At 45.8% G+C, this 536,817-nt stretch overlaps 26 protein-coding genes, 1 long non-coding RNA gene, 1 other non-coding gene and 1 pseudogene across 85 annotated transcripts; 15 read left to right on the top strand and 14 right to left on the bottom strand.

Annotated features, from left to right (window-relative positions):
* Positions 1-9,573: 9,573 nt before the first annotated feature.
* On the bottom strand, positions 9,574-85,553 carry LOC101315752 (olfactory receptor 13C7-like; annotated as a pseudogene).
* On the bottom strand, positions 29,255-29,360 carry LOC117312879 (U6 spliceosomal RNA). The gene has a single exon (XR_004527283.1). It is a non-coding gene; the product is annotated as a U6 spliceosomal RNA (small nuclear RNA).
* Positions 33,458-34,828, top strand: LOC101317768 (olfactory receptor 13C7-like). The gene is given in 3 exon segments (XM_033859271.2): positions 33,458-34,042; positions 34,045-34,424; positions 34,426-34,828. Coding segments are annotated over 3 exon segments (957 nt in total). The 5' UTR covers positions 33,458-33,615; the 3' UTR covers positions 34,576-34,828.
* Positions 48,349-49,381, top strand: LOC117312804 (olfactory receptor 2S2-like). The gene is given in 2 exon segments (XM_033859319.1): positions 48,349-48,969; positions 48,971-49,381. Coding segments are annotated over 2 exon segments (1,032 nt in total).
* Positions 83,272-85,553, bottom strand: SPAAR (small regulatory polypeptide of amino acid response). Its single transcript, XM_073806282.1, has 2 exons — positions 85,415-85,553; positions 83,272-84,918 (listed from the first exon to the last, which is right to left on the bottom strand). Exon 2 carries the CDS (start codon positions 84,578-84,580, stop codon positions 84,353-84,355), a length of 228 nt encoding a protein of 75 aa, XP_073662383.1. The 5' UTR covers positions 84,581-84,918; positions 85,415-85,553; the 3' UTR covers positions 83,272-84,352.
* A 3,128-nt stretch (positions 85,554-88,681) lies between these two features.
* On the bottom strand, positions 88,682-90,814 carry HRCT1 (histidine rich carboxyl terminus 1). The gene has a single exon (XM_073806281.1). The coding sequence runs from the start codon at positions 89,462-89,464 to the stop codon at positions 89,147-89,149; it is 318 nt and encodes a 105-aa protein (XP_073662382.1). The 5' UTR covers positions 89,465-90,814; the 3' UTR covers positions 88,682-89,146.
* On the bottom strand, positions 89,467-156,950 carry TMEM8B (transmembrane protein 8B). Of its 14 annotated transcripts, none has more exons than XR_012332581.1 (13): positions 156,068-156,810; positions 151,421-151,610; positions 150,838-151,045; positions 144,760-144,893; positions 144,199-144,467; positions 143,293-143,618; positions 140,231-140,324; positions 139,950-140,073; positions 139,729-139,871; positions 139,337-139,515; positions 119,472-119,655; positions 92,166-92,340; positions 89,467-89,575 (listed from the first exon to the last, which is right to left on the bottom strand). XR_012332581.1 is itself a non-coding variant. In XM_073806273.1 (13 exons), exons 1-12 carry the CDS (start codon positions 156,591-156,593, stop codon positions 121,762-121,764), a joined length of 2,517 nt encoding a protein of 838 aa, XP_073662374.1. In that variant the 5' UTR covers positions 156,594-156,811; the 3' UTR covers positions 92,177-92,301; positions 121,754-121,761. The 14 variants fall into 14 exon arrangements, 10 of the variants coding, with proteins under 10 accessions (XP_073662374.1, XP_073662373.1, XP_073662372.1 ...); XM_073806273.1 differs by lacking the exons at positions 89,467-89,575; positions 119,472-119,655 and adding exons at positions 121,754-121,855; positions 122,339-122,568 and having other exon boundaries at positions 92,177-92,301; positions 156,068-156,811; XM_073806272.1 differs by lacking the exons at positions 89,467-89,575; positions 119,472-119,655 and adding exons at positions 121,754-121,855; positions 122,339-122,568 and having other exon boundaries at positions 92,206-92,340; positions 156,068-156,811.
* Positions 115,878-118,469, top strand: LOC109552396 (olfactory receptor 13J1-like). Its single transcript, XM_073806279.1, is given in 3 exon segments — positions 115,878-116,903; positions 116,906-117,076; positions 117,079-118,469. Coding segments are annotated over 3 exon segments (927 nt in total). The 5' UTR covers positions 115,878-116,686; the 3' UTR covers positions 117,618-118,469.
* LOC109552384 (olfactory receptor 13C7-like) lies at positions 125,961-126,812 on the top strand. Its single transcript, XM_033858265.1, has one exon. It carries the CDS (start codon positions 125,961-125,963, stop codon positions 126,810-126,812), a length of 852 nt encoding a protein of 283 aa, XP_033714156.1.
* Positions 156,951-157,431: 481 nt separating the features above from the next.
* On the top strand, positions 157,432-166,378 carry FAM221B (family with sequence similarity 221 member B). The gene is made up of 6 exons (XM_073806278.1): positions 157,432-157,854; positions 159,647-160,298; positions 160,447-160,590; positions 162,885-162,995; positions 163,164-163,361; positions 163,553-166,378. Exons 2-6 carry the CDS (start codon positions 159,647-159,649, stop codon positions 163,714-163,716), a joined length of 1,269 nt encoding a protein of 422 aa, XP_073662379.1. The 5' UTR covers positions 157,432-157,854; the 3' UTR covers positions 163,717-166,378.
* Positions 166,379-167,331: 953 nt separating this feature from the next.
* HINT2 (histidine triad nucleotide binding protein 2) lies at positions 167,332-169,511 on the top strand. Of its 4 annotated transcripts, none has more exons than XM_019949065.3 (5): positions 167,332-167,487; positions 168,711-168,851; positions 168,949-169,053; positions 169,158-169,230; positions 169,314-169,511. In XM_019949065.3, the coding sequence occupies exons 1-5, from the start codon at positions 167,401-167,403 to the stop codon at positions 169,325-169,327; spliced, it is 420 nt and encodes a 139-aa protein (XP_019804624.1). In that variant the 5' UTR covers positions 167,332-167,400; the 3' UTR covers positions 169,328-169,511. The 4 variants fall into 4 exon arrangements, with proteins under 4 accessions (XP_019804624.1, XP_004312919.1, XP_019804623.1 ...); XM_004312871.3 differs by having other exon boundaries at positions 167,333-167,487; positions 169,325-169,511; XM_019949064.2 differs by having other exon boundaries at positions 167,366-167,779; positions 169,325-169,511.
* Positions 169,512-169,639: 128 nt separating this feature from the next.
* On the top strand, positions 169,640-172,480 carry SPAG8 (sperm associated antigen 8). The gene is given in 8 exon segments (XM_004312878.4): positions 169,640-170,337; positions 170,440-171,187; positions 171,290-171,464; positions 171,641-171,686; positions 171,771-171,885; positions 172,008-172,070; positions 172,169-172,322; positions 172,325-172,480. Coding segments are annotated over 8 exon segments (1,380 nt in total). The 5' UTR covers positions 169,640-170,299; the 3' UTR covers positions 172,366-172,480.
* A 101-nt stretch (positions 172,481-172,581) lies between these two features.
* Positions 172,582-190,465, bottom strand: NPR2 (natriuretic peptide receptor 2). Of its 7 annotated transcripts, none has more exons than XM_033858257.2 (22): positions 188,994-190,465; positions 187,963-188,168; positions 182,146-182,259; positions 181,707-181,842; positions 181,369-181,463; positions 181,009-181,141; positions 180,697-180,781; positions 180,336-180,465; positions 180,099-180,173; positions 179,812-179,889; positions 179,472-179,576; positions 179,283-179,354; positions 177,139-177,298; positions 176,804-176,959; positions 176,558-176,726; positions 176,252-176,398; positions 175,630-175,753; positions 175,343-175,411; positions 173,581-173,755; positions 173,411-173,509; positions 173,052-173,143; positions 172,582-172,918 (listed from the first exon to the last, which is right to left on the bottom strand). In XM_033858257.2, the coding sequence occupies exons 1-22, from the start codon at positions 189,658-189,660 to the stop codon at positions 172,853-172,855; spliced, it is 3,153 nt and encodes a 1,050-aa protein (XP_033714148.1). In that variant the 5' UTR covers positions 189,661-190,465; the 3' UTR covers positions 172,582-172,852. The 7 variants fall into 7 exon arrangements, with proteins under 7 accessions (XP_033714148.1, XP_033714149.1, XP_033714152.2 ...); XM_033858258.2 differs by having other exon boundaries at positions 180,336-180,456; XM_033858261.2 differs by having other exon boundaries at positions 189,213-190,465.
* Positions 190,466-222,010: 31,545 nt separating this feature from the next.
* On the bottom strand, positions 222,011-228,023 carry RGP1 (RGP1 homolog, RAB6A GEF complex partner 1). 4 transcript variants are annotated; one of them, XM_033858249.2, is made up of 9 exons: positions 227,743-228,023; positions 227,047-227,181; positions 226,533-226,669; positions 226,160-226,243; positions 225,909-226,058; positions 225,488-225,634; positions 225,149-225,276; positions 224,752-224,941; positions 222,011-224,245 (listed from the first exon to the last, which is right to left on the bottom strand). In XM_033858249.2, the coding sequence occupies exons 2-9, from the start codon at positions 227,160-227,162 to the stop codon at positions 224,022-224,024; spliced, it is 1,176 nt and encodes a 391-aa protein (XP_033714140.1). In that variant the 5' UTR covers positions 227,163-227,181; positions 227,743-228,023; the 3' UTR covers positions 222,011-224,021. The 4 variants fall into 4 exon arrangements, with proteins under 4 accessions (XP_033714140.1, XP_033714142.1, XP_033714139.1 ...); XM_033858251.2 differs by lacking the exon at positions 227,743-228,023 and adding an exon at positions 227,529-227,667; XM_033858248.2 differs by lacking the exon at positions 227,743-228,023 and adding an exon at positions 227,427-227,558.
* MSMP (microseminoprotein, prostate associated) lies at positions 222,820-223,797 on the top strand. The gene is made up of 3 exons (XM_033858253.2): positions 222,820-222,949; positions 223,135-223,243; positions 223,617-223,797. Exons 1-3 carry the CDS (start codon positions 222,820-222,822, stop codon positions 223,795-223,797), a joined length of 420 nt encoding a protein of 139 aa, XP_033714144.1.
* A 179-nt stretch (positions 228,024-228,202) lies between the features above and the next one.
* Positions 228,203-238,822, top strand: GBA2 (glucosylceramidase beta 2). Of its 2 annotated transcripts, XM_033858246.2 has the most exons (17): positions 228,203-228,589; positions 231,682-231,773; positions 232,070-232,185; positions 234,033-234,251; positions 234,558-234,797; positions 235,023-235,125; positions 235,284-235,437; positions 235,528-235,653; positions 235,853-236,025; positions 236,263-236,367; positions 236,577-236,684; positions 236,785-236,936; positions 237,059-237,165; positions 237,312-237,454; positions 237,534-237,649; positions 237,749-237,940; positions 238,236-238,822. In XM_033858246.2, exons 1-17 carry the CDS (start codon positions 228,255-228,257, stop codon positions 238,521-238,523), a joined length of 2,769 nt encoding a protein of 922 aa, XP_033714137.1. In that variant the 5' UTR covers positions 228,203-228,254; the 3' UTR covers positions 238,524-238,822. The 2 variants fall into 2 exon arrangements, with proteins under 2 accessions (XP_033714137.1, XP_033714138.1); XM_033858247.2 differs by lacking the exons at positions 228,203-228,589; positions 232,070-232,185.
* On the bottom strand, positions 238,686-242,856 carry CREB3 (cAMP responsive element binding protein 3). 4 transcript variants are annotated; one of them, XM_019949060.3, is made up of 10 exons: positions 242,715-242,856; positions 242,365-242,502; positions 242,112-242,259; positions 241,968-242,035; positions 241,761-241,859; positions 240,445-240,551; positions 240,266-240,334; positions 239,535-239,619; positions 239,353-239,437; positions 238,686-239,274 (listed from the first exon to the last, which is right to left on the bottom strand). In XM_019949060.3, the coding sequence occupies exons 2-10, from the start codon at positions 242,500-242,502 to the stop codon at positions 238,958-238,960; spliced, it is 1,116 nt and encodes a 371-aa protein (XP_019804619.1). In that variant the 5' UTR covers positions 242,715-242,856; the 3' UTR covers positions 238,686-238,957. The 4 variants fall into 4 exon arrangements, with proteins under 4 accessions (XP_019804619.1, XP_019804620.1, XP_019804618.1 ...); XM_019949061.3 differs by having other exon boundaries at positions 242,711-242,851; XM_019949059.3 differs by lacking the exon at positions 242,715-242,856 and adding an exon at positions 242,598-242,712.
* A 156-nt stretch (positions 242,857-243,012) lies between these two features.
* Positions 243,013-274,911, top strand: TLN1 (talin 1). Of its 3 annotated transcripts, none has more exons than XM_033858244.2 (58): positions 243,013-243,160; positions 249,215-249,382; positions 249,626-249,723; positions 249,988-250,117; positions 250,219-250,371; positions 250,636-250,778; positions 250,888-251,015; positions 251,741-251,801; positions 252,451-252,555; positions 252,883-253,038; positions 253,802-253,903; positions 254,074-254,150; positions 254,360-254,540; positions 254,715-254,828; positions 254,930-255,038; positions 255,214-255,422; positions 255,587-255,685; positions 256,090-256,140; positions 256,693-256,860; positions 257,051-257,345; positions 257,908-258,074; positions 258,916-259,044; positions 259,207-259,323; positions 259,426-259,539; positions 259,745-259,879; positions 260,045-260,173; positions 260,349-260,451; positions 260,589-260,797; positions 261,142-261,261; positions 261,467-261,664; positions 261,856-261,995; positions 262,173-262,266; positions 262,369-262,458; positions 262,573-262,695; positions 263,988-264,131; positions 264,620-264,781; positions 265,038-265,178; positions 265,272-265,453; positions 265,654-265,786; positions 266,004-266,105; positions 266,191-266,361; positions 266,447-266,596; positions 266,704-266,805; positions 266,885-267,004; positions 267,768-267,914; positions 268,085-268,251; positions 268,360-268,543; positions 268,634-268,759; positions 268,864-268,980; positions 271,842-272,027; positions 272,156-272,263; positions 272,789-272,894; positions 273,094-273,218; positions 273,320-273,445; positions 273,579-273,641; positions 273,752-273,934; positions 274,083-274,211; positions 274,341-274,911. In XM_033858244.2, exons 2-58 carry the CDS (start codon positions 249,253-249,255, stop codon positions 274,464-274,466), a joined length of 7,677 nt encoding a protein of 2,558 aa, XP_033714135.1. In that variant the 5' UTR covers positions 243,013-243,160; positions 249,215-249,252; the 3' UTR covers positions 274,467-274,911. The 3 variants fall into 3 exon arrangements, with proteins under 3 accessions (XP_033714135.1, XP_033714134.1, XP_033714136.1); XM_033858243.2 differs by having other exon boundaries at positions 243,058-243,202; XM_033858245.2 differs by lacking the exon at positions 256,090-256,140 and having other exon boundaries at positions 243,058-243,202.
* A 5,450-nt stretch (positions 274,912-280,361) lies between these two features.
* Positions 280,362-288,019, top strand: TPM2 (tropomyosin 2). Of its 4 annotated transcripts, none has more exons than XM_033858242.2 (9): positions 280,362-280,617; positions 281,055-281,180; positions 284,268-284,401; positions 284,500-284,617; positions 284,715-284,785; positions 285,245-285,320; positions 285,501-285,563; positions 285,722-285,791; positions 286,761-287,094. In XM_033858242.2, exons 1-9 carry the CDS (start codon positions 280,504-280,506, stop codon positions 286,841-286,843), a joined length of 855 nt encoding a protein of 284 aa, XP_033714133.1. In that variant the 5' UTR covers positions 280,362-280,503; the 3' UTR covers positions 286,844-287,094. The 4 variants fall into 4 exon arrangements, with proteins under 4 accessions (XP_033714133.1, XP_033714132.1, XP_033714130.1 ...); XM_033858241.2 differs by lacking the exon at positions 286,761-287,094 and adding an exon at positions 287,876-288,019 and having other exon boundaries at positions 280,373-280,617; XM_033858239.2 differs by lacking the exon at positions 285,245-285,320 and adding an exon at positions 284,925-285,000 and having other exon boundaries at positions 280,379-280,617.
* An 887-nt stretch (positions 288,020-288,906) lies between these two features.
* CA9 (carbonic anhydrase 9) lies at positions 288,907-295,815 on the bottom strand. Of its 9 annotated transcripts, XM_004312858.4 has the most exons (11): positions 294,237-295,785; positions 293,362-293,391; positions 292,938-293,108; positions 292,662-292,804; positions 292,488-292,580; positions 291,355-291,421; positions 290,355-290,512; positions 290,003-290,147; positions 289,846-289,872; positions 289,318-289,399; positions 288,957-289,186 (listed from the first exon to the last, which is right to left on the bottom strand). In XM_004312858.4, exons 1-11 carry the CDS (start codon positions 294,847-294,849, stop codon positions 289,120-289,122), a joined length of 1,596 nt encoding a protein of 531 aa, XP_004312906.3. In that variant the 5' UTR covers positions 294,850-295,785; the 3' UTR covers positions 288,957-289,119. The 9 variants fall into 9 exon arrangements, 8 of the variants coding, with proteins under 8 accessions (XP_073662363.1, XP_073662362.1, XP_019804691.2 ...); XM_019949132.3 differs by having other exon boundaries at positions 288,934-289,399; positions 294,237-295,792; XM_073806260.1 differs by having other exon boundaries at positions 288,956-289,186; positions 292,488-292,804; positions 294,237-295,788.
* Positions 295,816-300,090: 4,275 nt separating this feature from the next.
* Positions 300,091-306,902, top strand: ARHGEF39 (Rho guanine nucleotide exchange factor 39). Of its 3 annotated transcripts, none has more exons than XM_033858236.2 (9): positions 300,091-303,566; positions 303,778-303,872; positions 304,139-304,259; positions 304,521-304,639; positions 305,239-305,309; positions 305,561-305,689; positions 305,852-306,081; positions 306,335-306,423; positions 306,610-306,902. In XM_033858236.2, exons 1-9 carry the CDS (start codon positions 303,429-303,431, stop codon positions 306,620-306,622), a joined length of 1,005 nt encoding a protein of 334 aa, XP_033714127.1. In that variant the 5' UTR covers positions 300,091-303,428; the 3' UTR covers positions 306,623-306,902. The 3 variants fall into 3 exon arrangements, with proteins under 3 accessions (XP_033714127.1, XP_004312905.1, XP_033714128.1); XM_004312857.4 differs by having other exon boundaries at positions 306,607-306,902; XM_033858237.2 differs by having other exon boundaries at positions 303,452-303,566; positions 303,685-303,872; positions 306,607-306,902.
* A 253-nt stretch (positions 306,903-307,155) lies between these two features.
* On the bottom strand, positions 307,156-310,193 carry CCDC107 (coiled-coil domain containing 107). Of its 2 annotated transcripts, none has more exons than XM_019949066.3 (6): positions 309,916-310,193; positions 309,667-309,827; positions 307,880-307,940; positions 307,701-307,791; positions 307,492-307,604; positions 307,156-307,408 (listed from the first exon to the last, which is right to left on the bottom strand). In XM_019949066.3, exons 1-6 carry the CDS (start codon positions 310,019-310,021, stop codon positions 307,161-307,163), a joined length of 780 nt encoding a protein of 259 aa, XP_019804625.1. In that variant the 5' UTR covers positions 310,022-310,193; the 3' UTR covers positions 307,156-307,160. The 2 variants fall into 2 exon arrangements, with proteins under 2 accessions (XP_019804625.1, XP_004312903.1); XM_004312855.4 differs by having other exon boundaries at positions 307,880-307,943; positions 309,916-310,191.
* Positions 310,194-314,604: 4,411 nt separating this feature from the next.
* Positions 314,605-316,256, top strand: SIT1 (signaling threshold regulating transmembrane adaptor 1). 2 transcript variants are annotated; one of them, XM_004312877.4, is made up of 5 exons: positions 314,605-314,787; positions 314,915-315,050; positions 315,137-315,195; positions 315,283-315,344; positions 315,436-316,256. In XM_004312877.4, the coding sequence occupies exons 1-5, from the start codon at positions 314,715-314,717 to the stop codon at positions 315,667-315,669; spliced, it is 564 nt and encodes a 187-aa protein (XP_004312925.1). In that variant the 5' UTR covers positions 314,605-314,714; the 3' UTR covers positions 315,670-316,256. The 2 variants fall into 2 exon arrangements, with proteins under 2 accessions (XP_004312925.1, XP_073662366.1); XM_073806265.1 differs by having other exon boundaries at positions 314,638-315,050.
* An 8,297-nt stretch (positions 316,257-324,553) lies between these two features.
* Positions 324,554-333,528, bottom strand: LOC141278987 (uncharacterized). Its single transcript, XR_012332579.1, has 3 exons — positions 333,435-333,528; positions 326,931-327,096; positions 324,554-326,046 (listed from the first exon to the last, which is right to left on the bottom strand). It is a non-coding gene; the product is annotated as an uncharacterized lncRNA (long non-coding RNA).
* CD72 (CD72 molecule) lies at positions 332,391-339,688 on the top strand. Of its 2 annotated transcripts, none has more exons than XM_033858234.2 (9): positions 332,391-332,652; positions 332,762-332,869; positions 333,464-333,535; positions 334,146-334,235; positions 334,573-334,908; positions 337,436-337,584; positions 338,242-338,357; positions 339,061-339,210; positions 339,596-339,688. In XM_033858234.2, the coding sequence occupies exons 1-8, from the start codon at positions 332,571-332,573 to the stop codon at positions 339,203-339,205; spliced, it is 1,098 nt and encodes a 365-aa protein (XP_033714125.1). In that variant the 5' UTR covers positions 332,391-332,570; the 3' UTR covers positions 339,206-339,210; positions 339,596-339,688. The 2 variants fall into 2 exon arrangements, with proteins under 2 accessions (XP_033714125.1, XP_019804631.1); XM_019949072.3 differs by having other exon boundaries at positions 332,396-332,652; positions 339,472-339,612.
* Positions 339,689-339,753: 65 nt separating this feature from the next.
* On the bottom strand, positions 339,754-345,478 carry TESK1 (testis associated actin remodelling kinase 1). The gene is made up of 10 exons (XM_019949070.3): positions 343,856-345,478; positions 343,610-343,731; positions 343,431-343,479; positions 342,750-342,896; positions 342,331-342,413; positions 342,074-342,164; positions 341,743-341,826; positions 341,502-341,591; positions 341,254-341,368; positions 339,754-340,918 (listed from the first exon to the last, which is right to left on the bottom strand). Exons 1-10 carry the CDS (start codon positions 344,072-344,074, stop codon positions 340,032-340,034), a joined length of 1,887 nt encoding a protein of 628 aa, XP_019804629.1. The 5' UTR covers positions 344,075-345,478; the 3' UTR covers positions 339,754-340,031.
* Positions 345,479-359,072: 13,594 nt separating this feature from the next.
* CIMIP2B (ciliary microtubule inner protein 2B) lies at positions 359,073-362,421 on the top strand. 5 transcript variants are annotated; one of them, XM_073806255.1, is made up of 6 exons: positions 359,073-360,369; positions 360,773-360,996; positions 361,085-361,302; positions 361,512-361,563; positions 361,785-361,837; positions 362,165-362,421. In XM_073806255.1, the coding sequence occupies exons 1-6, from the start codon at positions 359,981-359,983 to the stop codon at positions 362,402-362,404; spliced, it is 1,176 nt and encodes a 391-aa protein (XP_073662356.1). In that variant the 5' UTR covers positions 359,073-359,980; the 3' UTR covers positions 362,405-362,421. The 5 variants fall into 5 exon arrangements, with proteins under 5 accessions (XP_073662356.1, XP_073662358.1, XP_073662355.1 ...); XM_073806257.1 differs by having other exon boundaries at positions 361,640-361,837; XM_073806254.1 differs by having other exon boundaries at positions 361,509-361,563.
* RUSC2 (RUN and SH3 domain containing 2) lies at positions 362,361-419,714 on the bottom strand. 5 transcript variants are annotated; one of them, XM_033858227.2, is made up of 13 exons: positions 383,680-384,164; positions 377,023-377,155; positions 373,142-375,238; positions 367,897-368,526; positions 367,497-367,682; positions 367,187-367,327; positions 365,944-366,020; positions 365,558-365,732; positions 365,362-365,467; positions 364,641-364,687; positions 363,377-364,187; positions 363,146-363,283; positions 362,361-363,061 (listed from the first exon to the last, which is right to left on the bottom strand). In XM_033858227.2, exons 3-13 carry the CDS (start codon positions 375,168-375,170, stop codon positions 362,860-362,862), a joined length of 4,542 nt encoding a protein of 1,513 aa, XP_033714118.1. In that variant the 5' UTR covers positions 375,171-375,238; positions 377,023-377,155; positions 383,680-384,164; the 3' UTR covers positions 362,361-362,859. The 5 variants fall into 5 exon arrangements, with proteins under 5 accessions (XP_033714118.1, XP_033714120.1, XP_033714117.1 ...); XM_033858229.2 differs by having other exon boundaries at positions 377,023-377,080; XM_033858226.2 differs by lacking the exons at positions 377,023-377,155; positions 383,680-384,164 and adding an exon at positions 419,482-419,714.
* Positions 419,715-426,644: 6,930 nt separating this feature from the next.
* On the bottom strand, positions 426,645-520,192 carry LOC101330367 (phospholipid-transporting ATPase FetA-like). Of its 3 annotated transcripts, XM_019949043.3 has the most exons (29): positions 520,151-520,192; positions 498,951-499,062; positions 497,512-497,589; positions 484,009-484,067; positions 479,924-480,037; positions 478,993-479,091; positions 477,313-477,374; positions 474,432-474,504; positions 474,004-474,074; positions 472,923-473,005; positions 472,030-472,188; positions 470,375-470,463; positions 458,312-458,508; positions 455,915-456,123; positions 453,970-454,013; positions 446,922-447,087; positions 444,909-445,097; positions 444,074-444,189; positions 438,552-438,716; positions 436,306-436,417; positions 434,918-435,023; positions 434,420-434,567; positions 433,701-433,884; positions 432,000-432,223; positions 430,608-430,691; positions 429,030-429,275; positions 428,720-428,858; positions 427,747-427,877; positions 426,645-427,649 (listed from the first exon to the last, which is right to left on the bottom strand). In XM_019949043.3, the coding sequence occupies exons 1-29, from the start codon at positions 520,175-520,177 to the stop codon at positions 427,458-427,460; spliced, it is 3,678 nt and encodes a 1,225-aa protein (XP_019804602.3). In that variant the 5' UTR covers positions 520,178-520,192; the 3' UTR covers positions 426,645-427,457. The 3 variants fall into 3 exon arrangements, with proteins under 3 accessions (XP_019804602.3, XP_073662354.1, XP_033714122.1); XM_073806253.1 differs by lacking the exons at positions 478,993-479,091; positions 479,924-480,037; XM_033858231.1 differs by lacking the exons at positions 474,432-474,504; positions 484,009-484,067; positions 497,512-497,589; positions 498,951-499,062; positions 520,151-520,192.
* Positions 520,193-536,817: the final 16,625 nt, after the last annotated feature.

The following is a 536,817-nucleotide window of genomic DNA, read 5'->3' as shown; positions in this document are numbered from 1 at the left end:
CTCCCGAAATTGGAGGGAATCTGCCGCGGACACGGTCCCCTGACAAGGGCCCGAGGCCCGAATTCGCCACCAAAGCTCTTTGGCACGTGTAGCCTCAATGTGTCTTTGATGTTCTAGGTACCTATTCCTATCAGGAAAATGTGGGGAGAGAAATGCTTGTGTATCTAAATATGGAGAGCCTTGAATGTCAGGTTGGGTTTCGACTTTTAAAAGACAATTTGGAGGTGGGTCCCCACTCCACCCCTTACCCCCACAGCTCCTGTGGGGTATGTTTGAGAGGATTCACTTGCTATCAAATCGTTTTCCACCCTGGTCCCTCTCTCCCTCCTCCTCTCCCTCTCTTTTCCGTTTGTGAATTATGTTAATACCTTTTTCCATTCCCCTTCCTTTTAAAAAAAACATAACCACAGTTACATTTTAAAATACCTAATGTTAAATATCCAGTAAGTTTACATTTTCGTTATTGTCTCATAATTTCCTTTTACAGTTTTTCAAGTTCCACCCAATGTCCATATACTGAAATTGGTTTGTATGTCTTTTAGGTATCTATTCCCTCTCTTTTAGGTTTACAAAAGGAAAACATGAATAAGTTACAATAATCTTTCTAAAACATTTGCTGTGGCAACAATTCTCTTGCTCCTCTGAGAGGCCGCCTCTTTACTTACAAGATAGAATGATGTACAGTTATTCGACGTGGTGTCAGAGGTTCTCAGCATTTAGACCCAGTCACCTTTACCACTTCATCCCACCTTACTCCCCACTCCTCCCCAGGAGAGAAGAGTCAAAAATCCTAGAGTTGCACTAATATGGTAGCCACTAGCCACATGTGGCTGTTGAGTACTTAAGATGTGGCAAGTCCAAGTTGACATGTGCTGGAACCAGATTTGGAAGACTTAGTATGAAAACAATAATGTAAAATGTTACTAACATTAATTTCACCTTTTTTTTAAACTTGTTTTTGTTTTACATAGGCTTTATTTTTTAGAGCAGATTTAGGTTCACAGAAAAACTAAGCAGAAGGTACAGAGATTTCCCATACACCCCCTTTCTCAGCATAACAACATATGCACAGACTCCTCCACTATCAACATCCCACACCACAGTGGTACGTTTGTTGCAACTGATCAACCTGCATTGACACATCATTATCACCCAAGGTCCATAATTTACCTTAGGGTTCATTCTTGGTGTTAACACATTCTGTGGGTTTGGACAAACGTATAACAACATGTAGCCACCATTATTCTTTTTACTTTTTTAATGTGCCTTTTAGAAAACTTACAATTACATATGTGGTTCACTCTGGCGTTTACATAGTTCTGTTGTACAGTGCTGGTGTAATTATCTTTCATTCTAAACAAAGGTTAATGCTTAGAGGTCATCTTTAAAATGGAACTTTAAAAAAATGTTACTGGCCAATGATTTTGTCCTGAGCTCAAGAACATCTTTCAGTATTTTAGATAAATAAACCCCATCAAATCTTTTGATTCATCTTTGTGTAATATAATTTCCCCATCATTTTACTTTTGTTTTATATTTAAAGTAAGTTTCCTGTAGAAATCATATAGTTGGTTGCTTTTTTCTTTTTAATTTAATCTGACAATTTGTCTTTTAATTGGAATTTTTAGATCCTTTTGATTTAATACAACTATTGATATGGGTGAGTTAAATCTATCTTGCAATTTGTTTTCTATTTTCTCCATTTGTTCCTTTTTTCCACTTTTCCTACCTTCTTTTAGAATAATAAAGTGTGTGGAGTGTTGTTTTTATGATTTCATTTTATCTCCTCTATTGGCTTATCAGCTCTACTTCTTTGCTTTATTTTTCAGTAGGTGCGCTGGGGTTTATAGTATACAGTTTAACTTATTACACTCCACCTTCAAATAATAATCACTGGGCTTCCCTGGTGGCGCAGTGGTTGGGAGTCCGCCTGCCGATGCAGGAGACGCGGGTTCGTGCCCCGGTCTGGGAAGATCCCACATGCCACAGAGCGGCTAGGCCCGTGAGCCATGGCCGGTGAGCCTGCGCGTCCGGAGCCTGTGCTCCGCAACGGGAGAGGCCACAACGGTGAGAGGCTCACGTACCGGAAAAATAATAATAATAATAAAAAAAATAATAATAATAATACTACTTCATGTCAAATGTAAGAACGTGACACCAGTATACTTCCATTTTCCCCTCCCATCTTTTGTGCTAATGTTGTCATACATTTTGCTTCCACACAGTTATTATTTTGCTTTAAGTAGTCAATTATTTAAATAAGAGATTATAAAATGAGAAACAATGTGTTTTAAATTTATTTATTTATTGGTTGTGTTGGGTCTTTGTTGCTGCGCGCGAGCTCTCTCTAGTTGTGGCGAGCGGGGGCTACTCTTCGTTGTGGTGCATGGGCTTCTCATTGCAGTGGCTTCTCTTGTTGCGGAGCACAGGCTCTAGGCACGCGGGTTTCAGTAGTTGCAGCACGTGGGCTCAGTAGTTGTGACTCTTGGGCTTAGTTGCTCCCACAGCATGTGGGATCTTCCCAGACCAGGGCTCAAACCCATGTCCCCTGCATTGGCAGGTGGATTCTTAACCACTGCACCACCAGGGAAGTCCCAACAATGTGTTTTATATTTACCCACATGTTAAGCATTTCTAATGCTCTTCATTCCTTTATGTAGCTCAAAATTTCTCTCTAGTATCTAGAGGAAGAGAAACATTTTTATTAAGAACATGGCAAGTTTTGCTGATTTTAATTAACTAGGACCCCATACATTGGTTTTGGAAATTTATGCATAGTAAATTCCTGAAGTTAATCTTTAATGGAAATAATTTTTCTGGGTTTATTTAGCCTAAACACATTTTCTTATCACAAATTGACCTATCTTGATAAGGGATAGGTCCATTTTGAATTCTTTAAGACTTTATAAAGTCATATATATATATATATATACACACACGTATATATGTATACACACACATATATATGTATACACACATATATGTATACACACACGTATATATGTATACACATACATATATGTAACCACACACACACACACACACACACATATATATATATGGTGCCAATATTTTGAAATATTAATATATTTTAAGTATATTCCCAGTAATTTCTTTACTAAAACTAGACATGAGAGCAAGGCATTCATTTCCTCAGGGATGATTATTAGAGTAGAGAAGTAGACAAAGATAATTCCTAGCTTTTTGGTTTTAAAAACAAGACATCTGAAATTCCCAGAGACAGTGGTTTTAAGAGTAAAAGCTTTTGAGATATCAGAACCTAGCCCAAAAGGCTGAGGGTGTAAAATATTTTTCTGAACAATGGACTTGTGAGAATACCGTGGTCAGTCAATACAATCCCTCCACCCCCATCATTCCCCAACAACTTGACTCCCTCTGATGGGGGAGGAGGAGAGCCACTGGAGAAGGGAGGCTACTGTGGGCTGGGACACAGAACCCCAGAAAGGCTTGAGAATGTGAGATAAGAGGGGATCTGAGCCTCGTTTCCCATGGAGCTCAGGGAAGTGACACACCTCATAAAGTTCCACTGCGCTGAGCATGATGGGAGTGTAGAGGAGAAATGGCTGCAGGTATGTACTGTTCCTCGCTCCCCACCTAAAGTGACACAGAAGAGGAGCTGAATGTATTCTATGCCCTCTGAGAGGGGCAAGGCAGGAGCTGAGAGCCTGAAGACGCCTCAAGATCAGAATGAGGAGGCTGTAGCTGGTATTTGCATGGTCTATACACTGGACACCAGGTGAGAATGCAGGTGTCAACAGGGATTGATGATGACAACTGAGGACCAGATGTCCTGCCTTCTTCCTCAGTCCCAGTTGGTGGGTTTGATTCTGTATTTTCCTCTCAAAACTCGGGAGGGGGTTGGGGAGAGGCCTTGACTAAGCTGAGATCCTACTGAATTGACTGAGATTAAGTTTTAGTCATTCAGCAGGAAGGGGACTCACAGAGACAAGTAGCTGTCCATCAAAGATTTGTGCAGCCCTTCTAGAAATTGTTGCTTGGAAGCAACTGCCCAGCCAGAGCAAACATTTTCTAAGTGCCATCGTGTTCTCTGTTGATTTACTAACTGTGAATATGGCCTTGGAAAACAAAGGATCCCATGACCTGGAGCAGAATCGGTGTATCTGAAAGCCCCGTTGACCCCTATATTGAGATCTCACAGGAGGGAGAGAAGCCCTAATGCCAAGGCATCCAACACCAACACGTTATACAATTTAGCATTGTGATCTTAGTCTGTGATACTGGTACAATATCCTGCCAGCCTCCAGTGAGCCCTCTGAAGATATGAGCTTGTGAGTATGAAATTGTCCCCATTCTCTACTTTTCTTGCCTGCTTATTTCATTAATTTTCAAACTTAAAAAATATTATTTTTATTTTTTAGCAGTGGAATCCTTTTTCCAACAAAATCTTAAGAGTCCTGCCATACAAAATAGAAAAAAGCTGTGTTTTAGTGCTACATTTATTTTCTAAGTTCAAATTTATAATAATTAATAATAATTAACTGGTTCCAAGATAATAAATCAGAATTCAAAGATAATAAATGAGACTTTGATGAACACAAAAACTTAAAATCTGGAATTATGTATGATAATTGCAGTCACAGTTTGGGCTTCCATTTCTGTATTTTGTTTTGGTTGCCTGCTGTAAGAGAAAATCCTGATTGATACAGATGAGTAGTTTGCAAAGGGTCATGGTTTTTGAACTAGCCCACCTTGCAATCTCAGACTACTCTTTGTTCAAATTAAGATGGTACCTTGAAAATGAAGTACTGAGAGATTTTAATTTCAATATTGACTAATGAACACTCATGTCCATACCAAAACCTGCACACAGATATTTATAACAGCTTTGTTCATAACTGCCAAAACTTGGAAGCAACCAAGATGTCCTTTAATAGGTAAGTGGTTAAATAAACTGTGGTACATCCATACAATGGAAGATTATTCAGCAATAAAAAGAAATGAGCTATTAAGCTACAAAAAGACATGGAGGAAACTTAAAAGCATGTTACTAAGTGAAAGAAGCCAATCTGAAAAGGCTACATACTAAATGATTCCAACTCTGTGACATTCTGGAAAAGGCAAAATTATGGAGACAGTAAAAAGATTAGGGGTTGCCAGGGGTTAGAGGGGGAGGGAGGGATGAAGAGGCAGAGCACAGAGAATTTTCAGAGCAGTTAAAGCATTCTGTACAAAACTATAATGCTGGATACATGTCATTACACATTTGTCCAAATCCACAGAATGTACACTGAGTGAACTCTAAACTATGAACTCTGGGTGATGATGTGTCAATGTAGATTCACTGATTGTAACAAAGATACCTTTCTGCTGCTGGATGTTGATAGTCGGAGAGGTTGTGTGTGTGTGGGGACTGGGTATATGGGAACTCTCTGTACTTCCTGATCAGTTTTGCTGTGAACCTAAAACTGCTCTAAAAAACAAACTGTATTGATTTTTTAAATGCCCGTTAGACATTAAAAATAAGAAAAAATATTGATTTACTAATAAGTTTGGATAACTGCTCAAATTCCTTATCATAAATGTAGTCAGAAGTAACACCCCAAATGTATGGTTAATCCCAATACTATTTATAATGTGACATTATTACTGTGTGACCAGTTACATGTTCCCTTGTTATTGTGCAATTGGCTATGACACCATGATGAGAACATGTACCAAGCAGATGATTCTGAGCCTTGCCCAAGACTTAATTGGGAACAGTACACATCTGTACTCCCTGGTACAATTATAAATGAGCAGTTGAGCATAGGCTTGGATTAGGGAAAAGATCAGTGCAGAATTACATTTTTTCTAATTGACACATTTAAAGAAGATAAAATAAATATGAAGAGATGGCAGGAAAAGATTTATTCTGAGGTCTATGCAAAGGAGTCAACTCAACAATACACATGCTATTGTGGTAGTGGCCTCTTGTGTGCCAAAACTCAAAACGTAAGTTTGCATGTGTCCATGGTCTTACTACATATTAAAAGTCATTTAGAATATATATACATATATATAAAAGAAACTCAAATACTTGCAGAACCCAACAAACCTCCATGTGGGAGAAGTTTGATTCTTGTTTGATCAGACCATATTATTCAAGAGTTTTGTGCGATGTATGTTCGAATATGTCTCTTTTAATTCTGATAACCCTCTTTCTCTTCCAGAATAGTGAATCATGCCCTCTTCCCCAGCTGGAATAAATATGTCATGCTGTTCTCTTTTTGTTTTGTGTAATCATGATGGTGTCTTATGTTTAATTCTAATCCATCCTAAGTTTATGGTAGCGTGTGGTGTGATGTATGGATCAAAGGCAAACCTTCATTCGATTGAATGTTGCTGCTGTCCCACTATTTATTAAAAAGTGCTTCCTTCTTCATGCTATTAATTTTGACCTGACATATGTATTAGATTCTTATAGTTGGAATTAATTTTCTGGTATCTCTGATAACCACTGATTTTACAAAACTTTTAAAAATAGCCACTTTTGGGCTTCCCTGGTGGCGCAGCGGTTGAGAGTCCGCCTGCCGATGCAGGGGACACGGGTTCGTGCCCCGGTCCGGGAGGATCCCACATGCCGCGGAGCGGCTGGGCCCGTGGGCCGTTGCCGCTGGGCCTGCGCGTCCGGAGCCTGTGCTCCGCAGCGGGAGAGGCCACAACAGTGAGAGGCCCGCGTACCGCAAAAAAAAAAAAAAAAAAATAGCCACTTTTAAAAACATTCAGTAATTGTTACTTTGTAATAAGTTCAAATCTGGCAGGAAGACTCTAACATCATTATTTTCAAAATTATTTTTGGCTGCATTGGGTCTTCGTTGCTGCACGCGGTCTTTCTAGTTGCGGTGAGCAGGGGCTACTCTCCGTTGCGGTGCACAGGCTTCTCATTGCAGTGACTTCTCTTGTTGTGGAGCACAGGCTCTAGGCACGCAGGCTTCAGTAGTTGTGGCTCGCAGGCTCTAGAGTGCAGGCTCAGTAGTTGTGGCGCATGGGCTTAGTTGCTCCATGGCATGTGGGATCTTCCCAGACCAGGGCTCGAACCCGAGTCCCCTGCATTGGCAGGCAGGTTCTTAACCACTGCACCACCAGGGAAGTCCCGTTCAATTATTCTTCACTAGCAATTTATGTAGTTGAGTACAGTCTTCTGGGGAATTTATTTATTGTTTGTTTGTTTGTTTATTTTGGCTGTGCCGGGTCTTAGTTTCAGCATGTGTGATCATCGTTGCGGCACTTGGGATCTTTAGTTGCAGCATGTGGACTTTTTAGTTGTGGCATGCATGCGGGACCTAGTTCCCCTAACCAAACCCAGGCCCCCTGCGTTGCAGCACGGAGTCTTACCCACTGGACCACCAAGGAAGTCCTGGCTTCTGGGGAATTTAAAACACTAAATAACTTTGTTTCTAAGCCCAGGTTTCCTATTGGCCTTACCGCAGACACAGTGAAATTTGAATCATTATGGTGGAGGGTAGAGACCAGGAATATGCATATGAAAGAAGTTCTATTTGTTACAAGTTGAGAGCTTCCCCCTTAGAAATTAAGGCCATTGTTTTGTATTTATACTCTCAAGCCCCTGGTCAGTCACTCCGCCTTCCTTTATACTCCAACGACATGCATCATTTTTTCCTTGACACAGTCTGTCATGTCTGGAATTATGTTTTTTCCCAATCATTCGGTACTCGTTACTCCTGCAAATAGGATATTATTTCTGTTTTGTTTTTTTGTTCTATACTGATGGTATGTAGGAACGCAATTGATTTTTGAGAAGTTATTTCTGTCTCCTTAACTTTTCTGAACTCATATTACTGATAATATTTTTCTGGTTAATCTTTAGAAATACAATTTTGTTTTCCGCAAAATTTTACATCCGTTTCTTTCTCTGTTATATTTATGCCTCTAATTTTGCACTTAACACTGTTGTATCTATTTGCACTTGCACTTGACCGCACTTTTAGAGCTATTTGAAGTGGGAACGGCTGGTTTCTGGTCTAGCATGGAAGAAGCTTGGAAGACACCACTCTGTACTAACAAGTGAAAAGCTGAACAAACTGATAAACCAAAAATTCTTCTTAGACCTGTAAGAGAAGAGAGGTCGCAGGGCAAACTGCTGCCCCCAGAGTGGAGAGAGCAGCCTCGGTTGCCGATGCTGGAGGACCTGGCACACGCCGGAGTTGCTTCCCTGCCTCTCCCTTCAGACCCTTGGCCCTAGTCGCACATCTTGCAGAGCCTGCTACTCAAAGTGTGGTCCGAAGGGCAGCAGCATAGATGGCATCACCTGGGAACTTGTCAGAGACGCAGAATCTCCAACCTCACCTCAGACTCAATGAATCCGAATTGGCATTTTCACAACATTCCCAGGTGAATCAGGAGCACGTTAAAGTTCCAGAAGCACTGATCTCAGGAGTTTGCAGAAATGTCCACCAGATGGCGGGTTTGCAGCAGGCACAGGTATCCAGAGCCACAATCAGCCCACCCAAGTCTCCTTCAAATAGTGCCCTAAGTGGCCTTAGAAATTTGGAGCCATTGCTCATGATCTGTGAAGGATGGGGAGAGAACACAGAGGAGATCCCTAATCAATGAGCGGCAGTTTGTGGGGTGTGAGCCATGAACTACTCCTCTCTGGGCTTTCCCCAAGGTGTTTTTACACTCATTGTCTAGTGAGAGGGATGGGCCATAAGCTCTTATTTTACAGACAAAGGAATTAAGGTCCAGAGAGGGAAAGAAACTTAGCCAAGCTCTCAGCAGTGGCAAATGGTGTTGGAGGTGGAATTGGAAGGCAGGTTTCTGGCTGCCTGGCCTGGGCTGAGAGCACCTCTAGATGGACAGGGCAGGATGGTTCAGCCCCAGTCTATGCTGACCTGGCTGATCCTTCCCTGTCCTCTCCCACCCAGTTGCTCTTTGAACAGCTCTCTTGTTTTCTCTGGGAGTGATAGAAGCAGCTGTTGTAATAATACAATAATTTGGAATGTTAATGGGCTTTTCCCAATACTGAGGGTTCTGGACTTAACCCCCAGGGGAACAAAGCATCAGACTTAATTGGGAACAAACAGGACAAGCCATGGTCCCCAGACGGTCACCCTGGGAATCTTGATGGTCCCTGAGTCTATGGCCAGGACCAGCTATGAGCCACTGACTCTTAAATGAACTTTCATCCCAACCCATTTAGTTTTGTTTTTTTAGTTATAAGAACAAAGAGTCAGCTTCTGGTTGCAGAGGATCTTAGATTTCATTGGCATAAAGTAGCTATGATGTGACGTCACCGTGGTTATGCACAAAGCCAACAACTAGCCAGCGTTTCTAGAAATGCAAAGCTCTTTCCTTCTAGATTCTTAGATAGAAGATTCCATTGCCTATGTAACAAGGGGAGGAGGGCCAGTTTACTTTTTAGTCTTACTCACATGGTCCACAACATGAATCTTGGGAGACTCCCTTCTCTACACTGGGTTCCCACTTCCCCAGGAGGACTGAGGAGTTTGGAGATCATGTGTTCTGGCAGCGTGGAATTCCATGACAGTCACTCAGATAGGTGTTTCTTTTTTTTTTTTTAATTTAAATTTCTTTAAAAAAATTAATTTTTATTGGAGTATAGTTGCTTTACAATGTTGTGTTAGTTTCTTCTGTACAGCAAAGTGAATCAGCTATACATATACATATATCCACTCTTTTTTGGGTTTCTTTCCCATTTAGGTCACCGCAGAACACTGAATAGAGTTCCCTGTGCTATACAGTAGGTTCTCATTAGTTATCTATTTTATACATGGTATCAATAGTGTATATATATCAATCTCAATCACCCAATTCAGCCCACCTTCCCCCCTTTCCCCCTTGGTATCCATACGTTTGTTCTCTACATCTGTGTCTCTATTTCTGCTTTGCAAATAAGATCATCTATACTATTTTTCTAGATATACAAGGCAACATTACTCAGGTGTTTCTGACATCCAAAGGTCTTCACAGAAGCCTTTACATCTTTGTTCCTTAGGCTGTAGATGATGGGGTTGAGCATGGCAGTCACCACCCCATAGAAGAGGCAGATGAGCTTGCCTGAAAGGTCCTGTTTATCTGTCCCCAGTGGGTCCTTAGACTTGGGCTTGGCATACATAAAGACAATGGTCCCATAGAATATGATCACAACTGTGAGGTGGGCAGAGCAGGTGGAGACGGTCTTTTTCCTCGCCTCTGCTGAGGGGATCCTTAGGATGGTAGTAATGACGAACACACAGGAGAAAAAGATGAACAGAACTGGGACGCCCAGGAAGATCACATTGGCCACAACCATGCTGATCACATTGATGGAGATGTCAGCACAGGCCAACTTCAGGACAGCCAGGATCTCACAGGTGAAGTGGTTGATGACATTGTCCCCACAGAAGGGCAACTTCACAGCCTGGGATGTCTGAACTACAGAGTTGGTGATACCAGCTGCCCAGGAGCCAGCAGCCATGGGCACGTAGGCAGCCTTGCTCATGATCACAGAGTACCTCAGGGGGTTGCAGATGGCCACGGAGCGATCAAACGCCATCATGCCCAGAAGCACACACTCTGTGGCCCCCATGGCAAAGGAGAGGAACATTTGCCCAAAACATGCTGAGTAAGAGACGGTTTTCCTGGGGTCAGGAAGCTGTCAAGGATGAGGGGGACTGAGGAGGTTGTGTAGCAGATGTCCAGGAAGGAGAGGTTCCTCAGGAAGAAGTACATGGGCTTGTGTAGGTGGGAGTCCAGGATGGTCACCAGGATGAGGACCCCGTTGCCCAGCAGGGTCACCAGGTACATGAGCAGGATGAGCACAAAGAACATTTTCTCCAGCCTTGGGTGGGCTGAGAGGCCCAGGAGAATGAACCCTACCACGGGGGAGGTCTGACTGGACCTGTCCATGGTGCCTCCGATCTATCACCTGAAGGAAGTCTCTGAGGTCAATCTCAGCACTCTCTGACTCCAAAAGTGCCTGGGCAGCAGCAAAAATCTTCACCCTGCTGAGCAACTGGAGAAGAGCTCTGACAATTCTGTCATGTCTAAGGGGTTCTAGAAAAAATATAGTAGAGATCAGTATTTAACTTGTTTTCAGTAAGAATGAAGAGTTAATGTGGATTAACTCATCTGCAGGTGACAATTTTTAAAACTGGGCAAATGATTTTTTTAAAATAAATTTATTTATTTTAATTTTTTTTGGCTGCCTTGGGTCTTCGTTGCTGCACGCAGGCTTCCTCTGGTTGCGGCGAGTGGGGGTTACTCTTTGTTGTGGTGCGCGGGCTTCTCATTGCGGTGGCTCCTCTTGTTGCGAAGCATGGGCTTTAGGTGCTTGGGCTTCAGTAGTTGTGGCACACGGGCTCAGCAGTTGTGGCTCGCAGGCTCTAGAGCACAGAAAACTGGGCAAATGATTTAAAATATCTGTGTAAAGCACTGGCAAGGTAAATAATACAACAAAGAATCATAGGGTCATAACTCTGGGGGAAAAAAGGAATTCAAGGAAGTATATCCAGCATTTGAGGTTATGTTTCAACTAGGGCATTTGCAGCTTCTGGAGGTGGCCACTGAGAGGCCAAGAAGCACTACGCATAGCCTCGTGGAGGTGGGAACAGGTTTTGAAGTGCAAGGCCCACTGTGAAGGGCTCCTAACTAAACCTCCTCCCTTTGGTAGGGAACCCAAAGGGCAGCACCACAGGAATGAGTGAATCAGAAAGAAACATGCATTTACAAGTGCTATAGCTCAGCTTCAAATCAAGCCCTGAAATTGGATTGAGGTGGTCCCAAATTTTTGATGCTCCCAAATACCTAACAGAAGCAAACATAAATCTACCTTGAAGGAAGGCACAGTGGTTGAGAGTCCACCTGCCAATGCAGGGGACGCGGGTTCGTGCCCCGGTCCGGGAAGATCCCACGTGACGCGGAGCGGCTGGGCCCGTGAGCCATGGCCGCTGAGCCTGCGCGTCCGGAGCCTGTGCTCCGCAACGGGAGAGGCCACGACAGTGAGAAACCCGTGTACGGAAAAAACAAAAACAAAAAACAAAACAAAACATAAATCTACCTTGAAGGAAGGCAATATCACCCAGTCTCTAAATCATGTCTACAAGTAATTTTGCAAATACAACATCCGGCACACATTGAAAAAGAATAAGGCACACAGGAGACAAGATGACATAAATGAAAACCAAGAGGAAAAAAAAGAAAATCAAGCCTCTTCTCTTAGGGGGAGGTGGGAGCCTGCAGTTCCTCTTCCCTGGTGTTGCCTGTTGAGAGAATTAACCCAGACACAGCGCCAAGGTCTTAACCTCCGGTTGATCCTTTTGTACATTTGGGGTTCAAGTGAGCCTCTTGTGCACTGTGGCCAAGTTGAAGGAGAGTTTGACTGAATGTCCCTTCTTTTCTGCATTCTCCATCTGCCTCACCAGAGGCACTGGGTTCTCCCTAAGACTGTTCACAGAGCCCTGAGTCCTGCTCGGTCAGGCCTTCTTTCTGGGAAGCTTGAATCTCTCCTCAGACTTCTAAGAGCTCCCCAAACTAGGATTTACTCTGGACCAGTGAAAAACTGTAGGTGACACTGAGGATGTTGGGCATTTGGTTTTATTTGCTCTGTATCGAAAATATTCATGAACTTCCCAGATCTCCATCTGTTCAACTGCTCTCAGTCATCCAGCCCCTGCCTCAATTATACGGGGGCACTTCCTGCCTGGGGAGCTCTGAGACACTCCTCTGGCGGTGCTCAGCACTGTAGTTGTGACCAAGTCAGTGCCACAATAATTCAATTCAGGTGGACATATTTACTGAGCATCTGTGCTGAGCCAGGCATAATTCTAGGTGCTGGGATCACAGCAAAGACAGTCACAGCCCGTAACCTCAAAGAGCTCAAAATCTAGTAGAGGAAATAGTCATGCAAATAGTCACACACACAAGTGATTATATCATCCTCATCCTTATCAACCCAAACGATCGCTCTGATGCTACTGACAGCAGGCCTCAGGATCTATTTCACAATCTGCTCTCTTTCCAATGTGGAAAGCCCCTTGCTGCATTCCTCACAGTCCTCTGGCCTGCATTTGGTTCCCTGAATGACGTGGGGTGCTGTACTTCCTGGCAAGGCTCACTGCACTTTGAAGTAGTTCCCCTTTGATACTGAGCCAAAATCTGCTCCTTTGCAACATTAATCCCTCTTCCACAGACAGCCCTCCAAGTGTCTAGAAATAGCTTGGCTTCAGCATGAAGATAAACAGGAGTCCATCTCCCTTTTTCTCCCAGGGCCTTAAAACAGATATATCTCTCACACGGGCAAATGTGCCAGCCAGGAACTGACTACAAAGGCTGGTCAGCACTGACAACGGCCCCCAGCTTGAGGATGGCTCACGTGCCGCCCCGCTAGGTGGATGTGTGTGCTGGGGCGGTAAATGAGTCCCAGGCTGGGGTTTCACTCTACGTCAGCCAGCCCTCCAACCTCTCCCCAAAACCTGGATCCTGTGAAGAAGATATTCCCGCCATGTCATCACCACGAGATCCAGAATCGTGGCTCATTATTGTCGCTGGACTTTGGATTCTTAACCACAAAACAAGAAACAGCACCACCCACACACCAGTCTCAATCAAGAAGAGACAACTGTGTGAGGAGAAGGTTAGGACTGCGGGGTCCCAGGCAAGACCTTTCCCCTCGGCACAAAGTGGGGTGAGGGCAGAGGACCTCAGAGACATTTGAGGTTTGATGGGTCTATCTGACTCTGTGAGAATAACATCATATCAGTGAAAGGGCTTTCCACCTCCCCTTTTCAACTCCATTCCATTACAATCAAGTCTGGCGGCCAAAATGCAGCCGCATGAACGAAACTTTTGGTGTGATCAAATCCTGTGCTTACCTTTACAAGAGACATGGTGAGCAAGAAGGATCTCCTTCCTAAGAGTTGGGAAGAGGTCACATGTCAGAAATAGCGATACCAAGTGGGAAACATCAGGGTGAGGGCTCGGAATGTGTGACAGGTGAAGGGTCCAGCCAGTCCTCTGCCCTCCACCTGTCTCCTGTGTTCAGGGTGCAATCTCCAAAGAACTGGCCATCACCCTTAGAAGATCATTTAAATTCCAGTCTGTTCTTCGGGACCATTTTAGTCCTTGAAGTCATTTAAACTTTGGAAAGTGAGTTGACTCAGTTTAGAAACTTTGTATCCTTCTGGGATTGCATCTCCAAGATCCAATTGTGTTGAAGGCACTGGAGGAAGTTTACTGCCTGCTTCCTTTCTCCCTCCCTCCTTTTCTCCCTCCCTCCCTTCCTTCTCTCTGAACATCATAATCCCATTAACAGAGTCCAGCAGCCTGCTGGTCAGAACATGACTCACTCAGACGTCAAGTCTTTTCTCCTGTGCTGTAGTCAAGCCTCATTACCCCAAGTCTGTGTTTACGCAGTGGTTTTAGGGGTCTATATTCTCCTCTGGATTTTCAACTTGTTGGATTAGGGCCCTTGAAATAACCTGCCGTGTTCTTCCTGAATCCTCACTTGGCATCCATCTAAGTCACTGTCCTTTCAGCAACCTATCATCTGCACACGTGCTCCCAGACCTTACGGTAGTCACGGACAGAATGTGACCCAGAACAGGGATGGGTCCAGAAAATGGGTACCCTCCTTTATCCAGCAAACGATTATTAAGTGTGTACTACGTAGAAGGCAGAAATGTGCCGAGAACCACGATCTAGAGACAGGAATGTGAAAAGAAAGCTACCAAACAAGGAAGGAAGTGCAGGCCAGGGAGAATGCCCACGCTGATGTGGCAGCCCAGAGGAGGCAGGGGCCAGACCTCCTGGAGGAGGTGAGCCAAGGTCCGTGGTGTGCTGGCGCTGGCTCGCAATTGTGCACATCTCTTCCCAACTCCGATTCAGTGACTTTATTGGTAGCTTGAAATGGGCCATCCTGCCATCATCAAAAAATCTAGAAACAATAAATGCTGGAGAGGGTGTGGAGAAAAGGAACACTCTTGCACTGCTGGTGGGAATGTGAATTGGTTCAGCCACTATGGAGAACAGTATGGAGGTTCCTTAAAAAACTACAAATAGAAATACCATACGACCCAGCAATCCCACTACTGGGCATATACCCTGAGAAAACCATAATTCAAAAAGAGTCATGTACCAAAATGTTCATTGCACCTCTATTTACAATAGCCTGGAGATGGAAACAACCTAAGTGCCCATCATCAGATGAATGGATAAAGAAGATGTGGCACATATATACAATGGAATATTACTCAGCCATAAAAAGAAACAAAATTGAGCTATTTGTAATGAGGTGGATAGACCTAGAGTCTGTCATACAGAGTGAAGTAAGTCAGAAAGAAAAAGACAAATATCGTATGCTAACACATATATATGGAATTTAAGAAAAAAAATGTCATGAAGAACCTAGGGGTAAGACAGGAATAAAGACACAGACCTCCTGGAGAACGGACTTGAGGATATGGGGAGGGGGAAGGGTGAGCTGTGACAGGGCAAGAGAGTGGCATGGACATATATACACTACCAAACGTAAGGTAGATAGCTAGTGGGAAGCAGCCGCATGGCACAGGGATATCGGCTCGGTGCTTTGTGACCACCCGGAGGGGTGGGATAGGGAGGGTGGGAGGGAGGGAGACGCAAGAGGGAAGAGATATGGGAACATATGTATATGTATAACTGATTCACTTTGTTATAAAGCAGAAACTAACACACCATTGTAAAGCAATTATACCCCAATAAAGATGTTAAAAAAAAAAAAAGAAATGGGCCATCCTGGGAGTGTTTATATCACAGAAATCATCAAATGCTCCAGATCAGGGCTTTTTTGACTTGGAGATGGCAGTCGTTAAATATTCACCAGTACACCACTGGAATGGAGGAATGTCAATCTGCCCAATGAAGGGGAGTGGGTAATCATCCCAGGCAGAGGGGGCTGCATAACCAAAGACACAGAAATGAGAAAGAGCCCCAGGAGTGAGGAGTGACCAGCAGTGCAGTGTTGCTGGAGCACAAAGGGGCTGCTGATGGGGAGGAAGGCAGGGCTGGACCCAAGTTGATCTTTTGGGACATCCTGAGGAGTTAGGACTTTCTTCTGTAGGGGATGAGAAGGCACTTAGAAATTTTAAGTAAAGGTCCGACACGATGAAATTTGCATCTTAGGTTGATCCTTCTGGGCACAATGTCGAGGCAAGACTGGGGGCAGGAGGACAAGGTCTAAAGAGACAGGGAAGCACTTCAGGCAAACAAAGATAAGAACATTGACTGGGGAGTGACTGCGTGGTGAAGATGGGGAGATTCAAGAAAGGTTTGGTAAGTACAAAATATAATAGTAGATTTTGGTTGGATATAGCAGGGGGGAAAGAGGATAGAATCAATATTTCTAGCTCAAGTGATGGCTGGGTGATGGTGACACGACCAAAGTGGAGAATATCAACCAAGTTTTTGGTTTTTGGGGAGAAGATGAATTCATTTTGGAGTACAGTGTGTTTGAGGAACTTCCAGCTAGAGATGGGGGAGATGTCTGAGCTGGAGACTCATCAACTTATCCATCACTTAGGGAGAGTGGCTGGAACCCTGGAGATGCTAGCACTGCTCTGCTGTCTGTAGATACAAGTCTAACTGTACTGCCACGGAAGATTGTTGGGGGCCCCCTGAAATGCAAATTCATAACATCTACATAGTTTCCTTGACCTCTGGGCCACTAGGGACCCATCCACTCTGTCATGAGAACCCTCTGAGCAAGTGGATTCTGAGGATAGGAACAAGGTTCGCTGCTTGCAGAGGACAGAGTAAGGCCACAGAGACCAGTGACCCAGAGGAGGTCAGCAGGGGTGTGGACAGTCAAGGGTCAAAAGTCAAGAGTTAGGGGAAAGCAAGGACTGGAAGAGCAGTTGTCTCCAGAGCAGAGGAATTACAGGCAGCTGTTCTGATCCTGCATAAAAAAACACCCTCCTTCCTCCTGGATTCCTTAGAAGGAATAACTGGGACCCCAATCCTAGGAAAAGTCTAGATAGACCAGTGCTTCTCAGACAGTAGCATGCATCAGAATCACCTAGAGGAATTGTTAAAACACAGACTGGAAACACATAGGCACACACGCACACACATATAGGTGCATGTGCAGGCTGCTGGGCCCCATCCACAGAGATTGATTTAGTAGGTCCCGGGAAAGGCCCAGGAATCTGCATTAACAAGTTCCCAGGTGATGCCGATGCTGCCCTCTGTCACACTGAGTAGCCCAGGGTTAGGCTTCTTACTAACTCAGTGTGTAGGGTCTCAGGGCATTGAAATTTGAGGTATTGCAGAAGATGTTTCTCCTCATTATTCCTCATTGTCTAGGGAAGGCTCGGACAGACCAGCCAAGGGAATACTGGGTTTTAACCGGCCAAGAGAAAGCTTTGTGTGTCAGAAATCTCCTTTCTACGAGTGTGTTTGTGTGTATGTGTGTAAATGTGAGTTTGCCATAGATAACTGGACCAAAGGGGTAGTCTGAACTCCACCAACCCCAGCATTTCCTGGGAGGCATCTGTTTATTGTGGCTTTCTAAGGACAAATGTGGACGTGACACCCCACGAGATTCATAAGGTCTGTAACCAGATCCCTGATCAAAACACTTTGAGATTCTGTTGGGAGTCATGAGTAACAGCACATTCTCTGTAAAGGTGGAAAAGAACCACCACCATTTTGAGATAATACCAGGGCTGGAATCAGGTGCTATAAAGGTCAGAGAGACAGAACTTCCCTGAAGAGGGAGAAGGGAAGGGGAGGAAGGGAGAGGGACCAAAGCACTGCCCCTTCACGGAGGGGAGCCCACTCATGCAGCAAGCACTCAGGGGAGAGGTAAGTGTATAATTTCTCATGTCTGAACGCTGGATCGTCTAGACAGTATTTGCCTGATTCGCTGCTTCATTCCAGGAAGCACCACAGTCTCTTTCTGAGGTCCCTTACATTGTTTCCATGCTCTGTACCAGGAGGTGCCCTGGCCACAGGACTCACCTGACTGACCAGTGGACCCCTGTCCCAGGGGCAGTCAGCATATGGGCTGTCTGGTGGCTGATACTGGATGATGAGTAACCAAACCCCTTAGTTCTGTCTCTTACAAGCTTGAACTCAAAACACCAGGACAGAGTCAGCAGCTGGTGTAAGGAAGGAAGAACAGGAAGGAGAAACCAGAGTAACACAAAGAAAGTGGGTAGTGAGGAGAGGCCTGGCCTGTGGGAGCTGAAGCTGAGTCACAGGGACAGTCCCTGTGACACACCCGGGGCAGTCCCCCCTGGAGTTGGGGGACAGAGAGTTCTGCCACAGAGGGACCAGCAGGAGCCACTCAGATCCTGATTGACAGTCCAGTGCCTGTTCAACCATGAGGCCCGACTGTGCCACTGTCCCCCATGAACCCCAAGACATCCCCTAACCCTTGAGGAAGCCCAAGCGTGAAGGAGGGGGAGGCTCCTGGCATTTAGAGAGCAGAGGTCAAAGATGCTAGACATCCCAAATACGAGTCACTGCAGCCCAGCGAAGGAGGGTCCTTCCACCCGCTTACATCCAAGTATCCCTCGTACCTACTTCATGGGGCTTGGGGAGCATTAGATAAGATTAAGAAAACAGTTGTAAATTAATGGCAACCCATATTAATATTAATACCTCACCATTATCTCAAATACAACAAATCAAACTGGCCATAAACTCCCTCAATCACAGAAACTATCTCTTAGTCATATCTCTATTTCTAGTAACCAGCCTGGAGCTGGGCACAAAGATGTAGAGAAACTGTACACAGAAATGTCAGAGACAACGCTGTAGCCACCCTACCTCCACCAGCCCAGACAGGCTCTCCTCCTAACTTCCTCCAGGTCTTTCTTCCCGTTCACAAGATCTGGGAATTTACCCATTGTTCATTTTCCTCTCTTCTGCATGCCCCACCCCAGATCTATCTCTAAATCCTATCATTTCTTCCTCCTAAACGTCTCCCAGGGCCACTCTCTCCTCCATCCCTGTTATTGTCACCCTGGGCTAGTTCCGCCTGCTCCTCCCGTGACCAGCCCCCTGGACAGCTTTGTGACATTCTCAGTCTTGCCTCAGTCTCTGGATGTTCCCACTCTGCTGGACATTCTCTGAAGGCAAAGACTCGCTTCTGGCCATCATGTCGCCCACTCACCCCTACCCTTTGGTACCTGGCACAAGGCCTGGCACACATGACATGTTTGTAGCATAGGGATTGTTCAGAGTGGAGGGCAGGCTGTTGGGGGAGAGAGAGGGTGAGGGAGGCGGGGGGAAGAAAGAGAGAGAAAGAGAGAGAGAGCGAGAGAGAGAGAGAGAGAGAGAGAGCGCGCACCCTGGGTCACCCAGTGGAGGGGAGGAGATGCCTAGGTGGCCAGGAATCTGTCCAAAGTTCCCAGGAATGTTTGAATTCACTGAGGCCCAGCTCTTTTTCCCTTCGAGGCTCTTTTTAGGGCCAATGACAGAGCCAACTGTTGGCTCCTGGACCAATTGTGATCAAAGCCCGGGAGAACTCTGATTACCTGGCTAGAGAACATTCTAAGCTGAGGTTTCCATTCCTAGTGAGAGGGGAGTTTTGGGTAGACTTCACAACATTGTCTAATTGGATCTATGAGGTGAAGTCTAAATTCCGAGCCTCTCACCAAACTTTAAATTGCTTCTGGGATAGGGCCTGGCCCCAAAGCAACCCAGCTCTAAACTCCTGAGAGAGTCATCGTGGGACCCTCTGGAGAGCAGTACGGAGCACAGAGAAGGGGGTACTGGCCCAGGGCTTGGGCAAGGCTTGCCCGCCCACCCTGCAGCGCCATCTCCTCTGGGCTGGGGTACCGGGCTGAGTCTCAGCCTTGAGAGTCAGCCCTCGTCTCCTTGTCTCATTGAGCCCCAAGGGCAGGCAAGGACACTGTGAGTAGCTGTAGCTTCTGTGCACTGCAAGCTGTGGCTGCACTTTGGAGCCCTCTACACCCAGAAGACAGTCACTTCTCCTGGCCCCTGGTAAACTGGCAAGCAAGAGACCCAGCCTACATGGGACCCTGGGTACTGCCGGGTGACCTCTACAGCTAGCTCTTCACCAGCTGGGAGGAAAAAAGAGTCTGATGCAAAGAGGGCTGAGCATAGAGGAGGCAGGGAGGAGGGGTGAGGGAACAAGGCAACTGTTTCCAAAAGCTCTGAAGGTTGCTGTTGTAGCAAGGGAGCAGATGTGTTTTGCATGAGCCCAGGAGGCTGACTTAGGACCAGTGGAGGAAGGGATAAGTTAGAAAAGGGCACATATCAGGTCCCTGAAGAACTCTAATTAACAGCCCAGACTTCCCGACAACAACACTGGAGGCCGTGAGCACTCCCACCATTATTCAAAATGTTCAAACAGAAGCCAAGAAATCACCTCCTGAAGACAGGACCCCTGTAACAACAGGTGGGTTAGAGAAGAGGACCTGATGGGTTTAATATCTGAAGATTCTGCCAAGCTTTAAATTCTGTACTCCCTGACAGTAAAGCAGCCTTTCTCTAAAATTGATTCTGCGTCCCTTAATTCCTGACATCCTGAGATAACCTCTTTTGGACACTGTATCATTACCAAGTAGAAAACACGCACCCCTTCTTCAGGTCCACATGCAATTCACAAACCTCTCTTGGCCTCAGTTTCTCTACCTTTAAACCAGAGATGGTTTAATGGCGTCAGTGATTCCCAAGACTGGTGTACATCAGAGGTACATGGAGAGCATTTATTTAAAAGAGAAAACCAAAACACTGATCTTTAAGACCATCTACAAAGGTAGGACCCAGCAATCTGAACTTTTTTTCATTTTCTTACACTATATTTTCAATTTTTTTGGTTTACAATTTCTTCCTCTAATTCTTTTTCTCTTTTTTCTTTTTACTGAACTATAGTAGATTTACAATATTGTGTTAGTTTCAGGTGTATAGAAAAGTGATTCAGATATATATATATGTATGTATATATATGTCTATGAATATATATGTGTGTGTGTATATATATATTCTTTTTCAGATTCTTTACTGTTATAGATTATTACAAGATACTGAATATAGTTCCCTGTGCTATACAGTAAATCCTTGTTATTTATCTGTTTTATATATAGTAGTATATATCTGTTAATCTCATATTCCTAATCTATCGCTCCCCCTCCCCCACTTTTCCCCTTTGGTAACCATAAGTTTGTTTTCTATGTCTGTGAGTCTGTTTCTGTTTTGTAAATAAGTTCATTTGCATTATTTTTAGATTCCACATATAAGTGATATCATATAATATTTGTTTTTCTCTGTCTGACATACTTCACTTAGTATGAAAATCTCTAGGTCCATCCATGTTGTTGCAAATGGCAATACTTCCTTCTTTTTTATGGCTGAGTAATATTCCATTCTATATATGTACCACATCTTCTTTACCCATTCATCTGTTGATGAACACCTGGGTTGCTTCCATGTCTTGGCTATTGTAAATAATGCTCCTATGAACACTGGGGTGCATGAATCTTTTCAAATTACAGTTTTCATGTTTTCCAGATTTATGCCCAGGAGTGGGATTGCTGGATCATATAGCAACTCTATTTGTAGTTTTTAAAGGAATCTCCATACTGTTCTCCATAGTGGCTGTACCAAGTTACATTCCCACCAACAGTGTAGGAGGGTTCCCTTTCCTCCACACCCTCTCTGGCATTTATTATTTGTAGACTTTTTGATCATGGCCATTCTGACTGGTATGAGGAGATACCTCATTGTAGTTGTGATTTGCATTTCTCTAATGATTAGTGATGTTGAGCATCCTTTCACGTGTTTGTTGGCAACCTGTATATCTTCTTTGGAGAAATGTCTGTTTAGGTCTTCTGCCCATTTTTGGATTGGGTTGTTTGTTTTTCTGATATTGAGCTGCACAAGCTGCTTGTAAATTCTGGAGATTAATCCTTTGTCAGTTGCTTCATTTGCAAATATTTTCTCTCATTCTGATGGTTGTCTTTTCGGCTTGTTTATGGTTTCCTTTGCTGTGCAAAAGCTTTTAAGTTTCATTAGGTCCCATTTGTTTATTTTGTTTTTATCTCCATTTCTCTAGGAGGTGGGTCAAAAAGGATCTTGCTGTGATTTATGTCATACAGTGTTCTGCCCATGTTTTCCTCTAAGAGTTTTATAGTATATGGCCTTACATTTAGGTTTTTAATCCATTTTGAGTTTATTTTTGTGTATGGTGTTAGGGAGTGTTCTAATTTCATTCTTTTACATGTAGCTGTCCAGTTTTCCCAGCACCACTTATTGAAGAAGCTGTCTTTTCTCCATTGTATATTCTTGCCTCCTTCATCAAAAATAAGGTGACCATATGTGCATGGGTTTATCTCTGGGCTTTCTATCCTGTTCCGTTGATCTGTATTTCTGTCTTTGTGCCAGTACCATACTGTCTTGATTACTGTAGCTTTGTAGTTTAGTCTGAAGCCCAGGAGCCTGATTCCTCCAACTCTGTTTCTCTTTCTCAAGATTGCTTTGGCTATTCGGGGTCTTTTGTGTTTCCATACAAATTGTGAAATTTTTTGTTCTAGTTAAGTGAAAAATGCCATTGGTAGTTTGATAGAGATTGCACTGAATCTGTAGATTGCTTTGGGGAGCACAGTCATTTTCACAATGTTGATTCTTCCAATCCAAGAACATGGAATCTCTCCATCTGTTTGTATCATCTTTAATTTCTTTCATCAGTGTCTTATAGCTTTCTGCATACAGGTCTTTTGTCTCCTTAGGTAGGTTTATTCCTAGGTATTTTATTATTTTTGTTACAATGGTAAATGGCAGTTTCCTTAATTTCTCTTTCAGATTTTTAATCATTAATGTATAGGAATGCAAGAGATTCCTGTGCATTAATTTTGTATCCTGCTGCTCTACCAAATTCATTGATTAGCTCTAGTAGTTTTCAGGTAGCATCTTTAGGATTCTCTATGTATAGTATCATGTCATCTGCAAACAGTGACAGTTTTACTTCTTCTTTTCTGATCTGGATTCCTTTTATTTCTTTTTCTTCTCTGATTGCTGTGGCTAAAACTTCCAAAACTATGTTGAATAACAGTGGTGAGAGTGGACAACCTTGTCTTGTTCCTAATCTTAGAGGAAATGGTTTCAGTTTTTCACTATTGAGAACGATGTTGGCTGTGGGTTTGTCATATCTGGCCTTTATTATGTTGAGGTAAGTTCCCTCTATGCCTACCTTCTGGAGAGTTTTTATCATAAATGGCTGTTGAATTCTGTCAAAGGCTTTTTCTGCATCTATTGAGATTATCATATGGTTTTTCTCCTTCAGTTTGTTAATATGGTGTATCACATTGATTGATTTTTGTATATTGAAGAATCCTTGCATTCCTGGGATAAACCCCACTTGATCATGGTGTATGATCCTTTTAATGTGCTGTTGGATTCTGTTTGCTAGTATTCTGTTGAGGACTTTTGCATCTATGTTCATCAGTGATACTGGCCGGTAGATTTCTTTCTTTGTGACATCTTTGCTTTTGGTATCAGAGTGATGGTGGCCTCGTAGAATGAGTTTGGGAGTGTTCCTCCCTCTGCTATATTTTGGAAGAGTTTGAGAAGGATAGGTGTTAGCTCTTCTCTAAATGTTTGACAGAATTCACCTGTGAAGCCATCTGGTCCTGGGCTTTTGTTTGTTGGAAGATTTTTAATCACAGTTTGAATTTCACTGCTTGTGATTGGTCTGTTAATATTTTCTATTTCTTCCTGGTTCAGTCTCAGAAGGTTGTGCTTTTCTAAGAATTTGTCCATTTCTTCCAGGTTGTGCATTTTATTGGCATATAGTTGCTTGTAATAATCTCTCATGATCCTTTGTATTTCTGCAGTATCAGTTTTTACTTCTCCTTTTTCATTTCTAATTCTGTTGGTTTGAGTCTTCTCCCTTTTTTTCTTGATGAGTCTGGCTAATGGTTTATCAATTTTGTTTATCTTCTCAAAGAACGAGCTTTTAGTTTTATCGATCTTTGTTATTGTTTCCTTCATTTCTTATTCATTTATTTCTGATCTGATCTTTATGATTCTTTCCTTCTGCTAACTTTGGTTTTTTTTTGTTCTTCTTTCTCTAATTGCTTTAGGTGTAAGGTTAGGTTGTTTATTTGAGATTTTTCTTGTTTCTTGATGTAGGATTGTATTGCTATAAACTTCCCTCTTAGAACTGTTTTTGTTGCATCCCATAGGTTTGGGTCATCGTGTTTTCATTGTCATTTGTTTCTAGGTATTTTTTGATTTCCTCTTTGATTTCTTCAGTGATCTCTTCATTATTTAGTAGCGTATTCTTTAGCCTCCATGTATTTCTATTTTTTACAGTTTTTTTTCCTTTGATTGTTATCTAGTCTCATAGCGTAGTGATCAGAAAAGATACTTGATACAATTTCAATTTTCTTAAATTTACCAAGGCTTGATTTGTGACCCAAGATATGATCTATCCTAGAGAATGTTCCATGAGCACTTGAGAAGTGTATTCTGTTGGTTTTGGATGGAATGTCTTATAAATATCAATTAAGTCCATCTTGTTTAAACCGTCATTTAAAGCTTGTGTTTCCTTATTTATTTTCATTTTGGATGATCTGTCCATTGGTGAAAGTGGGGTGTTAAATTCCCCTAGTATTATTGTGTAACTGTCGATTTCCCCTTTTATGGCTGTTAGCATTTGCCTTATGTATTGAGGTGCTCCTATGTTGTGTGCATAAATATTTTCAATTGTTATATCTTCTTCTTGGATTGACCCCTTGATCATTATGTAGTGTCCTTCTTTGTCTCTTGTAATAGTCTTTATTTTAAAGTCTATTTTGTCTGATATTAGAATTGCTACTCCAACTTTCTTTTGATTTCCAATTGAATGGAGTATCTTTTTCCATCCTATCACTTTCAGTCTGTAGGTGTCTCTAGGTCTGAGGTGGGTCTCTTGTAGACAGCACATATACGGGTCTTGTTTTTGTAGCCATATAGCCAGTCTATGTTTTTTGGTTGGAGCATTTAATCCATTTACATTTAAGGTAATTATCAATATGTATGTTCCTATTACCATTTTCTTAATTGTTTTGGGTTTGTTATTGTACGTCTTTTCCTTCTCTTGTGTTTCCTGCCTGGAGAAGTTCCTTTAGCATTTGTTGTAAAGCTGGTTTGGTGGTGCTGAATTCTCTTAGCTTTTGTTTGTCTGTAAAGGTTTTAATTCTTCTGTCGAATCTGAATGAGATCCTTGCTGGGTAGAGTAATCTTGGTTGTAGGTTTTTCCTTTTCATCACTTTAAGTATATCCTGCTACTTCCTTCTGGCTTGCAGAGTTTCTGCTGAGAGATCAGTTGTTAACCTTATGGGGATTCCCTTGTATGTTATTTGTTGCTTTTCCCTTGCTGTTTTTAATATTTTTTCTTTGTATTTAATTTTTGATATTTTGATTAATATGTGTCTTGGCATGTTTCTCCTTGGATTTATCCTGTATAGGACTCTCTGTGCTTCCTGGACTTGATTGACTATTTCCTTTCCCATATTAGGGAAGTTTTCAACTATAATCTCTTCAAATATTTTCTCAGACCCTTTCTTTTTCTCTTCTTCTGGCACCCCTATAATTTGAATGTTGGTGTGTTTAATGTTGTCCCAGAGGTCTCTGAGACTGTCCTCAACTCTTTTCATTCTTTTTTCTTTATTCTGCTCTGTGGTAGTTATTTCCACTATTTTATCTTCTAGGTCACTTATCTGTTCTTCTGCCTCAGTTATTCTGCTATTGATTCCTTCTAGAGAATTTTTAATTTCATTTATTGTGTTGTTCATTATTGTTTGCTCTTTAGTTCTTCTAGGTCCTTGTTAAACGTTTCTTGTATTTTCTCCATTCTATTTCCAAGATTTTGGATCTTTACTATCATTACTCTGAATTCTTTTTCAGGTAGACTGCCTATTTCCTCTTCACTTGTTTGGCCTGGTGGTTTTTTACCTTGCTCCTTCATCTACTGTGTATTTCTCTGTCTTCTCATTTTGCTTAACTTACTGTGTTTGGGGTCTCCTTTTCGCAGGCTGCAGGTTCGTAGTTCCCGTTGTTTTTGGTGTCTCCCCCCAGTGGGTAAGGTTGGTTCTGTGGGTTGTGTAGGCCTTCTGGTGGAGGGGACTGGTGCCTGTGTTCTGGTGGATGAGGCTGGATCTTGTCCTTATGGTGGGCAGGACCATGCCTGGTGGTGTGTTTTGGGGTGTGTGTGAACTTATTATGATTTTAGGCAGCCTCTCTGCTAATGGGTGGGGTTGTGTTCCTGTCTTGCTAGTTGTTTGGCATGGGGTGTCCAGCACTGGAGCTTGCTGGTCGTTGAGTGGAGCTGGGTCTTAGCATTGAGATGGAGATCTCTGGGAGTGCTTTTGCCAACTGAGAGCTCTATTACATGGGGCTGGGAGGTCTCTGGTGGTCGAATGTCCTGAACTTGGCTCTCCCACCTCAGAGGCTCAGGTCTGACACCCAGCTGGAGCACCAAGACCCTGACAGCCACACAGCTTTTGGGAAGTCTGAGGTCTTCTGCCAGTGTTGAGTAGGTGTTCTGTAGGAGTTGTTCCACACGTAGATGTATTTTTGATGTATTTGTGGGGAGGAAGGTGATCTCCACGTATTACTCCTCCACCATCTTGAAGGTCCTCTTGGCATGCTTTTGAGGTTCACTGGTTGTAAAATGTATCAGTAGTTTGCTTCTTTTTATTATAGAATAGTATTCCATTGTATAGTTGTACCACATTGTGCTTATCTATTCACCCATTGATCAACATTTGGATTGTTCCCAGTTTTCGGCTATTACGAGTAATGCTGCTATTTAACATTTATATACACAACTTTGTGTGGAATTGGTGGGTTATATGATACAGGTGTGTTTAACTCTAAGAAACTGCTAAACTGTTTTTCCAAAGTGATTGTAACATTTTAAATACCCATGAAGCAATATATGACAGTTCCAATTTCTCCACATCATCACCAACACTTGGTGTTATTAGTCTTTCCAATACAGCTCTTCTAGTGGTTGTGCAATAGTATGTCATTGTAGTTTTAATTTGCATTTCCCTGATGGCTACTGATATTGAGCATCTTTTCATGTGCTTTTTAGCCACTGACATACCTTTTGGTGAAGATATTTTAATTGGGTTGTTTGTCTTTTTATTATGTCATATGTAAGAGTTCTTTTATGTAGCCTAGATATAAGACCTTTATCATATATATAATTTGCAGTCCTTTTATTTGTCTTTTTATTTGTCAGTCCTTTTTATTTGTCTTCATTTTTTATGGTGTCATTTAAAAAGCAAAAGTTTTAAATTTTGTAGTATATTTTAAAATTTGGTGTCTTATTTAAGAAATCTTTACTTAACCCAAGGTCACAAATATTTTCTCCTATGTTTTCTTCTAGAAGATGTATGATTTTAGGTTTTACATTTAGGTCTGTGATCCATTCTGAGTTAATTTTTTGTATGGTGTGAGGCAAGGATCGCATTAATTTTTTACTTATGAATATCCAACTGTTTCAGCACCATCTGTTGAAAAGACTATCTTTTCCCCCATTGGATTGCTTTGGTAACTTTTTTTTTTTTTTTTTTGCAGTACGCGGGCCTCTCACTGTTGTGGTCTCTCCCGTTGCGGAGCACAGGCTCCGGACGTGCAGGCTCAGCGGCCATGGCTCACGGGCCCAGCCGCTCCGCGGCATGTGGGACCTTCCCAGACCGGGGCACGAACCCGTGTCCCCTGCATCGGCAGGCGGACTCTCAGCCACTGCGCCACCAGGGAAGCCCCCTTTGGTAACTTTCTTAAAAGTAAACAGATCATAGATATAAGGACTAAATTCTGGACTTCTTTTTTTTTTTGTCATCTTAAAAACATGGAATGTGCACTTTCCCAGACTTCAAGATTTAAAGTCATATCAGCAGCTCCCCAGCACTGGGCAGCAGGAAGCTTATCCTGCCTACTGATGAAGCAACAAAAGTTTCAGGCTTCCTAACTGACATTTACAGGGTGCCTTCAAGTAGTGAGTGTCGTGTGAGGATCTAGAAAGCATGATGAACAAAACAAACACAAAACCAGAGACTTTCTGAAATCGACTAGAGAAAATGGCACTATTTTGTAGCTAAGGCTCTAGAGCCCACAAGCCACAACTACTGAGCCCACGTGCCACAGCTACTGAAGCCCGCATGCCTAGAGCCTGTGCTCTGCAACAAGAGAAGCCACGACAATGAGAAAGCCCATGCACAGCAACAAAGACCCAACACAGCCAAAAAATAAATAAATTTATTTTTTTTAAAAAGAGTATTTCTCAAGTGCAGGGAGGATTCTTTATATGAAGTGTATGTGCGTACAGTCTGCAAGTTAGGAAAGTTTCTTAAACGCTATGCTTCATTTCTCCATTTGTAAACTGCAGCTACTAATAGGGTTATTAAAAATTACATGGGTTAATACATAATAAGTGCTTAGAAGATGATCTGGGACATAATGATTGCTCGAATAAATAACAGCTATTATTATTAAGCATGCACTTTCATGTACATGATGGTGAGCTTTCTACTGAGAAACTTGGCTTAAAACAGCAGCATAAGGGAAATAGTAATGAGACACTGGAATAGATAGTCAAAGAAACTGAGAACATTGCTCTAAATCTACTTTAAAAAAAAAAAAGTAAGGCCTTCTGTGGTGGCGCAGTGGTTAAGAATCCGCCTGCCAATGCAGGGGACACGGGTTCGAGCCCTGGCTCGGGAAGATCCCACATGCCGCAGAGCAACTAAGCCCGTGCACCACAACTACTGAGCCTGCCCTCTAGAGCCTGTGAGCCACAACTACTGAGCCCTTGTGCCACAAGTACTGAAGCCCACACGCCTAGAGCCCATGCTCCGCAACAAGAGAAGCTACCCCAATGAGAAGTCCATGCACCGCAATGAAGAGTAGTCCCTGCTTGCTGCAACCAGAGAAAGCCTGTGCGCAGCAACAAAGACCCAACGTAGCCAAAAATAAATAAATTATATATACATATATTACTTAAAAAAAAGAAAACAAGTAAGAAAGATCCCTCTCTGTCTGAGGGAAGGATGGAATAAATGCTTCTTTAAGTGAAAAAAGTAATATGTATTCATTGTAAAATGAACAAACAAACAAATCAAACACTACAAAGATGTAGAAACTCCCAGTACTCTTACCCAATTTGGCATTTACCATTTAAGACTTTTTCCCATTTATATATTATGCGTTTTCCCACCTGTGTGGTGGTTTTGTTTTGTTTTTTTTAACAAAAATGGGATCATACCATCCAAAAAAAAAAAAAAACATGGAATGCTTCATGAATTTGTGTGTCATCCTTGCACGGGGCCATGCTAATCTTCTCTGTATAGTTCCAATTTTTGTATATGTGCTGCTGAAGTGAGCACTGGACTTTCTATTCTGTTATATCTGCTAACTTTAAACTATGGCTATCCCCAGTCATGTTGGACTTTTATGTCAAGAGACCAGCAGGCAAGGAAAGGAGTCACTATCCTAGTGGCATATAACTGATCCTGCTCATGAGGAGGAGATAGGGCTGCTTTTACACCAGGAGGGCTATTATGGGCTGAATTTTTGTGTCCCACCAAAATTCATATGCTGAATCCCTTAGAGTCTATTACCTAGGAAACCCAAACAATGACCACTGTTTTTAACAATAGGACCATATCACAGAGCTTCAGAAGCAGGTTGTCTGATTTTCAAGAGAGCCACCATTTCAGCCCAGAAGTTATTCCATTTCAAGAAGAACACAGCTGTGGAGGTAGAAAGACGACAGCATTTCACACACACACACACACACACAAGAATGTGGCATTGCATGGAGAAAAGGCACTGTGCATTTTCCACTTTGAGGGGGCTAGGTGTGAGTATCAGGTTTCAGAATAATGCAGGAAGCCAAGAATTTGTACAAACTAATAGTACAACAAAAGGCAGCTGTGGGATTGTGGTTGGTTTAGAAGTAGTGCTCACAACTGTGGAGCAAACAAAACTACCCAAGTTGACCCAAGAAGAGCATGGTGTGGTGAATTCCAAGACGTGATGGACACTGCAAAGTTGGGATTCTAATGTGTCTAAAATTTGCTCTGTATAGTTCTAGAATTTCAATTAATTATTGAAAACTACTTCTCAAACTTTAACATGCATATAAATCGCCTGAGAATTTTGTGAAAATGCAGATTACAGTTCAGTAAATCTGGAATGGGACTGGAGATTCTGCAGTTCTAACAAGATTTCAAGTGATGTTGCTGGTGTTAGATCACACTTTGAGTAGCAAGTACCTAGGATATTCTGGTAGAATTAGTCTGGCACTGGGGCTGATTCATTCATTTGCCTAATTGATATCTGTATCCTTGTTTGAGCAAGAATTTTGAGACAGCTAAAATATTCAGATGTACATAGTAATACCTAGAGCAACCACTAGAAAAATAAGGCAAAGAGCTACAGCTAAAAAGCCAATACATAAATTAAAATGGAATTAGTTCTAAGAATTATTCAATTAACCTAAGAGACTGGAGGAAAATAGGAACAGATGAACAAAAAGTAGATGTGATAAATAGAAAACAACAACAAATAGTAAACTAAACCCAACTATTCAGTGATTACATTAAATAGAAATGGATCAAACTTACTAATTAAAATACAGAGACTGTCAGACTGGGTAAAAAAGCAAGTCTCAACTGTATTCTGTCTAAAAGAAGCATTTAAAAAATAAAGACACATACAGGTTGAAGGTAAAAGGATGGAAAAATATATCAAGCAAACAGCTGGAGAGTTATATTAGTATCAGATAAAGTAGATTTGAAGACAAAGCATATTACCAGAATAAAGAGGGACATTTCATAAGGATAAGGTGTCAAATAATCAGGAAGACATAAAATCATGAATGTATATTCACCTATTAACCAAGCCTCAAAATAATATGAATGAAAAACAGACATATTTAAAGGGAGAAATAGAGCCACGGTCAGAATGGAGATTTTCATATCCTTTTCTCAGTAATTGATAGAACTAGACAAAAAAAAGTCAAAAATTAATTTGCTATGGACCATAGACCTAAACATAAAAGTTGAAAGAAACTATAAAGCTTTTATTATAAAACATAGAAAAACATCTTTGTGATTGGGGGGTAGGCAAAATTTTCTTAGAGAGGATATGGAAAGTAATAACCAAAAAAAATATTTTAATGGTAGAGTTCATCAAAATTTAAAACATCTGCTCAGCAGAAGACACTATTAAGAAAATGAACATGCAAGGCACAAACTGGTAGAATATTCACAGTACACATATCTGACAAAGGACTTGTATCTAAAATATATAAGAACTTCCTACAACTCAATATTTTTTAAAAAAACAACAGAAAACTATAATAATGGACAAAATGTTTCAACAGATAATTCACAAAGAAAGATACAGGAATGATCAATGATCACATGAAAAAGTGCTCAAGGTTACTTGTTATCAGGAAAATGATGCAGATGAAAACCACAACTACACATCACCAGAGTGGGTAAAACTTTAGACTGACAACGCCAAACGCTGGCAAGAACGTGATATGAGAACTCCTGTGGTTTTTTTTTTTTTTTTTTTTTGCGATACCCGGGCCTCTCACCATTGTGGCCTCTCCCGTTGCGGAGCACAGGCTCCTGACGTGCAGGCTCAGCGGCCATGGCTCACGGGCCCAGCCGCTCTGCGGCATGTGGGATCTTCCTGGACCGGGGCACGAACCCATGGTCCCCTGCAACGGCAGGCGGACTCTCAACTACTGCGCCACTAGGGAAGCCCTCTTGTGCTTTTTTTTTTTTTTTAATTAGGGTATAATTGCTTTACAATGGTGTGTTAGTTTCTGCTTTATAACAAAGTGAATCAGTTATACATATACATATGTTCCCATATCTCTTCCCTCTTGCGTCTCCCTCCCTCCCACCCTCCCTATCCCACCCCTCCAGGCGGTCACAAAGCACCGAGCTGATATCCCTGTGCTATGCGGCTGCTTCCCACTAGCTATCTACCTTACGTTTGGTAGTGTATATATGTCCATGCCTCTCTCTCGTGAAAAAGAATTTTCTAATACTCTAGAGCTCTGCAAATATGGAGTAGGTCATTTGGGAATGTAGTGGGCTCTTCATCATTAGAGGAAATCAAGCTGAAACTGAAAAGCCATGCATCACTGTGGTGCAGAAAAAGATCTACAATGGGAGACAGAGTTGGACTAGATTATTTGGGGAAGCATGATCATGATATAATTCTGTGTAACATACCTAGAAGCTTAGCCAAAATGTTCAAGGACTATTAATGTCCACTGATTCCTGTGTGGACATTCACCAAGAGGGAATGATAACAAAAATATAAAATAACATAACATAAAATAGATGTTGTTTAAGAGTACAAACTTGTGACAAGTAGTAAATAACCCAGTGATCTAATGCACAGTTCAGTGAATATAGACAGCAATATTGTATCATAATTATGTAATAAATATCACAACAGCAATCATATTACAATATGTAAATGTATCAAAGTAACACATTGTACACCTTAAATTTACATGTTTTATGTCAAATATATTCAAGACCGAAAAAAAAGAAAAAAGCACTGCTTTTAGTTATCTAAGAGAACTAGATTTCCAGAAGCTGTGACCCACTGTGGATTTTTGGAGACAGTCCTCTGTCTATCTTCATAAAACATCAGATTCAAACTATTAGGAACATATCAGCATTTCCAGATCACAAAATTACCTTGGAGACCTCCCCAAGGTATCTCTCCATGTCCAGTGTCCTTTTGTCCTTAAAAGCCCAGCTAGATTCTACATCACTTAAGAAGCATTTCATGACCCCTGTTCTATCAACATGCATGTCCTTTTAGATGTTCTGGCCTCTCCTGAATCCTTCTGCTTCCCCTCCCTGACAGGTTGTGTGCCCATTTAAGCCTGGGCCATGGGTCACCCCTGTTCCTCATGGGAATTCTCACACCCATATACTGGGTGATCAACAAGTGTTTTGATGGATGGATGGATGGATATTCAGACACAGACAAATAGATTGATGGAGGGATGGAGGGATAGAGGGATAGAGGGATGGAGGGATGGAGGGATGGAGGGATGGATGCACAAACGGACAAGACAGGTGGCTGGACAGACAGATGAATGGAAAGCCCTGGAGCTAGCACTGCTCATGAGAAAAGAGATCTTGGGAACAACAGGAGTATGTTTTCTGTGAAAATGATCTGGAGAAACAGAGAGAGTATTCACAACTAATGATTTCCCTAGTACCTAGCACAAAGTGGGAGAACACAGAGCAAACTTAAAGTCACTTTTCTGGCCAAGTTTAATGAGATGAACTGCCATATAGGACACAGAACCACTAAAATGAATATGTTATGTATCTTGTCTCTGATTGAATGCATTAAATAATCAGAATCTTCACTTTAAACATTGTAAATTTGATATTCTATGACCCCAAAGTAATTTCTAATTTTATTTCTCCTTTTTCTTGGAAACAAATAGAGACTGTGGACTTTCACAATGGTTTTTCAATCACTCAGCCAGACTGGAACTCCAGACCAGATGCCCTGGACCTACATGACACAAAGGATGTTGAGTTTGGATCACTGAGTATTTTATTTAGTTGAAAGACGAGACAGACCATGGAAAGTGCCAACCAGACAGCCTCTGTGACAGAGTTCATTCTCCTGGGCCTCTCAGCCCATCAAAGGCTGGAGAAAACGTTCTTTGTGCTCATCCTGTCCATGTACCTGGTGACCCTGCTGGGCAACGGGGTCCTCATCCTGGTGACTATCCTGGACTCCTGCCTACACAAGCCCATGTACTTCTTCCTGAGGAACCTCTCCTTCCTGGACATCTGCTACACAACCTCCTCAGTCCCCCTCATCCTTGACAACTTCCTGACCCCCAGGAAAACCATCCCCTTCTCAGCATGTGCTGTGCAGATGTTCCTCTCCTTTGCCATGGGGGCCACAGAGTGTGTGCTTCTGGGCATGATGGCGTTTGATCGCCATATGGCCATCTGCAACCCCCTGAGGTACCCTGAGGTCATGAGCAAGGCTGCCTATGCACCATGGCTGCCAGCTCCTGGGCAGCTGGAAGCACCACTGTCATGATGCAGACATCCCTAGCAATGCAACTACCCTTCTGTGGGGACACTGTCATCAACAACTTCACCTGTGAGATCCTGGCTGTCCTGAAGTTGGCCTGTGCTGACATCACCATCAATATAATCAGTATGGTGGTGGCCAATGTGATCTTCCTGGGCATCCCAGTTCTGTTCATCTTTTTCTCCTACGTGTTCATCATCGCTACCATTTTGAAGATCCCCTCAGCTGAGAGGAGGAAAAAGACCTTCTGCACCTGCTCTGCCCACCAAACAGCTGTAGTCGTCTTCTATAGGACCATCCTCTTCATGTATGGGAAGCCTAAATCCAAGGACGCCCTGGGAGGCAGACAAACAGGACCTTGCAGACAAGCTCACCTCCCTCTTCTATGGAGTGGTGACCCCCTTGCTCAACCCCATCATCTACAGCCTGAGGAATAAGGAGGCGAAGGCCGCTGTGAGGAACCTGGTAACTTGGAAACGCTTCACCCAGTGATGCTGGAGGGGTCCTGATGGTTCCTGTTCCCTGGTTTCTCTTACCTGAGGGTCTCGGAGGATAAGATGAAGGGCTAACTTCATGCAAGATAACGTAGGTAAATCTAATTACACGGAATCTCATTACACCCAAGAGCTTTGTGTGAACAGAAAGCATTTAATATGAATTTTCCCCTCATTCAATAGGCGATTCTACAAAAGTATATTTCTGTTGATCAAGCCTTACAGTTCTCTATATCTGTGATGCATAGTAAACAAACTGATAACAAGGAAAAGTAACCCTTCAAGATTTATTGTTTAACTCATGAAAAGCTCAAGTCTGTAGGGCCATAATTCAATTACTCCTTGGCTCACCCTTTGAACATATTTTAAAGGGTTCTTATTTTTATGTCACCTATGTCAACTCTTCCTACTCCATTATTAAATAACAGTAATATTTTTATCCTTATCCTCATTGCCTCTTTCTCCTTATTGTCATTTAAATTATTAAAACTGTTTCTTGAATCATTCTCTTCCTGTGTCTTCAAAATTAACCTCTTTCTCTTGTCCTTAACCAAGTCCCCCACCAGAAAATCATTTATATCTTTGGAGCAGAGAGGAGAGCAAGGTGTGGCGAAACTGATGCAAAGGTCAAAGGTTCAGGCCTTTTTTCTTTTCCCTTTTTTGAAAATGTTATTCATCCCTGGGTTCTTTCCCTAGATATCCATGGCCTCCAAGGGTCATCAGAGTAATGTCAAAACTGAGAGGTACCGAGGAGAATCAAATGAATTCTATTAACCACCTGACCTGGCTTGACCGAGTGTGCAGCCAAGGGGTGACCATCGCTTGCTTTTCTACCTAAGAAACCCCAAAGCCACACGGTAGTCAGAGGGAGAGGAGGTGATGCTCAGAGGGAGGAGGAGACATCTAAGAATCACCTACATGACTGGTGAGGAATTCCAAGGCAGCTCCCTAGAGTAATTAATCTAGACATCTAGTTAAAGAATGAGTAGAATAGAAAACCTCTGACAGTTGATATCAATTTTTAATCCAATAGAGAGGAAACTAACAATCGAAACAATCAGCCTTTGCTGAAAAAGAGTCATTGCAGGTAGATGGTGAAAGCATTAAAGAAAATTCTCAGTGGTTTTCTCAGCAGAATTCAAGAGAGTAGTGAATCAATAAAACAAGAGAAGTCTATAAAAAAAGAAGCTAGGAGAAAAGATAACTGGGAAATAAGAACTTTTTCTTAGGGGAAAGATTCCACTTACTGGGTCAAATAAAATTCAGTAGAAAGTATTTAAAAGTAGATGGCACAATTTTTTAAAATGAACTTTAAAATGAAAAGTAACTTAAATTCCTCTCCTAGACTTCAGAGAGAAAAACAAAGAGATTTAAGTTATTTGAGAAAAGATGAGAGGCATGGGAGATAGACCAGGGGAATCCATCATGAAAACATGAAGAGAAAACAGAGCAGACAAAAGACAAATAATAACTAAAGAGAAAAAAACACATTTCACTGAATAGAAGTTTTAGATATTTTGTTCATAAAATGTTCATCAATCACCAGATAAGAATCGTAGCAAAAGACACACCTACCTAGGATAACTATTCAAGGATAACTTTTGATGCCTATATATACCAAAATAGTTCTATAGACCTTTACACAGAAGAAAAGCATATTTCCTAAGAAGGAATGAGAATCTGACTGCCATTGGCCAGCTGTTCTGCAGCCCTAAATGTAGACATCAGTGGAACAAGGTTTACTAAGTTGTGAGGGAAATGGGCTGTGAGTCCCGAGTTCTACATACCCCTCATCATTGCACAGATACGAGGGTTAAAAAGACACTTGCTGTCATGTGTAAACACAGAAAGCACATACCCCTGCAATCCCTTCCTGAAAAAAATTTATTTAGAACATTCTCCCAACAAACAGTTAAAAATAAATAAATGAAAGGATGTGATGGATATGCCATAGAAGAGACAGTGGAGAATGATGAAATGCATAAGACCAATGAAGTTTAGTCAATTCTTATACCAAATTTGCAAAGACAAATCTATGAAGGAATTAGTAGCAATCATGTCGAGGTAAACAGTAACAAGAAAGCAATGATGGAGCTCCAGTTACAATTCTAGATGACTTCATCAAGCTGGGAAATGGAGAAAGAGAAGCAAAGGCCACTGAAGGCTTCATCTTACAAAGGATATGGTGGGAAGGGATTCTTATAAATACAATCCATTGCATTGATACTGAAATGCAACAAAAGTCTTAACATGCTTGTTGAAAATTTACGAGTCAATACCAGTAGACAAGTATTAGAATTCTTTCTTTGAAAGAATCCGAGGATTATGAAAGAACAAAGAAAGTTCATCAAATGAAAAAACTCATTTATTGAACCTAAGTAGATTTAAATCATTGTACAGTAAACAAATAATACACATTACCCAGTGGGTTTTTTTTTTAGGAATTTCAAGGTTTCTAACATTAGGAACATTAGGAGATCAATTACTGCAACCATTTTGTTAACAGATTAAATAAGAAAAAGTAATCCCATCCACAAATGTTGAGAAGTCATTTGGTAAAATCTAGCATCTATTTCTGACTTTTTAAAGTAGTGGACTTGAATAGAAGAAACCATCCTTCGTGAAGAACAACAGCAAACAGCATACTTGACGGCAGAATACCAACGACATGCCTACGATGCATGTCTGGATTAGGACCTCTGCTCTCGATGTCTGCATCATTCTAGCTAATTAAACCAGATCAGAAAAACAAATAAGGAACAAAATATAGAAAAGAAGGAAACTGGGCTTCCCTGGTGGCGCAGTGGTTGAGAGTCCGCCTGCCGATGCAGGGGACACGGGTTCGTGCCCCAGTCCGGGAAGACCCCACATGCCGCGGAGCGGCTGGGCCCGTGAGCCATGGCCGCTGAGCCTGCGCGTCCGGAGCCTGTGCTCCGCAGCGGGAGAGGCCACAGCAGTGAGAGGCCCGCGTACCGCAAAAAATAAATAAATAAATAAATATTTATAAAAAAAAAAAAAAAGAAAAGAAGAAAACTATTCAGTAAGTAAACAGATGTTGTTTACTGAGGAAAAAAGTTTAATCAAGTGCAAAACTACTACAACTAGTAAGAAAGTACAGTAGGGGGGTTGTATATAATTCACACCAGTCACAACTTTAAAACACCTAGGGAAAATACATAAAGAAGTTTGAGTACATCATATATTTACAATGGTCATGCATTAACAGAAGATATTTTAAAAAGATGTTTCGGGCTTCCCTGGTGGTGCAGTGGTTGAGAGTCCGCCTGCCGATACAGGGGGCACAGGTTCGTGCCCCGGTCCGGGAGGATCCCACATGCCGCGGAGCGGCTGGGCCCGTTAGCCATGGCCGCTGGGCCTGCTCATCCGGAGCCTGTGCTCCACGGCGGGAGAGGCCACAACAGTGAGAGGCCCGCGTACCGCAAAAAAAAAAAAAAAAAAAAAAAAAAAGATGTTTTCATTTTGGAGGGAGGAAAAGCCCTGAATGTAAACTTCAGGGCTGTCTAGAGTATCCTCCAAGTACCCTCATTCAAAGCCTTTTTCCCCCTTTCTAACAGGTTGGGATGACCCATGCTCCATCCATTTTCCCATCCCTAGAGCAGGTCCATCCTATTTGTTCGGAAAAGGTCCAAGCCCTGGGCTTGGAGGCAAACACAAAGGCTCACTCATCAAAGGTTCTCAGAAGCAAAGAAAACCAGTCTCTACTCCAGCCCTTGTTTTGAAGATAACCAAAGAGTTTAAACCAGACCACTGACAAATGGAGTCTTTCAGAGCTCTGCGTACGTGCAAATTAATTTCTACCTGATTACTACTGGTGACCATTTCTCTCAATTTAGGATGATCCTTAAAATCTTCAAGAGAGTATAGTATCTAATGAAGGTTATCACAAAATATGACCTAATCAAACATCACAGATGATCACAGACAACGTGTCTAGAACATAATCACCCAAACTGCATTTAAGGAATCAGAGCATTTAAGGAATCAGAGCATTTCAGATGCCGGACGGGGAACGGGTCCCCTGTGGACACGACCAGGTGGGAAAGGACCAGGACCAGGTCCTGGTGGAAGGACCAGGTGGGAAAGCAGGAGCTAACTGCCTCTTCCTCCTCAGCTCCAGCCGACTGCTGCCAGGCAGGAATGCAGAAAGGGGTTGGGGAGGGAATGCAAAGAGCTGCTCCCTTTGCTGCAGGCTCCACATTTATCTCTGGTGTTTGCAGAGTTGAGTGCTTCCCATAATTCTTCAACAGTATAAGTATTATGAGGACCAAACAAAATTTGTTCCTCAACCATTTTTGGCTATGGGTTGCAATTTACGACCTCTGCTAGAAGCACATGTAAGTCACAGTATTGTTGGAGTTCCTACGGATGCCGTCACAGAGGTCACTTACATCTTCACTGTGCATCTATTGTTTGGGGAGGAAACTGCCCTCTCACTCTTATCATGTGATTCTAGTGGGGCTGCCAATTGTACTACACCAACGCTTGGCCACAGCAATCAGTCTAAGGGAAAGCATATGACCTAGGTCAAACTAATCAGAACCATTCCCCAGCATATTTCAACTGGAGCAAGAAGAAAGGGGTCCTGTATTAGCTTTCTATGCTGCATAGCAGATCACCACTTAGTAGCTTCAGACAATACACATTTATAATCCTGCCATTTCTGTGAGTTAGGAATTCAAGCAAGTCCTCTGCAAGGCTGCAGTCTAAGGTGTTGGCCAGGGCTCAGTTCTCATCTGGAGACTCAAATAGAAAAATGTGGATTAGGCTGCTGACAGCCCTCTTCCCTAGCACGTGAGAAAGTCTGCTAAAAATGAAGCCAGGAAAAGACAAGTAGAGATAAGAACCATATGAAGAGACAGAGAGTCCTAATGACATGGTGAGTCCCTAATTCCAGCTGTGCCTGAGACTGAATCCACCCTTGAACTTCTCAGTTGTATGAGCATTAAAGTTTGTATTGGGATTATGCTGGTTGGAGTAAGTTTTCTATCTAGAAACTTACAAAGTCCTGACAATTACAAAACCCAAAGCAAAAGCATCTTTACAAAGTCACCCTCTCTTGCTGACCACTGCATACTCCAACTGCAATCCTATATTTATCTTACATGGTAGATAATTCCCAATTGAGATACAAAAAACTGCAAACTAGTCTTGGTCAAATTCCAGGCTCTTTTTCAAATAAAACAGAAGGAATAAACTCTTTTCAGGCCTGCACTCCCCCTGAACATTGATGCCAAAATGCTAAAATACAAAAAATCAATAAAACAAATATAGTAATATACTTAGAAGATAATACACTGTGAGAAAGTTGCATTCATCCCAAAAAAGCATGGATAGGGTGAACATTAAAATTTTACCACATTAATAAATTAAAGAAGAAAAACCAAATGATCATCTCAATAGATGTAGAAAGTGTTTGATAAAACTCCATGTCCTGGGACTTCCCTGGTGGCTCAGTGGTTAAGAATCCGCCTGCCAATGCAGGGGACACGGGTTCGAGGCCTGGTCCGGGAAGATCCCACATGCCTCAGAGCAACTAAGCCCGTGCACCACAACTACTGAGCCCACGCACCACAACTACTGAAGCCCTCGCGCCTACAGCCCGTGCACCGCAACAAAGAGTAGCCCCTGCTCGCCACTCGCCGCAACTAGAGAAAGCCCACGCGCAGCAACCAAGACCTAACACAGCCAAAAATTAATTAATTTAAAAAAATTCAATGTCTTGACAATAACCACTCTACTCCAGCCAGACACCTCAGGAAAAAAAAAAACAACACCCTTACCCCACCAGCAAAGGTTGAGCAGACAGCCTAGACTTCCATTCTTACCAGGCTATGACAAGGCAACCCAACCACTACCCTGTCAATGTGGTATCAGAGGAGGCTGGATAGGGAGGTGAGATGTTTGTATCTGCTGGGCAGCAACAAGTCCCCACCCCAACCCACAGTGTCAGTGGAGACCACATGGGAAGCTCCTTCTCCTTCCCACTTGGGTGGTATCAGAGGGGGCCTAAAGAAGGGTCAGGACTTGTGCCTGTGCTAATGAGGCCACCCCTTCCCACAGTGTCAGTGGAGGTCGTGGGAGTAGTACTAGGCACTCCTGCCTCTGCCAGGCAGAAGGGAATCAGCAGAGCCCTAGTAGGGAGCTGAAATTCCCACTCCCCACCCAGCAGTAAGGAGGATCCCCTCCTCCCAGGAATACAAGGCTGGTTCAATATTCAAAGATCAGTCAATGCATCTACCATATTTACAGGCTAAATAGGAATAAAATCACATGATTATACCAAGTGAAACAGAAGAAGCTTTTGAAAAAACAACACTCATTCATGATAAAAACTTTCAGCACTGAACTGGAAGCCCCAGCCAGTGAGGCAGGACAAGAAAAAAAGACTACAAGTCTAACGTTTTTGAAGGAAGAAAAAGAAACTGTCATCATTCACAGATATTATTACCTACTATATAGGAAATCTAAAATAATTTAGAGATATAAGTATTTAAAAGAGAGTTTAGCAAGATTCCTAGACAAAATCAATGTTAAAAAAAACCCAGTTGCATTTCTATATTCCAGCAGCAGATTATGAAATATTTTTAAAGATATCGAGAAATATAAATATAGATATTTATATATTAAGATATAAATACCACCATACAGGGGTAAATCTAGTAAAACAGCTCCAAGACTTTTATGCATACAATTATAAATTATAAAATGTTTTGAATGATATTAAAGAGAGAAATACTTCTCATTCATGGGTAGGAAAATTCAGTATTATAGAGATGTTAATTCTCCCCAAATTTATCTCTATATATTCAGTGTAATTCCAAATTTTTAATCCCCAGAATTTAAGAAGCTGGTTCAATAATTTATATGAAAGAACAAAAGACCAAGAACAGCCATGAGGTATTAGAAGTACTAGAGGGGGGGAATAAAGGGGTTTACCCTACAAGAAATCAAAACATACAATAAAGCAATATTTATTAGGGCGGTGCAGCATTGACACAGGAATAGATGAACCAATGGAAAAGAGTAGAGATCCCAGAAGCAGATCCATTTAAGTTGGGAGACTTGATATATGACAGAGATGGTACTGCAGACTGGTGGAGAAAGGATGGGCTATAAACACAACTAGGACAATTGGGAAGACATATGTGTACCAGGAGAAAAGTATAAAATATTTATAGCAGCATTCAGTTGGGAAGCAACCCAATTATCCATCAAAATAGGACGTATAAATAAGCTGTGCTACGGTCATAGAATGGAATGTAGCAATACAAAGTAATGAATTTATCTACACTTATAAATATGAATGAATCTCGCAAACATAATATTGAATGAAGAAACAAGTCAAAAAGAACACCTACAAGTGATTTGATTTTTAGAGTTCAGAAAGAGGAAAACCTAAACTACACTGTTTAAAGATGCATCCATGGGTGATAAAATTCAAGAAAAGCAAGGAAATGATTATAACAAAAGTAAGGAGTGTGATTATCTCTGGGAGGAGAGAGAGAGAGAGGGGGCTGGGAGTGGGAAGGAATACCCAGAAAGATTTCAAGGTGCTGGCAATGTGGCAATGTTCTACTCCTTAAATTAGGTGGCAATTGCTTTATTATTCTTTAAATTTAAAATATGTGTTTTATATACTTTCATATGCATTTACATATATGTGCTATATTTCACATTTTTAATTATTTTAAATACCAAAAGTTTTAAATACTGCAATGAGATGTCACTTCTCAACTATCAGTTTGGCAAAGACCAAAAAGTCTCAAGACCAACATATTATGTTGACAGCGTATGAGAAAACAGACATTCTCATATAATGATAAGGCCTTGTAAATTTGGCAATATCCATAAAAATTACAAATGTACATAAAACATATATTTTTACCACATGTGCTAAATTATAAATATGCAAGGATGTTTGTTGTAGCACTGATTGTAATAGCATAAAACTGGAAAGGACTGAAAAATGTAAATGTCCTTCAATATCAGACTGGTTAATTAAATGATTATCTATATTTACAATGGAATATATGCAGACATTTAAAAGAATGAAGCAGTACTACATATGTTTTCTTCAAGGTATATATCTCCAAGGTATATGCTAAGTGAGGAAAAGCAAGACAGTATGTATTTGTGCTAACTTTATTTTGGAGACAAATTTAGCACAAATACACAATGTCTTACTATCTTGCCTTTCTTACTTAACAATATGCATAGAACACCACTGAAGAAAAAGCATACAAGAAATTGCTATATTGTTTGCCTCGAGGGAGAAGAACTGGGTGACTGGAGACAGAGGCTTAATTTTATTATACCTCCTATACCTTATAAATTTTGTTCCAAGCACAAGTAATACCTACTAAATAACAGTGATGATAATCATGATGATGATGATGATGATGGTGATATCAATAATCATAAAGAGAATTAGATGTACTGAGATTGAAATCCCAGCTCTGCTGTTCACAAGATGTGGTCTTTGGTAAATCGCTTAACTTCTTAAAGTCTGTTCCCTCAAATAAAAAAATAGGGCAATAATAAATACAACCTCCCAGGGAAGACTGGAAGTAGATACTTAACATACATGCATTGCTGGATTTTACTGAATTTACATAATGTGTGTAAAATGTTTGTCACAGTGATGGGCACATGGGGGAGCTCAATGAACGTAGTTAATTCTGCAGTCACTGCTACTGTTAGATATCTGTCTGCCTCCCCATCCTGGGTGTCTAGGCCTTCACCTTGTGGACAAGGTGCTTGGCCCCTAAAGCGAGCACTGGCTTCTCTGAGACCCTGGGGAAGGCTCAGGAGGAAGCTGGCATCTGCTGTGCCCGCCTCTCCATCTCCAGTTGGCCATATCCCAGTCACTGCCTCTAACTGCAACGGACGGCGGGGATGTGGAGCCCCTGAGTACGCTGGAGCCCCCAAGTATGCTGAGCCCCAGCACCCTGTGCACACTCGACATTCCAAAGTTTAAATTGCTTCTGGGACTAGCAGTGTCCTTGTAGGAGTCTACGGCTACAGCTTCAGGACTCCCTTCACTGCTGGGGAAAATGGACCCTTGGGATTCCTCAGCCTCAGACAAGGATGACAGGTCCTGTACAGGAAGAGTCTGTAACTGAAATACCCAGGGCTCAGCCAACACAGCTGGGAGGAAGGACGTGAGAGAAACACCCACCAGAGCCTAAAGTTCCCACAAGGATTCAGGCGGAGAAAGAAGAAAGAGGGTCTCAGAGGTAAAGGAAGTCAGGCAGGGGAGTGTCTGGGTCTTTCCATGGCATCTAGGGTCTGGTCCTGGGGTGCAGTGAGGAGTTGAGAATTGTGTCTGGGATCAGGAGACTCAGAGAGGCGGCCACAAGCAGGACACAGGTGGGGAGAGCTGGGCTGTGATGGGGACAGAGGTGGTTGGCCATGCCTTCTGCAGAGCATTTCCCAAATATGTACTTTCCACTCCCCTGCCTCTGCTCGGAGAAACCTTCCCGCAGCTGATGCTGGAGCAGGGAGGAGCAGCTGAGAGGCAGTGCTAGGCAGTCCATCCTGCTCTCCAGGGCTCACCACTTTCCAAGCCCCTGCCCTGCCCTTGCTGCTCCCTCCTCACAGGAACCCAGGGAGGGAGGCCCATAGGATTCCTGTCATCCCCCTCCTGCAGAGATTTCTCAGAAGAATGGTCTTCCTCAGGGTCAGAGGGTCAGCAGACCCAAGCCTGGTCCAACTGGTTTCCAGTCTATGGCTAGTTCTTTCTGTTTTTCTCACTTTCCTTTCATAATTGCTAAGATTTTTTCCCCCTGAATACCAAGTAACTTGTGCCCATTGTATTAATAGAAAATGGGGTAATACTGAAGAGGTACAAAGAGGAATCCCTCCCCTACTGATTTTGCTATAATTTCCTTCCAGTAACTTTAATCCACACATATCATTTACCTAATTGAGATCATAGCAGTGTGTAAAATTTTGTATTCTCCCTTTTCATTTACCATTATAGTGGAATAATATTCTGGTGTAAAAAATCACAAATATAACTTTAATTATATATTAAATATATATATATATACACATAAATTATGTTCCATTATATGAAGTGGCATAATTTACTTAGGCATTTCTTTTTTTTTTTTTTTTTTGCAGTACGCGGGCCTCTCACTGTTGTGGCCTCTCCCGTTGCGGAGCACGGGCTCCGGACGCGTAGGCTCAGCGGCCATGGCTCACGGGCCCAGCCGCTCCGCGGCATGTGGGATCTTCCCAGACCGGGGCACGAACCCATGTCCCCTGCATCGGCAGGCGGACTCTCAACCACTGCGCCACCGGGGAAGCCCTACTTAGGCATTTCTTGATGGACAGTTATTTTGTTTCCTATTTTCACTTGCAAATATTGCTACGTAAAAGCCTTTACTGTGAGACATTGGCCCTCTGCTCTCATTGATTCTGTAGAATTATTTCCCAGAGGTGGAATTGCTAAGGTGATGGGTATGCAGGTTTTTCAGGTTTTTACTTTTTCTAGGCAAACAGCTCCTCAGAAAGGCTGTATGAATATGTAAGGGGCTTTTTGACTACACTGAGCTACCTCCACTCCTCAGCTACCTGCTGGCTCCAGAGACAGGTAGAGGTGGGACCACTAGCCAGGCCAGGTCCTCGGGACAAGCCAAGGAACCACACCTGCACGTACAGCCCCACAAAGGTGAAAGCTTCCATTCCTCTCCCTGCTCTCCCGGCTGGCCTCCTCTCCCTCCTCTCACTGGGCTGTATGAGTCAGAGCTCTTTCTTTTCTTCCATCCTGAGTCCCCTCCAAAGCCTGACACAGCCCTACTTTATCTCCCCTACACACATACACAAACACACACACACACACACACACACACACACACACACGCACACACCACACCCAAAGGAGTGGCCAGCCACCTTTACCAAAGACTGCTCCCAGCATGGGATAGTCCACAACAGAGTTGGGATGCCCAGGGAAGCACCTGATTCAGCCTTCTCTGGATGCACATGGGGAAACTGAGACCTCAGGAGGAGAAGGGACTTGCTCAAGCCACAGAGAATACCCATGTCATGGGCAGGGGCGGGTCCCACAGCTTCAGTCTTGGTGTGCAAGGTCTTCCTAGCTGTTCAGTTCATCCCGATTGAATCAACTTTTACTCAGCATCTCCCATGTGACAGGCACTAAGATTTCCATGGATGCAGCTCTCACGAAGGTCAAATCCTGTGTATCACTCACGGCCACACCGCATTGTTCATGGGCAGGACTTTCTGTGTGCACAGATTTGTCTGCTGGGAGTGGACACGACGGCTTCTCTCACAGAAGCCACTTTCCTTGGCTTCTGCCAGCACAGCATGTCCTTGTCACTATCAAATTTTGTTTGTGACACTGACCATAATGTTTACTTTTCATTTCCTGGAAGAGCTGGGAGAGACACTGGGAGGAATGTGGGATACGTTGGGGCAGAAGTTCATGGCGGGGCACACAGAGTGGACCTGCCTCGAGCAAACAGAAACATCCTCATGTGCTGAGGGACTCGGGGGGAGGGTAATAGGCTTGCACAGGAAATACAATGAAACCCGTGATTGCATAATGGGGGAGCATCTCCTGGATTAGGTCAATGGCTCTCTGCCGGTGCAACTCTGCACACCCCTCTCCTCCCAGAAACATTTAGCAATGTCTGGAGACATTTTTAGCTGTTACAACTCAGGGAGTAGGTGCTACTAGCAACTGGTGGGTGGAAGCCAGGGATGCTACTGCTAAACATCCTACAATGCACAGGACAGCCCCTCACAACAAAGAATTATCCAGCCCCAAATGTCAATAGTGCTGAGGTTGAGAAACACTGGATTCAATTCAGGGCAGGAGCTGAACCGCCTGACAACATATCTGACATAAACTCTTCCACCATGAGTGAAGCAAAGGCATGCTGAACAAAGAGAGGGATCAGAGAATATATAGAGCTGGTATTGGAGAGACAGGAGCTTTCAAAAATCTGTGCACTAAGACATCAAGGCAACTATTTGGTGGAAAGAACTCAGAATTGGAGCCTGCAATCCAACCCCAGAGCGAAAATCATTCAACCCCAATCTGTCATTCAACCCCAGAGAGAAAATCTTCCACTCCTCTGAGCTTTGGTTACTTCATCTATAAACCTTGAATGACAGTATCTTCTTCTTGGGGTGTTTCAAACAGTGTGGCACAGAGTAGATGCTCCTTAATGTTTACCACTCATCTTCCACCACGCCCCCACTCCTACACACACACCCGCTGCAATTAAGAAGGAGCTAGAGGGCTTCCCTGGTGGCGCAGTGGTTGAGAATCTGCCTGCTAATTCAGGGGACACGGGTTCGAGCCCTGATCTGGGAGGATCCCACATGCCGCTGAGCAACTAGGCCCGTGAGCCACAACTACTGAGCCTGCGTGTCTGGAGCCTGTGCTCCGCAACAAGAGAGGCCGCGATAGTGAGAGGCCCGCACACCGCAATGAAGAGTGGCCCCCACTTGCCACAACTAGAGAAAGCCCTTGCACAGAAACGAAGACGCAACACGGCAAAAATAAATAAATTAATTAATAAACCCCTACCCCCAACATCTTCTTTAAAAAAAAAAAAAGGAGCTAGAGAAATATTATCAATGAGGATTCTGAATTTAGAGTCTGAGCTATTGCAACTAAGAGACTAGAAATCCTCTACACAAAGGCATATAGGTCTCCCTATAAGCTAGTTGCTTGTACGGAACCCAAGGATGGGGTCAGAAAGCCAGAATATTACACAAGAATAAAATATAGCATAAAAGGACAAAGGAAAATCATTTCTTAGTTAACTCTGGCTAAGAAGTTCACCAATATTCCAGGGAGATGAGTTTAGAAATTAATGCTGTACAGCCTACTATCTGGTACGTGTAGTCTATATGGTTATTGATCACTGAGTTAACTGGTTAGTAAGCTGCACAGTTGTCAGCCCAGAGTGTGTGTTCAATCACTCCAATCAATCCTTGTGTTGACTTCATAAAGTTCCTCCCCATATAGGAAGCTCCTCATATATTGCTATCAATCTGTATTAAACTAGGCAGATTCCAATGCTGACAACGTCAAGTTTGTGTCATTTATGGTAGGCAGACTGGAGAAGTCATCCTCCGTGTGGTTGAGTCTTTACCTGGGCTTGTCTCTGTCTGGAAGTGGATTGACATTTTATACAAGTTTTGTAGTCAAAATTTAAAGAGGCTTTAAAATTCACTGGTTCTAAGAATTGGATCAGCTTGGGGATTTTCCTCCCTGAGAATCTAAGAAAACTCAGATTAAATGAAATGTCTATACATTTACATTAAAGAGAAATCATTCATAGGATTTTCCAGCCACTAGTCATAATGTGGAGGAAAATCTCTCCTTGACTGGGGATCAGGTCCGCTGGGGTCAAATCCTGTCTCTGTCACCAACTTAGAAGGCTCAGACAGGTCACTTCCCTCTCGAGGTCTCAGTTGCTTTTATGGACAATGAGAGGATGTAGCAACTTCGGAAACACCCCTCACACACCTAGACTACTTGAGGCCCTCGCCCAATGCTGGCCCGTTGTAAGCTCTGCTCCAACTCTGACCTTCTCTCATGTAAGAGCTGAGGACACCCTGCTGTCTCTTTCAGTGGTTTTTCTCTAACACACATATGCTCTCCTATTACACAGCAGGAATGACCGCATACCAGATGCCTGGGACTCTTTTCAAGAAAGCCTGATATGCTACTTTTGTAATTTGCTGATGACAGAGGGGACATCACATGGAAAAAGCTAATCAGACCTCCCCCCTGGTGGGGTTCATTCTCCTGGGCCTCTCAGCCCACCCAAGGCTGGAGGAAACATTCTTTGTGCTCATCCTGCTCATGTACCTGGTGACCCTGCTGGGCAACGAGGTCCTCATCCTGGTGACCATCCTGGACTCCTGCCTACACAAGCCCATGTACTTCTTCCTGAGGAACCTCTCCTTCCTGGACATCTGCTACACAACCTCCTCAGTCTCTCTGGTCCTGGATGGCTTCCTGGCCCCCCAGGAAACCATCTCTTTCTCCACCTGTGCCGTGCAGATGTTCCTCTCCTTTGCCATGGCAGGGACAGAGTGTGTGCTCCTGAGCATGATGGCGTTTGATCGCTACGTGGCCATATGCAACCCCCTTAGATACCCTGGGGTCATGAGCAAGGCTGCCTACGTGCCCATGGCTGCCAGCTTCTGGGCTATTGGTGGTGTTGCTTCTCTGGTACACACATCCTCGGCAATTCAGTTGGCCCTCTGTGGGGACATCATCAACCACTTCACCTGTGAGATCTTGGCTGTCCTGAAGTTGGCCTGTGCCGACATCTCCATCAATGTGATCGGTATAGGGGTGACCAATGTGATCTTCCTGGGGCGTCCCAGTTCTGTTCATCTCTGCCTCTTATGTCTTCATCATTGCTACCATCCTGAGGATCCCCTCAGCTGAGGGGAGGAAAAAGGCCTTCTCCACCTGCTCTGCCCACCTCACTGTGGTGATAATATTCTATGGGACCTTATTTTTCATGTACGGGAAGCCCAAGTCTAAGGACCCCCTCCTGGGGGTAGACAAAGAGGATCTTTCAGACAAGCTCATCTCCCTCTTCTATGGGGTGGTGACCCCCATGCTCAACCCCATCATCTACAGCCTGAGGAACAAGGATGTGAAGGCCGCTGTGAGGAAACTGGTGAGTCAGAAATCCTTCAGTCAGTGTTGTAGGAGGAGTCTTCTGTGGTTCTCACCCCCATGGAAGAAAGGACTTCAATCATTACAGCTGCCATTCTAAAGCCAGGTCAACTTAACCGGAATGACCTCTTGCCCTTAAGTCCATTTTCAGGGAATGTTTAACTTTTCAGAGTGTATTTCCTGAGTTTTGGACACATGTCTGACATTCAACAGATGTCAGACAATAAATCCTCTAATTGAATGATGAAGACATTCTGAAAACATGTTAAAACCAAGGAGACAGGGACCATTAGAGCAAGCCTAATGGCCCGTGTTGTGCCTAAACTGCAGAGTTAGTTCAGAGAGGTAAGATGGCTCTCACAGCAGCTTTGCCACCCCTGTTGGAATCACAGGGAGAGTCAGAGGAACAAGGAGGAAGTGGACATTTTCATCTTGGACTTCTGTATATTAGATTGAGTATGCCTGAAATGCTCAGAAGAGACAAAATTTGCCACATTGAAAGACTTTGGGTGAGAATAACCTATTTTGATTAAATAAATTTCTTTTTTATCTATGAGAAAATTGAGGCTATATTTTTCTTGATGCACTGCACATTTTGAAACACTGCTAGTCAATCAAATTAAATTGAAGAAGGAGTAGAGGGTTTGAATTTGACATTTATCACTTAACAGCAATTCCCAATAGAAAAGTTAGTATTCTGTTACATAATAACTCACATTCTGAAAAAAAAAAAAAAAGATGACAGGTAGAGAGATAAAGAAAGAAATAGATAGTGGCTAAATATGTTTGAAGACTTTGGGGTGGGGGGGTTAAAGTTGCCAGGAATTCTCAGAGCCTTTAATATACTAATGTACACTGCAAATGTCCAAGAGACATAAAGTCTGTAGCATTTCCTGAGCCTCCATAGTTTAGCACAATAAAACTGGGAAGCATTTTCTTACTTATGACCTTGGGCAGGTTGCTTAACATCTCTCAGCTTATTTCTTCATATTTTAAAAACCTAACCACTTTATTTTATGTGGATTAGATAAGACACTATAAATAAGTCCTCTGTAAATAGTAAGCAACATAGAAATGTAAGATATTGCTAGAAGTATTATTATGAGTGCTGCACAGTGCTAATGTGCCATGTGGAAGAGAGCAAGATATAGTTCCTATCTAGAACAATAGATACAAAAGATGGATGAGACATTTGAGATGGCAGTGGATGAATAGAAGCGGTTTTATGGCAAGTTATATTAAATTCTGAGAATACTGGAAAACTAAAAGAATTTAGAAAAGGAATCCAATTTTGAGAATATAGTAGATCTTGGAAACTTTTGCTTCAAGTGATATTTACGTTTTCTTATATTTATTAAAAATGAATTGTATAAGACAGGGATGCACATTTTGTTAATAAAATTTCACTGTCTTATGTTAATCAGTCATGTTTCTGATTTCTACTTTGCAACAGCAAAAAAAAAAAAAAGTACTTCCCTGGTGGTGCAGTGGTTAAGAATCTGCCTGCCAATGCAGGGGACACGGGTTCAAGCCCTGGTCCGGGAAGATCCCACATGCCATGGAGCAACTAAGACCGTGCACCACAACTACTGAGCCTGTGCTCCAGAGCCTGCGAGCCACAACTACTGAGCCCGCATGCCACAACTACTGAAGCCAGTGCGCCTAGAGCCTACGCTTGCAACAAGAGAAGCCACTGCAATGAGAAGCCCGCACACTGCAACAAAGAGTAACCCCAGCTTGCCGCAACTAGAGAAAGTCCGCAGCTTTGAAGACCCAATGCAGCAATGAAGAGCAGCAATGAAGACCCAATGCAGCCAAAAATAAATAAATAAATAATAAACCTATTAAAAAGAAAAAATCTTGCTATTGCAAACATACAAGAGTGACATCTAGTGGCCAATTAGGCAAACTTCAGACACTTGTGGAGCCGTGCAACGTCATCCTTAGATGAGGCTTCAGAGGTCTTCTTGTTCAACCAGAGCTACAGGATGCATGGAGTTCCTCTCCAATATCCCTGACGCCAGTCATCCAGCATCTGCTTGGACACTTCCAGTGACGAAGAATTCAATCCTTCCAGATTCTAGCTGTTTCATTCAGCCCTACTAGCAAATTCTTCCTTGAATTATACGAAAATATATCCTCCTGTAGCCTCTACCTTCCCATCCTAATTCAGCTTTGTGTCTCCACATGAAATGCACCTAATCCCTTTCCCTCTGACATATGAAGATAGTTCTTCCCGAGGATATTCCCCTCCAGCCCAAACAGCCCCAGCTCTTCCTCCTGTGCCAAAATCACCCAACATTACCCAACTGGAGGTACCAAACTGTGTCTACAGCATCATCTCGTTTATTCCGGCAATTGAAAGGATGTGATATTTCTGAAAATACCTTGGGAATAATAACACTGCTAAGCTAACTCTATTTCCCCAGGGTAACTGAGATCAGACTGACGTTGAGAAACACCGAGAACAAGTCTACCTTCTTAGTAGGCTGTCCGCTACTTTCTTTTCCTCTAATGGCAGCTGTATCCTTTTATATTACAAACTACATGATCCTGATGTAATTATTAAATTAGAAATCACATAAATTGTTTTCTCTAGCAACAATGTCTAACCCTACTCCAACTTCACATTTCTTGCCTTTCAATGTCAGTCACCTTTCTTCTAGCCGACGCTTTCAAAAAGAACAAGATGCATTAACAGAACAAGAAGAGACAACCAAACTGAGGAAATTTTTCACTGACTTAGGTCATCAGTCTTTCTGAAAAAGTATTGATATGATATCATACAATATAGGAACTCATTCCTAAAATCCCCCAAATGAAAATGACTAGAATGGATAAATTCTTTGGGGGGACAGGAATACTATCACATTATTATACTTATTCAAACAAATGTATTATTTCAACTTTACAGTTCTGGATCTGTGCTTTTTCAGGCTTTTATTTTAGTGACCAAATCCCCAATGAAATCTTTAAGCTGAAACTTCAAATATAAAGTGGATCTGCTTTGGCGGAACCAGGGCAGGGCTGGGGGCAGAATGGAGGTGAGAGACAGTGGAGGGAGGCGGGTTCCACCTGTTCAGCCTGCCCTTCATCTCCACCCCCCAGGGGTCCCCCAATCCGGATGGACCACCCAACTCAATTATGATGCATGCCACTGTAGGCAAGAAAATTAAACACTGTAAAAGCATATTTTTGCTCTACTCTCGGAAATAAATGCGAGAATCTGGGGAAAAATTATATTCTAAGAAAATATAAATTACCCAATTAACCATTTAAGATTTAGACAATCTTAAAACACCAACTATCTAAGTAGAAATTGAGAAATTGTCAAAGATTGACCACCTGAACATGTTCTAGGCCCAGGGAGTTTCACAGGTGAATGCTATTAAATAAAAGGTTTTAATACTGTTTAAATTATTTCAGAGCATACAGTGAGAAAGATATCTTCCAGATTCCTTTAACCAAGCCAGCATAACAATGATACTGAAACATGAAAAACATGACAAAGAAAGTACAACTGAGAAAACCAGAGACCCATCTCACAAATGTATGTGTCTGTGTATATACATATATTATAGGTATTATACATATATAATAGAATTCAGCAATACATTAAAATAATGTCCAAGTGGATAAACCAATGTCCAAGTGGATTTACTTTTAAAATGTAAAGGTGGAAAAATTTAAGGATACCTACTGGGATAATTCATCACATTCACAGGTCAAAGGAGGAAAAAATAACCATTTCAATAGTTCCCCTGAAGTTATTTTTTAAAGTTTAACAAATTTAATTCTGAGTTTTATAAAACTTCTAATAAAATAGGAACAGGTGTGTTCTTTAACAAAATTAAAATGTCTCTAATTTTAAAAGTCTGCAACATGCTTAATGATGAATCAGTAGATCAAACCCATTACACTTTAACACTGTTCTGGAAATACCAACCATTGAATTAGAGAACAGAAAGAAATATAGAGTGAAAATAGAAGAAAGTGGGAAATAATTTTATTATTATTGATAACTTATATACTAATAATTTTATACCTCGATGAAACAGGAAAATCGATTGAAAAGCAATTTTTCTAAAATAGGAGAATTCAGGACTTCCCTGGTGGCGCAGTGGTTGAGAATCCGCCTGCCAGTGCAGGGGACACGGGTTTGAGCCCTGGTTCGGGAAGATCCCATGTGCCGCAGAGCAACTAAGCTGGTGCGCCACAACTGCTGAGCCTGCGCTCTACAGCCCACGAGCCACAACTACTGAAGCCTGTGCACCTTGAGCCTGTGCTCTGCAACAACAGAAGCCACCGTAATGAGAAGTCCACGCACCCCAAGAAAGAGTAACCCCCACTCATCGCAACTAGAGAAAACCTGTGCACAGCAACGAAGACCCAAAGCAGCCAAAAATTTTTTAAATGTAAATAAATTAATTTTTTTTAAAAATAGGAGAGGGCTTCCCTGGTGGCGCAGTGGTTGAGAGTCCGCCTGCCAATGCAGGGGACGCGGGTTCGTGCCCCGGTCCGGGAAGATCCCACATGCCACAGAGTGGCTGGGCCCATGAGCCATGGCCACTGGGCCTGCGCGTCCGGAGCCTGTGCTCCGCAACGGGAGAGGCCACAACAGTGAGAGGCCCGCGTGCTGCAAAAAAAAAGAATTCAATGAAGAAGTTGGTTATGAAATTAACAAGCAAAAATCAAGTTTTTCATACAAACAGTATGCAGGAGGAAATATTATGGGGGAAAAAGAATTCATCTATATTAGCAATGAATTGGAGGGGGGGAATACCTAAGAATAAAGTTAAGAATCCACAATACTTACATGAAGAAAAGCATAATACTCTATTGAAAGAATTCAAAGGAATATTGAATAAATTGAAAAATATAACTCAGATAAGAAATCTTGCTAGTGTAAACTTCTCAAGTTCCCGAAATTAATACAGAAATTCAATGCAATCCCAGTCACTAACAAGCTAACTCTAATTCACACAGAAATAAATTATACATTATATATAATACATATAGAAAAACATGTCAGAACAGCCAGAAGTATTTGGAAAAAAACCAACAAGGGGAAATTAGTCCTACTAGAAATCAAAATGTATGTAAAAGTAATTTTTCTTTTCAGTTTGGTACTAGTGGAGAAATAAATAGATCACTGGAACAGAATAGAGTCTAGAAATAGACCCAAATATATATGGTCATGTAATATGTGATAAAGTCAATGTGCTAATTATTAAGCTATTGTCTCTCAGCTCCAAAGCTATCCTTCTATACTATTCAGTTTTATGTTGCTGGGCTGGGATTCCAAACCACATTTCTGCTTTGCCAGCTGGCTCCCTATAGGTGCTGCCCATAGGGGGCGCTAGAGGGAGAGTGGAAGGCTGGAAAAGGAAAAAGGGACTTGCTCCTTCTGCTTTGCTCCCTACTCCCGACTTTGTGGCCCCACAATGCCTTTGAGCAGCAGCAGTTGCTTCTTACATCAGTTGGTTCCAATGTCCTGCTTCTTTCCACATTCTCGGAATCGGGCTCATTATTCTGGGTCTCAGTTCCATAAGACCCCTCCCCAAACACCAAGATAAATTCCAGAGGAATCAAAGATTAAAATAAAAAAAATTAAATCCTAAAAGATTCTACTAGAGAATCCTCTGAGGATTCTGGGAAGACAGCAGTTTGCTCTGTAGAATCCATAATGCGTCACAACCCAACCCCAATCCAGCTACTCTACTTTCCTAGAACAGGCAGCTGCTGAGACTCAGAGCCGTGGGCAATGCCGAGGCTATGTGAGAGTCCTAAAAGATGGAAGTGGTGCAGGAATTTTACTCCTCTGTACAAGGAGATCCTGGAGACAAGCATCACATGTTGGGGCAAGAAGGAGAGGAAACGCTGTGGTATCTAAGAGAGTCTGCTTGGGCGATTTCTGGACCACAGAGGGGCAGGGCTGTTGCTTCCATGTCAGGTTCGCTGGAGGAGCCCAGGGGTCTGTCTCTCTGGCCCAGAGTAGAGAATTATGCAAGTTTTACTCGCCTTGGCAGCTTGGGGCCTATTAAAGGACTCACAAGCGGCCAGTGTCTCACACCCTAACACACACGGGCAGACTACAGTGCCTGGCCCACTCCCAGGATGCGGCTGCCTAAAGAGCGCCAGCAGCAGAGCACCCAGCAGCCAGACAGAGGAGTAAACAGAACCTAGAGAAACAAGTCTCCTGATGCGAGTGAACCGCCAGAGGAACAAAAACATGCCAAGAGCACTCCAGGAGAGTCGAGTCCAGCACAAAAACTCTTTCTGATAAGACGGCAGATTGAACACATGTAACAGTGAAGTTAGAGAAGAAAAAACTTGATACAATGCAACTTGAGGAAAAAGCAAGGTCAGAGGAAGGTCTGGGGGAAAAGAGGGAGGAGGTGAATAAGAAAGACTTAAAAGTGTTCAGAGAAGGAAATGCCAGGATTTGAATCCAACTTCGTCTGACTCCACAGCCCATGCCTTTTGGCTCCAGCAGCACTTACCGAGGTTTACGCTGGGGCTCAGAGCCGGAAAAGAGCGAGCACAGACCCAGCCGGCGTTCAAGAGATTTCAGGAAAATGGGGAGGCGAGCGAACAGGTACAGGTGAACTATCCCGTTCTTTCTCCCAGACGGGGGAACACACACCCTGCATCCCTCAAGTCTGGCTGAAAGAAAACACAGGAACGATTTTAGGCCCAGGGCCCTGGCAAAAAGGTTAGATGTGGCAGTTTTGCCTGCAGTTTGGCGTTCTTACCACACCTCTTAGGACTTAGCTCACTGTTACCAAGTGTAAGACCCCTGTAAAGAGATTCGAGTTGCTGCCTCTTCCTGACCCCTCCTCTCCAGCCATACACATACCCCACATAATGACCAGTCAGTAATGACTTGCTGCCAGTATGGCTTTGAAGGTTATTCTACTTTTCAGACAGTGACTCCTTTAATTTTTTTTTTGCGGTACACGGGCCTCTCACTGTTGTGGCCTCTCCTGTTTCGGAGCACAGGCTCTTGGACGTGCAGGCTCAGCGGCCATGGCTCACGGGCCCAGCCACTCCGCGGCATGTGGGATTCTCCCGGACCGGGGCACAAATCCACGTCCCCTGCATCGGCAGGCGGACTCTCAACCACTGCGCTACCAGGGAAGCCCGACTCCTTTAATTTTAAAAAAAATTTTTTTTTTCAGAATAACAATGTTTTCACCCAATGACATATACTACAAGAATATTTTGATTTTTGGTTTCAGGCAAAGACACACTCACCAACTTATTACTCAGCACAGCAGTTTCTAGCTGGAGAATATCATATGGAACAAACAAGAGCTGTTTGCCACATAGGGATGAGCCCAAATGTATTGCCAGGCGAGACAAATGAAGAGGCAGTACCTCCTGCGACTCTTCAGTGGGCTGTGCACATGCACTATTTTTTACATGTTTTGAAGCATTCGTGTATTTATTTTTATTTTGCCCTAGAAATATTTTCTGTGATATGATTTTATTTATAGTGCAGTTTGAATGCAAGATTACCACGAACCCCGAAAATGCTGAAATATTGTTGAAGAAAATAGGGCAGAAAGAAGACTCCACTTTCCAAAGAATCCCTTCTCCCCCAGCCCCACCCACTATCAAGTCCTTCTTCCTCCCTTGGAAAGTACTGTAAACTTCATTATATTACATTTTACATATAAACTCTATTTATTTACTTTCTAACTGCTGTTTATTACATAAACTTGTTTTCATTGTTCAATTAATATATTCTTCTGTGAATATTGTTTAGGGTATCTTGGATCAGTATCCTAATTTTTCGTATTAAAATCATTAGAAAATTTTTTCCATCTATTGACTTTTTTCCCTTAGCAGAAAGGTTTTCATGATGAATCGACATCCTTAAGCAAAGGATAGGTATACGTTTTGCATTAGCAATGCTCTCTGAAGAGTATAAATGTAGTCACATTGCCTCATAGAGCTCGTGGCTATTATCTTCAGAACCAACTGAAGCAGCTGGAAAATTTAAGTCCTTGAGATTCATTGGACCTGTCCCTATTCGTAACATGTTGAGTTTGTTATCCTAAGGACCAAGGTTTGGCCTCTTACCACTGACAGGAAATGGCTAGAGACCCATTGACTAAGGCCCATGAAGAATCAAGTAAACATAAAGATAAGGTTTTGTATCAGTGAAGATTAGGTTTAATCAAATATAGCAGAGCCTCACATTAGTAATGCTTACACAAGATAGCAGCTCATTTCTGTGTCTTGTATAAACATCTGCAGGGTAGGTAATCCAGGGATACTGTGGAATCTCTGTTCCTCAAAGACTCCACTTCCTTCTAGTTTACTGCTTTCTTATTACAATGGTGTAGTCCTTATTCTCACAGTCCAAGAAGGCAGCTAGAGCTCCAGCTCTCATGCCGCATTACAAGTGGTAGGATGGAAAGAATGACAAAGAAGAAGGGGAGGGTGCTGGTTTATGTGTCAACTTGACTGACCGTGGAATGCTCAGATTAAACATTGTTTCTAGATGTGTCTGTGAGAGCGTTTCCCAATGAGACTGGCACTTTAATTTGTGAACTTGATAAAGTTTACTGCCCTTCCCAATGAGGGTGGGCATCATTCAATATGTTGAGGGCCTAAATAGAACCGAAGGTGGAGGGCGGAGGAATTCAGTGGGATATCCCATCTCATCGTGCCTCAGACTGGGATTTACACCATCAGCTCCCCTGGTTCTCAGGGCTTTGGACTCAGACTGAGTCTGCAGGATCTGCAAACAGCAGATTGTGGGACTTCCCAGGCTCCATAATTGTGTGAGCCAATTCCTCATAATAAACAAATAAATATCTCCCGTTGGTTCTGTTTCTCTGGAGAATCCTGAATAATACAGGGAGCACAGGGCATATGCCAGCCGTCCTATAAGATAGGTTTCTAGAAGCTGTCATGCTACAATTCTATTTGCAATCCATTCGCCTTAGTCACGTGGCTGTAGTTAATTGCAGGAGATGCTGAGAAATATAGCCTTAATTCTGTGCAAACATGTGACCTAGTTAAAAATTGGGGATTCTTTGATTCTGAAAGAAGAGGTGACCAGATATTGTGGAACAATAAACAGTTTCTACCAAAAAATCCTCCATAATTCTAATTCTGCATTATATTGTTTTTAATGTAAGAGCTGCCACTCACTCCCAGAAAGCCCCTTGTCTACAGAAACTTACTCAGCTACATTGGGAAAAAAATAAGAGTTGACAAAATAGTTTCTTAGAAATTTTATCTCCATATGTATCTGTTTCCCAGCCGGTCGCACAATTGCCAGGACAATGCTAGCTCATGATAAAAATAGCTATCATAAGACTTTGAACTATGGGCAATACACATCAAGTTTAGCTAATGTGGCATTATGAATTTCTTCATCAAGTGATCAACACACTCTTCACCTTTAATTCTCATTCAGGTTCATCAGAGATGGACATGGGCAGCATAATTGTGATTTGGATTATGGATACTGGTTTGTCGTGTACATCTAAAATAATAAGTAATATGTTTGGATGTGGAATCAGGTTCTTTGACTGGATTCAGAAAATTAAAATGTCTTTCATCTTTTGGGACATGTTCCCAGCAAGTATGACAGTAAAGCTTCACTTTGTGTTTCTCAGAGAAGATGAAATGTATTGATAATAGTTATCACAATTCCCTATCCTATTATCTAGGCTGCCTAAGATCTCACCACGTGTTGTACTACATCAAACACACAGCCAGATGATCCACACAGTCCTATAACAAAGGCAGTATGCTCGCTTCATGCCCCCTTCTGTAAGCTAGGGATCAACAGCCATGACATACATGTATATGTTTATGTTTCAATTTGGGTCCAAAAGCATCATCATGAAATTCCCATATTATTAATTCCCCAAAGAAATTCCAGCGAGAAAAATCATGCAGGTACCAATGGAAGGACACTGGCTGCTATGATACAGAGAGGGACACACGACGAACGTAGTACTATAGCTGAAATCATAAGGCTTCTCAGAAAAACCCACATACAACTAAGAATTGCCTTTCCTCATAACTCTGTCAGCCCTTTTCAAGCACAAACTGCCTTCCTTGGCGCCAATGAACTTACCCCAAAACAAAGATCACCTGCAGATTTTGTTTTTATAAACTTCACCTTCATCTCTGTCCAAGGAGACAATCTACGCAAAGTTTGTCTTCTCCATATACTGTGCTCTAACTAAATGTCTCTGAGTACCCTCTGATTCTCTAATAATGTTCCTAGTGTAAGAGCATAAAGACGACTTTGGAGTGGAATTGACTCCCCCTCTAATGAAACACTTCACTGTTCGACTTCACCAACTCTTGTAAACAGTCCTCAAAGTGCACAACTGAATGTTCTGGCAGAAAATTCCAAGTCTCAAGAGGCAGCTGGGCCTAATGATATAATTAAACCAATTTCACCAAACTCAAGGGCATACAAGGAGGCAGCAGGAACCACAAAGAGGTGTCTGAAGCTGGTTCACCATCCATTTGAAAATATTGAGAATTGATAACATTTTGACTCATCCACAGATGTTAAATGTCTATAGTTATGACCTACAGGTCTTGCTAAAGGCTTCTACTCTACCCAGATTTAGTTTTAATAGTCCATAACTCTAAAGTATCTCATTGGTCTCTCACAAATGCTCACCTCTAAGGGAACAGAAAGACTTCTCACCAGAAGTCTTGGGTGACTTCACCTTCCTAGACTGCAAGAGGGCTACTTGGGGGCCAACTTCTTTTTCTGCTGGTTAATCACAGGCTTCAGCATCTGAGTGACAAGGACTTGGAAAGTACTGAGCCCTTCAAAACCCCTCTGTGGTTGGCCACACCTTGAGATCTGACCTGTGGGACAGGAGGACACTGCATCATGACTGTAGGTGTAAGGAAACAGCCCTTGGCCTACATGCATCCGGACTGGATGACCATGAGACTTCACTGGCACTTCTGTCATGCTGCTCTACAAGGTGATCCAGGGACCCACTTCTTTCTTTTTGCTCCACTCTCCCCTATGTTGTTGTCCTCATCCAACTGATCAAAGCTGGTTTACCACTTTAATTCAAACATTCCAGCCGAAAGAAAGGGGGACAGAGAAGGCGTGGACAGTTCTCAAGGACATGACCTGGAAATTGAAAACATCATTTCCACTCAATCCCATTGGCCAGACCCAACTGATCAAAGCTGGTTTATCATCCAACTGATCAAAGCTGGTTTGATCATCCAACTGATCAAAGCTGGTTTACCACTTTAATTAAAACATTCCAGCCGAAAGAAAGGGGGACAGAGAAGGCATGGACAGTTCTCAAGGACATGACCTGGAAATTGAAAACATCATTTCCACTCAATCCCATTGGCCAGATTTAGTCACGTGGACACGCCCAGATGCAAAGGATGGTGGGAAATATAGTGTCTAGCCAGGAAGCAGGATGCTTAGTTAAAATTTAGAGGTTTCTATTAGTGAAAGGGGAAATGAAAAATGGATATTGAAAGATTATCAGTCCCTGCCACAATGACATTTATTTAATGGATGATTGCTAGATCATGGCTAGTGGTTGACTAGATGATAGGGAATGCTTGGGGGAAGGGATTTGATCACTTTGAGGGGAACTGATTATTTTGGGGGGATTAATTAGCTTTAGGTCTGATTAGGTTTAAGGAAAGGAAGACCACTGAGTATGTCTGGATTGACAGTGATTGTATTTGGTGAGTCTGAATTAGTTGATTAGATAAGAATTTTGATAAGCTATATAACTCCCAGCTTAATATCAAAATGCAAAGAAAGGGTTCAGTTATGTTTGGTCATTTTGAGAAGTAACCTTTTTGGTTTGCCAAATATTAAAACTTTGAAGTGGAAGTTGGTTATACTTAATTATTCAAAAAATAAAAGTATTCAATTCTTTCTTCTGCTTCTCCTTGTGCATTGTACATTAGTGTCAATATTCATTCCCTTCGAGGTCCATTTGGTCTCTTAAAAGCTAGCCACAAGTAGCTCTCAATAGCTCCTCTGGGCAGGCACCAAAGAAGTAAACCTGATCCTAAGTAAAATCTAGTAGCTTGCCAATATTTTCACCAGTTAGGAATTATAGGAATTTAGCCATAGAATTTGAAAATAAATTGAAGTCTCTTTTTAGCCATTTTTTGTTTTTAGTAGAGACCAAGATCCCATTCATTGCAAAATGTTTTCCTAGACATGAATGCTTGTGTTTGATCCAGGAATAATAAATGATTGACTGTTACCCAGCAGCAGGGTGGGGTGGGATTCCTGGCACTTTCTTTTTTTTTTTTTTTTTTAAGCAAAGGAAAAAACAACTGAGCAGAATTTGTTCTTTCAAGAGCTTTTTGTGGAAATGTAGACTAAAGAGACGACGGGACCTTTTAAATCACTTATGGCAATAATTACAAATATGGTTACACAAAGCTAGTGAGAATGCTGTTTTAAATCACTATAACTTATCTGACCTAGATGTTGCCATTAGTGGCATTAACTAACAAGGCATCTTCAGCTTGTTAACTTTTTTATCTTAACGAGTTCTAAGTTCAAATGTTTTCTTTTTCAATATAAATATTTGATTTTGCTAAAGCTAATTTGAAATTCTTGAGTGTTGCCTTGAGTATGCACAGAAAAGATCAGTTTTGTTGGAAGTAGCTGGAAAATCCACTGCTGGAATTTAAAAACAGCTAATGTGTTGTAAGTCATTACATTTCATTGTAAAATTCTTTACAATATAGAATAAAATTTAAAATTCTTTTTAACCAAAACCTTGATGCTAGGCGTCACAAAAGAAAAATTCGTCTCATTTAAGAAGTGCTCTAAACCTGCAATTCTCAAACATTTGTCCAGAAAATTAGCAGAAATTAAAAGACCAACGATAGGGCTTCCCTGGTGGCGCAGTGGTTGAGAGTCCGCCTGCTGATTCAGAAGAGGCGGGTTCGTGCCCTGGTCCGGGAAGATCCCACATGCCGCGGAGCGACTGGGCCCGTGAGCCATGGCCGCTGGGCCTGTGCGTCCAGAGCTTGCGCGTCCGGAGCCTGTGCTCCGCAATGGGAGAGGCCGCAACAGTGAGAGGCCTGCGTACCGCAAAAAAAAAAAAAAAAAAGACCAACAATAGCTTTAGATGTTGATGAGAATAGAGAAAAATAAATACTCATATTGTTGGTGCTAATGTAAACTACGTCAATTTTTTAATATAAAGCTATGACATGGGCTTCCCTGGTGGCGCAGTGGTTGAGAGTCCGCCTGCCGATGCAGGGGACGCGGGTTCGTGCCCTGGTCCGGGAAGATTCCACATCGCGGAGCGGCTGGGCCCGTGAGCCATGGCCGCTGAGCCTGCGCGTCCGGAGCCTGTGCTCCGCAACGGGAGAGGCCACACAGTGAGAGGCCCGCGTACCGCAAAAATAAATAAATAAAAAAAGCTATGACATTAGGTAGAACATGCAGGACAAGGAGACTAAATAAAGAAACGAAAATTCAACCATCAACCATACTCTAAGAAAGAAAACTAAGAGGCCTAAAGGTCAAAGGCCCTGTTTCACAGGTGGAGTCCCTACGCATTGACGGCCGAGTTACCAGATTTACCAAATAAAAATACAGAATGGCCAATTCAATTTGAATTTCAAATAAGCAACGAATACTTTTTTTAGTATCAAGATGTCAACTTACCCAGGACGTGTCAGGTATTTTCGCCAGAAGCATCTTTGCCGGAGGCATCTTTGCCGCCGCAAGCGTTTTCCCGCAGCACTAATTGGCCGTAAGGCAATTTTGCCGTAAAAGCTAAGAACGAAAAATAAAAGGGGAACGAACATTAAAAAGGACGTAATGAAGCATGAGAAATGAATAACAAAATTAAACAGAATTTATTGCAAAATACAAAACATTTGAATACATTTAAAATGTGTATAGATTCATGGCAATAATGCACAAATAACTGACTTTATTTGTGCATTGTACCTAAGCACTTGTACCTAAGCACGGATTCTCTCGTTCATAGTATTTTATACGCCCTCTCTCCGCCCTTTTTTTTTTTTCTTTGTTGATTCCTCTCCTTGTTCAGCGTCACACTTTTTCTTTTTTGCTAAAATTTGTTCCCTTGTTAAGAGAGCTGTCGGGAATTCCCTGGCGGTCCAGCTGTTAGGTCTCCATGCTCTCACTGCCGAGGGCCGGGGGTTCAATCCCTGGTCAGGGAACTAGGATCCCACAAGAGGTGCAGCAGGCCAAAAAGAGAGGTGTCAGTTCCCAGAAACAGACTCACAGATAGAGAACAGACTTGTGGTTGCCAAGGGGATGGGTTGCAGGGAGGGTTGGATTGGGAGTTTGGGGTTAGCAGACGCAAACTATTATATACAGAATGGATAAATAACAAGGTCCTACTGTATAGCACAGGGAACTATATTCAATATTCTGTAATAAACCATAATGGAAAGGAAAATATATATATATATATACATATATATCTGAATCACTTTGCTGTACACCAGAAACTAACACAACATTGTAAATCAACTGTACTTCAATAAAAATAAAAATAAACTTAAAAGAGAGGTGTTAGTTCCCAATAACTAGAGTGCACGTTTGTGACCGAGGTTTGTATTGCATAATGAAAGCTTCTACACAGTTGTTTGTTCTTGGCACATTGTCACATGTCTGTTGATAGACGTTCCAAAGTTCTGTGGAAGTGTGGGTTCAACGGTATGCCTTCAAGACACTCCGAGGTCTCTTTCTCTTCCACCCTAGCGTGTTTCAAAATTGGAAGCCAACTCTGGGGGTCAGATCATCCCATCCTCATCTGTCAGCTCGATAAAGCCATCAATAATGTCGCCAACTGGAAGAAATGCTAACACATTTCAACCAGTTAACCAACCTGTCAAACCCAAAACTGTCAACCCGTTATTTTCTCTTTCACGGCAAAATTGCCTTACGGCCAATTAGTGATGCGGCAAAAAGATTGCGGTGAAAATGCCTGCGGCAAAGATATCTACAGCAAAAATGCTTACGGCAAAAGTACCCAGGACACTTCGGGACATACTTATAATACTTTAGATAGTATTCACTGTTTATCTGAAATGGAAGCTTTACCAGCAACCTATGTTTTATCTGGCAGCCCTAATTTAATATAAAACAATAAGAAGAAGGAGAAGAAGAAGAAAGTTGTACCTTGGATTGTTGCTAAAAATCCTGCCTTGAGTCTCCTCTCTCATGTTGTCCCTTCCCCCAGGGAATACTACTGCCAATCATTTATAACAGGAATTGCTCAGCTAGTCCCTTTATTTTACCCTTATCCTTGAGTCTGTCTTACAATATCCTCCAATATCCGTCATTCATTTCCTTTTTCTTTTTCATTCATAAGCCTTTTCAATTTCAAGTTGCAGTTAACAGCACCAGGTATATTCCAGAGTCCATCCTCTTACCTATCTCGAAACTATAAACTACTAAATTTCCCTAGGGAAGGGCATAAGAGGCCAAATCCAAATCAGAGAGCACAAATAATTAAAAGGCTAAATCTTTGGGGGTGCTCAACTGCAAAGACACAATTGCTTCACTACTCTCAGAGCTTGTAGAAGAAAGCAAACATCCTTTGGAACAGACAAGCCAGGAAAAGATTCTTTCAAGTACCTGTACATGAAGTTTACCTGGAGCCTGATTAGTTCAAATCTCATTTACCTTGATTTAGAACTAACCCCCTTCTACTACCACCAGATCTTTAGAGGCTTGAAATGGCCAGTTACAAATATGAGAAAATACAATCAACTAAAACATTTAAAATTATATAGAAATTTGGATAATGACTTGATATTTGATGATATTAGGGAATCATTGTTCAGTGTTTCAGGGTGTTGTGGTTACATTTTTAATAAAAGTTCTTATCTTTTAAATACATCCTGGAATGTTTGCAGATTAAGTGACAGTTCTGGAATTAGCTTCCAAAGGTAGGATGTGGACTGGGTGGAAGTATAAATGGAATAAACAATCTTCTGTTGGAATAATGGGTACCTAGGAGCACAATATACTATTCTTTGTGCTTTTATGTATGTTTGAAGTTTGCCATAATAGAATTTTTAAAATAAAAATTATCCATTCAACAGAATATTATTCTTAAAAAGGAAGAAATTCTGACACGTGCTACAACATGGATGACACCTGAAGACATTCTAAGTGAAATAAACCAGTCAAAAAAGGCAAATAGTGTATGATTTCACTTATATGAGGTACTTAGAGTATTAAAATTCATAGAGACAGAAAGTAGAATGGTGTGCTGAGGATGGGAGGAATGGGAAGATAGTGTTTAACTGGTACAGAGCTACAGTTCGGGAGGAGGCAAACAGTTCTGGGGATGGATGGAGGTGATGGTTGCCCAACAATGTGAAGGTACTTAACGCTACTGACCTGTACACTTTAAAATCATAAATATTATGTTGTGTATACTTTACCCCAGTAAAAAATGATATCAATTTAGTTTCATAAGTAAAGAGTGTGACTTTCATAATGGATAGCAAAAATGAAAACGGAAAATAGCAATAAAATATAAGTAAGGGAATTAGAAACTAACTGTTATTCTCTTTTAAAAAAATTATTCATTTATTTATTTATTTATCTATTTTTGGCTGTGTTGGGTCTTTGTTTCTGTGCGTGGGCTTTCTCTAGTTGTGGCAAGCGGGGGCCACTCTTCATCGCGGTGCGCAGGCCTCTCACTATCGTTGCCTCTCTTGTTGCGGAGCACAAGCTCCAGATACGCAGGCTCAGTAGTTGTGGCTCACAGGCCTAGTTGCTCCGCGGCATGTGGGATCCTCCCAGACCAGGGCTCGAACCCGTGTCCCCTGCATTGGTAGGCAGATTCTCAACCACTGAGCCACCAGGGAAGCCCCTAACTTTTATTCTTGAAGAATAAACACACATTCTTTTCAAGATGGAAAAAAAATCTATCCTCTTAGTCTCCCCAGATAACAAATTTAAACTTCTTTTTATCTTTGAATGTACAAAATAAAAAGAAATAATAAATAAAAATTATCATAGAAGGCAAGCCTTGCCATGAGATGGCTTTTACCCAGACAGTAAGTATGACAATTCCCATAAGCCCCTATGTCCTCACTTTCCCTAAGAACCAGACCACAAACATCAGGTGAGAGCCGTTCCATACAGCTGAAATCCCTGTGCTGGTCACCCACCACCCACACCCGGCTGCTCTTCCATAGTCATCTTGAATCCTAGGGGTCATTACCTGTAATTCCAATCCCTTTGGCCAAATACCAGGAGCTTTACCACAAAAAACAAAAGCAGAAAGCAGATAAAATGATAAAGCAGCAATTTTTTAGCAATTCTAAGAAAATCCCATTACTATCTAGGATCCACGTGGCAGGTTTGCTCACAAGATTAAATGTCTCCTGCTTTTGCATTCACTGCTTTTCATTTTCTCTTGCCCTGAAAGATAACTGACAATATTCGGTTACCTCTAAAATGTCAAAGCCCATGGAAATAATCTAATTCTTGCAGTGTTCCCTAAGTACCCATCCCACCACATGTGTCTCTAATCCAAAGCAAGCACCACGGGCTTAGGGCTGAGGACTCTACGGGTCCTCTGACTGGGGCCTTCCAGGATGCCAACCCTCCAGGGGACTCATCCTCATGTAGTGACCTGGTCGTGCCTAGGGTCTACCTCCTCCACATCAGGCAAACAGCCCGAGTGACAAGCAGCACAGCAGTGAATGTAGCAAGGAAGACCCTGCTTCCATGGAGCTAGAGCCAAGAGGAGGAAATGAACGTTGAAGGAGTTCTAAGTGCGGAGAGTGCCATTGTTACCAAACCCAGGTCTGGCTGCTCGCTGCTCAAAAGCCAATTCTCGAGAGACAAGTGTTGGTAGGAAAGGACAGGTTGCTTTATTTTTGAGACTGGCCACCGGAGGGGAGGGCGTACGCCTGTCCAAAGGCCGACTCCCCCCTTGACAATCAGGGGGCAAGAGCTTTTATAGATAGAGGGAGGGGGCTACACGCTGCAGAAACCATACAGTCAGCTCTCACAGTCATCTTGAAATTGGTCATCAGTGGTCTGACCAGCGTCATCTCGATTGTTTTAGGTACAGTTAATCTTCAGTTCAACGGTCAGTTTGTTTCCATTTCTCTGAGGCCAGTTCTTGGAATTGTGGCAGCTTATGTCATGGCTACAGCCTGGTCATCATATAGTTAACTTCTTCCTCCTGATGGGGGCTTCAGTATCTACAAGACAGCTCCCAGAATATGGTTCAGAATATTATCTATAGCCCTTAAGGAGGAACTAAAAGTCCTTGGCTATGCTTAATGACTAAACTGTTATTATTTGGTCTCCTTTGACTGTTTTCCTCTGTTTCTGCATTCTCTGATTAAACTCTCTGTTTCACTTCTCTGATTAAAGTGAAACTCTCTGTTTCACTTCTCTGATTAAACTTATTCTTTGGCTAAATTTTTTCCACGGACAAAAGTCAGGCTGAGGATGTGGCGGGCAGGTGCGGGGAGTATCATAGGGTCCTGCTCCGTTTCACCATGAAGGAGTACAGAACCCTTTGGAAACCCAGGACGGGCTGCCTAACCTAGCCTAGTGTGGCAGTGGTCAGGGAAGGCTTCTCTGGCATGAGACAGGAAGAGAGGATCGAAGTTACAGCTCATCCTGGAAAAAAACCTTCCAATGGGATGCCCTGACTCAGGAGGTATTGAGAGGGCAGAGCTTGAGTAGAGGATGCTGGGGAGAACAGCTTCCACCCTGGATGGGCTACAAACAGGTGAAGTAGCACAGTCATAAAGAGCACAGGCTGTAGAGAAAACAGTCCTGGGTTCCCTTCCCAGCTCCATCACTTAATAACCGTGGAAATGTAGGCAAGTTGCTTGACTACCATATAAGTTGATATACCCTTAATATATCGTGTGTGTATTATTATGCCACAAAAGTCTCTGTCTCTTTCTGTGCTTTGACTTGTGTTACAAAAAGGTGAACTCCTGTTATCCCAGCTTGGTGTGGTGTGTCTCACTCATGCCAAAAGGGAGATGGTGTGTGACGGGCCCTAATAAAGGAGTAAGGAGTGGGGAAATCCTGCCACATAAAAATGGAGTTAACACAAACTGCACAGGTAGGACACATAGAATGTGCACAGTAAATATTTGTTGGCTAGAACTGATGAACAAAATTAGTAAAAGGCACCAAGCACAGTGCCTGACACACTGGGAATTTTCAATAACTGCAACTATAAAATTAGTATTATTATCAGATGCTTGCTGAGATCTCTCCTATTTAACCACCAAATCTCTAAGGCATGAATGAGTCAGGATCAGGCTCACATCTAGTGGACACTGAAGACCTTCTTCCTTGGGGCCCAGAACAGGGTACCCAGAGGAGCCACTGTGTTTGTGAACCTTCTCCCCCTTCAGTTACCTTCTCCTACTAACTCTGCACTCGTGGGAAGGCAGGACATAGTCCCTAGAGCCTTGGAGAGCACACCTCACATTTCAGACTTTGAATTACCTCTGGGATCAGCGCCTTTGCTGGCATCTTTGCTAGATCTTCACATCTACTCCAGGAGAGAGACAGGCTGGATTCCTATCCACATTCTGCAGGTGAGAAACCTGAGGCTCAGAGAAAGAAGGGAGTCTGCCCTGCTCAGAGGGTGAGCCAGGACTCTGGACACAAATCCTTAGCTCCTGATCCCCAGGCCAAAGCTAGTTCTTTCCATTTTCCTTATTTTTTCATTATTTTCAATCCAAAGGATGATGTTTTTTCAGAGCACAAAATAACACATGCCCATTGTAGGAAGTTTGGACAAAACCAAAGCAGTATAAGAGGGAATTTGATCTCCTAGAGTTAACTGCTCTAAAAAGTTTGAAATAAGTTCCCTCTGTTAATTTTTAAAAAAATTTTTTACAGTTTTATTGTGGTATAGTTAATGTATTACAATTTTTTAATTGTTCATTTTTATACACATTTTTATGTGATTGAGAATATTATTGTATGTGCACGTTTATATCTTATGATTCACCTAATTTTATATCATAACCAGCCCTACTATGTTACTAAAAACACTTTGTTAACATCTTTTGATGTATGAATCATTTTCCATTTCCATTATTACACCACAGTTACTGAGTATGCAACTTACTGGTGGACACTTTGTTTACAATGTTTCTCTTGTAAATGACGATGAGATGAACGTTTTTGTTGAGAAAACTTGATTCATTTTTTTTAATGCTTTCCTTAGGACTGAGTTCTAGAAGGGGATTGCTGATTCAACAGGTATCATCTGATCCCTGATGCTCTCACCAGCAGGAGGTGCTCAAAGGAAAGCCCTCTCCAGTTGGTACAACTGTCATTCAGAAGCAAAGTAACTTCTAAATTAGTTAAGTAAATTTAATAGAAAAGTGTAATCTTTAACTTTTCAAAATATGCTTTGTATTTTTTTTTTTTTTTTTTTGGCTATGTTGTGTCTTCGTTGCTGCACGCGGGCTTTCTCTAGTAGCGGTGAGCGGGGGCTACTCTTTGTTGCAGTGCATGGGCTTCTCATTGCGGTGGTTTCTCTTGTTTCGGAGCACGGGCGTCAGCAGTTGTGGCACGCAGGCTCAGTAGTTGTGGCTCGCAGGCTCTAGAGAGCAGGCTCAGTAGTTGTGGTGCACGGGCTTAGTTGCTCCGTGGCATGTGGGATCTTCCCAGACCAGAGCTTGAACCCATGTCCCCTACATTGGCAGGAGGATTCTTAACCACTGTGCCACCAGGGAAGCCCACTTTGTATGTTTTGAAACATATTGGTCTTATGTCTGACAGCTTCAGTAGGTGTAAAACTTACTAAGTATTCCAGTTGAAATTCAGTGAAGATATCATGGGATCGTGCTAAATTCCCAGGTGCCATTAGAATAAGTTAAATAGCTCCTATTGTACCTAAGTTGCCCAGGTAGCAGAGGTCCACAAGAATAGATCTCAGAGCAACTTTGCCAGCCCCAACCCATCCTCCAAAGTCCAGACTAGAATAATACCTGCCTGCTCAACATCTCTACTTGGATGTACAGTAGAATCCTCAAATTTAATAAGTCCAGAATAGAACTCTCAGTTTCTCAATGCCCCTCTTCCAACTTGCTCCTTCCCCAGTTTTTCCCATATAATTAAATGGGCATCACCACCCACCTGGTTGCTCAGGCTGAAAACCTATGGATATTCCTCGACTCTTCTTTCCCTCACCCTCTCCATCCAGTGTATCAGGGAGTCCTGTCTGCCTCCTTCAAAATATATACAAATTGAGCCTACTCAGTAGGTGCACATGCTTCCCATTCTTCATGTTTCAGAGCATGTTCCTCCCCAGCTCAAAACCCACCCATGGCATCCTGTCACACTGGGAAAATAAATCCCAATTCCCACACAATCCATGTCCGGTCCATCTCTGCAGCCTTATCTCCCACCACTCGCCCCTCCTTCCCTTCCCTCCAGCCACACTGACGTCCTCCCAAGCTCCTTACTTGACACCAAACTCCCAAGCTCCTTTCTGCCACAAAATCTGAAATGTGCTTTGTCCAGATGGCCAAACTTCGCTCTCCGTCACATCACTCAGGCATCTGCATGAAGCACACCTTCTCACCTACCTAAGATGGACACCCTGCCATTGCTTTCCCTCCCCCTACTACTTTATTCTTCCCCATAACACTCATTACCACCTGACAAGTAATCTCTTCATTTGTTAATGACTGTCTCCCCATGTGAATGTCCACTCCATGGGGGAAGGGGCTTCATCTGCTGTGTTTATCACTAACACATGGTGCCCAGCACAGGGCACAGTATAGGGCTTAACACATAGCAGTGCTCAATAAATGTTTGTTGAATGAATGAATGAGTGAGTAAGGAAGAAAGCTTTCATTGTGAAGAATGGGCATTAGATTCACTTTGGCTTATAACAAAGAAGAACAAAGAAAAGGTCATTCTCTGCAACTTGAACTACCATTGAGAAGGAATAAACTATAAGGGCTTGGTAAAGTGTAAACCACCAGACAAATGGAGATTATTATCATTACATTAATATGAGATCGTGCTAGATGCTGTGTGCTCTGTAAAATGGACAGGACATAGACCCTGCTCTCGTGAATAAAGTCATCAGCCAGTTGAGATGCTCACAGAAGGCTCTTGATCAAGGGAAACAGTTTATTGTAGGTACACTACATTTCTGAGACTATTGGAGACTTTTATTCAAAGAAAGCGTTTAAGAAAGTTAATCATTTCAATTTTAAGAATTGAACTTTGAAAATTAATTTTGCTTTCAAACACTAATAAAAATCAGTGTTTATTAAAAAGTAGCTATTATGGAAAAAAATGAATACTTTGTTAATAAAGTTTAATTTACTGTAAAGCAAGTAGATCCCATTTCTGGCTTCTCTAGTTGCACCATGAAATTATCTAGCTGCTGTAACTAAACAAGAGTGGCATCTAGTGGCCACTAGCATAAACTACAGCTCCTTGAAAGGTGAAGTCAGAGAGAGTCTGGGTGTCATTTCATTCACCTTGCGGGTTACCAGATTTCCAGATTTCACAGAGATATAATTTATTTTTAATGGAGACTTACGTGGAGTTGTTGAGATTTTATTTTGTTGAGTTAGGATGTTAAACAACAACAATAACAAATACCATCTACTATCTAAAAAAAACTAGAACATAATCTCAGAACAAAGGAAATGTACTTCAAATATCAAATATTTAGCTTTATAAAAAATGTTCCACATTGTCTTTTCTTTCTTCAATAGGAAAATGAGACCTGGAGATCTTTATGGACAGGTACCAACGTATAGCCTGGTAATTGGGAACTGGTGCTCAATTGATACGTTCTTTCTACAATAGAGTGTCCTCGGCTTAAGTACTCCCAGCAGTGGAGAGGTGCCCCCCTCCGCTACCTCCTTCCAGCTCTGCTAGATAGGTTTCTCTTTAACTAAGGGTAAAATTGGCAGCCTCCACCCATGGGTCCTGATTTTGGCCTGGGGGGGTCTCCATGAAGAAGCCTAAACTCTTTTTTATTTTAACGTGTGAAAGTGGCTCTCAGATCCCCAGCGCTCACCTCTCATGATCTCTTCCCTAGGCTGAATCCCCTTGTTCCTTCAACCAGTACTTATACTCTCAGCTGGCGGAGCAATAAAGTACATTCTATGCCTTCCAGGAGTCTGGTTGCTACAAAGTTAAGATTACAGACATTCCTGAAAAGATCCCGTGAAGGATTAGAAATCTGAAAACGTCTTTCCCCAGGCTAACCAACTCAGCGCAGTAAATAGTTGGCTGGTAGGAAGCAGCAGCATAGCACAGGGAGATCAGCTCCGTGCTCTGCGATGACCTAGAAGGGTGGGATAGGGAGGGTGGAAGAGGGAGGGGACATGTGTGTGCATATGGCTGATTCGCTTTGTTGTGCAACAGTAACTAACACGTATTTTTTGTGAAGCAATTATACTCCAGTAAAAATCTATTAAAAATAATTTTTACTTACTCGTCAACGTTGGCAGACAGGCAGCAGGCACCCAGGGGGCTACAGTCTCTTACATTACAAATTATATAATTTGCACGTCTAGGTCAAATCTCCTCCCCCAGGCCTCCCGAGTCATTAAATAATGCTGAGTTCTTCCATCGATCACACTCCATTACTGACCTTTCTAAGTTTCTTGCTAGTGGTCTGTGCTTTACATAGGAACAGGTGGGTTAGTCTGCCATTTAATTCATTTTAGCTGTGAGTGATTAAAAGAAAAGAATAGTACGCCCTCCCTATTTAAGGACGTTTCCCAGACATTGCACGCCACTTTGTTGGCCACTCCTAGCTCCAAGGGAGGTTGTGTTGTTTTTGTGCTAAGAATAAGAATGAAGGGGAGGGATTTCCCTGGTGGTCCAGTGGCTAAGACTCCACGCTCCCAATGCAGGCGGCCCGGATTCTATCCCTGGTCAGGGAACTAGATCCCACATGACGCAACTAAGCGTCCACATGCCACAACTAAAAAAGGATCCCGTGTGCCGCAGCAAAGATCCTGCAAGCCACAGCGAAGATCCCCACATGCCACAATAAAGACCGACCGCAGCCAAATTAATGAATAAATATTAAAAAAAAAAAAAGAATGAAGGAGAAAACAGGTTGGAGACAACCAGCTATGTTGCCGACTAACTTGTGCCACGTGTACAAGATCAGACAGAGGTCAAGTGGTCACTAATCAATCCTGGTGGTCAGCCTCTCTGGAAAATCACTAAACTTAACAGCAAACTGTATAGGACTCCACACCTAAAATGCCCTAAAATAAGATGCATGACAATGACCAGTGGGCAAAATTGGGACCAATGAAAACATACCCAGTAGAATCATGAACATTCAAACAAATGGGATGTTTTCACCCCGGTTTTCTGGATTAGTGTTTCTCTGCAGGAATTCCTTCCCAGCATTTCTCAGAAATGTAATGTTTTTCCAAAGCCCAAATCCTAATAAAAATAAGTTGAGGAATCTAGAAACCTGAGAAAGCTGTTCCCCTGTGAGAATTAAAACTTAATGATCAACATAGAGATCTCACTAGTTCAAAGGAATCCACTAATACCAAAACGAAAGCAAGAGTAGAAAATGCAAAAGCATGTATTGGAAAATTAAGGTCGACAGTTCCAGAATGGAATGGGAGCAGGAAGGAGAGATGTTGTCACAATCTAATCAGTCTTGCCTGTGGTGGGGTAGAGCTGGCACACAAAGGAGAGAGAGCCGGCCAGTTGTGAGCATCTCTTTCTGACTCTCGGTGACATCACATCGGTAGCTTGAAATTGACCCTAGTGGGAATATTTACACCTCCCCTCAGAAATTGGCAAAAGCTACATATTATGACTTTTCTCCCCCCCAGGGAGTCAGTTTACCAGCACACACTGGTTATAAGTGTGTGCTTGTAGCCTGGTCTGTTTCTAACAGCAACTCATTTCTACAAATAAAATAAATACTAGTAAGTTCATACACATAGGATATTTATACAAATCCTATGAGTGGTGTCAGAAAAAAATAAACTTTGGAAGCAAAATAAGTCCTTATATTGGCAATTTCAAGAAGTGATTCTGTGTAGTGCTATTAACGTTGCTAGCGGGTCTGAACATTAATACTATATGAAAACTTTCCAATAATGTAGCTGGCATTTCCAAATATTTGAGTATTCACCATAGGCTACAGTTCTTTGTAAATACTTAACAGAAGAGATGCAAAAGATGTGATTGTTGTTGTAGAACACTCCAACATGAAATCAGAAACTGCTCTAAAATCTGAATTGGCAAGAGCAATTTTTTTTTTAAATCCAAGCACTGGATTTATTTGCTCACTATTCATTTTCACATCCCACCCTCTCCACAACTTTCAGTAAAGTAAGGACTACAAAACAGGGGTCTCCAATCAGGTCCAGGCAGTAGCCACCAGCAAGGGCAATATTAAATTCAATGGCAAAATCAAGACTGAGGCAAGCAGACCAAAAAAAAAAATTATAATTAAAAAAGGAAATGAGCTTCTATGAAGCAACATGCACCCTAACACTCAACTTGAAGATGTTTGGGACACACTCTTAATTCAACCAACATCAATGCAAAATGAAAGTTTTCTATGTCTGGAATACCTGTCACAAAGCAAAGATCAAGATTATCTTTAATTCTTGTCTTTTAAAGTTGGAGCAATTAATTCTTTGTCTTTTTAAAGTTCATTTTTCAAATGATAACTTTTAAATATCAAATATTTGTGGTATTCTCTTTCAATTTTAAGTGATTTTGTTTGGCATTTATTTGGGGTTAATGTTTCCTTCCTTTTAACGTTTTCTATATCCAATGTCTGTATTAGGTAGAGATCATTTTTCCATGTTATTGAAATAATCTTGTCATAATATATTGATCCATCATAATAACAAACTATAAAACTATGTTATTTACTGAAAACTTCTGAAACTTTTAACATCATTCTATCACAGAAAATTATTCATTGTTTATTATTATGGTCACTCATTATTTAAAAGCATGTAAATAAGTGTTATGAATAGTGCATAATAATTTATGATTTCAGAAATTCTCAAGAATTCCTGGAAATTCCAATTTGTCATTCCTGACTGCTGAACATTAGTATCAGTTGGGAATTTGGAAACATCATTCTGGATCATTGACTTTCAAACTTTCTGAAGCAGCAGACCTTTTTTTAATCAAACAAAATCTACCTTGGAAATAGAAGATATAAAGGAGATAAAAATGAAACTCTGGTTGAAGGAGATGGGAGAATAAGGAGATGTGACTCTGTCCTAAACTTTGAGACCAAATTGCTGAATGGCTTGGGGTTCATCACTTTAGTGTCTCAAGGTCTTAGTTTTCTCATCTGTAAACTACGGTCGATACCGCTCCCCTGGGTCCCCGTGCATATCGCAGGAGACGATTGTGATGATGCTGCAGAAGAGCTTTGCAAACCTGGGACACCTTGTAGAGTTTCAGGGGCTGGACAGACAGAGAACTTCCACACACCTGATCCAGCCCTTGTGCTGTGAGCCTGATGGAAGAGCAAGGACCCCAGACTCCACGCCCCACCCTGGCTACTTTCCTAGGACTCTCTCTCTGCCAGTGTCCCTTCCTTTTAAGACCTGGGGTTTCAAGACATAAACAAGACCTCAGATTTAAAGTGGGATCAGGCAGCAAAACACAGACATTTTTAGTCCTCACATGAAAATTATGAATTATGAAAAGGGGGTTTGAATTTTGAGGAAGTTCCAAGTTCACTGAAACGGGGGCCAGAAAGTTGTATTTCAGTCTGGGACTGCCATACAGTCTAGAGCAATGTCAGGTCCCTCGCAGAATGTCAGGTCACATATCTGTAAAAGGCCAGGCAGGCTAGGATGACTCCACTTTTCCACTCACAGGATTCATGTTACCTCGTTCCCCAGCTAAGCTCACACAGGAAAAGGAATCAATTTTGTTCATCTGTGTCCAGAGTGTTCCTGCTAAGTGGAGCTCTGGCATTCCTCCGCCCAGAGAGCTCCTTTTGCAAATAACAACAGTAATAGTAAAGTTTACTCTTTTTAACCTTTGTACCGTCTTTTTAAAAAATAATGTTACATGGACTAAAAAGCAACAAATTCTTGTTAAAATATATTCGAACGATGCAGAAGAATATAAAGAAAACAGTGTTTCCTTCTCCCTCCGAGCCTATCCCTAGTGGTAATCATATCCTTCCAGACTTTTCTCTATGTTTATACAAACACATACACATAAGTGTAATTTAGGAGTTTTTTGGTTCTTTTTTTTTCCTTAGGAAGAAAGGATATTTATTTATTTGCTCCCCCTTTCTTCTTATAAGACCATTCTGTCACTTACTTTTCTTTCTCTATTTTTAGTAGGCAGTTTCCAAGTCAGTACATTTCTGTAATGACTATTATTCCATTTTGTGGCTGTACCACAATTTGTTTATATATTTCTCTGCTGATGGTACTTGGATCTTTATAATATTTTGCTATCAAAAATAAAACTGCAAGAACACCCTTGCGTGCCTGTATGGCTGTTTCCACAGGATAGGACTGGGATTGTTGGAGATACACGTCGCATAACACCTAGCACAGCCTGGCAGTCACCGTGTTGTTACTCTCACCCTACTCATCTGAGAAGTTTGATTTCTATCTTCCCATCTTTTTCTCTAAAGTAGTCCAGCCCATCTATCGCCTGAGCCCAACCGCCTTCTTCAACTCTAATACTTGCATCCCCTCAGATGCTACCTTACATGTTCGACATCCCAGAAAAGGGATTCCTGATGGGCAAATTCCAACCTTGGTGAGCACTAATGGTGGAGCCAAGGATACTCTGCTGCTGTAACAAATTACCGCCAACTTAGTGGCTTAAAACAATACAAAGGTACAATCTTACAGTTCTGGAGCCAGAGTCCAAGATGGGACTCACCGGGATTCGTGTCAGAGGGCTGAGTTCCTATCTGGGGACGCTACGTCTGTTTCCTTGTCTTTTCCTTTCCAGCTTCTAGAGGCTGCCCTCATTTATTAGCTGCTGTCCTTCATATCACTCTGACCTGACTTTCATGCTTCCCTCTTTCACATTTAAGGACCCTTTTGATTACATTGGACCCATCTGGATAATCCAGACTAATCTTTTTATTGATTGATTTATTTTTGGCTGCTTTGGGTCTTCATTGCTGCGCGCGGGCTTTCTCTAGTTGCAGCGAGTGGGGGCTACTCTTCGTTGTGGTGCGCAGCCTTCTCATTGTGGCGGCTTCTCTTGTTGCAGAACATGGGCTCTCGGCACGCAGGCTCAGCAGTCGTGGCACGTGGGCTCAGTAGTTGTGGCTCACGGGCTCTAGAGTGCAGTCTCAGTAGCTGTGGCGCACGGGCTCAGTTGTTCCGCGGCATGTGGGATCTTCCCGGACCAGGACTTGAACCCGTGTCCCCTGCATTGGCAGGCGGATTCTTAACCACTGTGCCACCAGGGAAGCCCCAATCCAGAATAATCTTATTTTAAGGTCAATTGATGAGCCAGTGGAATTCCATCAGCGACTGTAATTCCCTTTGCCATGTAATATGAGTGGTGGCAGGGCAGCCCCTACCAGCAGTGGGCCCTGCTATCTCCCTCCACAACAGTGTGGGGCGGAGGCAGGAGGCGGCAGAGGCAGGAGATGCCCTGGCAGGTTTCTCAGCCTTGCCTGAACTGAGGACCGGGGATAAGGATCCGTACGCTCTCTCAGGAGGCAGAAGGTAGGTGCGTGTCTAGCTAAGCCTCTCCCTCAGGCTAGGCTGAGTCCCAGGACACTCCTTCTACCCTCCCCAACCCACCCAGACACACCCCTCAGGCCCTGAAGTCCCCGCAGTCACCCTCACATCCAGATCCCAGCGTTTCCCAGCGTTTCCTAGAAACTTAGCAACCATTCCCCGACTCCTCAGCCATTTCTACCTCAACCCTGTGAATTACGCAGAATATGTGTGTGTGTGTCTGTCTGTCGGTCCTGAGAATTTCTCACCATTTGGGTTTTTATATCTCTTCCTCAGATTGGAGTTGGTTCATTTTATAGCTTAGAAAAATTAATTTTGTTCTTTTCCTTTGTTAGTTTCTTGCTTTCTCTTATCCAAAAGCAAACCATTTATTACAAGAAATACAGATAAACAAAAAGGGAAAACATGAAACACACAAACACCCCGCCCACCTGGAGACAGTCACTACTTAACACCTGGGCGTGTAGCTCTCCACACCCTCTTCTATGCATCTAAGTGTATTTTAACAGAAATAGGATTTTACCACAGGGCACGTTTATAGTTCTCCAATTCCCTCTACTTTTTACTCACTGATATATGATAAATGCTCTTTCATGGTAATGAGTTTAAATTTACCTCATTGTTTTTACACCTGCCTAGTGTCATGTTGTGTCTCTGCTAGGATTTGCCCGGCCCCCCTCTGATTGGTGTTTAGTCTGCTCCTTTCACTCTTACAAATGCACTGGATGAATGCATCTGTGTGTGTGTGTGTGTGTGTGTGTGTGTGTGTGTGTGTGTGTGTGTGTGTGTGTGTGTGTGTGTGTGTGTAGCAGTGTGTGTCTTTTCAAGTGTCCTGTCCTGAGGGGAGCGGGGACTGGCAGAGCACAATGGCCCTTTTCAACTCCTTGGAACAAGTGGTTTCCTTTAAGGAAGGTACTTTTCCGGAAAACATGTTATTTCAGGGTCTCCTGATTCCAGAATCCAGCCTGTCCCAGAGAGAAACACCAAGCTGCTTGCAGGGTCAGGAGTGTGGAGGAAGGGCAGGCGGAGGGGCAGGGGCTCCTGACAGATGGGTTTCCAGGCTCTTCCCTCCCTCACATGGCCTCTAGACAAGGGGGCAGGATTCTCACCTCCTCTGCACCAGGCTGAGGCCCAGCCAGGGAGTGGCGGGGGCAGCGCTGGGACAGAGCTGGGCAGAGTGGAGCAGGGTTCTCCCTCCCCTTTGTCCTGGGGTGGACCTGGGCGTGGAGAGGCACAGTCCCTACCTCTGCAGGGAGGCCTTGGCTGGGCAGCCCAGGGCTGAGGTCTGTTAACCCAGCAGTCCAACCCTTGGCAGAGTTATCTGGGGTGAGGTTTCCTGGGCTGCCTGTTCGAACTGTGTATGGCAAAGACCTCTTCCTTCTTCAAAGACAGATCCAGGTGGGTCACGTGTGAGCAAGGCTCTTGTACAGGGAAACCCGGGGCAAATCAGATCCCTGGTGCTCCAGCCTCTCCTTCATCCTGAAGATATGAAATGGGTCGGCTGAGACTTGCAGCCCCCATTTACAGAGGAAAAGGGCAGGTTCACTTTGTGTCTGCAGGTTCTAGCAGCGCTAGGACGCATCAGCCCAGAGCAACCCACAGCGGGGGCTCAGGTCCCTCGGCTGTAAAATGGAGATGAGGGAGTCACTGTGAGCAAAGACAAGATGAAACGCAGAAAGCATAGTGCCTAGCACACAGTAGGAGTCCAATAAATAAGAACTAATATTAGCAGAATGAACAGAGAATGCTGCATTTGGGGACTGAGAGATTGGGGGTTCGAGTGCAGCTCCACCCAGACTTCCAGGTGACCTTGAGCAGCCTCTTCCCTCAGCGCCACCAAGTAAACACTCCCGGCTTTGCCAGCCTCCTGGTGCCAGCCTTAGCCTGTCTTACACTGCCACCTCCTCCCTTGGGGATAGAGGGGCTCCGTGCTGGCCTGTGAGAGAACCCCTCCCTCTTCTTACACAATGGGCTGCACTGGGAGGAATGGCAGGAGCACTTCAGGCCAACACACACCACTGCATACTCACACGCACGCCTGACGACATACACACTCACACCATACAACGCACACACACAAATGCCACACGCACGCACCGCACCCAGACCACACACATTCTCGCCCCCACACACTCCACACACGTAAGAAAAGCAGGACTGTAGGAGCTGCTCCTCCCTTCTCTGGGGCATCATTCCAGGCTCTCCTTGACCCCAGCTCCCCTAGACCCATCTCTGAGCAGATGCTCCTGCTTCACCAAGAAAACAGACTATCTGGCATGATGCCCTCATCTCCCTCCTTCCCCACGCGCCCCCCACACAACATGAGCATCTACCCATATCCTCAAGCATCTTTCCCAGCAGCGTTGCCTGGCCCCCCACCTGCCATCCAGACCTGACCCCTCGGATCCCCTCCTTGTGCTCCAGCTCCCAGCCCCACCCTTCCATGGGTCCCTTCCTCGCTGGCGGCTGTCAGTGTCTCCCTCGGCAATCCTTCTCCTTCGGGCCTTCCATATGCTCAACCTCCCTCCCCTTCTTAAAAAGACCAGTAGTAGGGGCTTGCCTGGTGGCGCAGTGGTTGAGAGTCTGCCTGCCGATGCAGGGGACACGGGTTCGTGCCCCGGTCCGGGAGGATCCCACATGCCGTGGAGCAGCTGGGCCCGTGAGCCATGGCCGCTGAGCCTGCGCGTCCGGAGCCTGTGCTCCGCAATGGGAGAGGCCACAACAGTAAGAGACCCGCGTACCAAAAAAAAAAAAAAAAAAAGGCCACCATACATCACCCTGCTTCCCTTCAGATTATCTTCAGCTGTGATCTCCTGCTGACTCAGCTCCCACTGCCTCCACCGCCCCTGCGCACGCACGCGCCCGCGCACACGCACACCGCCGTGGGGCTGCTCCCTTCACTCCTTTCAAACCGTTCTCGCCAAGGTCATCGTCAACTGTCACGTTGCCTAACCCAAGGCCTGGGTGCTCACCTTCGCTGGCCCCCCTGATGCTTTCAACCAACTGACCCGCCCTCTCTGAGAGCCACTCCCTCCCTCGTAGGGTTGTCTGATAAAATACCAGACACCCAGTTCGATTTGAACCTCAGATAGACAACGAGTAATGTTTTAGTATAAGTGTGTCCCCAATACTGCATGGGACCTATGTATACCAAAAATTATTTGTTGTCTACCTGAAATTAGAATTAACTGGATGTCCTGTATTTTTATTTGCTAGATCGGGTAACCCTACTCCCCACTTCTTGCCCCCCTCGCTCCCCACCTTCCTGCCCCTTCTCTAGCTGCTCCTCCTTGGCGCCTCCTTTTTGTCAGCCTGCTCCAGGGTGCTGGCCTTGACTGCCTGCCCTTCTCAAACTCCCTGCTTCCCTGGAACAGCCTCTCCCTCACCCTCGGCTCCACCTCCACTGTGGGCCGGCCACCCCCTGAGTCTCCAAGAACCTTTTCTCCAGCCCCTGCTGCAGGGGCCACCTCTCCCCTGTGGCAACAGCAGGTTGCAACGCTGGTGTGTGTGTATGCGTGCGTGTGTGTGCGTGTGTGTGTGCGCTAGGGAAGACTGCTCCTACCCAGCCTGACAAGGGAGGCTGCCTCTTTGTTGCCTTCATTTTCTGTTGCCCGGAAACATGCTGGCCAGAAGTGGTTCCCTCAGGAGCTGGCTGTGGCCCAGCCTCGTCCCCTCACGCCCACTCACGCTGAACTGCTTACTCCCTGCCCGCACGTTCTCTGAACCTCCATTCATGCCGCCGCTCCCTCTGTCTGGACACCCTCCCCCAAACTCTGCTTGCTGAAGTGGCAACTTTTCTTCAAGTCCAACTCGAGAGCCACCTCCTCCCAGGTTTCCCTGGGTCTCCCAGCTCTCCCTCCCTTGAGCACCTGTGTTATTTGCACCCTTGTCCAGGTGACTATATTGGGAGTTCATCGAATGCTGGGACCAGGTCTGGTTGACTCCCACATTCCCTAGGCAGGGCCTGGTACACAGTCGGTGCTCAGCCAGTGTTTATTGAATGGAGGAGTGAATGACAATGAGTGATGAGATGAATGAATGAATGCATGAGTAGATGAGGAAGTAAGGCTGAGTAGATGGAGTGGGTGGATGGATGGGTGGATGTATGGGTGGATGGGTGGGTGCATGGATGGGTGGATGGATGGGTGCATGGATGGGTGGATGGATGGGTGCATGATGGATGGGTGGATGGATGGGTGGGTGGATGGGTGGGTGGATGAGTGGGTGGATGAGCGAATGAGCAAATAAGGAGACCTCAGGGCTTGACAGACTGCCCGCCTGCACAGTGAGGCTGCCCCCCACATTGCTTGTTTTCAGAGCTGTGTGAGTCCAGCCTACAGACCTTCCCTCCACGGACCCAGGGAAGGATGTGACCACACGATACAGAGGCAAAGCCCTGGGCCTGGGGTCCTGATACTTGGGTCCAGCTGAAGATGCCCGACCTAGAACAGAGCTAACTCTGCTTGAGATGAGAGAGAGGCTGAGGCCCACTCTTCTCTCCCCTCCCAGGTCTCGCACTGCCGTCTCTGCCCACCTGGAGCTCCCGTGCCCGTTATTTCTTTGTCCCTGGACATGCTCAGCCACCTCTGACTGGTCGGTGCACCTCTGAGAACAGGCCGCAGCTGAGCTCCTGTGGAGATGCACCACCCAGGACCCCTTCAAGGAAGGACTTCAGGGCCAGCCTCAGCTGCAGTGCTGCTTTGCCTGAGGTCAAACTTGGGAGGCTGTGGGGGAGCATTCAGAGACAGCAAAGGTGGGGGGATATTAAGGGCCTGCATCATTATTTGTCTCCTTCCTCTGTCTAATCCTGCTTCCTCCTCCTGCCCTCACACATGCTGATCCCTATAAACATCTGGCACCCCAAACTCTGTCTGGGCTTCACTTTCAGAGAACATGACCTGAACAGTTCACTCCACTCAACTGAGGACCTCCAGGTCCTCCCTGCAGCCGGTACCCACCACATGCTCTATGAAGGCCCTGCTTGCGGGCTCTAGGGTCCAGAGTGACCAAGACGCGGTCGCCAGGAGCTCCTGTCCCTGGGCTGTGCCTCTTCCCTCCCCATGCTCACCCCACACCACCCGCCTCCACACCTCTCCACCAGCCTGACTCTCTCCCTGTCCCCTTACCCTTCTGCACCTCTGCAGCCCTAAGCCTCTCTCTCTGAGAGTCCTTCCGTGGCCAGAGTGGCCCATCCGGGCACCCTCAGAGGCCAGACCTCCTCGCAAGGTCAGTCCTGCCCCCTTCAACAGGCAGGTCCTGGGAGAGTCATTCCTTCAGGGCTGGCTGGAGACATGAGTCAGGAGACTCAGAATTCTGCAGCCTCCAAACCATATGCTAAATATGGCCCGGCATTTATTTCATGGGTACAGAGAAAACAGATTTTCTATAAATAAAAACTGAACATCTATTTATTTGTGATGCAAACAAGAGCTTTGTTACATACTGTCAATATAACATAACATTTTAACTTATTCAAAATTAACTTTCAGTTCTGTCATTTGGAGTTCTATCATTTTTCTATCATTCCTGAGTGACACAGGTCACTTAGTCTCTAAGAATAGAAGTGACCTATAAGAATATAGTAATAAAGTCTCATTCAAAATATGTTTCAAAGTCTTCTTTCTGGCTTTCCTGTTAATAAAACATCTTGTACTTTCTGTGACTCTATTTTTCTCTTCTGTTTCCTTTTGTGATTCCCCAACCCCGATTCTTGGGAGACCCATAAAAGGATATGCATTTTCAATTATAAAATACATTGCCAGTTCCCAGGAAGCATCACTTTGGTTTCAGAATTTCAGGGCTGATTTCAGGTAACGGGTAGGAGGCAGATCTCAGGGGTGGGCTCTGCAGGATGTGCACAGGCAAGTAGCAAAATGACTCAATTAGAGGAACAGATAAGTTTGTAAAACTGTCCACTGAGGGCGCTGCTTCCTCTGGTGGCAATAGAACCAGTTTCATAGGCATCCTGGGATAACTTGAGTTAACCAACACTCTGTTCACTATAAAGTCCAGTGATATTTCAGTTCACCGTGAAGCTCAGAAGAGCTGGCCCACCATACCACCCAGCTCTGCCCGGTCACTCAAGCTCCGGACCTCTCCTAAGCCCCATCCTGTGGGTTGGTCCAGCTGAGCTCTCAGGGGTCAGAGCTGACTCCCACCTGGCCCCATCACCATGGATCTCCCAGACTGGAGGCCATGGCAAGCTGGGATGGGATGGGACAGGGAGTTTTCTGGATACAGGCAGGGAAGGACAGGAATGCCAGGCTTGAAGGAGTGGGTCAACAGAGAAGGCTTGCCGGGGGGGTAGATGAGTCTGACCACCAGCAGAGCAAATCCTGGGGGCTGGTAGGTCTCACATGAAAGTCCAGAAGTCCCGGACACCCGCCACTGGCTGGACATGGTGACCTGGCCCCGTGGAGAGAGAAGCCTCCTGGCGAAACGTGGCCACCGTGAAGCTGGGGTGTGGGCCCCCCTGAGAATCCTGGGTCCTTGAGTCACAGCTGAAACAGCAGAGGATGCAGGTGATGGCCACGGTGACCACGAATAGCACGGCCACAATTCCAATCACTGCCGTTTCCATGGCCCCGTTTGGCCACTGACCCACTGAGCAACCCGGGATGCGTCTCAGACCTTAGCTCCCCATCCGAAGCGAGGGGCTCTTGGTGATAGCAGGTACCCTTGCTCCTCCAGCTGCTCTCCCGATGGTCTTCTAAGAAGATATCGGTCTGAGGCCCTGGCTGGTGCCCCCTCTGGGCCGTTGGGTGCCCCACATGGCTCTACTCCGATCTCAGGGGGTCTCTGTCACTGTTTTCTAAGCCTCGGGCCAGGTTTCTAAGAGCCATGGGCAACTCCCCTGGCAGCTCTGGAAGAAGCACTGTCCTGAAAGATGTGAGCTCAAGACTCCCTGGATGCAGGGGGCTGGAAGGAGAAGGCAGAAGACTTTGCTCAGAGGGAGCCTCACTAACCCGGCCCTCTAATGACGCATATGGAGTTCATGAGTGTTTGTACACTCAGACAAAAGACAAAATACTCCCCCCGTCCTGTGGATCCGAGATGAGCCCAGGCTCCTCCCCTGGAGGAACCTTGGGCCAGTCCTTGAATCAGCCTATCTGCTGCCTCTCAAACCCCTGGCCCTGTACTGGGGGCAGGGACAAAAGTGGGGAGGAGGCAATGGCAGCTCTGGGCCAGATGCAGGGAGTGCTGCTTGGAAACAAGTGCCCTTTCATTCGGCCTCCTTTTCTGCACGGGCCGGGAGAGTGCTGTTGAGATAAGGCAGGTCATGCTCCGGGAGGGATATCTGAGCCCTTCAGTAACTACTGTGGGCTCCTTAGTCCCCCTCACCGGTCTTCTGCTCCAGCCTCCCCTCTGCTCCAGGCAGCCCTCCTCGCTACCTGCTCGTGCTGTGAAAACTTACCCTGGGCTCCGCGAGGGACAGCTCTGGCTGTACGCAGTGCCGTGGGCTCCTGGCCCGGTGGCCACCCCAGGGGCCAGGCCATGGCACACTCATTCCCAGGGTACTGCAGCCTTGGTCCTGCCTGGGACGAGGCTCTGAGATATCTGAGCGGCTGTGAGCACTTCCTGCATTCCTTCCTCCAATTGTGAGTGAGGGCCCAGGACCCGCACAGCTGCTGGCCCCCTTGGTGACTGCACTCACCCCACCTCACCCCCCATGCACACCCATGCCACTCCAGCCCTGCTCCCTGCCAGGGTGTCCACTTCATCGACTCAGGGGAGGGGGTGAGCCAGGCCCAGGCCATAAGTAAGTCTGCCAGAAGGGGCTCCATCCTGACTGTCACTCGGTCACAGCCCTTCCACAGCCAACACCTCCTGAGACCACCACCACTTCCGGAAAGTAGACCGGGTTATTAGCCTCACTTTACCCAACCTTGGAGAAAAGGTATGTGAGAAACAATAATTCCAGGTACTAGATACCGTCAGGCACTGTCTAGTAACATTGCGAAGTGATGTTATCTCCATTTCAGAGGTAACAGTGCCCATAGTCACAGAGGTTAAATGCCCTGCCCAAGGCCTACTGCTAGTTAGTAGTGATAACTAGAGTACCAAATAGTCTAGGAGGGGCTTCCTCCCTTTCCTCTTAGTTCGATGCTCTCTCTAGGTACCACCAGTCCACAGAGCAGTTGCCTCCTTCTACAGTTTTACTGACCAGAGTGCAAAGGCCCAGGGAGGGCCAAGGCCTAGCCCAGGGATACACAGCCTGGGTCCTTGTCAATTTCTCCAAGGCCCAGTGAACTTTCTTTGGTACTAGTTGTAGGAAACTGCCTACACACAGAATGGGAGAGTGACAATTCCTAGTAAATGATACCCTGCTAAATTCTCTCTCTTCCCTTTTCTAAGATGACCGGACACCGACACAGAGGAGGAGCCTGGAGCCAGTGGGGGCTGTGACAGGAAGCTGGACACTTTGAATTATTTGTATTAGCTGGGGCGACCAGAAGCAGGAGACAGGAAACATGATGAGCCAATCTGTGGGGCCTGTGGTTTCAGACTGAATTACCAAAATCAATTAGTCAGTTTGGGAGATGGAGGGCACCAGGGGAACTGCTTGTCCTAAGGGTTTATTCCAGGTATTTTCTCTTCTTGTGACTTTTGTAATCCTATGATAGACAGTCCCTGCCTATAAGCCCCAGATGCAGTGGGGCTCCCAAAGATGTCTACCACTTAGACACACATCTGTCCTCCCAGCATCCATCACTGTCTACTGGTCAGAAGAAAGACCACGCCCCATACATTCCATATACATATATTTTTATTTTCTTTTGGCCTTACCACGTGGCATGTGGGATATTAATTCCCCCACTAGTGATCGAACCTGCACCCCTTACAGTGGAAGCTCAGAGTCTTAACCACTGGACCACCAGGGAAGTCTCCCATACATCCCACTTATATTAAAAAGGGAAAAGGTGATGGCAGGCATCCTGGTTCTCCCAGAGGATGCTCGAAGCCACACTTAGGAAAGACAGGCCAGCCAAGGCTGACATGGGGCTCCGCAGAGGGATGGGGGGCATGGTCCAAGCCAGCAGGCTACAGACCTCCACACACCCCCAACACTGGGGAGATAGGGTAGGAACACAAGCTCCCTCAACAAGGCCCCAGGAGCTCAACGGCCTAATCCTTGCAGGGTCCTACTGTTATACCTGGTGTCCCTGAAGCCCCAAGCTTCTGGCAGTGGTTATTCCAAGCACATTTACTTTTCTAGAGAGCGTGAAGCTCTGGGAATCTTTCCTGACCATCTGTTGTGTGGACTGGTCCCACCCTGGGCAGTGGGGAGCCCTCAAAGAGTTCTCAGTCCTATGAAGGCAGGGGCCTTTGAATCTTGCCGTAAATCTCTAGGGAAAGAGAGTGTGTTCAGTGTGCCAAGAGAAATAATGATAACAACAACGACAATAATAATAATAAATTGGAAACCCATAGGAGTGAGTAACAAATTCGTCTTGGGCAAAGACACAGAGAAGGGAAGGTGCAGGGTTTTCTGAGTCTGAGGACTGGAGCAGTGCGGATAGGACAAAAGGAACACAAGTAGGCACAAAACAGACCAGGGGGCCTTGAATGGCCAACCAGAAGGCCAACAATGTCCTTAGACTTTGTTCTAAGGACAGTGAGGAGGCTACAGTGTGGGGACGCTTCACAAAGGGGCAGGGCTGGAGGTAGGCAGCCCAGAGGGCCTGCAGCAGGAGTCCAAGCTGGGGATGAGCTCAGGGCAGCCGTAGGGGGAGGCGAGGGGAGGCGGGTTCAAAAGGCACCATAGACCCTGATCCACTTTCCCAAGCCTGCAGTCTAGTCCAGCTCTCAGTGTGAATTTGCCTCCCTCTCCCCCTTCCACCCCTTCCCATCCCAGCCCTCACAGAGAATCCACCAGGAAATAGAAAAGAAACAGGACATTCTGTTCCAGTGAGTCAGTCACCAGGCCCCGGGACTTTCTGGCCTGTTCTCCAGCCCCTCCCCACCACCTGGCCTGGCCCCCAAGCCTCTCCCCTCCACTTCCCACCCTGGCTCACAGGACTTCCTTCCTCAGGGAAGGCCTCAGAACAAGATTTCCTTCCTCACTTTGGAATCCCGTCAGCTGTTCTGGGGTATTTGGGAACAGGCCTCCAGGCTTTGGCAAGATGTTTCTGTCATCTATCCCATTTTAGGGAAGAGGAAACTGAGACTCCCTTGAGGTGAGCACTCTCCCAAGGCCACCCAGCACCACACCCTCCCTCCCAGACACAGCGCCAGCCACACCCAAGCACGGGAGGGGTCAGGCTGGCTGGAGACTCAAGGCCTGGATAAGAAACCCTGACCCAGTTACCAAAGAAACATTAATTCAGCACAGCCCATGGAAGGGGGTTTCTGCAGTTCCAGAGCGCAGTCTGCCCTAGAGATGGACTGAAGAGAGCCCTGGAGGTAGAGCCCAGGGGCCAGCCTGGACGGCCTCTTCCCCCTCTCTCTGTCTGGGCAGGGCTGCCTGCAAACCCTAACCTCCCCCTCATCAGAGCTCAGGCCCCAGGCCTTCTCACCTACTGTCCTCAGAGCCCTGCAGAGCCGCCCAATCTCCCCCGCTGCAGGGCCCGCACCAGGCACTCGGTCCCACCGGAGAGGAAGGTCCTGGGCGAGGCAGACAAAGGGCTGGCCACTCCCTCCCTCCCACTTGAGTTACAATCAAGAGCCTCTTCACAAAAGCTTCTTAGTGGTTTTTATTTTCTTGTATTAAGGCACCATTGACTTGATTGTGCAGCCTCAAGCTACGTTCTGCAAATGAAAGGGCGTTACCAGGGCACCTCCCAGCTACCGCCCTGGCCAGAGGCCTGGTTGTTTGGAGAGAGCAGGGTACACCTTCTGTGCATCCCCACACCCCTGTGCACCTGCACCAGACTGGCCGTCACTTCTGGTGCCCGTTGGGACTTACAGTCACAAGGTGGTGTCCGCCCCCGAAGGACCACCACCACCCCTGCTCTCAGCCCCGTCAGGGCCACCCCTGGAGCTCTTCAGTCCTCCGCCTCCGTAGCACACGGGGCACAGTAGGCGAATGAAGCCCAGGCAGGTCCCGACGTTCACCGCCGAGAGGTGCCCTTCTGCACGGGAACCTCGGGGTCCCCGCATCCTGGTGATGGTGGGGCAGGCTGCCATCCAGGCATCAGCGGCGGCCTCACTGGGCCTGGTGGGCGTGGTGGGCATGGTGGTGGGCGAGGTGATGGTGGTGATGGAGGGTCGCATGGGGCATGTGAGGCACACGGCCAGAATAACGGATATGGTGCAAGCGTCCCAGGTGGCCCCGGCCTGAGGAGATCGGAGGCTGGGCCCACCGGACTCGGTTTCTCCTTGCAGCAGGGTGGTTCCTCTCCACGTCAGTCTCCTCCTGTCTGCAGTACAAGCAGGCGGCCAGCAGCAGCAGCAGCAACAGCAGAGCCACAGCAGCGCCTATGATCAAGCCCACGAGGGTCGTGCTCCCCAGGAGGCCCAGCATCTGGGAGTTGACAGCGGCCTCCGCTCGGTGGCTCCTCGCTGCTTCCTCCCCTTCGGCAGCCTCTGCTCAGCCCTCACAGTCACTGGACTTTGTTTTCTCAGCTCCTGTGGGCTGGAGAGCAGCCAGGGAATGTGGGTGCAGCCTCTTTGGGCTGGAGCTGCCAGCCAAGGGGAGGCCTGGCCACTGTTAGCTCTGGGGAGGCCCACAGCGAGGCTTGGTCGGGACAGAGGAGCTGAAAGGAGGGGCTGCGGGGTGGGGAGGGGCCAGAGGCTGGAGATAAAGAGTCTAGGCCCCCAATCCTGCTGTTTGGCCAAGTGACTGGGCCAGCTCTGTCCCCTCCCTGGGCTCCCTCCTCTCTTACTGAGAGCACAGCACATGGGTTCTCGAACCACATGACTCACTTGCCCTGTGATTGTGCACAAGTTTCCTAAACTCTCTGTGCCTCAGTTTCCTCATCTGTAAAATGGCTCATTAGAGCATATTTCCACATAGGGTTTTCTGAGGATTCAAGGAGTTAAGATTTATAAGGCACTTAAACCAGGTCCTGACACATTTGCCACTGATATTAAGGCAGCAGAGTTTGCACCAGTCGACTTGGGAGACCTCGTGCCATCTGAGAGTCTGCGGCTCCCTGTCCTGCAGCCTACAGAGGCCTCCTGGACTAGTCAGGTTCTATCGTGCAATTGTCCCACACTTCAGGAGCTCAGGCAGGCCCCGCAGGCAGGGTTTTATCATCCAGGGAAGATGAAAAATTGTCTCTGCATCCTCGGTCCTACTGGATCTGGGAGCTAAGAGGGTCTGGGTGTTAGCCCAGGGCTGCAGGAGGCAGGAAGGAGGCTGCTGAGGTCAGAGAGGCCCCAGTGCCAGCCTCCTGGCTTCCAACCAACAGGCTCAACTGGCCATAAACGGCAGGCCCTCGCGCCACCCCAGCCCAGCAGTTGTGACACGCCATTCCTGCCTGGGGGAGAATTTACAGAGAGGGCAGGACCTGAGCAGTTTCGCATCCCTCTCCCCCTCCTGGTCCTGAATCCTCTGTTCATCTAGACAAGCACTTACCCATCCCACCCACATGTCCAGGGATGGGCGTCCACTATCTCCCTGGGCAGCCCCTTCTGCTGTGGGCTTGTCGGACTGTTCTCACAGCTCTTCCTCACACGTGGCAGGGCCTCCCCGAAGCCCCAGCTCTGCATCTCCATCCCGAGACCATGGATGCCCGGGGGCCCTCCACAGTGAGCCCACCTCTGTGGGACCTTGGACAAGTCCCTCCCCTGCAGCCTGTTTCCTCCTCTGGAAAAGTGCCAGGGCAAGAGGTGACCTCTGGGGACCTTCCCTCTCTGACCTCAATCTGAGATGAGCTCTCTCAGGGAAGCCCCAAACCCTTAAGGCAAAGCTCCTCTGGATGGAAAAGCCAAGCATTCCCTTCAACCAAATTGGGCTCTGGGGGCAGTGGGTCTAATGAGTCCTGGGGCTTTCACCCTGGGGTGGGGGGCGTGGAGGGAGGAAGCCACTTGAACTTTTAATGATGCTCAAGTGAGAACTCCCTCCTGTGGCTTCTAGAGGCCTGCGAGCCCAGCTGCCTTCCCTGGGGGCCTGTTAAGGAGGGAAGTGTGCTGGAAGGAGGAGGAGGAAGCCAAACAGAACTTTCTCCTTCTTGGGAGCTTCTCCAAGGAGACTCCCACCCAACACCAGCCACGGGAGGGGGGCAGGGCCCTGCGACTGGCAGAACGCCAGTCAGCACTAAGGGCCTCTTGGAGTCACACAGACCCAGCCCTCACTGAGAGCCAGAGAAACTGAGGGAGGGGAATTGCCTAAGGTACCCCAGCTTTGTGGGCTATTCTAGACCGCAAATAATCAAGACAGCACGATTCCCGGAGTGAAGGGGGCTCCAGAGTGAGAGCTGAGATCAGCTGAGGACCGTCCACAGAGATAACAGGGAAAGGGTGTGTGGATTTGGATGACTTTGGGTGGGGGCAGGGAATTGGGGGAGCTCCCCCATCCTACACACACATACACACACATTTATTTTCTTAAGTGCAGGGTCACTCCCCATCTGGACAGAAGATACAATCCCAAGGTGGGCATTTGATTTGAAGCTTTGGGCACTCGGGAAGGTGTTGAGACCACGGTCCTCCACGACGTCACAAGTGACTGAGACCCCCTTGGAGGGCTTGCAGGACTGATGACCTTAGAGGATGTGTGGCTGTGTCTAGGGATTCCCTGCCTCAGAAAAGCTGTCCTGTGGCGTCGCTGTATTTCTCCCTTAGGGTCAGGGTTTCTGCACGCTCTACAAACAGCCTTCCAAGATAAGGGGCCAGAGTTCCAGACAATACATACGGCTGATGGGTCAGGACTTTTGGAGTTCATATCATTAGCTTCATGCCCATGCTCTCCAGGGTGCACAGACCTCTGCATGGACTTGCACACATGCACACATGTGTACACTTGTAAACCAACATTGCACTGAGAGCAAACTCATGCACCAAGAGTTGTGTGTGCACACGCTTATACACAAGTGCACAAGGGCACACAAGTTCCCTACAAGCTCACAAACTTGTGCTTGTACTGGCTGCAAGTGGTTTTCGGTTGTCCCATGACAGCAACCATTGTTTTCACTAATTGGTGGCACCACCTAGCGGTGACACTGTAAATAAATCAGTTTTGTATTCGGACCTGTCAAAAGTTATAGTTGTCTGGGGCTTACCTGGTGGCGCAGTGGTTGAGAGTCCGCCTGCCGATGCAGGAGATACAGGTTCAGTGTCCTGGTGGGGGAAGAATACCACGTGCCGTGGAGCGGCTCGGCCTGTGAGCCACGGCCGCTGAGCCTACGCGTCCGGAGCCTGTGCTCCGCAACGGGAAAGACCACAACAGTGAGAGGCCTGCGTACCGCAAAAAAAAAAAAAAAAAGGAACATTTTTGTTATGTTTAAGTAGAGAATCGCATGCAGAAATACAATCAAGGAGGGTTTTTTCGTGGGGGGCGGAGTCAACATGGCGGACTAGGAGGACGTGGAATTCGCGTCTCCTCGCAACTAGGGCACCTACCAGGCACTGGTGGGGGACCACTGACACCTAAGGGAATGGGAGGAACCCCCAGCAACCGGGTAGGACCTGGGCGTTGGGGGGAGTGAGGGGGTAGAAGTGGAGGCGGGATGGGACCGGGGCCCCTGAGGGACGGCTGGGGTAGGGGAAGGGATCCCATGCCCAGGGGGGAAAGGAAGGGACCACTGGGAGCACAAAGGATCAAAAGGGAGCATGGCCAGCGTTTCCCATGCCCACTTGGGCCCCTGGGAGCCTGCTGAGATCCCAGGCCTGATCCTCTGCCCACCGAGGCCCCCTCCAGCCACGCGGGTCCTGAGGGAGTGGGAGGGAGAGAAGGCGGAGCAAAAGTAAAGGCCGGACCTACGGGACAGGCACCCCTGAGAGGTGGCTGGGGGAGGGGAGGAGTTCCTACACCCAGCGGGACCCACCCACGGTTAGGGGTCCAGCGGAGACAGGGGAGACCCTGGTTGGGGGGCAGAGGAACGGAAGGGAACACAGCCAACACGTTCCCTGTCCACTTAGGCACCGGGGAGCCTGTTGGGCTCCCAGGCCTAATCCTCTGCCCTCGGAGCCTCCCTCCTGCTGTGCCTCTACACCCCACCCAGGGCCCTACCTCTACACTCAGAGGTAGCCCCTCTGAGACCCCCTCCAACCATGCTGGGCCTAAACCCCACCCACACACCCTCACCCAGGGCCTTACCTCTAACTCCGGAAATCCACACTCCATAAGCCCCCTTTTGTATGTGCTTCCTCTTCCCTTCCGGGCAGGTCCTAAGCAGAGGCCCCACCCCACGCTTGAAAGTCACCCCACCCACCCCACCCCCCACCTAGGCCCCACCCATCCTAAACCCTGCCCCTACCTAAGTTCCACCCCACCCCCCTGTCAAAACTCCGCCGCCCATAGCCAAGGCTTTTTTTTTTTTTTTTGCGGTACGCTGGCCTCTCACTGCTGTGGCTCACGGGCCCAGCCGCTCCGCGGCACGTGGGATCTTCCCGGACCGGGGCACGAACCCGTGTCCCCTGCATCGACAGGCGGACTCTCAACCACTGCGCCACCAGGGAAGCCCAACGCTTTTTTTTTTTTCTACTTTTAGGTTGGGGTTCTGTTTTACCTTGTTGCTGTTGTTGTTTGTATTTTTATTTTTTCTAATAAATCTTTTATTTTTCTAATTTTATTCTTTATATTTTGTTATTGTTCTGCTCCTTTTGGCTTGTTCCCCCGTTTTTTTTTTCTTTTTTCTGTTGTGGTTTTATTTTACTTTGTTGAAGTTGTTTCAATTATATTTTTATTTCTCCTAATATATTTATTATCTAATTTTACTTTTTTTTTTTTATTCTTTGTTATTGTACTGCTCCTTTTTTCCTTTTTCTTTTCCTTTTGTTTTTTTGCCACGCCATGCAGCTTGCGGGATCTTGGTTCCCAGGCCAGAGGTCAGGCCTGAGCTCCTGTGGTGGGAAAGCCAAGCCCAAACCGCTGGACGGATAGAGAACCTCAAACCCCAGGGAATATTAATCAGAGTGAGGCCTCCTGGAGGTCCTCATCTCGGCACCAAAACCCAGCTCTACCCAACGGCCTACAAACTCCAGTGCTGGATGGCTCAGGCCAAACAAGCAGACAGGAATACAGTCCCACCATCAAAAAAAAAAAAGTGAAATGACAAAAAAATATGTTACAGACGAAGGAGCAAGGTAAAAACCTGCAAGACCAAATAAATGCGGACAAAATAGGCAACCTACCTGAAAAAGAATTCAGAGTAATGATAGTAAAGCTGATCCAAAATCTCGGAAACAGAATGGAGAAACTACAAGAAATGTTAAATAAGGATCTAGAAGAACTAAAGAACAAACAAACAGTGATGAAAAACACAATTACTGAAATTAAAAATACTCTAGAAGGAATCAGTAACAGAATAACTGAGGCAGAAGAATGGATAAGTGAGCTGGAGGATAAAATGGTGGAAATAACTGCTGGGGAGCAGAGTAAAGAAAAAAGAATGAAAAGAATTAAGGACAGTATCAGAGACCTCTGGGACAACATTAAACGCACCAACATTCGAATTATAGGGTTCCCAGAAGCAGAAGAGAAAAATAAAGGGGCTGAGAAAATATTTGAAGAGACTATAGTCGAAAACTTCCCTAATATGGGAAAGGAAATAGTCAATCAAGTCCAGGAAGCACAGAGAGTCCTATACAGGATAAATCCAAGGAGAAACATGCCAAGACACATATTAATCAAACTATCAAAAATTAAATACAAAGAAAGAATATTAAAAGCAGCAAGGGAAAACCAACAAATAACATACAAGGGAATCCCCATAAGGTTAACAGCTGATCTTTCAGCAGAAACTCTGCAAGCCAGAAGGAACTGGCAGGACATATTTAAAGTGATGAAAGGGGAAAACCTACAACCAAGATTACTCTACCCGTCAAGGATCTCATTCAGATTTGACAGAGAAATTAAAACGTTTACAGACAAGCAAAAGCTGAGAGAGTTCAGCACCACCAAACCAGCTTTACAACAACTGCTAAAGGAAATTCTCTAGGCAAGAAACACAAAAGAAGGAAAAGACCTACAATAACGTACCGAAAACAATTAAGAAAATGGGAATGGGAACATACATATCGATAATTACCTTAAATGTAAATGGACTAAATGCTCCCACCAAAAGACACAGATTGGCTGAATGGATACAAAAACAAGATGCATATATTTGCTGTCTACAAGAGACCCACTTCAGACCTAGAGACACATACAGACTGAGAGTAAGGGGATGGAAAAAGGTATTTCATGCAAATGGAAACCAAAAGAAAGCTGGAGTAGCAATTCTCACATCAGACAAAATAGACTTTAAAATAAAGACTATTACAAGAGACAAAGAAGGACACTACATAATGATCAAGGGATCGATCCAAGAAGAAGATATAACAATTGTAAATATTTATGCACCCAACATAGGAGCACCTCAATACATAAGGCAAATACTAACAGCCATAAAAGGGGAAATCGACAGTAACACATTCATAGTAGGCAACTTTAACACCCCACTTTCACCAATGGACAGATCATCCAAAATGAAAATAAATAAGGAAACACAAGCTTTAAATGACAGATTAAACAAGATGGACTTAATTGATATTTATAAGACATTCCATCCAAAAACAACAGAATACACATTTTTCTCAAGTGCTCATGGAACATTCTCCAGGATAGATCATATCTTGGGTCACAAATCAAGCCTTGGTAAATTTAAGAAAATTGAAATTGTATCAAGTATCTTTTCCGACCACAACGCTATGAGACTAGATATCAATTACAGGAAAAGATCTGTAAAAAATACAAACACATGGAGGCTAAACAATACACTACTTAATAACGAAGTGATCACTGAAGAAATCAAAGAGGAAATCAAAAAATACCTAGAAACAAATGACAATGAAAACACGACGACTCAAAATCTATGGGATACAGCAAAAGCAGTTCTAAGAGGGAAGTTTATAGCAATACAATCCTACCTTAAGAAACAGGAAACATCTCGAATAAACAACCTAACCTTGCACCTAAAGCAATTAGAGAAAGAAGAACAAAAAAACCCTGAAGTTAGCAGAAGGAAAGAAATCATAAAAATCAGATCAGAAATAAATGAAAAAGAAATGAAGGAAACGATAGCAAAGCTCAATAAAACTAAAAGCTGGTTCTTTGAAAGGATAAACAAAATTGATAAACCATTAGCCAGACTCATCAAGAAAAAAAGGGAGAAGACTCAAATCAATAGAATTAGAAATGAAAAAGGAGAAGTAACAACTGACACTGCAGAAATACAAAAGATCATGAGAGATTACTACAAGCAACTCTATGCCAATAAAATGGACAACCTGGAAGAAATGGACAAATTCTTAGAAAGGCACAACCTGCCAAGACTGAATCAGGAAGAAATAGAAAATATGAACAGACCAATCACAAGCACTGAAATTGAAACTGTGATTAAAAATCTTCCAACAAACAAAAGCCCAGGACCAGATGGCTTCACAGGCGAATTCTATCAAACATTTAGAGAAGAGCTATCACCTATCCTTCTCAAACTGTTCCAAAATATAGCAGAGGGAGGAACACTCCCCAACTCATTCTACGAGGCCACCATCACCCTGATACCAAAACCAGACAAGGACGTCACAAAGAAAGAAAACTACAGGCCAATATCACTGATGAACATAGATGCAAAAATCCTCAACAAAATACTAGCAAACAGAATCCAACAGCACATTAAACGGATCATACACCATGATCAAGTGGGGTTTATTCCAGGAATGCAAGGATTCTTCAATATATGCAAATCAATCAACGTGATACACCATATTAACAAATTGAAGGAGAAAAACCATATGATCATCTCAATAGATGCAGAGAAAGCTTTTGACAAAATTCAACACCCATTTATGATAAAAACCCTGCAGAAAGTAGGCATAGAGGGAACTTTCCTCAACATAATAAAGGCCATATATGACAAACCCACAGCCAACATCGTCCTCAATGGTGAAAAACTGAAAGCATTTCCACTAAGATCAGGAACAAGACAAGGTTGCCCACTCTCACCACTCTTATTCAACATAGTTTTGGAAGTTTTAGCCACAGTAATCAGAGAAGAAAAGGAAATAAAAGGAATCCAAATTGGAAAAGAAGAAGTAAAGCTGTCACTCTTTGCAGATGATGTGATACTATACATAGAGAATCCTAAAGATGCTACCAGAAAACTACTAGAGCTAATCAATGAGTTTGGTAAAGTAGCAGGATACAAAATTAATGCACAGAAATCTCTGGCATTCCTATACACTAAGGATGAAAAATCTGAAAGTGAAATCAAGAAAACACTCCCATTTACCATTGCAACAAAAAGAATAAAATATCTAGGAATAAACCTACCTAAGGAGACAAAAGACCTGTATGCAGAAAATTATAAGACACTGATGAAAGAAATTAAAGATGATACAAATAGATGGAGAGATATACCATGTTCTTGGATTGGAAGAATCAACATTGTGAAAATGACTCTACTACCCAAAGCAAACTACAGATTCAATGCAATCCCTATCAAACTACCACTGGCATTTTTCACAGAACTAGAACAAAAAATTTCACAATTTGTATGGAAACACAAAAGACCCCGAATAGCCAAAGCAATCTTGAGAACGAAAAACGGAGCTGGAGGAATCAGGCTTCTTGACTTCAGATTATACTACAAAGCTACAGTAATCAAGACAGTATGGTACTGGCACAAAAACAGAAATATAGATCAATGGAACAGGATAGAAAGCCCAGAGATAAACCCACGCACATATGGTCACCTTATCTTTGATAAAGGAGGCAGGAATGTACAGTGGTGAAAGGACAGCCTCTTCAATAAGTGGTGCTGGGAAAACTGGAGAGCTACATGTAAAAGTATGAGATTAGATCACTCCCTAACACCATACACAAGAATAAGCTCAAAATGGATTAAAGACCTAAATGTAAGGCCAGAAACTATCAAACTCTTAGAGGAAAACATAGGCAGGACACTCTATGACATAAATCACAGCAAGATCCTTTTTGACCCACCTCCTAGAGAAATGGAAATAAAAACAAAAATAAACAAATGGGACCTAATGAAACTTAAAAGCTTTTGCACAGCAAAGGAAACCATAAACAAGACCAAAAGACAACCCTCAGAATGGGAGAAAATATTTGCAAATGAAGCAACTGACAAAGGATTAATCTCCAAAATTTATAAGCAGCTCATGCAGCTTAATAACAAAAAAACAACCCAATCCAAAAATGGGCAGAAGACCTAAATAGACATTTCTCCAAAGAAGATATACAGACTGCCAACAAACACGTGAAAGAATGCTCAACATCACTAATCATTAGAGAAATGCAAATCAAAACTACAATGAGATATCATCTCACACCAGTCAGAATGGCCATCATCAAAAAATCTAGAAACAATAAATGCTGGAGAGGGTGTGGAGAAATGGGAACCCTCTTACACTGTTGGTGAGAATGTAAATTGATACAGCCACTGTGGAGAACAGTATGGGGGTTCCTTAAAAAACTACAAATAGAACTACCATATGACCCAGCAATCCCACTACTGGGCATATACCCTGAGAAAACCATAATTCAAAAAGAGTCATGTACCAAAATGTTCATTGCAGCTCTATTTACAATAGCCCAGAGATGGAAACAACCTAAGTGTCCATCATCGGATGAATGGATAAAGAAGATGTGGCACATATATACAATGGAATATTACTCAGCCATAAAAAGAAACGAAATTGAGTTATTTGTAATGAGGTGGATAGACCTAGAGTCTGTCATACAGAGTGAAGTAAGTCAGAAAGAGAGAGACAAATACCGTATGCTAACACATATATATGGAATTTAAGAAAAAAAAATGTCATGAAAAACCTAGGGGTGAAACAGGAATAAAGACACAGACTTACTAGAGAATGGACTTGAGGCTATGGGGAGGGGGAAGGGTAAACTGTGACAAAGGCGAGAGAGAGGCATGGACATGTATACACTACCAAACGTAAGGTAGATAGCTAGTGGGAAGCAGCCGCATAGCACAGAGAGATCAGCTCGGTGCTTTGTGACCGCCTGGAGGGGTGGGATAGGGAGGGTGGGAGGGAGGGAGACGCAAGCAGGAAGAGATATGGGAACATATGTATATATATAACTGATTCATTTTGTTGTGAAGCTGAAGCTAACATACCATTGTAAAGCAATTATACTCCAATAAAGATGTTAAAATGAAAAAAAAAAGAAAAAGAAATAAAAGGCATCCAAACTGAAAAGGAAGAAGTAAAATTATCTCTCTTTGCAGATGATATGATCTTATATGTAGAAAACCCTAAAGACTCCACACACAAAAAAAACTGTTTGAATTAATAAATGAACTCAGGAAAGTACCAGGATACAAAGTCAAAACACAAAAATCTGTTGCATATCTATACATGAACAGTGAACAATCTGAAAGGAAATTACAAAAGCAATTCCATTTACAATAGCATCAAAAAATAAAATAAAATACTTAGGAATTAACCAAGGAGGTGAAAGATTTGTACAACAAAAACTAAAAAACATTGCTGACAGAAACTAAAGAAGACATAAATAAATGGAAACACTTCCCATGTTCATGGATTGGAAGACTTAATAGAGTATAAATGTCAATACTACCCAAAGCAATCTACAGATTCAATGCAATTCATACCAAAATCCCAATGACTTTTTTTGCAGAAATAGAAAAACTCATCCTAAAATTCATATGGAATCTCAAGGAACCCTGAATAGCCAAAACAATCTTGAAAAAGAACAAAACTGGGGGACTCACACTTCCTGATTTAAAAACTTACTACAAAGTTACAGTGATCAAAACAGTGTGGTATTGGCATTAAGACAGATATATGTACCAATGGAATAGAATAGAGAGCCCCGAAATAAACCCTCACATATATGGTCAAATGATTTTTGACAAGAGTGCCAAGACGGTTCAATGGGGAAAGGATGGCCTTTTCAACAAATGGTACTGGGAAAACTGGATATCCACATGCAAAAGAATGAAGTTGGACCCTTACTTAACACCATATATAAAAATTAACTCAAAATGGATCAAGGACCTAAATGTAAGACCTAAAACAATAAAAATTTTAGGAGAAAACATAGGACAAAAGCTTCAGGACATTGAATTTGGCAATGATTTCTTACATATGACCCCAAGGGCACAGGTAACAAAAGAAAAATAGACAAATTAGACTTCACAAAAAGTTTTAACTTTTGTGCATCAAAGACACTATCCATATAAAAAGGCAACCCACAGAATGTGATAAAATATTTGCAGATTATATATATATGATAAGGGATTAATATCCAGAATATACAGAGAACTTCTAAAACTCAACAACAAACCCACAACCTGATCCAAAAAGGGACAAAGTACTTAAATAGACATTTCTCCAAAGAAGATACACAAATGGCCAATAAGCACATAAAAAGATGCTCAATATTACTAATCATTAGGGAAATGCAAATCCAAACTACAATGAGATACCACCTCGCACACATTAGGATGGCTACTATCAAAAAAAAAGAAGTGTTGGTGAGGATGTAGAAAATTAGAACCTTTGTGCACTATTGGTGGGTATATAAAAAGGTACAGCCACTGTGGAAAATAGTGTAATTTTTTTAAAAATTTAAAAGAATTACCATACAATCTAGCATTCCATTTCTAGGGTATAGCCCCCAAAAATGAAAGCAAGATCTCAAAGAGATATCTGTACACCATGTTCATAGCAGCAGTATTCACAACAGCTAAAACGAGGAAACAACCCAAGAGTCCATTAAGCAAAGAATGGATACATAAAATGTGGTACATACATACAATGGAATATTATTCAGCCTTAATAAGGAAATTCCACATTATGTTACAGCATGGATGAACCTTGAGGGCATTATGCTAAGTGAAATAAGCCAGTCACAAAAAGACAAATACCATATAATTCCACATGGTAGGTTCATCTTCTTATTTAAGATTCCCTATTGGCCTGTCTGTGGATTCAGTTTCCATTTACCATCTCCAGGAATCATGATGTAGGGGCTGGAGGTGTTACTGAGATGATATCGTCTGGGCTTGGTGGCTCCCCCATTCCTCCAGGAACTTCTCTTAGTCTCCCGTCCAAGAATTAACAATTACTGACTCAGTCTGAGGGCAACTATCTCTGATGCCCACTACCTGGACCTGCCCACTTGCTGCTAATTAGAGTCCCTACCAGTCATCTGGATGCTGGTCTCAGACCCTTCCTCCTGCTCCTTGTAACTGCTGCCTCTGAGCTGAGCTTGCCCCCCAGACCACTCCCTTTATTGCAGTAATCCCTTTCTTACTTTGTTTAGCTGTGGTTTCCTCTAGCAATCTAACCTCATTTGCTTACCATTTTTCAGAAATTCCTCCACATTTCTGGTCTGCTGGTGGCACTCTTGATAGGGATAGAGTAGGATAATTAGTCAGTTTAGAAATCCCACTAGGGGACTTCCCTGATGGCTCAGTGGTTAAGAATCTGCCTGCCAATTCAGGGGACACGGGTTCGATCCCTGGTCTGGGAAGATCTAAGCCCGTGCGCCACAACTACTGAGCCTGCGTGCCACAACTACTGAAGCCCGTGTGCCTAGAACCCGTGCTCCACAACAAGAGAAGCCACCGCAATGAGAAGCCCGCGCACCGCAGTGAAGAGTAGCCCCCCGCTCACCACAACTAGAGAAAGCCTGCGCACAGCAAAGAAGATGCAACGCAGCCAAAAAATAAGTTAAGAAAATAAAAAAAGAAAAGAAATCCCACTAATTAAAGACAGAAAGAGAATTTTAGGGAGTTTGGGAGACTGTTGTAAGCTAATGACCACTCAAGAAAAAACACCCAGTAACCTAGCAACAATCTATACTACCTTGAAAGAAGACCAGGTGCATACAAGCGCCAGACACACTCAAGCCACAAACCCTGATAGTTAAAACACAAGACAATAGGGAATTCCCTGGCAGTCCAGTGGTTAGGGCTCCACGCTTCCATTGCAGGGGGCACAGGTTCAATACCTGGTCAGGGAACTAAGATCCCGCATGCCACGGGGGTGGGGGGTGGGAGATGACTGGGGGGACCACAAGACCGTAGATATGGGCTTCCCTGGTGGCGCAGTGGTTGAGAGTGCGCCTGCCGATGCAGGGGACACAGGTTCGTGCCCCGGTCCGGGAAGATCCCACATGCCGCGGAGCGGCTGGGCCCGTGAGCCATGGCAGCTGAGCCTGCGCGTCTGGAGCCTGTGCTCCGCAATGGGAGAGGCCACAACAGAGAGAGGCCCGCGTACTGGAAAAACAAAACAAAAAACAAAACAAACAAACAAGCAAAGACCATAGATATGGGGTCTGAATCTTGTTACATGAAGTCAGGGAGTTAATAGTCCTTGAAGAGTAGCATTTCTACATGTAGTCAAGACAGAAATATAGGTGAAAGGGGACATTATACTGAAACCTGAGATGAATTATCATATTTTAGTATATGTTACCACCCTTTTACTAATACACATATGATTTAAATAGTGCCCTGACAGTCTCGGTTTAACCGTATAGGACAAAGGAGGAACTAACGATGTAAGCCTTGATATTTGCCCATAAATAAGAAAGAAGGTGGTCTTCTTCCCCTTCCCACTTTTCCTTTGTTTATAAAAATAAAGCCCTCTCAGTCCTCAGGGCAGAGCCTTCTTGTCTACCCGTTTGCATTTCTCAAAAGCATCCTATGCTAATAAACTCACTCTTTGCCTGCCACTTTGCCTCTGGCGGAATTCTTTCTCCACTGAGATAAAAAGACCTGAGCTTCAGTAAGTCCTGACATCAGGTGAGAGGTTTCAATTAAAAGACAGTGGGTTTGAGTCCCCTCCTAAGTCAGGGATTGTGGGTTCAAGCCCCAATCTGAGGCGCGGGTGGTTTCAAGTCAAAGCCCATGGGTTTGAGTCCCAGTCTCAGTTTTGGCTGGCTTCGAGTCCCACCCAAGAGGGAGTGTGGTTTCACTTTCACTGAATTTTCACTGCTGTTAAGAATTTATTTTCATTTAAACATACACAAGTTCTATTTTCGACAACTCTCAGTGAGATCTCTAAACAACTTCTGTGCTCCAAACTAGGCTGGTGCCCAAGACTCAAGAGCTTACTTTCCGGACCAAAGTCGGGACGTAGCTTTCTGATTTGTAAGTCTATTGGTATGAAAAGCCATCCAGATTCATAAAAATAAAATTGTATTTGAGGGTTTACCCTCATCGAAAACGGCATAAAGATAAATATAAAGCTTAGAGAAAGGACATGTCAGTGAACAGACTGCTGGATTCTGAGAGAATATAGACTGTTTTAATACACATTTGGTCTCTTCTCTCAGGGTCTCTGAGCAGTAAGAAACTAGTAGAGCCTCAGGTGGCAGGATAGAAAGCCACATAGCAGGGGCACACGGATTGTATGTCTACCAGATTCCTAGATCTATCATCCTGCTGCCATAGGGATCTGCCTAGGCCTGAGCCCTGGAATTCAGGGCCTCACAGCTATTTCAACACCCATCCCCAAAAGTCCTGAAGAATGGCCTAGTACCCACCAGGTGGAGCCCAGGAGCTGGAGCCCTTCAGATCACCCCAAATCAATCCTGCACCGACAAGAATGAAACACCATGAGGAAGAAGGGTTTATCCCAGAAATACAAAGAGAGTTCAACATATATATCGATTCATATATCGATGAAAAGCACTTCATTAACATGTTAGGAGAGAGCTATGTGATCAGGACATAGTAAAAGACCTGGATTAATGGAAAGACAATGTTCCTGAATGGGAAAACTTGATTTTACGAAAATGTCAATTCTGCCCCCAAATTAGTTGATAAATTAAAGGCAAAATCTCAGAAGAATTTTTATGAAATTTGACAAGCTGATTGCAAAATTTTTCTGGAAAAGAAAATTTGCAATAGCCAAGATGGGCTTCCCTGGTGGCCCAGTGGTTAAGAATCCACCTGCCAATGCAGGGGACACAGGTTCAAGCCCTGGTCCAGGAAGATCCCACATGCCATAGAGCAACTAAGCCCGTGCGCCACAACTACTGAGCCCGCGCTCTAGAGCCCGCAAGCCACAACAACTGAAGCCCGTGTGCCTAGAGCCCGTGCTCCGCAACAAGAGAAGCCACCACAATGACAAGCCTGTGCACTGCAACGAAGAGTAGCCCCCGCTCACCGCAACTAGAGAAAGCCTGCGCACAGCAATGAAGACCCAACGCAGCCAAAAATAAATAAATAGATAAATAAATAAATAAAAGAATAGCCAAGATATTATTGAAAAGGCTAGTAAGAGGGAATTTGCCCTAGTGGATATCAATACACTCTACAAATCTACAGTAACTAAATAAAATAGTGTGTATGAGGACAGTAAAAGACAGTAAAAATTTCTTTAGAACATAACAGTGAGTCTAGAAAGAGACTCATAAATATGAGAAATTAGTATTGATAAAGATGGCTTTTTTTTTTTTTTCTCGGTATATGGGCCTCTCACTGTTGTGGCCTCTCCCGTTGCAGAGCACAGGCTTCAGACGCGCAGGCTCAGCAGCCATCGCTCACGGGCCTAGCCACTCCGGGGCATGTGGGATCTTCCCGGACTGGAGCACGAACCTGTGTCCCCTGCATCGGCAGGCGGACTCTCAACCACTGCGCCACCAGGGAAGCCCAAGATGGCATTTTTAAATACTGAGAAAAGGGTTACCATTACAATAAATTCTGCTGAGGCAAGTAAATAAACTTACCCTATCTTGCTAATAAATAAATAGATAAATAAATAAATCCAGATAAAATAAGAGTGAAATTAAAAAACAAAACTTTTAAAAAGTACTAGAATAAAGTACCAAAGGAAAATATATTTAAAACTTTGGAGAAATGAAGGAGAGAGAAATTTAATTACCCAAAATCATTAAACTTCTATGTAACAAAAGGCACCCTAAACAAACTTCTATGTAACAAAAAGGCACCTTTTTGTAAAAGGCCAAATGACAGGAAATCTTTGCCACACATATAATAGGCAAAGGAATATCATAGAGAATACATAAGGGACTCTTAGAAAATCAGTATTCTTCAAAATTAGAAGAATGGGCATAAAATATCAAGACAATTAACAAAAGGAAAAAATTTAACAGCAAAAATTGAAGCATGAAATTATACCTAACCTTATTAGTAATCAGATAAAGGCAAAATAAAACAATATGGTATCCGTTTTCATCCATCATAACAGAAAATATAAAAGGCTGATAACACACAGCATCTGTCAGGGTATTGAGAAATTAGTACTGTTGCACACTTGGATATTTAAATTAAGACAGCATGTCTTCCAAAAACGGGCAGAAGACCTAAATAGACATTTCTCCAAAGAAGATATACAGATTGCCAACAAACACATGAAAGAATGCTCAACATCATTAACCAGTAGAGAAATGCAAATCAAAACTACAATGAGATATCATCTCACACTGGTCAGAATGGTCATCGTCCAAAAATCTACAAACAATAAATGCTGGAGAGGGTTTGGAGAAAAGGAACCCTCTTGCACTGTTGGTGGGAATGTAAATTTATACAGCCACTATGGAGAACAGTATGGAGGTTCCTTAAAAAACTAAAAATAGAACTACCATACGACCCAGCAATCCCACTACTGGGCATATACCCTGAGAAAACCATAATTCAAAAAGAGACATGTACCACAATGTTCATTGCAGCTCTATTTACAATAGCCAGGACATGGAAGCAACCTAAGTGTCCATCAACAGGTGAATGGGTAAACAAGATGTGGCACGTATATACAATGGAATATTACTTGGCCATAAAAGGAAACAAAATCGAGTTATTTGTAGTGGGTGGATGGACATAGAGTCTGCCATACAGAGTGAAGTAAGTCAGAAAGAGAAAAAGAAATACTGTATGCTAACACATATATATAGAATCTAAAAAAAAAAAAATGGTCATGAAGAACCTAGGGGCAAGACGGGAGTAAAGACGCAGACCTACTAGAGAATGGACTTGAGGATACAGGGAGGGGAAAGGGTAAGCTGGGACAAAGTGAGAGAGAGGCATGGACATATATACACTACCAAACGTAAAATAGATAGCTAGTGGGAAGCAACCGTATAGCACAGGGAGATCAGCTCGGTGCTTTGTGACCACCTAGAGGGACGGGATAGGGAGGGTGGGAGGGAGGGAGATGCAAGAGGAAAGAGATATGGGGGTATATGTATATGTATACCTGATTCACTTTGTTATAAAGCAGAAACTAACACACCACTGTAAAACAATTATATTCCAATAAAGATGTTAAAAAAAAAGAAAGACAGCATTTCTGAGGGCAATTTGATTGCATCTTTCAAAAATTTAAGTAATTACACTTTTGATCCAATAATTCCCTATCAAGACAGCTATCCTAGAGAAATATCTGTGTGTGTATCAAAGAGCTGCATAAAATCATATTCTTTGCAGATTGTTTCTATGGCAAAAGAAAAACACATTAGGATATAACCTAATTGTTTAAAACAGGAAATGGTCAAATAAGCTTTAGTATATTTATACAGTAGACTATTAAGTACCATCTTAAGAGAAACAAGTATATTGAAATATCTGCACTGTAAATGTCTATATTGTAATTTATTTAAAAGCAAGCTTCACACATTAAGGAAAGACAGAATTTTTTTTTAAAGACCCGAATAGAACTTTTAAAGATGAAAAATACAACTTCTGAGATTAAAAAATACATTGGATGACTAAGTGCAACAGGTACCCTTGATTGGCCCCAGAAAGAGAAAAATGGGAAAATTGGTAAAATTTGAATAAAGCCTTAGTTTAATTAATAGTGTTGTAAAAATACTAATTTCTTAGTTTTCATAGATGCACTACATTTATATAAGGTGTTTACATTAGAGAAAGCTTGGTGAAGGGTATACAGGAAATCTATGTACTATCTTGGAATTCTCCTGCCAACCTAAAACATTTTAAAGGTTTTTTTTAAAACAAAAATACATTGGATGGGATTAATGGCAGACCAGAGCTTGCAGAAGAAAATATTGGTAAACTTGATGACAGAGCAATAGAAACAATCTAGAATGAAACATAGAGGGGAAAAAAATGAAAAAGAAAAGAAAGAACTGGGAATTCCCTGGTGGTCCAGTGGTTAGGACTTAGCGATCTCACTGCCAAAGGCCAGGGTTCAATCCCTGGTTGGGGAACTAAGATCCCACAAGCTGTGTGGTGCGACCGAAAAAAAAAAGAAAAAAGAAAAAGAAAGGAAAGAGCAGAGCATCAGTGAGCTTTGGGAAAACTTCAAGTGCCCTAATGTAAGTACAATTGGAATCCCAAGAAAAGGAATGGTGGACAGAAAAAATAACGTGAGAAAACAATGGTTGAAAAATTTTCAAATATGATGAAAACTACAAATCCACAGATCCAAAAATCTCAGCAAGCCTCAAGCAGAAGAAACATGAAAACAACTACACCAAGGCATATCATAATCAAATTGCTTAAAACCAATGATAAAGAAAAATATTAAAAGCAGCCAAAGAAAAAGACATATTATGCAGAGGAACAAACATAAGAATGGAGGTAGATTTCTTGTTAGAAATAATGCAAGCCAGACAGTAGTGCAACATCTTTAAAATACGGAGGAGGGTGGGGGGAATACTGTCAGAATCATATACTAAGTGAGACTACCTCTCAAAAATGAAGGCAAAATAAAAATGTTTTCAGACGTACAGAAGCTGAGAGACTTTATCACCAGTAGACCATATCTACAAGAATGTTAAAAGAATTCCTTCAGGTAAAAGAAAAGTGATACCAGAAAGAAATCTAGATCTACACAAAGCAATTAAGAGTTCTGGAAGTGTAAAATATGTGAATAAATATAAAAGACTTTCTCCTCTAAATTTTAAACTTCTTTTAAAAATAGTTCACTATTTGAAGCAAAAGTAATAAGGTATTACAGGATATATAACATAAGTGGAATGAAAATATAGGACAACAATAGCTCAAAGCCCAAGAGGGGGGAAATAAAAGTGTACTGTTAAAAGGTTTATACTCTGTTGGTGAAGAGGTACAATATTAATTAAAGGTAAACTGATAGGTTATACTTAAAGCAACCACTAAAAATAAATAACTAGTGTGCCAATACAGGTGATAAAATGAAATCATAACGAATACTCAATTAATCCAAAAGAATACAGAACAAAATTAAAAATGGAAAAAAATAACAGGTGGGGCAGTAGAAAATAAACAGCAAGATGGAAGATTTAAACCCAACCATATTCATAGTCATTTTATTTTTTTTTAACTGGAGTATAGATGTTTTGCAATGTTGTGTTAGTTTCTACTGTACAGTGGAGTTCCCTGTGCTATACAGCATGTTCTCATTAGTTATCTATTTTATACATATTAGTGTATGTATGTCAATCCCAATCTCCCAATTCATCCCAACCCCTCTTTTCCCCCTTGGTATCCATGCGTTTGTTTGTTGTCTACATCTTCCATAGTCATTTTAAATGAAAATGGTGTAAACATCCCAATTAAAAGGCAGAGGTTGTCAGATTAAATTTTTAAAGACCCAAATCTATAGTAATAGCAGCATATGAAGTAGATTTTAAAGAATATTAACAGTGATAAAGAGGATCATTTGAAAATGACAAAGGGGTCAATTCATCAAGAAGATGTAACAACAGTAAAAGTTCCTGTATCTAATGACAGAGCTTCAAACTACATGAAGCAAAAACTGACAGAAGAGAAGAAATAGACAAATCTCTAACTGCAGCCATAGATTTCATCACCTCTCCGTCAATAATTGAAAAAACAAGTAGAGAGAAAATGAGTAAAAATACAGAAGATCTGAACAACACTCTCAACCAAATTGACATAACTGATATTTATAGAACACTTCACCCAATAACAGCAGGATACACATTTTTTCAAAATGCATAGAAAACATTTATCATGGGGCAGGCAGGCCGCCAGTATTTCTCATCCCCTCCAACTCTGAGTCACAGAGGCTAAATTTATGGTTAGTGCAGCTGAGAAATTGGGGGCTCCCTTCCTCCCCTGAGTCTCCACTCATAGGGTGGAGGCTCTACCCCAGATGCAGCAGCCAGAGAATACTTGCTCCAATCTCACCCACCCCAGCTTTGAGGGCACTGGGAGAGACAAGTTGAGAAGACCAGAGGTTACTACCCTTCACCCAGCAGTGGCTCAGAGACTTACTTCAGGGGAAGAGGCAGTCTATAAGAAGAGAAAATTTCAAAGCTCTCCCTCAACAGAACTGACTCTATTTGAAACACTGAGAAGTTAATCCTAAACGTGCTCTTGAAAACAGTGGACAATAATGCAAAGACAAATAACCCAATTTTAAAATGAGCAAAGGATCTGAATAACCATTTCTCCAAAAAAGATATATAAATGGCCAATAAGCACATGAAAAATGCTCAGCATCACTTGTCATCAAGAAAATGCAAACCACCATGAGATCACATCCACTAGGATGGCTATAATCAAAAAGGCAGATAATAACGAGTGTTGGTGAGGTTTTGGAGAAATTGGAACCCTCATATATTGCTGATGGAATGTGAAATGGTGCAGCCATTTTGGAAAACAGTCTGGTAATTCCTCAAAAGGTTAAGCATAGAGTTATCATATGACCCAGCAATTCCACTCTTAGGTATGTACCCAAGGGAAATGAAAACATATGTCCACACAAAAACTGGTACATGAACGTTCATAGCAGTATTATCCATAACAGTCAAAAAGTGGAAACTCAAATGTCCATCAAATGATGAATGCATAAATTAAAATATCCATTGCCATAGACAATGTTTGTGTCCCCCAAATATTCATGTGTTGAAATCCTAATCCCTAATGTGATATTAGGAGGTGGGGCCTTTGGGAGATGATTAAATCATAATGGTTGAGCCCTCATGAATGGGATTAGTGCCCTTATAAAATAGACCCCAGAAATGTAAACTGGTGCAGCCACTATGGAAAACAGTTTCCTCAAAAACTAAAAACAGAGCTGCCATATGATCCTGCAATCCCACTCCTGGGCATGTATCTGGAAAAAACTATAATTCAAAAAGATTCCAATGTTCATTGCAGCACAATTTACAAGAGCCAAGATATGGAAATAACCCAAATGTCCACTGACAGATGAATGGATAAAGAAGATATGGTACATATATGTAATGGAATACTACTCAGCCATAAAAAAGAATGAAATAATACCATTTGCAGCAACATGGATGGACCTAGAGACTATCATACTAAGAGAAGTAAGCCAGAAAGACAAATACCATATAATATCACTTATACATGGAATCTAAAATATGACACAAATGAACTTATCTTCAAAACAGAAACAGACTCACAGACATAGAGAACAGACTTGTGATTGCAAAGAGAGGGAGCGGTAGGGATGGAGTGGGAGCTTGGGATTAGCAGATGCAAACTATTATATATATGTATAACTGAATCACTTTGCTGTACACCAGACACTAACAGAACTTTGCTATACAGTAGAAATTAACACATTGTAAATCAACTATACTTCAAATAAAGTTTTAAAAAAAGAACACCAAGAAAATAAGAGAATGCCAAAAAATAAAATTTAACTTAATTTAAATTAAATTAAATTAAATAGACCCCAGAGAGCTCCCTCACCCCTTCTGTCATGTGAGGATACAGCTAGAACACGGTAGTCCAAGAACCAGGAAGTGGGCTCTCACCAGACACCAAATCTACCTGAGCCTTGATTTTAAACCTCCCAGCCTCTAAAATTATGAAAAATAAATTTCTGTTCTTTATTAAGCTGCCCAGTCTATGGTATTCTGTTACAGCAGCCCAAATGGAAAAAGACATACATACCGTGGAATTTTATCTAGCAATTAAGAGAAATTCAGTACTGATACATGCTACAATATAGCTCAACCTTAAAAACATGCTATGTGAAAGAAACCAGTCACAAAGGGACACATATCATATGATTCCATTTATATAAAATGACCAGAATAGAATTATATATAGAGAAAGTAGATTAGTGGTTGCCTAGGGCCAGAGGAAGCTTGAGGGGAAACGGAGAGTCACTGTTAACGGGTACAGAGTTTCTCTTGGAAGTGCTAAAAATGTGCTAAAACTGATTGTGATGGTGGTTGCACAACTCTGTAAACATAATAAAAACTATTGAATTGTACACTTTAAATGGGGAAGTGGTATGACATTTGAATTATAGCTCAATAAAGATGTTATTTTAGAAAAGAGCTATTGATACACACAACATGAATGACCCTCAAAATAATTGCACTGAGTAAAGGAAGCCATATATTTTTTAAAGGAAGCCATATTTTTTTAAAGGAAGCCATATTTTAAAAGAGTACATTCTGTATAATCCCATGTATGTAAAATGCTAGAAAATGCAAATGATCTATATTTACAGAAAGCAGGTCAGTGATGGCCTGCTTGGGGGAGGGAGGAATGGATTACCAAGGGGCGTGAGGAAACTTTGCTGATGACAGATAAACTCACAATCTTGTTTGTGGTGATGGTTTCATGACTGTATACATATGTTAAAATTTATCAAATTATATGATTTAAATGTGTGCAGTTGTATATCACTTATCTTCAGTAAGACGGCAACAAAAGAGCCTGCTAAAAAGCCAACCTTACACATGATCACAAAATCTATTTCAATGTGTAGATATGCAGATATAAAAGACCAGAAAAGTACCTGATAGACACACATAAAACTAATAACACTGGTCACCTTTGGGGAGTAGGGAGGAGGGGACATGAAAACAGAGTGTCACTTTAACACTATATACTTCTGCATTCTTTGTATTTTTTACGAGAATGTTCTATATGTACAATTTGTACAAATAAATAAAAAGCTAATAAAATTACTGTTAATTTTAAAATAGTTAAAAATCCAACAGCAATGACAATACCCAGTTTCAAAATAAAAATTACCCTATTTGATAAAGATGTCCTTAAGCCCACAGAGGCGTGGAGTCAGAAAACTAGAAGGAACCTCAAGGAGAAACCACCACGATGACTGTTCTGAGGGCTGGGAAGAGGGGTGGGTGGAGGTGAGAGGCACCCGATCACTAACTGACCCGGGGTGACCTGCTTTGCATTGACTGGGACAAACGATTCAAGTACAGACAAATCCAGGGCCATGTCTCTGCCTCATTAGGTAACCTGAGCCAGCTGCTTCACTCTAGGGCAGTTTTCCTGTCCATACAGTGAGGGTTGGTCAGGATGGCCTGTGAGGACGCCCCTGCTCTGTTCTTCTGTAATTCTCTTTGTCTCTCCCTCCAGTTCCCTCCCCTGTTACACTCTTTCCAGATTTTGCATTTTCTTAAGATCCCTATGAGAGTTGAGCCAAAACCTCTAACCCTCCTGGAAAGCAACCCTGCCTATCATTTGTTCACTCACTCATTCCTTTCTCTTTAAATGTATTCACCGAGAATTGCTTATGCATTGATTTAATTGTGTATCCAACCATTCATTCATTTATTGATCCTGTAAACATTCTCGGCCTGCGCTGGCTGGGGACTGACCTGTGAGGGTGGATCCCTGCCCCTGAGCCACCTTCTCCAACTTTTCCACACCAATTAAGATTTCTAAGTAGACTCTGTGTAATTGGGTCTTTGGGACATCATCCCTGAAGCATCCCAAAGTTTCTAAGCTGTGCACATTTCCTCTTCTCCCTCTAAATTGCCTTGGGGATGGTGCAGTCCCTTGGTGCAGGGAGCTTTGAAAGGTGCCTGCTTCCCAGGAGGCTGTCAGCTGGCATGGAGCTGGGAGCTGCCCAGGTCGGGCGGTCCCTGGCTGCCCATAGTAAACTATCGGGCACCCTGTTCAGCCTTGAGCCCACCAGAATTTCCTAATTCTACCAAACCTGACACATTTTCAAAGAACTTCGCTGAATTCTAAGTACTTTGTCTACTCCCACCAAATTCTAAAAGCTCCACGTTAGTCTATCAAGTTGCAAGCACTTCGCTGAATTCTACAAAAGCCTAGGCATGTCTTCTTAGTTTGGAGAGCTGAGTCAGTGTGAAACTCCGGGTCCTGCCCACTGGGGTTCCCTGGATACAGGAGGCTCAGACCTGCTTCTTTGACCTGTTTTCTCCTAGTTCCAGCCAGAGAAGGTTCCTGGTCTCTGCAACTTTTTCCAGGGAACAAGGGACATGGATCTGGAAGAACCTGAAGGTAAGTGAAAAAATGGGGAAATGTGGGCAGAGGAAGGGGCTGGGAGCCAGGAGCCCCAGGGGAATTCCTGGAGCCTTGGCTTCCCCCTCTAACTCACTGTGCAGTGCTGAGCAAGTCTCTTTCCCTCTCCGAGCTTCACTTCCCCCATCTCTAACAAGGTAGTGGCTTTGCTGATCTGCAAGACCCCTCCCAGCTGGGCCATGTGTCATCCAGGCTAGGAACAGCTCGTATCTGGCAGCCAGTTGCTCACTCCCAAGTTGTCTTAGCCCCAGGAAGTGGCAGCAAGGCAGGAAGAAGTTGTCTGTGGCCAGGCTGGGGCCTTCAACTTGGCCTTCAGAATCTGGGTGAAGAAGGTAGGGGGTGGCACCCCTGTGGGCTGGCTGGGGTAGGCAACAGGCAGGAAGTGGGTGAGAGAGGTGAGGGCCATTCTGGAAGTGCAAACACAGGGCCGTGATGCACAAAGGACAGAGGGGTCAGGTGGCCTGGGAGAGGATAAAGGAAGGCTCCCCGGGAGAGGTAGCGTTTGAACTGGTTTTCAGATAGCATTTGGCCAGAAGAGATCTGAAGGCAGGAAGGACACCGTGGGCTCTGCAGACGAAGCTTCCTGGCCCTGCTTTGGGAACTAGAGTCTGTCCCACAGCCTGCAGCCACATCCCTCCTCCTCCCCGCTTCCTGCAACTTCCCCCCACCCCGCACTCCCCCCATCCCCACTGCCCCACCCCGCACCCTGCAAGCTCCAGCCCCAGGAGAGAAGGCACAGCAGGAGGCTCAGATTCTCAGATTTTCAGCACTCAGGGGAAGGCAGACAAGGCACTGAGCAGGTCTGGTGACCATGTCCCTGCTCTGAGCTTTCTTTGTCCTCCTGGTTCATCCCCCGGCAGAGTTTGCTCCCCACCCTCCGGGCTGCTGCTTCTCTAGTGATGCCTCCACAGCCCCTGCCTGGTCTCCATACACCTCTTCCCAGGGGAAGTTGTCCTGCCTGGTCCTCTGAAGCCCTGGCCACAGGTCTGAGGGTCTGCAGTAACGGGGTGGGTGGGTGGGTGGGTGGGTGGGTGGGTGTGTGTGTGTGTGTGTGTGTGTGTGTGTGTGTGTGTGTAAGAGAGAGCAAGAGTGAGTGCCTGCTGCACAGGTACATACACTCGAGCCTGGTGTGGCGTATATACTCACAAGAAAATGTGTGTGCCTGGCTTTCGGGCGGGCGTTTGTACACACAGACAGGTGGGTACGTTTGTGGTAACCTGCGTGGGTGTATATATACTCGGACAGGTAGACAATCACTGCAGATGTTTGCCAGTGACTTTAGGGGATAAATTATGTGGTACATGGAACTGTGCAAAGAGGAGGCTCTGGCCTGCCCCAGCCCTGGCACAGCATCTGCTGCTACCGATCCTCTGTCCAGGGAGGGTGCCTCTCCAGGAAGCCAGCCTCAGAGTTTCCCAGCCGAAACTTGAAGGGAGCTCACAGCTCACGCTCCCTGACCCCACGACGTCTCTAGACACAGTCAAAGTGAGGCAAGACCTCCTATCTGTGGACCTGGGGCAAGGTCGGAGCTCTCCTTGCTGCAGAAAAGGCCCCTCAGCCCCTGAGGTACGGCCCAAAGCTCGGGACCCTGCACTTGTATGTGTGAGAGGAGCGTCCACAGGGGCCCCCGAGCCTGGGCCTCGCTGGGTGGTGGAAGCCCAGGGATACCCGGAGAGACTCCGTATCAGGAAGCATTTTGTGACCCTTTGACTGGCCTGAAGGCACAATGAAAAGAAGAAAAGTTATGTCTAAGGGAGTAATGCGCTTCCTGTCACTAGAGGCACGCAAACAGAAGCAGGATGAGGCTCGGGTGGGAACTGGAGAGGAGGTCTGCCTGGGGACGTTTGGGATCCAGTGGCCTGGGGGCACACGTGTTCTCATTTGTTCCCCTAATGCCTAGCACAATGCCTGGCATGTGGTAGGAACTCAATCACTTCTTGATTCTGAAAAATGGGAGGACTAAGAGAAGGAAATCATCTGCTACAAGGGAGGCGTTGACAGGAACTGGAGCTTAACCCAGACCCAGGCTTGGGCGGTGCATCCCAGGGTTTAGCGACATAGTGCCAAGTGCCCGAAACACCAAGGAAGGGTTAAGTCATGCTCCTTAGTGGGTGAGAAGATTAGGGGCAGGGTGGGGACTTGGGAGAAAGACGTCCATCCAGCGTGGTAAAAGACCAACCAAGATTTGGGGTTTAACAGAGGCAAACATCTGCTCTGAGCATGGTGTAGCTGTCATGTTGTTGGGAGGACTGGATTCTAGACTCGCCTTGCCAGGGATCTGCTGTGTGGCCTCAGTTTCCCTACCTGCACAATGGGAGCTCCAACGAGTTGACCTCTCAGGGCATATCCCACGCTGATGCCTAGGAGTTCATGAAGTCAAAGCAGCCCTGGCTCAGGTTCAGAGAAAATAGGAGTTTTGGGGCAGGGCCAAAAGATCTATCAATTTTTCATTCAAAAACACACGATGGAGGCAGATTCTGAAGGTCAATCCACACACAGTAGCTGATGAAGCAGGCCCTATGGGGGGACAGGTGGACAAGCGCTCTGGTAGGCTCAGAAGCCAGGACCCTCTCCAAGGCGAGGCACAATGTGTGCTTCATGCATGGAGACCAGAGCTGACCTGCAGAGACAAGTCAGATTTCTGCAGGCTGAGGGAGAAAGAAGGGCATCCCCAACAGTGGGAATGGTGTAAAGTAGCTCAGAGGCTTCCTGAAAGCCAGGAGGACCCTCAGAGACCACCTAGCCCAGTGATTCTCAAAGTGTGGTCCCTTGGCCAACAGCAGCAGCATCACTCAGACCTAATGAGTTAGAAACTCTGGGGATAGAGCCCAGAAATCTGTGTTTTAACAAACTTTCCAAGTGATTCTAAGATTTGAGGACCTTTGATCCAGCCCATTGCTTCCCAGACTATGCTGGTAGAATACTTATTTGCAGGAGGTTAATGGGTGCTCTGTAAAAGGAGGATCTATGGTCAAATAAGTTTGGGAATTACATACTCTACACTGCTTTCAGAAAGTCCCAAATCACAGTGGGGCATTAAAGGCTCTGAGAAGTCCTGCAGTATATTATTTACTTTTGATTAACCCAATGTTGTTTCAAATTGATTTTTCAGATTGCCTACTAACATTTCCATTAAGACTCTTAGGGAAATTCTGATCCACATCGATCCTCATTTTTCACATGGATAAATCGCAGCCTAGAAGAATGGGGACTGCCCAAAGTCAAAGAGAGAGAGTGTGTCAGAGCTGGAAAAGACCCTAGCAATATACCTCATCCCTAAAGAGACTCTGTGGGCTCCCCGCCACCCTGCACCCTCTTTCCCTGCCTCCCAGCTGTGCCCTCCAGGGCCCTGCAGTATGGAGCTGGTCAACAGGACAGAGGTCTCTGAGTTCTTTCTGAAAGGATTTTCGGGCTACCCAGCCTTGGAGCACCTGCTCTTCCCTCTGTGCTCAGCCACGTACCTGGTGACCCTGCTGGGGAATACAGCCATCGTGGCAGTGAGCGTGCTGGACGTCCACCTGCACACACCCATGTACTTCTTCCTGGGCAACCTCTCCATCCTGGATATCTGCTACAGCCCACCTTTGTGCCCCTGATGCTGGTCCACCTCCTGTCGGCCCAGAAGACCATCTCCTTTCTTGGCTGCGCGATGCAGATGTGTCTGAGCCTGTCCACGGGCTCCACAGAGTGTCTGCTGCTCGCCATCATGGCCTATGATCGCTACCTGGCCAACTGCCGGCCACTCAGGTGCTGATGAGCCACCGGCTCTGCTTGCTGCTGGCGGGAGCCGCCTGGGTACTCTGCTTCTTCAAGTCAGTGACTGAGACAGTCATCGCCATGAGGCTGCCCTTCTGTGGCCACCGTGTGGTCAGTCACTTCACCTGCGAAATCCTGGCAGTGCTGAAGCCGGCGTGCGGTGATACGTCAGTCAACGAGGTCTTCCTGTGGGTGCGTGCCATCCTGCTGCTGCCCGTGCCCCTGGCGTTCATCTGCCTGTCCTGCATGCTTATCCTGGCCACCATCCTGAGGGTGCCCTCAACCGCTGGACGCCACAAAGCCTTCTCCACCTGCTCGGCGCACCTGGCTGTGGTGCTGCTTTTCTATGGCACCATCATCTTCACGTACATGAAACCCAGGAGCAAGGAGGCCCGCATCTCTGATGAGGCCTCCACAGTCCTCTATGCTGTGGTCACGCCCATGCTGAACCCCGTCATCTACAGCCTGAGGAACGAGGAAGTGATGGAGGCCGCCAGGAAGGTGTGGGACAGGAGATGGACCTCCAGGTGAGGGAGGCCGGGGCTCTGCAGGCTAGCAGGCCAGGCCTTCATTAGCCTACAGTGAGGGCTGTGGATGTGGAATTTCCAGCCCAGAAACGCAGCACCAAGTCCCACTGATCCTGCCACAGAGGAGCTCACAATCACCCCTCTGCTCCTCCCCCCGGCAGACCCATGGGGCGCTCTCAGCATCACTGCCTGCATCTTTACACCAGCCTCCTGTCTGGCCTTAGGATTTCAGTCTTGTTCCTCCCAGTCTCTCCTCCAAGGGGCATGCAGAGGGATCTTTTGAAAAGTACATGTGATCCTGTCACTCTCCTGACTGAAACCCCTGGATGGCTCCCCAGAGCTCTCAGGATGAACTGTGAGGTCTTCAGTGGGGCATTCGAGGACCCCACAAGCTGGCCCTGACTAAACTCCCTCCCCGTCCTGTGCCCCACAGCCTCCCCCCTGTCAGCTGCACACGCCAGCCAGCTGTGAGCCTCAGTGTTGCCCAGCACTGCCCAGCTCTGTGCCCTTGCTGGTTCTTTCCACAAGGCAGCCTCCACCCAGCAGGCAGTTCCACTCGTAAAAGGACTGCCTGACCCTCAAGGCCCATCTTTTATTTTTTAAATATAGTCCCATGTGATATACAGGAGGTTCTTGTTTTTCTGTTTTATATATAGTAATGTGTATCTGTTAATTCCACGCTCCTAACTTATCCCTGCCCCCATCTCAAGGCCCATCTTGAATGCCACCTCCGCCAGGAAGCCCCTCCCACTCTGCATCTCTCACTGTGCTCTTCCTGCTTTATTTTCAGTGTTACTGTTAAGAGCAGGTAGTATCGGATTCCACTCTGTCCCAAGGTCCAGCCCGGCCCAACCCCAGGCCCTTAAAAATAAATAAATAAATAAATAGACTTCTTAAATAAATAGAAAACATATCGATGTAGGGGTGACAATGGCAGAGCCTGGGGTCCTTCCCAAATCTGAGCAGAGCTGAGATGGAGCTCACAGATGACAGGCATGACCTAGTGCCTTGGGAGGTGACAGTAGAGGCAGTGACGAGCCCTAGCACCCAAGATTTCCAGACCTGCCCAGCCACCGGGATACCAATCACTCCAAGCAGCTTAGGGCCTGGATTCTCCTGTCTCCCTTTTAGCAGCAGTAGCTTCCGGGGCCTCCCTGCCCGGCATCCAGGCCTCACGTGGCCTTGGGGAGACTCTGCTCTACCTGTCTTCAGCCCACCCCCTAGGACCCTGCCATAGCTACCTCTTCCTGGTGCTCAGCCTTTTCCCAGCTTTCCTCTCTGAGAGCTCAGTGAACACACAGAGGAAATGGACTCAGATTCAGAGAGCATCTCCATTCCCTGCCCGCTCTGGTCTCAGTGTCACCGTCCATGTGATGGGAGAGCTGAGCTTGGTCGCAAGCAGCGGGCCAGCTCTCCTGCCGCCTGGCTGCAGGTAAGCACATTCCTTGCTTGGGCCCTCAGTTCCCCTCCAGTCCCTCTTCCTATTCCTCGGTTGGTCAGAACAGAGGCACAGAGGAGGGAAGCACAGCCCCGCAGCTCACAGCCTGACCAAGCCAGGGTGACCGCTGCCACTAAGACCTTCTGCTAGGCCTTTGATGCCACGACAGGGGTTAGGACTTTATCCTGTGGGCATTTGGGTTTACAATCATTACTTATAGATACTTTTAGAAAGGTCACTGATTAGATACCTTTCTTCACCCATGAAATTGTCAAAGAATTGTTTTTAATGTCTATTGTTAACTACGGTGCAGTGAAGTAGGTAATGTCATACACTGCTGGTGGGGGTGGGAATAAGTTAATATGACCTTCCTGCCAAGTAAGCGGTGGGTATGAATCAAGAAACTTAAAAACTTCAGACCTTGGGCTTCCCTGGTGGCGCAGTGGTTGAGAGTCCGCCTGCCGATGCAGGGGACACGGGTTCGTGCCCCGGTCCGGGAAGATCCCACATGCCGCGGAGCGGCTGGGCCCGTGAGCCATGGCCGCTGAGCCTGCGCGTCCGAAGCCTGTGCACCGCAACGGGAGAGGCCACAACAATGACAGGCCTGCGTACCGCAAAAAAAAAAAAACAAAAAAAAACTTCAGACCTTCTGACGCAACACCTCTACTTCTAGGAATTAGTCTGAGAAAATTATTAGAGGTGCAAAGATTTATGTATAAGTATATATATATATATATATATATATATATATATATATACATATATGGATATTAATCACAGCGTTATTTATGGTAACAAAAATTTGTAAGTATCTTAATGTCCAAGCATAGCAGAATATTTAAATAAATCCTGGTGGAGCCCAATGATAGACTGTGACACAGCCATTAGAAATCCTATTTTTTGAAGGATATTTGATGATGGGAAATTCTCACACTGTAATTAATAGAAAAAGGCAGAACATATAACATTGTACTCAGTATAATCCCAATTCTTTAAAGGTATTTTTCTTATGGATATATGAATAAGTATGTATGTAGAAAATTCTGGAAAATTAAGACAAAATGTGAACTAACAGTCGTTTCCTTTGGCTGATGGGATTACAGATAAATATTGTTTCCTTACTTATTCTTTCCAATATTGTCCAATACTTCTAAAATGAACATCACTTTGAACTTAAAAATAATATTATTTTTGAGACATGGAAGATCATGTGGCTCCAGAGTAGAGCACAGACGAGAAGGGCCCTGGGCTGAGGGCAGCAAGTGTGGAAGCTGGTGCCGTAACCCAGGCACCCACGGGGCCTGAGCCAGGTGGGCAGTCAGGCAGAGAGGGCGGGGCTGAGAAACCTTGGGGACATTCAGCTGATCGCAGAGGTGGCTGAGGGAGAGGGGGACTGTGCGCTGGTGCCCGAGCTTCTGGCTTATTTGGGTGGATAGTGCTCCACCGTGAAAGAAACACTGAGTTATGGGGAAGATGAGAGAATCAGGTTGGAGCGGGTGGGATGGGAGGGTGGTGATGAGCTTGTTTGGATGCATTTGTGGGTAACCATGGGGTGGCAAGACAGCCCTGTTCCTAAGCAGCTGGAAAATAAGTGGGGACAATCTTCCAATATTTATTTTGACCTGTGTCCTTGAAAAAAAAATTCCAAGAGACAAATCATAGTATAATGGGAAAATCTGCAACTGCTGCTGCATTATTTAAGGCTGTTTTTTAGTCCCTAAACTGTGTCAAGTTGTCATTCTTTATTGTGAAGGAAAGAGAAGGACATGGAAAGGGAAATGGAAAAGGGAACCTGCAGAAACTCACGCACCTGGCTCAACCCCTGACTTCATGGTCCCTCACAAGGGCTCGGAGTCTCACCCTGTACAGCAATTCGCTTTCCTTAACCTTTCATGAGTGCAGGTCCCCACAGCTCTCCTGGAAGGAGACACCCCATTTCACAGCCCAGGACGCCGAGGCCAAGGGCAGGGGTCGTAGCACCCCAGCCTCAGGTCCAAGGGGCAGGGCTGCAATGAGACCTTCAGATTCTCTGTCCAGTGTCTCTCCTGTGCCCTCCTCACCCAGCCAGGGCCTCCTGGAGCAGCACAGGGAACCTGGGGTCTCTGAAGCCCCATAGCTGGCAAATGTGCAAACTTGTATAGTTGCAGAGCTTGAACTTTAAATTGGGCAGGGACTGAGAGGTGCCCAAGGGCAAGGAGCACACGACGTGTCTGCATGGCAAGGGACCAGGAGGCTGGGCCTCAGGGCCTCCCCCCGGCCCACCCCAGCACAGTGTGTCTGCTGGTAATGAACTCAGTACTCCCTTGCTCTGCTCTCCCAGGCCTCAGGTCACCTCACCAGGCAGCTGCTTCAGCCACCTGCCTGCACTAATGCCACTGGGCCAATAGGTAGGAGGTAAGGAGAACCCATCTAGCATGTTGACTCTTCTCATGGACTTTTTTTTAAACATGCAAAAAACCAGAATATCTGCTTGGGGAAGGGAACATAATGGTAGTAATAATATCAGCTACCACTGACTGAATACTTACCATGTGCCAAGCTCTGTGCTAAGAGCTTTCACTGGATCCTCAAAATCACCCCATGAGGAAATACTATTCTTATTTCCACAGGTAAGGAAGCTGAGGCTGAGAAAACAATTAGCAAGTGGCAGGTCTGGGACATGGGCCCTGGTTGCTCTGACTCACCTCAAAGCCCACACTCACCTGCTTTGCTAACACAGCGAGGAATGTGAAGCAGGAATCCCAGATCCAGGCATTTCCGGGAAATTGTAACAGGAGCTTCTTCTTGTTATGCCCCTCACCTTCCTTTTAAAATAATATGTAAAGCCTAAAATAAGTATTAAATGGTTCAAACTAGATTTACCAGCCAATGAAATTGACATGATATTTACCATGCAAAGTGACCCTGGGTCTGTCAGACCTCAGGGTTGGAAGTTGCTAGAAAGATGTGAGGGGGGAATGTTTTGACGGTTGCACAGAGTACCAGAGACAAGCTAACTGAATGGCTCCATTTCACTCAAGGAGAAACTGGACCAAGGTCATATAGCAGAATCGGAACAAAGGCAAGAATCCAATCTGGGCCCCTCACCCCAGTCGAGGGCTCCTTCCATGGCATCTCCCTGCCTCTCAGGAGGGGTAAAACTGGGGAGTGGATTAGACAATGATTCTCAGAGACACTCAATTTCCTATCACTCTGGGTATCTGACTTTCCAGGACATGACAGGGTGAGAGGCCTGGCAGACAGATGCTAGAGTGATTTTCTGAGTGTATTGCGAAACACCATCGTACCCAAGCACTCTGCAACGTTTCTGGTCCTCTTCCAGCTGAGCATGTGGTAGGACTACACAGGCCAGTGCATTGTGGGCATTTGGGATACAAGTCACTTCTGGGTCGGAGCACTTAACTTCTGGTGTGAGATGCTCTGGTGTGTTCTTCCCCAGCCGTAACAACTGGTGATGTCCCAGGTGGTGGAGCCAGGGTCTCTGAGGATGATGACCTGGAACAGAGCCCCTGAAAACCTGCAATGGACATGTAGCGTGAGAACTAAACCTCTGTCGTGGTAAGCCACTAAAATTATGAGGTTGTATGTTATTGCAGCAAAACCCAGCTCATCTTAACTGATGGAGCAAGGGAACTGCAGCTGCTCCCTCATGTCCCAGCCTGGGCCCACGCTGCAGTCAAAGCTGTTGGTAACCTGGCAGCATGGTATTTTCTAGACACAGCCTTATTTCTTTGAGGTCATAAGCCCATGGCCTAGTGGGCTGTTCCTAACTTCCATGAATGTGTTATGATCAGACTCTTAAACTGTAAGCAACCCCTATCACTCTCCTGATTTAGCTCTCCAGAGAGAGCAGCTATCCCTGCAGGGAGGAGACTGGCCCCACTAAAGCTCTCCTCCCAGCAATCACACGGCTACATCGTTGTTCTGCTGGTGTGTGCTCTGGAGGAAGGCGAGAGAGGGTGATCTCAAGGTAAGAAATCTGGGATCAGGATTTTGGCAGAAGAAAAGCACTGGATCTCAAATGGCACCTCCTCCGTGTAGGCACTGCAGGGTGTTAGGGATGAACTGGACACAGCCCTTTGATTTCCACAGCTCACAGTCTATTGTGTGAGAGAGAATGACACACTAACTGCTAGTGGCTGTGTGAGCGTCATGTTTTCGGGATGGTCAGTTCTGTGGACTGGGAAGGCGGGCCCCGCAGAGGAGGTGCGTGTGAGCTGAGCCTTGGAGGATGAGTGGAAGAGAAAGGCCGCTCCGGCTGAGGAAAGTATGAGAAGAGAGACGAGACAGGAGTGTGTGGGATTTGTCCATCAATGGGGAGTGGTCTGAGGCTGAGCAGGGGTGGATGAAGGTACAGGAGTTGAGGTAGGAGGGCAGACCAGAGCCTGGTGACAAAAGCCCTCAATTGCCTGTGCCATTCCCACTTGATTTTTTTGTTGGAGACAAGGGTGGGGAAGAGAAATGCAGAGTCAGGCTATTTCCCACCTTTTACCTGCCTGAAAACACCCTCCACACCTATGTCCAGTGTCAAAATTTGAGGTTAAAAGGTCTTTTTTGGGCAACACACCCAAAAAAGACCAAGGCCTTATAATTGAATCTGAAATTAAGCTTTGGGCTTAATCCAGCCACTTGAAGTCACAACCCAGGAAAGATGCTTCCTTTTAACTTCTTCTTTCCAGACCTCAGGTTTTACTTTACATCCCAGACTCAAAGAGAATCTCAGAGGTTTCTAAAGCTGAGAGAGGAAGGGATGTGACCAAGGTCACCAGAGAGCAAGGAAATGAGTGTAAACTGTTAGGCCAGAAGCTGCATCTGCCTCTGCTGTATTCCCAGCACCCAGCACATAGCAGGTGCTCAATAACAATTTGATGAATGAGGGAACGAATGAACCATCACAATCAGGCAATTCTTTACCTGTCAAACTTCAGCAAAAAAATCGCTACCTTTAAATGTTTACATGGATAAGATTTACGGTCATTGGCTGACCCAGATTTATCAACTACCCCTGTATGTTCCAGAAACGCCCCTAACAATCGCCTTGATTTAGGCTGGAGGAGGGAAAACCAGCACAGGCTCTGGGGAGAGAGGGGTCATGATAGATGCTGGAGCTCTTGTGCGGGGAGGTGATGAGCACAGATCCAGCAGGTGCCTGCGGCTGAGGACACAGTCTTTGATCTGGAGTCTTGCTGCTGGGTGGCTCACCAGCACTTTTCTGTGTGTCTCATCTGGCTACACAAAATTCCCGTTTTTCAGAAGGCAACTGAGTCTCAAAGGCCAAGCGACTTGGTCAACATCACACAGCTAGTTAGAGCTGGAGCTGGGATGCAACGCTGGGTTTTCAGAATCCTGCGCTGAATATCTGTTGAGTGACTGTCCTTGGCAGCACCCGCTGTACAAGGTGCCGAGAGGAAGGAGACAGTCCCGCTCTCGAGGGTGGTAGAGGAGACAGGTGCACAACACGAGAGCACAGAGGATGGTCAGGGGCTGTGGGAGCACAAGAAGGGGGCAGGTGACTCTGCAGGGTGCAGGAGGGAGAGGAGGAGAGATGAGCTGGACTCTGAAGGAGCAGGAATGCCCCCACTGGGGAAGAGAGGGAGGACTGCCTATAAAAGGGAACTTCTTGGGCCAAGATGTAGTGCTGGGAAAATACATGGTTTATTCAGGAGAGGGTGAGCCCATTGGCCCCTACAAATGATAGATGCAACTAGGCAGGAGGAATGAGGGGGAAGATCCAGTCCTGGAGGACGGACAGGGTTCCAATGCTGTCACAGGACATAGGCCTCACAGTAAAGCTAGGCGTGAAGGGAGTGAGGGAAGGGGTAGTTATATATCTTCTGAAAGGTTAAAGTTCACCCTCAGCTCCTATTTCTCCCTTACACCAGGGATCACTGGGGCTACAAGACAGCTTTCCCATCTAACACTTGACACTTCACTCCCTCGTGACACTGGCATTTCCCAAAGAGGCTGAGACCAGCTCAGAAGAGCAACGGAAGCTACCTGGGCGAAGACCGCAACCTTTCCCACCCTCCCTGTATAAAGCTAGTCAATGACTGATGACGCCTCTACCACATGAGACCTGGTTTCCCTCTTTGTGTGAGATTACTGCTGATATTATTCATCCTAAAAAGCAATATGGAGGCCAAGAAGAGAGTCACTTGGTTTTCAGGACCAGGGTTAAATGCTGTGACCAGTGGCTCTATTGGGATATGTATGTTCTTGTACGTTCTTTTAAAAATCAATGGATGGTCTGTGATTCCTTAAGGAGGAATGGCCAGAATAAGGCTTACACATCCTATGGAGTGGAAATGTTCAATCTTTGTGCCCAAAGGAACGCTAAGTGAGCATCACTCATCACCCACCTCCCTCCCCGAGCTCATCTCTGAAGAAAGAGGGGCAGCACTTGTGACAGGTGCGGCATCTTTTTATCCACTTATTTTTCATACAACTATAGCCCCAGCACCTAAACAATACCTAGCACAGAGGAGGCATTCAACAAATATTCAGTGAGTGAATGAATCTGAAACACTATGGGCATAATTCAGCCGTATGAAGTCATAACCTAGAAATGATGCTTCCTCTTAACAGGCAAGAACGCTTTAGATTCCAAAGGAGCACCTGAAACATGAACCCTACTCTATCATCTCCCCTGAGCCCACCCTGGGGAGAAGACAGATGAGCCTAGGGGATTAGAATGGGTCCCGCCTCCCCTAAGTTACACCAGAACTGCAGAGCTGAGAGGGCTGGCTTGCAGACCTGAAGTCCACTCTCTTATTATACAGATGGTGAGACTAAATTCCAGAGGCAGGGCTGACCCGCTCCAGGTCATACATCCAGGTTGCTTGGCTCCCAGGCCAGCTGGTGCTTTTTCCAACACCCGTGTGGTCCAGATGGGAAAGGAGGGAGAATGAGATGGATGGGGCCAACCAGACGGCCGTGACAGAGTATGTCCTGCTGGGGCTACACGAGCACCACAACCTAGAGATGGTGCTGTTTGTACTCTGCCTGGGCATCTACTCTGTGATAGTGCTGGGGAACGCCCTCCTCATCGGGCTGAATATGCTGGACCCCCGCCTGCAAAGCCCCGTGTACTTCTTCCTCAGCAACCTCTCCCTCATGGATATCTGTGGCACATCCTCCTTTGTGCCTCTCATGCTGGTCAATTCCCTGGAAACCCAAAGCACCATCTCCGTCCCTGGCTGCACCCTGCAGATGTTCCTGACCCTGGCACTGGGCTCCACGGAGTGCCCGATCCTGGCCATGATGGCGTGTGACCGTCACGTGGCCATCTGCCAGCCGCTTCAGTACTCAGAGCTCATGAGCAGGCAGACGTGCGTGTGGATGGCGGCACTGAGCTGGAGGACAGGCTTTGCCAACTCCCTGCTGCAATCCACGCTCACCTGGAGCCTCCCCTTCTGTGGCCACAACGTCATCAACCACTTCTGTGAGATCTTGGCAGTGCTGAAACTAGCCTGTGGGGACATCTCTCTAAACGCGCTGCTAACAATGGTGGCCACTACTGTCGTGACGCTGGCCCCGTTGCGGCTCATCTGCCTGTCCTACATTTTCATCCTTGCTGCCATCCTGAGGGTGCCCTCTGCTGCCGGCTGGAAGAAAGCCTTCTCTACCTGCTCTGCCCACCTCACAGTGGTGGTGGTTTTCTATGGGACCACCTCCTTCATGTACTTCAAGCCCAAGGCCAAGGACCCCAACTTGGCTAAGATTATCGCATTGTTCTATGGGGTTGTGACACACCCTCGCTGAACCCCATCATCTACAGCCTGAGGAATACAGAGGTGAAAGCTGCCGCCATAGCTCTGCTGAGGGGAGACCTGCTCTCCAGGGAAATGTCCCGTTTTTCCTGTTGCTCTCTATCAGGCAGGACAGGCTAGGGTACACTCTGGTCATGATTTCAAAATTTCAGTGGCTTAAAACCACAAAGGTTTTTTCTCACTTACGCTACAGGTCCATCAGAGGTTGGCTGGGGGATGTGCTCTGCACCATCGCCTTCATCCCTCTGGGACTCAGGATGATAAAGCAGCCACCATCTGGCACATTGCTGGTCCAAGTGGCAAAAGGCAAAGAGAAAATGACAAAGCCTGCGCTGATTCTTAAAGCTTCCGCTCAGAAGTGACCTGTTACTTCCACTTCCACCTCACTGGCCAAGGCAAGGCGCACACCAGGGCTGACACCGAGGGGGAGGGAACACCCACCTACCACGCATCTGGAAGGAGGGGGAGGACTGAAGAATTTGTGAAGAGCCTAGTGACAACCACCCACCCTACAGTCAACCCAGGGGCTACTGGAGATTTCTAGAGCTTCCTTTTCTTGGACCAACTGTCCTTCACCGGCTGCTGCCAGGTTCATCATCCCAGGAGAGTGCTGGTTAGCTCTCTTGTGGTGGCTTTGGACTGGGTCGAGCTAACTAGGGTGGAACCGGGCCTCCCCGAGTTTCCTTCCCTGTAAGGTTCTGGGATCGGGTGGACCACGAGAGAAATCCGCATGAGATGGGAGGCGAAGGCGAAGCAGCACCGTCGTGGTGGGAGCCCTCACTTGCTGTCACCGGCCTGGGGCTCACCTTGCTGTCAGCACAGCTGCTCCAGCTCCTGCCACGCCGCCTGCAGCTGCTCGGAGGCCCGTGCCAAGTGTAGCGCCACGCCAGAGAGTGCCAGCTCCTCCTGCAGGTCACCAGTGTCACTGAGCCTGAAGGCAGCGAGGCCCAGACACGGGCTCCGGTCTGTCCTCACCTCCCCCTTCACGCCCCCCGAGAGCAGCTTCAGGCCCGACACCAGGTGCAGAGGCCCAGCTTTGCACAGGCTTCTCCAACTGCTCCCACAATCGACAGCTCTGTTCTCTACAACAGACCCCTTATATCACTCACGCTTGCCCTACTTTGGCCAGACCCTGGCTGATGCCTCACTCAAGAGCCTACAATGGCTCCCCTTAACCACAGAATGAAGCCCTAACTCTTCAGTTGAGTTCAAGCCCTCCAGAACCCAGCCCCCCACTTCTCCAGCCCGATGTTCCACTAACCCCCTTCACACGGTGACCCCCTCGCTACAGTGTCTGTACTGCCTGCACCTTGGTGTCTCGCTCATGCTCATCTCTGGCGAGACCTGGGACTATTTTTCCAAGCCACCTTAGACACCAGCTCTCTCACACAGCCTTTCCTGGTGCACTTTGAATAGTCTCTCTTTCCTTTACGTCCCACAGCACTTTGTTGGTATCTTTCACTCGGTATCCATCCCATTCTGCTTTGCATCCATGGTATTTCACCACCACGTGGGCTCCTTGATGGTGGGATTCAACCAGGTCTGGCTTGTCTCTGCAGCTCCCACAGAGCTTTCCCGATAGAGGGTTACTGAACTGAACTGTCCCTCAGAAGCCCTCACAATGTCACATCTGGGGATTGGATCCTGTGCTGCTGGGTGTGCCCCAGGCAGCTGTGGACAGTCCAGGGTTTAGTCCAAATGTGTGGACAGACATGAGCAGAGAGCAGCAGTATCTGGTGGCCACGGCCATGTATTCCAGGAAGTCACTTGAACAAGTCAGGAGACAACAAAGGACCCCTGCTTTGGGACCCAGGAGGCCAAGGTTCCAGACCTGGTTCAGCTGCTCTGCCTGTCACGGTCTTCTTGCTGGCCCTCTCCCTCCAGGAATCCCACAGGCACCTCAAACTCAAACTATCCACAACTGAACTCATCATTCTGCCCCACAAAGGTGTGTCATCATCTCAGGGAATGGCACCAACACCCGCCCCAAGTCACCAAGCCAGAAACGTGGCAGTCACCATAGGCTTTCTTTCATCCCTCACCACCCCACACATCCAAGCAGTCACCATGTCCTAGAGAATCCACCTCATAACGGCTCTCGGATCAGTCCCCTCCTTCCCACTGACACCGCCTTCACCATCTCTCTCTCAAATAGTGCAACATCGGTTTTGCTGCACTTTCAGCCTCCAAATCCTCTCCAAAATCCATCCTCTGCACCAGCCGTCAAAACACCTATCTGAAAAGACAAAATAACGCAAACAAAACAAAACAATCTGATCCGCTACTCTCCTGCTTAAATCCCTCCAATGAGGCCATTGCTCATTTCCCTAGGATAAAAGCCAGACCCCATGTACCTGCCCAGCCTCATCACTGGCTGCTTGCCTCCGCCCTAACTCCACACACACACACCCTGCAGGTCCAGAGGCCCTGAACTAGTCCCAGTTCCCCAGTAAAGATCAGTCTTTCCTGCTCCTGTGTCTCCCCCTTGCTGTTGCCTCCCATGTCCAAACACCTGACCTTTAGCTAACATACATTGGAGACTTACCACATAGCAGGCTAGGCACTATACTAAGTGTTCTAAGTGCTTTCCTGCTTGGGGACCAGATGGGATGATGGAAATTTCAGGGGAGGAATGTGATATGGACACTGGTGACCAGAGTGAACACTCTGCCAACATCCTGGCATTATGGAAACTCATTCAATCCTCACTCAATGCCCTCCACTCCATCCGGCTTCCAGAAAACCCCTTCTGATCCCTCCTAGCTGGGTGGGGTCTGTCTCAGCTCTGTCTCCCTCTTCAGTGCCTTCTGTACTCTACTGTGTCCTGAATCCCAGCTATTTGGGCTCATGTGTCCTAGTGATCTGTGTGGCATAATATTTCTGATACAGGAACAGACACCTAGCCCACACCTCTCCTTCCTTCTCACCATTCAATTGGTGAATGTGATGTGAGATGTGACCTTCTCACATCACTCTGCTCAGTGCCCGAAGGAAGAGATGTGATTGCAAAAAGCAGAGAACAAAGAGACGTTTTCCTGGCATCTGAGTTTCAAAAGCCTAGGCTCTAAAGGGAACATAAAAGACTTAAGGCATAAACAAAAGATTTGGGAGAAAAATGTAAGGAAAAATAGGTGTCCCCACCTCCAGATTAATAAAAGATTCCCTAAGTTAGGGAGAGGAAAAAGCAAGGAGGAGGGGATGTAGTGAGAGCATTGGCATAGGAGGGCCCCAAAAGGGAGGGGCCCTGAGCCCCACTCCCCAGACCAAGCCCCTGGACAGGTTTGCAGGTGTGAAAGCTGGAGCAACTCATGCATTGTTGGTCAAGTAAAATGCAGAGCAGGACCCCAGGGTAGAAATGGCTTCAAGGTGTTTCTGGGTAGCCAAGGTCTCACAAGTCTTTGCATGTGGCACAGAAGTGGTGGAGAGCCTCAGGACTGAAAGGGTTACACAGATGGGGACAAGAAACCACTCTGGGAAGGCCTGCTTGTACCACTAACTGGGGACCAGGTGGGATGATGGAAATCTCAGGGGCGCCACATGGACCCTGGTGACCAGGGAAAACACCCTCGCAGTATCTCAGCATTATATAAGACCCTCGGGACTCAGCTGTGACCTTTGTGGAAAGAGAAGAAATCCCCAAATGACAAAAGATTATGTTTCTGGCACTCGGGCAAAATGGAGACTCAAAACAGAAGTTACATTCTTGTGATATTTCTTGCACATCTGAGATTTGTACCTGCTAGTCCAATTTCCTGAGCCCTTAGCCTCCTTCCCTATTGGGTGTGGGCACCACAAGGGAGGTCTCACTGACTGAAATCATCTCAGCAAGTACACACACACACACTCACACAACTCCCTACTCCCGGCTGCTGCAGCCTGACACAATGGGGCAAAAGCCTCAGACAGTAGCTCCAGCAGCTCATGCCAGCTAGGCTCCATCACCCCTGTTGATTGTCTCAGGGTCCCTCTTTCCCTCCCCTCCCCACACCGTTTCCCTCAGGAAAAAAAAAAGGCAGCACAGAACCAGCAAATACTTCATTGGAGACACACCAGACTCCACCTGCATCAACTCAGGATACCAGCCACCGCAGCCCCAGTCCCAGCCCCATCTGTCCTGCATCCCCCTCCCAGCACAGCCCAGCCCAGATCCTGCCTCTGGGAAGGAAGCCCGAGCCCAGAGTTGCTGAGCTGCTGGGAAGATCTGGAGACTCAGCTTCCCCAGGATGGACTCCGTTTCCTTAGGAACGACACCATGTCCTGAGAGGGCCTGGTCTCCCAGGGAAGGAATCCATGTCCTCAGGAGGGTTCCATACCCTGGGAAGGGCTCCACACCCCTGGGAGGGACTCCTTGGTCCTGAGGGGGCTCTGTGGCCCTGCACGAGCTCCAGTCCTGAAGATGCAGGAGGACTCCAGGCCCTCGGGAAGTGTGCCAGGCCCCTGAAAGAGTTCCGTGTCCTTAAGAAAGACTCCATGTCCTCAAGAAATACAACTTGTCTCTTATCCCTGGGAGGACTCCATGCTCCCAGGAAGAACCCAAGGAAGGGCTCTCTGCCCCGGGGAAGAGTTCACGTTCCCCAAGGGCAGCCCAAAGCCCCTCTCAGCTGGCACAGATGCTGCTGACAGTGGCCCCTCCCGGGCCCACAAGGCCCAGCTCCTCCTGCTCATTGATGCACAGCTGGTAACCGCAGCCCCGGGCCCGGGTTCCAGATGGGACCTGGTGGTCAGTCTTGGCACGAGGGGGCAGCAAGAAGCCCACACTGCCAGCGATGAGCATATGCCAAATGCTGTGAATGTAGAAGTAGTTGTCTCGAGTCTCCACAAAAGCATAGAGCAGGATGGCACTGCCCGCGATAAGGCTGCCTGGGCACAGGTAGAAAAGCCAGCGGCGCCACGTGGGCGGGTAGCAGTGCCGGCGGCGGACGCTGCGTACTGTCTGGGGGAGGCAGAGAAGTGGGGCTCAGGAACGCGAGGCCTTGGAACCCAAGCCACTGCTGGTCACTCTCAGGCTTCCCCTGAGCCCTGGTGGTGACCTGAAGGCATCTGCCAAGACTGGAGTGCAGCGCTGTGAGCAGCACAGTGATGACGACAGGGTCCCAACCCACCTTAAACTGGGAACCAGATACCCAAGTCCCTGCACCCAAGTCCTGCTGGGACCTCCCCGCCCCCAGCCCTCCCAACCTTACCCAGGCTGTGGCCAAGATCCCCAGGGCAAAGAGACTGGGTCCAAGCAGGTTCCAGAGTCCATGCCGGTCAAGCTGCAGAGCCATGGACAGCAGCATAGCCCCCAGCAAGTACAGCACCTAGAGAAAGAGGTCTCCAGGGGCTGGGCCGGGATGGAGAGGCACTTGGCAATGCCCCCAGGAGAGATCGGGAAGTGGATTTCAAGTAGACTGTGGCTATGGTTGTCCCCCAGGGCCCACTCTGTACTGACCTGCTTGACCACAGGCTGTAAGCGAGCCATGGCAATGACAGTGACCCACACGGACATTAAAGAGCCCAGGAAGTCACAGAACTGCAGCACGTCGTAGTCCATGATGCAGAAAACCACAATGCCTGGCTGGTCACAGGCATGGTAGAACTGGAGGAAGAGAGGACAGGCATTGAGAGAACTTGCGGCAAAGGTCCAGGTCTACAAAACTGGAGAAAGAGGCCATAGGGGTGGCGTGCTGCTGTCAGAAAAGCGGAAGTCAGAGGGCACAGACTGAGCAGAACTGGGAAATGCCCAACTCCCCACCCCTGAGAAGAATGTGGTAGGGAGGCCCGGTCTGTGTCTTAGGCTGTACGTATCTGGCAGCCCTGAGCCTCGTCCTCACCTTCCTAATCTTCCTGCTTCTGGAATGTGCTGTGAGAGCACCAAGCCAAGGGATCCAGGTCTCTCAAGCTGAGGCCAATCCTTGCCTGTATCCCCTTGTGCTCGTGTGGGTCCCACCTGTAATCCTGGCCCAAGCTCTGAGGCTGGAATCTGGCCTCTTGGCCAATCCAGACCCCAAGCCCTGTCTGTTAGCTCAGACTCTGAGTCATGCTTCACCTTCAGACCTTGCACTAATTGGTCCTCTGCATCCTCTCCCACCCAATGCCATGGGGGAAGCGGGGGGGACGGTGAGAAAAAAGGCAGAGTCCCTAAAGCCAGGGAAAAGAGCATGGCACTTTACACCACGGGAAGAACACAGGAAAGGGACAGTGCTCACCTACCCTACACCGTGGGGAACACAGCAAAGAATAGGGTATTGAGCTTAAAGGTGGGGTGCAGGGGACACAGTGGAACTGGAACAAGCTATACTGGGCACCCCAATTAAGGAACCAAGCTCTGCCATCAGCCCTTGGGTCTGTGGTCGCAATCCCTGTGCCCCGCTGGATAATGCTATCAGGACCTCTGGCAGCCTGCATTCCCTTATTGTGAAAACAGTGACCCAGGGATAACCTGAGTTCAAGTTTATTTTGTCTTGGAACATTTGCTGTCACCTTTCTTTGAACTTCTGTGTAGAATTTAGGTAATTTGAGTACTTACTGATGCTAAACACTAAGGCCATGGATGGTTTCAAGAATATCTGGTGCAGAGATGCAGGAACACGCTTCCTTCTATATCATGTGCCTTACGAGTCCACCCAAAGAAAATAGACTGGGCAAGGTCTCTGAAGACAAACAGCTCTGACCGAGAACAACCATCACAGTGGCATGCTCACTTCTCCCATCTCCCAGTATCACCCCTGCTCCGTGTCAGGAAGAATGGGTTATTATGGTAATGAAAGCAGGGTTAAGAAAAATTACGAAGCTATAATGGGAAAGAAAAAGGTTTTGACCTATGTAAACTTGACCAAAATCTACTCATTGGAGCTGAGTTTGAGACACGCCAGCAGATTTTAGGGGATCAAAAAAGTCTCTTAAGATTCTGTGAATCAATCTGTTTGACCTCTGTCCCCTGTACTTTACCCCAGGTCCTCAGAGAGCCATGGCTACTGAGAGCACCTCTTGAGAGGAGAAACAACTCAGTGTAGTTGCCAGGATTGGGCTGAAATGCATCAGGCTGAACCGAAGCTGGGGCAGGAAGGCTGTGCTATACCATCCAAAGGCAGCCTTTGAAGTGGCTGGATCACTGACTGGAGGGATCCTTTAGGCACTACTTTCAGCCCACATCAGTTTCTTCATCATTCCATCAAAAGGCAACCCTAAGTCACAAGGGCTCTGAGCCCAAAAGAGAGACAGCCTTACAGACCTTAGTGAGACAGGTATCCAGGCCTCCAGAGGCACGGCTCTGGGTGTGGGTAGGGAGAGGGCAGGGATATCCAGCCCACAGCTGAGGAGATAGATAGCAGAGCAATATCACAGTTTCACTCACTGGCAGCAGTGGGGTCTCAGCAACTTCTGGGGAAAATGAAAATGGGAGAACCTAGTCTCCTGTTTGAATGAGTCAGAGCTGAGAACGAGAAGGTGGAGGCGAGGTCAGGAAGAAGAGTTCAGGGAAAAGGAGCACTATATCCCGAACTCATAGCACAAACCATGACACCCCAACCTCACTGAAACAGCAGCGACCTTAGGGAAAGCAGGTGGGAAACTGAAGCAGGTCTGCTGTGAAAGCTGACAGAAGCCAGCCCAGATGCAGAGCTGCCACCAACAGGATGGGAAAACAGACTCAAAAGTTTAGTCTTGAGAGACAAAGGATGAGAAAGAAATTGCTAATGTTTCTTTTGAACCTGTTGAAGATTTCATCCAGTCATTCAAATTGCAAAATGTGTAACTTCAACCAACAGAGGGGAAAGGGTGAATAACATAAGGGCAGGGACAAGCTAGGAGTTTAGAAAAAGAAAAATAAATGAAAAAGAAAACTCAGGGATATTAATTGACATTGGGAAACCTTGGGTTCGATTCCTTCGCATTTTAAACTGCCAAGTCTTAAACTTGTGTACCTATCCTCTTTCTTTCCCTTCACTTTGGAGGTAAAGAATGTTGTCCCTTCAGGAAGAGACTGCTCTGGAATTATCATGTTTTTTTGTTTTGTTTTGTTTTGTTTTGTTTGCGGTACGCGGGCCTCTCCCTGTTGTGGCCTCTCCCGTTGCAGAGCACAGGCTCCGGACGCGCAGGCTCAGTGGCCGTGGCTCACAGGCCCAGCCGCTCCACGGCATGTGGGATCTTCCCGGACCGGGGCACGAACCCGCGTCCCCTGCATCAGCAGGCGCACTCTCAACCACTGCGCCACCAGGGAAGCCCTATCATGTTTTAAGTGAGTATCCCAGGCTTTTCAGAGGGTTCATAAGTTTGGGGACATAAATCCCTCTTTTATATTATTAAATAGAGAAAATGAGTTCTTACTGGGAAACTTGGAGACACTTTTCATGTGGGTCCATTTAATGTTTGAATATGCCTCAAAGGTTTATTTTTTAATTCTTTCTCTTATATGTGATTAATTGGGAACTAATTTGGTTCCTAAACAAATCAATATTTTGGCCTTTTTCTATTTCTCTACCTCCAAGACCGGATATACATACTACTGCTCACTAAATTACCCAATACTGTTTTATGATTTGGATTTTATTTTAAAGCATTAATTTTACCTTTCACACTTCACCAAGCACTTGTTTCATATGCCTGACTTTCAGGTATATAGAAGGAAACGCCCAAACACTTCTAGAAGAGGGACTTGTAATAAATCTTTCAATCTCAGATAAGAGAGGATAAATACCAGCAGAAAAAAAGCAAAGCTGAATCACCTAACATTGAAGACACATCTAAGAAAATAATTAATTGAAGGTTTATTTCCTCCTAGGAATTTCTACATTGTTAAAAAGAGCGGGGAATAATGGAGAGATCGTCTCTGGAGTGGAGAGGTTTTGGGGAATATCATCTCTCTAATCTTCTATGACTGATTATTCTACAAGTATACTAGAAGGTCAAAGAGATTAAGGTTGTAGAAAACCCTTAGGGGTAGAGTTAAATTAAAACTGCAGTGTGGGGACTTTCCTGGTGGTCCAGTGGGTAAGACTCCGTGCTCCCAATGCAGGGGACCTGGGTTCCATCCCTGGTCAGGCAAGTAGATCCCACATACATGCCGCAACTAAGAAGTCCGCACGCTGCAACAAAGATCCCACGTGCCACAACTAAGGCCCGGTGCAGCCAAAATAAATCAATAAATATTAAAAAAATAAAAATAAATAAAACTGCAGTGTGAGGTGACCAACACGATCTACATTTCACCAATCCTATCTGGCTACTGTCACTGCTGAATGTCCAAAAATGCCATCAGTAAAGTCCATCATCGACTCCCTCCCGGGGCACACTGTGCTAGGGAAACCCGCCAACAACCTGTGGCAGCTTGCTTCATTGAAACTCCTCAACCCGGAGGAGACAGCATCTTGTCATCATATATTCTAGGCATATGTTTGTCTCTTCTGCCTGCAGTGCTTCAGCCAGCTTTACTATTCATGGAGCAGGAGCCATTATCGATTGCCATGGCACCCATTCAGCACCATCCTTAACCAGGACGCACAATTCATAGTAAATGAGGCAAAGCAAATTGCTCACCACCATAGATTTCACTGGTGTAACCATTTACCCATCACCTAGAAACAACTGGCTCAACCGAAAGCTGGAGTGGGCTACTGAAGGCTGAGTTATAGTGGCACCTGGGAAACTCTACCCTGAAAGTCTGGAATACTCTCCTATATGTTTGGCACACAGTATGTGCCCAGTAAATTTTAGTCACCTTACAGTCATCTCATACTTTATGCCATGTATATTCATGGGAGAATATCCCCACACTAATAAACTTTCCCTTATGCAAAAAAAAAAAAAAATATATATATATATATATATATATATTGCACTATTGTCTCACTGAAAATTGTGGACTAATTTTTACATTAGTATTCCTTTTGTCATCAGCAATAAAAAGAAGTGGTAGAAATAACACAAAAAGATTGGGAGATTTAAGAAAAGAAATTCAGACTACTAACTAGTTTCTATTAGTATAATCTAATTTGACACCTTCCTCAGCTTTGGATTTCTTTACTTACAAGGTAATTTTGGAAAATTATACTAAGTTGTTTTTCTCTGTGGAATTTTATACTTTTATAACATAACTATACAGTTTGTCTAACGCTCCAAAACAGAGTATCCTGGCACTAGAGAATTTAAAATTGAAGATGCAAATATATTCAATCCATACAAAGATTAGGATATTTGTACTCGGGACAGAATGAAACTTCCTGCTGTTCTCTTATTTTCTGCTTCCGTTTCCTCTTGGAAACAGTCATGGGATTTTGCCAAGGGCCACCAAGAATTACTTGTGCTGGTGTGAGGAACAGAGAGGTAATGAGGAGGTGGGCTTGCAGCCAGGATCTCAGCAATCGACAAGGAAGGCTGCAGGGGCCCCAGGATGTCAGCTCTGTCTGGGTCTTTGGGGATCCAATTATGAGGACTCCTCTAGCACTGTGAAGGACATGTGGCTTGAACTGTATGAGTCAGAGGTGCACAACCGCAATGTCTGATATATTTTCCCTGTGATTTCCTGTATTTGGTTTGGTTATATTTCCTGACCTTTTGATTGGCTCTTTTTATCTTTTAAGAATTTGAGAACTACTAAAGTGAGGTCGTTAGTATTTCCACGTACTCCAGGACTTCTGAGAAACTGAAGTCAGGTTAGAAATGTATCCATGCACGCTCACTGCCCTATGCAAGGGGAACACTACAGCTCAGTGATTACATGAGAGGGATCTGGAGGCAGGCTGAGTGCGAAGTTTGGTTCTACCACTCACCTCAGGCCTTAGGCAAAGTATGTAAACTTTTCTCATCTGCAAAAAAGGGATAATAATAATAGCAATACCTATTATTACAGTGCTATGGGGAGGATTCGATGAGCACTGTCTGACACACAGCATGTATTCAGTAGACGTTGTTTTTCTGTTATAGTTATCTGAACTGTCGGCTACATACAAAATCAAGTGCTGGGTTTGTGGCTTGCTTTGTTTTGCTTTTTCTACTTATTTACATTTTGCATTTTAAACTCCTGAAGAACAAAGCTACTGTCTGCTCCCAGGCCCTGGGTAGGAACTGACACACTACTCCCAGGTGTAGACTGTCCTGGATTTGAAGACAAGGAAGAAGACTGTCGCCTACCATGCTGGTGCTGATACCTGCAATATGAAAGATGGGTCCTTAAATGGAGACTGCTGAGGAATGAAATAAGTCTAAACAAAATAAAGAACAGGAAAGAGTGACAACAGGAAACCTGCCTGTGAAAAATGAATCACAAGTAGCTCTACACTTTGGCACGTGTGGAAAAAGAACAGGAGTTAGAGCACGACTTTAGGCAACACCTCAGAGCCAGTATCTTTTCCTTGATCATTTGCTTACTGCCTTATTTAAGAAAGTGGAAGCACTGTATGTGGTGCCAGGCACTTTCGACTCCCCCAGTGTTCCTACTAGGGGAAGGTCTTGTCTTTTCAGGATGATATGCCATCAAATCCAGAAGATAAGAAGTCATCTGACACTGAATACCCTGAAGCCAATGCCCAGGATGCTTTGTGAAGTGCAGGAGAATGGATACGCTCTCCTCACACGCTCCAGGCTCCTGACACACTTAGGTGTTCTTACTAATTGTGAACCACATTAGATCTGCACATAACCAAGAGTGCGCTGGTGAAAGAGCTGTTGCTAGGGAATTTGGTGAGCAACAATATAAAAAGGATCTTGAAACTAAAAAAAAGAGAGCGAGAGAAACAATGTTGAATATAAAAAGAGTGGGGCATTGTCAGAGCAGGTCTAAAAAGGGGACCAGTCAAACAAAACTGAGGTGTGCTGTTCTCATGCAGCTTAAGTGGCCAAGGTCCTGCTACATGGCTCGGTTACAGCCCACTGTTCCTCACCTGTGGAGAAATAACCAGGGCCCTAGAACATGACTCAGTTTCAGGACATTTGCCCCTCACTTTCTCCTAGATGATAAGTAGGATTTTTGTAATTTGGATATATGTCTGATCTATTAATACTGGACAACAGAGAGGCATGTATTGGTTTTTGTGATATCCTTGTTGCTAAGACATGTGGAAAAGTCTGAATCCATCTAAGATGTTTGCAGTGCTCATAGGCAGGCACTGTACATCACAAGATACCAAGAGCCCAGGGATGAGATGAAAAGATCCCTAGATGTAGCATCTCAGGGGATTTGTGTAGACACAATTCCAAATTGTAAGTCAGAGTTTCTCAGCCAGTGTGTTGAGGTAAAGGTCCCCTCAGCTCTTAGAGTGGACAGGCAGGGTGCGGGTCGCTGGAGACCCCACACTGTCTCCAGTGACTGTTATCTTAAGTCGCAAACAGCCTTGCTCATATATCCCAATGTGCCTTATAAAAATTATCACGTTCGCATGCCATGATACGAAGCGGTCAGGAAGCACTGCTGTACAGTGAAGAGGAGACATTCTCATACCATGAAGGTGTAGACATCCCCAAACCCCGTGGTGGAAATGTACACTCTAACCCACCACCACGGATAAGGACTCGGTGAAAGACACAGACGCCACCGCATACCGTGGAGAAGAACATGGTGAAGGTGTAGACAGCCGCTTCCAGCACATATCGGCTCCGAATGGCCAGGACCACGGGGGGCAAAAACATGAGGTTGCTCAGGCAGAGCAGTAACGTGGACAGAAGCTGGAATCCGTAGGTGAGCGCATCCGCACTGTCGGTGCAGCCCCATCCCCGCCATCCTGCGGATGGGAGGGGCACAGGGTGGAAGAGGTGAGAAGGCAGCCCGCGCTTCAGCAGATACTTCCGCTGGTGGTCTCTGCTCAAGCCCGACGCCAAGGCCAGAGGAGGCTGGTCCCACCCTGACCCCGCCCCCCCTCCAACCCGGCTACTGAGGGGGCCGCCTCCCTTCCGACCGCCCCGGGTGGGGTCCCTCGCCAGCCCAGCCGGCTCACCGGCCTTGCACTCGCAGGCCGCGTACAGGTAGTTATGCGTGCGCAGCAGCTTGCACTGGCCGTAGGGCCCGCAGTCGTCCACGCACGGGGACAGGAAAGTGCGCAACCGCACCTCGGCCGTCGCGTTCCGGCACCTCACGAACCTGCGCACAAACTGCCAATCAACCGGGCCCGGGCGCAGCCGCGCCCCGCCCCGCCCCGCCGCGCCCCGCCCCGCTCACCGAGGCCCCACCCCACAGAGGGAGCGCAGGGTCAGGAACCAGGTCCCCGTCTGCGGGAACGGGATTCGCAGCCTGGCCACTCGGGAGGTGGCACTGACCGTGAGGAGGAAGCCGGCCAGGGACTCTGAGGGGAGAAGGGAGGAGTCAGTGTGGGGTCAGGACCTAAAGAACCCTCACCCGCCTGCCCCCAGTTCCCAGACGCCCTAGCCCATCCTTCCTCCATACCCACCCCCCTGCCCCCGACTTCCAGCCCCCACTCCTTCCCCGGTTCCTCACTCCACCTTTGGAACAAGTCATTGCTGCATCCCCCAGGCTCAAGGGCACCTCGTGAGTCAGGCATCCGAACACTGTCACATTTTCCTGGCGCAGGGAGCTCTGGGCAGGGCGGGTATAAAGATGAGGCGGCCACACCCTCTAAGTCCTCCCACCAGCACCCCCGCCAGACTCCTCCACCTCTTAACCCCTCCCCAGAAACCCCTCCAGGCCCTCACTGGACATCCCATTCCTGCAGGTGCTCTCCACACGGAAGCACCCTCCCCACCCCTCACCTCCTCGTTCTTACAACAAAAAAAACGGAAACACCAGATCTTCCACAGCAGAGATCTTTCAAAGACTGATGAGAAGGCAAGGCCACTTCTGAGTCCTTTCTTTGGGAAGAATTGTTTAAATTCTGTCTAGGCAAGAGACAACACCCACTTTTTCAGTCCTATCTAGCTTGATGGGGGGAAGGGGAAGAGCACTGTTGCTGGATGTAGACACTAGTTGTAAACAAAGGTGATTGTAAGGTTTGTCAGTCATCTTCACATCTTCACCTTGGCCTTGAAGGTGGGAGGCATGTAAAGAAATGCACTCTTCCTCAGGTGAAATAATTCTAGGTACTGAGCAGTGGTAATAGAACGCCTATGGGATTAAATGTAGCAAGCTGGCTGGGATTAAAAGAAACTGGATATCCATAGGAGTAAAGGGAAAGGGTTGTCTACAAGAATAAAGGTAACAGGATGCCATAAGCTCACCTCATTCAAGAAGGATTTGAGGCAGCTTATTAAATACATATAACAGGATAAAATAAATACATGAGGGAAATTTACAAATCTGTCCCTAGATGTGGGCCATATATTTGCTGACTTCCAAGCAACCAAAGCAAGGAAGGAAACGTGAGTTACCACATTTGTGAGTCCACAAGATAAAAGTTAGAGTCTCAGGAGAAGCACTGCACCCAAAAGGGTGGTTCTCAGTTAAATTCACATCAAAGAAGCACTGTGTGCTGCCCCACCTCCTATCCTTAGCTGCAAGAGTGAATTTCATACAACTTGTTCATAACTTCCCTCAATGCAAGCCCAGGGCTATATGCCAAAGTATTTTTCAGCAAAAGCCATTCTGGTGGGAGCCAAAGAAAAAATGTTTTCTAGGTATGCAGTTCTCTGAGCCAAGTGTCCAGTTTTGACCCAAGGGAAAACATCAAAATACTTGAGGAAAAGATCAGAGTAGGTGTGCCAATATACCTTTCAGAATAAATAGAACAGGCTGTCTGAGGTGTGCAGCAGTGTCATAGCAGGCAGATGGCTGGAATGTAAGCAGATGCCTTTTAGAGAAAATAGACAAGAATGCAGAGAAAGACAGGGCAAAGCAGCAGGGGAGGTGGGCCTCTCCTCTCAGGATACTAAGGAAGAGTCAGTATGGGTGGGGCTGGTCTCTGACATAGGCTCTATAGTTTCAAGGTCAAATCAAGACTTCACTGTCATTGCCCAAAGGCATGGCGATAAGCAAACACAAAACATATACAGTCTTAGCCAGAACACAGAGAATTTGAGTATGAAAATAAGGAACATCTTGGGGTTGAAGAGTCAGCTCTGTCCTGACCAGGAGGATCACTAGAAAGTTCTGCGCCATGTCCCATAAAATACCACCTCAAGACAGACCAGGTCTCAGGTGGGTGATAGGAAAATGATCCCTGCCCCAGAGCTGAGGGATAGTAAAGTTAAAAGGATTTTTGGCTGAGGGAACAGTAGATAAATAATTAGATCAACGCCAACCCAAGACAGTTGCCAATGGCCTGACACAGGGTTCTGCCCTCGGCCCAGTCTTGTTCAGTGCTGAAAATAATGACTAAGAGGTTTAGAAGGCCAGCTTTTCAAGTGTGTGAATTACACAAAGCAGTGAAGATGCAAGGTCCAAACCAGTGTTAGGCAATGTCTCAAAGATAGACATAAATTCTTCCATTCAGGTTAAAAAGTGTGCTGCAAAAATATAAGATAGGTATTGGCAGCGGTTCACATGAACCAAGCTCAGGGCATGAAAATGTGCATGGTCCTTGGTTACAACTAGATAAACACATCAGTTAATGTGGATAAGGACTAGGAGGACATATACCAAAAAGCTAAGCAGTTGTGTTATGGAGGTGTCTTCCTCTATTTTCCGAAGCCTTTATATGTGATCCTATTATTTTTATAATAAAAAAGTATACAATTGTTTTGAAGCAAAAAAAGGAAGAAAAGGAAAAAGATCCAGAGGTCTTAGTCCACCACAAGCCTCAGGTGATCCCACAGTGTGAGGCAGCAGCTGAAAGAGGTAACTTGATCTCAGGCTGCACAAATGCTGCCTGCCACCCAGGTCAGACCACCTTGGATCACTTAGTTCAGAGGCATGATGACCAGAAGTATGACCAGAGGAGACAGCAGAGGATGAGAAGTCTAAGATGCTGAGGCTGTTCAGCTTTGGCAAGGCTGAGAGGCATCCAAAGGGCTGTTAAAATTGGATAGGGATGCAACAAATGTACCACACCAATGCAAGACGTGAGTAATAGAGGACACTGTGTGGGGAAAGAGGGGAACTCTCTGTACTTTCCTCAATTTTCTGTAAGCCTAAAACTGCTCTGAAAAATGTCTATTAAAAAAAAAAAAAGGACGGGGTAGACTACTGGATATAGCTTCTGGGGCAAAACAAAGGTCAGTGGGTAAAAATCCATGGAGGCAGACTTTGATGGAATGCCAAGAATGCCTCTAGCAATCAGAGTGGCCTCAAGAGGTGGTGAGCTCCCCATCACAGGAGATATGCGAGAAAAAGTAAACACCTGCCATAGAGAGAGGCCCTTAGTGAGTGGCAAGTAAGCCTATACAACTGGGAAAATCCAGACCGCTCAGCTGCCCTGACTGACCCAGCCCATGTGTAGTAAATACTCAGGGCATGTTTGTTGACCAGAATTGGGCTGAGGCATGGTCTCTAACCATGAAAGGTGAAAGCAACCTAGACAGGCTTTCTGGAGGAGGTAAGGGCCCCTTCACCCCGACACCTTCCCCTTCGGGTTCCCCCAAAGGGCGACCTCCCCGCTCTCCACAAATAGTACCACGTTGAGCTGGAGCTCCAGGCTGAGGACGCCTCCGCTGTCCAGCACTGGCAGCAGCCTCAGGGCAAACACAGCTGGGCGTTCAGGGGGGAGGGCCACGCTGGGGCCAAAGAAGACGTAGAAGTGGACGGAGAAGGTGTCCAGCTCATTGCGCAGCGTCGGGCGCACTGGCCAGCAGTGCTCAGGTGGGGATGTGGCCCCGGGCCCCTCAGCAGGGGCCCCGAGGGATGACAGCTCTGGGGGCAGTGGCTGGTTGCCCAGTGACTGGGGCATGTTCATGGCAGCTCCGGGGACCAGGGCACGGGACAGGCTGGGCTGTGGGCACTCTGTGGGGCAGAGGAAATCAGAGCTGGGGCCTGCCGCCCTCACAGCCCTGCAGCCCCACCACATAACAAAGGGTGGGGAGGCTAAGAACTGGAATCGAACATCCCTTTGGCGTCTGGCATCTAAGGCCACAGGACAGGGTCCAGGGGCTCCCTAGTGGTCACAGCTAATGGAATGTCATGTTGGAGGGACTCAAGGTCATCTCTCCCACCCCACGGGCAGTGAGGACACTGCTGAAACAGGTGATGGACCCTCTCACTGACTTGCAAGGGCTTTGGCAAGGACCATGTCCCAGAAGTCCTAGCTGTCCCCTGCCTACTCCAGGACACTGAGATTAAATCAAGGAGAGTAATGAGGTCCCTTAGTGAGCCCCAAGTCAGGTACCAAGAAAAGATCTGATGGTCTTCCAATGACTTGAAGCTCCAAGTGGGAGGGCTTTGGCGAGTAAAGAAGCCTGGGCTGGGCCGGGGAGGTCGTAGGCACGTGGCCGAGGACCAGTGAACACAGCCACTGTGCCTGCCTCCTCCCAGCCACAGAAGTCGGCACAAGCTGGGTGGCTGGCGCAGGTGTGGGGCTTCTGACCTTGCAACCGCACACACAGCTGGAAGCAGACGGTCCTGCCAGGGCCCCGGGATGGTGTCTCCACACGCACGTAGACCCAGTGCCCCCACGGGGGCAGTGCCAGCTCCAGCTGGCATACCGAGGCACCTCCACAGGCCACAGAGCTTGAGTTGTGCAGGGGTGGGGCCTTGGGACGTAGGCGCAGCGTCAGGGGGCAGGCGGATGCCCCGCGGCCCCCCACGCACACCAGCTGTGCTGAAACCCTGTAAGTGAAGCTGGGCACAAAGACCCTGGGCAGAGGGGAGGTTGGAGGTGAGAAAAGACAGGGTACAGAGAAGTGAGAGGGACACAGGATGAGGGAGACACTGGGAAGAAGGGAGGAGTAGGGGACAGAAAAACCGGAGGCCTTTTCGGGTCTTCCCCTCTGTGCTGGGAGAGGGGGAGGCAGGGGGTGGGAGTCACCCTGGGGCTCTGGGTAGCTCAGCAGTCCAGGCTGGCCAGAGGGAGAGGAAGATCAGCAGGTAGGCTAAGGCCGGGGAAGGAACATGGGAAGGGCCCGGTGTGGGGCAGTATTTGACTTACTTGTACAGGGCTGAGCGATTGTGGAGGGAGAGGGTCTGCTCAGAGGGTCGCCCAGGCACCAGCACAGCCACGTCCAACAAACGCCGGACGATCAGCTGCGGCTGAAGGAGGTACTGACACTCATCCTGGAGACCCTGGGACACAAGCAGGGGTGGCGGGAGGGGAGACAGCGAGGTGCTACTAAATGGCGGCGAACAGCCTGCTGAAGCGGAGGACAAACCTCCTCTGGCCCTCCTGCTTCTGGGGCTGTGACCGCAGTCCTCTAAGCTCTGGGTCCCTCCTAGGTCTGCAGGATCTGCTGGGATCCTCAGCATTGGCTGAGGTTTAGGGACTCAAAACTGGGCCCCTCCTGACAGTCAGGCCTTCCCTTCCCCACCTCCAGTAACCCCAACTCCTGAGCATTCCTGGACAGCCCCTCAAGGTATTTCAAACCACCTCATTCCCCCACCAAGCCCTCAGGAACGTAGAACACTAGCACTCCAAGGGCACTAGAAAGTCCCTTAAAGGCTTCCAGTCCAAACCTCCCCGCTTCCCCCAACCGAATCTTTAATTTCCTTTATTCTCCACCTGCCCCTCCCAAGTGCTTGTCCAGCCTCTGCTTTAATACCCCCAGGGAAGAGCCACTCTGCCTCCCAAGGGACCTCCAGACTACAGGTAACTTGAGAAAAGGAACCTGGTCTTATTTTGTTCCCCCAGACACAGAGCCTAAAGTAAAGTGCACCCCTCACAGATGAATGTTTGCTGAATAAATGAATGAATAAGTGAATCAACCCAGCTGGGGGCAGCTCTGACCTGTACAAAGCCAAAGCCTATCTTCTGTCCCCCGACCACCGCTCTGCCTCAGGGGCCCACAGATACATCTGCTCCTTTTGCCTCAGTCTGGGTTTCCTCTGCCACTGGAGGAGAACCGCCACATCTCCCCGAGCTACTCTTCTGGATAAAATCCCTAACACTTCTCTACTTGGGAGGACACCACTCTGGCCCTGCAGCATCTCCAGTGAGGATGGGCCCATTAATTCCGGCTCCTCTTCTGTGGCATTTGCAGCTCTCTGGGCCCTCGATCCTAGCAGTTCAGGGGAGGGGGGCTCCTGATTAGGCTTCTCTCATCTTCTGGACAAACGGTCTTATGCTGGCCCAATAAACTAGAGGCCACTGTTCACTTATGTGGTTGTTCTGACCGAGACATACAATTAGCCTTGACCTGGGACAAGAATTCCAGGCTTTGACATCCCACTGAGTTCCATGCCACGGAAAAAGCCAGCCAAGGCTTGTTTGCTGACTTTTGTTTTGTTTTGTTTTGTCTGTTTGTTTGTTTGCTGACTTCTAGCAAAGCTCCACAAGGTTGGAAGGGGGCCTTGATGGATGCCAGGCTGGAATATCTCCTTACCCTCTGCCTGGAATTTTCCTGTACCTTTTGCATCACTGCACCCCCAATACCTAGCACACCACCTGGCACACACTAGGTGCTAGAAAATATCTGTTGAGTTAAAGAACAGGTGTCAAAAAGAGGTCCCTTCAGAGAGCTCCTGAACCCACCTCGTTGCACAGAGACCTCCATCTCTGATTTCCAAAGCAGATGTCCCTCATCTTTTGTGTCAAGCCCTAAGGACCAGAAATACTCTCCCAAGTTATTTCATCAACCCCACCTCCTAACGTAGGAATCACCACCACAATAATCTTGTGGTGAATAAGCCCTAAGGGTGGGGACTCACACTCGGGAGACAGCCCCCGTCCTTACTATACAGTCCAGAGGGAAGAAACACTTTTTTCCACATTTTGCTTGCTGTTGCCCTAACTAAAAGATCAGTGGACATGACCTCTCTATTTAAGATGTGCTCCTTCCTTAAACTGTATAATGTGCATGTCTAACACCTTCCTATTGTGCACGGGAGCATTCAGTCAGTGGAGACCAGGGAAGGTGCAGCAGGGACCTTCATCCCGTAATGGAACCACAGGAAGGGCAGCAGAAGTCAGGTCCTCAAGAGCTGCCAAGGCAGAAGCCAAGTGAGAAAATCCAAACTCAGTCAACGTCCGCGCTCTTGGAAGCAACAGAACCAAAGCAAGGGACCAGGGGACCAGGAGGGCCAAAAGTGAGAAGTGGAGTGAGAAGCGGTCTGAAAGAAGCTGGAGTGGAAGGCCTTAGATTGATTCCTAGACTGTCCTAGTATAGGTGGGCTGAGTTTCTTTAGTAAGGCCTGAGCCTCTGGGTGAGGCCTGTAGACTGAAGATGCCCAAAGATCTTGGCCTTCTCTGTGGGAATACTCCAGCACTCGGCACAGCTCCGGCCCACAGTTAGCTAGCACCAATCAACATGGAAGTAGGTGAGCACTGGAGAGATGGCAGGGGGCAAGAGTGGAAGCAGGGAGACCACTTAGGAGATTACTGTTTTGGCCCAGCAGACGACCAAGGGAAGGTGTGCTAAGAGTGGAAACAGACGTAGATGCATCCAGGGCATCCTTTAGAAGTAGAGTCAACAATACTTTTTCTTTATGGATTAGTTGTGGGGAAATAAGGGAAAAAGAAGAATCAAGTATGACACCTAAATTTGGGGCTTGAGCAACTGGTGAATGGCAGTGCCATTTACTGAGAAGAAGATTAGAGAACAAAGAGGCTTAGACTGGGAGAAGTGAAATAGGAATTAAAGAGATTTCGACTTGAGGCTTTGTTTGGATATGTACTTGCTAAGTTTGAGACTGGTCTTAGACATCCAATCAGAGATGTCAAGGAAGCCACTGGATATAAAGTCTGAGATTCAAAGAAATTTGAACTCACTTAATACACCTGGAAGACATGAACTTATAGGTGGTATTTAAAACTGTTGTGCTGGAGACACCTAGCAAGAGAATGAAGAAATAAAAAGGAGTTGTCCCAGGACCAAGCTTTGGGGTACCACATGTGAAGAGATCAAGCAGAGGAGAAGCCAGGAAAGGAGACAGAGGAGTGGGCGGTGGGCAGGAGGAAAACTGGACAGTTCTGTAAAGTCACAAAGGACAAGTGGAGAAAATGTTTCAAGGAGGAAAGAGTAATATAAGGAACTAGGTAACAGCTAGTTACTAGTCAGCTCTGGAGAGGAAACGTGGGGACTGAAAGGGGACAAAGGGAAGAGGAAGACTTACTTTTCACTGTATGCCTTTTGTACCTTTCGAATGTTGTACCGGGTGCATATATTACCTATTTGAAATACAAATAAAATAATTTAGAAGGAGGAAGAAGAACAGAAGGAAGACTGTTAGCAGATCTGAACCACTTCAGTTGAGATACTGAGCCACTCTTGGTCCTAGCGGGTAGATTCAACTGAATCCTTTCTTCTGTACAATCTGCTCCTTTTCTTTCCTTATTGTTGTTTTCATTCTTTTATCTGCTTTCACTTGCTTTCAAATCTTGGAGCTGGGGAGAGGAAGCTGGGGAGTTCAAGGAGAACTGTGCCCCAGATATTTGGAGAACTTCCCCTAATAAGCCATTTGGGTGCCAGATGTTACCCACAAGCCAAAGGGCAGCCCTTCAGGGCAGACTGGCAGCTGGACACCACAGGAGGAACACATGCACCACACAGGAAAGGTAAGGAGATAGAGGGCACAGGTCAAGACAGAAGTGGCTGACAGAAAGAAGGAGAAAAGGAAAGGAGGAGAAATGAGATCAGCTTTGGAAACACGAGTTTGAGAAGATGGCAGAAGGGCAACAAAAATTTGCCCAGCCCCCACCATGTGCCAGGCTCTGTGCTGGGCGCTAGGAATACAGTAGTGAATAATACAGAGGCCAGCAGAAGTGTGGGACCACAGCCCAGGAGAGTGGCCTGGACCAGATTAGTCACTTCCCTTTTACAACCTCTTAAGGCTCCCTATCACTCTCAGGATAAAGTTCAAACTTCTAGGCCCTTCCTGATCTGGCCTCTGTTAACCCCTCCAGCTCCCTCACTCACCCCAACGCCTGCCCCACACTGAACCACTTCAGTTCTCCCTTCTAAGCTTTAGCCCATGCTACTCCCACCACCTAGAATGCCCTTCCCTGCTTCCTCAACAGCAGGTCTCACTTCCTAACAGTTTCCTAAAACCAACTCCCCACCACACTACCAAGCTGAGTTATCCACCTCTCCTTTGTCCTCTTAAAACCTCCTGTATCTCACTAGTATACATCTTATTTATCTGTGTCCCTAGCACCCAACCCAAGGCCTGGGACAAAGCAGGTGCTCAAAGACTAAGGTCTAAAGGGAGGCCTGAACTCGTCCCCAAAGCTGAGGAACAGTGCTGCCTTCTTACGCTGGGACCATTCAGTCCCCAGCCAAGGATATCCCTGAACCCACAATAACTTCCGGTGTTGGCCAAGCCTTATGGGAAGTCAGGACGATGGGACGAGGACGAAGCAAGCAGAGAAGACGGAGCCCTAGAGGAATGCTCTGGACAACCCAGCCATAGGCTTGATTCTAGGGAATTAACCAGAGAACTTAAGAAGCCCTACAGGCCCATGTAAGATTCCAGAAGATAACCAAATTCTTAGAGGAAACACAAAGAAGGTCTTACCCCCCAACCTCTAGAACAGGCCTGACTGGAGAGCTCCGTCTCTCGTGGGGTCCACACACAGCTGCCAGTCACAGGGTAACTGCACCCTCTTCTCTCTAATCTCACCACACCCCAGGGATCTCTACGGGGTAGGGCTCCAGCTTGAAGTGCCAAGTTCCCCAGGCCCCACTCGCTATATCTAGATGCAAACGGGCACGTCAAGCCTGGTTCTGACCTCTCCTAACCAGGCTTCAGCTCCCATAATCCCAGCCCAGGCCTAGGCGCCAGATTCCTCCTGCTCAGTCAGAAAGGTTGTTGGATAACTACAGCAGGGCTTCAGAAAGATTTTCTCTTCTCACAAAGAGAGTCAAGAATCAGAGCTGGGACCAGGAACAGGCTCTTTGGGATTTGGCCAAAGACCTAAGAAGACATTCCTCCTAATAGAAGAACACTTGGTTCGGATGGGAGTCAAGAACCTAGAACCCAGAGCCACTTCCGGGCAAGTTCGCAACATGCTCTCACCCAGAGGGCTCCCAGGCCTGCAGAGGAGGTTCTCCCGTACATCACTCTCAGGAAAAACTGGCCTATCACTGAGGCCTCGAGATGCTCCCTCAGCCTGAGTTCCCATCTCTGACAACAGCAGTGCCCATACACTTGTCCCTGTGTAATTCTCAGCTCATTCAAAAGCATTATAACACCTCTGAACGCTGGGCCCCAGCAGGAGGAGGAGAGGGGAGTCTGACACAGTCCGGGGCCCCTGCCCTCAAGGAACTCACCCTGGAGAGAGATGGCCAGGTCAAATCCTCACCTGACTGGCCTCTCAAATCCTCACCTGACTGCCTCTCCCAATTCTCAGTGGCCAAACCCTACTCACTTTCTTGTTCTTCATGTCCTGTTCTTTAAATCCTGCTCAGCTCACGCTTGGCCCTTTGCCGTTACCACTGACCCCACACCCGTGGCCATCCCACTCTGACATGGCCACCACATCCCACCCCCCTTCCCACCAGTGGACAGGAGCAAGAAACCTTCAGGTCCTCTCATAGTAATGAAGAGGTCTAGCCTGCCCAGTGCCTGGGAGTGGCAGGAAAACTCTGCAGCATTTCCTTCCCCTCCAAACCAGAATGGAGAAGCAGCCTGACCTCAACCCTACAACACTGGAGACTTTAACAAACTCTGCTCTATGAAATCACTGCCGATGTTTGGGGGAAAGAGCGTCAACAATCAGGTTGGACGCCAGGCGCCCAAAGCCGCTTCTTAACAGGAAGGGGCTTCCCTGCCCCCGAGTATTCTCTTAACATCTTCCATAAGGTGTCAGGAGCTAAAATTATGATAGAAGAGGAACGTATACTCCCAAATGGACTAACGACTGGGCTAAAGCCTACAAGAGTCTGCGGGGCTATCACCAACCAAGACGTAGAACAAGACTAGTCTTGACCCACCAGGTGACCGGCTGACCTCTAGCTATGCCCCACGCCAGCCACCCTTATGCTGTTGCCCACCCTGGCACAAGGCTGGTGTGCCAGGTAGCCCAGAGATGGAGAAGCAGCTCTGGCCCCTCCTACCCTGGACAGTATCAACCCACCTTGACAGAGATGTGGCCGTGGGTCCGGGGCAGGTGGGCAGCCAAGAACCAGTCCCCAGGTAAGGGGCTGCTGACGTTAAAGATGCCAGAGGTGCGGTTGGGCAGTGTCCAGCTGAGAGTCAGTGAGAAAACCCCAGGCACAGCCGTATCCCCTGGGAAGTGTGTGTGCAGGGGATTGATGACAGGGGGTGCCCCAGAACGGAAATACCTGGGGGACCAGAATGAAGAGAAGAGGAAAGCAGGCAATGGGGTGGGACATGGAAAATGGGGGAAAGAAAGGAGAACTGTCATTTATCACCAGTAAAACAAGTGGATTCCCTATACCGACCCACACAACAAAGTGGTTCCAGGTCAGGGGTCAGAACATAAGGGGCAAAAGATCAGCTCGGGCGCTCAAACAGTCATACAGTAGCCAGGAATGGTCAGGAGACAGAGGTCTTGGCCCTCAGCGAGTCACACTTCAATCCGGACAAGGGTCAGGGGTCAGGGTCAGGAGGTCAGCTGACCTCCTGAACTCGCATTTTCATTTGGAAAGTGGCCTGGGGTTGGAAGCAGGGGTCAGGAGGTTAACTCAGACGCTCACACAGTCACACTTTGGTCTGGGCAGTGGTCCCCAAAGGTTCCCCCCTGCTCTTTGAAGATGATGAGGTTCCACACGGCCAGGAATGTGTCTTCGGGAACATGGAAGTGGAAGAGCTCGGTGCTGGCGAAGGAGCGGAAGGGACTCAGCTTGCGGGGTGAGCAGGTGGAGTAGTCAGTCAGGAAGAGGCCTCCTGGGGAGCAGGCGGAAGAGAAAGGAGCAAAGTAGGACAGGCCATTCCCAGCAAGCCCCAGGCACACCAAGCTGCCTCACCCACAGCACCGACTCAGCAAAGGTTCTCCTCTGCCCGGGAACTGGGTCTCATGCTGCCCTTGCCATCATTTGCTTTCAACCTTACAGTGATCTTGGGAAAAATGACCTCTCTTTACAGATAAGGAAACTGAGGCTTAACGCTAGACCAAACTGAGGATTCAAACCTTGATCTGTCTAAATGCAAAACCAGAACCCTCTTGAGGACCCCACAGCTGCCCCTCACTTAGGAGCCATTGTTCTCCTCGTACCAAGCCTAACAAAACAGCTGTGGATGGTGCACACGCGTGCGTGCGTGTACGCGCGTTTGTGTGCGTGTGCGTGCGTGTGTGTGTGTGTGTGTGTGTGTGTGTGTGTGTGTGTGTGTGTGTGCTGGCATGGACTCTTAGGCTACTGAGCAGCCTGGAACTCCACCTGTGGGCTTGGGAGTCAGCAGGGAACTGTGAAACTGCCTTGTTTATTTTCTTCCCCTTTCTGTTCCCCTGTGGTCAGGAGCAATAAAAACTCTCAGAAGCTTCACAAGAGCTGTCTGTATACTGGCTCAGGGCGGCAGAGGGGAGGGGAAAATGTGGTGAGGCTGCAAGGGGCCTGCTTGGGTGGCAGAGGCAAGGACAGGAGCTGGCAGGCCACCACAAGAGCCCCAGGGAGAGGAGGAAAGGAGAGCCAGCAGGGCCTCTGGGATTCAGAAGGAGGGGCTGGGGGCGCTTCCTGGAGGGAGGCCCAGTGAGGCAGTCAACTGGTAAGCCAGTGGAATCTCAAACTACCTGGGAATATTCATATCCAGACGAGGCTGGGGTGGGAAGTGGGGAGAAAGTGGCCCTCTGTAGCCGAAATGCCAAGATACCTGATCATGGCTGTTAGGAGCAGAGCCCAGTGAGCAGGAAAGTCTGGTGTAAGCAGCTACCAAGCAAACACATAGGGACCAGGACTGCTGTAACAATGCAAAGAACCCAGCGGCTCAGCTGGATAGAAGAGGGCCTCAAATGACAGGCAAAGCTCTGGGGAATCTGACTGTTTTGGAGACTTAAGACCAGCCCCAGCGAAGCCCAGAAGGATGGCCCCAGGACAGATGAGAAGGTTGGGAACTCAAGCAGCTTCAGGACAAGAGTAGGGGCAGTGGGTAGGGGAGACCTTGAAGCAGAGTTTTTAGCCCAGTAGGAAATACCCACAGGCCTTGCCTATTCTGACAGTTTCCCCCTCTGGAGATGGGAGATGTAACTCCAAAAATGAGGCATTTGAAATAACAGAGAAAGAAGCATCTGGAAAAGGAGGCTGCTGAAGGAGGGAACACAGATCAAGGTTGGCCCTACTGAACTTCAGCAACCTTGAGTCACCCTGCAGAGAGCCGTCCTATATAGGTGGAGGTCACTAGCCCTAGACTGGCCTGTGCTCTTCAAAAGCCACGGTTATACCCAAGGACTAGTCTGTGCAGTTCAGGCCACATGGTCACTCTCAACAAGGAAGACCTGCCACCTTGCAAGCTGAGCACTGCTCAGGAACCAGAGAAGCTCACAGAGCAGCACTCACAGGGCAGTGGTGATGTATCAGAGAGGGATGAAGGGAAATGAACCAAGAGATGGGGAAGAAAGGTTTCCTAGGAGCCCTTGCTGTGACAACTGGGAGGCAGAAAGCTAAGAGCTGAATGGCCTGGATACTATTGTTACAGGGAAGCAGAGCACTGGAGCACCCCCTGCTGGAATTAGGGAAGGGCTCCTCTTCCTCAAAGCTGGTACCAGGTATGGGTCATCAGATCGGTCATTGCTACTGTTAGAAGAAATGCTGGCCAGGCCCCCGGTGCAGATTCTCAGAGAGCTGGTGATGAAAGCAGCTACTGACCTTTAGGAAACAATAGACAGACGCGCATAAAGAGCCCTGTGATTAAAGGAACATGGCATGGCCGGGAGAACTGGGGGACTAGTTAAGCCACCCTGAAGTGGCTAGGGGCTACAGAGGTCATAGAATAGCCTGGTGGGAAAAGGGAGTAAAAAGAAGCTGGGGATGCTGGGAGGAGCCTAGAGGGCAGATGTTTGAGAAAGCGTCCACAGCCCCATTCACTCCAAGCTTTGGTTTTGGGTTTCACCAGGACCTACAGAGCTGTGTCCCAGAGGAAGCACAAGTAAGGCCCTAACCAAGCTCAGACGAACCTGCCTTGGATGCGCCAGTGCTTCCAGATGAGGCTAGATTCTCCATCACCACCTGAAACACACACACACACACACACACACACGCACGCACGCACGCATGCATACACACGGGCTGAGGCTGGCCCTTCTAGTGACAGCACTCAGTAGAACAAAAGGCTATTTCCTATAATGGCAAGGCATGCCTGGGTTATGCAACTGCAGTCGGAAAAGACCCAAGGATTTGTTGAGACCGACTGTGCCATCGTGGTCCTGTGACAGTGCTAGTCTCTCCTCAGGCGAAACGTCTCATCACCACCAGGTCACAGAGCACCCCTGCAGGCCAGTGACTAGTAACAGCACTCAGGGCAGCCCTGCCTGCTGTGGGACCTAGTCAGTGCTCATTTCCACCTTCATTATAATCCTCCCAAAGCACCTGAAACTGCTTCTGGGCAATCATGCTTTAATCCACATCTTTCAGCTTTCTACAGCTCTGTGGCTGTCAATCACCCTCCTCTCTTAGTCATCCCAGTGTCTGCTCAATGGGCTCATGAACAAAGATGCTGGGGTGGCAGGGATAGAAGCTATGAATTGGGCTTGACAGAATAGACTCCCCCTCACCTAAACTGAAAAACTGACCTGCCTTCTGCCTCTGTTGAGTGCCCGATCTGCCAGCAGCAGTAATCAACACTGAGCAGTAACCAACGCCGAGCCCCTCAAGGAATCTGGCTGGGGGCAGATGGATTACTCATGTATGTTGTGGGAGGCATCCAACACTGCCTCCAACCGGGAACTATCCACTTGGAGGTGACACTTCAGTGATCTGTCTGCAGGAGGGGCAAGAAGAGCTAAAGAGGAACATGCATGGGCCACATGTACCTCCCCCTCACACAGTAACATAGGCACTAAGGACACACAGGCTTACATGCACACAACAGACACGCACCTACACTTACCAACACACAAGCATATACACACTGCATATGCCCAGCATTCTCACAGATCCCTCAGGTACACACACAGACGCATAAGTGCCCAGATACCAGTGTGCATCCACATAGAGCTTGCACATCTCTGCAGGAGCAGTGACCTTTGGCGTGCATTGATTTCCTCAAGCTTGTACACTGAACCAGGGCCCCAGAGCTCACTGAAACGCAGCCCCTCCACCCCCAGCTGCTCTGCTACTTGTTATTGCCAAAGACTTCCTCAGGCACATCCCCATCACCTCTAGAGTGCCACCCGCCAGAGATGGCTGGGGGTTGGGGCCATGATGACTCTTTATTATGGGGCCATCTTTACAGCACATATCCTATGGCCAGGACCCCCTCATCCTCCCACATTCCACCCATTAGGAAGTTGGGTATCTCCCTCTCCTGTCCGAGTCACTTCCTCACTGGATGGTGGCCCTGGGCTGACAACTGACAAGTAAGGAGGGTTTGTGGATGAAGCCCCCTTGTGGGAAGACAGGGGAGAGGACAGGTTGTGCTTTGAGCCTTTCTGCACTTGGATCTGTTTTCCTATTGGGCATATATTGCAATGAAAAAAAAAACAGAAACAAAAACAAAAAACACCAGTATAGGATAGGAATGAGGAAATCTTTTTCTAGCCCCACACTGCCACTGACAAGCTGTATGATCTTGGGCAAATTGATCTCTTGCTGAGCCTCAGTTTCCCCAACTGTAAAATAGTCTCTGAGTTTCAACCCTGCTTTAAAAGTGTCAGGAATTATTCCTCAGCAAATCAAGCTTATTTGGAATGAAACTCGTTATAAGAAGAAAACTCATTATAATGGCACCTAACCCATGTCCATGTTTTTTTGTTATTTGCTACATGTTATTTTCAAAACTGCTTTCTTAACCCTGTTTTAAGGCATGCCCAGTTCCTCAAAGGTTTAGGCCAGATCTTCCCACACTGGACTAGAGGCTCTCTGCTGGGGGACTATGTCTCCCCCACCAGACTTCATGAGCAGGTGCAAATCACTCAAGACTTTCTTAGAAAAGCAAGAGTCAGAGTGGAGTCCGGATGGACCCCAAGAAAGGAAACCTTGCAGTCTCTGTCAGCCACCTGCTGAGCCTCAAGCCCACAGCTACCACTCTTCTAACCCTTCCAATTCCTCCCAATTATGCAAGACTTCTTATTTCTCTCCACGTCTTCCCCAGTGATCTAGTTGCCCAGGTCCCACCTCTCCTGAATCCCTCCAGTCCACCCCTCCCTGCCAGAACCCCATCCCTGCCTCGGTCTTTCCTGCTTCTGCACTCACCAGCCCCTGGGCCAAGGACAGACAACAGCAACAGTAGCAGTAAGGCTGACGGCAGCTGGAGCCCAGACCTGAGTCGAGGCTGGGAGAGGGGCAGGGTATGAAAGAGAGGGCTGGGTAGTGGGAGAGACCTGGGTAAACACAGAGATGAGGGCAAAGACTGGGATAAAGAGTTGGGCTGGGCTGGGCACTGGGACTTATGCAAGGGTAGGGGATGTGATGGAAGAAGAGACTGTGATGGGGACCGGAGGAGGGGCAGGGGTTGGGCCCCGGGCTTAAGCAAATTTTGAGAATGGGTCTGGGACAAGGGCTGGGCTGGGATTTGGGAAAGGAGGTGAAACAGGGGCAGGCGCTGGGATGGGGGCCAGGCCAGGGACTGGAGTGGCGGCCTGAACTGGGACCCGGATCTGGGCATGCGCTGGGACCCAGGCCGTAGCTGGAACCTATGTGGAAAGCGGGGCGAGGGCGGGGTCGGGGGCCAAGGCCCGAATCTGGATAGGAAAATGGGCCGGGACAAGGACTGGGCCATGGCCCGGGGCAGGGGCGGGGCCGGACAGGCCAGCGCGGGCGCTCGCAGAGCTGACCCGCGGCTCCGCTCCCACCCCCGGGGGGTGACCTCCGGTGTCCTCGCGGGCCCGGGGCCGGGGTCGAGCCTGCTGGGGCCAGGCCGGGGACCTGGGTAGGAGTTCAGGTCTGGGCGACTCCGGGCTGCGCTGGACGGACGATAACCAGGCCCCGCGGCGGCGGCCTCAGCCTGACGTCGTATGACGCTCCGCCCCCCGATTAGCTCGATTGGTCCTTCTCGCTAAAGCCCGCCCCCGGCCCTATTCTATTGGTCTCTAACTTGGCCCTGCTGGGCTCAACGACAGACTCCGCCCCAGCTCCAGCTACCAGAGTCCCCGCCTTTCTCTCCCCAACCGCGGAGCCCAGATGCGCCCATCAGATTCTCACAGCCCCCACTGACCACCCCACAGACATCTCATAGGAACCCTACAGAGACCTTCATAAGCCCAGACACCCACGGCCGTCCTCTCAGATATCTGCAGACCCTACCCAGAGACCCTCACAGAGTCTTACAAAGATCCCGCAAAACCGCTCACAGAGATCCGGCAAAACCCCATTAAAAGAAGTGACCCGGGCTTCCCTGGTGGCGCAGCGGTTGAGAGTCCGCCTGCTGATGCAGGGGACGCGGGTTCGTGCCCCGGTCTGGGAAGATCCCACATGCCGCGGAGTGGCTAGGCCCGTGAGCCATGGCTGCTGAGCCTGCGCGTCCGGAGCCTGTACTCCGCAACGGGAGAGGCCACAACAGTGAGAGGCCCGCGTACCGCAAAAAAAAAAAAAAAAAAAAAAAAGGTGACCCTCTAGGTTTGTCCCCTCCGGGTCAAATGCAGACCCCTCAGGAGACCTCACTCACCGAGGAGGTGACCAGACTGCTGTTGCCACGGAGACTACTAGGCGTTCCGGTTGCCCTGGTGACGGATCCTCCACTCCCGGCCAGGGTTCCAGAAGCTTCAGTCAAGGCCCTTCCTCATCGGCCCTGGATCCTCTCGTCCCTCCCCCTCCCACCCTTCTTCAGAACTGGCCAGAGCTCCTTTGCGATTTTCTGCAGGTGTCCAAGTCCCCTCCTCAAGTTGTGACTTGCAGGCAAGGCCTCTCAGCACACAGCGCCTGCAGCCAGGGCTCGTCCACAACCACAAGCGCCTTCTCTCCCTCGGGGCCAATACTTCCCTTCCCCGCTTAAGACAAGATCCTGACCTAAGGACTTGTAACAGCCGAGACAAAGCCCAGAGGTATGTAGTCTCTCAAAAGGCCCCTCTTCCAAATCCTCGTTCCATTCCCTCCTAACACCTTCCTGTCCCTTCCCACCTCAGTCCAACCCCCTCCCATTCTCTACTTTTCATCCTTATCTTCTCCCTCCCCTATGTTTCTCCACTCAGTTCCCTCCTCCTCTTTTCCCTTTCCTCTCCTCCCATCCTCTGGTTCTTCACCCTCAGGCCCCTTTATCCACTTGCTGAATGTCTGGCCATCTTCCTCCCCATCATCCTACTCTCCCTCTGCTTTCTGACACAAACTTCCCCTTTGGAAAGGCCCTGATGAGTTTAAGAAACGATAAATATAGTATTTCTGGAGCATGGACAAAGGTAGAGACCAGGGGAAGGTAAGGCTGGAAATCCTTAGGCAGTGTTGCAAATGATGACAGGCCTTGAATGTCAGGGCCAAGAAATTTGGACCTAATTCTTAGGCTGAGTCACTGAGTGTTAATTCTTAAGCAAGGGAATGCCGTTGTTGGGTTTGCATTTTAGAAGTCTCGCCTGGGTCATTAAGGTGGACTGACCCCTTTTGGACATCCTTCCAAGATAAATTTGGCACACTCCACTCCCCACAGCATCCTGGGCTTACCCCAGCACAACACCAACTCGTTGGTATTGTCATTTTGGTTAACCTGTCTTCTTCCCAGATTCTTTCAACTGAGTCCAGTACCTGAGTAAAAGTGTTAAGATTAGGCTCTTTGTAGGAGTTACCTAAATCAATGAAAGAATGGGAAAGTGGATTAATATGCTGGGGAAGGCAGCAGAGGGGCAAAGTTATTACATAATCCAGGTAGAAAATGATGAGAACTTGAACAAAATTGGAGAGAAAGGAGAGGAGAGAATGGATTTGAGGGATATTTAGAAGTTAGGAAATATAGTCCTTGGTGCCCATTTTAAGATGTAGGCTGGGCTTCCCTGGTGGCGCAGTGGTTGAGAGTCCGCCTGCCGATGCAGGGGACACGGGTTCGTGCCCCGGTCCGGGAAGATCCCACATGCCGCGGAGCGGCTGGGCCCGTGAGCCATGGCCGCTGAGCCTGCGCGTCCGGAGCCTGTGCTCCGCAGCGGGAGAGGCCACAACAGTGAGAGGCCTGTGTACCGCAAAAAAAAAAAAAAAAAAAAAGATGTAGGCTGAGGGGAAAGGAGAATTCTAGGATAATTCTCAGAGTTCAGTTTTGATGCCCTGTGGGACATCCATTTAGCAACGTCCAGCAGACAGTTGGGTATGACTGTGAAGTACAGGGGTTTAAAAAGGTCTGAGCTGGAACTATGGATTTAGGAGTCATCAGGTGTCATCAGCATACAGCTGGAAGTAGCTGAAGCCTTGAACATGAATGACATCACCAAGGGGTGGGGGAGGGGTCCCTAGACAAAACTAGACTGTGGTCATGGCATCCTCCTGCACTCTTGGGAGCAAACCCCCACTTTGGCTTGGTCTTCCCAGCCTCTAGAACTCCACAGCCTGACCTCCATGGTCCTAAGTTATGCCCAGAACCCTGCTCTTGGACCAGCCAAGATGCTATGTTAGGACCCCTCCTCTGCTACCATCTACTGATGGGATTCTGACTGCTTCAGCCTTTCAGTATACGGTATGGGGTCTAGGCACATGGGTGAAGCTCCTAGCACCATACCCTGGCCCAGAGCTCATCTGGCTTCCCCCTTATATCTCAGGTACACTGAAAACTTTATCCTAATTCCATAGCCCCCTGTGAATCCTGACTTGCAGACCCTCCAATCCCAACCTAATGAAACGTGTACCCTATTCTACCACTAGATGGAAGCAGACAAGGTCACAGAAGAGCCTCATACCACCATGGATGCGGAAGAGAGCCTTTCTTCAAAGGACCCCTCTGCTGAGGACTCACAGAAGCCCCCTATCCCTGAAATCCCCTTAGAGCCTGCCCTCTCTGAAACCCTTTTAGAGCCCCTTGCCTCTGAATCTCATATGGTGCCATCCATTTCCCAGATCTCTTTAGAGACCCACACCGCTGAAACCCCTTTGGAGGCTTCCATCTCTGAGATTCCTTTAGAACCCTCTGCCTCTAAGGTCCCTTTGGAGACCCCTACCCCTGAGACCCAGTTGGAGACTCACATCTCCAAGGTCCCAGAGAAACACCTTACTTTTCAGACCTCATCATTAAGCTGTGTCTCTGTGTCTTCCTCTGATTATCTGAAGGAAGCCTTCTCTGAGTCTTCCTCCAGTGAGGGCTCATGGACAAGGAGGTCTATCCAGACCTCTGAATCTGAGAGCGTTCCAAAGCACTCCCTTTCGGGCTTTCCAGCCCAGGTCCACCTGGACACATCTGCAAAAGATGGGGAAGAGGAAGAAGAGGGAGAGAAAGGGGTGGATGCCACTGACAGCACCACGCACGCAGCTCAGCCTGAACACCAGCTGGGCAAGAAGAAGGGGAAGAAAGAAGCCAGCCGTAATTGCTCCTGCCCTTTCCCCCTTTCTCATCACTGTCTTTGACCTGCCCCAGGAGGAGGAGATTGAGTTACTCTCTGACCTGGCCCCTTCTCTTAGTTTTAGGGCCTCCTCACTTCCCCTTAATTACTCAGCCCCTTCCTCCCCAGGTTACACCGTCTACCCAGTGGTCCCTGCTGAGCAGGCAGACCTGGTGGAAGTGACTAAGGCAATGCACAAAGGGAAGTTTGGTGCTCAGGGGAATTATCTTTTCCAGTGGGAGAAGGAGGCAGCCCTGAATGCCATCCAAACAGGTGAGCCCAGGCAGCCTTTCAGGGGCTGGTGACAGGCCCATGGACATCCTTCCATCCAACAGGATCTAGGAACCTGCCCGTTCAATGAATAGCCCTTGTGGAAATGGCAATGCCACCTGCCTGGAATCTGGGAGGAGAGCAGGCAGGTAGGCCAAGGTAGATGAGGGTGGATGCAGACAAAAGTGGGGATATTCATATAAAACCAGGCAGGAACAGGTGGTTGAACGAAGGCTCAGATACCCTGCACCAAACAGATCCTAAGGCAGAGATGGCCCAGGACCCTGGACAGTTTCCAGGTGACTTGTTGCTCTGATATGGCAAAAGGCCTTAGTCCCCTTGGTGGAACTCCATTAAAAGGCTGTCATGGGGAATTCCCTGGTGGTCCAGTGGTTAAGACTCCACACTTCCACTGCAGGGGGCACGGGTTCAATCCCTGGTCAGGGAACTAAGATCCCGCATGCTGCATGGTGTGGCCAAAAGTTTAAAAAAAAAAAAAAGGCTGTCATCACTGCAGCCCCTCAAGTAGTGTCTGAGGTATAATTGCCATTCCCCTGGTTCAAACTGCAGTCCTCTTCATCTGAAAGGTGGGCAATGACTCCCACACCAGTGCTTGAATTTGACTCTCCCAGGCCCTCAGGCTAGGCCTTGATCTATGGGCACTAACACTTGTTCACCTCTGCACCTCACCCGATCCTGCACTGTTGAACAGAGATCAGAATTCCTCTAGTGGAATCCTGGTCCCTGCCCACCCGCATTGTGACTCAGCCTAAAATCTGCCCTTTCAACCAAGCTTCCCTGTTGTAATGGGGCACTAATACCACAGGCTGGCAGTATCAAGTCAGAAGCATCAAAACCAAAAGCCACATCTGGACAGGCTTAAGATCCTAAGAGACCAGGGGAAAGACAAGAAAATCTAGTTTGACAGGCACAGAATTGTGGATTGTTGTCCTGGCCAGAGTCAAAGACCAGAGGACACTAACTCTCATTCTCCTTATGGAATTTCAGGGCTTTGCCTGGAATATGGAGTCTCTCTTCCCCTCCTAAAGGAATTTGCTCACTCACTTATTCAGTCAAGCATCTATATTCTCTGAGCACCTATTCTGTGCCAGGTCCTGTGTTAGGACATCGATGAAAAGACTGACCCTTCCTTGGAGGAACTCACGGTCTAACGAGAATACAAGTGAACAGTCCATTATAATGCATTGTACTGTGATAGGAGTAGAATGAGAGCCACAGAAGGCAAGAGGAAGGGCCCCTAGACAGACAGGGGAAGTCAGGGACAACTTTCTGGTAGAGGTGACAGTTCACTGGAAACTTTAAATGAGAATAAGAGTCCTAGAGCTAAAGGCCCCACTCCTTGGGAACTCAGGATTCCTGGCTCGAAGTTGCGGTACTCTCAGCTCCACAGAGGATGAGAAACTCTGAGTGGGAAATGCTCTGGTTCTCCTCCCACATTTACTCAGCACCACCCTTGCCTTGTGGTGAGACTGACCGTGAAGCCAGACAGTTTCAGATCTCAAGGGTGGTGGCCTCTTGCTGGTGCCTGCTCTCAGGGATATGTCTTGGCCTCACCTTCCTTTCCATGCCTCCTTTCTCAGCCTCATAAGCTTATATTTTTGCTTTTCACCACTCATGACTTCTGGCCTCCCCCTTTCTCCTGACCCTTGGAGAGCCACAGGCAGCCCTTCTCAAGTTCACAGAGGGTATTAGTTCAGCAATACCAGGAACGCAGAAGGGAAGTATGAAGGTGCCAACCTGGAGAAGTGACAGAAGCCCTCCTCCTACCTCCTGGCACCAGGGCTGCCCAACCTCCTCCTCCTCTTCAGGTCCCTTCAATACTACACTCCTTAGGAGCCAGTCCCCACCACCTACTCTGCACCTGGCCCATCATCTTCCCTTTCCCTCACCTTAGACACTTAAAGGAAACAGAACAAAGGTGGACTCTAATGTTGGGAGGGGAGGAGATGAGAATCCACAGTCAGAGAGAACTCAGCGAGATACACGTTCATCGTCAAACAAAATTTCACATATAATCTTCCTGCTCGGCATTGAAGACCGTCTTCAGTTCCCTCTGACGGGCTGACACAGATGGAATGGATCCTAGGGTGGAGAGGGATCTGAAGACACTTGTGGGGCGATGAGCAAACCTTGAAGAAAAAAGTCTAAAGGGGTAGGGATGAGGACTCATGGGTAGAGATAGATACACACGAGGGGAGAGGTGAGAACACCTTGGGGGGAGCTTAGGCTATTTTTTCTTCTTACTTTTCCTTATTACTCAATCCCTCCACACCCAGGTCTCTATATTGGCTGGCGCTGCCCCCATCATCTATGGGACTGTTTCCGGATTGAGGATGAGTCCAAGTGCTTTTGTGGACACTTGTTGAGAGAGCACCAGATCATCTCAGGTGTGGAGTGATAACTGTCCTCTGTCACGTGTTGGGATATATGAGAGCAAGTGTGTGTGTGTGTGTGTGTGTGTGTGTGTGTGTTGGTTTGGGGGAGGGGGTTGACATGGGAAAGCCAGGCCCTGTCAGGTGCTGGTCTAACCCTATCATCCATCCCCCTCGTCACAGACATATCCGTGCCCTGCAATGTGGGCCAGTGCCGTTGCCTCATGTTCTGCTTTATCCCATCACGCCCAGAGGAGGTGGGTGAGCTCTGGGTCAAGAGGTGGGCCACCTTTAGCCCCAGGGCTTGGAGAGCCCAATGTCGCTGCAAACACAGCCTTGAGGACCACGCAGCTACCAGGTCCCATTCCTGCAGGGTCAAAGGTACCTTCCAAAGCAAGGGGAGTGCAGGGGTGGGCATGGGTCGGGATAGGTTGCAAATAGTTTGGGGATGCAGATGGGGAGCTGGGAGGAGAGACTTGGGCTTGCGGTTGGTGAGGAAGAGATGAGAATGCAGTTAGCCCCTGGGGAAGCCCCAGTACCCTATACTTTTCTTGGCTGCCCCCTTGCCCCAGGCTGTTGGTGCAACTGCTTTGAGCCTAATTTCCTCTGTGCGGCCTGTGACTGGTGCTGGGAAGAACATGAGACTTTCTTTGAGACTGAGGAGACCCGGCAGCGAGGAGGGAGGCCTCACGGTGAGGGGGCAACCTGGGGTAGGGGCCCACTCCAGGGTCTGTAATCAGAAGGCCAGGCAGGAAGGCACTCCTGCCCTCCACCATCCCATCCAGGACTATTTCATCCCTCCCTCCTGCATCCCATACCCGCACTGGTTTCCACCCCCAGGAGCAGATTATGTGCCTTTAGCGGAGATGCCTACCCTCCGAGAAGCCATCATCAACAACTCTGACTTCGAGGCCCTCCAGAAGAAGGGGCCCTCTGGCCGTCCCAGCTCCCACCCTAGTCCCCCTGGGCTCCCTAGCCCATGCAGTGTCCAGCCTGGCCCCATATCTGACCCCTGTACCTGACCCTTTCACCTCTGCTTCCCTCCCCCAGGGACAGACACTGTCAACACCTGGTGCAGGCCTCTGTGAGCCTGGCCCAGATCAGCAATAAAGGGAAAGCCACTGGAATCTGGCTGGCTCTGTATGAGGCAGATAGAGCCCGGCCCGGGGTAGACACCCTAGGACCTTGGGGTTGGCACCTACAGGGGGTGAGAGAGAGCACCAGGCAGGAGAGAGGCTGGATCCAGCCATCTGCCTCCACTGCACCCACGTTCAAACTGCTAGCTCTGGCATCAGGAGGAGAGAGTCGCTTCAAGGAAGCCAAGGAGGGAGGGGATTTCAAGAAGGAGCAGTGATGTTAGACACAGGTAGGGGCTCCAGTAAGACAAAGACTGAAGAGTGTCCATCGGATTTCGCGATCAGAAGGTCTTTGGTGACTTCAGAGGGTGCAGCTTCAGTGGTGCAGTGGACCAAACAGCAGTGAGTGTGAAGGAATTTCTTTAAGAAACTTAGAAAAGAGCAGGGAAGAAGTCAGACAATATCTACAGGGGGGTGTGGGGTCAAGGAAGCATTTTGTATTTAGGAAAAAGGGAGGGGCCAGTAGAGAAAAAGACCTTGAAGGGTACAGAAGAGAAAGAGAGATGCCTGGTGAAGCTACATCCCAAAGATGGAAGGAGAGGATGGGGTCAAGGCGGAAGTGAAGGGATTCGCTCTGGATAGGAGAAACACCACTTCTTGAGACCAGGAGGAGGAAGGAGGACAGAAGAAAGGATGGAAGGAAGGATGGGGCCTTCACTGAGGCGCAGGGAGTAGGATCTGGTGGAAGTTGCCCTGTGAAGTAGGAGACAAGGTCAGCTGCTGGTGGGGGAGGAGAGGGATAAGAGTGGGAGGTAGGAGACAGGAAGAAAGGTGAAGGTTTGGGAAGGCTAATGAGGGAAACTGGAGAAAAACCTGATCGGTGGGCAATTAGGGATTCAGGTATAGCTGGAAGCAGGAACCTAGTTAGAGAAGCAGAGAAGCAAAATATTTAGATTAATGGGTGGTGACGGGAAGGGTATCAGGGAGGGTGATCAGGAAAATAATGCAAAAGAAGGCTTGAGGATGTGGAGGGAGCTGACCATACAAATAGGAAAGTGAAGCCAGGAAGCAATTGACAGATTAAAAAAGGGAACAGTCAAAGGAACAGAAGTCTCATGAGGTCCAGTAGCAGATGTAGTGGTAGGGATCAAAGTACAGGAGACAGTGGCCAGGACACGCAGAGCACTGCAGCTCTCAGATGAGAGCAGCTGCAAGTGATCACAAGAGCCTAGAGTGGAGAAGACTGTGGGCTAGGGGCCAGAGTCAGTGAGTGTTGGGGAGTGACTAGGAAGCCCATTGCTGATTCTTATGGGGAATAGGAGTTTCTGACACTAATGAGCTCTGTGATCTTAGACAAGTCACGTTCCCTCTCGGGGCCTCTGTTTCTGGATCTATAAAATACGATAACCTCTGTGCTACCTGCCTCTATGAGAATCCAAAGAAATAACCAGTTTCAAAGTGTTCTGTACTCACCTACCGCTCCTGGCTGGTTTCCTCTTCCCAGCACCTTTTATCTCTGGCCCTTCTCCAGAGCAGCTCTAGGGGCTGCTGCTGTCCCAGAGGCACACGGACAATGGCAGCCTCCAGGGCACTGAAAAGGCCAGTGTACATCTCCTCACGTTTAGGGAGGCCCTCTATTATTCCAAGGAAAGGTATGCGACTTTGACTGCTAGAACTCCTGGGGGAAATAACAGGGTCAAATGTCTGTCCTTTGGAGGAGAAAGGACTCTCTAACAATAATATGGCTATTCAAAAGAAATCATTACCATCTCCAGAAGTAGAATTCCCCATTACTGGTTATTAGGCAATTAGCACCATGATGACCACTCACTAAAACCAACTCAGCTAATAGTCAACAATAAAGGAATGGTTACTGTGATAAACTCATTCAAGAAAGTATTATGCAGCCATTACAAAGTATATTTACATAGACTATGTAATAATATGGGAAACTGACTGTAAATGGAAGAATAAGAATATAATATGTAATACATATGTATTATATATTATGGAAAAGGAAGTGAAAAAAAACACCAAATGTTATTCATTCCACAAATAATTATTGGGCACCTATATATGTCAGGCCATGTGCTAAAAAAAAAACAAAACTAACGATACGGTGGTGACTTTTCTCCTGTGTTAAACCTCAGACTAAAACTTTCCTGGTGTGAGTACATTAGCATTTTGTGACCCCATGTTTCTGATGTCAAAAAATATATATTCCAGCAGAACGAAATATACTTCTAACCTAGCCGTAATACATTTCCCTTGTCCTTCAAACTCGCCCGGCTCACTGAAAATGCCAGGCACGGAGCTAACCGTATCCCATACTTTTTCTGATTAGGAAATAACATTGGATACGTATTCCTTTGCTTATTAGTCGTGCAGCAAAGACAGGACACTCCTGGCCCCGCCCATTAAAAAAAAAAAAAAGGAAAAGAAAAATGCAAAAACCGCCCCGAAAACAAACTGCAGAATCTTTAGTCTTGGAATATTTTAACAAGCACATAAACTAAGGAGGAACTGCCCTCAGATGAGTAAGTTAACATCTTTGAAATGGTCAAGGGGCTGAAACTGTCCTTTTGGGGAAAATGCTGGGTATCTATCCCACCAGTTACAAAAAAAAAAACCCGTGCCCGTTCACCTTCAGGCCAACCGCCCGGCGACCTCCACCCGCCTCTTTCTTCCGGGACTCCTATCTGCCTGGAATTCCAGGGGTAGTGGTGGTTCCTGGGGCCAATAAGCGCGGAACGGCCCCTCTCCGAACCCCGCCCTCCTCCTGGCCAAGGCGATGAAAGGGTCCACGGCCTCTGAGCCTCTGCGCGGCAGGTGACGGAGCACCGCCCCCTTCCTCCCAGCCCACCAGTAGGGGCCCAACCCGAATAGAAGGGGCCAATACGATAAAAGCCCCACTACCCCCCACCCCCCCGAGCCGCAACCTAAGCTGGGCCGGCCTTGTCTTGTGAGCCAATTGGAGGAAAATCCCACCTCCAGGTCTCTCAATCCTTCCAATGGATGAGAAACTATCTCACAGCGCAACTAGCGAGGGGATCCAATCGTAAAGGAACTTTCAGTCTGACTAGAAGACGAAGCCAAAGGAGTAGAAAATTCGCCCTCTAGTTGGCACAAGAAGCCAATGGGATGAAAAGATCCCGCCTCTACCGTGGCGGCGGAGCCAGTGGCGTGCCGGGCCCAGGAGCGTGACCCAATGGGATGATGGGGTTCGCTCCCGGCCGCGGGCGGAGCCAATGGCCGCCGCTCGCCGGCTCCCCGCCTCCCCACCTCGGCTGGCCACAGAGCCCGAGCGCTAGCCGGGGTGGGAGGTTCCCGCGGCCGAGGGGAAGATGGCGGTAGCCACGCTGCTGGCCGCCAGGCTCTGCGTTGCGCGCCGGGCGGTGGCGGTAGCGGTAGCGGGGCCGCGGGGGGCACAGGTGAGAGGTGGCCGTGGGGCGAGGAAGGGGTCCCGCGGGCTCTGACGCCCTCCAGGGCCGGGGGGCGCGTTCCTCCCCGGCTACCCCCGGCTTGCGCAGCCCTGCGGCCTCGCGGGGCCGGAGCCCGAGCTCCCGGCCGGGAACCTTGCCCCTCCCGAAGTGCAGGCTCCAGGGCTGTGCGGTGAGGTCGGACTGGTGGTCACAGCAGCATCTATTAAAGCCTCGCCGCGAGAGAAACGAACCGGCGATGAACGACGCCCTGCACAGGCCCGGGCACCGAGGTCGACACAGGGTCAGTGCAGCGTCTGCTGCCATCTCCCAGCCGACCGAACGCCTACTCTGGGCAGCTCCTCAGTGCCCCCTGCGGGACGTGAGCTTTTTCTCCTGGGAGCCAGTCTTCTGCCCCGTCAGACTCCTGGCTTTCTACTGAGCACTAATGCTAACTCCCCTTCTTCTTCCTGTTTGCCAGAGCGACTCAAGGGGTCAGATTCATTCCGTCCCTTTTCCCCACAATGTGACATCTCTGACTTCAGCCTTCTCTCAGTCCCTGGGAAACTGGGCCTTCCCTACCCTCAATCCCCAGGGGCTGGGGTTGTGTTCACTCAACTGAACTCCTCCCTCCACCGATTCAGGGGACTGGAGTGAAAATTCACAGTAAGAGGTCAGATGTGATACCCAGACACCTTTGTGTCAAACAGGGCAATTGTATTAAAACCTGGATAAGATAGTTAACACGGCTTAAAGATCAGAAAACAAGTAATGGAAGTAAATGGAAACATTAACAAGGTGAGAGTAAACGGAAAGAGCTCCAAGTAGTTTTAAGAGATGATGCAAACCACTCCCTTTATATTTGAAGCCGAGAGAAGGGATTTATCTAAGGTAATTCAATAGTAAAATAGGAACTTGGACCTAGGCCTCCAGGTTCTCATTCTGGATCCTTTCCCCTGAACAGTGCTAGAGTTCCTCAACCCTTTAGGAGCAGGAATCAATTGCACTGCTGAATCCTGCGGTGAAATCTGCCTGTTATCTAACCAGGCCCAGCACTATCTGGCCCTACTCTCTGCTGCTGATGCTCTGAAAGTGAGGAACTTTCCCTTTGAGTGGGAACCACTAACAGGTTCTTAGAAGGGTGAAGTTAATGGCCAGCCTCTGCCAGCCCCAACTAAGTACATGAGACAGGTATTGCCAGCTTCCTCCCTTGGGTGTGTCTGACTCACCTTCAGGTCCGAGGAGCTGCAGCTGTGACTGATGGGAATGAAGTGGCCAAGGCCCAGCAGGCAGCTCCTGGGGGGGCAGCCCCAACCATCTTCTCCCGGATCCTGGATCGAAGCCTCCCAGCTGACATTCTGTATGAGGACCAGCAGGTGGGGTGCCATTAGGACTCATCCCCTTAGGAATTTCATAAATACCATCCAGCCTGTTGAAATAACATGGTGGCCTCTGGCCTGTCATTGCTCCCAGTGTCTTGTATTCCGTGATGTGGCCCCTCAGGCTCCTGTGCACTTTCTGGTCATTCCTAAGAAGCCCATTCCTCGCATTAGCCAGGCTGAAGAAGAAGACCAGCAGGTGGGAAGAAAAGGGCCAGGGTTTGGCTGGGGGAGCCCTGTACTCAGCTAGAAATTTTGCTCCCGGTAAATGAAGCCACATGTCTCCTTCCCCTTTCCCTGTAGCTTCTAGGACACCTTCTCCTTGTGGCCAAGAAGACAGCAAAGGCTGAGGGGCTGGGAGATGGATACCGACTTGGTGAGTGACGTTTGGCCCTTGAGCCTCTCACCTATGAATTCTCATACCTACCCCTCGGTATGATCTTCATTCTTTGACCCAAGCTCCATTTCAGTGATCAACGATGGGAAGCTGGGTGCACAGTCTGTGTATCACCTGCACATTCACGTACTTGGGGGCCGACAGCTCCAGTGGCCTCCAGGTTGAACCTACCAAATGACCAAGGACCTCAGACTTGGATGCTTGGATGGGGGTGGGGAAAAACGGCACCCTGTAATGCTAATAAACTTGCTCTCCCTCAATTCTGGAGCCCTGTCTTAAATATATAAAGATTTATACCACAAATAGGAAAGAAAACTGATTCAAGACTATGATCCCCCTTGACTATGGTCTGAGACACTAAGGAGGCCCATCCTGTAGCTAAAGGAGCATTTGCCTATATATCTGTGAGCTCAGGACTCATGGTCCACCTGGGTCAGGCCTCTACAAAAGTAGCAGTAGGAATAAGCCTGAATGAGTAGGAAGGGACTGAATCCCAAGACTTGCTCAATTCAGATGCCAAGCCCTGTTGTAAGGGGGGCTGGAAGGAGGATTGTCAATGTGAAAGCCTTTTATTGAAAGAGAAGTAATCACACCAAAAAAGTCGCTACCCTTTGACTAATTCCCATGTCTCACCATTTTGCTTTTAAGCTGTTGTCTGATGTCTTTCCATCCTTAAAATTTTTGAAAAGATGCCCCCACTTTTGAGAATGAACTACTGTTGCCCCTCCATAAACATACCAAGTAGGCTTTCATCTGATATAACAGCTCTGTGCCTGTTCAACGCAAAGAACCACCTTAGAAAGCCTCAGTAAGTCCTGCTTAGGTATGGAGGGCGAGGCCTTAGGCCAGCGGAACCGTAAAAGCCGGGCTGAGGCGGAAGGGAGGCCAGACGGAAGGCAGACTTCCCAAACTACGCCAGGTGCAAGACTTCCGCCCCGCAGAGACCTTGCCTCCACCCCCACCCTCGCCGTCAGCCCAGCTCTGGTTCCGCGCAGTCTCCTGGAATGATTTGCCGTCTCTATGGCAACCCAGTAGCTGGCGTCTGAAGATGGAGACCACTGAGTCTACCGAGGGATCACAGTCACGGTGAGAGGCACAGCTCTGGCTGCAGGCTTAAGGGGACAAGGAAGGTTAATAGACTCGCTTTGCTGCGCTTCTGACAACTTTGCCGCTTTCACTTTTTTTCAGATGTTTAGATGTACAGCCCAGCTGCGAAGGACTAGGGTCTATTTCGGATCCCTTTCCTTCTTGGGATGGCCGTCATAGGTCAGCCCTGGAAGCTGCAACCGCAGAAGCTTCAGCAGCTGCTGCAGCCACTGCAGCCGCCTCCACTATCAAAGCAGCTGCATTATCTACAAAGACCCCAGCGCCCTGCTCTGAACGGAGCCTTCTCATGGAGCCCTCCTCTGAAAGTCTTCTTGGGGAGCGCTACACTGGACCCAGATTTACCCACAAGATAGGCCACGGGAGACTTGGCTTTGAGCCTATCTCTGTTTCCCATATTGCTTCGAATCCCTATACTGCAAATGACCTTAGCTCTAGCCCTGGTCTTGGCTTCAGCTCTGGCCCTGGTCCTGGCTCCATTTCTGGTCCTGGCAGTGGCTCTGGTCAAGGTCCTGGCAACGGCTCTGGTCGAGGCACGGGTCCTGGTCCTGCCGCTGATTCTAGGCATAGGCCAGGCTCTGGCCAGGGCCCTGGTTTCAGCTCCTCTGCTCCTTCAGGCTTCATAAAACCCAGGGCAGATCTGCTCCCTAATTATGCCTCCTGGAGTCACCACAGCCACTGGGAGCCTCAGAAACAACCCTGGAAATTTTTGAAAGTCTCAGAACCTGGTGCCCGAGGGCTGTGGAAGCCCCCTGAGGTTGAAGGGACAAGTAAGGTTCTCAATGAAACACTGCCACGGGGCCAGTGCCTTCTCTACAACTGGGAGGAGGAGGTATTAAGGTTTTTACCTGCTCCCTTTTCTTGAAGGCTGCCCCCAGTCGATGAGGGTGGGTACCAGAAAGGATATCATGGTCACTCAACTTGGGGCCCACAGAGAGCCACCAACCACCTGGATCAAGTCCCAAGCATGCAGGATGGCTCTGAGAGTTTCTTTTTCCGACATGGACACCGGGGACTGCTGACCCTGGAGCCACAGTCACCCATGTGCTCCAGCACCACCCAGAAAGATTCATACCAGCCCCCAGGAAACCACTCTCAGCCAATTCGAGGTATGAAACATGAGAGAATGAGCCAGAGTGAGTCTAGCAGAGAAGAAAGAGAGAGGAATGTCTGATGAGTGTAAAACGCAAAGCTCAGTTTTTCTTCCTTTTCCCCAATTTTTTTTCTTCTGGGCCTGTTTCTTAACCAGACTCCCCCACTCTGTCCATTCCCTGACCTCCCGCAGGGAAACGTGAAGCCATGCTGGAGATGTTCTTGCACCACCAGATCTGGTGAGAGGCTGGGTGCAGGGGAAAGGGGAGGGGGAGGACAAAAATCAGGGGAGAATGGCCTTGATGCCCCCCAGGCCAATGTAGTAAAGAGGTGCAGGCAGAGCAGGAACCCACAAGGAAGGACTCTGAGGTCGAGTCTGTGACACACCACGACTATGGAAAGGAGCTGGTGCAGTCAGGGCCTCCTGCCCCAACAAAGGTAAGAACCCATCCCACCCCACTTGTACAGCTGGGCCCTGACAGGCTGTGGGAAAGCAGCAGGCCCAGAGGTTGAGAGAGGGAGCTTCAGGCCAAGAGTTATTCAGTATCTCTCCCTCACAGCCTCACGACTACCCTAAGGAACAGCCTGAAACCTTCTGGCTACAGAGGGCACCACAGCTACCGGTGTGTGAGGGTGACCAGGTGTTGGGAGTGGGGGAAGAGGCTGTTCTGTCCCGGCTTGGAGGAGAGAGGGCTCTGTCCTCATTCTGGCACTCCTCCAGGGTGTCAGTAACATCAGGACTCTGGACACGCCATTCCGGAAGAACTGCAGCTTCTCAACACCAGTGCCTTTGTCTCTAGGGCAGCCCTTGCCCTATGAACCCGAGAATTATTCCCACCAATTGGGAAAAATATCTTCCCTTGGCTGTCAGGGAGGAGGGCAGGTGGTGGAGGGAGGGGTAGAACTACTCCTGTCTAAGGGTCGAGGAGGGAAGTAGATGTGGAATATGGAATCTCCTTCTGTCTGTACTGAAGAGATGGGGAGGAAGTGTACTTGGTGAAGGGGCTCTTTACATAAAAAGGGTTCTCTCTCATCCTGAGACTGCTCATTCAGTGATTCTGTGAGTTACCGTGTCCATACCCCATAACCTTTCCTTGGAGTTGCCCCTAACACAGATTATGTCACCATGACTGGTTTTGTTTGTTTTATATTTGGCCAAAATATTCTGGTTTAGATACAGATATTTACAGAAGGTAGGGAGGAAAGGAACCAGGCCAGAGAGGAACAGGTATATGTACAAGGCTGGGCTGCAAAGGGCAGCAACTTCCATATAAGTTGGGGGTTTTGTGCATGTTGGTTTCCATCTCATGTGACAATGTCCACTTCTGCTATGTGGAGAGATGATGGCCACTGCCCACCCGGGTACCAGCAGCAGGGGATTGTCTGACTTGGGAAGAAGTGGGGTTTACAGGAGCCCAGCAGGTCCTTTCTGCTCTCCTAGGAGCCAGTAAGTTCGCATCTTGCCTTTTCCCTGGAAGCGGAGAAGTAGAGATAATTCAGATTGTTCTATGTTATTTCTCATATCTCCCTCCCTTCCCCCCACAAACCCCGTGATTGTGTTCATCCTCCCATTCCATGACTCCCTCCCCATGGCCTGCCATCACCTTCATCTCCACATCCCCTCGAAGCTCTAGCTGGAAGCATCCTAGCTCATCCAGGGCATCCTTGGTGGTAGAGGAGACATGAATCTTAAGGGCTGGGGTGGGATAGGGGAAATGATGGAAAGAAGAATCAAAGAAAAGGCAACCGAAGAACTGGCAGGATCGGAGAGAGCTTTACCCAACCACCATCCCTCAGGAGGGTCTCAGTCTTCCCAGGGCACATGCACTAGAACCAAAATATGTCCAAGGATGGGGCAATCAGGAACTGTGGTCTCTCAGAATGAGATTTGGAGGAACTCTGAAAAGAAGAAAAGGCCAACACAGGTTGAGGCTGATGCTGGGGTTGAGGGCTAATGTCTCACCTTGACCATTAGACTCCATTCGGGAAGCAGTGTTCACTGTGTCTCCAAAAAGACAGTAGCGGGGCATCTTCAGGCCAACGACCCCAGCACAGACGGGCCCTGTGAGAAGAAATAGGTTGGGAGAGCCTGGGAAAAGTCGATATGAGGACAGGAGTGAGAGTCAGCCTTACCCGTGTGGACCCCTATGCGTAGCCTCAGCTGGTCATGGGGTCGGTGGCGGATGCGGAAGGAAGAAACCGCATCCAGTAATGCCAGGGCCATACGAGCAATTTCCGGGGCATGGCGCTGACCATTTCTGCCTGGGAGACCAGATACCACCATGTAGGCATCTCCAATCGTCTCTACCTGATTGAGAGGGGGATGAAAAGGTCACCTCTTATCTGTATCAGTGGGGATGGGGAAGGGCAGAAGGAGACAAGCTGGGTACCACTATGAGTCATCCTGACAGCCTGGGGGCCAGAACATTGACTAGAAAGTAAGTGCCATGGTCCTGAGAATCTGGGAGAAGGGGAGTCAAGGGAATCGGTAAATCCTCCTGCCCATCCCAGCACCTGGCGAATACTCTACAAATGTCTGCTGAATGGACACCCTGTCTGCAACAGGACATGGTCAAATAGGCTCTGCTGTCAGGAAATGGGAAGCAAGACAACAGGGCTGCCCTGAAGAGCACAGAAGCTGGTGGGGAGGTCAGCGAGGCCCCGTGAAATGAGCCTCAGACAGCCTGAAGTGTCAAAGGTAAGAAAGCAGGCACTTGGCTTCGTTAATTGTACTGAAGCTGTGTAAGAGAAGGTCCTTGTTTTTAGGAACTACACACTGACCTGTTTAGGGATGAAGGGGCACTGTGGGGCTTCCCTGGTGGCCTAGTGGTTAAGAATCTGCCTACCAATGCAGGGGACATGGGTTCGAACCCTGGTGCGGGAAGATCCCACATGCCGGGAAGCAACTAAACCCGTGCGCCACAACTACTGAGCCTGTGCTCTAGAGCCCGCGAGCCACAACTACTGAAGCCCGCGTGCCTAGAGCCTGTGCTCCGCAGCAAGAGAAGCCACTGCAACGTGCACCACAACAAAGAGCAGCCCCCGCTCCCCACAACTAGAGAAAGCCCGCGTGCAACAGAGACCCAACGCAGCTAAAAATAAAATAAATAAATTTATTTCTTTTAAAAAGGGGGCACTGTGTCTGAAACTTACTTGCAAAAGGTTCAGAAAATAATATATGGAGACATAGATTTTTTTTAAATAAAGCAAATGGGGGAAAATATAAACAATTGGTGAATGCAAGTAAAGGGTTTATGGGAGTTCTTTGTTACAGTAATAACAGAGATGGCAGAGTAAGTCCAAAGGGAAGGGACAGGAGTGGGTAATAAATATTATCTGTACAATATTAGGCATTTTCCACAATAAATTTATTATTCCCATCATACAGATAAAATATCTGAGGCTCAGGGAGCTTCTGTTACTTGCCTAAGGCCACACGGTTGGTCACAAAGCCCGATCATTTTTACTCCCAAGCACAATAAAGCCTACCCTGTGCCAACTCAATGACTTCAACAAAAAGCTTCCACTCCATAGCTTGTCCCTCACCCCAATAAATCATTCTATACCCACATCCTGTATGATTCCTCCATGTCTGGAGTGGATGAAGAGAAGAGAAAAGATGACTAGGCTATGCCTATACCCCCAGGCAAAAAGTGGCAGACAGGGGCTAGATCTTGTGATGGTTCCGATTAGGCAAGCCTTAAGGATTCACAAGAGATTAGACGGGAATGTACAGTTACAGTGCCAGAGCCTCATTTGTCTACAAAGGGTACGCTAGCACTAGGATGCTGGAGACCCAGGCAGGAAAACTGACCCTGGAGCAGGTAAGGCATGTGGGATTCGGGCAGACTGGGTTTTAAAAGAGTGTCAGTGTAAGGGCAGCCCCAGCTCTCACCTTGTAGACGTCAAAGTTGTCAATTATGGCATCAAAGCAGGTATACAGATCATTAAGAAGTGTCACCACCTAACAGGGATGGGAAAGTAGAGGCCTTAAGACTTTCCAACCTTCTAAGACTGTCCAACTAAGACTGTCCAACTTTCTAAGAATTCTTAACACACAAGCCATAACAAGATATGGAAACTACAGACCAAGCTAATCTTCCCTATTATCAAGGATCTCTATGCCCCAGTGAAGCTCCCGCAGGTCTCTACCCCACCCTCTGCCCCTCACCTGGCTCTCACCTGCATGGGGGTGCTCTCTGCTGACAAAGCTGTGAAGCCAACGATGTCACTGAAGTAGATGGTAACGCTGTCAAAGGCCTCGGCCTGTACGGTCTCTCCCCGTTTTAACTGCTCTGCCACTGAACTAGGAAGCAAAGGTACAGGTTGAGCCAAACTCAGAGAAAGAGGGTGGGAGGGCGAGAGAGAGGAAAGGAGTGTATGGCTGGAGCAGAGATGAGTTCTAACATGAAAGCTGAGCCTGGTGGAGGAGAAGGAAGGTGGCTGGGAAGACATTACAGTCCAGGGCAAGGTAAGGTGTACAGGTGGTGTGGGGTTGGAAGGGGATCCCTGGGGATGTGGGCTAAACGTCTCAAGTTGGGATTGTTCTACATACACTTGCTGGAGCAAAGGTCTGGTAGAGCAGCGTCCTAAGAAGAAGGGATGGGAAGCCAGGAAGAAGGCAGCACAACTCATTTGGAGACAGAATGAAAACACACGGTCTAGAGCCAGAATGGGCTCATGGTAGCGAGATGTAACAAAGCAGCATTCTAAGGTTGGGAAGTGAGTTCTCAGGAGCTTGATTAGGCAGAAACCAACAGAAGAATACCACAGGAAAATTCAGGAAGGGGAACAGAAGTCTCACTGGGGTAGAATTTGGTAGAGCAGAGCCTCAGCCTTGCGTTTCTCCTCCAGGTAGGCCTGTGTGCGTTCCTCCACCAGCTTCTCCAGGTTGTTGGCGTACTGCTCCATGCGCAATAGGAGGTTATCCAGTATGCTGGTGCCACCCTCCCTGGAAGGAGGCCAGGATAGGGTACCTGCTCCAAGATGCTCAAGACCCCCAGGGCTTTCTACCCAACCCACCCTCTCGGCCCCACCAACCCCACCTCACCCACTAAGAGTGATGAGGCTTCTAGCCCCGGGGAGCTCCTGCACCATAGTGCCCTCTCACTTGTTAAAGCGGCGAATGAAGCCCTTAATCTGTCCAAAGTCTGGTCGCTCAGCTGCGTCCTGGGCCCAACACCGCTCCATCAGCAAAACCAGCTCTTCGTTCAGTTGGGTCCGGTCGATGCTCGGCCGGAAATAAGGCCGCTGACCATTTCGGACCTTCTGGACAATCTCTGAGGGTGATAAAGGGTTTGGATGAAGAACAGGTCCCCCAAGTAGAGGAGGCTCTGGGTCGTAGATTGACTCTCACCTTTGGGGCTGAGGTCCAGGCCCTCCAAGTAGAAAGGACCACTGCGAAGGGCTATCTCCTGTAAGATGATCCCAAAGCTATAGACATCGGCCTTCTGCATGCCTGTGGTTGGCAAGGGGTTCCCACTGAGCAGTTCTGGGGCAGTCCACAGCTTCTCTGAAAAGAGGGAACAGGTGGCCAGGTCCTCAAAAAGGAAATCCCCAAGCCCACCTGGCCTCATTCCTATAATGCTCGCCGTATTACTGTCACTCCGTCTCCCTCTCCCACCCTCCGTAGGTGGAAATGATCAGGGCCGGGGGAGCAATGTAAAAGCAGGTTGTGGGGGAAGGCCTCACTGGCATAGAGGGCGTGGTTGTCATCAGGTTCAGCAGTTGATCGGAAGCTGGCCAGGCCATAGTCTGTGATTTTGAGCACAAAACGACTATCCACCACACAGTTGGAGGACTTGAGACTCCCATGGGATGCAATAATGCTGTTATGGAGAAAGGCCATGCCCTGCAGGATACAGATCAAGTCATGGGATTGGATCATATCTGGCTTGGGATACCCCCTCTCCGTGAGATGGACATTAGCTAGCTGTCTAAAGATCTTGGGACCATGGGCTTCCCTGGTGGCGCAGTGGTTGGGAGTCCGCCTGCCGATGCGGGGGACACGGGTTCGTGCCCCGGTCCGGGGAGATCCCGCATGCCGTGGAGCGGCTGGGCCCGTGAGCCATGGCCGCTGAGCCTGCTTGTCCGGAGCCTGTGCTCCGCAACAGGAGAGGCCACAACAGTGAGAGGCCCGCGTACCGCAAAAAAAAAAAAAAAAAGATCTCGGGACCATAAAAACAATAAGCTAATTTCGGAATGCATCCTTTGTACAGTTTCCACCCCAGGAAGCAGGCAAAATAGGAGAGTCGTCTCTTCCTGGTACCTTAAGCAGTATATCAGCACCCAAGCACCAGGGATAGGAGACATGCTTAAGAGGAAGGACAAGGGGAGCTATCAGTTATCACCCTGGAGAGGGCGGTCTGTCTTCTGAGTAATGAAGGGATCAGAACTCTGAGGGTGAACTCCAAGAATACAACACCCATGGTGGCCTCAAATGCTTGGCCACTACGCAGGAAGACATGGCTTGAGATCCAGGTATCAAGAGTACCTGGATGCACCAAGGAAGACTAGCCAGTTGTAAACTTTAACATACAACCATGTATAGGCAGGCAAGTCGAGATAGAGGAGGAAAGCCATCTACTACAGGGGATGTCGGGCCAGAGAGAAAGTGCAGAAAATAGTAAATTAGAAAAACCTGGGAAATGGACACAGGTAGGAGGTAGCTACCAAGCCAACGTAGAAGCCTGAAACTTCTGGCCCCCCTGGGGCCAGAGAGGAGAGAAAGGTTGCCTGTAAGGGACTCTAAGGCAGGTCCTAAGAAGGCAGAGTGGTGCTTCCCCTGGGAAGTCAGTTCAGGTGGAACCGAAAAAGGATACGGTGTCCTGTATGCTAACCTCCTTTAAATGTTTAGCTCTGGGCTTAAACAACTCAAAACTCTAGTCTCTGTGAACTCTTCCTTTCTATTCGTTTCATCTTGATATCAACAAACCTTTGGGACTCTCCAAACTCGTGAATACAGATGTTAGGCTTCTGGCTTTGTTCTAAATCACCTTTCCATCAAATCACTGTTCTCTCAAGAGTCATGTTTTTCTTACATTTATCATCACACCTCCAGCTGAGCACCACATCAACTTTACCTAATATTTTATCTCTGACTTGATGGCAAACTTTAACACACACACACACAAAATTTTTTAAATAACCTCTTGAAAACTATGCAGAGAAACCGAAGCCAGCTCCAGGTGTGGTACAGGTGATCCACTAGGCTAGCTCACTGGCTAGGGGACTTGCTTCTAAACACCTGTCCAACCTGTGCAAGATTCAAATTTATGCCTTCACAAACCCATAGACCTCTGGGTCACTTGAAAATAGCTGAAACCTAGTATATTAGAAGATACCAAACATTTAGTATAATTTTCCTTGGCTTCTCTTAGTTTTACTAATAAATGTTCATTTCGAATTTCAGTTTTTCTGAACAAAAGAGCAGATACGTGAAATATTGGTTAGAGAGTAAATGATGAGGAAAAAAAATAGAAGATAAATGTTTGGAGACCCCATTAATTTTTCCCTGCTAAGAGACTTTAATATAAACTCTTGGAGGAAAAAGAAAAGATGATGGAGAGAGATTTGAGATATTTGAGATCTGAGATTTGAGCTAGGGCAGGAAGACAAAAGTTCTCTACAAGTACAGGACTCTTTGTGGCAGATAAAACTCATTCCCCCCAATTAAAAGCCCCAAATCCATTGTTTACCCATTATTACCCAACCTTAAGAATAAGGGGAAATGGAGAGATGGAATTTTTAGACTAGGAAGAGAAATCATAAGCAAAGATAGAAAGAGGGAGGCATTTTAAAGTGGATGAACTCAAGGAGGAGTGGGGAAGACTCACCTTAACAAGGTCATTAATGAGCGAGTAACGAAACATCCAATCCAAGTTGATGCTATCATTTTCCAGAATATCCTGGTAAGTGACATGGAATAGATTATGTGACTTTCCTAGCCCCACTATTACCTGCACAGTCAGTGTAACTTTGGGCCTATCTCCCCCGCCCCTATAATCCCCACCTATATCCCTCACCTGTAAACTCCCACGAGGACAATACTCGGTGACGATGCAAATGTTGGGAGGGTCTATGCAGGCGCCAATGAAGCGAGTGAGATGGTTGAACTGAACATCTCTCATCTAGGAAAAAAAAAAAAGGAAGAAAAAGAGAACTGAAAGAGCTAAAAATTAGATACAGAAATCTACCACTACATGAGAGGACCTTTCTCTTAATTGTCCTTTTACAACTTGAAATCATTTATAAATAAACCCATTGCCCTCCTAGCCAATTTTACTGTTCCCTAGTCCTCCCCTTCCCCTTCCCCTTCCCCATTCTTATTTACCCCTGGCCCTCAACCCATACACCACGACTTACATGTTTGAGTTCAAACAGAACCTGCCGGGTCAGCTCAATGCGCTTCTTATTCACATGTTTGATGGCAACAACATTTCCCTGATGGTGGGAGTGAAAGGGGAAGAGGGACATTAATATCAGAATGGGTCTCTGGGTGCTGGGAAAGACTGGAGAACTGTGGGAGCATCCAGGAGATCAGCTGGACAGAGAGGAGGGTTATGAGGAGCAGAGGGTCACGGGAAGAGGTGACAGATGTGGATGAGACAGAATGAAATGGTGGGGACCAGAACAAGTGGATGACTGTTCACCTTGAAGTGACCGGTGTTGGCAAAGATCTGGTATTTCCCATGGGCTGTCATGAGCGAGCCGTAACTGGATCCCCGCTGGGGCCAAGGGCAACATGGAGGCGGAAGGATGAAAGGAACATTAGATGGTGGTGGTAGCGCAGGTGCTATCATTACAGGCTGATGTGCTGGGAAAGGTCCAGGGTACGAAAGGACAGGCACTCAGAGGGAAGCAGAGGGACAGCTGAGACGAGGGCTCACCAGCGACAGTGTGAGGCGACTGCCTGCACCTTTATGGTATCGCTCTGAATTGCCAAATTGCAGCTCCTCCCAGCGAATGCGCCACAACATGCTAGCCAGCTCTTTCTCCAGCATCAGTTTTCTGTAAGGACTGCACACCTCAGTTGACTGGCAAGCCCAATCCTACCACCCCAGAAGCCAACAGCGGGATTGCAGAGACTTCCCGGCAGCTCCTGAAGCTGCGGTTGTCACGCCCCAGACACAGGACTGAGAGAGAGGGATGCATTCCCTCCCCCGTGTTCTAGGGGCCTCCTGGCCTCAGCCAGAAGGCTGTGTGGAAATGGGAGGGAGGGAGTAGGTCAGCGGAAAGCCCAGAACTCACCGGAAAATGAGGAAGCTGGAAACGCCAAACATGATGAAGGTGATTCCTGTGCCCAGCGCCACGATTGCCAGAGTGGAAAGTGGGGCTGAAGGGAGAGGGGGCCCTGAGAAAGACTGTGTGTGGTGCTGTGAACGGGGAGGGGGGATGCTCTTAGGTGCAGGGAGCAGACAGATCTTGAGAGGTAAAGAAGCAGGCAGGGGGCATGGGAGAACAGGTGATATAGAGCTAAGGGTGGGGGAGCCCGTGAGGAGGAGGTAAAAGAATGCAAAGTCAAGGGAGGAAGGATTGCTCCCAGTCCCTGCACACACCCACTTTTATCACAGGATGGGTCGTCCAAGTCAAAGGCACAGGGGGGATTGTCCAAGGGGGGGGCCCCCTTCACCCAGGGGATGGGCCGTCCTGTCCACCAAATCTGCTTTTCGGCTCCCGAGTAGTGGGCTGCAGGCTGTGAGGAAGGAGAAAACAGGGCCCACAGGCCTGCTCCCACCAGCCTCCTCCCCCCAAACCCAGCTACTTGGGTGCTTTTCTCCCCATCCTACCGCCCACCCACCAAGCAGCTCCAGCAGAGGAAATAAGTCCCTGCCTCTAGAACCTGTGATTCTGCCCCCGTTGACCCCCTGAAAGCTGGGTTTGCAGGCCCCCCACTCTCCTCCCTGCCTCATCCCCCATCACCTGAAAGTCCCCAGAATCCAGGTCTCCCATGGCCCACAGGACAAAATCAGTCTCCCGGTCATTGTTCTTGTCCATAACAACCAGTCCAGTTACACCTAAGACAGAAAGGAGTACCCCTTACTTTGAGATCTACCCTAGGCCCCTCTCCTATCCTCCCAATCCCTCCAGTCACCTCACAGTCTGTCCCTGCCCCCATTCTTAATATGTGTCCACCTCTGCCATGTTCTCTGACCCCTACTAACTCTCCCTCCTGCCCCTGGTGTCTGTGTTTTCTTCTGCCCACTCCACTCCTGAGCGTGACAGCGGCACTCTGGCCTCCAACTGACCCTCTCCATTACCATGGTATCTTCTTCCTTGCATCTTCTCGACAATTCGAAGTCCATCTTCCCGGGTGCCTCCTTCCTGTATCGTCTCATTCAGGACTTCAGCATATAGCAGGATCCCATCGTAGAAGCAGCCAGCAATGAGGTTCATCTGGGGGTGGTAACTTCAGCAGTGCTCTCCAAAGGTCCTGCCAGGCCCCTTCCCCAGCCCCCTTTTCCATCTCTGGGGTCTCCTTCTACCTCTCCTCGCTCTGGTTTGCTTTCTTCCCTCCTCTCATTCCTAAGGTGCCATCCCTACCTCACTGAACACTAAGGCAGAAGAGAAAATCCTGAATGGAAGTGGACAGCCCCCAAAGTAGGGCTGGCTCCATGGCCAAGGCTTGATTCTGAGTTAGGGAGAAGAGGCTTTCCTCAAAGCCTGGCCTGATTCTCGGGGAAAGAGAGATCTACTTACGAGGGAAGGGGCCAGCTCCACACCAAAATCTTCCCGAGCTCTTATCAGAAGACGATTCTGGAATTCCTGATACTCAGGATTCGGGGGTTCTCGGTATGTGATGACCAATACCATCTGTACGAACAGCACATGGGAGAGTGGAAATGATTCAAGATGGGCATTAGGGGAAGAGAGGAAGCAGGACAGGGAAACTTGCTGAAATATACATGATATAAAATGTACATGGGTGACTCTGAAGGCTGAGAGGATACTAAACTCGTGTGTGTGTGTGTGTGTGTGTGTGTGTGTGTGTGTGTGTGTGTGTGTGTATATGTTTAATACTCTGGGGACAGCACATGGCACACCTCCATACAAGATAGATAGATAGGATGGTTCTGGGAAGGTGGAGACTGGGAAATACATGAAGTCAACTCCATCCCCCAAACTGGGCTCCTCATCGTCCTGAAGCCCCTACTACCGCCCAGGCCTCCCAGCAGGGCTGCCATAACACTCACAGCTCCTCTGTCCCATCCTTTCTGGGTACCTGTTTACTGGCAAGGACAACACTGAGCAACAGCTCCTCTCCCTGGTGTTAATTACTGCTAATGTTCTCAGTAAAATGTTTACATTTTCATTTGGGCCACTTGAGCACAGTGCCTCCACCCAGTGAATTAGAGATTTCAGGTCCTATGACAACTGGGGGAAATCCTTTGAGAGAGTGATTCCATCTGTAAAAAGCCATGAGCCGGCTCCTTTAATGTGCATGGAACACCCACCATATGCAGTCCTGCATACTGGCATAGTCCCACACATCATGAGTCACAAGGAAAACACACAGTCACACGCCCACACACATCTCATAGATAAGCCAGTGGCACACATGGTCTCAGTCATGCACACTTCTCATTGGCCACAGTCAGCATGTCTCTGTCTTTCACTGGGATGCCTGCCTGGCTCCCACTGGCCCACTGGCCTCACACACTTCCCGCTTCTTGGCCTCTGCCTCCACCTCAGGCCTCCACAATCACTGAGACCAGCCTCTGCCTTCGTCAGGGAACTGGCACTGCAACTTTGGGGAAAGACTTCAGATCAATATATTTTGTGAAACGTGACTTTGTGAAATGAGAGATTAAAACTAGTCATTTTGGGACTTCCCTGGTGGTGCAGTGGTTAGGAATCCACCTGCCAAGGCGGATCCACCTGCCAGGTTCGATCCCTGGTCGGGGAAGATCCTACGTGCCGCAGAGCAACTAAGCCTGTGTGCCACAACTACTGAGCCTGTGCTCTAGATCCCGCGAGCCACAACTACTGAGCCCGTGTGCCACAACTACTGAAGCCCATGCGCCTAGAGCCCATGCTTCACAACAAGAGAAGCCACCACAATGAGAAACCTGCGCACCGCAACGAGGAGTAGCGCCCCCTCGCCACAACTACAGAAAGCTCATGTGCAGCAACGAAGGCCCAACGCAACCAAAAAATAAATATAATAAATAAAATTGATTCTTTAAAAAATAAAACTAGCCGTTTCTACCAGTTGTGTTAATTCCTGTCATAGAAAGTACCATAGAGATACTAGATATATCACTTACGACCTATTATAGATCAATTCATTCCAGGTAGGAAATAATGAAGTCAGTTTCTAATACACATTGATTATATTAGACTGGAGTCTACTTCATGATGTAATTATTCTTACTGGAGCGTTTGGATGCTTGATCACACACTGCTAATACTCTCCCACTGTCAGGCAGAATTAAAAAGGAGAGGGAGACTGAGGGTGGGGCTGGAAGGGTTCGTTCAGTAATACCTATTCAAAGAATAAAAGAAAAATAGAAGGGTAGGATACGGTTGACAAAAAATGTAAAAAGTTAGTTAAAAAACTTGAAAAGATCAGGCTTCACACAATGTCTATTTCATTATAAAGGTTGATAATAGGTTTTCAATGCTTTTTAAAAAGTAATTGCCTAGGTTTTTTCTTTGCTAGACTAGCAGTTCTCAATCTTTTTGCTCTCATGACACCTTTACGCTACTAGAAATTATTGAGGACCCCAAGGAGCTTTTGTTTGTTTGGATTACATCTATCAATATTTACCATATTAGAAATTAAAACTGACAAAGTTTTAAAACACAAGAATACACAAGCACACCTCCTATAGCTGCCAGAATGATGACATCATCACACGTCACATAACCTCTGGAAAACTCCACTGTACAATCATGGAAGAATGAGAGTGACGGAGGCAAATAACACCTTAGTATTATTTTTAAACTAGTTTTGCCCTCATTGTCCCCCTAAAAAAGGATTCCAGGGGCCCCCAGGATCCCAAGGCCACACTTTGAGAACTGCTATGCTCGACTCTGTTTTGCTGTGGTTACCAGCTACTAAAAAAAAGAGAGAGAAGCAGAAGAACTTCCAAAGAATTTCTGTTCTTGCTCAGGGGCTAGAGAGAAGGTAAAGGTAGGTAACTGTGTCCCGTTGCACAGGGGACCCCAGGCGGAAAAAAAAAAAAAAAAAAAAGCAAAGGCTGCCAAAATGGGTACAGCGGTGGGTGGAAGCCAGGAGGGTACCCGGGAAATGTGCAAGGACAGCAGATGCCTGGCTCTGCCTGTGGGCCCACCCACACCCAGACCCACTCTGGCTGCCGCAGGAGGCGCTGTTAACAGTGGCCTAAATTAACAGAATGGTCTCCACAAGAGATGCTGCCTTCCACGGCCCTTGGTTTACTGCTTACTTCCATTCTAGCCGCTGGTGTCCCCCATCTGTACCCCAGTCTCATGCTGGTCACCTAGTTTGTGGCTTCTCCCTGGGTTTCTGACCCTGTAGAATGTCCTCAAATGTCCAGACAGAGCCTCTGGATCCTTAGAGCCTAGTCATTTGGTTAGTTCCACCGTATCTACGTATCCTTCCCTTTCCTGGTTGATCATCTTGGTTTACAGTACCTGCCGGCTCTACTCCTGTCTAAATGAATTCCTAACCCCATCCCCCCTCTTCCCAACACACACGTTGATTCAATTCAACAAACGTGCTAGGCACACGGAATACAAAGACAAGCATGGTCCCCGCCCTCAAGCGGCTACGGTTCAATGAGGGAGAAAAATCATAGCAACATATTTAATTTGAGAGTCCTCTCCCCCAGTAGCTAGTATCCAGCATGAGCTGGGACCCCTTCCTTGGGCATGACACCCTCCTGGAAAGGCTGTGGGCATCTGTATCAGGGACTCCTCACCTCTGCCGCCACCTTTTCCAGGCTGGCCTGCTCTGGGACCCCAGCGGGCCAGGTATCTCTGGGGTGTGGGCTCTCTGCTCTTTCACCCTTGTCTGGAGCTGACCACACCACTTCCCTTTGATTTTCCCCTCAGCATATTCTTGACTGCCCCTTCTCTTATATCGTAGCAAAACCTCCCTCTTTGTTTTTCTGTCTGAATAATGCCTACAGTGAGTGGGAGAGCTGAGAATTAATTTACAGTTCACCCTGGAAAAACTTGGGTTTGAACTGCACAGGTCCACTGATATGCAGATTTTTTTCAATAAACGCAGACCATGGTACTACATGATCTATACTTGGTTGAATCCACAGATGTGGATGGAACCTCCAAGAGGGAAGCCTGACTGTAAAGTTATACTCAGATTTTCGATTGCATGGAGGGTGGGTGCCCCTAACCCCCACAGTGTTCAAGAGTCAACTGTATGTAACTAATTGTTAGCAGACTAGATCCCTCCTCCTCCTACCCTAAGTGCTGGGGCCCCTTGGCTGGTAGGAATTCTCCCACAAGAAGAGAGGTGTTCCCTCCACAAAGAGAGTATGGCCCAGAAGCCTGTGGAGTCTTCCCATCTGGGAGGGTTAGAGAGACCCTCCTTGACCACACTAGCTAAAGCACAACCCCCCTGATACTCTCCTCTCATACCACGCTATGCTTTTTTTCTCTTTTTAAGTAACACATCACAGTTTGTTCTATGTTTGTATCTATTGCTTGTTTATGTCTGTCTGTTCTACTGAATGTAGGCTCCAAAAGGCAGGGACATCTGTTATGTTCTCTGCTGTATACTAGCACCTCGCACAGTGACTAGGACATAACAGGTGCTAGCTAAGTAAACACTAACAGAATGAGTCAGTCTTCAGATGAATCAGACATTGACTGAATAATGTTGTAAGTTCTAGAGGAGTTAGAGATAGGCACAAGAGTGGGAAATTCAGTCCAACCTGAGGATTCAGGGATTGTTTCCTAGAAGGGAAAATAACTGATTTGAGTATTATAGAATACACAAGCATTATCCAGACACACAAAGGTGAGAAGGTCGTTTTAGGCAAAAGTTCAGCAGCAACAAAACCTGTCCTGCCACTGCCCGTGTTCAAGTGTGACGGTCACAGACTTATACTCAGGCATGCAAACAGATATGTCATTCACAGTCAGACACTACCAAATATATAATCACAGCCACATAAAACCTTACTCATTGCAGAAGGTGGCCACCCAAGTCCAGCCCTTATACACATCTACTTAGAGTCAAAGAATCTCAGGGTTGAAAAGACCTGAAGGTTATCCTATACGCCACCTCAAATTCTTTTTGGGATAAGAAGGGGGTATGCATAAATAAGTTTTAAAAAGTACTTATATACATAAGTAAGTGAAAAATTTGTGGGAGAATCGGGGAGCAATTCATGGGTATGATTTTGAGAGGGAGAGATTTGGGGTTAGGGGAGGAAGACCACTGTGGACAAAAGCAGCAAAGAGCCCAAAGGCAGCGGGGCAGGGAGGCCCGAGGTAGCAGGTCTGAGCGAGGTCTAGCCGGCTGGAGTACTCAGCAGTACTGGGAGGTAAGATTTTAAAAGTGGGTTGAGGACTGTATAAAATCTTAAATGTCATGATAAGGAGTCAGGACTTTATTCTGTAGGAAATAAGTCATTGAAAGTTTTGAGCAGAGAAGTGAAGTGAAGACAGTCATGTCAATTTTCCCTACAAACTGCTTCTCATATCCATCTCTTTTCATTCCTGCTATCATCACCATAGTTCAAGCCCATACCTCCATACCGCATTCTAACCTATTGCAGGTGGCCTCACTGTCTCCTCCTCTTCTAATCCAACCTGAGTTCTGTCAGTATATTTCTCATCACAGAAAAACCTCAAAGACCCCACCATTCAAGTCCAAACGCCTCAGTCTTAGGTTCAGAGCTCTCCTTAATCTGAATCTACCTCTGCAGCATTATTTCCTATAATGTGCTCCAAGTGAACCATTCTTTCTTGTCAGGTCAGTATCTTCTTGGATCCCCAAACATGTCCATTCCCATCTTTTTTTCTTTGCTCCAGCTGCCTGCATCCTCTCTCCCACTCTGACTAGGAATATGACATCTATCTTTAAAGTCACCATAGAGTCTTGCTTCCTTTATAACAGCTTCCCCTAAACCCAGCCCACAGTGACTCTCTCCTCTGAACCACTCAAGTTCTTAGTGTCTGTTCCAGGACACATCATCACATCCTTTCTTGTACTTGTATCTAACTGCACCACAATCATGCCTCGCCTCTCTAGAAAGGGTGGAAGCCCTCCCAGGGGCGGGGTCTAGATCTTTTCCTGAACTTCCCCGCCCCCCACCCCACGGTATATGTACCATTGGTACTTAGGAAAAGTCAGTGTTCCAGGATCTTGGGAGGTAGCCTTGGAAGACACACTAAGAAAGAGCCACAAAGGTGAGACTAGACTTGGAAAGCCTCCGTCCATTTAATCCCTGTGGTTCACAATTCTTGCCCTGTTGCTAGGGTTTCTGTGGGGTCTTGTGACAGACAGAGAATTCCCAAAAAAGCTCCTCTCCCTGCTCCCTTCAAGTTTGGCTCAAATGATACCTGAAAAGCTTCTCTGAGGGCCTCGGCCTGTTCCCAGGTGCGATTGTCCTGCCAGGGCCGGCCTGTGGAGCGCGTGGGGCCCGCACGGAGACTCTCCCCAAAGACATCCAGGTAAAAGAAGACATAATCTCCGTTGGTCAGGTTCTCCCTCTGGGCCTGAAGCAGGATCTCATGCAGCATCTCCAGAGGGCCGCAGATATACACAACTGGGAGCAGGTACGTGACAGAGGGGCACTCTGAGAAAGCATCCAGGACCCTAGACAGCCCCCTCTCTGACCATCTGCATTCCCATCTTTAGCGAGGAAGAGAGGCCCTAATCTATCAACCACCCAGCAGATGTTCCCCATCCCTCCCCCCTTGGAGTCTATGTCATAAGTACCCTGGGACCGTATGGACCATCTGGCAGAAGTCAGAGCCTGACTCCAGACCCCAGAGGAAGGGAGCTATCCTTCAAGCCCCTCCTCTTCCCAGAGCCCTGCCTGCTGCTCCCCGCCAGCCCTCCTCACTCCCCCACTCTGCCCTGTCTTTCCCTAAGCTCAAAGGCACTGACTGCTCAGAACTTCTCTCAGTGGGAGCTTTACCTGTCTTTCCCAACCTAATCAGCTGCACCGCAAAGCCCATTTATGGAGTCTTCACGCTTTTTATGCCACCAAGGGGTACTGGCGGCCCAGTCTGAGAAGTCTCTGCTCACAGACAGGCACACATTTTGGAGTGACCATCAACCACACTCACTACTCCAGGGAACTCACACTGCTCCCCAAATTCAACTTCCCCCAATCCCACACTCTTCCCGACACAAGCTTCTCCCCTCAGGCCATCTTACTCCTTGTTCACATCTGTCTGTGACATCCACAAGCCCCCCAACATAACGCCTTAGCCCCTCCCAGGGGCTCCATCCACACGTGTTTCTTGATCCCAACCACCACATTCGGCTCCTCCACGGCTATCTCCATCTACAGCTTCCCAGTGCTCAGCTCCAGGGACACAGCGACCCTCCTCCCCTGACCCTAAGTAGCCCGGGCCACACTCACTGCGCCCGTTGGCCCGGATGAAGTGGGTGGCCTGCTCAGGGCCCCCCGGCTCACGGGCATACACCTGGTGCTGCACACTGAGGTTGCTGCCCTGCAGGGCCTCAAAGACGCCCTCGATGGTGAAGTAGTGAGGCCGGTCATCTGTGCGAGCATCCAGATACAGCAAGGCAGCACGGGCAGTCCAATTGAAGTGCCCATGTAGCGTCACTACAAACTCACCCAGCTTGGGAGCAGAGGGACCAGTGCGCACCAGGGTACGATAATGCTCATTCTTAGCCGCAAAACCAGAGGCCACAGCACCCGCAGTCAGCAGGGGAAGGCGCCAATGTGAGGCAAAGCGGGCCACAGAGGCAGCGGGGTACACGCAACCGGGGCCCAACAGAAGGTCGGGATCGTGGTAGAGCTTGAGGTCCACAGCGCGCAGCGGGGCCAGGTACTCAGAGCAGGCGCCATCTAGTTCAGAGCTGACGAACCGTAGGTCCACGGGCAGCGCCCGGCCCAGCGCCTCCACAGCGAGTGCCACAGCGGGACCCACCCGTGGCCAGGCCCAGGCATAGCTCAGGTTGTGTTCTGGCAGCACCACCGCCAGCGTCAGGTTCCGCGCCCCTGGGGGACGCACCCCACCTGCCAGGGCCGCCACCACCAGCAGGAGTGATGGCAGTGCCATGGGGAGAAAGCAGCGGCCCCACCCCCCCCAGAACCTGGGGCCACTCTGGCCTACGGGGGAGCCACAAGCACCGCCCAGCCTGGAACCTGGGGAAGGCCGCCAGGGAGAGAAGTGAGGATAAGCTAGGTAGGCTGGGATACAGAAAGTGGCAGGAATCGGGGAGGAGGAGATGGGAGGAAGCCCCGGGGAGTGGGTCCACCAGCCTAGGGCAGGGACGGAGGAGGGCCAAGAGTAGGGTGGCAGGAGGAGGCAGGGACCAAGGGGGCCTGTGACTGGGATGGGGAGAGCGAGAGGTGAATTCGTCTGATGAATCTAAAGCTGAGAAGGAAAAGGGGATCCGAGACTGGGATGGGGTGGAGCGGGGGGGTTGGCTGGTACAAAGAGAAGGCCTGGGGGGACCTCACCGCTGAAAGGGCTAGGAGGGCAGAGAGCGGCGAAAAGAAGGACCAAGGGGATAAGGTGGGAGGGGGCCGGCGCGGCGGAAGGACTGGGACCATGGGCAGGCGGGCAGCGAAGCGAGGCCTGGGCCGGAGGAGAAGGAAAGGCAGGGGTAAATCTCCCTGTGAAGGCTTCTCCCGAAGCTCCTGCTTGGACTAACGGGCCCAGGGCGCTGGTTCCATCCGGAGCTGCGGCGGCCCCGCCCGTGTCCCCGCTCCTCTCTGCTCCGCTTCTCCTGGGTCCGGGCGGCCGGCGCTGCCCCGCGCTTCCTCCCGCCCCCCGCCTGGGCCCCCGGGCGCGCCGCTCGTCCAGGTCAGGTTGCCGCGGCCCGGCCGTCTCCGCTCGCTGCGCCGGCGGCTGCAGAGTGTGACTCCCCGGGCAGGCCGCCCGCCCCCGCCCCCGCCCCGCGCCTTCCCCGCCCCCTCCCCGCGGCCCCTCCTCCTCCCCCGCCCGGCCCCACCCTCCGGCGCCTGCTGTCTTCCCCCCTCCCGACTCCCCACTCCCACCCGGGCGCCCGGGGACCTCCCAGGTCTCCAACCCACCCGGCGACAGCCCGGGGGCTCCGCGCAAGGGCCTCTCAGGCCGGCGAGGTCCCGGGCGTCCCCTCACTTTAAGGCCTACCCCGTCTCCCCCAGGCCCCTGGGCCACCCCGCCGCGCGCTCTCCATCTCACACACTCCCACGAGCCCAGGGCCTCCCTACCCACCCCTCGCGTATCCCGCTCTTCTTAGGGTCTCCTTTCTTAACTCCCCTGATTCCCTCAAACACTCCAGCCTCCAGGAAACAGTCAGGGATCCCCACATATTCGGTATCCTCACTTGTCCTCCACCTAGTAAACGATAGCACCCCTCTCATTGACGGGAACCTCTCCCTCCTTCACCAGTAAGACATGCCTGCTCCCTGGAAGACAAGCCCCTCCGGGACCAAGGCACTCCGGTGACCGATTTTTCCTGAGTCCTTACGAAGTCCATGAGTCTCCTTCTTCCTTAGGACTCAACCCTCCAATCTCCCTCTTCCTGTCCCCACGACCCCAATGTGCCCTCCCGTGTCCTCAGAGGCCACCATAGCCCACTGGGCTCCCGCCACACCATCTGCTCCAGGGTGGGAGCCCAGAGCAGCCTCTTCTCTCTTTTGTCTTCCTGCACAGCCTGGGCTCGCACCTGATAAAGGCTCAGAGACTGATTACGCAAAACGTTTCCCCAGTAGTGGAAGCCCATTGTGCCCCCCTTGGGTTCCACCCCACTCCCAAGCTTCCATCCTAGAAGGTTCACCCCAGACACCCCATATCTGGAGTGCTGATCTGATCCCGAGGAACAGCTTGTGAGGGATGATATCATGGTTGCTGGGAGGGGCTGCATGGGACCTTAGGGAGTTTTCCTCAAATTGTCATAAAGGAGATGCACATAAACCCATGCTCCTCCCCCTGCCAAGAGCCACAGTTTGTCTCCTGCTTCAAGCCACTTCTCCAGAAATCAGAGTGCCAAGAAGCTGAGAAAGCTGGAGTAGAGGGAGGAGGGTGGGCGGGCAGGGAGTGGAGGGGCGTAATTTCCCTGAGATGAAGGCGACACCTAGTGGTTTTGGGGGAAATTAAGGACAATGCCATTTTATTCTTAGGTACGATACTTTATTGAACACTGGCTGCCTTGCACAAGCTATGGGGGTGAATACAAAAAGCTGAATGATAGACTTACCTTTGAGGAGCATACAATTGGAATCCCTGGGCACAGAGGCCAAAGGCAAGCCCCCCAACAACGTCTCTTGCCCTCAACCTGGTAGAAATGAAAACCTTAGGGCAGCTCTTTCTTTAACACAGATGGATTAACTCCAGTTCCAGCTCCTGACACTGTTAGTGTAAAGAAATTTCGTCCTATCTGAGCAAGGAAAAGAAGGATATAGACCAGTCAAAAGGGTGATGGGACAACCTGAAAAAGACATGGCTCTAACTTCAGACCCAATCCACCAAATAATACTTTTCAAGCAACTACACACAGTTTAATGAGAGAAGCAAATCCAAATGACACAATCTCTGCCAGAATTACAGAATTTCAGGGCTAGGAGGAATCTTATAAGTAATATTGTTCACTCCCCTCATTTAAAGATAATTGAAAACTGAGTCTCAGAGAGGGAAGTCCCATAGCTTCCTACCCCGCCCCTCTCCCCCAATCCTACATGGCTTTTTAATAGCAGAGCAGAGACGAGAATCCAGGTTTCCTAGTCTCTAAGGTGGGGCTCTGTACAGATATTCTGCTGACTCAAGGAATTTACCATGTGAGGCTGTGCTTAGAGTGTAATGGCCACTAAAGACCCAGAAGAGTCTCTCTGGAACACCTGCAGACCCAAGTAAGGACCAGACACCACTGTTGCCCAGACTCCCCAGACAAGTTTAAATGCATGACATGTCATTTCAAGCATCTTGCCCCTTCCCTCTTCCTTCCAACTGGCCACTAAGACTAGAAAGTGGGAAAGGTCAGGGAAATAAAAGTTAATCACTTAATGCTGTTTCTTATTAACATCCAATGAAAGTTTTTTGTTTTTTGGTTTATTTGTAGGGAGAGGCTGAAAATATTAGATAAATGAGATCAATTATCTATTTACTCCAACTATCTAATTATGTCCTCACTGATACGGACAATAAGATTTTGTCTGTATTTGGTGGCCCTACTGCTACCCATACAAAGCCTGGGAAACCTAAAGGTCCTGCTGGCCTGAGCAGCACCCAGCTAGGAGCCAACTTTATCTCTGTAGAGTTGGTAATGCCTCTCACTACTTCACAGACACCATCTATAATTTCTTCTGGGACAGGGCCAGCCCAAACACCTCATATCTGATCCAGAACTAAACTGTGGAGCATCAATTAGCTAGCTGCTAGAAGCTATGGTAGTTTCCAAGTTGCCCTCTTCCTTAGTGCAAAGAAGTCCTGAGGCCTGTCACACTCAGGCCAAAGGATCCTCAAGACTCTTGCTGAGTTCTGAGACTGACATGGGATTCAGGCTCATGCCAATCTCCATGTCAAGCCCTGATGCCCCAAACAAACTCCCAGTTCAGTACTGAACTTGGAACCTCCCTGATTTCACAGCTAACTCTGGACCCTCCGGTTTGCTCTACACCAAGACTGTGCCTCCAAGCCTATAGGATTCCAGAGAAACAAAACACCTTACAGTCTTCTCTCTGCTTAACCAACCTGACCTGCAGAAAAAGGTTTTGACTTACATGTGATTGTCTCCTGCACACAAGACAGGTCCAAGAGAACTTGCCAACAGAGGGCAGAGAGCAGCCGCGGAAAGTAAGATAAAATAAGGCAGAAAAGATACATTTTCAAATACAGCATTTCAGTAAGGGAGAGGGAGAGGCAGCATAAAAAAGAAACACAGTGGGAATTCCTTGGCGGTCCAGTGGTTAGGACTCCTCACTTTCACTGCGGAGGGCGCAGGTTCAATCCCTGGTGAGGAAACTAAGATCCCACAAGATCCCACAGCCACACGGCTGCAGCCAAAAAAAAATTTAAAAACAAAAACAAAAAACCAACATATTGAAACATATTAAAGGTAAAAAAAAGACCTTACTAAAATTCTGCATTATTTCTTTTAGCCCTAGTGAGGGAAAGAGAGACTCCTGGAAACAGGTCAAATCCCCATTATTGCTCATGTGGCCCACTCCCCTCCCCCTCCCGACTCCCCTCACCTTCCACACAGCAGCACAGAGCATGGTTCTAGACCTTGGGTTCACCTTCTCATCATGTTCAATATCCCCAAAGAGCTGCTATTATTGTTTACAGGGTCAAGGGTTTTTCACTTTGAATTCACACACAGTTTTCTTGTATAAGTTAAAAAAGTTTTAAAATTTAAAATATTTTCAAATCAAATCCCAGCTTCTAACTTACCTGTCTGGATATGTATTCTGAAAGTTGAAATGATACATACTGTGAGGGCCACAGATAGCAGTTTTGTGAAAAGACGGTCCAGAAGAGCAGTTTTTTCCATGGAAAATGCTTCCTGGAGAGCCAATGATGCCTAGGAAGCAATTTAAGAACTGTCAGGAGAAGCCACCGTACACATTTATCTCCATGATGATTCAAGCTCCAGGTGAACCCATTTTTTCATCCATCTGCTCCCTCCAAGCCTGGACCAGCACCTCTGTGAGTGTCCAAGAAGGTCCCAGTGGTTCCCATTGCTCTTCCACACTTGGCCTGTTCTCCCAGGTTTATATACCGTTTCCCTATGTTCCTGTTCCCACCCTTCACCATTGTTAACATCCCCAGTAATGACTTACCACCCCTTGGGAGCATCTGATGCCATAAAGTCTTAAATATAATATTCTCGGTTATATTTCCTTCTCTACTCTACTTAAAATTATACTTTCTTCGCAAAATCTTTCACTGAGAAAAAGTGGCAGGTGTTCCCTCACCTTTTAAGTCCTGCTCAATTTACAAATATCTCACATAAAAAGAAGCAAAGGAAACATAATCTTCTAGATCTAAACAACAGCTTCTAGAGAATGGAAATGTATTAATCCCTATTTTAATCTTCTGCTCTGCTTAGAATTTTCTAGAGAAGCCAAAGACTGGGACAGGAGGAGAAATCTGAAGCAAGATTTAACAAAACTATACTCATTTTACATGGTTGAATTACGTCATAGAAAACAAAAAGAGTAGCTACAGTGGCAAGGTAGGATTGGTTGGCAGACAGACTGAAAGCAAGAAGATAAGTTAAGAGGCTCCTGGAGAAATCTAAGCTTGAAATGCTAATCACCTGGTCTAAGATGATGGAATAGTAATAGAGAGAGAGAAACAAATACAAGATGATTTGAAGGAAGAAACAACAGGACTTGGTGGCAGACTGGATCCACAGGTGAAGAGGAAAGAGTCAAAGATTCCTCTAAGGCTGGGGTCACAAAGGCACAGGCCCTCCAGGGCCATGCAGGAAGTGTAAATGTGAGAGGCAGCTGGATGGGGATTCACAAACCACGAAGGCCCTGCTCCATCTAAAGTGGATGCTGCCACTCTGGGATGGAGCCCAGAGTCTCCAGTTCTTACAGTTTTTCCTTTGGACTGTTTCAATGCCTCTGCGACAGGTCTCTGGACCTCCAGTCTCACCTCTCTCTAATCCATCCTCTGCGATGACAGGTTCAGATGCCAGAATGACCCTTTTGAAACAAAAACCTAATGATGTCACTTCTCTGCTTGAACTTCTTCAATGGTTCCCCATGGAAGCTGTGCTTTTCAAAGTGATATTTTTAGCAGCAAAACCCTTCCTTCAAACAAAAGTTTAAATGTAAAACAGAAAAGAAGCCCAGGTGCTCCAGGAGAAGTAGTAGAAGTGAGCCCAGAAATCCACAACCCCTGCCCTTCATGCCCTCTCAGAGAGAGCTTCTGAGCCCTGAACCTCTGGGCGGTAGCCTTCAAGCAAGGGGAGTACAGAAAGATTTTCCAAGGGCTATGTATATACAGATCGTTTCAAGGGAATCCATTTCCAGGCCCTAGTCTTCCATATGTGCTCTTTCCTAAAATTCATCTTCTGGAGAATGAACTTGGGCTCACATAGTCCTTCCCCCGCTTTACAAAAGAAAGGCATGTCCCTTGCCGCCAAACCTTACTATGATGAATTGTTCTAGAGTGTAAATACTGGGGCACCCAACAAAGGGATATATAAATGAAGATATTGGTTAGGGAAATGTTTAAAGATTAATCAAGGGGCCTTAAACTAATGGGGCTTCCTGCCTTCCTTACCATATACATATTTCTGTTAAGGGTAAAACGTGGCATTGGAAATGGGGTGTTTAGCCCATGCTGAGATTCTCTACAATTGGCACAGCCAAAGGAAAATACATTAGTGACATACTTTCTTTTAAAAGTAACTGGAGTACACATTTGAATTTTACCATATATAAATTATACCTCAATAACCTGACTTTTAAAAAAATGTAATTGGAAAGTCTTACGGGCCATGAAAAAATTCAGATACACTGAAAAAAACCCATGGATAAAAAATTCAGTAACTTATTTCGTATTTGGCGTGCTCTATTCAATAAGACAGTTCAAAGTCTACTTTGTCAAATCATCATGAAATATTTTTTATGATTATAGTCAATCCTCAGCTTATTTCAACTTATAAAATGATTAGTATTTTCTATCTCCTGTTAACAATACATAAATGTAAACTTGGGTAATAAATGTTAGGTTTCAACTTAAAACGGTGTGAGGGGGTTATTGTTATTTTAGGGAGCTCATGAGCAAAACATCTGAGCTCTGTGGCTCCAAACAACACTTTGGAAACCAATGGCTACACAGTGGCTCTCGGTCCTATCAGACCTAAGTCTCCATTATTCTAATAAATATTTTAAATAACAGCACCTTTACTAACCTAAAATGAAATTCATAGATAATACAAGCTATCTATACACATAATTTCAAAACACCAATAAAATGTCCTAAATCTAATATAAAAGAGAAATAAAAAACAATAACTTATAATAAAATAATAGGTATTTCAATACATAAATGATTGGACATGACCATCATAGAAGACTTACTGAAGCACTCAGATTCTTGCACCTAATTGTAGGAATGAGTAAGTTAGGGTTTAAGAGAAGTAAGATCAGAAGCCGTTCCTTTAAAAAAAAAAAAAACAGATTAAACACCAGTGTTAGGATAAGTAACAACAGACCAGATTTATTTATATATGACACCCTATACAAATGTTTAGTGGAACATTCAAAAATCATGCAGAACTCAAGTCATTTGACATCCAAAATGTATTGCCAGTGTTGAAGTACAAAGATTAGCAAGATAAAAAGTCCTTCTCAGACTTCCCTTCGTGGTCCAGTGGTTAAGACTCTGCACTTCCACTGCAGGGGGCACGGGTTCAATATCTGGTCAGGGAACTGAGATCCTGCGTGCAGTGCAGTGCAGCCAAAAAAAAAAAAAAGTTCCTTCTCTCATAAAATACATGACCTAGTGGGGTAGGCAGGTATCTTCTTAAAGACAATATATTCTTTTTTGTTTTAATTTATTTTATTTATTTATCTTTGGCTGTGTTGGGTCTTTGTTTCTGCACGGGCTTTCTCTAGTTGCAGAGAGCGGGGACTACTCTTCACTGCGGTGCGCGGGAGTCTCATTGCGGTGGCTTCTCTTGTTGCAGAGCAGGGCTCTAGGTGCGCGGGCTTCAGTAGTTGTGGTGCGTGGGCTCAGTAGTTGTGGCTCGCGGGCTCTAGAGCTTAGTTGCTCCGCAGCATGTGGGATCTTCCCAGACCAGGGCTCGAACCTGTGTCCCCTGCATTGGCAGGCAGATTCTTAACCACTGCGCCACCAGGGAAGCCCTAAGATGTTGTTTTTAAAGCAGGTAGTTACTTTCTACCCTACCCGGCTAGTTTGTGTATTCTACAAGGGAAAAATTTCTTTCATGTTTAATCTTTGTACCTCAACAGGGGCAATACATTTAAGATGTCAAATAAATGTTTTCTCAACGAACAAACAAGTGTACAGATGGAGGGATTCACTTCACAGAAAAAGAAACATATCCTCTTAGACTGCAGGGGAAGATGGAACAATGAATTCAGGGATGGATTTAGTGAGAGATAAATGTAACTATTTGTTGAGCATTGAACTCAGCTAGGTATAAACATTGCCACCCACCCCATCACAGTCTTCATCTGTGCCTTGACATGTCTCCTTCCCACTCCTCACAATAGCACAGACAGGTTCCACAGCTCTCCGCTCCTTTTTAGTTATGTGACAATTCAGTCCAATCCAATTGATTTAAACTCCAGTCTCAGGTCCAACACAGAACTCGTGTCCTTCCCTTTTCCAGCCCAAGCCTGAGCCATGGCTGAAGGAACCTGAAGTGGGGAGGAGAGCATGCTCCCTCCTGTGGCTTCTCCTCCTCTTCTACTTCTCTAGAAGGTTCTCTACAAGGGGTCTAGCTCTACAGGGGTTGGGAACCAGGAGGAGAGCAGAGAGGGAAGAGATAACTGTCTCCTCACTTAATAAGGTATCTGTCATCACAAACCACTGTGGGCTGTGGATGACAGGCCACCCGAGCCTGTTGTTTGACAGATGTCAAAATGCCAGCTCTCTTATAGGGCACTTGTGAGGCCTCTCCACTGAGCTGTGCCCTAATGGAAACAATCCCGCTCCAGGTCACCTCCTTTAACCCTCCTAGCTTCTGTCCAGCAGGCAGCCTCTTGCATAGACTACCAGCAAGATGGCTCAAGCCCAGCTATCTTGCTCAGTATTCCTGGAACCACGAGAAACTCACATGTCCTTGCTAAGCCAAACAGAAGGAATACAGGCTATTCTACCGCTAAGCCCCTGTCTTTCACGCCTAATTGCCTTTCTTCTTCTCAGATAAATGCAGAGCTAAACAAGTCCACTGTCTAAACACAGAGTCTAGCCAGGGAATGAGAAATCAGCCTCTCTTTCCTGTAGACTCTCTTTGATATCCTCCTGCTTGGTTTGGGGGGCAAAAGGAGGGGGAGGTACTCCTTGGTAGGCTCATGACTCCCTCCCTTGAGTCCTCTTACACCTCACACAGACTGGGAACAAGGTGAGGTGATGAGGGATGGGTGGGGTTAGTGGTTAGAGGTACCAGGGCCAGTTCTGCTATCTCTTTGTAAGCCCTCGAGAGGGTGACTGACCCCAGCCATTAGCTGCTCTCTCCAGAATGTGTGGTGCTTAGTGTTTCTTTGTCCCCGTTTTTAGACCCTAGTCACCAATTCCAGGGCAACAGGAAAAATTCGACTCAATATCTTCTATAATATGACAAGTTCTGTGAAATAAGGGGCTCCACTGCATGCCTTAATGAAGATGCAAAATCATCTTCTGAGTGAGGGAAAGAACTAGGAGTTGAAGGTTCAGGCAGAATAAAGAAAGAAGACAGAGACAGGCTGGGGGTAGAACATTGAATGAAAGCCATGGACACGTTCTCTCCCTACCCCCCACCCCCAAAAGGCACATATATATATTACACACAAAAGTTTGCATATCGTTTTGGGGACACATGGACCCAGGATCTTCTGAGACCCTTGAAGGCCTAAGGACCCCAGATTAACAAGTCTTAGTCTAAGAGAAAGGAAGCAGGAGGTGAGAGTCCAGTGTTCTCTATGTAGGAGGAAGGAGTGGTATTTATGCAGATAAGGCAAATCCTGAAAGGTCAGACATTTAGGGACGTGCATACACCCAGAAGCAGTCCACACCAGATGCCAGTTTTCTAAATGACATGTTTTGTCCAAACTATTCTGATTGGTTAACACGGTTCAACTTATTTTTCCATATCATGCCATGATACCCACTTACACACAGATTTTTTTTTTCGATTAAATAGGTACTACAGTACTACATGGTTGGTTGACTCCGCAGATGAGGAACCACGTATGGAGAGCCACCTCTACAATTATACATGAATTTTAAACTGCCTGGAGGGCTGGTGCCCCTAAACCCCATATTACTCAAGGGCCAACTGTACATATATACATATTTGGATGAGAATAGGGCTCTAAAAACAACAGGTGTGCTACATATGACTGCAAAGACCCCATGTCAGTAGATGAGATGGTCACTGTCTTCAAACACCTGCTAGGTCCCTGAGAGAGAAAAATGGAGCAGTAATGTGATGCCAGTCTCTGCCAACAAACGGCAGCTGAGAACATGTCCATCAGCTACTGAAAGTAACTAAACTATCTAACAAAAAGGGCCGAGAAGATTGCCCACTATCTGCGATTCAGAAGAGAAGAACCCTGATGTTTTTCTTTCAAATCTAAGCTTTACGCTAGTCTGACAGAGGACAAAGAAACGAATTCCAGGATCCCCTACTTATGATGAAAATGAATGTAAAAGTACTTTGTAAGTTGTAAGGCATTATATAAATGTTAATTATTATGGTAATTATTACAGATATTTCCTACCCAAAAAGGGACTAGACCCCACCATCAGCAGTTTGAGGTCACAGTCTGGAAAGGTGAAATGTTTGAAGACAATGAGTCTGCTTGTTTTCATAGCAACTGTGCAAAGGTCTTCAAAATTTTCATCTCCTCCCTGAAAAGTCTAAGAAGAGGAGCCAGTCAGTGATACATGCCCAAAAGAGAGTTTAGGAATTCGGTTAAATTCGGTTCAATATAACAAATATTTATTGAGAGGACTTCAGAGGACACAAAAATAAGTCAGAATATAGTTGCCTGCCTCACCCACCCTGAAGAAGTGTACTAACTAGGAAGGGACAAAAGCCAGTTTATGTGGCAAAGTGGTGACGGGCTCCTTCCTGCGCCCACTGGCCCAACCCACCCATTCAGTCCTTGGCCTGTTTCTTATCAGATCCACGCTGTTCCCTCTCCAGCGAGGCTGACATTCACAGACTGAGCCCCTGGCTCCCGGATCCCTGCTGAATGCTGTCAGCGAGGGGCACTGACAGAAGAATGTCAGAAGGAAGCCAGAGCCAGTGTTTCCTCCCCTTCTCCCTCTGCCTTGGCCAGCACCTCCCACAGAAGCTGTGTGTCCCCTGTGGCTGCAGCCGCCCTCAGGCAGGCGCTCCCCAGTTCCAGCTTCTAACTCATCCTTGTTCCTTCAGCCCAGGGATGATAAGATGATTCCTGCTGTTGCTAATCTCTGGGTTGCCTCGCCTTCCCTTGAATGGCTTCCCAGCTCTTCCTTCACTTTTATTGCTAATTTTCTGGATGAAATTCCCTCTGATTTAAATACTTAGAGTGATTTCTGTTTTCCTGGCTGGACCTCGAAATGTGGCAGCTAAGCCAAAAATGAACTGACTGCTATTGAGAGCAAAGACCCCGATTCCAACATTGCTAAATTCAAAGCTCACTGCTATTGGTGTGAGTTCAGACTGAGTTATACAGAGGAATGAAGAGACAGAATTGATTTTCCTCTTCTTCCAAAAGAACACAGGAAATCAGGAGAGAAAAAGAGTTGGGGAAAAGAGAGAGAAAGGAGCATTATGGACTCCCTACTTCCCTGTCGTCAGGATAATTTGGGGAAGGGGCCGCTGACAAGGGCAAGGACAATCCCGCCCCTTAAAATTTGGAGGAGTCAAAGAGGAGACTAGACCTGCACAGGGCCAAATTAGGGTCTTTAGAAACCCCAAACACTGAAAGATTATGGTATTCCACCCGCCAAAAAAATTAATAAAAATAAAATCAGTCCTTCACACTTACAATATAATACAATGTAAATATAAAGAAGTACAATAAATTTGATTTTTTTCCCACAGTAACTACTTTCACATTTAAAAAAATATATCAAAATCTTTTCCTCCAAATCTATTTTGTGGCCCTGCTTTGCCGGTGCCCTAAGCATACATCTAGTCTACCCTTTGGATCATCCAGTGATGGACCTGGGCAGCCTGCCTTGTCCAGAGCGCCAGTGGCCAGCCTCTCAGGGATGGTGCATGTACTATTATGGGTGGTGCGGGATGCTGGAAGGCTGAGTCTCCTAAGGACCCGGGAGTGTAGAGAAGGGATTCTTAAATTCATATGGGCCCAGAGGGAACTGTAGGCTTTAGAAGGGAAAGTGAGCTGGAGTGCCAACCCTAAGAGTCTCTGAAAGAGCAAGAGGATGTGCAGGGTTCACCTGCTGGTGGTGAGGCAGACAGTGGACGCGTCTCTAAGGAGTTATCTATGCACCATCCATCAAAACCACCACTGGCCATCATCTTCTTAGAACAAGCTATTGGTACTCAGCCATAAAAAAGAACGAAATAACGCCCTTTGCAGCAACATGGATGGACCTAGAGATTTTCATACTGAGTGAAGGAAGTCATACAGAGCAAGACAAATACCATATGATATCACTTATGTGTGGAATCTAAAAAAATGGTACAAATGAACTTATTTGCAAAACAGAAATAGAGTCACAGATGTAGAAAACAAACTTATGGTCACCGGGGGGGAAAAAGGGAAGAGGGATAAATTGGGAGACTGGGATTGACATATGCACACACTACTGTATATAAAATAGATAACTAATAGGGACCTACTGTATAGCACAGGGAACTCTTCTCAATACTCTGTAATGACCTGTATGAGAAAAGAATCTAAAAAAGAGTGGATATATGTATAACTGATCCACTTTGCTGTATACCTGAAACTAACACAATATTGTAAATCAACTAGACTCCAATAAAAATTTTAAAAAGGACCAGCTATGGGGAGAGGAGAATGTGACAAGCTGTTGCAGAGGGAGGAAATGACCAAGATGAGACTCGTGACAAGGATACAAGCCTCCCTACAAGTGGCTGGCCTGCATCCTTGAATTAAAATTCTGAAGGATAGAACTAAACTGGTAGAATGCCCAGAGATATATACCTGAAATGTACAAGAGTAAGCTTTCCTCTCTCAGTGGAGAGGGGGATACCAGTCCTAAAAACAAAAGTTAAAATCTCTACACCTCCAAGTCTGTGACTTGTGCAATTAATACCAATTACACATTTATCCACTTCCACGATTTTAGCTAGTGCCAGAGGTTGATAACACCCAGATTTCTATGTCCAGCTTTACTTGCCTTCATGCTCAGGTGATTCCTTCTGCCAAGAAAACCCTCCCCATTCCCATCCCATATTTCACAAATTCAAATCCTAACCCTTCTTCAAGGTCTGGTTCAAATATTGCTGCCATCTGTTAGAGAACTGTCCCTCACCTGAACCCTCACGGTGCTCTATCTGACCTCTTCTGCGAGGCTTTCGCTTTCTGTCTCATATTAGAGTAATGAGGGTACATCTCATCCCTCCTGTGAGGCAGTAAGCTACTTGAAAACAGAAGACATGTTTTATTCGTTTTTGGATCCTCTCAGCACCTACGGTATTTGTTGATGGAAAGAACCGTATCCTTCGGAGTCTAGATGATCACTCCCAAGATGATGCCTTTAAAAAACTGTTTCTGAAACTTCACTTTTGATGCTGCCTTCAGCCGGTTTGAGACCACACGAGAAAATCAGGCTCATCAATGACTACTGCTAATATTTATTCTGTGCCGTATGCCAACTACTGGGCCATGCGTTTTGCATCTAGTTGTCTCATTTAATCTGCCTAACAACTCCCTAAGACAGGTACTATTATAGTGCTCATTTGGTAAAAACTCTGAGGCCTAGAGGCATTAACCAATTGCCCAAGACTATCCAGTTAGTAAGTGACAGAACTGGGATATGGCCACTTCAGGGTCACATCTACATTCAGTCAAAAACTGTACTACCAAGATGGACCATTCACCTTGTTAAAACACTTCTGTTTTCATAAAATTTATCTTCGAAGAGTAAGTATTTGCCACCAACGAATATATATATGCACACACACACACATATAAAATGGCTATAAAACTGAAATAACAATGAAGGACTATTTTTTCACCTATAAAAAAGGTTTTTTGAAATAATAATACCTGACGCTAGCAAGTGGGTAGGAAAATGGTACTCTCACATACTACTAGTAAGAGTACAATCTGGAACAACTTTAGAGAGCAACTTGGTGATTTCCATCAAAAACCTTTAAAATATTTTTACCATTAACCCACCAATTCCACTTCAAGAATTTTAGCTAAAGAAAACAATCATAGATTTAGCTTCAAAGATACTCAATACAGCACTGTTTGTAATAAAGAAAAATTAGGAAAGATCTTAAGTTTCTAATAATAGGACATTGTATAATTAAATTATGTTACACTCATACATTAAAATCCAAGCAGCCCACTAAACATTGTTTCAGAGATGTGTAATATCAAAGATTGTTCATGATATATCATTAAGTGAAAACAGAAAGTTGAAAAATGTATGGAATGAGCCCAGTTTCATTAAACACACACATACACACATATAAATACACAGTAGACACCTGGGATGATATAAATCAAAATGTTAAGAATCACTATCTTTTGGGGATGAGTCAGAATTTTACATATAACTGTATTTTCAATGATTATGTATCACTTTTATAATAAGAAAAAATTATATGAGGATTAAAAAAAAAAGGTATCACAGGGATGAAAGGATACCAAAAGATGTTTCTTCAAATGTCACTGAAATAGGTCTGTAGTTTCCATTTAACAAATATACCATTCCAAACTGATGGAGCTTTTATATACAAATTAACCAGTATATTTATTTAAAAAGACATATTACTTTAAAACACTTTCTACCTCTTTTATACAACCCCACCACAGTTAGTATGCAGCTCAGTAAATACTGTTTTGTTTTGTTTTTTTTGCGGTACGCGGGCCTCTTACTGTTGCGGCCTCTCCCGTTGCGGAGCACAGGCTCCGGACGCGCAGGCTCAGCGGCCATGGCTCACGGGCCCAGCCGCTCCGCGGCACGTGGGATCTTCCCGGACTGGGGCACGAATCCGTGTCCCCTGCATCGGCAGGCGGACTCTCAACCACTGCGCCACCAGGGAAGCCCTCAGTAAATACTTGTTGAATAGAATTGAATAGTCTAGTGTAAAATTTTTATAAATAATCGAGATGAGGAAGAACCCAGTGAAGTTCCTACTTTACAGGGGACAGTAAGTTCCTCCACTATACTTCGAACACATTTGACACTGTCAGCCAACACCTTCTTCTTAAATCTCTTACCATGGCTTCCACCACAGCTCATCCTCCTAGTCATCCTTCCATCTCAGTGTCCACTGATCGCTCACTGTGGTGTAGATCCTCTTCCTCCTCTGAACTGTGGCCATCCACCCCCACCCCCATCTCCTCACCAACGCTCTGGTCCTCCGCTTTTGGCATTCTTCTTCCCATAGTCATTTCCTCGGAGAGTTCGTCCACGATCATGGCATGATCTATCACCTCAAAGGAGATAATTTCAGGTGGAACATGACCTTGTTTCCCTGGGTGTGGGCATGTGTGCTGTCATTGCTACATATATAAGGCATTTTGATATTGCACAACAGTAATGATTAGAATTTTACAGTATAACTTACCAAGGAAAAGATTGCTTGGAGGAACTGAGGAAGAGTTGCTGGCGTCGATGGCAGTCCCATAAAGTAAACCAAATAAAAATACACAAATAGGGACTTCCCTGGTGGTTCAGTGGGTAAGACTCCACGCTCCCAATGCAGGGAGTCTGGATTCAATCCCTGGTTGGGGAACTAGATCCCTCATGCATGCCGCAACTATGAGCCCGCATGCCACAACTAAGACCTGGTGCAGCCTAAATAAATATATTTTAAAAATACAAACAGAAAAAGTCAGCAAAGCATGTGTTTAAAATTCTCAGGTTAACGGTATCATACTTTGTTTGGGGAAGGAAGAAACTAAGTAAATGAAATAATTAGCCTACAAAATATTTTTAAAGGTCCTAGATTCTATATTTATAAAACTCACTTATATGAACAAAGTACATATTTTTATTAAGCATATCTTTGTTTTTTATTTTTCTGGTGATCAGTCCTAGTCAGCTGGTCACATTACTCTTTGGACTCAGCATCAAGATGAATCTTCTAACCGCCTCCTTCTCCTTCCAATCAGATTTCTGCCCTTAAGCTTCTGTATAGAAATTACAAGCCACCACTGGGCTTACAGATTCATTATTTAGACCCAGGGTATGTTAATCATGGGTCCTGAAATAAGCTAAGGGCTACAGTCATCCCTCAGACCCAATACAAGGAACATAAAGGTTACAGACTTTTGGAATAGGAGGGTAGCAATTTGGGGCTAATTTTTGACTAATCCTGGCAGGAAAGAAAGCACATGGTAGAAAGCTCCACAGAATGTTACTCCACAGGAAAAGCCATCAAAAGCCTTAAGGCCATGAACAAGACTGGGCCCAGATACTAGCCCAGAATAATAGATATAAAAGCCAAGTTTCTACTGAAAGGTAGAACCACCTTAAAATCTAGCTAATAAATATGCTTCAGCCAAGCAAAACAGAAGAGAAGGAGATGACTGAGAACTGAACTTCCAAGGCTCAGAGCAACTAACACCTCTAGAGGGGTAAAGGAAGCACCTACACTTATTTAGGCCTATAAAACTGGGCTGTGCTCGGTGGTGACTGCTTATTACAAGCACAAGGAGGCAGCTTCCAGGGCCTGTCAGTCAAGCAGAGGGGTTATTAGAAGTGTGTATATATGTACACACTGCTGCATTTAAAATAGATAACCAATACTGTATAGCCAGGGAACTCTGCTCAATATTCTTTAATAACCTAAATGGGAAAAGAACTTGAAAAAGAATAGATACATGGGGGGCTTCCCTGGTGGCGCAATGGTTAAGAGTCTGCCTGCCAGTGCAGGGGACATGGGTTCGAGCCCCGGTCCAGGGAAGATCCCACATGCCGTGGAGCAACTAAGCCTGTGTGCCACAGCTACTGAGCCTGCGCTCTACAGCCTGCAAGCCACAACTACTGAGCCCGTGTGCCACAAATACTGAAGCCCGTGCACCACAACTACTGAAGCCCGTGCACCTAGAGCCCATGCTCTGCAACAAGAGAAGCCACTGCAATGAGAAGCCTGCGCACCACAACGAAGGGTAGCCCCCGCTCACCCCGCAACTAGAGAAAGCCCACACGCAGCAACGAAGACCCAATGCAGCCAAAAATAAAATAAATTTTTTAACAATTAAAAAAAATACTTAAAAAAAAGAATAGAATACAAGTGTATGTATAACTGAATCACTTTGCTGTACACCTGAAACTAACACATTGTTAATCAACTATACTCCAATATAAAATTAAAATTAAAAAAAAAGAAGTATGTATATATGAAAGCTACTCCTCAGAAAGGGAGAGCAAGCCAAACTAAATCAAAGATCAAGAACCAAGGGGAACCAACTGGGCAGCAGAATCAGAGTGGCAAAGACAGAAAAAGAAAAAAAAAAGATGAGGATACACTTATACACTTCTAAGAAGTGATAAGAATGCAACCAAATCTGTGGGAGGGCTCAGGTCCATAGACTGGGATTCACTCTGATCATTCCAAACCTCACCAGGTTAAAGGCAGAGGCTTGATGGTAATACACCTGTGTGAGAACCATTTCCTTCCTCTGAGCCCCTGCTACCTCCTGGAGTCCAGGTTTCTTCAGATTCGACAGGCAGAAGGCTGCTTGGTTGTTAAGGTAGGTGGGGAGCTCCAGGTGTGCTCCTCTGGTCCTCTGTAGCCCACCCACCCCATCAAACATTATAGGTAACTTCAGCACCATCAGGAGTCCAGCCAAACGCTCTGACACATCTCTAGAGCAAACTGTAGTGGCACACCTTCGGTGACACCACACTGCCGGTTCCTTCCAACCAGTTCTCTCTGTCTCTGACCGACTCTTCCTTCTCTACCTGTCCCTTGGGTTGACTGGTGTTCCTTGAGGCTCTAGATTTTCTCCACCCAACTCTCTTGTCTACAATTATATCTATACGCATAACTCCAATGACCATTTCTATAGGCCAAGAATGAATCACCAGTCCATTTCTGTCAGCTCTAAACTAATATATCCAATTGCCTACTGGATCTCTTCACTTGATGGCCTTGCAAGCACTTCGAACTCCTGTGTCCAAAACCTGACACGTGATTTTCCCCCTAAATATCTTCCCACCCCATTGTTCTCTTACTCAGTAAATGACCCACCATGCACCCGCATGCTCAAGCCAAAAACCTGAGTCATCCTCGAATTCTCCATCTCCCTTACTCTCCACATCCATGTCTTGCTGGATATACCTCCAAAATGTGCCCTCAAGGCCATCCACTTCTCCATTGCCTCTACCCTATGGAGTCCAAACCACCATCGTCTTTCACCTGGACCAATGCAACAGCCCCTTAAGTGGTCTCCCAGCATCTAGTGTTGATCTTCTCCAGTCTTCTGTCTATAGAACAGCCATAATGCAGTGCTGGCAACGTCATTCCTCTGCATAGAAACACTTGAATGGCCTCCATAGTAGGATGAACTACCTTATTATGGATTTCATGGTGCTCAATGATTTGGTCGCTGCCTATCTCTTCAGCCTCCTCTCACATCACATCCCTCCCCTCCCCCTCTAGGCTCCAGATACACTGAACTTCTTTCATTCCTTTCATATCTGTCACCTTTGCACATACTGTTCCCTCTGCCTGAAACATTCTTCCCACCTTTCACCTGATCACCTCAAAATCATTCTAAACGTCACAGCGTAAACATCACTACTTCCTTTGTAGACGAGGTCCCCCCAAAATGTGTATTCCAATAATGTTCTGTACTTTCTTAGTAATATTTTTCAAACTTAATATTGCTCAAACTTCATTATAGTTATTTGTGTTTATTTCCTTACCGCTACAAAATACTGTATCCTCAGTGCCTAGCACAGTGTGTGGCATAACAGACTCAATGAATATTAGAATAAATGAGAAAATGAGTAAATGACAAAATCCAAGAAATTTGGATGTCTCCCCAAAACATGGTCTCCTCAGGATGAGTGAGGTCAGATAAAAGGTAGATGCCAATGGAAACAGCAGATCACAGGAATGTCCTCACAGGTTTGACCAGGCCAGGTGTAGTGGATGTGTTCCAGTCACATGGTTCTTCCTTGGCCATGGGTCCAGCCAGTGATGGGACATTGGTGCTACTGAGGCAGGTACACATGGGTAAGCAGTCCCCCTGAATCTGAGTGCTCTGAGCATCCATCCTAACCTACCTCAGATGGGCCCAATTAGCCCCTCTTGGAAACATGTGCACAGGCCTGCATCATTCCTCATTCACTCCTGCCTTACCTCGTCAAAGGTGGTAGATGAGCTGACTGACACCTTCTACTCACATAAAGGTTTTGTACATCTTCACAGTTGCTGACACCACATCCTTCAGAAGTCCCTGAACCAGTCTAATGTAGTCAGGTCTGATCATTTCAACAGTCTTTAAGGTACTGCTCAGACTCTCTTGAATAAAACTTGCTCAGTCTCTCACATAGCCACCTCTCCCCTGCTTCTCTAGCTGGAGATGGATCTGGATGTACAAGGGGAAGGGGACTTTGTAGCAGCAGGAGAAAGTTGAAGTCCTTGAGCTGGTGGTCCTCTGGCTTCCTAGATCTCCAGAGCAATGTTCCTTTGCCCCTGTTTGCTGCTTATTCTGCTGGCTGGTAAAACTCTAGGGTCTCTCCCAGCCTAGAAACAGCCTGAATGGCCCCCTCCAGCAAACTAAATTGCACTGTCTTCCCCGGCACCATCTTTCTTCTTCTTCTTATTTATTTTTTTGGCTGTGTCAGGTCTTAGTTGCCGCACATGGGATCTTTCATTGCAGCGCGCAGGCTTCTCTACTTGCGCTCGGGCTCCAGAGCGCGCGGGCTCAGAAGTTGCAGCACGTGAGCTCTCTAGTTGTGGCACGCGAGCTCCAGAGTGCATGGGCTCAGTAGTTGTGGCGCACGGGCTTAGTTGCCCCACGGCATGTGGGAATCTTAGTTCCCCGACCAGGTATCGAACCCACGTACTCTGCATTGAAAGGCAGGTTCTTAACCACCAGAACACCAGGGAAGTCCCCTGGCACTATCTTTCTGAGGCTGGTTGTGATGCCTATCACACCCCTCAGATGCTTGTATTTTCAGCACAGATGCAACAGAAACCCTTCACAGTCTCTGTACCAAGGGCTTCCCGGTTGCACATGGGAGATGCCCCACATCTTAACCTCCAGGGTCAGACATTTTCACTGATACCTCTTTCAAAATATCTCTCCATTTAATGTCTACATTTTTTTTTCCTATTATCTAGTTCTAGTCTTACTGGGCTGTGTCCAGGCTCAGTAAGAATGAGTGCCACGATGGACTAATGACATTTGCTATGGCTAGATGATAGGGGAGTTATACCATGAATGGTGTATGTGCTGGTCCTTAATCTCTTTTTCCTCAAATCCATTAATCCAAATTAATCCACCCTCCTTATTTAATCCACCCTCTTTATTATCAACCAAAATCCTACTTAACTTTCAGGACTAGTTCAAGCTTTATTTCTTCTTTAAAGGTCAAGTGGGCCACAGTGATCGCATTCTACTCTGAATTAACACCACTTATTATCTGGTTATCTAATATTAGTACTAGTTTATAAATGTTAATAGTAAATGGCACTTATACTTGAGGTGGCTTGAACAATGGTGGTATATTTAACACAAATAAATTATGACTGGTTTTAAAGAACATACGAATGGTTAGTTATAGAAGATATCTGGCATTCTGGCTATCAGGAAAGAGATCGAAGAGTTCTCTGAAGATACCATCAGTGAACTCTTTTTGGCAAAAAGACATCAAAAACAGGATTAGAGACAAAAACAAAACGCTTAGCTTAAACCAAGGAAGAGAGCATTAAGTCCAGTCACTATACCTCAGCAGTAACAGGAGCATGAGACCATTTACTACCATTTTCCATCCTGTACTGCTACACCACTTCCCTTACTGCATTATAGCGGGCTGTATGCAGTCCAAGATTCCCTTTTCTCTACAGAATAGTGACCCTTTGTGGAAGGAGGTTCCTGCTCTATCATACAATAAGATTAAGTAGATTGCAAGGATCTGAAATACTTCCTTCAATTGAGGAATCACAGATAGAGGCAATGACATCTTCTTGACTTTGCCATGCATACAATGGATGCTCACTAAAACCCAACCTCTCCCATCAACATGTAAACTCCACAGAGCAAGGACAGTGTCTAGTGTGTTCATTGCTGTATCTCCAGTGCCTGACTCACAGTAGCTGATGATACATATTTTACTAATGAATAGTTAATGCATAGTATTAGATGAAGACAACAATATACAGAAGAAAAGTTTAATATTTTGTTCTACAATATATCTGCTTTTGAGAGAGGTAATCATCTTTATTTTAGATTCCCCCTTTCCTACTGCATCTGTTGTGCAGTGAGGACAAAGTTAAGGAAGTGACCAAAATGGATCATAAACATAAATAGACCTAAACGTGAAAGTCAAAACTATAAAACTTCTGGATATAGAGGAAAACATAAGAGAAAATCTTTGTGACTTTGATTTCTTATGCAGGGCACAAAAAGGACTAACTAGACAAGAAAAAAGTAAGAAATTACACTTCACCAAAATTTAATACTTCTGCTCTTCCAAAGACACCGTAGAGAAAAAAAAAGGCAAGCCACTGAATGTGAGGATATATTTTCAATTCATATACTCACAAAGGACTTGTATCCAGAATATTGTAAAACCTTTATAATAACAAGAATATATAAAGAACTCTTACAATGCAATAACAAGAAGCCAAACATTCTAATTCTTTAAATGTGCAAAAGATTTAAAAAGACTTCACCAGATATAAGATACAGGTGGCAACTATGCACATGAAAAGATGTTCAGTATCATTAGTCTTTGAGAAAATGCAAACTAAAACCACAATGAGATATCACTACACAGCTACTAGAATGATTTTTTTTTTAAACTGATGATACCAAGTACTGATGGAGATGCAGAACACTGGAATTTTCATACAATGCTGGTAAATGTAAAATTGAACAGCCACTTTGCAAAAGTTTGGCAGTTTTTTCTTTATCAAGTTAAAAACATTCAATTAACACAGGACCTAAGATTTCACTCCAAGGTATTTATCCAAGAAACATGTGTACATATCCTCAAAGACTTGTATGTGAACATTCACAGCTCGAAGTGGAAAATAACTTAAATGCCCATCACCAGGTGAATGGATAAACTAATTGTGGTATATCCAACAATGAAATACTACTCAGCAATAAAGGGATGAACTACTGGTATACACAAAACCATGGATGGATAGAAAAAACATAATGCTGAATTAAAGAAGCCATACACAGGATACATACCGTATGATTCCATTTACACGAAGCTCTACAGTAGGCAAAACATCTACGGTGAAATCTGATCAGTGGATGTCTGAGGTGGGCTGGGGAGAGACTGACTGCAATGGGCAACAGGAGAATTTGGGGAGGGTGAGAGAAATGTTCTACATATTGACTGCAGAGATGATTACATGGGTGTAAAAATCTGTCAAAACTCAGTGATTACACATTTAAAATGTGTGCATTGGACTTCCCTGGTGGCGCAGTGGTTGAGAATCCGCCTGCCAATGCAGGAGACACAGGTTCGAGCCCTGGTCCAGGAAGATCCCACATGCCTCAGAGCAACTAAGCCCGTGCGCCCCAACTACTGAGCCTGTACTCTAGAGCCCGTGAGCTACAACTATTGAGCCTATGTGTCACAACTACTGAAGCCCATGCACCTAGAGCCCGTGCTTCACAACAAAAGAAGCCACTGCAATGAGAAGCCCGCGCACCACAACAAAGAGTAGCCCCTGCTCGCCACAACAAGAGAAAGCCCACGTGCAGCAACGGAGACCCAACGCAGCCAAAAATAAAATAAAATTTTAAAAAAATTTTAAAAAATAAATAAAATGTGTGCATCATCTTGTCATTTCAATAAAGTTGAAAAAATAATTATTCTGCAACAGTTAAGGAGCTATTTAAGTCTTTTTTTGTTATTAATGGTAGCTGGCCAATAAGTCTTTACAGAGGTTAATCAGTCCATTGTGGTATAAGATTATCCCTGGTCCATCAGCCTTCTGAAACATACCAGAGGAATGGATTCTCTAACCAGCAGAAATAGAGTTAGGTCAGGGAATTTGCTTTCCAGTTCACAGAAGTTAGAGTGTACATTTGCACACCCTCTTGTGATTAACTCAAGTTAATTTTCAAAAAGTCAGGCCTAAGCTATGTTAAGAGGTGAAGAAAGGTATTTTTTTATCAGAAGGTTAATGCTTCAAAAGTGAAGAATCCCCCCTGTGAGAAAACAAAATACTTTTGGCACATACTCTGATTGGGGTCTGGACCTTCCAAATACGGCAGACAGTCATCTGGTGTGTGTGCTGGCAGGGACACATACACGGGAGAGGGACAGAAATGCCACCCTGGCCACAGTCTACATGACACAGGGGAAGAACGGCTCCTCCATCAGAGGAGCAGGTTGTTAGAACAGCCAGAGGGATAAGGTTTTTATTTGTAACTGGACTCACAAATGTTTATTATGATCATTTTTTTAACTGTCAGTCACTGAAAAGGCTTTCTGTGCAAGCACAGGAAAGGGAGAAAGCAAAGTAAAACCTGCTAACTGCCCTCTCTACCTGCCCTACCTTACCCTTCTCCTCTGCCCCATCCCCTTAACTCACTGCCCCTCATTCTCTAGTAAAGGTTAAAACCACACCAGAGGGACTTCCCTAGCGGTCCAGAAGTTAAGACTTCCACAGCGGGGGGGCATGGGTTCGATCACTGGTCGGGGAACTAAGATCCCACATGCTGTGCGGCGTGGCCAAAAAATCTTCAATACATAATTGAGAAGTAAACGCTTCCATCTTAAAAAAAAAACTAACAAAAAAACAAACCACACCAGAGGGCTTGGTTGAGCCAAAAGAAAAGGCAGGCCTAGGATCCAGATGCAGATAGGTCGGGGAGGGGTGATGAAGTCAGTGGGCATTTGTCATTTCCAGCCCCCAGCATCCTAAGACTACTCTGATGTCCTTTCAGGCTACTGACTCTCCAGCTCTGTGTACAGCCTTGTTGGGAGAGTAAAATCAAATGTTTGCCCTCCCTCGACAGAAACCAAGGAGCTTCCCTAGGGGGTCCTTCCCCCAGATCCTTTCTCTCTATATCCTGATAGGGCCACAGATGGGCCATGACTTAAGCTTGACCAATCAAATAATCTCATGCGACTTTTATTTCTTTCAAAGAGTGACGCCAAGAGGCAAAGAAATGGCTTGCAGTGGAGCCAGGCAAGACAACTAAGCAGTTCTTTCTCTTGTCAGTTCCAAGCCTGGTTCCTTAGGTTTCCCTTCCACTCTGTGAGGCTTTCCTCAGTGGAGAAATACATATTTTAAGTTCCCACCTTCCTCCCTTACTTCCCAACTTTTCTTAATCCCCCTCATCAGAGTTAATGTCTGTCACCAGTTTGGTGTGTTTTTTTCCAGTTTCTATATATCTCATTTTTGTTTTTAAAAAATGCATGTGTCATATAAATTGGATTATATTATACATATTGTTATACAACTTGCTTTTTATTAGCTGTGATCTTCTATTTCTTTTGTATCTTATCGTCATCCCTGATTAAAAATGTACAAAAAAATTCTACCAAAGTTGGAGTCTAGCGGTAGGGTGGGACTTGGTTAATCCCACTATTACACAGCCCATAAGAGAATGCGCTCAAGTTCAGCTGGCTGAACAAGAATCCTAAGGAATGCTAGCTATGTGCCAGGCTGTAAAGTTCTCACAGGCGACATAAAGGTTCTTGAGCAGGGAAATCTCATGATGAAGACAATGTTTCATGAAGAGTAACTTGGCAACAGTGAAGATAATATAGACAAGAAGTAGAGATTGGACAGCAGGGAGACTAGTTCAGTGGCTAACAGAGAAGAGTAGATCTGAAGAAATAAAATTCTGGATTACTGCGGTGGTCAGAAAAATGGAGAGAAACTTTTCCTGAATTATAAGGTAGACTAGTAGAGTGGAAGAAACAAATGATTGGAATTAGAAGAGTTAGATTTGAATTGCAGCTCTGAAATTTATTAGCTGTGTGACATTTGGTAAGACACGTCCCTGCTCCATATCTTTTCCCCTGTCAATAAGATGAAGAAACTGGAATATCAGGGCCTTTAAGCGTTGGGGTTTTTTTCCAGCAGAACCCCCGCTCCCTGCACAGGTAAAGGGCTCAGAGCCCCAGCTCTCCTTCATTACACCTCTCAGCCACCTCTGAGGCATTCCTGAGGAATCAACAGAGGACTAGTGCACAGCATTAGAGAAGTCTCTAAACACTCTACTACCAAATCTAATATTCAGTGACTCAGGTGGGTAAACTTGGCAGAAGTGTCTAGAAAAATCGTACTGACCACAATAGGTGGCACAGAATCATATTAGAAAGGGTGAATTGACTTCTGATAAATCTGCCTGTTTCTCTTTACAGGTCAAATCCAATTAAATGTCCAAAATCTCATCCAATGCTTCTGCAAATGGTAATCTGACCTCTATATAAACAATACAGTCACAAATAATTCATTGCCTAACAATTCAGCTCATTCCAATTTGAGGTCCTCTAACTATTCAACTGTTCTTCCTTATTAAGTCAAAATTTGTCCGCCATCACTGCCATCTGAAATAAAGGTCCTTATTCCACCTTGTGAAGGTAAACCAAGTAAATCTAACCCCTCTTCCACAAGACAGTCCTGCAACTGTTTGAGAAGAGCTCTCAGGTCTACCTTATCCCCCCTTATTCTCTCTTGCTCTGGCCTACCAGGAATGGTCCACAGAAGTGGCCTGCTCCAGTTTTGGATCAATTCAACATTCTCTGAGCATCTAAGTACAAGTAGATCTGCACTTATTCACAGCTTTAAAGACTTAATCAAATCAGATGGTCTTCCTTGAAACAAATGACTAGCTTTATAATAAAGTGTAAATAGAACCTAAATTCATTATCTGGTAACCATTATTTTCTTACTAAACATTAACTGGTGCCAGTGTATCAGAAGTAGATTGCTAAATCTTTTAACCCAAAGCAAATTGTGAAAACATCTACTCAGGGATCCAAAAAGATCCAAGACTCAAGGTGCAATGTAGCAAGTATAAATAACATAAATAAAGCTTATACTCTCATCAGCTCTCAGGGGAATGTAATTCTCACTGGTACAAAAGTTAATTATCACCAAGGTGACTTGGAATATCAGTGTTAGTAAGAAAGCTTCATTCACCATTCCTCATCCCACCCACTCCACATTCCACCACCAGGTCTGCAAAATCAGGGGTCTGTGGCTTAGGCCTGGGTATCCTCCAGTCTGGGTAATTTGGGGATGGGGATTAGGAGGTGTGACTGAGTCCCTAAGGAGAAAGCGAGCTGGCACAGCCAGTCTGTGATGCCTGTGGGAGTGCTGAGCCTCTACGGTTTCCTGTGCCCTGGTTGTCCTAGTAACCTGAGGCCTCCCTATTTGTGTTGGCATCGTGGGGTCAAGAGCGGAAGCAAAGCTGAAGCACCAGGAAGACTTGCAGGGAAAAAATGCGGGTAATGCAGCAGTTATGCCACAGGAAGGTCAAGCCTAGGGCATAAGAATTACCTCTCCCTAAGGGGAGCTGGAGGACGAGGAGCACACCCAAGAACCCTTCTCCAAGGAGCAGGGGTCAGAGGTGTGCTCAAAGAGCATGGACGAGGAAGGCTCAAGGAAGAGGGGAAAAGACGTTTCTGAGAAGGAAGGGAAGAGAAGCGAGAGGGACTTTAGGGACTCTCAGGGAGAGAGATTAAATGAGGGATTTTTTTTAAGTGTTGCTTTTGAGATATGGGAGATGAGATATAGCCTTCATCTTCTACCCCTTCTAAGAAACTTCCAACAAAAACTGACATTACTCAACAGGGCTTTGGGGGCTGGATTTGTGTTTTCTTCTAGTTGTGACAACATGTAAGACTGGCCTCCAGACAGATCAAGAGCCCAGTTACATATGTTTTTACCAGGTCTGAGGTGACCATAAGATTACTGGAGCAGCCAAAAGACAGCCATGTGACAGTGTACTAACTCCTAGAGTTTACAGCTATGCTAACACAAGACTCACTCACCTCCTCCAACTATTTAAATTTAAATTAACTAAAATTTAAAATTCCATTCCTCAGTCACACTAGCCACATTTCAAGCGCTCAATAGTCACATGTGGCTAGTGGCTACTGTTTAGACAGGACAGGTAGAGAACACTTCCATCATCATAGTAGGTTCTATTAAACAGTGTTGGAGTAAAGAAAAAAGCTTAGATAAATAGCTAACAAAATACAAACCCTTTCAAATCTTTAAAGAGCTGCCACATTGAAAAACAAGTAGACTTTTCCCATATGCTTCAAGGAGCAGAACTACGGGGAAAAAAATGAGATGCTATAGCAAGGCAGATTTAGCTGAACAACCTCTAGTACCTAAAGCTAGATGACAATAGAATGGGCCACCTTCACCACAGGTGGCAGTAACCCATTGCATTCAGTAGAGACAGTTAAGCAAAGACCTCCTTGGTCATATTTCAGAGATAATAAAGAACTAGATGCCTTCTCAGTATCTAGTTTTGAGTCTGCAATTTTAAGAAAAGAGCAATTTACAAATGAGATAAAAGTGAGAGTCATAAACGGCATTTTAAAAGTCACTACTACCACAAGTAGACTGTGGGGCAGGCAGGCAAAATTAAAGCATATAAGTAGATAAGTAACTTAGTCAAAATTAATGATGGTTAGCCGGGGGTTAATTATTAGTGGTGGGGCTATCATTTATGTACCGATTTATAAGCAGAAAAAAATTAAAAAGAAAAAATTGGTAAGAATGGTTCTAATGGTGCAGAGACAAGGCCGGAAAACTTCAATACAGGTTATCAAGAGAAACTTGACTATAGTTGAAACCAGTACCACAACCCAAGAATCTTTTATATTCTCTAGCCAGCGAGAATATGAGCTGTTTGGGTACAGCAACTGTCTGTTCTTGGGACTCTGCCCCCTTCATCCCATCCTCCTGCCATTCACCACAGCCTTACAAGTCATCTCTCTCAACTCCTGAAACTCAGCCACCTTCAAACAGTCTCTTGATCTCCACAGGCAAGACTCTCTCCTCTCCTTCTCGTCTGAATACAGAATGCCAAAGGATACTGTCTCTTAACCTTCTATCCTAGCTATGAATTTACTCATCCTCATTTTCCACCCCAAAATGTATTTGGCTTGATTATAATGTAATATACTGAATATACATATTCATAGTCATTTACTGACTTATGGTTCTATTATCTGTGTACTTTGGTGTGTATACATATGTGAGAGCATTCATGCACACACATGTGATAACATCCATTATTGGTAAGCATTTAGGAATCTGGCACCAGGATTATGAAATGCACCATTACAGTGCCTAGCACGACACCAAGCTTAAGTGGTCACTCAATGGACTTTACAATAGCCATGTCATGACTCTGGATGCAAAATGTTGGAAGACGAGACTGAAGTAGATGTGAATTTGACGACTTTTTTTTCTTGTAGGAAACAGAATGGAAGCATAAGCATCTTGTGCTGTATATAGAGGAAGAATGTTTAATCACAAGGAGAAGGTTGAAGCCTTGCTGAAAGAAAGCATAATAGAGTGTACAAAGAGTCCAGAATAAGAAAAAAGTGATAGAAGAGGAAGGAAGACAGAAGTGGATCATGCAGAATAAATAAAGCCTAGCCTTTTAAAAATCCGAGGTCTTACCAAAGAGAAAGGAAGAAAAAGAGATTTCAACATAAGAGAGTTTAAGATGGAAAAGAGCCAGAAAGGGCTGTAGGCTTAAAAGAAACAAAATCAATGAAGAAGCAGTGGTGTATGTTGGCAAAGAGAAGTGTAGAGTTGAGGGGAGGGAGAGAATTTATGGTAGAGGAAATTGGTGTGAAGTTTTCCTCTAAAGATGCCCAGCAGAGCAAAGAAGGAATGAAGGCAAAGGCCACTAGGAATAAGGTAGGGCTGGGGCTGAAACAGCACAGGAGAAAACAACAGGGCCCAGAGTGGGAAACTATATTCTTTCTAAAAAATTAACTGACCCAGATTTTCTTGCTTGGGGCCAAAGGTAACTGAAATTTAAGGATCTTGAAAATAAATTATAACAATCCTAATCTTTGCAATTGCCTTTGGCCCAAGATAACATCAATTTAAAAGATCACGATAGAATTAGTGTCAGTTTCTGACACTGTAGAGTTGATTTTAGAAGATAAATAAGACTAATAAATTGCTCTGTTTATAGAAATACTATCCTGAATAACAACTTTAGCTGTATCTCTCTATCAGCCACAGGGTAAATATAGAAACTTTATAGTTACATACATGCCCACAGACGATAATAAGTAACCTAACATATATGGTAAAGCTGGGTTACTTATCTTTCTATACTATAGCCCAATGAAATGTTTTACTGGATTTAGGATACATAGTGCAAGTTAAAGGGCTGCACAGACAAAGGTTAACGTTAAAAGTAAAGACCGTAAGATGAGGGAGAGGAAAACTAGAACTGCTATGCTACTGACATAGAACTGAAGCATTAACAACACAAGAACTCCCACGCATCAGTGAGGGGAAAATGGCACAAAAGCAAGACAAAGGAAAAGACTCGATGCCATGTAACTAATCTTGGTAGCCTCACTTTTGGGTTTTAAATCAAATACTGAATCAGATTCTTCAACGTTTCTCTTTTTAAAAATTCAACGAAATTACTTAACTCGTTTGATAAATGTAGTCATGCAATTTTAAATGACTATAAAAATTAGAGGATCAATGCCTAATCCTTTGGCAAAGACTGAAGGCGGCAGTAGTGCTAGACACAGATAACCTTGCGTTTAAGCTCCTCACTACTGCTTAGAGACCATCGATTCTGCCTGCGAGGCCAATCCGAATTCCTCATCTCGGCATTCAAAGCCTTTAGTGACCTCGCCACAACTGTACCCAAAGAGCCCTAACTCCCACTACTCCCTAACCTACCTCTCACTCTCGGCGCGCACGGCCTCTGGACAGACCTGATCTCTGGGGGGGAGGGGGGGTGGCCATTTCCCCTTTCCCGCCTGGGTGGAAGTCTCCTTCCATCTCAGGCTCTGGCTGGCCCAGGCCTATCCAGCACTCCAGCCAACCGCGCTGTCGCTCCGCAGCCACGCACTTCTCCCGGCCCTTTCCGGGTCTCTCCTCCCCGACTCTCTCGGTGTTGCCCCGGGGCCCCTCTCCCTCAGCTCCAGTGTTCCCCCGGGGACTCGCCCGTCTCCCCGGTCAGTCACAAGCTCTGCGGGTCGATGGTTGTCTGTTAGGTGCTTCGAGCCTGGGCGAAACCCAGACCCGGACCCCTCGGGGCCCTCCCCCCAACTCTTTCGGGCGCTTCTACGATCCTCCCCCGGCTCCCCACGCCACCCTAGCTGCCCCTCGGGGCTCCGGCCCCCAGACCTCCCCGCCGCCGCTGCCAGTCCTTCCTATCCTATCCGGCGGGGGTCGGCGGTGACTCACCGAAGGGCCAGCGGCTGGGGGGTCGGAATGCGCTCACTTCCTCCCGCGCGCACCTGCCCGGAGCTGTTGGAGCGCCGCCCAGCCGAGCCTCCGGCGGATGTTTTTCTGTCCCCGCGTGGTCAGCGCTCGCCAGCCGCCCCCTCCCGGCCCGAGAGCCAGCCGTCGCGCCCCCCCCGGCACCAACTGGCATCGCGGAGTTGAGCCCTGACCACAGAACCCCCAGCCGCCAACACACGCGGCAACCACAAGCGTGGCCTCTGGCCCCGAGAAGCTAGGCAGATGCACACGCGAGCGCGCACACCCGCAGGCGTGCAAGAAACGGGTTCAACCAACACCTCCCCGCCGCCCTCTCCCCCACCCAACTTCTGGGAAAGGGCTCCTGGCTCCGCCCCAGCCTTTCTTTCCAGAAGACCCCTACTCCTGCCCCTATATGCCTACCTCATCTTCATTACAGGCGGTTAACTCTCACCTCTCCTGTCCCATGACTTCACACACACCAATCCCCATTGGGCCCCCCCCTGCCTACAGCATGACCACCACCACCACCTTCAAGCTCCCTAGCTCCCCCCTAGTGTCCGCCCCCTACTGGTTTGGCTCCAGGATACAGGAGCAGAAGGTAGTCTATGGTCCAAACATCAAGGGTGTCGGCTGGTGCCCCACAAAGGCACCAGCAGAGCTACTGACCACTGACAAGACTTCTGGGCCCTTCTATTAGTCAGGCCTTCTAATCCACCTGCTCCAGCCCTGAGCAGTCCAAGGCCATGCCTCCCACATGCCAGCCTATATCCGGGCACCTTGCTCCTCTGTGAGTTTTCTTTTCTTCTCTTGGTGCTCCTCTGAAATGGAAAGGATATCAGACCTGACTAGGGGGAAGGTGCGGTGCAGTCCGCACCTCCAGCCACTTAAACTGTCTTCTTGGAAGAAAACAGGGAGTTTGGGGCGGACTGGCGAAGTTGTTTCTGAATGGTGAGGAGGTGAGAGGAAGGGTAACCCTCTGGAAAAGTCAGCCAGAAGTAGTTGGATCTGAACCACTGGGTGGCAGGGAGTGGGAGTCTTGGGGTAAATGGAACTAGAGACTTACAAGGAAAAATAGAATAAATGCCAAAGTGATTGGCCCTGTGGGTAGGAGAATAGCTGGAACAGGGGTCTTTGAAGTGTGAAAAAGGGAAAGAAATCCAGCTTGATTGGGGCAATTAGTACCAATGAGATGGCCAGCATTAGACTGGTCAGAAAGGAGAACTTGAGAGTTCACTTGAGTGAGGATGGGAAGAAGTAGATCAGAATCCTTACCAGAAAAAGCAGGAGTCCTAAAGTTAGCTAGAAGGATGGAAAAAGGATACCTCTTCCCAGGGTAGAAGTGAGGGTACTGACCCAGGAAAAGTAGGCTCATTAGCAACACTGTTTCTCAAAGCAGACATTCAGAATTTCAAGCATACACCGACCAAAAGCAAAATGTTGCTGGAGGCAGGTTTTGAAGGCGGTAGGGATGACAAGAAGCTTAAGTGTGAAAGGGGCAGAATTCTGTGCCAGGAGATAGCAGCCCCAGCAGAAGCTCTCAGCTGTGCACACAGAGCTGCTCACCATCATTCAAAGAAAGGGACGTCTAGCACCAGCCACAGCAGTCACTCTTTTCGGAGGGCTACGTGCCAGGGACAGTACCAGGAGCATTACACGCATTATCTCATTTCATCCTCTTGACAACTCTGTGAGTTAAGGAAACAGGTTTAGAGAGGTGAACTAACCTGCCCAATGTCACACAGCTCTTAAGTAGAATCAGGATCTATATCCAGAGTCTGACTCTATAACCTATACTCTTAATCACCCATCTTTAGGTTCTCCAGAACCTGCAGGAAACCCAAAAAAGGATGTCAGAGGATAAGTTCCTAAATTCTCATTCCATAATGTACAGGAGATAAGGGCGGTATCTCTGTGAAACTGGAGCGATCCATACCATTAGGGCATTTAGAGATGTTCTTCTTTGAAAGAACCATCCCCAGACATGAGGAGAACCTTTATTTGCAGTATGTTTAGGGGTGATGAACAATGGATAATCTCTGGGATGCCTGTAAAAAAGAGACACCTGCCCCCCAGCCCTAATCTCTGAGGGGCAGCCATATCTCTAGGATACTGCAAGGAGACCCTGCCCTAGGGTCTGAGAGAAACATTCTCCACTCCAGGTGCCTGTTCGCTCTCCTGGAGCCTCTGGCTGTCGCACCCTACTGCATCTCCTCGGTTTGGCTGGGGCACAGGATTAGCCATCCCCAGGAAATGCCTCCCTCCGGTCCAGGCAGGGATCCCAGCGTACACACCCCTGAAGTGTGTGTGTGTGCGCGCGCGCGCGCGTGTGTGTGTGTGTGTGTGTTACAGGGCGGGGGGAGATGGTGGAATGCTTCCTCTCCAGGCCAGGGAGGAGTTCTGGGGACCACCTGGGGGCCCCCACCCGTCCCACCTCCTTGCTGGGGAAGTGCCCAGTCCAGTGCCCCTTCCATGGCCACCTCCCTCCCCCTAGCTGTGTGGGGCATGAATCAGCTCTCACAGCTTGTTAAAGCTAGACCTCTTGTTTTCATGCCCTCACCTCAGGAAACAGAGTTACAGCTTTTCCAGCTCTACTCAGCAGGGGGCCAGGGTCCTCACTTTATAAACATCCCCAAGCCTGTGAGAGGGCACGGAGATGGTGTGAGACAGGAGCCCAGGGGAGAAAGACAGAAACTAAGACTCGAGGAGAGAAACAAAGAAAAGCCAAGGAGACAAGACCAGAGTAGCCTGAACAGAAGCCAGGAACGGTCCGAAAGGGCCGTACTGCGGGAATGGCCTTATGGATGCTCTGGGCTGGACAGGCTAAGGGGACCCTGGGCGGCTGGGGGATCATCTGCTTGGTGATATCTCTGCTCCTCCAGCACCCAGGAGTCCACAGCAAGTGCTACTTCCAAGCTCAAGGTAAAGCTGGGTGAGGCGTTAGGGAAGGACAGGAGCAGAGGGCACTGGGAGGAAGGGGGCTCAGGGGTGATCCTGTGTCAGAAGACCCAGACCCCCCGAGCTGGGAAACAGGAGAGGGTAAACGCGGGGGCGGCAGCACTTACTCCCTGCGCTCCAGCACACTAACATTTCCTGCTCTTCCCTAGCGCCCTGCCACCATGAAGGGAAATATTTCACCCTGGGCGAGTCTTGGCTCCGCAAGGACTGTTTCCACTGCACCTGCCTGCATCCCGTCGGTGTGGGCTGCTGTGACACGTGAGTGACCACTGAGGGCCAGAGAGAATGGCTCTGATGTGAGTGACTGAGAGATGGCCAGGTCATGACTAGATTGCTGTGGTGTGAGAATGAACAAAGTAGCAGTATGAAGCTGGCCGAACCTGAAGGTACCAACAAAAATGTGAGAGAGAAAGCTTCAGGCTACAAAGTAAGGGGAGTTGGGGTGGATCTGGAGGGAAAATATTCCTGCTATGAAACGAAAAATATCCATATATGGCAGGCAAGAGCTCGGTTAGGGGGGACAGGGGCACTGGGGGAAGATATGGGAGGAATGCTGGGAGGGGGGATGCGAGGCAGGGATAAAGGTGGACCTTCACTGTCCTGACTCCTTCCCCGTCCTTTGGTTCCCCAGGTCCCAACATCCTATCGACTTCCCCGCTGGGTGTGAGGTACGTCGGGAGGCAGGAACGTGCCAGTTCTCCCTGGTGCAAAAATCTGACCCCCGGCTGCCCTGCAAAGAGGGAGGGCCCAACCCAGAGTGGGGCTCAGCTAACACCCCTATTCCTGCGGCTCCTGCTCCCCACTCCAGCTAAACTCAACCGACCGCCCTTTTGCTGACTGCCCACTGCTGCTGCCACTTCCAGGGAAACCACTAGAAGCTGCCGATTTATTCTGAATAAATAAATTAATGCTACAGCTGAAAGCCTGCCTCTCATTATCTGTGCCACTGGACCCCAGGTGGAAAAAATGGGCCCTACTAGAGTCCAGGTGCTGAGTTCTCAGGATCCTGAAGAAAGTAGTGCCACGTGGGCCAGTTTCAGATGGTTATGGTGCTGGTGCTGGGGCCTGGGGCCGCATATGAGGCCAGGGTAGGGCTTGTAGGCAGCACCTTGATGGGGAGGTCCCAGCTGAAGGTGTCCACGGGCACTTGCTCAGGCCCTGTCCAGGTGACAGGCTCGGGCTGTTCCATGGGAGGTAGGAGCACCAAACCTGGTTCTCGGGATGTTACAAATTCAAAATGCAAACGCCACTTCAGGGATACTGTGGGAAAAAAGATAAAGGTAGAAGCATTAGAAGCCAGGAGTAAAACCCAATGACAGGATGTGGTTAGCAAATGAGAAAAAAAAAACAAACTTGTATTCAGGAAGAGCGGGGAGGTGTGGGTCAGGGAGCTAGGATCGAGAGTTTGGCTGAAGAAATCTAGTGTGTAAACTGGAACCGTGACAGTAAGGATGATGGCATCAACTACCTAATAACCCAAGTGTGAGACAGTCAAGACTTCGTAGCTTGAAGTAAATGCAATGGCGAGTCAGAGATCAGTGCATCACAGGGTCCCAGTGGGTAGGGGGAGTGAAGATGTGCAAAGCTGTTAAGAATTTAGGGGTCAGTGCACCCAGGAAACAGGCTGAAGGTCTGAGAAAGTGTTAAGGGTCACAGACTGGATATGGGTATGTCTGGGAGTGTGTTAGGAATCAGAATTCATTATACGCTACCTAAACGCAGCATCTTACCGTGCCCCCCACCCCCGGTAATAGTCAGCGTCTCACCAACGGCTGTGCAGAAGCCTGGTGTGGAGCTGAGAGGGATGGGGAGGGAGAAGCTCGTTCTGGTTGTATGTAGGCAGGACTCCTGGTGCCGGGCATGAGTGACATGAGACACAGAGGGGGCACCCCCTGCCCCGCGGCGCCGCTGGTACTCAGGCTGCACACGCTCCTCCGTCTGTAAGCTCACTGAAAACTGGGAGCAAGAAGAGAAGTGCGTGCTGGCAGGCGCTGGGATGCGCTGACTCCGGGTGGGAGGGCAGCCCAACCTCACACTGTTTTACCAGAGGGATCCTGGGTGACCTCACTGCCCATTTCTACCTGCCACCCCTCTTTATGCAGACCCTCTCTTTCCACCCAGACCTTCAGACCCAGTTCCCCCAAAGTCCCTCTCCTTTCTCACCTGCAAACAAGCTACAGTTCCTTCCCCTAAGTTTAAGGTCCCCACCACGTCCTCGCCAAGTCTGTATACAGATTTGAAGATGCCAAATGTCCCAACTTTTCCTCGGCCATCACTGATGTTGTACAGATCTGGGGAGAATGGGACACAGTAAGCCTGGGGTCCGCACTGGGGAATGTCTAGGGCTGGAAGCCAGAGGCCAAAAGGTGGGGCTTTTCCTTTAGAATCTGGGGTGAGGTATCACTGGATCCTCAGGAGAATGTGGCAGCTAGGAGACTCAATCTCTGAGACAGGAATACTATGAGGGGAGGATGGGGTGGGACAATGTGAAGGGCTTCTCACGGAGGCTGCGGCAGGATGTGGCAGCCATGAGGCGCTCCCCAGCCAGCTCAGCGAGCCATGAGTCCTTCTTGCCACATTCATCCTCTTCCAAGAATGGACTGGATGGGGCAACTGCCTCCTCCTGGGGAAAGCGGACATCTTGAAGGCCTGGAGAGAAAATGAGTGGAGAGGTGGTGGGAGAGAACAGAGAGAAGAGTAGTGGGTAGGGTTTTAGACTCCAACCTGAGAGGGCTGTAGGTAAGGGGCGCCACGGCTGAGGCACGCATCTCACCTATGCTCCAGAACCTTCTCTCCCCAACCCCCTCACACCTTCACTAAGACCAGGAAGCTTCCCTCCAGCCCCTCTCACAAACCCTCTAAGGATCATTTCTGCTTTGGTGAGGCTCTTCTCCAGCCCTTCCCTCCAGGAACCCTTACTTACCAGTCAGCACAAGAACCCTCAGAGGGACCCTGAGTAAAGTGATGGGTGAGTTGACACGCTGGCAGCCAATGGTCAGTTTGTAGACATACTTGACTGACTGACCCCGAAAGGAGGGTGGTCCTTCTATAGGCAGCACTTCACTGTAGGAGTCTGGTTGGGAGGTAGTAGTCAGGGCAGCCAGAAGCAGCCAGAGAGGTCCTCCCTCCAGGAGCCTTAGAAGGCAATCGAGGGGTCAGGGGGCAGTCACTCACATGACTTCGACTCTCCAGGGTCTAGCCGCAGGTCACAGAATAGGATTTTTGGTGGAGTGGAAAGGATACACTGACCCCTCTCACCTAGAAAAGATAAGACTGCAACTTAATAATCCCATTGTCTAGTACTGGAGAAGGCTAGCACAGCAAGTGGGGGCAGTAAGCACTGCCAACAAAGGGCAACCCAAACCAAGCCACTCCTCTTTTCTCGTTGTGAAATAGGAACAGTTTTACGCCGCCAAAGCAATAACTACACTCTTCCACATCCCCAGTGCAACAGAGACTATAATGACCCACCAGAACAATCTGACAATTTCACCCTTGGGTAACAATGATTCCATCCCCCTCCAAAGGCAAATGCCCCATCTCTAACCTCGGTGTGGTAGAAAGACAGTCTGGCTCTCAGGCTGGACATCTGGCTGACTGGAGTCAGGGGGAGGCAGTGCTACTCGACTCTCACTGGCATGGAACTGGCAGTGGATTTGGGCACTGGCCCATGCCAGAGCCTCACTATGGGAGGAGGAAAAGAGGACATCAGAGGGCAGTTCCTGACCTCACAAATGCTCCCCCAAACTCCCTACCACACTGAGAAGACCAACACAGTGAGGCGGCTGTCCTCTGGATCAGAGAATCCAGAACCCCAAAGAGAAACCATTAAACAAAGAGAAGTATACTGGGTAAAAGGGGGAGTGGGGGAGGAGAGAGGAGAGGAGAGTGGTGGGCTATGTCACCCACATCTTAAATGTTAAATAGCCTTTCCTACAATGAGAGCACAATGAGCAAGAAGGTGGTGCTGTAGTCACAGGACAACCTGAGCTCTGGCTCAGCACTATAGATACCAGGCTTCCTCCCAGAAGGACCAGCTTCTTCAGTACCGGCACCCCCACCTGGATGCAGAAGTGGCCGTGGGGGGCAGGGGGTTGGTGACGGTCACCACACACTCCAGCGTCTCCCCTGCCAGAAACACAGGACCTCTGCTGAGCTCTGCTACCACTTCAATCATGGCAGCTCCGGAATCGGATCTAGAAGGAAACAAGGGGTATCAGAGGTCAGTACCACGGCCCGGAGTGGTGTCTCAGGTGAGCCTGGGGGTGAGGACCCGGGGAATGGACGTTCAGCACCAGGGTGTCAGAGGGAAGCGCCCAGATTTGGGATGCGGGAAGGCGGAAGGGAGGTATGGCGGCAGCTGACTCGGCACTGCGGAGAGAGAGGGAGTCGCTCTGGATCCCAGCCCCCAGCCCCGCTCAGCGCCGAATATTCCCCCTACCCCGCCGGGACCCCCAGGCTGCCTCCGCCCCCTTCCCTCGAGGTTCCACGTCCCAGCCCAGGGCCACGGCCGCCCGGCAGCTCGCGCCCCTAGCCCGGACACCTCGCACGGTCGAAACTGGGGGCTCGGTGCACCGAGGCCCTCGATCGCCCGCCCCACCGGGCCGGGACCTAGTGCGTGGCTGCGGCCGCGGCAGAGGCGGGACTTCCCTCGGCCCCCGCCCCCCCACCTCTTCCCCCTCGGAGCCCCTTCCGGCCGGAAGCGCCCGGCCGGCAGGGCCGGAAGGGGCTCGAGTGGTCCCGCTACCCTGGGTCACCTTCCCACGGGCTGGCACCCGGGTGCGATCGCCGTCCCGGATACCGGCCGGCGGGACCCGGCGCCCACCCCTCGGGGGGGTCTGGTGCCACGGCCCAGTGACTGAGCCGGTGCTGCCGCGAGCTCCCAGGCCGGCCCCGGGGGCGGTGCCTGGCGGGCTGGTCCCGAGGGCTCCTCCCCTCTCCGCGGGCCCAGTCGCCCTTTGGCAGGGCCAGCTAATCACCGCGGCCCAATGACGTCGAGGCCCTATCCTTCCCGCCCAGGACCCAGAGAGAGGACCGAGGGGGAGACCGTGGCGGCTTTATTGCTGTCGCCGCCACCGCAGCAGCGGCAACAGCTCCCCGGCTCCACGGAGACACCAGCTCACCTCAGCTTTCCCCAGAGGCCGGCCCTCCGAGAGAACACCTAACAACAATCCGCGCCCACATCTGGGCTTGGCTGGCCAGATACTTTGTACCAGAAAGCTCGGGAACCGAGACCACCGAGGTCGTGGGGACCCAGAATCCAGGGAATATGAGAACCGGAGTCCCAGCCTCGGAAGAGACCAGCTGTGCCAAAGGGGATCCACAGGCTTATTGCCCTGAAAATACTGGAGGCACTGAGGCTGTGCAGGTTACAGACTGCCAGAACCCTGAAGACAGTCAACCCCAGAATGAGCAGGGCTACAGCAATCCGCAGGACTTTGGGCCGCTGATGGCTTCCTATGAGGGTAAAGCCAAGGGCTACCAGGTGCCTCCCTTTGGCTGGCGCATCTGCCTGGCTCACGAGTTTGCAGAGAAGAGGAAACCCTTTAATGCCAACAATGTCTCGCTAAGCAACCTAATGAAGCATTTGGGCATGGGCTTGAGGTGAGTAGATCCCATTGCCTAGACTACCTTATTATACCTCACTTTGTTCCAGCAGCGGCAGGAAAGGGTGAGAAATAGGTGGATACCTTGTCCTAGTCAGGTGGCCCCCATTCCCAACGTAATTCTTAAGCCCATGGTTTTGGAGGGTGAGACCAGGTCACATCTCTTTGCAACCCCCTTCCTTCCAGTAACTTGTCTTTTTAGCAAGAAGGAGCAGGAGCATTTGGGCCTTGTAGTCATTTAGGCTCCCTCTCACATACATGCTCTTTTCCAGAGATTGCTCTTTGGGATTAGCTGTACTTTGTGACAAGGTAGGAAGGGATACTCTGGCAGCTGTGGTACTGATACAATGTTGTTTTCTGGGGAGGGGGTGGGATTCTCAGCCCCAGATTCTCCTGAGCAGCTGGAGTATTCATTGAACCTTTTTTAGGCACAGCATTTAATAGTCCCAACACCCATCAGCTTCTTTCCTCAAGCTTTGGCTCCAGGGAAAGGGTGAGAGCCTTCCTGCTCTCAACTATAAGGAGAGAGCGATAAGAGGTGCTATTCACTCTATTCCGGAATAGATGGCCCGTTATATAAAAAGCAAAGACCTTTGACCAGAGAGGCACTGCCTTAGGTGTCCCCAGAGCTTAGTAATAATCTTCCAGAGCATTTCCTGGTCTCCCCCTACACAAGGGTGGCAGACACTCCAAGAGCTTATCCTGGGCTGTAGAACTCCTCCAGATTCCTCTAGATCCCCACTGAGTTCAAAGACTAGTGATGGGGCCAAGACCTATTAACAGGAGCAGGTGGATGTGAGAACAGAAAGCATCACCCAGAGGTCACCCTGAGTCAGTCCACACAGTAAACACAGAGCTGGGGAGGGAGGCTTAAAGTTCAGGAAACCCAGGCCTGGCAACCTCTTAAATAGGGGCTCCTTCTCTTCCACAGTCAGTGCTCTGGGGCTGGGGTGGGGAGCCCGTGTACCTAGCCCAAGCCCTAGGCAGTGGGAAGGGCCTGTGGCTGCCTGGGTATCTGACTTCTTTGCCAGCTCCCCTGGGTGGCCTGTACCAGACAAAAATAATCCCTCCAGGCTGCTTCTGAAATTGACCCGGCCTAGTTTTGACCCCAAAAGGCTTTGGGTCAAAATAGGATCTAGGGCTGGGGTACTGAGAGCAGCACATTGGGGTGCATGTGGTGGGGACGTGGAGGTCAAGAACCCATCTGTAGGCATCCTACCCCCCAGTCCCTAAGTATGAGCCGAATCACAGAGGCCTGAAGCTGTGTTCAGCCCCCTGGACTTGGCTCTGCATCCCAGGACAGGGTGGGGATCACTGACACAGGGGTTTTGGAATGAGATGAGGTCCTGCAATGAGGAGAAAGCAGGGGTGAGACAAGCAAGAATTCTGAATGATTATTCTTAAGTGGGGGCTGAAATTATGGAAAAGGCCAAATAGGTCAGGAATGGCCAGCAGCTAAGTGGAGTGAGAGAAAGGTGGGCTCTGAGAGGGAGCTGAACTGGGGGTAGGTACTGTGATTAGGAGCTCCAGCAAGACAGAGTTCTCTTGGCCTTGGAGCGGTAAGAACTCAATTTTGGTTGCTCTCCCTTTCAGCCAGAATCCATTCATTCAGTAAATATGTATTGAGTGCTTGTTCTGCGCCTGATACTCCTTTGTTCTGCCTATCTTCATATCTTGCATTTCTCCCTCACTGCCCTAATCCGCGCTGTGCCCTCCCTCCCTTCACCAATCCTTTGTGGCCTCCAGTTTCAAAGTCCAGTTTCCTCTAAGCTGGCAAAGAAGATCTGCCTTCCAATCATCCCATCCTTCATCTTCCCTCCCTCTCCTCTCACCCCCAGAATGTACCCTCCCTGTTCTTTAGTCAGATTTTCCCTCCCCTTGCTCCTGTCCCTGTTCATTTCTCTTATGCTCCATTGTCTGTACATACGTTCTTTGTAAATTCAGCAAATAGTTACTGACTGCAGACCATGTGCCCTGCCCTGTGCTTGAAGCTGTGGGTAATAATCAACTAGTCTTTGTCACTGTCCCTTTCCCCAAGAAACTTAAAAGTATGTCAGACTCACATGAGGAACACTAAAATAACAGGACAGTGTCTTACTGGGAGTTGAGACAGTGTATGCACAGATATTCCACTTTGTGGCTTTCCTATCTACTGTGCCATTTGCCCTTCCAACCATTCCTTGAGGTAGGAAGGGCAATAGGTATCCCCATTTTGTAGATGAGGAAACTAAGCCTCAGCGGGGTTACCCAATTACATGGTTACAAGTGGTGTGCTTGAACAATGTGTATAAACTAGCTGGTGAGGGAGAAGAGTGGAATTGGAAGAGAGTTTGGCAGGGCAGGGGTTGCTTAATGAGGACCCACTCTGAATGGGAATTTGTAGGAAGGAAGATTAGAAAATAGACTTGAGAGAGATGTCAAAGCCTTGAATCCCAAACAGAATCTTTTGCCTATTGGATACAGAGCTGTGATAAGACCAGGAAAATGTTGGGGTTTTTAGAACGCTTTACTGGGATATTATGAGAGAGCAAAATTAGAAAGCTTATAGTTTAAATGCTGAACTTAAAAGAAAAAGAAAAAAAAAAAGAAAAAGACTTAAAAGGAAATGCCCCCAAATGTAAACACTGGTTGTATATAGGTGGGATTTTTTTCACCTTCCACCTAGTGCATTCTCCAAATTTTCACCTTTCATAATCAGGAAGAAAAATCATCATTTTAAAAAGAAGAAAGTTATCGCAGCAGCCTATGCCTGTATGTGGGGTGGGAGTGATTATAGATCAGGAAACCATAACTGGAAAGTTCCTGGAGTAAATTAAAGCAGTGGTGGTGGAGTTAGTGGTGTGAAAAGATCAGAAAGTTCCTTCTAAGGAGAGTAGAGAGGAGAAACAAAGACAGTCACATACTGTGACCTGGGGTGACTGGGAAGATGAGAGGACCTTGAATTGTAGAGATGTTGAGAGTAGGAGAGGTTTGGAAGTGAAGGCGATGGGTCCTCGGGACATTTAATGGGAAGTCACAGCTGGGTGTCCAAAGAGAGGCCGGTGACTGCCGCCCGCCGCCCCTCCACTCACACTGCCCCTTGCTCCTTAGGTACTTGCAGTGGTGGTACCGGAAGACCCAGGTGGAGAAGAAGACACCTTTCATCGACCTCATCAACTCTGTGCCCCTGAGACAGATCTATGGTGAGCCTCACTCCAGCTCTCCCCAGTCACAGAGGGCCCAGCGTCCAGGCCTACTGCAGAGCTAGGCAAAGAGGCTTTCAGCTTATTTAAGTTGCTCTGACCCATCCCCTAGGGTTTTTTCCCCAGCTTTATTGAGATATAACTGACATATAACATTGTGTAAGTTTAAAATGTACAATGTGTCGATTTGATATCCCCATGGTGTTTAGAGGAATCCATCTTTATAGTCTAGAAAGTGAGAAATGGGCTCGTTTTCCTCTCCCATGCCCCACTAACCATCCTGATTCTTTCTCTAGGTTGTCCCTTGGGTGGCATTGGGGGAGGCACTATCACCCGAGGCTGGAGAGGCCAGTTCTGTCGTTGGCAGCTTAATCCTGGAATGTACCAGCACCAAACAGTCATTGCTGATCAAGTAAGAGCCAGGAGGTGGAGGAGAGGTCCAGGCAGTACTTCCCAGGCCAGGAAGGGTCTCTTTGCTAGTGTAGGATGTGGCAATTAGAGATGTACATGATTCAGTCCAGTAAGTACTTTCAGGGTGCTTTCTGTGTGCCCAGCCCTGTGCTAGGATGTACTATAGGAACGAGACACTCAGAGCACACATTTCCTGAAAGAAAAAAGGTACCCCTGTGCCCTTCATTTTTCTAGTAAATGCCTCCTACCTACTTTGCTGTCCCAGTTCCACTAGCTGAGCCAGTACCCAGCCACAGAGAGTCAGAGAATTCCAGGATCACTTAACCTGGTTGAAAGATCAGAAGGGAAAACAAACCAACAGTCTACAAATGCACAGGAGGACAGGATGCAGAGCGCCCACTGCTCGCCCTGATTTGCCAGGCTTCAGCCAGAGGCCAGCTTCTCTGCTGGTGGTCACTCCTCTGGAGGTCTCTCTGGCTGGGGGCCTGGGAAGCCCCTCTCCCAGGCATAGATCTCCAGACTTCTTCCCTTTTCTGAAGCTTCACTTCTTTTCGCTGTGTTCCTTCATCAAGGAGTGATGAAGGCCTTTGATTGCCAGAGGCATGTGGTCCACCTTTCATCATATCTCTCTAGTGCCCTCCCATGTTGAGTTGTCCACCAAGTTCCTATTTCCTGTCTGAGGGAGGCCTCCAGCTTTCAGCTTATCTTCAAAGGAGAAATGACTAGCAGACCTTGAGTCCTGTTAATGATAATGCCCTTCCTAGTTCAGGTTTACCAGCCTTGCCCAATGGCCCAGGCTTCCTCTGTGGCTCATCCCTGAGGTATCCCGGGGGAATGTCTTCCAGCCTTGTGACTCTTTTGTATAATATTTAATATTTAAAGACAGTCCTACAAGGGAAGTACCATTATTAGGCCCATTTTACACATGAGGAAACTAAGATTCAAAGAGATTTAGTAACGTGCCCAAGGTTACATGGTTAGTAAATGGAAGCACAGGGATTCAGAACCAGTTTTCTCTGCGGTTAAAAGCCTGTGGTCTTAACCATTACCTACTATTCCAACAACATAAAAAAATTATTTGATATATACATTAAATATAACAGGCATATATACATTAAAGATATCAGGCATACTTTGAACCAAGGAAGAGATATTAATCCCTCATAGCCCTCCTTCCAGAGGAGTCAGGGAGTCAGAATGTGAGCACATTATAACATGCTAGACTAGAGGGGTAGGGGGACACACAGCAGAATGACTCACTGCTTGAGGAGAGGAGATGGCATTTGACCTAGGCCTTGAAGGATGAGGGGTTTTACCAAATGGAGCATGAACATGAGCAAAAGCGTGGAGGAGGAAATGTAGTGCTCTCAGGGAACAGTATTTGATATGAGCAGAATATAAGGGCTCGAACAGGTAATGAGTCTGATGGGCGGGGAGAGGCCACATCAAGAAGGACCCTGAAAGCCAGGTAGATGAGTTTAGACTTTAGCCTGAGGGCCACGGGGAGTCACTGAAACATTATAAACACAGACTAACATATCTTGATTTCTCTGTAAGAAAGGTCAGTCTGAAATCCAAATTTCAGAAGAGGCAGAAGAGTAAAAGCAGAGATGGTGAGGGCCTGGCTTAGGGCACTAAGACCACATTAGTGAAGGGAGATAGATGGGGGAGGCACGACTCGGTGGTCACTCCGAGCCTGGGGGGGAAGGCCTGGGGGATGAGTGAGGCTGTGGTGCGTTGGTCGCCACTGCGGGCTCTGGCAGGGCAGGAGCTACTCTGAGGAGAGGGAGACTTGTTTGAGGTACCTGTGGGTTACCCCGTTCCAGCCCATGTACCTTCTTGGTTTAGTTCACAGTGTGTTTGCGCCGGAAAGGGCAGACTGTGTACCAGCAAGTCCTGTCTGTGGAGCGCCCGAGTGTCCTGCAGAGCTGGAACTGGGGCCTGTGTGGGTACTTTGCATTCTACCACGCCCTGTATCCCCGAGCCTGGACTGTCTATCAGCTTCCTGGCCAAAATGTCACCCTCACCTGCCGCCAGATCACACCCATCTTGCCCCATGACTACCAGGTGAGGCTCCCCTTCTGTGTTTCCTCCATTGCTCTCCCTTCCCCAGGATCTGTCTCTCCTGGAAGTTCCATGACCTATGCAAGAGGGGGTGGAGAGTGAACATCATGCTGGTTTCCCAGGACCACCGCCCAATTGGTCTTCTGTCTCCTGGCAGACAGCCTGCCAGGCAATATGGGGAGATGCAAGTGGAAGATAGAGTATATTGCCGGGTATTTGAGTCAGATCATCGGTGCCAAGGACTGATCCTGGGGAGTGGGGCCAGAAGGGATATGCTGGGACCATCTGAGTCTGATCTTCTGCTCCCAGGACAGCAGCCTGCCTGTAGGAGTCTTTGTGTGGGATGTGGAAAATGAAGGGGATGAAGCCCTGGACGTGTCCATCATGTTCTCCATGCGGAATGGACTGGGGGGTGAAGACGATGCCCCGGGGGGGTTGTGGAATGAGCCCTTCTGTCTGGAGCGTGATGGGGAGACTGTACAGGGGCTGCTTCTGCATCATCCAACCCCTCCAAATCCCTACACGATGGCTGTGGCTGCACGACTCACGGTATGGAGGAGGCTGCCCCATACCATAGCCTCTGAACCCCTACTCTCAGCCTGGCCCTAGCCCAGCCCCCATGCCACCATGGTCTCTTCACTTCCTCACCTCCTGAGTCCCACCCTCACCACCCTAGCCTCTGGAACTTGGAGGCGGGAATATATTCAGGGGAGTTAGTCAGGAGCCAGCGTACCTGTGGAGTTTCTCCTCACAGAGTCTTTGGCCCCTTAACAGGCAGATACCATGGTAACCCACCTCACAGCCTTTGACCCTGACAGCACTGGGCAGCAGGTGTGGCAGGATCTACTTCAGGATGGACAGCTGGACTCCCTCGCTGGTAATGGGGGGTCTGACAGGGAGGTGGTGGGAAGAGAGGTTGTCCCTGTCTTGGGAGCAGGGGTGGGAGGCCTGGTAATAAGCAGGCTTTAGTCCCATGTTAGGGACCCCTGCGGCTGAAGGGGGTGCCTGTGCTGATTCATCTTGCGCTTCTCTCAGGCCAAAGCCTCCCCTCGCAGAAAGGAGTAGGCATCGCTGGGGCAGTGTGTGTTATGGGCAAGCTGCCACCTCGAGGCCAGTGCCGCTTGGAGTTCTCACTGGCTTGGGACATGCCCAGAATCATGTTTGGAGCAAAGGGCCAGGTCTACTACAGGTGATGGGAATGAGAGCGCACAGGGTCCGTGGTGCTGGGGCTCTGAGCTGGAGCCCACATTCTCATCCCTCCCCTTTCTCTCCACCCCAGGCGGTACACAAGGTTTTTTGGCCCAGATGGTGATGCAGCACCCACCCTTAGCCACTATGCACTGTGCAGATATGCAGACTGGGAAGAGAGGATCTCGGCTTGGCAGAGCCCGGTATTGGATGACAGGTGCCAACGGGGCCCATCTCTTGCCTTTCTCCCAGGCACTCACACCTCAACTGGGACTCCTTGATTCAGTCTCCACCCACCAAAGTCAGCAGAGTTGGGCTGGGATTCACTTGGGACCCCTACTCTGCTGAACCCCAGAATCCGTCCTTTCCTGGGAGGTCCACACTCACTGGACTGTTCCCTCCTCCTGACTCCCCAGATCCTTGCCTGCCTGGTACAAATCTGCGCTGTTCAATGAACTATACTTCCTGGCTGATGGGGGCACAGTATGGCTGGAAGTTCCTGAGGACTGCCTACGAGAGGAGCCGGTGGGGAGCATGTGTCAGCTCCGCCCCCTCCTACAAGAGTATGGTCGATTCGGCTACCTTGAAGGTATGGGCCGTTGGTGTACGCAGTATGGCAGGCCATATCCATGAGGCCAGTTGGTGCCCTGCCCCCAGGCGGGATGATGGATTTTGCCTATCCCAGGGTACTGGTTGGGATGAGGGGTAAGTGTCAGGTATGGAGTGTGACAGTGCCCCACCCCCAATGCTAGAGGAGCAGCTAGGCAGGGCAGTATGAAGGATCAGCAGGAATCCTGGCAACAGTGTGTCTCCTTCATTTCTCCAGGCCAGGAATATCGCATGTACAACACATATGATGTCCACTTTTACGCTTCCTTTGCCCTCGTCATGCTCTGGCCCAAACTCGAGCTCAGCCTGCAGTATGACATGGGTGAGGGTCCCTTTTGTGCCTCTTCTGCCCTCTTAGCTCCCCACGCCCCTGAACCTTTGTGGTCCCTCACACTGCCTCTTCCACCCAAACATAATGTGGATCCTGCGTATTGGTTCCCCTCTGGAGTCATACACACACAGTTCTGTGCCCTACCCCAAGCCTACCCACTCCCTGCCCCGCGCCCCCCGCTTGTGTATCTGCTCCCCCAGCTCTGGCCACTCTCAGGGAGGATCTGGCACAGCAACAGTACCTGATGAGTGGGATAATAGCACCTGTGAAAAGGAGGAACGTCGTGCCTCATGATGTTGGGGATCCAGGTAAAAGTCCCTCCACCACAAGTGAGCTTCTCTTCCTCGATTTTTGCACCCTCTACCCTACCCTGCAGTGCAGATGAAACAGGTTTTCTCCCCTCCCCAGATGATGAGCCATGGCTCCGGGTCAATGCATATGTGGTCCATGATACTGCGGACTGGAAGGACCTGAACCTGAAGTTTGTGCTGCAGGTTTATCGGGACTATTACCTGACGGGTGACCACTGCTTCCTGAGGGACATGTGGCCTGTGTGTCTGGTAAGGGATGCATGTGCAGTGCTCATGCCAGGGGCATGCTGCCTGGTGTTTGGGGAGATCCCGGCTGGCTACTGTTGTCTTTTCTTAGCATCTAGGTCTTCAGTATCTTGGTCCCTCTCTAGGCCGTGATGGAGTCTGAAATGAAGTTTGACAAGGACCAAGATGGACTCATTGAGAATGGAGGCTATGCAGACCAAACCTATGATGGATGGGTCACCACAGGCCCCAGGTTGGGGGGTAGGGATTTCCAGGGGCCTGAGGTGGGGAACTGAGCATCAAGGGATTGTGGGCTTAAGGACGAGTGACTGCCTATTATTTCTACATGGGAGTGGCTAGAGCTGCCAGGCTAATCCCTGAACCTGTGTCTCTGATCAGTGCTTACTGTGGAGGACTGTGGCTGGCAGCTGTGGCTGTGATGGTCAAGATGGCTGCTCTGTGTGGGGCACAGGAGGTCCAGGATAAATTTTCTTCCATCCTTAGCCGGGGCCAAGAAGCCTATGAGAGACTGCTGTGGAATGGTGAGTTGGGGGATCCTAAAGAATCTTAAGGCAGCTCTGGGGAGGCAAGGAGCCCTACTTTGTCCTTCCCCTTCTCCAGGCCGCTATTACAACTATGACTGCAGCTCTCAGCCTCAGTCCTATAGCATCATGTCTGACCAGTGTGCTGGCCAGTGGTTCCTGAGGGCCAGTGGCCTAGGAGAAGGAGACAGTGAGGTGAGAGACTAGGAGGAGGAACCGGAGAGAAAGGTAAGGGTTTTTCCTGGAGGTGGGAACCAAGTTTAAGAGACTGTGTTTCTTCCCTTGCCCCATTAGGTATTTCCTACCCCACATGTGGTCCGTGCTCTCCAAACTATCTTTGAATTCAATGTCCAGGGCTTTGCAGGAGGGGCCATGGGGGCTGTGAATGGAATGCAGCCCCATGGTGTTCCTGATAGATCCAGTGTCCAGTCTGATGAAGTCTGGGTGGGTGTGGTCTACGGGCTGGCAGCCACCATGATCCAAGAGGTAATTCACTCCCTTCCCCAACTCTCTGCAATCTGTACCTTGGCCTAGCAAACTTCCTCAGCCATCAAACTTATGTACAGCCTGATTCAATGTCATCTTATCCATCCAGAGAGCCTCCCCCTTTTCCCTGGCATGCATTCTATCTCCTGCCTTCAGGCTTCTGCCTGTGAGTCAAGCTTATCTCCCCCACTGGCTGGGAACTCCCTGAGGGCACAGACCCTATTCTCTCCATCTGTCCAGCTGAAATAGCTACTCAGAGGTTGCCAAGTAATATGACTGCCATCTCTCCCGACAGGGCCTGACTTGGGAGGGCTTCCGGACAGCTGAAGGCTGCTACCGTACTGTGTGGGAACGCCTGGGCCTGGCCTTCCAGACGCCTGAGGCGTACTGCCAGCAGCAGGTGTTCCGCTCGCTGGCCTACATGCGGCCGCTGAGCATCTGGGCCATGCAGCTGGCCCTGCAGCAGCAGCAGCATAAAAAGGCCCCTGGGCCAATCGCCAAACAGGACACGGGACTGAGCACCAGGCCCAAACTTGGACCAAAGGAAGCCGTGGCAAACCCAAGCCCAGAGTGCGCCTCGTGAACTGTGGAAGGAGGCGCTAACAGCCCAGCCTTCAGCCTGGCCCTTCCTCCTCCTCCACACCCACCCCCACTCTCCTGCAGCCCTGAGCCACCAGGACAATCATGCCCTCCCTTCTCCCCACCCAACCGCGCCAGTAAAGAGGGGTTGAGGGTGACCCATGCGTCAGAATCACTTATTTATTTCTTTCTTCACCCCATCCCCTCACTGCATGAAGTGTTCAAGGAGGTCAGTTGATTCCCCCAGGCCCATTCATGGGGTGACAGACATACATGGGTACAAATAAAAGACCCAGAAAGCCAGTAAGTGTGGTGTGTTTGAGTCCTCAGGCTTCCTGACAGGGCACCAGGACCTGAGGCGAGCCCCCTCCCGTCCCTTTTCCTCTGAACACAGACTGGGGGCTGCAGACCATGACTGAGGCCCCCACATCCTCACACCTAGCCTGAATATCTGCCCGGCAAGATAACAGACGTGGAGCTGTGGGTAGAGAGCCATCCTCCCTCACTTGTGAGATTTGCATGCAGGGGAGAGATGGGACCTGGGCAGGAGGACGCTGAGAAACTGTCAGGCAGTGTTAACTTCAGGGGAGGCTCTGTGCTAGGAGCTTGAGGCATGTGATAGAAGAGGCAGCAAGAATTGCTAGGAGCCTGGAGCTCATGGTCCAAGCTGTCTTTTGGTACCTCTGACTGCAGGGCAGGCAGCTCCAGCTGGGGAGGGTCCTCGCTGGGGAGGGCACGAAGCTGGCGGGACAACACTGAGGAGACAAATGCCCTTCAGGGCAGGCTGGGCTTCTCCCCTAGCCCTTCCTTAATGGTATCCTCAAGGATCTCACCTCCACGCTCAGCTGGCAGACTCCCCCTTGTGTCCGACGAGTACATCACAGGTACGAAAAGGAGACAGAAAGAGAACAGCAGGACCTAGAGCGCAGGAGAAACGAGATGAAGAAGGGCTTTGCATTGCACCCCTATCCGTGCCACCTGAGAAGAGAATCTCTCCTTCCATCACCATCCTCACCAAGACACAGGTGCTGCCGCTGCTGGCTTTGTTTGCTGTCTGAATCATCATGGCCTGGAGTCTCCTCAACTGATCCAAAAGGGACCTAGAGGAAGAGAGGGGACAGACAGCAGGCCCTGGCCTGGCACCCTGACATACAACAAAACCCTCCTGTTAAGTTCATCCCCTCCACCTGTGCACTGGATCCTCTCTTACTTTTGGACCTATTTTTGCAAGTGATCTCTTCCTCTCTGTGAACAAAATGCCTGACCTCACTAAAACAAACACACACGTCTCTGCCCTGATTTAAACTCCTTCTGCAAACCCCTTCAGTGGTTCTACACTGCCTGATCGGCTCTGCACACAATCCTCACTAGGGATTATACGTTCTCTACCTTCCAGCCCAACTCACCCTTGTTAGGGTTCCAGCCAGACTGGACTATGCTGTGTTCTCTCTGCCTAGAATGCTCCCCACACCTCCACCCCAGAATCCTATCTACTATCAAATGCCATCCGCCACATGAGGTCTTTCTTATTCCCTCCTTTCTCCTTCTTGATACTTATCCACAGTTACTTGCAAATTTATTCCCTGCTACTATGAGCTTCTTAGAATCAGAGACCCACTAAAGGCCAAGCACCAGACCTTACACGTGGGAGCTGCCTAATTAGAAATCAAGTGTGGAGCAAGAGAAAGACTGAGACAGTATTAAATGGGAGGGATGAGAAAGGACTGATGTCGAAGAGTTGCTTACAGATTCTCCTCCTCCAGGAGCTGTACTTTGTTCTGTAGCTCCAGATTCTGGGCTGTGTATTTCAGAACCCTGGAGGAATAACAGGGATGTGGGGGCATGGCCTGTATCCACCCTTAAAAAACCTAACACTTCCAATTACCTCTGTTCTCTCCACCCCCGAGTTCCGCTCCCTTTTATACCTGCTCTCTAAACGCCCCACATACACCTTCTTCTTTCTGCGGCTCTCTTGAGCAGACTTTTTGTTTCGAATCTTCCTCCGCACTCGTTTCAGAACTTGTTCCTCCATCTGAGAGAAGACAGGAAAAGGGGTATCATCCGAGGAACATTAGACCAAAGAGTTTGAAGGCAACTGAGTTCGATCTTCCCAATGTGGAAATTCCTTCTACAGCTTCCCTGACCAACAGGCACTCTGCTTCTGTCTGAGTGCCTCTGAGGACCAGTTGTTAATGCCCTCACAAGCCAAGCCACTGTAACAATTTTATTAACTAAAAAAAAACTTCCTTATTGTGAGCCAACATCTGCCTCTATTATTTCTACCTATTAGACTTACCTAGCACCTGATCTCTGGGGCTGTAATAGAACAAAGGTCTTTAACTATTTAAAAGCACTTGACATTTATTCAGAGTTTAAAAAAAACTGGGCAAAAAACAACTCATCATCTTATCTACTCTTCGCAGGATGGACTGCATCCTCTTAATATCTGTAAAAGATCGGGGCTCAAAACTGGACACTAAGATGCTTTCTGGCCAGTAAAAAGGAGAGCAAGATGGTTACTGCCCTTCTAGCAGCAACACTGTTAGTTTACTGGTATCCAACGATACAGCTTCCAAACTCCATTCACTTTGTTAGTAGCCATATCACACTGTTGACTCAACCTGTACTTTTCTTTTTTCACAGCTTGTGGAATCTTAGTTCCCTGACCAGGGATTGAACCCTGGCCCTCAGCAGTGAAAGCACAGAGTCCTAACCACTGGACTGCCAAGGAATTCCCTCAACTTGTACTTTTAAGAACTTAAAATTCTTTTAACCTTTCTGTTAATGAACATTGATTTCATCACAGTATCACAATGCTGTGCATGTGAAGCCACCACTCACTGCTTGAAAATCGGGATTTTACACTTATTCTTGTTATACTACTCAATCCAGCCTTGATGAACCTTAATACTTAATTCTACTATTCAGCTATAGGTAGATTAGTGCTAAACCAGTGAAATATAAGTGTCAGGGACCCATGCTTGCACAGTACTTTCCAAATCCCTTTACTAATATTACCCTGATAATTCTGAATTTTTACTTAAAAAGCACACCAAACTTTGTACAAGCCCTGCAAAACCACCATCTGCCCTTGCACCCAGCACACTAACTACATGCTCCAGCTTCCTAGTAACAACAAATGTGCTAATCTCTCACCTCAGTTCTTTTTCAAGTTACTGATATAAAATTAACAGAACTGGCCTACTTGGGACTCACAACCCTCCTCCAATGGGAGTCTTACCTTAGTAAGAGGAAGCGTCCCAGGCAGGGTAAGCCCCTCCTTCTCCAAGAGCCTCTTCTCCTCCTCAGTCAGTATTAGCCTAGCAATCTCCTGGGGTTCCTGAGAGGTGGGCAGCAGAGTTGCAAAGGGATGTCAGAAACGAATGGGGAATCCTGCCCCAACCCGTGCAATGCGGGGAATAATCCTCCTGTAAATCAAGTCAAGTACCTGCTCTGCCGGCTCCTCCACATGCAATGGAGTCATCTGAGCCCCCTCTTCTCCATATCTCTCAGTATCTGAAAAAGGGAAAGTATGAATAGCCAGGCCCGTGAGTCCTCTCCTCCCCCAAAACTTCACTTATTACAGACTTACCTAGATCTATGGAGACATGCTCCCGTGAGAGAGAATAGGTGTGATCATGGTGGACAAGACAGGGGTTAGAATTGCTGAAAACGGTCAACGATGCTGGGGGACTCGGCAGGCAGCTCAGGAAATCCTCTACGTCCCAATTGCTCAGAGCCTGCATAGGGTTCAGATTAACAGGCTTTAACCTATCACCTCCCACTGCCTCAGGGACACACCCCACAACCGGCCCCGGGCCTCCCCGACTCAGACCCCTACCCACCTCAAAAAGTGGCAGCTCCCAACCCAGCGGAGCCTCCAAGGCCTCATCGGGCGCCGCCACCAAACCTCCGCTTTCCTCTAGCAAAAAGCCCAGCAGGTCATGGTCACCCGGGTCCAACGCCAGCTCCATATGAGACATCTACGGAAAGGATGTGCAGAAACGCAGGAGTTCACCCCTCCACCCGGCCCCAATCCCCAACCCTACGCGCGACCCGGACCGTCAGTCGACCCCACCTATAGGCTCCTCAGCGGGGTTTTTCCTCTTAGCTGCTAGCAGGGTCTCTGAAAACGGACCCGCCTCCCAGACTCGATTCCCCGCAACTTCCAACACAACACAAGTGACGCACCTACCCGAGAGGCATTCCGGGACTTGGAGTTCCCCCCGACGCGGAAGCGGCGTCGGTGCGCGCCACGTCCCGGGCGCTATGCAAATAGAGGGTACGTGCCTGCCGCCCCCTCACTCCCTGGGGGCGGGCATTCTGGGGAACCGACCCCGCCTTCTCCCCGGGCTAGAAGAAGGAAGGATTAGAGCCTAAAAGGGAACTCCGGCGCAGTTCGGGCGCCTTCTCTGGCTGCGCCGCACCCTCGCTTCCTGCCGGGGAGGGGCTGCCGGTAGTCGGCGGGCTCCCGAGCATCGAGAGCTGGAGCCAGAGCAGCTTCCTGCAGCCCCCGCGACCATAGAGCGCGGGCCCAGGGCGCCGCCCGCGGGTGGGGGACGTTCCCGGGACGGAAGTGGCCGAGAGAGTGTCGAAGAGAGGGCGAGGCCGGAGCCTGAGAGCCACCCGGAGAACGAGAGGGTTAGCGGACCAGCGGGCGGGGCACAGAGCCGGGCAGCGCAGGTAGGGAGGACCGGGCGAGCTGGGGCTTCAGGGTGGGGCTGCAAGGCCAGGTCCGGGAGGCGGGTGGGCGGGCGGGGCCGCTGACTCTTCTGCGTCTGTTTCGGGTCCTGTTGGAGAGATCAGCGTCCAGTGTATCTCCGTGCTCGGAGTTAAATAGGCCGTTTTTCAGGAGCCAGGCCCTTCCTGGGAGCAGATGAGTTTGGGGGAGGGCGAGGAGTGGATGGCAGTGTGGCGCAGGGCGGGGATCGGCTTTGAGGTTAGTTGATAGCGGGTGAGTAGGAACACATTGGGTGAGTTGCGGATTAGGTGGAGTTGGGTTTAGGAGTTAAGGTTAGCTTTTGGAGTTATAAAACCGGGGTTAAAATTTAGATTTATTAGTGTGAGTCAGGTGTGTTTTGTGTAGGTGAAGTTTGGATTAAGAGCATTATTTTGTTTTCTAGGATGGCCAACATAAGTCAAAGTTAGAGTTCAGGGTCAGGTTAAGGGTCACCAACAGGAACTAGGTTAGAAGTCCAGTTTTAGGGATTAGAGAAGGTTGGCATAGTCAGTATTAGGGATAAACGGAAGGGGTGAATCAGGAATCAAGTGACAAATGAGCTTTAGGTTTAGGGGTCAAGATTTAGGGTTAAGGTCGGGATTTGGTGCTAAAGGTAAAAATTAGATCAAAATTAGGGATCAGGGATTGGATTCAGGTGTGTGCTAAGAAAGAGATGAGTGTCAAAGCCAGTACTGGGAATCAGGAGACAAATTAGGGTCAGGGTTAATGTTAGGAATCTCGGGCAGTTCTCGGTGTTGTAGTTGAGGTCAGGGTGGTTGACCTCGGGCAGGTAAATTTAAGAGATTGGCGGTAAGTAGATGCCCTTGTTTTGCGGGGAGGGCTCTTATGCCTCTGTAGTCACAGGGGCTTCTTTGGCCCAGAGAAATGACAAACTAATTTCAGGCAAGGGTTCTGGGCTTCAGCTAGAATTGCAAGCATCTGGGATTCCAGCTTCATTCTACTGTCTAAGCCTAGGGCTCTTGCTGTGACCACCACAGTTGAGGGGCAGGGGTTCCTGGACCATGCTGTTTAAAAGATAGGAGGTGGGAAAGGGTTAGAGACTCAGGAGGTGTACAAGGCTTAGTAACAAGTGGGGGACTGCCTAGGGGAGACGGGATGGTGATTAAGGAGGAAGCAGACCAAGGAAACTGCTCCCATGGGAGAAGGGGATGGCTTAATCCTCTGAAAGTTCAGCCCTACTGCCTCCGTCTTCCCTCATTCCCTGGATATTAAACCTTCCCCTCCAACTCTCCTCCCTGGCCCTGCATTTCACACCCTTCAGGCCTACCCACTTACAGGATACTTCCCTTGCCTTTAATGCTCCCGTGTTGTTCACCTTACCATCCGTTCTCAGTGTCAATTCTGCCTCCCTTCCCACCCCTGAATCCGCACATCCTTCTCTCGTGCAAATCTGAGCTTTCCCATCATTTTAAAGCACTCTCCCACCATTTTCACCCACTCATTCAAGTGCATACCTCCAGGTCATCTGCTGAATACCCCACCACCAGTCCAACACTACTGCCAGGTCTTTACGGTCCCTGCTATGTGCCATTCCCTGATTCTAAGCCTCCTTAATTTCTTGGTCTAGTTATAGATCCCCTTCCCCCACTGCCCCAAGAGAAAAGAGGAAATGAGACCCAAAGAGGAAACTGGATCTTGCTGATCCCACGCCCAGCCAGGCCACTGACCACACCCCCATTTCACTCTCAGCCTGACCCTGCCACTGACCACAACACTATCCCCTACCCAGCCTGACCCGGCCACTGGCTGCATCCCATTCCCCTCAACTCCATCTTTACTTAGACACTGCCAACGTCCCTTCACTCTCCCCCCCATCCCACTAATGTAGCCTAATTTAGCCACTTACCACATCTCTTCTCAACCTCTTGCAGCCTGACTTGGCCTCTGACCTCACTCCATCATTCCCTGTCTTAGCCACCATCCACATATTCTTCCTCTTCCCCCAGCCTGATCCAGTGACTAACTATAGACTATTTTTCCTACTGTTATCTTCCCAGTCTTTCTTTACACTTTGTCTTCCCCATTTCCAGCCTGATAGAGTCACTAACCCCATCCCTTCTGCCCCTACCTGGCTGCTAACCACATCCCCTAACTGCAGCCTCATCTTCACATTCTCAGCTCCATCTGCTCCTTTCATTCCCCCTTTCCCAGTTCCTTGCCTAAACTCAAGCTCTCCCAGCCACTCTGAGTGCCTACTGATGACGCGAAGCAATGGGACCCCAGCCTGACTTTGGGCCTTGGTTCCTGAGGACAGACTGTCATCAGCTCCTGTCAGTTCTACCTCTTAAAATTTGTAATGAGTGATGTCCTCCTCTCCACCATTCTAACTCTGGCTTCATTACCTCCCACTTGTGCTAATGCAGTGTCTTTACAACCAATCTCCAAGGTAGATGCCAGAGTTATTTTCGTAAAGTTTAGTTCTGATTATGCCCCTTCTCTGATCAAAGCCTCCCTTTGCCTCCTGTTGCCCTCCGGTAGGTGAAATTCCACATACTCCTGCCGAGTTCTCCCCTGCCTTTCCACCCTAACCTTGACTTCCCCATCACTGCTCACTTGCAGGTACGCTGTGCTTCAACCAGCCTGCCTCCTCACTTCCCTGAATGCCCCTCCGTGATTTTCTGCTTCTCCACCTTTGCTTATGCTATTCTCTCTGCCTGGAATGCCACCCCTGACTCATCTCCGGCTGGCTGGAATAGTGGAGAGAGCTTGGGCTTCGGAGTCAGAGACCTGGGTTTGGATCCTGGCTTCACAACTTATTCGTTTGTGTGACTTATTAGCTGTGTGACTTGTTCAAGTTAAACACTTGAACAAGTGCTTAACTTCTTTGAGCCTCAGTTTCCTAATCTGTAACAATGGAAATACCGACACCTACCTTGCAGGGTTGCTGTAAGGATTAAATGAAATTATGTACACAAAGAAATTGACATATAGTCAATAAAAGATAGATCATTGTTATTTTTTATTATCTTTATTTTTTTAAATCCTAACTTCAAATGACACTTTTCGTGAAGACATTTTAGTCCCCCTTCCCTGACCTAAAGGGATCTCTCCCGTGAGCACATACCACCTGGTTCTTACCACATCCTGCCTTCTGTAACTTTGTATGTAGCTCATCCACTCTGCTGACCAGGAGCCCATTGAGGGCAGAGGCTAGGGCTTACCCGCCACTGAGAGTTTGGCCCAAGGCCTTCCCATAACACGCCCTCGAAAATGCTCACTGGATGGATGGAAGGAGAATGTCTGTATAATGAGAGGAGAGGTGTTGGGGCCGAGTGCTGTGTGCTTGCCGATAGAGGTGTATTTGTACGTCCCAGCTGTGTGCGTGGGGTAGAGTCCATGGGAAGATGACGTGGTTGTGATGGATCTGTGTAGGGCTGTGTGTTTGAGATAATGTGTAGGTAGAGACTGTGTAAGTAGCTTTGTGGGAAAGAGCTCTCTGCATAGGCTGGGGTACATCTAGGGAGAATGAATATGCATGGATCTGGATGTAGGTGGGGAAGGGTCGTGCTGGGGGAAGTCAGGTCCAGCCCTTCAGCTGCCCAGTCCAGCCCTAAATGAGCCTCCAGCAGCCTGAGGCCGGATATGTCAGTCTCACCCACAACCCTCCCCTCCCTCTCAGCGGTTACAGACTCAGAGGCCAAATTTGGTAACAGAATGAGTGTTACTCCCCCAGCCCTCTTACATTCTGACTCTGTCTTCAGCTTTCTCTCTCCCTTTGTCCCTCTCTGTAACTCCCTGTCTTTCTGCAGCTCCCTTTGTGGGTACCTGCTCTGACTGTATTCTCTATGTACCCCAAATTCCTTACCCCCAGTACATTTACATTCCATTCCTTGCTGGGATTTGACCTCCTGTCCTCTATTCCCCCCCCACCACAATTGCCCAACTCCTCTGGAATGTATCTCAGGAATGTCTTGAGGGAGGAGGAGTTCTCTGGGAGGGGGACACGGGGGGGGGGGGGGCATTGTTGCTGTTCCATAAAACATGATAGAAAGGGGAGCAAAGTTCTCAGGCCGGAACAAGAATTGGATAGCTTCTCCCCATACTTCCAGGGGCCTGGTTCTGTGTTATCATCGCCCCCAACTCGCTCAGTTCCCTTTCCTCCCTCACCCTCTTGTAGCCATGTGGATGTCCACTGAGGACCAGCCTGAAAGTGAGGGTAGCCATGACTCAACTCCCTTATCGGGGTCTCACCAGAGGTTTCCGTGCTTGAGGAAGAAGGGGGTGTCCATATGTCCGGAGGAAATGGGGGGAGACATGCAATTTCAGCTTAGGGTCTAAGGTCTTTTCAGTGTGCCCTCAGCTTCGCAGACCTTCCAGCGACCCAACAGCCAGGTCTGTCCAGCTATGGGGAGAGGTGCTCCAGGAATGGGGAGGGGAGTAGAAACCTAGTAGTGGGGAGACTGGGAGAGTCCGCTCTTGGGAGTAACGATAGAGGACGAGCTGTGGCTGTTGCTTTTTTGAGACTCTGTACTATTTATAAGGCTAGAAATTGTCTATCATATCCCTGGTCCAGACCTTTCCCACATCTGCCTCCTGCCTCCTGTTTCTACCTAGATTTTCAATCCCTCCTAATCTCTTCACCCTCCAAAAACATACCCCTTGCCAAGTTCCCTGATCCTCAGCTGCTGTTTCCTAACACCCCCACCTCTGCTTCCAGCCTTCTGTCTAGTCTGCTTTCTCCCCTTTGGGGCTAGCAGTTTGTAGGGAGGGCAATGGGCAGCCTAGATTTGCTCACTCTCTTAGGTAAGAGGCACCAATCTCTGTGCGGAGCTGGGTCACATCATCAGCTGCTAGGCAGACGTGTGGTCTGGTACACTCTACACTGCCTGCCGCCTCCACTGAGAGGTGGTGCCGGGAGGGCTCGGTGAGACTGGTGTCCCCGGCCGCAATGAAAATACTGTCAGGAGAGGCAGCTGAGATGGAGGGCAGAGTTTCAGAAGGACTAACTGAAGATGAGAGAGCATAGGAGGAGTTACCGTGAGAACTGAGTAGTAACTTGGTGACTTAGAAGGAGCAAGGACTGAGTTAGAAGGACTGGGCTCTTTCTCTGACCTGCTTTGAAACACACACACACAGAGACACACACACAGACACACACACACAGACAGACACACACAGACACACACAGACACACACACACACACACACACACACACACACACACACACACACACACACACACACACGGTCTGATTCCCCTTCAGCAAAATTAAAGAGTTGATTAGATCACTTCTGAGATCCCTTTGGGTTAGAAAATCATGATTCTAGCTTGACTGCTGGGAAACCAAACATGGGCCAAGCTCCTCTGGGAGGCCCCCAGCATGTCAGGTTAGAGGAAAGCTGAGACAAGTGGGCCTGGATGGATTGAACAGCAAGTGTTTGGCCTCCCTGCCGAACTAGCTAGAGACAGTGTTTGCAGGTCTCAAGAGCCCTTGGGGATTATCTAATATAACGTCTTCATTCTGCAGAGGAGGAGGCTAAAGCTGTGAGAGGGAAGATCATATGATGAGTCAGGGCAGAGCTCTGAAAATTCCAGACAGGAAGAAGCCAGCAGGGTATAGTAAGAGACAAAGAGGGAAGAAGACTGAACCAGGAAGGATGAAAACAGGGCAGAGGCGGGGCTGGGAAAGGAGGTGAGCAGGGACAAGGGTGAGAGACAAACACTTGGAAGAAAAAAGGGAGGCACAGATTCCAGTGCTGGGGGCGGGGCAGTGTCCTCGGGTAACACTGCGTTTCAGACCTGCTTTTGTACCTTGCAGATCAGCCTCTCCTTCAGATGTCTTAGACACCTTAGGCACCCATCTGATACAACTCATCTTTCATTCTTTAAAATTATTAAATAAAACAAAACCAACTTCACCGCTATCTGCTTTGGTGACTCCCTTTCCTGGGCCTCCATCTGGGGGGCCTCCTCTCCTCCAACAAGGGTGTATTCTAATGCCCTGATGCCACAGGTCAGGTATAGCCAGGCTGGAGAGGAGAAGCCGCCACCATGGTTGCACTTTCGCTGAAGATCAGCATTGGGAATGTGGTAAAGACGATGCAGTTCGAGCCGTCTACCATGGTGTATGACGCCTGTCGCATCATCCGTGAGCGGATCCCAGAGGCCCTGTCTGGCCCTCGTGAGTCTGACGACCCAGATGGCTGGGGCGGGAGTCCTCGGTCCCTTCTCATTCCCAGGCTCTTGGCCTTGGGGGATGACTTTCTTGTCCCCCAAGGCTTTTCATCTCTCAGGTCTGTGCTCCTTGGTTCCCTCCCTCCCCTTTAGGCCCCAGATCACTGAGAAAATAATAAGGGGCAGTGGTGCAGCCATTCAGCCACATTGGGGTCCTTATAAGTCTGAGGTGATCCATCCTCTCTTTTAGCCAGCGACTTTGGGCTATTTCTGTCAGACGATGACCCCAAAAAGGGTATATGGCTGGAGGCCGGGAAAGCTTTGGATTACTACATGCTCCGAAATGGGGTGAGTATGACTTCATCAAGGACCACCAATATCCTCTTCCATCACTTCCCTCCTTCCACTTCCTATTTTCAGCACCCGCATCTGTTGTCTCTGACCTCCCCCATGCCTTCTTTCTATTACAGGCAGTCATAATACCCTGCTTTCGAGCGAGCCACCATAGTCTTCCTTTTAGTAATCTACTTTCCTTCCGCCTCTGGCTGCCTGAAAAGGAAGTAATACCTTTAGCTTAAAGTGGGCCCTTGCCTCCTATTCCTGCCCCAATAGGACACCATGGAGTACAGGAAGAAACAGAGGCCCTTGAAGATCCGTATGCTGGATGGCACTGTGAAGACTGTCATGGTGGATGACTCTAAGACCGTCACTGACATGCTCATGACCATCTGTGCCCGCATTGGTAAGGGGCTAGTGGGGCCGGAGGTGCAGGGGGAGGCCCCAGCTCTGCCGGAAGACCTGGCTGCAGTGCCTGGGATGCTGCCAACCCACCCCCTCCCCCAGGCATCACCAACCATGATGAATATTCACTGGTTCGAGAGCTCATGGAAGAGAAGAAGGAGGAGGTGACAGGGACCTTACGAAAGGACAAGACGCTGCTGCGAGATGAAAAGAAGATGGAGAAACTAAAGCAGAAATTGCACACAGATGACGAGCGTAAGCAGAAAGGGACAGAAGAGGGCATTCTAAACAAGCAGGGTGGCAGGGGCAGCCGTTTCTGTGTTATTTACTGAATACTTGCTTTTGCAAGGCACTGTTTAAACACTGGGGATGCATCTGTAGTAAAACAAAGTCCTACACTCACGGAACTTAACATATTAGTGAGAGAGGGTAGGAAATGAAGAAACAAACAAAAAGCCAGAGATTAGATGGCATAGGGGCTCTAGGGGCTAGACATTGAGGGGACCCTCTGTGTCCCAGTGAACTGGCTGGACCATGGCCGGACGCTGAGGGAACAGGGAGTGGAGGAGCACGAGACGCTTCTGCTCCGGAGGAAGTTCTTCTACTCAGACCAGAATGTGGACTCCCGGGACCCTGTCCAGCTGAACCTTCTCTATGTGCAGGTAGGGAAAGGACTTGCCTGGCATGGGGTGGTAGGGAGAGAGGCAGAAGCGCAGTGGGGGTATCTCTGTACCCCAGACAACATTCGCCTCCTTTCGCTGTGCTCTGCAGGCACGAGATGACATCCTGAATGGCTCCCACCCTGTCTCCTTCGACAAGGCCTGTGAGTTCGCTGGCTTCCAATGCCAGATCCAGTTTGGGCCCCACAATGAGCAGAAGCACAAGGCTGGTTTCCTCGAGTGAGTGACCCTCATCCCATACCCTGGCAGGGCCCAGGACTCCCTGCCACTGTGGCCCCAGCACAACGGGCCTGTCTCCATCCCAGTCCTTCTCCCCTGTTTCCTCTTCTCAGGTCCCAGGGTCTGACCCATGTGGGTACCTTTTCAGCGTCCATCGTCCATTTGTCTCCTCCCTGGCCTCATGTGGAATATAAATGTAGTCCAGAATCCCTGCCCCTGCCCCCTACCTCTGAAGTGAGCATGTAAATTTCCTGAGATGCTCTGAAGAATTGTACTGCAATAGCCAGAGGGAAAGTACATTTTCGTCACAGGGAACATCAGATTTCCAAAGTCTCACAGGTCTCATCCACTGGTGTTTCTCAGAATATCTACAGTTTGGTGTGGCTTTCTCAGCTTCCTACAAGCATGGTGATCCTTCTCGTGAGCTCCTTCTGCCCTTGGTCCCCTAAAATTGTGCTCTCGACCCTCTTTTCCTGAAGGAATGAGCCTCCGACTCAAGTTCCCTTAGTCTCTTTCCCTGTAAGGAGGGACACAGGCTGTATTCAAGAGTTAGTACGAAGTCATCTCGATTTCAGGGACAATCCAGACTCTAGTCCCTTGAGTCTTCTTTCTCCCCAAAGATAATACTCTCCTAGACATCTCCTTACAACCCTAGGCCCACAGTCCATGGCCCACATAGCCCTGATGCTGTCCACTACATGCTGACCCTCCCTTTTCTGGTGTAGCCTGAAGGACTTCCTGCCCAAGGAGTATGTGAAGCAGAAGGGAGAGCGTAAGATCTTCCAGGTGAATGGGGATGGGGAAAGTGTTTGGGATGACCCGGGAGCTTTGCTGCTTAATCCTACTGACTAAATGGACCCCCGCCCCCTCCTTATCACCCCTACCTTGCTTCCACCCTCCAAGCTGTTCTCCCACCCCTCCTGCACCGAGAAAGCAGAAGACCTGGGCTTCTGGTCTCCACCTGCACACTGCATCTGCTGTGGAACTCAGTTCAGTAATCTTGTTTTCTTTTCCTCTAACATGGGATAACTATCTTCCCTGAGTAGGATTGATAGGGGAATCAAACGAGGTAGTATGCCTAAATTACTGTGAAGAGTATATATCTTCGTACAGACGGAAGGTGTTATCCCCACTCTTTGAATCCTCAGCCCAAAAGGCCTTGTATTTGACCTTCTACTTCCTAACCATCCATTCACGTCTACAGAATGTCTGCAAGTTCCTTAACTGTATCCCTCGCTTCTTGAATAATTGCTTCTGCATATGCTTTATCAGCCCCATCCCCTCACCTTCTCATTTTTTATAGTCTGCATCCCCCTAACTTTTCCTCTGTTCCCATCATGCTCTCCCATCATAGTTCACATCCCAACTTAACTCCTCATCTGCGATATCATCCTCCCCACATTTTGCTAAATGTTTCCCCATTTCATACTCGAAGGCACACAAGAACTGTGGACAGATGAGTGAGATCGAGGCCAAGGTACGCTATGTGAAGCTAGCCCGTTCCCTCAAGACGTACGGCGTCTCCTTCTTCCTGGTCAAGGTGGGTTACAGATACTTCTCTCTGCCCGCCCTTACTTCCACTCTTACCCTTTCCTCTCTGAGCCTCTAACCCTGCCCCCAGTCACATTTCCCGTTGTTCCCCAAGAATCTCATTCTCTTCCGTGTGAAAACTTGCCCCTTTGTCAGTTCTCCACCATCACTTCCCTCCTTACCCTGCATTTTCCTTCCCTTTCCCTTTATCCTAACATAGCCTTGTCCCAGGTCCATCCATAGACACCCTGGTTCACCCCTGCCCACCTCGGCACCCCACTGTGGTCTGGATCTCATCCCCTGACCAATAACACCAATGACAACCTCTGCCCTACAGGAAAAGATGAAAGGAAAAAACAAGTTGGTGCCCAGGCTTCTGGGCATCACTAAGGAGTGTGTGATGCGAGTGGACGAGAAGACCAAAGAGGTGATCCAGGAGTGGAACCTCACCAACATCAAACGCTGGGCTGCCTCTCCCAAGAGCTTCACCCTGGTGAGCTGGGGTCTCGGGGGAGAAAGGGCTTTGGAGTTTTCAGAGAAGGGGCAGCCACAGAGGTCTCCCCCGCACCCCTGCTCAGGGGTAGGTGCACTGAATGCAACTCCAGAAAAGAGGAAAACTTTGGAACTATTGCAGGAACGTGGAGATTAGAATAGAGGGGAAACTCTCCTGGAGAATGAGGAAAGCTTAAATGAAACATTTTTTTTTAAATCAACGGAACAAAACTGTAACCAGCAAGCTGAGATCACAGGAAACTTGGGAAGAGGGAAGAAAAAGGTGACAGAAAGAAAAATAAGCCTCCCCTCTTTCAGCAACAGCTATTTACAGTAGTTTCCTCCTCTAGCTTTATGTTTTGGCATTATGAATTGAAAACTGATCCCACCTTGAGGAAGTGCTCCACTGAGAAGGGAAATTAGTAAAGGTGGTTTTTCCATTTTGGGTACTAGTACTAATCCTTAACTATGGTCATTTAATGATAAATGATAAATGTGTCCTCCCAATTCAGGGTGAGAGAAGAGGGATTTCCTAAATGCCACGCATTTGAAACTGTAGCATAAAGAGCACTCCTCGGAAATAAAATATTTCCCTCCAAGGAGAATAAAGAAATAGGAGATTAAAGAAAGGCTGTTGTCCTAGAGGCTCTTGGCACGGGGCGGGGAAGCGCCCCTCATCAGCTCAACCTTGGGCTCCCGCCCCACCCTTTCCCATCCTGGGTGGATTCAGGCTTTCCCACTGAGTCCCCACCTTGTCCCCCTAGGATTTCGGGGACTACCAAGATGGCTACTACTCGGTGCAGACAACCGAGGGGGAGCAGATCGCACAGCTCATTGCTGGCTACATCGATATCATCCTTAAGAAGGTGAGCACTGCCTGACCCCGACCTTCTTCTCCTTCTCCTCCCTTACCTTGTCCCCAAGCCGGTCCTTTAGAAAGGGGAACCCAAGTTCCGGAATGGCTGACTGCGGAATGAAAAGGCTGCCTTTCCCACTTCCCTCTTCTTTAACTCTTGTTCTTTTTTTCTCCCTACAGAAAAAAAGCAAGGATCACTTTGGACTGGAAGGAGACGAGGAGTCTACTATGCTGGAGGACTCAGTGTCCCCCAAGAAGTACGAGGGGAACTGGGCAGGGAAGGCAAGGCAGGACCCCCAAGGACTGTGGGAGGTGGGGAGTCCTTAGGATGCCTCTAACCAGCCGCAGGCTGTGGTGAGACCTCACGCACCGCCCAGACCACAGGACGTGCGGAGGCTGTAGAGCGGGGTGGGAAGGGATGAGAGGAGGAGGTCCTCGGAGTGCTCCCCGTACGTCCCCTCTCTAGGTCAACAGTCCTTCAGCAGCAGTGTAACCGGGTGGGGAAGGTGGAGCATGGCTCCGTGGCCCTGCCAGCCATCATGCGCTCCGGAGCCTCTGGTCCTGAAAATTTCCAGGTGGGCAGCATGCCACCTGCCCAGCAGCAGATTACCAGTGGCCAGATGCACCGAGGACACATGCCTCCTTTGGTAAGAGTGCCCCCACTGCCGCCATGATTCCGGGCCTAGCCTCCCTTGGCTGGGCCTAGCCAGGAGTTCGGCAGTCTTTCCCGTGTCCTTATTTGTCTCCTTCTCGGCCTCAGGCTCTCTTTTGCCTTCTCTCTCCTCTAAATGTTCCCTGTTACTTCTCTCTTTGACTCATAGACGTCAGCCCAGCAGGCACTCACTGGAACCATCAACTCCAGCATGCAAGCTGTGCAGGCTGCCCAGGCCACTCTGGATGACTTTGACACTCTGCCCCCTCTGGGCCAGGATGCTGTGAGTATGGGACGGAGGTGCTGAAGCTGGGACTCCAAGGAGCAGGGTTGGGGTTAACTGCAGCAGAGCAGGTCCTGAGGTTTGTTCCTCTTATCTCTCAGGCCTCGAAGGCCTGGCGTAAGAACAAGATGGATGAATCAAAGCATGAAATCCACTCCCAGGTAGACGCCATCACAGCCGGTACTGCCTCCGTGGTGAACCTGACAGCAGGTAGGCCGGATGCCCAGCCCTCTGTGTGCGGTGGCGGAGGGGAGGGCGAGCATGTGCAAGCGTGAGTGTGACTGCACCTTGACTCACGGAAGGGACTTCGTGTGTACGTCTCTCTCAGGACGTGTGTGTGACTAACTGCCTGTGACTGGCCTCCTCTTCTTCCTTCTCCCCCCAGGGGACCCTGCCGAGACAGACTACACCGCAGTGGGCTGTGCAGTCACCACAATCTCCTCCAACCTGACGGAGATGTCCCGTGGCGTGAAGCTGCTGGCTGCCCTGCTGGAGGACGAAGGTGGCAGCGGCCGGCCCCTGCTGCAGGCAGCGAAGGGCCTGGCGGGGGCGGTGTCAGAACTGCTGCGCAGTGCCCAGCCGGCCAGTGCCGAGGTCAGGGGCCAGGGGTTGGCACTAGGGAGAGGGGAGGGTTTGAGCCCAAGGAGAAGGGGGCGGTCCATGTTGCGGGATGGAAGGGTGAGACCCATGGGCGTGTAGGACCCGTGGACATGTGGGCAGGGATTAGGCAGCTTCTGACCGGTGTTCACTCTCCACAGCCCCGTCAGAACCTGCTGCAAGCAGCTGGGAACGTGGGCCAGGCCAGTGGGGAGCTGTTGCAGCAAATTGGGGAAAGTGATACTGACCCCCACTTCCAGGTTGGTGACTTACCCGACCCCCAGACCCCAGCTTCTAGGAGGTAACCTCTGATCCTGAATCCAGCTGCTGTCCTGCTACTGTAAATTGACCCCTCAGAGCCAACCTGAACCTCTGTTTCCAGGGATGACACTGGGAACCCCCAGTCCCTTTTTTGGGGATAAGAATTCAGAACCCCTGAATCCAAACTTAACCTGTTAGTTCACCCTTGGCCCTTATTGGTGATACGTTTTTGGCTGCCTGTCATCTTTCCCGTATGTAGCCCTCACCCCAACTTGAGGGCGTCTTGAACCCCCGCTTCCAGTCCTGTGGACCACACACCCAGAGGACGCTGTTCCTCTCGCTCCCCCTTCCCGCCCCATGCCCGTCTCCTCAGCTGACTTGTCATCCTGGATTTCCCATGCAGATCTGTGCGCCCAGAGGGGCTGGGGTGCCATCTCCCCCCGATCCCCCCACGGTAACGGCCTCTGGCCTGGGCCTTCCCAGCTTTGTCCTCTCTGAGCCGCATACACTCGCTCTGCCCCCTCCCCTGGCCTCCTGGGGGAGCAGAACATGACGGGAGCTGGGGAGGCACGGCCCAGGCAGGACTTGAGAAAATGGGGTCCGAAGGGTAGTACAGGGACTTGTTCCCAAGACTCCAGGGTGACTGCTTCCAACCAAGATTGAGAAGAAATGGAGAAAAGACGCTGGGGGTGGGAGGGACCCCTCCCTCCATCCCATTGTAACAGCGCTGCCCACCCTCCCTCCCCATTGCCGTCCGAGTGTATCCGCCTCATGCGTTTCTCCCTTTGGTGTAGACACTGTTTCTCTCGGTGTGGGTTTGTTCCTTGGTGGGGGTTCTGTCCCACTTGGTGCTTGAGGCAGGGGCTTGGGGTAGGTTCTGGTTGCTTCTGCGCACACTGTTCTGTGATTGGAGTCGGTGGGACTAATGAAACAGCTTATGCCTCTGAGAAGGGTCCGTGGATCCCAAGCTGGATCTCAGGCCATGCTGACTGCTGTTTTCTCACAGGAGGTGCTCATGCAGCTAGCCAAGGCCGTGGCAAGTGCTGCAGCTGCCTTGGTCCTCAAGGCCAAGAGTGTGGCCCAGCGAACAGAGGACTCAGGGCTTCAGACCCAGGTTATTGCTGCAGCAACACAGTGTGCCCTGTCCACCTCCCAGCTGGTGGCCTGTACCAAGGTGAGCCCCAAAGGTTGCTGCAGCCTGTGCCTAGGAGTGATGCTACCACACACACAAGAGCCTCTCATTTTATCTCTTTGGCCCCCAAGGCCTCACTACCCAACCTAATAACTATTGTGAACACCACAGACACCCCTACCTCACGACTCCTTTCCCTCGCCTACATCTCTGACACTCACTTTGCCCACAGGTGGTGGCTCCTACTATCAGCTCCCCTGTCTGCCAAGAGCAGCTGGTGGAGGCCGGACGACTAGTGGCCAAAGCCGTGGAGGGCTGTGTGTCCGCCTCCCAGGCTGCCACAGAGGATGGGCAGCTATTGCGGGGAGTAGGAGCAGCGGCTACAGCTGTCACCCAGGCCCTGAATGAGCTGCTGCAGCACGTGAGGGCCCACGCCACAGGGGCTGGGCCTGCTGGCCGCTATGACCAGGCCACTGACACCATCCTCACTGTCACCGAGAACATCTTCAGCTCCATGGGTGATGCTGGTAAGGACAGCCCCCCTGGGAAGACAGAGAATCCCAGTGAGGTTCCCCGAGTCCACTGGAAATTCCCTTGCAGACCCATCACCCCCCCACCAAGCACTCAGCACAGTGGGCTGGGTGTTTAATCTCTGAAATCTCCAGTTCCCCATCTGTAAAGCAGGAATATGATATCCACTCTGCCTTCCTTGGTGTATTTAAAGAACATACCAAAGTGTACACAAAAATAGATGGAAAATGATATTATTAAGAGATAGCCATCCCCATTCTACTCCCTAACCCCCAAAATCCTTCACAAAGAGTCTCATCCTCTCAAAGACTACTTACGGAGAATACCCCTTGGAGACTGCCCCCGGCCCCTCCTCCCATCAGAACGCACCAGGAAATCTGTTCCTTTCCAAGATCCTAAACCCAGGAAACAGTAACTCCAGGGAAATCACTTCAAGAACTTCTGTGTCTCCTTACTGTCCCTAAAAGCCCTACCCACCTTGCCTGTACCACTTTCCTCCACCCCCAACACCCTCTCAGTGTCTCTGGCTCCCCTCGCTGACTGTGCCTACGCTCTCAGGTGAGATGGTGCGACAGGCCCGCATCCTAGCCCAAGCCACCTCTGACTTGGTCAATGCCATCAAGGCTGATGCCGAGGGGGAGAGTGATCTGGAGAATTCCCGCAAGCTCTTAAGCGCCGCTAAGATCCTGGCCGATGCCACAGCCAAGATGGTGGAGGCTGCCAAGGTAGAGAGCCTTCTGTGCACACCCCCAGACTGGGCCCTGTAGGGAGGTAGAAGGGTCCAGATAGTCACCCTCACTTATGGGAGGTGAAAAGCAGAAGATACAAGAGAACAAATACAGGAGCACTGAGGAAATAAATGCGCCCCTAGGCGGTGAGTGGATGGCGCCAGGCTTCCAGCCAGTGTGACTCCCAGAGTCCTTGCTGACTGATAGGAAACTGTACCCTTTTTCTTCCTCTAAGACCAAGGCCTGCGGTTCCTACTTTGCCCTACTTTGCTGCCACCACCTGTCTGCTTCCTGGTCTCCTGTGAATGCACGCGGGCATTCAGTCCCAGGGGATCCGCTGCTAGCAGCACAGAGAAAGACAAGGCGGTGGGACACAGGGACACAAGGGTGCAGCGGACTGTCAGGAAGAAGCCAGTAGATTCCCAGGCTCCCTGGGCTCTGGGGCTCTTCAGGCTGCAGGAGTAACCAGGGCCCCTGCTTTGGTATCCCTGAGATCCCTGCTCTAAACCGCATCCTTGTCCCAGAGAGCCCTGCTCACCCCCATTTGCTAGTGGTGTTTTGTGGGGAGGGGGGAAGAAATACGGCTGCTTCCCCAGAGAGGGGAAGCAGAAACAGTTCTACCCAAGAAAGGGATTTCAGCATCCCAGACGGAAGCCAGAGCCCTGTAGGCTCCCCTTTTGCCTGCCTGAGGTAGCTCGTCTCAACTATGATTACCTTTCAGTGGGGGTAGTTAGAAATGACTTCCGGAAAATACCTCTGAGTTTGGAGGGGTCAGGGAAGAGCTTATTTAGGGTCCACAGGGACGCAGGGTGGTAACTGTCCCCTCGCCACCTCTCAGGGAGCAGCCGCCCACCCTGACAGTGAGGAGCAGCAGCAGCGACTGCGGGAGGCAGCTGAGGGTCTCCGCATGGCGACCAACGCAGCTGCACAGAATGCCATCAAGAAGAAGCTGGTGCAGCGCCTGGAGGTGAGGCCGGGAACCAAGCCAGTGTAGGTGCTCTAGGAGGAATGAAACTGGGAGGGATGTGCGGGGACGCTGATGTTTACTTGGGGGATAGCACGGGCAGGGTAAGCCAGGGACAGGGTATAGGAATGTCTGGGCCTCGTCCTCACTATTCTGTCCTTAAAGCACGCAGCCAAGCAGGCTGCAGCCTCAGCTACACAGACCATCGCTGCGGCCCAACATGCAGCCTCCACCCCCAAGGCCTCTGCCGGCCCCCAGCCACAGCTGATGCAGAGCTGCAAGGTGAGACGCCAGGAAGCGCGTGGGGGCGGGAGGAGGCATGGAAGATGGGGGACTTTCCCCCAGCCTGCGGAGAGGTGGCCCTGATGACATTTTCACCTACAGGCTGTGGCAGAGCAGATTCCACTGCTGGTGCAGGGCGTCCGAGGGAGCCAAGCCCAGCCTGACAGTCCCAGTGCGCAGCTAGCCCTCATTGCTGCCAGCCAGAGCTTCCTGCAGGCAAGGCATCTTCCGCTCACCACTCAGACCAGACCCCTCCCACTCTTCTATGAGACCTTTAGATTTAATCAGTTTAAATCTCTGCCAATAGCCTCTCTCCCAGTACTGAGCCCCAGTGCTCACCACATCCTGACCGTCATCAGTCCCTGTACCCAAGCCCAGAGGGCGTATGGTACACTTCATCTGCCTACCTGTTCCCCAACAGCCAGGTGGGAAGATGGTGGCAGCCGCGAAGGCCTCAGTGCCAACAGTTCAGGACCAGGCATCGGCCATGCAGCTGAGTCAGTGTGCTAAAAACCTTGGCACCGCGCTGGCTGAACTCCGCACCGCTGCCCAGAAGGTATAGGAGCTGGCTACCTTTTTGGAAGATGAGGGGGGAGTCCTAGGATGATGGAGAATCTGTTCAGAATATCCTAAAATGGGTAATTGTGTAACCTGAGGCGTGAATGAGACACAGTGTACCTCCTACACCTCAACCCCCCCCCCGCCCCCCATATCTTTGTAGGCTCAGGAAGCATGTGGGCCTTTGGAGATGGATTCTGCTCTGAGTGTGGTTCAGAATCTAGAGAGAGATCTGCAGGAAGTGAAGGCAGCGGCTCGAGATGGCAAGCTTAAGCCCTTACCTGGGGAGACGGTAGGTATTCGAAAGACCTCATTCTTTCTCAAACCCTGAGGTCTTCCTTCTCACCCGTGCCCCAGAGCTGCCCAGAACCTTCACTCAAACTGCCAGCTGTCCCTGAATAGCTGCTCAGGTTCCCTCTTCCCAGTTCCTCCTGCACCTGATCCCGAGTCTCCTCCTTCATCCCTAGATGGAGAAGTGTGCCCAGGACCTGGGCAACAGCACCAAAGCAGTGAGCTCCGCCATCGCCCAGCTGCTGGGGGAGGTTGCCCAGGGCAATGAGAATTACGCAGGTACGTGGACAGGGCTGGGAATGGGGCATGTAGTGAGGAGGATGGGGGAATGGGAGCTGTACGGAGGAAGCCACCGGCATCAGGGCCTGGCAGTGACGGTGCCTTTTCCCCTCCTTCCTCTCTCCTTGTTTCCCCAGGTATCGCAGCTCGGGATGTGGCAGGTGGGCTGCGGTCACTGGCCCAAGCCGCCAGGGGCGTAGCTGCCCTGACATCAGATCCTGCGGTGCAAGCCATTGTGCTTGACACAGCCAGTGATGTACTGGATAAGGCCAGCAGCCTCATCGAGGAGGCGAAGAAGGCAGCTGGCCATCCAGGGGACCCTGAGAGCCAGCAGCGGCTTGCGCAGGTCAGGTATTGGGACAGGGCCGCTCCCTGCCTCTCCCCCAGATCCCATCAGAAGGCCCACCCTGACGGGGGAAGAGTCTCATCGACACCGCAGCTCCTCTCTGGATTCCGCCCTTCCTTCTCAGTCTTAGTAGAAGTGTCTTAGCTAGACTGAGGCAGGGGCCTAGCTGAAAGCCACATTTGGGGAAGTTTGGTCACCATCGCTTGATACCCTAACGTGATACCCTGGCCTATTCAGCTAAAACACCCCTTTTCTGCTTTCACTTTCAGAGTCTCCCATGGGTGGAGGAGGGGATCTCCCAGTTGTTTCCATTTTGGCAACCCCTGTCTCCTTTCCCACCTCAGGTGGCCAAAGCAGTGACCCAGGCCCTGAACCGCTGTGTCAGCTGCCTGCCTGGTCAGCGAGATGTGGACAATGCCCTGAGAGCAGTGGGAGATGCCAGCAAGCGACTCCTGAGTGACTCGGTAGGAGGACAGGGGTGTGGGGGGAACACAGGGAGGATGAAGGACTCCAAGCTTCTACCTCTGGACCTCTCCTTGACCCTGACTCCCCAGATGTATCCCCTTTCATTGCCCCCAGGCTCTGTGCCCACCTCTCAGCGCTCCTCTACCAGACTCTCCCTCACGTCATTTCCCATTCTTGCACCTGACTTTGTCTCTGACCCTGCAGCTTCCCCCCAGCACCGGGACTTTTCAAGAAGCTCAGAGCCGCCTGAATGAAGCCGCTGCTGGGCTAAATCAGGCAGCCACAGAACTGGTGCAGGCCTCTCGGGGAACCCCTCAGGACCTGGCTCGAGCCTCAGGTCGATTCGGACAGGACTTCAGCACCTTCCTGGAAGCTGGTGTGGAGATGGCAGGCCAGGCTCCGGTACGAAGAGGCACTGGGTCCTGTTCGAGGGTTAGATCAGAGGCATCTCTGTGACCACAGAGTCCTCACCTGCTCCTGGCTCACTCCCCTCCCCAGTCTCTAGCAGTACTTGAGTGTCTGGGACAGAAGATTCCTTTTAGAGACAGATAAGAAAGGACTGGACAATGTGTTGACCTTGTTTCCTTCAACAGAGCCAGGAGGACCGCGCCCAGGTTGTGTCCAACTTGAAGGGCATCTCCATGTCTTCAAGCAAACTTCTCCTGGCCGCCAAAGCCCTGTCCACAGACCCTGCAGCCCCCAACCTCAAGAGTCAGCTGGCTGCAGCTGCCCGGTACGTGGGAGCTGGGAAGCCCAGCCCTAGAATGTTGAAGAGACTGGGGAGGGGACATCTCATGAGAAGTCCCTGGCTTAGGAGTTGTTCCAGGCAAAAGAGAAATGGCTAGACTTCCTACACGTACAGGATGCAGAAATGATGACCTTTGCGCTCATTCACTTGACTTCCTCCCAGGGCAGTGACTGACAGCATCAACCAGCTCATCACCATGTGCACCCAGCAGGCGCCCGGGCAGAAAGAGTGTGACAATGCCCTGCGGGAGTTGGAGGTGGGCCCTGTCAGGCTAAATGGGGTTGAGGTTGAGGAAAGGGTTCTTGGTTGGAGGGTGAGGGGGGTGTCTTGGATCTCACTTCACCCTCCCCCTCTACAGACGGTCCGGGAACTCCTAGAGAACCCAGTCCAGCCCATCAATGACATGTCCTACTTTGGCTGCCTGGACAGTGTCATGGAAAACTCAAAGGTAAGTGCACCCAGGAACCCAGGAGGGCAGAGGACAGGAAGATGGAACTAACCGGGGGCTGCTCTGTCCCTCTGAGGACAGGCTCTGACTCTCTTGACACACTGTGTTCCTCAGGTACTGGGTGAGGCCATGACTGGCATCTCCCAAAATGCCAAGAACGGAAACCTGCCAGAGTTTGGGGAGGCCATTGCCACAGCCTCCAAGGCCCTCTGCGGCTTCACCGAGGCAGCTGCACAGGTTATGCTCCTGAGATGGTCCCTGGAATGCCCCTGCTTCCCCTCCCCCACCTCCTCGCAGCCTGACACATGCAGAAAACTCAAAAAGTTATGCTTGCAAAGCCAACTGTATGGAAACCGGGGGTCTTTCCCCCTCCTAAAGTAGAGATATTTGTCAGCAATCATAGAACACCAGCAATTCTGATCACTGTCACCCCTGAGCCCTGGTGCTTTGAGGTATGGTTACACTGTCCAATCATTGGGCTGTTTCCAGACCCAGTTTTCTTGGTATATGCTGATTAGCATATGCAAATTATTTTCACATAATTATTACTTGCGGGGGCGGGGCAGGGGGGTGTGCTGCAAGGCATGTGGGATCTTAGTTCCCTGACCAGGGATTGAACCTGGGCTCCCTGCAGTGGAAGTCTTAACCACTGGACCACCTGGGAAGTCCCCACATAATTGTTACTTTATTAGGATAGTACCAGGGACTAAATTTCCAGTTACTTGCGTCACCACTTAACTTTGCCTTTTTCTACATTATGAAGTGTAAAACGACCTATTAGCTCAGAGTATTCTGCTTTCGTATATGAATCCTTAAAACAAACTGGCTTGAGAGCTCATCATCTCAGACTGTGTCCCTGAAGGCCTATCATCCTGCTCCTTCAGTCGCCCTACCTCCCCGTGTCCTGTTCTGTTGGGTGGCCTGCGGTATATGGTTTAACTTATTTCTGGAATAGCATGAAGAGGAAAAAGCAAAGCTACCATGTGTTGGGTGAAGTAAGAATCAAACCTTATGATGGTCTTCCAAGCAAAAACAGATTTTGGCAACCATTATACCCATCCCTTCCCCCTTTCCAAATCTCTGAAGCTTGGAGGTATCGTAAGTGTTAATTAGCCTAACACCCTCTATAGTTTTACAACTATCTCTAAAAGGGGTTTTGTGTGTGTGTGTATGGGGCTTTCAAACTTTTTTTTACTGCCACTTACAGTAAGCAGTACTTTTCACCTTAAGACTCAGCATATAAACACATACATATAGAATTTTAATAAAAACCTTATTTTGTGTCTTTCCTTTTTTTTTTTTTTTTTTTTTTACTTTTTTAATCTTCTGAAATGTTTGAACAAATTTAACAAAACAGGAGAGGTTTTTTTCCCTCTTATAGTGTAACTATAGCTAGCTAATATACCTCCACTCACATAGAACCCTGGCCACTAAACTTAGCCCTGCTCCCCTTTGTCCCCACTATCGCTATTCGAGTCCCACCTAAGGAATATTCCTTATTCCTCACCCCACCTCTTCTCTCTCCCCAGGCTGCATATCTGGTTGGCGTCTCTGACCCCAATAGCCAAGCTGGACAGCAAGGGCTGGTGGAGCCCACGCAGTTTGCCCGAGCAAACCAGGCAATTCAGATGGCCTGTCAGAGTTTGGGAGAGCCTGGCTGCACCCAGGCCCAGGTAACTCAAAGGGACAGGCACCATGGACAAGCCTGGGAAAGGCTGCTGAGCCAGGACAGACCAGCCCTGTGAGGGGGAGAGGGAGATGCAGGACATGTGGGGAAGGAGAGGTTGGGGCCCCAGCTCTGACCCCCCTACCCACAGCATCTCTGGGTCATTGTCTTCTCCTGCCGTGCTTCTCATTGTTCCTTCACTTACTGCCAAGTTCACCACCTCTTTATGGATGTTTGAGCTCACTCTCCTACAGAGCCTGTTATTATTTCTCCATCAGTGTGTCGGCTTTTCATCTTTCTTTCCCCCGCACCCTGCTCATGCTCATCTTTGGGTATCTCTCTCTCCCAGATCTTGACTTTTCAGGTGACTTTGTCTTTCCTAATTAGACTTCCAAGGGTATTGCTATACATCCCCCAAGCGAAAGGGGCTGCTCCCTGGAGTGGACACTTCCCTCCTGCCCTCACTGTGGCTCTTCCACGTTTCTGTCTCCTCAGGTGCTCTCTGCAGCCACCATTGTGGCCAAACACACGTCTGCACTGTGTAACAGTTGCCGCCTGGCTTCTGCCCGGACTGCCAATCCTACAGCCAAGCGCCAGTTCGTACAATCGGCCAAGGAGGTGGCCAACAGCACGGCCAATCTTGTCAAGACCATCAAGGTTCCCGGTGTTTGAATTCTCAGCCTCTCCCTGACCTATCCAGTTTTCTCTCCCCTGACCCCCTGTCATTCCCTGACCCCCTGTCATTCCCTGAGGCTTTCTACCAGATCCCACCCGCCTGAGCCCAAGGCCTTTCCTATCCAGGCTGGTCATCACCAGCCTCTCCCCACACCCTTTAAGCTCAGGAGGGAGACCTGGGCTGCACCGCCTTTGTCTCCAGTCCGTCCTGAGGGCCTCCCCATCACTCCCTTTTCAGGCGCTGGACGGGGCCTTCACAGAGGAGAACCGTGCGCAGTGCCGAGCAGCAACAGCCCCGCTGCTGGAGGCTGTGGAAAATCTGAGTGCCTTTGCGTCTAACCCTGAGTTCTCCAGCGTTCCCGCCCAGATCAGCCCCGAGGTGAGGCCGGGTGAAGGCAGAATGGATGGGCCGTCTGCCGCTTCATCTTCCCAGGAGTCTTGAGATTCACCTCCCTGCTTCCCCTCTCCCCAGGGCCGGGCTGCCATGGAGCCCATTGTGATCTCTGCCAAGACAATGTTGGAGAGTGCGGGGGGCCTAATCCAGACAGCCCGGGCCCTGGCAGTCAATCCCCGGGACCCCCCACGCTGGTCGGTGCTGGCTGGCCACTCCCGTACTGTCTCAGACTCCATCAAGAAGCTCATTACAAGCATGAGGTACAGGGGGCGGGCTGGAGAACCGGTGTGACTGGGGGATATACGTTGTGACAGAATGGAGGGGTGGGCACTTAGGTGCAATGAGATGGGATGGTGTTGGAGAACACCTGTTGTCCAAGATTCGGGGGATACAGGGAAAGGCAGGCTAGCCTTATGTTAAAGAGACGTTCTTGGTGTTGGAGCCTGTGATGTGTCTGCAGGGACAAGGCTCCAGGGCAGCTGGAGTGTGAGGCGGCCATTGCAGCTCTGAACAGCTGTCTGCGGGACCTAGACCAGGCTTCCCTTGCTGCAATCAGCCAGCAGCTTGCTCCCCGTGAGGGAATCTCTCAAGAGGTAAGGGGGAAGGGGGTTCTGTGAAAGGTGTCTGGGAGGAGCGATGGCAGGCTTGAGGAAGGTGGGGGATCTGGGAATGGGCTTCATAGAAACATCGAGGGTATGGAACATGCCAAGGGGGTTAGTTAGTTGGATGTGGAAGGAAGAGTGGGGACCTGTGCAACTAGAGGGTCCCTTTGCAGGTCACAGTCAGAGCTAAAGTTCGCTTCCTCCCCAGGCCTTGCATACCCAGATGCTCACTGCAGTGCAGGAGATCTCCCATCTTATTGAGCCACTGGCCAGTGCTGCCCGGGCGGAAGCCTCCCAGCTGGGACACAAGGTACCTGGGGAGACACGTGGGGAGACCGGGATAGGGTAAGCCAGGGTACCTGGCCCGGCTGACCCATTCCAAACCCTTGCCTCAGGTGTCCCAGATGGCCCAGTACTTTGAGCCACTCACCTTGGCTGCAGTGGGTGCTGCCTCCAAGACCCTGAGTCATCCTCAGCAGATGGCACTCCTGGACCAGACCAAAACCTTGGCCGAGTCTGCCCTGCAGTTGCTGTACACGGCCAAGGAGGCTGGCGGTAACCCCAAGGTACTGAGGGCCGGGTTGAGAGGCTGCTGCTACAGTAAGAGAAGCAGGAACAGCTGGGCCCCAGCTCACTCAGTCTGCCCCACAGCAAGCAGCTCACACCCAGGAAGCCCTGGAGGAGGCTGTACAGATGATGACAGAGGCCGTGGAGGACCTGACAGCCACCCTCAACGAGGCAGCCAGTGCTGCCGGGGTTGTCGGCGGCATGGTGGACTCCATCACCCAGGCCATCAACCAGGTTGGAGTCTTGGGGTGCCCATGGACAGAGCCTACTGTGGACCAGGGTCCCTGAGCCCAGTGGCAGAGACCAACAATCTTTCTTCTTCCCCCATTCTCTCCCCTTAGCTAGATGAAGGACCAATGGGTGAACCAGAAGGTTCCTTCGTAGATTACCAGACGACTATGGTGCGGACAGCCAAGGCCATTGCTGTCACCGTTCAGGAGATGGTGAGTTGGGGAGAGAAGAAGAGGACTGCTCTTGGAAAGTCGAGTTTGGACATAACTTCACTTCTTCCACTGTCTCCAGGTAACCAAGTCAAACACCAGCCCTGAGGAGCTGGGCCCTCTCGCTAACCAGCTGACCAGTGACTATGGCCGTTTGGCCTCACAGGCCAAGCCTGCAGCTGTGGCTGCTGAAAATGAAGAGGTAACTCGGAGGCAGTTGTGACCTTCCCCAGCGCCTCACAGGAAACCCCAGAGGCATGCCCCTTGTTCCATCATGTCAGGCTCTGGGGCTGTCCCACCCTCGCCCCCTCTGATCTTTCATAGAAAGGGGAACTCCTCCTCAGGGCCACTCCATGAAAGAGTGATCAGGGCTCCGCATAGGGACAGCATCAAAGCCTTCGGTCACAGGCATAAAGGAGACAGCCCAGGATCTAGAGCTTTCCTGGTCTGCCGCTGTTTCTCTGCTGACCCTCTTCTGGGCCTGTGGCTGCTTTTCTGCTGTGCTGCAAGCCTGTATTCCCTTCCTGGTTCTTCTGTTGTAAAGCCCTGAAGCGCTTCCTTCCCTAAGCTCCTGGCTTTCCAAGAAAGCAAGTAAAAATGGATCTTAGCGTGACACACCTAATCCCCAGCCCCAAACCCCTCCACAACCGCACTGCACACAGGCCAACTTGTAAGCCGTGGCCTCTGACTCAGATACCCCAGCATGAAGTGCTTCTCCCCTCCTCCTCACCGTGCTTAACAAGGTCCTCACAGCTGGTGCCCACAGGCCAGTATTTTCCATGTGTGGGAGGTGGCCTCCTGACTAAAGGCTGTGAAACAGGACAAGTCTGTGCTGGGCGCTTTTTCTCACTACCTCCTCAGTCTGCAGTGCATGGTTTTTTAGGTCCTTAGTGACTCCTCCGAGCGCACTGGACGTACCCGAGCGCCTCTCGTAAAATCCATCTCCCTCTTTCACCTGCTCACAGATAGGTGCCCACATCAAGCACCGGGTTCAGGAACTGGGACACGGCTGTGCTGCTCTGGCCACCAAGGCAGGCGCCCTGCAGTGCAGCCCCAGTGACGCCTACACCAAGAAGGAGCTCATAGAGTGCGCCCGGCGAGTCTCTGAGAAGGTGACCGAGCTCATCCCCACGGACTGAGGGCCAGGCTCCCCAACCCTGCAGCCTTTCCCATCCTCCTCCAGCCTTCCCAGCCCTCTCCTCCGTCCCTTCTCTCAGACACCGGTGACCTTTCCCTTTCACGGGACACCGGCCACAGTCGCCACATGACTCTCCTCCCCCAGGTCTCCCACGTGCTGGCTGCGCTCCAGGCCGGGAATCGTGGCACCCAGGCCTGCATCACGGCAGCCAGTGCTGTGTCCGGCATCATTGCCGACCTCGACACCACCATCATGTTCGCTACCGCTGGCACACTCAATCGAGAGGGCGCTGAAACTTTCGCTGACCACCGGTGAGGAGGGCACTGGGCCTCATGGAGGCAGGGCGGGGTTTGGGCCACAGAGGCTGGAGGGGCCGGGGGAGGCCTGAGAAGAGCTGACTGGGCCGGACCCTCCCCCAGAGAGGGCATTCTGAAGACTGCAAAGGTGCTGGTGGAGGACACCAAGGTCCTGGTGCAGAACGCAGCTGGGAGCCAGGAGAAGTTGGCACAGGCTGCCCAGTCCTCTGTGGCCACCATCACCCGCCTCGCCGACGTGGTCAAGCTGGGTGCAGCCAGCCTGGGAGCCGAGGACCCAGAGACCCAGGTATCCAACTCACACCCCTAATTCTGGCCAGAACCACTTCCTGTTCCCCCTTTTCTTCCCACAGACCAGAGCCTCTGCTCCCCCACACAGGTGGTGCTGATCAATGCAGTGAAAGATGTGGCCAAGGCCCTGGGAGACCTCATCAGTGCAACAAAGGCTGCAGCTGGCAAAGTTGGGGATGACCCTGCCGTGTGGCAGCTCAAGAACTCTGCCAAGGTGGGAGGAAATGAGAGCTGCTTCTGGGGAGGGAGCGGATCATTGTGCTTCCTCCTGTTGCTTAAAATGATCCCTCCTTCCCTCCCTCCTCTGATGCTCCCCAGGTGATGGTGACCAATGTGACATCACTGCTTAAGACTGTGAAAGCTGTGGAGGATGAGGCCACCAAAGGCACACGGGCCTTGGAGGCAACCACTGAGCACATACGGCAGGAACTGGCGGTGAGTGCAAGTCTGGGGCATCGGGGACTTGGGTCGGAGAGCAGGGTCGTGATAGATGGTGAACTTGCGCCGCACACACACACACACACACACACAGATGTAGATACACAGTCTCCTGCTCGTTGCCAGACTTCTTACACGAGCTGCACTCTTGTCTTCCCCTTCCTCACCTATTTCCTCCCTAGCGTTTGACACCTCCCTTTCATCCCCCCACTTTCTCTGGTCACCAATGGCCTCTTAGTTGCCACATGCAGTGGCCGCTTCTTGGCCTTCATCTTCTTCAGACATTTCCAAAGCAGTTGACTCCCTTAGCAAGCCTCTCTTTGAAAGCCTTTCTTCCTTTGGCCTTCTTGACACTGGCTTTTCTCTTGCCTCCCACGTCTCTTCTGTAGTCGTCATTGAATCACCTTCAACCTAGTAGACGTAGAGGCCTTCCCAGAACTGCACATATCGCCTTCTTACTCTATCCTCTTCTTTGGCAAGTTTAACCACTCTCTTTATTGTTCTCTAACAAGTTGAGTTCCAATTCTGAGTTTAGTTATTTCCAACTGCCTGTTTGACGTCAGCACCGAGATGCAGTGCCTCCCAACCAGCTGTTCTTCCTGACGTGCTGCTTCCCACTAACGATGGTAACAGCCTCCCGGTCCTGAAGGTTCCCTCAGTCATCTTTGACTTCACTGCCTTACTCACCATATTCAGGCCATCGCCAGGTCCTGCCAGCCACCCTCCTCTGTTCTCTTTTCCTTTCATCCCTCCTCTCCGGGCCCACTGGCAGCACTCTCCCTCACTTTGACTGCTGTGCCAGTTTTCTACCTGGTGTCCCTGCCTTCAGTCTCTGTCACTTTCATCTTTCCTACTCATCTTTCTAAGTTTTTTTTTTTTTATCTATCTATTTGGCTGCGTTGGGTCTTAGTTGAGGCATGCGGGATCTTTCGCTGTGGGCTCCAGAGCGCATGGGCTCTGTAAGTTGTGGCGCGTGGGCTTAGTTGCCCCACAGCATGTGGGATCTTAGTTCCCTGACCAGGGATCGAACCCACGTCCCCTGCATTGGAAGGCGGATTCTTAACCACTGGACCACCATGGAAGTCCCTCATCTTTCTAACTTCTAAATTCGTCTTTCTCATCTTCTGTTTTCGCCTCTCCTTAGAGATGTCTAAATTGAAATTCCTAACTTTCTGCTTCCCAAACCCGATCATTTCCTCATCTTCCCATATCAGTAAGTGGCACCTCTTACTAACTCAGTTCCTAAAGATAGAAACCCAGCTCTAACATCTTTCTCTCGTTCCCTACATCTGAGCCCATCAGCAGTTCTTTTAGTGCTCTCTCCAAATAGATCTCATTTGCCCTTTGCCCCATCTCTGCTACCACCACCTTGTCCAAACCGTCATCGGTCCTTAGCTGTGTTTATGTGATAGTGTCTGTCTAATCTCCCTGCTTCCCCACTCCACTCACCCCCTCCAGTCCATCCTCTCTACACGGTAGCCAGAATAATTTTGTTTTTTAGGCCGTGCCTTGCAGCTCGTGGAATCTTAGTTCCCCGACCAGGGATTGAACCTAGGGCCATGGCAGTGAAAGTGCCAAGTCCTAACCACTGGACCGCCAGGGAATTCCCAGAATTATCTTTTAAAAATATACATCAGGCTATGTCACTTCAGTGCTTACAACCCTTTAGTGACTGCCCTGGCATCTGTGGTAAAATCCACTCTCCTTACCATCGCCTCCCAGGCCCCAGGGCCCCTGCTCTCCTCCCCTTCCAGGCCCCAGGCCCACTGCATTCTCAGCTCTGCCCACTGCAGGCCCTTGCTCTTGCTCTCTTCCAGCTTTTTGAACATCTGGTTCCTTCTACTCCTTTAGGCTTCAGCTTAAACATCCCCTCCTCCTGAGGCCTTCCCTGACCACCTTTATGAAAAAGGACTTCCTTTTTCTTTCTCATCACAGCACCCTCTTTTTTTCCTTCACAGTCTAGTTTCTTTGCTCGTTTACCTATGTATAATCTGTATCCAAAACCAGATTGTAAGCTCCACGAGAACAAGGGCCTTGTCTACCTTATCCCCCATTGCATTCCTAGCACCTCACACAGAATCTGCCACGTAGCTGATCTTTAGTAATTTGTTGGATGAACACATACATCAAAATATTTTTATGACTTTTACATATTATATGAAATTCTAACTTCCTTATTTTGATATTCAAGACCCCAACAATCTTTTCTCCTTCATCCGTGTATTCTGGAACATTCCTTGATACTCTCCCACTTGATGTCCTGGTTATTCATGCTCTACCACTTACCTAAAATGCCCTCCCAGAGCTTCCCTGGTGGCGCAGTGGTTGAGAGTCCGCCTGCCAATGCAGGGGACACGGGTTTGTGCCCCAGTCCGGGAAGATCCCACATGCCGCGGAGCGGCTGGGCCTGTGAGCCATGGCCGCTGAGCCTGTGTGTCCGGAGCCTGTGCTCCGCAGCGGGAGAGGCCACAGCAGTGAGAGGCCCGCGTACCGCAAAAAAAAAAAAAAAAAGCCCTCCTGTTATCTATATTTCTTAAGACCTGGCTCCTTGCCCACCTTCACCACTCACCCTGTCAAGGCTTCTCTTTACTTTACGAATGAAAACCCAGCTCAGAGGTACTTCTTTAATTTCAAACAGATAAATTCTCCCTGATCACTTCAGTCAGAAATGACGACCAGCTGCCTTCTATTATATTAGCTGTGAACGTGTGAAAGTCTCCAAGCACTTGACCTATGATAAATATTCAGTGAATGCTTGTTGAGTGAACACATGGATGAATAAACCAATCACATGACTGCTGTGCTATCTTACAGCCTCACTTACTGTGGAATTTTTCTTCTTGTTCTACCCCCAACAGGTCTTCTGTTCCCCAGAGCCACCTGCCAAGACCTCTACCCCGGAAGATTTCATCCGCATGACCAAGGGTATCACCATGGCAACAGCCAAGGCTGTGGCTGCTGGGAACTCCTGTCGCCAGGAGGATGTCATTGCCACAGCCAATCTAAGTCGCCGTGCAATCGCAGATATGCTTCGGGCTTGCAAGGTAGACATCCTTGTGGTGAGGCAGTGAGGCAGCTTTAGGGCAGAACATGGTAGGGAGAAACTGTAGGGACTTGGGGGACTGGGAGCTCCCAAAGGATCCTAAAGCTAACCTATTACCCGGTGGTATAGGAAGCAGCCTACCACCCCGAAGTGGCCCCTGATGTGCGGCTTCGAGCCCTGCACTATGGCCGGGAATGTGCCAATGGCTACCTGGAACTGCTGGACCACGTGCTGCTGGTAAGGCGGGAGTTGTCTGCTCCTCACACCAGCCTCCCTAAACACACAGTGCTCTTCCCACAGGCCTCAGACCCCGCTCTCTAATTTTTTGTTCAAATCTCCCCCCCAACGCCACCATCTGTTCCCCAAATCTGTTCTTATTTCCAAGTCTCCTTTCCACTGGGGCCCCATCAGTCTTAGCATCTTTGGTTCTCCCACTCATCTCTTCCTCTTTTTGTTTTCTCCTCTCTTCCCACCTGACCTTCTCCTTCTCTACCTCGTCATCTCTTCTTTCTTCTCATTTCATCATTCTCCTTGTTCCTTGTCAGCCGGTGAGTGACACACAGCCCAGCCCCACTGTCTTCACCATGTGTGCCGTGTGATGCCTGGAGTCCACCTGCATAGGCTGTGTGGTGTTTGAGGCTGTGGTGTGGAGCGGTCTAGGAATGGGGGCGGGGTGGGGAGGGTTTTGATCTGCCCTTTTTCAAAGGTCAAGGTAGACGCTAAGATCTGATGTTCCCTGCTCCCTGCCCCCGTCTTCCCCAGACCCTGCAGAAGCCCAGCCCAGAACTGAAGCAGCAGTTGACGGGGCACTCAAAGCGTGTGGCTGGTTCAGTCACTGAGCTCATCCAGGCTGCTGAGGCCATGAAGGGTGAGGGGCGACCAGGGGCAGGGAGGGAAGGGAGACTCTTGTCCCGGGGAGACCTCTACTTCCGGTAGTCTGCTCGGAGCTGGCCTCTTCCCATAGTCCTCACAGATGCCAAGGCCCCGGTGCTAGTAACCGTGCTGCCCAGTGCCCCTGACCTCCCTGCTCTGCCTTAGCCTCTTCCTTTCCCACTTCGTCCCACTAGGAACAGAATGGGTGGACCCAGAGGACCCCACAGTCATTGCTGAGAACGAGCTCCTGGGAGCTGCGGCTGCCATTGAGGCTGCAGCCAAAAAGCTGGAGCAGCTGAAGCCCCGGGCCAAACCCAAGGTCAGTCCTGCTCCCTCCCTCTCCCCTACCCTCAGAACATCTGCACCTTCAGCCCCTCTTACTTTCCATCTCTCTCTGCAACCTTCGTCTGTTCTTTGCAGGAGGCGGACGAGTCCTTGAACTTCGAGGAACAGATACTAGAAGCTGCCAAGTCCATCGCAGCAGCCACCAGTGCCCTGGTGAAGGCTGCGTCAGCCGCCCAGAGGGAACTGGTGGCCCAAGGGAAGGTAAGGACTCCGACAGCCAGCAGAAAGGGGACGGCAGCAGCTCTGCCGTCCACACCTGCCTGCACTGTAGCTGGGAGGCCCTTAGGACCTGCGGAGAGCACAGGTCTAAGCAGGCTCCCGCCTTCCTCCACAGGTGGGCGCCATTCCAGCCAATGCACTGGATGATGGGCAGTGGTCCCAGGGCCTCATTTCTGCCGTGAGTGTATAACTCCCCCTACATCCCTCTGAGCTTCAGAGACTTGAGAAGGCTGGAGAGGGCATGGACCAGAGCAAGAGGCATATTGTAATCTAATCTCCCTGTTTCAGGCCCGGATGGTGGCTGCAGCCACCAACAATCTGTGTGAGGCAGCCAATGCAGCTGTCCAAGGCCACGCCAGCCAGGAGAAGCTCATCTCATCAGCCAAGCAGGTCGCCGCCTCCACAGCCCAGCTCCTCGTGGCCTGCAAGGTCAAGGCAGACCAGGACTCTGAGGCAATGAAACGGCTTCAGGTGAGGAGCCCTGACCCATCCCATTGTACCTTGAGCTGTGCTGCTTTAAACTCACCCCCGAGGCATGCTTTCTGTGAGGGAGTTGAGGGACTCTCTCAGCTGGGACCCTACCTGAGTTCTCAACTCATGCTGCCTTCTCTCTACCCAGGCTGCCGGCAACGCAGTGAAACGAGCCTCGGATAACCTGGTGAAGGCGGCACAGAAGGCTGCAGCCTTTGAAGAGCAGGAGAACGAGACAGTGGTGGTGAAGGAGAAGATGGTTGGGGGCATTGCCCAGGTAAGCTCTGTGCCAGACACTCTGAGGGACACTGTCAGCAGGGCGGTCCCAGTGCCCGTGCCGGTCTCAACAACCCTAAACCCTAAGGCACATACGCACTGACCTGAGTCCCTGATCTCCATCCCTCAGATCATTGCCGCCCAGGAAGAGATGCTTCGGAAGGAACGAGAGCTGGAAGAGGCGCGGAAGAAGCTGGCACAGATCCGGCAACAGCAGTACAAGTTCCTGCCTTCAGAGCTTCGAGATGAGCACTAGGGCAGCTGCTTCTGTTCGACGCAGACCCAGCCCAGAGACTGTGCCTGCCACCACCAAAGCCTTCTGGGCTGTCGGGCCCAGCCTGCCGCCCCAGCACTGCCCGAAGTGCCTGCCAGACCCCGGGCCTGGCCCTGCCCAGTCCCACTGCACATCCCCTGTCCCCTCCCGGATCCAAGTGCCTTCATGCCCTAGGGCGCCCTAAGTGCCTGCCCCTCCCCAGAGTATTAACGCTCCGAGAGTATTATTAACGCTGCTGTACCTCAGTCTGAACCTGCCAGGGCCCCAGCCCGCTGCACCCCGCCAGCAGCTTCCAGCCAGTCCCCACAGCCTCTGCTCTTCTCCTCCTTTTTGATACTGGCGAGCCCCACCCCCCAGCTAGCGGTGGGGGCCGTGAGGGTACAAGCCCCCGACAGGTCATGCTCCAATAAAGGTGATTCTGCCTGCAGCCTCTGCCTGGCTTCATGAGGAGGTTCCCCCAGGGCAGGGCAGAGAGAGTGGGATTCAGTTCTGTACCCACTTGATCTGGCTCAGACATGGAGCGGGGGCAGACCGGCAGTCTGCCCCGAGGCCCCTTCCTCCTACTTGCACCCAGATCCCTGAAGTCATCCTCGTCGGGAAGCTGTCCCCGAGGAGTCGCACTCCTGTTGTCCCCAGCTCACTGGCCAGCGCCTACGCCTCACCAAGTGTCATTCTTCTGTTGCTGGGACAGCAGCTGCCGCTGCTCTTTGTGGCTGCAAGGGACACTCTGTGCTTCATCACTGCTCAGAGTACGTGAACAAATCCAGTCCCTCGCCAAATCCGAATTTTCAAAAAGCAGCTTTGCTGAAAACAGTAAGCCTATGGATACAAGTGTCTGGGCCTAAGAGAATTGTGGCCACAGATTTGGTTGAGGCAGTTAGCAAGCAAAAATCCAACCTGAGGCTGCCTCAGGTAGGCTCAACTGTTGACTGGGTTGGGCACTTCCAGGCCCTCCCAGGCCTTGCTGCTGCACCGGCCTAGAATAGCGCTAGAACAAAAGTAACTGAAAAAGCCGGACCCAAGTGTGAGGCCGCATAATCAGAGACCAGAGCTCCCCTAGTGGCCAGGCGGGTGCTCGCAGCCCTGTTCCAGCTGCCCTGCTAACCTGTAGGTTGAGTGGGGGGAAGCGGTCAGGGAGGTGGGTGCTGTGTGCTTCCACTTCCTTCCACACCCGCCCACGCTGCCCACACTGCCCACACTGCATGGACCACCTGGCAGTCCTCTCAGATCTGCCGCTACTTTCATGCATGATTCTTTAACCAGCCCTGGGGCCCAGTTATTTCCTTGCTTCTCCCTCCAAGTAGAACACAATTACCGCCCATCTGCTGCTACTCTTGTCACCTCCTGTTACCTCCTTGAAGCCATGACATCCTCTACTCCTATACCATTAGAGTAAGTTTAAAGTAGACAGAATGAGTTTGTCCTCTCCAGGGCTGCCCATTAGGGGAGGTGCCAACTTCCTACCATCACTCCTGTCGCCTGTGAGTAATTCATTCAATATTTACTAAGCCATGCCCATGCTAAGCACTGGAAAACAGAGACGTATTATCACCTCTCTGACGCAGACTGGCAACTGCAATACGTACTGCTGTGGCCCCCTAACCCCGGATACAATGTCCTAGCATCGTTGAGGACCTTAGAGATCAAACCCCTTTTAAAACTTCCCCAACAAGTGGTAGTCCAGACTATTTGAACTCCTCCAGCTATGAGCCCAGGACAGCTGCTGACTCCTGCTACCACTTCCCTGCCATATCCTCAGGAATTGTGACCAATCACGTACCTCTCACTAGTGATGCCTCAGGGAGCCTTCTGGGGAGAGACTTGAATACCCATTAGATCAGCAGTTCTTAAACTGTGGTTGGCCCTCCGGCCCCTAGAGGTTCCCAAGACCCTTTCAGGGGTCCATAAGGTCAAGATTATTTTCATAATACTACTAAGACATTATTTTCCTTTTTCACAGTGTCAACATTTGCACTGACGGTGCAAGAACATTGGTGGATAAACTGCCTTAGTACAAATCAAGGCAGTAGCCCAAACTGTACTACAAATAGTCATTGTAGTCTGCACCACCATGCACTAGCAATTTAAGAAATAAGTGCTGGCTTCTTACTTAAGAATGTCCTTGATGAGGCAGTAAAAAAATATTAATTTTATTAAATCTTAGTCCTTTAGCAACAAGTCTTTCCAATATTCTGTGTGATGAACTGGGAAGTATGCATAGAGCACTTCTGCTGCACACCGAAGTATGGTGGTGTCTAAAGGAAAGCACCTAGACAATTCTTTGAGTTGTGAGCTGGACTAGCTGCTTTTTTCATGGAGCGCCACATTTACCTGCAGGAATGACTGACAGACAAACCATGGTTATCAGACTTGGGTATCTGGCAGGTCTTTTCTCGAAAAACAATACAAAAAACCAGAGTGTGTCACTTCAGGGAAAAACCTGACGGTACTTGTTGCCAATGATCCAATTCAAGCTTTCAAGTGAAAACTAGAATTTTAGAAAACTTGTTTCTGCCATGAGCTTTACAGCTTCCCCACACTTAAACTTTTCTGTTGAAACCATCATGATTTTTTTAATAATATATAATGAAATGTATTGACATTTGAAACATCTGCATAGCTCAGTGAATCATTTTCCAAATGACCAGTGCTTGATGTTACACAATTATCCCTGGGTAAAAGATCCAACCAAAGTGCAATACAGACTAATTGGTTACAATGAAACGTTGTACAAAAAGGTTATTGATATAGTTTCATTGCAACTAACCCTTAAGAGCATACCATCTGTCAAGTGTTGATGTAGCATCAAAGAAGAATATCCAGGATCACACAAAAAGGCTACAAATACCAATGACCCTCGAACAACATGGGTTTGAACGGCACTAGTCCACTTATATGTGGACTAGTTTATTACAGTACTACGTGATCTGCGGTTGGTTGAATCCAGGGTTGCAGAATCATGAAGACGAAGGAACCGAGCATACAGAGGGTTAAGTTATGGGTTTACAACTTCAGAGACCCCTGTCTTGTTCAAGGGTCAGCTATATACTATTCTCTTTTCTAACTACGTATCTGTGTGAAACTAGATTCTCTTCCTATACGGTACTTTAAACAACCAATACATAGCAACCGATAGAAAGCTCAAGTAGATTTTGAGAATCCAGTTGTCCTCTATTAAGTCAGATATTAAAGAGATTTGCAAAAATGTAAAATAACTGCCATGCTCTCACTGATTTGGGGAGGTGAATATAGTTATTTTTCATTAAAAGTATCTTAACATGGTAATGTGTAATGGGTTTGTTTCTGTTACTTTTAATGAATTAATCAATATTGAAATTTTTTCTTAGTTTCCATTTTAATATGGTAAGTATTGACAGATTGATAGATATGATAGATATGACTCCAACAAAAGCTTTTTGGATCTTCAAACGCCACTCTCAATTTTTAAGAGTGTATGGGGGTTCTAAGATGAAGACGTTTGAGAATTGGCCCACTAGACCATGAGTTCCCCTAGATCCACATAGTATCTTTGTGAATTCTGAACCTGGTGCACAAAAAATTGACCCGGCAAATGTTTACCAAGTGCCAACTCTATGCCTGATGCTATGCTACACTGGGGATTCAGAATTGAAAAAGACAGTCCCTGTTCTGGAGATCAGTGAAGGAGGCAAACAGGTACAAGGACAGTTATAACAGGGACTATGAGAATGTCAGTTAGGAGCCTTCACCAAAAACATGCACCTATTAGGTGGAAAGGGTGGTTGGGACAAGTGGCTAGGGAAGGCTTCCCAGAAAAGCTGCCACTTGGTCTTTACAGCCACCAGGAATCAGCCAAGGGAAGAGCATTTTAGCGAGAGAACAGAAAGGTGGAAGCTTCAAGAGAAGTATGGTGATTTCCAGTTCCTGCACTTAGCTCAGTATGAATGCTGCACAGAAGTACAAGTCTGTGTACTGGGGGTGAGGTTGGAAATGAAAGGAGGTAGAGCTAGAGAAGTGGGCAGGAGCCAAAACAAAGGGCCTTATATACCATATTAAGAGATGTGGATTTTTCCCATCAAAAGAGGGAGGGCGAAGGGAGGGGTTTGGGAGGATTTTAGGGTCCTATTTGCACCAACTTTAAAAAAAGACTTTTGTGTAACAATATGGAGGAGAGCTGGGGAACCAGGAGTAAGACCACAACAGACCCAGGCAGGAGGTAATATAAGGAGCTGCCCAAGGCAACCCCAGAGACTTCAGAGGAGGAACCTCATTTGTAGGAAGTAGAACCTACAGGATTAAGTGGATGTGGGAAGTGAGGGACGGGAGCTCTTGATTACCAGCCAGGGGTCTGGCACTGGCTACAGGGTGGATGGAAGCGACTCTCACGAGTTTGGGGAAACAAGGAGACGGAGTGAACACCGCGAGATCAGTTTTGTTCCGTGTGTAGCAGCAGTCGCCTAAGCAGATCTAAATACATTTCAGAGCCCCCTCCCTCCCCGCCCCCATCTCACCCGGGGCCCGGGACCCATGGTTCCCACAGTTCCCGACCCGCCAGCAAAAGCCAGGCCTCCCGCCCCTCTGCCCCTGGGGAGCAAGGCTTCCTCCGCCTGGTCTCCCCTTTCCCCCCTTCCAAGGCAGCTCTCCACTTCCTCTCCCCCCACCCCACCCCGAGAAAAACGAAAACAGCCTGGCGCCCGTGCCTCTGATTTCCCGACCCCAGGCCCCAGCTCCCGGAGCTCTTTCTGGTGGCCTCGGTCCGAGAGGACACCGCACCCCCAGCTCCTGACGCCCAGCAGCTCAGTAACTCTTACCCTCGCCCCTGCCTTCCTCGCCCCAGCCCGGCTCCGCCTCCCCACGGGAAATATCCCAAAAAAGGGCAGAAAAGAAATTTCAGCGTAAAGCTGGCTCACAAGGGAAGAGAGGAGAGTCCGCCGGGAGAAGGGGAGGAGAAGGGAGGGCGCACGGGGAGGTTAGGCGAGAGCGGGGGTGGGTGGGGGTGAGTGGAGGGGCGGTGGGGCCGGTGGAGCCCGGAGCGGGGCAAGGAAGGGACGCAGAGGGACGCGTCCCGGGAGGGGATGGAGACGGGGGAGGGGAGCGCGCCGCGTCCTGCCCGGCAGAAGCCGCGTGGAAAATATGCGGGGCACGTGGGGGTGGGGCAGGCGGGGCACGGAGCTGGGTTCTGAGTCCCGGCGACCATGGAGGAGGGGCCCTGGCTCCAGAGGCAGGGGCTGGAAGGGGCTGGAAGGGGGAAGAGAGGTCAGGCCCGCCCTCGGGGGCAGCCAGCCGGGCCTCGCCCCGCACTGCGACTGGGTCTCTGGGCTCCCCTCCTTACTCAGTTTCCCCAAGTCCCTGGAGAGACTCTCCGCTATCACTGCCACGTCGGTAACGCAAACCCAGAGTCTGGGACTCAGGGTAAACTGAGGCACTCGAAAGGCGGAGGAGCCCCGCCTTCCAAGAGACATTTAATCCGAGGGGATTTACAGGAAACTTCTAAATTAAGTGCAGCGGCTGCTGCAGCTGATGGGGGGGACACTCCGGTCCTTGCGCCCGGGCAGCTGCCGTGAGCTCAAACCCCGAAATAGCCCCAGGGCCCCCAGCCGCAGCTGCCACTGGGCTGGGCTGTCACTCAGAAGAAGCGCGGAGCCCCCAGCCCCAGGGTCCCCTCCCCTCTGCAACGCTACGGTGTTTTCTTTCGACAGACTCTCCATCTACTTTCCCTTCAGACGGCCGTGGGAGGGGGTTGTTGGTGGGGAAAGGGAGGGGGGAGAGGCGGAGCCCCGAGGGGGTGGGCGCCCGGGGTGGCCGCGCCCCCCGACCCTGCAGCGCTTCTGCCCCTACAAGGTTTGGGCTGCGGTGGGGGAGGGTCCTGGCCCCCGGCTCCGCCCGGTCCCTCCCCGCCTTTTAGGCGCCCGCGCGGCTGGGACATCCCAGTCCCGGTTGGTCCTCCTCGCCTGCCACCCGTGCAACCACTTCGCGCAGCCAGCCCAGTCAGCCCGGTCCACCCCACAGCCCGCCGGCCGGCCGGTCTCCCACCGCAACCATGGACGCCATCAAGAAGAAGATGCAGATGCTAAAGCTGGACAAGGAGAATGCCATCGACCGCGCTGAGCAGGCTGAGGCCGACAAGAAGCAAGCTGAGGACCGCTGCAAGCAGGTGGGGGCCCCAGGCCCGGTGCATCCCCTGCCGCCACCCCACAATGCGGGTGGGGTAGGCCCTGCCCGGTGCCCCCCAGCCTCTGACCTGCTGTCCAAGGCTCTCTACTGTCCAGTGTGAGGGCTGCTGGGCCTTCACGGTACCCCTCAGGGCCCTAGCCAGAGCCACGCTTCATCTCACCCGCCATAGCTTGGGGAGCCCCGGTCCCCCGCTTTCCACTCCTGCCCTTGCAGAGCCATGATGGCCCTTGCTCCTTGGGGTCGGAAGCTCTCTCTCCCCTCCCGCCAGGTCCCTACAACACCCCTGGCTGCACTGTCCCTCCTCTGCTATCCCTCTTCCTCCCTGACAGCCGCTACATATCTCTTAGTACCCCCTCGCACGCACCACTGCCTCCTGCCTGGGCCTGGGCCTGGCTGACTGAGGCTTTTCTCTCCCAGCTGGAGGAGGAGCAGCAGGCCCTCCAGAAGAAGCTGAAAGGGACGGAAGACGAGGTGGAAAAGTATTCCGAATCAGTGAAGGATGCCCAGGAGAAACTGGAGCAGGCTGAGAAGAAAGCCACCGATGTGAGTGTGGACCTGGGGGATGGTGGGAGAGTTAGTGCACTGGGAGGGGTCCCAGACATGGGGATGGAGGGGACCTTCAGCACCAGGACAGAAACCGTTTCCTCGCAGGAACCCAGGCTAGGGCAAAAGCTGGCACAAATAATCCAAGACAGTGGGTAAATCAAAACCACTTCCCACTTCCCCCAGAGGACACAGTGTTGTAATTTCGTTTGGTTCCAGCTCTTAGCGTGTACAGTGACCAAGCAATGAGTCACCGCGGGGGTGGGTGGTACAAGAATTTACCATCCATCTCAACTAATCCCCCAGCTGAACATGGAAAGGAGCCTGCAGCTACCTTTTCGGGGTGCGGGGCAAGGGAAGGGGAGAGGAGTTCAAAGAGGGGCCCTGACTTGAGCTACACCCCCGGGGGGGCCATTAGAAATTCCCTGGCCTTGACTTCTGGCTCCAGCGGCCCTGCTGTGCACTGGGACGCCAGCTCAGGTTCTGTCGGTCCCTCACTTACCCTCATTAAGCTCTTGGCCTTGAGACCATGCCAGGCCACGGGGCAGAGGGACAGAGCCACAAACGCCACGGCAGCCACCTTGGCAAGTTCTGCTCACTCGGAGATTCCTCTGCCCACCCCCCACCCGCTAACCAGACTTCTCCACCTCCTGCCATTCCCACCCCTCCCCCCACGAGGTAGGAGAACGGCCATCAGACTTTGGACATGGTACTTTCTCTGCCTCATGCTCCCCGTTTGCCTTCCACCCAGGCTTAAGTTTAAGATGAGCCTGCGGTTGGGTGGATGGGGGGATTCGCATATGCACGGTCTGAACATCCGAGATCAGAGATGACATTACTGTTCGTATTGACCATTATCCTTGTTCCCCATCCCCCCCTAGCCCCAAGGTTGGTTTCTCTGACCTCCAGCCTTCGGTTTTGGTTCTTCACCAGCCCTGGCACTTGGGAGGGAACTGACCTGCAGCTGCTAGTGAAGACGACCCTGGGCATCTGACACTCTATAAATAACTGAGGCCCAGTGCAGCTGGAGTAAGGACTGGAAACCCAAGGAGCTAGGTGGGGGCTGGAGGGAGGAGGGGAAGACAGGGACAGAGCTGGGGAAGCAGGGCAGCAGCACCAGTAGAAGATAGGAAACGGTGCCCAAACTTATTGTGTGACCTTGAACACAGCACTTAACTTACACGGTGCCTCAGTTTCTCCTTTCTCTCTTGCTTCTCATTTGTGCAGAGGGGACAGCACTGCCTGTCCTGCAGTTAGAGGGCAGCATCCGTAACTGGGAAGAACTTGAGAAGCAGAAAATGGCAAAAGTCATTCCTGTGATGCGGGCCCCAGGACTTCCCAGATTCTCCAGAGTCATGTCACCCCACTACCATGAAGAATTTCCCTTTTGCAGAGTCTCATCTCTCTCTAGAATAGACCTCCAGTGTCCCCCAGAGTCATTCTTACCAACCCCAGTGCTGTCCCAGAATCCTTCCACATTGAGTCATATGGCCCTGTGCCCAGGATGGGCTCTTGTCACTCTAGGTGGCCTTCAGCACCTGGAGGATAAGCTGCAACTACTTTCTATATATGGTGTTGTTTCCCCTGTCCTACACTATCACTCAGGACCTGCTTTCTACTCCCTCTACCCCCAGTGCTGCCACCCATCTCTTCCCTGTCACTCTCTTCTTCCCCTACACTGGTCCTTTCTCCTTTCCAATCCTAAATCTCGCGGTTTCTGTGTTTTGTCCTTGAGGGAGAGACAAGGGATAACCTAACGTTTATGGGGTGTGGACTCTGCAGGCGCATATTCAAGTGCTTTCTGCATATTATTTTACTATTTCCCAAGATTGCTTATCATCAGAATCCCTTGGAAGCTTTAAAAAAAAAAAAAAAAAAAAAGGGCTTCCCTGGCGGCGCAGTGGTTGAGAGTCCGCCTGCCTGCCGATGCAGGGGGCACAGGTTCGTGCCCTGGTCCCGGAAGATCTCACATGCCGTGGAGCGGCTGGGCCCGTGAGCCATGGCCACTGAGCCTGTGCGTTCGGAGCCTGTGCTCCGCAACGGGAGAGGCCACAGCAGTGAGAGGCCCACATGCCACAAAAAAAAAAAGATGGAAAGATTTCCAAGCCCCTGCCCTGGAGATCTCAGTTCAGTGGCTCCAGCATGGAGCTAGAGAACCTGGTATTTTTTATACACCTCCCAGATGATCCTGTTATTAATCCAGTATTAGAAGCACTGCATTATCTCAGAACAGCCTACAAAGTAGGAACTGCTATTGTCAACTCCAATTTAAAAAGGAGGAAACTGAGGCTTAGAGAGACTAAATAAGTTACCCAAGGCCACACAAGTAGCTCAAAGACAACAGTGTCACTCAGAGCTGACGCTCTTAACACCAAGTTGCACTACTTCTCTCATTTTCCTTTATTGGGGCCCTTCTTGCTCTGTCCTCTCTTTCTCAAGGTATCGTCTGTTTCTGTGCACGTTCTCCAAAACCACCATGATTTTGCCTCTGTACTGCAGGATCAGTGGCTGATCTGCCACTCACACTGCCCTCGCACCGACCTCACTTGCCTCGGGCATTGGCAGGGAGTACCCTTGGTACAGCCTAGGGTGTCCTAAATAGGCCTGGCTTGCTTCCGGAGCCTCCCGCTAGGGGTCTGCCTGGCAGCGAGTGACATCACAGAGTTTGATTCTGTGATTGGCGGTTTTTAGCAGCACTGCAGTCTGGTTGGCCTGATTCTTCCCCACCCCTTGCCTGGGCCAGGCTCTGCTGAGGAGTCGTCAGGGCTGCCTCAGACCTGGTCCCAGCAGTTGGAGGGCTCTCAGGAGGGATGGAGGGATCTGTGTGCAGATAACCATTGGAGATTATGCACCGTGCTAGAAGAGGCCCTGTAGCAGGGGAGTGGAGCTTGTCCAGGAGGGCATGTTTTGGGCTGGAGCACAGAGTCTGCACAGAAGATGGTTGGTTTGGGGGAAAAAAAAATAGGTTGAAATTCTGGAGGTCAGGAAACCTAGGTTCGTTCTGACAAGAATCTTAACCATCCTCTGAAGCCTCTCTGATCCTCAAGGCAGACAAAGCCTCTCTGACCTCTGACCTTTGACTCACAGGCCGAGGCAGATGTGGCCTCCCTGAACCGCCGCATTCAGCTGGTAGAGGAGGAGTTGGACCGGGCGCAGGAGCGCCTGGCTACAGCCCTGCAAAAGCTGGAGGAGGCTGAGAAGGCAGCTGATGAGAGTGAGAGGTGGGCAGGGGGGTCCTCAGAGGGTGGGCCGGGGAGGGGGCTGGAAGCCTGTCTCTGCTGGTCCTAACCCGACCCCTACTCCTCTCCCTGACTCTCAGAGGAATGAAGGTCATCGAAAACCGAGCTATGAAGGATGAGGAAAAGATGGAGCTGCAGGAGATGCAGCTGAAGGAGGCCAAGCACATCGCTGAGGATTCAGACCGCAAATATGAGGAGGTGAGAGCCCTGCCCCACTTTCTTCTCACTCCCGAGTCCCAGACACCCCCAGTCATTCACCATGGATCTCCTCCTCCTCTCTTCCCCATCCCCACAGGTGGCCAGGAAGCTAGTGATCCTGGAAGGAGAGCTGGAGCGCTCAGAAGAGAGAGCTGAGGTGGCTGAGAGGTGAGGACACCACAGGGCGGCAAGTGAAACTCGGCTTGAGCCCATGGCTCTGGGGCACTCCGCACAGTGGGGAGGCAGTTTCCCAGGCGTGGGATCACAGGGACGGGTCCTGCCTCTGACCCCTACGTGCTGCCCCCAGCCGAGCCAGGCAGCTGGAGGAGGAACTGCGAACCATGGACCAGGCCCTCAAGTCCCTGACGGCCTCAGAGGAGGAGGTAGTCACCTCTCTGGACCTTTCTGGGCAATGGCACCTTCTCTAGGCTCACCTTCCCCTCCATCTCAGGCTGCTCTCCCTCACCTGCTGGGGGCCGGGAAGGGCCTGGGGCTCCTAAACTCTGCCTGCTGTCACTCTCACAACTTTGCTCTTCTCTTCTCTCCTCCACCCCTCCCCCACTGTGCCATCTCCGCTGTCTCCCCCACTGTGCCCTCACACCCCACCCTGCCACACACCCCCTGCAGTAAATGTGGGGACCTAGAGGAGGAGCTGAAAATTGTTACCAACAACTTGAAATCCCTGGAAGCCCAAGCGGACAAGGTAGAGGGGGGTAGAGGGGCAGTGAGGATGGGGTCCTTCAGGGGAGGGAGGCGATGGGCCCAGGCAGGGCAGGGCCGGATGTTTGATGGAGACAAAATCAGGAGTAGCCTGTGGGGCTCCGTGGAGAAATGAAGGACTTGTGGAGGCGATGAACTGATGGCATGTGTCTGTCCCTAAAAGTATTCCACCAAAGAAGATAAATATGAAGAGGAGATCAAACTGCTGGAGGAGAAGCTAAAGGAGGTGAGAGTCCTTCCAGTCCAAATCCCCCTCAAGCCCCCCAGTACCCGCCAGAGACCTCCTGTGGCAGGGAATCTGGGGACAGGGACGGAAGAGAAAGTTGATAGCGTCTGGGAGGGCCTAAGCTCCTGTCATTTTCCCCATCTTGCCTTTATGCCCAGGCTGAGACCCGAGCAGAGTTTGCCGAAAGGTCGGTGGCAAAGTTGGAGAAAACCATTGATGACCTGGAAGGTAAAAGGGATATTCCTCTGTACCCCTGAACCTTTTAAAATAGGTCCATATTCCCCATGACTTATCTTCCCAGCCCATGATACTTGCCAGTGGTAAATTAGGGTTGGACCACCTAGGACTCCACAGACTCTGGCGGTCTGTGCCTCCCATCCAAGTAGATGTAGCCCCGTCCACTCCAGTGCTTCTCGAGCTTGAGTGAGCATGGAAATCCCCTCAGAGTTTTTAAAACACAGATTCCTGGGTGCTGCTCTGAAGCGACTGCTGACTTTGGGCTGAATCTGTGTCTAACGAGCTCCCGGGTAATGCAGATGCTGCTGGTCCTCACACCACACTCTGCGTAGCACTGATCTAGACAATTCTGTGTCCAAGTGCAGCACCTTCTTCATTAAATAGAGAGCTATTTGGTTTACTATCTAGGTTTTCATGATAACATTAATGGAAAATACTTTTTGAAGCTAGATTTGGTGAAAACAAGCATCCAGGCATTTGCTAGTCTGTAGCTGCTTCTCACTGTTACCGACAACGTTGTGCCTAAAGCTGTCTTTCCTTTTTACTTCACTTTCATAACTCCCTCTTCTCTTGCTTCCAGCCTTCTCAGGCAAGCCTCAGTTTTCTCTCCAACTTTAGGACTTTAGAACTTTGTGGCTTGAGCGCCCTCCCCTTGAAGCAAGCACTCCTGCTTATGCAAAGCACTGTGCCCCCAGGCCCCTGGGGGAGGCAGGAGCTCCTGGGGGGAAGCACCAGTTTGGGGTACAGAAAAGAGCAAAAGACATAGGGGTAAAGAGAGGGGAGGAGGGGGCCCTGACAGCTGTCCAGCCTGTTCTCTGGCCTGTCTCTCTCACTCCATCTTCGTCCACCTCTCTCTGATTCTTGTTCTCTCTTTCCATTACCCTCTCTCCTTCTGTTCCTCTTTCCCTCTATTCCCTCTCCCCATACTCCCACCTGGCCCCACTCCCCTGGACCCCCCAGACGAAGTCTATGCACAGAAGATGAAGTACAAGGCCATCAGCGAGGAGCTGGACAACGCACTCAACGACATCACCTCCCTCTGAGCCTCTCACCAGTGTAGCCCGCGGCCCCTTCTCTCTTCTCCTTTCCATTCTCTGTAATGGGGAGGGGGGCAAGCAGGAGGAGCAGAAATTGCCAACATTGCACAGCCAGGCTGGACGCAGCCTAGGAGAGCCCCCGTCACAGCTGCCGCCCACCCTGACATTTGCTTCATCCTTCTATATCCATCCACTCCTCCCTCTACCCGCCAGCCTCTCCCGCTCTCTGCTGCTTAATAAACTCAACTTGGTCTCCATGCTGTTTTCCTGCCCTCCAGAGAGCACTTCCATCACCCCCACAGAGCACTGGTTCACTGCTGAGACCCTGGCTCCTACGGGCACCCCCGATCTTGTGACCCACCCCTCCCCTACTGATCTCACCCACAAACCACTGTGGCCCACACCGGAACCCTCTCTGCATGACTCTCACTGCTGCATGTGGGCACATATGACCACGTCAGTCAACCACGGGCCCTCTGGTGCCTCTGAGACACACGCCCTTCTACAGACCCAGGCATGTCACTGCCCTTGGAGCATTCAAGCTGTGATTCCAGGATCTAAAAGAATGACTGGAAGGGAAGTGGAATGGTGAGGTGCAGGGGAGGGGTGAGAAGGTTGTGAATGGTCTGGGATGAAGTTTGGAGAGACACTGGATGGCAGCACCATGGGGCTTTCCCTGCAGGTCTGTTTTCTGCCTCAAGTCTGTCTGTCTGTCTGTCTGTCTGACACTCCCTTTCCTGGCTCAGTCTTTGTCTTTCCTCCTGCTTCCAACTCTCTTCAACCTTTTAAAGAAGGAGGGTAAATTAGTTTATGACTCAGGCCTTCCCATCCCACCTCCACGGCCCCAGAGCCTTGAGTGAGGCATCCCTGTCTGACTTGTTCAGTCCATCCATTTGTCCCACCCACAGGGTCCTCAGATCCCTGAATGTTTGGGTCTTCCTGTGCCTCCAACCCACTCCGTGTCTATTTGTCACATCCCCTGTCCATGCCTCCCCATGTTTCTCCCCCACCAACCTCACGGGTTGCTTCCCCCCACAGAGACCTTGGCCAGTGCCAAGGAGGAGAACGTGGAGATCCACCAGACCCTCGACCAGACCCTGCTGGAGCTCAACAACCTGTGAGGGCTGGCCCTGCCCCCAGCCAGGCTGTAGTTGCCACTGAATAAAACTGATGTTACCAGTATCACGGGGCCCTTTAAGCCTTTCTTGGGTGTTGGGGATGGTGGTGGTGGTTTTCCAAAGTGGAGAAGGTAGAGAGGATGCCCCAGGGGAAGAGTGGAGTTGGAAGGACCCCTGAGTGAGCCAGAGGGGTGGGGCACTGGGCTCACTGAGGAGGGGTTGTGAACAGGCTGTGTGAAGCAGAGAAGCCTGGCAGGGCTGGGGGAACATCTGGCCCTTACTCCCCACAGAGCAAAGAAGCTGCTCTCAGCGGCACTGCCCCATTCCAGCAAGTGGCTGGGCCGGGCAGCACGACTGGAAGGCAAAACTGCAAAGCTACATAGGTTTTACTTGAGCAGGGTGAAAACCCAAAAGCCTCAGTGTGATTTTAAGCCTAAAGACCGAGCTTGTCCACACACACACACACACACACACACAGTCATTCCAACAATATCGGTCATTTCTCCCTGCTTCCTGATAACATCTACATGAGGCAGAATCATGTCCCCCCACCAAAGATGTCCATACCCTAATCCTGTGAAATGTTACCTTACATGGGAAGGGGACTTTAGTTAAGCTAAGGATTTTGAGATGGGGAGGTTATCCTAGGTTAACTGGGTAGGCCCAACATAATCGCAAGGGTCCTTATAAGAGGGTGGCAAGAAGGTTAAAAGCAGTTGTAGGAGATGTGACAATGGAAGCAAGAGATTGGAGTGATGCAAGGAAGGGGCCACAAGCCAAGGAATGCTTGGCTTCTAGAAGCTGAAAAAGGCAAGAAAATATCCTCTCCTCAGGAGTGTTCAGAAGGAACCAGCCCTGCCAACACCTTGACTTTAGCCCAGAAGATTCATTTTGAACATCTGACCTCTAGAACTCTTAAGAGGATAAATTTCCGTTACCACTGTCTGTGGTAATTTGTTACAGCAGCAATAGGAAATGAACACACCATCCTGTTGATTTGGGGAACAAGGATACGCCTTCCACAGACTTTATTAGAAATATTTATTTAAAAAATATATCTTTGGAGGCTTAAAAGGAAGTAGTGTAATGGGCAGGACAAAGTCTCCAGCTCCCCCTCAGATTCCTCTGGCCAGCTTCTCTGCACATTCTCCAAGTTGCAGGCCTCTAAGCAACAGTCTCCGTGACCTCTGCCGGGTGGTACCTGACACTTCCTTTGGTCCCACTTGGGTGTCTACACAACAGGGAACCCTAATCAGAAATCTCACCAAGGATGAGCTCATTTGCATGCAATTTGCATGAAGCTGTTCTGGACTCCACTTGGGCAGCAGGGGCTGGGCCTGAGGGAGAGGGTTAGTAAAATACCTTTGCTGCCTTCTCATTTGCACAAGGAAGGCGATGCTGGTAACCGCAAAGAGAAGGCCAAAAACCAGGGCCAGGATGTCTCCTGGAGGGAGGAGGAGAGAGACTGCCTCAGGGAGTGAAGAGGAGTCTGTAGGTTCCCTCAGAGCCTCTTCCACCTGAACCCCACCCCTGCCCCAAATTCTCCAGCTGCCCCCAGCATCTCCGAATCCAGCAGAGGCCAGCAAAGGGATGGGGGTGGATACACAAGAAGGGGTAAGATGAGCACTTTTTTCCTCTCTAAAAACAAAACGAAAGAGGTTGTTTGGGAAGGAGGATGCAAGGAGATTTCTGGAGCTTCATTCTGACCAACTCTTGCACTGGGGACAACAGGGGAACCCCCCTGCCTTGATCTGACGCTATCCTATTGGGGTTGGAGTGTGCTCTGCAGAAATGGAGAGGTAGCAGTGGTGGTCCTGACTAGCCCCTGAGGCTGGATGGTGCCAAGGGATGCCCCCAGCCTCAGGAACCAGAGGAGGGGCACAGACTCACCAGCAGCGAGACAGGAATTCAGGTGGACTGAGGAGAAAAAGGAGACATTAGAGCCAGGGGTGGTGATCACCAGTGACAGACAAATGAGGACACATGGGGAGGATGAGGGACCTGTGGCTGGGGGCAGGGGGCATGGCATCAGTAGACAAAGCTGCACCTGGCTCAACGGTCCCAGGGCTGCTGTCCACTCCAGCAGGGAAGGAGGCCTCAATTATTCGCCCATTCAAAGGCTGTGTAGCTCGGAAGTTCAGCTGTAGCCGAGAGTCATCAGGTCCCCACAGGGAGTCAGAGAGGGCATGGAGCTAGGGAGGTCAGCAGACAGTGGGGGTGGGCTCATGACACAGAAGCAAAAGGGTCACAGGCTTACAGCCAGCACCTCAGGGACCCACTGTCCACGTCTCCCTCATCTCCAACACGGCCACTTCATCTCTTTATGCCTCCTCTTTCTCACCTCCACCTACAACCCTTTCCCCCTCATCCCCTATGTCACCACCACACCCCAGCCCCACCTGCTTAGCACTCAGCTTTACTGTCTGGTTGAACACAGTCCAGATGACTCCCTGGGCACAGGGGGGTGTGGTGAGAGACCCCTCATATCGGAAGTAGCGGCTGAGGTCAGAGGGCAGCAGTGCAGATACATCCAGTCCTGGGACCCAAGTCTCAGAGTCTGTGGAGAGGACCTGTGCTGGAGTCCCACATAGATTGACCCCCCCGGCCATACACACAACAAAGCTTTGGGGTACAGGAATACATTTTTATCTCCCAGAAGCCAAGCTGACTCAACTCCCAGAAACCACTTCTTCACTGAGTGTGTCCCTTCCCATAACTCAGCGCAAGACATGACTCAGGAGGTAGTAAAAGGCTTTGGGGCGCACAGAGTGAGAGAATTGCTCCCCTGGCCCTCCCTCTGAGTCTTCACTCTTAGTTTGCACACTGTGATAACACGCTGGAATGCAGATTTAAGCCCAGAGTAAATCAAAAGAGAAAATGCGTTGAATAACTTGTAAATAAATACCTATAACTTTAAAAACACACAAAACTCAAAAAACACAGTTCTCTCTAGTTTAGCAAAACTTAAGGTCCAGTTGGGCAAGTGAAGTTTAAAATGACCTAGAGTGACTGAGAAGGAAAGAAAGATTTCCAACAAAAGTATTAACAAATTTAAAATATTTGATGCTTATGAAGGAGTAATAGACATCTCTCAGAAAAATTTTAGACTCAACCAGACTCAACCCCTGAAAGTTCCAAACACTATTTTTTTGGTCTTATTTGGTTTTTGTCTTAGTTTCTGTTTGGTTTTTAAACATAAAGCCTGTAGCCAGCAGTTTGCCTTTGTCTGTTTGCCTGTGTTCAGCTTCATAGTTATTATCAAGGTCACAGTAGGCCAGTTCACATTTCAACCCCTCTGTGTGGGAGGGAGCCCTTCTCCATCCTCAGACCTGAGGCTCCCCAAGGGCGGTTCTTTATGAGCAAGGGTATCAAGGGTAGTGGCCAAACCAACAAACTGACCTTCCTCAGCGATTTCTCCCAAATGTGACAGCAACTGCTCGTAGGCGCTGTTTTCTTCGGGGCCTTCCTAGGAGATGATAATGCAAGATAGATTCATACATGTATTTAGGGTTATGGCTGGAGGCCTGAAGGTGAGGTGGGTTCCCATAGTCCTCCCCCAGTTCCCAGCTCTGAGAACGCTGGGGGAACACAATATCTCATGTATTATTATTCAAGGTCAATATACTCCTACTTTGCAAACTGACGTAACTAGGCAGACTAGTTTTCAATGGCAAATTGGAGGAAGAGGAGGATGGTGGGTCACTTTACTAGGATACAAGGTTCTCAATGATGGGCTCTACTTACTTTTCCAATCTCACTCATCATTAACTCCACACCCATTCTATGTCCCCACCACAGGAAACCCCAATAAACTTTGTATTCATGTTAGCTCTGCATTCACCTTAATAATTCATGTGTTTGAGTTTTGGAGCCAGGACATGCTATTTCCAAGGTGCTTCTCTGAGCTTTGCGCTGTGAGGCTGGCGATCATGAGTCAGGGAGGGAGTGAGCCTAACAGGTGTTTCACCATCCACAGGTGTCTCACCATCCCTCCAACCTACTAGCCTCCTCTAATCATTGTGTATGTACTCCTGATCAGTACAGGTCCAAAGAGGTCACTAAATGCTTCTCTAGACAATATGGCATTTTGCAAAGGGGAAATTATGGGTTATAAGAGTATTAGACAAATGACTCTTCCTTATGTCCATTCTACTGCATCTGCCATTCCCCGAATGGGCCATATTCTGAGTCTTTACATGTACCGTTCGCTCTGCATGGAATATCTCCTTTTCTTTCCCACTAGTGAAGGCTTCAAGTTTCACCTCCTCTGTGAGCACTTCCCTGACTACCTTGTTGACTCTGCGTCCTGTGTATATATCTATCCTGTCAGCCTCCCTCACTGGCTGTGGGGAGACAAGGATCCACAGTTTCGGAACCTTTTGTTGGAGCCCAGCTCACAGTGGGTGTTAATGAAAGAACTAATGAGTAAATGAAGATGATAGCCAGGTGCGGGGTGGGGGTGGGTCTCTGGGGCAAGATACTCTGAGCCCGAGGGCTGGGGAAGCAGGGGTGGGGGTGTCCAGGGCTGGTACCTGCAGAAAGGCAGCCAGCACGGCCAAGCCCCCCGGGCGCCCCAAGGCCTCGTCAGCTTTGGCAAATGCAGTGCTGAGGTGAACCACATGGATCTGGAGAGGACACGGTAGGAGTGGGCGAGATCCCCTACCCCGCGCCCCACTTCGACCCTCCGCGGACAGCTTCGCGCTCACCTCGGCAGGGAAACGGTGACCGCCAACCGTGTGCTCCGAGCCCGGGCGACCCGCAGCCCCCCAGTGCAGATGCAACTGCAGGGCCCGGTACTCCTGCCCGGGACCTAGGGCCATCTCCAGCCCGGGAGGCAGACTCAGCTGCACTGCGTGGTGAGAGGCAGGTGAGCCGGGCCCGCCCCTCTCTCCGCAGAGCGCGAGCCTAACTCCCAGGGACAGTCCCTCATCCCCAGCTAGCCTCCGCCCCTTCCCCGAGGCTCCGCCCCGAGACCGCCTCACCGGTGTGGCCATTGTTGCGCAGGCGCAGTTCTGGTTGTGGCGGGAGCTCAAAGCCAAGGAGTTCCAGGGTTCGCAGGGCTGGGCAAAACGCGGTGAGTTCTGGACGGATATCTACCGGGGACTGAAAACGGCCAGCGCAGGCGGGGGACACCTGGGGCCATGGCGGAGCGCCTGGAGTGGGAGAGTATGTACAGGAAGTTTGATGACACGATCAGGAACTTCTAGGGAAGCTGAGTAGAAAAAGTGATGGGGTCGAGTCAGGAGGCATCCAGACAGGAGATAGAAATAAGGGATGTGGAGGGAGAGAGGCAGCGGGTGGTGTCAGGGACTGGCAGACGCGGATGCGGGGGAAGAGGGCGGGGGGTGCAGGCACTAGCAGAGCTGAGTGCCCACATTGGGTCTGTGCAGGGGGTGGGTGTCTCACCTCCATAACGCCAATGACTGTGGTCATCCCCTGCATAAATAAGAAGAATGAAGAAGCTGATCTTTGAGCCCAGTCCCTCGCCAGCGGCCAAAAGGAGGTGGGTCTCCTTCACTAGCAGAGGTTCACAAATTCAGATGTCTTACAGAAGCATAGCAGGTAACAGAAATGCCTGAAGCAGGCCAGGTGTAAAGCACTATAGATGGCAGCCAAGTAAAACGCCACAGCTTGACGGGCCACACAAAGATCCCGCTGGCCCCGGAGATATCAGTTTGCGACCACTGTCTCAGGGTCTCTAAAATGGGTGGAGGCCTCAGTTCCCAGGCCCAAATCAGTAGACCTTTTTCTCCCTTATTCATCCCTCCTCCCCACTCATCCTGTTCCCTTTCTGGTCTCCAGCTCGTTTTCCAAAGTTCCTGGCTTGAGAGTCAAGATACCAGGTTCTCCTACCTGCTGTTTCCTTAGTCCTAGGTCTCAGTTTCCTCATCTGTAGGCTGAAGATGAGGTGATTTCTACAAGCCCTTCCTGCTCTTCCTCTGGTACACCCCCGTCCTTCCTCTTCTCTCCCCTCATACTCTTACTTCTCTCCACCTTTGTTTTCTCTCCACATTCCTATCTTTCTCCTCTCCAGCCTCCCCCTTTCTTCTTTCCCGTCTCTTCCTGCTTACCTCTCTCCATCTGTGCCCCTTTTTGTCTCCCCATCTAGCTCTGAAAGGGGGTAAAGGGCTAGTGGCATGGGAGCCCCTGGGGTTGGGAAAAACTACCATCAGAGTACAGGCTCCTCTCCTTCCCTGAATAATCCCTACCTGGATTGGGGTTTAATGAGGGGAAGCATCAACCTCCTGGAGCCTAGATTTGCAGAGCTGATGACCACTTACCTTTTTTGTCTCTGTGGGCATTATTCTGGGGGCCTTGAGTATCCCTGGGAGTCTCAACAGTAGGTAGATCCTCTATCTTCAGAGAATCCTCTTCTCCTGCTTCAGTCTTCATTCCAGGTGGATCCAACTTTCCAGGTGGGTCCTCCTCTCCAGGTATATCCTCTTCACTGGGCAGATCCTCCTCACGCAGTGGATCGTCTTCCCCAGATGAATCTCCTCCTGTGGTGGGAGCCCCCTGCATCCAGAGCAGGCTCTGGGGATGGGCAGGCACCAGGAGGAGCAGTAATAACAGCAACTGCACAGCGGGGCCTGGGGCAGGGGCCGGGATCCACAGAGGGAGCCAGGGGCTGGGGCACAGGGGAGCCATGCGGCTGACTGTGGGGTGTCCTGGGACACGGTGTGTACGGTCTGTACGTGCATCAGAAACAGGAGCTGGATGGGGGAGGAGCAAGCCTGGAGGGGAGCAGACTGGCTCACAGAAGGCCCTTTTGTAGAGATGGAGCCAAAGCCCTGCAGGTCTGTCTGGCCCTGTGCCCCCTCCCTGATAGCAAAGTTGGGCATGGGGTGGAGTGAGCGGCAGGTATGTGCGCAGGTAGAAGGTTATCAGGGTCATGGGCTCAGCTTGGAACCCAAGGCACCACCTGGCACTATACAGGTTCTCCCTGGCACCGCCTGGCTGCTCGCCAGCCAACCTCAGCTAACCCTGGCCTGCTTCCCAGTCCCAGGCAGCTGGGGACCCCACGTCCTCTGGCTGAGAGGGGAAGCAGCCCATATATACATCCCTGGCCCAGCCAGGGAGCAGGTGAAGGGGTAGGGCAAGCTGTGGGGGGAGTCTGGGGGTGGGAGGGTGGATGGATGAGTAGGTGGGAGGCGAATTTGAGTATGAATGGAAAACTGTATATATTTATTAGAGAGTCTGATAGGTTTAAACTAAATGTATTATTCATCATATTACACCTTTGCTCAAAAACCTCCATTGGCTTTCCACACTCTACCAAAGTATCTTCTATCTGCCCATCTTCTCCCTCTAGTTGACTTCCAAGTCCCCTCAAAATACTACCAAAGAGACTTTTCCATCTTTTCTCCTACTACTCTCCCTCATACCCTAGCCAAATTAAACTATTCATTTTTTACCCAAACCTTTGACCACCTTTGTTCATTTAGTTCTCACTGCTGGGAATGCCTTTCACTCTTCTATTTATTTAGCATCTACCATATGTCAGGCATTGGGCTAATAGACTAGATGTATGGAAATGAATAAGACGCAGTCCCTATCCCGAGGAGCTTGCTGTCTTGTGAGTGAGGGCAAAAATCATCATAATATTTGGGGGAGAGAGATGAATTCTGCCTCAGAAAGTAATACAGAAGTAGGCAAAATTTGATCAGGGCTTAAAGAAGTAGCAGTTCAATTGGTTTAAAAAAGAATGGGGGAGGGGCTTCCCTGGTGGCACAGTGGTTGAGAGTCTGCCTGCTGATGCAGGGGACACGGGTTCGTGCCCCGATCCGGCTGGGCCCGTGAGCCATGGCCGCTGAGCCTGCGTGTCCGGAGCCTGTGCCACGACAGTGAGAGGCCCGCGTACCACCAAAAAAAAAAAAAAAAAAAAAAAAAAAAAATGGGGAAAATGGCATTCTGGGCAAAAGGGAGGCACCAAATACTTTGAGCAGAAGAATGACAGAATCCAAATCTCATTCTAGGTTATGTTGAAGGGTAGTGTGGAGTACGAATTGGAGGGGGAAAGTGGGTGCAAGGAGATGAATAGTGAGAGGACCCCAACAATGGGCTGGGATTCCCAGTCTGCCTATTCACTTAACATTTGGTAAGCTTCCTCTAGTCCTCCAGGCACTGTTCTAGACCCTAGGGATGCAGCATTGAACTGGAGAACAGCCTCTGCTGTTCTACAGCTCACATTCTAATAAGGCCCCTATGGCTTCAACAAACCAGAAGAGAGTAAGGCCATCTCAGGAGATCCTTATCTGGGGCTAACATTCAGTAGGTACAGACACCAGTATGGTTGTATAGGTAATTAAATATATTGAAATATTTATAATCTGGTTTGTAACTAGTCCCTAACTCCAGGGTGCTCCTGCTACCCCACTCCTCCCTAGGGACTGTCCTGACCTTATGAACTCACTAAAGAAGTAATGCTTGACACAGCAGGGGCTCCAGGACCCCACTTGAATGCCCCAACCAGTTTCCACTCTGGTAGGTCAGTAGTTGTGCACGAATGCACCCACTAACATGTTAAACAGCTTTACTATCTCCTCTGTCTAAATCCCTTCTATTATTTAAAACTCAGTTCATACAACCACTATGGAGAACAGTATGGAGGTTCCTTAGAAAACTAAAAGTAGAACTACTATATGATCCAGCAATCCCACTCCTGGGCATATATCTGGAGAAAACCATAATTTGAAAAGACACATGCACCCCAATGTTCATTGCAGCACTATTTACAATAGCCGAGACATAGAAGCAACCTAAATGTCCATCGACAGAGGAATGGATAAAGAAGATGTGGTCCATATATACAGTGGAATGTTACTCAGCCATTAAAAAAGAATGAAATAATGCCATTTGCAGCAACATGGATAGACCTAGAGATTATCATAGTAAGTGAAGTAAGTCAGACAGAGAAAGACAAATATCATATGATATCACTTATATGTGGAATCTAAAAACACATGATACAAATGAACTTATTTACAAAACAGAAACAGACTCACAGACTAGAAAACAAATTTATGGTTACAAAGGGGAAGGTGGAGGGGAGGGGTAAATTAGGAGTTTGGGATTAACCTATACACACTACTATATATAAAATAGATAACCAACAAGGACCTACTATATAGCACAGGGAACTCTACTCAATATTCTGTAATACCCTATATGGGAAAAGAATCTGAAAAAGAATGGATATATGTATATGTATAACTGAGTCACTTTGCTGTACACCTGAAACTAACACAACACTGTAACTCAACTATACTCTAAGATAAAATAAAAATTAAATAATAAAAAAAAAGACTCAGCTCAAAGGCCATCTCTTCTAGGAGGTCTTGCTTGACCAACTTTACACCACAGGAAGAGATTTCTGGTGCCTCTGAACCACCACAGTTCTTTGCCCTCACTAACAACCTTGTCTAGCATCCAATTCATATTAAGGTGATTTATGACATTATATCTGCTCCAATAGCCTTGAGGTCCATAAGGGCAGGGTCCAGTATTTGATTGATTGAGTCTGTCTTTTGTTCAGTATTACTTTATTATTGATCATTTTTCTCTCTGCAGATCACCGAGACAGGGCTTGAGAAAAACCAAACTAAATGCCTTCCCTGCCCTCAGGGAGCCCATTGTCAATGGCCTGTGTGTGTCAAACCGCAATTATTCCAGGAGCAGGACATCACATTTCTACAGCACCCCAAACTGTCTGCCTTGTCAGAGTGACTGTCATACTGTATGCCAAAACTTGTATGGCTGAACAAGCAGTCTTCTTAGGAGGTAGTCAGCCTAACGATCTAGGTTGCCATTTCTGGAGCTAAATTAAGAGCCATCCATGGCAATCTGATCCAGTGTGAACTCCTGATGGTCAGCTCATTGTCTTGGTCAGCTGTGTTGTCAGAACCTTGGTTGGACCCAGACACATGGAAAGTACATGGTAATATCTAAACTGGATGGGCCTGGACAAGACAGAATGTGGTAACGACTAATCTAGTTGAGGTGGAGGAGGTCATGGGAAGCATGGAGGACAGAAACACCATGCTAACTGAAGTCTGGAGTCTGTATGTCTAGAACTTTCTCCAACACCAATCTTAGTTTTATTTCATTTTCCCTCTTTCCAAATGTTTTGAATGTTTCCACCTTTTTCCTTTTTAGATCTCCATCAGGGTCTCCTTGTACAATTCTCCTTGGCACTTCTATGTGTCCACATGTCTCCCCTCCATCTCTGCTGCTTTTTCTCAGTATTTCAGAGTCCAGATTGCATCTAGGTACAGCTCTCTCTGTGTTACAGCTCCCTAATTTCCCAAGTGCCATTCTCCATGGTGCTGTCTCTTTCTTGAGCTCTCTGTCTCTGTGTGTGACTATGTCTCTGGTCTGGGTGGGGAATGTGGACTCTGACCCAAGATCGTGCTTTTGCAACTGGGAGTCTGCCAAACCCTGAAACAGGTTTGAGCTCCCAGAGTCTTGTTTCCTGAGTCTCCTCAGGGACAGAGTGTACTCAGGACTGATTGACTAAGGACACCCCCTCCCCCCACCCCGGCCTGACACACGACCTCTCTGTGGTTGTTTAAGGCCAAGTTTTTGGTCATTAGGGTCTATGTCTTAAGACATCGAGGGCCATGTCTCTGCTTATCCCAGGGCTGCAGAGGAGGGAGCTATTTGCTGGTGAAGTAGGAGGAAAAAGAGCCCCCTATTCCCCAGACATGGATTGGAAGCAAAGACAAATCACAGCCCTTCTGGGGCCCTGGGGACTCACCTGTAGTTCTGGCCCAGCTCACCATCAGTATTATTTTCCTAGGACTGCTGTAACAAATTAACACAAACTGGGTGGCATAAAACAACACAGATTTATTCTTTCACAGTTCTGGAGGCTAGAAGTCTGAAATTAAGGTGTTGGCAGGGCCCTGTTCCTTCTGAAGGCTCTAAGGCCTCTTCTAGCTTCTGGTGGCTCCAGGCATTCCTTGGCTTGTGGCTGCAAAACTTCAGTCTCTGCTTCTGACTTCACATGGCCTTCTTCTCTTGTCCTTATGTCTTCTACTGGATGTCTCTTATAGGAACACTTACCATTGGATTTAGGGCCCACCAGGATAATCCAGGATGATCTTAAGATTCTTAATTTAACTACATCTGCAAAAACCCTTTTTCCAAATAAGGTCACATTCACAGGTTCTAGGGGTCAGGACATGGACACATCTTTATGGGGGCCACCATTTAGCCCACTACACCATCAGCCATTTTGGAACTGAAGTGGGTGCACGGGATGAGAAGGAATGAGCTTGTGCTGGGGACCTTCATGTCTTCTGCCCATATCCCTCTTCATGTCCTTTGTAGGCAGTTTCATTTACTCCCATAGCTTCTATACTTGAGGACAGCCAAGTATCCCCAGGTTGGACTACCCCATGTCAGATCTATAACCACCCGCCAAATGGATATCCCCACTTGGATGTCCCACAAGTATCTCAAATTCAACAGGCCTGTAGCCGAATTCACTTGTCCCCAAAACCTCTTCTTCCATACTCCACCAAGTGGTCTAAGCCAGGAGCCTGGTGCCATCTTTCATCTTTTCCTTCACGTCTGAAGGAAAGTCAAGTCATCAAGCACTATGGATTCTACCTTCTAAACTTTTCATCCTCATTTTTCATCCTAGTCCACACTTCCATCACCTCTTACCTGGGTAACTGCACCAGCCTCCTAATGGGTCTTGCTGAGTCCAGCTAGCCAGGGTGATCTCTCTAAAATGCACATATAATCTCACTCCCTATTTAAGACCTCTGAATGTTTCCCATTGCCCTTAGGATAAAGTCCATAGTACTACTTGACATGGCCTTCAGAGGGCTGCCATTGCCCTGTTCTCCTTGATGGGTTTGCAACCGAGGTGGGTCCAGTCAGAGTGAAGCTCTCTGTCTCAAGTATTTGATAACTGAGGGAATTCACTTTCACTTTGTCCAGACATGGATGAGGAAACACACAGCCTCTGGAACTGTGGGCAGCCACCTTGTAACCCCAATGGAAGCCAGCCTTAAGATGATAAAACCATGGAAGGCAGAGTAGAATGGTAGAAAGCAGTCCTTGGTGATTTGACTGAGCTGCTGGATTAAGCTAACCCAAGTCGTCCCCCCCCCCCCCCCCCCCCCCCCCCGCCTCCCCCCCCAGTATCTGGACTTTTCAGTTGCATGAGCTGATAAACTATCTTATCTTATCGTTTAGCCACTTTGATTTACGATTACTTGTGACACAGTCTTACTGATATAAATTCCCTCTATGGTTTGGCCTGTGTCTACCTCTCCAGTTTCCTTTCTCATCACACTTTCCTTTGCAATCTGTGCTCTAGTCTTATTAAACTTATAGCAGTTCCTTGAATGCATTGCATGCGTGTGCATGTGTGTTTTATCTCCGAGCCTTTGTCCATGCTATTTGTCTCTCTGTCCACCGCACCCACATTGCCGGCCCTGCCTAGCCAGGTTTTGTTTTGTTTATCCTCCTGGCATCCTTCAGTTCACATGTCACTTCCTCCAAGAAGCCTCCCTGACTCCTAGGCTAGGGCCAGTCCCTTCACTCCTGCATGCATAGAAGCCTATATTTCCTTTGTAACGTGTATCTCACTTTATGGTGACTCCTTACCATGTGTGTCATGCTGGATTAAAAGCATTCATAAGGGCAGGGGTCACATTTCTCTTGTCCCCCATTTCATCTCCATGCCTGGCATAAGACCTGGTGCGTGAGAGGCATTTAATTTTTGTAGAATGACTGGTAATTATTATTCAAAGCATCCCTAGGGCTTCTCCAGTGAGTTGAAAGCAGAGGTTGAGGGTAATTAAAGGACAGAGGAAATAAAATTTTTTTTGGCCGAGCTACGTGGATTGTGGGATCTTAGTTACCTGACCAGGGATTGAACCTGGGCCCCCAGCAGTGAAAGCACCGAGTCCTAACCACTGGACTGCCAGGGAATTCCACCCCCCCAATTATTTTTATTTTTAAAATTTATTTATTTATTTATTTGCGGTACGCGGGCCTCTCACTGTTGTGGCCTCTCCCGTTGCGGAGCACAGGCTCCGGACGCGCAGGCTCAGCGGCCATGGCTCACGGGCCTAGCCGCTCTGCGGCATGTCGGATCTTCCCGGACTGGGGCACGAACCCGTGTCCCCTGAATCAGCAGGCGGACTCTCAACCACTGCGCCACCAGGGAAGCCCTAAATTTATTTTTTTAAATTAATTAATTAATTTATGGCTGCGTTGGGTCTTTGCTGCTGCTGCGCGCAGGCTTTCTCTAATTGTATCGAGTGGGGGGCTACTCTTCACTGCAATATGAGGGCTTCTTATTGCGGTGACTTCTCTTATTGTGGAGCACGGGCTCTAGGCGCGCGGGCTTCAGTAGTTGTGGCTCAGGGGCTCTACAGCACAGGCTCAGTAGTTGTGGCGCATGGGCTTAGTTGCTCCACAGCATGTGGGCTCTTCCCAGACCAGGGCTCGAACCCGTGTCCCCTGCATTGGCAGGCGGATTCTTAACCGTCTTCCCTGGCCCCTCTTTCCTTTGGCTTTAGGGGAGAGCTGCGGGCAGAATATGGTGTGCCTGACTTGCTCTGTGGGACACTGGGTCCCCAGGGAATCAGTTGTCTCCAAGTGTCCTCACTGTGTCTTGCTCAGCTTTGCCCTCTTCTTCCTCAAAAGTTGAGTGATTTCCCAACCTGAGCTCACAGCAGGCTCTATTCCCCTGTCCTCTTCCATCCACCTAAAGCACGTTCGCACACTGGCAGGATACCCAAACACACCCATCACTGACTGCGCCCTGGGAGTGTGCTCTGTTCCCATTACCTGGGCTCATGGTGATACCAATTGTCATGAGATTATCTGCCCCCTTCCACCCTTGAGCTCTTAGTGTGGACTGTCCCACATTCACCTGAGACAGTGTAGCCAGTCCTCCACCTATGTGGCATCACCAGTTCCCCTGTGACCTGTCCAAGGTACAGTCTGACCCAAACTCTCTCTTGCCTCCATCGAGCCCTTCAAGTTTTTCCCTGATCTAAGGCCAGCATTTCTCCTTCCTCAGCATACTTAGAATGTCAGAGAGCTAGAGGCGGCCTCAGAATCCTGACAATACCCTGGTTCTTGGCTTCGGGCCCAGATTCTTAGGAGTCCTCAGTGGTAGGAATAGGGTCTAAAGTTTCTAACATTTTGCTTTTTAATAGCATTTTTTTCTAATTACAAAGTAATGCACGCATGCTCAAGCAGAAAACTTGGAAAAAGCAGAAAAGTATAAGGGAATTTTAAAAGTCACCCTATTTATCCCATTCACCCCCTCAGTGGGCCAGTGCCTGGAACAGATTTGGTGCGTAATAAATATTTGTTGAATGAATTATCTTTGATCCCATCACCCAGAGATAAAAGCCACAATCACCTTTCGATTGTTTATCCTTCCAGTCATAGATATGTTATACTACCTAAATAAGATCATATTGTACACAGTTTTATGGCCTGCTTTTTTTCTCTCGTCAATACACTATGTGTTTTCCCATATTGATAGCTTTTTTACATCATTAATGCTTTCATATTATTCTTCAAATGGCTCTACCATAATTTTCCCAGCCAATTCTCTACCATTGGGCATTTAAGTGATTTCCAGTTTTCTGTTGTTACAACATCTTGCCACCCATCCTAGTACATATGTTTTTGTCCACATATCTATTTTTTAGGATGCATTCCTAGAAGTGGAATTGCTGGGTTAGAAGAGTAGGCACATTTTAAGATATCTCATGCATACTGACAAAATGGCACTGCTAATTTACCCTCCAAGGCTATTGCCAGTTTTCAAAAAGACCTAAGTAAGTAAAGAAAATCTGGTACATTTTATCTCTGGACTAGGTAACACAGACTCATCAACTCTAAGCTTTTGGCCAGAATTACAGCAATTCCGACCCACCATGTTAGTTATTGACACTTGCTGACCGGAAGCTAACTGGCTATCAGGTTTTGGATCAGTATGGAAAGAGAAAGCAAGTTAGTGACTTAAAGCCTATCAACTTTTCCGGGGGCCAAAATATTCAAAACCTGGTGACCCGTGAGGATTCCTAGTAATAAAAGCATTGGGGACAACTGGACCCCGGTGTCTGGCATGGGCCCAGGACAGAATCTTAATTCTACAGGTGGGGCACTGCGACCCTGCCCGTGTCTAAACGCCCAACTCTCCTGACTCAAAGTCCACGCTGCTGCCCCAACTTAGTGCTACTCAAAGGAGGGCCACCCACTTGCCCCAACCTGCCCTGCCCCGAAAGGTGCCGCACACCGGCAGCGCCGCCCTGGCGGTGACCTGATGCGGTTCAGCTGGCAGCTGCGCATGCTCCGTCCTGCGCGCAGTCTCTAGGCGCCAGAGGGCGCGCTCCCCTCCAAGGCCCCGCCCCCACGGCCCCGCCCTCTGAGCCGTTGGGATTTGAATCTCCGGCGGGCTGCGGCTGGAATTACCGACCCTCCAGTCCGGCATGGAAAGCCCGGGCCCCAGCGTACGGTGCCCGGTGCAAGAGCAGCGTGCCCGTTGGGAGCGGAAACGCGCCTGCACTGCCCGGGAGCTGCTGGAGACCGAGCGGCGCTACCACGAACAGCTGGGGCTGGTGGCCACGGTGCGGGGCCCGCACACCCTCCCGTAGGGGCGGGGACCCCTGGGTGTGAGAGGGCCCCTACGAGGTCGGTGACCCTGACTGGGGTACCGTGGGTCCTGACCTGGACGCCTGCACGTAGGGACCTCAGGCCGACTTACACAGTTTCTAGCGGCGCCTTGGCACTGGCTTCATGTTTCTGCGGACTGCATGCCGGTATTCTCTCCTTCCGCAGTACTTCGTGGGGATTCTGAGAGCCAAGGGCACCCTGCGACCACCAGAGCGCCAGGCCCTGTTTGGGCCCTGGGAGCTCATTTACGGCGCCAGCCAGTGAGTAGAAGGGGCGTGGGAAGAGAAAGGAGGGAGAGCTCTGGCCTCTGGCAGTGCACGGAGCTCAGAGTCGGAGCGACCCCGGTTCACATTCGGAGTCTGCCAGTTACCTCACTTGTGGTCTTGGCCCAGTGCCTTAATCTGCCCCAATTCTCCACCCGTAAAATGGGGTAATAGCACTACCTCCGGGGCAGGGGTAGGAGAATTAAAAGAGGTGGTGCTTGAGTAGTTCTTGGGCTGCTCTTTTATTGTCCTGACCTACGCAGAGAGCTGCTTCCCTACCTCGAAGGAGGGCGCTGGGGACAGGGGCTGGAGGGCTTCTGCCCCCACCTGGAGCTCTACACCCAATTTGCTGCCAACGCTGAGAGGTCCCGGACCACCCTGCAGGTAACCTGAAGATGACCTCAAGTCCTCCTTCCCCTCTTCCTCCATACATTGCCTCTTCATCTGCAGACCCAAACTTCATTTATACTGCTCCTGCATTTATAGAGCCCTGTGGGTGTCCAGCTCTGTACTAAGTTCCCTGTAGGGAGACGGGGTTCTCTCAGGAGCACACAGCTTCCTGAGGGCTGGGGATGTGTACACCGAAGAATACAATAGTAGGAGAGGCTTCTCTCCTTGCTGCCAACTCTTTCCCCGTCACTCTAGGAGCAATTAAAGAAGAACAAACGTTTCCGGAGGTTTGTGCGACTTCAGGAAGGTCGCCCTGAGTTTGGGGGCATTCAGCTCCAGGACCTGCTCCCTCTGCCTCTGCAGAGGCTCCAGCAGTGAGTGAACTCACCCTGACACAGCCAACTTCTCTTGGAATACTGAGTCTGTATGATTGCTGCTCTCAGCTTTGTGGGATTCCATGGGATTTGTCCCACTGTGTCTCTCCTGGGACAAATTGCTCCCAAAAACTTTTTGCAAGAGTAAATGTGAACCCACTGGAGTACCTGGGCTGTGCAGCCTCAGGCCCTTAGCTGGGATTGTGGAACTTACACTGAAGTGAGGGGCCTGTAATAAGGTTAGTAACAGGGTTTCTGGAGATGAAAGGCTCGCCTAGCTTAGAATTTGTCCCTGCGGATGAGTTAAGAACTTAGTTGTCTGTAGCATCCTCCTTAAGTTGATTAACTTTCACCTTGGGATCTGGCCTCCTGAACCTTGGTCAGTCTGCCCCTCTGACTCTTCAATGTGGAATGGAAGAGGGCCATGTGGTGTGAACCCAGGTTCTGAGTCTCAGATGAAAGAGGGGGATAAAATAGCCACAAGCAGGTCTTTCCTGGCTTTGCAACTGAAGTTTGTACAGGGGGTGATCTGTGTGTCAGGCAGAGGAAATTTTGCCCAGCTCTACTTCCCCTCGTAACTTCCAACTGTCTAATTCCAGGTATGAGAATCTTGCCATTGCTTTGGCTGAAAACACAGGTCCCAACAGCCCTGACCATGAACAGCTCACAAGTATGTTCTTGCTCCTCCACAGCAGTCCTTGGAGACTGCTTCTCTTGTATCCATTTCTGGTTCTGACCTCCAACAATGTCTGATATGCCCCTATCTTCCAATGACTTGTATACAATGTTCCTATTGCCCTACATACTCTTTAAGAAGTTAGACTCTGACCCTGGTCCTCTCTGGAATAGCCTGTCTTTCACCACCACCATTCACCCAAAGTCAAAGTTGTGTTGGGAGTGGGGCATGGAATATTATTCCAGGGGCTGCCCGGCGGATAAGTGACACTGCCCAGAGAGTCCACACCATCAGTCAGAAACAGAAGAATGACCAGCACCTCCAGCGTGTCCAGGCTCTGCTCAGTGGACGGCAGGCAAAGGGACTTATCTCAGGTAGTCTGTGTGCTTCCCCTCAATCCTCAAACTACCCTTTTCCTACCCCCCATCCTCTCTTTTGCCAGCACATAACCCCCATTTCGTCAGCCTCCCTTTCCTTCTATTCCGTGCATCACGGTCCTGAAGCTGCACCAGAATAACAGCTCTCCCATCCCCCAGGTCGCTGGTTCCTACGCCAGGGTTGGCTGCTGGTGGTGCCTCCCCGAGGGGAGCCTCGGCCCCGAATGTTCTTCCTCTTCTCTGATGCACTCCTCATGGCCAAGCCTCGACCTCCATTGCATCTGCTGCAGAGTGGCACCTTTGCTTGCCAGGCCCTCTACCCCATGGCTGAGTGTCAACTCCACAGGGTCTTTGGCCACTCAGGAGGCCCCTGTGGTGGACTGCTCAGCGTAAGTAACAGGCGAGAGCCCTAGGTGAGGTAGGAGAGGCCCAAAATATACCTCAAGTGCCTGTGCACCATTCATCTCCTAGGCCTGGGCCCCCCTCACAGGAACTGAGCCACCTACATTGAGAGCATAGTAGGGCTTGGGGTTCATACCTGGTTCTCACTTCAGCCCTAAATTACCTCAATGGAAACAGCAGGGCCTTTAGCTTAAGGCTGGACATTTCTGAGCCATGTGCTAAGAGGTGGTCTCTCCCTAGCTGTCCTTTCCCCACGAGAAGCTACTGCTTATGTCCACAGACCAGGAGGAGCTGTCGCACTGGTACCGCAGTCTGACTTTGGCCAGCAGGTAAGTTATTTTCCTTCAGAAGAGTGCTGTGGTGAGGCCCACGAGCTGGAGGCAGCAGTTTGGGGCCTCTCTCACGTCTGGAACTCACTCGCACCCCTCACCCCACTCCTCCATCCAACACCCTGGGTGGTTTTGTCAGAATAGAGTGCTCATGCCAGTGCCTGAACTATCTTCTCTCCACAGCAGCCAGAAGAACTAGAGGAATCTTACAAATTCGAGTCCAGGATACCTCAGAGTCGGGAGTACAAAGGAATCTTCTTCAGTACTAACAAAACACAGACTCTTCACAGTTTGAGAAGGGTCATTCTGTGTTTGCGTGAGACCAAGACACGCCATGTCATTTGAACAGCTCTTGAGAATCCGGACACCAAACCTGACCCAACTGAACCTCAGCTGAACCAGCTATTTTTATGTTGTATGTAGTTTCTATAATTTATTTTCCCACAGGATTTTAGTAAAGTTTTTTCTTTTTTGGAGAAGCTTTTTATCTCAGCTATGCAATATGAGAAAAGGGGTTTCTGTGCCCTGAAGGCTGGCATGACGGCGGCCTCAGGAATACAAAGAGAAGGACTGGAGCTCCCTCTGTCTTCTCAGCTCCTGCACTGGAAGACAGCCTCTTTATGTCCTAATAAGGGAAGCTTTTCAAGAAGGCCCAGTTGTTTTTAGGCACCTAGTATGGGTGGGTGTGTGTGTGTGTGTGACCAGCTGGAATGGAAAAAGCACACAGGATCATCCAGTCACAAGAACAGACTCTGTTTTACTAAACTGTCAGCTGTTGTCCCTCCTTCCCGGTGGGGGCTGTGACTGGGGCCCTTTGCTGCAGCCTTCCGGCATCTTCTCCTTAGCCCCTGCTCCATTTCCCTGGGAGTAGCTAGGTTCCTCGTCCCTGTGCTCCAGTTTAGGGGCTCCTCCCAGGCCTGACTGTCACCAGCCTCTTCCTCGTCCTCCTCTATAGATAAGTCCTCAGGAAAGGGTGTGCTGGCCTCTGTGAAGAGGAAGATCAGGCATGTTCCAGTCTGAGAGGCTTTGTCTCTACCTCCACCAGACTCTCACCTCCCAACCCTGTACCTGGTTCTGGAACCTCCACACCCTTGTTTGGTTTGCTCTCTCGTAGCAGCTGGTGGATGGCCTGTAGCTTCATGTGCAAAAGCTCCTGCTGGGCTCCAGCCAGGGTAGTCACACTGCAGATATGTCCACTCAGAGGCTGCCCAATCTCTGTGCCCACCTCTCCCACCTACCACAAGTTCCCCTGGCCACAGGGTCATTGCTCTGCTTACCGCTCAAAAAGGGGCTCCAGCTGGGCCATCAGACTGTTCAGGTGTTGTTCTGTCTGGGCCAGCTGTTGTGTCAGCTGGGCCAGCTGTTGCTCTGGGGTAAGGGAGAAAAGGAGAGCAATGGTTACCAACCTTCTGCTGTCCCTTAATCCCCCCCAAGTACAGACTTCTGCAAAACCCACCTGACTGCAGTGAATCCTTCTTGCCTGCCTCCTCTTGGAGAAAAGTAGCCTCATCTTTCCCCTGCTGTGGAAAAAGGCAAGGGCAATGAGGTTCTCAATAACCTCAGTCTTGGGGCTTCCCTGGTGGTGCAGTGATTAGGAATCCGCCTGCCAATGCAGGGGACACGGGTTCGAGCCCTGGTCCGGGAAGGTCCCACATGCCACGGAGCAACTGGGCCTGTGCGCCACAGCTACTGAGCCTGCGCGCTAGAGCCCGTGAGCCACAACTACTGAGCCCACGTGCCACAACTACTGAAACTTGCACACCTAGAGCCTGTGCTCTTCAACAAGAGAAGCCACTGCAGTGAGAAGCCTGCACACCTCAGCAAAGAGCAGCCCCCGCTTGCTGCAACCAGAGAAAGCCCACGTACAGTAACGAAGACCCAATGCAGCCAAAATAAAATAAATAAATTTACAAAAAAATAAGTAAATAAATTACCGCAGTCTCCAAAGCCAGAAGGAGGAGGAGGACAATTTCAGGTAGACAAAACTAGTGGGTTTTTACCTCAGAGAATCATAATCACAACTAGTCCAGCTCCTCAGCCAGGACAGGAAGCAACATGTCAGTATGCCCCACACGTGGTTGTTTAGTCTACTGAAACACTTCCAGGAAGGAGCAGCTGTCATCAGTTTGATAAAGTTCTGGTTGTTAGTTTATACACAAAGCCAGAAACTGTCCTGTGTGCATCTTCTTTTCATGGTACTGATCAGAGCCTTCCAAAATCATATCTTTTCAACGTGATAGCCCCTCAGGAATTTGAAGAAATTGGTCATACCCCGTCTTCTCTGGTTTAATAGTGCCAATCTTTTGCAGTCAGTGCTCATTTGACACGGTTTTCTCTAGTTGCTTTACTCTGGTTTGTTTTAAGAGCATGTACTGCTCTTAAAACAGTGCCCTCAAGAGAGTAACATTCTCCAGGAGTGTTCTGATCAGAAAATAAAGCACAATACCTCCTTCCTAGCATTGATTTGGGAAGTGGGTTATCACATCACACAACTGAACTTTTTCAAATAATAAACTGCTGCCAAATTATGTTTCTTTCATACTATACTTGGGTCCAAGAATAGAATTTATTATCTATCCTTGTAAAATTTCATCATTATATTCAGTCTCTCATTCTAGCCTGTCAAGTCTATTTTGGATCACGATTAGCCATCCCTTCTAGTTTCATATCATCTCCAAATTGGCTCAGCCCTCTATATTCCAATGCAAGTAAGTGATAGGGCCAGGGCTAAAGGGAGAGCCCTGGGAGGTACTACTTTCCATTTCAACAGTTTCAATCCACCACAATATACTGTCAGTTCACATTGCAGGGCCTCCTTCCCAAGGAGAACTTGAGACTGCTTGTTACCTCGAACTCTAAAAGCACTTTGGCTACAGTAATCAACTGCTCGTGCCAAGGTTGGAATCTCACCGGGAACTGCACTTACTGTAGTATGGACATTTGCTGGGTTCCAATCCCAGCTCCACCAGTTACTAGCTCTGGGTGGTCTTGAGCAAGTGACTAAACCTCTTCACTGGATTGTTGGGAGGATTAAATGTGATGATCATTATTTATTTACAATTTACCAAGGGCCCTTCACATCCACTACCACGCTGGATGCTCAAAATAACCCCATAATCTTAGAAAGCCAGGGAACTCTTGTCATTTTACAGACTGAAGGGAAAATGTGTCTTCTTCTTGGTACCATAGCGTCCCCCTGGGAGATTCAGGCTCAGGGTATCCCCACCCCTGGTCGTCCCGCACCTGTAAACACTTGTACAGCACAAAAGCCACGGCGGCTGCGGTGTACAGCGCTCCCAAGGGCAGTGCCCCGGCCCAGGCCCGCTCGCGCTGGTTCTTGGGCGGTGGCGGCGGCGGCCGCCGCCGGGTTTCCGTGGCCCCAGGGCCGACCTGGGCGGCGTCCCCTGAAGAGGAGGGCAGAAGCGGTCAGTACAGCTGGGGTTTGGGGCCTGTGGGCAGTCCCAGCCTCCCTCCAGCTGCCCTCACTGGTACCTGGGTGTGCCCGGTGGTCGGGGCTGGTGCGGTCTCCGAGCACCTCGGGCAGCGCTGACACAAGTAGCAGCCCCAGCGAACCCGCGAGCGACACCACGCTCGCCATTGCAGGCAGACACCGCGAGAACCGAGGCGGCGCCGGCGTAGGTCGGACGCACCCGAGCGCTCCCGAGCCCGTTCAGCTCCGGGCTTCCCAGGAAGGTCACGCCCACCCAGTGTGTGGGCGGGGCCAGGCCTATTTGCATAGCACTGTGGGTCCAGCTTAGTTCATTTAAGAAATTAGTTCATTTCTTACCTCTATATAGGTATTCTGTTAGCCAGGATGTCTCCAGAAGCGTACAGTCTTAGAAGATTATAACTGGAAGTGGTTTTTATTTGCCACGCCACCAATTTCGTCACCCTAACCGAAAAATAAATTTCCCCTTGGAGCTATAAAAGGTTAGACCGCGAAACTCACAACGTAGCTTGTGCTGAAGGCCTGTTTCCTAGGCTACGAACTGGGGACTAGTTCCTTCTTTGCGCCTAGGGGAAAGTCCCCGGACCTCTGGCAGAGAGTGCCGCGTGCGCATGTACGTTAGACCTTCCCTGCTTCTCACGGTTAAGGCCGCCAAGAAGCGATCCCGCAACTGGTGGGAGAGCCGAGCGGCGTGTTGGTGGGGGTGTCATCCGTCTACTTCTATAGTTACGCAGGCAGTGCGCCATCGTGCGCACCAACCACACGGGGCTCATTCTCAGCGCGGCTACTTTTGTACCTTGCTAGAAAGTAGCAAGTTACACCCCTGAGCTACTTCTTATTCCTCCCCTTAACTACTTGTTCCTCCTGTGGCCTAATACATCACTGTATCATTTTTATGCAATTCCCATTTCGTGCGACGGCTTCCTCTTCCCCACCCTTTCCATCTGGCAAGTGCCTGTAATAGCCACCATTTATCGTGTAGCATGGTAACACGATAAATTTTTTTTTTTTTTTTTTTTTGCTGTACTTGGGCCTCTCACTGTTGTGGCCTCTCCCGTTGCGGAGCACAAGCTCCGGACGCGCAGGCTCAGCGGCTATGGCTCACGGGCCCAGCCGCTCCGCGGCATGTGGGATCTTCCCGGACCGGGGCACGAACCCGTGTCCCCTGCATCGGCAGGCGGACTCTCAACCACTGCACCACCAGTGAAGCCTCACGATAAGGTTTGATCTCTGCCTGGGCTAGAATCCTGCCTCTCCTATTTGACTAGCCGACCACCCAGAGGCAGCCTGGGCTGCAGAGCAGAGTAGTCCAATCCTCGACTCTAAGCCAGTTGACATAATCAATGTAAATAAGTGGTTCAGGCCAGGTGTAATAGGATAAATGGGCCCCAGCTGATTGTTGCCTTTAGGGAATTTGGGCCCACTATTGCCAGCTCTTCTGATTTTTTTCCAATAGATCAACAAATCGGGATTTCAAAATTTGGAAATCTCCAGTTTTTAAATGTTGACGAGGAATCAGTGGCAGACTTAGCATATTTGACACCTGAGAGATTTTTAAAAAGTCTCCTCTTCTATATAACAAAATTATTTTCAGTAATAATCAGGAAATGAAACAACAGTGTCCAGAAAAGAAACTAATAAGGGCCAGAAATTCAAACAGTGAATTATTTCTTTTGTTGAACTCTGTAGATACAATCTTGACGATATAAAAAAAATAGTTAAAATTAAATATACATTACAGAACAAGAAAGGGTAATGGGTTAATATTTCTTAGTTACATTATTGTATTTTTTGAGAAAGGGGCAAAAAACTTATACTTACATTTAACCTGAGTAATGGATAACTCTAATTTCTTTTTTAAAGTTAACTTCTGCAAATTCGTCAGAAGTAATTTTTGCATATTCCTATTTAATAGAGAATACAGCTAGATTTGTCAATCTCCACGCACAGTTGATTAAAGAATGCCTTTTACTAATTTTCATATCAAAAAAGTTTCTTTCACATGAAGCAACAGACATACAAATAGGAAAAGAAAGTCTTAAACATAAAGATGTTTGGCAAAGATTCATTAAAATTCCATTTGTCAGTAAATTCCAGAAATTTTCAATACAAATAAAAACTAAGTGGTCACCTAGAATGACAGAATTAAAGTAACTCAACGTCATTTTATTTGACTTTTTAATCACTGTGCTACCATTGTTCATTGTAAATCTACTGGTTAAATGCAGGACTGTGTAATATCATAGGAGACAGAAATTGTGCCCAAACCAAAGAATAACTCCAAATGGTTAAGAACTAATTCTGGCTATAAACACATGTAAAATGAACCTGTTTGTGTCAGGAGCCAGTTGTATAACTGGGCGTTCTACAGATTAACTTCCATGTAGATTATAATAGTTTTTTCTTTTTTTTTTTTTTTTTTCTGGCCGCACCACACCGCAGGCAGGACCTTAATTCCCCTGACCAGGGATGGAACCCTCATCCCCTGCAGTGGAAGCATGGAGTCTTAACCACTGGACTGCCAGGGAAGTCGTAGATTAGAAAACTTCTAAAGGATAAGTAATATAAATGTGCTAATTTGAAGCTTATATAGTAGTATTAAAACTCATCAGTAACTACAACAATTTAGAATGTAGATCTACAAAATATTTTTGAGAAAGGAATATTTTATCACTGACATTTTTTAGAATTGCTGAAACTTGGTGATAATAAAAAAGGACACTGATTTTTAGTCAGTTTTGTTTTTAAATTCTCTACAGACAATACCCTCTTATTGCCTGGAGGGGCAGGATCTCTCCTGCCATCCCCATCCTTGGCACATTACTGCAATGATTTTAAATTTTTAAAAAACATTGTATGGGCCAGACAAAACAGATCTCTGACCTCTGGTCTAAGGTTTATATTTGGAACTTAAATCCCTCTTCCCACATCAACAGCCTCCCATGTAGTTGGGCTGTTTCTGGGCAGGGCAGGTACTCTGCTGCTCCCTGAAGCAAACAAGTGGAAACACAGGGCTGTTTCCCAGGACAGATCTGGGGCAGAGGTTGCTCTAATTCAGCTAACTTTTTTTTTTTTTAAGCCATCTTTAAATTTATTTTCCAAATATGAATCTCAATTAATGTTCATACACTGTCATTTAGCTTCAGGCTTTTTTAACCTAGAAAAAAATTCTCTTTTAAAAAATACATCTATTGAGGTATAACTGACAAACAATAAAGTACAAACAAAGGTGCACAATTTCATGATTGCTGACATATGTATAATGCATGAAAGCACAAGCATCACCAAGGCAATGAAAACATCCATCAGCCCCCACTCATCTTCAATCTAGAACACTGCTCCTGTCCCTCCCCATCTCTGTTTTTCATGATATTGACTTTTAGGAAAGCTTAAGGTCACTTGTCTGGTGGTGTCCCCCATTCTAGATTTGCCTAATTGTTTCTTCATAATTTGATTCCCACTGAACATTTTTGTCCAGGACATCACATGGGCAATGTAGAGTTCCTCCCACTGCATCCCATTAGGGACACAGAACATCACTTTGGGCACCTGGTTCAAGAGGTGTCTGTGAATGTCATGATGAAGGTCCCTTTCCCTGTCATCATCACACGTGGTCTGTCTCTGGTACCCTGTTCCTTAACAAAGGCTTTGACCACCCGTGAGGATTCTTGCTGGCTCAGTGATGGCATTGTGGGTAGCAGATGGTGGTTCTCTAATTCTGCACAACTACACTTCACAGTTGGCATCTTCTCTAAAGAAGACCTTTCCTTCCCTGACTCCCGCTCCTGTGTTTTTAAAGGCACCCTTGGGTTCATGAATTCTTTTCCTCCATCCAATGTGTGTAACCCAATATCTTCCTTTTTGAGGTCCAAAGTGTGCTGCAATGTGCCAGTAGAGCCCTTCACCCTGCCTCTGCATCCTTCTGGGTCCTAATTAGTTTTCAAGTACATCACTGCTGTCAGATATGAGCTTTCATTCTACTTCTTTCCTGAGAGTGGACCCAGAGCCAAGCATTTCTCCATGACACCCTGACTGACTTTATTGGTGAAGGACATTGAAAAATCAAGATCTGGGGAAGTAAACCCTTTTCAATGTTTGATGTAAAACATTTGAGGGTGTACATGTTAAGAACTATGAAGGATCTGAATCAGCTAACTTTTGAGCTTGACAGCTCCTAGGGACAGTTTGGATGAAGTGGACCAGGGGGAGGGAATCAAGCTTCCTCTAGCCCCCAAACTATTATACCAATAATAATAACAACGACAAAGGTCATCTTAACACACGCCCCTCGGGTCAGCCTTAGGGTGTAGTGGGACTGTAAGTACCAGGGGGCCCCCTCATCACATTTCACTTCAAAACATGCTCACTGAGGAATACGTTCTCTGTTCTCTGTCATGGGACTCAGAGTTGGAGAGAAAAGGCATACACCCTGTGGCAGAAAGGAATCTCTGTCCTAAGGCCTGGCTTCCTTGTCTTGTCGCTCCCGCCTCATGCCACTTCTGCCCGCCTTGGGGTCTTCATGAGCTCACCTGCCCAGTGGCTCAGTAAACTCAGGCCTGCCTCTTCTCTGGCCGAAGTTGCTACAGGGTACAGGGGAGAGATGGGGGTGGGGGTGGAAGCCCAGGAACTGCTGGGTAGTGCAGGTGCAGGCACAGGGTGGTGTCTTTGTTCTTTCACTCATCCCTCCCCGCCCCCTTCCTCCCCGGAAACCAGTAACTTTGCCACCACCCGTATTGGAGGTGCTGAGCCGTGGGGGGCCAGGCCCAGGGAGGGGTGGGAGTAAAGGGGGCTGCCGCAGCTGTGTTGGGCCATAAATCAGGCTGACCCCTTGGCTCAGGGCAGGATGCCTGCAACTTTGGCTTCTGTACCAGCAGGTCTGAGCAGAAGTGACAACTACACGGATCTGCTAGCGCCTGGTGAGCTGGGCGGGACAGGGGCAGGGGGAGGGGTCACGTGGCTCCATGTCCCACCAGCTGGGACCTGGAGGGTTAGGCTGGGCAGTAACACACACACACACGCACCCCCATCCTCTCACAAATACAGGAATCCCCTCCTTGACCAAGGCCTGGGGACTATGGGCCCTCTTAGGGGCTGTGACGCTGTTGCTTCTCATCTCACTGGCTGTGCACTTATTCCAATGGACTAGTGGCTGGAGCAGGAACCATCCGGGACAGGGACGGTGAGTGGGGGGCAATAGAGATGGGTTGATCGAGCGTTCCCCCTTACCAACAAGCACCCTCTCATCCCCTAAACTCTGTGTTGCAGGCCTGGAGAGTCTGCGGAAGAGGTCCCTCTGTACGGGAACCTGCATTATCTACAGACAGGTAGGAAGCTTTCAGAGGGTAGGGGCACAGTGGCCAGGGTGCAGGGGGAGGAACAAGAAGTGACCAGATTCCTGTTCCCTGTCCTAGGACGACTGTCTCAAGAACCGGGGCCAGACCAACAGAATCCAACACCTGGAGGCCCTGCCAGGGTGAGTCAGTTGTGGCTGAAGAAGAGGGGAGGGAAGGTAGTGGGGGATTTTTCAAGGGTCCAGTGAACTTCTAACAGCCTTGCAACTCCAGGCTGCAGAGGAGGTGATGCGCTATACCAGCCTGCAGCTGCGGCCTCCTCAGGGCCGGATCCCCAGCCCTGGAAGCCCCATCAAGTACTCGGAGGTGGTGCTGGACCCTGAGCCAAAGCCCCAGGCCTTGAGCCCCGAGCCGGAGCTCTACGCCTCAGTGTGTGCCCAGACCCGCAGAGCCCGGGCTTCCTTTCCAGACCAGGCCTACGCCAACAGCCAGCCTGCACCCAGCTGAGACAGAGGGCCTGGCACAGTGGGGCATACAACTCCCCCGCCTCCTCTGTTGCCAGGGTTACTGCTACCCTGTCTGGGGCATGACTGTTTCCCAACCACCCCCTAAAGACAGGCAGCCATTGCTTAGTCACAGGAGTTATGCTCCCCGAACTTCCTATCTGAGCTGTGAGGGAGACATCTCAGAGGAATGGCAGGCCCCCCGTTTCTTGAGGGTGGAGGAAGCAAAGGCAGTGGCCCCGTCTCCACCGTTTTTTTCCCTCTATCTATTCCTCTCAACCCCCAAACTCCCAGGTCCTCACTCCTTCCGGAGCTTAACCCGATCCTCCCCACTCTGGCTGCCTCTTAGTCTACCCCTGACACCACAGTGTCTCCTCAGACACAAGAAGTGGGGGCGGGGGGGGGTAAGAGTCTGAGAGGACACAGATGGGCATCCTCCTCAGGAGCCCACAAGCTGGAGGGGTCCTGGAGCTCAGTGACCTGAGAAACCCAAGCCTGGTCTCTGACTTGAGAACCCTGGCAGAATACCAGTCTCCATCCTGCCATCTCTGTTATGTGCCCAAGTTTTTAAATAAAACTTCTGAAAAAGTGTTTAGATTTCACCTAGAAAGCCACACACCTGCAACAGGCCCCACATGGTGGGGCGGTGACCTCTGCTCTCTGCACAGAGCACTTCTGGGAGCGTCTACCTGGGAAAGAGGGGCCAAGAAGGGCCGCAGCATCAGTGATGCAGGGGTGGGTGCTACGGGTGGAGGCCGGAGCCCAGCTGCTGCGGGAACGTCCCCAGGATTTGCACACAGAGCCTCCCCACTCCCATCACCTGCGGTCTGCAAGTTTCCCACCCTCTGACCTACTTTCCCCAGGGCCATCATACACAGCCTGAGGGCTGGGCCATTTTCCCCTACAGCCTCTGTAGATCTCTTGACAGACCCTACTGAGGTTTGAGCAGAAAAAAAGGGGAAGCTGAGGCTTTTACTTCCAAACTTCTCTCCTTCCTACTTAGAGTCCCAGAGAAAATCACAGAGAAGGGAACCTTGAGCCTGAGACCAGCATGGTGGTCCCAATGAGAAGGGCGACACGCCTCTCCACGCACACACAATAACCCAAATGCCCCAGGGTTCCTGGACCTCTGAGGACCCCCAACCTGGGCCTCCCCAAAAGAGGCCCCGGTCGCGGTTAACAGCTGGGGCTGTGTGGGAGGGAAGATGACTTTGGGGGTGGGCACCGGATGAGGGGAACCGCGGGCAGCGGGATGTGGGGTTCTGAGGGCTGCGGCGCTACAGACGGCTCAACGTGTCCGCGGCCTGGGAGACGTGACGCCCTGACCTTGGAAGAAGCAAGGGGTCCCGCCAACCTCCTGGGACGAGCCGGGAGCCGCAGCCGAGGTCTTAAACGCCGCCAAGTTAGGAAGCCGACCTCCGCTCCCCGATCTCCCTCTCCCCGCGGGCTTCCGCGGCGCCCGAACCAAGCCCCGAGCGCCCCCGCCTGGTGCGACGCGGCCTCGTCACCACCTCTGCGCAGGCGTAATGCTGCCCTGCCCACAGCATGCTGGGAGATGTAGTCCAGACCGTGCGGGGCTGACCCCGAAAGTCTCCCGGGGCTTCTCGAAGCACTGGCCGTGTAGCTCTCAGAGCTGCCGCCTCCCCCGTTCGCGGAACCTAGCGGACTCACTCTGTCTGAAGCTGGGTGCTATTTGAACTTTGTTCTCCTTCCAGTTCTCGAGGCCTGGACCCTCTGCCTTCCCCCTCCTACAACCCTTGAGTTTTTCTTACCGTCTTATCTCGCCTATCACCGAGGCTCGTGCCCTAGCCTAGGCCCTCAGGACTGAACGCCAGGACTGTGGCAACTTACTAATTGGTCCCTGAGTCTAGGAAATAAGTCGGGGCAGCCAGATCCGCCTCAGACACCCTTGCCACATCTCGCTAGCTGATCAACTCGTCTCACGAAATACCTGGTAGTTCTCGCCCCTTCCACAGCTCCAGGTGCTTTCCCTAGCAGCCTACCTTCCCTCACTGGTGTCTGTTTCCAGCCAGAAGGAGAGCCCTGTCCTCGGCAAATTCCCAGGGGCGAATCCTTAGGGGAAGCCACCAGGGCCCGCGGGGGTGGGGGTGTGGCCCCGCGTTCCCCCTCTTCCTGAGATTCCGGCTGGGAGAACAGGGTTACGCTCAAGGCTCAAGATGCAAAGAGTCAGGGTCTTTGGGTCGTCAAAGGCTCAATGATAGGAAGTTCTTAAGGAATTACTTATAGGTGGGGAAGGGCCTCGAAGGCCCTTCAGTCAAGGCCCCTCCAACGTTGACCTTGCTCTGCACTGTCAAGATAACTCTAAACTTACAAGCTGGTTTTGTCTACAAAGGAGGGAAACAAAGCTGGGACACGGAGAGAGACCAAGTCTTAATGACTTCATTTGAAACCTTGAATCCAGCCATGCCCAGAGCTAGACCCGCCTACTGAACTTTTTGGTTATGTAAGCTAATACAGTCCCTTTTTTGCTTAAGTCAGACTAAGTTAGATTTTCTAACTCTTCCAACCACGAGTTCTGACTAATTCTGTGGGGAAAGACCAGCTGACCAAGGCCAGCTGAAGATGCTAAACCTCATTGCTCAACTCCTCCACCAGCCACCCTCCTCTGATTTAATACTTGAATGTGCTATCATGCCATTTGACCCTAAGAGATTTCTGCATACTATGTGAGTTAACCTAGCCTCTTGCCAAGCTTTTACATTTCTATAGAATTGTATAGCTGGAAGGAGGCTGACAGATCTGACCCAAACTTTTACCCACTGCAGGAACCACACTGTGAGCTTCTTCTTAAACACTCCCAGAGATTCGGAGCTCACTACCTTACCAAATGCTGCTTTCCTATCTTTTTTATTGAGACTTTTTTTTTTTGGCGGGGGGAGTAATATCTGCTTGCATGTTACTTTTCACCAATTCTGCCTCCTAAGCTACAGGCATAAAATCAGCCTTCTTCCTCCTGTACATGGCAGCCCTGGAAGAATTGGAAGCCAGCCTTGCTGGATGGCCTAAGCCTTTTTTCCCCCCTTCTTCCCTGGAAGAGCTTTCTAAGGTTCCTTTTACAGTTCTTTTATAGACCATATTTGCAGCCTACTCATCCTTCCCATTGTTTCACTTGACTAGAATCTCTCTTAAAGTGTGGTGCTAAGAAGGGAATATAATACTGGCAGCAACAGTGGGGAGCCATCTCTTTATTGGGCACTAAATCTACAGGGACTTTGTTGATAAGGAATACACTCATTTAGCCTAGCTTAAGTAAAGGGGTGTTTATTGTAAGGAAACCTGGGGTAATTAAGAGACTGGATGGAATGGGAATCCCAGAACAGTGGCTATGATCTGACTGGGCCTGTGCAGACTGTTATTGGATCTCAGATCTTGGCATCACTGAGGACCTTGGGACAGGAGGATGTGGGTCTTCACACTCCTGCTCCTCCAGTCCTGTGACTCAGATTCTCCGTCTCTGCCTCTTTTATTTATTTCCCAATTTCTTCCCACTTTGCTAATTTGCATCAGCATCCCTTAATGTATATTCTCTACTTCATGCTTCTGTTTCCTCACAACAGCTTTGTATGTCCTCCTCTGTCTCATAACCTCAGTTAAATGTTTATAGGAATAGTGTGAGCACATGATAAAAAAAATCAAATACATCTGAAGGGTATACAACAGTGGTTCTCAACCAGAAGTGACTGTACCCTCCAAGGTTTATTTGGCAATATCCGGAGACATTTTTGGCTGTCACAATTGGAGAGGGAGTGCTATTGGTCTATAGTGGGTAGAGGCCAGGGATGCCACTAAACACACAGATCAGCCAATCTCAACAAAGAATTTCTGGCCGCAAAAGTTAAAAATGCCAAAGTTGAGAAATCCTAGAAGAGGGGGAAAAAGCAAAGTAAAAGGTTATAGTTCCCAGAGGCACCTACTATTAATGGCTTCTGTTTTTAAGTCTTTTCGTGAATATCACTATATCTGTCAATAATACCTAGACTACCCAGAGCGAGGGGATTCTGGGCATGTGGCCACCCTACAGAAGCTTCCACACCCCCCAACAGCTCCCAGCTATAGGTGATGAACTTTTTTAAAAAAAGTTAATTAATTTATTTTTGGCTGCGTTGGGTCTTCATTGCTGCACGCGGGCTTTCTCTAGTTGAGGCAGTGGGGACTACTCTTCGTCGCGGTGCGTGGACTTTTCGTTGCAGTGACTTCTCTTGTTGGGGAGCACGGGCTCTAGAGCACAGGCTCAGTAGTTGTGGCGCTCGGGCATAGTTGCCCCGCGGCATGTGGGATCTTCCCTGACCAGGGCTCAGAACCCATGTCCCCTGCATTGGCAGGCGGATTCTTAACCACTGCACCACCAGGGAAATCCCTAGGTGATGAGCTTTACGTGGGCTCTGCTGAACTCCTGGCTGAGAGAATTCCCTGCAGACAAGTTTCTGGAGAACAGTCTCAGAGCTAAGAGCAAAGACCTTCAGGAAGGCAGCAAGTCCCAGAAACAGCCTGCTTCCCAGGAACAATGAATGGCTTTACTGAGTTTCCCTGACTCTCCAAAAAACTCATGGTGGATTGACTTTCTCAGCCCTTGAGGCTGGGAGAATGCAAACAAACCAGAGGGCAGAGAGACCAGCTGGAGGAAACAGATGAACCTCTGACTGAAAAAATGAGAGCCTGGAGGAGGTATGTGTGAAGCTCAAACACAAAGGATTTCCCTGAACATGAAAATGTGATATCAGAACTAAAAATGTCCATAGATAAATCAAAGGAGAGGATAGTCACTGATAAAACTCAAAAACAGATGTAGAAAATCAAATAGATGAAATATCTCAAAGCATGGAACAAAAATATGCAGATGCAAATCATGTGGTGAAAGATGGAAATTGGAACAGACCCAGGAGACTTAACTGCAAATTCTATGAGTTCCTGGAGAAAAAGGAACAGGAGAGGAGTGGTCATAGTTAAATAATAGATGAAATTTCCCTGAGCTGAAGAAAGACTCAAGTTACAGACTGGATTGGTAGGAAAAGACACACACTTATGAAGGCAGTCGAAAGGCACAAACTTCCAGTTATAAGATAAATACTAGGGATGTCATGTACAGCATGATAACTGTAACTAACACTGCTGCACGTTATATATGAAAGTTGCGAAGAGAGTAATCCTGAGTTCCTAGTACAGGAAAAACATGTTTTTCTATTTCTTTAATTTTATATCCGTATGAGATGATGAATGTTCACTAAACTTATTGTAATAATCATTCATGATGTATGTTAATCAAATCTTGATGCTGTACACCTTAAACTTATGAGTGCTGTATGTCAATTATATCTCAATAAAACTAGAAGAAAAAAACTACACACTTAGCCACATACAGGTTAAAATTCCTAAGCTCTAAGGATATGAGAACTCTTACACATATGCAGGGAAAATGAAAGTTCTTTCTTCTTATCTGCTACCGTGGAAGTTAAAAGACAGCAGAACTGAATTTGAGTTAATGAGAGAAAAGGCCTGCGACCCAGAACCAGCCAAGAAAGAAAGAAAGATATTTGAAGATTTGCAATAATCACTCAGTAGCTCATCTGAGAAATACTTTTAAGAGAAGACTCTAATGAAACAACAAATGAATCAGAACAGAGACTTCAAGATAGGGGAAGATGAAGAGAAGAGGAAAGAAAGCAGTGGGGAGCAACGAACCATGATCTATGTATTTATATCTATATCTCTATGTATTTATAACGTGTAATAAAAATGCTAAATAAGGACGCTTGGAACAGATGGAACACACTGTGAGGGAAATTCTAATAATGACTAAATTATCTCAATAAAACTCTGGAATCAGGTAGTGGAGATAAGGGGAAGGTAAGTGTTCTAGCACTTAAGTGGCGAGGGGTTGGGAGGATGAAAGAGAGAGGGAGGGGTAGTGAAAATCATCTAAAGACCATATCTTATTCGGGTGTAGAGGAAGTAGAAGATAAATCGAGTAGGATGGAAATAGCTGTTCTGGGTTCACACACTAGGAGAGTCATGTGTGCCTATATAGAGAGCAGGGCAAAGGATAGTAACTATTAGTAGAATGATGAACTCCAAATAACAAGGGGGGAAATGGGACGAACGGCCATTCATTCAATCCAGCAAAGGTAAAGAAAAGAAGAATTCACAACAATGTTAAATTTAAAAACAAGAAAGATGGAAATAAATCAAAGACATCACTCATTACAGTAAACACAATCCAGCAAAGGTAAAGAAAAGAAGAGTTCACAACAATGTTAAGAAATTTAAAAACAAGTAAGATGGAAATAACAAATCAAATACATCACTCATTACAGTAAACATGAGTGGACTGAATTCTTCCATTAAAAGTCTGTCAGACTTGGTTATAAATCAAATTCTGGTCCATATTATTTAAAAGAAACACACTTAAAGTGATGAAGAAACTTTCAAAATAAAGATGTGGGAAAGGGATACTAGGCAGATAAACAGAAAACCGCGGTAATGCTGATATCCAACAAAGGGAATTTAAGTTTCAGGCTGAAACTGGTGTGAGGACTGCTTAGAAAGCGGTAGGAGAGAACTTTTGGGGTGCTGGGAATCTTCTGTATCTTGACTGTGGTGGTGGTTACATGACCAAATACATTTAGCAAAACTCATAGGATTGTAATTTAAAATTGATAAAATTTAATGTATGTAAAAAACTTTAATATATATATAAATTGCAATACAGTAAAGCTGGTTTTAAAAAGTGACAAAATTACTGTGTTCGCAAAATTTAAATGCTGAATGAAAAAATAGTGTAATACCAGAAACCATCTCAATTACCCTGTATCATATAATATATTATATCCCTGAAATACCATAAAGATAGCAAGCTTTTAAAAAGAGAGGTAAAATAAAGGGAATAGTTATTTCAAAAAATTAGAAAAATAGCAAGGAAAGAAACCAAAAGTAATCAGGAAATAACAAAAGCTGACATGAATGAATGGAAACAAACAAAAATACTAAGAAGCACAAATTTTTTAAAAGTTCTTTAAAAGTGCTAATAAAATAGAAAAACTTCTTGCAAGCCCAAGCGAGGAGAAAAAAAGAGAGAGTAAAAATAGAAAACATTAGTTATGAGAAAGAAAACATTATTACAGTTAGAAGAGAGAATTAAAGAATTATTAAAAAGTGCAACTTAAAATTACTCAGCAAACAATTTGAAAATTTAGAGGAAATGGATACATTTCAGGAAAAATATAAATTACCAAAATTGACCCAAAGAAAGAGGAAAGGTTGAATGGTTCAACTGATCTTAGAAAAAACTAGAATAGAAAGGTAATTAGGGATCTACTTTTGGAAAAGACTGCGTTCAGTTGGTGCCACAGCTGAGCTTTATCTAACATTCAATGAGGGTAATTTCCATGCCATTTAAACTTGTCATAGAAAAAGAAGAAAAGCTCCTATATTTAATACATAGAGCCAGCATAATAACTTAATACTGTTCCTAATAAAAACTCTAAGTAAAAAAGAATACTGCTTAAATATATCAGACTTTTTACTAAATAGCAAGTACTGTTCTTAATAGTGAAACACTAAAATCACTTAATTAAAATAAAAATGTAGACAGAAATGTAGCCTGTTATTATCCTCATTGTTTAACGTATCTTGAAAGTTTTATCAAATGCAGTAAGACAAAGGAATGAATTGTTATGATTATCTGAGAAATTATAAAGCTTTTTTTTTTGCTGATATGATTATATTATCAAAAAATTCCAGACTAGTAAAAAAAAAAACTAGTAAAAAGGCAATACAATTTGGAAAGTTGACTGGATACAAGATAAATATAATGAAAACAAATTGCTTTTTTCCTATTCTAGCAATAAGCATCTTTTCAAATTGAAAATGGGGAAATATTCAATTCAGTTATAAAATTATAAAATTCTTGGATAATAACAATTATAGTCACCATAATGCCATGCACTCTTCTAAGCAATCCTCACAACACCCTCTTGAGATCAATTACTATTATCATTCTTATTTTACAGAAAAGAACACTGAGGAACAGAGAGATTAATTGATTTACCCCAGATCACTGGCTGGTAACATGTTAAGTGTTCAGATTTGAATCCTGGCAGCTGGCACTGAGACTACCCTTGTAACCACTATGATACAGTATGTAAATTTTTTAAAAATTGAGATATAATTGACATATAACATCATATTAGTTTCAGGTGTACAATATGACTCGATATTTGTATATATTGAGAAATGATTACCACAGTACCTCTAGTTAACATCCATCACTGCATATAGTTACATTTTTTTTTGCTTGTGATGAGAACCTTTAAGATCTACTCTGTTAATAAGAACCTCTGTATAACACAGGGACCTCTACTCAATACTATGTAATGACCTATATGGGAATAGAACCTAAAAAAAAGTGTATATATGTATATGCATAACTGATTCACTTTGCTGTACAGCAGAAACTATTGTAAATCAACTGTACTCCAATAAAAATTAATTAAAAAAAACTACTCTCTTAGTAACTTGTTTTTTAATAAATTTATTTATTTATTTTTGGCTGCATTGGGTCTTCGTTGCTCGGGCTTTCGCTAGTTGCGGTGAGAGGGGGCTACTCTTCGTTGCAGTGCACGGGCTTCTCATTGTGGTGGCTTTTCTTGTTGCGGAGCATGGGCTCTAGGCGCGTGGGCTTCAGTAGTTGTGGCATGAGGGCTCAGTAGTTGTGGCGCACGGGCTTAGTTGCTCCGTGGCATGTGGGATCTTACCCGACCAGGGCTTGAACCCCTGTCCTTTGCATTGGCAGGCGGATTATTAAGCACTGTGCCATCAGGGAAGTCTGTAACTTTTAAATATACAATACAATATTATTAACTATAGTCACCATGCTGTACATTACATTCCCAGGACATTTTTTTTTTATGACTGGAATTTTTATAGTATGTAAATTTAGTCAAGAATTCACTTCATATGTACTCATATGAAGAAAGTTATACAATATAATTAAAAGATACAAAGCAAAAGTAGGACAAACAAGAGAGCTTCCCAGGTGGCGCAGTGGTTGAGAGTCCGCCTGCCGATGCAGGGGACACGGGTTCGTGCCCCAGTCCTGAAAGATGGCACATGCCGCGGAGCGGCTTGGGCCCGTGAGCCATGGCCGCTGAGCCTGTGCGTCCGGAGCCTGTGCTCCGCAACGGGAGAGGCCACAACAGTGAGAGGCCCGCGTACCGCAAAAAAAAAAAAAAAAAAAAAAGACTTCATATGTACTCATATTAAGAAAGTTATATAATATAATTAAAAGATACAAAGCAAAAGTGGGACAAACAGAAAATGCAACCATCTCTTTGGCGGTGAAAGTGCTGAATCCTAACCACTAGATCACCGGGGAACTCCCTCAACCCTCCCTCTTCCCTTCCCTTGGAAGGGAAGATAAAATATCAGAAAAAAATGTCAATGCTTCCAAAATTAAAGTATACCATTAAGATAGTTCCAATTTGTATCTCAAAGAAGAGTCAAGGACAAATATTTTAAAAGAAAAAGAGAAATTTGCCTTACCAAACATCAGAACATGCTCTAAGACCACTTAAATCAATAAGTAAAAGGGAATCAATAGGTAAACAGGAATCCCAAACTAGGTGTTTGTGTATAAGGGAACATGGCAATTCAATTCATTGGAGAAAGGATGATATAATAAGAAATGGTCCTGGAAGAGGAGGCCGTCCTTACTGAGAGAGGAAGCTGGGCTGGGACTGTGTACCAGCTGGGCTTTTGTTCCAGAGCAGTGGCACCTGGTCAGGGAGGGCACAGCTTCTCTTGCAGGACACTCACAGCATCACAGCTGGAGGTAGTGAGAGACTGACTGGGCTTCCAGGCTGTCTTCATGGGTCTGGCTTATCCCTGCCCTCCCACTTTCCATTCGCCTTGCCTCCCCAGCTGCCTGCCCTGCAGACTCCAAACTCCAGCATCAGAAGCAAAGATAATGACCTTTCACAGACCGTTTAACTAGTTCTTATAAGTGCATTAATTGGGTAAGGGCAATTTCCTGTAACAAATCTCTGAATTGAAAAAAAATTATGTGCATGTACGTATATGTGTACACATACCCTAATGGTCTACTTCTCTGCGCCATTTTTTATTGAGATATAATAACATTGTGTAAGTGTAAGGTGTACAATGTGTTGATGTGATACATTTATATGCTGCATTATGCTTACCACCATGGTTAGCTAACACCGCTATCATGTCACATAATTGTCATTTCTTTTATGTGGTGAGAACAGTTTGAGCCTTGACTGGCATACTAGATGAAGGACATGTAAGTATTCATTGTATTATTCTTCCAAGTTTCCTCTAGGCTTCGAATTTTCAAAATAAAATTCTGGGGGGAGAAAAAGAATACAAATGATCTAACATCAAAAGAAGAGCAAATCCAACTGGTTAACAAACATGAAAGTATGTTCAAATTCACTAGGAGTCAGGGACATGCAATTTAAAGTAATAAGGAGGTACCACTTTACGTCCATGGTGGAAAACTGGGGCTCAAAGCCATTGGGAAACGCTGAGAGCCAGTGTAGACCATGTGCCCTCAGTTAGCCCCCCAGGGTGAGGTTGCTAGGGGGTACACCAGTTCCCACCAGTCATCGGTTGAGCTGCTCTGGTGCGAGGTACTGATTTCCAGCACTTTCTCACTGCCTGCCAAAGAAAAGCTGCAAAGATGCTGGCAGTTGGAAGCCAGGCTGAAGCACACCAAGTGGAAAGACCAGGGGGTCAGGGATGGCTGAGGCTCTGTGTGCTTCTGCCTGCATCACTCAGATCCACTCATGCCCCTCCTTAGGTCATGCTGTCACTGCTTCTCCAAGGTCACAATTTCTTAAAAGTGGAGGAGGAAAGAGAGGAAGAAAACCTTACACTAGGAGGGTTAGTGGGATAAGCTACACTACTGTAGCTGGTGCTAAGGCTGCAGCGGAGATTCTTCCTTCTCTCCATCCATTCTAGACTCCCCCTCGCTCTCAAGCAGCACTTGATGCTGGTCTAGATGGCTTGTCTGGTGGGTAACCCAGACCTTCATTTCCAAGGGGTCGGAGCTCCGACAACTGTGTCCTTTTCAGGCTGGGGTGGTCACCGTTGCCCATATGTGGATAACGTATCACTGGGCACGAAGCACCAAGGGGTGCCCACGACTCTCCTGCGTGCAGGCCCGCTCCCCCTGCTCGCGATAGGTAGCAGCAACCCCATCTCCCCGTGATCGTCAGGCTGGCTTACCTGCCGGGATAATCCCCCTGCCCCAAGTGTGTGAGAGGGTCGGAGCCAGGCACAACTGCTAAGCGTGGGAGGCTCCGGGCACCACATGGACTCTCTCTCTGCATCCTTTCGCTTCTGCTCCCACTGCTACCTGAGTGCTCATCTCCATGTTCTCCCACTGAAATTCCTGAGAACGAAAATTTGATAAGCTCACATCCTCTCTGATTTCCAGGCCAGGCCACCCCAGAGGCCACTGGCTGGTCTCTGAACAGGCCAGCCTTGAGTTTGCTGTCCACTTGGTTATCTCAGTCAGCTGAGGTCAGAGGGGTTGGAGGTCACATAACACAATTTTGGGGGTCTAGGGCTGCCTCATCAGCAGGGGTTTGGCCCCCCTTAGAAGAGGCTGTAGGTGTGGCCGGCACAATGTCTGGCATATTTGGTAAAGAAGCTGTAGTCCTATGGGACAGCCTTTTGTCACCAACCCTCCTAGTCATACGGTTAATTCATAATGAACTTATAGCCCACTGAGTGTAGTTTCCTAATTTGTAAAATAAGTGGGTCAAACTAAGATCCTTCTAGCTCCAAAACGACTGATAACTGTCTCTCCTCTCAGACATTTATACATAAACTATTTTTAAGCCAGGACTGCCTCCAACCTATGCTTATGTAATTTATTTTTTGAGCCCCAAGTTTCATTTTTCAACAGATTCTAGCTGTTTTATTTATCTTTATTATATTTCAGTCTGTGGTTGGAGCCATCATTTTGCTCTGCTGCAATGTTTGAATCATGAGTTTGCCTTTTGGTGTATTTGCTTTTCTTTTTTTTTTTTTTTTTTTTGCGGTACGCGGGTCTCTCACTGTTGTGGCCTCTCCCGTTGAGGAGCACAGGCTCCAGACGCGCAGGGTCAGCGGCCATGGCTCACGGGCCCATCCGCTCCGCGGCATGTGGGATCCTCCCGGACGGGGGCACGAACCCGTGTCCCCTGCATCGGCAGGCGGACTCTCAACCACTGCGCCACCAGGGAAGCCCTATTTGCTTTTCTTTAGAGCTCTGTGCCATCAGCATATATGAATGTGCTTTCTGTGTCACCATTCAAGACAGGGCCAAGCAGAGGCCTAGGGCACTCACTGGAGACCTATTGGCACTCTGCCTTCAGTGATCAAAGAGCTGCACGAATCCCCTTAATAGTGCTGTCAGATGGCCCACAGTCCTCCCTCCTGACTCTGAAGCTATTTCAACAGACTTTTAGCGATGCTTTTGCTAAAATTAACACCTACTATGTCTCCAGCCATGAACCCCTTGAGTGATGTCAGATATCATCTAGAAAATCCCATATTTTACAGATAGGAAATTGTGACTTGCCCAAAGTCACGCACTGTGGCAGGGCTGGCTTCTTTATCTATGCCATGTTCTTTCCATTACATCATGCTTCCTCCACAGTTCAGGAAACTTATCTCTTGCTGCCATCACAAATTACCACAAATTTAGCGGCTTACAAAATACAAGTTTCTTATCTTACAGTTCTGTTGGTAAGAGGTCTGACACATATTTCACTGGATTAAAGTCAAGGTGTCAGCAGGGCTGGTTCCTTTCTGGGGGCTCTAGGTGAGGACGTGTTCCTTCGCCTCTTCCAGCTTCTAGAGGCTGCCTGAGTTCATCAGCTCGTGGTTCCCTCCCTCTAGCTCCAGGGCCAGCATCTGCAGGTGGAGTTCTTCTCATGTCATATCTCTCTGCCCCTCCTTCCATGGTTGAATCTCTTTCTTCCCATGGCCCTGAAAGCTTCATCCTTCCAAAGACTTGTGATTAGATTGGCCTCCCGGGATAAAACAGGATGATTTCCCCATCTAAAGGTCCTTAACTTAATCACGTTAACAATTTTATCAGGTAAAGTAACCTGTACTGTCCACGGGTTCTGAGGATTAGATTGTGAACATTTGGGGGAGGCCATTTTTCTGCCTGTCACATGCTATCTGTAGATTAGGACCTCCTGGAGTCAGTCAGTGGGTTAAGGTAATGAAGATGGACAGAACCTGACTTTCAGAGTCTCAGGAGACTTCCTTGACTTCCTGATGTTGGCTGGACTTCACGAAAGTTTATACAGATGAGCCCCTTTTTAAAAAAAAAAAAAATTTACTTCACTGCACCAGGTATTACTTGCAGCATGAGGGGTCTAGTTCTGTGACCAAGGATTGAACCTGGGTTTCCTGCATCAGGAGTGTGGAGTCTTAGCCACTGAACCACCAGGGAAGTCCCTAGATGAGCCCCTTTCCACACAGCACATTCTTTTCCGAGGCCCTCATAGCTGGGCTCCCTCCTCTTGTTTACTGTAGAACCACTCCCTGAAATAAGCATGGAGGGGTCAGGAGAGGGCAAGAAATGGGCTTTGGTGTTTGTCCTCTAGGATCTCAGATGAAATTATGATCCTGGAAAAGCTGAAATGTACAGCACTGGCCCCTCAGCTCTGAGAAGCCCCCAGGCATTCCTGACATTTGGGTAGGTGAGGTGCAGCTCAGAGTTACAGCTGTCCTTTCTGATGTCCAGCCTCGAAAGGAAATGTACATGTCAATATCGCAAAGACCCCATGTGGGACACATGGGGAAGGAGACGTACTCTGCTCTCATATCTTCTTCACAAAAGAAGGCCACACGATGGTCTAGGACTGAGGGAATGCGGAGTGTCATAAGGAGATGTGTATCCATCACCAAAAGAGCTAAAGAGGACAGAAACACAGACCGGCTGGCCTAAGACATCCAAGGCATTGTGGGCGTGCAGTTTAGCTCATCCAGTCCCATTTGGGCACCCTCCCTCCTAAAGCCTCCCCGAGGATCGAGTTAGGCAGCATGCCCATTGATTCCTTTTTTGAGCACACACTCATTTGAAGATTGGTTTTGGCATTTTACCTGGCATCCAGGCCCTGTTGCACACGGGTTCTGAAAACTGGGACATTATCTCCAGTTTACAGAATTCCTGCAAGTGTTCCTGCAATTGATTTACACACACGCTGTCCCTACGCCCCATGCCCTGTGCACCACAGGTACCAGTACCCTGACCACGCCCCCTCACTCCTGCCACCAGCTGCTCTATGCACTCCCACTCACTCTCACAGGCCCCTGAGGCCCCCAGGGAGTCACCAGCACACGCCACTCTCACTGTCTGGGAGAGGGGGCTGGGGTGTTGGAAACTTTAATCAAGCAGGGACGGTTAACAGCTGCAGGGACACCCTAGGAAAGACTGAGTCTTCAAAAGGATGTACTTATGGACTCTGTCCCCATGACCTTTTAAGACTTATGAAAATGACCTGTCATTTCCCGCCATGGAAAAAAACCACAGCCATCACATGCACCCTTCAGGCCCCAGAATCCTCCATGCTTAACCCTCCAGGCAGGCTTGGGCAGAGATGCTCGCTTCTCACAGATGCCCCAACAGACTGCAGAGACCTGGGGATGCGGGTGCATGCTTGCACACTCACACCCATGTGGATGTCTGCCTCTGCCCCCGACACGTTTCTCAGGTGACAAATGTGTTCTTCTGTGTCAGTGGGCACTTTTTCTGGGCAGGCTGGGTGACACTGTTGGGCAGAGCTCTCATCAGACCCATAGGCCTATCACCCCTCCACACACCACTAACCGTACACTACGAGCTGCTAGCATGGGGGGAGGACCTCTTTCTCCTTCCTTTTTCCCCCCTGCAGCTGCGGGTTGGGGGAAGGGTTCTGAGGGGGAGGATGTCACCGACTCAAGGTGGGTTTTTCCCACCTCCATACCTTGTCTTGCCCCAGCCTCTTCTCACCCGCAGTGAGCCTTTGGGGGATCACATTCTGATAAAAAGAACTTTAGGGAGCCCTCTGCACCTCTGCTCAGCACGCACACCCTCCCCCCGTTTCCTCTCCTCCATCAGCCAGGCCTCTCAGTCCCTGGTCTTCCTCCACAAATGCCCCCTTTTTCACTGGGGCTGGGAGTAAAGGGACAGTTAGTTTCTGCTGTATAACAAAGTGAATCAGCTATACCTATACATATGTCCCCATATCTCCTCCCTCTTGCGCCTCCCTCCCACCCTGCCTATCCCACCCCTCTAGGTGGTCACAAAGCACCGAGCTGATCTCTCTGTGCTATGCGGCTGCTTCCCACTAGCTATCCATTTTACATTTGGTAGTGTATATATGTCCATGCCACTCTCTCACTTCGTCCCAGCTTACCATTCCTCCTCCCCGTGTCCTCAAGTCCATTCTCTATGTCTGCGTCTTTATTCCTGTCCTGCCCCTAGGTTCTTCAGAACCATTTTTTTTTTTTTAGATTCCATATATATGTGTTAACATACGGTATTGGTTTTTCTCTTTCTAACTTACTTCACTCTGTATGACAGACTCTAGGTCCACCTGAGGGACTTGTTAAGGAAAGAATTTTACTAGGAAAGTACAAGAGAAGCCAAAACCGAACTAAGAAGAAAGCAAAACCTTGGCTGGTCCAGAGTCTGCCCGCTCAGAACCCAGCCCTGCTCTTTGCCTCCCCTCTGAGAAGCTGCAGTCCATCTTCATCCCCATGCAAGTCCTTTGCTCATCTGCTCCCTGACCCCCAACAAGGTGCATGAATAGTCAGTGCTGAAGGTTTTTCCAGAGGCACACAAACTGTGGTGTCCCTCACCCTCACCCTCAGCCCGGGCTTTCCCAGAGCTTCTGCCTCTTGGACTCAGCTTGCTGGGTTTGGCTCAGATACTGGAACACAGGGGTCACGTCAGTCTGCCAGAAGGCAGGATGGGACAAGGAAGAGGCTGACTGGCCACAGGTATGATCATTAGGGCAACAAAGGTGGAGGAGGCCAGGGAAAGGCTGTGAAGCGAGAGTCTGGGGGTGTTTACACAGGACAGTCAGTTTGGTCCCAGATACTCTGCATCCTCCAAAGCGTTGCCTCATTCCCAGGAAAGGCTTTGGACTGAGAACTTCTCTGTGTGTGGGATTCTCAGCAGCTCTGTAGCACTACAGTAGAAGGGGAGCCGGGCCCACCCGGAAAGCCCCCAAACTGATGGAGAGAAAAGTCCCACCAAGTCAGGGACCCCCCTTCTGGGAACTCATATCTACTGGGAACCTCAGGATGAGGAGGAGGTAGGGCTCCACACTAGGACCCCTCAATCTGATGGGGAGGATGAAGCCCCACCCTGGAGCTACGATTAGGGAGATCCTCTTTGGTCAGTTGAGCACAAAAGAGCTCTGACTGCACACAAAAAGCCCGTGGACTGGGCAGCCAGGAAAGAAGCTTGGAGCAAATCAGGGTAGTTGATGAGGGTGGGCATTCGGAGCCCAGCACTGTCAAGGTGGGTCTGGGATGCATGAAGGAGGAGCACAGGCAAGACACAGGGACAGGCCTGAGTATTGGTTCTGTGACACCCCCCAGCCCTGAACCCCATGCTCTGGACCTCAGGTTCCCCTCCCCTGCCCCTCTGGCTGGGGCTCAGGGATGCCGTCTGCTTCACTGAACCCATCTGTCTGAGACTGGGTCACATCTTCCTCTTTTGTGACTGGAAGTCACAGGGCAAAGCACTAAGCTGTGCAGTCACGCAGGGAACACAGAGCCTAAGAGTGTGAAGGGACAGAGGGGAGAGTGGCAAGAAAGCCTGGAGCCGGTGGAAGAGGAGGGAGGCGAGTGGGAGCAGAGGTGCTCAGGACCATGGCTGAGGCCATCACCTATGCAGACCTGCGATTTGTGAAGGCTCCCCTGAAGAAGAGCATCTCCAGCCGCCTAGGACAAGGTAAGGGTGGGTAAGGTGTCTCCTTGATTCTGCATCTCCATCCTCCTTGAAGACCCCACTCCCACCCCAGAGACCCCAATCCTGACGCCACCTTTTCTCTCCTCTGCAGACCCAGAGGCTGATGAAGACGGAGAACTCACCTATGAGAATGTTCAAGTGCCCCCAGGCCCAGGAGGACCCTCAAGCTTGGCTTCCGCTGGATTAGGGGACAAAGCAGGTCTGGAGAGCCCAGGGGATGTGTGTTTATGGGGGACTGTGTCTTGCGCTGGGGAGTCCACGGCATTCTTGGGAGGACAATACCCTTGGAGAAAGGCTGGGGATTCTCAGGAAGAGAATGAGCACCAATTATGGGAGCTAAGGAAGAATAAAGCTCCCAGCGGGTAAGGTGGAGATCCCGGTGGGGAGCTAGGGCTCCACGGAGGGATCAGGGCAGCCCTGTTGGGGAGCTGAGCGCGCGTGGGAAGTGGCGAGTCCCGGGAGAGAGAAGAGAGGGGAGGGGGGAGGGGGGGAGAGCACTCCCGGGGAGAGGGTTTTGGCAGGCAGACGAGGGCCCCCAGAGTAAAAGATAAAGGGAGACCCAGGAGGGCGATAGAGGGTCCCCAGGGAAAGGATAAGGTAAGACCCAGGAGGGACACGAGAGTCCCAGGGGAGATACGGAACTCCGGAGAGCGCTAAGGGTGTCCCAGAGCAGTGGCAGAAGGCACCTTAGGACAGACTGGGGTCTCGGCGCGGTGGAGGGGGTGAGTAGGGTGGGGAGAAGGGGTATTTCCTGGCTTTCCCACCTTCAAACTTGAGTCGATCCCTTCCGCAGGGGTCCAGTCGGAGCAGCCAACTGCCGCCTGGAGCCCCGTGACGTCACCAGCTGCCGGGCGGATTCTTCCCTGTAAGTACCTAGTCCTCCCCGCCCCGCGCGCGCCACCCGCTGCCCAGCTCGTCTCGGGCCAGCGAGTGGGGGCGGGGCGCGGCCTCGGGCTGCGCAGCCCTCCCCCACCAGGCCCCCCGGGGTGGTCGCGGAGTCAGGTGCTGGCACCGGTCCCCGCGGGAGGTGGTGCTGGGCCCCGCGGTGTGCAGGTCTGGCCCACGGATTGAGCCCGGGGCGCAGCCCTCCGGTCAGCCCGGGCAGCCCCGTGACACCCTCCCCTGCCTCTTTCACCCTCATCCTTAGATCTTTCCGACGCATCGACCCAGATCGTCTGCCCCCTTCCCCCTTACTATGGTCCCCATTCACGTACCCACCTCTCGGGTCTCCGTCTGAGATTTAGTTCCCCGTCCTACCAGGTAGTGCCCCTCAGTCCTTACCGGTAACAATCCCCAGCCCTTATTCCGGAACACCTTACCTCCACCACCTGCGGAAACTCTGCCAGACAGAAACCACCACGCGTGCTCCAAGTCCTCTGCGGGATGCTCCTTCCCGTGAATCTCCTCCACCCACACCCCCTCAGTCTATCAACTTTCGTGGGGCTCACGGCCCCCCAACCCACTGTCTCCCTAAGGCCAAGCATCCTACGTGCAGTACCTCTTCCTGGGCCTGCTCCTCACCTGCCTGCTGTTAGGGGTGGCTGCCATCTGCCTGGGAGTGCACTGTGAGTATGGCTGCCCCCCATTTCCCATTGCCCCCAGACAACGTTCTCCCCCACTCTCCCCAACAGCTGCCCTGCCTAGCAGGGCCCGGAATCACTACCACCACATCTTCAGCTTTCGTCTGGCTTCCAGCCAGGTCTGTTTCAGAGTGCCGTGACTTCCTAAATTGTCCTCACCTAATCCAGTACCTCCTTAAGCTTCAGGCAGTCAGATCTTATATTCCATTCCAGCCTGTTATGCAGAAAGTTGCAAGAAGCAGCAAAAGGACTGATGCTGAAGCCTCAGGGCACCAGAGCATGGCTGAAGATGTCCTCCAAATCTCTCTTTATGGCCAAACAGATTTCCAGGTGTCTCAGCAGCTCCAGCAGATGAACAGGGTTCTGGAAGCCACTAACAGCACCCTGAGGCAGCAGCTGCGCCAAAAGATAACCCAGCTGGGGCAGAGGGAAGAGGATTTGCAGGGGTCCAGGACGGAGCTGGCCCAGAGTCAGGAAAGACTACAGGTGGAACAGAAGGTTGGCCAGGCTACCAAAGAGCAGTTGCAGGCCTGCCAGTCAGATGGGGAGAAGACAAAAGAGGCCTTGAGAAATAAGGAGATACAAAGGATGAACTTGGAGCAGAGGCTGAGCAGCGTGCAGGACACACTGAAGCCCTTCTTCACATGCCCCTCACCAGGTATCTGCTCTGGGAAAGGGGAGATGGTAGGACCTGCCATGAAGGATGGATTGAAGTGAGGGGGTCTATCTATCTATTAGGAAGCCACTGAGTTGTTCAGGAAAGGGGTAATGAACCAGAGTGCTGGCTGACATGACCTGTGCAGCCTGGGCCAACAGGGCGAAGGATCTAGCTGCATACTGGTTTTAGGGAGGGCTCACCCAGCTCTAAGGCTGATCCTGTAGGGGAGAAGAGGGTGGTAGCCAGCAGTGCAAATGACACTGTCCAAAGCAGCAAACTCAGGGCTCACCTGGCTTGACATCAGTGTCAAGGATCTGGGAACCCCCTGAATTTGGATGTGAAATTGATTGTTCGCATGTTTTTCTAAAAAGAGGACCTGTAGCTTTAATTAATTCTCTCTACATCTGAGATTCCCCAAAAGATTAAGAATTACTGATGGATGAGGTACAGTCTGGGGCTGGGGCAAGGCAGCTGAAGCTCTCGCAATGAGGTGGGCAGGGATGTTGTAGGACAGGGAATTAGGGTGGAATGCTCATCCCTTTTGAAAGGAGGAGTCCAGCCCGTGTGTGGGGATGAGGGAGGGGGACACATAGAAGGTCTGCCAAAGTTGGCTGAGGTTGAGGCAGGGTCCCCAGCCCAACGGGACTGGAATGTCCATGGACTGGTTGTCTAGAGGTTAGGCTCTGTCTAGCTCAGGGGCATCTGGCTACTCCCCCAAGGCTTAAAACAGAGAGGTTATGTACAGACACCCCCCAGCCCTCATTTCTTTAACCTTCTCATTCTCTACAAGCCTCAGTTCCATGACAGTGCTGCCCCCTCCTTCCCCACAGCTGAACCCTAGACCTCAGCATCCCAAGCTGCTCTTCCGCTGAAAGGATGGCTTCGGGTCTTCACTCTGACCACAGCTGGCCCTCTATAGGCTTTCCACACACTTCTTCTTCAACCTCACGGAGGCCTCCAACCTGCTGGCTCCCCTGTTTCCTCCCTTCCCATCAGCCATCACCTGTCTTCACTTCTCTCTCTACCCATCTTGGATTTGGGGGCCCATCACTTCAGCCAACCCACTCACTCCTCGGCTCCATTGTCCTGGATGAATGCACATGCCTGCACCCAGGGGTGACAAGCTGTGCAGTCATTCTGCTTGGTGCCACAAATCTCTAGTCTCAACTTCAGCTGGGGCCCCAGCACTGCCTGCCTTGGCAAATCTGCAGTGGTCGGCTGGCTCTCTGTACCCTACTACCCTCTCTCTCACTCTCAGCAGATGCCCTCCTCTGTCAGAGAGGAACACCCTCTATTTTTCATCAACAAATCTATATATCCATTTGCATTTTTCTCCATCTTCATGTCTTGCAAGGATAACTGCAACAGCTTGCTGAATGTTTTTCCTAAACGTCCCCCCTCCAAATCCACTTTTCATGTTGCAGCCAGAGTAATCCTTTAAAAACAAAAATCTGATCATGTCATCCCAGTTAAGATCATGTCATTTCACTTAATTAATTACATCAAAAGTTACGGAATACATACTATATGTCTAGCACTGTACCCAGGCACTTGGGATACAACCAGAGTACAAAATGCTTCAGTGTAAAACCCTACATTGACTTTCTCTTGCTCATAATATAAAAATAAAAAAAATCCTCAACCTGGTCTCCAAGGCCCCTGCCTACCTTTCAGCATGCTGCTTGTCCCCTCGCCCTCGTCCATTTGGCCACACCGACTTCTTTTTATTCCTTTAAGTTGCTGTTAGACAGTAACCTAAGGCGGTAGCTGGGTGGGGATGAGAAAACGTAGACAGAAGAGAGGGAGCTGGAGGAGAAGGAATGACTTTTGAGTGATGGAGGTAGGACAGATGGGACGAAGCAACGGAGGGAGGTGGGTTGGGATCAGGAGCATAGACTGGGGTGCGGGATGTTAAAGAAAGAGGCGGTTTATTTCTGACAGATAGTCAGGAAAAGAGGAACAGAGAAGAGACAAATTTTTAGGTGGAGAGGAGGAAAATGGAGAGAGTTCACACGTCAAGTGTCTGAATTTCAGCAAAGCAGGCAGCAAGGTTGTCTACTTGTGGAAGAGTGGAGGGGAAGGTGGTGGCTAGCCGCTTGAGGAGTGTGGGAAAGTTTGAATATGCAGTGAGAAATGCTTTAGGGAGCCAATGAGATGAATGGGAGGCCTATTGAACACTTGTTTATTGGGGGCCCAGGTGAAGTTAGCCAAAATGGGGGAGTAAACGGCAATTGTTCAGAAATTGGGGATAGTACCACCAGTTCTTTTCAAATAAGCCTCCTATATTTTAAGGAGTAAAGTTGTTGAATGTTAAAGGATTTTACTAAGTATGCACAGATATGGCATTTCCAGGGAAGGCAAGAAAGAAAGATTGCAAAGATTAAGGACCAGAAGTCAGTGAAGGCACTGAGGTTCGACCCCAGGGAACATTGTCAGCAACCAGATTGCTGAGTATTCACTTCATCCCAAGTGTTGAGATCTCCCTCCTGGGTCTGGGCAGTGCTGCCACACTCTTTCTTCTTTTTAGATTCCTGCTGTCCCTTGGGATGGATACCGAATGAGAGGAGGTGCTTTTACATCTCAATTACTAAGAGAAATTGGGAGGACAGCCAAAGGCATTGTAAATCTCTGTCCTCTGAACTGGCCAAAATCAGCGACACGTCTTATTCATATGGAGTAAGAAAACCCCTATTCAAAGACGGTATGGGTATTGTTGGGTAAAGGGACACGTGTCATCAATCAGGGATGGCAGTGCACACAAGGCGTGCGTCCCTTTTCCATGCAGCTTCTCAGCACAGTGCTCCAGATGGCCCTATTAACTGATTAGGGTTGGCGTGAGAGTTGAAACTTAACGAGCCATCTTTACGTTAACCTGTTTCTCATCTCAGCTTTCTGGTCAGCTCTGGGCTGCTGAACGGGTTCTTTGACTCTCATGGCCTCTCAGGCAGACAGGTTCCATACCTGGTGGGCTGGATTGTAGGGATTGGTTCCTTGTGACCAGAACAGCCCACAGAATGACTCTTCTTCGAAGGCTGGCAGAAATTCTTACCCAGCATGTGTGTGTGCGTGTGCCTGCGCGCATGCACGCACGTGAACTGAAGGGTCAGCCTGCATCTGCAGGGTGGCACTTGAAGGATGCGGGGATGGTCACCGATGAGCCGATGTCATGCACCAAGGTCAGGCACAGTCCTCTTGCCAAAGCTCATAGCCTCTCTAGTGTTCATTTTCTTCCATCAGCCCAGGTGCCCTCCTCCCGACACCCCCTCCCTCCTCCTATTCCAATATTTCCCATCACTCCTCACACACCTCTGGTCTCTCCGAATCTCCCTTCAGGCTTATTATGCCAGAAGCTTACGTAAGGTGTTGGTACAAGGTAGTTCAGCTGAATCATACTGGATTGACTTCAGAAATCAGTTCTGGCAGTGGAGTGATGGTACAAGATACAATGGGTAAGTTTGTTAGGACTTTTGGGCAACAAAAATCCTCTATAATCCCTTCATAAAGACACAGTAATGAGATCTCCCTCCAGGTCCTACTCTCAAAACTTTTTCACAAATCAATGTTATAATTGCCCATTTGTCCACTTCTTCTATTTGATTAATAACAGGCAGGCTTGCTTTCTATTCTATCCCCAGTACCTAGCCGTCCCTGGCACGTGATTTAAAAAAAAAAAAAAAATTACCAGTTTGGGACCTATGTCATCTTTCTCTCAGGGGGCTAAGTTGAGGATTTAGCTAGGGCTTCACAGCTGGTAAAGAACCCCGGCCTTCTAACTTCTCAGTCCAGACAAGGCTACCCAAACTGAGGTTGTACTTTTTTAGTCAAGGCCACTTGGTATACCAGAGTTGCCCCAGGGAAGTGAGAAAGGAAGCAATGGGGTAACTTTGGGAATCAACCCCAGGGACCCTGAAACAGGGAGTTACCTAACTGGAGTTTCCATCTTTAGGACCTTGGGTGACATTTTCCCCTCCCTGGTCCTCTAGCCTCTTCGGGTTGGGGTCCAGACACCTGTACATGAACCATCCTCCCACACACGGCTTTAGGTAGGCAGGGTGAGTTAGGACTTGGGTTAGGTTTGTGCAGGGCAAGAGAAGGGAGGATGGGATAGGAGGGGGCCAGAACTTATCCCAGTGCTACATCACCACCCTTTAGGTATTATAGTCAAGGCCAAAGATGTACCAAGGTAGATGGCGAGTGGCAGGCACGTCTGAAGGTAGAGGACTGTTCTTCTTCTCTTCCCTCCATCTGTGAGCTGGAAGCTTTCAGGTATCCAGATGCGGACCGCTCTTTGCACTGAGCTGGGTAAGTGTCGGGGATGGGACTGAGGCGTGGGAGTCCGGGGGCAGAGGGTCTCAGGGCAGGGGCCCAGAGGCCAGGGGGAAAACTTGTTCCTGTAAGTGACAGCCATGTCCACAGCCTCCAGGCTGTGCTTATGTAAGGGGGTGCTGGGCAGGGGAGGCTGGCTATGTGGCTGTCCAGGGAGTTGGGGAGGAGATGGGCTGAGCTGGATGAGGTTCTTAGGGACAGTCAACTGTGGAGCTCCCTGATGCTTTAATCCTCCAGATACTCACGCCAACAAGAGCCTAAGCTGTAGCCTGCAGGTCCTAAGATCCACCGCCCTCCAGCGTGTCCTCACTCTGCCTGGACAGTGCCTGGCCAAGGGCTGATCCATGCCCAACATTTCTAGGCAAGCCTGCTGCCAATAGAGATCCTGTCCCAGAAACTGGACTGTTCCCAGGGAAAGTGTGAAGCAGCTTCTAGAAGAGATTTTGGCCTCCCCCAAAACCTCCCATAGTGGAATGGGTGGGGAGGGCGCACGGGCTGAGCGGATAGGGGCAGCCCGGAGCCAGCCAGGCAGTTTTATTGAAATATTTTTAAATAATTTGCACGTGTTAGTCTCGTGTGTCGGCAACGCTTTGTCTGGTTCAGTGATCCCCACGGGAGAGCAAGCTCAGGGGATGCAAAGGAAATGTTCTGTTCCTCACGTCCATGCCGAGGTTCCCCTCTACAGGGAGAAGAGCTGCTCAGCCCATCCGGGGCTGGCACAGTCCAGCATGTGCTCTCTGTCCTCACAGGGCATCCTGAAGGCCAAGGGTGGAGGCCGGAGACCACAGGCCCCACTGCTAAGAGCGTGCCCCAGGCAGCTGCAGGCTGGTTGTGGGTGGCTTGGCATGGTGCCCCCGGTGGCAGAGGAGACTGCCCGCCTCGCAGTTCAGGTTGCGGTAGCGGGCCACAGCTGGTGTGGGGCGGGGGCACATGGACAGGAAGCCAAAGCTGAAGGGGCTGAGGCAGCAGCCAGGGCAGGGCAGCCCCTCCTCGGACTCCCGGGGGGCTGACGGGGGCGGCGAGGGTTCTGTCCGCTCCAGGGCTGCTGCACGGGGCAGGCTATGCTGGGCCCGGTTCCAGGGCTCCCCAGCCCAGCCTTGTGGGGAGTTCACCACCACGGCTGGGGGGTTGTTGTTAAGGGGGGCTCCTGATCTAGGGGACCAGGGCTGGGAGGCTGAGGAACAAGTGCTGATGAAGTTGTCTGTGGCCACGGCCAGGGGCAGCTGGGGAGCTGGCCCCGGGGCTTCTGGCTCAGGGCTACTGCCCTCACACTCCATCTTCTCTTCAGCCGAGGGGCCCACAGCAGGAGGCCCAGGACCTGGCAGTGCTGTTTCCATACGTCGGGGAAGTTCAGGGGATGATGGTAGTGAGCGGCAGCGGCGGGCAGGTGTCCCAGGCTGGACCAAGGTCTCTGGAGTGGTCACCAAGGGCAGCTGGGTGGAGGGCACTGGTGATGGTGGTACAAGGGGTAGGGGGGCAACTGGCTTGCTGGGTGTGTCCAGGAGCTTGATCTTGCCACCTCTGAGGTCTTCCCGTAGTGAAAAGGGGTTGACTCGAGTCAGATTGTCCCCCCAGTTGGGGGGCGATTCTGGCGATGGGGGCAGGAAGAGGTCTGACCGGCTTCGGGAGAGCCGAGGGTCTGGCCTGGGAAGTGTGGCAGAGGGGCCCCCTCTTGGAACAGACCCTGTAGACAGAGAAGTCTGTGGTCACTGTTCTCAGCATTGATCATAGTTCCCTGAGGGTCTCATTCACCAGGAGGCTGGTGGAACTAGAGCTGAGAAAAGGGAGTCCCACAGGGTGCTTTGGAAAGGGGGAGATGTCCCCTCCAGCCCCCTTTACCTTTTCTTTCCTTGTTCCCCTCCCTCAGGCTCTAGAATTAGAAAACTATCTTCTCTGAGATATCCTCTCACCCCACTCCCGCCCCCAGGCTCCTCAACTAATAAAAACACTTAGTCTCCCCGGGTGATTCTGAGTTCTAAGGAAGAGAGAGGCAAAAGGACCCCAGTTGTGCTCACTTACCCTGACTGTGTGCCAGGGGAGCCCTGAGGAGGGGGGCTGGCTCAGGCAGCTGCTCCAGGATCCATTCCAGGTGCTGGGTGATTTCAGTGAAGGGAGCACGAGTGCTAGGTTCCATCTGATGGGGAGAGACGGGCAGCTTCACTCAGTGCTCCAGAAGAGGGTCCCTGAGTTTCCTCCTGTCATCTGGGCCGGCTGCCCTTGTCAGATGGTGGGTGGGGGTGGGGGCAGGGAGGGAGTGAGGCTCTTACACTGCAGCAGTGGATGGCCAGGAGCAGGAAGGGCAGTGGGCAGTCATCCCCTACCAGGGTTCGGAAAGCAGGCACATCCAGGCCGAAGTCCTGTGGGGACAGAGAGGAAGGGCCTCCAGGTCAGCCTTCCTCAAGTTCTCCTGCTGTCCCCCAGTCAGGACCTCAACCTCCAGGGAACCCTCCCTGGTTATGATGTGCCTAGTCTGGAGTTCCTCCTTTTAAACCTGGATGCATCATTCACCTCAGTACGGGGTAGGTAGTCAGGGTCCGCAGGTACTCGTGCGATGAGCTCACAGAGGACAATCCCAAAGGCAAAAACGTCGGCCTAGGGGTAGGAGCGAGTGTCAGGGGGAGGCATTGACAGTTTCATGTAAGAATTTTGTCAGAATACGTCAGAATTTGGGGGAGTCTTGACAGTTTTCATGTGTTGGAAGGGGTGTGAGGGGTAAAGGGGATCTTGGGGGTCTTCTGAATTATCTGGTAGGGTTGCTGAGGAACTTGGGATGGAGCCTTATAAGAGTATCTCAAGGGTCTCTGGAAGGCCTTGGGGATCTGAAGGGTTGATATCTTACCTTCTCATCATACAGCTCACCCCGCAACACCTCTGGAGCCATCCAGTATGGGGAACCCACCACAGCCAACGGCTCCTTCCTTGCCCCTTCCCTGCAGGGGCAGGGGCAGAGTGGTCAGGAACATCCTACTCAGACACCCTCCCCAAACAAAAGGGGATGAGGTCAGCCCCCTCGCTACCCCAGGGGAAATGTCCCTGTGGGCTTCACTTAGACAAGGGGCATCTGGGAGATTTAGGGGGATGGGGCATTCACCTCACCTATACACAGGAATCTTTTCAGCCAGCCCAAAGTCGCCCACAACAGCTGTGAAGCCTCGGTCTTCCCGCCGGATCAGACAGTTCTGACATATACATATAGCATCCCCACATACCCATTACCTTCTGTTCTCTGATCTCCCAAAATGCACCCCAAGGACCCGTCACTCCAGAATAACCCCAACCCTCTCTGATCTCCCAGTTTTCCAACACACACCAATCTTGCAACATCATCCGTCACTCCAAACACAGCATGGTACCCAGTCCCTCAGAGCACTCCCCTCACCCCAGTCCCCCATTCTCCAGTGTCTTGCTGCCCCAACATCCTAATGCTGTCTATTATCCGCATTCCAATACCCACGGGCTAGTTACAATCTAATCTCAAATCCCCTTTCATGCCTCCACCCACCTGGCCAGCCTACCTTGGATGTGAGGTCTCGGTGGAATACACCTTTGGCATGCAGGTACCGCAGGCCGCGGGCGATGTCCAAAGCCAGGCGGAGCCTGACAGGCCAGGATAGGGGTTCGGGGGAGCTGAGCAGCTGTTCCAGGGTCCCCCCATTCATATACTGGGACATAGGGGTAGGAGAAGGGGAATGGATATCAAAGTTTCAGTCTGTTCTCTAGGTCTCCCACTTATAAGCCTGGGGACACTCAGGAGGATCACAAAGGTCAAGAGGGTGAGTCTGTGCCCTAGGGTCCCCCATTCATATCCTAAGGCTAGCATGTCCCACACAGGTGCACCTATTTAAATTTAAATTATTAAGTTTAAATAAAATTAAACATTCCGTTCCTGTCACACTAGCCACATTTCCAGTGCTCCTTAGCCACATGTGGCTAGTGGCTATGGTTTTGGACAGCACAGCTACAGAACATTTTTATCACTGCAGAAAGATCTGTTGGACAGCACCCTTCTAAAGGATAAAGAGGACTGGCACCAGCTGAGGCCTTTTATTTGTGGTTTGCCTGAAGGGAAGTTCAGGGAAGCCTCCCCCGGGTCCTGTTGCCTCTCATTACTCCTCTGTAGATGCACCAGGCCGCTGACTCTCTCTCCCCTTGGTGGTGGTTGTGGTGGAGTCCCCCCCTTCCTGGCCCATCCTCACCTCTGTAAGAGCGTGCAGCTGCCCTTGGTGCACACAGACCCCCATGAACCTGGAAGAGGATGGGAAAGATAGCAGTGTAGGCTGTAAGAGCCCCGGCCGCTCCACAGTTCCCACTTTTCCCGCGGGATCTTTCCCCTATCCCCCAGCAAGCTTCCCAGCAAGCGGCTGGGGCCGCTCACCTTAGAATGTTGGGGTGCCGGAGCCGGTTCATCAGCTGCACCTCCCGCAGCGTGTTTCCCCGGTTACTGGGGAGCCTGTTCATTTTCAGCACCATGACTTGCCCTGACTGTCGGTGCCGAACCTGGGGGCAGCAGGGGATGGCGAGTCCCGCGCAGGTCGGGCGGGTCGCCAGGGTCCGGGCCCCCTAGTTTCAGCCTGGCGTCGAAGTCTCGGTCCCGCCCCTCTGCCCTCTCTGCTGGTCCTACCTTGTAGACCTCAGAGAAGAAGCCGGCCCCGATCTTCTCGGCGCAGTGGAAATCGTCCACGCGCGCCAGGCTGGACACGGCGCTGCGGAGAGCCCGGTAGGAGGAGGGGCGGCCCCGGCCCGGGCCTCCGCCCGCGCCCCCGGGCCCCGGAGGACCCTCCCCCGGCGCCTCTCCGGGCCCGGGCCCTGGGCCCCGTAGTGGGGGCCGTTCCCCGGCCATGGCCGGGCCCCCAGCCCGGGGCCTGCCTCACATGGCAGGGTCCCCGGGGCCCGGGCAGGCCGCGCTCGCCATGGGAGCGGGCCCAGCCCGATCAGGGGCGCAGGGGCTCCCGCTCCCTCTCCCGCTCCCGCCCAGGAGAATGGAAGATACGCCGAAGATCCTGGGCCCGCCCCCGCCGCGCCGGCTTGCTGGGCCCGGGTGGACGCCGCTCCGCTCCGCTCCGCGCAGGGCCTGGGACAGGGCCTGGGCCTGGGCCGGGCGGTGGCGGTGGCGCTCCCGGGCGCCGGCGGGCAGGCGGGCGGGCTCCCCACAGGCGGAGGCGGGCGGTCGGGCGGGCGGGCGGCGGCTGCTCAGCTTCGCCGCTGGGGCTCAGGCTCCGCGGCCTGCCGGGGCGGGGCTGAGCCGGGCCTCTGCTTAACTCCTTCGAGCCCGGCCTCCGGGCAGCGGCCACGCCCCCTCAGGTGCGCACCCCGCAACCCGAAGCCCTAGGCGAGTGCGTCTGCGAAGTCGGGGTCAAATAAGTTCAGGCCTGAGCTGAATAACTGAAGGGAATTCAGGGCTGATTGTGCGTACGCGCAGCTCAAATGTCTTTTAGCTGCCCTGGGAATCCTTTCTCCCCTCCCTCCCTCAGGTCACTGTCGGTTGAGGGTCTGGCTCCGGAAGCCGCCAGATTCCTGGGCTCCAAGGACCGGCAGGGCAGAAAAGTAGACCACTCTGGCCCAGCTACAGTCGGAGGTAGCCCAGCAACCTACCCGCCTTCCCAGCCTCTGCCCTGGCCCAGCCTGCCCATTTCCCAGTTCTCGATCTTTACACCTTAAACCTCTGGACTCCCTGACACTTTCTACCTTCTCGGGCGGTTGTGATGCCCCGGAGCTGTAGTGAGCCCTTGGCCAGCCCATTCCGGGTGTGGCCCCGACTCCTTCTCACTCCATCCCGCCTCCCTTGAAAAAAGTTCAGATTCCAGAGCCTCTGTCAAGTGACCACCCAGCCTGTACCTTACTCTTACTATTTCGTCCAAATGCCCCTCTCTCTCAAAAGAGAAGCCTCGACCTGTAGGGAAGCCCCTCTTTGCGCAAGATCCCACCCCTTGGCAAAACCCCGCCCCTCAAGGAGCTGTTCCCCTCGGAGACCCCTCTCTTTTTCAGTGAGACCTCTCCTCAGTATGGCACTGCCACCATCAGTGTGTACCAGAATCCCTCAGGGCGACACCCCTCCTTTGTGTGTTCCTCCTACCCAGTGAGACCCCACCTCTCAGAGTGACTCCGCCAGTCATTGTGACCCCTCCTCTCGACGTGAGTCCGCCCCTCAGTGTGACCCCTCTAGGCAGGTACCGCCCGCATCTCGTAGGAATCGGGTCTGCCCCCTCAGGCGGGAGGAGGACCTGCAACCAGCCGCTAAAGCGGTGCGGGGTCCTGAGTGCGCACGCAACGTTTCAGGACCCTGTGCGCTCGCCGTACCCAACGCTTTCGGTTCTCCGCTGGCTCCTCCCCCCCGGTCATCGGCGGAATAGCCAATCATCGTCGGGGATGGGTGACGTCACTCGATCCCGGCCACTGGGCTGGGTCTAGCGGTGGTGGGCGTCAGTGAGCCGCTTGCCACCTAGCGGCGGCGCGGAGGGAGGCAGGTGGGCCTCTGGAGTCAAACGGGCTGCGACAGAGCTTGAGGGAGCGAGGCTGAGTTCTTTTCAAGTATTCTAAAGTACTATATTTCTATTTCTGTGGTAAGCTAAAAGGAAAATTAATTGCACAGTCCGCGTCCGTGTGGGTGACCGCCTTCTGACAGAGTCCTGTCCCATGTTTGTAGAGAGAGTCTCAGCAAAACAAGCTCATTCATCACATTAAGTGTTAACATCTACAACTATGTAATTTGTAAGTTTGTTTTCTATAGTCGTATAAGATCTGTAAACATTAGGAATTTATGCCTCCTTTTGTTTAAGTAATAGAATAATTTAATCAACTCGTGTCTGACCCTTTACCCAAGTTTGAGAATATCTATAGCTGGTAATAGTAATTCTAAGCAGAGGAGCCAGGTTCCTGTTTTAGACAGATTATTGTGGTTGTATGGAGGCAGGGAGACTAATTAGGAAAGAGGTGCTGACAATGCTTCTGGTGAGGAGAGGATGAGGACTGAACTAGGGTAGGGATAATGGGGAAGGGGAGGAGGAAACAATCACCTAGAATGGGAAGACTTGATTGATCAGTATCCAAAGTCAGTCAGTCCTGTAGAGAGAAAGAGCATCAGCCAGGATAATTTTAAAGTTTCTAGCTTAGATGACTGAGTATCAACTGAGATAAAGAATCCAGGAGGAGGAAAGGTTGGGGGTGGGGGAGGTAGGTGATTGCCATGAACGAAGGGGTGATGTGATGGTAAAGAAAACTGAAGGTGGTTGCCATTATCCAAGTAGGGAAGGAGAGATAGGCTGACAATGGACTTCTAGGGAACACCGACGGTATTAAAGTGTGGGTGGATGATGTCCATGAAGGAGACACAAGAAACATGCTGAAATATAGGAAGAGGATTTTTTTTTTGAGAGTGTGTAAAATTCTTTATTTAGAACAATAAAGCATAAGTGTTTATAATGTAATTTCAAATTCAAACCTGTGTATGAAAGGGTCAGGATTTTACCTGTTTTAAGAAGTACACATACAGTATACACATCACATTTTACAACCTTTTTTATTTAACTAAAGTCATAATAAAACTGTTTAGAATAGAGTTGACATATTTACATTACAATATGCAAACTCCAGTCTATGACTGAACTAGCAATATATCTGTGCATCCATCTGAATGTCTGAATACTTTTCAAGTCCACTGATTTAAAAAATAGTGGCGGGACTTCCCTGGTGGTCCAGTGGTAAAGAATCCGCCTTCCAATGCAGGGGACGCGGGTTCCATCCCTAGTCAGGGAACTAAGATCCCACATCTACAAGTACTGAGCCCACGCGCCCTGGAGCCCGTGCGCCACAACTAGAGAGAGAAAAACCTGCACGCCACAAGTAGAGAGAAGCCCATGCATCTCAGCGAAGAGCCCACACTGCAGTGAAAGATCCCGCATGCCTCAATGAAGACCCTGCGTGCCTCAACGAAGACCTGACACAGCCAAAACAAAAAACAAAACAAAAGAACACTGGTGGCAAGTGGAATCCAAGGAATGGAGAGTTTAGGAAAAGTGGAATAATGAACAGTATTAAATAGTGCAGAGGGGTGTGCTAAGATGAGTTTTAAATGTTCCTTGAGTCAGGCTACTAGAAGATCCTTTTGTTGTTGTTTTTTCAAACTTTTTATGATAGAAAATGTCAAACGTGAAAAAAAGAAGAACATATAGAACAATGAACCCTTATTTACCTTGGGTAAGACCATTTTGTTGGAGACCCATTGTTCAAAATCACCCATGCCTCAGTTATACTGTTGCCATAAGTGACCAGGCCGAGGTGAAAGTATCTGCTTTTATGTAACTTCTATGCCAGTGATCCTCCAATAATCAATTCATGGGCAATCTTGTTTCATCTATACTCCTGCTCTTTCCCCCTACCCAGTTATTTGGTGCATATTTCTGATATTATATCATTTCATCAATAAATATTTCAGTGTGTTACCTCTAAAAGATAAGGTTTCTTCTTTAAAACAAAATCACAGTACCATGTCACACCTAAAAAAAATCCCTTAATATCATCCAGTATCTCGTTGTTCATATTTCCCCTGTTGAATTATACTTAGTTTTAAAAAATTGTTAAGTTGAATCAAAATCTAAATAAGGTCCATGCTTTGAAGCTGATATGTTTCTTACATCTTTAACTCCATCCACTATCTTTTTTGCCTTTTTTTTTTTTTTTAAAGAAACCAGGGCATTTGTCCTGTAGAATTTCTCAGAGTCTGAATTTTGCTGAGCTTCTAGTGTGATTTAGCATTTCTTCAGTCCCCTGTATTTCCAGTAAATTGGTAGTTAGGGTCAATTAGGTTTATATTTGATTATTTTGGCAAAACTAATTTGTGGGTGGTTTAACACTTTTATCATGAGGTATACAGTGGTGGTCTTTTTGTGATGTTAGTAACTGATGATAATCATTGTCTAGACCAGAGTTTGTCAAATGTGGCACTATTGACATTTTGGACTGGATAAATTCTTTATAGTAGGGGGCTGTCCTGTGCATTGTAGAGATGTTTAGCAGTAGCATCCCTGGCCTCTAGCCACTGGATGTCAGTAGCAACTCCCGCATTTGCGATGACCAAAAATGTCTCTAGACATTGTCCGTTGTCCCCCTGGGGGCAAAATTGTCCCTGATTGAGAACCACTGGTCTAGGTTCATTAATATAGGAATTCAAAAATAACATTCTCATTCTGTCCTTCCTTCTTTATTAGGTAGAATACCTCTACAAAGAGAAACTTATCCACGTTAAACTATTTGCTCCTCAGAGATATATTTTATGTGGGAAAGGCACGAAAAATGCTTGATTGTTTCCCTTTTATAGTACCAGCTTCTCAAGTAGTGAGTTGGTTCTGAAGCATCCTCCAACAGTGACCAATGAGGTTTGCTTTTTTTAGTACCATCATGAACTCATAATTTAACACATATATGATGTGCCTCAATCATTGGCAATTAAAAAATTCATTTTTGATTCTTAAATTGTCCTTTTTTGGCCACTGGACACTTATTCAAGTTGGCTCCTGAGTCCTTTTGACATGACCTTTAAGAAACCCTCCCTTAAGGTCTCTTGGATTTGATATAATAAAATGTTCCAGGCTCATTTTGTGCATTCCTAGACCGGAGCTGGTATCAGCTATTTTTTCCAATGATTCATGGTCCTTTCAGTTGGAAATGGTATTTAGAGACCACAATATGGGTACTAGGGATATAAAGTTATTTAACCTTAGGAAGAGCAGTTAAATGAATATATTGATAACGTATTCTTTTCAAAACAGTCCCCTCCACCATATCTTTTTTTTTTAATTTATTTATGTTATTAATTTTTGGCTGCATTGGGTCTTCATTGCTGTGCATGGGCTTTCTCTAGCTGCGGTGAGCAGGGTCTACTTTTTGTTGCAGTGAGCAGGCTTCTCATTGTGGTGGCTTCTCTTGTTGCGGAGCACGGGCTCTAGGCACACGGGCTTCAGTAGTTGTGGCATGTGGGCTCAGTAGTTGTGGCGCATGGGCTTAGTTGCTCCGCGGCATGTGGGATCTTCCCAGACTAGGGCTCGAACCCTTGTCCCCTGCATTGGCAGGAGGATTCTTAACCACTGCGCCACCAGGGAAGGCCTAACTTCAAGGCTTTAAATTCTATTTATACCCTAATGACTCCCATTTTTCTCCACCTCAACCTCTCTTCTGAAATCTAGACTCCCGTATTCAATTGCTTATTTATCATGTCTAGTTGGATATCTAGTTGGCTTTTCAAATTTGATGGGTACAAAACAGAGCTCTTGAATCCTCCCCCTCTTCCCCAGCTTTTCTCTAAGGTTTCCCCATCTCAATAAATGCAGCCTATTAGGTACCCAGGCAAGACAATTTAGAGTTATCCTTGATTCCTCTCATTCTCTCTATCCTATGTCCAGCCCATCAGTAATTTGTGTATGTTCTACGTTTGAAATCTATCCATAACCTGACCACTTCTGACATTTCCACTGCCTCTAACCCAATCTAAGCCACCACTGTCTCTTGGCTGGGTTGTTGCAATAGCCTCCTTTATAGTCTCTCTGCTATGCCTTTGTCTCCTTGCAGCCTATTCTCTACACAGTAGCCCGAATACCCTTTTAAAGTGTAAGTTGAATCATTTTGTCACTCTGCTCAAAACCTCTCACCTCACTGAGAATCAAATCCAAAATCATTCCTATAGTTTTCTAGTATTTATACCTTTGCTTTCTATTCCTTTGCTTAAGACCGTCAATACAATGTTGAGTGAAGTAGTGGTAGTAGACACTCGTGCTTGTTCTTGATCTTTAAAAGAATGCTTTTAATGTTTCACTATTAAGTTTTATGTTAACTGTAGGTTTTTTTGTAGCTACCAATACCAATCAGCTACTATCACAGAAGTGCCATGTAACTAGCCATGTCAAAACTCAGTGGCATACACTTGCAGCTGCATGGATGGACCTAGAGATTATCATACTAAGTGAAGTAAGTCAGACAGAGAAAGACTTATGATATCACTTATATGTGGAATCTAAAAAATGACACAAATGAACTTATCTACGAAACAGAAACAGACTCACAGACATAGAGAACAGACTTGTGGTTGCCAAGGGGAGTTGGGGGAAGGAAGGATTGGGAGTTTGGGGTTAGCAGATGCGAACTATTATATATAGAATGGATAAACAAAAAGGTCCTACTGTATAGCACAGGGAACTATATTCAATATCTTGTGATAAGCCATAATGGAAAGGAGTATGAAAAAGAATATATATATATATATATATATATATATATATATATATATATATATATATATATATATATAACTGAGTCACTTTGCTATAGAGCAGAAATTAACACAACATTGCATTGTAAATCAACTACAGTAAAATTAAAAAAAAACTCAGTGGCATAAAACAGTTATTTATTCTCAGAAATCTGTGGTTTGACTGGGGTCAGCATTCTAAACTAGGATTGGCCACATGGTTTAGCTGTGCTCCATCTGTCTCTCACTCCTCCTGGGACCAGCAGGATAGCCTAGGCATGTTCTTGCCGTGGTGATGAAGAAGAGCGAAACAGGAGCAGTTTTGCAACTGCTCTTCATGTCTTTGGGTCACATCATGTCTATCAACATTCCAATGGCCAAAGCAAGCCATATGGCCAAGCCCAAAGTATACCATCTATAGAGGTGGTGGTAGGAAGGGGAAAAAGATTTCTAAGAAATGGTACATTATATTCACTGTCTAATGTTAAACCAACTTTGCATTTATAGAATAAACCCAATTTGATCTTGATGTATCCTTCCTTCCCCCTTCCATCCTTCCTCCCTCTCTCCTAACATCCCTCCCTCCCTGCCTTCCTTTCTTTCTCTCTTTTTTTTTACATTATTAGATTTGGGTTGCTTTTCTTTGCATTTTGCAATTTTATTTAAAATTTTTTTTATATAAATTTATTTACTTATTTTTTGGCTGCGTTGGGTCTTCGTTGCTGCACGTGGGCTTTCTCTAGTTGCGGCGAGCAGGGGCTACTCTTTGTTGTGGTGCGCAGGCTTCTCATTGTGGTGGCTTCTCTTGTTGCAGAACACAGGCTCTAGGCGTGAGGGCTGCAGTAGTTATGGCACGCGGGCTCAGCAGTTGTGGCTCGTGGGCTCTAGAGCACAGGCTCAGTAGTTGTGGCACACGGGCTTAGTTACTTCGCGGCTTGTGGGATCTCCCTACACCAGGGCTCAAACCCATGTCCCCTGCATTGGCAGGCAGATTCTTAACCGCTGCGCCACCAGGAAAGTCCCTATAATTTTATTTTTTAAGCAGCTTTATATTGAGATATAATTCACCCATTTAAAGTTTATAATTCAGTGGTTTTTATTATATTCAGAGTTGTGCAAATATCACCACAATCAATTCTAGAATATTTTCATCACCAAGGAGAAACCTCATGTCCATTAGCAGTCAATCTCTGTATCCACACCCACCACCACACAAAACTCCCTTACCTCCAGCCCTAGGCGCCATGAATTCACTTTCTGATTTTATAGATTTGCCTCTTCTGGACATTTCATGTATGGAGTCATACAATATATGGTCTCTTTTATCTTGCTTTTACTTAGTGTAATGTTTTCAAGGTTCATGCATGTTATAGCATGTAGCAGTACTTCATTCTTTTTTCGTTTCTGAATAATATTCCACTGTATGAATATACCATGTTTATTTATCTGCTCATCAGTTGATGGCCATTTGGGTTGTTTCTACTTTTTGGTTATCATTAATGACGCTCCTATGAACAATCATGTACACGTTTTTTGTGTGGACGTATGTTTTCATTGTCTCATGTCTTTTTTGTTTTGTTTTGTTCCTCTGTTCCTTCTTTACTGCCTTCTTTTGGTTTAAATAAATATATTTTTTAGCATACCATTCTAGTTTTTCTGTTTTTTAAACATATATTTTAATTACATTCTTAGTAGTTGCTCTAGGGATTACAATTTAGTCAAATTATTGAAAGACAAACGCACAATGACCTATACCATATATAGTTGATTTGCTTTAGATAATCCTCGAAGAACACCTATTCTGCCATAATGCTGGAAGCGCAAGTCCTCCAATGTGTCATCTAACCAGTAATGCTGGCTAATATGAAAGCTATTAATATTTGAATATATTTTTCATTTGATAATACTCTTATTAGTTCTTGCTGTTTTTCGGTTACTTCTCTGGGTTTTGTAGTTAAGCAAGTAAACTTTTTCTTCCTTTCCAACATTTATATCTTATTACAATGAGACTTTGGTATCTGAGGGGGGAAGGGGGAGGGGGTTGGGGGGTTAGGGGGTTGGTTCCAGGACCTGCCAGAGATATCAAAATTCGAGGATGCTTAAGTCCCATAGTCCACCCTCCATATCCGCAGTTCTGCATCATGAATTCAACCAGCCACTTATCTGTAGTACTGTAATATTTATTGAAAAAAAAAGGTCCACGTGTAAGTGGACCTGTGCAGTTCAAACTTACATTGTTCAAGGGTAACTGTCCTTATTTTTGTTTCATGCGCTGTCTAGACCATATGTAGAACAATGTTGAATAATAAAGGTGATAGTGCAGTCTTGTCTTGGTTCTGACTTTTTTAAGATTGCCTAAAGTGAAGGATTATCAACTCTACACGCTAGCATCCATCTTATGCTCAGGGCAAACATAGCTAATCCTTAGCACTTTTTCCTGCTAAGCCATGACCCTATTTCAGAAACCTCACAGTAACATTCCCATAAGTGACTACAATTAATTGGATTTAGTACAACGCATAAGACCCGTTTGCCAATCCTGGCTCTGGCTTCTCTCTTTGATGTAGTTTGATATTGGTTGTTCATTTCAAGTATTCTTTATCATGTTTATATTCCTGGTTTACTAAAAATCCTTTAAAAAATAACAAATGGGTATTTAATTTTATGAAAGATTTCCTCAGCATCTGTCAGGGTGATCAAATGGCTTTTATTTCCTTTGGTTTATTCATGTTAATTACATTAATAGAAAGAGTTTCTATTTTAATCACTGTTGCAGTCCTGAAATATATCCTACTAGTTTTAATGAATGTTATTCCTTTACAATATTGCTAGATTTGTTTAGCTTATATTATGCGCCAGACACCTGTGCTTGATGCTGGGGCTACAACTGTGAACAAGATAGACAAGGTATCTGCCCTTATTGAGCTGTCAACTCAGGGGTGACAAAGAGCAGGACATTTGCCAGCATTCCCCTCATTCTGAACCTCTGGCAGAAATCACTAAAGATATGCTGTCTTGCAGAGCCTTGGGAGGTCTCAGAAAGTGGGCTGTGATCATTTAGTGGTAACTATTACTGGATTCAAGGAAAGAAGACCATCTTGCTACGTGCTATTCCTGGCTTGATGTTTCATTTAGATTCTTCATCTGTTGTAAGACTTGTATGAGGTTTGTTAGGTCTTGAATTAAATTCATACTAATTTTGTAAATTAAGCGTAGTGTGGGTCTTCTGGTAGGTGGCAACTATTTGACCGCTTTTTCAATTTCTTCTATGGTTGTTATTTTATTTTCAGATATTCTGTATCACTTGGGTTGATTTTGATTTATATTTTCCTACACAATTTTAATCTCAGTGAGATTTTCTGGTTTAGTTATATAGAGTTTCAGCTAGTATTCTTTTTTTTTTTTTTCTTTTTGCGGTACGCGGGCCTCTCACTGATGTGGCCTCTCCCGTTGCAGAGCACAGGCTCCGGACGCGCAGGCTCAGCGGCCATGGCTCACGGGCCCAGCCGCTCCGCGGCATGTGGGATCTTCCCGGACCGGGGCATGAACCCGTGTCCCCTGCATCGGCAGGCGGACTCTCAACCACTGCTTCACCAGGGAATCCTTCTCTCTCTTTCTTATGCTCTCATTCTCTCTCTTCTTCTCCCTCCCTCCCTCCTTCTCTCCCTTCTTTCCCTCTCCCTCTCCTCACGTCTCCTCTCCTCTGCCCCCTCCCCATTCTCTCCCCTTCCCAAATGGATGTGTCTGCCACATCATAACTCCGGTGTGCATGTGGCTCATCAGGAAACGAACTCCTCTCCGCAACGGGAGAGGCCACAACAGTGAGAGGCCCGCGTACCGCAAAAAAAAAAAAAAAAAAAAAAAAAAGAGAGAGAGAGATTGAGCAGATGTGCAGGGGGAAGCACATGGCCTCAAGGAGAAAAGAGCGAAAATAACTGCCTTAGCTCCTGTTAGCTTTCAAGTTCTCAATTTCAGTTTCCATGAGGCCTGGCTATAAAGCAGGCTATAGAGTCCTTTCCTTGGACACTGATGAAATCTAATTCATCCTTACGATAACCTCTCTTCCTCTGTACTTGCTATACTTGGGCCAGCAGAAGTAGACAGTTGTTTCTTGTAACAAAAATGGCTCCTACTGGAACACTTGTTTAATGATAATTTTGACAGTTTATTAGGTACCAATAACTATTCTGTGTTACATATACCATTTAAATTAATCCTTACAGTATTACCATTCTCATTTCATAGATGAGGGAAAAAGAGATTCAGAGAGGTTTACTAATTTACCTAAGATTGTACAGTTAGTTAAGTGATGGATCTAGGATTAAGCCTATGTCCTTAGTCGTGATGCCAGTATACACTTGAGGCTAAAAATTGCCCAACATTTAGACAATTTTTAAATGCTCTCTTAACTTGGGGCAAAGAAAAGAAGAGTGATTATACACCATTTTTTAGAAATAAATGAGAATTCAATCAAAGCTGAATTTAGAGGCAATTGGGGTTTTTTGTTTGCTTGGTTAACCTAATTTTTGTTTTTTATTTACAGGTTTGTTGTGTTTGTGTGAGAAAATGTGGTTTATTTGTGCTTGTTGGGATTTTTGAGATTTTTCTTTGTGGCCTATTATAAAGTCAGTTGTTTTTGTTTAAATCTACATTGTGGTGTTTATACTGATTTTCTCTGTAGCTCTCACTCCTCTTTAAAATTGTAAAATCACTGAGGTCAAGAATTATATCTTATTCATCTATTCATCTCTGTAGTGACCAGAAGGTAATTACCTAGCTGAGATGGTTAATGAAAGTTAGTGGAGGGACTTGGCTGGTGGCGCAGTGGTTAAGAATCCGCCTGGCAATCCAGGGCACATGGGTTTGAGCCCTGGTCTGGGAAGATCCCAAATGCCGTGAGCAACTAAGCCCGTGCACCACAACTACTGAGCCTGTGCTCTAGAGTCCGCGAGCCTAGAGCCCCTGCTCCGCAACAAGAGAGGCCACTGCAATGAGAAGCCCGCGCACAGCAACGCTCGCCGCAACTAGAGAAAGCCCGCAGCGCAGCAATGAAGACCCAATGAACACAAAAATAAATAAGTAATAAATTTATTTAAAAAACCCAAAAAACTGGTGCTGTGGATTTGAAGAATGTTATACGTGTAAAAACACCAGAAAGAGATTCTGCCATTTCCTTTGCTTTGATCCATCCTCTATGCTCAGAGCAGTGATATCCAGATAGTGGCCTGTTTTCAGGAAAATTTATAAGTTGAATAAGGCTCATTTGGAGCTGCATCCTAGGAGGCACATGCACATTTTTTTTTTTTCGGTACGCGGGCCTCTCACTGTTGTGGCCTCTCCCGTTGTGGAGCACAGGCTCCGGACGTGCAGGCTCAGCGGCCATGGCTCACGGGCCTAGCCGCTCAGCGGCATGTGGGATCTTCCCGGACCGGGGCACGAACCCGTGTCCCCTGCATCGGCAGGCAGACTCTCAACCACTGAGCCACCAGGGAAGCCCTACACATGCACATTTTAAAGTATGAAACTTTAAAAATATAGTTGCGTTTAGAAATGACTCTAATTAGCAGATGCAAACTGGTATATATAGAATGGATAAACAAGGTCCTACTGTCTAGCACAGGGAACTATATTTAATATCCTGTGATAAACCATGATGGAAAAGAATATGAAAAATAATGTATATATAACTGAGTCACTTTGCTGTACAGCAGTAATTAACACATTATAAATCAACTATACTTCAATTAAAAAAATGACTAAAAGCACATCAAAGATTCTGCTATTTAAGAAAATCATATATGTATATATTTTATAATACATAAATATGAATATAAAATGTAAGATAAATATGTATACATAAAAATGTAAAATAATATGTATATATGTTTAAAACCCATATAATATTTGCATTGGCAAATAGAGAAGGGAGTAGGAACTAAAAGGAATCTTAATAACAATCCAGTGCATCTCTTTCATTTTACAGATGTGGAAACTGAGGCTCAAAGACTAAGCAATTTGCCCAAGCCTGCTCTGTTAGGCAGGACTAGACTATGGCCAGTTTTTAAATTTCCCTGTGTGTAGCTAATAAATCATCCTTGTTCAGATTCTGTTCTTCTTTAATATTTTGACTTCTTGAGCACTAAAACCAGAAAGTATATTCAAGTCTTATCAATACCACTGTTTCTGATCATTTCTATTTGGATTCTCCCCAACCCCACCCCATTCCACCTCTTTGGATGTCAACTGCACAGATTTGGGTTTTCATAATCCTTGATTTATGATACACTTTAATCATTGGCCCATGGTTTAATTAATTCATTCATTCAAATGTGTAATAATAAGCATTTATGAAATCACCATCCCAAACAAAAACTGGGACCTTGACAATAACGTACATCTACATGTATGGTCTCATCCCCCTCCACTGTCTCACTTCCATGCGAGGTAAGCAACTAAACTCATGTTCATCATTACCTTGCTTTCCTGTTTATGTAGTTTTATCGCATCTATATATTTTAATTTTAAAGGGTGTTATGTTGTATGTAATCTTTTGGAGTTCATTCTTTTCACTTTTTGTTTCAATTTTGGTTGTCTCTTGATCTGAGGAACTTTTTCCAAAGGTCTCATGATTTTCTTTTAATTCATCCTCATAGAGGGGATTTATGCTTGCCCAGTACTGACGTACAATCAAGTGATTGATCTGGGATCTATGTGAAAATTTTTTGGCTGATAAATATCCTGATTTTTAAAAATTGAGATATAGTTAACACATACCATTATATTAGTTTCAGGTGTACGACACGATTCGCTATTTGTATTTATTTACATGAAATTTTACAGCAATTCCCGGTCAGATCAAAGGCAGAGCACAAGAGAGTTGTAGACTGCCATTTGGGAGACCCAGCAGGCTGTGTGGAGTGAGCAGGGCACTGTCGTGACTTTCCTAACTGGACCTTCATCTTGTAGATGGGTGTAATCCCAGCGAAACATTTCTCTGCTGCCACATCCAACACTGGCCGCTGGGTGTGGCAGCTGTCGTCAGGAACAAGTTGTGGGTAGGTTACCATGACTGTCCCTCGGAAGGAGGCACCAAGGCAATGAGCATTCCTACAGGCCCCTCAACTAGCTCTTCCACTCCTTTCCCAGGTTAGAATGTCCTTCCAATCTTCAGGGATTTAGAAATACTCTTTACACAGATGGAAACAATAATAGCAACAAGCCATTTCACCAAGAACAGTGAGCTGTTTCTTCACAAACCATGAATCTAAGACTAATTATAATTTGTTTCCTAACTTATATTAACTCTTACCCAGATTCTAGCTGCCATGGTCTTTTCTGCAGAAATTGTTCCAGTCTCTGCATCTTAATCTACATCCCAATTTTAAATTCTAACCTTTCCATTTCTCAACTTCACAGATTCTTTCCCCCGAACTCCCAGTCTTACTACTTTTTTCTTTTCTCCCATCATACCAAATTCTAACTAAACACAATGAATTGCTATTTACTTATTAGCAAGTTAGACACTGGGTCAGCTGCTCTTTTTGCATCATCTCATCTACCATATCCTGCTCAATGAGGTAGTAACATTAGTTTACCCATTTTATAGATGAGAAAACTGAGGGCTGATGAGATGAATTTGGCCAGGGTCTGTATCTCTAGTGACTAGGATTAGAACTAGCGTTTTGTTTTTGTTTTTAGAACTAGTGTTTTTGTTTTGTTTTGTTTTACTTTTATATTATGACGCCTTTGGCTCTAAGTAAAAGAAAACTTAAAGTGGCCTTAACAATAATGAAATTATTTCATAAGAAGGTTGGTTAAGTCAGAGGCTCAACATTACCATCAAGGACCCAGGCCTTGCTATTCTGCCATCCACCCTGCATGGATTCAGGCTTTGTTCCCAGGTTAGCTTAGCTTTCCACAGGTTTCATGATGCCTGCCAAGGTTCCAGCATCACATCCACAGAATTTCTAGAGGCAGGAAAAGACATCATTCCTTCTTGTCCATCTCTCTTTCTCTAATTTGTTGTGCATCTTTTTAAGAGCAAAGAAACTCTTCCCAGGACACTCCTTCACCCCAGCAGACTTGCCCTCATACTGTCCAGGTTGCCACAAGCCCATGCCTAACCAGTCACTGGCAAGGGGAATGGGACTACTATGATGGGCTTAGACTAATCCAGACTCATTCCTACGGCTGGCTCCAGCTTCCCTGAAGTTCCTGACTGCTTGGCAGAACAAAATTAAAGTTCTGTTAGGAAGAAGGGAGACGGGGGTAGGGAATAGGTATGAAGTGTGCAACCAACAGTGTCTGTTACAGAATCCAGAAGTCCAGGTTGTTAGCCTTGACATATTCCTGCTCTTCTGGGCTCTCCCCTCAGCTCCCACCCTCACTCTAGCATATTTCCTGGGAGCCAAGTCCTCTCTAACTCTAGCTCTAAGTGACACATACCAAGTGTTCTTGGCAGAACACTGAGGAGCATGAAATGTATTCTTTGGGGCCCTCTTGTGCAATTCCCAAGAAGTCAGTGACACAAGCTGGGTTAGCCCAGGCACTGGCACAGTCAGGCGTGGGGAGGAGAGCAGAGGCTCTGCGTCCTGGAAAGGTGGACCAGCCTGGCCCTGAACCAGCCGTAAAGTTCTAATCATGCTCCCCTCCCCGCATCTTTTTCCTGGTCTGTACTGCTCTTAGGATCTGAATTGTTTTCTTAACAAATTCTAATTTGCCCCCTCATTAAACCTCAACATTACCTTCATATCTCCTTCCCTTGAACCCCCCCAGTGAGAAAACCTGTAACCCCTGAATTTACTAACCATCCATTGATCTCCCATTTGTGTTAGACGCTTAGAGACGATACTAAACAATAGGAAAGGAAATTAAGTTTTAGCAGCTGCGTGCCAGGTGCTGGGGTAAGTTCTTTCACACACACTATCTGACTTTATTTTTGACACCACCTTGGTAGGTTAGGCTATTTTAACCTTCATGTTAAGAGTTTAGGGATTTCAGGTTCAGAAGAAGCCACCTGCTCAGAGAAGGTAAGGTCGGCTCAAGCTCACAAGCTGTTAGGAGCCCATGGCTGCCTGACTTCACGCCTGTGCCCTTTCCCCTACCCCACCATTCTGGCTTCAAGGTGTTTGTTACAAAGCACATCTGCATACATTAATCTGAGCCTCACAACAGCAGCACCTGCATTTTATAAATGAGGATAGTAGGGTTCAGAGATACTAAATGACGTTCTGCCCCTGTACGGCATGCCTGGCAGAGCACGGCATATTTGTTGAATGGATGATGATCCGGATTATAGTAGTAATTCTTGTCCTTACGTTACTGAAAATAAACAATGTCACTGCCTAGAGGTCTTCAGGTTCCTTTTCTCCCTATCACCTCCCCCCTGGGCTTTCCTAGGAATTCCATCACCTTCAACCAAGACTCACAGAGCGTACAATCCACACCTCCTCAGGCAGGTGCTCAGAGAGGGGCTTAGGAAGGAAGGGCCCTCTTTCGAGACAGAGCTCAATGGGCCTGTCAGTTTTTGCTCCCCCACCTGCCACTTCAGGGCTTCCTTTGGTTCTGCAGTGGCAAGGCTGTATGCGGCCTTCTCCCTGCCCCCAGGTGGCAGGGCTGCCTTTGATCCGGAGTGGACGGACCAGTGAGCCTCTACTCCCCTGCGGCCCAGGCCCTGACAGCCATCACACTAGTGCCCCAACCCCTCTCTCCTCCCCAAGCCCCACCTCCTGCCTCTGGCTCGGCCTCCCAGCCCTTGACACAGTCAGCACACACAGCCCAGGAGCTCAGCTCAGAGAAACGGCTCAGAGAAACGAAGGGAACTTCGCCTGGGTTCCCAAGGCTATGGCTAGCACCTTCATACCAGGGCTGAACCCTCAGAACCCTCATTATATCCCAGGGTAAGACTTCTGCCCAGAGCACACGTGTTTGCTTCTGGGAACAGGGGTGTAAAAGGGTGTAAAAGGTGGCAGAGTTGTGCCACCTCGGCCTTGGGGGCCAGGTGGACATTCTGGTATGGGAGGCTTATGGCTGGGATGTCTATGATGTTGGATGGAAAAGGAAAAGCAAGGGAACAGTAGTAGCCGGGCCTGCTATGAAGCTTTGTGTTGTGCTCTCCATGGTAACAGGGTAGCAGCAGAGGGGAAGGGTTGAAAACCCAGACAGAGAACTAAGAAACGCCTGCTCCAAATATATACACAGCTGAGTCCAGAAGAGATCAGGGCTTCAGAGGTCTCTGCTTCTGCCTCTGGGGATGGTGAGGCCGGGGATTCTAGAGGTGAGTGGGTGAGACTTGTGCTACAGGTACACTGGACACTGCCCGCTACTTCGGTTCAGCATGGGCCAGACCTATGGGCAGATGACTGGGCAGCTACTTCGCGGCTCTCCTGGCCTAGCCCGGCTCCCTTCCCACCGCACACTTCTGCCTCCCATCCGGCCTCCAAGATCTCCCGACGGTCCCAGGAAAAGCCTGCCTGTCAGGCGTGGACACGAAAGGCTCAGCTCCAGCATGATTCCTGGGTACACAGGTATGTACCCAGGTATGAACAGGTACCCCCCATCCCAGAACATGGGTCCCACACACTAACAAATCGTCCTTGCCCCCTGCCTACCTAGGTTTTGTACCCCAGGCACAGTTCATCTTTGCCAAGAACAGCAGCCGGGTCTGGGCTGAGGCTCTGAATGATTTCACTCAGTGGTATGGGCGACAGAGGAGTCAGGAGCTGCCAAAGGAGGCCAAGGGAGAGAAAGACGTGGAGAAAGACCAAGAGCCAAAGCTGGAGGCAGAGCTAGAGACGGAAAAGGAGCCAGAGCTGGGGCAGGAGGCGGAACAAGTGAGACGGAGAAGGCTGATGGGGAGTACGAGGCGGGAGTGGGGAGCCTTACCTCTGTGTGGCCAGGTCTGGGGTGGTCATGTGTAGCATGGCTGTGGGACAGGGGATGTGGGCTAGACCGCCAGCCTCACCTCCCTGGGAGCTTGTGTTACAGCCCAGGGGCTGAACTTGATAGCCCTGTTTTTCTTCTATCCACTTCTCCTCAGAAGGCTTCCCCTTATTCCACGGATGACAGAGATCCTCGCAAGTTCTTCATGCCAGGTGAGAGGAAGTGGGTAATGACCAAAGGCCTGGGGAGGTGCCCAGGAGGTACTGACTTAGTATCCCCCTCCCCTAGGCTTCACTGGTTATGTGCCCCGTGCTCGCTTCCTCTTCGGTTCCAGCTTTCCTGTGCTCAGCAACCAGGCACTGCAGGAATTTGGACAGATGAAGTCAGGGGTCAGATCCCAGAAGGATCCTAAACATCTCCCCTCACTTTCCAGGACCTACCCTCAGAACCTGGGCCTTGTACCTAAATACGGGGGCTATGTGCCAGGTGAGGACAGCCCCCAGAGGGAGGCTTCGGGGACTGGAATATTTGTGTGTGTGTGTGTGTGTGTGTGTGTGTGTGTGTGTGTGTGTGTGTGAGAGAGAGAGAGAGAGAGAGAGAGAGATGGGTGGAGGTGGTTTAGGGCTTGGAACTAGTAGATATGGGGGGACCTTGGGTCAGCTTTCTCACTGGGCAGAAAAGGAAACTGATGTAGCTCCTAGGGAGTAGTTAGGACCAGATTTTGAAGGATAACTTGGAGGTTCTAGGCAACTGGCTGAGAAATAACTTTTCTATGCCTCTGGCTACAAATGACAGAATCTTTTGGCCACACAGGGTATAAGTTCCAGTTTGGCCGCACATATGGGCATCTCACCCATGATGCTCTGGGCCTCAGCACCATCCAGAAGCAGCTCCTGGCGTAGGTACCTAGACTTCAAGTTCTCTCTTTCCTTTTCATCCTATCCCAGCCATCCTTTTGCAAAGAAGAAAGATGGTCTGGAGGGTGGGAGAAGGCACAAAGAGAGAACGGTTTGGAGGCCGAGCACCTTTTTTATTAATAGGTGTAATAAATAAATAAATAAATACATAAACAGAGCCTGGGCTCCTCCTCCCTCCTCTGACCACCAGGCACTGGCCACAGCCTACTTAAAGCTGGGGGCTCAGGGAACTGGCCCCAATACTGTCACCCATCCTTCTCACCACCTGGCCTAGGGACCCCCACAAACGGGCCTTCTGGTCACCTCCCTCCACAGGGACATGCCTGTCTGTACCCATGGGAGGGCTGGCCAAGACAGGCGGGGGAAATTCTGGCAGCCCAGTGCTGCGTCCCTTCCCTCCTTTCCTGGGGGGAGATCTGGACGAGGTCACTGGGACAGTTAAGGGGGAGTAATTGATACTGAGCACAGGGGTATGTGGCCCCCAGCTCTCGGTCTACTCTCTGTAACCAGGCCAGAGGGCTTGGGAAGGGCTCTCAGGCTACGAGTCTAGGGGTTGTGAGGGTCCCTGAGGCCACCAGCATGCACAGGGCCTCAGTTTTGGCTGCTTCCAGGGGTTGGACTTGGAGTTGGGGTCAAAGTCACATAGGCCAGAGGCACCAGGCCAGTGTCAGGGCCACGGCTGCAGCGCAGCCAGTCTCTTCCGGCTGGCCCCAGCACCCGCAGGATGTCTCCCTTGTGGAAGCTCAGCTGTCCAGGGCCTGTGGCCAGATAGTGGCACAGTGCCTTCACCTCGCTGGGGAAACAACAAATGGAGGTCAGAGAAACCCCACCCAGGGCCAAACCCAGCCCCCAAATCCCTCTGTCTCCCAGGGCTCACCATGGAGTGCTGGAAGGCAGGGCTGGAGACTGTGGCTCCTGCAGGCCCTCCTTGGGCTCTGGCTCCCGGCGGGCACCCACTGTTTGCGCCACTAGCTGGAACATGGACTTGTCCAGGCTGAGCCAGTCCGAGGGTAGCCTAGGGGATAGCGGCCGGGCTCTGGCTCTGTCTGTGCCCTGGCTTAGAGCAGGCACCCCCGCCCGTCTGTCCACACCAGGGGCTGTCTCTTACCTGTTTGTGGGCCGGGCCTCCCGCTGAGCCTTTCGGGACCCGAAGAGGTGTCCCCACTTGATGACCCCGGGTGAAGGCTCTAAGGCTCCTTCCTCATTTTCTGCTGGGGGGGCAGTGGGTCCCTCCCTCTCCCGGCTGCGCCTCAGCTCAGCCAGTACAGAATCAGGGGGGCTCCCCATCCAGAAAGGCCAGCCCCTCTCCCGGCCAAGGGTCTCCTCAGGGGCAGGGCAGGCCTCAGCTCCCTCCACGACTCCCTCTCGGGGGGGTGGCCCCCCACCTCCCGTCCCTTTCTTTTTCTCACTGCTGCTGCCACTGCTGCTATTGCTGCCACCCCGGGGGAACCTAGAGCCCTCAGCGGAGCCATCGATGTAGACCTGGGAGCTCTGCATGAGCTGGTACCACCAGCCAGCCTGCCCACTTCGGGCCCACCTGCCACGCCCTGAGCTCTCAGCTGCCTCTGTCTCCTTGTCTTCTTCCTCATCTTCTCCACCTTCTGGGGCACCCACACCCTTCACCCGCTCCCCACGGGCTGCCCCGTCCATGTCTCCAGGGCCCTCCTGGCTCCGGGAGCGGGCCAGCTGCAGTGTCGAGTGGGCGGACAGCAGCAAGTCCTGGGACACCCGCAGCAGCTCCTTGTGCTGCCGCTGCCGCTGCCCACTCTGCAACAGCCGGTGCTGGAACAGTAGGTCGAGGCTGAAGGGCAGGAGGGCCAGGGGCTGGAGCAGCAGCAGCAGTTCCTCCAGGAGGCCAGGGCACACCGTATGCGCCGCGTTCAGGAAACCCCACGGCTGGTAGTGGGTCTGGATGATATCTAGGGGAGAAAGAGAGAGGGACTGAGCCACACAGAGAAGCAGAGCCCGGCCTGGGGTGGGCCTGTGAAAGGCAACCTGGGTGGAGTCACTGTGGACTGCTGCACAGGCTGTGTGCCGTGCCACTTAGATGCACTACGGTGTAAACGATGCCTTCTGAAGTTGTGCAGTGCGGAAGCTCCACAATCTTAAGTGGCAGCCGTGAGTTCAGAAGAGAGAGGTTCCTGGCCACCCTGACTCCCAGATTGCCTGAGTATCCCGCTGACTCCAAGGCTCTAACACAAGCAGAGGCTGGGAGAGGACTTGGGTAGAAGCCCAAGCCTTGAGGATGAAAGCCTGTGTGGTTCTCCTCCCCACTTCTAGCATCTGAAAAGACAGCTGTGCCTCCCTCTTTCGATCCTCCGAGGTCTGGCCTCTGCTGAGTTTGCAAGACAGAGCAGGGTTCTGAGCATTACCTTCATGGTTATAGAGGTGATTAAACCAGAACTCCAGGGACCGGATGCTGTAGGGAGATAGGTGAAGAGAGTTGAGTCTTGTGTGGATATAGCCAGATGATAAGATACAAAGAAGACAGATATGGGGGGGGGTCACGCACAGGGCAGAGGTATAGGTGAACATCTCCCTGCTATGGCAGTGATGCTACCTGGTTAATAGGGAGGGGGTGAACATGTGATTCACAAGCCAATCACTTCCTCTTAGAATGGAGTTGGCTTGCCCGTGACCCAGGAAGTCAGGGCAGCTGCTGAGTGAGAGGACAGGATAGCTCAGGACCAAAGGGGATGACCTCGGCCCATACTTGAGAAAAGAAGGATACTGTGATGTGGGTGCCAAGGTGAACTGGGTCAAGCAGGATTTGGAAGCAGTGCTGGAATGGACAGGATCAGGGTTACAATATCCAAAGAAACTGAGAACCAGGTTAATTTCCAAATGAGCCAGATTATGGATTTGTAAAAGCAGAAGACCATGTTGGTGATCAGTGCCAGAGACTGATGGGTCTGCTGGGAGACCAGTGACCTACTGAGAGAGGCTGTAGCTAGGTGGGGAGAAAGTGAGCCTGGGCCCTGGCCAAAGATCCTGCAGATCCACCCTTTCTGACCCAGTCTAGGGAGCTGGTTCTTCAGAAGTGCCAGAGCCCAGGGGAGGGGACCGGTGGTTTGTAGATTTCCACACACTCACTTGAGCAGGCCGAGGATGAAGGCGTTGAAGCGCATGGTATGACTGGTGAGCTCTGGGAATTGGCTGACTTTGTTGTACAGGCCGTGCAAAACCTTGGTGGATGGGCCTGGGAGGAAGCCAGAGTTGGAGGTCACGTGCCCAATCCTGGAACCCTGAAATTCAGCCTGGGGTCCCTATCTTGCCAGCCAGCACTTACCTAGCTGTGTGGAAGCCTCAACCACACTCCACGGGGTGTTCTTCCGCTGCCCGATGATGACATCCAGCACAAAGGCCTTGAGCCCGTCCTCCAACACCGCCCGGACCGCAGGGCACAAGTACTTCAGAACCAGGTGGCCTACATTGGGGCTCACAGAACTATTCCCCAGCTTTGCCTGTGGATGCAGTAGGGAAGTACAGGGAATCATCTGGAGCCTGACCTTGGTCCTTTCTGACTCTCTTAGTCCTTACGGTGCTTCTCTTGCGATCCCCATCTCTAAGTACCCAACTCTGAGTTCTAGAGGCAAGAGAGCAAGGGCAGGTGGTAGCAGAGAATAGGTGAGGGTCAGCAGGGTAGAGCTCAGCTCTCCACAGTTTCTTGCCTACCTTTACCCCAGGATCCCGGCTTGTGCCAAAATGGGCCACAATGAGGTCTACAGCCGTGTTAATAGCTTTCACCAGCCCTGCAAGTGAGAATTTGATGTGATGGGTCCCTAATCAAGTCCCTGGGCAACTCAGCTGGGACTGAGCCCTCAGTGGGAAGAGGGAAGGGCTTCCACACACACACACACACACACACACACACACTCACTCACTCACTCACTCTCTCTGTCCCTGCACACACAGCAGGCCCTGGCCTCTTCCTGTTTTTGCCCGGTTCTCAAGCCCCTCCTATTTTCACCTCCCTGCCGAGACCCACCTCAATGATTCCATTGTCAAGACACTCAACATCCTCACTTCCTTGCCCTCTTGCTCCAAACCTGGATCACTCTAACCATCTGTCCTCTCCACTCTGAGAAACCAGGCTATTGGCTGTTGTAGGAGAAAGTCCAGCGCTACTCACACCAGTGCCTGGGAGAAGCACTTCTTTGACGTGTGCCTTGTAGCACTCTTTGCTATGCTCTCACGTTGCCTTGCCAAATCTTGACCCCTCTCTCAAGCCCTTGGCTCTACTTCACACAGAGAACAGAGGCCACTGGTGATGAATTCAACTTCCCTGTCCATCCAAAAGACAGAGCTACATTACAACTATCTTCCTTCCCACCTGCCCTCTCTTAATCCCTTTCCAACTTGGAGGAAGGTGGCTATTCCCCTTCTTGCCTAAGGTTCTTCCCTCTCCCTAAACTCTGAGTCCCCCACTCTGCCTCTGCGAGGGACTTTAGCTTCATCTTTCTCCCTTTCACAGGCTGCTTCTCTAAGGCCCGCAGTTATGCTCAATCCTCTCCCCATCATCTCACTTAAACAGGTCTGCTAGATAGACTGGTTCCTTGTCAGTCCTTACCTTATTAGATGTTACCATCATGTTTACCCAAACCGCTAGAGCTTGTAGCACTTGAGCTCCCCCAGTATAGCACATGGGAGTCTCCCTCACTATACTTAGCTCCCTGAGGGAGGAAACTAAAACCTGATTCTTAAGCATCTGATAAAGGATCCTTGCTCACTTGCAAATACTCACGAGCCACAGTACAAAGACTTCTGCCTCTTGCCCCAGTACCTGTGCTCTCTAATTCCCTCCCAGCACTTGGAGTCCTAGAACAGGGAAATATTCCGAAGGGCTAGATAGTAGGGCAACAGGCACAAATAGGTAGTGATAGCAGATTTCCCGTCCGGAGCTAGGAGTAATATTCACCTTTTTTCTGAAGAAGGTCAATGGAAACGGCCTCTGAGTTGCCATCTGGGGACAGACAGAACTCAGCTGGAGGCTTCTCAGTCAAGGAAAAGGGGTCTTGGAAGTCAGGACAGGTCAGTGGTAACGGCTTCACTACTTGACCTGAAAAGAAGAGAAAAATCAATTCCAAGGAATTCTCTTTCTGAGATGCAGCTCAGTTCAGTGCCTCATACCCTCTGAGCCATGTGATTTTGGGGACTGACCCCTTCTCTAGCCCCTCCCAGCTATGGCAGGGCCTGCCCTGGGTTTACTGGGGATCTGGCCCACACACCATTCAGCCGGCAGTTCAGATGGCCAGCAGCACTGAGGGAGCCAGGGAACTCAAAGATGGGGTTCCTTCGGGCCAGTCGACCATCCTGTGGCCTTCGGTCTAGGCTCCCTGACAGACCAGGTGGCCCTAGAGGGTTCTTCCTCCTGTATTCCCTCCACTTGAGTGCTTGAGGGGATAGATGGTTGGCTGAAAGCAGAATAGATTAGCAAAAGAGACAGGAAATAGTCAGAAGACAGCATTTCATACCCACCCAGTGGGCCCATATAAAACATGAGGGTTGGGATGTTAGCCACAGATGCAAACACTGTAACCTCTGACCCCAAGCTGGAGTATAAGAAACCATTCAGCGGGGAGGTAGCTTGCTTGGGGTGGGGTGGGGGGCAGGCACTGAACCTCATACCATTATTGGGCCTGGAAGCCATGCTGCCCTCACCACCTCCCCGGGCCAGGCTCTCCGCCCGGCTGAGGCTAGATCTCCAGGAGCCCAGAGGAGGCAAGCTTCCTGTTCCATGGAGTCGGTACTCAGCCAAGGTCAGTATCTTCTGATGCTCCTTTTGTGGCTGCTGGGAGGTGGCAGGCCGGACAGCAGGAGGACAGGAGCGGCCCCATGGAGGTGGGCTTTCTGTGGCTGTGGTCTGCTCTGGGGGAGGGGAGCACGAAGTGGAGGCAGAAGAGTCGGTGCTGGGCCCAAAGGGGCCGGCACTCCGGATGGGGGAGTAGCTGCCCAGGGGTGACGGCCGTGAGGTTTGTGGCTCAGGCCCAGCTTTCCTGGCACCTCCGCTGCTGGATGCCTGAGGCTCCCCTGAAGGAGCGTGCGCTGGGACCTGAGCAGTGGGGGCAGCCAGAGGGGCACGCTGCGGTGCACGGGTGCAGCCCGAGAGGCTGTAGAGCTGGGAGAGGCTGTGGAGGGCCCGGGACTTGGCCAGCTGCTTGGGGAAGTGGTGCTGGAACACGAAGGGCTGGATGGGCAGCGTGGTTGGCCTCTGCTCCTTGCTGTAGCGAAGGACTGGTCGGCTCTCAGCACCACCCCCTGCGGCAACAGGGATGGAGAAGGAATCAGATGAACACTGAACTCACGTGAGGGGAAGACAAGAAGCAGGAGATGACGCTCCCTGGGGAAAGGGGATGAGCGGGGTAGGACCTGGGCTGAAGGAATTGAATGGGGTAGGGGTAATTCAAGTTTGTGGAATGTGCTCCTCCCGTCTTTTGTAAAACTTTTCCTAGTGTTTTTATGACATTGACCTGTCTTGTACCTCTTGACTGTTCAGTCCTTCTTCATTTTCTTGACTTCAAAGACGGGCATATCTTAAGGCTCAATTCTTATATTTCACTCTACACTTTCTTCCCTGCCTTGTTCACGTTCAGACAGTCGTACAGGCAACTCCTGAACCCATGGCTTTAGCCCCAACCTTCTTCTTGATCTCTAGATCATTCTACTTTAGGGTTCTGCTTTCATTTAAAATTTGCCATTTTAAAACACCTCATTCATTCTCCTGATGATTTCCATTTCTGCCAATGGCAGAACCGTCATTTTCTCTGTTTCTAAGGCCTAAAGACTTGGAGTTAGTAATATATTTTCAGGGTCAAGATGTTAATTTACTTCAAGCTTTCGCCCATCATCCCCTGTCTCCACTAGAGACGACACATTTCATTTTTGAGCAAATCTAACCACAATAAAATATTTCTTTACTTGCAGCTAGAATCAGCCCCCCTGTCACCCTATCCACCCTGCTCCCACTCTCTCATGATCCTGGTATTGGAGCCCCAGAGTCCACATCTGTTCCCTCTACATAGAGGTGTGTTCCCCAGGAGTGGTCCTCTCCTGTTCTTTCAGCCAATCTTCTAGTCAGTGTCCCTCAAAACACGGGTCTCACTCCAAAACACGGGACTCACTCACACAACAGGACACTGCACAGAGGGAAAGTCTTTGTGTATGGGCTGTGCAGCTAATGAAACACTGCACACACTGTAAACATGTAAAAGAACACAAGGTGGCGCTATAAGCATCCATACCACCTGAAACCCTGGGTGTGGTTCACTGGCACCCCTGGCTCCACAGTTCTGAGGAAGGAATTAGTATCCATACTTGAAAGATCTGGGTATTGGAAATTTAGAGATTAAGTCATTCGCCCAAGGTCACACAACTAGAAAGCTGCAGAGCTAGAATTCTGCCTAAGTCAGAGTTTGACTTCGGGGCTAATGTTCTCTTTACCACATTGTACTACACATGAAATGATATCAGGCTGGATTTTCCTATTCCTCATCTTTCCCCATTTATTTACTTCAGCGAGTCTTAAGGGGATGGTGAACACACCCTGTAAAGGAGATGCTTCAGAACCACTCTCAGTGGAAATTTTCAGACTATACCCTCCTGCTATTCCCAGTCAGTGATCAGAGAACAACCCTTGTCATTCTCCCTGGCTCACTATGCTCCAGCAATACCTTCTTCTGTCCTTCAACATGCCAAGTTCATTAACATCTCGGGGTCTTTTGTTCTCGCTGAAATTGTCTCATCATTCAGGCATCAGCTCAAGCATCACTTCATTAAGACCTTCTCTGACCACCCCAGTCCCTCTGGCAAGTCATGCTCTCATCACCCTGTTTTATTTCCTTTTTAGCCATTTTTCACTATCAGAAATTATCTTATTTGTTTATTGTCCATTACTCCTTATAAGGGCTCCAGAAAAGCAGGGATTTTTAAATTGTTTACTGCTGTATCCCCAGTGCCTAGAACAGACCCTGGTGCATGGTGGGTACTGAATAAAGATTCGTTAAATGAATGAAGCCTCACTGTCACCCTCGGTTCAGTATAGGCTCACTGCATCCAAATCTTCTTACATATACCAGCTTTAGGAAGTATTTTATTTCCTGCGGCGCTACTGCCCACAGAACAAAGTCTAATCTTCTCAGTCAGGTAGGTGTCCACACCTGCCACAAATTAGCTGCTCTCCCCTCAAACGTCCACACCTGCCATGCTCATTGACACCACTCTTCCCCCCCATTCCCATCTTTAAGCACACTGCTTTTCCTACTGGGAATGTCTTCATCCTCTCCACTTACTTAAATACCAAATTTCAAGACTGAGCTGACGCTGGCTATCAGAGTAGGCCCTCCCAATCCCAGCTTTACTGTACATGCTATGCAGAGTATGTCTGAATTAGACTATCTATTCCTACTCTTTTAAAAATCCTCCCTGCTAAGTTCTCAGGCAGTAAGATCAGGAAAGGGGGAGGGGTGTCTACTGTGGGGAGTGGGTATCAGTTCTACCCTCAGGGAATACAGGGAATAAGTTTTCTCATTTTCTATGTGACAGCCCTTAAGAAAATTGGAGATAGAGACCACATTCACCCAAGTCTGTTCTTCTGTGGGCGACACAGCCCCAGCCCCTTGGTTCCCTCTTAAAATGGAGTGTCCAGAACTTCCAGGAGGGCTCTAAGTGGTTCACAAGGGTGAGGGGGACTATCAACTCCTCCCTTCTTGAGTCTCTAAATGAATCCAACCATTTTAACTTTTTGGAAGCCCTTTCAAACTGCTGACTCATTCTGAGTTTGCAATCAATTAAATATCCCAAATCAACTCAAGTACAGCTTACATTATCAAAGTTCATATTGGTCCCTGAAAGAACAAAACGTTCTTTCCCGACTTGGTAAAACCCTTTTGAATCTTGATTCTGCTGCTCAGAATCTCAAAGAGATCTCACTTCTTTTGTCATCATTTTTTGATATAAAAAAAAAAGTCATACAGAATCAAGAAAAAAGCCCTGTGGTAAGTCACTGGAGACTTATGGAACAAAACAGCATCTCAATATGAAAATTCTTACCTGATAGCAAAAACACTTTTAAGGCCTCTCCTCCCATCTCTGACCAGGGCTGCTCTTGCCCTCAGACTGCAAGCCCTGTGCCTAGATATCACCCACCAGACACTGCAATCTCAGAAGAGCGTGGGTTCCAAAGCACTCTGACCAATCCCTGCTGTTTCTGACCCCCCTCTTCCCTAGAGACCCTCCTGCATCCCTTCCCCAAGGGCACCTCCTCTGTGTATGTTTAGGAGTGTGAAGTCTTCTGATAGACTGTGATCTCCCTAACAGCAGAGACAACACCATTTATGATTTTTTTTAACCCTTTTCCTTTGAGAAGCCAACAGACCAACCTAAGGCTACAGACAGCCAATTCCCCTTTATCGACCTTTCCCCTGCTTTATCTCCCCTTTCCTTCCAAACCTTCTGAGATCTGGTTTCTACGCTGGCCACTCCCAAATGCTGCTCTTGGGATTCTTCAGCCTTAATCCTAGTGATTTCTTTTCAGAACTCATTTGTTGAACTAACTCTTTTTGAAACGTTCTCCTCCTTTGGCTCCTGTGACTTCACCCTCTCCTGGTTTTCCCTCTATTTTCTTGGCTAATTTTTCTCAGTCTCCTTTGAGGGTTGCTCTGCTCAACCTTAAATCACTGTATCCCCAGGGCTCCGTCCATCATTCCCTTTATAACTCTACACATTCTCCCTGGATGTTCTCATCCACTCATAGCTTCAACTACTATTTTTATTCCAATGACTCTCTGATCACAGGGGTCTCCTGACCTCCAGGGAGACATCCTTTCTAATCTACCTTCCACCCAAACAATCAGAAATCTTTCTAAAATGCAAATCAAAACATGCCACTATGCTGTAACAAACCAAAAAATGCCACTTTCCTGATTAAAATCCTTCAGTGGTTCCATCCACATTCCACTATAGCTATACTAAATTATCTGCAGTTTCGGAAAGCATCGAGATATTCTGTGCCTTTGTGATTTTGTATAGACTACTGTATGGGCCTAGAATGCTCTTTTTATGAGTCTCCACAAAGCCTATTCCTAATCATTTTTCTAGACTGTGCTTAAATGTAAACCGTATGAGCACTCCTCTGACATTTTGGTCTGTTTAGCTATCCCTCTCATAGACTAGTACCACACACCGCCATCTCTACATTTTAATTTTGTATCATACACTGCCATCTCTACATTTTAATTTTGTTTCCTTTTCTGTTTCCACCCTTCATCGGAATTCCTTAAGGACAGAGATTGTTCCTCTCATCTATCACCAGCACCCACTTAACACAGAGCTTTTAAAAAATAATTACTTAAGTGTAATAAAGTAAATAGGGAAAGAGCTGGCCTGGGAGGCTTAAAGGTTAAGTGTCAGGTCTCAGGTTCTTTGAAGAGTGGCTACAATCACTGATCAAAGAATGAACTTACTGATACCCAGGGTGGTTTGCCTGTTGGACATTTCCCTTAAACACTGCAAATTCCTTAATGTCCAAAATGGAACTCATGCCTTATTCCTTTTCCAGTAAATCTACTTCTGTGTTTACAGTCCCTAACCGTGTATCAACATATTTCCAGTCATCCGGGCTTAGAATCAGAATCTTTTGAGTACTTCCTTTCCCGATACATCAATCTCTAAGTTGTGCTAATTTTATCTCCTTGGTGTATTTTTTATTCTCCATCCTTCTTCCCCCTATTACAACCGTAGGACATGCTCTGGACTGGAAAGATGATTGATCTAGGCTGAGGAACCTCTAGTGGTATGCGTGGGGTGGTGGGCAGGGCCCTACTACTGAGGAGGCCATGCACACACCCTGGTATTCTCCAGCCTTTAGGTTCCTTACCGTCAGCTCTAGCTCTTGCATCCCTCTGGGTATGGCTGCTGGCTGGGCTCCCTGGGAGAGCAGGCCGTGGATCCATCAGCTGGGCCAGGGGGCCTTGCCCAGCAGCTCTGAGGCCAGCAGGTGGCATCTCACTGGACTGGAGGCCCTGACAGACCTGGGTGGACCAGGGCTCTGGGCCAACTAGGTCCAGGCCTGGCCCCAAGGGCATGGGTGGTAGGCTATGGCTACAGTGAGTGCCCTCATCTAGTGGACCCACCCTGTCTTGCTGGGCTTCCTGGATGGGTGAGAACTCCTGGGAGGAGTCCCCAGCGCTCACTCGCAGTGGGGGGGAGCCAGAGCCTGCAGTTTTCTTCCGGCCCTTGGCGAGTTCAGCAAAGGAGGTGACACGCCGAGGTGGGGAACTAGGCCCAGTCAGGGCTGCAGGGCCCTCACTCAGGCGTACTGGGCAACTCAACATGCGTTCCAGTGAGCCCAGGCGGATAGGAGGGCTGCGCTCTAGGCCACGGTCGTAGCTTCGAGAGCGCTGACGTCCAGTGCTGAGGTTGGGGGGTGAAGTATTAGTGTACACCTGCCCCTCGATCACAGTGGGGCCCACGGGAGCAGGTGCTTCCACTTCGGAGCCCACTGCTTCTTGTTCCTCTGGCTGGACTTCTGGCTTCTGGAACAGGTAATACTCAGAGGGCTGGCTAGGGCCAGGGTCTGGGCCAGGGCCTGGCGCAGGACTTATCTTGGTGTGTTCCTCTGAGCAGCTGGTGATGGAAGAGCCAGCTGGGCTTGGGGATGATTGGGAGGACAGGTCACAGGTGACAAGTTTATAGTAATTCTGTGTGGCCACAACAAGACGGGCCTGGCTCTGGAAGCAGGCTGTGAGGTCAGCCACAGCTGGGCAGGGCTCACAGTGCGAGCGGTAGGAGTTGCAGTTGGCATCAAGCTCAGGAGACGAGGCATGAGGACAACCATAGCCACCTTCTCTCCCTCCACTGTCAGGGTGGTGGGACTCACAAGACATCTTAGACTCTGCTGGGGAGGGCTGCAGGTCCAGGTAGAAGGCGCTGGGGTCTGAGTGGCTGCAGAAGGAAGAGTCGCTGCAAGATTGCGGGGCAGAGTTGAGATTGGCATGGGAGTTGCCGTGCATCTTGTTGTAGAGGGTGCTGAAGGTGACCAGCACTCCGTCTGAGCTGTTGCAGGAGGAGTCGCTCACATAGCCCATGGACTGGTCAGCCGCCTCGGACTGACTGGATGTGCTACTGCAGCGGCAGTGCTGGGGTCCTGAGCCTGAGCATCTGGGGTTCCTTGGGGATTCATCTGAACTGAGCTTCCACTCCTGGTCAAAGGAAAAGCCAGAGGTATCACTGGCTCCACCCCCGCTGCCACTCCCACCAGGGCCCCCATACTCATCCAGCTCCATGGTCTCTGCTTCCGGCTCTGGCCGGCAACTGTGGCTACTGCTGCACTGCTGGGCATCCAAGGTGGTCACTGGCTCCTGTTCCTGCCCCTCCACCACTCCAGCCCGACTATGTGTTGCCTCCCATGGCCTGCCCACTCTGGGGCCAGGTGGTGGCAGCTGGAAAGAGGAGGGATGGAAGGTGGGCTGGCCAGCCCCGTGCAGGTGGAAGGACTGCTGGGTGGCACTATCACCAATGCTGTCATCATACAGGTCACCAAGTCCTGGCTCAGCAGTACCCTCTTGCAGCAAAAAGGGATTGTGTCGTTTAGGGGCCCCGGGGCCTCTTCCATCCCGACCTCTGTTCTTGGTGCTGTCTGCAGATCGCGCAGATCCCCCGGGAGCAGAATGCAGACTGTTGTATAGCAGGGAGTCGGCTTGTCCCAGGTCTTGATCAGGCTGGGTGATGCCCAGCTCAGGTGGGCAGAAGGGATTGGGTCTTGTGCTCCCGCTACCTGCACTTGCCCCTCCGCAGCATTGCCTGTCTGGGACTTGACAGTGTACCAGGGGGATGTGGTGGACGATGAGGGTCTCTCCAGTCAGCTTTGGGGGACTATCCATTCTGGAAAGTTCGAACAAGGGCATCAACAGCACCAGACACTGCCCCCGGAGCCCAGTGGGGCAGAACACATTTCATCAGGAGACCTTGGTACCTGGAGAGAGAGGGAAAGAAAGGGAACCTAATGTCACCTTCCCGAAGTCAGGGACATGCCCTTACCCATATCATTTTCAGATGGAGAAGAGCCCAAGAGGAAAAAAGATTCAGAGTCAAGATGCAGCTGGATAATACAGCTCGTCAAGGCACATTTTCTGCATTGCACAGGTCCAGCTCTTGAGTTCCCCTTCATTTTAAGTTCATCATGCATCCACTTGCAACAAAATGCCACATCTGAAGGTCTGGGGAATCTCAGGGACAGCATTTTCTCCTTCTCTTTCTTAGCAGTAAATAACGACTAGTCCTGAGTACAAAAAATGTATGAATAATGACATAACTAAGAAAAAACTGTCTAAGATGCCTGAAAGGGTACTAGGCACTGAGGAGATACAGAGATGTCTTAGACACAGCTACAGCACGTTTACAGATGAGGGGGGGAAATCACAAATAATGTATCACGTATGCATAGCAATAAGCTATAATTTTGCAAGAAAAATAAATTTTAATGTATTATATCATTTGACGCCTATGTCATCTTGGACACCTTTTCTCCTCCTCTGAGCCCCAGAATACCTGCCCCTCTCTGATGGCTGTGGGCTAAAGATCCTCACTCTCTCCACTACTGTACTGGAGCTTCTTGAATAGAGACCGAGTTAGGCATCAGACTACTAGTATGGCTGATGCCAGCCTCTTCCTTCTCAAGGTGGGTAGAGGTCTGTTTTTATCTTTTTTGTATCATTCTAGCACAACATCAGATAAGGCTTGGCAAACATGAGGCATAATATATCCTTTTTTTAAAAAATTAATTAATTTATTTTTGGCTGCATTGGGTCTTCGCTGCTGCGCACGAGCTTTCTCTAGTTGTGGCGCGCGGGGGCTACTCTTCCTTGCAGTGCGCGGGCTTCTCATTGCGGTGGCTTCTCTTGTTGAGGAGCAGGGGCTCTAGGCGCACAGGCTTCAGTAGTTGTGGCACGCAGGCTCAGTAGTTGTGGCTCGCGGGTTCTAGAGTGCAGGGTGAGTAGTTGTGGCACATGGGCTTAGTTGCTCCGCAGCATGTGGGATCTTCCCGGACCAGGGCTTGAACCCACATTCCCTGCATTGGCAGGTGGATTCTTAACCACTGCGCCACCAGGGAAGTCCCCAGGCAAAAAATATTCTTAATATTTATCTAGCTCAGGGTACAGATCTGAAGTGCCCAGATTCTGCCCAGTTTTAGCCAAAACTTTAAACTATGAGGGTCCCCTAAAAAGTCTTCTCTTCCCAGTTTTACTTCTGATAGGTTAAGGTCAAGTTCTCTACACAGAGTCCATTCTAAGCTTCTCTGGTCTCTTGGCTGGACCATGGCAGAATGGCCTCCTCAAGTTCTAGTCTCCTGTGCTACCAAGTTCATGTCCCAAAAGACTTCACTTGCTCAGACTTCTCCTACCTAATTTCTCCTAATTCATTCATTTCTCTTCTTTTCCTTATCATTCCTGTCATTTTCCTTACCTACCATGAGTCTAAACCCCTCACTGCCTATAAGTCCTATAAGTGCCTATAAGTTTAGTTGAACCCATATACCACCAATTTTTAAAAGTGTAACTCATTTAGATCACAGGATCAGAGCTCTTCATGTGGAGTACAGTAAAGGGCCAGGCAAGTCACACATGCTCAAGGACATGAACAGGCAACACACAAAAGAAAAAATTCAAGTGTCTAATAAATACATGTGCAAGGGACATTATTAAATATATTCTTTTGTGTTAAGTTAAATTACATTAAAATTAAAAAGCAAGTATTTACCTTCTTTCTTCCTCCTTTCCTTTCTGAGAGGAAGGCTCCTCTGTTGGACTTCCCAAGCCTTTGTGTGTTGATTGAGGTAAGGAGTAGATATGCAGAAAGGCAGAAATCAGAGAGGCTAAACTGAGCCACAAGGCTAAGAGTTACAGAAGAAAACATGGGAGTAAATGCATTATCTTAGATTAAGATTAAGATGGGATGCTTTCTTAGATAAGATACCAAAAACACAAGTGATAATAGAGAAAACAGATAAGATAGATTTCATAAAAATCAAAAACCTTTGTGCCTCAAGGGAGACCATCAAGAAAGTGAAAAGACAACTCACAGGATGAGAGAAAATATTTGCAAATTGTGTATCTGATAAGAGTCTTCTGATTAGAATATACAAGGAACTCTTACAACTCAACAATAAAAAGTACATAACCCAATTAAAAACTGGGCAAAGAACTTGAATAGACATTTCTCCAAAGAAGACATACAAATGATTAATAAGCACATGAAAAGATGTTCAACATCATTAGTCATTAGAGAAATAAAAACCACAATGAGATACCACTTCATTCCCACTAAGATAAAAGGCAATAACAAATGCTGGTGGATGGATGTGGAGAAACTGCAACCCTCAAACAGTGCTGGAGCCATTGTAAAATGGTGCAGTCACTTTGGAAAAACAGTCTGGCAGTTCCTCAAAATGTTAAACATAGAGTTACCATATGACTTAGAAATTCTACTCCTAGGTATATACCCAAGAGAAATGAAGACGTATGTTCACACAAAAGCTTGTATACAAATATTCACAGCAGCATTATTCACAGTAGCCAGAAAAGTGGGAACAATTCAAATGTTCATCAACTGATGAACAGATAAACATAATACGGTATACATAATGGAATATTATTTAGCGATAAAAGGAATGAAGTACTGACACATGCTACATACAGCATGACGGAATCTCGAAAAGGTAAGTGAAAGAAGCCAGTCGTAAAAGGCTTCTTTGTATGATGTTATATGATTCCATTTACATGAAATGTCCAGAATAGGCAAATACACAGAAACAAAAAGTAGAATAGTGGTTGCCAGGGACTGAGGGACTGGAAGATGGGGAGTGACTACTAATGGGGATGGAGGTTCTTTTCGGGGGTGATGAAAATGTTCTGAAATCAGAGAGCGGTGATGGTTACACAAGTCTGTGAATAAAATAAAAACTCCATAGTTTTATGGAATGTGAATTATGTCTCAGTTTTATAAAAGAGTGGATTTTATGGTATGTGAATTATACCTTAACAAAGCTGTTAAGATATAATTTGTAAGTAGGAAAAAAGATTAAGGTTTATGGGAAGAGGGAAGGGAACCAATGTTTAGCAGTGGAGGGGAGTGGGTATTTGCAGAGACAAGATGAGAAAAAGAAAAGAGAGGAACAGCTGCCTTAAAGTATGGGATTTTGTAGAGAGGGATAAAGATAATTTTGAGGAAGTTTTGCTATGAGGTATGTGAGATAATTTCCCCTTCACTCCTTCCCATCTCTTCTCTTCCTTTGCCAAGAAAACTTTGAACTCAAATATATATGCCACAAGGATAACAGAAAGTTGGGAACACAGTAAAATTCCAACAATAATCAGTTTTAAAATTACAGAACAGGGACTTCCCTGGTGGCACAGTGGTTAAGAATCCGCCTGCCAATGCAGGGGACATGGTTCGAGCCCTGGTCCGGGAAGATCCCACATGCCGCGGAGCAACTAAGCCCACGTGCCATAACTACTGAGCTTGTACTCTAAAGCCCACGAGCCACAACTGCTGGGCCTGGGTGCCACAACTACTGAAGCCTGTGCGCCTAGAGCCCGTGCTCTGCAACAAGAGAAGCCACTGCAATGAGAAGCCCTGAGAAGCCCGTGCACCGCAACGAAGAGTAGCCCCTGCTCACCACAACTAGAGAAAGCCCACGAGCAGCAATGAAGACCCAACGCAGCCAAAAAGAAAAAACCAAAAACGTACAGAACAGAGTATCATTAAAACAACGTTGGTTAATTTGATTATTATTGACTTGAGAAACTATTCACAAACTATTAAGTGAAAGTAGCAGATTACAAACAGAATTTACAGTATGACACCATTGTTGTAAATAAATATATCTCTATATCTGTCAGTCCATTCAGGCTGCTATGACAAAATACCTCAGACTGGGTGGCTTTATAAACAGCAGAAATGTATTTCTTACAGTTCTGGAGGCTGGGAAGTCCAAGATTAGGATGAAGGTTCCAGCATGGCTGAGTTCTGGTGAAAGCCCACTTTCTGGTTCATAGTTAGCACCTTCTACCTGTGTCTTCACATAGTGTAATGGACAAGGGATCTTTCTGTTTTATAAAAGCGCTAATCTCATTCAGGAGGGCTCTGCTCTCAAGACCTAATCACTTCCCAGAGGCCCTACCTCTTACTACCATGACCTTTGGGACTTAGAATTCAACACATGGATGGCGGGGAGGGGACACACAGACATTCAAACCATAGCAATATACATGGAAGAAAACTTGAAAGCATAAACAGTACCAAAATCCAAGGGTGCTCAGGTCCCTTATATAAAATGTCGTAGTATTTGCATATAACCTACACACATCCTCCCGTTTACTTTAAATCATCTTCAGATTACTTGTAATACCTGATACAATGTAAATGCTATGTAAATAGTTGTCAGAGCATGGCAAATTCAAGTTTAGCTTTTTGGAACTTTCTGGAACATTTTTCCTGAATATTTTTAATCCTCGGTTGGTTGAATCTATGCATGCACAACCCGCAGATATGGAGGGCTGACTTTGCAACAAAATGTTAACAGTGATTATTGCTGTTGAGTGATTTTCGATTATTTTTTAATTTTATTCTTTTTGTTTCATCTAACTTTCTAATAAATATCTGTTATGTACATATATATATTTTTTATTATTTATTTATTTTTGGCTGTGTTGGGTCTTTGTTGCTGTGTGCGGGCTTTCTCTAGTTGCGATGAGCGGCGGCTACTCTTCATTGCGGTGCATGGCTTCTCATTGCGGTGGCTTCTCTTGTTGCGGAGCACAGGCTCTAGGTGCATGGGCTCCAGTAGCTGTGGCTCATGGGCTCTAGAGCACAGGCTCAGTAGTTGTAGCACACGGGCTTAGGTGCTCCGCGGCATGTGGGATCTTCCCGGACCAGGGCTCAAACCCGTGTCCTCTGCATTGGCAGGCGGATTCTTAACCCCTGCGCCACCAGGGAAGCCCCTATGTACATAATTTAAACAGTTTTTTTTCTTTAAGTGCTACAGATACTGTGGGTTTGGGGCTTGGGAAGGGGGCTTCCCCTTACGTACAGTACTATGCTTCCCCAGGGTCCAGGCCACAATCTGAGGCCTGGACTAAATGGAGCATAAAGAACTTTCTTGCATACATGGAAGTAATTTTAGGAGTACCTGTGGGCTACAGCCATCACTTGATCTTCAATGAATACCCCTCCACCCCCTTTTATAGCACGATTTTCAAAAGCATTCACAAGTAATACGCGCATAAGAGTTTCTGATTTTGACCCACAAAACCACTGACTGTGTCATATACACGTTCAAATGGAGAAACAGAGCAACACATAGAGTCTGGAAAGCTGACTCTCTGAATCAGGGATAAAGCACAAATGAATGTCGAGGGTGATGGAGTACCTTTGGCTGGAGGGCGCTGAAGGTTTATTATGTTATGTTTACGTATCTGTCCCCAGACTAGAGTGCAGTTCCTTGAGGAACAGGGTAGGGACTGTATCTAGGGATAGAGTCAACCCTGTGTCCCTAGAACCCACGCATTGTGCTTGGAACATGGTAGGCACAGTAGGTTAGTTATCGACTCCTGTTCTACCCATTTTAAAAACTGACTTGTCTTTTTATTGTTGAGTTGTAGGAGTTTTAAAATTTATTCTGGATACAAGCCCTTTGTCAGACGTATGTCTTGAGAATATTTTCTCAAGTGGCCTTTTCTCAAATGTGGCTTGCCCATTTGTTTTCTTAATGGTGTTTTTTAATTAATAGAAGGTTTTAATTTTATGAAGTCCCATTTATCTGTTTTTTTCTTTATGGTTAAATCTTTCTGTATGCTAAGAAAGCTTTGCCTGTCCCAAGATCATAAAGAAATTTTCCTCTTTTTTTCCCTAAATGCTGTATAGTTTTAGCTTTTATATTTAGGTTGTGTTGAATCCTATTTTAAGTGTAAAGCTCTTTCACTGGTTGATTCCATTTTATTTTATATTTTTGTATCTCAGAGAAAGTCTTATTCCTTCCTGATCTGCCAGTAGTTTCTCCACAGACAACTCTAGTTCAGCCAACTAAGGTAAAGTTCTACAGACACCTCATTAGACTTTGTACTCATGCCTTTTGCCCCGACACATTCACATATTTTACAAAGCACTTCTTTATGTATGTCATCTCATTGATCCTCACAACAAGGCACCAGAATAGGCAGAGCCACTTCTTTATTTAAAAAAATAAGGAAATCAACACCTAGAAAAAACAAATGACTTGCCCAAGATCTCTCAATGGATAAATGACAGAATTAAGTCAAGAGTCAGGAATCCTAATGTTTGACCTTTTTTCTTGATCAGTTAGGAATGTAATGAGAGTCTACTGTACACGTGACTTGATTTCAAACACCACAGAACACATTTACTGAGAGCATATCTATTAGACTTCTCCCCCGGGAGAGACATGTTCTATAACAAGACAAGTTTAATATTGTGGCCCATGAGCGCTAATAAAGGTGAAGAGTAAACAGTGAGATGGAAGAGCTCATTCCAGATGCTTTTTGTACCCTGATTAAATGGAGAGACATGGGAGATGAAGATGGGGAAGGAATAGAGAACCCGGAATAGGAAGAAAGTGGAAGAAAGTGCTCAGCTCTGCCTACCAGGTGGACAAAGAAGTGGTGGGCTTAGTCAGCATAAAGTTACGAGGTCTAGATCTCTAGAATCAGGGAAAGCTCTCCACGAGAGCCCTCTTCCTGGCCCTCATCACAAATGGGTGTCTCCTGGCCTATTATAATAATACTATTTATTAGTGATCATTTACTGAGAACTTACATGTAAGGTGTTGTACATATATCATCTCTAATTTCACTATAATCATTTAAAGTAGACATAATCATCCCCATTTTACAGATGAGAAAACTGAAGCTTAGCAAGTGTGAGAAGTTAGCCCATAATTATACAGCTGAGATGGACACAAACCCAGGTCTGCCCAATTCTTAATTCTTTCCACTACAACTGCCTCTCAGAGAAAAGATCAGGGCCACACCCTCTTCCTAAAGCCCCTACATTTACTCTGCTACCAAGGCAGATGCTTCCTACCTTTCCTGGATAGGCTCACACTCTAGTTTCCATTTACACAGTTTATACTTACCCACTTTACTATTCTCTGAACCCACAGTCCCTTTCATATTACTGCCCTATGCTCTAATAAACACTCTTCAATCACACCTCCTGCCCCAGTTCCCAGCTCACATCTCCCTGCCCCATTCACAGTCCTCAACGCCCCTTTCCCCTGCTCTGCAGTTCACATTCCTAGGTGCTTCCTGGGAACTAACACCTCCCACAACTTCCCAATGTATTATCCAACCACATTTGCACAACATGGAACTACTGACTCCTATTAGCATATGTTTTTGAATCCTCCACCAAGGTGATCAATGGAGATGGGAATTTAAAGAACTCTTCCTATCTGCTCAGCAACAGGGTAACTCTGGGCAGGAAGATGTTCTAAACTTCAGAAGAAAGGTTTCCCTTGTCTTTGGTCTTCAGCATCTTTCTGCCAGTCATAGAATCCCTTCCCTCTTTTTTTAGCCTCCTGAAGGGGGACGGGGAAGATGGTGATACTCGGCTGTTACTCTCTAGCAATCTGACCTTGACCTGAGGTCTGATGGGGAGCCTCAGTAGGACTGATAACCCTTTTCCTGTCTGGGTTCTCTCTTGGACAGGATTGAAGGGAAGAGAGCAGGAGGGTGGATTTGGGAGTCTCAACTTATGCTCAGGTCTCTTCCTGTTAGGAATCTAAGCCTGTATAAGAAGACCAATTATAATAGGTCAGGTGCCCTAGGCACTACTTATCCCCACCAACCAATAATGTGGAACCTCTTGGTCAACATTCTTTCTTATTCCATCCTTATCTGTAGCCTCTTTGCTCCCACAGCTCCAGAAGATATGGTATGTGTGTCTAGTGCATGTACATATGTGCATGGAGGTAAAGGATGGACTCAATGCTTCCCAGTACCTCCTGTGTGGATCCCTGCATGTCTCCATCATAAACTTACAGTAGCTGTAGGGGTATCTCCTCCCTATTAAGCCTTTGTTTCTAGATCTGACCCCCTCTACGCTGACCCGCACTATAACAGCCTCATTAGAGATGCTCAGAAAGGAGGAAGGGGATTTTCTGCTTCTTGACAAAATAGCATTAGCCCAAGCCTGTTTTTCCCCATCTCTGCACCACAGCCCAAATGTATGCATGGATGAGCTTGTCTAATGTTTGCGCTCATGCTCGCTCTCTCTCTCTCTCTCTCTCCCCCTCTTTCGGGAAGACAAAGCCAACCCTCAAAACCAGGGCCCAAATGTGCTGATCAGTTATTCTAGCATCTCTGCCCTGCCCCTCCCCCCAGCTCCGCTGAGCCATACCTCTGTAAGGAGCCTTAGCTGTATCTGGAGGCTTCTGTTCCTTTTGCACTCCGACCAAGCTCTATCTTGACAGTTCAAGCTGAGGCACTGTTCCACAGGACCACACAGGGGGAACTGGGCTGATTTCCTAAGATCTGATTTCTGCTAATACAATGGCATCGTTGCTAATGCAGGGAGGCTGCGCAATCCCAGCCCCAGTATCCTTGCCGCTGCTGCTGCCTCTGGTGCTGCGGTGACGTTGCTGCTAAGGGAAGGGGGAAGGGAAAGGAATAGGCATGCCCACAGTACAGCCACTCAGCCTTCCTCCCTGCCAGTCCCCGTGGGCCCTTTAGCCTGGGGAAGGGGGAAGGTAGAGAAAGGAGTCAGCCACAGAAGGCCGTCAGTGCTGGAAGATGAGAACTCTCAAAGCGGCAAAGAAAAATAGCGAGAGAGCTGGGCCTCGCTCCTCTCTCATCCCTAGGAGTCTCAGGGAAAAGGTCTGGGAGGAGGCTTAGAGCTTCCTTCCTTCCTTAGGCCCCTCCTTTTAGATCTCAGCCAGAAACCTCTCCCTCCTCTTTTCACCCACTCTGAATGACTCCTTGTTTTCCAGCTTTTTCCCTTCACTAGGATTCTAGACTAGCCTCAGGGTGGAGCAGCCAGCCTGGGAGGGGGTTCCTGAAGCCCTGCAGGGAGGCTGTGGGGACCAATCATCATTCCACCAGCAGTAGCACCAAGTTCCTAGACTTGGCAATAGGCTTTCTAGGGCGTGCCTCTTCAGAGAAACGGGGTCTGTCTCAGAAAAAAAGAGAGACTGGGCCATAGAGGCTTCTATATACAGGGTGGTAGTGAACCTTAGGATCAAGTTGGCTACAGGCCCCCTTCCTACCACAGGGTCCACTTCAGTTCCCTGGATCTTCAGCGGGTCTGCTAGTGGGGCTGTAGCAGAACCTTCCGCCCTCTCACCTACATCAGTTTTAGGTCAGTACTGAGTAAGGTCCAGCTGGGCCTGTGGGAAGGCAGAGTCCCTTTAGCCAGGCCAGGGGGCAGAAAGCCTACTTTCCTAGGGAAAGGAAGGCTAAGGAAAAGGAGTGGTCTTCCCCAGCCCAGAGAAAATTCTCAGTTCTGTCTGAAGAACTACAGAGCCCTCCACCCCTTCCCTGCTCCACCCTCGTCAGGTTCTGGGCCAGTTCTGTGGGAATCAGTAGACAGTGGAGAAGCCAGAGGCAGAGCCAGCTGTACAGTAAGTAGCAGCATGTCTCTGTCCAGTTCATGCCACTGCCGCCTGCTGCCATCCTTGAACACAGAGATGGTGGTGTCAAGATGGTCTTGGCCCTCAAGCACTAGCCCTGCATAGAGCTCCTTCCAGTACTGACTACCATCTGGACGCCACAGGCAAGCCCTTGGATTTCAGGTCCCTAAAAAGAAGCCTTAGGTCTACTGGCCAGGACCACATCAGCTACCACTCAGGATCCAGAAGATACGTCGTTTCTTTCCCCTTATTGTTGCTTCTATTCCCTATGAGACTCAAATGCTCAGTGACAGCATCCTAAGATGAACTGAGTTGTAGAAGAACAGAAGTTGCTGAAGACCCAAAAACCTATCTCCAACCTTGAAATAAATGTTTGAGGGGCCATGCCTTCTTGATTCTACAAAGCAGGAAACAATGAGGAAGGGAAGGAGAGAGGAAGGCAGCTGTTCATAAAACTAGTCATGAACGATCCCCTCAAGGACAGTGAAAGGTGTCACTGTACTTCCCTCTCCCCTAGCTGGGCTGTAGGCTGGGGCAAAGTCAATCTCCATGACCAGTGCTGAGAATTCCAGTAAGAGCTCTGGGCCCAGGGTCTTTGTCCCTGAAATTTCTGTGAGACTAAGCCATGCATTGTACTAGAGAGCTACTACTTAGGAAGTGTTTCCAGCTGCCTACAGAAGGTGGCAGCTATCATACTTTCAGTGCTTAACTTACTTCACTATATCACAGACCACATCATCACCTACTTTCCACCAACTACGGCCAAAGATCTATAGGGCTTTGATAAGAAGATCAAATTTTTTTCTGGCTAGAAACAAAATATAAAAACCATCACATTATAAACCACAATTGCCTCCTAACTAGTCTTCTCACCTGCAATTTACCTTCTATCTAGTACTGCCAGATTCATCTTCCTGAAGCCCCATTTTATTCAACATGTCACTCCTGCCCCTTTTAATGGTTTCCCATTACCCAGAGAATCAAGTTCAAACTCATTTTGGCTTTCAAGGTCCTCCATCTTGGCTGTCTACTCCCTCTCTACCCAACCTTACTTCCCATCCCCGGTCATGTAGTCCTTCAAACCTGTTTCATAAGCTCTTTCCACTCTTTGTTCAGATTCTCCTGCCTGTTACACTTGGCTAAACCTATGAGGAATTATCTAAAACCTGCAATGCCCAGATCAACTCCTCCATCAAGTCTTCACTGATCACCTTGGAGCCAGAAATGATCTCTGTCTTCCGAACTGTGGCTGGAGGTTGTTGATTTTACAGACAAGAAAAAAATCCCACAAAAGCCAGGGGATCAATACGGGATTGCCAATATCTTATATCGCCAAGTAAGATCATTAAACAACAACAACAAAAAACACCCTACATCAACTATCACCATCATTTCATTAAAAAAGCACACTGTCATTATTTTTCTTATTTCATTGTATACTGACGGAAACTTCATCAGAAACTAACATCAGTTCATGAGAGGTGTTTTTTTAAATTTTATTTTATTTATTTATCTTTGGCTGTGTTGGGTCTTCGTTTCTGTGCGAGGGCTTTCTCTAGTTGCGGTGAGCAGGGGCCACTCTTCATCGCGGTGCGCGGGCCTCTCACTGTCGCGGCCTCTCTTGTTGCGGAGCACAAGCTCCAGACGCGCAGGCTCAGTAGTTGTGGCTCACGGGCCTAGTTGCTCCGCGGCATGTGGGATCTTCCCAGACCAGGGCTCGAACATGTGTCCCCTGCATTGGCAGGCAGATTCTCAACCACTGCGCCACCAGGGAAGCCCCATGAGAGGTTCTGATTAAGTATATCGTTTGTCACTTGACATGGTTATGTTCTTTTTTGCCTATCTGCCTTAATGGCTCTTATAGACTGCAAAGTCCAAGTTATAGTCATCTCTGTATCCCCAATACCCAGAGCTTAAGACAGTATCATTTTTATTTTGTGCTTCCTATAATACTAGCACAGTGTTTGGCTTATAGAAGGTGGTTAGTCAAAGTCTTGTTGAATAAGAGTAATACAAAAAGGGTGAGAGAGTAAATTAAAGTAAGTGGTGGGCAGATCTGACTCAAAAGGCTGACAGAGAAGCCCCCTGCTGTTCATGAGAAAAAAAAAAAAAGGTCTGTTAAAAGAAAGCTTAGCAAAAAAAGGAATAATCCTTCATAACCTTGAGTTAGGTAATGCATTCTTAGACAAGATACCACAAATACAAGTGACAAAAGAAAAAAATAGGTAAGTTGGGGCTTCCCTAGTGGCACAGTGGTTAAGAATCCGCCTGCCAATGCAGGGGACACGGGTTCAATCCCGGGTCCAGGAAGATCCCACATGCCGTGGAGCAACTAAGCCCGCGTGCCACAACTACTGAGCCTGTGCTCTACAGCCCACGAGCCACAACTACTGAGCCCACGTGCCACAACTACTGAAGCCTACGCACCTAGAGCCTGTGCTCCACAGCAAGAGAAGCCACCACAATGAGAAGCCCGCGCACCGCAACAAAGAGTAGCCCCCGCTCGCCGCAACCAGAGAAAGCCCACACGCAGCAGTGAAGACCCAACGCAGCCAAAAATAAAAAATAAAATAAAAATAAAATAATAAAATAAATAAATTTATTAAAAAAAATAGGTAAGTTGGATTTCATAAAACTTTAAAACTTTTGTGCTTTAAAGAACACAATCAAGACAGTGAAAAGACAACCCACAGAATGGGAGAAAACATTTGCAAATCATATATCTGATAAGGGACTTCTATCCAGAATACATAAAGGACTTTTACAACTCAGCAATAAAAAGACACATAACCCAATTTAAAAATGGGCAAAGGACCTGAATAGACATTTCTCTAAAGAAGACATACAAATGGTCAATAAGCACATGAAAAGATGCTCAACATCATTAGTTATTAGGGAAGTGCAAATCAAAACTTAAATGAGATACTACTCCCTACTAGAATGGCTAAATAAAAAAGAGAGACAATAACAAGTGTTGATGACAATGTGGAGAAATTAGAACCCTCATATATTGCTGGGAGGATTGTAAGATGGTTCAGTCACTTTAGAAAATAGTCTGGTAGTTCCTCAAAATGTAAAACACAGAGTTACCGTATGACCCAGAAATTCTACTCCTAGATACCTACCCCAAAGAAATGAAAACATATCTTCACACAAAATCTTGCATATGAATGTTCATAGCAGCATTATTTATAATAGCCAAAAAGTGGGAATAACTCAATGTCCATTAACAGACGACTGGATAGATAAAATGTGGTATATTCATAAAACGGAATATTATTCGGTAATAAAAAGAAACACGCTACAATATGGATGAACCTTGAAAACATTATGCTAAGTGAAAGATGCTGAACACAAAAGGCCACATATTGTTTGACTGCATTTATATGAAATGCCCAGACTAGGCAAATCTATGGAGACAAAAAGTAGATTAGTGGGACTTCCCTGGTGGTGCAGTGGTTAAGAATCTGCCTGCCAATGCAGGGGACATGGGTTCGAACCCTGGTCCAGGAAGATCCCACATGCTGCGGAGCAACTAAGCCTGTGCGCCACAACTGCTGAGCCTGCGCTCTAGAACCCGCGAGCCACAACTACTGAGCTCATGTGACACAAGTACTGAAGCCCACGTGCTTAGAGCCTGTGCTCCGCAACAAGAGAAGCCACCGAAATGACAGGCCTGTGCACCACAACGAAGAGCAGCCCCTGCACGCCGCAACTAGAGAAAGCCCAGGCACAGCAATGAAGACCCAACGCAGCCTAAATAAATAAATTAATTAATTAATTAAAAAAAAAGTAGGTTAGTGGCTGCCAGGGACTTGGGGGAAGGGAAAATGGGGAGGGATTGTTACTGGGTTTGGGATTTCTTTTAGGGATGATGCAAATGTTCTAAAATTAGATTACGGTGATGGTTGCACAGCTCTGTGAATATACTAGTAACAATTGAATAGTATACTTAAAAAAAATTTTTATTGGATTATAGTTGCTTTACAATGTTGTATTAGTTTCTACTGTACAGCAAAGTGAATCAGCTATACATATACATATATCCCCTCTTTTTTGAATAGTATACTTTAAATGATGAAACAGATGTCAATTATATCTCAATAAAGCTGTTAAAAAAAAAAGAAGCTGCAGCAGTGAATGGTGTTGCTCAGCTCCACAGACGCAGGAGTCTTTAAAGGCTCTGTGACTGCGTGGGCGTGGGGTGGCAGAAACTCAGGTGTACTAGAAAGCAGAGGGTATCACTGCCATGCCAACCTAAGGACCTTAGACAATTCCCCCTTCCTTCTGTTTTTTTCAATACCAAAATTCTTAGAACAATGAACTATGTTAATTCTACTTTCTCCTTAACTATTTCTTAAACATCGGAAGTCTGACTTCTTTTAATTAATACATGAACTGTCTGAAACAGTTCTAATTTTTAAACCCATAATATTTAAATTGCCTGACACTTAGCCATCCCCTCCTACTGAAACCCTCTTTTGCCTTTGGCTTCCATAACAACAACCCTCCTAGTTCTACTTCTTAGATCATTCTTTCTTAGTTGTTTAATACAATACCTGACCTATATTTAAAGGTAGATTTACAGCAGGGCTCAGACCTGAAGTCTTTTTCAACCTGAGAAGTGTTTAGCCCTTCCCATTATACTGTTGATTTCCAAATCTTACATTCTTCCTGCGTTTCCAGAATCAAATCTCCAATACCGTATTAGGTACTTCTTATTATTACCTCAAATTCAACACGTTTAAAACCAAATTGAGGGACTTCCCTGGTAGTCTGGTGGTTGAGAATCTATCTTGCAATACAGGGGATGCCAGTTCGATCCCTGGTCGGGGAACTAAGATGCCACATGCCGCAGGGCAACTGAGCCCACGTGCCACAACTACTGAGCCCACACGCTCTGGAGCGCGGGTGCCACAACTGGAGAGCCCATGTGCTGCAACTACTGAGCTCGTGCGCTCTGGAGCCCGCACACCATGACTAGAGAGAAGCCTGTGCACCGCAGTGAGGAGCCCGCACGCTGCAATGGAAGATCCCACATGCGGCAACTAAGACCCGTTGCAGTCAATAAATAAACAAACAAACAAACAAATAAATATTAAGGAGACTGTCCTTAAAAATAAAAAATAAAGCCAAATTGATTTTTCTATTTCAAATCAGCTTTCTTTGGACTACCAGTAACACAAAATTGAAAATACAAGAATCGGGCTTCCCTGGTGGCGCAGTGGTTGAGAGTCCGCCTGCCGATGCAGGGGACATGGGTTCGTGCCCCGGTCCGGGAAGATCCCACATGCCACGAAGCGGCTGGGCCCGTGAGCCATGGCCGCTGAGCCTGCGCGTCCGGAGCCTGTGCTCCACAACGGGAGAGGCCACAACAGTGAGAAGCCCGCGTACCGAAAAAAAAAAAAAAAAAAAAAAAAAAAAAAGAAAATACAAGAATCATCTGGAATCTCTCCTCACATTCAGACAATCACCAAGTCATGCTGAGTCTAACTTCCAATGTTTTAGGCATTGATCTAATAATTTACTGTGCTCTTACCACATTCCAACTACTATGCTAAGCACTTACATTATCTCATTTAACCCATATAACCACTCTCTAAGCTCAGTATTAGTATCTGTGTTTCATGGATGAGAAATCTGAGGCTCAGAGCTATTAAATAACCTTCCTAAGGTAACTCAGTCAGTAATGTCTGATCTGGGATTCAGACACAGAACTGTCTGATTCCAAAGTCAGTGTTCTTAACTACTTGTTACATTGCCTTTCAAGTTCCCATCCCTACTCCTATCATCCTAGTTCAGACCTGCAGCATCTCTCCTCTGAATTATTATATAGTCTTCTAACTAGCTTTCTTGCTTTCATTTTGGCTCTTTCCTCCCAGCTATCCTATATACTGACACAAGACTAATCTCCCCAAGTATACTGCCTTCAATACGTCACCTTACTACTAAAAAGCCTTCAGTGGCTCCCAACTGCCTACAGGATCATCCAAATTCCTCAATGTGGTATTCAAAGTTCCTTCCTACTTATCCAACCATGTTCCATCACATGCCAAATTTATTCTGAATTTTGAGTTTTGGCTCACTCCACTGGGAAGATATCTGGAATGTTCTCTCTCCCTATTTCTCTTGCCTTTTTTTTAAAAAAAGGATCTAGCTCAAATTCTACCATTTCTGGAAGCTTTTCTTTATCATGAAAGTCTTTTCTTCTGAACTTTTTCAATACCAATTATCTGTACAACTCATTTGGTACCAAGTCTTGGCCATTTTATTTTGTTATTTATCTCTTGATGACAGCAGACTTTTGGAAGGTGGGACTGTGTCTTATATCTTGATAAGTAATTCTGAGCCCAGAGCCTTGGCACTTAGTAGGTCACCACCAATGTTTGGTAAAGCTACTGAATGGCAAGCCCAGTGGGCTAGCTGGACTCAAGTCTGCTTTCAGAAGGTTAGCTTAGTCTGAGAATAGCATATTTGATAAGAGCTGAGGAAGGAAGGAAGGAAGATGAAAACCAAAAAGCTGAGCCTTAGTAAATAAATCTTCAAGGCCAAGATCTTAAACTCTTAACTCCTCATTTCTCTCTATTTCGTACTGAGAATGGAAAGATGACTGAACAGCCATGTCTTCAGTCAGTACTTCCCCACCATTTATTCCCACAGTCATGATCCTAGAGCAAAGGTTGCAAAGTGACAGCCTGATGGTCACATCTTGTATGTCGACAGATTTTATGTGGTTTGCACAGTAAAAATGCGACCATAAAATTTTTTTTTTTTTAGATTTTCAGTTTGTGTTGCTTGAAAAATCAGAAGAACTGACCATACCAGTCCCTCATTCCTAGATGGTAACAATCAGCTAGAGATATGGCTGCCCTTATTTATAAGATGGGCATGTGCCCTTCAGTTTGACATGTTCCCACCACTCCCTTTGGTCTTTTGTACTAGTCAGCTTCGTTGCTTCACTATACTCATTTGCTTTATTTGCCTGGATCCTACAAAGCATTTGAGTTTACAACCCCTCCCCAGGGTAACAGCTATGCTTTTCCTTTATATCCTCAACCCCCGATTTACCTCACATTACCACAATGATGTTCAATGCAGTATTATTTACAACAGCAAAAACCTGAAAACATTCTAAATATCTAATAGAAAAATGCCTAATTAAATGGTGGTCTAGCCATGCAATGGAATATAATGAAACCATAGGAATTACGTTTATAATGAATGTTTACTGGTATAGAAAAAGGCTTAAAAGCTAATAAAAAAAAGTAGGATATCAAATTGTACAGAGAGACTTCTGCTTCCTGCATTACAGTGAACAAGATATCAAGGGAGTTCCTTCTACTACAAAAAACTATATCCTGGGCTTCCCTGGTGGCGCAGTGGTTGAGAGTCTGCCTGCCGGTGCAGGGGACACGGGTTCGTGCCCCGGTCCGGGAAGATCCCACATGCCGCGGAGCGGCTGGGCCCGTGAGCCATGGCCGCTGAGCCTGCGCATCCAGAGCCTGTGCTCCGCAACGGGAGAGCCCACAACAGTGAGAGGCCTGCATAACGCAAACCTCGCCACCCCCCAAAAAAAACAACAAAAAAAACCTATATCCTGTATAACATATACTTTTTAAAACATTTCAGGGCTTATAGTAAATAGGAAAAATCTCCAAGACTACTTGCCCCACCCCCCAAAAGAGGAAAAAAAAAAAAATCATGAGCTGTGGAATAAGCAAGGGGTCAAACAACAGTTTCTTGAGGGCTAATTCCCAAAGCATTCCTATAACGGTCAGAATGACAAGCCCTGGACCACTAGTAAGGTGAGGGAGCCAAACCCAAGACCCCCATAGTAGGCTGAGACCCTTGAAGCAAGCTCAAGTGATCCAGGGTTGGTGGTTCCTCCCAACTTTTGGAGGAAAATATCTCCAACTTTAAGTTGACAGCATTCTCAAAATTAAAGAGTAAGTAAAAATTAGTTTGTATCAAAGATCACAAATATACATGGAAACAAGAAACCATGAATGAATAACAGAAAACAACAAATAATAGATTTAAACTGCAAGAATTTCAAATATTAAGAATGCCATGGGCTTCCCTGGTGGCACAGTGGTTGAGAGTCCGCCTGCTGATGCAGGGGACACGGGTTCGTGCCCCAGTCCGGGAAGATCCCACATGCTGTGGAGCGGCTGGGCCTGTGAGCCATGGCTGCTGAGCCTGCACGTCCGGAGCCTGTGCTCTGCAACAGGAGAGGCCACGGCAGTGAGAGGCCCACGTACCGCAAAAAAAAAAAAAAAAAAGAATGCCAGATACAGAACACGAATCAGCTATGTGTGAAATGTTTTAAATAAAGGATAAAATCTCAAAGATACGCAATTAGCAGGAGACTTATTAGAGAGATCCAGGGTGGTGAAAATATATCTGAATATAACCATTGGCTACTGAGCATTCTTAGGCCTGGATTAGGCTATTCTATAGGGAATCACTAGGCGAGAAAAAGGATGTGGAGGCTAAGGGGAGATATTATACCTCATGCTACGGATCTGAACAGTGTCTACTCAAAACAGTGTGTGAAAGTGCTCTATAAATGTTTTATAGAAATGTAATGCATTGTTATTACTCTTTAAAAATGCCAGCATCCATTGCAGATTTTTACCTGAATTAGTTATCTACTGTGATGGTTGAAAAATGATGATTTTCTCTTTATTATTCCTCCTACATTTATTAGCTGGCATTCCAATATGAGAAAGATTTCCCTTTTCCTTCCTATTTATTTTTTTGGTATTGGTATAGATTCTCGGCTTTTTTTTTTTTTTTAATTCAATGGGTCATAATCTATTGCTGGTATTATTGATTTTGTTGGTCATTATCTCAGATTTGGCACTACTTGGCATTTTTCTTTTTCATTGTGAAGATCTTCATTATTGTGTACAAATTTTAAAAAATTATTTATTTTGGAATAATTTTTGGAAAACTTGCAAAGATAGTTAAGAGTGTTCCCGTATGTCCTTCAACCAGTACCCCTAATGTTACCATCTTACATAATCATGGTGCATTTGTTAAAACAAGGAAATCATCATTGAATATATTAATATTACCTAAACTTGCAGACTATATGGATTTTGCCAGTTTTCCCACTAATGTCCTTTTTCTATTATTTGGCTTTTTAAAAACTAAACATATATATCACTTTTATAAAACATAAATTGATTAAAAACAAAATAAAGCCACCCACCCCCCCTTCAAAAGATATGTAGATGTATACTGGAGGCTACAGATAAACAGCTTGGACGGTGTTTTAAGGCAGCTTAGCGAAGAAAAAGATTTGTACTTCCCATAATCAAGACACTGAGTAGTTTTGGAAACTATCAGGCAGGTAATTTTTAGCAAAAGCAAGTAATACTGAAAAGTAGATAAGGCTATGTTATCTTAGTATATTTCTGTCCCTAGTGTTTCCCAGTAATCACTCTGCTTACCTTTTACCTCAGGACACACTTCTTTGGAAGTACTTTTTTGCTTGTGTTGACCTAGTCAAGTATCCTCTACACCAGCAATAACCTACGTTAAGTATTAAGTAACTCCTTTAGGCCATGTTTTTACCTCAGATTGCACGACTGATTGCAGTAGGAAAGGTCAGAAGTGCCCAAATCATAACAAATAAACTATGATTTACTATGTACTCTCTTTTCTGGTGTAGAAGCATCCCAAGGCCATTAATTAATATCATCTCAGGAGTCAATCAATCAAACAAGCAATCAAGCCACAAGTATTCACTGCACACACTTCTACTGTGTATAAAGCACTGTGCTGGATGTTTAGGGGTAAGAAGGCTCAACTTGCAAGGCTCAGAATTTTGTTAAAGTCATTGCCAACATGTCTCTGGGGAGGGCTAGGGCAGCAAGAAAGATGTTTTAGGATGTAAGACAAGGGTTAGAGCAGTGGTTTCAAACTTTTTAGCTCCAACACATAAAACAGAGCTATTCTGGTTGAAGCAGGGAAGGCCTAAGGCCCCATACACTCCAACTCCCTCTCTCCACTGCAGGGCCCCCAAAGGCACTTCCAGGGGACCCTAGGGCTCAGAGGAAGAAATTCTGAAAACCTCTGGGGAAAGACAAAGGCAAGACTGAACATGGTTGGTTGGGGTCGGGGAAATGGGGAGTGAAACAAATTTTTTTTTTTTTTGGTACGTGGGCCTCTCACTGCTGTGGCCTCTCCTGTTGCGGAGCACAGGCTCCGGACGCGCAGGCTCAGCGGCCATGGCTCACGGGCCCAGCCGCTCCGCGGCATGTGGGATCTTCCCGGACCGGGGCACGAACCCGTGTCCCCTGCATCGGCAGGCGGACTCTCAACCACTGCGCCACCAGGGAAGCCCTGAAACAAATTATTAACGGAGAGAAATCATCTTTCTTTTTTCATGGCTCTCAAATCAACTATGTTTGGAAAATGATGTCAATTAACTGCACTAACAGCAAACTTACTTACTTCTGAGTACAGAAAATAACTTTCTATGTGAATTCAGAAAATCAGTTTGTATAATTACCCTTCATGCCTGCTAAGGTTCTATGTCTTTATAGGCCATGAGATTTGATGCAGACTCTGAATTACCTATAAAACAAATACTTCTGAAATGTGTGAGAAGTGCTGAAAGAATTTGGAGATTTAAGAATTGGTGCTAATAATGATTCCTGTGGTGTCTGGGCTGAGTTGCAAGGAGAGAATAAACAGGCTGTTAGATGCCTGAGAGCACCTGGCTATGGCATCAGGAGTCTGATTCACAAATGGAATAGCAGCCAATGCCCAGGAGCGCATCTATCTGTCCTCCAGGTTGTGTGTAGCTGCTCCTAGCTGAGGAGGCCACTGTTCCGAACTGGTATTATGTTATTTTGGACTCCAAGTGAGGCCAGCCAGCATGCTAGGAGTGTGTTAGAAGAGGCCTAGCCTGCTTCCTTATCAGGCCTCCCTAATGTAGAGTCTTCTTTCAAAGCACAGAGCTTGCTTTGCTTTTGGGTTCTCAAATACGTTACAGAGGGACTTCCCTGGTGGCACAGTGGTTAAGAATCCACCTGCCAATGCAGGGGACACGGGTTCAAGCACTGGTCTGGGAAGATCCCACATGCCGCGGAGCAACTAAGCCCGCACGCCACAACTACTGAGCCTGTGCTCTAGAGCCCGCGAGCCACAACTACTGAGCCTACGTGCCACAACTACTGAGGCCCATGAGCCTAGAACCCGTGCTCCACAACAAGAGAAGTCATGGCAATGAGAAGCCCACGCACCGCAATGAAGAGTAGTCCCCACTCGCCGCAACTAGAGAAAGCCCGCGCACAGCAGCGAGGACCCAATGCGGCAAAAAATTAAAAACAAAAAAAAATATGTTACAGAAAGGTTCAGCTAAAAGTCCACTCCCAAAAGTCAAACACACTCTAGAAGAGGTTTGGTTCTGAAGTAGAATGGGCTCTTTCCTAGGACCACCTGGTGTGGATTTATCGTCTTTTCCCCAAGTCTATCACCTCCCTTATGAACTGGAAATATGCAGGCACCTTTAATGTAACCAAAATCACAGACAGAACATCTAGGGGTAGAACCCCAAACAAGCTCCAAGCCTTTTACCTCTCAGGCTCAGCTGAGAGGAGACTGCAGCACTAGGAATTATACCCAGGAAAAGAATAAGCTAGAAGCCACTGACCTCACTGAGCTGTAAAGGGTTGCTTTCCTTTAGTCCATAAAAATAAAATAATAATAAACTCAGCTTTGTTCCAGGTTCTCCTTCTGCTCAAAAGGGATTACACCTAGATAAATATTCTCTTCCACCAATCCAGCCAGCAAGTGTATGCCTTCCTCCATTAGATCAATCATTTGATTTCCTCCTTAATTCAACTCATAGCACCTGTTTGTGGAGGCAAAAGGCTAAATCAGATGACTTAAGGTCACTTTCAGCTCTAATTACAAACTAAGCCAAATTAAAACCTTGGGCCCAAGGGAAGGTTCCTATGAAGGGTGCTGATAAATGTCCTCCCTCTCACCCTCCTCCCTTTCAACATAAATACACAGATACACACACACACACACACACACACACACACACACACACACACACACACACACACACACACATCCCTATACTTCCAAGTGCCTTGCTTCTAACTGCTACAATTAGAAGTCTCTAAAGATTGAGAATTTGCTGTAAATCCTACCTCTTTTGAGGATGTAGGTTAGGGATAGAGAGGAGGACTATAGGGAATTAGGGAAGATTTAGTTCCTACCTTGACAGACTGATTTCTTCAGATGGAGGGGATGGAGGATGCAGCAGTGGATAGAGGTAAAGCCTCCTAATGCTGTGTATAGGTGAGCAGCAAGGAGCAGGAAACCACGAAGACCAGAGACAGTGTACCAGGGGTGGGTCCAACGTGGGCTGCTCTACTTGGGGGATAGCTCTCAAGTGTATATTTGCAAAAGCAAGTTAGCTGGGACAAAAAAGGCCCCTATGCTTCTTGACTGTTCAGCATGGTCAACCCTTTGCTCTTCCTTTGGCTGTTCCTTTTGGCTTCTAGGCTCTAGGAAGCAAAGCCAGAGTGTTTTCTGCTTCCCCTCCCCCAAGGCAGTGGACTGAGTCCTGCAGGCTGGTAAGCTGTTATCCAATCAGACTGTCAAAGGCTGTAAATAAAAGGCCACATATGCACAGTGAAATAGGCTATGAGAAGAATCTAGATTGAATTACCACAAGCCAGTTGTGGAGACAGGGTGGGGGAGGTAGGAGAAAGGATAGAGATGCATAACTGCCCTTCAAGGAAATACTTTCATTCAAGCACACTCCTCCCTCAGCATGACTGCTAGAAGCCATCAAAGCCTTGCTCCCCAAGGAACTAGGTTCTAGTCTGACCCTATTCTCAGCAGAGGGGTCATAGTCCCAGAGACCCCTCAGTCAAGTCAAAAGCCTTTTCCCGGATGTGACTTACGTTCCAATAGACTTCAGGTAACAGTCTCTGAGTCCAGCTCACAGTGCTTGGTAAGAGCACCGGGACTGCCTCACTAGCGGTCAGCGGCAAAGACCATTTCTTTGTACCAGATACTGTATCTGCTTTGGTTGTAAGATTAAAGTAAGAGTAAACTGATATTAAACAAAAAATTTTTAAAGCAGGTGTCTGGAGTCTTGTCTGGGTCTGGAATATTCAGGAGCCTAGTTTCTGTAATGATTCAGGGTATGGATTTTGGTGTTGACAGGTTTGGATTCAAATCTGACACGCTACTTGCCAGCTGTGGACTTCGGGAAGTTATTCAACTTCACTAAACTTTAGCTTCCTCATTTGTAAAACTGTCACGATATTTTCCCTCAAAGGCTTGAGGGAGAATGAAATAAGATATTATACGTAAGTGCCTGACACAAGGTAAGTGCTCAGTTATGGTCACTATTATTATTATATCTTTGTCAATGACCAATGGAGTCCTTACCTCTCTCCTTTCCCAATTTCCCAGAAAACCTAAAGGCTCCAGGTCCAGGGAACTGGCAGGCAAAACCTCTTCAAAAGAGCCAAAGGAACTGGAAAGAGTCATGTTCCTTTTTTCCCCTCCCCTGCACTAGGACTGAATCAGTAACCCGGTGCCCATTACACTCTGGCCTGGCAGGCTGGCCCTAGGAGCCTAAGGCTTTCCCAAACCAAAGACACTAATCCATCTCTAGTACTACCTGTTGTGGGGCATGCTCCCAGACTGCTGGTGCTTCTCCAGGGGCCCCAGATCAGATTCCAGTAGACCGAGGAAAGAAACAGTCTGATCCCAAGCTGGCAGGATAGGTCTGTCCAGGCTGTTGTCTGCCCATCACAGCTGCCTGTGAGGCCTATAGGTTAATAATAGCAACTCTGATGCGAGTGGATTAAGACAGCACTGTAGGAGGTGTTTATTTTTACACTCTGCCGTCAGTATCAAGTTCTACTGGTTACTGCCCAAATCTAGGGCAGCTTCCTGCTACAGGAGTGGCCTCAGGCTTCTCCAGGATGCTAAGTTGGATTCTGGAGGAAACAAGCCTTGTTGAAACAGTTTAGTATCAACAGGGACAGGGAAGGGGAAAAAGGAACAAACAGAGCTGTCATATGTCCAGCTGTCTGGTCCCAAATCTTCGGAACCAGGTGGACCTCAATTGAGAGCTGTTGTTCATGGCATTTTCCTGAGTCAGGTAGGCCCTGGACAAGAGACTTAATACGTTGTTTTGGAAGGGCGGGCACACACACATACACACACACACACACACACACACACACACACACACACACTGGTTGCACTGAAATGACTTGGATAAAATCAAGGAAAGACTGTTACTTAACTAACCAGAAGCTCAGCCTTGTCAGTCGCAAGTCCCAGATGAGTGCTGTGAGTGCTGACCTTGTGAGAAAAAGAAAAAAGCCCACCTGGGAGGGTTTTATAGGATATTTGAAAGAAAGGATGGTTAGGCTGGTCCTTATTTTATTTGCACAGAATTTTTAGCAGGTATATCAAATCCCTTGAAAATTTATTTGGCCAGAGCTTCTTCCTAGAAATGACACAATAGGATAGAAATACCAAGAAACCAGCTTTCATCTGGCGAGGAGTCAGTGCCCAGAAAAATCTTTCCTGAAAACCTCTTTCTCCCCCAAGGCCTAGAGGTTGGGGTCCCAGGGACCTTACACTTTGACCACAGTATCTGGAACTCCGTGGGTATCCCACTCACGTCCCTGAAAGGCAGTTCCTAACACAGTTTCATCTTGTTCCATCAGGCAGACAGGGATGCGAGGAGGCTGGCAGCTGGATAGCTGATGTAAATAGATGGGGACTGGCCTACTGAGAGGTCATGTGCACAGCAGGCCGCTGTGGAATGACAAAAATGTACCACATACCAGGTAGGAATGCTGAAGTGCAAAGAAAGCAGCCAAGCACACAATAACAGTGACTCCATCATCTTCCTGCCTAAGGCTGACTCATAACCATCATCAGAGACACAACATATCAACATCTCGTGGAGCAGGAAGGTAGGCTGGTGAACCATTCGTTCAGTACTTTTTCTTCTGTCATTCAAGGCTTATCTACCTGGTCATCATAACAACAACGCAGCCTCAGAAACAATCAGATATGATGACTAGAGATATAGGGTTTGATCTTAGCTTCATTTGGAAGCTACTCATGCCTAGGATAGTGGCAGGATGCCCAAGGATAGGAACACTGCTTTCATTCTTGGCTTTTTCTCTGACTTGCTGGGTCATCTTGGGGCAGGTACCTGTCCTCTCAAAGTTCTAGGTTTACCATTTGGAAAAGGGGCTAATTGTATCTACCTTCTGGTGTTATGGCAAGAAAAAAATATTCGAACAATTAGAATAATAAATAGCAAAAATGCAGCTATAGATGATCATACTAAGTGAAGTCAGAAAGAGAGACAAATATCATATGATATCACTTATATGTGGAATCTAAAATATGACACAAGTGAACCTATCTATGAAACAGAAACAGAATTACGGACATAGAGAACAGACTGGTGGTTGCCAAGGGTGAGAGGATTGGGGGAGGGGTGGAGTGGGAGGTTGGGGTTAGCAGATGTGAGCTATTATATGTGGAATGGATAAACTACAAGGTTCTACTCTGTAGCACAGGGAACTATATTCAATATCCTATGATAAACCATAATGGAAAAGAATATTTAAAAAATATATATCATAAATATATTAAAAATATATCATAAATATATAGAACTGAATATATATATAAAAAACTGAATCACTTTGCTATATAGCAGAAATTGACACATTGTAAATGAACTATACTTCAATAAAAAATAAGTAGCAAAAAATTTAAATGCTATAAATTCTTTGGATAAAGTATTTTAGAAATATAACTGTCATTCATGCATATAGGTAGAGAGCCCGGGCCTTATGTATTTTCCTTCTTCTAGGTCACGGTGGCCATGTTGGGAAGTGAACCTGGTCTGTGCTTGGAGGTACAGTTCCTTTCTTTCAGGCCTATAATCCCCACCACTGGTTTGAGGAATGGTTGAAACAGTTAGGAATCTGTTTATCTAGATACAAGGTATTAACTTCCACTAATGTGTAATAGAGAAAGTAGAAAAATGCAAGCAAAAAGAAATGCCTCTACTCACCCACTTGCTCCATCTACAAACCTAATTCTCCCTTACACCTGGGCCCAGGACACTGATCTGAGACTTGTATCCCTTTGATACAGGACTGAACAGTAGTATTTCAAACTAGATTTAGCCGAAAGCCCTGATAAAGCAGCATTAATGAAAGGATGTATTCCACTGCTCAGTTAGAACAAAGGCAACACTGTATTCTAAACCCAACACAAGGCTTCACTCTTTCTGGCCCGGCAATCGGTTAGTTTGCCAGGTCTCCAGAGCTTTTGGAGAGGAGAAATAGAAATCTATTCTTCACTGATGCTGATACCTCTTTTTCTGCAAGTGCCTACCCTCGGGTTCAAAACAGACTCTGCAACATCCTGCAGCTTCTGGTGAGCTTTCAGTAAACCCTCCTTTCAGCAAACTCTGTCTGTAAAGGGCCAGAGAGTAAATACTTAGGCTTTGTGGGCAATAAAGTTCTGCTACATATTCCAACCTCCGCCCCCACCCCCGCCGCCTTTTTTAAACAATTCTTTAAAAATGTAAAAACCATTCTCAGCTTGTGTGAATGTAAAAACCATATAAAGTTACTCTGGCATGGGCCATAATTTGCTGACCTCTGCTCTAGACCTTAAAGCCCTCTCTATTCAAAGTATATTTCTCAAAATTCTGACTCTGCTGAGCCTGCCTAGGGATCCTCTTTCCTCTTCCCACAGGGCTGATGCATATATTTCAGAGGCAGCTCCCCCCTAAGAAGCCACTGAGGAATGTGAAGGAAGAATTCTGAGGTTATTTGTATTGAAGCTGACAGACTGGCTAATTCCCTTCATATAAAGTGCTTCAGAAACATCTGCGGAATTTAGCTTATTGCATTATCATTCTGGAGTGCAGACTGAGCCATAAACAGTCTTTATCCTTCTATTTTTGCTTAATAATACTATCCCATGCCTCTACCAGGCCATTTCTTTTTTCTTTCTTTCTTTTTTTTTTTTCCCTTTTCTCCTGCTCCCAGGTTCCAAACCCACACTTGAATTGACTTAGGTCTCAAGTCTTTCTCTTTTCCCTATCTTGCCCACTTCTATATGTGGTATGGTTGTGGACAGCGAGCAAACTATCAACAGTTAGATGAGTTTGGACATAGTAAATATGGATGAAAGGCCTGAGGCTAGGGGTGAGCTTATTTTGAGCAAAGACTTAAGGCTGTAAATCTAGGCTCTATCACAAATAGTTAAAGGCTTTGCAAACAGTGATCAAACTACTATAGAAGCAACCTAAGAACAATGTGCAAAGGGTCAGTAATCACTGGAGTTATACCTCACCACACACCACAGGCTAGAAGGAAATGAATGACTTATAGATAAAGACTAACACTTACAATAATAATAGTCCGCTGTGCTAGATGTTTGCCTAATACTTTATTTCAGGGAAGAACCAAAAGCTACAGGCATGTCTAAGGCAAATCATAATTCACTGAGAAAGCTATTTGTTATTTTGAAAGATTCAAGTTACATTCAAAGTTCTAAAATGCCACATATTAGCTTGAGAAAATTATGGAAATAAAAACAATTGAGAAAATTATGGAAATAAAAACAATTAATATAAGAATATTCTTGAAAGTTGTGCCTGCCCATTTCATAAATAATTTAGTAAAATAACTGCTCACATCTAAAAAGGGGAGATTTTCTTGTATTTTTAAAAATCATAAATTAGGAAGCCCATAAGTTCACACGTGGATATAAACCTGACGGTTACCTTTATAAGAGAGTTAAGAGTAAAAGAATTACATAAAGTACACAGGACTATAAAGCAAGGAATTGTATTATAATTGTTTACATACATTTTCTCTTTCCTTCTTGGTTGCACGTTAAGGATAGAGACTGTCTTATTCATCTCTGTAGTCATTTAACCTAGCCTAGAGCCTGGCACATGGCTTAAAATGTTTACTGAATTGAACTAAGGAGGAACTGAATCTTCACCAAAGTAAATTGGGAAAATTTCCTTTTCTAGAGAAGAATTTGGTTCATTACAGCTGTGGACATATTTACACACAGTTCTAGTCCTCCCTCTTGGGGTATGGGGTGCTAAGAAGATAAAGGGGGTACAGTGGTTGGCTTCTGGAATGTGCAGGGCAAATATCCCCAGGTACAGCTCCTCTCCCTTCACCTCAACACTGAACTCCCTTTACTGCTAGTGCGAGCTGCAGCATGAGAACCAGAATAGCATGCTCCAGCCAGAATGACAGACGTCCTCTATCCCTCTTTCGTTATCTCTCCCTGCTGAACCTCATCAGTCTTCAACTCTAGCCTGTTGGCTGCTTCCAATGGGGCTGCTGAGCATCTAGGAAAGAATGCAGGATGTGTCTCAAAAAATCCAGCACTAGCTGAGGAACAGTTTGTTTTTTCCTAAAAAAGGGCAGTCTGTAAAGTTACATAAGACTTGGCTCTCCTGGCTAGGAGCTTTTCCAATTCCAGCTGGAGAGATTCCTCAAGCTGTTTAGAGTTCAGGAAAAGGGTTTGGAATTCCCTGATTGGCTAACGTATATTGGAGCCATCTCTGGGTAGCAATGGGGAGGTTCCAGCAGAGTACACAGTAACTCTGTGTTCTCACTGCCCCTCAGTTGTGGTCCCACTGAGTTCTCCTGAGAACAGGAAATAAGCATGATCCATTTACAGTTAATATCTCAGAACAAAGACAAGCCCCACTGCCAAACCAGAGCCCCAGTGGCATCAAGCCTCTGGGGCCCCACCCAAAGGAGGCAGGACCTAGGGAATCTAATAGCCCAACCTAGAAGCACAACAAGGCTCTGGGAGGACTTCCTTCCCTGCTTTGGGCAGATGTATAGAAGAATTTGTTTGTGGCCCTGAGAACCTCAGATGCCAGTCTTGCCCAAGGACTAGATGAATCAGTCAATAAACATTAACTGAGCACCTATGAAGTGCAAGGCACTGCACTATGTGAACAAAGCAGGCCTTCATGGAGCTTATAGTTCACCTGGGGAGACTAACAAATAATTAAATAACTATGACATACAAACTATAAAGTAGGCTTCGGAATGTGCTATATTCAAAGGAAAGACAGCTAATTCAAAAAGCCATCTCTGTCCAGGGACGTCAGTTAGCATATTTATTAAATCAGGGACAAATTTATACTGAATTGACAACCCAAATTACCTGTGTTTTGGTTGAAAATTCTGACCCTTGAAGGAGTCACTAGAATCTCAATAACTTGCTCTCAGTTGAGCCCCATTTTTATTCCTATTCATTCTGCAGGAGTTCAGTCCCTATTTACATCACACACTTTTGTTTAAGGCATAGGAGCTCACTTCAACTAACAAATTACTGTCCATTTACAATGAAGAAATTGAACCCTGATTTGCTCTTTCCAGCTTCAGGCCATGCACTTTTATTTCTTTCTGGCCAACAAAGGGAGCTAGGGACTTCCCTGATGGTCCAGTGGTTAAGACTTCAAGGTTCCAGTGCAGGGGACGCGGGTTCGATCCCTGTTCTGGGAACCAAAGTCCTGCATGCTGTGAGGTGTGGTCAAAAAAAAAAAAAAAAAGGGAGCTAAAAAAAAGCTGGTATATTAACTCTGCTCTTATGGACTAATTCTGTAGCACTGGGCAAGTTATTTGATTCCCCTCAGCTTGGGTTTCTTCACCTGTACAATGGGGATAATATAGTATCTCCTCTCACAGGGTGCTGGTGGAAGTTAAAAGATATAGAAACATCTAGAACAGTGATTGGTATTTAGTGAGTGCTCAGTAAACGGCAACTATAATGAACATGAATCGGGAATCTCTTCTTTCTTTGAGCCTAGATCCCTCCTATTGCCTTTTTGAGGCTGCACTACTGTTCAACTTACCAACTCACACCAGGGAATCTTGTCACAGTCATACCCAGAGCTTTTCTTTTCAACAGGCCCACAACCTCAAATTTTTTAACCCTCATGGCTCTGTTCTTTGTCCTCCTGAAAGTTGTAAAGTGGCTCTGTCCCAGAAAACATCCTGAGGGCGGGACTTCATGGGTGGCGCACTGGTTAAGAATCCAACTGCCAATGCAGGGGACACAGGTTCGAGCCCTGGTCTGGGAAGATCCCACATGTCGCAGAACAATGAAGCCTGTGTGCCACAACTACTGAGCCTGTGTGCCACAACTACTGAAGCCCACGCGCCTAGAGCCCCTGCTCTGCAAGAAGAGAAGCCACCACAATAAGCCCGCGCACCGCAACGAAGAGTAGCCCCCGCTCGCCGCAACTAGAGAAAGCCTGCACCCAGCAACGAAGACCCAACACAGCCAAAAATAAATAAATAAATAAATTTATTACCAAAAAAAAAAATCCCGAGGGAATACATAGAAAGGTTAGAGTAAATATGCAAATTATCTGTGAATCAAGAATTTCCCACCCAGTGAATACAGCGAATTCAGTTACATGACTACCTGAACTGCTCACTGTCAGCAGAAGACAGTGAAAGCGAGTCCTCTACATAAACTCATGGGCTGACAAGATTCTCCTTAAAGGGTCTAATTATTTCCAGACATGTATCCCAGGAGACCCTATCCAAGTCCCATAGCTTCTGCCGTAGAAAAGCTCTCAAGTCTATCCTCTCTTCTAATTCCTACAATCAGTGCTCTAATTCTAGGCCCTCCTTCAACACCTCTTTCGAGGATTATTAATTCAGTCTTTGGGCAGATTCCTATAGGCCAGGAAGTGGTAAACAAAATAGATGCTATCCCTGCCCTCATGAAGTTTACAATCTAGTGGAGGAAGGCAGACAAACAATCACATAAATAAAAATATAATTACAAAGTGTGATAAATGCCATGAAAATAAAGTACAGAGTATTAAGCGGATCTGATTAAGACTGACTAAGGGCTTGATTAAGAGGTCAGGGAAGGCCTCTCTGGGAAACTGATGTTTAAGTTCAGCCTTGAAAGGTTAGTTGAAGGGAATTTAAACAGGTGAAAAGTTGGGGACAACATTACAAGCAGAGGAAATGACATGTGTGAAAGGGCCTGAGACAGGAAAGTGGTTGGTGTCTTAGAAAAACTGAAAGAAAACGAGCGTCTTTGAAAGTGTCCATTTTATTTGGCAACGGGGAGTTCACTGGTGATCTTGACATAAACAATTTCAGGGGTGTGGTTAGTGGAAATGAAGCTAGACAGCAGAGGGTGCAAAAGTGAATGGAAAATTGAGCAGACAGTCTGGGTGGTCAAAAAAGGTTGGCTGTTAAATGAGACAGTCAATACCCAGAGGGTGATGTGGTGTCAGGGGATTTTTAAATTAATATTGATTTTATCAAATTAATATATGCACATGATTACAAAGATAAATTGTAGTATAAAGTTTATGATGGAAAATAGCAGTCCCCAGCTCTACCCCTTTCTACCTCTGTGTCCTTCTCCAGAGACCACTACTTTCAAATCTTTTAGCTGTCTCGTCTGGCATTTATGTTCATGTTTATAAATCATATGTGTATTTAATTATTTCTTGATTTTAAACATTCTCTTGACTTCCTACATCCACCACCTTCCTCACAATTTCTTTTTTTTTTTTATATTTATTTATTTGGCTGCGCCAGGTCTTAGTTGCAGCAGGCAGGATCTTTTTAAATTGATCTTTGTTGCAGCACGTGGGATCTAGTTCCCTGACCAGAGATCGAACCTGGGCCCCCAGCATTGGGAACACAGAGTCTTAACCACTGGACCACTAGGGAAGTCCACACAATTTCTGATTTAATTAATATCCAGTGTTTGCTATGACTTGGTAGTCTGTGGACCCTTATTATTACTGCATAATTTATAATTTAATTTTACTACTTGGCTCTCTTTTGTTTATTTTTCTATATATTTGTCCCTAAATCCTCACAAATTCTCTAGCGGAATGGTAAAAATTGCTCTCAATCTAAATCTAACTTTCCATATGGTCAAACACAGTTCCTTTTTGTTTCCCCCCCGGAACATAATCCTTCTGGAACTTTCTTTTCTGATACATTCTGAATTGACTCTCCTCTCTGGCTTACAACACCACTTCATGCTGGACTTCTCTCTCTCATCATGCTAGGAATTGCCTTTGCCTCTCTTCTGTTAGTTGCCCTGTGTTCTAGATCCCATGATTTCTTCTTTCTTGTTGGGAAGTCCCTGTATGTAAACTTTAAAAAAAAATGACAGATTAAAAATTTCTCTATATCCCTAGTTTTCTAGATTTTTATGATGAGGTACCCTGGGGTAGGCTATTTTTATTTGTTGTGCTGGGCACTCAGTGGGCCCTTTCAATTTGGAGACTTGTGTCTGGGAAATACACTTGGTACGCTTTCTTTTATTTTTTTATAACTTTGCCTCCACTGATGTTGAAGGTTTAGAAAGGAGGAATTAAATGATGAAGCAACACCCCTGAGAAGCAGTAGTGGCTCAAGAATTTCTATATAAGGCTTCCCTGGTGGCGCAGTGGTTAAGAATCCGCATGCCAATGCAGGGGACACGGGTTCGAGCCCTGGTCCGTGAAGATGCACATGCCGCGGAGGAACTAAGCCCATGCGCCACAACTACTGAGCCTGTGCTCTAAGAGCCCATGAGTCACAACTACTGAGCCCACGCGCCGCATCTACTGAAGCCCGCGTACTCTGGAGCCCGTGCTCCACAACAAGAGAAGCCACCGCGATGAGAAGCCTGCGCACCGCAAGGAAGACCCAACACAGCCAAAAATAAATTAATTGATTAATTAATTAATTTTAAAAGTTTACATACAAATAGAAATCAGAATGGCATTCGGCTTAACAATGATGGAATCTAATTAGTAACCAGTGGAGCAGTACTTTCAGATTTCTGAGAGGAATTGATTTCTAGCCTAAGGTTTCATGCACAGCCAAATTATCAACTGTGAGAGTTTAAATATATATACTTTCAGACATTCATTTCAAAAATGTTCCTACTATGTATCCTTTCTTAGAAAGCTACTACGGAATATGCTTCAGCAAAATGAGCCAAAAATAATAAATAAAAAAAATAGATTAAAAAAAAAGGATTTCTATATAGGTTGAACTTAGGATCAGCAAACAAATCAAAAGAGGTGTGTGGAAGTGGGGTGGCATCAGGGAATTGTCTTGAAGTTCCATTTGTATAGCAATCAGTGTTTTTACTCAGAGTATAGGTTTGTTTGGGGTAGTTTACAAAGTATATCATTTAGGTTTAATACTCTCTGCTGTATAAAAACATCTCAAAACAGCTAAACAATAGAGGGTATGCAATCCAGTTCACCAGGGAGAGATTAGCTTTTGTTAAGAGGTGAGATACTCCTCCCTGCAACTAGTGAAGAGAGGATGGCTATAGACAGATTTGCAGATTGGTGGTAGGAAGTAAGAAAGTTCATGTTTGATGGCTTCCTTTTTCTTTGAGGTATATGAGTCAAAGTCATCATAGAGTATATGGAAGGAAGATGGGAGGGTCAGAGGTTGAGGAGGGTAGTGAAGGTATAAAATATTTGTTATAAAGAGTAGAGGAATAACCTTGTAACAGAAATATAGTAAGACTGCTGGCCAGCATAAGTTTGGTGATGATGAAAGTGATACTAAACCTACTGGACTGTACAATTTTCTCTAGCTGTTTAAGTACAGACAAATAAAAGGTAAGGGGTTATTATTCAGAGTTAGGTTCATTACTAGGTGAGTACATTTTTAAAAGAATGATTGTAATATCAATGAAGTTTTAAAGATGTTAAAGGACTACCAGTGAGGATATTTCAACAACTGAATAGAATACACTAAGCCATAAACCATAAAGCCTAAACAGCAACATGGATAAATGTTTATGAAACAAGGTTAATTAAAATAAAGCAGAATACAAAATAATTTTAATGCTAACAGTTATATTCCTGCAAAATTATATATGCATGTAAACAGAAAGGATAGGCAGATAGGATTACAGGTGAATTAAATTTCTTTTATTTTGTTATTGTTTTATTTTTAAATTGTTTTTGTATATTTATCTTAATTTAAAAAACTCTTACTTATGTTCATGTTCAGCTCAGTTCATAGATCTTTTTTTGGAAAGAGCTTTATCTAGTCTACCAGTCATAACTGACCATTCTGTCTTCTTTAAAAGTTGCTCTATAGGGCTAAAACCAAACTCATCATAGGACCAGTCTATAATTTCTGTGACTGTCACTAAATTCATGGATCCTTGGTGATAGAGAAAAAAACCTCAGAAATGTAGCTGATTTGCTGAACTAGGCTTAAAGTCAGTTCAGTTGTCATAATTTATTCATTTATTCTACAAATATTTATTGAACTTATACTATTTGTCTGGCATTGTGCTGGGCACCAGTGAGACAGGCTGGGACCTGAGACCCTTTGCTGCAGCGCTGCAGTGCTTGTACCTGGACACACCTCTCCTTCAGCAACAAAATACAAAGACACTGTCCGGGACTAAAAATAATTGCATGCCTGCAGTTAGGGTAAATTCTGGACCCAAAAGATACAAAGAGACCAAAAAACCCAACTGCCACTTTTGAAGAGCCTGGAGCAAAAGCAGGGGGTGGGGAGCAAAAGCAGGGTCCTGCGGATGCCCCTGCCCACACCACCACCTAAGGGGTGGGCAAAACGCCTAAGCCACCCCTCTGGCCGGAGCTCTGGACACACCCCTACCCTCATCCCATGTAAGAAACAAGTTTGCCCCCCCTTGGGGAGCCAACAAGCAAGGGAACCTGTTGTTTGTTCTCACTGCCCACTGCTGCAGCAGGGGCCCCAATAAAGCCTTGCCTGAATTTCTTGTCTGGACTCTGATCAACTTCTACTGATTAAGGAGGCCAAGAACCCTGGTTGGTAACACCAGGAATATAGAGCAGAAAATAGAGTCTTTCACAAGTTGGGGGAAAAAAGGACAGGAAAATCTTTGGCCCAAGACCGACAATCACAAAGGGCTTCAAATTAGCCTTTTATCCTTATTTACACATGAAGTTATAACTGTAGTCATTAAAAAAAAAAACAACTCTTTTGACATATAATTCACATACTATAAAATTCACTTTTTTAAAGTGTACAAGTCAGTGGTTTTTAGTGTATTCACAGAGTTGGGCAACCATCACCACAGTCTAATTTCAGAATATTTTATCACCCCTAAAAGAAACCCTATATCCATCGATCTTGCATCCTACAATCTTCAACTCATTTATTAGTTATAATAGTTTTTTTTGTGGCTACCTTAGCATTTTCTATATACCAGATCATGTTATCTGCAAATAGTTCTACTTCCTTTTCAATCTGAATATCTTTTATTTCTTTTTCTTGTCTATTTGCTCTGGCTAGAACTTCTAGTACAATGGTGAATAGAAGTGTTGAGAATGACCAACTTTCTCTTATACTTGATCTTAGAGGGAAAGCTTTCAGTTGTCTTTCACCATTAAGTATAATGTTAGCTACAGGGTTTTTTATAGATGCCCTTTACCAGGCTGAGGAAGTTCTACTTCTGGTTTGTTGAGTGTTTTTATCATGGACTTGTCAAATTTTTTTCTGCATCTACTGAGATGATCATGTGGTTTGTCCTAAACACAGTCATTTTCATATTACAAAATGAATTTGTTAAGGTAAATATTTTAAATATACCAAAATTATTAGAATTCTGCTTTGGATTTCAATCATTTTTAACACATGAAGAACTTAAAAAATGGAAGAGATCAAGCTCTCTCTCTGGATCTTTCAGAGACCCTGGATTCAAAGACTATTTCTGCCCTCACAGAGTTTACAGCTATGTAAATAACGCGTTAACCGCTGTAATGGAGCCCCAGACAAGGCCAATGATAGCACAGTGGAAATTATACCCAAATTTGCAGGGGGTCATCAGGAAAGGTTTCGGAAAGGAGTCATATGAGTAGATTCTTAAAGGAGGAGTAGAAATATGCATGCAGGTCAGGGGAAGGATTTCAATCAGAGAGAACCATATGTATAGAGTTCTTTATATTATTCAGCCATGAGAAAGAAAGAAATCTTACCATTGTGACAATATGGATGGACCTTGAGGGCATTACGCTAAGTTAAATAAGTCAGAAAGAGAAAGACAAATACTGTATGATATCACTTATATGTAGAATCTTAAAAGGCCAAATTCATAGAAACAAAGAGTAGAATGGTTGCCAGGTGCTGGGGGGTGGGGGAAATGTTGGTCAAAGGGTAAACATTTCCAATTATAAAATGAATAAATTCTGGGGATCTAATGTATAGCATGGTGATTGTAGTTAACAATACTGTATTATATATTTGAAAGTTGCTAAGAGAGTAGATCTTAAATGTTCTCACCACAAAAAAGAAATGGTAATTATGTAAAGCGATGGAGATTTAACTATCCTATTGTAGTAATCATTTTCCAATATATGAGTGTATCAAATCAACACACTGTACATCTTAAACTTACACAATATTATATGTCAGTTATATCTCAATAAAATTGGAAAAAAAATAAAGAGAGAGACAGTTTGTCACAGAAATCTGTACCCAATAGCCTCAGACTCAGGACATAGACTCCCAGAGTATTTATTGAAAGAAGGTGTACCGAAGTCACAACAGAAAACTAAAGATTTGACCATATAGAAACTGTAAAATTCTAGATGTCAAGTCATAAACAAAATTAAAAGACAAATATTTGACACAAATATAACAAAATGCCAATATCCTTATATGTAAAGAATTTATGTGAATTGATTGCTAAAACCTAAGATCTTTTTTTAAAATTGAGGTAAGAACATATAGCATGAGATCTATTCTCTTAACAAATATTTAAGTATATAGTGCATTATTGCTAACTATAAGCATAATGTACAGCAGATCTCCTGAACTTATGCATCTTGCATAATTCAAACTTTATACAGGTTGAACAGCATCTCCCCATTTCCCTCTCCTCCAGCTCCTGGCCACCACCATTCTACTTCTTGCATCTCTGATTCTGACTATTTTAGATTCCTCATGTAAGTGGAATCATGCAGTATTCGTTCTTTTGTGACTGCCTTATTCACTTGAAATAATAGGAAAATGGGCAAGATATGAGCAAACAATAAGATTTAAAATACTATCTTTTGTTTATCAATTATCAAACAAAATAATAATAGTTAAGGGAAGGAAAGTAAAATAGGCATTTTCACACTTTGCCAATATAAGCATATTTTGGTACAACCTTCATATTGAGGTTGGGGGTAAAAAAAAAATATATATATATATTTTTGAATATATATATTCAAAAATAGAGCCTGTGCTCTGCAACAAGAGAAACCACCACAATGAGAAGCCTGTGTACCGCAATGAAGAGCAGCCCCTGCTTACCGCAACTAGAGAAAGCCTGTGTGCAGCAACGAAGACCTAACACAACCAAAATAAAAAAATAAATTAAAAAAAGATACTATCAAAAATAAAAAAATAAAAGGAAATGATTAGCCTTACAGAAAAACTCTAGCTATCTACAACGTACAGGGAATAGGTTGGTCTGATAACAAAGTTTGTCTGTATCTTTAAATAAACAGAATACAACATCCTTCAGATAATAAGAAAATAACATTTTGTAAGAGAAACAACTCTTGGATGAATGGGATCAGCACTAGGTCCCCAACTCTCCCATCTTGAGTTTTTGCTTTTTTCCTTGGGGTCTTCTAAATTCTATCTATACTGACTTTAGGAATATGCTTATCTCCTTTTTTTTCCTTTACCTGAACATGGATAAAAAATAATTTTTCATTTTTCCCTAAGTACACTAAATATAAGGCTGCATTTTCTTTCTTAGAATAATTATACAAAAAAAGAAAGGAAGCACAAAAGTATAAAAACAGGTAAACAAGTTAAATATAGATTTTAGGATTCTAAGGTAAACTTAAGTATAAACTTTGGACCCTAAAATAACTAAATCTAGCCAGAAGTTGGCTGGCCCTTTTTTCCCCTCTCCACCCAGTTATCAATTTGTTGTCCTTGACCACAGGACCACACAAGAAGCCAAAACCACAGAAGACATTTCAGAGCTGTCTCATTTCCTAGAGAAGATAAAAGACTAACTTATTAAACCAAGAATTCCAGAGAACAGAAGTTTTCTTCTTTAAGTATCAAAATTAATTTTTTTTAAACTTTAGGTATTTTGATAAAACTCTTTTAAAATGTACACTTTCACTTACACACTTTTTTTTTTTTTTTTTTTTTTTTTGCGGTACGCGGGCCTCTCACTGCTGCGGCCTCTCCCGTTGTGGAGCACAGGCTCTGGAGGCGCAGGCTCCGGACGCGCAGGCTCAGTGGCCATGGCTCACAGGCCCAGCCGCTCTGCAGCATGTGGGATCCTCCCAGACTGGGGCACGAACCCACGTCCCCTGCATCGGCAGGCGGACTCCCAACCACTGTGCCACCAGGGAAGCCCCCACACTTTTGTTTTAATCACAGTGTATAGGCTATAACTTAACTTTTTCTTGATGACTCACTGTTAACACTAATATACTATGCTAAAATATAGTTTTGTTCTCAGCATCTATTATGGACTTACATCCTTAAGCATCAAACCAAACCAATCATCAAACCCCTAAGACTGTGTGTTAAGAGTAAATATGGTTTTGCCACTTCTATTCAACATAGTATTGGAAGTCCTAGCCAGAGCAATTAGGCAAGAAAAAGAAATAAAAGGCATCTGCACTACTGTTGGCAGATGACATGGTCTTATATGTAGAAAACCCTAAAGATCTACCTCCCCAACTCTTAGAATTAATAAATGAATACAGCAAAGTTTCAGGACACGAAGTCAACATATAAAACATAAAATCAGTTGTGTCTCTAGACAATAATAATGAAAAATCTGAAAAGGAAATTAAGAAAATAATTCCATTTACAACACATCAAAAAGAATAAAATATGTGGGAATAAACTTAACCACTGAAAACTATAAAATGTTACTGGAAGAAATTAAAGAAGATACAAATAAATGGAAAGATATCCTGTGTTCATGGATGGTAAGACTTAATATTGTTAAGCTGTCAATACTTGCAATATTCGACAACATGGTTGGACATTATGCTAAGTGAAATAGGCTAATCACAGAATGACAAATACTGCCTGATTCCACTTGTCTGAGGAATATAAAATAGTTTAATTCATGAATCAAAGAGTGGAATGATGGTTGACTGGGGGAGAGGGAAATGAGGAGTTGTTGTTCAATGGGTATAAAGTTCAGTCAAGCAAGATGAATAAGCTCTAAAGATCTGCTGTAAAACAATGCACCTACAGTCAATAATATATTGTAAACTTAAAAATTTGTTAAGAGGGTAGTTCTTTCCACAACAACAAAAGGATGTCAACTGCCCAAAGCAATCCACAGATTTAATGCAATCCCTTTCAAAATCCTAATGATATTTTTTGCAGAAATAGAAAAATCTATCCTAAAATTTGTATGAAATCGGAAAGGATCCTGAATAGTCAAAAAAAATCTTGAAAAAGCAGAACACAGTTGTAGGACTCATACTTCCTTACTACACAGCTTACAGTCATCAAAAGAGTATGGTACTGCCTCATGCTGGTCAGAATGGCCATCATTAAAAAGCCTACAAATAACAAATGCTGGAGAGGGTGTGGAGAAAAGGGAACCCTCCTACACTGTTAATGGGAATGCAAGTTGGTGCAGCCACTGTGGAAAACGGTATGGAGGCTCCTCAGAAAACTAAAAATAGAATTACCATATGATCCAGCAATCCCACTACTGGGCATACATCTGTACAAAACTATAATTCAAAAAGATACATGCACCCCTATGTTCATAGCAGCACTATTCACAATAGCCAAGACATGGAAACAACCTAAATGTCCACCAACAGATGAATGGATAAAGAAGATGTGGTATATATATACAATGGAATACTACTCAGCTATAAAAAAGAACGAAATAATGCCATTTGCAGCAACATGGATGCAACTAGAGATTATCATACTAAATGAAGTAAGTCAGAAAGAGAAAGACAAATACCATATGATATCACTTATATGTGGAATCTAAAATATGACACAAATGAAACTATCTATGAAACAGAAACAGAATCAGGGGCATAGAGCATGGACTGGTGGTTGCCAAGGGGGAGGGGGTGGGAGAGGGATGGACTGGGAGTTTGGGATTAGCAGATACAAAGTGGTATATACAGAATGGATAAACAACAAGGTCCTACTGTATAGCACAGGGAACTATATTCAATCCTGTGATAAACCATAATGGAAAAGAATATCAAGAAGAATATATATATATGTATAAATGAGTCACTTTGCTGTACAGCAGTAATTAACATAACTTTGTAATTCAACTATACTTCAATAAAAGATAAATTAAAAAAAAAAGAGTGTGGTACTGGCATAAAGACAGACACACAGACCAATGAAAGAGAACAGAGAGCTTAGAAATAAACCTGGCATATCTGGTCAAATGATACTCGACAAGAATGCCAACACTATTCAAAGGGGAAAGGAAAGTCTTCAACAAATGGTGTTAGGAAAACTGGATATCCACATGCAAAAGAATTAGATTGGGCCCTTATCTTACACATCATACAAAAATTAACTCAAAATGTATCAAAACCTAACCATAAAAGATAAACCTATTTAAAAAAACTTAGAAGAAAACACAGGGGAAAAGTTTCATGACACTGGATTCGGCAATGATTTCTTGGCTGTGACACAAAAAGCACAGGCAACAAAAGAAAAAAATAGGTAAACTGGATCTCATCAAAATTTAAAACCTTTTGTGCATCAAACGATACTATCAACAGAGTGAAAAGGCAACGCATGAAATGGGAGAATATATTTTCAAATCATAATATCTGATAAGGGACTTCTATCCTGAATATATAAAATACTCTTACAATTCAACAATAGAAAGACATATAACCCAATTAAAAAATGGGCAAAGGATTTCAATAGACTTTTCTCCAAAGATATAAAAACAGCCAATAAGTACATGAAAAGATACTAAACATCACTAGCCATTAGAGAAATGCAAATCAAAACCACAAGATACCATTTCACACCCATTAGGATGACTATTATTTAAAAAACAAAACAGAAAATAAGTGTTGGCAAGTTTATGGAAAAACTGGAATGCTTTACATTGTTGGTGGAAATGTAAAACGGTAGAGCCACTGTGGAAGATGGTATGGCAGTTCCTCAAAAAATTAAACACAGAATTACCATATGATTCAGCAATTCCATTTCTGGGTATATATCCAAAGGAATTGAAAACAGGGACTCATATTTGTACACCAATGTTCATAGCAGTTTTATTCACAATAGCCAAAAGGTGGAAACAACCCAAGTGTCCATCGATGAATGTGGATAAAAATAATGTGATATATACATACAATGAATTTTATTCAGCCTTAAAAGGGAAGGAAATTCAGATGCAAGCTATCACATGGATGAACCTTGAAGACATTATGTTAAGTGAAAATAAACCAGTCACAAAGAGACAAATATTGTATGATTCGACTTATATGAACTACCTAGAGTAGTCAAATTCATGGAGAAAGAAAGTAGAATGGTGGTTGCCAGGCGCTGGGGGAAGAGGAAATGAAGAGTTAACCGTTTAATGATTATGCAGTTTCAGTTTGAGAAGATGAAAAAATTCTGGAGATGGATGGTGGTGATGGCTGGGCAACAGTGTGAATGTACTTAATGACACTGAACTATATATTTAAGAATGGTAAAAATGGTAAATTTTATATTATATATATTTACCACAACTTAAAAAAAAACAGTAAACATGGTACAAGAGAAGTTCTACTGTGAGTTGTTAACTTTTCGTTAGAATGCACTCCACACCCCACCCTCATCCCTTGAAGTTAATCCAGAGCAATGTTTATATCTGGCCACTCAAAATAATATGCTCATTTTGCAAGACAGACTCATTTGACAGGAATTACAATATCATATGTCAATGTTTGATGGGTGTTTTCTGGGTAACCTAAACACTGACCAATTGCACTATCTCTACAGAGCCTGCCCTTACCCTAACATGCAGTCAGTGAGCCATCTCAGTCAAGTGACATTTAATAGGATGCTCAGTCATTGTGTATGAGCAACAGAAGAAAAGGATGAGTTATTGTCCTAAAGTTGCAGAGAGAAAAACAGAACACATAAGCCTTCCCATGAACTAGGGTTGCCAGATTTAGCAAGTAAAAATACAGGACACCCTGCTGTTTATCTGAAATTCAAATTTACCTTGGCATTCTGTATTTTATCTGGCAACACTCTGAAGTATTGGAAGTGAAGAAAAAATAAATCAAACAATCCAGAGTGTTTTGGGGCTACTGAGGTCTTAACAGGGATCCTAGACAGGGAAAAGTAGAAAAGCCCATTAAAAACATATTGGTTAACAAAAAAAAAAAGTACTGGTCTCCAGATACCATGCCCCTGCTTAATTCAGCTTAGGAGCTCTTTCCTGCTTTCAGTATCACTTTGTAAAGTTACAAAGATAAGTCAGAGAATGGTAGAAAGAAAAAGTAAAGAAGGATAAATCAAAGTTAGAAATGGGTGAGAACATACCCAGCTTCCAGTTAGGCAGGCCTTGCCTCAAAAAGGAACCTTAAACATTTAACAAAAAGGAACCTTAAACACTTAACATAAAAATCAGAGGAAATCAGATTCTGACCTGGCTCAAAGCAGAAAAGAAACAATGATGGTGAGTGTGCTATAGTCATACAGTAGGAGGGACACGGGTAGCAGAACACCAGAGAGAGTGGTGGGATCTCCCCTCTCCCCTAAACCGTATCACTGCTTAATTTCCACGGAGCCTGCTAAGAAACTCCAGTCACTATTTTACCTAGTAATATGCTGAGCCCCAGTGACAATAATGCCACTATTAGTCAGGCAACTACTTAGCTTATAAACTCCCGCAGCTTGCCAGCCATTGTTTCATCACTCAGCAATATCACCCACTTCCCCACGGAACCGGGGCCAAAACTGAGGTCGCCGAACCCTGTCTTAGCTTCAGGAAACTGAATCTGTTCAGGTCATCCTCTTAGGAATCAACAAAAACAGGTTTCAGGCTTTCTGTTCTTTGAGAATCCCATCTTTAAAAGGCCTGTGTTCTTGTTTATTACTGACACTGTTCACATAGCAGTAACCCCTGCCTGATTCTGGTCTACTGAGATATAAATGGCCCATATGACCTGATCATACTTCAGTAGTATTTAGGAATCTTTCATATTTCTCACACTAGGCCAGCCTGGGATGTCTACCCCTCCAGTGGAGGAAAGGGGAGGGGAGGTATCCAGGAGCTAAAAGGGTAAAATAACTGAGGTCATTCCTCCAACCTGTCCTGAAGCACTAGCTGACCAGCTACAGTGAGTAAGGTTTAAAGACTGTGGCTAGTCTCCACAGTTCTTCTTTAGAGGGAGCAGTTAGTCGCTAGGGCAAAAGGAGGGGCGTCACCTGGGTAAAGTTCTTTCAAGATTATCTGGGCAGCCTCTGAGGCACACTGACCAATAAAAATTTCTGCAGCCTTGGCCCTGACTTTTTTTTTTTTTTTGTAAACAGAACATAAAGGGAAATCAGCTGATAAATAGAAGCTTCTATGTAAATGACATTAGATGCATGAATTGAGACTGAATATGTTCAGTTCTATGCTCCCAACATAAGCACCACAAGTAATCCCCTAGATGCCCTTCCTTTTTTCCCACTTCATGTAACTAGTGACATTTTTCCCACTAAAGCACTCTGCCTCACAGCCTCTGCATTGGTCTCATTCATTCACCCACCCATTAAATATTTACTGAGTGCTACCATGTGCCAAGCACTGTGCTGGGCGCTGGAGATACAAATTAATAATGTACGGTCCTTGCCTCCAGGGCAGTCCCATGGTGTCCTCAGGGCCAGCCTGGTAATCCCAAGCCAGCCCTGGGCAACGGGAACACGGTGCCCTTTGCAACAGGTAAGAGCGGTAGCAGGGGACTGGCAAACTGCCAGTCCAAAGGTTTTCCCAAGGTAAAATGGGATGTGAGAGCGATCCCAGCCCGGCTCAGGCAGACACCAAGTTGGGAAGCAGGGGCCAAAGGGGCGGAGGGCGCAAAGGACCCGGTTGTGCGGAGGACCCCGCCGCAGTCGCCGGGCTGAGTGCTAAGCGGCCGCGCTACCCCAGAGCCGTCACTGGAGATGTGGGTACAACGATGACTACTGGGCGCGAGTCAGCTGAGGGGGTGTCTCCGAAGGGACACTTTGAGGAGACAGTTGGGGTGGATCTGGGGTGACGCCCAAAAGGATGGTTGGTCCTGGGTGTTTGAGGGTTCGGCGGATGGCAGAGCTGAAGGGTCAGGACAGGACTGAAGACGAGGTCGGTCCAGAGGGTCGAGGAAGACCGGAGGGTGAGGTTGCGGCGACGAGGGGGAAGGGCGGAAGGGAAGGGGCGCTAAGGGTTGGATAGGTGGGCAAACTGAGGGCTTTTCTCCTAAGGGATCATTTGGAACGCGAGGGCAGTGGGTCTCCGGGACTTCTTCCGATCCCGAAGAGACGTCCTACCTGGTTTCTCGCCTCAGTTTAGTCCTACGGCGTAGGCGGCGGCGTAGTCTCGCGCCCTGCAGGGGTCGTGTTGCAGCCTGGACCAGCAGGCGCCCCCCTTCTCTCAGACAGCTTGGTAACGTCCGGTCCCCCCTGCAGCTGTGGCGCCGATGGTCCGATCTGAATTGCCTTCATGCCGCCCCTCAGGACGGCCAGTGGTTCGGTCCGCTGTGGGCCAGCGGGTGCTCGCCCACCTCCCCGCTCCTGCGGCTCTGCGCGCAGCGAGTCACGCGCAGTGCTTTCCCGCGAGGGGAGCGAGCGGCGAGGCTTCAGCCGTGGCCCCGCCTTCTGCGGCGGCGCCCCGCCCCCTCGGGGGTGGTGCCGGGCTAAGCGGGCTGGGGTGTACTGGAACCCGGAGAACCCTCGCCCGCAGCCTAATTGCCCTGTGGAAGGCAGGTACATTTGCGCATCCACCTTAGCCTAATGCCGCGATTCTCTGCCCGACACCGCAGTAGAACCTCTTGGGAAAAACAGAAAAACAAAACTAAAGCCTGACCTCAGCCGAGACCAGTTGAACTGGAAGCACGGGTAGGGTGGAGTAGGGGTGGGATGGTGCCCAGCCTTGATATTTTTAAAAGCACCGCATGCGTAGCCAGGGTTAAAAAGCCCGGTAAAACCTACAACGGACAAAGACTGTCTCCTTTGGCTAAAAATTTAGTCAGGCTTTTCTGGGTCTGCCCTGGACTTAGGTTGACTTTGGGCTTTCCTCTTTGTCCTTGTAGAATCCAGTTTGAGCAAGGATCTCACTAAATCAGTTTATTGGAAGTTCTCCGCCCTTGGTATCTGACCATCCTTGGTGTCTTATCACCTTGGCCTGCCTTCAGCACGAATTCTGTTGAGTTGGTCTACCAAGAATCCCCCTTACCCCTGATGTTTCTTCTTAGTAACTGCTATGATCATGTCCCTCCAAAATTCAGATGTTGAAATCCTAACCCCCAAAGATTAGTAGGTGGGGCCTTCGGGAGGTGATTAGGTCATGAGGAGCTCTCATGATTAGGATTAATAGTTTTATAGAAGAGATCTCACAGAACTCCCTAGCCCAGTCCTCCAGGTGAGGAAATCTGTGACAAGAGAGCACTTAGCAACCATGCTGGCACCTTGATCTCAGACTTACAGCCTCCAGAACTGTGAGAAATTTGTTTATAAGCTACTCAGTCTGTGTTGTTTTTTGTTTGTTTGCTTGTTTTGTTTGGCCGCGTCGTGGGGCATGCAGGATCTTCGTCCCCAACCAGGGACCGAACCCGTGACCCCTGCATTTGGAGCACAGAATCTTAACCACTGGACCACCAGTGAAGTCCCTATGGTGTTTTATTATAGCAGCCAGAGCAGATTAAGGCTGTAATTTTCCACCCACTGACCCCTACCCTGCTCCTTGGCTAATAAATTACCACTTGTCTTTGTTGGGGTCTGAGTTGAACTCAATCTCTCCCCCACTGCAGCACCCATTGCAGTGGTTCCTATAGCTACTTCATGGTCCCTGCCCCCCTCAGCCCCCGTAAATAATACCTGCCTTACCATCTTTAACAAGTGTCATGAATAATTTTTACTTTAACGGAACTCATGCACTTCCTGCTCCTAGGCAGGGTGTATGTGGGACATTGAGGATTGTGTTGTCTTCTTCTTCTATCCAAAGAGGGGTGGGGACAGGTGGTCATTCAACAAATAGTTATTAGAACCTCACTAGGTTCCATCCTCTGTGAAAGAGTTGAGACTGAGACCCTGTGCTCTTCCAAGACCCAGGCTTGTTGGGTCAAGGAAGCAGATAAATGTAATACTGTGTAATGCATCCTCAGGCTTCACAGAAGGCATGTGAGCTGAGCTTGGAAAAATGAGTGGGAGGTAAAGGGTGTGAAGGAATCAGCATGTGCAAAAGAACAGAGGGGCAAAACAACTGATATGATTGAGATGTGGGACGTGATGGAGAGAGCACAGCAGAGATGGTCAGGGGTGTGATAATGAAGAGCCTTCCATGACATGCTAAGGAGTTGGGACTCATCCAGCAAGCAGTGGAGAGACACTTTATGTGAAGGCAGGAATGGTAAATCAAATATGAATTTTCGAACTACAATTCTGGGGGCAAAGTGGAGAGGGCTAGGACCAGCCAGGGAGACCAATGGAAAACTGGATGTTTGTGCAGTTAAATGGTGCAGGGTGGGGACTTAGCCTAAACTAGGCCAATTGGAATCCCTTCCCTGAAAATTTGGATTTGGGGGAGAGAGAATTACACCCTTACTCATTGTTAGACTTATAATGGAAATTTGAGAGTGCCGAGTGACTATCTTTTACTTGTCAAATGGCCTGAGTAGCAGAGAAAACCAGTTTGCTGAGAAGTATCAATCTGTGGCCTAGAGAGGAGTCAAGTCTAGACACAAAGAGACTCTACTCCCCAGCAGCTGGTTCTGCTTCTTACTGAGGCGAGCTTGATTGTTGCCCTAGGTTGATGGCATATCCTTCTATCCATTCATATAGTCTCATTTTTGGCTTCAGCAAGTGGGGGTTACTTCCCGTTATTTGTGTTAAGGGATAATTTTTCAAAAAGGTAAAATCATGAATCTTATACAAATATAAAATAAATCTATATTAAACTCACTAATTAATGAGAGAACCAGTAAGACACTAAGACTGGTTCACATGAGTATTTGACTTTTAGAAATGTAAATTCTCTACCAGACAAAATTAATTTGCATCACTGGGAATAGGAATTATTTGCATTGTTATGGGCAAAAATATTTTGCATTATTATCAGTATTTGAACAGATTTGAACTTAAGAAATCTCACTCTAGTTGGAATGTAGATATTGAATTAGAGGAAAGTAAAGAGACCAGTTAGGAGACTGTGGTAATTATGATGAGAAATGGGAGGGTCTGAATTAGGACAGTGGCTGAGGGGTTAGATAAGAGGAGATAGATCTAAGAGAGATTAAGGGTATAGAATCTATAGCAGTGGTCCCCAACCTTTTTGGCAACAGGGACCAGTTTCGTAGAAGACAGTTTTTCCACGAATGGGGGTGAAGATGGTTCAGGCGGTAATATGAGCGATGGGGAGCGGCAGATGAAGCTTTGCTCGCTTGCCCACCACTCACCTCCTGCTGTGTGGCCTGGTTCCTAACAGGCCGCAGACCGGTACCGGTCTGCAGGCCGGGGATTGGGGACCCCTGATCTATAGGACATAGTGATTAATGTGTCATTGGGGGGTGGGGGTAAAGTAGAGTGAATAGTCTAGCATGACTCTCAGGATCCTCCAAACGCTGAGTTTTCTCCAAAACTCTTTGTACATATCTTAGAAGATTTGGAGCTAGAATTACAGGGAAATGTTGGGGCTAGGACAGTGCTCCCTTGTTTCTCTGTTTCTGGCAGTGGTAAATATGGTTATTTCCCCCACAGTTTCTTATAGAAAAAGATGTTAAGGATGAGCCAAATGGTCCCGTGACCTTTCCCTGTTCCTGAGAAGCTGTAGATGAGGAACAAGTATAAGCCTATGTAAGTTGGAATCACCTCTCTGTTTTTGCTATTGGCAGCTATCCCATCTAGCTCAAGTGAAAAGATCTCATCACCAACTCAACTTCAGAAAACCCCTCATGGGGTGCTCTCCCGGAATGAAACAGTGTCTTGTCTGTTTCCCTTTGGACATCTGCTTTATTCTTCTCTCTATAGACTAGACACATTGGCGTACTTATCTTCATACTTATAGCAAGTCATGGCCACTTTAAAACGGAGGCCTCTCTTCCTGAAACTATATGACCTTTTAGTAACTATTCTCATCACTGACTTAGTTTCTTGGAATTCTAATTCCCAGAGAGAGCAGGTATATTGGGATTATATATCCACTCTTCACCAGTTGTGGCTGGGAGTAGTGGAGTCAACTGGCACAAATAGGGGACGACCTAGACCCACCCCATCATCAGGAGCTGTGTGGGAAGAGTCAGTAATCTATGGATTTAGCACCATTGAGTAAGTCAATGGGCTCATTTGATAAACCAGTACCTGCATCTTCTGTAGCCCACCCACAAAGTCCTTTGGTTTTATCTTCAAAATATATCCTCTATTCATCCACTTATTTTTTCACTGCTTCCACCCTAGTCTAAGCCACCACCATTCCATGCCTAGACAACTGTAACTGCCTCCTAAATAGTCTCCCTGATGTCACTTTTGCACTCCTATTGCCCATAGAATAGCCTGACCAGTCTTTTCAAACTGGCCTTAAAGCCCTCCACTGCTTCTCATCAGACCTATCTAACCACACTCCCCTTTGCTCACCATGTTTTGTCCACATTAGGCTTCTGTTTCTTATATACAAAGCTTGCTCCTGTCTTCAGGACTTTACACTACTTACTCTGCCTGGCATGTCTTTCCATTAGATTTTTGCAAAGCTAGATCCTTCTAGTCACTTAAGTCTCATGTCACATGTTATTTCCTCAGAAAGTCCTTTTCTGACTACCAAATATAAAATTAGCTACCCCTCCCCCCTCACAGCCTCTCACTGTTAAAGCAGCTGTTGCAGTATCTTCATAGCACTTATTATCTGAATGATCTAGTTTACTTTGAGATTGGCTCTTCTACTAGAACATAAGCTTCATGGTAGCAGAAACCTTTTCTGTTGTCTTTCACTGTATTGGCAGCATCTAGAACAGTGCCCAGACATGGTAGATGCTCAATAAATATTTGTTGTATATGGGTGAATGTGATGAAAGGGAGTGTGTGTGTGTGTGTGTGTGTGTGTGTGTGTAATTGGAACCTTGAAAGAATGGAATTTGTGGGGTCAGTTTAACTATAAAACCATTTTATTTTGTTTTCTACTCTTTTAACCTATTTATGAGACTTTGACTTCATGAATTTCCTGGTCAATTTTAGGTAGCAATCAGTACTTGTTACTTTAAGTTTCACTTGAATAATTAAGATGTCCACACTAATGAAATTATTTTTTAAACTTCTTACTTTAAAAATAAAGCGTTTCCCATCTCTCAGCTTGGCCCTATTGCAGGTGGCCATGTTCAGTGGGGCTTAGTAGATGTCTATCATTTCCCACTATCTCTTTCCCATGCCCCAGTTTGCTAATCTTCTTTCTCCAGGGTTTGAGCAGGGTGGAGGGAGAAGAAGGTTCTTACTTGACTAATACTGTCATAAACTAGTTTTAGTGTTTGGCAGGTATCTAAACCTGACAGGAAATTGGGTGTCAGTGAAGGCTCCCAGAGGAAGTGACCAAAGCCGCTGAGATTGAAGATCAGATACACATTAGCTAGATAAAGGAAAGAATATATTCTAAGAGGAGAGAACAGAAAGGGCCAAGGCACAGTGGTTTCTGAAGATAGTGGAACCTTTGGGGAATTGCAAATAATTTAGTGTGTGCAGCAGAAAGTGGCGATGAAGCTGGGGAGGTAGGCAGCACCAAGGCAGGAAAGCTATGATGATTCACTAAAGGACTTTAAACTGGCAAATGACATGATCTGATTTGTATTTTTGAAAAATCACTCTCTGTGGTGTGGATCATGGATTGGAAAGAAGCACAATCAAAGGCAGGGAGACCTGAGAGGAGGATGTTGGCATAATCTAGGCAAGAAACAATGAAATCAATGGGATTGGGAACAAATAGGAAGAGAAAGACTTGAAGACATTTCTAAGACAGAGTATATGGAACTTGGTAACAGAATGGATTGGATTAGAGGAATGGAAGGGAGCTGTCCAGAAAGACTTCCAGTTTTTTGGTTTGAGCTACTGGGTGGTAGTGCTATTCAGGGAAACAAGAAAAATAGTCAAAGAAGCAGATTTAAATATTCTTTCATTTTATTTGTTCATTTATTCAGTAGACATTTATTAAAGGCCCATTATATGTTATGAATAGATAAGTAAATCAATGATTACAATGCCCTGTGATAAGTGTCACTGACAGAGGTATACACAGGGGAGCAATTGAATAAATAGGACAGATATACAAAAGTCACACTGAGGAATTAGGGTAAGCTCTTGCAGGAGACAATGCCTAATCTGAGTTTTTAAAAAATTGAGGTAAAATTCTCATAACATAAAACATTCTCATAACCCTTTTTAAGTATACGGTTCACGGGCACTTAGTACATTCACAATGTTGTTCAACCATCACCTCTACTTAGTTCCAAATATTCCGAGTTTTGAAGGGTGACTAGGAATTTGCTTGATGAAGAAGGGGGTGAGGGAAAGCATTTTAGGATATGAGAACAGCATGCTTGACCACATGAAGACCAGAAATAGCATGACTGGAGTGAATGCAGATGGGGGAGAAGTAGATGATGAGACTAGAGAGGGCCTAATAATAATATGTTCATATTTTACCTTGATCCTGAAGGCGTGCAAAATTCTTAAAGGGTGCTGAGCTGGGGCTTGATATGATCAAGTTTGCAGTTCAGAAAGATAACTCTGGAAATGGTACCGGTGATACTTTAGATAGGGGAAAGCCAGGAAGATGAGAGGGGAGATTTTATGCAGTAATCCAGGTCAGAGATGATCAAAGTCTAAACGAGGACAATGGTAGTAATAATGGAGGGAACTGAAAACAGGACATGATGAAGATGCTGAATTTACATTACTTGATGACTTATTAGACATCAGACTATATAGGAAGAGTATTGTATGATTCCCATCATTCTGCTTTGGGTGAATGGGATGATGGTAGTGACATCCTGGGGTGAAATTTTGGGGGAAAATGTTTAATACAGGTTGGTGAGTTTCCTGAGATTCAACTAAGTGAAGGGTCTTAGAGTCAGTTTAATAAATGGATCTGGATCTCAGAAGAGAGATCTAGGATAGAGAGAGAGTTGAGAATCTTCTTTCTATTGGTAAATAAAGTCATGAGATTAGAAGTTGTCACTCAGGAAAAGTGTACAAAGAAAAATGAGCAGAGAACCTAGGGCTGAGCTTTGGGAACTAATATTTAAGGTGTGCAAAGAGGATAGAGCTATATGGTTAAAAGATGTGGTCATACTGAGGCCAAGATAGGGTTTAGGAGCAGGGGGAAAAACTGGAATGGAAGTGAAAACGTAGTTGGGGGGGGAGGGAAATACTGGTCTCGTTCAAAAGGGGTCTATAGACCAATGATATTGCTTGGCCTAAGTTATTATCACTGGGGCCCTAACAGACAATACAAATCTCTCTACTCGAAAATCAGCAATTTATTACTTATCTATAAACTTGTTAGAAGCAATTTCCCAAGTACATACAATTTCTTCTCAAAATAATTTTATGGAATGAAGACAAATGTTCACCAATTATGGCTTATGTCCCTCAAGAAAAGATTTTTTTAAATCCCCTGCAGTCTCCCCCTCCCAGTTCTGAGGCCTGAAAAGGTATCAGTTCTTGGGTCAAAGGGGTCAAAGAGAAGAGAAGGTGGCAAAATCTTGAGCTGTCCTATCAAGGCAGGAACCACCTCCATTCTTTCTTTGGTCCAGAAACTCTCCTTTAGCTTCTTATGACCAACTTTTCATAGCTGCCTCTTCCTTTTGCTACCCAGGCCCTGAATCCCTCAGATAAACCTGAGAAAGGTACCTGGGTGAATATGTTTGTGGGGAGCCCTGGCAAAATTTATGGTTGCTCTGGGTATGGGAAATAGGGCCCAAACTAAGATTCTTAGGTCCTATTTTCTTTTCCCTTCCCCACATTCCCCCTCTTCACCCATTATTTCCACATTTGCTTGTATGGATTAAAACTTGGAAGGGCTGGTAGAGGGAGGCCTGACATCGCTTTTTCTTGAAATGCTGTAACTCTGACAGATGTCTGGGGGCCCTTTACCTTTCCTTGCCTTACCTGGGCATAGCCTTCTAGGGAATGAAGAGGCTGAGCCCCTGGAGTGAGAGTGGAAGAACAGGTTTATGCTGGTTTCCAGGGATTCTAATCTCTCCTTATTAAGTTGTGTGAATACAAGGGAGGAAGAGCAATGACTGACTCCTTTAGGGCTTCTGTAAAGGCCTCTACTTTTTAAAAGGAAAGCTGTTTTTCTTGGACATTTTGGCCCTCATTGTCTTGCCGGAAGTGATGAGGGCCCCAAAGCCCTGTTTGTGGGAGAACGCATAGGCAGAACGTTGAGAGCTTGCATGTTTCCGTTTGGTCCGGCTTGGGTGTGGCAGTGGATGTCTCATGCAATGATGAATTCTGTCAATAATCTAAAGCCAAAGCATGGGGGACAGGGTTTTTAATCCACAGAAGCAAAGGCAAAGAGGGTCATGAATTATATCTCGGTAGATTCCCTGTTCCACTCACCTTGTCCACACTGACGGGCCAGAATAGTGGTTTGAGAAATTGGTACCCAATCACAGGCAACATACAGAGGACCACACTGAGGACAATACCCAGCCACATTTGCGGCAGGTTCAGAGTGTTCCTGGCCACACCTGTAAACAATGAGCCAGAAGGGAAAGGCAGAACCAGAGCCTAGAGGAAGGGGGCTGTCAGCCAGAACTTAGGTCTATCTCTTCAGTCCAAAGAAAGAAGTTATTGATTTGGAGACAGTTAGTCTCCTGAGAAATAATATAAATGTGAAAGGATTGCACTGAGGTTAGGTCCTTGGTGCAGCCAAAGTCACTGTGAATTCACATGCCTTTGTCTCCCTCTAAAGGCCGGGCAGGGCAGGAGAGGTGGGGGTAGGTTATAGGAATCCTAGAGCATTGGCCTGGACACAAAAATGCGGTAGAGGGTTTTGGAAGGGAAAAATGAGTGGCTTGACAGGAGGTAGAAGCCAGCTACATCTACACGTCGACTCTGTCTGTATTTTGTCCTCATCACAGTGGAGATGAGAGAGAGGGAAATTAATGTGGGAGATAAGAAGGCAGTATGCCACAGTAGAAAGGACATTGGACTGGGAACCAGGAGACCTAGATTTGAGTTATTTTTTAAAAACCTCCAGTCTCTAAAATGGTGTAATAATCCTTGCCCTGTCTGTCTCACAGGATGCTTGTAGAGACCAAATTAGGTAAGAAGCTTAAAAATATCTTAGAGACTCTAATGAGGTAAAATATTTCACCCAGCTAGATTTTGAGTCCTTTTAGGGCTGAGACCATGTCATAATCATATATATATATATGATATGTATATATATAATATATATATGATATATATATGACAGAGCCTAACACATAGTAATAGCTGCTCAGTAAACATTTATTAAACAAATGTACTTGGTTCACACTACCACCCCCAGCCCCAGCCCCTTGCCACAGACTGGGCAGAATCTTACCTAGGAACTGGAAGATGTTGGGGAACATTAGGCACAAGCCATCACTGTACAGGAAGAATAAGATGCAAAAGTAGAAGCCCAGGCTACCCCAGGTGAAGATGTGGCTTATCATTGTCCAGTAGGTTGTCTCCAGGGCAATCTGAAAAGCACTCTCTTATGTTCATTAGTCTACAACCTGGGACCTGTCAGCCACCTCCCTTCTCCAATTTTGTAAAGGAGGATGCTCCCTTCCCACCTTCCCTCCCTCCTTCCCTTCCTCTCTTCCAGACAGGCTCCCCACCCAATCCCCTTACCCCACCACTGGCCACACCTGCACTGTGACCACGCAGAGCAAGGAGGTCTGCACTATCATGGAGAAGGACTGGTAGTCGGAGATTTCCTTCCCATCACTGCGCACTGAATTGTAAACGGTCCCCATAGGGATAAAGAACAGCACTAAGGAACTGTAGATCCCATGCATCAAACACTTCACAAATTCCTTCTTGTTGAAATAGAGGTTGTGCTGGCCTGGCTCATACAGCTCTGGGAAACGTAGGCTCCATGTTTCATTCACATCCTGGAAGCACCAGAGGGTAAGAAGGAAGGCTCAGGGTCTCTCCATAGAAGATCCCATTTCTAACAGACTAGAGGCTTCTCCCCTTACTGAGTCTGCTGTTAGGCTGCCTAGGAGTTTCCTCATGGATTACTTGAGAAGTGGAACCAGAGAACAGAGCAGTGACCACAGACCCTTCCTAAAGTCCTACTCTCCAGGCAAGGATATACGTGGTGGAAGAAAGCTAGAAGGGCAAGATGTGGAGTTAAGAAAGGGGGCAATTAGGATTGGGAATAGCTGAAGGGAGGACTGGAGCTTGGGATGGGGAAGGCAATTGGGACATGAGTCCCCAGTTTTAAGTGTTCCTTTAGTTGAATATCCTTTGTGTCAAAAGCCAGTTGGAAGAAAGTGGGAAGCCAATGGAGACAAGTTAGTCCCTTAGAGGTATCTGTGTTCTGTGATGCTGCTCCCATTCCCATAGCTACTGGGAATTCAGGTGAGGGAATTCTCTGCGTGGATGACATTGGATCATCTTTATCTGCTAAATCCAAAACTTTGGATAACAAAGCTGGAGGCTTGTTTTGAGATGTTGTGGATCCCTAGAGTTAGACCATTGAAGCTGGATAGGACTGTTGAATGACATAACTCACCCCCCTTGTTGCTCTGAGGCTGTCAGCTACTTTACGGAGAATTTCCCTTCCTACCCCGATGGAGACCAGGAACCATGATCCCATGATGTCTTCTTTCAGCTACCTTATTTCTCTTTGGAGGCCCCTTTTCTATTCCATGTGCCCAGGACTGGAGATTGGGTAGAAGAGGAGGGAGAGGTAGGGCACCAGGACCCTCAATGCCCAGGGAATTTCTGAGAGGGCTAAATGGTATCCCCTAGGCTGACTCCCTATGATTCAAGGCATCATATACCCATACTCCCATGTTTGGCCTTCAGGATTCCCACCTAGGCCTCCCTGAATTGGCTTATCTCATTATCTCTCTATGGGTCGCTCCTTTCTTGAAGCCCCTTGCTTTACCTAGTCCTGCACCAATAACTCTATTTCCTTTCACTTTTTTACACACTCGATTTACTCTGCAGCACAATTTCTGTGTTTCTCTCTACAAAGATAAAATTCACACAGGAAAACTTGGATTTCTACAACTGATGTTTATTCTCTGTGGCAGAGGATTCTTTACTTTATCCAATGATACCTCTGTAGGTGATCAGCTCCCTCCCTTGCTCTGTAAATTATTCCATTTACATTTGACTTTGTAGAGCTTGGCTATTGCTGTCCTCCTCACTCCTGGGAATACTCTTCAAGGGCCCAGGGGCTTCAGCCCTAACACGCTTGCTGCTGGTCTTACCTGGTCAAACAGACTCAAGCCCAGGACAGGGAGGGAGGTGTAGACCAGGTTGTAGAAAGTGATAAACCAGGTATCATAAACTGTCTGGAAGAATACCAAGGAGATTTCTTAGACTCTTCTCTTCTCCAAAGTCTCAGCTCCACCTCCCAGGTCCAAGAGAAGCCCTTCTGCCCTCCACCTACCCATCACCATACCAACCTAGAGCAGGATTTGGATTTCCGAAATCTGACTGAGAAGGCTGACCCCAGACTCTGTTTGGTCCCTGGGTCCCAGGCTGGGGTAAGTCCACATCAAACTTGTTTGTGGCCAACCTGACAAGGCTGATTTAGACCAACACCACCATGACCTGTACTGCTCCTCCCTACACAGAAAGGACCCAGAGTGGCTGCTAGGGAATGCTAGGTGTAGCCCTGCACTCCCAGGCATGTAAGCCTCTGGGTTCTTTATCTGCTTATGGCATTCAGTAGTTTCTATAACCCTGGACATTTTCTAACACTGGCAAGCAGAACAGACCCGATGACCCTTCCCCAGCTGGGTGCTTCATTCTGGGCCTAGAGAGGGCTCCTTTCTTTACTAACCACAAGAGGTCAGCAGTAACACATACATACACATACACCTCCCACAAACCAGGCTGGCTTTGTTAGACACTAGGGGTAGACAAGCCTACTATTGTCTGCTGACTGGTCTGTTTCCCCTGGAGCCCAAGGTAACAAAGGTAGTAGGGATCTCCCAAGATAATCATTCCTGAGGTTGTTTCTCTTTGGGAATCCTTGAGAGACTCCTGAAAAACTTCTCATAGGAAAAGGGACTTCTCGTAGAACATCAACATCCAAGTGTCACCTCTCCCCACTTGTGGGGGAGGCTTCATATTCATTAGAGGAAAGATAGGGTGTGTTTGGCAGTGTGGTATGTCTGGGTGAGGAAGGAGAAGTAAAGGGAAGCTGTGTTTCCAAGTATGGCTACAGGTAAATGCCAGAACTAGTCTGTCTGGCAAGACCCAAAGGCCCCTTGAGACTTAGCCTGTTCCATAAAGATTACTCTGGACCCTAAAAACCCTCCCAGATCCAGGAATCTCACCCCCACCCCCATTACATATGTTTGGAAATTCTAGGTCTCTGTGTCATGGAAAAGATGAAAATATCTCAAGGGAGAGTTCTGTTGGTAGGAGTCAAGGCCAAGTCAGAGCCAGGACAGAAAAGTTAGTGTTTAGAAATCTAAGGTTAAGTGTCGGGTTAGGAGATGGGATCATCATGGGTGAGGAGTTTAATGGATAGATGACAGCACGTCATACACACGTCTCTAGAGGAGAAAAGGGGTTTGAACTGGTTGAAGTGGGGGGCGATTAGAAAAGACCCAGTTGACGAGAGTGGGGAATGCCACTTGACTTCCTACCTGTGCAGAGAACCCGCTGTAGAAGGCATACCAGAAGTGCACCAGAGTGAAGGCAAAGTTTTTGTAAAAGAAGTAGCTGAGAAACTTGCACATGCGATTATAGGACCAGCGGCCGTGGACCAAGAGTAGACGCTGAAGATAGCGGAACTGGGAGAAGGCGTAGTCACTGTTGAGCATGGCCTGCATTCCCTCCTGGCCATTGATGCCGACTCCAATGTGGGCAGCTGCAAAGAAACCCCAGAAACTTCTCAGCCACAGAGCTTGTCTTCTGGGCTCCCGGCCTGGGAAGTGCCGGGAAGTGTAAAAGGAAGGCTGAGATCATGTTGCATAAGCCCCTTATTTTACATTTGAAAAACACTGGTGGGCCCAGCTCAAGGTGGCACTCACTTATGGAGTCTTTTCTCCTTAGTGGATTGCCCCTCCCCCACAAGTCAGACAACAACTCCTTCATCTGCCCTTTGTTTCGGATGCTGCCACTCAAGAACGCCACGTACAGCTAGTACTAGAAAACTGTCCTTGATGGTTTTGCACCTACTATAGCCATCTGGGCTCTTCCCTACTGCCCAGATGCTGAGGTAAAAATTTCTTGTTATCTCTCGAAGTCACTTAAATCAATTAAAGACGCAGGATGAATGTCAACCTAACATAGTTTTTAATTACCTAAGTTTACCTAAGGAGCCAAAATCCAACTGTTGGGAGGAATACGTGATGTACATACTTTGTTAGTAAGAAACGAGTTCTTCAGGAAGCTTAAGGTGACTTTTTCTGGATAAAGCAAGGATTATGCTTGATGGAAGGTAAGACTTAAGTTTCTAAAAGTTTTAATCAGTCTGTTGTAATATAGGCCAAATTCTTTGATCTTCTGGTATATACCTATTACATTGCTTAACAGAATAACTGAAACCTCTAAGGCTCTAAAAGCCAATGAAGTTCTAGAAAGTGGGGAAAAGAGCAAGAACACTTCCTAGTATTGAAGCCGAGGCTGGAATATCTGCTAGTGTTTCCAGTACGGGGAGAGGTTGGACTAGAGGACCCCTAGATGTTATCCATATCTCACAGAACCACAAGTTGCTGGAGGCTAACAACATTCAGCTGAAATTAGCACCAGTTTCAGCCATTTGCTTCTGTTGGTCCGAAGCATCAGTAAGTTTGCTGTTCTTCTCCAGCCAGGGGAGTCAGGGCAAGCTCTTGGGAATATTGCCTCAGAGAGGAAAAGATCCCTGCCTCAGGCTGCACAGCTAATTCCCTGGTTGGGCAGCCCTGTAGTCTGTCTAACATTGCTCAGCCCTACAGCCTTCAAAAAAGGAACAGACCACGACTCCTGCCCAGGGGTCCTTTCTGTGGGCTTTGATGCCATCTCAGAAAGATGGCGTTGTAGTTGCACAGCCTGTTGTTCTGTGAATATGCACACGTGTTCTTATTGGAGCCATGGGTATCTGAGTGTGTGTGAGTGTTAACATACATGAATCTGAATGTGTGTGCATGACTGTGGATGTGGGCTGGTGTAATGATGTGTAAACAAGTGGGAACTGAGGTGTAGAGGAACACGAATGAAGCTGCAAAACACTATAAATGTACAATACATATGATATGCAGGAGAGTGAGCCAGCAACACAGTGCCACCCAGATCAGTTTTGCCCATGGAAGAAGGGAAGAGCAAGCCCGTGGCTAGGCACTACAGCCCCTCCATCCCTCACATGCCTTTGATCATGCTGACGTCATTGGCCCCATCCCCGATGGCCAGTGTCACCACCTTCTTGTACCTCTTCACCAGCTCTACCACCTGGGCCTTCTGAAGGGGTGTCATCCGGCAGCAGATCACTCCCTTGCACATGCACGCCGTTCGCAGCAGTTCCAACTCCAGGTTCCCTTCTAGAGCGTGGGCCTGCAGCACCAGGACACACCCACATTCCAGGCTGCCCCAAGACTCTTGGGACAGAACCTTCCTAGGCCCTCTCCTTCCCCTCCATACTCCCCTGTCAGGCAGAGCTTCTCCCCAGGTGCTCCACTCCCAAGGGCAGCCAAGCCCGCAAGTCAGTTCTAGGCATCCTGACCCAGCCTCCAGTGGAAAACCAGTGAGGGTCTCTCACTGGGTCAAATCAATTGACTGGGTTATAAGGCCAAGTGATTTTTTGGAGGACCTGGTTCTGCTCACTTCCCCCCTTCCCCTATGTGATGGGCCACATCAGTAGTGAAGAATTTGGATAAGAAAGGACTATGCCCTTGGCTTCTCTTTCCTCGTTATTCCTGCCTAGAGAAGGCTGGGGAAAGGTGTCTGACAGGCAAGGGTACCTGAAGGAAGAGGGAATAGGGTAACTCATGGAATAGCAAAAGGATCTTGAAATTTCCCTGAAGTGGGTTGGACCTAGGAAAAAATTCCTTGGAAGAAGAGAACAGAGTTGTAGGTCTGTGTTGCCCACCAGACTGTAGCCATTGATGATCAAGCCGTAGTTGCCATTGGGCATCTCCTCGGGTATTTTGAAGGGCATTCGGGGATTTGTGGTGAGGTAACTGTTTACCGGGTCGGATTCCAGTAGAGACTCAGGTTTCATCTTTTCCCTTGCTGACCTGAAAGCCAAGAGTAATGGTTAGTGTCTGATCTGAAGCCCCAGAGCTTAGGAAGGAAAATGTGTCCTCTGCAGAGCACCTCCCAGGGCCTCATACTCAACTGCTTTCTGAGACCTGCCACTGCCTTAGGTCCCAGACCATCTACATACAACACTTCTCCACCTCCACACTCCAACTCCTTGAGCCCTAATGCTTCTTCACAAAATTCTCTCGAATATTTTAGGTTTTTTTGTTTTTCCCTCCCCCATTTCTTCTCTGTTCCTTCTGGTACTGTAGGAGCCATACTGGGTGAAGTGATGGGTGGGAAATCTTGGTTCCCGGGACAGGCTGTGGCAGCTCTCCCATCGTACCTGAGTTCTTGCCGAACAGTCTCATCATCCTTGCCTTCCACGATAAACATCCCATCCATTTCATCCTCAAATATGTTACAGGCATAGGCAATGTTCACAGCAGTCTCTGCAGGGCAAGGGGGAACACAGGTCGCATTTTGGCTGGAACGGGGTCTTTACAGTATACAGGTACAAAGGCACTAAACAGTGGCCTGCAGAGCCCATATGTCCATATTTGCCATGGATGCAGTCAAAGTGTGTTTTTCGTGAGCCAGTGGAGACTATATTCAAACATCCAGAGGAAAATGTCTACCTGGTACAGACTTGCAAGTTATTTATCAACAACTAGGATCATTCTGGCTTAGCTTTCTCTACAAAGCCTTCCCTTATTTCTTAAAGCAATTCCTGTCTGTATTCACTTCCGGCAATCTGGGTACATTTCCTTGAACAGCACTGTGCCTGTTTCTATGCTAGATTTTATGGGGGACTGAGATATATTTAGGTTGTAGTCTTTCCTTTACATCAAGAAATCTTGAATTTGGAATAAAGTCATACTAAGGAAAACAATTTTTTTTAATTAAGTCCTGAACCTTGGCTACAAGTAGTATCAAAATTCAGAGAAGAGATTGCAATTGTCTTAGAAAGTTTCTTATAGCAAGGCCTTAAAGGATGAGTAAGATTTGTTTAGGGGGAAAAAGAATTTCAAATGGGGAAACAATCCAAACAGAGGGCATAGAATAGGAATTGGTTCGGGACATAATGAAGATATGGTCACATTATAATGGAGATAAGGATGTGTAGGTAGCAACAGATTATCAAGGTCTTGAAGTCCAGACAGTGGAGTCCGACTTTACCATGTGAAGTTGCTGTAGGTACTTGAGTAGAGGAGTAACATCACAAAAGCAGTATTTTAGGAAGGTTAAACTGATGGTTGTACATAGGCTATATTGAAATTAATAAGGTCAAGAGACAGATCAGTTCAGAAGTTTCTGCAGAGGTACAGCCAACAGGGGACAAAGGCTAAACTAGGGTGGTGGCATAGTTAAGAGGATTTTCAGAAGAATTAGTGGAACATGGTAAGAGAGTAAATCTTTGGGACAACAGAGAAGGTATAGTCAAAGACAACCCTGAAAGTTTTTAGCTTGTGAGTTCCTGGATGACAGAGGCCATGTCTGACTGATTCATCTCTGTGTTCTCCATGCCTAATACAGTATCTGGCATAAAGTACTATATATGCTTAGCAAATTATATGCAAGACTGGGAGTGAAGGTGTCCTCTAAGGACTTGACCTGAGTTATAAGGTATTTGTCAAATAAATGGCTAAGAAAAAAAGGAAATGAAAAAGAAAAAGAAGAAATGGCTAAGGTGGACAGGGAAGAGAATTGGTCAGGCAAGGAGCTCCCCTTTACCTTGCTTATCTCCAGTTAAAACCCAGATTTTAATTTTGGCTTTGTTCAGGGTGATAATCGTCTCGGGTACTCCATCCTGCAGCTTGTCATCTATGGCTGTGGCCCCTAACAGCTTTGAACAGAAATATCAGTGAGTGAGGCAAAGGAAGAGGCTCACTGCATTTAGTGGTACCCAACAACTCGACTGGCACCTCAGCATCCTCTTTAGCAAGCTGGCTGTGTCCTGGCGCGAGGACCCCAATGGTATAAAACTCACTACACTCTGCCCCTCAACAGACAGCTTTACAACCACACACTGAAATCACATTTAGAAACATAGAATATAAGGAACCAAAGGGGGAAAAGACTTGCCCAAGTCGTACATGAAGCTTTGTGCCACCTCTAAATCCTCTGTTTCTCAACACACTCTCACTTCTCCCTTGCTTCACAGCACGTTTCCTGGCTTTGGTCTCCAAAAGCAGTGGGTCCCAGACAAGGGATCCCCAAATCCAACTCCAGTTTTTCTTTCAACTCTAAAAGGGCTTGGGTGAACTTCATTTGTTTGTACCTACTGAGGGCCTCTAAGCTTTTCAAGGCCTTTCCCACACTACATTGAAAGTATGTTGGTCCAACACCATGCCGTCTCTCAGTGATACCCTAATAGTACCGACTGAACACAGGGATGGGCACCGGCACTGGGTCTGAGGAACTGACAGCTGGACAAACTACTGCCTGATTTCTGCGAGGCCTCTAAAAGGACAGACTAGAAATACTAACCACAGAACTGACTATGGAAGGAGATTTGTGACCTTTGGGATCTCTAAATTTTCCCATTTGGTATCAGCAATTTCTCTTTTTATAGCAGAGCCTGTATCAATCTGGTCAAAAATCTTGGGGTCATCTTTAACTTCTTTTATCATATTCTATAATCTAAACCATCAGCAAATTCTGTTTGTGCTACTTTTAAAAGTGTACAGAATTTGACCATTTCTCACCACTTCCACTGCTTCTATCTGGTCCAAGCCATTATCATTTCTCACCTGTACTATTACAACTACTTTCTTTCTTTCCTTTTTTATTGGGGTATAGTTGTTTTACAATGTTGTGCTAGTTTCTACTGTACAGCTAAGTGGAGTTCCCTGTGCTATACAGCAGATTCTCATTAGTTATCAATTTTATTCATATTAGTGTAAATAGGTCAATCCCAATCTCCCAGTTCATTCCACCCCCCCTTCCCCCGCTTGGTGTCCATATGTTTGTTCTCTACGTCTGTGTCTCTATTTCTGTCTTGCAAACCGGAAAAGCAACTACTTTCTAAATGGTCTCCCTGGGTCTGCATTTGCTCCCCTACAGTATAATCTCAACATGGCAGCCAGACTGATCATTTTAAAAGCTATCACATCACTTCTCTGGTTGAACTCTTCAACTGTTTTCCATGGCTCACTATAAGTCTTTATACGGGCCTGTCAAGACCCCTTACTGCTTCTCTGTTTCATGTCCTTTTATTGTCTCCTCCTCACTTACACTGTACCAGCCACATGAGCTGCCTTACTGTTCTACTAACAAATTAGGTCTGCTCCTATTTCAGGGTCCTTGTTCTTGCTGTTCCTTCTTTCTGGAAAACTGATTCCCCGGAGATCTGCTTGGTTTGCTACCTTCTTCAGGTCTCTGCTCAGATGTCTCCTTCATAGTGAAGACTAAGCACCCTATTTAAAATAGCAATTATACTCTACCCTCTACAATACACACACATATGCTGATACTCCCTACCTTTCTTCCTGGCTTTATTTTCTTCCATAGAACTGTCATCACCTAACATACTGTATATATATTACTTTTTTGTCTGTTTTGCCTACTACTACATGCTCAGGGCTTAAAACAGTACCTGGCACATAGGAGGCACTTAATAAATATGTTGAATGAATGAGTGGACATTATTGTCTTGATTATTCCATCAATTAATTCTGGATCATCTAATTTGTACATTATTCAGACCCTGATTTCTTCCAGATTTCTTAGCTTCTGTGGACAGCTTTGGGATAAGAAACACTACCAGAAAGATGAAATTTACAAGTACATTCTTTCCTTATTTATGGATTTCAAAGATCCAAGATATCCTGAATCAGCTTGGATTCCAGTATCTAGTATCCAGAGAGCCTGAACCTATGATTTGCTGGAACCCATTCTCAGAGCCCTTGCTCAGTCTCCCGACTGCTCCCCCGCCCCCAATCCTGCCTCCAATCTGTCCCTGGCTTCCTCACACTAACCATCAGGTCTTTTTCGATCTCTTCACAGACCATTGATATTTTATCTTCCCGATTCTCCAAAGACAGATAGGCTTCACTGTGCTTCCTGCTCCAGTCCTGGAAGAATGCATTGTCCAGTTCTCGGTAGGCCACAATGAGGGTGCGAAGGCCATCACTGGCAAAATCCTGGAAGACATGTGTGCACTTGGGCTGGGTTAGGGCTGAGTTAAGGAATGACAGAGTAGCCCCACAGGCTCCATCTGCCTGCAAGATAGGGTTTATTGGTTAATATCACAGGGCTAGTACCTAGCCTAACCAGAAAGCACCTGTTCAGTTTTCTCAGTCAAACGTCCTAAGGATGGTGCCAGCATAGCTGGGGATAAAGGCTGAGAGTACATCTGAGAGACAGCAGATTCTAACTTCCACCTGTTGTTAGGTAATTTGCTGTGTGACCCTCGTAAAGAATGACGCCTTCTAGATTTATTTCTTGTAAAATTGGGATAATAATTCACCCTCTAAAGAGAAGATAATGATGTCTATAAGATGAGAAAGAAGAGAGTAATAAAGTACAAAGGGGGCTTCCCTGGTGGCGCAGTGGTTGGGAGTCCGCCTGCCGATGCAGGGGACACGGGTTCGTGCCCCGGTCTGGGAAGATCCCACGTGCCGCGGAGCGGCTGGGCCCGTGAGCCATGGCCGCTGAGCCTGCGCGTCCGGAGCCTGTGCTCCGCCATGGGAGAGGCCACAGCAGTGAGAGGCCCGCGTACCGCAAAAAAAAAAAAAAAAAAGTACAAAGGAATTCTTATAACAAATAATCAAGGGTGTTACTGTTTTTTTACAGGCTTACATTTATTTATTTTCATCTCTCCCTGCCTTCGTTCATCAAGTATTCAATGGGCATCTCAAATAGCAAATTTGTGTATTTGTCTACAGCTGGGTGGCTCAGTTAATTAGTCATTGCCAGTAGTGTTAATGAGGCCACTGCTGAAATGCTCTCTGGGTGAGTCAGCATCTTTTGCTCTTTGGCCACCAATATATCCTAACCACGCATAGCTAACTATCTTATGGAAGTATACTCTTGGTTATAAGGAAAGCTAGGTGAGAGTGTGGGTAGTTTAGGGCACAATTCATATTTAACTGAAGGAGGGTTAGAAGCAGATTTTGTGTGTTGAGAATTGAATAACAATTCTACATAATCACTGTTTTGTTTTTTTGTTTTTTTTTTAGATGCTGCACTGTGCGCGGCACATGGGATCTTCTTAGCTCCCCGGCCAGGGATCAAACACGTGCCCTCTGCAGTGAAGGTGAAGTCTTAACCACTGGACTGCTAGGGAAGTCCCCATAATAACTTAATAGTGAGCTTCAAAATAATTCACTTTGGCATTATAAGAGCAAAGAGAAACAGAATTTATCATCTTGATATTTTGTTCTTAGTTCTCTGTGTAACTCCTGAGTACTTCATGTTAGCTGTCAGGTAAAATTAATATAAGGCAGTATCTGCAGAGAATGCTATCTCTTAAACCTCTGTACTGTTGGCAGGTGAAGCTATAAAAAAGAAGGCTGAGAGAAGATCTCAAGAGACTTCTTAGGAAGGAAATATCTCCATACTGTTTTCCATAGTGGTTTTACCAGTTTATATTCCCACCAACAGTGTATGAGGGTTCCCTTTTCTCCACATCCTCTCCAACCTTTGTTATTTGTCTTTTTGATAATTAAAAATAGAATCACCATATGATCCAGATCCAGCTATTCCACTTCTGGGTATTTATCCAAAGAATATGAAATCACTAATTCAAAAAGATACATGCACCCCTGTGTTCACTGCAGCATTATTTACAACAGCCAAGATATGGAAACAACCTAAATGTCCATTGATGAATGGAATACTACACAGCCACAAAAAGTAGAAATCTTGCCATTTGTGACGAGATGGATGGACCTTGAGGGTATTACACTATGTGAAATAAATCAGATAAAGAAAGACAAAACACCAAACGATTTCACTTATATGTGGAATCTAAAAAACAAACAAATGAACAAACAAAACACAAACTCATAGATACAGAGAACAGATTGGTGGTTACTAGAGGAGAAAGGGGTTGGGGGGGTGGGTGAAATAGGTGAAGGGGGTCAATTGTATGGTGATGGGTGATAACTAGACAAAGTGGTGATCACTTTGAAGTGACTACAAAAATCAAATTATAATGGTGTACCCCTGAAACTTATATAATGTCATCTACCAATTTTACCTCAATAAATAAATAAATATATATATATATATATATATATATTCAGCAATTTAAAATATACATCAGCCATTTTATAAATTTATTTATTTTATTTTTGGCTGTGTTGGGTCTTCGTTTCTGTGCGAGGGCTTTCTCTAATTGCAGTGAGCAGGGGCCACTCTTCATCGTGGTGCGCAGGCCTCTCCTTATCGCGGCCTCTTGTTGCAGAGCACAGGCTCCAGACGCGCAGGCTCAGTAGTTATGGTTCACGGGCCCAGTTGCTGCGCGGCATGTGGGATCTTGCCAGACCAGGGCTTGAACCCGTGTCCCCTGCATTGGCAGGCAGATTCTCAACCACTGCGCCACCAGGGAAGCCCCAACATCAGCCATTTAAAAAAAAAAAGAAGGAAGAGATATGGCAGAAACTGATTTTGCATGATACTGATAAGAGGACTTGGCAAGCTTAACAATACACTGACAGATTCCTAATCCATTCAACGAATACTTTAGCAGCCTGTGTTAACATTATTTTTTACTTATCCCTTACTAGTATGTTTTTTTTTTCTCTTGTGGTGGGAAAACTGGGGCCCTGGGGCCAAATTATGACTGCTGCTTGTTTTTGTGTGACCTGTTTGCTGGATTCCTGTCTTAGAGGGCTTGGAGCTGTGCTTCTGCATGAGTGGGTTTCTGGAACTTGACTATTATAGGTGTATCCTCAGTAGTTAATAGATTGTAGTGTTTTAGGCTCTACTATGGGTATCTGTTAAGGTTGGAAGCAGGTCAAAAGATCTGAAATAGTTTTATGACCCCTCTTTGAAGTCAGTCTGTGGAATATATGCTCATTGAGAAGATACCCTAATTCATGAGTTCTGGAAGGTTAAAAGACAAGTTTTCAGAGTAGCCCATAAAACACACACACACACACACACACACACACACACACACACACACACACACACACACCAAAAAAGCAAAACTGTGGCCTCAGGAAACCAGTATAAGACATAAGAGTTGTCCTATGTGGGACGCTTCAATGACTTTTTCAAAAACTTGAGATACAATGTATGTACCATAAAATCCACCCTTTTAAAGTATACAATTAAGTGGTTTTTAAATATATATATATTCATAAAGTTGTGCAACCATCACTATTATCTTATTCCCAAACATTTTCATCACCTCCGAAGAAACCCTGTACCCGTCAGCAGTCATTTCCATTCCGTTTTCTTCTAGCCCCTGGTAACCACTAATCTACTTTCTGTTCTATGGATTTGCCTATTCTGGACATGTCATATAAATGAAATCGTAAAATATTGGCCTTTTGTGACTGGCTTCTTTCTCTTAGCATAATGTTTTCAAGGTTTATCCACATTGTAGCATTTATAAGTATGTCATTCCCTTTTGTGACTGAATAATATTCACTGTACAGATTTATCATATTTTATTTATCCATTCATCCATTGATGGGGATCTGGGTTGTTTCTACTTTTGTGCTATTATGACTAATGCTGCTATAAATATTAGTGTACACGTTTTTGTGTGAATATAAATGTTCATTTCTCTTGGGAATATACCTAGGAGTGGAATTGCTGGGTCATATGACAACTCTATGCTTAACTTTTTCAGGAAATGCCAGACTGTTTTACAAAATGGTCGCATCATTTTACATTCCTGTCAGCAATGTATGAAGGTTACAATTTCTCTATATCCTTGGCAGTGCTCATTATTGTCTGGTCATCTTTTCGATTTTAACTACCCTACTGGTGTGAAGTAGTGTCTTGTGATTTTTGATTTGCTTTTCCCTTATGGCTGACACTGAACATCTTTACATGTGCCTTTTGGCCATTTGCTCTCTGACTTCTATGAGTTAACGTGGGGCCAAGCCAAAACGGCCCTAATAAAATAGCACTTCCTCCAACCTATTTCTTCTTTAAAATATTTTTCTGATCTGCCCCTTCCCCATCACATCCCCTGTCCTATTCCCCCAACCCTTTATATATCCAGGTTTAAGGGTAGAAACCCCAGCGAACATGAATCTGGTTTTCCCTTCTAATGTCAGCAGACTGAAGCCAATCTCTCTTTCTGATATATCTCAAGTCCCAGAGGGTGGAAGTGGGGTGGTGTAGGTAGGTACCCATGGGGATTCTAATCCTGTAAATAACATAGGACGGTGTCAAACAGTCCTCTACATAGCCCAGGCCTGGTGCCTTCTGCTCCATACCCTAAAAGCAGTCTTTTCCCATCATGGCTGGTGGGGTGGGGCCTCCCATACCAGCAGGCCCTATTCTTTTAATTAATTAATTAATTTTTGACTGCGTTGGGTCTTCATTGCTGCACGCGTGCTTTCTCTAGTAGCGGCGAGCGGGGGCTACTCTTGGTTGCGGTGTGCGGGCTTCTCATTGCGGTGGCTTCTCTTGTTGCAGAGCACGGGCTCTAGGGTGTGCAGGCTTCAGTAGTTGTGGCATGCGTGCTCCGTAGTTGTGGCTCGTGGGCTCTAGAACGCAGGGTCAGTAGTTGTGGTGCACGGGCTTAGTTGCTCCACGGCATGTGGGATCCTCCTGGACCAGGGCTTGAACCCGTGTTCCCTGCATTGGCAGGTGGATTCTTTTTTTTTTCTTTTTTTAAGAAGATGTTGGGGGTAGGAGTTTATTAATTAATTACTTTATTTTTGCTGTGTTGGGTCTTCGTTTCTGTGAGAGGGCTTTCTCCAGTTGTGGCAAGCGGGGGCCACTCTTCATTGCGGTGCGCGGGCCTCTCACTATCGCGGCCTCTCTTGTTGCGGAGCACAGGCTCCAGATGCACAGGCTCAGTAGTTGTGGCTCACGGGCCCAGTTGCTCCGCGGCATGTGGGATCCTCCCAGACCAGGGCTCGAACCCGTGTCCCCTGCATTAGCAGGCAGATTCTCAACCACTGCGCCACCAGGGAAGCCCCGGCAGGTGGATTCTTAACCACTGTGCCACCAGGTAAGTCCAGCAGGCCCTATTCTGAAGCAAAGCAAATTCTAGATGTGACCACAGGACCTCCCGAGCCAGGAATCATAGAATGAACTGTTCTGACTGTGGTAAGTGTTCCGACAACACAATCCTCTTCATGCCCCTGGGATCCTGGGCCACCCAACTCCTTCACACAGAAGGTGCCAATGTGGTCAGTGAGAATCCCACAGAATGAGGTAGTTTTTATTCTTCTATCAATTAAAGAGACACAGACACCAATGTACCCCATACTGAAACACACTGACATGGCGACATATATATGGACACACATCCAGATACACAGATCCATCCACAGCTTCCCTCCCCTGCAACCTAAACACTTACATCTAAATGTTCCATGGTCACGTCTCTGAGGGATCTACAGGATGGATGAAGTAGGTGACAGAGGATCGTGTCTGCACCCTTGCAGAATAACATTACGCGATCTTCAGGTGTCCTCACTAAGGATAAGCAAATTAAGCAAAGTAACCATATAGGGCCATTATTACAAGAACTTGTCTGGGCCACTGAGAGATGGCAGGAGGCTGTTCCCATGACATTTGTTTCTGACACCTTTGGGGGCTAAGCACTCAATGAGTGGTCACACAGGATGAGTGATGTGGTGAGGGCTGGTGAGAATGAGAGAGGACCTTTTGGAACCAGTTTTTCCATGGGTTCAGTAGCACCTATGGAAGACTCTGATACAGAATCACATTTAGCTTCTCAAGTCCAAGTTCCAGACCAAGGCCCACACCTAATAAGGACCAAGGATGAAAAATGACTTTCTTCCTCTTCAGCCTGAGGCCCAAACTAACTGAGAGCAAGATAATATTAATTTCCTCTATATTGTCTGCCCCCATTTCTTATTCCAAGTTCAGGCTTTATGGGTTTATTCTCTGTTCTTATTTTGGCTTTGAGGGTTCTGACAAGCTACTACCCAGGATCACTAAATAAGGGCCCTAGCACATGGCAGTAAGCTCACATATGTGTATATGAGAAAATATAAAGGATTATGAGAGAGAAAGTGGGAATGGCTATGTATTTGTATTTGAGGCAGAGTGCCTGTGAAATGGCATGTGGGCAGGAGAAAACATTTGTGTGTAGATAGAGGGGAAAGTCAACGTGTGAATGTATATGAAAGACAAATAAGGGGAGAGGGCCGACTAGGAGGGGCACCCACCAATAACAGACATCCTCTTGCGCACACTGTTGAAGTCCAAAATAGCCAGTAGTTGGTAGATTCTGGTTTCCCCCATTTCGACTACCATGATTGTCTCAGACGTGCGGGAACGGAACACAAAGCCAAAGTTCCTGGCAGCAGTGACCAGGGCACCTTCATCTGGGGACTGAGCCTGGTAAGTCAGCTCACCTGGCAGGAGAGAAGAGAGCAGCCAGAGCCCATAGAGATGTGCAGATGAAGTCCACCCAGAAGTGAGATTGTCTTCCAAGTGGCTTACATAAAGATGGAGCCCAGGAGGGGACATCTTTCTTCAAAATTTCCACCCAAGCCTGGCCCTAAAAGGCCAGGTTGCATAGAACAGGTCAGGTTTTTCATTCTTTCCCATATTCTCAACTCATTTCACAGACCTGAGTTAGTATTACAGAAGTACACGGAACATGTGTACAAACGAAACATAGGCAGTTGCTTTCCAACTTTAGCGGGTAAAGATGGCTCGGGAGATTGTTAAAAATGAAGGTTCCTGGGCCCCACCCAAACTTACTGAATCCAGAATCACAAAATCTGGGAGGGTGGCCCAGGAAATTGAATTTTAACAAATCTCCTGAGTGAGTCTCATGCATATGGTCCCACATAAAGTGCTCCTGCATAGGACTGGCTGCACTTTGATGAACACTGCTATAAGGTAATAAGATTGATAGTTTAGTAAACAATTAAAAAAATATATATATATGAATGAGTATTGTCACCTTTGAAACTCTCACCCTGGGAAGGTAAATGACTTACTCTGTTGAATCAATCCTTCAATCTGATATTACTCAAGACATTTCTGGAACTCCTCTTTTAGAATAATCCCCATAACCTGAGATATATTTTAGATTATTTCTCTTTTGAAGGTTAATTTGATTTTTAAAAACAGTTATACATCATCAGAATCTTATACTTGTGAATAAGGTAGGTGGGGGAGTATAATTTTAAGTCAGACATAAGATGTGTCTATGGGATAATAAGATTACTTTCTTGTGTGTTTCCTACCTTGTCACTCAAGGCAGTAAACATAGACAAGTCCAAATATGCTTCAAGTAATACCAACTTTTTGGAATATCAGACCCGGAGAGGCTTGTGGAAGGGTGGGAGCTCATGGGGCCAGAAGACATGAGATTTGGGTTCTTATCCCATTTATACCTTTCTTAGCTATAGGATTTTAGTCGTCACAATGTCTTTTTTTAAAAATTGGGGTATAGTTGCTTTACAATGCTGTGTTAGTTTCTGCTGTACAGCACTTAATTTCTTTTAGCTTCAGTTTCCTTTGCTATAAAACTAGGATCATTTTTCTTGTTCTGCAGAGGGCTGTTGTGAAGATTGTGGAAGGTAATATAAATGAAAGCAACTTGTAAAATTATAAAGTGATGTACAAATATAAGGTGTTACTCATGGTGGTATTATATTAAGACTACATTGACTTTGAAGGATGTGATTTACTTGGCTGCCTAAATTCTTGTTTGCTAAGGAAAAAAGTCTTCTTAATTTAAAATCAGTAATTTCTGAAAAAGATTTTGATAAATTCATGGATGACATAGTCATATTTGGTTACTAAAGAAATTAGGGTATATGGGGATACCTTTAAATTGTGAAGCAACAAGAGGATGACTCAACTCATCCTTCAGGAAGTCTTATCAGAGGTAGTGGGGTTGATCTTGGCAATAAATCAGATAAACTCTGTGACAGAATATTACAGAGTCTCAAGGTCCGAAGCTCGCTAGATAGCACCAAGTTTGACCCCTATCCAATGAATGAATCTTCTTTAAGACAAAGACATTGTTTTCCACTTGAATATATTCAGTGACTAGGAGCCCACTACTTATCTTGACTATCCATTCCATTGCTGGACAACTCTTCCTATTAGAAAGTTCTTTAGATTAAGCCATTACAAACGATATCAAACCATCCCCCCCTCCAATCAGCCTAGACTCTATGACATATTCTCAGTCCATGAGGCCTCAAGCCCCTTCTCACCTTCTACTTTCTCTTCTGGTATCACGGTATGACACAATGAGAGTGACAGGAAAAACAAGTGTACCCAGCGATCTCCCCTTTTCACTGCTTCCACCAAAGTCTTGTCATAAAATGAAAACTTAGGATCAGCCAGTCTGTTGTAGGAGAAGTCAACCTTTTCTGTTTTCTGGAACACATAAGCCAGAACAAACAGCAGCTTGACACTTTATAGAAGGTCGACCTGGGGGCAATTTCTGGAATGTGATGAGAACTCTTAGGAGGGTGGGAAAAGAAAAGCAAGATAAGTGAAAGAGACCCTGTGCTGGTTTCTAAGCCTCTGTAGCTCTGACCTGGTCCATCCATTCACTTGGAGAAGATCCATCACACAGGAGACAAGCTAGCACTGCTTGGCAGACCCTTCTTGCCCTCTTTCTACTCCAGCTATCCTGAATGATTAGTGGCCATCTTCAGGCTCTATTCTTCCAAGTCCCAAATCCATGATAAATCAAACCTGAGGACATTAGAGAGTAGCTGTTCCCTATTAGTAAATGGTTTCTGGAAAAAGTCTTGTCTCTGGCTGTCCTCTGCCTGATTTTGGGAACTGGGAAGGGAGCTAGGTACAATGACATCACTGTGTTGCACTATCCCTATTTTACCCCACAAGGGGGCTAGAGAGAAATATTGCAAGACAGAGGCAAGGCTGTATAACAAGGAAGCTTCAGTACAGACTTCTTGTTCACAGACTTAATTTTATACCATTTTGCATACCTGATTCAGCATACCTGATTCCTTCCTGCCTCTAGTCCTCAAGGTTATTGACCCTGCCTCAATCTGTGGACCTAATATTAATATTCACTACCATTTTCCTGGCTATGAGCTTGGCTCCTTTAGATGTTGACTAACGTTCTTCACGTCAGGTAGGCTGCTGGTAGGCACCTGGGGTAAACATTCTTTTCTGGCTCAATTTGGTCCTGAGACTCTCTTATGCCCACCCTGGAGTGTGGTGTTATTAACAGATTTCTCCAGCCCATATCAGAACTCTCAAGGATATTTCACCAGTCCATTGTAGTTGTGGTGCTACCTGGGCTGGGCCCCAATGTGTCAAGTACAGACACAATTGCGCTGCTTGGTGCTATGTTGGGGAAACAGAAGTTTGTAGTGGGCTATACTGGCTCTTTTCTATAACCCATCTAGAGGGAGTTTTGTCATGATAGTGAGGAAGTATGGTCAGGTCCAGAGCCAAGTCCTAGACCTGGCCAACCACAGACTTGTGAGCTCTGGGAAGTTTGTGGGTTTAGTAATTTAAGATAACTCATTATATAGCATCCTCTGAGGCTCTTCTATAACTGGGCTCTTGTACTGGTACATTCTTTGAAACTTAGAAGCTGGTGAGTGATGTGAGAGAAGTTGGAGAGGTAGATATGAAGCAGATCCTGCATTACCATCTTGTATGCAATAGAGAACCATAACAATTTTCTGCTGAAAGTCATATGATCATATAGTCCTCTGGTAGCAGCATGGAGAATATACTGGAAGTAGCAAGACGAAAAGCAAGGAGACCAGTTAGAAAGCCAGTCAGTAATTCACAAGAGAAATGATAAAGTAGTGATAATAAATATTAAATTAAGGGTATGATTTGAAAATATAGAATTTGATGACATGGATATGACAAGTGAAAGAGAGAAACAGTTAAGAATAATTTTATGTATCCTAATTGGGATAGATGGTAAGACCATTCACTGAGATAGGATACCCAGCAGGAGGAGATTTTTGACAGACTGACCTGGCGATACCTGAAGGACATAAAGGTAATAATGAAAGCAGGCATATATAGTTTGAAGCTCAGGTAAGAGATCTGAGCTAGTTTCTAATATCCCCTTCCAGACAAGTAATGTTTGAGAACACTGGACCTGGCTGGGTACAGGACTGAGGCAGGGCTGGCTTGGAGCTGCAGTACAGCATGATCTGAGGAGCAGTATTCATGAATTACTCTGCAATTGAAAGTTAAACACCCAGTTGAATAAGACTGAATGGCAAATCCAGGTACTAGACAAAAGGATGGAAACCGGGGGTATCAGATGAGAAGAAATGAATTCAGAATGGAGGGTAGAGGAGGCAATTGAGGATACTCTTTGAGATTCTGTGACATAGCTATAGATAGTTTTTATAGGATATCTTTAGCTTTGGTCATGGATAGGGAGGGAGCTAAAAAGGTTCTTGGATGTATGGATTTGGAGGTCATTAGTAAGTAGGCAGTAGTTAAAGACAGTAAAAACACGAGACTATAAAGATGGAAAAGAGGTACAATAATAGAGCTCTGGGGGAACATCTCATCTGATGATGAGATGACAATGATCTGAAGATGAGAAAAACAATCATACAGGAAGAAAACACAAGAAGAGAGTTACTTAACAGAAGCCAAGGGACAAGAGAGCTTTAAGAAAAAGTGGAGTTTTAAGTGTTAAAATCTGCAGAGAAATTGGGTAAGGACTTAACAACAAGGTAGTCATTAGTGACCTTGGCTAGTTTCAGTGGACATGATAGGACAGAGTCTAATTATATAGGGTAGAATGAGGAATGAATGAAAGGTGAGGAGTTATAAAGACTGCTGTAATTGTCTATTTCCTTATACACTTTTCCTCTAGTCTGCCAACTCTGAAGGTAGGGAACAAATTTCCTTTGTTTTCCTTGAACCTTTAACATTTATTCAGAGTCTGACATATGGTTGATACATATGGTTGAACATTTTGGACTGACTGATGGAGTCAGAGGGTAATGCAGGATGAAGGGAAAGTTCTAACTGCTTTAAAAAATGAATAAAATAAGATATAAACATTTATTAGTAGTGGTTACCTCTGGTTGATGGGCTAAGGGTTACTTTAACACATTTATTTTATTTTAACTTAATACTATATTTTTTAGAGCAGTCTTACATTCATAAAAAAAAATTGAGCAGAAAGTACAGAGAGTTCCTATATATTTCCTTTCTTCTTTCCACTCCACATTTCCCCCTATTTTCACCTTACATTAGTATGGTACATCTGTTACAATTGATGAACCAATATTGATACATTATTATTAACTGAAGTCCATAGTTTACACTAGAGTTCACTCTGCTTTGTACAATTCTGTGTTTTTTGACAAATGCATAATGTAATGAATCCACCATGACAGTATCACACAGAATAGATTCACTGCCCTAAAAATCTCCTGTGCTTCATCCTGCTCTCCACCCCTCCCCAAACCCCTGGCAACTACTACCTTTTCCAGAATATCATACAGTTAGAATCATACAGTACCCAGCCTTTTCATATTGGCTTCTTTCACTTAGCAATATGCATTTAAAGTTCTTCCCTTTTCTGTGTATATATGTGTGCGTGGCTTAATAGCTCATTTCTTTTTATTGCTGAATAATATTCCATTGTATGTATGTAGTAAGTGTTTTTTTTTGTTTTGTTTTTTTTAAAGAAGGGATAGATTTGAGCTGAGGGGAAAGAATCATATAATGGGATAAGTTTCAGATATTAAGAAACAGAGAATACAGGATTGACTGAGGTTCCTGAAGAAGTAGAAAGGCATGGAATCAGAATATATGAGGAGATTAGTATTGAGAGAAAAAGTTATACCTTTTGTTGAGACTGAAGGAAAGGAGGTAAAGGTGGGTTCTGATATTTGTACAGAAAAGGGTACTTAGCTGATAGTTTGGATTTTTCTCAGCAAAGTAGAAAACAATATCATCTATTGCACACTGGGGAGAAGGGAGTGGGTTGTGGTAGAAGGCCCAAGAGTGGTGAATTTTGGAATAGCTAATATGGAAAATTAAGAATTAAGCTCACCATAAATAGATTAAAAAATTATCCAAGTGGCACCGGAAGCCCAGAAGAGTTTGGAGTCTCTGAATTTGTAATGGCTTGTGATCCCTAAAAAGTGCTTGGCATTCTGAGATTAGAAACAGAGAATGGTAGATGGCTTGGTTAATTCAAGGTTGAGATTTGTTGGGCGATCAGAGAGGGGAAAAAAAAGGGAGAACTAGTAAGGTATTGAAGATGCTTATGATCTTGGGTACAGTTGGGGGGCAAGATAGGACAGGAAGTAAAGTCACAAGGGGTTGACAGAGAAAAAGGAGAACAGAGAGTTTGTAAATCTTCCTTTGATAAGAAAGCAGGTATACTAGGAATCAAGTATCAAGAGAACTGGAAAAATAAGGTTTGTGATCAGAGATCATGACAAAGGAGTTTACAATTTCAGAGTAGTACACTTCTGGATGGTGACATGATAACATAGAAATGGATGATATAGGTTTTTTTGAGTCCAAAAAGTCATTTGAAAGATATATTCTTTTAGACATCTGAAAGCATCTATGTTGCTAGATCATCCGTAAATAAGCCAATACCACCCAAGATGATAGCAGGGATTGGGTAGAGAGGGGAAATGTGAGCTAAGGTTTCAAGGTCCTCAGTGAATGAAGTGGAGAAGCCAGAAGATTTGTAAATGTCAACGACAAGAAGAAAAAGGAATATAGCTAGAAGTCATAAGCATCACAGGAAGAAAGATTATATGAGGGCGAAAAAGTAATAGTTTAAAAGTGGCACAGGATGGGCTTCCCTGGTGGCACAGTGGTTAAGAATCTGCCTGCCAATGCAGGGGACACGGGTTCAAGCCCTGGTCCGGGAAGATCCCATATGCCGCGGAGCAACTAAGCCCATGCACCACAACTACTGACCCTGTGCTCTAGAGCCCGTGAGCCACAACTACTGAGCCCATGAGCCACAACTACTGAAGCCTGTGCTCCTAGAACCCGTACTCTGCAACAAGAGAAGCTACCGCGATGAGAAGCCCGTGCACTGCAACAAAGAGTAGCCCCCACTCGCTGCAACTAGAGAAAGCCCATGCGCAGCAATGAAGACCCAAGGCAGCCAAAAAAAAAAAAAAAAAAAGAAAGAAAAGTGGCACAGGATAATGAGGACAATACCTTTGGACTTTTGGTATGCGGAGTATGAGAGATGGAGGAAAAGGGATATCCTCCGGGAAAGTCATCTTTCAATCAAGGTAGAGAGAAGAAAGCATTTTTATGAAAAGATAAGCCTGTGGGTATTTGCTTACAAGAGAACAAAGATTCCAGGGATCCAGAGGAAAATGTGTTATGGTCGATCAGTAGCAAAAGGAGGAGGAAGAGAAAGGTAACTCCAGGGTAACAATTTACTCCCTAGAAGCTATAACTTTGTTTATATTGCCAAGGTCATTAGCAAAGTCCCTGGAAGAGGATTTAAGGCAAATACTGATTTTATTCCCCATTTCCAATCTCTCTGGATGGATAAGGGTGAGGCAGTAGTTGGGAGCTGGAGTTACCTGTTTAGTACGTAAGTCAAGTGGCTAAAGGTTTGGAATTGGTTCTAGTAGGAAAGCAATAGGGTGAGTAGTATCCTGAATGCAATGGAAGAAGCCCTATGAAGGGATGCTTAAAATCAAACCCATAAACAGAAGTTGAGATCCAATACTGGAAAAAACAGTAAAATTGAACCAGCCAGAGACAGGAAGAATGAAAAGGAAAATATTCTTACAATTGTGTGGGTTAGGACTATTGAGTATGTCATAAATCCTGAAGCTATAAAGGAAAAAAACTGATAGAATTAATTACATAAATTAAAAACTTCTAAACAAAAAACTTTAAACAAAAAACAAAAATAGAAAAAAATAATTGTAACATATGTGCCAGATGAAGGAAAAGTTGGTATTTTTACTATATAAGGAGACCATTGAAATAAGAAAAAAAGGACGAAGAATATGAACAGGCAATTCACAAAAGAAGTATAAATGGGCAATAAAGTGATTGGGAAGAGGAAGGAAAATAAGCACATAAAATGATTCAATCTGATTAGTAATCAAAGAAAGGTAAATTAAATGAGATATGATTTTCACAATTAAATTTCTAAAGATTGAAATATTAATACCCAGTACTGACAAGGATACAGTATGGGAAAAGAGGAATTCTCATATTTTTTGGTGGGATTATAAATTGATGCAGTCTATCCAGAGAGCAGTATGGCACTATTAAGTGCATTAAAAATCTAGCCACCCTTTGACCAACTAATTTTACTTCCAGGACTTTATTCTAAGGAAATAATTTTCAGAAGAGGAGACAAAAATGTATGTACCTGAATGCTTATCATAATGCTGTTTATCATAGCAAAAGACAACAGAATAAAAATAGGGGATTGGCTAAATCAATTAAGATACATCAATGTAATTGGCTACGACAGCCATTCAAAATGATGATGTAGACCTAAATATACTGACACGGACGGAGGGCCACAATATAGTGTCAAGTGAATAAAAGGAGGCTGAAAATAGCATGCATGCTACGATCCATCCATCCATCCTTCCTTCCTACATACCTACCTACCTACTAGACCTAGGTGTATATGTGTGTATATATACATATGAAAAACATCTGAAAAGATAAATATTCCCAGATTATACACTGGTTATCTAAATGGGACTGAATGATTTTAATTTTCTTCTTCATACATTTCTATATTGTTTGAATTTTTTTTTATCATGAGCACAGATAATTTTTTAAATAGAAAAAGCCAATAAAGCTGTTTTCATTTTTAATTAATTAATTAATTTGTGTTTAAAAGAAATTTTAATAGCACTATTCAGAAAATAATATTCATATGTAGAATTAGAATTTATTCTCAAGTAATGTAATGTCTTCCGAAAAAGTATCTTAAACCACTATTCATTTGCTCTCCTAGATCATTTTTATGAGCTCAAGGATTCATCCCTTTGCTGGTTTCTTCAGACATTTCCTTACTTTAAAAAAATTTATATATTATTTATATATAATCACCTTCTTATAATAAGCTAATTTCATTTAAAAACACAAACCCAAATACCCTCAAATAAACAGAGTTCATTTATATAATACTTTCTGATATTATGGGGCCAATAACAGCTGTAATATTTCAGGGGCTAAGGGAATCCCAATCTGTGTTAAAGATGCTGCTGTGCGGCGCAGCCTCACTCAGGTCCCACATGCATTTCACAGGGCGCTGTAATCACTCACCTCCGAGACTTCTACCCTCTGTCCATTCTTGTCATAGACAACACCTGTTGGTAAGTAAATAGAATACACATTTGGCAAGGGTTTTAAAGAAGGGTTTATATTTTTTTATTGTGGTAAAATATGTATAACATAAAATTTTTCATTTTATCCATTTTTAGTGAACAATTCAGTGGCATTAACATCATTCACAATGCTGTACAACCATCGCCATTATATATTTCCTAAACTTTTTCAGCATCCTAAACAAAAACCTTACTCTTCCCTATTCCCAGCCCCTGGTAACCTCTAATCTGCTTTCTGTCTCTATGAATTTGCCTATTCTAGATATTTCATATAAGTAGAATGATACAATATTTCCTATTGTGTCTGGTGTATTTCACTTAGCATAATGTTTTCAAGAATCATCCATGTTGTAGCATGTGTCAGAACTTCATTATTTTTTATGTCTGAGTATTCCATTACATGGATATACCACCGTTAGTTTACCCATTCATCTGTTGATGGACACATGGGTTGTTTCTACCTTTGGTCTATGGTAAATAATGCTGCAGTGAACACTGGCATACATCTATCTGTTTAAATCTCTGTTTTCTTTTTCTTTTCTTTTCTTTTTTTTTGGTATATACCTTGGAATGGAATTACTGGGTCATATGGTAATTTAAAGGAGGATTTTTAAAAGCTTATTCCCTCTGATTCTGTCATCCTAGACTTGCAGTTAAGCTCCTCGAATCCCCTCAGGCCACCTAGCTTTCAGTGCCCTATGAGCTCCTTTCCTCAAGCCAATGGTAAGAATAATGCTGCTTGGGGTGCAATTCTTCTCCTTAAGTGTGAGTGAGTTGAGGCTGGAGGCTAGTCATTTATGAGAGACTTCGTACCTCCAGAAGCCTTTCAATCAGAAAAGTTACCCAGAGGATACGTGAAAGTAGTGCTGGAATGTTTAGGATTCTTGGCCAGTAGACAGCATAGACAGAATGGGGGTGGAAGACAGTCTGATGCCAAGCGTAGAAACACCCATGACCCTTTTCAACCTTATCCTTACCCTTACCCAGTATATGGTCAGGTCATACAATGAGTAAGAAAATTAAGATCCTCACCCAAATCAACCATCCAAAAATAAGCTTTCAGAGTTTATACGTGTGAAAACTTGTTTGGCAGGGGTAATAGAAAATATTAGAGTGCTCTAGCTTTTTTTAACATTTTGACTTTAATTTTTTTATTTTTAAAATTTAACTTAAAAATTTTTTAATTGAGGTGAAATTCATATAACATACAAGTAACCATGTTAAAGTGTACAATTCAGGGGCATTTAGTGCATTCACAAGGTTTTGCAACTATCACATCTTCCTAGTTTCAAAGCTCTTTCATAATCCCAGAGAAACACCCCAGGCGTCTATCTTTTTAGATGTGATTGCCTTCCTTAGCTAGTTAGTGCAGTGGGCATGAATGTTCACACATATAAGGACTTAACACTATCACAAAAACAAGCTTATGCCTAAGGCAGGAAATAAATGAATAACTGGGCCTGGGAGACACATCAAACTCTGAATACCCTTTGATGGCTTCTTTCTAGAGTGTTTATTGGTCTGAGCGGGAATCAGGAGAATAGCAGCTTCAGAAATATGCTGGTTGCACCATCTGATTTAATGTGAGAGTAACTAACATTGCCCAGACATTGGGAATTCCTTGAGGACGGAGATTAATTATTATACATCTTCATATTTTCAACATCCAACACAATGGATTGCATCTAAAAGGTGCTAAATAAATGCTTTTGGTTAGAACTGAATGGGCTAGGTGAGCTTTGCTTAGTGAACAGGGCAGGTTGTGAGACTAAGAAGTAAATGTGAATTTAGAGGCATATAGATTTAGAGATAGATCATTCTTGAGAACAATCTGCAAAGTAATATTTCCCCAAGACTCAGGGAAAGCAGAAAAATATGCATACCATAGAATTTCCCATTAATAGAACACTTGTTGAAAATCATGATGTTCTGAGTCAGGGTCCCTGTTTTGTCGGAGAACACGTATTTGACCTGGCCAAGCTCCTCATTAAGGGTGGTGGTACAAGCCCGTGCTGGTGTGTTCTTTAGTTCATAAAACATCCTCCGATCCCAGTTGATATAGAAACTGTTGCCCAATCTTATTATCTCAACACTAAGGAGAAAGCAAGAAAAGAAGGGTCCTGGGTCAAAGCAGGGCAAGCAAATTCATCATCCTGGTTTCCTTCCTACCAGTCCGGTGGTAGAAATGAAAATCAGAATATCTTCCTTGGGAACCTACAATCTTGAAGGACCCTTCGTACTAGCCAACCCATTGTAATTCTGACTTTGACCATTATCACTGAAGGCTTTACTTGATTACCAGACATACCAGCCAACCCATTGTAATTCTGACTTTGACCATTATCACTGAAGGCTTTACTTGATTACCAGACATACTGATTAACTTTGCTGAGGCATACTCCCTTTACAGCCTTTCTTCCAAAATTTTTGAAATTCTGCAATAATGCAAGGCCTGCCAGAGTTAAGAGCTAATTTATAAAACGTAGCCTAGGCTTAATCAGAGAGTTATTGCTGCTGTCATGTAAACTCATTGGTGGGGAAGAGAGAGAATCTTCAGACTTGAAATAGCACTTTGTTTCAGAAGGGAAAGATCTGTGAGACTCAGAAACAGCTTACAGGAGCTGACGACCCTCTGATAAATTTCTAGGCAGATCCAGCCTGCCTGTGGGGTAGCTTTTCCCTAGAATAGCCTCCTCTTCATTTTATCCGAGTTTTCCCAATTGTGTTTGTCACATTCCACTTCTGTTCCAAATAACATGCATATAGATTCTTTATGGTTAACAAGCGTCTTCATTTTAAAAGTGGAGACTTTTAAGTGGCTTCCTTCCTATCATCATTCATATTTAGTTTGTGGCAGTTTAGGCTGCTTCATTAGTAATCCCTATCTGAGACAACTGCATTGAGCAACATGGATTTTTTGTTTGAGGTGAGGGAAGAGGTGCTCAGGCCCACATTATTGACTTTATTAGTCCTCATGTGTTGAGTCTTGACCTCTCCCTTCCTTCACCATACCAGTCACCATAGCAATCTCTCTAAACCCAGACATTTAATGATATTATTTCTTTCCTTGGAAAGATCTCTGCAGCTTTTAGGATAAAACCCAAACCCCTTGGCCTGGCATTCAAGGCTTTCCTGAATCTAATCCTAAATTACCATCCAACACCTTAGTCTAGGCTACTCACTGTTCTACGACCAGATCAAGCTTTTAAAAACCTCCAAACCTTTGTACATACTGGTCTTTCTGCTTGTAATATTCTTTTCCTATTTTCTGCTTGGTAAATTCTACTCTTTTCTCAAATATCAGTTTGATTATTACTTTTTTCTGTAAATCCTAAGCCTCTACAGGCAGAACCAACCTATTCCTTTTCTAGGCTCCCATAGCATTCACATATACATTTCTATTACATCATTCTTCATATTGTACCTTAATTATTTACTTAAGTATCTGTTTCCATGTCTATGTTGTAAGTTTATCTAGAGGAAGGGTTGTCTTATTATTCATGTTTCTTTCTCTGGCACCTAATATAGTGCTTGGCACATAGTAGGTGTTCAATAAATATTTATTAAATTAGTAAGATAATTTAGTTATATTGGGTGCTTTTGGGGTTGGGATGCCACAGTGCAGGGTTTAGGAAACCTGAAAAGAAGGATGCAAAAAATGTGTTTGTGTGTGTGTATGTGAAAGGGAATGTTGAAAATAGAAAAAGCAGATCAGAGTACAGTAAAGACTTATTTTACCTATATTTCAAGTTTTTGTTCAAGGTGCTCATGAAAAGGGGAAGGAAACATCCTTCATCTTCTCCAACTTTTAGGAACCAGAACTTAAGTCACAATTACACCTATCTACCATTTGCCACATTGTTTCTATGGGAAAACTCATTCTGAGTTCTGAATTAACTGATTTACAAATGAATGGACTCTGTCTCACTGATAAACTAGGGGCTGCCTAGATTGTGCTTTAGCATCACCAAATTTGTGTGCATTTTTTCTAACTATTTCATGTGTTTGTTTGTCTTATTTAGTCATGTACATTATAAACTATTTGAGGGTTGGGATAATTTTCTTTTGTATAACCCACATAGTATCTAGGATGGTATTCTGGATATAGAAAACATTTATGCAGTCTCTAGATATGTCTCAGAGTGTTTTGTGCACGGCACTGTGCAAAGTAAAGGGTTAAAGAGCACAGAATCTATGCTTTCTGAAAGTTCACAGTCTAGTTGGGGAATTAAGTAGGAAGTATGAAGTCAGCTTGTCCCCCAGTGGTCAAAGAAGCCTACCTGACGTAGAGGGAAATAGGCACCACGGTGTTGAGAATAATGAAGTAGGACCAGAATATAAGGACGGCAGAGACAGCTGATGAAGACACATATTCTTTCCATGGCAGAAAATCCTGGAAGTAGTAGCCTTTCTTGCTTTCCCAAATGCAATGACCAACTGCTAGGACAAAACACATGCTGCCTAAAAACAGAAAAATCTAGAAATCAAAAAAAGAATTAAATTAACATTTCATCCAAGACATGCTGCTTCAGTTCTACCGTTTGGAGCCTATCTCTCAACAAAGCCTCTCTCTTTTCTTGGAGGGCAGGGGTGCCCTGACGCTCACATTCTCTAGGCAGTAGTACACAGGACAGAAAAGAAAGCCCAGCAGGAGCCATCCTTGGGATTTTGACAGGAGATAATAGTAACTAAAATATAGTAAATATTAATTAAGTGCCAATAATTGTGCTAAGTACTCTACATGTATTATTTAATTTAATATTTATAATACCCGTCTTTTAATAACAGACAAGAAACTTGATATTAAGAATGGGAAAGTATTTTGCCTAAAGTCATTTAGCTACTAACTAGGATGGACAGGTCTTGAACTAGTTCCAGAACACAATCTCTTAATTACTCCAATACTGAAGTGAGGTTCTGCTTTAAAAACAAATCTAAAATGTGTGGCGTTGGCTTAGCAGCTGGGGGTGGGTGGGTGGTAAGGAAATGGATATAAAAGACTGACAATATGGCAATCATGTTTACAGTAAAGAATATGGTAAAACTGGAAGACAGACCATGTGCCTACTGAAGCTAGAGCTCTAAGGGAAATGGTTAGAATTAGAATATTAGTGTGTGTTGGCTGACTTTAACAAAAGAAAGAGTTGAAATAGGGGAATAACTGGCCAATTTTAAGCAGAAATGAAAAGGAATAGCGTGAAATCTGGGTCCTCAAAGGACTGGAAAAGCCTATTACTTTTAGACACCAAAGAGGAAAAAAGAGACAAGATTGAGATCTTAAGCAAACAAGGCCCAATAATTCTTTTCAGCTGAATAAAATGAATCAGCCTGGAGGCAATGTTCAGATTAAAGATGGCACCTTTTTACCGAAACAAGATTATTGTTCTAGATAACCCCAACTTTCTTGTCATTAGGTTGAGAGAAAAGGGCATGGAGGGGAAAGGATGCAAAGAAAGAAGACAGATTTGAGAAAATCTGTTTAGAAAAGAACTTTGGGGAGGAGGGGATAATAATCCTGAACTCATTTTACAAAGCCAGCATTACTCTGGTACCAAAGCCAGAGAAGGACACTATAAGAAAAGAAAACTACAGGCCAATACCCCTGATGAATACAAAATTTCTCAATAGCAAACCAAATTCAATAGCGTATTAAAAGGATCATACACCATAATCAAGTGGGATTTAGACATTAATGAAAGAAACTGAAGAAGACAAGTAAATGGAAAGATATCTTATATTCACGGATTGGAAGAGTTAAGCAATGTTAAAATGTCTATACTACCCATGCTATCTATAGAGTCAATGCAATCCCTATCAAGATTTCAATGGCATTTTTTATAGAAATAGAAAAAAAATCCTAAAACTTGTATGGAACCATGAAAGACCTCAAACAGCCAAAGCAGTCTTGAGAAAGAAGCAAGGTGGGTGCATCTCATTTCCTGATTTCAAACTATATTACAAAGCTATAGTAATCAAAACTGTATGGTACTGCTATAAAAACAGACATATAGACCAATGCAACAGAAATGTGAGCCCAGAAATAAACCCATGCATATATGGTCAACTAATATTTGACAAGGGAGGCAAATGGTGTTGGGAAAACTTGATATTCACATGCAAAATAATGAAACTGGACCCCTATCTTATACCACTCACAAAAATTAACTTGATATGGGGCTTCCCTGGTGGTGCAGTGGTTGAGAGTCCGCCTGCCAATGCAGGGGACACGGGATCGTGCCCTGGTCTGGGAAGATCCCACATACCGCAGAGTGGCTGGGCCCGTGAACCATGGCCACTGATCCTGCACGTCCAGAGCCTGTGCTCCGCAACGAGAGAGGCCACAACAGTGAGAGGCCCACGTACCGCAAAAAAAAAAAAAAAAAAAAAAAAAAATTAACTTGATATGAATTAAAGACTTAAGTGTAAAACCTGAGATCATAAAACTCCTAGAAGAAAACATAGAAACATAGAGAAAAAGTTCCTTGACAGCCGTCTTGGCAATGACTTTATAGATATGCCACCCAAAGCACAAGCAACAAAAGCACAAATAAACAAGTGGGATTACATCAAACTAAAAAGCTTTTGTACAGCAGAAGAAACAATCAACGAGATAGAAAGGCAATCAGTGGAACGGGAGAAGATACTTGCAAACCACATATCTGATAAGGAGTTAATATCCAAAATATATAAGGAAATAACTCAATAGCAAAAAAAAATTCAATTAAAAAATGGGAAAAGGTCTTGAACAGACATTTTTCCAAGGAAGATATTCAAATGGCCGATAAGTACATGAAAAGATACTCAACATCACTAATCATCATGTGATGCTCCTGGTGGGCATGTAAATTGGTACAGCTACTTTGGAAAACAACATGGAGGTTCCTCAGAAAATTAAAAATAGAACTACTATATAATCCACTTCTGGGTATATGTCCAAAGGAAATTAAATGACTCTCTTAAAGAGATATCTCCACCCCATGTTCACTGCAGCATTATTTACAATAGCCAAGACAGGGAAATAACCTAAGTGTCTATCAACAGATGAATGGATAAAGAAAATGTGACACACACACACACACACACACACACACACTACAGTGGAACATTATTCAGCCATGAAAAGAAGGAAATCCTGTCATTTGAGACAAATGCCCAACTCTCCAAAAAACTGCCAAATGCTTTCCAAAGTGGCTGTACAATTTTACATTCCACCAGCGTCACATGCCCACATACCTGCAGAGAAGACATGTATGATGTTATTGTGAACCACTTCTAAATCTACTCAGGGGTCTTCAAACCTGTGCCCTTTATCACAAGGTATGAATTGCTCAAAGCAACCCATCCCCACTGCTAGAAAATTTTAGGTCTCATCTTTGAGTCACTGATAGAAAGTCTTTGGAGACAAGAGTATGAAGGCAGGAGGAGAAGATCTAACTGGGACCATTCTCAGAAAATGAGATTTAAAAATCCTTATTATGAAAAATTTCAAACACATTTAATGTATATAAATACTATAATGAACGCCTATGTGCCCATCACTCAGCTTCACCAATTATCAATTCGTGGTCAGTTTTATTTTATCCCAAACCTCCTCTTCCCCTGTCCTTCCTTTCATTTTAAGCAAATTTCTCACATTATATAATTTTTTTTGCAAACAGTTTAATATATCTCTTTAAAGGATCTTATTTAAACACATAATCACAATACCTTTATCACTTAAAAAGCTAGTAATAACTCCTTAATATCATTCAATATTTGAGATTTGAGAGTTGAATAAGGGATGGAGGAGAACAAAACAGGAGGATCAAGATAAAAAAGAATAAAATCTGCTTTCATTCCTAGCCTAATGCAGATTCATACTGAATAGTTCCGCTCTTTGTGATGAAGGTTTCTTCGGGGCCATAAAACCCTTCTTAATCTTACTCCTCCTTCCTTATGCTTCTCTTTAATGGGTCATGTGAAAGCATGGCTTATCCTCATGGTTCAGATTAAACTTCAGTGATGAGTTCTACTGGCTTTGCTTCCCCTTTGGACAGTCTATGTGGCCAATATTAAATCTGAGACCATATTCCTCTACCTGCCACTTCTCCAGGCCCGACTCCATCAGCTCCAGTGGGAAAAAGTGGGGAAGGTAAAATGATTATAATAAACTATTATTATTTATTTATAAATATAAATTTATTTATAATCTGTTTATTATAAATTATTAGAATAAATAATTTGATACCCTCTGAAGCTGTGGGAGAAAATTACTGAGTGAACTTCAACACCCTTTCTGCTCCATACCTGTTGCCTGGATAATTGAGAATTACCCATCAATCATTTCCAGTGCTGTGCCATCCCTCCATTGTTAGACTATGAGTCCTCCAGAACAGATCTTTCTGTTCAGATTTTTTTTTTTAATTTAATTAATTAATTAATTTTTGGCTGCGTTGGGTCTTTGTTGCTGCCTGCAGGCTTTCTCCAGTTGCGGGTGAGCTGGGGCTACTCTTTGTTGCGGTGTGTGGGCTTCTCATTGTGGTGGCTTCTCTCGTTGTGGAGCACGGGCTCTAGGTGCACAGGCTTCAGTAGTTGTGGTGCACAGGCTTAGTTGCTCCGCGGCATGTGGGATCCTCCCGGACCAGGGCTTGAACCCGTGTCCCCTGCATTGACAGGTGGATTCTTAACCACTGCACCACCAGAGAAGTCCCTTTCTATTCAAACTGAGCCAGCAGAAAGGAAGTCAGCTTTATTGGACCAAGATCCTGAGAGCAGGGCCTCTCTCCCTTCAGAGAGGCCTGCAGGGGCAGGACACAGTCTGCTCTTTGCTCATTCCTAGAGCTTTTCCTGCCATCCTGAGGCTTTCTAAACCCTTGCAGATGTTCTCTTTCTTAAGAAATATTCATGTTGTGATGGAGTTTATTGGTACTTAGCCTAAAGCTTCACTTTGCTTCCTTTCTATAGGAAGAAAGAAACAAGAAATTGGTTTTTGCTACAAACCCCAGATGTTACTTGTTTATTACAAGAGCCAGTCAGACCCAAGAAGACCTGTGTGTGAAGAGTGGTTCCAGTAAAGGCTGAAAGAGATACTCAGTTTTGTCAAGAACTAAGGCCATTGCTGGTCACAGTGGAGCTCCCAGGCATCACAGGCAGTCTGTAAAAAGAGAGTACTCCTTGGTCCTTTGGCCCTTCACCTCTGTGCTTTTCATTGTGCCTTACCCAAGAAGTATATCCTGGATTTCTGGCATCATTCAAATTTCAAGCACTGTGCCCCACAAATACGTCCTACTTAAGAGACTAGGGTTCACAAAGCATTGTCATTGTGAGCTCTGGGGAGATCTGGGGAGGGGGAAAGGACCAAACTCCAGCTCCCCTGTGGGCTTATCAGGAAGGAGTTTTACTAAACATACTTCCTGTGTCTGTCAGATTTTCCCCTAAGAATCATTTCCAAAAATGGGAAAAAATGAAGTGTTTAAATCAGGAAGGATTTCTGCTTCAGCTTTGAGAAATGACAATGCATTATACCTAACTACACTGACAATGTCTTGGCAAAAATACCACATAAACAAAACTGCTGAGCTGTTAAGAACATAGCTAATGCAAGAACATTTCTTCATTTAATAACCATTCAAAAGATATTTCCTGAGAACCGTTTTGTGCAAGGCACTCCCAAGAATATAGAGATGAATATAGCATAATTTCTACCTTACAGGCTCATAATTTGGTAGCTCAGGTATTCATTCATTTTTTTCACTAACTCAACACATAATAATAACACATTTTTTTCACTAACTCAACACACATAACTCAACAACATAATAATGATGCTCCTATTATGTGTCAAACATAATTCTAGGGGCTGGGATACAGTGGTGATAAAAGACAATGCCTTAACTCTCAGAGAGTTTGTAATCCTGTGGAGATATGAGGAAAACAGATATGTTAAGAAAAGAAAAAATACAAATTAACTAGTGCTAAATGCTGTGAGGAAAATAAAACAAGTTAATACAATAAAAAATGTCTTAATGGAGGTGGCCACTTTAGATAGGGTGGCAGAGAAGCCTTCTCTGAAAAGGTGACATTGAATACTGAAAAAGAAGCAAGCCATGCAAAGGCCTAGATAGACATTGCCAGCAAGAGTAAAGGTCCCATGATAGGAACAAGTTTGCTCTCTCACTTGATTCGTAGTTTACCTGGGTATAGATTTCTAGGTCAAAGTAATTTTCACTAAGAACTTTGAAGGTATGACCCTATTGGTTTCTAGGGCCCAGTAGTGTTAGTGAGAAATCTGATGCCAATCTAATTCTCATTTTTTGTTGGTATCTTATTCTTATCCCTATGAAAAAGTTAAGGGACTTTTATACACCATTGGTGTTCTAGAATTTCATGATGTTTAATGGATGCTTTAAATCTGAAATTCATATCCTTCTTCAATTCTAGGAAATATTCTTCTATTATTTCTTTGACAATATTGCCCCCTCCATTTTCTCTTTCTGATACTCCTGGGAGATCATGTGGGGGCTCTTGGTTTCGTCCTCCATTAAAAAAATGTATTTGTCTCTTTGACTTTTGGTTTTATGGTCTAGTAGTATTCTTTGACTCTTTATTTCAGCCCTTCTATTGGCTTTTTAATTTCAGTAATTTTTACTTTCCGAAATTCTTTTTGTTATTCTTAGATTGCTTTTTTATTCTTTCATTAAAAAAAAAAAATTTAGGGAATTCCCTGGCGGTCCAGTGGTTAAGACTCTGCGCTTTTACTGCTGAGGGCCTAGCGTGGATCCCTGGTTGGGGAACTAAGATCCCACAAGCTATGGCATGGCCCCCCACAAAAAATTTTAGCCTATTCTTATTTTATTTGTGCAATTGCTTCTTCTAAGAATACTAGTAAAATTCTTTTGAAAGTTCTTTTCTTTTATCTTCCTGAATTATAATCTGTTTTTTCCAGAGTCAGTTATTCTCTTTGTTCATCCTCATCCTCCTCTTTTGTGCTCCTGGTTTCCTTCCAGTTCACTTAAAAACAGGAGTAAAAGAGTAGTTTCATCATTATAGGTTGGTTTTATTTCCTTGGGTTAATTTTGTTTCTCGAGCAGACCACTCCCCTATGGGAAGATGGAACCATGAGTTCTGTGTAGGTAGGCAGAATGTGTTCTTTCACTGGTTTTACCGTAGAGTACACGAGGAGCTTGCTGGCAAACTTGAGTCCCCCAAATTTAAAATAAAGTGGGTTTTACTCTGAAGTGATAACACCCACATTAGAAGCCCTACCTCTCTGCGGATAGATTGTTAAATTTCTTCGGAAAGCAGTTCTCTTGTTTGAGACTAGAGGTCAGATACATTTGTTACTGCTATATGTATGCCTATAGGGGTGGTAGGATGGTACAGAGGGCCAGGTGTTGTCCATGTTGTTTCATGGGCAGTTTTAAAATTAATTATCCTGATTAGTACCCCCACATCTTACTCCTGCTCTCAATTCCTGCTGAATCTAGCTTGGAACTACTCTTGAGGAATGCATTTCCGCGGAAGCTTTCACTACTCTGGTTTATTTATCGGTATAATCTATCTACTTTCTGCCTTCCAAAAGCTCATCAGCATCTTGGGTCTGCTGACAGTTCTTCACGCTCTGTCAGGGGATTTATTTTCTATTTGTACTTCCTTACAGTCATTTCATTAGGCTCAAATAGGAAGTCTCAACATCCTTCTTAAACTAGATGCCCAAAAGTGAACATGGGACCCGAGATAATATTCCCTACTTTCTGAAGGAATGATTGCATGAATGACCTCATAAATGTAGAAATTCATAGCAGCTACTCTGCTAGTTTAGCTGCTCTGGGTATTTACACTGCTTCTCTGCTGCAGCCGTCTTGTGAGAACTTGAGCAGAGAACTGCATTCTCTTTGGAGACTCCCATTGCAGATCCCTCTATACCTCTGCTTTAATCTGCTCTGGTGTTCTCTAGGCCTGCTATTCAGCCACCATCCTAGGACTTCCTTTCACTGTTCTCATGTTTCCTGGCTTCCATATCTTTCTTGGTTTATTCTCTTGTTTTGCTTGAGTATATACTAGAAGCTTCCTAAGAGAGGATACATGATAAGTAAATTTTTTGAGTCTTTGCACATATGGATATTTCTTTATACTTGCATTTTATTGATAGTTTCAATGGATTTAGAATTATAGGATGCAAATAATTTTCTGGCAGACGTTTGAAGCGTTGATGTTTACCTTCTGCTGTTGCTGTTGAGAAGGCCAATGCTATTTTATTTATTTATTTATTTTGTGGTACGCAGCCCTCTCGCTGTTGTGGCCTCTCCCGTTGCGGAGCACAGGCTCCGGACACGCAGGCTCAGCGGCCATGGCTCACGGGCCCAGCCGCTCCGCGGCATGTGGGACCCTCCCGGACCGGGGCACGAACCCGTGTCCCCTGCATCGGCAGGCGGACTCTCAACCACTGCGCCACCAGGGCAGCCCAGCCAATGCTATTTTGATTCTTGAATATGACATTTTATTTCTCTCCGGAAGCTCTTAGGGTCTTTTAAAAAAATTTTTATAATTTCTTCACATGTGGTCAATCTGCCATGTTAAACAGGTTTGTCATGTGTTTTAGTTTTGTCTCCCCAGGGAAATAGCAAGTATAGTAGAAAGAGCATTAACTCTGAAAAGTTATGCCTAGATGGATAGATGTGATTATTAATAAAATTATGTATGTAAAGCATCTGGCACATATTGATGCCCCATCTCCCAAAAGTGAACGTATATACTTGAGAGCTGGACCCAGGACTTATAAAACCTTATGATCTTCACAACACCTGGCACATACTAGGCACATACTAGATTCTCAATAAATATGACTTGATCTCACCATACACAAAAATAAACTCAAAATGGCTTAAAGACTTAAGTATAAGTCATGACATCATAAAACTCCTAGAAGAGAACATAGGCAAAACATTCTCTGACATAAATCATACCAATATTTTCTTAGGTCAGTCTTCCAAGGCAGTTGAAATAAAAACAAAAATAAACAAATGGGATCTAATCAAACTTATAAGCTTTTGTACAGCAAAGGAAACCATAAACAAAATGAAAAGACAACCTACTGAATGGGAGAAAATATTTGCAAATGATATGACTGACAAGGGCTTAATCTCCAAAATATACAAACAGCTCATACAACTCAACAACAAAAAAACAAACAACCCAATCCAAAAATGGGCAGAAGACCTAAATAGACATTTCTCCAAAGAAGACATACAGATGGCCAAGAGGCACATGAAAAGATGCTCAACATTGCTAATTATTAGAGAAATGCAAATCAAAACTACAATATGGTATCACCTCGCACTGGTCAGAATGGCCATTATCAAAAAGTCTACAAATAACAAATGCTGGAAAGGGTGTGGAGGAAAGGGAACCCTCCTGCACTGTTGGTGGGAATGTAAGTTGGTGCAGCCACTGTGGAAAACAGTATGGAGGTCCCTCAGAAAACTAAAAATAGAATTACTATATGATCCAACAATCCCACTCCTGGGCATATATCCAGACAAAACTGTAATTCAAAAAGATACATGCACCCCTATGTTCATAGCAGCACTATTCACTATAGCCAAGACATAGAAATAACCTAAACGTCCATCAACAGATGAATGGATAAAGAAGATGTGGTACATATATACAACGGAATACTACTCAGCCATAAAAAGAACGAAATAATGCCATTTGCAGCAACATAGATGCAACTAGAGATTATCATACTAAGTGAAGTAAGTCAAAGAGAAAGACAAATATCATAAGATATCACTTATATGTGGAATCTAAAATATGGCACAAATGAACCTATCTATGAAACAGAAACAGAATCACAGACATAGAGAACAGACTGGTGGTTGCCAAGGGGGAGGGATGGAGTGGGAGGTTGGGGTTAGCAGATGTAAGCTTTTCTATATAGAATGGATAAACAACAAGGTCCTACTGTATAGCACAGGGAACTATATTCAATATCCTGTGATAAACCATAATGGAAAAGAATACCAAAAAAGAATGTATATATATGCATAACTGAATCACTGTGCTATACAGCAGTAATTAACACATCATTGTAAAGGTTCTTCTGACCATTTTTTTTAGATTCCATATATATGTGTTAGCATACGGTATTTGTTTTTCTCTTTCTGACTTATTTCACTCTATATGACAGTCTCTAGGTCCATCCACCTCACTACAAATAACTCAGTTTCAATAAAAAATATGATTTGATGACGATGAGTTTTTGCCATTATTTTTCTGTGGGACTTTATTTATGATATTTATCTTTACTTGTCTCAATTTGCATATTTGTCAGTGGGGAAAATACTTCTTGACTTGCTTATTGTTCATGTGTTGTGAAGCTTCAGTTAGTGAATGTGAAAATATTCAAAAAAGTTAAAATCCCTCTACAGATGTCAAGTACAGTTTCTGGTCTCAAAGCTGAATGAATCTTTTTTTTTTTTTAACATCTTTATTGGAGTATAATTGCTTTACAATGGTGTGTCAGTTTCTGCTTTATAACAAAGTGAATCAGTTATACATATACATATGTCCCCATATCTCTTCCCTTTTGCATCTCCCTCCCTCCCACCCTCCCTATCCCACCCCTCTAGGCGGTCACAAAGCACCGAGCTGATCTCCCTCTGCTATGCGGCTGCTTCCCACTAGCTATCTATTTTATGTTTGGTAGTGTATATATGTCCATGACACTCTCTCACTTTGTCCCAGCTTACCCTTTCCCCTCCCCGTATCCTCAAGTCCATTCTCTAGTAGGTCTGCTGCATCTTTATTCCAGTCTTGCCCCTAGGTTCTTCTGACCATTTTTTTTTTTTTTTAGATTCCATATATATGTGTTAGCATACGGTATTTGTTTTTCTCTTTCTGACTTAATTCACTCTATATGACAGTCTCTAGGTCCATCCACCTCACTACAAATAACTCAATTTTGTTTCTTTTTGTGGCTGAGTAATATTCCATTGTATATATGTACCACATCTTCTTTATCCATTCATCTGTTGATGGACACTTAGGTTGCTTCCATGTCCTGGCTATTGTTGAATGAATCTTCCTAATTTTCTAAAATCCCATTTATTAAATCCAAAGGATATAGAAAAAGAACTGTAACATTTAACATAATAAATAACAGAGAACACACACTTTGTAATTCAGATATTAATGAGAAATGTACAGAAAAAGGGCACTTTTATTTTCTAAGCAATAGAGTAAAAATAAAATATAAAAAGTAATGGAATCAAGTACAGGCAGCATTGGAACCACTCAGTCATGCAGAGAAGCTGTGTAAGTGAAGAAATTAATCTGTCTATATCTAACAAGAATAAAGGCCACCCGTATATAATAGCATGGAAATAAATTAATTAGTCTTCAATTTAAACTTTATTCTCAAAGCTGATTATTATCTATTGAGTGCTTATAAAAATTTTTTATTGGAATATAGTTGATTTACAATGCTGTGTTAGTTTCAGGATACAGCAAAGTGAATCATTTATACATATACATATATCCACTCTTCTTTAGATTCTTTTCCCATATAGGCCATTACAGAGTATTGAGTAGAGTTCCCTGTGCTATACAGTAGGTCCTTATTAGTTATCTATTTTATATATAGGAGCATGTATATGTCAATCCCAATCTCCCAATTTATCCCTCCTCCCCTTGCCCCCGGTAACCCTAAGTTTGTTTTCTACATCTGTGACTCTGTTTTGTAAATAAGTTCATTTGTACCCTTTTTTTAAGACTCCACATATAAGCTATATCGTATATATTGAGTGCTTTTCAAATTTCATTTCTTAGCAGCAGAATCCTTTATTTTCCAACTGAGATCTTACAGACAGATAAATGTGAAGCTGCTCTTTTTAAACCAGAAACTTCAGAATGAAGAGGCCGAACAAAACTCTTGATCTTCTCTATTCCCCCTGCAGCAGACCTTAGACTCCTCTAAGGAAATAGAGTTTGAAAATCATTGGTTTAAGTAAGGTGATCTATTAGTCCAAGTAAGGTTTTATTAAAGTGGTCATGAGTAAAATTGGCTATGAAAAAAAAGTGTCTTAATTTCTAAAGCAGGGTCCATAATCTATTCTGGTACCACTAATTGAAGTATCAAAGCTTCAACAAGTTATGACTGTCCTCCACAACAGAGGTATAAACTTGAGACTCCCTTGTCAATGAGTTCTGTTCTTTTCTGCTTCAGACATTAGTATGTGGGGTCCTAAAACTGCTTGAGGTTTTCAAACAACTAAATTCTGACTTGAAAATACCAGCTACTGCTGTGGAAGGAAGGGAAGTATGCTTATTTGTAAAGAAACAGAAAAAAGTCTTTAACTTACCCAGAGCACAAGGACATTCATGAGATGGTCTATGTGTGTCCGTTTAAAAGTGGACTTTCCACTGTTCTGCATTAATTTGGTGTCTGGTCCTAAGTGAAACAGGGAGACATCACCTCTTAGAATCACTGAATATTCTCAACAGGATTGAAATTGGGTTAAAATGTACCTTTATGATCATTTTATCAAACCTCTTTCCAATGCTAGGGGATAAAGTCCTGGAGAAAGGCTCATGCTTGGTGCCAATAACTCAAAGAATGGAAAATTTGTTTCTAAGGATAATCCCAACTACTTCTGCAAAGTGCATCAATGCTTGACACCTCCCTCTCTTTGCTGCACCTTAGTCTAGTTTTTCACTGATAAGTCAGAATAGGAGCCACAAGCTTCTCTCTCATCACCATCTGGTTTATTTAGCTTAGAAAAGGGATTTTCTGATAAGGAGAACTTCACCTTCTTTTGAGGAAACCCATTGCTGGACCAGGCTCTATTTAAAGTTTCTAATTAAGAAATGGAGAAAGGAAAAGGCAATGGCAGTGATTTCTCTTGAGGTGGAAGCTTGGGAGCTGAGATTTCTCTGGAGCTGAGAGACAGAGACTCTGCATTTCTTCATGACAAGGCAGATAGTAAGTAGAAATAAAGAGCTTTTTTTTTTTTTATAAGAGCTCCTATAGGAACCAACATTTTTTTTATTTTATTTTATTTATTTATTTATTTTTGGCTGCATTGGGTCTCTGTTGCTGTGCACAGGCTTTCTCTAGTTGCGGTGAGCAGGGGCTTCTCCTGTTGCGGAGCACGGGCTCTAGGCACGCGGGCTCAGTAGTTGTGCCTCATGGGCTCTAGAGCGCAGGCTCAGTAGTTGCGGCGCACGGGGCCAGTTGCTCCACGGCATGTGGGATCTTCCTGGACCAGGGCTTAAACCCGTGTCCCCTGCACTGGCAGACGGATTCTCAACCACTGCACCACCAGCGAAGCCCTAAAGAGCTTTTAATGGCCACTGGGACTAGAGTTGGAAATTATTATCTTACTGTGGTTGTTGTCATCAGTGCCCACTGTCACCAAGGGCACAGGGTGGCACAGAATCTTCCTCCATTTTCCAGCACTACCTTATAACTTAAGAAAATCCCTCAATAAGTATAAGGGATTATGGTTCTAAATGCCATCTCAAGATGGGCCACTGCTAATGAGCCACATGTGCCTTTTCTCTGGCATGAACACTTCATATTGTATTTTATATTCTACATAAGGACCGCCGTGTTTATTTTTTCCTTATGGGAGTAATCCACATGTATACTCTCCCCTTTCACATGTTCCCCTTTCATATGCTAATACTATGTGTACTTCTATGTGTATACCTTCTCTTGTGTCCAGATATGTTTAGAAAGACTTATGAATGCTCTGTGGTCTTGGAACACAAAGCCTTCCTCTAACAAAGGCAGGGCTGATATGCTGGCAGCTCATTGCTTGGAAAAAAGTCGTTTTTTTCTTAAATTATCCATCCATCTATCCATCTACCTGCCTCCCTTTCTATCTGTCTCAAAGCCATAGTGTTCTGGTACATATCTGAGCACCATATCTGCATCCTGAAAACTAAGTGCCCACAACATGGCTACTAACGGAACCCAGTAGGCTGGGGGTCTGTGGTCCCCACGAAGACGTACCAGTAAAAATTACCAAGCCATAGCACCAATCTGTATTCCTGATGATGCAGCCTCGGAGAATCAGCCTGTCATGATCCAGGACGTAATTTTTTCCTTTATAAATCAGTATTCCTGTGAATCTGTCCAACCTGTTATTGGGAGACTCACACCTCACTTCTCCTGAAAAAAAAAAAAAAGAAGGAATAAGAGTCCTGACTCTGTAATCTTAATTCTTTCCTAACAGGACAGAGGAGGCTTAACAGAGAAGAGGAAAGAACATCCCCTTTTCAAAATATACACACATCTTTTGCCTATCCTTTCTCAGCCGCTGCCCATTTCTCACCAGGCAGACAGTGTTCTGGGCATCAAAGAAGAGTAATTCTGTGACATGGGTCATCCAGAGAGAGAACAACCCACACGATAACCTATCACCATCAGTACTTCTAGATCAAATGAGCTGAATCTGAAGAAATTTTAAAAGTACTTAAAACAAACCTAGTAGTTGTTTCAAAATGGAAATAATTTGACTTTTTCATGATTAGTAAAGTAAAATATGCCCATTGTAAATACATATACAACATTAAAAGGAGAAAGGAGAAAGTAAAATTCACCCACTGCCTCGAAATAAGCACTATTAAACTTCTGTAGTACATCCTTCCAAGTTTTTCTCTATACATGTACTCATACACATACATATGTTTCCAAAAACAGGTTTGTGTTACATATACTATGCATAGTGTATTGCAATCTTTTTTCACTTATTAATATGTTGTGAATATTTTTCCATGTGAATAAATATCAACTTGCACATCGTTTTTAATAAGTTATATAGAATTCACTATATGGATGTACCACACTTTAACCAGACATCTACTAATAAAAATTTGGGTTGGCAAACCTATTTCCTAACTCACCATCAAAGGCAGACAGTAGCTTCAGGTTATCTTCCATCTCACTGGTAACTGAGATGGCTTGCTTCACTTTCAAGTTGGTTTCACTAGAGTAAAGAATGCACATACATAACAGCAGCACAGGTCCAATTTCTCCAACTTTAGAAAACAGTTGTTACCAATAGAGCTTGGGCTATAGGCTTGAGCCGTGAGAGTCACTCCCACTGTTATCCTCTCTCAAGAAAAGTTTTGAGGTGGGATGGTTCTACAGGGAAGCTGAGTATTAGCCCACTCATTCCCCTCTCTCCCTGAAACACATATCAACTACTTTAACCAACCTATGAGATCTTGCGGGTCAGATGCTCTAGAAAAGCTGAAGAAACATCACAAGACAACCTGGAGGGGGTACCTGCTCCCTTCAAGAATAAGGAGCAGGTCCTGGTAAGAAAGTGCATATACCCCCAAGTAAACATATTCCTCATCTCATAAATATTTACAGGATCCATGAAGGGATCCCACTTAACCATTTGCTGATACAAGAATGCACAGAGACAGAAGTAAAAAAGAAGCCACATTTCAAAAAGTTTGTGGGCACCAAGAGGAATAGTTGTAAGGCTGCAGATCGATACAAAACTCCACAGGACAAGCTCTCTGAAGATGGCCTCTATACTCCAAAGATCTTAGCTTTTGCACGTTAATGAATTTCTACGTTAAATCCTTTCTAGAACATGGTTTATCAGTACATAATTACCTCCATATTCATTTCCCCCCCTGGAAACTTTGGAACTATATTCTGAAATTTTACAGTTCTGTTAACGTCTTTCCTACCACTCAGCATTACTGAATATAGATAGACAGAATGTCTCCAGTTTAGAGATGGAGAATATGGAGTTTATTTGCCCAGATTCTGCACCAGTGGATGCTAAATTATTGCTGTCAAGAGCTCAGCCTTAGACTTGAGGTCCCAAGAGTCTGGCCTCCTATCTTATCTAGATATTTCTAGCCTCTTTTAGCACTTCATTCTCTGCATCATGTTCTCCCTCAGTGAGAAATCACTCTAAGCTGGCTCGACCGTCTTAATGGATTATCAGGAGGGAACACTCACCCGTCCAGTTCTGCTGTTTCTATATATGTCAGACTGTAGGGCTCACTGCTAGAGAGTAATAGTATATCAGCCTGTGGTCAGAAAAGTCAGAGAAGATAAGGAAGGCAGACTTTTAACATTACAGTGTAACAAAAGCAATTACCTCAGGAACAGATGTTCATCTTAAGAATATTAAAGACATTTGGTTTACTTTCTTTGTCTAGGACCCATCACTGCTACCACACACCCCCTCTCCAAAAACTAGTCATATTTTACCTGTAGCTATGGTGAGAAATGGACAAGAACAAACTTCTTACCACAGGAGATGTTGATCTCTGGATGCAAAGTGAGGAAGGTGAAGGTCACCAAAAGGAGTGGTCACAGAAGTTGCTAAAAGGGTTCCTATTCAAGCCAAAAGAGAAAAAGCCACAGCCCAAAGAGGTACTCACCGTGACAACCTGATTATTTTCTAGTTTTATTATATCTCCCACTTGGACATTCATCCATTTGTCTGTCACTATCCTGCAAGAAAGTGAGCCTTGAATGCCTGCATGCCTGCTCTGAGAATTTCCCCACAGCCCTGTTTTGACAATCAAGAAGAAAAAAAAAAAAAGCTGAGATGAACTCAAGGCTCAAAGGAGGACCGAACTGGGTTTGTGATACTCCTTGCTACAGTCAAGAATGGGGCCCACTTCTCTTGACTTAAGACTATAAGAGTTTTCTAAAACTCTATAAAGGTATATGTAGACATACATGCACATAATTTTTCTTTAAATAAAAGCAATATATGCATATGGTAAAAAAAAAACATTTCAAATAATTAAGAAGTATGTAAGGGCTTCCCTGCTGGCGCAGTGGTTAAGAATCCGCCTGCCAATGCAGGGGACACAGGTTCGAGCCCTGGTCTGGGAAGATCCCACATGCTGCGGAGCAACTAAGCCCGTGTGCCACAACTACTGAGCCTGCGCTCTAGAGCCCGTGAGCCACAACTACTGAAGCCCACGTGCCTAGAGCTCGTGCTCCACAACAAGAGAAGCCACCGCAATTAGAAGCCCACACACCACAACGAAGAGTAGCCCCCGCTCACCGCAAGTAGAGAAAGCCCGTGCACAGCAACAAAGACCCAATGCAGCCAAGAGTAAATTAAAAAAAAAAAAAAAGAAGTATGTAAAAGGAAAAAGTAAAGTCTCTTCTCTCCCCAGATTTTAATTTTCCTTCCCCCAAGGTAGCCACTGTGAGTAATTTTTTGCATTTCTTTAGAGAAAATATCAATCCATATAATCCCATACAAGATAAACATTTAAAAATTACATAATAGATACATAATTTTCTGTACTTTGCATTTTTCATTAATAATATATCTGGGAGAACACTTATAGAAGATGTGGCTCATTCCTCTTGATAGCTAAAAAATGTGGCTTTTAACTAAAGATGTGCTTGTAGCCAGAATTACTGAGAAATTAAGATGACAGAAATCACAACTTGAAAAACAAATTTTTTTCAGTAGTAGCTTTGCTCAAACTCATGTGCTCTAGAAAAAGAAAGCCACTTTTTGGAATATAGACAACTCACCTCAAGTGTTACATCAGTCAAACATGCACTGGCTTACAAAGTCTAACCACTAGGGCCCTGCTTGTGAACTCCTACTCTAAAACCACTCTATGACAAATTCTTCTCTAATAATCTTATAAAATCCAAGTGCTCAGGCTCCTTGGGAAGTTCATTTGACTAAATTCATTTGGTAACTCCCTAGCCTTGCAAATTTCTTATACACTCAGTTTTATCTTTTCTTTCTATTTCTATTACCTTCCTTTCTTTTTTAATTTTCTTTTTAATCACAACTGACTTTTTGGGTGGTATCTTATGAGAGGCTTCAACAGACCAAAACACTTAGGGAAATAATCCACCATGAGTAAGAATCAGCAGACACAATAAATAACAGAATTAGATGCCCAAGCATGTCACATAATAGAATCATATGATTAAAACTACAGCTGCTGGTATATATACAATGAAATACTATTCAACCATAAAAAAGAATTAAATTTTGTCATTTGCAACAAGGATGGACTTGGAGGGTATTATGCTAAGTGAAATAAGTCAGACAGAGAAAGACAAATACTGTATGATATCACTTATATGTGGAACCTAAAAAATACAACAAACTAGTGAATATAAAAAAAAAGAAACAACCACACAGATAAAGAACAAACTAGTGGTTACCAGTGGGGAGAGGCAATATAGGGGTAGGGGATTAAGAGGTACAAACCATTACGTATAAAATAAGCTACAAGGATATATTGTACAACATGGGGAATATAGACAATATTTTATAATAACTATAAATGGAGTATAACCTTTAAAAATTGTGAATCACTGTATTGTACACCTGTAACTTGTATAATGTTGAACATCAACTATACTGCAATTAAAAAATATGTTTTTAAAATATAGCTCCTGGGTATTCTGTAAGGTCACCATGAAAAAAGACTGGACCTCAATCTTGAATTCTTTCAGATTTGTACTTCTTTGCAATCATGATTCTGCAAACACTGGTCACTTTTCCTTTCATACAATCTCTATTTGTTGAATTCTTTCCCATCCCTTAAGGCCCAGCACAAATATCACCTCTTCCAGAAAGTCTTCCTTGATTCCTTTAGCCAGCTATGATTGCTCATTTTTATTAATTCCTATGATAATTTTTTGTACCTCTTATGATAATCTTCACATTTTGCCTTATATAGAAATCATGCCTGTCTCCCTCTCTCCCTGCCAAAGGTAAATTGCTCAAATTTTGCAGGAACCCACAAAAAATACAAACATTGACCCAATACTTTAGATAGATATGACCAAACACTACAGCAATGGAGTCAACACCAATATTTTCTTTAGATTGCTAACAAAAAGATGCCCTAACCAAAGGTTACAGTAGAATGGTCAATAAGCCATGTAGAGTCGATTGATGTTCTAAAGACAGGTGTCTCCATGCTGACCACTGTACTAGTAATAACCACTTGCACATTAATACCATGTCATAATTTATTAATTGCTTTAATATATATTATTTTGTTTTCATTTTCATAAGCATCCTCTAAGGTAGAGAATATTATCTTCACTTTATAGATAAGAAATATGAGGCCCAGAGAGGTCTGGGGTCACATAGGAAGTTCAGGGCATACTAGATCTAGAAACAAATTCTTCTTATGTCCAACCTGAGGCTCTTTTCACTGTCCTGAATCACTTTTGCAAAGCACCCAGCACATCAAGTTTTAGCAAGGCCAATCCTCTCCCAGAGTTGGTCCAACCTAAACTGGCTTCCCTAGGACTTACCTGCCATCCATCAGCAGCAGAACAGAACGACTGTTGACTTGATTGTCGTTTTGGTGCCTTTTCTAAAATTATACAAGAAAAAGTTCAGGAAATAGATATAAAGCAAACTGCATGTAGAAGGTTAATATTTTGAAGTATTATTCAATGTAGTTCCCCTTTTTTGTAATTCTCCCTCACCCCCCCTCCTTCACCCTCCCAACCCCAAGTCCTTCTACCATAAAAACCAGGCCAAGAAGCTGATTGTCTCTGAGAAGCTGGGGATGGAGGTCAGAAAAAGAACCAAGAGAGAAGAAAGAGACAAAATCTTGGCTTTAATATCAAGAGCCAAAGCCTGGGGTAATGAGAACAAACAACTTACGTCAAAAGCCACAGAGGAGAGAATACAAAATGAGGGGTAGGACTAGAATCTCATACACCTTGGTAGGTGCAGGGAAGTTAAGTATTCACAAGCATACAGCTACCCTCACCCACAATCACAGTCAGCATAAGAAGCCTCTACCATGGACGCAGTGAGGAAAGAGGAATAGAGGTCCATTCAAAGACCAAATAAGGTGACAAATAAGGGTATGTCCTGATGCTACGACTCACACAAATCCCCTCCTTCCAGTTGAGATTACTCCCTGCGAAAAGGGTAGGACTGGGAAGAGGGCAGAAAGAATCCTGAATTTGTCGGTTTATCCTAAAGAGACTGAGTTCTAAACCAGAAGTAACTAGGTGGGTTATCCTGAATTGGCAAGTTTACTTTTCAGCTTTCATTAAAAACGGTTGAGATGGTGAGGTGCTGGTTATGAGCTACATTGAGTTTAGTTACAGAAAATTAAGTTATATTTTTGCACACCTGAGTTGTGACTGAAATTTCAACCACTATATGTGCTAATTCTGGTTTTAAAGAGTTACAGAGTTAAAGAGCTGGAGAAACACCCTGCTCTCAAACTTTGGTGTAAAAATCTATCCTGTCAAAATCAGAAGGACTCTCTTAGGGAAGCTTCAAGCAGGTCAACAGGATGGACTTCGCAAATCCCACTAGTAGGCGTAGTGCTGGTTCCTCACCCTCACCCTTCCTTGCTGGACCTGCTGCAAAGAAGCAAAGAGGAAGCCATGCAGCACTCACTGAAAGCCAGTTTCTCCCTCCAAGGCCAGGAAAGGAGTCAGCCTCTGTTATGTCATGATCTTTCTAAAACCAGAGGGTTGCTAGCTATGTGTACCTGATAGAACTGAAAGTTGGAAAGGGAAATAAGGGAGAGCTGGAGAGGAGAAGAGCAATGTGGAAAGGGGAGATAAGAGCAGGAGAAAGCAGGGGGGACAGAGGGAGGTGGGAAGGGGAATATAAAAATGGGAGAAGGGTGAATGGAGAAAGAAGGATGAGAGCAAACCCAGAGAGAGCTAACTGAAGGAAGAGGTGGGTTATTAAAAAGGAGATGGAAGGAAACCTGGAAAAAGGTGGCAGTAGGAAGAAAGAGAAAGGCCTTGCATTACCCCTTTCTGGCCATGTATGGCTCACCAATCTTGGGCTTAAGGGAATTTCATATTCCTCTGGGATGGATAAGGACATAGGGAAAGGAAACACCTCTTTCCTTTCAGTGCTTCTTCCTAGCAAAAGGTAGTCCTGGGGAGTCCTTCTTGCCCCCCACAGCCTGACTAGGTACAGTGAGAGACTAGAGGCCCAGGAAGCCACTTCACCACGTCGTCGATGGCATCTTTCACTGCTGTTATGGACAGCACCACCATCAGGGGTACCACAGTCGTGTACCATGCCAAGGAGGAGATCTGGGGAATCAACTGAAAGACGGACGGGGAGAGAAACTTGGGTCAAAAAACTTAAAGGACAGTGTATTCCCTCCCAATCCCCACCCCACCACCATTTTCCCCTCCCTAGATTTATAATAAATTCAACTATCCTAGTTGCTTTCCATTGTTGTAGCCTCCAGACAACCACCCAAAAATCAGGAAACACCTCCTAAGAAAGGATTAAAGAAGAGGAGATGGTAAATTGCTATGTATCTGTCCTGAACTCTAATACCCTTGTCTTGATGGCAAAGAGCCATTTCTCCTCTGATAATGAAGGTGCTGGGGGTAGGGCTGTAAGAGTGGACACAGGAAAACCACATAACCTCCCACACCCCTCCAGCACAAGGAGAAATGAGATGATCCGTCTCTCTCTCCCAACTTGTGCCTACTCCGCTCTGCTTCCTTGCCCTGTGCTTGTGTTCTAAACCATTCTCCTCCCTCAGCACTCCTGTGTGTTAACTTTCTGTCAGGGAGGCTGGGAAAAGAAGGAGGAATGGGATGGCAGCTGAGGTTGGGGTGAAGAGTCAAGTCTGTGGCCTTTTATGGTTAAGCTGAACTGTGGCCGTGCAGCCATGATGAGGGAGCACCCCTTACTCGGGACTTGGCGACCTTGTCCCCTTCCTCTTGTAGAGGCTTGTTTCACCCTGGCTAATCCTGACCACAGCTACTCTAGGAGACTGGCCTGAGACTCCAGCCATCCATTTGCCTGTTATCTAAAGAGAGAAGACATCTCTCAGTTTAAGGAGGAGAAGAACTGATTACATAACCTGACCCCAGAGAGGCTGATAAAATACTTTGTGGAAAAGGCCCTAAAAGGCAATACCTGTAGGAAAAGCAAAAAGAGGAAATATGCATTTGCAAGTCTCTGGAACTGTTCAAACAGGTTCATAGGCAAGAAGTTAAAGGCATTATATTTTGAGGTCTTGATGCTATTGTTCTGTGAGTAAAAGAACACAAGCACAATTAGACGAATGAAAGACCCCACCTCCCAGTCTTAACAAAAAGGACCAAGACCACTTCATGAAACAGGAAAAAGCCACAGCTCCCCAACATAGTGGGGCGCTTTTCTTTGAGGCCTAGAGAGGCCTAGAGTATGCAAAGTTGGCAGAGCTGATCAATATGGGACATTTTTAGGAGGGGCAGGATTTATTTATGCCCTGAATAGAATTCTTTGTTTATTGATGCCATTGATAATAATGATGATAATAAAATCAACAGCAATAAAAACTTACACTTATTGAATAGTTACTATGTGTAAGGCACTCTTCTAAGCATTTTATATGGAGCAACTTATTTAATTCTCACAACCACCATATGAAGGGAGTAATATACTACCAACTTTTGAGGACGCAGAAATTGAGGCACTGAGGTTAATTTATTTGCCCAAGACCACACAGTTACTTGCAGAGTTGAGATTGTGCTGTCCCCTGAGCCCCAGTTCACTTGTACAGCCATCCAAATGCTTTTTTTTTCTTAGAATCAGAAATCTTTCAGTTTCATCTTACCCTATGACCCAAGGTCCTTCTCAGCTCTAAACAGCAGGCAAGTTTGCCATTTGTGTTAGCTCTACTCAGAGCTCTCTAGTGAAGCTTTTCTTAGCCTGGCAATCCCATTTTGTTGTGCCTTTACATGTTGCTTTCAATGCTGAAGGATATCAGATGCCAAAAGCAAATTATTGTCTTTCAACCTTAGCCCACTGAAGGTTCCTACACTGGTTGCTCTCAGCATTGGAGACTCACTTGCCCCTTAACTGTCCTGACAGAGGTCTGAATAGTTTTGGCCTGCATCTAAGCTATTATTTTGCTGAGTGAAAATGGGAACTTGCTACCTCTTCAATCCTGATCTCAAGATGTTGACAAGACCATCTTACTTTCTACTTTGGGGTCTTCAGTCGTTTGACCTAAGATGTGAGAGTTTGGATCTAAGAGCTCAAGAAAAGCAGAAGAATGAGACCAAATAATCCCCTAAGGACAGGGCTTCTCCCCCCACCATCTCCATCTATAGGGCCTAATGAAAGAATAAACCCACCTGCAGTCCTGAAATACAGATACTGCTCAAGTGTGAAGAATCTCTTGCTGGGTCCTACCTTGGGAAGACATCTGAACTCTTCTGTCAGAGAACCAACATCATTCTGTACTAAGGCTAAAACTTGCCTTGGAAGGCTAGATAGGCTACCCAGTCAAGCCTTGCCTAAGGTCTATTTCCCTAGGGAAGGGAAGCTGGTCAAACATTTTAGCACTTAGGAGTTTAAAGATCCAAGTTAAACCTAGGATTTCCTTCGTGTTTCTCCATGATTTTCCAATTAATGATCAATCAAACACTATATATTTCTCAAGGTTTGCTCTGTTCACAGCTCTATTATGGGCTATACTAGCAGAGGCTGAAAAAGAGTTAAACAAGATCTATCCTGGAGAGCTCACAGGTATGTCTTGAAAGGAGTTCTAACTAAATGACCTCTACGGTCCTTTCTAGCTCTGAGAGTAGGTTATTCTAACATAGAAATAGTTTTCTTGGATCATAAGATACTCTGAATTTCTTGGTGTCTAAGTCCAGATGACTCTGATACTTGGATCCAAAGTTCTTTTGATCTTTTGCCTTACTGAAGCAGCTGGCTTTCATTACTGATTTTCCATTTGATTTTATAGTTAATGTATTTCAGGTTTCTATTCATTTGGGTAGCATTTGCTTAGAAAACAAAGACAAAAGCTATCCCGATTCTGTTCAAGATAAATATAGCAGTACTTCTTTACTAACTTGGCAACTAGAGTGTTTTGTTCTACTCTTAAATGTCAAACCAGAAGCAATATCTCAAGAATGTAGAACATCTGCTTAACTATGAAATTCCTCAGTGTTTGGTTCTTTTGGCATGATAGAGGTGGCAGATTTTGGTTTGGGCTATTTATTTATTTGGGCAGGGGTACCTGTTTGACTGCTAAAGCGGGGTATAGAGAACAGAAGGCCAAGTATATAATGAGAATCAGTAGTTAGGGGATTGAGAAGAGGAAAAGGAATAGGAATGGAAGTAATTAGAGAAATAGGATGAAAATGAGCAATGGATAGGCAGGGAAATGAAATGGTTGTTAAGTACATAATAGTCAAACCTGTTTATTTATTCATCAGCTATCCAGCATATGTTTATTGAATGCCATTTATGTGCCAAATATTGTGATGGGAACAGTAGTTACAGAGATGAGTGAAACTTGTACCCTTTTGTCAAGGGGTAATAGTTTCTTGATGAAAGAAAACTGACATTTTTTTTTCACAACCATATTTAACTCTAACAATCACCATGTATGGTGAACATTATTATGCTCTTTTTATAGATGAGGGAACTGAAGAAAAGAAGTTAAATAATGTGCCTAAGGATACAAGGTTAGTAAAGACTAGAGCTGTGTTCAAACTCAGGTCTGTCTGATGCCAAAACCTAGTTTTACTGCACCATAGAGCTTCTTATGTAGCTCTAGAAGGTAGAGAGGGGGAAACCTGTTCCCATGGCCATATCCTAAATATTGTTATTATCCAGAGCCTCTCTAACTCAGAAATCATAAATATCCTACAGAGACTACAAATATGTATATCTATGTATATATATTATACACTTATAGCACTATATATATATATATCTACATGTGCACAAAGTAACATATATGTAAAAATTGCTTGTAATTATAAAAGATTGGAAACAATCCAATGTCAATTTAAAAGGAAATGGTTACATAAACGATGCTAAATCTGCCTAGGAAATACTATGCAGTTGAAAAAAGAAGGAAAAAGCTATCATGAAATTATAATTATGAAAACATCTCCAGGATATACTGATAAGGTTCAGAATAGTTTAAGAAAGTGGGAAAATGAGAATATATATTTGTATTTGCTTTATTTGCACAAAGAAGCACTGCTGAATACACAAGAAACTAATAAAAGTGGTTCCCTATAGCGAGCAGAGATGAGGGCAAGAATAGGGTGTTGGAGCATGACTTTTAAACATATATCTTTTTATGAGTTACTTATTTATAAATAAATTAAAAAGTGAAAAAAGAATCCAGTAGAAAATGGGCAAAGATCATTAACAGTAGTTTCCATAAAAAGAAATACAAAGGCTAATTAACATGAAGAGATTATTGCTGTCACTCAAAATTAAGGAAAGATAGATAACAAAATGTCATTTTTCATCTAAGAGTCTGGCAAAGATAAAAAAGATTGATAATATCAAGTTTGGCAGGAATATGGAGAAGTGAGCAGTCTTTACTATAGGTAGAAATATAAATGGATATAATCTTTTTAGAGGGCAATCTGGCAATATGTATCAAAAATTTTAATGTGTTTTCCTTTTGACCCAGCCAATTCACTTCAAGGAAACTCTCATAATGTATATTCACACAAATGTGCTGAAGTATATGTAGTATAATGGTGTTCACTTAGGACCATTTATCATAGCAAAACACTGGAGAAATTTTTTTGGAGGGGACACCTGCATATAAATGGAGACATTTAAAATGATAATAAGAAACTGGTTGAATAAATTAAGGTATATTGATACAATGGAAAACTATGCTGCTATTAAATGAATTAGGAAGGTCTACACATATTGTCATAGAGAGATGTCTAAGTGAAAAAAGGAAGTTGTAGAACTATGCTTTCATTTGTGCAAGCTACAATATTTCTTTTCTAGAAGATATATATAAAACCCAAAATTTGAGACACATTCTCCCCTGAGTCTAGGTCACCGTATTAATTTGGTTTCTGAGCCCTCACTGTACCAGCCCTCATTGTATAGGAGCTTGAAAGAAAGTAGAACCTATGTTGTAGAATCTACATCTACAAAGAATTTCCTGCCTCACTGACAACGGGGATTATTAGAGGAAAATACCAGCCCCCTCCTGAAATAGCTAGAGACCTGATACTCACCGGATATCCGAACAGACTGTTAAATTCTCTGTTGTTGGCTTGCAGATACCTCTCTTGTTCTGAAAAAGAAGAGAGAAATGATGAGAAGGATGCCCCTCTGTAGATCAGCCTGGGATGCTGGCTGCTAATGAAGACTTCACTAGCTTCTCACACTTTCTCACTGAGGGTATCTGCCCACAAATAGGATTTTGTCTCTTTATTCAAAGAATCAAGAAATACAATAAAAATAGAAACCCTAAAGTGTTTGTTGAAGCTTTCTAGAGGAAAGAGGACAAGTAACTTCTGAGGAGTTCTCCACCATTAATGCTTCTAGTAATCCTAGATTATGTTTCCACAGACAACAAGCTGGTGTGCACCAACATTACTGCCAAACACAGAAACCCAGTTCTCCTTCATAAGTTAATTACAGAGCCATAGTTTAAGATATCTGAGGTTCATTCTAAGGCAGCCTTTCCTAAACTTGCTTGACTAAATTTGAATTAATAAATAATTACTGAGCATCTACTGCACAGAAACCAGTGTGCTGGATGCTGTGGGGAGATAAAAAGATGAGTAAGGCAGAGTCCTGACTTCAAGGGACTTGCAATTTAGTGGAGTCAGCCTGATAACAACACCACATACAAAATCATCACATCAAAACACATAGGTGTTACAAACTATTACAAGTAGCCCATTATCATGTTATGAAAAGTATTAAAACTGTATATTATCAATAGATCTTTCTGTCCTGAATAAAACATTCCTACAGCCTCTTCGATTCTTCATTGATTCAACAAGCATTTACTGAGTTCTTAGCTGGTGTCAGGCCCTGTGTTATGAACACTCACATACGACTTTTTATGTGAACATGTTTTCATTTCTCTTGGGTATAAACATAGGAGTAGAATTGCTGGGTCATATGGTAACTCTAGTTTTAACATTTTGAGGAACTGCCAAAAAGGTTTTCACAGCAGTTGCACTATTTTACATTCTCACTGACAATGTATGAGAATTCCAATTTCTCCATATCCTTGCCAACACTTGTTATTGACTGTTTTTTATTTTAACCATCTTAGTGGATATGAAGTAATATCTCATTGTGATTTTGATTTGCATGTTCATAATGACTAATGGTGACATTGAGTATCTTTTCATGTGTTTTATTGAACAATTTATATACCTTCTTTTTTTGATTTGTTTTGTTTTTTTAATGAGAAAGGAAATTTTAAATTAATTAATTAATTTTGGCTGTGTTCGGTCTTTGTTGCTGCCTGAGGTCTTTAGTTGCAGCGAGCGGGGTCTACTCTTTGTTGCAGTGCGTGGGCTTCTCATTGCAGTAGCTTCTCCTGTTGCGGAGCACAGCCTCTATGTGCACAGGCTTCAGTAGTTGCAGCACGTGGGCTCAGTAGTTGCAGCGCATGGGCTCTAGGGTGTGCGGGCTTCAGTAGTTGTGGCGTGAGGGCTCAGTAGTTGTGGCTCACGGGCTCTGGAGCGCTGGCTCAGTAGTTGTGGCACACAGACTCAGTTGCTCCATGGCATGTGGGATCTTCCCAGACCAGGGATTGAACCCGTGTCCCCTGCATTGGCAGGCGGATTCTTAACCACTGCGCCACCAGGGAAGTCCTATATATCTTCTTTGGAGAAATGTCTATTCAGATTCTTTGCCCATTTTTAAACTGGGTTAATTATCTTTTTAATCACTGAGCTATGCATTCTTTATCTATTCTGAATAGAAATCAGTTATCAGATATGTGATTTGCAAATATTTTATCCCACTCTGGTTTTAAATGTCATTTTTATAATGTACTAAATTCTAACATATTGAATATAATTCTGGGTTTTCTATTAAGTTCCGTTGTTCTATCCATCTTTAAAAATATTTTTTTTAAATTGAAGTACAGTTGGTTTACAATATTGTGTTAGTTTCAGGTGTACAGCAAAATTATTCAGTTACACATATATATTTTTTTCAGATTATTTTCCATTATAGCTATTACAAGATATTTAATATAATTCCCTGTGCTATACAGTAAATCCTTGTTGCTTATTTTATGTATAGTAGTTTTTATTTGTTAATCCCATACTCTTAATTTATCCGTCCTTCCATTCATCTTTTAAATTATGTAACTTTTAATATAGGATAGCAAGTCTTCTTTTTTAAAGAAGACTTCTTGGCTACTCTTGTCTATTTTCTCTTCTAGATAAACTTCAGAATCATTTTGTCCAGTTTGCTCAAGATTAGAGTTTTTTTTTTTTAAATAAATTTATTTCATTTATTTATTTTTGGCTGTGTTGAATCTTCACTGCTGTGCATGGACTCTCTCTAGTTGTGGTGAGCAGGGACTACTCCTCGTTGTAATGCGTGGGCTTCTCATGGCGGTGGCTTCTCTTGTTGTGGAGCACGGGCTCTAGGCATGCGGGCTTCAGTAATTGTGGCACGTGGACTCAGTAGTTGTGGCTCACGGGCTCCAGAGTAGTGCAGGCTCAGCAGTTGTGGCGCATGCACTTGGATGCTCCGGCGGCATGTGGGATCCTCCTGGACCGGGGCACGAACCCGTGTCCCCTGCATTGGCAGGAGGATTCTTAACCACTGCGCCACCGGGGAAGCCCCAAGATTAGAGTTTTGACTAGAGATGAAGACAAATAAAATTTTATTCACTAAAATTCTGTGGATAGAGTGAAAGTGGGTTATTAGAAAAGGCAGAGCTACCTCCCATGGGAAGAACAGTCAGGTCTGGAAAATCACACTTCTTTCCTCAGGGGGCTAAGATGGTAGACTTCTGAAAGCTGAGGAAAGAGCCAATGATAAGACAGGGACTTTTATAGTTCTTCATGTAATTTCCTTTATTCCTCCTCTGGTTGTCAGCAAAAATGACTAAACATCATGAAATCAGCACAAGACTAAATTTCTTACAGAAAATATAAGGGGCCAAAGTCTGCACAATGGGCAGTGCTTGAAGTTCAGAGATTTGCACAAATTGTAGGAAAGGTGAAACTGGGATGTTTACCTCCTTTTACTCAGGATTTGAGTACACAGATTTGGAAATTACACAGATTAATCTGGAGAGAGTTGACCTTTTTGCACTATTAGTCCCCCATCCAGTAGCATACTACATCCCTGGAGGGAGACTGGTGTGACCCCAGGAAGCCATTTCTTTGTGCATGATGATCATGTCTGTACAATCAGCTTGCTAGCAATACATAAACAAGTGGCTATAAGTCTTCCCTGGGCTAGTTTACCACCCAGCTATGCAGCTTATAGTTTGTTCTCCTGCACTAGTGTATTTCTTTCTTGTTTCATTCTTGTGATTACTAGGATTAGCTGAATAAAGAGAGGGGAAGTTGAGATGGGACTGATAGGATGTTTTGTTTTGTACTCTGTTTTGACTAGTTAGTGGCTTATTTACAATCTGGTGATACAACAGCTTCTGCTAACCATTATAACTTAGGTTATCCAAAGCAGTGGAACATGTATGGCTCAGATAATTTAGCTGTGTCTAGGATGTAGAGCTGCTGCATGACCTATACTCTTTCTGCAGGGACTTTCTCAGGGGCCCAGATGGCTGACTGATTAGGGCAGAGTACCAGGGTAGTACTGGTGTTTCGACTGACGTTGAGATTTCCAATCCATAAGCAGGCTACTTTTCTACTATGTTCATGCTCAATTTGCTCAGGCATTGGTGAATAAAATCAGTCTCTCTCATGCCATTTGCCCCTCCAACCATACCCAACAGACCAGCACAGCCCCTCAATTTATTCAAAAATATTATTTTATGCCTCTTGATAAAGTTCTAATATTTTCTTACTGAATTTCACATTTCTTATTAAATTTAATCCTAGATATCACTAACTATTTTTTTAACTTAATAAAGGTCTAACAGGTTTTCCCAGCAATTTATCTGGGTGCAACAGGCTATTCTCTCTAAGCCCAGCAACCCCAAGGGATACGTGGAGTTGAGGCTCTGCAAAACAACTAAATACATACGTCCCTCTTTGAGTTTCGGAGTAAAGTAAAGCAGGTAGATCCCAAAGTTCAGAGCCTGAGTTGGTGGAGACAGATGGAGACTTCTAAGTTGGGGACGGCATTAACCAACACCTAGTTCTGGCTCTTTGATCCCCGACCTGCTATGAAAGAAAAGGAAAGAAGAAGGAAAGTAGGATTTTCACCAGGAAGGGAAGAGCAACTGAAGGCTATAAAGTTGGTTTTCATAAGATGCCTCTAAAAAAAGGAAAAGCAGGAACAATGAGAAAAGTGGTTAAAACTTCAGTTTGCACAAGCATCTAGGAGAAGAAACTAAAAGTCCGAGAGAAAAAGAAGACAAGCTTAAGGAAAGAAGGTAGCAAGTCATGTTTGAGATAATAAAGGCAGAAAAAATTTTTGGATGAGATAATGAAAGATTAATTCAAGATTCCCTAGGGCTTGTGAATATTGTTGAGAAAAGACTGGGATGACCAAGTGTTTTCCCCAACACTTTGTTAATTCAAAGTTTATTTCTGTTTGGCTGAAACAAGAGTGACAAAATGTGAATTATGGATGAGAGGTTAGAGCTACAGAAGATTGAAAATTAGCTTAGACAAGGAGAGTCTAGGAGATGGTCTAGTTGAAGTAGTCATGGCTATGGAATTCAAGGGGACAAACACCTAGCTCTAGCCTCTGGTGACTGTGGAAAATGCATCCTTCATTGGGAACTAAGGGTTGAGTCTACAGCCTGTTCAGCGAAGGCCTGGTTTCACAAGGACCTGTGCTGGGAGCTGGCCTGAGGGTGGTAAAAATCACTGAAATGAAAGGGTCAGACATCTTGGCGAAGCAAGGCAACTTGGTATTATAAAATGTGCAGTTGACTTAGAGTTATAAACATGGCAGGCTTCCACAGTGGTTAAGAACATAGGAACTCGGGACTTCCCTGGTGACGCAGTGGTTAAGAATCTGCCTGCCAATGCAGGGGACATGGGTTCGAGCCCTGGACCGGGAAGATCCCACATGCCACAGAGCAACTAAGCTCGTGCACCACAACTACTGAGCCTGTGCTCTGGAGCCTGCGAGCCACAACTACTAAAGCCTGCACGCCTAGAGCCCGTGCTCCGCAACAAGGGAAGCCACCACAATGAGGAGCCTGCGCACCACAACGAAGAGTAGACCCTGCTCACTGCCGCTAGAAAAAGCCTGCGGGCAGCAACGAAGGCCCAACGCAGCCAAAAATAAATAAATTTATATTAAAAAGAAAAAGAACATAGGAACCATATTCAATATCTTGTAATAACCTATAATGGAAAAATAATCTGAAAAAATATATATAACTGAATCACTTTGCTGTACACCTAAAACTAACACAATATTGTAAATAAACTATATTTCAATTAAAAAAAAAAAAGAACATGGACAATTGAGTCAGACTTCCAGGGTTCAAATCTCAGTCTTTCACTCACCAGCTACATAGCCTTGAGGAAGTTACTTAACCTTTCTGAGACTCATTTTCTTCATCTGTAAAATGAATGATAATAATACCTACTCATAAAGTTATTGTGAGGATTAATAAATTGAGGCATGCAAAACACTTAAGAACAATTCCCAATACATCAAAAAATGCTCAGAAAATTTTAGCAGTTCTAGACTGGGCTTTGTGACTAAACTGTTAAGTGACTTAGGGCAAGTCATTTTCCATCTCTGGGCTTTAGTTTCCTCATGTGTAAAACGGGATAGTAAAATCTACCTTATCTGCTAATATGAGGGTTAAATGAGATGGTACTCATAAACTGTCTACATAATACCTGACACATCAAAAGTACTCATTAAATGATATTTTTTTGTCCTTTATCTTATGCTATGTCAAGGAGATTCCACAAGGATCACTGATACAGTTGTCTGTGCTCAAAGTAGAGTTTGAACTTTCAGCTATCTCCTGTGGATATACTAAGCTGACTCAGCCAGTAAAGAAGAAAGGGTACAAAAGCCACAGTCTAGTGATGGAAAATCCCTTGGTGGGATGTTAGTAGGAGAGAAGTGTCAAAGTAGGAGAAGCCTCTAAGTATGTACTTAAGAGTTTTGAATCAAATGCTAGAGTGAAAAACATAGCTCTTATGCAATCTTGATGTAATCCAATCTCAAGTTTTAGGAGTTAAAGCTACAGAAAATTGGAGATGCACCCAGAGAAGGAAATGGCAGAAACTAAAAAGGAAAATGGGCTCTGTAAGAGGGAACTGGAAAAAGTGGCACACAGAAAGAAAAAGAAGCAGGAGGAAGAAGGAGGGAGGGAGAAAAAGGAAGTCAGGCCAGGTGGTCAGGAGGCAATCAGTCTTAGGAGGTTCTGAGCAAATACCTCCTTGCTCACAGTGGGAAAGCAATCACAAATAGGATTTTCCAACTAAAGACAGAAGAGCAGTGAGATGGCCTTTAGGAGTGCAAGTCTCTAACCAGGGGATTAGTCAAGGTCCCCTCTCCTTACACCACCAGACTCCCAGATCAAGGAAGCCCAGGTGCTGGTGAGAGAAACTCAGCAATAACCCCCTGCTGTCATTCTAGATCAACAGGCCTAGGTGATTTCACCCAAGTCACTTAATGCGTATGACTGAAACTTACCCATCTCTAAAAATCAGTGAAGAGAGTGCCAGGGGAAGGATAACTGACCAAGTTCTGGAATTTCTGCTCAGATTAGTTGGAATCAATTTACAGTAGGAATTCTGGAATTTCTTAGATTCCAAATGATCACAATTTATCCTAGTAGTCAAAAAGCATAATGGGAACATTATAGCTATCAGTTGATTTAGCTGCCCATATGGCTTCCAGTCTTGGGTACACAAGAACATTTATATTTCATCTCTCCAGACTGCATCTCTAAGATATCTTGAGTGCAGTCACCAGATGATATTTCTATCTAAAGAATGGTATGAAGAATAGCTAAATGACATAGCTGAGAGTCATCATGGGAAAGTCCAGGGTCAGCGGTCCTGCGGAAGAGGCAGTAACTAATTTGCTGTCTCATCACCATTTCATTACGTGTTTCTGGTTCAGTCTACCCATTGCTATGTCTCATGGTTTACATTCAGCTCATTTATAATACTTCTAATACCATCTTCTCCCACTAAACAAAGACCTCCTTAAAGATAGAGACCATGTCTTTTTTACTTTTTTCTTTTCTTTAAATCTCTGTATCCCACTGGTTAGCTCAGCATTAGGCCCTGGATTTAACACAAATTTGTTGAATGAACAAGCACACAAATGAATAGATGCTTAGAAACACATTCTGTTGAATCATGGTCAGATTTCTGTCCAAACCCCTCCAAAGGAGAATAATCACCTCCTCCTCCTTGTGGGAGTATCTATATTATCACAGAACAGCTGGACTGAAAGAGAAACCCCAGCTAAGACTAATTCTTTGTTGATCTTTCTAAGGTCAGCAAACAGGAGGATAATCAGCATGACTGAAGAGGGTGAGTAGAGTTGCAGTGTCAAAAACAACCTGGAGAGGAAGCTCTCTAAAACCTTGAAGGTCATGAAAATTCTAGTTCTTGAACTACTGTAGCGCTCCTGTTACCATGCCTCTGATCATCCTCTGTAGCTTCACTAATTCTTCTGTCCAAGTTTAGCAGAACAAGACTAGAATTGCTCAAAGGACAAGACACTAAAGAAAAGAAAGATAGTAAAAAGCAAAAAAAAAAAAAAAAAAAAAGTAAACCCTCATTTATTAACAGGATGTCATACAAGATTGATTTGGCTGACACAATTCAGAATGTGCTCAAAACCAAAGTCCCCTCACCCTACTCCTCTTGGAGACCTTCGTTTTTTTCCCCTTTCCTCTCCAAGGGAGAAGCTGACAGAAACATCAACTGGGAGATGGGAGTTGAGAGTGGTGCTTTACCATTCTGACCTCATTTGAAATGTAGAACTAATGATTTCTCATCAATGTGGTAAAGGTAAAAACCATCATGTTTGACTGAACTACTAGACATCACTTTCAGTGCTTCTCAATCATAAAACCTTCCTTGGGATAGGAGATGAGAGGTTGGGAAAGTTATGATAAAGGCCATCAGAAACAAAATGCCATTCACACAAAGCTGGACCTAAGAGCAAACCCTGGTGATGCCAAAGAAACAATTTAACTATAAAAGATTCAAAATTTAATTCCCTTTGTTTAGCATTGCCAGATTTAGCAAATAAAAATACAAAAACAAAATATGTCCCAAATATTACATGGGGCATACTTACACTAAAAAACTATTCATTGTTTACTAAAATTCAAATTTAACTGGGAATCATGTATTTTATCTGGCTACCCTGACTTTTACTGAGGTCAAGAAAAGTTCCTACAAATTAATTCAATTGTTGCTTTAAATTTTCTAAATAAACAGAATTCTAGAAACTAGCTCTAAAAATTTTAGATGTCTGTTTTATTTTAAATAACTTTATTGAGATATAATGTACATTCTATACATGCATGTGTTTAAAATAAAATGTACAATTCAATGGTGTTTGTTATGTTCACAGAGTTGTGCAACATTGATGTCTATTTTTTTGTGTTTATTTAGATGTGGTGTTGCATAGGATTCTATTACTAAGGCTCTGATTAATTTTCTGCCCTACATGCTGCAATATCTATGCCCTCTTCCTTCGTACTATTTCTTCTTCTGTCCTTTCTTTCTAGTTTCTCCAACTTAGTTTTTTTCCTTTGCGATTACACTTTTTTCTTTAATTATTTTTCAAATCACCAAAGTAAAGCAAACATATTTTACCTGTAAAAGATCCAAACTCAAAAATATAGAGAGAAAAAATATAAAGTTTCCTTTCCCACGCCTTCTCCCTTTCCTAAGGAAACCACTGTTAACAGATTGGCGTATATCCTTTGGGGGTCCCTTCCTTAGAGTATTTACTTACAAACATATACATATACACAAACACCTATATGTGTTTGTTAAACAAATGAGATGCTACTATATGTATTGCTCTGCTAGTTGCTTTTTTCTTTTCATAATATGTATTGTAGATCTTTCCATGTCAATACATACAAGTGTATCTCACCCTTTTGAATTTACTACCTAGTATTATTTAACTACCTATCAATACTTATTAATAATTTTTACTGTTGTGTTGTGGTAGTGGTGATGATAACAATGATGATATTTGTATCAATATATGTGTATGGGTGGTAAAGCTGAGGGAAAGGAGAAGTATAATAAATGGGACAAGCTTGTAAACTCTCCAGGACAGAGGGAACTCTGTAGGCACTGGGCTAGGTAGATAACTTAGTAGATAAACTCAACATATATGCAAAACAGTAAAGTAAAAGTTCAAGGCAGGATATTAATAAGATTTACAATGAATTGTAGAAACCCAAGAGAATTGAAGTCCACACAAAAACTTGTACATAAATGTTTATAGCAGCATTGTTTATAATAGCCAAAAAGTGGAAACAATGTAAATATCTATCAACTGATGAACAGATAAACAAATAGTCGTGTGCCCATACAATGAAATGATATTCAGCCATAAAAAGGAATGAGGTACTAATATATGCTACAATATGCATGAACCTTGAAAACATTAAGTGAAAGAAGCCGGTCACAAAAGGCTACATATTACTTGATTCTATATATATGTGTATATATTATGCATATATCATGTGTAGAATAGACAAGTCCATACGGATAGAAAATAGATTAGTGGTTGCCAGTGGCTGGAGGTGGGGGGAATTGGGAGTGATTCCTAACGGGTACAGGGTTTCTTTTGGGGTGATGAAAATTTTCTAAAATTGAATTATGGTCATGGTTCACAATTCTGTGAATGTACTGAAAATCACTGAGTTGTGTGCTTTAAAATGGTGAATTTTATGACAAGTGATATCTTAATAAGGCTATTATTTTTAAAAATTATAGAAATCAAGCACTATAGGAATTCAAGAAGGAAAGATAATGCCAGGGGCGTGGGGGGCACTGGTGGCTAGAGTTGCTGGAGAAGGCTTCATAGAGGACTTGCACTAAACCTAAAAGATGAATATAGATTCAATATATTGATAGATGTAGGGAACACGTATCTAGGCAGAAAAAAAGAACTTAATGAAATTTTCAGCACTGAGACTAGACAAGTTGTATGATAGTACAGTAGGTAGGAAGAGTCTGAAGGAGGGAGGAAACAAGACTATAAAGTCAGGCTTTTAATGCAGGCTAATGACCTTAAATTTTATCTAGTAGCTGACAAGGAATCCCAGAAAGATTCTGAGCAGGGAAAAATGTGATAAAACTGGAATTTCAGAAAGATTAATATGACGTATTTACAGAGGAACACATTGCAGAATAAAGACTTAAAAGATTGCTGCAATAATCAATGCTTGAAACAGTGAGAGGTTGAACTAAGAAAGTAGTGAAAAATAGAAAGGAGAGAGTAGGTAAGCAAAATGCTGGAACAAGTCAACTCCACATCCACTCTATGTACTATGTGTTTTCCAACCAGAACAGGCTGATAGCCTGGAAAAGGGCAGAGTTACCTGCCAAATACTGGTTTTGCCACTGTTATTTTGTTGACTCAGGCCAACAGGATGGACCAGGATTAACTGCTCACTGCTCCAAACAGCACAAGCAATAACTCTACTGCAGTAGGTAGACTTAGCCTATCTGAAGGAATTCAGACCAAGAAAACTGGTTCCAATTACTTTTCATTGGTAAAAATTTTGACTTTTTGAAATGACCACATGTATAAACATTCAAGTTCTTAATTATCTTCCTGAATGGGAGCACCAAGCTCTTATAAATTACTTTTTACATAAACGTTTACCTAGTATTTACCATGTGCCAGTGCTTTACAAATATTACCTCATTTAATCCTCACAACATCCTTATGAGGTAGCCCCATTTTATGGATGAGAAGCTGTAGCATAAAGAAATTAAGAGATTTTCCCAAAAATAACAGTAAGTGGTGGAGCTAGGATTCAAACCTAGACAGTATGGCTCCAGAATCCACGGTCTTAACCACTGTGCCTCCCATATGACCTTGACTTCCTAGCACTTACCGTCGATATAATTTGACATTTCTCTGTGCTATTATTTAATGTCTTATTACTTAATTAAAGGCTGTCCCTCAGTAAACCATAATCTCCATTAGGGCTGGGATTCTGTCTAGTTTTGTGGCTATTGTATTGCCAGCATGTAGCACAGTGGCATTTGGTGATCAATAAATATTTGTTGAATAAATTAATCAGTCTTTATTGACTATCACATTCTTCATTAACCTTGAACTTACTGCTCCCTAAAGTATTTTGTCCTCTATATTTTCTTTTCTTAAAAAGTTATTTATTTGTTGAAGTATAGTTGATCTACAATGTTGTGTTAGTTTCTGGTGTATAGCAAAATGATTCGGCTATATGTGTATATATATTCTTTTTCAGATTCTTTTCCACTATAGTTTATTACAAGATATTGAATATAGTTCCTTGTGCTATACAGTAGGACTTTGTCATTTACCTATTTTATATATAGTAGTGTGTATCTGCTAATCGCTAATCCCAAACTCCTAATTTATCCCTCCCCCTCCTCTGACTTTGGTTACCATAAATTTGTTTTCTATGTTTGTGTTTGGTTCTGTTTTGTAAATAAGTTCATTTCTATCATTTTTTTAGATTCCACATATAACTGATATCATATGATGTTTGTCTTTCTGTCTGACTTACTTTACTTAGTATGATAATGTCTAGGTCCATCCATGTTGCTGCAAATGGCATTATTTCATTCTTTTTTATGGCTGAGTAATACTCCATTGTGTGTATATATATCTGTATCTTCTTCATCCATTCATCTGTCAATGGATGTTTAGGTTGCTTCCATGTCTTGGCTATTGTAAATAGTGCTGCTATGAACATAGGGGTCCATGTATCTTTTTGAATTATAGATTTGTCTGGATATATGCCCAGGAGTGGGATTGTTAGATCATATGGTAGCTCAATTTTTAATGATTTGAGGAACCTCCATACTGGTTTTCCACAGTGGCTGCACCAATTTAGATTTCCATCAGTGTTGGAGGGCTCCCTTTTCTTCACACCCTCTCCAGCATTTGTTATCTGTATATTTTTTGATGATGGCCATTCTGACCGGTGTGAGGTGGTACCTCACTGTAGTTTTTGATTTGCATTTCTCTAATAATTAGCAATGCTGAGCATCTTTTTCATGTGCCTACTGGCCATCTGCACGTCTTCTTTGGAGAAATGTCTATTTAGACCTTCTGCCCACTTTTTGATTGGGTTGTTTGGGGTTGTTGTTATTGAATTGTATAAGCTGTTTGTATATGTTAGAAATTAAGCCCTTGTTGGTCACATCGTTTGCAAATATTTTCTCCCAGTCTGTAGGTTGTCTTTTCATTTTGTTTATGGTTTCCTTTGCTGTGCAAAAGCTTATAAGTTTGATTAGGTACCATTTGTTTATTTTTGCTTTTATTTCTATTGCCTTGGGAGACTGACCTAAGAAAACATTGTTACGATTTATGTCAGAGAAATGTTTTGCATATGTTCTCTTCTAGGAATTTTATGGTGTCATGTCTTATATTTAAGTCTTTAAGCCATTTTGAGTTTATTGTTGTGTATGGTGTGAGGGTGTGTTCTCGCTTCACTGATTTACACTGTCTGCCATATTCTCTGTTCATAAGAAGATGCAGGAGAAATTGGTCAGTTAGCCTGTTTTCCTCAACCCTCTCTCTTTCAGCAGTTCTGAGAGTAGGAGAGGACTTCTTGCTTTTTCCTTCTGTTGGGAGCTCCCTGACTTCCTCTTCCTAGAACCAGGGCCTGTGCCCTTGGAATGGGCTCCTTCCAGGAATCAGACAACTGCATAATGACAGAAAGTAAAGAAGGTATAGTGTGACCTTAAATCAGTGACCTAATTTCATTCTCTGCACCTTCTCCACTCCTCAAAAGGAAGCCTAAATATAGAACTACAGTCTGGCTTGCTTTCTCAAAATTTTATGTTAGAAAAAGATTTCTTTTTTCATGCCAGGCAGTTTCATTCTTAAAGGTGGCTTGGGTGTGATTACCCCAGCTCCTTTTAGTACTTTGAAACACCACAGGAAAGCACGGAAGTGGTACAGAAATCCTCTCTAACACCATAGCCAGATCCACTTGCTCTGTCTGCAAAAAGTCTGCAAAAGATGACTTAATTAGCCTCAGCAACTGCTTTTCACATTAACCACTTCTTTTTTAGCAGGAGGCGGTTGTGAAGGATGGGGAGAGGAAAAGGAACACATGCTTTCCTGATGAACTTCCAAATAAAAGTACAAAATAAATTAAGAGTACAGATAAAAGAACAAAAGATGAACAAGTATAACTACTCAAATTAGAATTCTCAAATGACAGAACAAGGGAGCTTGAAATTGTAAGTACAAAGTATTTACTTCTGCAAAGTATATTTCCTTTCCTGGTCAGTTTGCTAAAATGGTAGTTTGGTAGGTTGGCCAGTCTATTTATCTGTCATACGTGCAAGTGCACACACATGTGCGGGCATGTGTGCACTTTTTACAGGCAACAATAATGACATACAGACTTAGAGTTCACCTACCTCCATTTTGTTTGTCCTCACTTTCCTTTTCAAATACAGACATTGCAGAGTAGTTCCAGTTAAAATTCCCTGGGATTTCTGTAAAGGAAATAAAAAAATTTAGAATGAGAATTTCTCATTGCCAATACCATTTTACTTAAATGAATGTTTAAGAAACTTGGAACTTGATCTCTGAAATCCAAAATAAATCTACCTCTAAAATACATGTGCTAAATTTTAGAATTCATTTCATACATCCTTATCATAAAGTTATATTTTCAAAACTTGGGAAACAGATTCCACTTCCTGGCAACCAAATCTAAGCTGATAACTATAATCTGCCAGAAAAATTAGCTGAAACTTGGAAACAGGAAAAATAAATTATTGGGTGATCTTTTAGTGAAGTTCTGGGCTTATACCTTTGATTAGTTTTCTGTTGGACTATTCTATAACCCCATAGGGCAGCAGTTAACTTGTAGATTTTCATCTAATATAGATATAAATATTTTCTCTCTGGTGGAAAAGATAACTCCAAAGGTTATGATTAATGTACTTTAGGACTTTAAATAGTTTTGTATATAATTGAGAAATCTTAACTTTTTTTTAATGAAATTGCCTATATATACACAGCTCCTAAATTTTTATTTGAACTGGTCTTAACATCTTACTGGTTCCCTCATTAATTAATGAGTTAAATAAAATCTGTGACATCTGTCCATTTTATATTTACATGAGAGTCATGTTTTTTAACCTTTTGAAAATTATGCTTTATCAAACCCCATGACTATGCTACACAGAAAACCCTTCTATCTCTCCATTCTTAACCCAATTCAAAAAAGGCCAAAAAAGTATGTTTATTTTAATTAATTAATTTCTTTCAGGTCTCCTAAGTCACTAAGTATGCATAAGCCAAGATTAGAAAATATTACATGTATTTTCATCTTAATTATCCCAAACAAGATTAGATGGGACAAAAATCCATAATTTTGGGGGGGAGTGTTAAGTCTAAGTAAAAGAGTATTTACAGCCAAGGGACGTTTGGCTGTCAGAAAAAAAAAATTCCTGGGCAACTGTGATCACTTTGGAATGAGAATGCATCTTCCAGTTCTGCCCTCAGTGAGTCCCAAGTGACCTCAGTAAGGATACAATTCATATTTCAATAATCTAGGCAGAGTTGCATCAAATAACTTTAGGAGCCAGGGAGTAAATAGCAGTTAGGTATAAAACAACAAGAAATGAAGTGCTGGGCATTGTGACCAATTGGTGAGTGCATGCTTCCTATAAAAGCATCCAAAGTTTTTAAAAAGTAAAATTAAATATTGTGTAGGCCGAAAAAATTCACTTGTGCTGCAAGTTTTGTACCCCAAGCTAAGGTCTGTTTCTTCTGTCAACAGAATCTGTGTGTTCCTAACGAACGTGAGCAGTTCTAATAGCATCACTCTCTAGGCACCCAGTCCTACCTTCAGTTGCCTGAGAATTCTCAGGGACCCCCACAGTAGGCTTGGGGTTCCTACTGCTGAGAAAGGAGAGCCAAGGATGGGAGGTCCTGAAGTTCTGGATTCTCTCCAACCCCTGCAGGGCCATCGACAGCTTTGAGAGGGTAGCCTGGCCAAATGCACACAAGCAGCACAGCTTGGAATTTGAAATGGTTGTGACACTTAACAGCCAGCCAGGGACCTGAGTAATGACTATTTAGCTGGAACCAGGCACTCACCCAATCTTGTGACGCTCTCTACACGCACATCACATTACATAGCTGCCAACTGGAAAATACATTTAAGCTGTTAAATTCAGAGGAGGAGGAGGAGAATGTGAGGGAAGGGAAGAAGAAATGCGATGTGGGAGGGAAAAGGGAAGAGATGGAGTAAAAAAAAAGGATTAGGAGCTAGAGAACTGGGTTTCATTTCAAAGTTTGCTACTAATTAACGACAATGTGACTTGGGGCAAGTTATTAACCACTTCATGCCTTAAATTTCTTCTAAAGTGAGAATAATTTTTTTTTAAGAAACAGAAAATAAATTTAGCAGATACAAGATGGAGAAAAATCTGATAAGGAATAAATTTGCCAGAGAGAGGTTTAGAGGTAATTATGTATTACAAACTAAGTACAACATTAGTTTCCATTAGGGAGCTAAGAAGAACTGTGAGAGGATTAAATTAAATAATGTATGAAAACGTCTGCCACAGTACTTGACACAAAGTAGTCAATCAACAAAGGGCAATGTTTTAAAATTTTAATATACACACCCACCAGCTTAGTAAAAAAAAATTTAAGTCTAATAATATTGTGTTAGAGAGAAAGTGGAACCACTGGAACACTTACATACTGTTGGTGGTATTAAAAATTGGACAAACCACTCTGGAAAACAATTTGGCCTTATCTAATAAAGTTGATGGAGAATTTACCCTATAACCCAGCTAGTCCATCTTATTTATATACCCTAGGGAAACTGTCATAATATGCCACATACGAAGATGTGTGCACTGCTCATAACAGCAAAACTGGGAAACCAACCAAATGGCTATTAATGATAGAATAGAGAAGTAACTTGTGGTATGTTCATAAAATGGAAAGCTACATAGTAGTGAAAATGAGTGAGCTAAGTTATACATATTAACATTGTTAAATCTCAGGAATATAATATTTAGGGAAAAAACAAATTGCAAAAGTATACATAAAATATTATTCCACTTATGTAAAGTTAAAGATCATGTAAAACTATATCGTCAGGGATAAATACTTTCAAGGTAAACCTATAAAGAGAAACAAGGGAATTAAAAATACCAAATTCAGGATAGAGTTTAGGGAGAGGGAAGGGGATGGGATGGAAAAAGCATACGGAGTGTTTCAAGCTACATTTGTGCTCATGGTGTTACTCTTTCCAACTTACACATTTGTGATAAACTTTATATCTATTCAATATATGATAATAACAAAAGAACTAAAAAATTAAAGTGAACATACCAGATAGGAAATAGTCTTCCTATGAGGAAGAATAATTACTCTGGAGAGTAATTTTTATTTTTTATTTTTTTTATCATTTTATTTTAGTTTTTTCAGCTGCGTTGGGTCTTTGTTGCTGTGCGCGGGCTTTCTCTAGTTTCATTGAGCGGGGGCTACTCTTCTTTGCGGTGCGCGGGCTTCTCATTGTGGTGGCTTCTCTTGCTGCGGAGCACGGGCTCTAGGCATGCGGGCTTCAGTAGTTGTGGCACACGGGCTTAGTTGCTCTGCAGCATATGTGATCCTCCCGGACCAGGGATCTAACCCGTGTCCCCTGCATTGGCAGGTGGATTCTTAACCACTGCGCCACCAGGGAACTCCTCAGAGAGTAATTTTTAATTAACACTTACTAAAAGAGTTGGCCCAATTCAGGTTACTACATGAAAAAAATTTTTTTATTTTGAGATAATTTTAAACTTACAGAAGAGTCGCAAAAATAGTATAGAGAATTTCCATACACTCCATCCACCTTCTTATGTTAATATCTTACATAACGATTAAACAATTACAAACTAAGAAATTAACCTTGGTATAATACTATTAACTAAAGTACAGAAAATATTTATTTTTTACCAATTCTTTCCACTAATGTCCTTTTTTGTTGTTGTTGTTCCAGGATCTAATCCAGGATCCCACATTACATTTAGTTGTACGTCTCCTTCCATATGTGACTGTTCCTCATTCTTTCCTTGTTTTTCATAATCTTGAGAGCTTTGAAGGGTATTGGCCAGTTGTTTTGTAGAAAGTGCCTCAACTTGAGTGTGATGTGCCCTTCTCATTGCATCATATCAGGGGATACATGCTGTCATATGGACTCCTAGTGATGTGAACCTAGAACACTTAGCTAAGATGGTGTCTGCCAGAACTCTCCACTGTAAACTTACTATTTTTCCCTCTGTAATGACATGGTTATAGAAACTAAAGCTCTTTCACTTAGACATGAGAATCTAAAGGTAGAAATAAGAGGTCCCACCTTGAGCTGATAATCTCCAAGCAGCCTAGACCTTGAACTGAGTCATATAACATAGAAACAAGAATGACCTTACTAAAACTTGGGGTTGAGGGTGGAGTACTGGTCTACTGATATTTTAGCCTATAGAGTTCTGATTGGTATCACATTGCAAACCAACCTCAAGTTCCCCCAAGCCACAGCTGTGATTCTGTGCTGCCAACATCCTATACCCTCCCCACACTTATTATATACAAAAACTGGCAAATTTACTAAGTACAAAGTATTAGAGAAAGTCTTTATATATTTAGCTCAGTCTGAAAACTACATAAACTAAAACACAATGCAGTCTAGCAATGGCATATTTGTGATATAAGAATAGCCAATGACTCTTAGTACTAGAATATCATAGACTGCATGCACGTAAGTCATTATTGGCTTTCAATGAACAAATCTGTCTTCCAGAGAGTAGAGTTCTTTACCAACAAAGGAACAAATCCCTGGTTGACTTGAAGGCTTTTGGGAATCTGAGGAAAGGACTCTCACATAGAAGCAGATGTGCCCATCATCCCCTGACTAAAATAAGAACTATGTTTTCCCCAAAACAGTTGTGTAAAATCATGGAAGCTTCCAGTCTACTCCATTAAGGTTTCTCTGCGTTAGCTATTATATCCGATGCACAAATCCCCAGAGTTACTCCAGAAATCAATGCTCCCCCAACCCAATTCCCACCCCATGAATCTAGCAAAGGTATCAAAAGTTTTCTTTTTAATTTTTTCTTTTTTAAAAAAAAAACGCAACAGAAGCACATATACTAAAAAAATAAAAAAAATAAATAAAAAATAAAAAGCAAGCCTTACCCTGAAATGCTTTTAAACGGCACAGCCTGAAAACTGCCAGGACTCTACACTACACCTCTCTTCTCAGTTACAGTTCCTGCCTTATCCCCTCCTTATTTCAACCATAAATTCTTTCTGACTGGAAAACGCTCTAGGAAAACAGAGATCTTCTAAACTTAGTAACTTTAAAACTCTGGGAGGGGTAGGAAGACGTTGAAACATCTACTAGTCTATGAAGCCATTTAGATGACTAGATCTCCTTCAGCTTCTTACGTCTGATTCCCGGCTTCTGGGAACTTGCCAAATTCTTTTTTTGTGGATTTTGAAATTCTGTTTCCTCTAGATAGGGAAAATGAAGAGAGTTTCAAAACCCTTGTTTGCAAACTGCTTCTTCCAAAGGTGGTTCATGGACCCCTCGTAACCTTTCAATTAACTTGGATTTGGTTTCAAGTGGTTTAAAGCAAATAGGTGAAGATGAATATAAAACTAACTTCAAACACAAATGGAGTAGAAAAAAACCTGCAGAACACTATAGTTTCTTAGCCACTGCTTTCATTTTCAAACTCATGGTCTTCCCCAGGAGTTACCTGCTCAGCCTATAAGGCAGGCTTTGTAAAGCTACTGTGTGCTACAAAACCCCTCTTTTCTGCCTAGAGCTTTAAATTGGGTCTGAACAAATATTGGAGTCCACACAATCTCTTTCTGGCGCTTGTAATTTTGCAGTCTCACAGAGAAAGCTCCTTATTCGGTAATATAATACTGATGCTTTGGGATAGTTTATTTTCCCTTTCTTTTAGTCTATAAAAATGAGTCAGTGTTTATTAAGCAGGTCTTAACTGCTTTGCACGTATATGTAGTTAACAAATATCTGCTGAATGGAATCTTAGAAATCAAGTGCTATGTTCTTTTTTAAACAAATTTTATTTGTTTTAAAACTGGGGACAAGAGTGAGATAATAGAGTGCTGACTGTTGGGGAGTTTGAAAACTCCTGTTCTCTTCTCAGCTGGATTCCTAAATTATTTGTGCCTAAAGCAAATGACTCTTTCCTTCAGTCCTCTAGCTTTTCTCATCTATAATAAAGGGCAATACCTGTCACTTCCCTTTGTCACCCCCCTCCAAATTTAATGCAAAGCAGGGTTTTTTCAAATACTATTATGTACAGCAAGGAGGTTTCAGAACCCTTTTCTGAAGTGGATTAAGGGTAGAGGGGAGCAAGGAGGAGGAAAAGGGTACTCCCTCTCCTTCAACTTGAATAACTCTGATTTTATCTGGGATTTTCCTATATCCTAAATTGAAAAAGTAGTCTCTCCTGCTAAAAACAAAGTTGGAAGATCAGCTGGTGCTTTTGGGGTAAGTGCTCATTTGAGCAAGTTAAAATGTACATTTGTAGATGGAACTCAACCTCCAGCCAGGCCAGGTGCAGTTCAAAGTCCTTAAACAGCCTCTCTAAATGTACCTAAGACTGGCATCTATGTGGTCTTGGCACAAATTCCCAACAAAAGCTGGAACTTCTGGGAACCACTGAAGATATTTCACTTCCTCACCTCCATCTTTTCTATTCCCACAGTCACCCCATAGTTCATTAAGACACTTAGTCTTCTCCCTTGTTTTCATCACAATTAATTCTCCTGGTTTTCCTCCTCCTGCCTCTTTGACAGCTCTGCAGTGTGATGTAGTAAATTTCCGCTGACCTAACTCTAAACCCTGGAGCCAACCAACACTGTCAAATGTATGACCTTGGTCTAATGAGATAATCACTCTGAACTTCTCCTTATCTCTCACATGAAGATAATCACTTCACCTTTGTTGCAAGGATTATATAAAATAAAGTATATCAAGCTTTTTTTTTTTTTACAATGCCTTGCACATAATAGGTGCTCTTCCCCCAAGGCGTTGTTCTTATCCCTGTTTGCTGTGTGTGCTTTCCCTGAGTTATGATATGTCCTCTCACTGCAACTCTAGCCCTGGCTCCTAAAACTCTCTAGTCCCAAACTTAAACTGTTGGACATTTCCTCTTAGGTGCTCACTCTCGTCTCAAGATAAACATGTTCCAAAATGACATTTCTTACCTTCCCTGATTTTAAGCATATCTGATCCTCTGCCTTATTATTCTGTAACTCTTTCATAAAATTTAAGAGTTACCATCTATTCCTTCTCTGATCACCTCTCAGGTTCTATATATTACATTTGAGGGTCTCTTGAAGCTACTGCCTCCTTTCTAATCCCACTAATATCATCAGATTCTTTATACCTTCCTCCTGGATTCAATATCCTGATATTTGCTTCCAACTTTTATAAAGTACCCACTGCTGCCCGAGAGCAGAACACTGATCATGACTTCTTAGCAGCTCAAAAACCTTCGATGCCTTCCCATGGGTTACTGAATGAAGTTCAGATATATTATCAGCCACACATTCAAGATGCTCTAATTTGAACTGTTCTCTCATCTTTCTCTTCCACTATTTACCTTTACCCAAACTGGCCTATGTACTTTTCCCTCTATATGGCCCATGCTTTCCTGCATCTATGCCATTGCTCACACTGTTCCTTCCAAGGGTAATGCCCTGCTCTATACCAGTCAAAATCTTTCAAAGGTTATTTTACAAAGGCCTGCTCAAATCCCATGAACTTCTCAATGAAGTTTCTCTGCTCCCCCAATCCAGAAATAATCTTTCCCCCATCCCAACTCCCATACCATTTGGTTGATATTATTTTCCTAAAACTAATAGTTTTTCTTGTGTTATAATCATCTTTTTTAACACCTTTATTGGAGTATAACTGCTTTACAATGGTGTGTTAGTTTCTGCTTTATAACAAAGTGAATCAGCTGTACATATACATATACCCCTATATCTCCTCCCTCTTGAGTCTCCCTCCCACCCTCCCTATTCTACCCCTCTAGGTGGTCACAAAGCACCGAGCTGATCTCCCTGTGCTATGTGGCTGCTTCCCACTAGCTATCTATTTAACATTTGGTAGTATTTATAAGTCCGTGCCACTCTCTCACTTTGTCCCAGCTTACCCTTCCCCCTCCCCATGTCCTCAAGTCCATTCTCTACATCTGCATCTTTATTCCTGTCCTGCCCCTGGTTCTTCATAACCATTTTTTAAGTAAAATTTTTTTTTACATTCCATATAAATGTGTTAGCATATGGTATTTGTTTTTCTCCTTCTGACTTACTTCACTCTGTATGACAAACTCTAGGTCCATCCACCTCACTACAAAAAACTCAATTTCATTTCTTTTTATGGCTGAGTAATATTCCGTTGTATATATGTGCCACATCTTCTTTATCCATTCATCTGTTGATGGACACTTAGGTTGCTTCCATGTCCTGGCTATTGTAAATAGAGCTGCAATGAACATTGTGGCACATGACTCTTTTTGAATTATGGTTTTCTCAGGGTATATGCCCAGTAGTGGGATTGCTGGGTGGTATGGTAGTTCTATTTTTAGTCTTTTAAGGAACCTCCATACTGTTCTCCATAGTGGCTGTATCAGTTTACATTCCCACCAACAGTGCAAGAGGGTTCCCTTTTCTCCACACCCTCTCCAGCATTTATTGTTTGTAGATTTTTTGATGATGGCCATTCTGACTGGTGTGAGGTGATACCTCATTGTAGTTTTGCTTTGCATTTCTCTAATTATTAGTGATGTTGAGCATCCTTTCATGTGTTTTTTGGCAATCTGTATATTTTCTTTCAAGAACTATTTAGGTCTTCACCCATTTTTGGATTGGGTTGTTTGTTTTTCTGATACTGAGTTGCATGAGCTGTTTGTAAGTTTTGGAGGTTAATCCTTTGTCAGTTGCTTCATTTGCAAATATTTTCTCCCATTCTGAGGGTTGTCTTTTGGTCTTGTTTATGGTTTCCTTTGCTGTGCAAAAGGTTTGAAGTTTCATTAGGTTCCATTTGTTTATTTTTGTTTTTATTTCCATTTCTCTAGGAGGTGGGTCAAAAAGGATCTTGCTGTGATGTATGTAATAGAGTGTTCTGCCTATGTTTTCCTCTAAGAGTTTTATAGTGTCTGGCCTTACATTTAGGTCTTTAATCCATTTAGAGTTTATTTTTGTGTATAGTGTTAGGGAGTGTTCTAATTTCATTCTTTTACATGTAGCTGTCCAGTTTTCCCAGCACCACTTATTGAAGAGGCTGTCTTTTCTCCATTGTATATAATTATCTTTTTGAATTTCATCTCCTCTATCAGATTGGTAAGTGTGAAATGCCTGATTAATTTCTGTATCCTCTAAAGCCCTAGCACAGGGCCTGGCTTCTAAGTAGGAGATCAGTTAAAAAAATTTTTTTTGAACTTAAAAAAAGAATAAAGACCAGCAACAGGTGAGTTCATTAAGAATATCAGACCATGGAAAACCTTTCTGAAAAAATACATGTTACAAGATGTCTCCTGCTGATAACTTCATCAAGACAATTGCCATAAAGAATACAAACATTTTATCTGGTGGTGTTTAAAGTCAGTTCCAGGATCTACCTTTATCTTTTCCCATTTGGTGAGCACTGACATGAACAAGCATCCAGCCCTTGAGTGTGCTACCTTATATATTACCCTTCACTCATCATCACCTTCCATCATGTGGTAATGTGGTCAAGTGTACTGGGTGCTGTGCCCCAGGGTCCTAAGCCCTGAAATCTGGCTGATCCACCTACTACCTGAGCAGCAACCAATAAAACGAATTATGAGCACCTTACTTGTTTTTCAGCACAGATCTCGGACATCTTAGCTTTGCTGCTTGCGCTGATTCTTTTTCTTTCTTTTTTTTTTTTTAACATCTTTATTGGAGTATAATTGCTTTACAATGGTGTGTTAGTTTCTGCTGTATAACAAAGTGAATCAGCTATACATATACATATATCCCCCATATCTCCTCCCTCTTGCGTCTCCTTCCCACCCTCTGTATCCCACCCCTCTGGGTGGAGACAAAGCACTGAGCTGATCTCCCTGTCTTGCCCTGATTCTTAAATGCACTCCACTGCAATCTTATTCAACCTCAAACCCTTTTACGGATTTCAATTCTCTATTTTATCTCTCAGAGATTTACAATAACCTTACTCTACATATTTCAATTCCAGTCCAACAAATCCAAATCATGTGTTGCTGAACTGGTTGGGCCTACCCAGACAAATGTTGTCTAAAGCAAGAGTAACAGTTCTGCTCATTGCAGTTCTAACAACAGATTGAGCAGGTGGGCACAGTTATTTATTCTTACAGGTTTCCTCAGCAACTCTAATGAACAGAGAATCCTGACAACCCTGAATTTCAGTAACTTCTGATGGACTTCTGGGTTATGCTTAGTGGTCAGTTGTACCATTGAACTCAGGAAGCGGTGTGGTGCTTGATAAGGAAGCTACAGGATCCAAAAAGACATATATAGTAGAATTTGCGAGCCAGATTTTAAACATGCTCACCCATGCCCTTGAAAGAAAGTTAACAAGAATTCAACATTCATGAATGTTTAACCATCTATGGAAATATTCTCTGAAGTAATCTGCTTAAGAGATGATTTAAAAATGTGCCGATAAGATTAAAGTACAGCCTAAATAAATCTCAGCATGGGGCTTAGGTCCCTTTCTAGAAAGGGAGGAATGAAGTTAAAATAGAACTAATCTAAGAGAAGCTCTACTTATTAAAACCAACATGCTAGTCATGACAGAGTGAAGAAGTGACAGTTTTTAGAACAGAAAAGACTGAAACATGTATCACTATTTCAACCACTGCCTGGGGAAAAGTTTCTATGATTATAATGCCTATCAGGGTTACTTGGAAAGAAATATCACTAGAACAGAACAGACTATCACACTATCAGAATACCGTATCTTAATGTAAATACCACACAGATACATCCAGTTTTCTTTGTTGTAATTCTGCGATCTCGAATTTGGTTTCCTGGGTAGAGGTGACCACTAGAAGGCAATGCCCTGAACGTTACAAGATTTCCCATAGTAAAACTTCTAAATTAGCTGTTTTGTTGATAAATTGTTCTTTCCAGAAAGAAAAGAGTGAACTGATCCCCTGGGACCTGTTCACTCCTAGGACAAGCTGTAAATTGAACCAAATTTGTAAACCCTGGATTGGTGATGACTACATCAGGATATAGATTTGAGAGGCTCGACCTCGGCAGTTTGTTGTCTCAGTCTCACTCTCTCACCTCTTCACAACAATATGGTATTTTGTAAAACACAATGATTAGAGACTCAGGAGATCTAAGATTTTAATTCAACCCTCTTAAGACTACTCTGAGTCTCAGTCTTCTCATCTATACATGAGAAGGTTGGACAAGATAATTTCTACTGCCCCTTCCAGTCTTGGAATCATTCTTGTTATTAGAAATAACAAGATTTCAGTAAGGTGCCTAGTTACAAAATAAATTTACAACTAAACAGCCTTTCTAGATACTTATAAAAAGCAGTTGGAAAAAAAATGGAAAAAGTGCCATTTAAATAGCAACAAGATTTAAAACATCTAGAAATATGCCTAACAATAAATGTACAGATCTATACAAAAAGCCACAAAGTTTTACAGATGGCCACAGAAGAAGACCTGAATTAACAGAGAAATATCATGTTCCTGAATAGGGAGACTCAACACTGCAAAAATAAACTGTCCACCAGATTAAGCCATAAATTCAATGTAATCACAACCAATGGAACTTCTCTGAACTTGAATAAATAATTTTAAAATGTATCTGTAAAGAGAGCACTCATTCACTACCTTTTCCAATCAGGGTTTCCTAGAGAAGGTATAATTTCATGAGTTTTTTGAATAAAAGGAAACACTTGTATGCTTTCTGAGGGCAAAAAACCCCAATTTATATTTGCTTTAATACATCATCAAGCCTAGCATATAAAAGTAGTTCTGTAAACCTAGTATTCTCAGGTTTAATAGTTGTGTAAAGTCAGCTTTCATGAGCAACCTTGAAAGCTCACACTGTAGAGTGATTTTATGGAAGCATAAATCTGAATTGGGTGCTCTGTGAAGTTAGTATGCAGTACTCAGTAAGATAGTAGGTGAGCCTAGCTGACTGCCTAGAATTTGCATCTCAAAGAGGCTGATCTTTTTGTGTGTGTCTATTAGCTATCATTTATGTAGTAATTTTCATTTAAGACCCAGAGGTTACTTACCTTTTCAGTTATATTTTATTTTATATTGATTTATTTTTATTCAATTATATTTTATTCTATGGGAAGAATTACACACTACAATGATATTCACAAAGTTAGTGACACCTGACAATCTCATTCATGAATGGATGCACGCACGTACATACACACACATGATGGTTGGCTGGCCATAAGGCTCTGAAGAAGCAGAGGAAGAGCATGACAAGTTCAGAGTGGCAACAAAAGTGGCTAGGGATGAATGGTCAAAGATTAAAAAGAAAATACAGATTGGGGGAAATGAAAGGAGACCGCAGAAACTTGTTGAAGTTTAAATGAAGTGAATAAGGTTACAGAGAGATTCACTAATTCTTTTATCAAAGGTGTCAAGTATTACACTAGGGCTAGGGAATGCAGAAAAGGATCAGACACTATCCCTATTACTGCCTTGAAGTGATAGTAGGGGAGACATACAAGAAAAAATTGCTATATAGTGTGGTGGGTAGTATGACAGAGGTAAGGACAGTGTGTTGTGGATGTGCAAAAGTGGAACATCTAAAACAGATTGTACGGATCTGGTAATGTTTCTTGGAGCACATCCTGAGCTGAGTTTTCAAGCACAAATATAAGTTAGCTTAGTGAACATGGTAGACAGAGTTTTCCAGGCAGGGGTGAGGAACAACTTATGAAATGGCATGGAGTGAAGTACACTGCAGAATGCCACTGAATACTTTAAAAGGTGAGTTAACATGATCAGACTTGTGATTCAGAAAGATACAGCATCAGAATGGAGTCTAGCTTGACTGATGGCCAGGAAATGAGATAAGACGCTACTATTTGTAATCCAGAGGAAAAATAATGAATAGGTGAGTTAAGGCATTTGTAATGGGGATGGGGAGAAGGCGTTACAGTTGACAGTTTTTATATATGAGGTAAAAATCAACAAAGTGGAATTTATCTTGGTGAATTTACTAAAGTCCAGGATCTAGACTTCAGTTTTTAGACTCAGGAATTTGGTTTTGGCTGCTCATTGAGACTGAATCCATAATTCACATTAACGTCAATAAGGTTTTAGAAGCTAATGTAAAACCAGAATGGTAGATGATTATTTGCAATGAATAGGTTAACTGCCCCAGTGACTATAATATTTACTTTGGCACATTCAGACATTTTCTCCTTGGAAAAACACATATATGAGAAAACAATCATAATCAGAAGGTTGCTTGATCAACATGGAATTAGAGGTAGGGAAATTAAATTGTGTGTTTTAAACATTTAATAACATCAGGCCACAATGCAGAGAGAGGAATGTTCAAGTTTGTGGGCTACAATCTCTCCCTTGGACAGTACTTGCATAGGCACAACCAAAGTAGGCTTCTCACTCTCCTGTTTCTATGTTGTCTTTGTTAACTAATAGCACTTCTATGAATATTCTTTAGACAAATATATTTAGTCAACTCTTAATCTGTCCAGCTGGACTTTTATGGGTGATTGTTGGGTAGCTTTGCCTTGATTTGTGTTGATGTTACCATTTAATTCTCAGTCGTAAATCTAATTTCCCTTATTTCCAAGATCTTAGAGATGAAGGTGGAGGAACAACTGAACTCTCAGTCACCATTTACTTCCTACAAACTTCAGGTGAAAGATGAAAAACACAATGGAACAGAGAGGGAAATGGGTAGGATCCAAACAAAATGTAGTTTACAAAGAGAAGGCTCTTAAAGGCAATTAACCATAGGCTGAATACATAAAATTTCATAATTCAAACAAATCAAATTTATATGCAATTTACATATGTATATCAAATAATCACACTGTACACCTTAAACTTATACAGTGTTAAACATCAATTATATCTCAATAAAGCTAGGGACAAAAAAAGAACCAATCATGTACATGTTATAGTGAGATACATAAATGATCAAGAGTGTGAATGGGGAAGATAATTAGATCTAATGATACAAACAGATATAATGCAAAAATGATAAAAATGGGGGAGGGGATAGTAAACAAAATGCCAAAATGGTTCTGAGGGAGGAGTTATTGTAAGTAGAGAAGTCAAGAAAAGCTTAATGGGGAAAGTGGCATTTGTCTTACAGTAGCAGTGAAAGTCTTGGTAAAAAAGATTCAAATCATTTTTTCCCTTGATAATCACATAACCTTTTTAATCAAAGATATGTCATATTAATTAAAAATTTATTACTTATGAATAATTGTATCTAGTTATGAAAAACTTTACGGATATAATTTGAAACATTTTTTAAAATGAGAGATACAAAGGGAAAAGATAAGCAGAAAAGTAAATAAGGTGTCAAAGCTTAGTAATTGTGCATAGACCTCTGTGGTCCCAGGATTTTATTGTTACTCAAGATTTCCTTGTTTGAATGGCTCATACAACTCAATAACAAACAAACAACCCAATCAAAAAATGGGCAGAAAACTTAAATAGACATTTCTCCAAAGAAGACATACAGATGGCCAAGAGGCACATGAAAAGATGCTCAACATTGCTAATTACTAGAGAAATGCAAATCAAAACTACAATGAGGTATCACCTCACACCAGTCAGAATAACTATCATCAAAAAGTCTACAAATAACAAATGCTGGATAGGGTGTGGAGAAAAGGGAACCTGGTGGGAAAGTAAATTGGTGCAGTCACTATGGAAAACCGTATGGAGGTTCCTCAAGAAACTAAAAATAGAGTTGTCATATGATCCAGCAACCCCACTCCTGGGCATATATCCGGACAACATTATAATTCAAAAAGATACATGCACCCCTATGTTCATAGCAGCACTATTTACAATAGCCAAGACATGGAAGCAACCTAAATGTCCATCGACAGATGAATGGATAAAGAAGATGTGGTATATATATACAATCGAATATTACTCAGCCCTAAAAAAGAATGAAATAATGCCATTTGCAGCAACATGGATGGACCTAGAGATTATCATACTAAGTGAAGTCAGACAGAGAAAGACAAATACCACATGATATCACTTATATGTGGACTCTAAAATGTGACACAAATGAATATATCTACAAAACAGAAACAGACTCACAGACATACAGAACAGACTTGTAGTTTCCAGTGGCAAAGGGTGTGGGGAGGGATGGGTTGGGAGTCTGGGATTAACAGATGCAAACTATTAAATATATGTATAACTGAATCACTTTGCTGTATACCAGAAACTAACACAACATTATAAATCAACTATACTTCAATAAAATAAATTTTCAAAAAAAGATTTCCTTGCTTAGATCACTTGGAGGTCAAGCAGTTTTCTTAGCAGTTGGCTCTCTCAAAGGGATGACCAAGAAATTGAAAAAAAAAATTTCTTAAAAGATATATTTGGTCTTACCAACCCATGGATTTCAGAATTTTATAATTATACAATTCATTAAACTTCATTTTATTGCTTTAAACCTGCTGGATCTTTTATTTTAGTAGGAAAAGATTTAATTCACTATAGCAGTAACTAAGGGAGTAAAAACTGTTATACTTTTCTCCCCCACCTGTTCCATCTCTCTTCATTTCATACTCTCACAAACCCTCCTCATTCTTTATACAGAACATTAAGTAATGCTCTTTGCATCTGATCATCAGAGCTAGATTAATCAGTGCTCTTTAAGAAACTCCTTTAAATCTGTGCACCATGAATAAACCACAGATCACAAACCTTTTGAAGACTTTGTTTTTCCTTAGCACAAAAACTATAACAAGAAATAACAGAGAATCTCATCATTTGCATTTGTTTAGGTTTCATAGTTTATAAAAATCATCTCATTAAGCTTGAGATATAGGGAAAGATAATTACCCATTTACAGTTGAGAAAACTAAGGATCTGAGAAATAGTAGGCGGAGAAAAACAGACCTGGGAATCATGCCTTTTGATTCTAACCCCTGCAGTCAGAAGGCCCATTCCCATCCTTTGGCTGAACATTTCTCCACTTTTAACCAGAGATTCTTTTTGCTCTGTACAGTGTCTCCCATTTGTTCAAGAAAACGAAGGTCTAATCTCCTCGGCTATCTTGCCTGAGCCACCACATGTGGCCACCCAGGTTGTACACTGCATATCTTTACTGGTCACCATTCACAGACCACAATGGGAACTGTGTCCCTGGAGTTGTACAGGGTCATGATACTGGTATTCACTTTCCTAAATACCTGCTTACAAGGCCTGTGCTAGTACTTCTATCTTTAGTACTTGGTCGGTCTCATAGTAACAGCGTGGCAAACCCTCAAGTAGTCATGCTCAGAGAGAAGACAGTGGTATGGGAAATGAAATATTATACAGAAGTAGCTTTGGATCTGTGACTTTTTTAGTAGCAGATTTAGTTTCCTAATTATGTTGGGTTTAGTTCATGCCAAAAGTGTTTAAATTGGAAACTCCTTAAGGACTTGGGAATGAAAGCAAACATATTAAAGGCATGTTGACCACTGGGCAGCCAAAACTGATGACAAGTGTCTGTGAACTAAAAGCTTAGGCATTTTACTTACGTAGGCAACAGGAGAACTCTATTATTAAATTTAAGAATCAAAGAGGTAACATTAATTCACAGCTCACTGTGTTGTCAGCACTTACATATCTTTTTTCATTTAACCCTTAAAATAACCTTATGATTTGTATACCATTGTATTGTTATTTCCATATTACAGATGATGAAACTAAGGCACAGAAAGGCTAAGTAACTTGCCCAACATCACTCGCTAATAACTGGCAAAGCCAGTATGGAACACAGGTAGTCTGATTTCAGAGCCTGTGCTTTTAATCACCGTATTATGATTAATATCAAAATGTATACCAACAACTAGGGGATAACCAGGAGTAACAGGAAAAATGTGGGAGAAAAGCTGTGAGAAATAAGATATAAAGAGAGAGGAAGCCCTCTTCTATTCTGTGTTCCCTAACGTGCAGTCACTCTGTATTATAACAACCCCTCACCCATAAATTTCATATTTGGTAGATAGCCAGCAGTAAGCAACAAGTAACCAATGAACAGCCAAGGTAGCAACGTGAAATCTATGCACTAAAGTTAAGTATTTCACTTACAGAATAGTTTCTTAGGCCCTTAGAATCTATTTTTTACTTATTTTACACACAATTGTAATAAGGAGAATGACTGGTTTATAGCTCCAAAGAAGACCAGACACAGCGAATTAGAAGAATTCAAGGGATAATACAGGCAGACATAACAAGAGCAAGAAGTAAAAAGAAAGAAAATTACACAAAATAAAATGCAAGAATTCAAATATCACCAGTACTTTGGTTTTAAAATACATCCACAAATTCTTTGGTACTCCTCTCTTCAAGAAGTGGAGCTTCAGCATGGGCTAGACCCAGTGACTCTTCTAACAAAGAGAATATGGTGGCAAGTGACTTTGAGACTAGGTCATACAAAGCACTGCTGCTTCCTCCTTGTTCTCTCTCTTTTATTACTGGCTCTGGGAGAAGGGAGCTTCCATGTCATGAGGATGTTCAAGCAGCCTGTGGAAAGGCCCATGTGGTGAGGAACTGAGGCCACCTGCTAACAGCCAGCTGAGTGAGCTGTGTTGGAAGGGGGTCTTCCAGCTCTAGCCTTCACATGAATACAACCCGTACCTAAAACCTCATGAGAGCCAGGACCACTCAGCTCAGCTGCTTCTGGATTCCTAACTCTCAGAAACTGTGAGGTAATAAATGCTTGTTATTTTAAGCTGCTAAGGTTAGAAAGTGTTTCATCCAAAATGGTTAAAATAGAAATATTGCTGATTAGAAAATACATTTTGTTATCTGAAAAAAATAATATATTTCCCCATGATGTTTATGTAGTTTTTCCCTTTTGCCATTCCATTCACTGGGAATCTTAACTCTTTGTTAGTCTATAACCTTGAAGGATGGGAATCATATTTTCTTTCCCTTTGCATACCTTCCAAAAAGCCTAGGGACTGAGGCTCTACACACAGTGAGAATTAGATTACCCTGTCTATATGTAGAAGTAAGGGGCCATGAGATATTTCAGGTTATTTTCTTCTCTTTAAAAAAGTTCTTTTCCACAAATAATACATTAGTACATTCTCATTTTAAAAAATTCACACAAGACAGAGGTGTATAAAGTAAAACATTAAAGTCCCTTTTCACAATATCCACCACTGCAACCCACTCCCCCTTCCAGAGGCAATCACTGTTAATGGTTTGGTATTCATCTTTCTACAACTTTTCCTTTGCATTTACACACATTTATACAAATACAGTACATAGTTTCAGAATTTTTTTCGCAAATGGGATCATATATTATTATTCTGTAATTTACTTCTTTCACTCAGCAGTAAGTCTTAGGAACCTTTCCATGAAAATAAACATGTATCTACCTAATTCTAAAGTAGATATAATTTATTTAACCATTTCCTTACTGCCTGACTTTTTTGTGGCTATAAAGAATGCTGCAATGAATATCCATCTACATGGTGTTTTGTTTGTTTTGTTTTGCTCAACATCACTAATTATTAGAGAAATGCAAATCAAAACTACAATGAGGTATCACCTAACACTGGTCAGAATAGCCATCATCAAAAAATCTACAAACAATAAATGCTGGAGAGGGTGTGGAGAAAAGGGAATACTCTTGCACTGTTGGTGGGAATGTAAATTGATATAGCTACTATAGAGAACAGTATGGAGGTTCCTTAAAAAATAAGAATTTTTTCTTATTTTTTAAGAAAAATAAAATAAAAAATAGAATAAATATAAATAAATAAAATAAATAAAAATAAATAAATAAATAAAAATAAAATAAATAAAAAATAGAATAAATAAAAAATAGAATTACCATATGACCCAGCAATCCCACTACTGGGTATATACCTGGAGAAAACCATAACTCAAAAAGACACATGCACCCCAGTGTTCACTGCAGCACTATTTACAATAGCCAGGCCATGGAAGCAACCTAAAGGCCCATAGAGGACTTCCCTGGTGGCACAGTGGTTAGGAATCCACCTGCCAATGCAGGGGACATGGGCTCGATCCCTGGTCCGGGAAGATCCCATATGCCACGGAGCAACTAAGCCCATGCACCACAACTACTGAGCCTGCGCTCTAAAGCCCGTGAGCCACAACTACTGAGCCCAAGTGCCACAACTACTGAAGCCCGCACGCCTAGAGCCCGTGCTCCACAGCAAGAGAAGCCACGACAATGAGAAGCCCGCGCACCGCAACAAAGAGTAGCCCCTGCTTGCTGCAACTAGAGAAAGCCTGCGTGCAGCAAAGACCCAACACAGACAAAAATTAATTAATTAATTAATTTAAAAAACATAAAAAAGAAAACTATTGGCAAAGATGTGGAGAAATTAGAATCCTTGTGCACTGTTGGTGAGAATGTAAAATGGTACAGCTGCTTATGGAAAACAGTATGGTGGTTCCTCATAAAATTAAAAATAGAATTAGCATACTATCCAGCAATTCTACTTCTGGGTATATACCCAAAAGAATTGAAAGCAGGGAGTTGAAGAGATATTTGTATACTCATGTTCATGGCAGCATTATTCACAATAGCTAAGGAGTGGAAGCAACCCAAATGTCCAATGACAGATAGCTAAATAAAATGTTATATATATAGAGAGAGAGATAGATAGAGATATATACAACAAAACATTATTCATCCTTAAAAAGGAAGGAAATTATGACATGCTACAACATAGATGAACCTTAGGAACATTATGTTAAGTGAAATAAGTCAGTTATAGAAAGATAAATACTGTATGATTCTACTTTTATGAGGCACCTAGAGTAGTCAAATTCATAGAGACAGAAAGAAGAATGGTGGTTGCCATCCCAGGGGCTGGGAGTTGGGAGAAAGGGGAGCTACTGTTCAATGGATACAGAGTTTCAGTTTTTTGGGTTTTTTAAAAAAAATATTTATTTTTGGATGCGTTGGGTCTTCGTTGCTGCGCGCGGGCTTTCTCTAGTTGTGGCAAGCAGGAGCTACTCTTTGTTGCGGTGTGCAGGCTTCTCATTGTGGTGGCTTCTCTTGTGGAGCACAGGCTCTAGGTGAGTGGGCTTCAGTAGTTGTGGCACGTGGGCTCAGTAGTTGTGGCGCACGAGCTTAGTTGCTCCGGGGCATGTGGGATCTTCCTAGACCAGGGCTCGAACCCACGTCCCCTGCATTGGCAGGCGGATTCTTAACAACTGCGCCACCAGGAAGTCCTAGAGTTTCAGTTTTAAAGATGAAAAGTGTTCTGGAGCTGGTTGGTGGTGATTGTTACCTAACAGTGTGAATGTACTTAATGCCACTGAACTGAACTGTACACTTAAAAATGGTTAAGATGGTAATGTTGTGTGTATTTTGCCATAATTAAAATATTTCTTTAAAAAATTCTGTTTCCTGCACAAACCCATGTCCCCTGCATTGGCAGGCGGACTCTCAACCACTGCGCCACCAGGGAAGCCCCATGTTGCTAGTCTTTTAATTCTATGAGGCCCACTTTGATCCCTGGCCTAGTGCTTTGAACTCAACCTTCCAGACTGAACTTTGTCTGGGCCTGGAACTCCTTGAGTCCCTCAACATTCACCTTTACCCAGACTAAGGTTCCCCTTTTCTTGGAGCTCTCTTGTCAGTCCACTTATTTTTAATCCAATACTGTTTCTGAGACTCCCAGTTTGGGTCCTGTTTTTGGACCCCCCTGAAGAAAGATCTGAGAAATAAAGCACACAATTCTAGAATACAGACTATCTTTACTGCAGGCATAACTCTAAACTTAATGATGTTCAATATATATTAAAAGCTTGGGAAACAATATTTATGGAGAATTGCTTGAAGGATATACAGCTTATCTACTTCTTGGGATGAGTTAGCTTGTTTGCTTGTTTTTTTGTTTTCTAAGCCAAGGCTCAACAGATGAGCTCTAGAAACTTTGCGAATCTTCTAAAATTGTCTATACCTGTGCATTTTTTCTGGGGAGGGGTCCTAAGCTTTTAAAAGATTCTTAATATGCTTTGTTATTTAAAAAAGAGAAGAGCTGAGAATCTTTATGTACTCTAAAACTTGTTGTTCCTTGGATTGAGACAGACCATCGAAGGCTTACCTCAATCAAATTGTTCTGCCCCAAGCTCAGAATGGCTTTTACTGAACAATGCTTTGGCGCTATGCCAACAGCCTACATTAAAGGACATTAAAGGAAAACAGCTTCGGCCCTAAAAATGTGTTTAGGTAAATACTACAGATTCCAATAAAGACAAAGAGAGCAAGACAAAGATGGGCACAGATCTGCCTGGATATCTCAAGATCTTAACCAGATAGGATGTCTGTAAAGGCACAGATGTGCTGATGTCACCATGAGACAAGAACAGATTATGAATAGGCCAAGAAGGGTAAAATTCCCTATGGAAGAATTACGGTCAAATCGAACACCAGTACTAAAAGGTTCTTCCTTCATAAACTCAAGCATGGGATTTGGAGAGCCACCAGTGCAGACATTAATGGCAATATGTGGGTAAATGTATATAACATCTTGCTTATACACTGAGTATACATAAGTTTAAAAAGAGTTGAAACTACATAAGGTTTCATGTGAAATTTTTAACAACTCTCCCTTCTCAATCTCAGGTTAATTCTCTTTTATATAACCCTCATATTCCTCTATTTAGCTAAAATCCATCCATCCATCCTTCAAAGCTCAGCTTTTAAAATTATAACAACAAATGTAGTTCAAGTGGAACTGATTTTATTTTACTAAACCAAAAGCAACCTCCTCTCCTCCTCAAACACACACGCTCTTTGGAAATCCCATCACTCTTTCACTGTTTTTCAAATTCTTTAAAAGCATGTATGTGCACAACAAACTACGAGAGGTTTTCCTTCTGTTGGCGAGAACCCTCCCACACAACAATCAATAGTTATTTGGTTGGAATTATGTGAAGAGTTTAGTTCCAGACCTTGGTAGAAAGTCCAAGCTTTCTCCAAAATAGCCATAGCAGAAACTAATATTAATATGATAAATTATCATACTAAGGATGCAAAGCATATGGCCTGGGATCGAAGAAATTAGTTATTAAGTTGGACCTCTATAAGAGAAACAAGTTCAACAAGACCCTTTTGATCATCTTACCTTAAGCTCACATGGAAAAACGAAGAATGTTAGGAGGAATATTCAAATCATGATTCATCTTATATAATATCAATAATCCCAATTAATTCCGTTAGCCCAGTGAAAGTCTCTGTTGGACTATTCCTATTTCCCCTTGAAAGTTCATGGATGAGAAACACCCTCTCACCTTTAGCTTTTCCTAAAGACACTTCCACCATGGTTATCATAGCAGACCTGTCACTTTCTCTCTTAAATACCTTCAAAATTAAAGCACTTACCTGTCTGCCTCAAGTCTTTAGGTAGAACATCCCTCTCACTGCCCTCTAAAAAGAACACTGAAACATTACTCTCAAATGTGAATTAACACCGTCAGTGGTTATAACCAAAGACTTTCTAGAATAATTTCAACTTTATAATTTTTTTCCTCCCACCTTTGCAGCAAAAATAGTCTCAAGTCAGGTCAGAGGGAAGTCAAGTCTGAGTCTTGCACTAAGAAGTTTCTTGGAAATCCAAAATTGTAAGAAACTTCTTGGTGAGCTTCAGTTCAATCCTATGAATGCTCTGAGAGTAGAAGCTGTCAGTTTCCTGGCTTTGTGGGTAGAACATGGTACAGTATAGTACTAAGCAAATACTATTATTGATTGTTGAAGTTGGGATATCTCAGCAGATATGAACTGAGCACTTACCTGAAATAAAAGGTTTATGTATTTCATCTCAGAGAAACATCACCTAAGAATAAAACAAAAACTCCTTGTCAGTTAGCTCAGGCCCTGCTGATATAATAATACCTATGCAATTTATCAAAATTTACTGTGTGCTGGACACTTTACTACATGCTTTATGTGGATCACCTTGTTCAATTTTCACTAACATCTGGGCCTAAAAAGAGGATATTATTCTTTTTCACAGATGAAAAACCTGAGGCTTAAGAAGGTTAAGTGACTTGCTCAGGGTCATACAGAGTGGTGGAGTCACAGTGATAGAGATTTGAATCCCTGTTTGCCTGACCTCTCTTGACCATGATTCTGTAACATCCCTCTTATAGATTTGGCCCCAGATGAAGAGGTGCTTGTCAAGTGGGCATCTATGGCAGTAACTGAGAACTGTGGTCAAATACATAATTCAGAAGAAGTATAATTTAAAGCCTTGAATGCCCAGGTGCTCCTCTTTGATAGAGCTGGCACTGAGCTCAGGATGAAATCCACTGTTCTACTATGTCCACACATTTCATCATCCATTATTTTGTGAAGCCTTAGGAGTTCTAAAATGGGATAGGAGAAAAAGGAATTGGTAGTCAGAGCTTAAAGTCCTAAAAAAGTGACTGCAGAAGCCCTACTGGTATGTGTTTTGTAACCTGGACTCTTGTGTAAAATTTTATCTGAATAGATGGCTTTGCTAATTTAAAATAATAAAACCTTGGTTCCACAAGGGGAGTTTTTAAAAAATCTTGAAACCCAGCATGCATCCCAGACCAACTAGATCAAGTTTATGCGAGTTGCAATTTTCAGTGTCAGGTGATTCTAATATATCGCCAAAGCTGGGAACCGCTGCAATAACCTAATCTGCGCTTCCTCATTTGAGATAAAAGGAGAATAAGACCCAAAGAACTTAAAGGAGATCAGGACCAGAAACAGTATCTCTTGACTGCTAGCTCTCCACGCTGTATTGTTCGCTCTCCTTAATCCAGAATGAACCAACTGTTCCTCTAAGGTATAGAGTGCACAAACCAAAATTATTATGTAACTTCATATTATCAGAGTTCTCTGCACCTTGAAAGAGTACTTTATATACATTCTCTCTTTAGATTCTTATACAGGGGAAGTAGGCAGTGCAAAACTTCCATGTTTTAGAAATGAGGAAATCAAAGGTCAATTAAGTTAACTCACAGTAGCTTAAAGATAGGGGCAGAATTTAAATCTTTATATTCTAACTCCTGGATTAAGTAAATTAAATTTGGCAAGTGTTTATTGAGTGCCTAGTACGTGTTAGTTAAGACATGGTCAAAGACACAAAAATAAGACATCATCCATGCCCTCAATTAGTGTACAATCTTCTTGGAAAGACAGAGACAACTAAAATACTGCACTGCCTTCACAGCAAGTTCTTTTTTGACCCACCTCCTAGATTAATGGAAATAAAAACAAAAATAAACAAATGGGAAGATGGTTTTTTGGGGACCCTAGTTCGCCATCTCCTTGGTCTGCCGGCTTTCTGAATAAAGTTGTATTCCTTGCCTCAACACCTTGTCTCCAATTCATTGGCCTGTTGAGCGGCGAGCAGAGTGAGCTTTGACTCGGTAACACACAGAGCAGTTCAATCCAAGCTTTTATTTCTAAACGTGGCCATGGCCAAGCAGCAAGCAAAGAATCTTCCAGGTAAAAGACCTACTGCTGAGGAGACCGTCAAGATGGTGGAGGAGTAAGACGTGGAGATCACCTTCCTCCCCACAGATACATCAGAAATACATCTACGTGTGGAACAACTCCTACAGAACACCTGCTGAATGCTGGCAGAAGACCTCAGACTTCCCAAAAGGCAAGAAACTCCCTTTTGCTTTGATGATCTGTCCCAATCCAAGGAAAAATAAACATGGGTAGGGCAAAAGAAAAAACAGAGACCAAAGAATAGGGACGGAATCTGCACCTCGGGGAGGTAGCTGTGAAGGAGGAAAAGTTTCCACACATTAGGAAGCCCCTTCACTGGTGAAGACGGGGGTGGCGGTGGGGGGGCGGGAAGCTTCGGAGCCGTGGAGGAGAGTGCAGCAACAGGGGTGCAGACGGCAAACCGAGAGATTCCTGCACAGAGGATTGGTGCCAACCAGCACTCACCAGCCTGAGAGGCTTGTCTGCTCACCTACCGGGTCTGGTGGGGGCTGGGAGCTGAGGCTCGGGCTTCGGAGCTTAGATCCCAGGGAGAAGACTGGGGTTGGCTGCGTGACCACAGCCTGAAGGGGGCTAGTGCGCCACAGCTAGCCAGGAGGGAGTCCGGGAAAAAGTCTGGACCTGCCTAAGAGGAAAGAGACCATCGTTTTGGGGTGCGTGAGGACAGGGGATTCAGAGCACCGCCTAAACGAGCTCCAGAGATGGGCACAAGCCGTGGCTATCAGCACAGACACCAGAAACGGGCACGAAATGCTAAGGCTGCCGCTGCAGCCACCAAGACGCCTGTGAGCGACCACAGGTCACCTCCCCTCCTGGGAGCCTGTGCAGCCCGCCACTGCCAGGGTCCCGTGATCCAGGGACAACTTCCCTGGGAGAACACACAGTGCGCCTCAGGCTGTTGCAACGTCACCCTGGCCTCTGCTGCTGCAGGCTCGCCCCGCATTCCGTACCCCTCCCTCCCCCCGGCCTGAGTGAGCCAGAGCCCCCAAATCAGCTGCTACTTTAACCCCCTTCTGTCTGAGCGAAGAACAGAAGACCTCAGGCGACCTACACGCAGAGGCGGGGCCAAATCCAAAGCTGAACCCCAGGAGCTGTGTGAACAAAGAAGAGAAAGGGAAACCTCTCCCAGCAGCCTCAGGAGCAGCAGATTAAATCTCCACAATCAACTTGATGTACACTGCAACTCTGGAATACCTGAATAGACAACGAATCATCCCAAAATTGAGGTGGTGGACTTTGGGAGCAACTGTAGACTTGGGGTTTACTTTCTGCATCTAACTTGTTTCTGGTTTTATGTTTATTTTAGTTTAGTATTTAGAGTTTATTATCATTGGTAGATTTGTTTATTGATTTGGTTGCTCTCTTCCTTATATATATATATATATATATATGTATATCTTTTCCTTTTTCTCTTTTTGTGTGTATGTGTATGCTTCTTTGTGTGATTTTGTCTGTATAGCTTTGCTTTTACCATTTGTCCTAGGGTCTGTCTGCCCTGTTTTTTTTTTTTAGTATAGTTTTTACTGTTTGTTATCATTGGTGGATTTGTTTTTTGGTTTGGTTGTTCTTTCTTTTTTTCTTAATTACTTTTTTATTTTTTTTACTTTTAATAATTTTTTTTATTTTAATAACTTTATTTTTTTCCTTCCTTCCTCCCTCCCTCTCTTTCTTTCCTTCCTTCTTTCTTTTTTCTTTTCTTTTCCCTTCCTTCCTTCCTTCCTTCCTTCCTTCCTTCCTTCCTTCCTTCCTTCCTTCCTTCCTTTCTTTCGTTTCTTTCTTTCTTTCTATCTACCTTTTCTTCTGAGCCGTGTGGCTGACACAGTATTTGTGCTCTGGCCAGATGTCAGGCCTCAGCCTGTGAGGTGGGAGAGCCTAGTTCAGGACATTGGGCCACCAGAGACCTCCCGGCTCCACATAACATCAAATGGTGAAAGCTCTCCCAGAGCTCTCCATCTCAACCCTAAGACCCAGCGCCACTCAACGACTAGAAAGCTACAGTGCTGGACACGCTTTGCCAAACAATTAACAAGACAGGAACACAACCCTACCCATTAGCAGAGAGGCTGCCTAAAATCATAATGAGGTCACAGACACCCCATAACACAACACAGGACGCAGTCCTGCCCACCAGAAAGACAAGACCCAGCCTCATCCACCAGAACACAAGCACCAGTCCTCTCCACCAGGTAGCCTACACAACCCACTGAACCAACCTCACCCACTGGGGGCAGATACGAAAAACAACAGGAACCATGAACCTGCAGCCTGCGAAAAGGAGACCCCAAACACAGTAAGTTAAGCAAAATGAGAAGACAGAGAAACACACAGCAGATGAAGGAGCAAAGTAAAAACCCACCCCACCAAACAAATGAAGAGGAAATAAACAGTCTACCTGAAAAAGAATTCACATTAATGACAGTACAGATGATCCAAAATCTTGTAAACAGAATGGAGAAAATACAAGAAAGGTTTAATAAGGACCTAGAAGAACTAAAGAGCAAACAAACAATGATGAACAACACAATAAATGAAATTAAAAATTCTCTACAAGGAATCAATAGCAGAATAACTGAGGAAGAGGAACAGATAAGTGACCTGGAAGATAAAATAGTGGAAATAACTGCTGTAGAGCAGAATAAAGAAAAAAGAATGAAAAGAATTGAGAAGAGTCTCACAGACCTCTGGGACAACATTAAACGCACCAACATTCGAACTACAGGGATCCCAGAAGAAGAGAAAAAGAAAGGGGCTGAGAAAATACTTGAAGAGATTGTAGTTGAAAACTTCCCTAATATGGGAAAAGAAATAGTCAATCAAGTTGAGGAAGCGCAGACAGTCCCATACAGGATAAATCCAAGGAGAAACATGCCAAGACACATATTTATCAAACTATCAAAAATTAAATACAAAGAAAATATATTAAAAGCAGCAAGGGAAAAACAACAAATAACATACAAGGGAACTCCCATAATGTTAATAGCTGATTTCTCAGGAGAAACTCTAAAAGCCAGAAGGGAGTGGCAAGAAATATTTAAAGTGATGAAAGGGAAAAACCTACAATCAAGATTACTCTACCCAGCAAGGATCTCATTCGGATTCAACAGAGATAATAAAACCTTAACAGACAAGCAAAAGCTAATAGAATTCAGCACCACCAAACCAGCTTTACAGCAAATGCTAAAGGAACTTCTCTAGAAAGGAAACACAAGAAATGGAAAAGACCTACAATAACAAACCTAAAACAATTAAGAAAATGGTAATGGGAACATACATATTGATAACTACCTTAAATGTAAATGGATTAAATGCTCCAACCAAAATACATAGACTGCCTGAATGGATATAAAAACAAGACTGTATATATGCTGTCTACAAGAGATCCACTTCAGACCTAGTGACACATACAGACTGAAACTGAGGGGATGGAAAAAGATATTCCATGCAAATGGAAATCAAACGAAAGCTGGGGCTTCCCTGGTGGTGCAGTGGTTGAGAATCCACCTGCTGATGCAGGGGACACGGGTTCATGCCTGGTCTGGGAAGATCCCACATGCCGCGGAGCGGCTGGGCCCGTGAGCCGTGGCTGCTGAGCCTGCGCGTCCGGAGCCTATGCTCCACAACAGGAGAGGCCACAACAGTGAGAGGCCTGTCTACAGCAAAAAAAAAAAAAAAAAAAAAAGAAAGCTGGAGTAGCAATTCTCATATCAGACAAAATAGACTTTAAAATAAAAAGTATTACAAGAGACAAAGAAGGACACTACATAATGATCAAGGGATCAATCCAAGAAGAAGATATAACAATTGTAAGTATTTATGCACCCAACATAGGAGCACCTCAATACATAAGGAAAATCCTAACAGCCATAAAAGGGGAAATCAACAGTAACACAATCTTAGTAGGGGATTTTAACACCCCACTTTCACCAATGGACAGATCATCCAAAATGAAAATAAATAAAGAAACACAAGCTTTAAGTGATACGTTAAAAAAGATGGACTTAATTGATATTTATAGGACATTCCATCCAAAAGTAACAGAATACACTTTCTTCTCAACTGCTCATGGAACATTCTCCAAGATAGATCATATCTTGGGTCACAAATCAAGCCTTGGTAAATTTAAGAAAATTGAAATCATATCAAGTATATTTTCTGACCACAACGCTATAAGACTAGATATCAATTACAGGAAAAAATCTGTAAAAAATACAAACACATGGAGGCTAAACAATACACTGCTAAATAATCAAGAGATCACTGAAGAAATCAAAGAGGAAATCAAAAACTACCTAGAAACAAATGACAATGAAAACATGACGATCCAAAACCTATGGGATGCAGCAAAAGCAGTTCTAAGAGGGAAGTTTATAGCAATACAATCCTACCTCAAAAAACAAGAAACATCTCAAATAAACAACCTAACCTTACACCTAAAGTAATTAGAGAAAGAAGAACAAAAAAACCCCACAGTTAACAGAAGGAAAGAAAACATAAGGATCAGATCAGAAATAAATGAAAAAGAAATGAAGGAAACAGTAGCAAAGATCAATAAAACTAAAAGTTGGTTCCTTGAGAAGATAAACAAAATTGATAAACCATTAGCCAGGCTTATCAAGAAAAAATGGGATAAGACACAAATCAATAGAATTAGAAATGAAAAAGGAGAAGTAACAACTGACACTGCAGAACTACAAAGGATCGTGAGAGATTACTACAAGCAACTATATGCCAATAAAATGGACAACCGGGAAGAAATGGACAAATTCTTAAAAAAGCACAACCTTCTGAGACTGAACCAGGAAGAAATAGGAAACATAAACAGACCAATCACAAGCACTGAAATTCAGACTGTGATTAAAAATCTTCCAACAAACAAAAGCCCAGGACCAGATGGTTTCACAGGCAAATTCTATCAAACATTTAGAGAAGAGCTAACACGTATCCTTCTCAAACTCTTCCAAAATATAGCAGAGGGAGGAACACTGCCAAACTCATTCTACGAGGCCACCGTCACCCTGATACCAAAACCAGAAAAAGTGGTCACAGAGGCCAATATCACTGATGAACATAGATGTAAAAATCCTAAACAAAATACTAGCAAACAGAATCAAACAGCACATTAAAAGGATCATACACCATGATCAAGTGGGATTTACCACAGGAATGCAAGGCTTCTTCAATATATACAAATCAATCAATGTGCTAAACCATATTAACAAATTGAAGGAGAAAAAACATATGATCATCTCAATAGATGCAGAAAAAGCTTTTGACAAAATTCAACAACGATTTATGATAAAAATCCTTCAGAGAGTAGGCATAGAGGGAACTTACCTCAACATAATAAAGGCCATATATGACAAACCCACAGCGAACATCATTCTCAATGGTGAAAAACTAAAACCATTTCCTCTAAGATCAGGAAAAAGACAAGGTTGTCCACTCTCATCATTATTATTCAACATAGTTTTGGAAGCTTTAGCCATAGCAATCAGAGAAGAAAAAGAAATAAAAGGAATCCAAATCTGAAAAGAAGAAATAAAGCTGTCACTGTTTGCAGATGACATGATAGTATACATAGAGAATGCTAAAGATGCTACCAGAAAACTACTAGACCTAATCAATGAATTTGGTAAAGTTGCAGGATACAAAATTAATGCACAGAAATCTCTTGCATTCCTATACACTAATGATGAAAAATCTGAAACAGAAATTTAGGAAACACTCCCATTACCACTGCAACAAAAAGAATAAAATACCTAGGAATAAACCTACCTAAGGAGACAAAAGACCTGTATGCAGAAAACTATAAGACACTGATGAAAGAAATTAAAGATGATACAAACAGATGGAGAGATATACCATGTTCTTGGATTGGAAGAATCAACATTGTGAAAATGACTATACTACCCAAAGCAATCTACAGATTCAATGCAATCACTATCAAACTACCAATGGCATTTTTCACAGAACTAGAACAAAAAATTTCACAATTTATATGGAAACACAAAAGACCTCAAATAGCCAAAGCAATCTTGAGAAAGAAAAACAGAGTTGGAGGAATAGGCTCCCAGACTTCAGACTATACTACAAAGCTACAGTAATCAAGACAATGTGGGGCTTCCCTGGTGGCGCAGTGGTTGAGAGTCTGCCTGCTGATGCAGGGGACACGGGTTCGTGCCCTGGTCAGGGAAGTTCCCATATGCCGCGGAGAGGCTAGGCCCGTGAGCCATGGCTGCTGAGCCTGTGCGTCTGGAGCCTGTGCTCCGCAACAGGAGAGGCCACAACAGTGAGAGGCCCGCGTACCGCCAAAAAAAAAAAAAAAAAAGACAACACGGTACTGGCACAAAAACAGAAATATAGATCAACGGAACAGAATAGAAAGCCCAGAGATAAACCCACACACCTATGGTCAACTAATCTATGACAAAAGACGCAAGGATATACAATGGAGAAAAGACAGCCTCTTCAATAAGTGGTGCTGGGTAAACTGGACAGCTACATGTTAAAGAATGAAATTAGAACACTTCCTAACACCATGCAGAAAAATAAACTCAAAATGGATTAAAGACCTAAATGTAAGGCCAGACACTATAAAACTCTTAGAGGAAAACATAGGCAGAACACTCTAGAACATAAATCACAGCAAGATCCTTTTTGACCCACCTCCTAGAGAAATGGAAATAAAAACAAAAATAAACAAATGGGACCTAATGAAACTTCAAAGCTTTTGCACAGCAAAGGAAACCATAAACAAGACGAAAAGACAACCCTCAGAATGGGAGAAAATATTTGCAAATGAAGCAACTGACAGGGGATTAATCTCCAAAATTTATAAGCAGCTCATGCAGCTCAATATCAAAGATACAAAAAACCCAATTCAAAAGTGGGCAGAAGACCTAAATAAGACATTTCTCCAAAGAAGATATATAGATTGCCAACAAACACATGAAAGGATGCTCAACATCACTAATAATTAGAGAAATGCAAATCACAACTACAATGAGGTATCACCTCACAGTCAGAATGGCCATCAACAAAAGAAATCTACAAACAATAAATGCTGGAGAGGCTGTGGAGAAAAGGGAACCCTCTTGCACTGTTGATGGGAATGTAAACTGATATAGCCACTATGGAGAACAATATGAAGGTTCCTTAAAAAACTAAAAATAGAATTACCATATGACCCAGCAATCCCACTACTGGGCATATACCCTGAGAAAACCATAATTCAAAAAGAGTCATGTACCAAAATGTTCATTGCAGCTCTATATACAATAGCCAGGACATGGAAGCAACCAAAGTGTTCATTGACAGATGAATGGATAAAGAAGATGTGGTACATATATACAATGGAATATTATTCAGCCATAAAAAAGAAACGAAATTGTGTTTTTTGTAGTGAGGTGGTTGGACCTAGGGTCTGTCATACAGAGTGAAGTAAGTCAAAAAGAGAAAAAGAAATACCATATGCTAACACATACATATGGAATCTAAAAACAAACAAAAAAAAACCATTCTGAAGAACCTAGGGGCAGGACAGGAATAAAGACGCAGACGTAGAGAATGGACTTGAGGACACAGGGAGGGGGAAGGGTAAGTTGGGATGAAGTGAGAGAGTGGCATGGACTTATATACACTACCAAATGTAAAATAGCTAGCGAGAAGCAGCCACATAGCACAGGGAGATCAGCTCGGTGCTTTGTGACCACCTAGAAGGGTGGGATAGGGAGGGTGGGAAGGAGACACAACAGGGAGGAGATATGGGGATATATGTATATGTATAGCTGATTCACTTTGTTACAAAGCAGAAACTAACACACCACTGAAAGGCAATTATACTGCAATAAAGATGTTAAAGACAAAAACAAATGGGAACTAATGAAACTTAAAAGCTTTTGAACAGCAAAGGAAACTATAAACAAGAGGAAAAGACAACCCTCAGAATGGGAGAAAATATTCGCAAACAAGTAAACGGACAAAGGATTAATCTCCAAAATGTATAAACAGCTCATGCAGCTCAATATTAAAAAAACAAACAACCCAGTTAAAAAATGGGCAGAAGGGACTTCACTTGTGGTGCAGTGGTTAAGAATCTGCCTGCCAATGCAGGTGCACATGGGTTTGATCCCTGGTCTGGGAAGATCCCACATGCTGCGGAGCAACTAAGCCCATGCGCCACAACTACTGAGCCTGCGCTCTAGAGCCTGCGAACCACAACTACTGAGACTGAGTGCCACACCTACTGAAGCCCACGCGCCTGGAGCCCATGCTCCGCAGCAAAAGAAGCCACCACAATGAGCCCGTGCAACGCAATGAAGTGTAGCCCTCACTCACCGCAACTAGAGAAAGCTTGCACACAGCAAGAAGACTCGATGCAGCCAAAAATAAATAAATAAGTAATTTAAAAAAAAAAAGGGCGGGGGCTTCCCTGGTGGCACAGTGGTTGAGAGTCCGCCTGTCCATGCAGGGGACGCAGGTTTGTGCCCCGGGCTGGGAAGATCCCACATGCCATGGAGCGGCTGGGCCCGTGAGCCGTGGCCACTGAGCCTGCGCGGCCGGAGCCTGTGCTCCACAGTGGGAGAGGCCACAACAGTGAGAGGCCCATGTACTGCAAAAAAAAAAAAAAAAAGGGCAGAAGACCTAAATAGACATTTCTCCAGAGAAGACATACAGATGGCCAAGAAGCACATCAAAGAATGCTCAACATCACTAATTATTAGAGAAATGCAAATCAAAACTACAATGAGGTATCACCTCACACTGGTTAGAATGGGCATCATCAGAAAATCTACAAACAACGAATGCTGGAGAGGGTGTGGAGAAAAGGGAACCCTCTTGCACTGTTGGTGGGAATATAAATTGATATAGCCACTATGGAGAACAGTATGGAGGTTCCTTGAAAAACTAAAAATAGAATTACCATATGACCCAGCAATCCCACTACTGGGTATATACCCAGAGAAAACCATAATTCAAAAAGACACATGCACCCCAATGTTCACTGCAGCTGTATTTACAAGAGCCAGTTCATGGAAACAACCTAAATGTCCATCGACAGATGAATGGATAAAGATGTGGTACATATATACAATGGAATATTACTCAGCCATAAAAGGGAATGGAATTGGGTAATTTGTAGAGATGTGGATGGACCTAGAGACTGTCATACAGAGTGAAGTAACTTAGAAAGAGAAAAACGAATATCGTATATTAACGCATATATGTGGAATCTAGAAAAATGGTACAGGTGAACTGGTTTGCAAGGCAGAAATAGAGACACAGCTGTAGAGAACAAACGTATGGACATCAAGGGGGAACGTGGGTGTGGAGGGGCGATGGTGGTGGGATGAATTGGGAGATTGGGATTGACATATATACACTAATATGTATAAAATAGATAACTAATAAGAACCTGCTGTATAAAAAATAAAATTCAAAACAAAACAAACTGCCTGACTTAACCCTTGGAATAGCTGAAACGGAAAACCTTCCTTGATTGGCCTTGATAACAAAGTCCAATTCTCTTCAAATTCTGTCCGTGGCTTCTAATTTCTTCCTGACTGTGGCTATTAATTCTAGGGAACGTAAGGGATTTGAACATAGCTACTGCATATCTAGGCAAGGCCATGTAGCTGAAAATTCCTTGATACAGGTAGAGAAGAAAGAATGGTGCAATTTCAGTGAGATTCATTTCATACTCTCCAAAGCCAAGGACATGACTCAGCAGAAGACTGGCAGATTCCAAGACAAAGGACTAGATGGATAAGAAAAGGTATTCACAGAAATAATATTTTCTTTTCCACAGCATTTAGGTAACTGGACAGTTTACAACTTATGTTGTTGAAGATAACTACTGCACACTAAAGGAGAAAATAGTATGTAGGAAATAATATTTGTATCTATGATTCAGGATGATAGAGAAGGTCACAGATGGACAAGAGTACTCAAAAAAACCCTTTTCATGAGGAATTCATCAGACACTGCAAAATGCTGCCACGCAGATTTTATTATATAAAAGATAATAAGAAAACCAGGAACCCATGTTTTATTTATGGACTGAAAAAATTGGCCAGGAATAGTCCATCACAGCTTTTCTCAAATTTTAACATGCATCAGAATCACCTGGAGGCTGGGTCCCTTTCTCCCCCTCCCCCCGCCCCTGCCCAGAGTTTCTGATTTAGCAGGTCTGTGGTGGTGCCCAAGAATTTATATTTCTTACAAATACAGGTGATGCTGATGTTGTTGGTTCAGGTCTAATACTTTGAGAACTGCTAGTTTATCATAAGGTCCACATTATACTGGATACACACACACTTGTTGCAAATTATGGCAATTTAGTTAACTCTCTACTGTTGACTTTGGAAATGATACTCTCCCCACCAACCTAATAGCCAAAAATAAGACTACTCAGGAAGAAGTTATAGCTAGTCAGGTAAGGAGACAATCTATTTTACAGCACAAATGTATGTGTTTGGGCATTTGACAGAGGCAACCAATGACGTATATCTAGCAAGTAGGAAACAACATTGCCTTTAAAAGCCTTTACCTATCTTGAGGCAGACATGAATTTTGTTTCTTGTACTCAAAAAGAACATCCTTTGGATCTCTCTGTACCTTACACATTACCCAGGGTCCCATTCTCATTCTTCTTTTCTCACTATTCACTTTCCCTGAGTTTTCTTACCCATCCTATGGCCTAATTAAAAAAAAAATCTATATATCTATATATCTATATCTATATATCTGTCTGTCTGTCAGTGGTTAGTAACTTTGTTCAGGTTAAGAAATTCCTTTGAGGGTTTCCCTGGTCGCACAGAGGTTAAGAATCCGCCTGCCAATGCAGGGGACACGGGTTCAAGCCCTGGTCCGGGAAGATCCCACATGCCGTGGAGCAACTAAGTCCGTGTGCCGCAACTACTAAGCCTGCGCTCTAGAGCCTGCGATGCACAACTACTGAAGCCCGCGTGCCTAGAGCCCATGCTCCGCAACAAGAGAAGCCACCGCAATGAGAAGCCTGCTCACCACAACTAGAGAAAGCCTGCTTGCAGCAACGAAGACCCAAAACAGCCAACAATTTAAAAAATAAAATAAATTTATTAAAAAAAAAGAAATTCCTTTGGGAATTTAATTAATGCTATAGACACTTCATAAAAATAAACATATATATGTATACATATACATTTTATATCCAATTCAAGACATTCAGAGATTCTCACTCAATTCCATAGGCCCCAGGTTGAGAATCCCTACTTGTATGCTAATGTTTCAAAAATATGTATCTTCAGCCTGAATTTTTATTCTGAGCTTCAGTAGTACATATCCAAATATCTACTTAACATCTGTATTTGGATGTCACACAATTGCCTCAAAATCTACATGTATTGAGGAGTGACTGTTTAATAGGGATGGGTTTTCCTTTTGGGGTGATGAAGAAGTTCTGGAACTGGATAGTAATGATGGTTGTGCAACACTGTGAACATACTTAATGTCACTGAATTGTACACTTTCAAATGGTAAATTTTACATAATGTGCATTTTACAATAAAAAATTTACATTTACAAAACTGAAATTATCTCTATTCTCCACCTCCCACACACCCAAAATTTGTGCTTTCTCTTATATTTCCTGTCTTTGAACATGTTACTAGTCTTACCATTTACCTAGTTGCCCAAGACAGAAACCTGAGAGTCATCTCTGAAAATGCTCTCTTTCATTCTCCCACTTACAATTAATCATGAAGTTCTGTACGTTCTTCCTCATTAATAAAAAGTTAACTTGGAATAGTCCTCTACGACTATCCCCAAAGCTTCTACTTAAGTTCAGGCCACCATCATTAGCCTCACAGTCTCCAGTTTCGTACCTTCCCACCCTCCACCTCAACCCCCCTTCAACTGGCTATTCTTATCTTGCCAGAGTGAGTTATCTTTTTGCTTAAAAACCTACCATTGCCTTCAGGATAAAGTCTAAATTTCTCTTCATGACCTGGCCTCTGCTTACTTCTCTAGTCTTATCTCTCAACATCCTCCTACACAAAGCCAAATGTCTAGTGACATAAGCTACCTGCAATTCCCAGCTCATCACCAACTTTTTTTGTTTTTTAAGCCAAGTGCCAAGTGCACATACTACTCCAAATTCCTAGAACTTCATTTCCGTCTGTTTAGACCTGGCTAAGTTCTACAGTTAAGATTCAATTTACACCACCTTGCTCAGGAAGCCTTTCAGATGCCCCAAAGATGATGTCTTTACTATGAGCTCCCTTACTATGAGCTTCTATGTTCACTTGTATCGTAACATTTATACTTTAAGTCGAAGTCATCTGTCTCCTTTAAAGACCACATTATCCTTGAGGGTAGGGACTATATATCAATGCACCTCCAGTACCTAAAACAGTATCCAGCATGTGGTATGTTCTAAATAAATATTTTTGAACGAAGAAGTGATGCCTTAGTGAATAATAGGAACCCTGATATCAGAAGTCACCCAACTTTCCAGTGACTTCCTACCTTACTCTGTTAAAAGCCAAAGTCATTACCATGGGCTCTGACTTCATCTCCTACTATTCTCCCCTTCATTCACTCAGTTCCAGCCACACTTTGAAACCATGACTGGAAAAATATTTCAGCCAAGGAGCCATTTAAGCATGCACAGGAAGGAAGGAACTAAAATATACTGAGCCTCCAGCATGTATCATGCCCTGTGCCAGGCAATTTCATGTGTCATATCATAGAATCCTCACAATCACTCCGGGAAAAGGCATTGCTCTATGGCCATTTCACAACTAAGGAGACTAAGTCTTACAGTAGATTTCTGAATTTGAACAGAGGGAAAACTTTATTGGAAAGAGTCCATAGTGGTAACTTTTCCTTCCCTAGATACCTTTTATGCTGGTTATTCTGTTTGCTCTGCCTCCTCCCAGCCAACTCCCTCTGCCCTGTTCTGGGAAGCTGATCTCTATGAACTACATTACCCAGACTACCTTGCCCCTGGGCTTCTTGAAGGTAGTAGCTGGAGACCAGAGGGCAAGAGGAGAAAGGTTAGGGCATTTATTTCTCTACTTCCATGCTGCCTTGTCTAAGTTCTTGCTCTTGTCAGGCAGTCTGTCTTTCAGATTGTAGTTCTAACTGGGCGCTGGTAACAACACTTCCCTTTCTTTCCCTTGAGGCCTAGGAGTGCTACTGGCTCACCACTTCCGGGTTTCACCATTTCTTTCTAGTTTCTGTTAACACTGACCATACCTCTGTAAATCATCCTTTGGTTAAACTCTCTTCAATTAAATTCTTTTGAATGCACAAACTTTTTCCGCAAGGACTCTGACTGATACACTAGGAAAACAATAAATGGCATGTTATTCTTCTCCTTTGGTCTTACATTCATTCCATTTCCAGTATCTACAGTCAAGTCTCCTTCCTCTCCTCTAATCTGAATCTTCCCATACTTCCACGTCTACATGGCCTTCTAAGAAGTCTCTAAATACTCTATTACCTACAGAGCGACGCTGCTGTTACCGTTATTATGCTGAATCTAGTGTGACATTAGCACGCTGTTGTCCTTGTAGTTCTAAGACTGTTTAGCTTTGTTAGTCTGACCTTCCTGGCAGGGCAATAAGCTCATTAGGGGCAGGGAACTTTAGCAATTATAATCTCCAAACAAACATATTTTAGCTCGAAAGAACCTTAGAGTTTACCTTGTCTAACCACCTTGTTTTACAGATGGGAAGGTTCAGGCTCACATACGGAAAGGCTCTCTCACAGCTGTACAGTGGCAGACTTAAGTGCATCATCTAGGTTCTCCCTATTACTTCACCATGCTGTGATGCTGTGCTGGGTACTTAGTAGGCACTCAGCATGCTGATAACCCACTCTTAAATTCATACAAGGGTTTTTGTTTTGTTCAGTGCTAGGCTCCATGCCTAGATGAGTACCTGGCACATATTATGTGTTCAGCAAATATTTATTGATTTTGAACCCAGGACACAGCAAGACAAGTTCCTTGGAAGTTATCAGAGCTCAGAGGATCATTTGTAATAATGACAATAATCCCTTATACATGTACAGTATAGTTTTCAAAGTGTTTTCACATTTAAATAAGCCCATTTGACCCCTCTGAAGTAAACATGGCAGGAATTCATAGTCCATTTAACAGATGCAAGCAACAGCCTCTGAAAAGTTAAAAGTCAAGGTCCCCTGAGAAGTATGTAGCAGAGCTGAGACTACTGTTCATGTTTTCTGACTCCCACTTCAATACCATCTTCACTACTCCATGTTGCTTCTTCAGCTTAGCCATTCTGCTTCAAGATATGCAAGGTTCATTCACGGAGCTAGTCCAAATATTCACAATGACTAGGTGAGTTATATACTTATGCTGATAGAAATGATTTTGCTTTCTAAAAAATCCACTATTAAAGGTACTTCTATTCTACTTCTGATTAGATACAGCCTGCAGAATACCCCCAACTCTCGATACTACAAGGCCTGCTATTTCCCACAGAGAGGAGGGTTATGATCTATGCGTTCTGGAGTGAAGGAGACGGCACTTTTGAGACATCACTTCTGGTACAGACCAGAGCCAGGCCCTTTTAAAACCAGCTGTTCAAAGAGAAACAACGCCTTGTTCTTGGCCTGATCCCACCAGAGAGGAGTTGGCACATGATTTCTTCAAGATCAAATGCACCAGGAAGCTAACTGCAGATATTTTGATTGAATTCTCTTATAAAAAACACTTTAATACAGATTTCACCCTGGGTTTTAGCTACTAGTATGATCTCGGATCCTAATCAGGGCATCACAGAAACCAAAGATAACCTAAACATATATAACATATATCCAACCTCTATGGATTTCAGTTTCCATTAAGAGCTCAAAGTATTGGCACAGAAAATTATCAAAAGTCTTATATCAGGGATCTCAAACTCAAGTGTCTACCGCATACCAGGGAAATAATGTAAAGCCCAGAATGACAAAATAAGGAG

The sequence above is a fragment of the Tursiops truncatus genome, chromosome 6, assembly GCF_011762595.2.
Source record: "Tursiops truncatus isolate mTurTru1 chromosome 6, mTurTru1.mat.Y, whole genome shotgun sequence".
NCBI classification, from domain to species: Eukaryota; Metazoa; Chordata; class Mammalia; order Artiodactyla; family Delphinidae; genus Tursiops; species Tursiops truncatus.
The sequence above is the reverse complement of the archived record's forward strand: the minus strand, read 5'-3'. Positions and strand labels throughout refer to the sequence as shown.

Excerpts from the sequence above, each read along its gene's own strand:
- SPAAR (XM_073806282.1), bottom strand. The coding sequence starts at position 84,580 with ATGGAAACGGCAGTGATTGGAATTGTGGCCGTGCTATTCGTGGTCACC.
- HRCT1 (XM_073806281.1), bottom strand. The coding sequence starts at position 89,464 with ATGCTGGGCCTCCTGGGGAGCACGACCCTCGTGGGCTTGATCATAGGC.
- LOC109552384 (XM_033858265.1), top strand. The coding sequence starts at position 125,961 with ATGGATGGGGCCAACCAGACGGCCGTGACAGAGTATGTCCTGCTGGGG.
- TMEM8B (XM_033858263.2), bottom strand. The coding sequence starts at position 156,593 with ATGGCCCAGTCCTTGTCCCGGCCCATTTTCCTATCCAGATTCGGGCCT. Across the intron at positions 140,325-143,292 it reads TGGAGCTCCAGCTCAACGTG|AGCTCCCTGCGCCAGGAAAA; the intron begins GTACTATTTGTG and ends CGCCCTGCCCAG. Across the intron at positions 139,516-139,728 it reads GGCCTGCGAGTGCAAGGCCG|GATGGCGGGGATGGGGCTGC; the intron begins GTGAGCCGGCTG and ends TCCCATCCGCAG.
- FAM221B (XM_073806278.1), top strand. The coding sequence starts at position 159,647 with ATGGAAGCAGACAAGGTCACAGAAGAGCCTCATACCACCATGGATGCG. Across the intron at positions 160,299-160,446 it reads GGGGAAGAAAGAAGCCAGCC|GTTACACCGTCTACCCAGTG; the intron begins GTAATTGCTCCT and ends CTTCCTCCCCAG. Across the intron at positions 160,591-162,884 it reads CCTGAATGCCATCCAAACAG|GTCTCTATATTGGCTGGCGC; the intron begins GTGAGCCCAGGC and ends CTCCACACCCAG.
- HINT2 (XM_004312871.3), top strand. The coding sequence starts at position 167,401 with ATGGCGGTAGCCACGCTGCTGGCCGCCAGGCTCTGCGTTGCGCGCCGG. Across the intron at positions 168,852-168,948 it reads TTCTGTATGAGGACCAGCAG|TGTCTTGTATTCCGTGATGT; the intron begins GTGGGGTGCCAT and ends CATTGCTCCCAG. Across the intron at positions 169,054-169,157 it reads CTGAAGAAGAAGACCAGCAG|CTTCTAGGACACCTTCTCCT; the intron begins GTGGGAAGAAAA and ends CTTTCCCTGTAG.
- NPR2 (XM_033858257.2), bottom strand. The coding sequence starts at position 189,660 with ATGGCACTGCCATCACTCCTGCTGGTGGTGGCGGCCCTGGCAGGTGGG. Across the intron at positions 175,412-175,629 it reads CAGAGAGCACCCCCATGCAG|GTGGTGACACTTCTTAATGA; the intron begins GTGAGAGCCAGG and ends CATCCCTGTTAG. Across the intron at positions 173,756-175,342 it reads ACAACTTTGACGTCTACAAG|GTAGAGACGATTGGAGATGC; the intron begins GTGAGAGCTGGG and ends CCTCTCAATCAG.
- MSMP (XM_033858253.2), top strand. The coding sequence starts at position 222,820 with ATGGCCTTATGGATGCTCTGGGCTGGACAGGCTAAGGGGACCCTGGGC. Across the intron at positions 222,950-223,134 it reads GTGCTACTTCCAAGCTCAAG|CGCCCTGCCACCATGAAGGG; the intron begins GTAAAGCTGGGT and ends GCTCTTCCCTAG. Across the intron at positions 223,244-223,616 it reads GGTGTGGGCTGCTGTGACAC|GTCCCAACATCCTATCGACT; the intron begins GTGAGTGACCAC and ends TTGGTTCCCCAG.
- RGP1 (XM_033858249.2), bottom strand. The coding sequence starts at position 227,162 with ATGATTGAAGTGGTAGCAGAGCTCAGCAGAGGTCCTGTGTTTCTGGCA. Across the intron at positions 224,942-225,148 it reads GAACTGTAGCTTGTTTGCAG|TTTTCAGTGAGCTTACAGAC; the intron begins GTGAGAAAGGAG and ends TCTTGCTCCCAG. Across the intron at positions 224,246-224,751 it reads AGGCTTCTGCACAGCCGTTG|TATCCCTGAAGTGGCGTTTG; the intron begins GTGAGACGCTGA and ends TTTTTCCCACAG.
- GBA2 (XM_033858246.2), top strand. The coding sequence starts at position 228,255 with ATGAGAACCGGAGTCCCAGCCTCGGAAGAGACCAGCTGTGCCAAAGGG. Across the intron at positions 237,650-237,748 it reads TAGGAGAAGGAGACAGTGAG|GTATTTCCTACCCCACATGT; the intron begins GTGAGAGACTAG and ends TTGCCCCATTAG. Across the intron at positions 237,941-238,235 it reads CAGCCACCATGATCCAAGAG|GGCCTGACTTGGGAGGGCTT; the intron begins GTAATTCACTCC and ends CTCTCCCGACAG.
- CREB3 (XM_019949060.3), bottom strand. The coding sequence starts at position 242,502 with ATGTCTCATATGGAGCTGGCGTTGGACCCGGGTGACCATGACCTGCTG. Across the intron at positions 242,036-242,111 it reads GCATGTCTCCATAGATCTAG|ATACTGAGAGATATGGAGAA; the intron begins GTAAGTCTGTAA and ends TCCCTTTTTCAG. Across the intron at positions 239,620-240,265 it reads CTCCTGGAGGAGGAGAATCT|GTCCCTTTTGGATCAGTTGA; the intron begins GTAAGCAACTCT and ends CTCTTCCTCTAG.
- TLN1 (XM_033858244.2), top strand. The coding sequence starts at position 249,253 with ATGGTTGCACTTTCGCTGAAGATCAGCATTGGGAATGTGGTAAAGACG. Across the intron at positions 258,075-258,915 it reads AGATGGTGGAGGCTGCCAAG|GGAGCAGCCGCCCACCCTGA; the intron begins GTAGAGAGCCTT and ends GCCACCTCTCAG. Across the intron at positions 260,798-261,141 it reads GCCAGCAGCGGCTTGCGCAG|GTGGCCAAAGCAGTGACCCA; the intron begins GTCAGGTATTGG and ends TTCCCACCTCAG.
- TPM2 (XM_033858241.2), top strand. The coding sequence starts at position 280,504 with ATGGACGCCATCAAGAAGAAGATGCAGATGCTAAAGCTGGACAAGGAG. Across the intron at positions 284,402-284,499 it reads GCAGCTGATGAGAGTGAGAG|AGGAATGAAGGTCATCGAAA; the intron begins GTGGGCAGGGGG and ends CCTGACTCTCAG. Across the intron at positions 284,618-284,714 it reads CAGACCGCAAATATGAGGAG|GTGGCCAGGAAGCTAGTGAT; the intron begins GTGAGAGCCCTG and ends CCATCCCCACAG.
- CA9 (XM_073806258.1), bottom strand. The coding sequence starts at position 294,849 with ATGACCCTGATAACCTTCTACCTGCGCACATACCTGCCGCTCACTCCA. Across the intron at positions 290,513-291,354 it reads GGGAGAAATCGCTGAGGAAG|ACTCTGAGACTTGGGTCCCA; the intron begins GTCAGTTTGTTG and ends TCCTCTCCACAG. Across the intron at positions 290,148-290,354 it reads TAAAGCTGAGTGCTAAGCAG|CTCCATGCCCTCTCTGACTC; the intron begins GTGGGGCTGGGG and ends TGACCTCCCTAG.
- ARHGEF39 (XM_004312857.4), top strand. The coding sequence starts at position 303,429 with ATGGAAAGCCCGGGCCCCAGCGTACGGTGCCCGGTGCAAGAGCAGCGT. Across the intron at positions 304,640-305,238 it reads CCTCTGCAGAGGCTCCAGCA|GTATGAGAATCTTGCCATTG; the intron begins GTGAGTGAACTC and ends GTCTAATTCCAG. Across the intron at positions 305,310-305,560 it reads TGACCATGAACAGCTCACAA|GGGCTGCCCGGCGGATAAGT; the intron begins GTATGTTCTTGC and ends ATATTATTCCAG.
- CCDC107 (XM_004312855.4), bottom strand. The coding sequence starts at position 310,021 with ATGGCGAGCGTGGTGTCGCTCGCGGGTTCGCTGGGGCTGCTACTTGTG. Across the intron at positions 307,792-307,879 it reads GAAGGATTCACTGCAGTCAG|AGCAACAGCTGGCCCAGCTG; the intron begins GTGGGTTTTGCA and ends CCCTTACCCCAG. Across the intron at positions 307,605-307,700 it reads CTGGAGCCCCTTTTTGAGCG|TGTGACTACCCTGGCTGGAG; the intron begins GTAAGCAGAGCA and ends ACATATCTGCAG.
- SIT1 (XM_073806265.1), top strand. The coding sequence starts at position 314,833 with ATGTCCCACCAGCTGGGACCTGGAGGGTTAGGCTGGGCAGTAACACAC. Across the intron at positions 315,196-315,282 it reads CCTGCATTATCTACAGACAG|GACGACTGTCTCAAGAACCG; the intron begins GTAGGAAGCTTT and ends TCCCTGTCCTAG. Across the intron at positions 315,345-315,435 it reads CACCTGGAGGCCCTGCCAGG|GCTGCAGAGGAGGTGATGCG; the intron begins GTGAGTCAGTTG and ends TTGCAACTCCAG.
- CD72 (XM_033858234.2), top strand. The coding sequence starts at position 332,571 with ATGGCTGAGGCCATCACCTATGCAGACCTGCGATTTGTGAAGGCTCCC. Across the intron at positions 334,909-337,435 it reads CTTCACATGCCCCTCACCAG|ATTCCTGCTGTCCCTTGGGA; the intron begins GTATCTGCTCTG and ends TCTTCTTTTTAG. Across the intron at positions 337,585-338,241 it reads ACACGTCTTATTCATATGGA|GCTTATTATGCCAGAAGCTT; the intron begins GTAAGAAAACCC and ends ATCTCCCTTCAG.
- TESK1 (XM_019949070.3), bottom strand. The coding sequence starts at position 344,074 with ATGGCCGGGGAACGGCCCCCACTACGGGGCCCAGGGCCCGGGCCCGGA. Across the intron at positions 343,480-343,609 it reads CGGCACCCCAACATTCTAAG|GTTCATGGGGGTCTGTGTGC; the intron begins GTGAGCGGCCCC and ends ATCCTCTTCCAG. Across the intron at positions 341,592-341,742 it reads ACTACCTACCCCGTACTGAG|GACTTCGGCCTGGATGTGCC; the intron begins GTGAATGATGCA and ends CTGTCCCCACAG.
- CIMIP2B (XM_073806254.1), top strand. The coding sequence starts at position 359,981 with ATGGGCCTGTCAGTTTTTGCTCCCCCACCTGCCACTTCAGGGCTTCCT. Across the intron at positions 361,564-361,784 it reads TCGCAAGTTCTTCATGCCAG|GACCTACCCTCAGAACCTGG; the intron begins GTGAGAGGAAGT and ends CTCACTTTCCAG. Across the intron at positions 361,838-362,164 it reads ATACGGGGGCTATGTGCCAG|GGTATAAGTTCCAGTTTGGC; the intron begins GTGAGGACAGCC and ends TTGGCCACACAG.
- RUSC2 (XM_033858226.2), bottom strand. The coding sequence starts at position 375,170 with ATGCCCTTGTTCGAACTTTCCAGAATGGATAGTCCCCCAAAGCTGACT. Across the intron at positions 367,683-367,896 it reads GGCTTCCAGGCCCAATAATG|CCAACCATCTATCCCCTCAA; the intron begins GTATGAGGTTCA and ends TTCTGCTTTCAG. Across the intron at positions 367,328-367,496 it reads TCTGAACTGCCGGCTGAATG|GTCAAGTAGTGAAGCCGTTA; the intron begins GTGTGTGGGCCA and ends TCTTCTTTTCAG.
- LOC101330367 (XM_019949043.3), bottom strand. The coding sequence starts at position 520,177 with ATGAAATACATAAACCTTTTATTTCAG. Across the intron at positions 458,509-470,374 it reads TGAATGTCCTTGTGCTCTGG|ATTTTTCTGTTTTTAGGCAG; the intron begins GTAAGTTAAAGA and ends TTTGATTTCTAG. Across the intron at positions 436,418-438,551 it reads AGATCGAAAAAGACCTGATG|CTGTTAGGGGCCACAGCCAT; the intron begins GTTAGTGTGAGG and ends TTCTGTTCAAAG.